The 571,619-nt window shown below is 34.0% G+C and overlaps 52 protein-coding genes, 1 long non-coding RNA gene, 1 other non-coding gene and 2 pseudogenes across 97 annotated transcripts; 26 read left to right on the forward strand and 30 right to left on the reverse strand.

Moving 5' to 3' along the window:
• Window positions 1-6,821: 6,821 nt before the first annotated feature.
• LOC117934446 lies at window positions 6,822-15,029 on the reverse strand. The gene is made up of 6 exons (XM_034856133.1): window positions 14,922-15,029; window positions 14,497-14,644; window positions 10,999-11,156; window positions 10,211-10,297; window positions 7,896-8,054; window positions 6,822-7,131 (listed from the first exon to the last, which is right to left on the reverse strand). Exons 2-6 carry the CDS (start codon window positions 14,624-14,626, stop codon window positions 7,033-7,035), a joined length of 633 nt encoding a protein of 210 aa, XP_034712024.1. The 5' UTR covers window positions 14,627-14,644; window positions 14,922-15,029; the 3' UTR covers window positions 6,822-7,032.
• Window positions 15,030-15,973: 944 nt separating this feature from the next.
• On the forward strand, window positions 15,974-17,262 carry LOC117905008 (60S ribosomal protein L19-1-like). The gene is made up of 2 exons (XM_034817862.1): window positions 15,974-16,150; window positions 16,665-17,262. The coding sequence occupies exons 1-2, from the start codon at window positions 16,039-16,041 to the stop codon at window positions 17,102-17,104; spliced, it is 552 nt and encodes a 183-aa protein (XP_034673753.1). The 5' UTR covers window positions 15,974-16,038; the 3' UTR covers window positions 17,105-17,262.
• A 349-nt stretch (window positions 17,263-17,611) lies between these two features.
• Window positions 17,612-57,014, reverse strand: LOC117904816. Its single transcript, XM_034817584.1, has 42 exons — window positions 56,812-57,014; window positions 50,707-50,782; window positions 48,858-48,938; window positions 48,686-48,766; window positions 39,440-39,516; window positions 39,239-39,293; window positions 39,078-39,126; window positions 38,331-38,468; window positions 36,893-36,974; window positions 36,021-36,099; window positions 35,863-35,906; window positions 35,512-35,706; window positions 35,346-35,421; window positions 33,682-33,762; window positions 33,532-33,612; window positions 30,810-30,886; window positions 30,636-30,690; window positions 30,482-30,530; window positions 30,183-30,320; window positions 29,091-29,172; window positions 28,902-28,980; window positions 27,976-28,022; window positions 27,559-27,770; window positions 27,212-27,299; window positions 26,922-27,041; window positions 26,710-26,828; window positions 26,530-26,602; window positions 26,306-26,425; window positions 24,750-24,818; window positions 24,492-24,662; window positions 24,342-24,389; window positions 24,053-24,194; window positions 23,665-23,762; window positions 22,321-22,465; window positions 22,138-22,226; window positions 21,955-22,065; window positions 21,523-21,597; window positions 20,023-20,088; window positions 19,379-19,567; window positions 19,175-19,285; window positions 18,174-18,254; window positions 17,612-18,092 (listed from the first exon to the last, which is right to left on the reverse strand). Exons 1-42 carry the CDS (start codon window positions 56,911-56,913, stop codon window positions 17,913-17,915), a joined length of 4,131 nt encoding a protein of 1,376 aa, XP_034673475.1. The 5' UTR covers window positions 56,914-57,014; the 3' UTR covers window positions 17,612-17,912.
• Window positions 57,015-66,353: 9,339 nt separating this feature from the next.
• On the forward strand, window positions 66,354-72,377 carry LOC117934408 (putative nuclease HARBI1). 6 transcript variants are annotated; one of them, XM_034856079.1, is made up of 5 exons: window positions 66,354-66,451; window positions 70,033-70,489; window positions 70,572-70,797; window positions 70,955-71,478; window positions 72,091-72,377. In XM_034856079.1, exons 2-4 carry the CDS (start codon window positions 70,049-70,051, stop codon window positions 71,458-71,460), a joined length of 1,173 nt encoding a protein of 390 aa, XP_034711970.1. In that variant the 5' UTR covers window positions 66,354-66,451; window positions 70,033-70,048; the 3' UTR covers window positions 71,461-71,478; window positions 72,091-72,377. The 6 variants fall into 6 exon arrangements, with proteins under 6 accessions (XP_034711970.1, XP_034711965.1, XP_034711964.1 ...); XM_034856074.1 differs by lacking the exon at window positions 72,091-72,377 and having other exon boundaries at window positions 70,022-70,489; window positions 70,955-71,686; XM_034856073.1 differs by lacking the exon at window positions 72,091-72,377 and having other exon boundaries at window positions 70,955-71,686.
• A 2,670-nt stretch (window positions 72,378-75,047) lies between these two features.
• LOC117904835 (uncharacterized protein At3g17950) lies at window positions 75,048-75,953 on the forward strand. The gene is made up of 2 exons (XM_034817607.1): window positions 75,048-75,200; window positions 75,360-75,953. The coding sequence occupies exons 1-2, from the start codon at window positions 75,120-75,122 to the stop codon at window positions 75,840-75,842; spliced, it is 564 nt and encodes a 187-aa protein (XP_034673498.1). The 5' UTR covers window positions 75,048-75,119; the 3' UTR covers window positions 75,843-75,953.
• A 2,298-nt stretch (window positions 75,954-78,251) lies between these two features.
• On the reverse strand, window positions 78,252-79,323 carry LOC117904872. Its single transcript, XM_034817678.1, has one exon. The coding sequence runs from the start codon at window positions 78,953-78,955 to the stop codon at window positions 78,452-78,454; it is 504 nt and encodes a 167-aa protein (XP_034673569.1). The 5' UTR covers window positions 78,956-79,323; the 3' UTR covers window positions 78,252-78,451.
• Window positions 79,324-82,126: 2,803 nt separating this feature from the next.
• Window positions 82,127-86,684, reverse strand: LOC117904208 (annotated as a pseudogene).
• On the reverse strand, window positions 86,400-87,488 carry LOC117905057 (wall-associated receptor kinase 2-like). Its single transcript, XM_034817934.1, has 2 exons — window positions 86,613-87,488; window positions 86,400-86,521 (listed from the first exon to the last, which is right to left on the reverse strand). Exon 1 carries the CDS (start codon window positions 87,454-87,456, stop codon window positions 87,025-87,027), a length of 432 nt encoding a protein of 143 aa, XP_034673825.1. The 5' UTR covers window positions 87,457-87,488; the 3' UTR covers window positions 86,400-86,521; window positions 86,613-87,024.
• Window positions 87,489-88,958: 1,470 nt separating this feature from the next.
• On the reverse strand, window positions 88,959-92,098 carry LOC117904209 (putative wall-associated receptor kinase-like 16). The gene is made up of 3 exons (XM_034816718.1): window positions 91,255-92,098; window positions 90,984-91,163; window positions 88,959-90,190 (listed from the first exon to the last, which is right to left on the reverse strand). Exons 1-3 carry the CDS (start codon window positions 92,096-92,098, stop codon window positions 88,995-88,997), a joined length of 2,220 nt encoding a protein of 739 aa, XP_034672609.1. The 3' UTR covers window positions 88,959-88,994.
• An 8,870-nt stretch (window positions 92,099-100,968) lies between these two features.
• Window positions 100,969-106,823, reverse strand: LOC117904856 (deoxyhypusine synthase). Its single transcript, XM_034817646.1, has 7 exons — window positions 106,564-106,823; window positions 106,277-106,444; window positions 104,749-104,967; window positions 103,989-104,075; window positions 101,847-101,952; window positions 101,525-101,760; window positions 100,969-101,351 (listed from the first exon to the last, which is right to left on the reverse strand). Exons 1-7 carry the CDS (start codon window positions 106,756-106,758, stop codon window positions 101,274-101,276), a joined length of 1,089 nt encoding a protein of 362 aa, XP_034673537.1. The 5' UTR covers window positions 106,759-106,823; the 3' UTR covers window positions 100,969-101,273.
• Window positions 106,824-118,490: 11,667 nt separating this feature from the next.
• On the forward strand, window positions 118,491-120,351 carry LOC117904230 (nudix hydrolase 18, mitochondrial). The gene is made up of 5 exons (XM_034816743.1): window positions 118,491-118,740; window positions 119,177-119,288; window positions 119,381-119,464; window positions 119,656-119,784; window positions 119,908-120,351. Exons 1-5 carry the CDS (start codon window positions 118,550-118,552, stop codon window positions 120,031-120,033), a joined length of 642 nt encoding a protein of 213 aa, XP_034672634.1. The 5' UTR covers window positions 118,491-118,549; the 3' UTR covers window positions 120,034-120,351.
• Window positions 120,352-122,625: 2,274 nt separating this feature from the next.
• On the forward strand, window positions 122,626-127,425 carry LOC117904356 (cell division cycle-associated protein 7-like). The gene is made up of 8 exons (XM_034816933.1): window positions 122,626-122,866; window positions 122,975-123,218; window positions 123,467-123,647; window positions 126,382-126,452; window positions 126,539-126,616; window positions 126,771-126,858; window positions 126,945-127,000; window positions 127,112-127,425. The coding sequence occupies exons 1-8, from the start codon at window positions 122,801-122,803 to the stop codon at window positions 127,186-127,188; spliced, it is 861 nt and encodes a 286-aa protein (XP_034672824.1). The 5' UTR covers window positions 122,626-122,800; the 3' UTR covers window positions 127,189-127,425.
• Window positions 127,426-129,872: 2,447 nt separating this feature from the next.
• On the forward strand, window positions 129,873-142,062 carry LOC117904728 (chaperone protein DnaJ). The gene is made up of 11 exons (XM_034817489.1): window positions 129,873-130,112; window positions 132,208-132,276; window positions 132,429-132,524; window positions 132,707-132,831; window positions 133,421-133,616; window positions 134,283-134,458; window positions 135,196-135,325; window positions 136,266-136,426; window positions 138,504-138,580; window positions 138,751-138,838; window positions 141,586-142,062. Exons 1-11 carry the CDS (start codon window positions 129,909-129,911, stop codon window positions 141,818-141,820), a joined length of 1,557 nt encoding a protein of 518 aa, XP_034673380.1. The 5' UTR covers window positions 129,873-129,908; the 3' UTR covers window positions 141,821-142,062.
• Window positions 142,063-142,167: 105 nt separating this feature from the next.
• LOC117904730 lies at window positions 142,168-143,310 on the forward strand. The gene is made up of 2 exons (XM_034817491.1): window positions 142,168-142,320; window positions 143,088-143,310. The coding sequence occupies exons 1-2, from the start codon at window positions 142,189-142,191 to the stop codon at window positions 143,286-143,288; spliced, it is 333 nt and encodes a 110-aa protein (XP_034673382.1). The 5' UTR covers window positions 142,168-142,188; the 3' UTR covers window positions 143,289-143,310.
• Window positions 143,311-143,491: 181 nt separating this feature from the next.
• Window positions 143,492-144,111, reverse strand: LOC117904729. The gene has a single exon (XM_034817490.1). It carries the CDS (start codon window positions 143,982-143,984, stop codon window positions 143,589-143,591), a length of 396 nt encoding a protein of 131 aa, XP_034673381.1. The 5' UTR covers window positions 143,985-144,111; the 3' UTR covers window positions 143,492-143,588.
• Window positions 144,112-154,639: 10,528 nt separating this feature from the next.
• On the forward strand, window positions 154,640-157,829 carry LOC117904671 (probable inactive receptor kinase At1g48480). Its single transcript, XM_034817396.1, has 2 exons — window positions 154,640-156,203; window positions 156,813-157,829. The coding sequence occupies exons 1-2, from the start codon at window positions 154,814-154,816 to the stop codon at window positions 157,439-157,441; spliced, it is 2,019 nt and encodes a 672-aa protein (XP_034673287.1). The 5' UTR covers window positions 154,640-154,813; the 3' UTR covers window positions 157,442-157,829.
• A 3,065-nt stretch (window positions 157,830-160,894) lies between these two features.
• LOC117905086 (probable serine/threonine protein kinase IREH1) lies at window positions 160,895-193,309 on the reverse strand. 6 transcript variants are annotated; one of them, XM_034817981.1, is made up of 18 exons: window positions 192,382-193,306; window positions 189,034-189,104; window positions 188,749-188,931; window positions 187,248-188,633; window positions 180,696-180,868; window positions 180,201-180,450; window positions 179,450-179,542; window positions 179,227-179,367; window positions 179,051-179,143; window positions 174,475-174,679; window positions 172,939-173,024; window positions 170,843-170,931; window positions 162,488-162,539; window positions 162,325-162,381; window positions 162,066-162,233; window positions 161,865-161,942; window positions 161,208-161,399; window positions 160,895-161,117 (listed from the first exon to the last, which is right to left on the reverse strand). In XM_034817981.1, the coding sequence occupies exons 1-17, from the start codon at window positions 193,052-193,054 to the stop codon at window positions 161,316-161,318; spliced, it is 3,882 nt and encodes a 1,293-aa protein (XP_034673872.1). In that variant the 5' UTR covers window positions 193,055-193,306; the 3' UTR covers window positions 160,895-161,117; window positions 161,208-161,315. The 6 variants fall into 6 exon arrangements, with proteins under 6 accessions (XP_034673872.1, XP_034673871.1, XP_034673870.1 ...); XM_034817980.1 differs by having other exon boundaries at window positions 189,040-189,104; window positions 192,361-193,306; XM_034817979.1 differs by having other exon boundaries at window positions 192,361-193,306.
• Window positions 193,310-194,382: 1,073 nt separating this feature from the next.
• LOC117934474 (pentatricopeptide repeat-containing protein At1g77405) lies at window positions 194,383-199,612 on the forward strand. 4 transcript variants are annotated; one of them, XM_034856174.1, is made up of 4 exons: window positions 194,383-195,981; window positions 196,828-197,755; window positions 198,056-198,180; window positions 199,257-199,612. In XM_034856174.1, the coding sequence occupies exon 1, from the start codon at window positions 194,527-194,529 to the stop codon at window positions 195,823-195,825; it is 1,299 nt and encodes a 432-aa protein (XP_034712065.1). In that variant the 5' UTR covers window positions 194,383-194,526; the 3' UTR covers window positions 195,826-195,981; window positions 196,828-197,755; window positions 198,056-198,180; window positions 199,257-199,612. The 4 variants fall into 4 exon arrangements, with proteins under 4 accessions (XP_034712065.1, XP_034712064.1, XP_034712066.1 ...); XM_034856173.1 differs by lacking the exon at window positions 196,828-197,755; XM_034856175.1 differs by lacking the exons at window positions 196,828-197,755; window positions 198,056-198,180.
• Window positions 199,613-201,205: 1,593 nt separating this feature from the next.
• Window positions 201,206-218,345, reverse strand: LOC117903986 (potassium channel SKOR-like). Its single transcript, XM_034816517.1, has 13 exons — window positions 217,941-218,345; window positions 216,942-217,166; window positions 216,797-216,860; window positions 216,060-216,399; window positions 214,874-215,169; window positions 211,050-211,130; window positions 209,262-209,360; window positions 207,898-208,119; window positions 207,501-207,689; window positions 205,110-205,185; window positions 204,677-204,971; window positions 203,014-203,135; window positions 201,206-201,645 (listed from the first exon to the last, which is right to left on the reverse strand). Exons 1-13 carry the CDS (start codon window positions 218,261-218,263, stop codon window positions 201,401-201,403), a joined length of 2,577 nt encoding a protein of 858 aa, XP_034672408.1. The 5' UTR covers window positions 218,264-218,345; the 3' UTR covers window positions 201,206-201,400.
• Window positions 218,346-225,667: 7,322 nt separating this feature from the next.
• LOC117934387 (mitogen-activated protein kinase kinase 9) lies at window positions 225,668-226,832 on the reverse strand. Its single transcript, XM_034856040.1, has one exon. The coding sequence runs from the start codon at window positions 226,776-226,778 to the stop codon at window positions 225,834-225,836; it is 945 nt and encodes a 314-aa protein (XP_034711931.1). The 5' UTR covers window positions 226,779-226,832; the 3' UTR covers window positions 225,668-225,833.
• A 5,548-nt stretch (window positions 226,833-232,380) lies between these two features.
• LOC117904547 (origin of replication complex subunit 5) lies at window positions 232,381-235,423 on the reverse strand. Of its 2 annotated transcripts, XM_034817215.1 has the most exons (5): window positions 235,251-235,423; window positions 234,214-235,138; window positions 233,696-234,118; window positions 233,043-233,358; window positions 232,381-232,920 (listed from the first exon to the last, which is right to left on the reverse strand). In XM_034817215.1, the coding sequence occupies exons 2-5, from the start codon at window positions 235,044-235,046 to the stop codon at window positions 232,870-232,872; spliced, it is 1,623 nt and encodes a 540-aa protein (XP_034673106.1). In that variant the 5' UTR covers window positions 235,047-235,138; window positions 235,251-235,423; the 3' UTR covers window positions 232,381-232,869. The 2 variants fall into 2 exon arrangements, with proteins under 2 accessions (XP_034673106.1, XP_034673105.1); XM_034817214.1 differs by having other exon boundaries at window positions 234,214-235,423.
• LOC117904210 (dihydropyrimidine dehydrogenase (NADP(+)), chloroplastic) lies at window positions 235,261-244,588 on the forward strand. Its single transcript, XM_034816719.1, has 8 exons — window positions 235,261-235,333; window positions 237,388-237,785; window positions 240,594-240,857; window positions 240,972-241,142; window positions 242,247-242,359; window positions 242,444-242,627; window positions 244,007-244,116; window positions 244,215-244,588. The coding sequence occupies exons 1-8, from the start codon at window positions 235,261-235,263 to the stop codon at window positions 244,369-244,371; spliced, it is 1,470 nt and encodes a 489-aa protein (XP_034672610.1). The 3' UTR covers window positions 244,372-244,588.
• Window positions 244,589-244,700: 112 nt separating this feature from the next.
• On the reverse strand, window positions 244,701-252,163 carry LOC117904548 (homeobox protein knotted-1-like 12). 2 transcript variants are annotated; one of them, XM_034817218.1, is made up of 4 exons: window positions 251,773-252,160; window positions 250,952-251,068; window positions 246,435-246,585; window positions 244,701-244,974 (listed from the first exon to the last, which is right to left on the reverse strand). In XM_034817218.1, exons 1-4 carry the CDS (start codon window positions 252,106-252,108, stop codon window positions 244,958-244,960), a joined length of 621 nt encoding a protein of 206 aa, XP_034673109.1. In that variant the 5' UTR covers window positions 252,109-252,160; the 3' UTR covers window positions 244,701-244,957. The 2 variants fall into 2 exon arrangements, with proteins under 2 accessions (XP_034673109.1, XP_034673107.1); XM_034817216.1 differs by lacking the exon at window positions 244,701-244,974 and having other exon boundaries at window positions 246,409-246,585; window positions 251,773-252,163.
• A 2,792-nt stretch (window positions 252,164-254,955) lies between these two features.
• Window positions 254,956-261,306, reverse strand: LOC117934499 (potassium transporter 1-like). Of its 2 annotated transcripts, XM_034856208.1 has the most exons (11): window positions 260,725-261,306; window positions 259,947-260,638; window positions 258,683-258,908; window positions 258,359-258,601; window positions 258,163-258,216; window positions 258,006-258,056; window positions 257,268-257,528; window positions 257,075-257,127; window positions 256,867-256,987; window positions 256,520-256,777; window positions 254,956-256,224 (listed from the first exon to the last, which is right to left on the reverse strand). In XM_034856208.1, exons 2-11 carry the CDS (start codon window positions 259,992-259,994, stop codon window positions 255,152-255,154), a joined length of 2,388 nt encoding a protein of 795 aa, XP_034712099.1. In that variant the 5' UTR covers window positions 259,995-260,638; window positions 260,725-261,306; the 3' UTR covers window positions 254,956-255,151. The 2 variants fall into 2 exon arrangements, with proteins under 2 accessions (XP_034712099.1, XP_034712100.1); XM_034856209.1 differs by lacking the exon at window positions 259,947-260,638 and having other exon boundaries at window positions 260,725-261,304.
• A 361-nt stretch (window positions 261,307-261,667) lies between these two features.
• LOC117934498 (NF-X1-type zinc finger protein NFXL1) lies at window positions 261,668-265,933 on the reverse strand. The gene is made up of 2 exons (XM_034856207.1): window positions 265,738-265,933; window positions 261,668-265,395 (listed from the first exon to the last, which is right to left on the reverse strand). Exon 2 carries the CDS (start codon window positions 265,321-265,323, stop codon window positions 262,039-262,041), a length of 3,285 nt encoding a protein of 1,094 aa, XP_034712098.1. The 5' UTR covers window positions 265,324-265,395; window positions 265,738-265,933; the 3' UTR covers window positions 261,668-262,038.
• Window positions 265,934-272,577: 6,644 nt separating this feature from the next.
• Window positions 272,578-276,125, forward strand: LOC117904822 (glutamine synthetase cytosolic isozyme 1). The gene is made up of 11 exons (XM_034817591.1): window positions 272,578-272,791; window positions 273,018-273,052; window positions 273,156-273,259; window positions 273,434-273,482; window positions 273,549-273,655; window positions 273,789-273,876; window positions 274,695-274,823; window positions 274,940-275,014; window positions 275,124-275,178; window positions 275,289-275,485; window positions 275,714-276,125. Exons 1-11 carry the CDS (start codon window positions 272,713-272,715, stop codon window positions 275,864-275,866), a joined length of 1,071 nt encoding a protein of 356 aa, XP_034673482.1. The 5' UTR covers window positions 272,578-272,712; the 3' UTR covers window positions 275,867-276,125.
• Window positions 276,126-287,814: 11,689 nt separating this feature from the next.
• LOC117904994 (transcription factor MYB54-like) lies at window positions 287,815-289,352 on the reverse strand. Its single transcript, XM_034817847.1, has 3 exons — window positions 288,928-289,352; window positions 288,390-288,761; window positions 287,815-288,282 (listed from the first exon to the last, which is right to left on the reverse strand). Exons 1-3 carry the CDS (start codon window positions 289,040-289,042, stop codon window positions 288,104-288,106), a joined length of 666 nt encoding a protein of 221 aa, XP_034673738.1. The 5' UTR covers window positions 289,043-289,352; the 3' UTR covers window positions 287,815-288,103.
• A 24,452-nt stretch (window positions 289,353-313,804) lies between these two features.
• On the reverse strand, window positions 313,805-316,360 carry LOC117934378 (zinc finger protein SHOOT GRAVITROPISM 5-like). The gene is made up of 3 exons (XM_034856029.1): window positions 315,917-316,360; window positions 315,374-315,773; window positions 313,805-314,923 (listed from the first exon to the last, which is right to left on the reverse strand). Exons 1-3 carry the CDS (start codon window positions 316,026-316,028, stop codon window positions 314,068-314,070), a joined length of 1,368 nt encoding a protein of 455 aa, XP_034711920.1. The 5' UTR covers window positions 316,029-316,360; the 3' UTR covers window positions 313,805-314,067.
• A 16,175-nt stretch (window positions 316,361-332,535) lies between these two features.
• On the reverse strand, window positions 332,536-334,279 carry LOC117905194 (protein BASIC PENTACYSTEINE2-like). Of its 2 annotated transcripts, none has more exons than XM_034818135.1 (3): window positions 334,209-334,279; window positions 334,008-334,045; window positions 332,536-333,768 (listed from the first exon to the last, which is right to left on the reverse strand). In XM_034818135.1, exon 3 carries the CDS (start codon window positions 333,679-333,681, stop codon window positions 332,824-332,826), a length of 858 nt encoding a protein of 285 aa, XP_034674026.1. In that variant the 5' UTR covers window positions 333,682-333,768; window positions 334,008-334,045; window positions 334,209-334,279; the 3' UTR covers window positions 332,536-332,823. The 2 variants fall into 2 exon arrangements, with proteins under 2 accessions (XP_034674026.1, XP_034674027.1); XM_034818136.1 differs by having other exon boundaries at window positions 333,970-334,045; window positions 334,209-334,241.
• A 3,282-nt stretch (window positions 334,280-337,561) lies between these two features.
• LOC117905229 (protein PLASTID TRANSCRIPTIONALLY ACTIVE 10) lies at window positions 337,562-350,045 on the forward strand. The gene is made up of 12 exons (XM_034818179.1): window positions 337,562-338,347; window positions 338,820-338,879; window positions 338,974-339,003; window positions 339,655-339,728; window positions 340,747-340,828; window positions 344,537-344,610; window positions 344,751-344,817; window positions 345,453-345,545; window positions 345,872-346,048; window positions 346,121-346,171; window positions 346,838-346,989; window positions 349,258-350,045. Exons 1-12 carry the CDS (start codon window positions 337,619-337,621, stop codon window positions 349,691-349,693), a joined length of 2,025 nt encoding a protein of 674 aa, XP_034674070.1. The 5' UTR covers window positions 337,562-337,618; the 3' UTR covers window positions 349,694-350,045.
• A 1,954-nt stretch (window positions 350,046-351,999) lies between these two features.
• LOC117905230 (3-oxoacyl-[acyl-carrier-protein] reductase 4-like) lies at window positions 352,000-365,438 on the reverse strand. The gene is made up of 11 exons (XM_034818180.1): window positions 365,080-365,438; window positions 364,190-364,332; window positions 362,709-362,762; window positions 361,454-361,534; window positions 361,317-361,362; window positions 361,147-361,241; window positions 361,027-361,059; window positions 353,253-353,387; window positions 353,026-353,119; window positions 352,578-352,660; window positions 352,000-352,494 (listed from the first exon to the last, which is right to left on the reverse strand). The coding sequence occupies exons 1-11, from the start codon at window positions 365,264-365,266 to the stop codon at window positions 352,462-352,464; spliced, it is 984 nt and encodes a 327-aa protein (XP_034674071.1). The 5' UTR covers window positions 365,267-365,438; the 3' UTR covers window positions 352,000-352,461.
• Window positions 365,439-366,352: 914 nt separating this feature from the next.
• On the reverse strand, window positions 366,353-378,288 carry LOC117904342 (transcription factor GTE10-like). Of its 2 annotated transcripts, none has more exons than XM_034816909.1 (10): window positions 376,121-378,288; window positions 375,984-376,032; window positions 375,721-375,876; window positions 368,737-368,810; window positions 368,456-368,522; window positions 368,236-368,316; window positions 368,041-368,156; window positions 367,871-367,937; window positions 367,630-367,760; window positions 366,353-367,541 (listed from the first exon to the last, which is right to left on the reverse strand). In XM_034816909.1, the coding sequence occupies exons 1-10, from the start codon at window positions 377,456-377,458 to the stop codon at window positions 367,272-367,274; spliced, it is 2,349 nt and encodes a 782-aa protein (XP_034672800.1). In that variant the 5' UTR covers window positions 377,459-378,288; the 3' UTR covers window positions 366,353-367,271. The 2 variants fall into 2 exon arrangements, with proteins under 2 accessions (XP_034672800.1, XP_034672799.1); XM_034816908.1 differs by having other exon boundaries at window positions 375,984-376,035.
• Window positions 378,289-382,046: 3,758 nt separating this feature from the next.
• On the reverse strand, window positions 382,047-383,547 carry LOC117934371. The gene has a single exon (XM_034856015.1). It carries the CDS (start codon window positions 383,526-383,528, stop codon window positions 382,653-382,655), a length of 876 nt encoding a protein of 291 aa, XP_034711906.1. The 5' UTR covers window positions 383,529-383,547; the 3' UTR covers window positions 382,047-382,652.
• Window positions 383,548-393,529: 9,982 nt separating this feature from the next.
• Window positions 393,530-396,831, reverse strand: LOC117904408 (malate synthase, glyoxysomal). The gene is made up of 4 exons (XM_034816994.1): window positions 396,398-396,831; window positions 395,898-396,223; window positions 394,901-395,231; window positions 393,530-394,304 (listed from the first exon to the last, which is right to left on the reverse strand). Exons 1-4 carry the CDS (start codon window positions 396,788-396,790, stop codon window positions 393,648-393,650), a joined length of 1,707 nt encoding a protein of 568 aa, XP_034672885.1. The 5' UTR covers window positions 396,791-396,831; the 3' UTR covers window positions 393,530-393,647.
• Window positions 396,832-399,201: 2,370 nt separating this feature from the next.
• LOC117905078 lies at window positions 399,202-401,192 on the forward strand. The gene is made up of 2 exons (XM_034817967.1): window positions 399,202-399,264; window positions 400,526-401,192. The coding sequence occupies exon 2, from the start codon at window positions 400,528-400,530 to the stop codon at window positions 401,089-401,091; it is 564 nt and encodes a 187-aa protein (XP_034673858.1). The 5' UTR covers window positions 399,202-399,264; window positions 400,526-400,527; the 3' UTR covers window positions 401,092-401,192.
• Window positions 401,193-404,654: 3,462 nt separating this feature from the next.
• LOC117903959 (cyclin-dependent kinase G-2-like) lies at window positions 404,655-410,087 on the forward strand. 7 transcript variants are annotated; one of them, XR_004649549.1, is made up of 7 exons: window positions 404,655-406,506; window positions 406,895-407,030; window positions 407,117-407,205; window positions 407,396-407,507; window positions 407,615-407,721; window positions 407,831-409,213; window positions 409,322-410,087. XR_004649549.1 is itself a non-coding variant. In XM_034816473.1 (6 exons), the coding sequence occupies exons 1-6, from the start codon at window positions 404,927-404,929 to the stop codon at window positions 407,946-407,948; spliced, it is 2,142 nt and encodes a 713-aa protein (XP_034672364.1). In that variant the 5' UTR covers window positions 404,655-404,926; the 3' UTR covers window positions 407,949-410,087. The 7 variants fall into 7 exon arrangements, 4 of the variants coding, with proteins under 4 accessions (XP_034672364.1, XP_034672365.1, XP_034672367.1 ...); XR_004649547.1 differs by having other exon boundaries at window positions 407,831-408,442; window positions 408,533-410,087; XR_004649548.1 differs by having other exon boundaries at window positions 407,831-408,178; window positions 408,362-410,087.
• Window positions 410,088-410,752: 665 nt separating this feature from the next.
• Window positions 410,753-413,858, reverse strand: LOC117904000. Its single transcript, XM_034816532.1, has 4 exons — window positions 413,353-413,858; window positions 412,349-412,780; window positions 411,672-411,975; window positions 410,753-411,139 (listed from the first exon to the last, which is right to left on the reverse strand). Exons 1-4 carry the CDS (start codon window positions 413,806-413,808, stop codon window positions 410,997-410,999), a joined length of 1,335 nt encoding a protein of 444 aa, XP_034672423.1. The 5' UTR covers window positions 413,809-413,858; the 3' UTR covers window positions 410,753-410,996.
• Window positions 413,859-416,383: 2,525 nt separating this feature from the next.
• Window positions 416,384-422,590, reverse strand: LOC117904859 (4-coumarate--CoA ligase-like 9). The gene is made up of 6 exons (XM_034817649.1): window positions 421,435-422,590; window positions 420,505-420,694; window positions 419,020-419,165; window positions 418,851-418,918; window positions 418,047-418,149; window positions 416,384-417,166 (listed from the first exon to the last, which is right to left on the reverse strand). Exons 1-6 carry the CDS (start codon window positions 422,458-422,460, stop codon window positions 417,047-417,049), a joined length of 1,653 nt encoding a protein of 550 aa, XP_034673540.1. The 5' UTR covers window positions 422,461-422,590; the 3' UTR covers window positions 416,384-417,046.
• A 3,359-nt stretch (window positions 422,591-425,949) lies between these two features.
• Window positions 425,950-435,184, reverse strand: LOC117905191 (mitochondrial pyruvate carrier 1). 3 transcript variants are annotated; one of them, XM_034818132.1, is made up of 6 exons: window positions 435,077-435,174; window positions 428,552-428,625; window positions 427,868-427,986; window positions 427,703-427,757; window positions 427,473-427,608; window positions 425,950-426,278 (listed from the first exon to the last, which is right to left on the reverse strand). In XM_034818132.1, exons 3-6 carry the CDS (start codon window positions 427,958-427,960, stop codon window positions 426,239-426,241), a joined length of 324 nt encoding a protein of 107 aa, XP_034674023.1. In that variant the 5' UTR covers window positions 427,961-427,986; window positions 428,552-428,625; window positions 435,077-435,174; the 3' UTR covers window positions 425,950-426,238. The 3 variants fall into 3 exon arrangements, with proteins under 3 accessions (XP_034674023.1, XP_034674022.1, XP_034674024.1); XM_034818131.1 differs by lacking the exon at window positions 428,552-428,625 and having other exon boundaries at window positions 435,077-435,184; XM_034818133.1 differs by lacking the exons at window positions 425,950-426,278; window positions 428,552-428,625 and having other exon boundaries at window positions 427,469-427,608; window positions 435,077-435,184.
• Window positions 435,185-437,833: 2,649 nt separating this feature from the next.
• On the forward strand, window positions 437,834-442,302 carry LOC117904437 (beta-glucosidase 24-like). Its single transcript, XM_034817031.1, has 8 exons — window positions 437,834-438,062; window positions 438,241-438,326; window positions 438,430-438,496; window positions 438,605-438,663; window positions 438,795-438,900; window positions 438,990-439,098; window positions 439,198-441,114; window positions 441,307-442,302. Exons 1-6 carry the CDS (start codon window positions 437,864-437,866, stop codon window positions 439,049-439,051), a joined length of 579 nt encoding a protein of 192 aa, XP_034672922.1. The 5' UTR covers window positions 437,834-437,863; the 3' UTR covers window positions 439,052-439,098; window positions 439,198-441,114; window positions 441,307-442,302.
• LOC117904435 (O-fucosyltransferase 37) lies at window positions 439,459-442,973 on the reverse strand. Of its 4 annotated transcripts, none has more exons than XM_034817027.1 (6): window positions 442,781-442,973; window positions 441,275-441,535; window positions 440,903-441,071; window positions 440,661-440,750; window positions 439,930-440,550; window positions 439,459-439,841 (listed from the first exon to the last, which is right to left on the reverse strand). In XM_034817027.1, the coding sequence occupies exons 1-6, from the start codon at window positions 442,882-442,884 to the stop codon at window positions 439,599-439,601; spliced, it is 1,488 nt and encodes a 495-aa protein (XP_034672918.1). In that variant the 5' UTR covers window positions 442,885-442,973; the 3' UTR covers window positions 439,459-439,598. The 4 variants fall into 4 exon arrangements, with proteins under 4 accessions (XP_034672918.1, XP_034672920.1, XP_034672917.1 ...); XM_034817029.1 differs by having other exon boundaries at window positions 442,813-442,896; XM_034817026.1 differs by lacking the exon at window positions 442,781-442,973 and having other exon boundaries at window positions 439,930-440,188; window positions 440,267-440,550; window positions 441,275-441,940.
• Window positions 442,974-443,047: 74 nt separating this feature from the next.
• LOC117904438 lies at window positions 443,048-444,615 on the reverse strand. Of its 2 annotated transcripts, none has more exons than XR_004649590.1 (3): window positions 444,519-444,615; window positions 443,961-444,419; window positions 443,048-443,132 (listed from the first exon to the last, which is right to left on the reverse strand). It is a non-coding gene; the product is annotated as an uncharacterized LOC117904438 (long non-coding RNA). The 2 variants fall into 2 exon arrangements; XR_004649589.1 differs by having other exon boundaries at window positions 443,049-443,132; window positions 443,961-444,384; window positions 444,477-444,615.
• A 240-nt stretch (window positions 444,616-444,855) lies between these two features.
• On the forward strand, window positions 444,856-451,171 carry LOC117904436 (probable aspartyl aminopeptidase). The gene is made up of 11 exons (XM_034817030.1): window positions 444,856-445,076; window positions 445,555-445,690; window positions 446,163-446,241; window positions 446,362-446,555; window positions 446,742-446,811; window positions 447,717-447,833; window positions 448,062-448,217; window positions 448,890-449,063; window positions 449,685-449,759; window positions 449,842-449,982; window positions 450,580-451,171. Exons 1-11 carry the CDS (start codon window positions 444,983-444,985, stop codon window positions 450,799-450,801), a joined length of 1,458 nt encoding a protein of 485 aa, XP_034672921.1. The 5' UTR covers window positions 444,856-444,982; the 3' UTR covers window positions 450,802-451,171.
• A 933-nt stretch (window positions 451,172-452,104) lies between these two features.
• On the forward strand, window positions 452,105-452,222 carry LOC117905282. Its single transcript, XR_004649688.1, has one exon. It is a non-coding gene; the product is annotated as a U5 spliceosomal RNA (small nuclear RNA).
• Window positions 452,223-452,978: 756 nt separating this feature from the next.
• Window positions 452,979-457,454, reverse strand: LOC117905228 (adenylate kinase 4). The gene is made up of 6 exons (XM_034818178.1): window positions 457,232-457,454; window positions 455,004-455,149; window positions 454,781-454,900; window positions 454,499-454,666; window positions 454,211-454,300; window positions 452,979-453,306 (listed from the first exon to the last, which is right to left on the reverse strand). Exons 1-6 carry the CDS (start codon window positions 457,341-457,343, stop codon window positions 453,205-453,207), a joined length of 738 nt encoding a protein of 245 aa, XP_034674069.1. The 5' UTR covers window positions 457,344-457,454; the 3' UTR covers window positions 452,979-453,204.
• Window positions 457,455-458,966: 1,512 nt separating this feature from the next.
• On the reverse strand, window positions 458,967-463,472 carry LOC117904828 (nucleolar protein 56-like). Its single transcript, XM_034817599.1, has 8 exons — window positions 463,198-463,472; window positions 461,716-461,930; window positions 461,439-461,596; window positions 460,974-461,161; window positions 460,620-460,872; window positions 460,148-460,296; window positions 459,920-460,054; window positions 458,967-459,523 (listed from the first exon to the last, which is right to left on the reverse strand). Exons 1-8 carry the CDS (start codon window positions 463,400-463,402, stop codon window positions 459,156-459,158), a joined length of 1,671 nt encoding a protein of 556 aa, XP_034673490.1. The 5' UTR covers window positions 463,403-463,472; the 3' UTR covers window positions 458,967-459,155.
• Window positions 463,473-477,983: 14,511 nt separating this feature from the next.
• On the forward strand, window positions 477,984-485,348 carry LOC117904837 (probable inactive leucine-rich repeat receptor-like protein kinase At3g03770). 3 transcript variants are annotated; one of them, XM_034817610.1, is made up of 8 exons: window positions 477,986-478,221; window positions 478,417-479,815; window positions 479,915-480,048; window positions 480,660-480,903; window positions 481,980-482,191; window positions 482,266-482,291; window positions 482,947-483,058; window positions 484,961-485,348. In XM_034817610.1, exons 2-8 carry the CDS (start codon window positions 478,462-478,464, stop codon window positions 485,168-485,170), a joined length of 2,292 nt encoding a protein of 763 aa, XP_034673501.1. In that variant the 5' UTR covers window positions 477,986-478,221; window positions 478,417-478,461; the 3' UTR covers window positions 485,171-485,348. The 3 variants fall into 3 exon arrangements, with proteins under 3 accessions (XP_034673502.1, XP_034673501.1, XP_034673500.1); XM_034817609.1 differs by having other exon boundaries at window positions 477,986-479,815; XM_034817611.1 differs by lacking the exons at window positions 482,266-482,291; window positions 484,961-485,348 and having other exon boundaries at window positions 477,984-479,815; window positions 482,947-483,051.
• Window positions 485,349-486,599: 1,251 nt separating this feature from the next.
• On the forward strand, window positions 486,600-491,058 carry LOC117904964 (argininosuccinate synthase, chloroplastic). 2 transcript variants are annotated; one of them, XM_034817796.1, is made up of 10 exons: window positions 486,600-486,751; window positions 487,123-487,181; window positions 487,281-487,377; window positions 487,515-487,653; window positions 488,029-488,077; window positions 488,162-488,344; window positions 488,462-488,536; window positions 488,625-488,810; window positions 490,062-490,150; window positions 490,228-491,058. In XM_034817796.1, exons 1-10 carry the CDS (start codon window positions 486,613-486,615, stop codon window positions 490,778-490,780), a joined length of 1,569 nt encoding a protein of 522 aa, XP_034673687.1. In that variant the 5' UTR covers window positions 486,600-486,612; the 3' UTR covers window positions 490,781-491,058. The 2 variants fall into 2 exon arrangements, with proteins under 2 accessions (XP_034673687.1, XP_034673688.1); XM_034817797.1 differs by having other exon boundaries at window positions 486,602-486,751; window positions 487,284-487,377.
• Window positions 491,059-491,424: 366 nt separating this feature from the next.
• Window positions 491,425-494,668, forward strand: LOC117934415 (probable adenylate kinase 7, mitochondrial). 2 transcript variants are annotated; one of them, XM_034856090.1, is made up of 4 exons: window positions 491,425-492,175; window positions 492,533-492,673; window positions 492,797-493,039; window positions 494,420-494,668. In XM_034856090.1, exons 1-4 carry the CDS (start codon window positions 491,828-491,830, stop codon window positions 494,492-494,494), a joined length of 807 nt encoding a protein of 268 aa, XP_034711981.1. In that variant the 5' UTR covers window positions 491,425-491,827; the 3' UTR covers window positions 494,495-494,668. The 2 variants fall into 2 exon arrangements, with proteins under 2 accessions (XP_034711981.1, XP_034711980.1); XM_034856089.1 differs by lacking the exon at window positions 494,420-494,668 and adding an exon at window positions 493,837-494,212 and having other exon boundaries at window positions 491,428-492,175.
• Window positions 494,256-499,146, reverse strand: LOC117934414 (protein ROOT INITIATION DEFECTIVE 3-like). Of its 4 annotated transcripts, XM_034856085.1 has the most exons (9): window positions 498,767-499,146; window positions 497,069-497,182; window positions 496,769-496,902; window positions 496,479-496,623; window positions 496,183-496,385; window positions 495,935-496,056; window positions 495,429-495,661; window positions 495,009-495,260; window positions 494,256-494,341 (listed from the first exon to the last, which is right to left on the reverse strand). In XM_034856085.1, the coding sequence occupies exons 1-8, from the start codon at window positions 499,010-499,012 to the stop codon at window positions 495,012-495,014; spliced, it is 1,446 nt and encodes a 481-aa protein (XP_034711976.1). In that variant the 5' UTR covers window positions 499,013-499,146; the 3' UTR covers window positions 494,256-494,341; window positions 495,009-495,011. The 4 variants fall into 4 exon arrangements, with proteins under 4 accessions (XP_034711976.1, XP_034711978.1, XP_034711975.1 ...); XM_034856087.1 differs by lacking the exon at window positions 494,256-494,341 and having other exon boundaries at window positions 494,819-495,260; window positions 495,935-496,053; XM_034856084.1 differs by lacking the exon at window positions 494,256-494,341 and having other exon boundaries at window positions 494,819-495,260.
• Window positions 499,147-499,752: 606 nt separating this feature from the next.
• LOC117905013 (cycloeucalenol cycloisomerase) lies at window positions 499,753-509,538 on the forward strand. 4 transcript variants are annotated; one of them, XR_004649643.1, is made up of 11 exons: window positions 499,753-499,873; window positions 500,111-500,247; window positions 500,909-500,992; window positions 501,746-501,787; window positions 502,333-502,443; window positions 502,584-502,775; window positions 503,788-503,885; window positions 505,260-505,467; window positions 505,554-505,607; window positions 508,758-508,811; window positions 509,499-509,531. XR_004649643.1 is itself a non-coding variant. In XM_034817870.1 (9 exons), the coding sequence occupies exons 1-8, from the start codon at window positions 499,867-499,869 to the stop codon at window positions 505,450-505,452; spliced, it is 864 nt and encodes a 287-aa protein (XP_034673761.1). In that variant the 5' UTR covers window positions 499,753-499,866; the 3' UTR covers window positions 505,453-505,467; window positions 505,554-505,667. The 4 variants fall into 4 exon arrangements, 2 of the variants coding, with proteins under 2 accessions (XP_034673761.1, XP_034673760.1); XR_004649641.1 differs by lacking the exon at window positions 508,758-508,811 and having other exon boundaries at window positions 509,499-509,538; XM_034817870.1 differs by lacking the exons at window positions 508,758-508,811; window positions 509,499-509,531 and having other exon boundaries at window positions 505,554-505,667.
• Window positions 509,539-513,759: 4,221 nt separating this feature from the next.
• On the forward strand, window positions 513,760-516,268 carry LOC117904227 (RINT1-like protein MAG2L). The gene has a single exon (XM_034816734.1). It carries the CDS (start codon window positions 513,825-513,827, stop codon window positions 516,201-516,203), a length of 2,379 nt encoding a protein of 792 aa, XP_034672625.1. The 5' UTR covers window positions 513,760-513,824; the 3' UTR covers window positions 516,204-516,268.
• An 899-nt stretch (window positions 516,269-517,167) lies between these two features.
• On the forward strand, window positions 517,168-527,639 carry LOC117904621 (ribonuclease J). Of its 3 annotated transcripts, XM_034817314.1 has the most exons (17): window positions 517,168-517,465; window positions 518,207-518,435; window positions 518,752-518,875; window positions 519,646-519,702; window positions 520,113-520,304; window positions 520,384-520,461; window positions 521,123-521,305; window positions 521,434-521,514; window positions 522,309-522,374; window positions 522,476-522,568; window positions 523,446-523,571; window positions 524,118-524,231; window positions 525,048-525,143; window positions 525,228-525,325; window positions 525,414-525,862; window positions 526,271-526,740; window positions 527,154-527,639. In XM_034817314.1, the coding sequence occupies exons 1-17, from the start codon at window positions 517,357-517,359 to the stop codon at window positions 527,247-527,249; spliced, it is 2,661 nt and encodes an 886-aa protein (XP_034673205.1). In that variant the 5' UTR covers window positions 517,168-517,356; the 3' UTR covers window positions 527,250-527,639. The 3 variants fall into 3 exon arrangements, with proteins under 3 accessions (XP_034673205.1, XP_034673206.1, XP_034673207.1); XM_034817315.1 differs by lacking the exon at window positions 522,476-522,568; XM_034817316.1 differs by lacking the exons at window positions 517,168-517,465; window positions 518,207-518,435 and having other exon boundaries at window positions 518,758-518,861.
• A 151-nt stretch (window positions 527,640-527,790) lies between these two features.
• On the forward strand, window positions 527,791-528,944 carry LOC117904622 (putative calcium-binding protein CML19). Its single transcript, XM_034817317.1, has 3 exons — window positions 527,791-528,009; window positions 528,128-528,191; window positions 528,328-528,944. Exons 2-3 carry the CDS (start codon window positions 528,176-528,178, stop codon window positions 528,813-528,815), a joined length of 504 nt encoding a protein of 167 aa, XP_034673208.1. The 5' UTR covers window positions 527,791-528,009; window positions 528,128-528,175; the 3' UTR covers window positions 528,816-528,944.
• A 2,364-nt stretch (window positions 528,945-531,308) lies between these two features.
• On the forward strand, window positions 531,309-538,424 carry LOC117904945 (uridine kinase-like protein 1, chloroplastic). 2 transcript variants are annotated; one of them, XM_034817774.1, is made up of 14 exons: window positions 531,309-531,552; window positions 532,220-532,311; window positions 532,854-532,923; window positions 533,019-533,137; window positions 533,964-534,060; window positions 534,665-534,744; window positions 535,912-536,106; window positions 536,869-536,952; window positions 537,042-537,102; window positions 537,333-537,393; window positions 537,498-537,591; window positions 537,689-537,761; window positions 537,848-537,930; window positions 538,058-538,424. In XM_034817774.1, the coding sequence occupies exons 1-14, from the start codon at window positions 531,381-531,383 to the stop codon at window positions 538,220-538,222; spliced, it is 1,446 nt and encodes a 481-aa protein (XP_034673665.1). In that variant the 5' UTR covers window positions 531,309-531,380; the 3' UTR covers window positions 538,223-538,424. The 2 variants fall into 2 exon arrangements, with proteins under 2 accessions (XP_034673665.1, XP_034673666.1); XM_034817775.1 differs by having other exon boundaries at window positions 535,966-536,106.
• Window positions 538,425-563,079: 24,655 nt separating this feature from the next.
• On the forward strand, window positions 563,080-569,728 carry LOC117904211 (annotated as a pseudogene).
• Window positions 569,729-571,619: the final 1,891 nt, after the last annotated feature.

A 571,619-nucleotide genomic window follows, 5' to 3' on the forward strand; every position in this document is an offset into this window, starting at 1 on the left:
AAATCTACTACAAGGAAACTTGGCATAGATAATCAACCATGCTTATTGGGCTTCTTAGCATAGTTGTGTACATTGCAATATCATTCATTTCCATGTATTGGTGCAAGGGCTTAAAATTTCCTTACCCATACTGCAATGCTAAGAAAATGTATATTCCATTAAATTAAATAAAATGAAGAAGCTAAATGAAATGAAAATACTAGTTTTTGGTGAAGCATTACTTAATTTTATCACTCCATAAATAAGTCAAATTTAAAGAGATTGACTCTAAGTAATTGTAACCCATCATCCATGAACCTTAACTAATGGAGATAACACTCAACTTCTCTAAATATTTCCATAGTTTTCTCCTTTTTTTTTTTTTTTTTTACAACTAATTGAAATTTAGATTAATGCAACCAAATATCAGCTTCAACCCTATGCTCCTTTCAGACCCTTAAGGGATTCTCATTATCACTTCCAACTTTTAAGATTGAATGACCCTCAAAATCATTCTTTTCCTTTGATTTTCATGTGCCTCAACCTCTCTATGCCTACATCATTGAAAAAGAAAGCTTCCATGGCTTGTTTTCCTTCAAGGAGAAGGCTCACATGAACTTAGCATCAACCTCTAGTATTTGTTTCATGTATTTATCCTTCAACTCTGGTATTCCTTTTTACCATCACACCTGATATTTGTAACTAGGTGAGAAAATTCAGACTTTTTTGAAAATTATTCTTAAAATAAGGTTATTTATTTATTGAGAATAGTTTAACTTAAAAAACACATTCATATATATATTGTTGAAATTTGGCATTCAAAGTTAGGGTTTTTTAATTTAGGAAAGTATTTTAGGAATAAAGAAGGAGAGATCATTTAGGATGATTCAGTTTCCTAATTTTAGGAGAGAATCAAGCTAGATTGATTTTTCTTATTCAATCAGTTGTGTATATATATGTGTATGGTGTGTACCTAAAAAATCAATAAAGGAATTCAGAAATTCTTCATGGTATCAGAGCCAGTTTTCTGGGAATTCAGAAATTCTTCATGGTATCAGAGCCAGTTTTCTGAAACCCTAATCCCTTCTGGCCACCTCGTATTCAGGCCATCATTCATTCCGGCCAAATCTCTCTGGCCATCTCTCAATCCGACCATCTCTCATTCCGGTCATCAGTCCCTGGTATCAGAGCCAAGGGAGAAAACGCTTTCCAATCGGTAATCGTCGTCAGAAAAACATTCACCGCCGGAGAACTTTTCCGGCGAACTTTTCCGGCGAACTTTTCCAGCGACGGTTTTTTTTCACACCGCAAGGAGCGTCTGGAGGAGATCTACAACTTTTCCAAAAACACCGGAGCCAGAAAACCATCCACGCGCCGCCCACGCGCGTTTTTCCGGCCGGCGACTGCATCTCACGCGCCGGCGCGTGAGGGCGCGTGAGCCACTTTCCGGCGACGCGCTTCCTACTCCAAGCTCGCCTGACGCCGACCAGCCACCCTACGTACCTGTTTCTGCCATCCAAGCCCTGCACGTGCCTCTTTTGGGGTCTTTTTGCCTCCGCGAGCCCTCCGATCAGCTTTTCCGACGTCCTCCGGCTATTTTTCCTCAACTCCAATCCCTGCACGTGCCTTGGGAAGTGTTCTTCTACCTTTCCGGTCCATGACGAAATACGGAATGGCATCATCACAAGTATCCAGCGTCACGTCACCAGAATTAGGAGGCAGATCTGAAATTCCAAACCTTGGTGGTAGTGATTCCTCTCCTATTCTCATCACAGGACACAAATTAAATGGCCATAACTACTTACAGTGGTCACAATCTGTGTTGCTGTTCATTTGCGGTAAAGGAAAGGATGAGTACCTCACTGGAGAAGCAGTCATGCCAGAAACTACAGAACCGGGTTTCAGGAAGTGGAAGATTGAAAACAGCATGATCATGTCATGGCTTATCAATTCCATGAATAATGACATAGGTGAAAATTTCTTGCTGTTTAGGACTGCAAAGGACATATGGGATGCAGCCAAAGAAACTTACTCAAGTTCTGAAAATATTTCAGAACTTTTTCAGGTTGAATCAGCCCTACATGACTTCCGCCAAGGAGAGCAGACAGTTACTCAGTATTACAACACACTCACAAGGTATTGGCAGCACCTTGACTTATTCGAGACTCACTCATGGAAATGTCCTGATGATGCAGCAACATACAGGAAAATTGTGGAACAAAAGAGACTGTTCAAGTTTTTCCTAGGACTAAACAGGGAATTGGATGATGTTAGAGGCCGAATCATGGGCATTAAACCCCTGCCAAGTCTCAGGGAGGCTTTTTCAGAGGTTAGGCGTGAAGAAAGTAGAAAGAAAGTGATGATGGGATCCAAAGAGCAACCTGCCCCAACATTGGATGCCTCTGCCCTTGCGACTCGGTCATTTAATAGTAGTGGTGGAGATCGTCAGAAACGGGATAGGCCTTGGTGTGATTATTGTAAGAAACCAGGCCATTATAAGGAGACTTGCTGGAAGCTTCATGGCAAACCAGCTGATTGGAAACCAAAGCCACGGTCTGACAGAGATGGCAGAGCACACGTGGCTGCCAACTCTGAGAGCACCTCTGTTCCCGAGCCGAGTCCATTCAACAAAGAGCAGATGGAGATGCTACAGAAACTATTAAGCCAGGTTGGCAGTGGCAGTACTACCGGTGTAGCCTTCACTGCTAATCGAGGAGGAATGAAGTCGTGGATAGTGGACACAGGTGCTTCTGATCACATGACAGGAGATGCTACCATTCTTCAAAATTACAAGCCAAGTAATGGTCATTCATCCGTCCATATTGCTGATGGTTCAAAGTCAAAAATTGCCGGGACAGGTTCTATAAAACTTACTAAAGACTTGTATCTTGACTCTGTTCTCCATGTTCCAAACTTGGATTGTAATCTTTTGTCCATTAGCAAATTGGCCCGTGATCTCCAATGTGTTACTAAATTTTATCCAAACTTGTGTGTTTTTCAGGACTTGAAATCGGGGAAGATGATTGGCAGTGCTGAACTGTGTTCCGGGCTCTACCTCCTCTCATGTGGTCAATTCTCAAACCAAGTTTCTCAAGCAAGTTGCGTACAGTCTCAGAGTATGTTAGAGTCTTTCAATTCTGTGTCAAATTCTAAGGTCAATAAAGATAGTGAGATTATAATGTTACACTATCGCCTTGGTCATCCTAGCTTTGTTTACCTTGCAAAATTGTTTCCCAAATTATTTATCAATAAAAATCCAGCATCTTATCACTGTGAAATTTGTCAGTTTGCAAAGCATACTCGAACAGTCTATCCTCAAATCCCATACAAACCTTCGACTGTTTTCTCTCTTGTACATAGTGATGTGTGGGGTCCCTCCCGGATAAAAAATATTTCTGGCACTCGATGGTTTGTGACATTCGTTGATGATCATACACGGGTAACATGGGTTTTCCTTATGAAAGAAAAGTCAGAGGTCGGGCACATTTTTCAAACCTTCCACCTTATGGTTCAAAATCAATTCAATTCCAAAATTCAAGTCCTCAAGTCAGATAATGCAAAGGAATACTTTACTAGTAGTCTCAGTACTTATCTTCAAAATCACGGCATTATCCACATAAGTTCTTGCGTTGACACCCCACAACAAAATGGGGTGGCTGAACGCAAGAATAGACATCTCTTGGAGGTTGCCCGGTGTCTTATGTTTTCCTCTAATGTTCCAAACTATTTCTGGGGGGAAGCTATTCTCACAGCTACTTATTTGATTAACCGTATGCCATCCAGAGTGCTTACCTTTCAATCCCCACGTCAACTTTTCTTAAAACAATTTCCTCACACCCGTGTAGCCTCTTCTGATTTACCACTCAAAGTATTTGGTTGCACGGCATTCATTCATGTGTATCCTCAAAATCGTAGCAAATTTGCTCCTCGAGCGAATAAGTGCATTTTCCTAGGGTATTCTCCAACCCAAAAAGGGTACAAATGCTATTCTCCAACCAACAAAAGATTTTACACCACCATGGACGTCTCTTTCTTTGAACATGTATTCTTCTATCCCAAATCTCATGTTCAGGGGAGAGCATGAATGAACATCAAGTTTGGGAGTCTCTTCTTGAGGGTGTACCTTCTTTTCACTCAGAGTCACCAAATCCTTTTCAATTCGCGCCCACTGAGTTGTCCACACCCATACCGTCATCAGTCCAGCCATCTCCTATGACCATCCAGTCTCCCATGCCTATTCAACCTATAGCCCCACAACTTGCTAATGAGAACTTACAAGTTTACATCAGGAGGAGGAAAAGACAGGAATTAGAGCACGGATCACAGTCAACATGTGGCCAATATATTGACTCCAATTCAAGTCTTCCTGAAGAGAACATAGGTGAGGATAGGGCTGGAGAGGTGTTAATTCCCAGCATTGATGATTCTACTCTGCCGATTGCATTGAGGAAGGGTGTTAGGAGATGTACAGATCACCCAATTGGGAATTATGTTACATATGAAGGGCTATCACCATCTTACAGAGCATTTGCTACTTCTCTTGATGATACTCAGGTTCCCAACACAATACAAGAGGCATTAAAAATTTCAGAATGGAAGAAGGCAGTACAAGATGAGATTGATGCACTTGAGAAGAATGGGACGTGGACTATCACAGATTTGCCGGTTGGGAAGAGGCCCGTGGGGTGCAAGTGGATTTTCACCATAAAATACAAAGCAGATGGATCAGTCGAGAGATTCAAGGCTCGTTTGGTAGCTAGAGGGTTTACGCAATCCTATGGGATAGACTATCAGGAGACTTTTGCTCCTGTTGCAAAACTGAACACTATCAGGATTCTTCTCTCATTGGCTGTCAATCAAGATTGGTGCTTGCAACAACTGGACATAAAAAATGCGTTTCTAAATGGTGACCTAGAAGAGGAAGTCTACATGGAAATACCACCTGGTTTCGAAGGAAGTATGGCAAAGAATCAGGTTTGCAAACTCCAAAAATCCTTGTACGGCCTTAAACAATCTCCCCGAGCCTGGTTTGATAGATTCACAAAAGCAGTCCTGAAGCTGGGCTACAAACAAGGTCAGGCTGATCATACTCTATTTGTCAAGAAGTCTCATGCCGGGAAAATGGCCATATTGATAGTCTATGTTGATGATATTATTCTATCTGGGAATGATATGGAGGAATTACAGAATTTGAAGAAGTATTTGTCAGAGGAGTTTGAAGTTAAAGACCTTGGAAATTTGAAATATTTCCTTGGCATGGAAGTGGCTAGATCAAGGAAGGGAATTGTAGTCTCTCAAAGAAAATACATACTCGATCTTCTTAAGGAGACCGGTATGCTTGGATGCAAACCAATTGATACTCCTATGGATAGTCAGAAGAAACTTGGCATCGAGAAAGAAAGTACACCGGTAGATAGGGGGAGATATCAGCGGCTCGTCGGGCGCTTGATTTATCTCTCACACACTCGGCCAGATATTGGCTTTGCAGTGAGTGCTGTAAGTCAATTCATGCACAGCCCCACTGAGGAACACATGGAAGCAGTCTACAGGATTCTTAGATATTTAAAAATGACACCAGGGAAAGGTCTATTCTTCAGAAAGACAGAGAACCGTGACACTGAAGTATACTCAGATGCGGATTGGGCAGGAAACATCATTGACAGGCGGTCCACTTCTGGATATTGTTCTTTTGTTTGGGGAAATCTTGTTACCTGGAGGAGTAAGAAGCAATCCGTTGTAGCCAGAAGTAGTGCAGAAGCTGAGTACAGAGCTCTTGCACAGGGAATCTGTGAAGGGATTTGGATAAAAAGGGTTCTTAGTGAACTGGGGCAAACGAGTTCATCTCCAATTCTGATGATGTGTGATAATCAGGCAGCTATAAGCATAGCAAAGAACCCCGTGCATCATGACAGGACCAAGCACGTTGAGATTGACAGACACTTCATCACAGAGAAGGTGACTAGTGAGACGGTTAGATTGAACTATGTTCCTACCAAGCACCAAACCGCAGACATCCTCACCAAAGCTTTACCTAGGCCTAACTTTGAAGACTTAACTTGCAAGCTGGGATTATATGATATATATTCTCCAGCTTGAGGGGGAGTGTTGAAATTTGGCATTCAAAGTTAGGGTTTTTTAATTTAGGAAAGTATTTTAGGAATAAAGAAGGAGAGATCATTTAGGATGATTCAGTTTCCTAATTTTAGGAGAGAATCAAGCTAGATTGATTTTTCTTATTCAATCAGTTGTGTATATATATGTGTATGGTGTGTACCTAAAAAATCAATAAAGGAATTCAGAAATTCTTCATGGTATCAGAGCCAGTTTTCTGGGAATTCAGAAATTCTTCATATATATATAGAATTTTTTGGAACTAATTTAAATTACTTTTCTTGGTCAAACTCTCGTTAATCCTTTAGCTTTTGGTAAGGATAAAATTAATATTTATTTATTTATAAAAAATTTTATTTTAATATAATTACTTTTTTTCCTAAAATTAAATATGACGCAACAAGATGACTATGAAAAACTTAAACTTCCATACATGCCTCATCCCGTTTAATTTTTTTTATTGGAATGGGAATGAGAATAAGTTTATATAGATGGAATGAGGAGTATTTGTCCTAAACTCATCTTGTTGTCATCCCAACTCATAAGCATAAAGGACAAAGTTTTTAGTGAACTAAACGATCAACCAACAAGTCTACCATTGGGTTTTGATGTTCATGTTTAGGGATGGTTCTGCTTAAATTTCACTAGGCAATACACCCTATGAACTATCCATTTCTCTTTTAAACTGGAATGATATAATCCCAGAAACCCACCCCACATATTTGGCGGTCTTAATTAACAGTTTTGGTTTCTGATTGTTCAGATAATCACATACAGAAATGATAAAAGAAATGGATTCAACAATATGTGCCTCCTGTGCAGTTGGTACAAATGAGGCAAACTTTACAATATCTTTGTGTAACTAACTATTCTATACAAGGAAATTTAGGCTTCATTTACTGTGAAAACTTTAATGGATGAAAATGATAAGGTGAATGAAAATCAGTTAACCTGTTCACCACTCGCTAAGCGTCTCTTCTCTTCTTCAACTTGCTCAAGCAATACTTCTAGCTCTGCTTCTGTTAAGCCCTCCAACCGCTTCTGAAAAATTGAAGAAAAAAATTTACTGAACTTTAGGCCTTGGTGATAATGAAAACGATATCCTGAAAATGGTTCTAAAATACTAACACTACTATTGCTTCTAAGAACAGCAAACAGATGATTGGATAACTTGTTCTAAATCAATGAAGAAGGAAAGTGGCTTCCTTGGAAGAAAAATGGTTGGGGGTGGGGTGGGAGGAAGGAATTTTATTTTTAAAAAAAAAAAACTGAAAAAATAAATAAAGGGACAAGACAGCTTTATGGGAGATACTGCTCATCTATATGTCATTCATCTCACATGACTGTAATTCTGTATAACAATCTCTTACTTATCAAAAAAAAGAAAAAAAGAAAAATTCTGTATATAATTCAGAACACAACATAACAGAATCATCTCAATGCATATACATCATCTAGCAACACCAAAAATTGTATTTTATCATCTCATTCTCCATTTTGAAACTAATGGAACCTCAATAGCAAACAGGTGGACAAGGGTATTTGAAAATTTCTCAAAAAAGATGATAATAGCAGCATGTCACTCCATCTGCTAAAACCAATGTACTGCTGCGTCTTTTTAACCAAAAGACCAGATGAATAAAAAATATGATGAATTTGAAACCAAAGGCACAAATGAAAAGAGAAACTTCCTTTTTCTTCAGTTGAGTAATTAATATGGAATGAAATTTTGGTAACAGAGAAGACACCAGATTTTCTATGTTATTTTAGCTAAAATCAGAAAGATAAATCTAAGAAGACCATACCTGCATGACTTTATTTTCATAGTCACGTAATTGCTGTGCATATGTCATTTCCTTGTTTGAGACTCTAAAGATGTACGTAGAAATCCATCCAATTGTGAGGCCCAAAACCAGCACTAACTGAACAACATTTCCAGCTTGTAGAGGATCAACACCCACAAACTGCACAACACATCATGGTAAGAACTATAACACAATGGAATATGCAGTAGACTATCTCAATGTGGGGTATCTATCCTGCGATGGCACAAAATTCATGTGCAGTGTAAACTCATGGTATGCTTAAAAGGAAAAGCAAAGAGACCAAAAGGGAACTCAAAAGCTAAGCCCATTTAAGTAAAACAAAAATTGATCAGAAACAAGATCATCTGAGAACTGGCAAATGAAAAGCTTCTTGGCAACCAAGCATGAATGGAGTAGATTTGACTTGTGATCAATCCAAGTTCTATGTTTTTTCTGTTTGAACCCTTTGTTATAATCCAATCTTTTCTTTAAGATTTGATTTAGATGTGGGCTGTTAGGACCCTGCGAATGGATCCAAATGAAAATTGGTTTGAAAGTGTATTAATATTGAAGTGAACTAAAGAAGTTGTGGTCGCTGATTATTGCAATTTGGTAGGTGGTGGTGGTGGTAGTGGTCATCGGAACCTGAGGTCCATCAGAAGTTGCATGACCAGGAACTGGAGTTGGTGGAATTGGTTTTATCCTGTATTCAGGATGTGGAAGTGTATATGGATGGGTATGATAAAAATAGTTTGGGATTTATTCAACAAGAATGGCTTCTTCATGAAATCCTACTGTAGAGCTCTAGATCCAGATTTCAATATTTCTTTTCCAATTTTGCATAAGGGGGTGTAAAATTTAAATCTGTCACTACCTCAAAGGTTGGTTTCTTTGCAAGGAAGTTGTTTGGGAGAAAATTCTCATTGTAAACCAGCTTATGGAAAGGACTACGGTTCTAGGTAAATTGGTGTGGCATTATGCAAATGGAATGGGGAATCAACCAATCACTTGATCATCCATTGTGGATAGTTCCAAAGCCTTTGATGGATGTTTTTTTCCTATGGTGTTTACTAGGTGTTTGCTCTATCAGTTAATGACACTTTGGGTAGTAGGCATGAAAGGTTTGTTTGAGCTGGTAAGAGGGAAGTATCAAATTCAGCCCATTTGTCTTATTCTGGTGTTGGTCGAAAAGAAGTGCAGAAAAGAAAATAGGGTGTCCCTTATTATTCTCACCATATTAAAGAGGTGTCACTCTATAGGAGGCTCGCACTGCATAGGAAGAGGGAAACTGAAAATTTTTTATCATCCAAAGCAGTTGAAGCTGTAGTTGAAGAATGTTCTTGCTAACTCTTTCTGTGGTTGCAAAGATTTTTATGGAGTCAATTATTAGATTTCATTGATTTGCTGGTTGCACCTAAGGCTTTTAGGTTTCCATTTTTTTCCTCTCTTCTTTTCCTTTTGCTTGCTTTAGTGCTCCTTAAATCATGTACCAGAGTAATGCCCCTTTTGTTAACCAAATGTTGAGGTATAATAATTTGCCCATAAAAAAGTTATATTATCATTTCTTAAATCACATATCATTTTTCGTGGTTTTTTTTTTTTTTTTTTTTTAATTATAGTCCAAATCAGTTTAAATGGGGGAAACTGTATTTCATACCAGCATGATCTAGTTTAAATTAATTCCAGCTTCTGTGTGGGTCCTATGCTGGGGCAAATAGAGCAGAACGGATCCAGGCATTAAGATTGAACTAGAGGTTTGGATCTGTAATTGGATCCAAACGTTAAATCAGCCATCATGAGTCCAATTCATATGGTCATTTTATGTTTCACTATTCACTAGCCACAGAAACTAAACCCCGCGCCCCCCCCCCCAACTTCACCACTAGAAACTTATTACTGTTTAAAAGTTTTCCTATTCATCTCCATGAGGTGCTCCTTTCCACACCGCTCACATTCTTTCCTGCCTCCAACCCAGTCATTAGTAGTCAATTCAAGCACTAAACCACAAAAAACCAGATGATCCCCAAACAAAGAGATATTAGAGCCAAAATAACTGAAGCCACTTGATAAGTAAAGAAACTATGCCACTTCCTGCCACGTAAGGATGGTATATATCACATGCAAGCATTATTACAACATAGGCAATACTATAATACTCTTCCATATATCAGGCAAAACAATTTGTCCAATACATTTTTTAAGTGTATTGGCTATTTTGTTCCATGAATCCTTAAAAACAAACATTAAGAAGGAGAAGAAAATATTGAGGGAAACAAAATTTGCGATAACTAATTTAAAAAATAAAGCCAGGGTACCTCCAGTCCACTTTTCAATCCAATGCCAAGAACAGTGACTCCAACTCCTATCAGTAGAACATCTTTCCTATTGTATCCAAAAGGTACCTGCCACACAAACAAGTTACAGATCAGACCACTGACCAAGGCCAGAAGATTATATTTCTAAAAGTGGTAACAGTAGCCCTCACTTAAGAAACTCTAATATTTGTGTTGCTTATTTGACAATTGACACTATAATACAACTAGTATGCATTTGTCATTTTTGTCCTTTTCCTCTCAGGTTTTCAGATATTGTGATCTATTAACTACTGCTTTAAATGATGCCCAAATATTATTTCAGGAACAAGAAGAAACTCGGCTGTATTGGCATGTGGAGTAACAGGAGCTGCAGAGGATCCAAGGAATACTAATTGGCAGCCAGTGTATCATCCAAATTTCTAGCTGAGGAAAACCATGCAACATAAAAAAATAAAATTCACTGAGAAACAAAGAGGTATGTAACCACGGTAAGAAAAAGCTGACAAACAAAACAGTTAAAAAAGAAACTTACATGTAAATGGTATTTGCCATTTTATTGTTAAATTTTAATTTTCTTAAATAAATAAAGCAGCATCTTCAACATTGGATTTACAGTATCAAATCCTGACAGAAACAAAATTAATGGAGTTTCATGAACTATAGCAGCAAGCAAGATATTATAGATTAAAAGACTAACATTCTTGTTAGAAAAGCAAGAAAATCTGATTCTTAATACATGTTAGATAACCTTTGATCCAGTTGGAGACCTTTAAATTCTAAATACATGCCTTGTCCTGGTTGGTGGAGTCATCTTTACTGCCATCAGAGTTTGATGAACCGCTGCTTCTGGGAGTAAACACCAATTTCTTTGGTATCATGCTGTTGGATCCTTTTCTTGGAAAAGTGGAAGTTTCCTTTGTATATGCACTTTGAGAAATAATGCTTCCTAAAGAAGGTGAAAGAAAAATGTGACATAATTAAAAAAAGGGAAGTGTCCTATAATAAAAAAAAATCTAGTTATAGCACAAACTCTTATAATTGACATTGAGAAGGTTTTTCATACAACATTCCCATTCCCTTATTGAAACATGAGTAATTACTAGAAACGAGTATGGACATTTATACAAATTAGTGGATCCGACTGCAAATTAGTGAGAAGCTTCATGTTCTTATTTTTTTATTCAATTTCAATACATTCTACTCCGCATATCTACATAATATTTCATATTCCATCTTATTTAGAAATTTGGACAGTAACTTGTCTGCATGTTAAAAAAAATGATCATTTTTTTAATATTTCTTTAAAATGTTCACTGTGGTTGTATGGAGACACCTATGTTAGGTTATCAGTCTTTAAAGGATCTTAAGGTTCTGAGATGAACTGAAGTCTGGTCAGAATATAAATGTGTTAGACATAGCATCTTCCTAATATTACAAGGCCATTTTGATCATTCTCTTTGTCACCCTCTTTTAATTACTCTCTTCCTTCCATCTCTCTTCATCTGTGTGTGGTCTGTGCACATTTTACCATCCTGCTGCCACCAATCCCCATAATATAGATGTAACCCACTAAGAATCTGCTTGGTAGTGATTTTAGGAAGTGTTTCCAACCTTTCTAGCACTTGAAAAAATTTATCAAAAGAGTTGCTTTTAAGTGCTAGAAAGACTAAAAATGTTTCCCAAAATTACTGCCAAATAAGATCTAAATCCTAGTTCTCACAACAGAACCCCAAATAGAAAGAGAGAAAGACAAATAACTAGAAAGTGATAACTCTACCAAAATGACAGATCCAAGCAATATGTATGAAATTACATCATTTGATAGCTTTTACCTTCAAAATAATCCAATACCTGATATTTTCAACTTTAAAGGATAAACCATTTTTTTTTCAAAAGCAATTCTAATGATCAGAAAAGATATGCACAAGCTATAATGTAAGAGGGAAAGTTAGAGTACAGACAAAGGCTATAGAAGCCAAAATCCCCAACATAAAATGAAATGATCTTGTTAAAAAGTTTGTCAGTATCTCAATCCATCTGAGAACACTAGCCATAGCCTTTCCTAGGTATTGGTTCACTAAAGCAAAACTGTAGACAACAATAGTCAAGGTTTAAGTGTTGTCCTACTTTAGTTTTCTGTGCCTGATTAATTGAAAACCATGTTTACAGATTTGTTTAAGAACTAATTTTTCAATAGGAATCTTATCAATCAAATAAATTTTTATGGAACATACACTAATATTTTAGAGCCCACTCCAGCAAAAACCACCACTTTTACTGTTATTATAATAAAACATGCGTACATACATAATTGACTAGTGAAAAATGTTCTGACAAATTTCATTTCCAGAAAAAAAATATAAAAAAAATCAGCAACATGGGTCCAAACCCACTCGGCAAAATCACTTTTCCAAAATACAAAACATTTCATTAGACCAAAAATTCAGCATTTTTTTCATAACACTAGAATATATGCCCCATATGATATGTGTGAAAAAAAATAAAAGTGAAATGAACAGAATATTAATGCAAAATCATTGATGGTAATTAAAGAAAGAAAAATAAAAATACGTTGAGAGTTGTGAGTTGGTAACTATTTCTTAATATCTTAATAACCTTTTGCTACAAGTAGGTAATAGCACAAAGATAAAACCCAAACGCCAAAAAGTAAACTAATAGCTTAGTGCTTGTTTGGATACACTCCCTGTTTTTTATTTTTAAAAACATAAAATAGTAATAACTTGTTCATAAAATATAGGAACTCTTATATAAAATGTATGGACTTACTTTACGTTCTTAAAAATCACTTTTAAAAATTTTAAAATTTTAGGTAGTAAATTTTTTTTGATACCTCAATTATTTCAAATCATTTTGAAAAACCATTATCTTTTTAAAAGTAAGTCTTAAATAGTTATTGCATTTTGTAAAGAAGTTACTATTATTTTTCGTTTTCAAAAATAGAAAACAAAAAGAATATCCAAACAACGCCTTAGTTAAAACTTTGAATTTTAAATATCTAATTAAATGGCTGAGCTCATAACATGAATTTTTGCTATGCCACCAAAATACACCTAAGCTTTGCATAATACTCGTGTTTATACCAAAGAAAACTAATTTCACCAAAATGGATGGTAAGGAGAGGGGCGGTAAGTTAGCTATTAACTTTAAGTGCCCATTTCTCATGGTTGTAACTTTCAATATAGTGATTTCTTTGAAAAAAATATTGATATCCATAAAAGAAGAGAGATATAAATAAATTTTTAAACCTCCTCTTGAAAGCACTTCTCCTAAATATCCCACCCTTTACTTCTATGGGAAATTAGGCCTGTTTTCTTCTAAGGCTTCATTTGGATCAGGGAGAATACTAAGAAAGGAAAAATACCATGGAAAGAATTCAAGCTTTTTATTTGGTGTACCATGGAAAGTATGAATTATACATTTTCAAATTCTTCATTTCTGAACTGAAAAGAATCAAAGAGAAATAAATTTGGAGAAGAATGTAAGAATATTGTATTGAGTTTAAACCTAAGTTTTATTTGTTAAGATATGGACTCACACATTCTTAATCAATGATTCATGATTAAGCTATTCGAATTATAGACATTTGATTTAATGTTCGTTTTAAGAGTATGGGCCACCTTATGTGTAGAGCCCAACGCAATCACGGGCTTTAGATGATGGGCCTAAGGCCCGTGAGGCCCAATAACTAATGGGTATGGTCCCTAAGGCAGGAGGGTATAAAAGGGCTTCCGCTTGTGTCTTTTGGTACATTACATCACATCCTTTTGAAGGAATAGAACCGCTCTCTCTCCCGCTCCCATTGCCTGAGAGAATCAGAGAAAGGTGGTGCCCTCCATCAGCCTTAGAAGATCGATACCTCTTCATCAAAAGCGTTAAAATGGATTCAGGTTGGTTCCTATCTAAAGAGTGATTGATGAATATATTCTGTATGTGTGTTTTGGTGTTAATGGAGAAGACATGAATGACTAACATTGGAGAAGAATGTAAGAATATTGTATTGAGTTTAAACCTAAGTTTTATTTTCCTTCATTCTTTGTTTTCTTCAATTTTTATTCTATGTTTTATTTCCCTTGTCTCAACCTTCCAAGAATCAAAGGAAGCAAGTGTTTTAATCGTGTAACCATAAATTTTATAGAAGTTCTTTATGTTGTAGTATAGATATACAAGAAAAACTTTGCTGGAAAGATCCACTGAAATTCATCCCTATGTCAACTCAAATCTAAAAGATAGGTTATTGACAGAAGATGCGAGAAATCCTAACTGACCTCTCATCAATCCTCCTACAGCTCTGACCCTCTGTTGCAATAATGGAAGAGCTGAAACTCCCATAATAGAAATACTTCCCCTTTCACAAAAAATGCTGCAATTTGGACTTTTGAGCGGAAGAGAAGCCATGCCTGATGCTTCTGCTCTCTGCAGAATTCACAAAGATGAACAAACAATATTTACACAGATGACTTGGGAAACATGACATCATAACTCCCTTCTGTTAAATTGAAGACTACCCATTAACATTCATGTCAACACAGTCACGATAAATGCAAAATCTTGAAAAAATGATTAAACCCATTTCTCATTCAGTTAAAGGGATGAAAACTGAGATAGCTTGGCAACCGAACAACTTGCTTTGTTCTTGGATTTTTCTCGGCTGCCAAACAGAGGCTCGAAGAATGAAGAAGAGAACAACTACCTGCTAATCGTCACTGCCCGGGATGTAGCAGATAATGCTAAGAGAACGTTTTGCCTTTTGCTTCCTTCCTTTTATGTGTGTGCGAAATGAAGTGGTAACGTATCTTCAATTCCCTCGGAAATATCTTCACTTCACAGAAGGAAAAAAAAAAGAAGTGTTAAATATAACAAAAATTATTAAAAATTAAATATTTTCCAGCACTGCATTTTTTAAAAATAAATTTTCAAAATAATTCGTATAAATTTGTTAAATTAAATTCTTGAATATTTTAGAGCTCAATTGAATGTTGATTAAAAAAAACAAAAACCTGCATGACGTACAAATTTTTACATACTAACGTTTATTTCTTAGAAATTACAAGACAAAAAAAAGAAAAAATAAATAAATAAATAAATTCAGGGTTATAAATTATTTTTATATATTATTTTAACTTTATTTTTTATTTTAATTTTTTATATAAAGATTAAATAATTAATCTTTTAATTAAATTTTAATATTTTTTTTCTATGATAAGATTACGAGAAAATTAATTTTTAAATATTTTTCTATTTCCTTAATTCTTTTATGAAGAATCAGCATCAAAATAAAAAGATGGAAAAAAAAGTTGGCCCCATTGAGAGGAAGATGAAAGAGGGGGAAAGAATGGGTGGGGCTGACGCTCATACCATGCTTGGGCTGATATATAATCCCAGTTCTGGACCCAAGCAAGTGGGCCATAATGGGCCGGATCTAGGACTCAAGACTTTTCACAGCCCATGTTTAGTCCACTTTTAAGCCCAGCAAGTTGAACTTTGGGCCTTTTTCTTTAATCCCTCAAAACTTGGAGCCCAAGCAAATTAACGAGTGGAATCCTGAAAGCCCTAGAAGTCAAAGAATGATAAAGGGATTACTTGGAAGCATCAGTTCTCAATGACTTGGTTCCCAAGTATACATCCAATGGGCAGAATTCAAACTCTCAAATTTTAATTTTATTAAAAAAATTGGACAAAGTCATTCATTGTCTTGGATGTGTGTGCACATACAATATATATGAGGGTTGGGATGGTTATGAATCCCCCAACATAGAGAAGCTCTTGCCATATTCTGACGAATAGAGCCCACCAGTATATTGGTAACAATGGCATCAATGAAGCTGCAAAAGAGATTAGCCGCCTGTCTTCTCCATTGTGGTCAAGGAAAAGTGTGGCTTGACCCTAATGAGATCTCTAATATCTCCCTTGCCAATTCAAGTATGCTATTCTTTTTCCCTTTCTTTCTCTGTATATAAAGCCCACATCGGATAAAAAAAAAATATTCATGTCGCTATATATGTATGAGTTTTTCTTAATTTTATAAATGTGTTTTAAAACTATGAGAACTCCTTTGGGCTTAAAGCACGATTAGGGTGTGGGTTCAGATGTTTACAAGTGAGGCTCCTTTAAGTCAACTTTGACATAGTTAAAAACCTTTAACATCAATATTTTTCAAATAATTTTTACAAATGATTATTCATTTTATTCATTTCAAATAAGTCAATTAGTAGTTTTAATTTTTTATTATTTAAAAAATAAAAAACAAGAAATACATCATGACACCAACCTTAATTGATTTTTGAAAAGAAAACTTCTCTAATTGTCTTAAAATTACCTAAAAAAATAAAAAATCATATATTTATGTATCATTGAAATCTTATGAAAAAAAATATAGTTTACATTGCTCTTAAAACAATCAAAGCTTCACGAGGCATTGCGTGCATGCATGCAGGGACAGACATAAGAAAGCTGGTAAAGGATGGTTTCATCATCAAGAAACCAAGAAAGACACACTCAAGAGGCCGTGCACGGCGCTCCCTCGAAGGGAAAGCAAAAGGGAGGCATTCAGGGGAGGGGACGCGCAAGGGAACAAGGGAGGCCAGGCTGCCATCGAAGGTGGTGTGGATGAGGACGATGAGGGTGTTGCGCCGCCTGCTCCGCAAGTACCGGGAATTGGAGAAGATCGATAGGCATGTCTACCATGAGATGTACATGAAGGCGAAGGGAAATACCTTCAAGAACAAGCGTGCTCTTATGGAGACTATTCACAAGTTGAAGGCCGAAAGAGCAAGAGAGAGAGTGATTTCTCATCAGTTTGAGGCCAAGAGGAAGGCTGCAATACATCACAGAAGATGGTCGGTAAACAATAATGAATGCAAGTTGTGTGTTTGATCATTTTTTTTTTTGCATGGTTTCTAAATGTAGTTTTAGTTGAAATTATTAAGTGTCATTTTGTTCAAAATTGTTGATTACTTTCCCATTTTGTTGCATTAATTTTAGATTTAGTAATGGATTTGGATCATTTAAGTGAAAAAATTAAGTCCCAAATTAATTTTGATTAGGCACAAACCAAAATTAATTTTAGAATTAGCAATGGGTTTGGGTCATTTAAGTGAAAAAATTAAGTTCTTTTAACCTTTGGGTATCGACTGCACTATAACAATTGGCATTGAGTAAATTTAAGGTATCATCAGTGAATCCAAAACCTTTTACCACTAAAACTATCCAATGTCTATTATGAACCATATCATTTCCTTATATATATTTTTTTTAGTTTTTATAATTCTATATAAACTGGTTCGTTAATACCACAATTAAAAAGAGAAACAAATTTAAAATGCCAATAATATAAAATTTTAAAATAAACTAAACATTCAACAACATTCCAACATTCCATCATCCCAAACATAGCCTTAAAGCAAGTCATAGATGCTTTATTGCATAATCACTTCTAGAAACCAACTGTTTGCTACAAAAAGCCTCCACTAGTAGGAGCAATTACAGAGAATTGCAGCCCTGATGATTGATAAAACTTAAATAATGGATATTATTAACAAAGGAATGAAGAAAATTGAACCTTGTCAATCAGATGGCAAGGTATACCAAGGACAAAAGAGAAAATGACAGATTGTGGGATGAGTCATTTATAAATTGACTCAAATGTTTCATTTTCATTATTGGGGGAAATGCAAAAATTTTGTCATGCTTTCCCAACTGAACCAAACAGATGCATCTTCTCTGCAACCACAGCTTTCATGGCTTCCTTTGCATTTGACATAACATGTACTAAGTCTTTCCCAGGGCTGCTCAGTGACTCCATGTAAGCCTTTCGCACCTCTGTGTTCACATTGAACTTTGTCACGCCTCGTTCTATGCATTCCTGTTCCAAGCAGTAAGCAGTTCGATGTCAATGATGGTAGCCACAGATCTGATAACCGAAGTTGGTTTATGCTTAACGTACCTTGATGAGTTTCTCTGACAACCCAGAAGCTCCATGAAGAACTAGAAGAACTCCTTTCTTTGAGCACAAATTGTGCAGTTCCTGGACGTAGAGCAAAAGGTTGGAAGTCAGAAACTCGGATGATAAGAATGCTACTGGAGCTCATGTAACATAAATTTCAAAAGAAAGACGGGTTTCTTTCCTGCTTTCCATTACTGAGTGTCAAAGAAAAATATGAGTTTCAGTCCTTTTCGGTCTATTTGTTCAATGATTTTGAGAGAACATTCTGAAGAGAGGAATTTGACTGGGAATGATTTGAACTTCTGGATTGATGGAATTCAGAGAACAGAAACCCTTTCAACAAGTGCTGTTTTTATTCAACCCTTCCGGGCAGTCTAAAAAGGGACTGGGTCTAAGGGCACACCAGAAAAAAAAATGATTAGTTTCAGATTAGGCAGTTGTGGTGTTGGCTTGATGTGTATGACTGGTTTAACAATAGTTCAAACAAAAGAAATGCCTTTAAGGGACCTCTGGAAGAAGAAAATCACATATAAGGGACAAACATGGCCACAGAAACACTCTGAAAATCACGATGATTTCTAGGATATACAAGTAGAATAAGTTGAACCAAAGAATTTAACAGGTTATGCATGTTTTCGTGAAGTAGGCAGATGGGTTGAAAATTTCAAATTGATCTGGGACTCAGTGATTATTTCACTCAACTTTGAGAAGTGATGCTAAAGATTTGAGTTGGGTAACAGGTATGCAGGATGCAATATGAGACTATTTTGTCACTGAATAATTTAACACCTAAAGAAAATAGCATATACCAACAGCCTATAACATGCTTATACTTGAGGATGAAGTAAATCCGGTGTCATAGAGTAACAGAATCCTGAATAAAAATACTCTAAACCAAGTGGTGCCCATGAGTAACAAGGTGAACATTGTTGGAAAGAGATCAATTAGCAGTAATCTCAACCATAATGCAAAATGTACAATTATGACTACTTATACTTAACCTTAAGTAAATCAAGTCTGAGATTTGGGCCAGTTGCAGGGTATTTTCCATGGACATTTCCGATACAAACTGCCAAAGCATCTATACCAGTTTCATCAATGAACTCTAGAGCCTGCAATTCACACAGGGCCAACCATGATGATATCGAGATTTTTAAAAAGAGAAAAGAGTAACTTGATTTTGATTTATTTGAAAGAGCAGTGACCTGATCAACATCAGTCAGCTTTGCTTCATAATCTTCAACGGTCAAGTCATCTTCAGTTCCTGATAATCTTCCTAATTCAGCTTCCACCATCATATCTTTTGAGTGCGCCAAGAGTGATATGTATTTTGTGTATGAGATATTGTCCTTGAAGGGAAGATGAGAACCATCTACCATAACTGAATCAAATCCCTGAAGCAATTTGATTTAAAAGTACATTTTGATTAACAAGTAGATGTTTTGTATAGCTGAGCCAAACATCAAGCTGCCAATACTAATTTATGTTGTAGAACAAACATATATGCTCCATTTGGATCTCACATTTGTACAAGGCAAAATAGAAAAATAAGAAAGAAAAAAGAAAAAAAGGGAAAGAATCTCAAATTCTCTTATTTGATTTGTCATGGAAAACATGAAGGAAAATATAATATAATGAGAATTATGTAAAAACTAGCAATTTTTTTAAATAAAAAAATAAAAAAATCATTCTCTATAAAAAGGATGAGAAGAATCAGATTAAAAATTTATTGAACTCAAACTTATATTTCATTTTTTTTCATTTTTCTCTTTCATTTCCCTCACATTTTCTGTAATTCAAATAGAGCCATATTGTACGTCTTCAAGGAAAACAAGCAACCCCAACTTACCAACTCAAGAACATCCACCAGCTCTCTCTTGGAACTTCCATGATCAAAGTGAACAGTAATGGGAACCTGTCATGCAAGCATACAAAATTATATATCATACAGTTAACTTGCAGGTTATGTAGTGTTAATGCATGTTTAACATAGCACTAATGCATGGCATAATGCATCAACTCTATCTTAATAATCAAAATAATCCCAATGATTTCATTCCCAGACAAGTTTCTCTTATCAGTGCTTGAGTTAAATAAGAGTCATATGATGGTAAACACTTATTTAAAAGGGCTATTTAACACTAGACAGCTTAAAAATCTATCAGAAAGAAGACGCTTCAGGTACAACTAGATAAAAACAACACATACTTGTGTGTTTATATTTTTCGACAAGAAACCAAATTGTATTATCAAATCCACTACGAAAACTTTTGGGGACCTAGCACCCCTCTTGGCAAGCCCATCAACCACTAAATCTATGTTTGGAGGTACCCCTTGCTTCTGGGTAAATGCCCCTCAGTAAGAATCTATAACCCCCATGAAATACGCCTCTCTGAAGCCTCCAGTGGGCAAAATCTCTGCCTAGATAGTCAATTAAATCCCACCTAGCTAGAGAAGACCTGGTTGATATGCCACTTATTATGGTCTCTAATAGTCACTCCAATGGCTGTTCATCCCAAGTTTCCTAGCAAGACCCATCAGAAATTTGTTTGGTATAGGGGAGATTGAATGTAGGTATCTCTTTCCTTCTCCTGTTCAAGTCAATAGTCTTGATCCATCATAATAAGGCTCAAAGGACTCCCACCAAGCCTGGTAACCAATACCTGAAAAAAGGTCCATCACCTCATCATTGAAGATTCTTGCATCCCTCCTGCTAAAACCACCCAACCAGTACCTAAAACACACATAGCAAAAGCACTCCACTTCTTCTCCAACCAAAACCCTCAGAAGTAAATTATCATGATATCAGACATTCCATTTTCTTGGAAGCCATCAAATGGATCGTTGCATCTAATACTATGAACATCCAACTGACATGTAGTGTGACCATAGAAGTCCTAGTCAACTTGATGGCAGGCTTTCTCAAGATTGACAACAGAATGTGTTTAAACTGGGGCATGTTTATCTGGTCAATAGACTTTTATTGATTTGACTGCACAGCAAGAAATCAAACAAAATGTGATGTCCAATCTAAACAGATATATCTATGCATTATAAAATTAAGATGTCCTGACCGATGGGTTTTTTTTTTACCAAACATACCCTTCATATCTAGTGATATAAAGAAAATCCAAGTTTTTGACCCTTGAACCAAATTCAGTGCTTTAAAACCTAGGCGTTAAAATATGAATCAGCAGAAAGCCAACTCATATCCTTCATACCAAGCATACCCATTCGTGATCACTATTCATGTCTAACAGGTTATAGATACTATTAGAAAATGAATGATACAAGATAATGCTGCTTATTTTTCTCTTTTGTTTTTAAAAGAGATATTGTCCCCACTTACACTAGCTTGTGCAGCAGCAGCAATACAACATGTGACCAAGGGAATTCCTCCTTGTTTTAAAGCACTAGGATGGATCTGGAAAAACAACAGAGTCAATTTTAGTAAGTGCCCAGAATTTTGATCAATTAAATCAGGCTTCTAACACCAAAATGAATAATAATGAATTGTCTATATATTTTTGACATATGAAAACTGAAGCCTTCTATTGTGATTGAGCATGGAGAAAGATCTATTCTGTTCAACAACTTTGAGGCAATCAGTTTTTATCTCCAAGCAAAAGCTGTTTTCAATCATCTAGTTTTCTCATTTTGGTATTGGAGAAAATCTTGACAATGGAAAATTTTTGCTGGGGTCTAGAACTTGGATAGATATATTTATAAAAGAAGTTAATACTGAGTATTGTCCATGTCTTGACAGTCCATAGCTTCTAACCTGTAAAATGGCAGGACTTTGTTCTTCCTCTGCAGCAGCAACAACTGCCTCAACTCCTTCCAGATTATAAACATTGAATGCTCCAACAGCATATCCTCCCCTTTCTGCATCCTATATGTGGACTAATATGTCACTATCTGAAGAAAAAGGTAATGTTGAGACAATAAGTTTAAGCACTCTTACAAGAAGAAGCCCCTTTGTTGATGAAAGTCTAACAGGACGAACCCAAGATTTCACTACATCTGCCAGTGCTTTACTGTCACCAACATTACCTAAAAAAGGTGCAGTTGACCAATCAAATGCCTACAATAGAAACTATATAACAAAATCAATTAAAAAAAAAAATCAATATAATCTCATGTTTACCTGGGAAAACAATATATGGAACTCCTGGATGTCTACTTTCGGGGCCTAGCTGCCACAAGGGAACACCAGCAAGGGCTTGCCCAACTACTTTAGCACGTCTTGCTTCTAGAGCTTTTGTAGCAAGGTCAGATGATGTGATTCCACCCTAGGCCAAGTTATTGGTAAGTCTAGAGATACATATATATTTCAATTGAACCTAGTTCATTTAAAAGAGCAGAACTTCTCATATAGATACTAAACGCCAGAAGAGCACAGCAAAAATTGTGTAAGTTACACACATATGAAAGCTATAAGACAGCCTTCTGTTGGGAATAAAGTGGCAGATAACACACACATAAAAGCTATAAGATAACCTTTTTTTGGGAAATAAAGAGACATACCATCACTAAGATTCTCTTAGGACCAAAAACTGAGAATTCAGTTCAAAGAAGGCATTAAATTGAATAAAAAGCACATAAGTAGTTAAAAAACTAGTGAAGAAAATAAAAATATGATTTTTTTTATCAGAGAAATAAAAAAATACAATTTCAGGGCAGTTTCTTCAAGAGTTTTATTAATAGTATATGACACTTGAGGCCTTAAATATTAGTCTTTCTTAAATTAGAAAAAATAAAAAGAAGAAAAATAAAGCATTGGAATGATTGTTTGTCAATTTAATATCTTCGAAGGATTATTGTAATCTAATAAAATCTGCCTTCCAAGATTACTAGTATTGTTGTGAATAAACAGCGCAGCTACAATTGACAAAAAAGCTTAAGTTGATACATAACGAATCAATAATGCATATTATGCTGACAAATTTAGGCTTATAGTCTTAACACCCTGCTTCACAGGCAGACTCCTTCCGCTTGAATATGGACGCAAGAAATGGGGAATAAACAAACAGTGAGGTTCAAACTAGATGCCTCCAAAAAACCAAGCTACCAGTATTACATTAAGTTAATAATTAACCCAAAAGCTTAACCAGTTAAGTAATAGACTAAAACGTATATCAAACCAACATACTTTCGGTTTATAGCCTTAAAATAAAGAATTGAAAAAGGGATTAGTTCAAGTGATAAGTGGATCCCATGTGCTTAGTGCTAGCTATAATCCTAAACAAACCAGGAAGCAGTAGCACAGAACAAACAGTCACTATTTGCCTCACCAAGGAAAAAATAATGACAAAATAGAAGAAATCAAGGGCTGCTTGTTCTAGTGTAACAGTGGAAAGGAAACAACACTCTGAAAAGCAAATAGAAGTACCTTTGCAAGGATATATCGAGGTCTTGTAGTTATCAAGGGCTGCTTGTTCTAGTGTAACAGTGGAAAGGAAACAACACTCTGAAAAGCAAATAGAAGTACCTTTGCAAGGATATATCGAGGTCTTGTAGTTATCCGCCTAACAATTTCCACCAGTGCAGAGCTCACTTTGAAATTGATCTCCAAACTCTCAGAAGGAGCTGTCAAGAAGGAAAAGCTAGTCATTTGAAGAAGAAAGGGAAGAAGAAGCTTTCATTTCCTAAAACTATGTAGTTGTACTATTTTCTTCATCTGCTTTATACTGAAGACAATCAGCAATTATCTTTATCGAGTGCTAAATGTAAAGAGACTTTATGCAGCTCAAACATTTTAATATAAAAAAGCTTCACAAGCCATTGGAGGGGTCCTTGGATACGTAGCTTGCTATGAGTGTTGAATTACAATGATTATCAGACACAAAAACCACATGATAAGAGAAGAGAACACTAACATTTTCCTGTAATGAGCTCTCGACTGGTCATTATTAGAGTGTCTTTAGAAGCCCTGAGGAAAACATCTGCCATCTCTGCAGCTCGACTGATTTCTTCCTCCCTCTCTTCTGATGACTTCATGGCAAGTTTATCAACAGATATCTGTCCATAATGGAAGAAAAATCAGATCCCTTCTGCTGGCAATAACATTTGAAAATCATAAATAGTGGGTGCTCAAATGGAAACTGATATGCAACAATCAAATATTTAAAACCACAGCAGCACACAGAGATTTGGCATTTGGATAACCTCAATGCTTCGTAAGATCTGACCGCATTGTAATTTAAGCTCTTCAACCTGTGGGAAAATGGAAATGATATTAAAATGAACTGTATAAAGAATATCAACAAAACTGAGGGAGAAAATAAGCAAGAGATATTTAGAAACCACCATGCTCACCTGTTTTGTTGTTTTTGGAACATATGACCCCACAACTATGAGTCCACCGTTCCTTTCTTTGTTTATTCCTAGATCTTTTGGCAAAATTGGAGCTTTCGGGATAATGCCAATCCGAGCTGAAACAAAACTAGCAGCAGTGCGGCATAAGAAATGCTTTCCCTTCCTTTCTGCCTGTCAGTTGAATAAAAGCCAATGAAAAAGAACTTTCTAGCATTTTATTAGACAAAACAAAGAAGATACCAAAGCAAGAGATTTTGCCTGGATCATTCCAGCTGCAAATACAGCCATGTCTCTTTCACTAGTTGCATTAACTATACATGTTGAACCCTGATTCATCCAACAAACCACAGCCTTAGTAATGTTTCAAATTAAATAACTTCTGGAAGTGCATCTAAAAATATCATAGAAAATAACACAATGGAGAAATGCCTTTGCACAACAGGCTAAACAATTGAAGCAACAAGGAGATGGTGTCCCTCAACAAGGAATGCTCCTTAACTAGTGAGAGAGCCTTCGAGGACAACATGCATAAACCCACCACCCACTTTGCTCTCTGATGACACCCACTCCTTAGCTTTAGAGCAATTAGAGTTCATGGCAAAAAAAAACTATATGCCTTCCCCATGCCAAAGTTGTCAAAAGAAGTAACTAACAACTAGAGATGTTCTCAGGGGTTGCCTAAGGAAACCAAACAGGACAAAGAAGAAATAGAAGGTCATTAATTTTCCATCTCCTTACACAGCAGATAGCCATGTAAGGATTAGTGTTGGCCATCTTTTAGGACTCCAAACCATGCAAATACTTTGAACTTAGTGTCACGGACTTAGTCTTCCCCTAAGCACCAATCCAGCACAGACCATGACATTTCCCCCAATCCCATTTTCTTTCTTTCTTCTTCTTCTTCGGATCTGCTATCATTTCTTGTATGCTTTTATATGTGACTATGTTTTAGTGCTTCAATAGTATTTCTGCCTTCCAACAAAAGGAAAACTCATAGACGATTATTTACAAACAGTTGGGTGAGGTTCACACTCTGTGCTTTCTAAGATCAAAATCATATTTGATCCTTTGGAGATTCCATTGCATTTGATCCGTTTAATGATTATCTCAATTCTAGTCCAAGATGTGTAGACCTGAAGGTAGCTGAAAACAATGCCAATTATTGCTTTGAGGACTCAAAGAGGCAAGAAAGAGCCATGGATATATACCCTCATAGAGGGGGACTCAGCAACAGTTGTCTTTATGATGACTAGTGGCCAGAAAGGATAATGGATATCTACCCATTGGCTGCAGAGGATTGTCCACCTTAGGTAGCTAAGTTGCTCTTTATCATGGTAGTCTAGATCGGCAAACCAGAAAGCTAATGGATTGGCCAAAAGAGAAGGCTCATAAATTATTTACTTCGTTGGAGACCTTATAACCACTTTAGTTTTGGTAGTTCATTCCCTTTGAAATGGGAAACCAAAGGTTTTTACTTCATTTTTATTTTTTTTTTGTGCAAAACTTTTCCTTTTATCTAATATAATAAAGGCATGGTTTCCCATCTTATCTTGAGAGAAAAAAGGGAAAAAAAAAATAAATTGAAGTAGCATTTTTTCACCAACAAAATTAAGGCATCTAGGTAGAAATAATAACTCAATCCATGAATTACACAACCTCAAAGCAGGGTTCCACAGAATTCTCATAAGCATAAAAAAATGCCAAATATGGAAAAGGAATTCAACATATCTGCTTTTATATACAGTTTGACATGTATAAAGGCATGCAAATAAGTCAACAAAATAATACTTCACATAGAGATATATTATTTGTACCTTTTGCAAAGAACAAAGATGCATGCAAACAGCATCAGGTCCACCTTTCCTTAAAAGTTGGATAGAAATAGACGTAACACTGCTGGCTGGTATGCGACCTATTGTTTTCTCCTCTACCCACTGAAATTCAGATGAAGAAAGTTGCAAATAACAATTAAATCTAACACCATTTAAGATCTACTCAAATTCCATGTCTTTGATGTAGATAATGATAAAGACTAGACCTCACGGAGGTTTGAAGATTTATAGCCAAAAGAAGCATCTTTAGCAAACTCTGTGTCCCCTGCAGGAACAAGACTGTTGACACCAAACCACAATGTTTCAGTATTAACCATGTCCAACCAAGATTCAACATTATTCACAGGAAAATAAATAAATAAATAAATAAAAAGAAAGCCAATTACCGGTCAGAATCTGCAACATAGTGTATGTCATCAATAGTATACCGGCCTCCTTGCAGGAAAAATGGACATATGATCCATGCATCCATCTCACCCAGTACTGAAACTGCTGCATTTGCTTCCTGGACAGTTAGGAAACTTTGAGTCATTGTGTGGGTTAAAGGTTAAGTTCCAAGTTCTATAATCATATGAATTTTGAAATTCAATGTGCTTGCCTCTGGAAAATGACCGCGTAATGTTGAATCTCCTCTTAGAACAACAGTATAATCAATATTACCCACTGAGTTCGCTGCATTACGTATGTTTGTGCAGATATCTTTAATCAATGCAGTGGCCTATAAGAAGTCAAACTTCTAATCAGGAACGCGATCCTCAAATAAGCAAATGGTACAGAGACCTTTCATAAAAACAAACCTAATTTCTGGATATAGATATCTTGTTTGAGTGTAATAGGAAACAAGTCTTGAGAACCAAAAATCGTATGTGTTTGAAGAAAACTCTTTACCTTCTCTGGAGTCAATGCCCGGGAATTAGTCAAAATGAAGAAGCATTTGGGCCTTTTTCTGAATTGTTCAACAAGAGGTTCGACGTTCCTGCAACAGATAACATGCAACAAAAGCAATCTGAAATTTACCTTCTGGAAGTTCTCAAAGAAATTTTCCTACATGTGCTCTTGTTTATATAGAACAGGATAAGAAATTATCAAGGAATAAAATTTGCAATAGCATGCAAAGAAAACAAGGCAGCTTAACTGTAGAACAATAAAGCATATTAGGCCCACTAAAAATAAATAAAAATGTACAGACCATTTGTCTTGCAAAGCATAAAATAAACAAGTTGCAGGACTCTCACCATTCCGTTAAAACTTCAGTATCATGAACAGTCTGGGTTCCAGTTGGATCATCATCCAGGACAATCAAAGTTTTCAAATTGCTTTGATCCAATGTACGTATGTCATCAATGGGATCTGATGGCCATTCAGGTGGAAGAGAATGGAGAGCTTCTTCTTTCTTAACAACAGGAAGCTTGCCTTCAACTTTAACACCAGTTAGAGTTTCGTAAACCTGCAGAGACATGAAAAATTGCAAATAAACCTGGGTCCAATTCTTCAATCATTCCCAACTTTTGTAAATTGTGACATATTCTGATATTCCACTGTAGGTGATAGTGTCAAAGAAGGAGAGGAGTAAACAGAAGATTTAAAATTTTAAAAATTGCAAATGAATAATTTTTGTCCCAACAAAAATAATGGATATCTTGTGTCCATACCTTAACCACAGCAGCGTCATCATACCGACCCCAACCAGCAGCAGAACCTGCAAAATAATATCAAGAAACATTTCTTTTAAGTAACAGCACAAAAGGCGTAAGGGAGAAAGGTAGTGAAAATGCTTTCTCATTTTCCCTTCTTTTTTTTCTTTTTCCTCTTTTTTTTTTTTTAAAAAAAAAAAGACTAAAACTAAGAAGTTAAAAAAAAAAGAATACCTTTGGTATGCCCAAGAGAAATGCTTTTTTCCCACATGGAAATCAGAATCACTTTATGTAAATCAACTCAAAGCTATTTTTATTTGGAAACAATAGATCTCACCAAATACAATAGTATTTATGGCAAGAAAAATCATTGAGGGTAGTTCTAGATCTGGTCTAAGGAAAACTACTGTAGGGGATTCGTTGAAGCCTTTGAATTTAGAATATGATAGCATGCAACTTAATTCATGCAGAGGCATTTGAGAAAAGAAGGGCATGGAACTGGACCAGTTCAAGTGGCAAATCAGTTTGGTACAAACCAGATTATATAATCAACACAAAAAATAAAAATAAATAAATAAATAAATAAATAAGAAGAGAAAAGTGGAGGAAAAGAACAGAAAAGTTTGTTGGGGTTAGGTTAAGTAATGAGAAAAATATGCAGAGGAAGTTCTATGATCTGCAAATGAAATTTATTTAGATCTTATTAATTAATTCATAAAAAGATAAAGATGAAGTTCAGAGGATCCTAAGAAATTTAATCAGTCACAAAGTTCAAATATGTTATAATCATCAACATGATTCAATCCTTGGGAGAAAAGGTTATTTGTTTCTCTATTCTTTCCTATTCAAATTCATGTGACCTGTCTCCATAGGTTATGATGCAGAGAGATAAAAGACCATATAATTGAGTAAGAAAAGGATTGTCTTCATCCAGTTTAAAATACCTGACAGGAAAAGTTGGTGTGCAACAGTAGAAAGAAGAAGTGGAACTTTATAGGATGAGCACTCATGAGAAACAATGCCCTGTGGACAATTATAACTATAGTTATGACAAACAGACAATAATTCCAAAGAACGTGTTTCATTTTGATAAAAAAGAAAGAAAAAAAAAGCATCAAGCATGTTAGCCTAACCAAATCCTTCACAAAGATATCCAGGGCAGAGCATGGTGTATAGTCATTATCCAACATGTGAGGAGTACGATTCTCAAACATCCTGAAACAGAAGCAAATTCCACTCACAAAATTGATATAAAAATGGAGAACGCCAACATTTCATTCAGCATACAAAATTTTGGATATCACAGATAATGCATCATACCTTGTTTAAGGATGTGAAAGAAAAGGAGGAGAGAAGATGTTTTTCATATATATTCTTTTTTTAAAAAATAAAGAATATAGCAGCAAACTATATTCTCAGTAAATATGTCTTCAAACTGGAATCCTGATTTGGCAAAAGAAGTAACCATACCACCTCTTATCACTACTTCATGAATGAGATGAAATCCACTTTAATATGTCTAGCATGTTCATGACACATTGGATTTACTAGAAGTACATTTAGCAGCCTAATTACCACAAAACGTGAGCTAATTCCAAAGGTTTTGTATCCATATTAGTTCACAAGTAATGTGAACCATAAAACGGCAATCTAACTCGACATTAGATCCAGCCATAACATTTTGCTTCTTACTTCTCTGGGTTGTCAAATTGCTTCCCACAAAAATACAATAATCAATAGTAGACCGATTGTTAAATTACTTCCCATTGTTCTTTGAATCTTCAGAAGATGAATCATCAAACAAAAATTGAACTTTCCATTTGCCCTAAGAAATACATTAATACCTTTGCATGAAGTAGATAATTAGATAAGTTCACTTTTATGGTAGTAATTTGGATAGCAATATTGACTTGATGCAACTATTCAAATCCATTGGAACAAACCACTAAACCAGAAGCAATTACTATCAAAAACCAATATAAAGAGAATGAGAAGCAGATTTCAGAAGGGGATTGAGTTCCCACGAAGTAAGGCTTAACCCCTATCTCTCCTCGCTTGGCCAACCAAGATGCTACCTAGTTGGTAACAAAGGTTTCCAAGAAAATGAAAATCCCTACTACTCAAAAGAAAAGAGATAGAAGAAGATTTTACAAAATTATTTCAGTCAAAAGAAAAAATGAAAAGAACAGAAAATATCCCTGCATTACAGTGAGCATTAAACATACCAAGATGTTCCCCCACTATTTGTGATGAAATCGAACAACTTTCTTGTATTAAGACCCAATCGAGCACCAATTGCCATTGCCTCAGCTGATGCTGCTATATGTACTCCCGCCAGCAGTTGATTGACCATCTTTACAGCACTAGAGAACAAAATATAGATGAAAAGGTAACTAAAATTTTGCTTTTTTTCAGAAAATCAAAACATAACAGTTCTTATATAGTCACAAATTTTCCTTGATGGCATGGCACCTATGAGAAGATAATATCATGCATGAAGAGACATGGATAAAATCAGAAGTACCTTCCAGACCCACAACCTCCCCTGATAATGTAGAGTTTCTCACTTAGTGCTGTTCATAAGACGCACCCAAAGAAAAGAGAAGCATAAATTTCATCTCTCTTTGAAATACAACAAAGAAAAATCAATTTTGATCATTATGCTACACATTTGTTACCTGATAGAACTGAACCAGCAGATGTAAGAGCTTCATCTGTTCCTGAAGCAATTATCTTAAAAAGAAATATTTAACTTTAGTGAAATATTAACTCACCAGAATCAATGAGAACCATTTTGGTTAAACAAGGAAATGTAGCTTGAAACTGAAAAAGAACAAACTAGTTCTGTATACCGTAAGGGTTCCCATGGAGGCCCTCTTGACACCACCAGAAACAGGAGCATCCACCAATTTCAAATTCTTGTTTTCATCTATGCCATTTGCAGGTGGGTTATTGTATGAACACCATTATAAACCAAAAAAATAAAAAACGGATAAAAGCACAAGAGCATGGAGTAGAAGAAACTCATAAGAACCAAAACCAATAAAATAAAATAAAAAGAAAGAACCCATAAAAATAACATAAGAATAGGAAGTTTCTCCCACTTCAGTCCTCCCTTCTACTTCATCACAAGCATTAAATTCAAAAAAATAAGAAAATAGTGATTACAGTGCATAACAAGACATGTTTAGACTCATGGCTGTAAACCATTCTGCAAATTTCAGAACTCCTAGTAAGTCAATAGGCTACAAATCTAGTTCACATGACAATCTGAAATACACTAAAAGCATCAAATATTAACCAATCATGATTTCAACTACCAGAATTTATGATTTATTTTCTAAAGTGGTGCTCAACAATTCAAGTTTACTCTGTTTGTCTTGAAAAAAAGGAACAAATACAAAATTTGTCATGCTGAGATTTCATCAAGCAAAGAAAAAATGTGAAAGAGAAGGATGAAGAAACAATATGGTAGTTAAGAATGCTCTAAAAAAATGATTTAACTAGTAAAAAAAGTGAACATTCACAATTTTCTATGAATATGACTGATAATTTCCAAAATGAACATGCTGACCATGAAGGAACATGCCAATGTTAGTGGAATTCATTGCCTTCCACTCCATTTTAAGGTGGTGAAGAAATCCTACTTTAGGGTTTGATTAGCCATTTTGAGAAAAGTTATTTGTACCCATTAGGTGTGGCCATCCTAACTACATTATTGCCAAAAAAACAAGTAACTTATTTGATGTAAAATAAGATAGCCCACTTTATGACAGTATGATGATCGTTATTGTTATTTTTCTAATTTAGTGGTTAGAGTATGATACACTGTGGGTCTAAATCCTAACAACCTAAGCTTTTAGGAACATTAGTAACTTAACCGAGTATTAGAACTCAGGCTAACTTGAGATTGTGGGTTCAAGTCCTTCCCCCATCTAATTATCCATAACCATATACATTGTGGGCCTAGATCCTAATTGCTTTAGCTTTTAGGAAAGTTGGTAACTCTTAGCATCTTTTCAAAGGATCTTGGTTCTTTGTTTGACATAAAATATAAAATAAAAATAAATTTTAAAAATCCTCCAATGTTTTTAAAGAGTTTAATTGGTCATTTTTGTTTTTAGGGTTGTATGGAGTTATAAGTTTGATCTACAAACAGAAAAAATGGGATCTTTATTCTATTGTTGATTAAAAAACATATACTTTCAGCTCTCCTTGTTACTCAGGGTGGCCCCAAGTGGATTCTAAGTTTGGTGCCTAATACAGTTGGTGACAGAGGGGAGGCTCCTGTGAGAGCTCAATTCAGAACTCCCATTATGAAATTGAATGAACCTTTCAAGATATACAGGCAACCATTGATAGCCTAACAGGGAAGTCCAACAGAAATCATCAAGATTGTAGAGTAGGTGCTAATGATATTCCATTGATTAAAATGATGGTGAATATGTGTTGTGAAAACTCGGTGTCAGCAGGTGAAACCATATAGATCATATTCTCGGCACATTAATATAGACCTCTGTAACTTTGCAGCCATCTTCATGTTGAGGACTTTCCTCACTGGCTTCAGGAAGTGGAGATTCTTTGAGCTAAAAAGGATTCTTTTTTGTTTTGTTAATTAATTTACCTTTTGTAAAAAGATAATGGCGATTCCAGAGGAAAAGCAGTTTAAGACTTATTGCAAAACTGCTTGCAGGTTGAGAGGGATACTTACAGTATACTGCACCTGGCAGTGAAATGCATAAGGTCCTGCAGGAGAAGGAAGCAACTGCTAATCGATTGATTTTCTACCCTGCAACAGCTAATGGACATACTTCCACCAGAACTTGCTGACATTATAGAAGGTCCATACTTGTGCATAGAAAAAATTATTCTATAAGAAAAGATACGAAAATGACATCGGGGAATGGTGATATTTAGGAAGTTGTTCAAAATTTTCCTATAAAAATTGGCAGATACAAAGGAGGAGGTGTTCAATAGGTCAAATGAGAAGGGAAGCAACATATATGGAAGTGGAGTGTCACTTTCTAAGGGCAAACTAAGAAGTCAGAGACCATGAATTTCTTACCTAGTGTCTTACAGATTGGTCAGGAATCATCTTGTGTGAATTGCTCATGATTTTCACCTGATGGAATTGCAGGCCTAAAGATAAAAGAGTACCATAATCGATAGACTCATCATATCTAAAAAGGTTTAAGATTAACTTAGATTAGAAGTCGTGAACATTTTAAAATTATCAAATTAAGAATTTTCACTTTCACTGATTTAATTACGTATTAATATTTTCTTACACAAGAAAAACAAGAATTATAATTATCACCAGGGCACCAATAACAGTATTTATGAGATTTCCTTGTACAACAGTGGAGGATGAGAACTTGTAAAGTATCAAACTATCTCAATGCAAGCTACAACAATAATTATAGAACTGATTATAGATCATAGAATTTAATTTACCAGAAAAACGTTGAATAACAAAAAAATAAAACAAATGAAATTCAAATCTAGTCCACGAATTAGAACCATTGCTTGAATTACTAAACAAATGATAACAATACCAAATAGAAGAGTTCTTACTTTTCAATCGGCGCTCGAGCTGGATCACAAATCCCGGAGAAACAGTGGATGAAAGGATAATAGATGCCCCAGGTGGAAGGACTATAAGAACATGAAATATGGTCAATTAAAAATACTGCTCAAAAAATGGAGAAGGGATGCTGAAACTACCTTTTACTGCACCAAGATCTCCAAATAGAACACTTTCAGCTTGAGCTTCATTTGTGACCATGATTACAAGCACATCTACATCTGAAAGAATACGGGTGTCAGAACCAAGAAAGATCAAGGAATCATTTAAAGATTGAGTTTAAAAGTAAAAATGAGTTTAAAAGAAAGCTCAACAAGTACTTGTCTTACAAGAAACTAAAAAAATGAGTTTAAAAGTACCAATCTGAACATGATGTTCACAAAGCCAATAGAATTTGGAAATGAAGTGAAGCACACAGTTCATATTCTTCACCTTACATATTTTGACTTTTTTTTCCTCACTTGTATTATATTTATTATGAAAAATTGAGGGAACTCATAAGCTACTTGTAGAATTTAGTATACAGGACAGATTTTTACTCTTTGATGAACACCAGAAACATTTGTCTAAAATGTTCTATCGACATACATATAGACATTATAGGAATACAAGAAAAAAGAAGGATGATATATTCTTTGCAAGGCCAATAGGTATCCACTATAAACAACTCTAGAGATCTTGAACCTCTCTTGGCCAAAAAGTCAGCCACCTGGTGCAAGCCAACATATGGCTCTGTCAATTCGTAGATTTAGTGAGCAGATTGGCTTGATCAGTCTCTTGGTCCCCTCATTCAGCTAAAGAGATTGCTGATTATTTAGCTAAACCTGGAGCCAAGCAGATGGGTTCTTTTGTAGGGGATTTTTCATCCCCTTGAGTTATACATTGTTGCATATTTTGTACATGTTTTTGTCCCATACTTTTTCACTCTAGTTTTTTTGCTGCTCTTAATATCTCTCTTTTATCATCCTTTGTATTTTGAAAGGATTTTTCATCTTCACTTGTTCTTAAAATTTATGTCCATGAGTAGTTATTTTCTCATTAAAAAAAAAAAAATTTAAGTCAGCATAATAACTAAAGCTTTTAGGAAAGTTGGTACCTTAACATTAATATCAGAGCTATCGTCAACTAGAGGTCTCAAGTTTAAGTCTCTCCTACTGCCTATTTCCCTACTCATTTCTCTGTAATTTGTAGCTGCAACTTTGCCTATCCATGTCTTGTGCAAATATGAGGCCACACTTGAGGCAGGGTGTTAGTGTGACATACACTGGGATCATATCTTAAAAGCTTAAACGTTTAGAAAAGTTGGTAGCTGAACAAGTAGAAACACCCTAGAGCTCCTAACCAATATAAAAACATATTACTCAAATTTTACTCCTAAAACCATTGAAGAAATACAGCAATACTAAGTAAATGATTTCTAACAAAACATATACTACTAAACTTTGAAGATCATCATCTTTTTGTTGGTTCAACAACAAATGATCATTCAGAATCTCAATTATAACATGGCTAACTTGATTGATCATATGAACAATGGGTCATGATAATAGGATACATCACTCTATAGCAATGGGTGTTGCCTTAATGGAAGTGCAGGGGAGTTGGGTGGGTATTTACCCTTCCTTTCCATTCTAATAGCAATAATTACTATACTCTACTTTGGGGACCCTGAAGAGCAACAGGGGAAGAAACCAAAAGAAAGGAAAAAATCTCTAGTTATCTTTTTTGGTTTGCTAAAGGAAAACAATAAGTTCAAAATTTTCTATAAGTTTAAGATCCTTCAGTCTAGACCATCATGAATTACCTTTGGATACTTCTGCTGGAGACTCCCCAACTAACCCACCAGCATTGGCAAATCGAGATAGTGTTGGCTTATATACCTGCCATCCAAAGAACAATACATAGATCATTACTTGTAAAGGTATTTTTTTAAAAACACAGTGCAGTAGCAAATGAAAAGGAGGTATTACATCAAAACCAAGAACACAGAAGTTTGATTTTAGAAGGCTTGTTGCCATCCCAAACCCCATTGCTCCGAGACCAATGAAACCAACACGTTTCACAGTCTTTGGTTTGGCTGTAATTTGACTTCCCAGTTCCAGAGGGCTGTAGATTTCTGCATTGGCTGCAGCAGTGAGATTCACTCCAAATACTTTTTCCCAAACCTGTGTAACAGTAGTTTGATGGATGCATCACAAAACAAACTGAAGTCAACATCAGACATAGCATCTGTTAAAATAATTTTATATATAACATGAGCAGAAAGCAAGCAATGACACCAACTAAACAAACTTTCATGATTAAAACTGCATGAGAATAACCTTGACCAAAGTGGCATCATTATGTCCATGACCATATGAAGAACCTGAAATAGAAACATACAAAGCAGGTAAGTAGGAATGAGGTTGCTACCAAGCATTTGGCAAATGCCAAATTCCATACATGATTTAGGGGATGTGTAATGCATTTAGAGTAGTACCAGAAATAAGTTGTTGATGAGCAACCGCCAAAAGTGGAAGAGGAAATGGAAGTGATTTAGCCATATCCAATATGCTCCCCTTAAATTTGAACAAAAATCCATTACAGTCATTTACGATCAGGAGGAGAAAATTCAGGTACCAAGAAGCAGATACAGATCAACATATATTTTGGAAGCCAACAACATAATTACGCATTAATTCCAGGTATTCCCCCCACAATACAAGTAAATTAATATGTAATGCTTACAACCTTAGATTGTTAAATGTAAGATACCAACATGAAAATGCTAATTATCATGTATTCATATTCTAACTAGTCTTATTCACTGTTGTCCCACATCATTTCCAAAGTCAAACATCATCAATTGTGAAAGGCCAATCTCATTTTTCAAATTGGTTAGCTCTGAAATTTGAAAAGCAACCATATTTTATAAGATATCACTTAGGTTACAGGATAAAAATATTTTCATATATACATTGTATTATATTGTTGCTAGGTTTATTTTCCAGTATATTGATGCTCAAGTTTAAAGTTTCAGCTCATTTAAAATTCATGATCTAAAAGATATTCTAGAACAAGCCAAAGGAATCAACTTATACAAATTCAGCAATGAACAAATCAAAATTTCAGCAACTAGGAGCCAAATAAATGGACAGATGGTCACAATTTAAAATCATGTAAATATTAAACCTGATAGAAAACACAAAACCAAAGTTGTAATGGAAAATTGAAAAAGAAAAGGTTTGGCTACACATCACCCAAAATCACTAACTTAAGAACCACCAAAAACTTCAGCACAAAAAGAAGTTTCATAACAAACAATGAGTAGCAATTGAAATGAAAGTTAACCACGATCCAAAAATATCTTACCACATTTTGGACAGCAGTATTCAGGAAATGTTGTTTGGTAAGATTACCCCTTAACAATTGGGGAACATGATTCTTGAAAACCCTGCATATATTGAAACAGAAAAAGGGAAACAATAGGTAGAAGTTAAAGTATTTGAATTGCCAATGCAAAAAAATAGAAGAGATGTTCATGTACTACATATTATACAGCCTGCTTTTTAAAAAGCTTAAGTTGTTAGGATATGAGCCCACAATGTATATTCATACTCAGCAAGTAGAAAGACAAATCAGCAGTTATTACAGATTACAAATAAATTGATGGGAAAACAGTAGTAGGAGAAACTCCAACTCAAGACCTCTAGTTAACCAAGTTCCAATACCATATTAAGCTGCAAACTCCCCTAAAAGTTTAAGTTGTTAGGATATGGGTCATCAGACCAACACTATATCAGAGACCATGGAAGCCAACCGCTTCAACTAATGGCTGAAGAAATTCAACATTTAGATATCCCATATTCTATGTTCAATGCCATCCTCAATGTTTGTGACAAATGATTACCCCCAAGTAATGAAAACAGTCACTTCTAATTTCAACTATTCGTTCATTCCTTTCCTTAATTTTACTTGAGTTGCCTTGAAAATATTTCATTTTTCCCTCCTTACCTCTAAAAACATTTTTATTCTCTTTCATTTTTTTTCCCTATCAGGACTTGAACTTTGAACCTAATTGTTTGCAGCCCTTCATGAGTAAAAACACTTCTAATGAAAAAATGGAGGTGATTTAATGGTTGAGAGTGTGGTGAACTGTACATCCAAATGAATATAATATTAATTTTTAAAATTTTTCTCACAATAAAAAATACAAATACTCCTAAATTGAGGGACTAAGTCCAATATATATAGACACGTGAACATAGTGCTATATCTCTTATCAACTTATTTTGTGGGCTAAACATTTAGGGAGAAGTGCCCTATTTCGCTCAGAGATAAGTTGTCAACATTATGCTAATTTTGCAAGTATTGCACAATAGTCTCAACTTCAAAGCATTCCAATGTGATGGTACTTCTCTCTTTTCTTATAAAAAATAAAAAATAAAAAAAGGAACATGAGGTACTTCCTTGCATGGAAGCCTAGGTCAGCTAACTAGATGGTGATATATTGGGAAAGAGGGAGCCATTATGTAAGACCTTATGCGATACTTGAAGATTAAATTATATTTGACTTCTGACTACTCAGAATACTAATAGACATGTTCATGCTTTTCTACAACTATCATAGAGATCTAAAAAATACTCAATTGTACCATCCAAACATTTTGAATCTGCTATGCGAACATACAACCTCTAGTTACTTAAATTATTCCAAATGCTTATCTGTATGCTTTCAAGCTACGATCCTTCGAAGATGAAAAATAACAATCAAAACAGAACTATGAACAGGTATAGACAATGCACTCACCATGAATTTCCAGCCGCATTAGCAATGATATCATAGATAATCCATGGATGAATCCCAGCCTGCACACCAAGAGCAATGGCCTCTGCAGAAGCAACAAGATGAATGCCCTCCAGCAGCCCATTAACCATTTTAATTTTACTGCAAGGAAAAGGAAATAAACAATTAATAATGTAAATTTTTGAAAACCCAATGCTACAAAACAACCTCTATTTCAGTTAACTTGCCACAACCAGGAAAAGAATTTTCCAAATTACTTTGCTTGCAAAGTTAGAAGAAAAGATTTTAAAATCATGGGGAGGACTAAAATTCTCATGTTTGAGAATTTAAAAATAATGTGAGAAAAGGGCTATATTCAAATCTTCATAACTAAATCGAGGGGGGAGATGGATATAACCACCACCATAGCTACCATCATCACTGCAGCCACCAGCACCATATCACCCCCATTAGACCAATTCTTGTGCAGCCATCATTGCCACATGCGCCAATACTATCACTACTATTGACACAAGCACAACATCAATCACAACCACCATTGCCACAGCAAGGCCACCATCACCACTGGTATATCACCCCCACAAAGTTCAATGAAACTGAATATGCCCATCCAAAGAGTGAATTTCAATTAAAGGAATTGTCATTCTCTTCATAAGTTATAGTAATTTTATAAAAATATTTCATCAAGAAAATACTATTTAACATTCATGAGGATGACAGGAGATTAACAGGTCCAAGAAGAAAGCACACCTTCCAGCACCCACTTCACCCTCAAAAATGTAAAGCTTTTCACACATTGCTGCATGCCAAAACACAACAATTTCACTGAGAAATGATATGTAGTATAATGAAAAACCTTATAGAAATGATGTCCCCTTAGAGGTTTTCCTAATTATGAGAGTGGATTGTACCAGAGAGGATAGGCTGTGCCCTTGCAATAGCGTCTGACCTTCCTGAGGAAGTGATCTAGACATTACAAAATAGATCAGCACTATACCATAAATAAACTAGCTGACAACAAGAAGAAATAAACCTCCATACATGCAACTATTAAGAAAGAAACAAGAAGGCAAAATTTTATGTAAGAGTAAGACTGTAAAACATAATATTACCATGACTTTTCCATTCAAAGAATCTGACATTCCCTTAGAGACATATATATCAACTAGAAAAGCTGCCTCACCATCGTCTGTATATTATCAGAAGGTTAACAATCATCAAAATTATAAACTGCTAGTTAGTATGTAACAAGAACTACCATGCAATAGTCTAATTTAGTCTCTGTAGAACATGAAGGGAGCATAAGGAAGAGAGAAAATAAATTCAGAAATACCATCCAACTAGCTGGTGATGACATGCAACTTCACGCATATTTGAAATCTAAATAGGGCCCATTGGATTCATCTCGACCATTTATTAAGCAACAGCGGTTTATTTTTATACATACATTTTTTTTTATTGATAGGCAAAAGAAATTGATTAAAGAGTGCCTAACAAAAGGGGATGCAACTCCCATACACAGGATTATCTTTATAGTCTTGGATCATATTCATATCAAGCATTGCCTTACTCTTGAAGCCCTCACTCCCAAAGCTGGAAGTGCATTAATCTTCAACCAAACAAAATCCAATATTCTTGTAAAGAAAACTACAACAGGAAAGGGGAAAAACAATTCGTAATAGTCTTCCATTGTTCAAATCCTACAATAAGAATCCCTTAGCTTGTAGTTATAGAGAACCCCTACTCTATTCTCTTGCACTCTTTTAGTCACGTAGAAGGGAGAGATGGATAGGTAAAGAGAGAGACAAAGGAGGTAGGTTAAGGAGGAGGCCAAAGAATGAAGAAAAAGAGAGTATGAACTGAAGAGTTTCTCTCATTATTTTGGAAAAGGTACAAGTATCCTACATGAAAGTATATAAACAAGGTGGTAATAATAAATGTTACCATCATCCCCACAGTGTCCATTGGGTTATTCTCGCACTCATAAATGTTGAAATATCCAATGAAATGGCCATACTACCAGCAATGATGTCACATAAGAAACTAGTATAATAGTAAGAGAGAGAGAGAGAGAGAGAGTGCAACTGAGGATGAAAAATTATACTAACAGTTAGTACAACAAGCAGGAGAAATGGTGAACAATTTGATCTCCAATCTAGCAAAAGGAAGTTACATTATTTGAAAGGCTTGCATTCTTCTTTTACAGAACAACAATCCCTAGGGATCAATCTTCTTTCTTGTGACAAGGGAGAGTTATTTTCCTTTTCCCTAACATGTCTATCCATTTTAATTGATTCATTTACAGGCTTGCGAAGAAGTTACAGGCTTTGAAATACGACTTGAAGATGTGGAATAAAGAGACCCTTGGCAATGTATCAGTTAGGAAGGATGCAGCCTTGGAGAAGTTAAACTATTGGGATAGTTTAGAAAGGTTTGGTTCTCTTTCTGAGGAAGATAGGAGTAGTCAACGGATAGCCAGAGATGAATTTAGTCATTGTGCCATCCTTGAAGAAATTTCTTGGAGGCAGAAGTCGAGGGCTCTTTGGTTGAAGGAGGGAGACAGCAATACCAAGTTCTTTCACCGTATGGCTAATGCTAGGAGAAAGGGAAATTTTATCAGTAGCATGACAGTTAAGGATGTTCGGCTGGATAAAGAGGAGGAGCTTAAAGAAAGTATTGGTTTCTTCTTTAAATCCTTGTTTGAGGAATCTCGAGTGAGAAGACCTGATGTGGAGTCAGGTCTTTTTAAAACTCTTGACTCCTTGGATAATGAGATTTTGGAGGGGCAATTTTCGGAGGAGGAGGTTTCCAAAGCTTTCTCAGATTTGAGGGGAGATAAGGCGCCAGGGTTAGATGGTTTTACGCTGGCGTTCTGGAAGTTTTGTTGGCCTATAGTTGTGGGGAAAGTGATGCAGATGTTTGAGGAGCTTCATGTGCAGAATGCTGTTTTTCGAAACCTTAATGCAACTTTTTTAATGCTTATCTCGAAGAAAGAAGGGGCTAGTGACGTGCAGGATTTTAGGCCCATCAGTCTTATGGGGAGTCTTTATAAAATTATGGCCAAAGTCCTAGCAAATAGGCTGAAAAGAGTGATGGGAAAAGTGGTCTCGTACAGTCAGAATGCGTTTGTGGGAGGGGGGCAGATTTTGGATGCAGTTTTGGTAGCTAATGAGCCGATAGACTCAAGGAAACGAAATGCCGGTGCAGGTTTAGTGTGTAAATTGGATATTGAAAAGACTTACGATCACGTAAACTGGAGGTTCCTTTTTTCAGTTTTGGAGAAAATGGGTTTTGGTCCCAAGTGGCAAAACTGGATTTTTTTCTGCATTTTAACTGTGAGAATGACAGTTTTAGTGAATGGTACTCCCACAAATTTCTTCTCAACATTTAGAGGCCTAAGGCAGGGAGACCCACTCTCACCTTATTTGTTTGTGCTGACAATGGAAGCTTTTAGTAGCTTAATATCAAGAGCTGAGGAGAAAGGTTTCATTAAGTGCTTCAAGGTAATGGAAAGACGTGAAGAAAGGGTTTCAGTTTCCCATCTGTTGTTTGCAGATGACACTTTTCTTTTTTGTGAGGATAACAGGGACCAGTTGGATTTTTGGAAGTGGGTTGTGTATTGTTTAGAAGTGGTTTCAAGCCTAAAAATTAACATGCAAAAAAGTGAAATTATTCTAGTGGGGGGCGTGGAGGATATGGACAAAGCAGCTGCGGTTTTTGGGTGTAAAGTAGGGAATCTCCCTACTACTTATCTAGGTTTACCTCTTGGAGCCCCTCACAATTTGTGTAGAGTTTGGGATGTTGTAGAGGAAGGATTCAAGAGAAATTTGGCTACGTGGAAAAAACAATATCTTTCGAAGGGAGGTCGTCTTACTCTCATTAAGAGCACTCTCTCAAATCTCCCCATCTATTTTATGTCGCTTTTTGTAATCCCAAGGAAAATGAGACTTAGATTGGAGAAAATTCAAATGGAGTTTTTGTGGGGAGATTTGGAGGAGAGAAGGAAGATTCACTTGGTAAGATGGATGGTTATTTGCAAAGATAAGAGGTATGGAGGGTTGGGGTTAAGGCAGTTGAAGGATTTCAATCATGCTTTGCTTAGAAAATGGCTTTGGAGATTTCCTCTAAAGAGGGAGAGTTTTTGGAGGAAAGTCATTATTGGTAAATTTGGAGAGGAGGAAGGGGGCTAGACCACTAGAGAGGTGAGGGAGTCTCATGGGATGGGCCTTTGGAAAAAAATTAGAAAGGGTTGAGAGGAGTTCTTTCTTAGAACTAGTATTCGTATTGGAAATGGTAGACGCACTAGATTTTGGTGGGACGTCTGGGTAGGAGATTCTAAGCTGAGGGATCTCTTATCTTTTCTGTTTAGAATTGCAACGCATAATTCTGCTGTAGTGGCTGATCTTTAGGGGAGACAAGGAGGTGGTGGCGGGGGTTGGGAGGTGCACTTTAGAAAATCCTTTCAAGATTGGGAATTGGAGAAGGTGACTCGTTTTCTGGATCATATTTCTGCAGTAAAGGTTCAAGAAGGGGAGGATTCTTTAGTTTGGATGATTGAGAGGAGGGAAAAGTTTAGTGTTAAATCTTATTATAGGTCTTTAAAGGATGAGAACAACCTTTTTTTATCTAACCAAAGAGGTTTGGGGTTCGCATGCCCCTTTTAGAACTCGTTTTTTTGCTTGGAAAGCAATTTGGGGCAAAATTTCTATTGTTGATATGTTAATGAGGAGGGGTTAGTCTATGGTTAATAGATGCATTATTTGTAAAGAGAATGAGGAATCGGCGGACCACATCCTTATTCATTGCGGTAAGACAAGGGAGCTTTGGACTTTGCTGCTGTCTTCTTTTAGGGTGATGTGGGTGTTCCCGGCTTCAGTGAGAAATCTGTTTTTCAAATGGAAAATTAAGGGCCTAAGGAAGAAAATGAGAGCAGTTTGGAGACTGGCGCTTATATGTCTTTTTTGGTGCATTTGGGGAGAGCGAAACCGAAAAACGTTCCAAAAGGAAGAAATGTCAGATACGAGCTTGAGGAACCTCTTTTTTCAGTCTCTTCTTGAGTGGTCTAAACAGTTTCTGGATTTGGACTATCTCTCTTTTCTTAATTTTTTGGGTGATGGGATTGTTGTTTAGCTTTTTCCTCTCTAGGTTTTTTCCTTCTTTTGTAGCCTTGGGTTTGGCTTTCTTTGTATACTGCCTGTGTATGTAGGGAGCGCCCCCTGTTTAGGCGTGTTTTAATCAATTTTTCTCTTTGTCTATCAAAAAAAAATTTTAGTGATTCATTTACTCATGTCGTTATGCCTTGGATACTAGAATGGACTGTAAAACTTGTCAAAGCAAATCAATCATTTCTAATGAAGATTAGGAGGACTGACCTTTTTCAGTTAAATGCAGGTTGATACAGTTCTGGAGCTGCTTACTTGATTAATCATATGCCTTTAGAGGATTGAATTTTAAACCAACTGTAGAAGTCATATTCCATCTTCATGATTGTTTTTGAATTTTAAACCAACTGTACAAGTCATATTCCATCTTCATGATTGTTTTCTATTCCACTTTACCTATTTGGATGTTTTTTTTTTTTTTTGATAAGTAAATGAATTTCATTAATAAAAAAAAGACGCTAAAATAGCGACTCTAAGTATACAATACCTATACACCCGCCATCAAAGGCCAAAAGACAAAAATAACCGATTGCCACAAGCCTACTTAGAACCCAACCAATCAATAAAATTAGCTATAGTTAGAGGGCAATCGTTTATGAACAACTTAGCCTCAACCCATAAAGTAAGAATAAAAGAGTGTTTCAATCTCTGAATTGACAATGATTCATCCTTGAAAGCCAATCTATTCCTCTCCTTCCAAACCGTCCAAAAAATGTGAAAAGAAGCAGCTCTCCACGCCTTCTTGCGATTTTTGCCCAGGAAAAAACCATTCCAACTTAGAAGGGTCTCTCTAACTGAAAAAGGCAAAACCCAAGACACCCCAAATAAAGCAAAAAGAAGATCCCATAACTCCCTCGTTCTGGAACAATGAAGAAGAAGATGGTTTATGTTCTCCTCTTTCTCAAGATACATAAAACATCTATTCACCAAGGCCCATCCTCTTTTCTGGACTATATCCAATGTTAAGGCTTTGCCCCACGTAGCCTCCCATGCGAAGAAGCTAATCTTGGGCTGCACATTCACATTCCAAATAAAGCTTGAAGAAAACAAAGATGAACCACCCGCTTCAAGAGCTATGTATAGAGACTTGACCGAGAATTTACCACTCTTGGTTTCAGTCCAGGACACCGTATCCTCCACATCCTCAATAACTTTTTTACTCTGAATCCTCTCCATAAATCTTTCTGCCTCCTCAACCTCCCAGTCATTGAACGCTCTTAAAAAACAAGGGTTCCAACCCCCCCATCCCTCCTCAGCCAAGGGATCCCATATATCTGCCACCCACGCTTCCTTCTCAACCGTCAAAGCGAAAAGAGAGGGAAAGGTCATACACAGAGGAGACTCCCTACACCATCTATCCCTCCAAAAGCTCACCCTTCTCCCATTACCAACTATGAAAGCCAACCTATCACTCACCAACTTCCAATCCGCCCTAATTCCTTTCCACAAACCCAAACCATGAGCCTCTCTCACTTCCCGCGAGCACCATCCCCCTCTAGCTTCTCCATACTTCCCTCTAATCACTTGATTCCACAAGGCATCTCTCTCATTTGCAAAACGCCAATTCCACTTAGCAAGAAGAGTCTTATTAAGGAGGGAAAGGCTTTTGACCCCCAAACCTTCTTTCGCCTTACTTAAACACACCAACTCCCATCTTACTAAATGAGGCTTATGTTCCAGATTGCCCCCACCCCATAGGAAATCCCTTTGGATTTTCTCTAATCTCCGTCTAACTGAGCTTGGTAAGCACAACAATGACATTAAATAGATGGGTAAATTCGATAATGTACTACGAATGAGAGTCACCCTTCCTCCCTTGGATAAATATTGTCTCTTCCACATGGTTAACCTTCTTCGAAAGCGCTCTTCCACACCATCCCAAACTGTAACTAACTTAAAAGGAGCACCCAGGGGCATCCCCAAATAGGTGGTTGGAAGACTACCCAGACTACAGCCAAAATCCCCAGCAAGATCATCCATACTCTCCACCCTCCCTACTGGAATTAGTTCACTTTTTTCCAAGTTTATCCTCAATCCTGAAGCAGCCTCAAACCACATAAGGAGCCAACTGAGGTAAGTCAACTGATCTTGTGAAGGTTTACAAAACACCAGTGTATCATCAGCAAACAACAAGTAGGAAATTAGGACCCCTTCTTCGGTCCGACCTTTCACCCTACAACCAGATAAAAAATCTCCCTCTACTGCCCTTTTAATGAAAATACTAAAGACCTCCATAGCAATGACAAATAGGTAAGGAGAGAGGGGATCACCCTGTCTCAAACCCCTGGAGCTTTGAAAGAAGCCCGTAGGGGTTCCATTGATCATCACTGAGAAACTTGCAGTAGATATGCACCACTGAATCCACCTAATCCATTTCTCCCCAAAGCCCATTTTCTTCATGATTGTGAGAATAAAATTCCAGTCCACTTTATCATACGCCTTCTCTATATCCAATTTGCACAAAATGCCGCTCTCATTATTCTTAAGGGTTGAATCAATGGCTTCATTAGCTATCAACACTGCATCTAGGATTTGTCTACCTTCCACAAACGCCCCTTGAGCTTTGGAGACCACCTTTCCAACCACTTTTTTTAGCCTATTGGCTAATACCTTGGCCAGCCACTTGTACAAGCTTCCCACCAAGCTTATAGACCTATAATCCCCTAAAGCTTCAGCCCCTGCTTTTTTTGGAATTAAGACCATGAATGTTGCATTTAGGATGTAATTTACTTCTTGTTCAACTCAGTGGGAAAAATGTGCCTATCCCAATATTCTGCTATTCAAAACAGATTAAGTCTTAACCTCCAACAAGAAAAAAATTATTAACAGGGATGTTAAATTTTTTGAGATAAGACCCAACTTCCTTAGTTTTTTATGCCTCCTCATTGGGAAACCCTAAGGGAGAGATGTCACATGTTCATATTCCTCAGCTACCACTTCAGTCGATTCCTCCCCATATCCATTTCCTGCAGCCTCATCCTCGGGCTGATTCTTTGGAGAAAAGTAAAGATGAAATTGCTAGTAATGAAATATAGGTTTATACCAAGCATCCACATGAAAAGAAGCCATTGTAGAGGAGATAAGAGCTCTAAGAAAGGATAATAAGTTGGAGCCAATGCCCTTGAGACCTAGCTCAAGTGGTAAAGTGTCAGGATGGGTTCGTGGGAGGTTCCAAGTTCAAGTCCCAATGGAGACAAAAAAGGGAAAAAAATTACCTACAAAAAAAATGTTGGAGCTGATAATTTTCTAATGGATAAGAAGGTTTGGGGAAGTAATCAGGTGGTCATACTAAAGTATGAGGTTTATGGCTTTGTCAAGAGGTAGAAGGCTAGATTAGTGGCCAAGAACTTCCATTGGACCTATGATTTGATTTCAGGTTGATTCTTTGGAGAAAAGTAAAGATGAAGTTGCTAGTTATGAAATATAGGTTTATACCAGGCGTCCACATGAAAAGAAGCCATTGTAGAGGAGATAAGAACTCTAAGAAAGAATAATAAGTCGTAGTTGATGCCCTTGAGACCTGGCCAAGTGGCAAAGGGTTGGGATGGGTTCATGGGAGGTTCCAGATTCAAGTCCTAATAGGGACACTAAAAAATGGAAAAAAATTACCTATAAACAAAAGGTTGGAGCTGATATGGGTAAGAAGGTTTGGGGATGTAATCAGATCTTCATACAAAAGTATTTGGTTCATGGCTTTGTCAAGAGGTAGAAGGCTACATTGGTGGCCAAGAACTTCCATTTGACTTATGATTTGATTTTTTTTATCAAAAACAAATCATTTGATTTCATTGAAATAAAAGTATAAAGAAGGATAGGTGTATACTAGTCCAAAAGGCCAAATCTATCTACACGGGTCAAAATGGTCAAAACAACACTTGCTATAACTCAAGGAAATAGAAAATCTCATACAAAAGAAACCAAATATCTTGCACCACACTTCGCTAACACATCAGCTGCAAGATTGTTTCAGTGCGAAAAAAAAGGAGCATCTCAACTCTCAAGAAATATCAGTTAACTTAGTGCATCATGATCAAACTTTCATTGTCCTCATTCTTTTGAAGCCCATGATATGTCAATGTCATAATGACAGCTTTCCTAAGAGATTGGAGAGGCCCAAAGCTTTTGCCTTCAACAAACCCTCCAAAAGAGCTAGAATCTTTGCCTCAACCACTAAACCCAGACCAATAGATTTATAGAATGTTCCTACCATTCTATCAAAGCGGTCCTTGAGCAATCCTCCAAAACAACTTTGATTTGATTATGAAGAAACATTAGCACCAACAGCCAAGATGAACTTTACTCCCTAGAAACTTTTCTTTACCAGGCATCACAGTCAAAGCCCACCCCAAAATCAACTCAGCAAACATCTATCCATGAATCTGAGGCTCTCCACACAGAATTTTCAATCACCCACAATGGCTCAGCTAGACTCTTCCTTGCAATTCTCCACTCTAGAAACCAACTTTTGGCAAAACCCACAAAAGGTAAAAGCCCAAAAAGACTTCTGCCCACCCAACAACTCCAAAACCAATCAAAACCATCCTGTGATCACAGAATATTTGTTCGGAAACCTCCTTGGCACTATATATTATTGCTATTTACTCTAGAAGAAATATCCCAGAGCATCAAAGCCAAGATGACCAGCCAAAACTACTTGCAATTTCCAAGAAAACAAAACAAAACATTTGCCCTCATCCAAAAACATAAACAAACCACATCATCCTTTTACATCTCCAATCTAAATAACCCACCTGTCTTCTTCTTTCAGGCTATGCACCATTGGTTACTCTTCCTTCTGGATGAACCACTTCCCATAATCATCCACCTAGAAAAACGCTACTCAATATCTATGAAAAGGTACAGACTAACATTACCTTACCTTTCATAGGATACAGGTTGATATCATGTCCACCTCTTTTTTCCCCCTGCTCCTTATTCTATTTTCTGCTTTTCTTTACTTTATTTATATAACAATATAAAAAATGTACAATGATATTTGTCATTGTTGGACAGAAACCATATGCTCCTTTAGATAGCTGAGAAGATGGAGGTTTAAAAAAAAAATATTTGGACCTTGCCATGTTGTCTTCTCAGCAACTAAATGAAGCATAAAATATTATTTAATATGAACTTCTTTCAGAGAAGTTTACTCATATAATGTCAATTATTGCCAAAAAATATGAGAAAACAAGTTGCCTGTAAGACGCTTCTCAAGCTTCTGTATATTCGCTGGTAATATGGTTGAACGGACAATGATCACTGCATTTTTGGCTAACCCTGCAAATCCATAAAAATAATATATTCTTTATATCAACCAAGTGACCAGCAATTATTTTAGATACTGTGTAGATGAGTTTCATATAAAAACCTCCTAAAGCACCCTCATCACTGAAAAATATGTTATTTATTTGATCTGCGTGCGATATCAATATGACCAAAGCTGAAACATCTGCATCCAAAGAAATAAAGGAAAACAATGGAGTCAACATAAGACATCAAACTCAGGCAAACACTACATTCGTCCGTCTTCCCTAAATTCCGAGCTAGATCAGACATGCTTTCACAAATTTCAGATAATAATAATAGGAAGAAGAAGAAGAAAGGTAACTGCAAGAAGCAAGCTACACCATGAATAAAATGATTCTGATCTTTGAATTTACTCTGTATAAAGTTTTAAATGTCCTTTTGGGGCTTTATCATCCATAACTCCAGAGATGGAATTGACTGGAAGTTTATGCAAGTTTGTGCAAATTTAAAGCCAAAACTAGCAGCATATGAATTTTAAATTTTTATGGCCCTTCACTTGTGAATTTTCGGTGATGAAGGTCAAATTAGGTACACTACATGACATATAAAGCTAATTAGGTACACTAAAGTAGCACCTAATTAACTGTCTTCTCAAAATTATAGGAATACTACAGAAAGATTAATGTTAAAGTGGAAATAGCTATTTTACTCATTGTCATCCACCAACTACAAGGCCTTAAATCTAGATATTGAAATACAGAGATATCAAGATAGACTAATCTTGTGAAGATTTCAACTATTTTACTGAGATCTAAGAGCATAGACTGCCCCTACAAAATTTCCAAACCCCACTCCTCAGACATGACCCCCCTTTCATCTACTCCCCCACCTTGATGAGATATGAATCCATTTGACACAAAATCAACAAGCATGCATGTGAGAATTTTGAAAAAGAATTGAATAATATATAAAATAAAATAAAATAAAAAATCCAAGAAGCTATCAATTTATGCCAGGCCTTGTCAAGAACCACCATTTTTAAAATAGATGAACACCATGGCAACACCTTTGAGATTTTATCTAAAGCTTGCAGCCTTTTGGCTAAGTTCATGGAGGCTATCAATTCTATCTCAGCTTAAGAGCAAATGTCATAATAAGCATAAACAAATGTCACAATTTGTCACAAGCATAGGAAGACAGACATAGAACTTAGCAACTTCTATGGCTTCAATATCTATGATATACATTGCCATATTCTTGGATGAAGAAAAATTGGAAATTGCAACACCACAACCAATATTTCAACCATGTTGGGGCTCTTTCCACCAAAAATAATTGAAAACCCTCTAAATTTTTCCTTTTAGGCAAATTCTTCCTTTAGATATTCTATTTTAAGAATTTCTAACTATCATTGAAACAACAACAAATAATTCTTGAACTAAGAGACATTAGAAGCAACCTCAAATTTTATGTAGATCTAATCTCTCTTATAAAAAAAATCTAGATCTGATATCAAGTGGGGTTACCCACATATCTTTGCATAAGATTGATAAATGATGACGCCTTTTGCAAAGAGCTATAAAGTTTTGGATGGTATAATTGGGAACATAGGGAACGTCTATAAAGTTTTTGATGGTTTATTATTTATGAAAAACCTAAAAATAGTTTTTTTTTTTTTTTTTTTTTTTTTGATATTATTGAAAGACACAAATGCAAGAAGAATTGAAATACAGATTGTGAGTAGCATTTTTTTTCTTTCATGAAATCTTTTTTTTACTTTTTTCAAAAAAAAAATTATAATTTACAAAACGAACCTTTAAAGGCAATAACAAATATATTTAATTAATTTCTAACCATTACATTTACAAAAACACTTTTCTAGTTTCAAAGCTTCGAATATCATAACGAGATATTGATTTGCATCAGAACAAAAGGTTGAATATAATCATTTGCGTGCATGGTGCAATTACCTTTCCCTGTCTCCAAAGGGGTAGTGCATCTAACTCCCCCCAACTTCAAAAACCCATCCATTAGAGGGCCAAATATCTGCAAATGAAATAATGCCAATCAAACATTGAACAACAATCAAAACAAAATCATCAGCTCATAAAAAAATAACTAATCAAAATGACCGCCAAGCATTTAGTGAAGAAATGCAATGGAACTCATATATTTTTTTCTCCTTTTTGGGTCAATTACAGCCCCTCATCTGAGATACAGATCAATGAAGCTTCTCTCTCATTTCAGAAAATCAAGCTCATAGGGTTTGACTACATGACCATCTCTTGCCATCCACTTGTTGTTAACTAATGGATGGAAAGTAATATCAAAGATGAAATCAAATAAAAAAAATTTAAAATACCCAACTTATCTTTATCGAACCATGTCAGCCCTAAATTAACCCTTATATTTAATAGGCAAATAAGAGTTTACTAAACAGGTGCCTAACAAAAGAAGGGGCATAGCCCAAGTATACAAGATGCACAGAAAGAACATCTGCAAAGGAGAAAAAAAAAACATTGTACAACACACTAACTTAGACTTAAACAACCAATGAAGTCCATCAAAGACCAAGAACTCACATCAAAAGACTTTCTAGAGAAAAAATATATAAACTAAAAAAATAAAAAATAAAAATGATTGTGGACCCGCGTTTCTCACAAAGTGGGAACGCAGGTGAAAAATGCGGGTCCACAGTGACAAAATGAGAGAGATAACTAAAAAAATCCATTTTAAAGATTGAATCAAGTCTTCAAATATATTTCAATTTTGCTACTACCAGATGATCTAGAACAAGCACAAAATGTCATCTTACACTTCTTCTCAATGAACCTACCATGTCGTTCAATTGTTCTTCTTTGACAAACTGAGGAAGCACCCAAGAAAGGACCAAAAGAGAGAGAAAGAGAGTAAAAGATGCCAAGGGCTTCAATATATAGAACGCTTGGCTCCTCCCAAACTCAACAACCTAAGCCTCCTTAAGACATAGAAATGCTAAATAAAGAAGTGAAAGAGACACACATCTAAGAGTCTCCATGCTACACATCATTCCAAAACTTAGCTCTCCCACTAGTAACCATTGTCAAGAAAATCCTAGCATGAATTCTTAATCTAAAATCAATAGCTTCACCATCCCCCACTCTCTCACAAATTCTCAATCTAGAATCAATGACCTCATTACTCATTAGCAATAAAAACCATATCTAAAATTTTGTCCCCTCCTCAAAGTCATTTTGGAAGCTAAAAACTGCCTTTTCCATACTTTCTTCAACCTATTTATCAACACTTTCACTATCAGCTTGTATAGACTTCCAATCAAAATAGTAGGTTTAAAATCTTCTAAATCTTCCCTTTCCCCAACAAACATAAAAATGTAGCAACTAAACTTCTCAAAATTACATGTCCCATGAAACTCCCTAAAAGGCTTATCACCTCACCCTTGACTAAATTTCCAACAATTTTGCCAAAATGCCAAAAAGAATCAATTTGTCCCAAAAGCCTAATTCACCCTCTAGCCCAAAAACAATTGCAAGAACTTCCTCTTCAGAAAAGGGCCCTCCAAACCATCCAAATCAGCCCTATCTAAAGATTTGAAAGCAACTCCACCTATATTTGACTTCCAATTATCATTTCAAAAACAATTGCCTTCAAAACCAAATACAATCCATCCTTAACCTTCTCCAATGTGTTTCCTTCTACGATAGGGATTAGCCATACTATGAAAACACTTGGTGTTTTTATCACCCTCCTTAAGCCACAACCCAAATCAAGATCCTAATATCAGAATGTAATCCAAAATTAACCCTGTATGAAGCAACCAAACTAGCTATAAATCAATCCTCGATGAAGCTCCAAATTAGGCCCTTAATCTCATAATTTAATCCTCAACCAAGCCCTATGTCAAGCAATCAAATTAACACTTACTACAGGTAGATCTAGTTGTGCAACAACCCAGAATTGCATAGGTTCATGGTCAACAATGTTTTCTTTCTCTCTTTTTTAAAGTACTTCAAATTAAACTATCGTCTCTCCATAAATAAAAATAATATTAAAAAAAACTGAAGGAAATTTTTTAGGTTAAATTGTTTTACTTGGAATAGTTGATTAGCTAAGGGTTTTAAGGGATTTAGGGTTTTCAGATTCACAGTGGATGATTTGGGTTTATGATTTTGGGGAGAAAAGGAAAAAGTAAGTTATGATTTAGTAGAGAAATATGGTCAAATATCGTACTCAGGTGCTCATTTAAAGGGATTTTTGTCTTTTCATTCCCCATTAAGAACCATAGGCGACAAAGTCAAAAATAGAAGCTCACCCTAAAATCAAATAATAGAGGAGTAGTTAGTATAACTAGGGCATACCTCAAGGAAGTGGAGAATAATTCACCCAATTCTTTTATAAGAAAATAAACAACATTATGGAATGATAAAAAGAGTAACCCTTCTAAAAGTGGGAAAACCCCAAAATATGAGTATACAAAAAGCATACCAAAAATAAATAAAAATAAACAGAAAACCTTAATGCTAAAGAGGGAAAAATGGCCCTTAAAGGCAATACCAACCAAGACTCCCCTCTTCACTAAGTGACATGCTTTGTTGCTTACTGATATAAACACCAATCCCATCTCCTCTTCTAATCTAACAAACTATCATCACCTTCATTTGGTGAGCATATCTGAAAGAGTCCCACCTCCTCTCACTAACTAACCAATGATAATAAAAGAGTCCATAATGTGATATGAAAAAAGAACCTTAATACAAGCTATTATTATGAATATTCTCATGACAATTCTGATTAATAGAAACATACGAGTGTGTGTGTAACTCGTACTATTCTAAGTAAGTTTGATTTGTGATATTTATGCACTGACTTAAAGGGGTGGCATTACGATTTGCAAACTCCTTGCTTCAAAATATTTAGCAGTTTTCCCATTGGAATGCATCAAGTAAAAAATCAGCCATGCTCAGTTTCTCCTTGATGAAATGCTTATCAGCCCACATTAGGTTAAATTTATCACACTCTATTAATCAGTCACAACACAATAGATTACAAAGTATAATAGCTACATTATTATCAAAAACTCAAAACCCAACTCCCCCATACTGATTCTTAATCGAAGGAGCTCAAAAACTCAGTCACCCAACACCCCAGATTCAGCTTCTAGATTGGATCTGGCAACAACAAACTGTTTGTCACAAGTTTTCCTCCTGCAAATGCATCAGAAAAGTGTCTCTTTTTAAAGGGGCTCAAAGAGATTCTTAAAAAGGAGGTTTTCTTATGTATATAGAGAGAGAGATATACATGTCATGGGGGAATACAGTCAGAGGAAGAGAAATTTTTACAGAAAGAGGGTATTCCAATGTAATTGGGGCTTTGGAAATAAAGAGCTCTAGGATGTAATCTCTTTCCATGATAATTAAAATTTCTTGCCACCTTTACCCATGGACATAGGTTATACTCTGAACCACATAGATTTTATGTGCCTTATGATTGTGATTCTTATTCTCCCTAATCACTTTTTTTTATAGTGGTTCATAACAATAGAGTTCCTTTATTATGACAGAATGAGCAATACCGAGATTCTCATCAACTGAACTTACCTAATCTGAATCAATAAGCTACTCTACCCCAGGTAACCTTGTTTCCCAAATACAACTCTTCCAGTGACAGATGACAGGGATCAAAGAATCCTGAAGATTGATTTCTAGAGGGAAGATTAAGGTGTAAGGTGCATGAATAAACCCATAACACCTCAAAGCATAGGCAATGACAGCCTAACATAAGACAACCAATTGCTTCCATACTAACAATTAGCGTCTCACAGCATCCAACAGAGCACTCCCACTATCCTCTCCTCACCTGTGGTTGCCTCAATAGGAGTATCAGTAGGACCGTAACCTAACATTCATGTCTCATAAAGAAAATCAAAATATTCTGCCTTCAAAAAATGAAGATAGACTTTTCAGTTTGACACTCTGGGCAACTCAATAGCAAGGAAGTACTTCAGGTTTCCCAACTATTTTATCAGAGGCTCTTTGGCTACACCAGACTTCAGCCTGTGGATCTCCTCAGGAGCATCCCCAGCCATCACAATATCACCAGGATAGACAATAAGTGATAAAACTATGCCTTAAACATGCTTAATGTAAAGTCTCATCTGCCTGTTTTTAATTGCACTAACACTTTCTGAAATCTCTCAAAACATGACCTAGGTAATTGTCTTAATCCAGAAATCCTTCTCCCTTTTTTTTTGGTTAAATATACACAGCATTCTTCAACCTGCACACTTTGCCTCTAGCGGAAGAAGGTGTAAAGCTAAGAAGAAAATCCATATAAACTAGTTTATTTAATCATGTCTTGACATATGCGTCAAGACACTTTTTACAGCTAAGTAATTCTTTTTCCCCCTCTTCCTTTTATTTATTTGTTCATCTATTTTTCTGTTCTATCTGAACTAGAGCCAACTGTCATAAGCATAAGAATTGTGATAATGAAGCTTCCTGATCACCTCCAACAGGGAAATGCTGCCTCTACCAAAAAAATTGCTTTAGCATCTAATTCTAGCATAAGATACATCTTTAGCATCCAATAACAACTGAGTAAAGAACATTTATGACAACATACTTCAGATTCCATAATTAATAAACTTGGGCATGCAACAGAAGATCAGCAAGAGCATGCTGATATGTTGTGGGTCTTTGCAGGCAATTTACAAGTAATTCTTTCTCAGACATTTTTCAAGAGCCAATTTCCTGTGACTCCAAATCTACCCCCACTGCTCTTCACATATGGAACAAGATGGCAAACATGACAATAGACTATCTCTCCAATAAATTCCCCAGATTGTTCTAATATAGGTTCATTCATGAATCAAATCTAGATTTAACTCCTGTAGACATGTATGCACCAACTTAATTAGAACACCAAATTTGAATCTTTCCTGCTAGTACTTTATTTTTTCGACAATAACTTCCTCTTACACGAAATCTAACACGAAATCGCTGGATCTCACCCACCACAACTCCTTTACCAGCAAGCCACACCTCAGGGGCCCTACAATCATTTTGTTAACCTTGCAACCCACAAAATCTCCCGGAGACTGTACCAAACCCAGAATCAAACTCCACCTCCATCATCCATCAAAAGTCAATAAATTAGTGGCTAAAGGGAGGGCGAAAGACACAAAAGTCAATAAATTCATGAATCATCCCAGGTTTATATTTGATTGTATGGTAGAATACCCGCTATAGACACAACCCAACATGGAGGGCTATTCTATTTTCCTATTTGGATTATAATTCATACAAGGTTACAGATAAGGCTACCATGTTAGATTACCACAAACACCCAACACCCATCCTCACATTTCCATAATCATTCTAAAATTTCTTTCCAATTTTAGATTTCTCAACAACAAGCCCCATTACCCTCATAGATCTATTACAAATTCTTGAATCATCTCTCGTTCATATTTGATTGTGTAGTAGTATACCCACTATCAACACAATTCAAAATGGACGGTTATTCTATTTTCATAGAATGGTTATTCAATTCTTTTTCCTCTTTGGGTCATAATTCATATAAGATTACAGACATGGTTACCATGTTAGACTACCACAAACACCCAACGCCCATCCCCACATGCAACCTCCCCTGCATCCGGATGAGGTGCAAACCAAACAAGGTAAAAGGTATACAGAATTTTAGACTCCCACTTACCCAAATAGCAAACCAAATATAAAAAACACATGTATGACAATGGCATGTGACATGAGGCCCATCCTGTCTCCTCTGGACCCCAAAACCAAAACCCCATTAAAAAAACCTTGAAGACCATCTTTTGTCACCAATTTCAAAAGAAACCCATAAAGAGATGATGTTGATGATCATGATGATGATTGCCATTACCAACAACAAGAAATGAACACCCAAAAAAAAAAAAAGATTACAACAACAAAGCTCCATTGCCTCATACCATAACTCCAATATCTACAAAATCCACGCGATCAAAAACAAGAAAAACAATATGGGAAAGAATGGATACAAGGGAAAAATAAAAAACAAAAATAAATAAAAACCTCAAAGGCTTTAACAGCATAGCCGGAGCGAATGAGAGAAGCAGCCAACTCCAAACTCAAATCGTCCAACCCAACAAAACCCACCGCACCTGAAGAAGCCATTGCAGAAGCAATAAAGAGAAGCAAGAAGAAAACTCAGCCGCCGTTTATAGTGTAACGGGGTTGATCTTGAAGCGTGAGGCTAAGGAGATGGATGGTCCAATATATATGGTATCCATAATGCCTGGCCTGTTTGGATATATAGAAAACCAATTTGTTCAATTCAAGAATCAAAAAGTGGATGTCAGAAGCATCGGTGTCGCCACGTCAGATTGCCACCTTTTTTTATTCCCACGCCAAAACCATGTATTCACTCTTGCATATTTTTTATTTTATTTAATCCTCCGACAGCTCATATTATATTTTTTTTTCTTTGTGTATTAAAAGAGTATTTAATCCGGATATATTTCCTATTTTTATTTTTAAAACTAATAATTAATAAATATTAAAAAAATTAATACCTTAATTTTTCAAAACTGTTAAACCCTAACAAACACCCATTAAACCCCTTAAATTTTGGTACATGGGGTGGGATCGTAGAAAATATTAAGAAAAATTAATTTATTATATTTGATTTTATCAAAAAATAATAAAATATGAATGACAGATCAAAATAATAATGTTCAAATTTAGCCTTTGGATGAGATCTTTGAGCACTTAAGTCGTAGCAATCACTTGTTAGACTCTTAAATGTTGAGGTTTGATTTTTATTTTTATTTTATTAAATAAAATTTAAATTTATAAAAAATAAATTTATAATTTTAATATTTTTTATTAATAAATAATAATTTTTGAATTTTTTTTTTTAAATTAGTACCTATATATGGATAATCTCTAGCCAAGTGGGCTGATCCCCATTCATTTATTTATTGAAAATATTTGGAAAAAAAAGTAAGGCAAATTTTGAAGGATAAGATATGATAAAGTTTTTGACAGAGGAGAAAAAATCATGTCCACGTGTTAATGAAATTCACATTATTTTGGTAAATTTATATTTTTTAAAAAATATTTTTTTCTCGCCACAATTTTTGTAGGAGGTAAATTTGTGATGTGATGTGCAATATGTCTTCACCTAATGTATTTTGAATTATTATATATATATATATATAAAGCAATTACAACTATTATTTTGAATATTTATTATTTTAAAAAAAATTATGACATGTCCTTTTCAGTTGCCACATCACCTCCCATGATGGATGATAATAAAATAAAATAAAATGAAAATTGAGAATAAAATAAGAAATAATTGATGAAGTGCATTAAAAAGAGTCACATTAAATATTAAATATTACTGTTATTTTGTTTTTATTTTGGATAAATTATAAAAACCATTTTATATTTTCTCTCATGTAATATGCTCAAACATTAAATAAGTCATTTTATTAAAAAATTACATTTACATGAATTTTATAATGCGTGTTTAATAATATTCAATTTGATGCATATTTTGGGGCAAATTAATGATGTATTTGACATTTAAGTATGATATTTAGTGTTGGTATTACTTAAAAAAATTTAAAAGTTAAGAGTGCGTTTGATAGTATTTTTAATAGAAGTGTTTTTTTTTATAAATATTTTTAGAAAAATTAAAGTATATTTATCATGTGATTTAAAAATAGTTTTTTATTTTTAAATTTTTTTAAACATTGCTTGATTGTTCCTCTCTAAAAATAAAGTGAAATAGATAATAACTTTTAAATAATAAGTAGGAATTGTTTACACCAATTTTTAAAAACAAAATGAACAAAAAATAAAAATTAAGTTTTTCTTCACAAAAATGTTATAGTCATTTTTCAATATTATAAATAATTTTTCAAAAATACTTTTTAGATTAGAAACGATTTTTAGAATCATTCAAATAAAGTTCATATTTTTTATAAAATAAATATTATATTTCTTTTATATTTAATTTACTATTATTTTATGCTTTTAAAAACAACAAAAATTATATAAAAAATGAATTATTATTTTGCTTTTACTATTAGAAAAGTTGATAGACTTCCTAAACATTCTCTTCTTCATCACGATTTTCTCCTCCATCATGATTCTTTTCAAGATTCCACGACAAAAAATTATTTTTAAAATTATCTTTGGTCATATTATATTTATTAAAAACAAAAAAAAAAAAAAAATGTTTTTATGTTTCACCTACCTTACCTAATGTATTTGGCATTGTTAAAAATAAAAACAAAAACAAACTTTTTAATAATTATTTTATACATTTTATTTTAGAAAATGAAAATAGTATTTAAAAAAAAAAAGTTGAAATAAAAGATGGGAGTAAAACAGGAAAACAACAAAAAAAATTTTTAAAAGGACTAAATTATTGAAAAGAAGAAAAAGGGTCCCCCTCTATTTTGTTTTTTTATTTTATTATATTACTACCCTACAAAATTACTTGATTAACCCCACCCATTGCCCTATTTTACTCCAACATCCAAATTTATCAATTTTACAAAAGAAAAAAAAAAACAACTGTAAAGAAAATTGTAAAAATATGTTATTTATTATTAAACAAGAATTGGTTTGATAATGATTGAAAAAACGCTTGTACCTTAAAAAGTGTTTTTTTTTAATTAAATAAGTATTTGGTAAATCAATTTAATAACTTAAAATGATTCAATAACTTAATTTAACTTATTAAATAAATTAAGTATATTTGATAAAACAATTTAATGATATGATTTAAAATAAAAATTAATTTTAAAAAGTAAAAATATATATATTTATTTTTAAATTCACATATTCATTTTACCTTTTTATATTTATTTATTTTAATTATCTCTATAATATTTTTTTTTACTTCTTTTATTGTTACTAAACCTCTTTTACCATAGTTATAATTTATGGTGATAAATATATAAATTTTATAGTTTATAATAAATTTTAAATTAATTTTATCAAATAATCTTAGTATTTAAAGTAAAAAATCAAATAATAAATTTTAAATTAATAATTTAAGCATATTTTAACTTAAATCAACTTAATTTACTAAGAAATAGATATTAAGTTTTATCAAACACTTCTGACAACATTTACAATATTATAAAATCACTTACGGTATTGAAAAATCGTTTATAATATTTTCTAAAAAAATATTTTTAAATAAAAATATTGTGAAACGTAGTTTAATTATGTGTTACATTTTAAATAAAATATAGAAACTCATATAAAAAATAGAAAATTAGGGTTAAATCACATTAATTTATTAATTAAAAATGGACAATAAGTAATAATTTTATTAATTAGGATGATGTGGAAAATATACAAGAAGGTGGAAATTAGGCAAGTTTGTGCTTATCCATTTTATTCATTTCCAAGGAAAGTTTTGTGGCTTTTGTCCTTTTGTTTGGGACCCCTTGCCCTTTGTTGGGACTCCTTGTCCTCCAAAATCCTAACTTTCAGCCACCAACCGTGACCAAATCTTTTCAAATCATTAGTTTACTTGTAAACATCAACTTCTCTTCCCTTCGAATTTCAATCATTGACCAAATCCTAAACATTTCTTTAACCAATCATCATCCTAATCCCTAAAATCATCCCCTATATATATATATATATATATATATATATATATATATATATATATATATATATATATATATATATTATTGTCTAAGTAACCTATTTCACAACATTTTAAAAATTGTTATCAAAAAATAATTTTTGAAAACAATTTTTAAAAACAATAGTTTTATCGACTTAATTTATATAAAACATGCATTTATATACTATAAAAAAAATTCAAAATATTCTTCATGATTTTTATTATTCCTTCATAACAAATTCTTAAGGAAAAAAAAACCAATTTTGAGAATAAAAAATTATTTTTTAAAAATGGTTCCCAAATGTTGTAAAAGAAAAAATGTTTCGACAAGGGAGTTAAAAGACGGTGACACATGCATAATTTTATATGCCTATATATATTTATATAAATTAAGGGTAATAAAAGTTTTTGATATAGATTTGTGAAACATGTTTTTTAAACTATTTTTCAAGAATAAATTGTTTTTGATAAAGGGAGTTCACGGGTAACAACTAATACCCTCTAAAAAAAATTACACAAAATAATGTTATTATACAATAAGTATAACATAATATACTATTTGTATAGATTAAAATTTGGATTTGGATCATTGAAAATTTTCGGATTATTAAACAAGGGCACGGATATATAGACTTTGTACAAACAATTAAAATTAATGCATAAGATAATAAGATTAAGATACAAATAAATAAAATTAAGGTATAACGAGATAACATAATATATGAGATAACAAAAGAGAGATGGCAATGAGATAGATTTTCTTCAGCATCCATGTCTATTGAAACCAATTTGATTTTTTTTTTTTTAATTTAAGTGGTGTTTGTTTTTAAATTTTTTTTACTAAAAGCTATTTGATTTCAGATTTTAAATTATTTATTTTTTACTTTTTGTTAACTTATTATTTATTTATTAAACTTTTTTATTAGATGGAAAAAAAATCAAAATTTAAACTTTTTATTTTTTATCATATGTTCGTTTTTCTTTAATTTTTTTTTATACTAAATAGAATGGAAATATTAAAAAAAAATAAACACCTTAAGACTTAACACTATTAATTATTATTTAGTTTTAAGTTGTATTTAAAATTAAGAATAAAAAACATAACTTTGATTTTTTTTTTCAATTTTTAAAACATATCATTATATTAAAATAAATAAATGATTATTATATTTTTTATGATTTATTTTATTAAAAAGTAATTTTTTATTGTTATAGATTGGAAAAATTCTCATATTAACCTCGTGTGATTTAAATATTTCATTAAAATAAAGGTAAAAACCACTTCTAGTGTTTTTTTTAATAAATATTTAATACATAACGCTTCTGAAAATACTTTCAAATAAAATATTTCTATTAAAAATTTTGCATTTTAAGTAGTTTAATTACGAGTTACATTTAAAATAAAATATAGGAATTTATATAAAAAAATAGAAAATTAACATTTTATTTATTAAAATTATTATAGAAATTTAGTGTTAAACCACATTATTTTATTAATTAAAATAATGGAGAATAAGTAATACCAACATATAATTTAAAATAATTTTATTAATTAGAATAATGTGGAAATATAAAAGTAGGTTGAAATTAGGCAAGTTCGTCCTTATCCAAGGAATGTTGTGACATATGTCCTTTTGTTTGGGACCCCTTGACTTGCCCTTTGTTGGGACTCCTTGGCCTACAAAAATCCTAACTTTCAGCAACCATCCGTGGCCAAAGCTTTTCAAATCATTAGTTTACTTGCGAAACATCAACTTCTCTTCCCTCGAATTTCAATCATTTTGTCAAGCATCATCCTAATCTCCAAAACAATCCTAAATTATATTTATAAAATTATTAAATTCATGAAACTATATATATATATATATATATATATACTGCCTAAGTGACCTATTTCGGAATATTTTAAAATTATTATCAAAAAATAATCTTCGAGAATTTTACTTTTAAAATTGTAGTTGTCTTGGTATATTTTATATGAAACATGTATTTATGTAGGATATAAAAATTTTTAAAATGCTTTAATTTTTTTTTATTATCCCTTCATCACAAAATCTCCAAAAAAATCTATTTTTAAGAATAAAAAAATTAATTTTTAAAAATGGTTCCTGAATGTTGTAAAAAGAAAAAATGTCTCCACAAGGGAGTTGAAGTTGCTCACACATGCATAATTTTATATGCCTATATGTATATATTATAATAAAAAAAATTAAGGGTAAGAAATTTTTTTGATATAAATCTTTTATAAACTATTTTTTTTATAATTCTTTTATAATTTTTTTTATATTAACATGTTTTCTAAACTATTTTAAAGAATAAAATGACTGTTTTAAAAAATTGCTTTAAAAATAACAAAGAAAAAAAAAAATTTGAATAGGGAAGTTGACGGGAACAACTAACCTTTAACCTTTAAAATTCAAGGTATTTGATTTAGTGATCACATAAATATGATATAATATGGATTTGGGACGTCACAAATGAAATCAATATATACGATAATGAGATCAAGATACAAGTAAATGAAATTAAAGCATAACGAGATGACACAAGATATGATATAATAAGAGAGAGGTGAAAATAAAAAAAATAAAAATTGCTTTCAAACTTCAAATTGATCATCTTTTAACCTTTTTAAATTTATTATTTATTTTTAAAAAAATTTGATTGAATAAAAAAATCAAAATATTTGATTTTTTTTAAATACTAAAAATAATGTATTGATTTTTCTTTATTTCTTGATACTTAACGGAAATAAAATATTAATATTTAATATATTAACCATTATTTAATTTTAAGTTGTATTTTCAATTTCAACAAAAAAACTCTAGACTCTAAAATTTTTAAGTGAATATATTTAATAAATAATTAATTATTTTAATTTCTTGTGACTTATTTGATTAAAAAGTAGTTTTTTTATTGTTATAGATATGAGAAATATAAAATAAGTTTTAGTTAGAATAGATTTAGGCAAAATATAAATAAACATTTTTTTCGGTAGGAGGCAGGTGGATTTGAAAGGAAAAATTAAAATTGAGAACAGCAAAATGGTAATGAGAAGGTCGACCGTCGACGTGCATGGGTGGGGTAAGCTTTGGACGAAGTAGACAACGCTTTTAATTTGGTGATGGTTTCGTGCACGAGTCTTATCCCCCACGTCAATATCAGTGTGTACGGACACACCAATCCTAGTAGTCATGAAATTGAAATGTCAGAATTCATTATTTTGTAATTAAATCTTATTATTTTATAAAATTTATTATCAAACTACCATTGTATTTGATGTGCTCTAAATCAAACCTTATTAAATGCCTAAAATCCAATTCGTTTACATCTTCTCAACCCCCAAGTTATAAATGTAACTATAAAAGTGAGAACCGAAATATTTCCACACCACAAATACCTTAATCTTCATTTTCAAGTATAATTTATTTTTTAATGATTATATAATGATAGTTTTTTTTTTTTTTTTTAATTTTTTGTAGTATGTAGCTCATATTCAAGGAAAGACATATATATAAAAAAAAAATGAGCAAATATCGGAGTGGAATAGAGTGGAACAATTGCATTTGCCGTTCAAACTTGTATTTTTATTGTTAAGGGCAAATGATAGTAGTACAGCTCAGGGATATTTTTGAAATTTCGTTGCCTGAAAGTTAATATAAATACCATTTTATGTAACTTTAATTTGATATATAATGAAATCGTTGCACTAACTAGGAATCGTTGCATGAAAATCAACAGAATCGAATCATGTTAATCCACTTAAGCATCCAAACATAACTTCAACATATTATATTTGTAGTCTTGTATTTATTTTATTTTATTATCATTTTTTTAATAAAAAATGGAAAATCAAGTCCACCAAGATAATTAGGTTATGAAACATGTGAGATTGACCATTAATTATATACATATTTCCTTTTATGGCATGATCTTTATCCATAAAATTCAATATATAACAATATGGTAATATAACATTAAATTTCACATAGAATATAAAAAAAAATATTTATAAAATGTTTTTGAGGTAGAGTCACGTCTGAAGATTATCTTTTGTTGATAAGAATATGATTCATATGATGTGTGTATGTGTTGGGTGGTTTTGTTTGTGATCAAATGACAATTTCGTGAACAAATTTAATTGCAACGTCATCATGATGTGTACGGATGTGACTTAATCAATAGGTTGTTGACTATGCATGTGTGAAAAACGTAACTCTTTCTAATGTGCATGGACCCATCACTTTAGGAAAAAATCATAAGAAAAATGCTTGATTTTTCTTTGTTCTTAAAATTGGATTTGAATTCTATTCACCGACACATCGAATCTTTAATGTAATTCTTGTTTTCTTTGATTACCTAAATGATAATAATTTAAGTTTATTTTAATATTTTAAATAGAAATTCAGTTAAATAAATTTTAAAATCATTATCTCATCGGTTCTAAATCTAACTCATATCAAAAAGCGAGTTGTCAAATATCTAATTTTTATGAAAAGAAAAACACTTTTAACCCGCTTTTAAAATCATTCCCAAACATATTCTAAACATATTCGATCGAATCATCTATAAAAAAAGTGATAAAACGAATAATGAAAACAATAACAATAAAATATGTACGAAAATGAAATCTACGCCCAGAACAACGATATCGAATATACGTTTCAAAAGAATAAGTTATCTTTTCTCATTGGTAATCAAAATCCCATATAGAAAAACCATCACTTGATACCACACCATAGGACAACCCAATGAATGATGAAAGACAATTGGAAGATGAATACAATGAGTTACGTACAAACAAGCAAATAACTGCACTTGAAAAACACCCATGAACAAAAACAAAGGGGGGCTCTCCAAGTTGCCAAGGCTGACCAGGAACCTTCACGTTTTCCCCCAAAAAGGGGAGGAGGAAAGCACTCGGAAGTTTCACGAATGATAATTAAAAAAAGAAAGTGAAGAAAAATATTATATCTGCAAGAGATAAGATTGGAATCTTGCTGGCATGAATAGACTCTTTGTTTTGGACTCTTTACATATATGTATATAAGTTAATGCATCTCCAACTTGTAGTTCATTCAAGTTGAAGCCAGCTTTAAACATTTTGGCTATGAGCAACTGAGCAAGTTGAGCCCTTCTTTGCCTTTCTTTGTCTTTACTTCATAAAAGGTACTAAAAAAATTCTCATGCTTGATGATGACTAACAAATAAAGAGAGCAAAAGGAAATAACAAAGGGGGAAGGTTAAGCCAAAGAAAAAAAAGGGGCTTTTTAATATTTTATTTTATTTAATAATATAGATTTAATATTTGTTAATGGTTTTAATATTTTAATATTTTATTTAATAATATAGATTTAATTATGTATATATATTATTCTAATTTTTTTTTAGAATAATTTTCAGACATATTCTTAATTTTCTATTTGACGTTTGTCTAGAAAAACACAAAATAATATAATCATGATTTCCATGTTGGACAAGTCTTTTGAGCAATCTTGGTTTGGGGTTGGGCTTGGGCTGGGTTCTAGCTGGCTTTAGATTGGTTGATACCAACTTTGGGCCGGAACTTGGGCTTCAAATTGAGGTTTTGGACTAACCAAGATTTGGGTTAGGATTTAGCAAGGGGATTGTTAATGAACAAGCATTTAACTCCCTCAACAGGATGTTTAGGGATGAATTTTGTCAGTGGTTGGGCTCAACTAGTCCATGGGCAGATTGGGCTCAAGCCTGCTCCGACATGGGCTCCACTGGGCTTTGGCTTAAAATTTTTGAGTGAGCCCAAACATGATTTCCGACTAACAGGCCCAATTTACATCCTTTAATTATGTGATCAGCTAATTTTCCTTAACATATTGACAATTTTTCTTACAACGTAGTGAATTCAGCCCACTTAGTCCAATAGTTTAAATATTGGGCCGGCCCAAGTGAGCGCAATATCACCTGAGCAATGCTAAACAGCAGAGGGAAGGGAAGGGACGATCTTGATTTACACGGAAGCATTCGATCATTTATTCTCCAAACGCTGCGTTTCCATCGATTTCTGAGTTCAGGGTACTGCTCCAATCTCTATTCCCAATTCCATCTATCCACTTCTAGGTTAGATACCCTCGTTTGGATGCTGTATAAATAATGGGAAATGAAGGAAAATTTGAGTAGTAAATCTTTACTAGGGCTCAAGAATACTGAAAATGGTAGGTTTACCTAGAACCCATATGACTCTTTGGCTTAGTTAGTGAGATGGTTTTGGATTTTTGGCAGCAAAGAAAGTGAGACAGATAACGCAGGAATCATAATGTGGTTTTCTTTTATTTTTCTTCGGTTTCCTTGTAACCAAACGTGCGGCTCGGGTTTTACTTAGAGTGCTTTATAACTTGGAAATGCTATTGCTGGAAGTTTTGAATTCTGGGATTTCTCTGTGAAGAGTTGTGGAGCTATTGTAAGTGTGGATTACAGCTCGAACTGAAATTTTGGTTTGATTGACGAGTTTGGAATATAGAAGAATGCTACTTTACTTGAGAATTACACGAATGTTTGGCTTAGTTAACCTAGGTTTTCTTTTATTGGTCTATTCTCTTGGAAACCAAACAAAGGGCTAGGGTTTCTCTTTGAATGCTTCTAACTTGTCAATGCTATTGCTGAAAATTTTGAATTCTAGGATTTCAGAGCAGAGGAAACAGTGAGGGTTTGTGGTTTATTTCTGTTCCACAGTTTTTGTTTCCGGTATTAAGAATGTTTCTGTAGCTCATTGCAGTGCCATATTTTTATTGGGTCTCTTTTAGGAATGTTTCTGTGTCTAGAATTGGATTGATGCCATTAGATTTTATTGGGGTTGCTTACAAGTCCTTGTTATGGTGTATGGGGGCACATAGGATCTGGAAAGTCAGAAATTGTGGGCAATAAAAAAAATTTCAGATTTTGAGATTTTCTTGTTTTCTTCTCTTTCTTCGTCAAGACTGGACCTTTAAGCTAGCAGCATGTGGATTTTATGCTTGCTTCATTTTATCCGCTGGTCTATGCATTCTATGTTCCACATTAGGATTCTAGCTTTTGGATGTCCATCCGGGCCAAAATCAGTCATGAGTGTCATCAAGGTCCTATTGGCATTGGTGAGATGAATTAGCAATAGCCTGTGAGACCATTTTCCTTTAATTTCTATTTGATGATTCCCACTCCGTTGATTAAACTTTAAGGTGATATAAGGTTTCACCATTTTGGCAAGCATGCCATTTAATGGTGGGATTGGGAAAGGATACTTGATTGTGATTTTGTTGATGGTTGTGCTATTGATACTCATCCTTTGATTCCCATTTTTGTTATGTGTAGGTTGAGTGAGCACAATACATGTGTGCAAACTCTTGATGAGTCCTTCCTTTACAACTTGGATGACAATGGGGCGAGTTTTTTCAGGTACTTGTCTCGCCCCACTCCTAATAGGGCGAGTTTGGGATAAGCTTAAATGAGTTAGGATTGGGTTAGGATTTTTTTTTTAAAACTTAGGTTGAGTTCGGTGTTGGGTTTGGTGTTGCATTATCTCACCCCACTCTATCCTCATTATATATATATAACATATAAAATAAAAATAATTTGTTTTTCATAAAAATAAATTTTTGGTGCAACTGTGTTCAGAGTACCCAGTTTGGGCTTTATTTTTTATTTTTTATTTTGGGTTTAAGTTCATCATGTGAAATTGTGCTTCAATTTGAATATTTTTGGTGATTTGTGATGAACATTTGCTTGTTAATTCTAATAATCATGTCGGTGCATTTCTGATTTGCAATATTATTTTTTAATGAGTAGAAATTTTGGAGAAGAATTCACCTCTTTAGGCGGTTATCATACTTTAATCAATCAACCTTAATAGTTTCCCAACGAACTGCCTAATGTTGATTTTCTTGCTGATATTGGTGATTGGAAAGAAAAATAGCTTTGTCAAAGATTCTCTTTTACTGAGCTTTATGACCACTGCAAGATCATTGTGGGGATTTTTGGTCTGTTTCTGATTATATATTTCCATGGCCTTGGGATGGATTGCTGCTTAGGAATCAAGCTTGTCATCAAATAATTATATAGATTACCAAAGGAATTTGATAGTCCATGGTATTCTGATGTTAAAAGCAAATATGACTTCATCTTCCACCTAGAAATGAAAATCAGAACTGCAAATATGGCCAGCATAGAAAGGATTGGGGCTCTCCAATTCTACAATTAGACAAATGCACTGTTTCTTGGTGAAAATTGTAAATCAACTACCTTCTTCCCTTCATTCTTTCTTAGGATTCTTGTTTAGCCAGGGCATACGGTAGGATCATATTTGGGAAGATCTTTGATGGAGCTATTTTTGTATCATGTCTCTATGTCATTTCTCATTTCAAAGATGCCATCTTTGAGGATCTCTGACTCCTTTTGACCAAAGACCTTCTAGGAATTTGAATGTTCATCACAATTTTAGTGAACTTGATCTGCCCTTTGGAATTTGGTAAGATGGTTTATTTATTTCCTTCCTAGTTGGGTATCTGAGAATGTTCCTTGGAATCACTTGTCTTGTTATTTGACTCCTTTGGTGCACTAGAGTGATTATGTATTAAAATAGAAAAAATTGAGGGCACTCTTTCTTACCAAGAGTAATTGGTATCAGGGACTGTAAGGCTATTGAGGATCTTGTCCTTCATGGTGCTTTATTAAATACCATCTATTTTTTGAGGCTAGCTTTCTGGGGTTTGGTTGTCTTTGTGGTAGGATTCTTCAGATGGCCACTGTCATTACATTCATTTGTTCTTGTGGGAGTAAAGAAATCAAGGATTTTTTTTAATAATTTATATTGGAATGTGGGGAACCCAACTAAACTAGCAATAATTTTGGTTGTCATTGTTGAGGCTGTTAGACAACTAATTTTCTTAAAAGCTTAAGCTTGTAGGATTTGGACCCACAGTGTATATCATGCACTTAACACCCTCCCTCTCTTGTAGCCTCCTTTGGGCTTACGCGTTGGTTCAATGAATTGGGACTGCCTTATTTGGTATATCATGCTCTCCTCACAGAAGTGATAGACTATTATTTGTTAAGACTTGTCAGGAAACTAGTTTTGTGTGGAGTTGTTTTACCCTTTATGTAATAGCTCTCAATTGATCACACTTGTTATCTGAGCCTTTTGATGGAAATCCTTTAGCATCCAGTGTATCATGTATACTTGAACTTGTTCAAAGCCACATAGGGAGCCAAGGATGTTCTCAGGACTAGTTGCATGATGTAGTTTCAAAAATCATTACAGAAGTGGGCATTTTGGGTGCCGTGAAATTGATTGATTAGGTTCAGGTAAATTCCTCAAAATGGGCAAGTTAGAATGGCCATTCTTAGAAGATGTTATCTGCGCAATATGTATTTGTTGTTTGTTTTGACTTTTAATTTTGGCCATTCTTAGAAGATGTTATCTGCGCAATATGTATTTGTTGTTTGTTTTGACTTTTAATTTCTTTATGTGTGCCTCTGTTTTATTCTGTTGCATTTTAGTTTTATAGGAAATCATCACCTCTACCCACTTCCTTTCTCATTTTTGCAGTCTTTTCTATTTTTTTTTCTTTTTTTTAGAAGTCACTTACTTATGTGCACTGACATTAACTTTAGTTTGGGTGCAGATAGGGCTAGTTTTTCATGGAGAGCTCAGATGATGAAAAGGATGGTGTCCTTGAGGGTTACATACCAAAAGAGCTGAGCTATGGTTTAGCTGCTAATGGTACAAAATTTGTAGATGAAGTACTTAATGGTCAAAATGAGAGTTGTTTGGAGAATTTCCGTATGGATAAGCATGTCTTTTATAAGTTGTGTGACATCCTCCAAGCCAAGGGCCTTCTCCGCCATACAAATCGAATCAAGATTGAGGAGCAACTAGCAATCTTCATGTTTATAATTGGCCACAATTTACGAACTCGAGCTGTTCAAGAGCTATTCCGGTATTCAGGGGAAACCATTAGTCGCCACTTCAACAATGTCCTGAATGCAATTATGGCAATTTCATTAGACTTCTTTGAGCCTCCAGTTTTGGATATTCCTCCAGAAATTCTAGAGGATGGCAGATTCTATCCCTATTTTCAGGTAATAAAATAAAAAATGATGACCCATATCTCTATTTCCCTTTCTGTTGTGATTTGTTTCTCACCTTTTATTCTTCTGTTAGGATTGTGTGGGAGCGGTTGATGGTATACATATTCCAGTGATGGTGGGTGTAGACGAGCAGGGACCTTTCCGTAATAAGAGTGGATTTCTTTCACAAAATGTTCTGGCAGCCTGCTCACTGGATTTGAAGTTCCATTATATCCTCGCTGGCTGGGAAGGCTCAGCAGCAGATTTGCGAGTTCTAAATTCAGCACTCACAAGGCGCAACAAACTGCAGATCCCTGAAGGTATCACAATTCTTCAATACAGCCTCAAATGATATCAATATTTGAGAAGTCTCGGTTGTTCCATCTATATGATCACTTTCATCATTTCAAGAAATTTAACTCCATTTCCATGAGCTGTCTAAACTCTGATCTGATTTAAGATACTTCAATGCTGCAGGTAAGTACTACCTTGTGGACACCAAGTATGCAAACATGCCAGGATTCATTGCCCCATATCCTGGTGTCCCATATCACCTGAATGAATCCTCTGCTGGTTTTCATCCACAAGATGCCAAAGAGCTGTTCAATTATCGACACTTCCTCCTGCGAAGTGCAACAGATCGCATCTTTGGAGCCCTGAAGGCTCGCTTCCCTATTCTGATGTCGGCTCCTCCATACCCATTACAGACACAGGTGAAGCTGGTTGTAGCGGCCTGTGCCATACACAATTACATCCGGAGGGAGAAGCCTGATGACTGGCTGTTCAAGATATATGAACAGGAGACTGGGATACAAATGGAGGAATCATTCCCGGCACCAGAGATGGAACAGCCGGTTGTGCATGTTGAGCCTCCTCCCCTGGAGATGGCCTTCGATGCAGACCAACTGGAAGTTACTTCCCGGTTGCGGGATACCATTGCAGCAGAGATGTGGGATGACTATATCCGTGATTTTGGTGTGTAGTTAGTCTGCAGTTTCCAGGTGAGTTTGACATTTTTTTTTTCGGTTTTCTTTTCCAAAGAGTAGCCATGATATGGGAGTTTTGATTTTGGGGACTGGACTTGGAACTTGTTTATAGAAATGAAAATGAAATATAGTAATGAAAATGTAGGACTCCTTTCATGTAGATATTATCCGTTTTGTTCAAAATAAATGTAGATGGTTTTTAGGGCCTCTAAAACTCTGCATTTGTCTTGTTTCCTGGGTTTGGGTGCCAGTGATGGGTGTTGATACTATCTCTATTGGTCTCCTTTCTCGTATAGATATTATCTACTACTTTTGATTAAATATAAACGTAATTTATCCACATTCAAAAAACTTATACTTTTCTCCAGCAAAAGCATATTCTAATTTATGAAAATCAAGAATTATCAAAATTAACCTTATTTACATCAACCCACAACTGCTAAAATAATTACTTCTGCTTTCTCTTATCATTAAGGATTGAAATTTCAGACATGCCCCACTCTGAATTATTGACTTCCAAAAAAGGCAATCCAAAGTCCAAACCCCACCATAAAGATATGATTTAATTTAATTTAATTTAATTTTTGCTATTATACATGGTATGGTTGTCACTTGTCATGCCAGCAGTTATCTAAAAGTTCAAAACCTCAGAGACTGTTAAATGTTGAAGAGAACAGCAGGTTCCTTTACTGCTAAAGAACGTAGGGATGACAACAGATGTTAAAGCAAGGGAAGATGTGAGATCAATAATGATGGATAGTTTTCTTTTACACCACCTGCAGGCAGCCCACCATGCAAGAATAATTATGTCACTCTGTCACATAGGCTTTCTGTCCAGAGGAATCTTTTTATTTTTATTTTTATTTTTTAAAACTATTATAGGAAAAATATATTTTTATCTAATCATAAAATGTAAGACTGATAAAAATTAATACATCCATCAACATTATGGAATTATGAATTTATATTAAGTATAATCGTGTTTAAATCAAATTTCGTCCGATCGTATGATATGTTTATTAGACAGGTTAAATAAAAAGCTTTGATCTAAATAAATATAATTTTAGTTAATTTAAACCAAATTTTATTGACTCCACATAACTTGTTTTTAGGTAACTTATATTACACAAATTTATCTAAATTAACTTATTTAGTTTTGTTAGTTAATTTAATTATAGTTATAACTTATTCAATTTGTATTTGGCTCGATTAAAATTTGATTTTGAGTAAATAGATTAATTAAGTTATAAATATATCAAGGTGAAAGAATAATCATATTCATTCTCAAATATGATCTAATTTAATCTAATTATTAAATGGGTTATTTGATGCGTTTAATAATTAAATTGTATTATATTTTTAACATTATTATTATTTGAATTGTGTTTGCATTGACCTATTTATATTCATGCCATTTATTTAGATCTTGGTTATATTTCTTTGCACTTAAGTCTCATATAGATTTTAATTATATTAAAAACATAATATCAATATTATATTTTAAAATTTATGATTTTAATTTTCAACAAAGTAAAAAATAGAAAGTTATTGACGATGAAAGTTTAACAACTTAGTACAAAACATTTAATCTTTACTCACAAAAACTTAGGCAACAAGTACTTAGACAACAAGTATTTAAAAATAGTCACAACAACTCATATATATAATTGGTTAACTATAAATTATTATAGTTATAAATTTATAATTGGTCCTGAAAATGCTAGGAAAAGAAAAAAAATATGTTAAGAAAAATAAAATTTTCATGATTTATTTTATTATAGAAAATGTTAAAGAAAGTTAAATATAATAATAATTCTTAAAAAAATTGTTTATTTTAAAATTATTTAATTTTTATATAAAATAGTTAAAAAAGTAAAAAAAATTGAAATAGTATTTAAAATAATTTATTAATTTTAAATCTATTTTTTATATTTTATTTTATAATTTTTTTCTTTTATATTTTTCTCAAAATATATATACCCAAAATTTGTGGAACACTTTGCTCATAATTTTTTGAGATAAACAAAACAATGGGTTTGTTAAGCAACGAAGAAGCTTGTAGGTATCTTGTTTCCCTGCAAAGTCTGTCACTTTCCTGGGAAAATTTTCCCTTGTTTTCCCCTGGCGAGGTGGAACATAAGGCAATCATGAACAAGGCAAAACCTTTACATTAGCCCAAATTTTATGTGTTAGGTAAAACAACCAATCACAGGTTTATCTAGGTTTATAGGAACCTATGCAATTGGGTAAAAAGAAAGGTTTGTAGCCCTTTTGGAATATATCCCAATAGTCTTATATTTCAAATCAAATCATGAATTTTTTATTGTTATAATTGTTCTTGATAGTTGATAGTGAAGTAAAAATAGTTTATCTGTTTTCAAGAAGTAAAATAAAAAAAAAAAGCAAAACATTTTTTAATAATACATTTTTCAAAAGTGCATTGTCCTCTTAGTGATTGATTGAAGAAAAAGTCAAAAAGAAGGAAAAAAAAAAAAAAGAAAGAAAAGAAAAGGGATAATGGGCCTAATGGGCATTAGGACTTTAGGAGATAAGATTAAGAGAAATTTTATAGAAAGGAAATTAAAATATTTTTTTTTCAGTGTTATTAAACTTTTAAAATAAGAACAATGAATATATTTGGTTTTGTGAAACCTATGTTTTAAAATAATTACTATAAACCATGAAAACTACTAAAAAAAATATTCTTTAAAAATATATATATTTTTAAATATCATGTTTTATTTTTTTGTGTTTTTAAAAATAGAAAATTGGATTCTATTTGGTAATTGTTTTTTAAAACAATTCTAAAAAATAGTCTTTAAAAACGGTTCTAATGTTTTGTAGAATCAAAATTTGTGTGAAAACTTGAATTTTTTTCACCTATTTTAATATTTTTTATGTCTCTGGTTTTCTTTTTAATCATTATACATATTTATATAATTATTTTTTAAGACAAATTTAAAAAAATAAGTAAAAATAATTGAAAACAATTAAAAAATGTTTTATAAAATTATCTTGTTTTCTGTTATTGAGAATAAAAAATAAAAAATAATTTTTTATTTATTAAAAACAAAAAACAGAAAACAATTTTTGAGTTATCAATCATTTTTTTTTAATTTTTTTGTTCTAATAATAAAAATTTATTCTAAAAAACAGTTGTTAAATATATCCTTATTTTTTATTTTTGAGTTATTAGATGCAATATTTTTTTAAAAAATAAAAAATTAGTTTTGAAAATAATTATCAAACATATTTGATATTAATGGTGTATTTCAAAAGTAATTTTAAAAAACGTTTATAATATATTTAGTATTTAAATAAAAATAATTTTTAAGAATTAAAAATATTTAAAACACTTTAGAATCACTAATCAAAGGGCTCTAAGTTTCAAAGGAGGGAGCGATTTTTGTAATTTTTGAAATTTAGCTCTGTAGACTGTTAGCCGACAGCAATTTGGCTGGAGAATAGTGAGATTAAGGCTGGTTCGAGTGTCGAGTGTGATATCCTAAAAGCCTTAAACCATTTGTTATAAAAGAGAGCAAAAAAACAAAAACAGTCATGATTACAAGCCCAACCCCCCTACCCCCTACCCCCTACCCCCCCATCCCTCTTGCAGCTTTCACCCCATCTCCCAATCTCCACTCTCTCCCACACAAATGTTGGATCCAGCGAATGATTTGATTCCTCCTTCTTCTCCCACCATCTCCTCTGTCTCCTCCTCTGATCTCGACACCGAGGTACATTACGTTTCTTTCAATTTTTCATTTTCTTGTTCTAATTTTGAATTTTTAGCAGATGAAGAATGGTCGGTTCCAGGGTGAGAACGACCAGGTTGATTTAATTTTTTTTTTGTTTTTGGTTGGAATCTGAGTTTTGGTTTTGGATCTATAATGCAGTCCACAGGCTCATTTTTCCATGACAGAAGTACGAGTTTGGGGACTCTGATGGGCGTGAGCTTCCCGGCCATTACATTTAGGGCTCAGTCGCAGCATCGGGAGGCTCAGCCGGTGCCCGCCGCGAGTGGCGTGGCCGTGGCTGGCCGCGGCGGTGGGGGGAGGAAGAGCAGGAAGGTCAAGAAAGCGCTGGGGCTAGTGGCGGAGCACCGGCGTCGGTGGTGGAGGCTGTGCCGGGACGACGCGGCGAAGCCGGCCTCGCTGGGTGAGTTTCTGGAGGTCGAGCGGCGGTTCGGAGATGTGGCGTTTTTCGGCGCGGCGGCGGAGCTCGAAGGCGTGGTGGCTCAGCCGGAGAACGGTCGCGTTTTGTTTGCCGATGGAAGAGTACTGCCGCCGCCGCAGGCGGAGGAGAGCCCGTCGACGGTAAGTTCTCTTTGTAGATTTCCGGTGTCACTCACTGGCATATTTAGTAGCAGCACGGGATAGAATTTCTGATATTTTTTTTAAAATTATTCGTGGGGAATTCTTTGTAATCTGCTTAAATTCTTCAAACTTTAATTTATATGGGAAAACGTGCGGTCCTAGTTTGCTTCTTTTTTTTTTTCTTCCTTTTTTATATTCTTTTATTTCAAATTATGGATGATTATGCATCGACTTTTTGCATGAAAAAAGAAAAAGAAAGTTATAAGCATATTATTGAATACGAAAGTTGGAAAAAGAGAGAATAATAGGATGGTAAAAGTTTGATCCCATTCACGGATACAACTCAAATTAAATAATCTTTTCATGGTCTCGGGAGATCTAATTTGTATGGACTTACATAACCCATTTAATAAATAAATTTAAATTATTTAATCTATATTTGATTTTTTTTATTTTTTAAAAAATAATATTTCAATTGGCTCATAATCCTGTTTCATGGGGACAAATAAGAATATAAAAATTATTCACTAATTATCTAATGTCAAACTATAAATACATGCTAAAATATGAGAATTTAGTTTTTGTTTTTCTCGAATTTTTTTCACTCATATTTTTTAAGAGGTTAATTTGAATTTGTTAATTTGATTTATTTTATTTCATTATGCTATGTTTGAGTTAAAAAGACGAAAAAAAGAAAAGCAATTGTCCTTATTAAAAAATTTAAATGATCAAATATAATTTAAATTATATAATGAATCGAAATAAATAAAATGAATATATAATAATTTTTAGAATTTAAATTCTTTTATTTTATTTCTCTTCCTATTTTTCTTCAAAATTTTCAAGTCTTAGAATTCAATACTAATCTTATGTAAAAAGCTGCTATTTAATAATAGTTTTCAAATATACCCTCGAGATTTTTAAAGTTATTAGTTTAGGGTGATTTTGGAGATTGTCATTTTCTAGATGGCCAAGAGGGAAGCAGGGCCATGAAAATATGTGAGGTGGATTCATTAAATTATTGATGTAGGTAGCAACTGAAGATATTTTTTTCTTTATCATAAGCATATTGAAATGTTCTTTCTTATCCTCTTACATTCTTGACCAAGCAAATGTTCATTTAGCCGATACTTTACATATACTTTTTATTTTTAATTACTATTTTTTATTTTTTGATAACCGGGGATGTCTGGATCAACTTACACGTACCTCAACTAATACCACAGGGCCTCGAAGTTAAGAAGCAAGTAAACCTCTAATGACCCTAAGGGAATTCGAACTTGATGATTATTAGGGAGCAAACTCAAAGTCGGATCAACTAAGTTACCCCTCAAGGGTTTTTTTTTTTTTTTTCCATTATTATTAAGAACGTTCATCACCTTTTTTACAAACCCAAATATGCTTTTTATTCGACATTGCCTCCAAAATAAAATCTTTTATTTTTGTCCCTCCTAAAATAAATTTTTGTTGAAAATTATAATTTAGTGTTCATTTTGATGCATTTTTTAATTTTAATTTTTATAATAAAAATATCTATAAAAAATAAAATATTTTATTAAAAAAAATATAGATTTACCCTATATTTTTAAAAATTATTATAAAACTTTTTAAAATTTATTAATAAATTTTTTTATGCCCTAATTTTTTAAACAGTTTTCTAAAAGGGAATTATTCTTTCAATGTAAACTGCTATTTTTTATAATGCTAATATTTCTAGAAAAATTTTATTGTTCCTTATGTGCAAAATTATTTTATATTTAATAAAAAATATTATAATTATTATATTACCCTTTAAAATGATCATGTTAGCTTAGTTTTACTTTTCAACTAAAGCTAAAAACAAATAACTATTTCATATAAGACTTTATTTTTGTTACTTTTTCAAAAAAATATAACAACTTTAATTATCAGGAATTGTTTTAAAAAAACATGTTTTGAAAAAAGAAAAATAAACCGAAGCTAATATATATATATATGATAAACTTAAAATATATTTGACAATAATTTTAAAAAGTGTTTTTAACTTTTTTTAATACTTTAAAATTTTTATTTTTTAAATATTAAAAAAATTAAAAATGCTTTTTTAAAATCATTCCAATCATAAATTTAATTTTAATGAAACATCACTGTGTTGTTATACGGCTCCACATGTGCATATCCCTTGTAAATTGTTTTATTTGTTTAAGAATCTATCTCTTGCCCCACACTATAGCCCACTTGCGAGTCCTTAAGGCCCCCACCAAATTGTATTTTCAAAACTAAAAGGACAATGGAAGCAATTAAATTAATTTGAGAAACGCCAGAGACAAACCCTTGCTATGGGTGTAATATTCAATTTCTATATATGTTCCTATTTAGCTTAAATTCTTGATGAAAAAAATAAATTAATGAGAAAAAAGAACCAAAAAATATACAAAATTATAATAAATAGATGACAATAGACTAGATAAGGTGATTTTATTACTCAATAAATGACAGTAAAGTCATCTTATTCACTATGATCAATAACCTTTCTAAAATGCTTCTTGGAGTAGACACAGTGGATTTATTTTTCTAATTTTGCATAAATTAATGTCATATTCACCATCGGAAGCAACCAAGAAGCAGTCAGGAGAAGCTGTAACACAAATTTCATAAAAATAACAGTAAAAAAAAAGGGAAGAAATCAATATTCAAAGCCTAGATGGAGTTTCAACGATGGTCTCTAAAGCAGGGCTCCATGATCTCTGCCTTGAGTACCTCTGAACTGGCTCAGGATGATCAGTTGTAGGGGAGGCCAGTGTCTTAGTTTCTGAAGGGAACATACAAAAATCGCTTAGACCCAGTGGAAAAATTCGGCTAAAGTTGTTGGAAGTGCTTCTATGTTTTACTGCTTTGGATGCCTTGTAAGAGAGAGAGCTTATTTCTTCATGGGTGAGCACTGAGTAGAGCATTTCCATGGGAAGAAGGAAATAGAGTTGGCGCAGCTCTAGCTCTTCGTCTGCTGAGAGTCCCGGTATCCTCTGGCCTACTTTGAGGTCGGTGGAGTTGCAGACAAAGTGTCCTGGCTTGTCCAGCATGAGCTCAGCTGCTTTGACTGGCCTTGTGTATACTTCCAGTCTTCCATCAGAGGACAAGACTTTCACTACTCCAGTATTGGATAAGATCGAAGGAGCACAGGATGTTGCATTCCCCATGGATCTTTGTGGTGTTTGACGGAGGGAGAGAGAGGGGGAGAGCGGGTTGATAAAGGGTGAGAATGATGAGAGAGGCTAGGGAAATGAGTATCCGCTCACTTCCATTGAGTGAACGGACATTTTAGTATGAAAGAATTTGTGCATGAGAAGAGGCTGGCTATACGAGAATGCGGAGGGAGAGGGGGAGGGGGAGAGAGAGAGAGAGAGGGAGAGGGCAGAGAGAGGGTAGGGAAATGGGTTGGAGCTTGTGTGGCTGTGAAGATGAGTGAATTTAAAAGAGAGCGAGAGAAAGAGAGAGAGAGAGGGAGGAGGAGGAGGAGGAGAATGGGCAGAGAGATCGAGAGAGAGAGGCTAGGGTGGGTTGGGGGCCTGGGGCTTGTGTGGCTGTGAACATGAGATGATTTTAAGAGCGAGAGAGAGGGTGGGGGGGATGAGACTTGTTAGTTAAGAGTTAAGACTTAACCAAAGAGATACTCCCCTATAATAATAATAAAAGGCATGAGTTTTTTTTGTCTTTTTTTAATTCAAGGAGGCAGGACAGATGAGCAAAATAGCAAGATGGCCATTGGCCAATTGTTGCTCAGTAACCCCAAAAACATAAAACTTCCATATCTCCCCACGAATCCCAATGGAAAGCATTTCCTTTCCATCGCCAATGGAAGCATGAAAACTTCAATACCAGATAGGTTAAATCAGGCCAGCCTGTTACAACTTACAAGTACCACTTATACCTTAAATTTCATGTAAGATGAATGCACTCATCTCTACCCTCTTTACTTTCTCCCCCTTAGTTTATTTAGACGAGCACATGGTGTTAGGCATGGAGGTTATGGTTAGGCAATGGAGCATACATAGCTCACTTAAGGACACCACCAACCCAATGATACGACATATTATTCTATCAGGCCACACCTAACTCATATACGACAGACCCCACCAGTATATTTTTCACAAGGCAGTATGGCATTTTCATATCTATTCTAGGTGTGTTGTCACTCTCAAATACTATGCTAGCTTGCATAATATATGCTCCATGCTTATGTACTCAATGTTAAAATAGACCAAATTTAAGATCCTTTATAGCAATCTTGTGGAGTTACGTGCATTATTGATTGATTGGGAACTTTAAATTACCATTTTTTTCTAAAAGTAAATGTAACCTTTTAACTTATTCAAAGAAAGTGTTCATTAAATGTTCTTGGTCTACGGATTATGATAGAATGAATTTTGGTTTTGACTAATATATCGTGACATACAAGTACCATATCCATCAATTGGGAGGTGGGTTGGTGGGTTTATCACATTCACTAAATTTTTTATCAAACATGTTATAAAAATGCTCGATTTTTATTTTCTTTTGACTAATTTTCCAGGATCAAGAGAACTTTTTACATATTACATGGGTGCATAACACATGAGAGAAGATTATGTGTAAGAATGTTAATGCTAGGTAGACAAAGACATTGTTTAGTTTAGAATTAAGAAAATTACTTGTTTATGAAGAATCTTAGTTGGGATAATTCAATGATGACGGGAACCTAGGGTTTGGTATTAAATTATATGGGTGATGCTTAGGCAGTTAGAGTAGGAAAGCAATTGAAGTCCACTGATTGGTTAGGTTGTGGGGTGCAGGAGGACAAAAATTGTATGATTTGGGATTTGAATATTGATTTAAAAGAAAAAAGGAAAAAAAAATCTCAATCAAGTTTTTTAACATCTTGTGGTTTTGATATCTTTCATTTATGAGATGATTCTCATATTTTGAATATTTTCGAAAGAAGTTAAATACTAAAAAAGGAAAAAAAGAAAAAAGAATTATTCCTATTATAAGGTAAAATCTTCCTTAAAATGTATCATATCAATGCTCTATTGCATGTCACATGATACTTATATGATACAACCTTCCAATAAGCCTATAAGTATTTGAAAAAAAAATTAGCAAAATTTTATAATTAAAGAATATATATGTTAAAAAGAATATTTAATAAATTAAAGTTTTTTTTAATCATTCCTAAATTTAAGTTGTTTAGCTTTCATCTTAATTCTATTATTTAATTTTATTTGTAAGTTAAAAGATATATACCATATTATTTTAATAATTTTAAAAATTATTTTATTGTATAAATTATATTATTTTCATATTCATCATTGTAAAAATAATAAATATGAAATTAAATATTTATGTTTGTTTAAGGGTTCTAAGTAATAAAAATTTGAAAAACCCAACATTACTTATTTTTAGCCTTTTTATTTATTTATTCATTTATATCATACACCAATTTCATTTTATTTATTTTTTCATGCCAAAAGTTGAATTGGTCCACAATTCTATAACTTAAATATACTTAATGCTATCAAAGCATATATTACATTCAATATTCAAATATTTTACTATGAATAATTAGCTGGATGGTGAGTGTGTTGAGGGCAATTTAATTATATAACAACCTAATACCAGACAAACCATGCGTAAAAATCCATACAAACTTGACTCTTTTTTCTTTTTCTTTTTTTAATTTTTTTTATAATGCTCATAAGTCATCACCAAAAGATGGTTGTGTTCCAAAATAGTTCTTTAATAATTTCACATTCTTTGATTAAGATTTAAGATCCCAAGGCTTTAATTAGCTTTAATTTGTCTTGTTTTTTTAAAGTGAATATGGGTATGTTTGCAAATATTTTTGAAATTGTTCTCAAAAATAAATTTCGAAAAGGTTGTCTAATTCTTTTAGAATAAATTCATATACTTGTTACAACAAAAAATTATTTTTATTACAAAATAATTAAATACACATACATAAATTAAACAATCACCACCCATAATCAAAGTCCACTATGACTTGATCCCTTATGTTGTCATACCCTATTATGTTACTATTATTATCGCCTTCATAAGCATCTTGTGGTTGGCCAATTAAGCATTAGGTTTCTTCCGAATTTGAATCACCCTTCACCCAAGAATGTGTCTCCAATATTCTTAATCCCTTTACTTCCATTACAACTTCCTTCATATATAGTAGGCCTTTCATATCCTTTTACCATCGAACGCCTTTTAGCTAAGATAACAACTTCCTTTAAATGCTTAGCATTTCCCTCCTTCAAAACTTTATCATCAAGAATTTCAAACAAACGAAGTACATGGTTAAATTTCTCTTTTTTTTTTCGGACCTATCAAAGGAAAGTGCCTTTTTTTCCTGTTAATAATTTCACAAGAACAACCCTAAAACTGTAAACATCACTCTTCTTGGTTAATTGACTTGAGTGGAAGTACTCAGGATCTAAGTATCCAAGAGTCCCTTGCACCAATGTGGTCAATTGGGCTTGATCTAAAGGTATCAATCTTAAAGCTCCAAAATCAGATACCTTAGTAGTATAATTGTTATCTTAAAGTATGTTAGTAGACTTCACATCTCTATGAATAATCGAAATTGAAGTTGCAGAGTGTAAATATTAAAGGACTCTAGTTGTTTCAATTGCTATTTGTAAGCGAGTTTCCCATGAAATAGAGGATGCTTGATCTTGATTGTATAGATGATTATAAAGGGTCCCATTAGTCACAAATTCATAGACTAATAAAGGAACTTCAGTCTCTAAACAATATCCCAATAACTTTACCACATTTCTATGATTGATTTGGGAGAGAATAATCACTTCATTAATGAATTGCTCAACTTGGCTTTGGTCCATTATTTTGGACTTTTTAACAATAACAACTCTATTATCTACCAATATTCCTTTATAAATTGTTCCTTGACCTCCATGACCCAAAATTCTTCTTTCATCATAGTTGTTTGTAGCTTTCTTAAGGTCTTCTACATTAAATATTTTAGTTGCTTTAGCAAATCCTTCACCCTTGGAGAGTAATTGTTGTAGCATGATACCACCATTTTGCTCAAAGAATTTCTCTTTCAATTTGATAAGCTTTGTTGCCTAAATCCCCAATACAACCAAGAACTCACCAAAAGTAGAACTAAAATGCTTACACTAATACTCGCAAATAAAATAAAATTGTAATATTAGCACAATTTTTTTAATAGAGTTTTGCGAAGCAAATACATCAAGTCCAAGTAAATTACAAATATATCCATATATATATATATGTGTGTGTGTGTTTATTTTATACATTAATTAAAAATTAAATAAAGAAAAGACAAGATGTATTTGCAAAATAATGACTTGGTTTTAAGTGGATTTAGTCAAATTCTAGTTTGATTTGTGCAAATTAAGAGCTTTTTTTTAAGGACTTTGGAAAGGGAAAAGTCAATGCTAATTAAGATCGACAAGTTCTAAGGTAGAATATCATGGATCCAAAGACCAAAATTTTCTAACCCTAAATCTTCCACCCAAACAACCAAACCCCAAAAGTAATTAATAAACGAAGCCCTCACCCACAAACAAAAATAAATTCATTGAATTAGTCATCGTCCAAACCATGGTTTTGGGCATGAAATTAGCTATCAATTTTCCTGAAGTTTAAGCTTCATAGTTAGTAATTAAAATAGATACCTACCTAAGACAACATTAATCAAAGGAAATATGGACTCTGAGCTAGGTATGGGACTGCAGCCTGTTGTCACGGACTTAGTCGTTCACTAAGCTCGTGCGGCACTTAGACAAGCCAAGACGCTTGATCTTGCTAAGTCAGCCTTGATCCCCAATGCTTAGCTTGCTCGGCTAAGACACTTGCGACTCGAAAGCTCAAGAAGCTTGGTAGGCAACCCTTGAAAGAATGGAAGCTCTTTATTACTCAAAGAAGCCTTTACAAGTGCTTGGAAGCTCACTTGCTTGGTTAGGAAATGATTTGGGTGGTGCCTTGGCCAAATGAGGCCCTCACCTATTTATAGGCACCAAGGGAACTCTCTGGAACCTTGGAGGGTTCCTTACAAATCAAGAATATTCTAGAACATCCTACCCTATTCTATGTACAACCCTATGTACAAGAATATACAAGATATTCCTAGAAGTCTCTAGAAAGCCTTGGACTCCTCTCATGCCTTCTACCATAGTGTAGAGATGTGTGAACATCTCTAGGCATTTCTAAAACCTTCCACACTCTTCCCACCAATGGCTTAGTGTAGATGGCTCTAGGAGTCTCCAGAAGCTTCCCTTCTCCTATATAAGCCCATGAGGAGGGTCATTTGAAGCATCCTGTGACACTCTCCCCCACTGATGCCGTCGACGTCCTCGTCGTTGTCTCATTCTGAAACCTCTCGATGTGTTTCCAGAACTTTCTCAAGGCATCTGCATGTTCCTAGCTTACCTGCCTCTTAGGTAGTCCTTTCCATCGGACTAGATACTCTATCACAGGAGGGACCCCTTGTCTCCTGGTGACCCGTTCAGCCAGGATATTCTTCACCTCCTTCTCCCGTGAGGCTCCAGATGGATGCAGACCCGTGCGCTTTCGATGCTTAGAGTGCTGCTTCCTTTTACCCATTGAGTTCACCTTTCCCTTGGTGACCTCTTCCATGTGTGTGCGGGCTACCTCAGCTCGCTCCCCTTTTTCCTCCTTTACTTGCACCCCTGCTAGTAAGGAGGTCTTAGGCGTACTAGGCTTCGGGTTGAATTGGAGGGCACCTAGTAGCTGCATTGAGCCCATATGTGCTTCGTCCTCCTGCTCCCTCTCCTCGATCATGGCACCAAGCGCCTTCCTCTTTGGGCAATCCCGTGCCCAATGTGGACCGTCACATAGGAAGCATTTGGTTTTAGGCGTGAACTCCTTCCTTTCCGCCTTACCCCTTCCTTCTCGGACGTTAGGCATCTTGCCTGATCCCTTTTTAGGAGCATTGTGGTCCCTTGAAGCCTCGTCTCCCCTACCCATGGCGTGGCTATCTTCCCAAGACTCAACCTTGGGGGAGTCTTCCCTCTTATAATCTGTTAAAGACTCTGCTACTGCCATGGCAGTGGCTAAGTCTTGAACACCTCAGCGTCTTAATTCCTGCTCGGCCCACCCTTGCAGGTTATCCATGAAGTTGAATAGCAACTCCTCCTCAGTCATGTTAGGAATCTCAAGCATGAGTGAAGAGAATTCCTTGACATAATCGCGTATCGAGCCTGTGTGCTTGAGACGCCTCATGTTTTTCCTAGCCAAGTAAGCCACGTCATCGGGGTAGAACTGCCTCTTGATCTCCCTCTTAAAGTCCTCCCACGTCTCTATGGTGCAAATGCCTTTCTCCATATCGACATACCTTCGACGCCACCATAGAGTAGCTGTGTCAGTAAGGTAGAGGGTTGCAGTTCTTACCTTAGCCGCCTCATCCGTCAATGCGATAGCCTCGAAGTATCGCTCCATATGCCATAAGAAGTTATCCAACTCTTTGGCATCCCGTTTGCCACTAAACCCATGTGGCTTCAGCACCTCCACCCTAGATGCCTCATGTGTGGCCATGACCCGTGCCGACACAGCAGCCTTGTAGATGGCCAACTCTTGCCTAACCTCCTGGTCTCGGGACTCCATTCGAGTGACCAAGGCCTCTATCCTTGACTCCATGCTAGCAAGCATGCTCAAGACCTTTCCTTGGAAGGACATGAACTCCTCGTGTGACATTGGCTGAACTTGTGAGACTTGCACCCCCTCACGAAGGTCTTGGATCTGCTCCTTTAGATCCTCTAAGCCCTTCTCCATGCCTTGCTCGATCAAGTCCAACCCCTCCCGAGTGTCCGCCATGGCTAGCTCCACCTTGGCTAGCCTTGCCTCCATGTTGGCAACAGCATCACGAGATTTATCCTTCTTGCCCCTGCCCCGTGCAGTAGGCTCGGTCTCCCTCCCACGGGTTTGCTCGCTACTCTCCTCCATGTTAGAGCCCGACATGCTTCCTTTGCTATGCCCACCTCGTAACCGTGCTCTGATACCACTTGTCACGGACTTAGTCGTTCACTAAACTTGTGCGGCACTTAGACAAGCCAAGACGCTTGATCTTGCTAAGTCAGCCTTGATCCCCAATGCTTAGCTTGCTCGGCTAAGACACTTGCGACTCGAAAGCTCAAGAAGCTTGGTAGGCAACCCTTGAAAGAATGGAAGCTTTTTATTACTCAAAGAAGCCTTTACAAGTGCTTGGAAGCTCACTTGCTTGGTTAGGAAGTGATTTGGGTGGTGCCTTGGCCAAATGAGGCCCTCACCTATTTATAGGCACCAAGGGAACTCTCTGGAACCTTGGAGGGTTCCTTACAAATCAAGAATATTCTAGAACATCCTACCCTATTCTATGTACAACCCTATGTACAAGAATATACAAGATATTCCTAGAAGTCTCTAGAAAACCTTGGACTCCTCTCATGTCTTCTACCATAGTGTAGAGATGTGTGGACATCTCTAGGCATTTCTAAAACCTTCCACACTCTTCCCACCAATGGCTTAGTGTAGATGGCTCTAGGAGTCTCCAGAAGCTTCCCTTCTCCTATATAAGCCCATGAGGAGGGTCATTTGAAGCATCCTGTGACACTGTGCCATCTTTTTTGCTATCACCTTCCTACCCAGCTGGCATGGGCAAGAGCAACTATAACTTCCTGGTAAATTCTGGCATGTATGTGTTACATTGCAGGGGTGATCAACCTCACACTCATCGATATCTGAAGACAAAAAACAAAAAATTCCAATGATCAATATCCAATTATCAGATCAAATGGAAGAAACAAGTGATGAAGGATTAAGATATTGTACCCTTGCAACCATGAGGAAGATAAGGGTTTTCTTCATATCCCTCTGAGCAATTGCACCTACACCCAGGACCATTGTCTGGGTTATAACTGTAGCTATTGTCCTTTCAGGCGTAACTTGTTTCATTCTCCTTTGCTTGGTCGCATTTCTCATCTCTTATTGTCCAATCAAGCACTGTAGGAACCCTGGTTTTCTTCTGTAAATCAAGGAGGTCAGTGGAGGAGAAGCTGAAAGCGCCATCTTCAGCCACAAAGGCGAAGCTGGATGGATTAAAAGCCCATACTTCTCTATGGTTTATGTAGCTGTCCACACTGATCTCATAGCTCCTTACATTTGCTGGGATTGTGGTCTGGCAACAGCCGATCCCCGAGCAGGACCCGTTGATAACATTATCAATTCTCTCGCACAGTGACAGTCAGCCAATCTTGTACCTTTGCCCGCTTGAGCCTTCAATGAAGGCGTAGGTGTCGCAGCCCATTGTCATGAACTTGTTCCGAGTATGGGAGATGGGGAACTTCGCCAGTGTCATCCATGGATCGTTGTTGGCGACTCTTTGCCCGGATTTGTTGTAACAGTCTCGAGCCACATGCGAAAGGACTCGCAATTGACCCGAAACTGAAATCGATAGAACATCTATGTCACTGTCCGTCAGAAAAGCTTGATGGGTGGAGCTGCAATTGATGAAGAAATCTTGGTTTAGGTAGCATTCTGGGGTAGTCCCAGATGGATATGGGATGCTGATATTGCCGCAGTGGCTGGCACAGCCCGGCAGGGCTAGTTCAGCGGCAGCTTCCATCACCCATACCAGTACTGCAAGTTGCAGGAGGAGGATCAAACGCAGAGCCATGGCTCCGGCCCCTTTCCTTCTTCTTCTTCTCAGATTTTTCTGTGGAGAAGTGTCTGATTAACCCTTTGGATCTTTTATCGGAATGAACTGCAAGTTGTATTGAAATTTTGTCATGGCGACATTGGGATGATGTTATGGAATCAAGATATAAAGTAAAATCACTGCCAATGGAAGGGTTCCAAGTATATAATCTGTCAATTATCTCATCTAGAATTAAAGATATTCAGTACAATACCCAGTCAAGGCTTGTTCACCTGTCGGCTTCCTGAGACAAGAGGAAATGGGGTCTTTGGCCATTATTCTTGGGGTTTTGTTTGAAAACTACACTAATTCTATGCTAGAAATGACCTACACAACCAAATTCTGTGGTGGCCGGCACTTGGTGAGGCCACGAGTCCTTATCAAACTTGTTTGTATGTGGTTACATAACCTCTTAACAACGTAAAACAAGATCATAAGTATTAAATATTAAAAAAAAATTCGGTTAATAGGATGAAATAATTTCCAAATTATGAATCTAATTATTCCCATGTAGGGTTACTTTTACAAGAAAATAATGAATATATTTTCATCCAAATGAGGTAGAAAAAAGTAGGAGGTCAAATTAAAAAAATTGCATTATTAAAAACTCTTTTAATCAAATAACCCAATATTAAAAATACCTGAAGGGAATAATAATTAATTATAAGGTAACCCCGTATGTTTAAAAATGCTTTTGAAAACAATTTTAAAAAATATTTTTAAACACTTCGTATCTATCCACAGTGTTTTTTTTTATAATTAAAAAAAAAAAAGATATTACATATGCTTTAAAAAATATTAAATCATATTTAATTACCTTCAATTTTGATATCAAGTTAATTTTTCATTGAAAAATTTAGCCCAAATTCAATTCATTCATGTTAAAAAAGAAATAACAATGAAATCAAAATATGCTTTCCCATGTACCAAACATGACTTTTATAATTTTAACTGGAAAACTATTGTCTGCCATTTCATATTTCTTTTTAATTAGGAGGATGATGATCTAGGTTGTAACTCTTATATGTCTACATAATTAATAGAATACATTTGTATGGTATGTTCGTGTGTTTGGGAGATTGGACGCTGTGTGGTTAGTTGAAGTAGACAATTTTAGTGTCCTAGCAATTGCAGCACCTCACATTACTTGTATGTGTATATTATAAAAAAAAATTATTATATTCTTTTCACAATTTTTTTGTTAGGTACGTGGAATCTTAAAATCAAACAAGATTTTACAAATTTTATTTTTTAACAAAAGTTTTCACTTTTCTTAATCAAACCTATTTTTAAAAATTTTCATTTGTCTTGATAATTAGAATTTTAATAAACTTATGTGTTATTTAAAATAAAACATCAGTAGTTTTGGAGTAGAATGTTCATTAAGTTTATACAAAACTACTAATCAACATACTAAGAATTTGTTTTATTTAATGCTTAATAATTCATATATTTGTTACAAAAAAAAAAAAATTGCTATTACAAAATAATTACACATGTGTACGCAAATTAAACCATCACCGCCCACCATTAAAGTCCACCATGACTTGATCTCTTATGCTATCATATCCTATTATGTTGCTACTGTTATCACCTTTATAAGCATCTTGTGGTTGACCAATCAAGTATTCAGTTTCTTCTGGATTTGAATTATTGTTCACCCAAGGATGTGTTTCTAATATTCTAAATCCCTCTAGTTCCATCGCAACTTCCTTCATAGTAGGCCTTTCCTCTCCTTTTACCATCAAACACCTCTTTGCTAAGATAGCAACTTCCTTCAGATGATTAGTGTTTCCCTCATTCAAAACTCTATCATCAAGAATTTCAAACAAGCGATCGTCTTTCATTGAAGAAACAAAGAACATTGCTAAATTTCTCTCTTCTTCAAGTCTATCAAAGGAAAGTGCCTTTTTACCTGTTAGTAATTCCACAAGAACAACCCCAAAACTATAAACATCACTCTTTTCGGTTAATTGACTCGAGTGAAAGTACTCAGGATCTAAGTATCCAAGAGTCCCTTGTACCAGTGTCGTCAATTGAGCTTGATCTAGAGGTATCAATCTTGAAGCTCCAAAATCGGATACCTTGGCAGTATAATTGTTGTCTAAAAGGATGTTAGTAGACTTCACATCTCTATGGATAATCGGAGTTGAAGCAGCAGAGTGTAAATACCAAAGGGCTCCAGCCGTTTCAGTTGCTATTCGTAAGCGAGTTTCCCATGAAATAGAGTATGTCTGATCTTGGTTGTGTAGATGATCATAAAGGGTTCCATTAATCACAAATTCATAGACTAATAAAGGAACTTCCGTCTCTAAACAACATCCTAATAGCTTTACCACATTTCTATGATTGACTTGGGAGAGGATAATCACTTCATTAATGAACTGCTCAACTTGGCTTTGGTCCATTATTTTGGACTTTTTAACTGCAACAACTCTATTATCTGCCAATATTCCTTTATAAACTGTTCCTTGACCTCCACGACCTAAAACTCTTCTTTCATCATAGTTGTTTGTTGCTTTCTTAAGGTCTTCTGTAGTAAATATTTTAGTTGCTTCAGCAAATCCTTCGTGCTTAGAGAGTAGTTGTTGTAGCATGATACCACCATTTTGCTCAAAGAATTTCTCTTTCAATTTGATAAGCTTTCGTTGCCTAAATCCCCAATACAACCAAGAACTCACCAAAAGTAAAACTAAAAGACTTATGCTGATACCTGTAAATAAAATAAAATAAAATTGTAACATTAGTACATGATCTTTTTAATGGACTTGTGTGAAGTAAATACATTAAGGTGTTATTTGTTTTTTTAACTTTGTACTGAAAGTAACTTATTTTCAATTTTACTTTGTTTGTTTTTCACTTTTTATTGGTTTAGTATTTTTTTTCTAAATGCTAAAAGTAATTTGTTAATAGAAATAAATATTAAAAAATAAATAACCTAATACTTAATAATATTAAATACTATTTAATTTTAAGTTCTATTTAGAATTAAGTAATAAAAAAAAATATACACCACCTAAGTCTAAATAAATTACAAATATGTCCATACATTTCCATGTTATACATTAATTAAAAATAAAATAAAGAAGGGAAAAGGTCTATTTAATGACTTGGTTTTAAGTGGAATTAGTCAAATTCTAGTTTGATTTGCACAAGTGAAGACCTTTTTTTTTTCCAAGACTTTGGATGGAGAAAAATCAGACTTTTTTATTTTTTATTTTTTATTTTTTAAGCCTATGGAAAGAGAAAAGTCAAAGGTGAATATGAATAAGATTGACAAGTTCTAAGGTGGAATATCAAGAATCGAAATACCAAAATTTTCTAACCCTAAATCCTCCACACAAACAACCAAACCCCAAAAGTAAATAATCGAAGCCCTCACCCACAAACAAAATAAATGCATTGAAGCCTTCATACAAACCATAGTTTTGGGCATGACATCATGTCAGATTATCAATTTTCAAGAAGTTTAAGCTGCAGAATCTGTAATTAAACAAGATACTTACCTAAGGCAACATTAACCAAAGGAAACTTCGACTCTGAGCTAGGCATGAGACTGCAGCCTGTGCCAATTTTAAATCCATCACCTTCGTACCCAGCCGGGCAAAAACAACTAAAACTCCCTTGTAAATTCCGGCATGTATGTGTTACATTGCAGGGGTTATCAACCTCACACTCATCGATATCTGAAGACAAAAAACAAAAGATTCCTATGAACAATATCCAATTATCAGATCAAATGGAAGAAACAAGTGATGAAGGATTAAGATATAGTACCCTTGCAACCATTTAAGAGATAGGGGTTTCCTTCATATCCCTCTGAGCAATTGCACCTATACCCAGGACCATTGTCTGGGTCATAACAGTAGCTATTGTCCTTGCAGGCGTAACTTGTTCCATTCTCCTTTGCTTGGCCGCATTTCTCATCTCCTATACTCCAATCAAGCACTGTAGGAACCTGGGTTTTGTTCTGTAAATCAAGGAGGTCTGCGGAAGAGAAGTTGAAATAGCCATCTTCAGCCACAAAAGCGAAGCCGCATGGATTAAATTCCCACACACCTGTGTAGCTGTCGTAGCTGCCCACACTGATATCAATGCTTGTTGCATTTACAGGGATTGTGGTCTGGCAACAGCCGATCCCCGAGCAAGACCCGTTGATAACACTATCTTTGCTCTCACACAGTGATAAGCAGCCAGTCTTGTATCTTTTCCCACTTGAGCCTTTAATGAAAGCGTAGGTGTCGCAGCCCACTGTCATGAACTTGTTCCGAGTATGGGAGATGGGGAACTTCGCCAGTGTCATCCATGGATCGTTGTTGGCGACTCTTTGCCCGGATTTGTTGTAACAGTCTCGAGCCACATACGAAAGAACTCGCAATTGACCCGAAACTGAAATCGATAGAACATCTATGTTACTGTCCGTCAGAAGAGCTTGATGGGTGGAGTTGCAATTGATGAAGAAATCTTGGTTTAGGTAGCATTCTGGGGTAGTCCCAAATGGATATGGGATGCTGATATTGCCGCAGTGGCTGGCACAGCCCGGCAGAGCTAGTTCAGCGGCAACTTCTAACTCCCATACCAGTACTGCAAGTTGCAGGAGGAGGATCAAACGCAAAGCCATGGCTCGGGCCCCTTTCCTTCTTCTTCTTCTTCTTCTTCTTCTCAGATGCTTCGATGGATAAGTGTCTGATTAACCCTTTGGATCCATCTTTTTATAGGATTGAACTGCCAAGTCGTATTAAAATTTGATCATGCTGATGTTGGGATGATATTAACACGCTTAGATCATGGACCGACGAACTGTGCGAAATAATCAAGGGATGAAATCACTGCTAGTGGAAGGGTTCCAAGGGCAGAATCCCCCAATCTCTTCTGGAAAGATATTCAGAAAAAGACCCAGTCAAGGCTTGTGCACCCTTCACCTTCCACAGAGAAAAGCAAATGGAGTATTTTGACTGCCATTATCCATGGGGTTTTATTTGAAAATTACACTACTTCTACAGTAACAATGACCTCCAAACCAAATAATTATGTGGTGGCCTGCACCTGATGAGGTCATGAGTTCATATCAAACTTGTTTGTGATGATCACATAACATGTCAACAACATAAAACAAGAATAAGCATCAAATATTATAAGTAACCAAAGATGATCACGATGCTAATAAGAAGGTACGGGTCTCTTTCGTTGCTATTTTTGAAAACTGTCGTGGAAACAATTTTTGAGAACAGTTTTTAAGCACAATTTTTTGTATTTTCAGAAAAAAAAAAAATTATGTTTGGAACTGAATTCTGAAAAATAATTTTTATTCTAAAAGATAAAAATAAAAACATGCTTAATTGAGTTAATAAAAAAAAATTTTAGAATAAGTAAAATAAAAAACATATTTGAAAGTTTTTTTTAATTAATAATGTGTTTTCTTCCATTAACTTGATATTATAAATATATAAATAATTTTAATATGCATAATTTATTTAAATTTAAAAAAATTATTCAATTTTGAAACTTTTATACCAGTTATAATTTGAAAAAAGGGTTTGCGGGTGGAAGTATGGTGGTTATGTGAAACTCACCTTTGTGGAAATACCAAAAAACAACTATAAAACATAAAAAGAAAGAAAATACAAAAAGAAGAAAGAGAAAACACGAAAAATAATCTATTATTTTAACAGTGAAAAAACAATAAAAACATCTTTTTATTTTTATTAAAAAAATGGTTTTTGAAAACACAGAAAACACAAAAAAAGAAAACAAGTTTTTTGAGTTTTTTGTTTTCAAGAACAGGAAAAAAAAAAAAAAAAAAGTTCTTGAAAATAGGAGCCAAACAAGCCCTGTATGTTTTAATTAAAAACTGTTTTGAAATAGTCCTAACATTCCCATTATCAATCTTATTCTCTTAGGCCGTCCTTACGCATCAGAGTTCATGAAGTCACTGCTAACTCAACAGGCGGGTTGGTAGCTCTGCCATTTGGTTTTTGCCCGTTTGAGTCCATTTCCACATGAACTAATAACTGCAATGTTGAATCTTTTGATATGAAAATTATTTATGAAGAAATAATAGTGTGCTTTTTGCTAGAAATTTGGGTGTTGATGATTTTATTTGATTTTTTATATAGGTTTAAAATCCTTTTAGTAGAAAAATGTGGTCATACACCAAATATTTTACATGACTTTTAAAAACCCTTTATCCGCTAATAGGCGATGAGCATCACAAATTTTATTTGTGTTTCAATTATGTATCTTAAGCTAATTTCAATTATCGATTAAAATTAATCTTGTTTTAGAAATATTTTGAAGTATTAATTTTATTTTATTTTTATGTTTTTTGTATAAAAAATCAAGCAAAATAATTTTTGTTATGTATTTTCTTGAATAACGAGGTGGATGATGGACTTATGTTTATGGAAGTTAAACCCAACTTAAAAAATATTCAATCCAAATCTAACTTAAAAAATATTCAATTCAAACTCATTTTTTCAAATTTGAATTAAAATTAGGTTAGAGTTCGATTGACTTAGTTGCATAATTCAAATCATGTTGGGTATTTTATATTAAATTTTAACCTATTCAAATTTTTAAAAAAATTATATAATATTTTAAGATAATAATAAAAAAATGAAAAAAAATAAATTTATCTATCTTTCTAACAAAATTAAATAATACATGATTCAATTACAATTAAACTTTTTTTCTTTAAAATTTTAAAAAAGATAATAAAATAAGTATTGTTATAGAAGGTAAGAAAATTATAATATCATAAAAATATTAAATTACAAATCGCTTGAATCTTGATCTAGCCCAAATTTTCAATTAATTGTACAAGTCAGATATGGTGAGCCCACGGTCCAAATTGCATCACTAATTAAAATTTTATTTTTTTTCTACTGTTGTATGTACGAAAGAATAAAATAAAATTTTATATCTTTTTTCCCTTTGTCACCCTTGAAAAAACTAATCCATTATTATCCCTAATGATAACATAGAGATCTTGTTGTTTACTTTTTTATTATTTTTGTTTTTAATTTATCTCCTTATTAAATATATTTTTATATTTTAATCAATAACATCGATCACAACTACACTCCAAATCTTCAAATTTAGTCAAACCTAACTTCCATCTAGGATTAAGAAACTTTTTTTTTTTTTTAGATTTAAATCATTTCACTCCTAAACTTCCCTTTAGGGGGCGGATTCCCACCTACATAGAAGCTTCTTACATATTGTCAAGGTTTGAGCTTCCGGATGATATATGGAAAACATTAGAATTTTTTTTTTTTTTTTACCTATTTAATAATTCCACAACCCATCTAATAATAGATGGGAATATATGGAGAAAATTGGCTGAATTAAAATGTTAAATTTCAACAATTTTCTAAAAGTAATCTTTTTTAACTTTAAAAAAATTGCCATGGCATTTAAGCTTCATTTAAATTCCAGATTCAGAAATTATAAAATCTATTTCTTATGTTTTAATTCTGATGAAAATATATGCAAGAAAATTTACTAGCAACACCTGTAAAACTCAAATTTTCGACTGTGATGATGAGAGGAAAAAAAAAAATCAAAATTTCCGGAGAAAGCTCAGGAAGCCGATAATTGAAAACTCAGAAATCATGGGAAAAACCCATTCACCCCAATCCAAGATTGAAGATTATATATTCACATACAGTATTTACGAAGCAAAATCTAAGAAGCAGAGTCATATATCATCACTGTGTGAATATCCATCCTCTAGGTGTGGCCGACGGAGATGAGTAGGCCGGCAGGTCCCAACGGCGATCGAGAGAGCTGCCGGGTGATGACAGGCCTCACCTCTGGTAGTTCCGGCGACCAATTCTCGGACTCTTGCTTGATTTTCCTGACTTGGCTGTGCACAGGAAATTCGATTTCTTCCTTCTCTTCCTTTCCATTTCCGTTCTTCTTCATCTGCTCCATCTTCATTCAGAGTTTCGACTGAATCAATGAATGAAAACAGCGAGATGGGAAGTGGGTTTGTTGTAATTACCTGAACGACATATATAGAGAGGCGCGGGGTGGAGACTTGGAGGCGGCTGGTTTCAGTGTTTGACACGATTCTTCTAGACCGCGTAGGGGTGTTGGAAAGTGTAGTCCACGCTCCACTTGAGCGCTTTGGAAGGGTTGCTTTACGTGTGGGACTTGTGGATTCTCTGTGGCGCACCCTCCCTTTTCTGTTGTGTAATTCGTTGTTACGAGCCGTCGGATTTGGTCGAGTCATACGATCTCTCGGTGTGGGTTGTTTTGTCATTAGTGGACAATCCACAGCCGTGACTTTTCATTTTTTTTTTCCTTCATATTTTTTGTAATCCTATAAAAATTTTAAAAATATATAATTATTTTTATTTTTAATAAAAATTATTTTTAAAATAGACTAATTATTACTAAGGATGGTTTGCTTAGGTGCTAATACCATATGGTATAAACACCTTAGTGGGGTTGATTTCCAATTTAGGTGTGAACTCTGATACCTTCCAAGTAAAAGATTCAAACATCTTTTGCTCCATTTTCAAGTTTTTACCAAAACACCAGACTTTGTTGGTCGGAGGATTCTATAATTTGACTTATTATTTAATTGTTTATTTTCATGAGAATATGAACACAATAAAGTCTTCTTTGCCTTATTAACGCCAATTAATTAGAGTGTAGAGGTGGCACGTTGGTCCAAGAGTCTTCCAATAAGTCGATTTTTTTCAAAAGTTGAAAGATTCCCAATGTTAGGGGACCTTCTATAAGGAAGCATGGAAGGGAGTTTCCAAGAAACAATTCTAAATGTCCTTTTCATGAAATATCAAGATAGGGTGATATTAAAATAATAATAATAATTTTTAAATATTTTTATTATTTGGTATTATCAAACTTATATGATTTTTTAAACTTATTTTATTTATTTTCCTCTTATGTATAAAGGTTAAATAATTGTAAAATGTAAAAATTTTTAACTAATTTTAATTATATTTATTTATTTTTATTTTGTATATTAACCAAATAAAAAAAATGATTTTCTTAGTGCTCATTGGGATACGTGAATTTCATGTTCAATACAAGAAATCTTTGGATTTTACCATTAAAAGATAATGACTTTTAAAAAAAAATGTGGTATTAAAATTTTTTTTAACTATCTCAAATTTTAAAAATGATTTTAAAAGATATAATATAAATTCATACGAGTTATTAAAAGTAAATATATCTATATGAGAATCGCGTGAATTTTTAAAAGATAGTGTGGTTTTGGAAATATTACCTATTAGTTAATTTAAATGATAATAAGAATAAAATAAAAAATGATTCTAGTTTTTTAGGATTTCAATTGATCTCCATTAGCTATTTTACTTTTATGGTTGACTTTTTAGGTTTTATAACTTTTATGGTTCATATTTATTTAAAATTGTATGTGAAGGTATTATTATTAACTTATTTCTTTTTTTTTATTATTATCTTTGCTATCAAAACATTAAAATGGAAATAAATAATTATTCAAACATTATATTAGAATCACCTCATTCACTCTTGCAGAAATAGGAATAAAAATAAAATATTTATTTTTACTTTCAATTCCAATATACAATCATAATCTACTTCATTAAACAAATTATGTAATTCATTAATTTCATATGGTATATTTTGTTTAATACTAATTAAACTATCTTAAAGAATGCCTTTATTTTTTGATACATCACATAAATTTTTACCTACTAACCCTCAAAAGTAGTCGAAATAACATTTTAATAAACATGATTTGTTGAAAATTTGAAAAATTATGGAAAGCCTTTCAATGGAGAACTTTTTGATATCATGATTATTTATGATGCATATACTCATTTATGATCTTTACATGATAATTAATATGATCGATTCTCTTATTTGTTACCCTTCTCCTGCATAATTGCATGTTGCTTGTCTATGTGGGGCATATATTTATTCCCTTACCTCCAACTTTTTAGTTTCAATTGAATCATATTCCATATGAAACTTGTTACTTTGTACTTACTCTTCTATCCAACTAGTGATTCGGAGTAGGGTTTATATCTATATTGACAATATTTTGGAGAAAGTCAATATATTGATGTTGATTGGAGTATAATATTTAAACTTTATAGCTCAAAGTTAGATTTTATGGATAGTTATATAATCGATGTATTTCTTTTTCTGCTTTAGATTCATAAGTTTTTTTAAATGCATATATATAACTCACTATATACACTTAGTCACCATTGAGTGCTAAGAGTTGTGAGAATCTTCGTTGTAGGAAACTTTCGGTTTCTTTTTCTGTTTTAGATTCATAAGTTTTTTTGAATGCATCTATATAACTCACTATATACACTTAGTGAGTGCTGAGAGTTGTGAGAATCTTCGTTATAGGAAATTTCCGGGGATGTGAAGTAGTGCATGTACGAAGGTGATGACCATTTTGCATTAAAGCACCTGTCTATTTCAAAGCATGTAGAAGGTTGCATACAGTATCAATCACCATTTAGTGCTGATAGTTGTGAGAATCTTTGTTGTAGTGCATGTACAAAGATGATGACCATCTTGCATTAAAACACCCGTCTATTTCGAAACCTGTAGAAGGTTGCATACAAATAAAAAATAATTGAGTTTCCGAAAGCAAATAGCAGTGTGTCTCCAATCCGTAAAAAATAGATGAATATTATGAAAAAAATTACTATTTTCAAATATATTATTTGGGATTATCATTTGCAATATTATATTTAAAATTTCTTTAAATAGTGCAAAAGAAATATCAAAAAATATATTTTGTATTTTATAATTTATAATTATTATTATTATCTTAGAGGAAAAAATGATTGACACATATTCACGTCCTCTTAATTATATAAACACATTCCACTTTCCAATCTCACCTAAATAAAGTTTGGTGATTGGTCATAAAAAAGATAATTATGAGGGTAAAAACGATTGGTTAATAGTCCAACACAACATGTCATTAATTCAATGTGGTTTCTATTTAGATACCTCATCTATTTTTCTCTTTACTATCAATAATAAAATAAATATAATTAAAACAAAATATAAAATAAAAACTAATAATCTAAAAAGAATATTGGTTTCTTATTATGAATATAAAATTAAAAATATAAAATAAAAGTGAAAGTTCATCATTCCATTGATACTTATATTTTATTTTATCTTCTTCATCTACGATACTTTTTTCATGATTGTTGATTTTTTAAAGTTATAAGTAAGATCTTTTATAGAGTTGCAATTGAAAACTTTATGACTCTTTTGAAAAGTAAAAGCTAAATAATATACCAATTAAAATAATAAGTTTATGAAAAATAAAAAGAGAAAATTAAGTATTAAAATTTATTTAGAGAAATAAAAATAAGATAAATAATTCATGATAAATAAATAAATAAATAAGTAAACAAAGGTATGAGAGAGCAAAGAAGACAAGTACAAAGAAATGATACATTTTTACTGAGATATTAGATATTTAAATTTAATTTTTAATTTTAGTTTTCTAAAGAACTAATATCTAGATATAATTGAAATACTTTCACTTATAGAATTAGATTTTGTTTCAAAAATTTTTAATATTTAGAAAAAAAATATATACATAGGAATAAAAAAAAAAGAAAAAAAAAAGAAAGATAGATTTTGAGAAAGAGACTAATTTGTTGTTGGAATCAATATTTTGTTTTTATTTTTTAAGTTATAATTAATTTTTTAATCATTTTTCATTTTCTATTTTATCATGGTAAAAACTAACAAATTCTTTATTTGGTTTTAATTTCAATAAAAGAGATGAAAAAATATTTTATGAGAAAAGTCGAATTAGTCATTTGAAGTTGAACGTTATTTTGTCATAAGTAATAAAACAAAAAATAATCTAGAGAAATTGTGAGGCTTATGTATCATATGTAGTTAAAAAAAAAAATCAAGAAAAAAAATTGAAAAAATAAAAATAATCTCATATTTTCATTACCAAAAACTTAATAAGGTGAAGTATGATCTACAATAAAATAATTATTTAAAATTACATTATTCATTATAAAAAATTTAATAACTTGCTTTTAAAGTTAAAAAGAAAGGGTATGAGAACAAGCTTTACATAAGCAACTTATTAATACACCAATTTCAAGGTAAAATATAAAAATATGGAATTAATGGATTTCAATGAAGCTAAAAAACCAAAATATGGAATTACTGAATTTTAAGTTTGTTAAAACCCAAAATAAAAAAAATAAAAGGAGTTACATCCAACTGAAAAGTAGTAATAACTTGAAAAAGAGTAATAACTAACAATAAACTTTTCGGCTCAACTCACAGTATGCAACAAATGGAAATATGTTAGTTGATTCTCTCTCTTGTTTCTTAGTTGATTCTCTCTTTGGTTTCCTCCAACATTCTAAGCATAAAATTTTCTACAGGCATAACCAGTCAAATTATAATACAATCAACTTTTCATATACAAAACACAGATATAAGAAACTGAAGTTCATGCCAATATTATGAATGTCCTTAAAGGATGTGATATATCACCAATTTGCATGAATTAACACAAAATATATGCTCACAGAAAACAAAGAATGTCTATTTCTTTAGCTTTCCAAAGCACAAATCAACCTACTCCCTGGATTTGCTTCAAATAAAAAAGGGCAAATATAATATATAAATATTTTAGTTTTAACATGTGGTTCATATGGATATTTCAAAAGATTAATTAAACAAATATTTCTCCTATTGTACTAAATTCAAAAACAATTTTTTGGTACCAAAAAATGTAATTTTCTTTCCTTTGATTTTTTTTTTTTTATGGACAATTAAAAACAAAGAAATATTTTTTATTGTCTTAAATTTTCGTTTAGGAGATCATGAGGGGAATATTTGTTCGGGGTATAATGGGGATATTTTGATTAAATTCAAAAGAAAAAAAAAAAGAAAAAAACCCAGAAAATGTTTCTACGCTGAAGGATTGGACAATGGCTTCATTCATTGAAAATTATTGTCTAACAACTAATTTGTATCCAAACATAACACAAACGCCCCTTGGTTTGACACAAGCACTAGTTAGGTAAGGATCGTATAAATGTCACTTTGACTAGGTAAAGATTGGCTATAAAGTTTGAGTTATCAATCTAACCTAACAAACATTATTACTATAAATCTTGATCTCGACATCTAACAACATTACTTTGTTTCATTTATTAAAATATTAAAATGGGGTGGGCATTGTCCACTTCCATTGTCCCTTTCATCAAGAGGTTGATTTTTACCTTCATATAATCATGATCCATAATCACATATCTCGACTTAGGATTTTATATTAGGACATAAAATTGAAATTAGATAGGTAAACCAAAAAGAAAAATGCAGGGATTATATCAACACTTGCATAATTGAAAAGTGAAAGTGGTGCTTTCAGCCATGGGTTGGATCCCATACTGCAAAGGATGGATGATATAATGAAGTGGGGAAAATGAATCTATGCCCCCAAACAGAACCCAACTGTTAGATACTAATCTCCTTATATTTTATTAATACACATAATAATATGCTGATTCAATGAATGCTAAGGCTTCTTCTGAGAGTAATTATGATAAAAATGACTCCAGAAAGATTGCCTTCACCTGGAGAAAATCCAGAAGAGGCTAATCTGGAAGAAGATTAGAAAGAGTTCCACACAATAAATCATGACAATTGTGATGCAAGTTACAGCACCAACCAGTTTTAACTGCTTTGGCGTGTTTAGTGATAGCTTGCTGTTATGTTAAACTGAATCTATACTCCAGCAAAAATCCGTATTGGGTTTCATTTCAAAGAGGCTTGCTTATCTTTGCAGCAAATGTTTCTGCAACCAGAAGGGGAAAAGCAATAGTTGCATCACAATGTACCTGGTTGAAACCATCCAAAAACAGGAAAAAGAATCAGAACCATAGTTTTTCCTCTTATGTCTGATTAAAGAGTATATGAGGAATTATCTGAGACCAGAACAATACAACTGGTAAATGCAAGGAAACAGAAGGTTATTTGATAAAGCAAAAACAAGGGATAAATGAGTTTAAACCTTAACAGTCATGGCAGAACCCCGTATTTTCCCCCATGACACAGCCTCATCAGGGCGAGCTCCAGAATCACTTCCATCAAACTCTTGTGCTGTGTTGATGAAGACAGCATAATCAGCACCATTACGCATCATATTGGCATTACAAATGTGATGCTTGGGCATGCCCCCTCCAAGAATTATCATTCCAGTCTTTCTAGGATTTGCATGGACAGCTTCACCATTCATGGCCCTAATATCTGTTCAAAGAGTGACCAATTGTAGTTTCATGTGCCAAAGCAGTTATATATTGGTCAGCAAGGACATAGACAGAGGAAACGGTTACCTTGCACTATGTCAATGATCAGACCAGGATTGCGGAAGGAATGGAAGTATAACATGTCCCCTAATGAGCCATCGGTTAAACCCGGGCAGAAGACTGGAATATTGTTCTGAAAAGTGTAACCAAAAGAATATCATAAATATGGCGTAAACTAGGTGTTTATCAAGTTAAAGTTAGAAAGGAATAGCATTCTGAAAAGGGACAACAGGATACATAACTATTGAGGAGGTATATTTCTATAAAACCGTCTGAATGTAGCTCTTTAGAACTTTTTTCTGGTAATGTAATGGCTCAATCCCTCCTGTGTAGATATTTTTTGATAGAACAATTCAAACACATTAATTACCCATGTAGATATTGATATTGTCCGTGTTGGGTCAAGGAAAGCTTGATTTTTAGAAAAAGTCCACATAGTTAAAAGAATCTTACTATATATCAGGAACTTATCTGTGATATTGAAATAACTTGCCCCCAACACAGGCACAAAGTCCTCATTGTGTTCTGATGAGATTGTGGTGCTAATCAGAACAGTCACTCCACATCCCATACTGAGTTCAAGGTTCAACTCTCATAGTGTTTCGAATAATATACTCCCTCTCATATAGATTTTTTTTGATAAGTAAAAGCAATTGTATTAGAAAGCCTAAAGTAAACCTGACAGTATACACGGAGTATACAAGGCAACTGGGCCAAAGGGAGAGAAAAAACAAAAAAAACCCTTACTTACAACCCAACCAATCAATGAATCGAAAATGGACCATAAAGCACAATTTACATGCACCCTAACCCAATATGAGAACATGTACAAAAAAGACCGTAAAATAGCTTGATCCGCTAATTCAGAATCTTCAAAGTGGGCATGAGATGCTTTTGCCATGGGTAATATGGAAGAACAAAGTGGGCATGAGAATCCTCTGCAGTTGATGTCATTTTCTTTTGGTGGGAGTATTAATGATGCATCTTATGTACCAAAAGATGATCCTAGCCATCACTTTACCGGGGGGTCCGGAAAGAATGAGAACCCTCCGAATGCTCTGTATTTGTCTCAGTGGATTCATGGCCAGCCAACATCTCACAATTATGTCAAATTTCTAGAAGAAAGTTCAACATTTCCCCATAAGGCTCCTGCAAAAGATATAGTGGACGTCATCCCTTTACCGGTTGGTAGCTTGCATGCTGTAAATGGTCTCTGAGATTCCAAGTGAGGTTTTTTATAACAGTTTGGCAAATGCATGTGGTTTTAAGCTTGCTGATCCTTCCCTCTCATATAGATATTATGCATTATGGATTGATATCCTCAGGACTTTAAAACAGGTAAATACAGTAGAGAGAAGCCCACTACATATATACTGTCAGGAACTTTTCCTCCATGTGAGATCATACTAGTAAACTCCACTATTTAAACACCTTTCTTTTCCTTTCCCATATTATGAACCAAGTTTCAAATGAAAATTTTGAGGTGCTTGAGAACTTTGCTTTCTTTCCGATTAATTCAAAGTTATATCATGATGAAAGTAAGAATTTGGCATAAGAATGCCATTGGTCTTACAACATTCTGAATTTCTAGCTAGGAATTGGATCCACAGTTCCACCTAGGGAACAAAAATCACCTAATATCGCAGTTCCCATCCACTAAGTACAAAACTAGCATTATATGTAACATTACCATAGCATGTAGAAGAAATGTATATCACTAAAAAACTTTCATTAATAATACTAATAAAAAAAATGGAAAAAAAAAATTGATAACAAGATAATCATGACTGCACCATAGCAATGTAACTAATCCATATTGAAAGAAAAATTTATGCTTGTCTATAAAAATTAAGCTTGACATGTTTAAACACTTGTCTTAAATTCACATTGAAGGTATGGATCACTTTATATACCATGGAGGGTAAATTCTGGCTTGTGTATTGCAGTTTTGGTTGATTGGTTGGACTATAAGTAGGGGGAGGGAGTTGTTTTTGTCATTTCTCTCTTCTTGTTTCTTTGTTGTTCAACGTCCATTGCAAATGCTATACTTGGGGTACACTTTTTGCTAGACTTTTTATCAATACCTATTTTTTGTTTGTCTATCAATAGAATAAAAAAATAAATTCGACTTGTGTGCATAAAATTAAGCTCAACCTGGTAAACATTTACCTTGTATGCCCAATAAAGGTATGAACTCTCATTATTGATTTCTTTTCCCAAGCGAGCAATTACCTTAGAAGGTGTCCACAATACATTCTGTAAAACAAACAGAAAAAAATGTAAGATGGAAGACAGGGCAATGTTTTCTAGAGCACTGCATGACTCAGGGGGATCTCTTCATTGCAATGTTGTCAAACTTGGACAAGACCAGCAGAGTGAACCAGTTACTAACAAACAGGTTGATCAACTGGCTCCAGTCACACAAATAAAGTGAACATTAAAAACAATGAAAGAGAGAATGAGAGACTCAAGCAAACTCAAGGTTAAATATTCAAGATTCATGTGCAGCCGAGCAATGCTTAAATATGCTACTAATATGAGCACAAGTAACCTCAAGCAAACTCAAGTAAGATAATGTAAAGCTAAAATGATACGGTTCAACAGAACTTGTATACATCAAGAAGAAAACATCATGAGTCATCATATTCCTTTTATTTTTATTTATTTTTTTGATAAGTCATCATATTCCTTTTATAAAACATAGTATATTAACATCTAATATAACATGATAGGTATCCTATGACTTCATTTTCAAAGCATGGTTAAAGATATGACAATTAAAGTTCAAGGGTACATATCAGGGATGTACTAAAACCATGTAACAACAAGCTGACTAGATGGAAAACCAATTCTAACAAGAAGAGTATTTATGACAAGACAACAACCACTAAGTATTCATAGAATCATGATAAAAGGAAAATTGAAATACCTCCGAAGTTTGCTCCTTCAACATCTGGTCAAAGATCGGAATAATCCAATCCTCAAATTTGCAGTAGTTGTCATTGGGAACCAACAAGTTACCAATGCGGTTCAATCCTTTTGAGCGTAAATGAGTACCGGATAGATAAAAATCACCTTTGTATGTGGGTGCAAGGCATTTAATAAGATCCTCTTCTATGCCACCAGCTGTTGTAACCACCACATCAACCTGAAATGATTTTTTTTTAATATATAAGTAAAGGTTGTACTATCAACAAAAGAAAAGCATGAAGGTACACATGATGTATATGAAGAAGCCAAAAGGCCAAACGAACGGCATGGAGGCAGAAAAAACAGCAACCACGGTCTACATAGATAATCAATCCACAAAGTCCAACATTAACAACGAACAATTAACCTGCAGTTATATTAAAAGTAACAATCCTGAAGTTCAAGTAATGGAGTTGAAAACAAAGCAAAAATGTAATAATATGACAGCAAACTGCCAAAAACCTTTCATGCGTCATGACCTAGAAGCCATATTGATGAAGAGTTGCAATAATAAGAATTAAATTTATATTAAATAATGTCAAAGCGAGTAAAAGCCTTATCCAATTTCTTCCAAAGGAATTGACGTAGGAAAGCCTTATTTTTAACCTCTTACTTTAAGGTGTCCTGGGTGTTCTCCAACTCACATCCGTAAACCAAGACAACTTTGTGATCGGTGCATTGGCTTGGTCTTTGCTCTGTGTTCTTTTACTGACTCAAAGTTCCTTAAAGCTATGTTTGGTTGTCGGAAAGTACCAAGGAAAGAAAAAAATGCTAAGAAAACTTGTTTTCTCGTGTTTGGTTTCACCATGACAAATACGAAAGAAAGCCAAATATATTTATAATTAATTAGAAATCTATGCATTTTGAAATTATGTAATCTTTATACAATGGAGGAAAATAAGTGAAATAAGTTTGAAGAGGTACCTAAAATAATTTATTGACTTTCTATCTATTTTTTATTTTCTTTTCTTTCACTTTTTCTACTTTTCATCTCTATTTTCTTTCCCTTGTATTTTCCCTCAAATTTTCTGGGACCAAACATAGCCTAATAGCCCATTCCTATATAGAGCTCATCAGTGAGTCGACTTAGTCTTTAGTACAGGATAGAGGTTCCCTAACATCCCATTATCTTGTGTGAGCTGGTGCCCCAGTATTATGAAAAACATTCAAAATTAGCACCTTAAAACATTTGAGATTAACCTAAAAAGATTGCAAACCATAAATCAAAGCCAAGGTGCCTCTTTCACTGGAAAAATATGATACTGCAAGCCCATAAGAAGCAAAACTTATTTGACATGCCAATTATTTGAGCACAATTCATTCATATAAACTATTAAAACTAATGCCCATTTTCGCCTCTACATTATTTACAGTATATATACACAAAAGATGAAGTCTTTATCTTTTGATAAATGTTCTAGAATCAAACATAGAAAGTCAAAAAAATCACATCCTTTCTGGAAAGCCATCTCCAAAGCAAAACTCACCATATGATGCTCAGTAAGATATCGCACTGTATCTCTCACACCCGACGAAATCAGATTGGAAGTGAAACCCAGAAACACTTTGCACTTCACCGATTTTCTATACTTTTCATCCCTCTCCTCCTCGCTGCAATCCTCCGCCGGACTCTCATCAGAAAGCCTCCAGTCTAGCTTCACCCCATTAACAAAAAAATTAACAAAAAATACAGACCATAGAAGAAAAATCAAATAAAATCAATCCATCCCCCAATTAGTTGAGTAGTTTTAAGTGTTTTAAGTGAAAAACTAACCATTTGATTAACGACTTGGATGGCGTCGCCGAGATTGGAGGCTTGGAAGCCGGTGGAGACCATGGATTTGAGAAGCTGAGAATAATCAACGCCTGCATTGAAATCATAGCCCTCGATCTTAGTGCGTACCCCTTCCAGGGAATTTGATTCTTTGAAGACTACCGATCGTACAGATGATAGGAAATCCTCTTCCATTGCTTTCGTCTTCAGCTGCTACCCAAGATCCAACGCACGAGCAGCAGCTAAAAGACAGAAGGAGTAAAGTTAGGGTTTAAGAGATTTTGGAGGGATATTAAAAACCACATGATATACAAAATTAAGATGCTAAGTTTATAAATTAATTAATTAATTAATTAAAAAAAAAAGTGAAGAAAGGATGCAGTTTACTAAAATCTTATATATTTAAATTTTAGTTTTCAAATAAGAAAACAATTGAAATATTTTGAGTGATAGAGTTTTCATCTTTGAGATTAATTTTTTTGTTAAAATCAATATTTTATTTTTATATTTTAAGATTTAGTTATATTTTTAATTATTATTTTTTATTTTTATATCTTAAGTTTTGATTATATTTTTAATCATTTTTAAAATTTTAACTTTTAATTATATTTTTAATTGTTATAAAATATGAGAATTTATCAAATTATGAATTTATGGATGATCATCCATATTGATGTATATCTTTTTGTAACTCAGGAAAATACTTTTAATGAAAATTCATATCGTTTTCTTCCTACATTCTATTCTACTTTTCTTTGAATATTTTTGTTATTCTCTCGTCTCTCCTTATTTTTTTATTTTATAACACATTATCAACATTAATAGTCTCTACAAAAGAAATATAAATATTTTTTTCTAGTCAAATAAATACAAAGACGTTATTTTCTCTGAAAGACTCTTCTTTTCATAAAAATAGAAAGACTCTTCTCTCTTCTTTCTCATAAAAAGGATTGTGATAAATTTATATCATGATTTTCTACTTTATTATTTTTGACTCTCTATTTTCACTTATTTTATTTGAATACATAAATATGTACAATCTCTATAACCAGAAGTTATGAGATAAATTATAAATTATAAGGTAAATTCATAATTAGAAGTTATGAAAAATATGTGTAATCCCTATAACCAAAAGTTATAGGGAAAATTACAAAATTACAAATACATAACTAAAAGTTATTTATATAATCTCTAATTATTTATTTTTAATTATACGATATAATTAGAAGTTATAATAGACAATATTATATAATCAGAAACTATAAAATAAATAAATAAATGTTTATAACTTGAAGCTATGTACAAATCTACATAATGAAAGTTCATAGCCGGAGCTATATACAAATTTACATAAAATAATTCATAGTCTGAAGTTATGTATTAATTTGCACATTTTTGCTATGATAAAATAATCATAGCCCAAAGATATGAAAAGGAAATATATATTAGATTTCAATTCCTATTTTATATTTATACATTTTTACCATATTTATAATTGATAAATTTTAGGTTATTATATTTTTAGATATTATTTACTTGAAATATTGTTAAAGCATTTTATTAATAGTTTATTATAATAATTGAAATATTTTTTTATTAATATTATTCTATATACATAGTTTTCAGATAATATCAAACCTTGCAAAACTTGAATTTGTTACTTTCATTATTTTTACACAACTTATTAAGTTAAATCATCATCGATGACTAATATTTTTCAATTAATTTTAACTATTTCTCTATGATAATATTTATTCAACTCTCTAAAGGTTAGGTCTTTATGACAATGTTTTATAACTTGTTGATAAAACTCTTGTCTCATTAATTGCACAACATTGATGATAGACAATATTAATACCATACCAGGTGATAGAAACCTGATTAAAGACTTTAGAAGAGCTTATACTATGTCACTAATAGTATTTGATTCCATGTGAATGACATTTTATATGATGTTAGATCCAGAAAAATCTTGTAAGACCAACTTGGTCCCCTAGGGTGAAAGGTCGTATAGATGTACATTATAAAACCAGAAGTTTTTATTTAGTGACTAGTCTATCTATACGCTTAAAAGGTAGAATGACATGTTGTGCAGATTATCATTTTAATAAGACAATTTTCTCGCCGTTAGGGGGAAAAGAGCCAATTCTAGAATAACAACGTGAAATTATTTGGAATGCATTGACTTTGACTTATCTTGATCCTCATACTAATCAATGTGAACTGGAAGTTTAAAAGATTATTTATTTGCAATAACTTGCAAATCAACTACCAAATGTTTTCATTGATGCAAAGAAAGTGACAAAAATAATTTTCATTAACCTAGAATATTCCAATATGAATTGATGTCCTTGAAAGACAATTAAATAATGCGTTGATATCCCTAAAAGAAGATTAAATAACGAGTTGATGTCCCTGAATGACAGTTAAATAATGAGTTGATGTCCCTAAATGACAATGAAATAATGAGTCTAAGGCATGCTTGAAACGTGGTAAACCTTGAAAAGGCAAACACGTTCCCTAGAAGAGGAAAACACAAGGAAATATATATGAAATGTGGCATTCTTGAAGAAGTTGCATATAAAGTGAGTTATTAAAATGACTGATCAGTCTCAAGTAACACCTGAAGAGGTACAATTTAAACAAGCAGCCTTTTGAGAGGCATATGTTTTACAATTAGCTCTTTAAAAGGTACAAGTACCTAATATTGATGAGAGTTCAATTATTTACTTATATATGGAGAAAAATAGGATTGAAATACTCTTGTCATTGACAATATATTTTCTTTCCAAATAGCTATTGACATCATAAAAAATGATGAGGATCCCAAAGTAGAAACTATGAATGAATGTCAACATAGAAAAAATTTGCTAAAATGGAAAGAATATATCCCGAAAAAATTAGATCATTAGAAAAATGAAAAGTATTTGGACTTGTAGTCTAAACGCCTAAAGTTGTCAAACTTGTTGGATATAAATTATTATTTATAAGAAAATGCTATGAGAAAAATGAAATCACGAGATATAAAACGTGACTTATAGCTCAAAGTTTCCCGCAGAAACCTAGTATTGATTATAAGGAAACATGTTTTTCCATGATGGATGCAATCATATTTATATATCTAATTTTTTTAACAATCTTACAAGGACTGGATTTGCGTCTCATGGATGTCGTTATTGCATATTTACATGGATCTTTAGATAATGACATATATATATATGAAAATCCCTGAAGGATTTCAAATGCCTGAAGCAACTAATTCAAAACGTTATAGCATATACTCAATTAAGCTACAAAGATTCTTATATCAAGCAATCCAAATACATGTCGTACGATCACTTCAATGAATATTTGAAGTGAGAAGTTTGTATGTATTACCTTATTTGTCTATGCATATTCATTATGTTGAATATTTGTAATTATTATAGTATTGTGGAACAATGAATTTTGTCGGAACTCTTGAAGAACTTAAAAAAATAGTTGATTATTTGAAAAGTAAATTTGAAATGAAAGATCCTGAAAAACAAATTTTTTTTCCTTGGCCTACAAATTCAGTATTTTTCAAATGAAATATTAGTTTATTAGTCAACATGTAAATCACATCCATTAAGTTCTCTGATGATAGTTCATTCACTTGAAATGAAAAATGACATTTTATGTCCTAAAAAAAATAATGAAGAACTATTGGTCCAAAAGTACCATATTAAAGTGCCCCCATTTTGCTTCCAAGGGGATTTGAACCTGGTTCACCCTCTTGCCATCTAGGCTAACTTGCCCTTTGATATATAATGTGCACTAAATTTATATATACTTAAACTCATTATATAAAGTAAATATTAAAAGAATATTTTTAAGAGAAAATTAATTATAATTATTTTATAATTAAATGCAAAATCTTTTAATTAATTACCAAAAATTATATAATTTTCTTCATAATGTTTTTAATATCATTAATAATTAATTAAATATTAAAAAATTATATATATATCATAATTTATTTTATATTATTTAATACAATTGAATTAAATGGATCATATTTTAATATTAATATATATTTTAAAATTAGACATATTATAATCAAATATCATAATATTAGGTGTAATTTAATAATAAATGTACACTTATAAAATTCATATTTTTATCGATACATACGATATTATTATCAAATATGATAAATCATGTTATACATATATCAAAATTTTCAATAAAATAACTTTAAAATGTCTATTATACTCCTAATTATATTATTATGAGGTTTTCCTTACATTTTCATGAATTTTTAACAATTTTAAGCTTACCGATATTTTTTTCCAAAATATCCATCGATATATCTCCAATATATCCGATATATCCGTGATTACCGATATTTTCATCATTGACTACAATAACATGGGTTTATGTTATTTTGAATAATCAAAATCTTAATTGCTTGAATATGTAGATGTTGACTATCTTTCAAACCCCCACAAAGCTCAAACTCAAATAAGGTATGTATTTATATATGGTGGTATGATAATATCGTGGAGATCAATCAAGCAAGTAATGGAAACATGCGGACTACCCTCCATCAAATGTAATGCTATCAAGTTAATAATGTTGCATGCATTTCACAGATTAAAGAATGATACATTAAAGGTGATAGAATTAAGCATATATTGTCTAAGTCTTATACTTTCATTAATTCTAGAAGAGTGATGAAATTGTTATTCAACAAATAAGATCAAGTAACAATGTAGTAAATCTATTCATAAAGGCATTGTCAATTGCAATACTCAAGAAACTCATTGGAATACATCGATTCAAAGATCTCTATGTTGTGCTATTAGAGAAAATATAATTATGTCAACATGAAGGGGAGCTAATTGATTAGAATATCACTACATTGCACTATTTTTTCCTTCATCCAAGTTTTGTCCTATTGGGTTTTATTGGTAAGGTTTTTAACGAGGCAGTTATAGTAATAAAAAATAACATTGTACTCTTTTTCCTTCACTAAGGTTTTTTCTATAAGTTTTTTTCATTATAAGGTTTTAATGAGGCATATTATTATGATCATCCAAGGGGAAGTGTCATAAATTATGAGAATTTATCGAATTATGGAAACTTGTGGATAATCATCTAAGGGAGATACCTCTAATGAAAATTCATATAATTCTCTTCTTATATTCTATTATACTTTTCCTTGAATACTTTGTTTATTGTCTTGTCTTTTCTTCTCCTTATTATTTTATTTTACAACATTAATCGGTTTTTTATTTTTTATTTTATCATTATAAAAACCCACAAGTTCTTTAGATTTAAATTTCAATAAAAGAAAAAAAAATTAATAAGAAAATTTGGATTAGTTGGAGAGAATTGTTTAAAAGTAATTAAATAATAATAATTGAAGAACATTTTGTGGCTTATCCATTTTAATACCATTTCTCATTTTAGATGAAGCACATTTTACCCTCAAATGAAGGAAATAAAAAACATTAAAAAACAACTTCTCTTATTTATTTTTATTATGAATATATATATATATATATATATATATATATATATATATATATATATATATATATATATAATTAAATTTATGTATTTTTAAATTATTTAATTTTTATATATAAAAAACTAAATTATTACATCATGGCTCACATATCAACATATATATTTCCATAATTTCCACAAGCTATTTTTTTTTTCTAATGAAACAAAATTGTGAAAAATGTGAAACATGTTTAAAATTAGACTGATGGATGAAGAGTCCATGACCATGAGTGGCCTAGTGGGCAACTATTTTTCATCACCCTAACACCATATAGTCAAGTTTCAACAAAATGACTTGGAGCACATCTTGTAAGATATGATATGATGAAATTGGGATAATATAAAAAATAAAATTCAAGAATGGAACACAAAATAATAATGCTAGCTAGTCACTACCGCACATAGTCAAATCAACTAAAGGGTTTATTCAAAATAGCATAGATACCTAAAAGGTGATAGCCCTAGATCATGTGTTCATAATTTTCATAACAATACTCCAATTAGCATTGAAAGTTAAATAATCAACTTCGGTAAATTAAGTGAATGTTTGGTAAACAAGCTGACTTAATAACTTAATTTAAGCTATTAAATAAATTTAGTAAAACAATTTAATAGTAAAACTTAAATTCAAAAACAACTTTAAGTAAAAATTAAAAACAATTAATTTATTCTTAAATTCATATATTTATTTTACGTTTTTATCCTTATTTACCCTCTTTTACTCAACCTCTTTTACTTTAATTATAATTTATGAGGATAAATATATCAATTTGATGATTTAAAATAAACTTTAAATTAATTTTATCAAACAACCTTAATATTTAAAAGTAAAAATTAAGTAATAAGTTTTAACTCAACAATTTAAATATAATTTAACTAATAAATATTAAATTTTACCAAATAATCCCTAAGTTAATGTCTTAAAGTAAATTAATAACTTAATTTAAGTTATTAAGTATATTAAACATATTTGATAAAATAACTTAATATCACAACCTAAAATTAAAAATGACTTTAAATATTAAATCAAAATAGTTAGCTTATTATGAATTTCAAATATTTTTTTGTCTTATTTATCTACATCTAATAATGATATCATATTTAGGACTCATTTTCTATAATAAATATTTTAAGGTTACCTTATATATCTACCATACTTTTGGATGTTTACTATATAAATTTAATAAAAACAAATATTAATTAAAATCAATGATAATAAATATTAATGATAACTAATGAGGGTAAATACATCAATTTCATAACTTATAATAAATTTTTATCAACTTCTAAAAATTTCCAACATATATATATATATATATATATATAATATATATATATATATATATATATATATAGAGAGAGAGAGAGAGAGAGAGAGAGAGAGAGAGAGAGAGAGAGAGAGAGAGAGAGAGAGAGAGAGAGAGAGAGAGAGAGAGAGAGAGAGAGAGAGAGAGATGTCATAATTAAATTGGAATAAGTGGCCTATTTTGTTATTCCACGATTTTTTTTTTAAAGATAATCAATTGAATTTTGATGATAGTAAAATAAAGGATGATTTTTATTAAGTGAATAAGTGGCCTATTTTTTATTCCATTTTTTTTTTTAAACCATGACATTCTTGAAAGATTTTTGGACTTAAAGGATTTAAAAAAAAATGACTTAAACATAGAAGTGTAGGAATGTAATTAGCTTAGGCCTTTAAGAGTATGGGGCTTTGGTTGCAGCAACTTAGGCGAGCCGACCAAGTGGTCGGCATGTTGCCCATTTTCTACAAGACTACGACCTAAAAAAATTCACATCTTAGCATTATATAGCAATTGCATGATCGATTGATCAAGCAATCAATTAGATGATCAACTAGTCAGGTTGTTTAGCCTGAAACATGCATCTGTTTGATGTATATAACACTAATGGCTAGTTAGGTGGTGAATTGGGTGGTTGACTGATTCAATGGGAATTATTGCCTAACAACTAATTTGCCTCCAAACATGATACAATACACTCTCAATCTTCATTTATGATGCTCTTTGCTTTTAACATGAGCACTAGTTTGTCCAAAAAATGTTTTTTTTAATGAATTCTTTTTCCTTAATTAAAATGGGATTAAAAGTATTTTTTTTTTTATAAATAGAGGATTTAATTTTTTTTAATTAAAATTTCTTTTGCAAATAAAGTTATGACTTTTTAAATAATTTACATAAATCATTTTTTTTAAATGAAAATGAATCAAAAATACTTTTGTAAATAAAATTGTAAAAATTCATTATTTTCTAGTAAAAGTATGTAAAAATAATTTTTGTACCAAAATTGAAATTTTGTAATAAATTCTTTTGATAAAGTGTAAATAGTTTTTTTTTTTTAAAAAAAAAAATTGAATACAAATGAAATTGAGAAAATAAATTGATTCTTTTTTTTTGTAAGTAAATAAATTGAAATCATTAATTCAAAATCATTTTTAATAAAATCATTTGAAATTTATTGAAAACTATTTTTTTAATATATATATATATATATATTTAGTTCAATAAATCATTTTGCATAATTCTTTTGTCATTTATTTTGTATATTTTTGTAATTAGATTTTATCATTATTTTTATATATATTGATTTTCATCATAATTTATACATTAATTATTTTTCTTGGTATCCATAATTAATTAATTAATTGATACAATTCATTTAATTCGTTTAGTAGAGGTCGTACATACACAAGCTTAGAGGGGCGTTACGGCTCACAACCGTACCTTCCCAATAAGTAACCTGATCCTTGGACCTAAACTCGATTTTTCACAGATCTGTTTTTCCTTCAGGAGTTGCACGTACGGGTTTTTCCTTTTTATTTTGTTTTTCCCTTAAAAAAATAAAACAAAAATCATTAATTCAAAATCATTTTTAATAAAATCATTTGAAATTTATTGAAAACTATTTTTTAATATATATATATATTTAGTTCAATAAATCATTTTGCATAATTCTTTTGTCATTTATTTTGTATATTTTTGTAATTAGATTTTATCATTATTTTTATATATATTGATTTTCATCATAATTTATACATTAATTATTTTTCTTGGTATCCATAATTAATTAATTAATTGCTACAATTCATTTAATTCGTTTAGTAGAGGTCGTACATACACAAGCTTAGAGGGGCGTTACGGCTCACAACCGTACCTTCCCAATAAGTAACCTGATCCTTGGACCTAAACTCGATTTTTCACAGATCTGTTTTTCCTTCAGGAGTTGCACGTACGGGTTTTTCCTTTTTATTTTGTTTTTCCCTTAAAAAAATAAAACAAAAATAAGTGGCGACTCTAAGTCTTTTTTTTCAAAAAAATCAAATTTTTAATAAATAAAAAAAGCGAGTTTCGCTATCGAGTGGGAACGCATTGTGCAAAATACGGGGTCCACAGTGTTCCATAAAATTTAGGTAAATTGGATAAAAATAAACAAGTGGAATCAATATGCAAAAACATAAACAAATAAAATATGAGTATAAAGTCATGACTCACGAAGGTGTAAACATGACACATTTCCTCACATATCTCATAGAACTCCTCAGCCCTTTAAGAGAGAATAATTAAATTTGACCAGTTTAACGGTGATTTAATATATTATGACTAATATGATAAAAAATGATTTTAGTTTCTATGGTTCATATATATATATATATATATATATATATATATATATGTGTGTGTATATATGTGAGAAAAATGGTAAGATATTGAATCAGTATCTATTTAGAACTTTTCATATCAAACCGTTAAATATATATGATAAAATTTAGACCGTTGAATAAAAATATAAACAAATGAAACTAAAATATAAAAATATAAACAAATAATATGTGGGTACAAAGTCGTGCAACCCTAAGATACAGACATAATATATATATATATATATATATATATTAAACTTCCTATCTTGACCATGAAATGTGTTTCATAAAATTTAGGTCAATTGGATAAAAATATAAATAAGTAAAATCAAAATATAAAAGTACAAATAAATAAAATATAAGTATGATAAAGTGACGTTGTAGATGGTATAAACATGACATATTTCCTTACATATATCTTGGAACTTTTCAACCCTTCGAGAAAGAATTAGAATTATTAAATTTGATTGGTTCCATTTTTCAATAAATACCCCCTCAACCCTTTAAGAAAAAATTAGAATAGTTAAATTTGTTCGGTTCCATTTTTTAATAAATAATGATTTAATATATTATGATTAATCCTACTTTTCGATAGATATCGATTCAATAATATAGCAAAACCCAAATACAAATCTTAAATTTATTCATTCTTTCCTGTCTCGAACCTAAATGTATCTCTTTTCATTTATACCTTCTTCTTTCTTGTCTTCTTCCTCCTTTCAAACCAATTGTAAATTGAAAGGGAAGGCAAGGGTTAGAACTTGGAGTCTAAAACGGGCACCTTAGTTGTTTTACATTATAATATTTTATTAAAAAAAGAAACAAATAATTAAAATAAGTAAATGAATTGAGGGGTTTGAAGAGGTCTTAAGCCGGGAATGGCTTAAATCCTTGTCTCATATGACACCTAACATGCGCGTATTAGCATATATTTGGCTTGGAGTTGGCGACTTGACCGATATTGACATGACTAGTAATGGACTTACTATTACTCTCCTTTGGTCTCCCCAATATGAAATTGGACTTGTTGAATTGTCAATTCAGCCTTGGTGATGTGGCCGCAACATCATCCATAAAAGGTTCCATGCAAGTGGGCTTTGGGAAGTCCTCATCTCCAACATGTTTTTTAACTTTATTGATTCATATATATATGTATCAAATCCATTGTCCCTTCATGGGTGTGAGAGTCCATGGGTTGTTGTTTGATGGAGATATCCCCCCACCCACATGTTCATTGTTCATTTAGTGACCTAATTTTATCTTACTCAAGATGTAATCCTTCATTTTCCTTTTTGAAAATAATGGAAAAAAATGTGAAAAATAATGAAGGATTTAGTTGGAAAGTGATTTTTTTTATATGATAATAATAATAATATGATATTATATTTAAATAAAATCTGCTTTTATGTGATTTTATTATTATTTTTAGGTAAAGCCATAAAGCTAATTTAATTAGTTTTTTATTTAAAAAACAAAAAAATTGGTGAAAATAGTATATTTTTAAAAAATATCTTTTAATTATTTTCATTTTTTTCAAGATTTATTTTAAATAATAATTATATAAATATGAAGAATGATTAAAAATAAGATATTATAAATAAAAATTATTTTTAAAATATATTTAAAAACATGTAAAATATGTTAACAACATTTCAAATTTTAAATATACTTTTGTTATATTAAACATCATGGATCAACTTTTAGAAATTATTCTCTAAAACCATTTTTAAAAATCATTTTTAAAAAACACTTCTCAAATAAAATCATAATTTTTTGTATTTCTTCAAAATACGAATAAATCATGTTATAAAGTGTAGGGTTAAAGAATATGACTTGTATAGATGAGTTGAGTGATTTTCTTTTTCAACCCGACCAACTCACCTTGCCTATGTTATATATATAATTAAATAAAAATAATTTAATTTGAATTTTTTCATTATAAATTATAAATAAAAAATAAAAAATCAACTTGGCTGATCTCATGTCAAGTTGTCAACCAGCTCATTTACAATGAGATAGTTTTTTCTTTTTTGGTCCAAGAAGAAACGAAGAAAAAAAGATGTAATATTAAATTGAAGACTTGGGTAGATAGAAAACTCAGTCAAAAAAATTCAAAGAGAGCGAGGGTGGTGCCAGAGAAATTCCAATTTCCGAATGAGAGTTAGAAACGGATGGGGGTCGTTAGGGTTGAAACCGTGTCGTGTCCAGTCATGTTTCACACAAACCGAGTACACCCCACGCGTCCCCGTCACGTACACTGCCTTCGGCCTTTACCTCCAATCATCATCTTCCCATCTGTTTCCTCCCTCCACCATCTAGAGCAAAACAAAATTAAGGCTGTTTAAAAAATTTGTCTCACATCATTTTAATGTCAAATAATTTTTTTTTAAATGGGTTATTTTTAAAATATTTGTTACTTTCGAAAATTATTTTTTATTTTTAAAAATATAATTTTTTATTTTTTATTTGAAAAATATAAAACATTGAAAAAAAAGTTAATTTTTATAATTTATGTATAAATTATAAGGGCTTCCATTTTATATTATTTAATATGAATTAAATCATAAAATAATAATAATTATTTTTTATTAGTTGTATAATTCACAAAATAAATATTTATTAATTGCGCGTGGATGGTAAAAAGGCGGTGATGTGAGAGAGGATAAAATGAAGTTCCTTTTCCGCGTTGCAGTTCTCAAAATCCTCCTTCTCTATTTATAGGCCAGCAAACTGATCTTTATCACAAGGCACTTGCGCTCTGTCTTCGATCACAATCCAAATATAGGATTTGAGATGAAAATCTTTTTCAGGTTTTGGGATAACTGTCTTATTACAATTCTCATCTCAAAACTTTCCTTCATTTTCTCACCCATTTTCCTTCCAAATACTCCTGGGAAATTGAAAAACCAAAAGATGGTTTCTATTGTTTCCCGGACTGGAAGGCAGTTCCAGCGTTACAATCAAGGTTGCCGCCAAGTCGTAGGGTGGGTTTCAACTTCCTCCCTTTTCTTTCTCTCTTTTTGCTTTTGGGGAATTTTCTTTTTCTTTTTCCTCTTCTCCTTTTTGGGGAATTGTGGTTTTGATTTGGACTGGGAGATTTGTATTCGAGATGGGTTTTTATTAAATGGATTCATATTTTTTATTTTGAAATCTTTATTCAGTTGGGTCATTTTTGGTGATTTTGATGGGATTTTCTTTTTTCATTTATGGAGAAATTTTCCTCTAGAAAGTGGAGGAGAATAAAAGAAAGTTTAAAACCCTTTCTTCTTCCCTTTTTTCATTAAAAACAATGGAGGATTTGCATTTGGGTTTTGTTTCCCCACCTATTTTCCCTTTTTTCTTCCCCATAATTTTATTCTTTCTTTTGAGTTTGACTTTTGATTCTGATTCCCCCTCTTTTTCTATGTTGAATTTTTGCAGATGCATTCCATACAGATACAAAACAGACAAAGAAACAGATGGAGCCCCCATTGAAGAATTAGAAGTCCTTGTGGTCAGTTCACAAAAGGGCAAAGGGATGCTATTCCCAAAGGTACTTTCCAACCCCTATAAATCACCAAATTTTGTTGTATCTCATCTCCTTTCCACCAACAATTGATATGTAAACTTCCCCTCAAATTGCAGGGAGGTTGGGAAATTGATGAATCAATAGAAGAGGCTGCAACAAGAGAGACCCTAGAAGAAGCCGGTGTGCTTGGAAATGTGGGGGTGAGCATCTGAAAACCCAAACATCAATTGAACAGTAAATAGAACATCAAGTGAAAAATGGATATAGTTGATTGAAGACTAAATGCAATCAAATCAGAGAAATGAGCCTTCATTTCATTGAGATTTTAGTATTTTACTTTAAATTTGATATTTCTTGATCTAAACTTGGGTGTTTGTTGTATAATTTTCAGTGTATATTGGGAAAATGGAGCTTCAAGAGCAAGAGCCGGGGCACATTTAATGAAGGATACATGTTTCCATTGCTTGTGAAGGAGCAACTAGACTTCTGGCCTGAGAAAAATGTTAGGCAAAGAAGATGGGTATGCATAAATTTATGTATAATAGCTTGTTTTCTCAATTGCAGTAGTGGGTTGATTCAGATTTATTGTAGAATTTTTGGGTATTTGAAAATCTAAAGTTTTGCTTTGAAATGATTCATGTAGATGGCTGCATCAGAAGCCAGAGAAGTGTGCCAGCATGGGTGGATGAAGGAAGCCCTGGATATACTAATTCAGAGACTCATGAATGGTCAAGAAAAGGGGGATGAAGATGAAACTCCAAGCCCATAGAACATTATTCACAGCCTTCTTGACTCATACATGGAGAAATGAAGCATGGCAAGAGTATTTGTTTGCCAAGAAAATGATGATGGCTCAGAGGCAAGAAACACTTGAAGTGGAAGAGAGCTTGCATTGTTGCATCCACCAGTGTGGGGAGGCCTGAATGAAAATTTGGGCGTGAGAACCCCAATTCAGTGATTCAAAGGCTAGATAGATGCAGATGTAGATGTTAGAATTTCTTTCATTTTTTCATTTGTTCATTCAATTAATTATAATTCAATTCAATTCTTTCATTCAATCAATCGGAGTACATGTGTTGTCCCTTGATTTCTTTGGTGAAGTTGTGAGATAATTGTCTATTTACTAAGGAGCATGATATATATATCGAGTCCAAATCCTTGGTAGTTCAAACATGGCATCAAAACTTGATTTAGGAGAATATTTCCCCTATTTCTCATGTTAAGCTTTTCGAAAAATTACTAATTCAATACTATTCACCAGAGAGCAGGGAGTATAGGATCATTAATTGAAAGCTTGCTATTATTTTTATTTAATTTATTTTGAAAAATAGAAAATAATTTGATTATATTTGATTCTTGAAAAAGTATTAGGTTATGTCTGATTTTGGAAAGTATTAGAGAAAAAAGTATCAAAGAAAATAATTTTCTTATATTTATTTTCATTAAAATAGTTTAAAATAATAAATATAATTAAAATTAGTGATAAACTTATATATCTTTGAATTATTTAATTTTTATATCAAAAAATTAATAAATAAAATAGATTTAAAGTTACATATAAAAATAATTTATTAACTTTAAATTTTTTTTTATTTAATTTTCTTTTTTTTTTGCTTTTCTTTTTTTATTTTATTTCTCTTATATTTTTCCTTAAATTTTTTGGAACCAATCATATCATTAAAATTTTCACATCTAGAATATGAGATATGATTAATAAAAGTAAAAGAAATAAGAATTAGGGATAGAGATAAGTACACAAGAAAATAAATCATTTTTAAAATGTAAAAATTACAATTATTGGACTATTTTAAATTAATAGCTATTTTATTTTTGCAATTCCTTTTTATCAGCTTTCCACATCTATTGTTGAATTCATAACTCATTAAGAAAAAATTTAACTACATTTGAATCAAGACCATTCTTCCTAGTGTGATCATCAAAATTTCTCCAATGTTATTCCTCCTAATATAAAAAAAATAATATATATATATATATATATTAACTTTTTAAATTTCCATTACATTTAAAAAATTAAAAAGTGCTATTCCTTTTTCTTTCCCTTCTCCTATTCTCCCTGTGGGAATCCATTAAGTAAAGTTGTGAAGGAAAAAGCAGGATCTTGGAAAAGGACATGCCCCAAATCAAGAGGAGGGAGGGAGACACTGCAGGTGAGATGGGGGTTTTGTTGGTGGATCTGCAGACAAGATTCTAAACCAATTTACACCATAACATGGCCTCAAGAGGCCCATGCTATCATGCCTAACCCCATGCAAAGAATCAACCTTAATAAAGCAACCAATTCTTAAAAAAATTGTATATGAGAATAGTTTCTAAAAGCAATCCTCAATTAAACTTTCAAAACACTTTCTTAATTGACTCTCGTGAAGGTAATGTTTATGTAAAAATTTTCAAAATATTTTTCCTCTTTTTAATTGCTATGTAAAATGTTTTGAAAAAACAAATTGAAAACGGTTTAATTTTGTTTTAAAAAAACAATCATTTTAATATATTTTTGACAAATTGTTTTCTAGAAAACATTTATCGATTAGATCTTGAATTATTGAATTTATATGTAGCAAATTTTTAATATAAATCCTTGACACGCATATTATGACTTGAATGGTTAAATAATGATACAGAGAAATAGAGGTAAAATATTAAAAAATTATACTTAAATACAAATAAATAAGATTTAAATAAAGTATAAATAAATTAAACCATTGTTATAATCATACATGATTTTGTGAGTCTACTTAGATTTAGATTTGATGAAAGGACACTTGTTCCCAACATGTTGGGATGGATGATGATATGTCTCTTCCTTATTTCCACTTATTGGATTTCATGATCCCTTCTAAGATTGTTTTGTACAATTGTCTCATATGACAAGATGTTATTGGTCCATAACACATGTTATTAGTTTACACACATCGTTTCATTTCATTGGTCATGCTAAATCGATTTAGTTAGTTATGATTCAATTCATGTTAATAAAAAAAGCTAAATAGTTATCATTTGGAAGAAGGAAGAGAAGAAAATAATTTTTTATTTCTCCAACCCTCCAACCTCTTAATTCATCCGTTGTACCCCACTCGAGAATCAACACATCTCATCATCCATGTGTGTGGAGTCCTTTTATTAAAGAATCTAGATATTTTCTTTCTTATCTGAACAAATCTAGAACTCATCCAAACAGGTCCTTAGATTGACTGTGATTCAGAGGGAAGACAGTCTAATCAAATCTTTGAATACCTTTTCTCTTTATCCAAAATGCTTTACTGTTATCTTAAAGAGATAATGGAACATGTGACGCTAGCTTTATTCTAGGTTTGAAATTCAAAAAAACCCTACCGACCGTTAGAAAGATTCAAAAGGTAGCCGCCTTTTCTATTTGCTGTTTCATGACAGACCAATAAGAATGCAGAGTTTAGTGGAAAGCGCGATTAGTCAAAACCGTGGTCTGTCCTTGTTCATCACACAGGACGAAGAAAAACCCCACAAAAACCTCTGACGACAGTGGTGGAAGCTGAGAAAAAATGGGAAGGCTCAGCGCAAAAATCGATTATGAAGAAATCAGGATTGCTCGAATCTTGGAGAACCAGGTAGATTTTTTCTCAAATTCTCTCTTTCATTTGGTTGAGATTCAATTGAACAAGTTGAAGGTTTCTATGAATCTCTCTTTCATATTTGTATTGTTTCTGATGAATTAGGCGAAATTGGCCTCCCTGGGATTGAACAAAACCCTCGCTGATCTCCGAGCTGTTGCTTCATCCGCGAAATCTGTCAAATCCCATGTGAGAAAAGCACCCAAAATTTACTACAGTGGTATGCCTTTGCGTCGGTCCAGTCGACTAACGAAGGCTTCAACCACTGAGTCTCCTTCCGGCCACGACTCCTTGCGCCGGTCCAATCGGTTGAGAGGAATATCCCGGGACACGATATCGTTGCCACAAGGTTTTGCTTTTGTGTTTCTCTTTGTGCATTTGGTTGATGAGAAAATGTGGGAAAGGAAAGTGAAAACTGTTGCCGTCAATTTGTTATTGGGCTTTCTATCACTTGGAAAGCAAGAAACATAACTTTCTTTTCCTTTCATTGTTTTTCTTGGCAACCAAAAAGGAGGGTTGTTGATTTCCAATTACTTTTTCCTTTTTGTTGCCTTAAATCTTCCCTAGTGATGATTTTCTTTCCCTGAATGCAATTAGGGAAAGTGGGTGTTTCAAAGAAGAATAGAGAGGAAGAGACCAGACCTGCAAATATGCCTTTGGTGAAAGTTACGGCTTTGCAGGCTCAGTTGTCGCCTGACATTATGATTCAGCGTTGCAATAGCAAGAGCAGGGGAAGTGTTTATAGCCCTGTTTTCGGAATCTGCTGCCACTTCTGCAGGTTTTGTTATACTTCTAACACTTTGTTTTTTGATTTCTGAATGAGTGATCTAAATGTAGGTAGTGATCTAAATCTGATGCATATGTAGGATTTTCACATGATATATAATTTGATTTTTCTAGCTAGGGTTGTATAAATGGATGGATAAGACATTTGATCATTGAGATTAAAGATACTCCTTCAAAGAATTCACTATACATCACATGGTCCTCCATCCAATCATGACCATAATGAGGGACATGGTCCAAAACCAAATTCACCGATCATCTAATTTCTTGTATCTTTTCATTGGGCACAATGTGGGAGATGGGCCAAGCAGTCACAGCAGGCCCTATACATCCAATTTCTTGTACCTTCAATGAGAAAAACTGTCCCCTTCAAATCTGAGACATGAATCAGATACACTAGGTCATAAATACTTGGGTAGAATGAATCTTACCCCTCTCATCTTAGAATGTTTTCCCTTCAGCTAATTGTGATTGTAATTTATTACCCTGCCCGCCATTCCTGACTAAGGAATGGGGTAAGGGCCAACCTATCTCTACTATGAGCTATTCCAATCCTATGACCATATTTACTTAAGCCAAAATATCTCTTTAAATAGCCTAATGGGGTGATAGTTTGTGCTTCTTTCATTGTATGCTTTACACTTCTGTTTTTGTCTTACAGTTCTTACTCAAGGCAACATAAAATTGTTTATCCTCATTCTAATGTCTAAGGCCTTTACCTTTATTATGTTCCTTGTCCAAATTGTCAACTTAATCATATGGTTTTGTTTTTGAACTTAGAAGCCTATTTGGGATAGGGTCCATTTCCACCTGAGACAGGCCACAGGGGCCATAACTGGATTATAATGGCACTGATATGGTCACATAATAGAAGAGGCTAATGACAAAGATAATTTGGACCAGTAGTGATAATTTTAATGGCAGCATATTTGGCTTCCATAGTGGTTTGATGAACAGTGGGCTGTTTTTTAGTACCATTAGTTATGTCTGAACCCCTAAAAGATTCAACTACAAATAGAGGATCTCTAATAATCACAAAGACCTGACCCCATCTGCATCTGGGTGTGCAAATAAAGAAGAATCGTTCAAAATCTGATAACATAATTCATACTGCCTTTTACACATCTTAAGATTCTGTTGACAGCTTCAGGGAGAGTAGATGTTTTCATTCAAAAAAAAAACCTGATTGACAGTATAGCAGAGATCCAGACAAGCCACTGTTAAATTTTGAAAAGTACAGATGACACTGGGATAATGTGTTGCATGCACAAGCAGTTTACTACCATGGTGAGAGAGTTTGGATTCAGTAGATGTTGGGTTTTAAGAGGCTTTACTTTGATCATAATGTTATGCTCACTTAGATATAAAGCATGTTTTTGACTGAGCATGATTCACATCTTAAGATTCTTAAGATTCTGTTGACAGCTTCAGGGAGAGTATATGTTTTCATTAAAAAAAAAAAAAACCTGATTGACAGTATAGCAGAGATCCAGACAAGCCATTGTTAAATTTTGAAAAGTACAGATGACACTAGGATAATGTGTTGCATGCACAAGCAGTTTACTACCATGGTGAGAGAGTTTGGATTCAGTAGATGTTGGGTTTTAAGAGGCTTTACTTTGATCATAATGTTATGCTCACTTAGATATAAAGCATATTTTTGACTGAGCATGATTGTGTTGGATTTGCGGGTTAATTTGATGCCCAAAAAGAAGTCTAAAGCTGCAGGATCTTTAACAACAAACTGAGAAGATAGAGAGAGAACAAGCTGATCAGTGCCTTGTTGATTTCTTTTCGGTAGAAGGTATTTCCAAAATATTTATAAGTTTGAACTCCCTAATGAGGAGTGTTAGTTGCTGGAAGAAGTATCAGTATCACTGCTGGTAATGCCAAGTTCCAGGAAGAATGATTTGAACTAGCATACCATGCTCGCAGACTGTTTGAGCCTAAATAGGACCTTGTGTAGCCCAATAACATGGATATACTTATCTGGATGAATAAAACTACCTGTTGTCAACAGGCTTCTTCAGATAGGTAACAGTTATATAAATCATACCATCATGAGAAAGCATAATCAAGAGATGGGGGAATTTAGAAGACAAGATGCCTCACTAAAGTTGCAACATATTTTTTTACCCTATACCCATTTGCACCCAATTACATTCATGTTGGGTGAGCAGGTAATGTGGACCAAGCACCAGTTTCCAAAAGAGCATTGAACTGTTTCAGCATATTACATCATGCCAATATTGACTAGAAAGCTTCAGTTGCACGGATATACCAGGAGAGTCATGGAAGAGGCAAAGCAGGATGATGGTGTAGCATTGCTTGCTCTCTTCCAATAATACTTGCTTGATAACCCATTTGTTGTTCGCATGTAATTCCTGTCTTGCACAAAACTCATTGCTAAAAATGTTCTTTATCCACAAGAAATTCATTTAAGCATTAAGGTTTTTGGGTCAACTTTTGGCTGGTTAAATTTTTGGGTCAGTTTTTGGATGGTTAAGCTAAGCTTTGAGAATTCTGTGTCTGTATTTTTGTGCATTTTTTCTTAAAAAAACTAGAATGAATGTTAATTGCAAGGCTTAAACTTTTGTGGTCTGCACATATTGTTACATCCATTTAAGGTTCAGCACAGCATCTGTAAGATTTAAAGTGTAGTCTTTCAAATATGCAAGGATTTTTTTTTTCTTTTTTTAAATTTTTTGGGGGGAACACAAATGCAGGCAAAAGAAGTTATGCGGTGAAGAAGGTTGCAAGAGATGCGGTAATCTTGACATAGATGAGCCATGTATAGGTTAGTTTCTATGATAATCCTTTGTGCATCCTGAATTTACTTCAATGTTTTAACATTTTTTTTTTAATTGAACATTTACCAAGCAGGAAAGACGGATTGTTCAGTTTGTCATTCTAGCAATGGTGTTCTTTGCCGTGCCTGTCTCAAAGTTAGATATGGTGAAGGTAAGTTCAAGTATACTCATGACCAACATCTTTTAGTTTCAATATGTTTTGGGGCGAAAAAAATTGTCATTTTTTTTTTCAGAATAATCACTTTCATTCACAAAATAATAAAGACAGAGCCATTCTGAAGCTTTTTAATATGATTTCCTGGTAGAAATGGATGAGGTGAGAGCAAACAAAAACTGGATGTGCCCACATTGCATAGAAGAAAAAGGAATAAACCCGAAGTGGATATGTAACAGGTATTGTGGATAGAATGGCTGGATGCAGTTTTTTTTTTCAGTACTAATTGGAAGATCTCATTCTTTTTCTTCCTTTTTATTGATAGCTCATTCTGCCTAAAGAAAAGAAGGATGGCTCCAACTGGGATAGCAATATTCAGAGGTTTGTCTCAACTCTATTTGTCTAAATGCTAGTGTTTGTTTTTGCTGTGTACATGATTCGAAACCATTTTCATTGTTAACCAATACTGTTTATATGTCATTGGATTCGAAGCTCGGGAAATGGGATATAAATCAGTGGCACATCTCATCATGGATGAGCTCCAACAGACACAGAACAGAAGAAGATGAGGAGATTCATACTGAAAATGTAGATGTACTTTGGAAGTCAATGTAATGATGCTAAACTAAGTGGTTCTAACTTCTAACTCCAATCCTATGTAGAATTAATTGGTAATGGTGATGCCTTGTGTACAAAATTTGAAGGTTAGTAGAATTGATTGATGCTTCATTGTAAGTTTTTTATGCTTTTGTTTAAACTGGCTCTTATCTTGGTAGATTATTGCCATGGGCTTAGGCCTTTTCTAAGCTCATGCAGACAAGTTAAGGTGCTTGATATTGCTAAGTCAGTCTTTTCCATTCACTTAACTAGTCTGGCCAATGAAGGCAACACTTTCAAAAAGAAAGCTTTATATTGCATAAGGAATACTTTACAAGGCTAGAAGCTCTCAACTTACTAGGTGACTTAGCTAGATGAGACCACCTGCTATTTCTAAGCACTTGTGAAACTCTTTATAACTCGTAAATGTTCCTAGAATTCTTTATATAAAGGCTATGTAGTATGTACAAGATGACTTTGGAACACTTTAAAATGCCCCACACTCTTTGCTTGCCTCCCATCCTCATGTAGAGATGTGTGGACATCTCTAGGCTCCTTTAAAAGCTTTCACGCTCCTCCACTAGTAGCTAAGTGTAGATGACTCGAAGAGGTTCAGAAACTTTTGTACTCCTTTGTATAAGTTTAAGGGAGGGTCATTTGAACAGGTTGTGACATTGTGCTCTTTAATTCAATCTTTCCATCCATTACTATATATTTTTTTAAGCCACGTTTGGTTTGTTAGATTTAACAAGGGTGGTTTGGCTATTAATTCGATAATGTTTAACAAGAACTAATATAGGATAAGTGATAGGAGAACTTATTTAAGTTTTATCTTGTATCCCAAGTATAAGACAAATTATGTTTGGTTGTTGAAAAATTTGATGGAGGGGGTAAATTAAAAGGAAAATAAAAAATATAAAAAATATATATTTAAATCAATAAATTATTTTTATGTGTTATTTTAACAACATTTAACTTATTTTAACGCTTCTATATAAAAGATTAAATTATTAAAAAATGTATATATTTCTAATTAATTTTAATTACTTTTTATATTTTTCTATAGTACAACCAAATATAGAAAAAAAATCATTTTATTTATTTTTTTTTTCTTGGTACATACCAAACATAACCTTGTCTTTTAATTGCCTCTATATAAAATATAATAATCTTAAGTTAAAATACACAAATAATTCTAAATTAATATATATGATCTACATATGCTATGAATTATAAATTCATTTATTTCATCCATTCCCTTTCTCAATTTTTTTTATACTACTCATTTTTTGCAAAGAAAAATATTTTTTTGATTAAAAAAATAATTTTTTAGCTTGAAAAGCAAAAACTTTAAAAAGAAAAAAAAGAAGATAAAGGGGATGTCCAATATAAGAATATCTAAAATTTGTTTTACTATAAATTGAAAACACCTTTCAATGGGTTTTAGGATTAAAATTTTATTTAAGAATTCAAATATGAAAATAGTTTTATAAATTTATTTCTATTTACACATAATACAAAAGTCTTAAAATATTATCTATTCAAAATATTTAAAAAAAAAACTAAAAATATATTAATTTGTTTTTTAAAATAATTTATCTATAAAACAAAATTTTAAAAATATTTTCCATGAGCAATTTATTAAAAATATATTTTTAAAATTAATTTTTTTTTTATTATTCTATAGAAAATGGAATTCATGTATCTTCAAACCCTGGAAAAGGTATTATTTCTTTCACAGAAAAGAATATAGGAAACAACATGCAAGCATCTCTGGAGGTACAAGTTTCCACTTTTCTATTTCTCCAATTTTGCCTGAGGTAGAAGTTCTGCTTCGCATTGTTTTTTTACTTTCTTTGAAAAAAAATAAAGAAAGAAAGAAATAGCACAAAAAATAAAAAAATAAAAAAGGTAAGGGTGGTTTGTTTCATGTTTTCAAGAATTGTTTTCTATTCTTGAAAACAAAAAACTAGTTTGGGAAAGGGGGTGTGTTTTTGTTTTTTGTGTTTTATGTGTTTTAAAAAACCGTTTTTTTAGAATAATAAAAAGATGTTTTCATTGTTTTTTCATTGTTCAAATAATAGATTGTCTTTCATGTTTTCTTTTATTTCTTTTTGTGTTTCCACCCGATCACCACAACCTCACCCGCAAACCATTTCTTCTTCCTTAAATTATTGAAATTAATATACTTACACATGGTGACAAAGTCATCATTTATTTAAGAAAATTATAACTGGTGTAAAAATTTCAAAATAAAATATTTTTTAATTTAAATAAATTGTGTATATAAAAATTATTTATACATTTATACTATAAAGTTAATGAAAGAAAACATTTTATTAATTAAAAAAAACATGTTTTTTGTTTACTTATTTAAAAAAAACTTTTTTATTAACTCAACTAAATATGTTTTCGATAACAAAAACTGTTTTCTATAATTCAATTCCCAAACACTTTTTTTTTTTTTTTTTTTCTGAAAACAGAAAAAAGTTGTTCTCAAAATTTAAAAAATATCAACTAAATAGACCCTAAGGTTTTTTATATTCCAAGAAAATAAAAAAATAAAAAGAAATTTTATTTATTAATACAGTCACTGCAACTTCACTGTACCTAACTTCACCGTAGAGAATCCAGAGTCTTCTTTAAAACTTCAAAAACCCTCTGCTCTGAATTCTCAAAAACCCCTTCGGCAATGCTAGCATTTCTACCCATTTCTAAGTCTCCGTTAATTTCAAATTCTGCGCTTCCCTTCAATACATTCCGCTTGGGACCTCCCAAATGGCGTCGCAGGGGTGTAATTAGAGCTGCTCGATCTGATTACTATTCCACCCTGAATGTCAGCAGGAACTCGACTTTGAAGGAGATTAAGAGCTCTTACAGGAAACTTGCTCGTAAGGTTTGTTTTTATTCTGTTTTTGTGTTTTGTTGCTGGGAAAAATGTGGTGAACGAAAAGAATTTGCTGGATGGTTCGTTTTTATTGGCTTATGTGTGTTCGGCCGTTGAGAAAATGTGGTGGTCGAAAAGAAAATTTTTTATGACAACCTCCAACCTCTCTCCACTAAACTTTGCTTTTATCAGGAAGATTTGGGTTTAGATTTATTTATTTGTTTACTTACTGGAGATTGAGCCGAAGAAAGGATGATATTCAATTTTTTTTTTTTTTAAATTTGCTTTTTTCTTTTGCTTGGCTTTCACGGACACCAAACAGAAGGTGGTGCACAACTGATTGATCTTTAATTGTTGCAGAAGGAAATATAATTTTAAGAAAAACCGAGCTACCTGGTCTGCTTATTTTCTTCTGGTTTCTCTGATTTTCTTCGAGACCAAACAGACGGTAGTGCCTTTTTTGTTGCTGAAAAAATGTGGAAAACGAAAGAAAAGTTTAGTGGAAGATGTACTCAATACTCAATTGGGCTTGTTGCAGCTATCTGGCGGAGTCGGGCTGAATTTTTTGTTTTGGCCAAACGAAACAATAGAAGGCATAAGATTCAAATTTTTATTTATTTTCATCCTCCTATTTTGTTCCTGAGGAAAGCTAGGTAACGAAGAAAAATGGAACAGTTCACCAAGACTTCCACTCATCTGGGCTTATTGCCGGTGTAGTTTAGATGGATTTTTTTTGGGGGGGTTTCCTGAAAATGAAGTAATATATAAGGCATAAGCTTCGACTATTTTTTTTTTTTTTTTGATATTCCTTGGTTTGTTTGGAAACCAAACAGGGGAAACTGCTGGTTTGGTTTCTGAGAAACTAAGACTAATGCAGCTAACTAGCATTCCTGAAGTGAGTTTTCCCTCTATTTTTCCCTTCCTTTTGTTTTATTTTAACCTTTTGAGGGCAAACACCTAAGAGGACAAATCTCAGAAGATTGATTTTGTTTTCTTTTTTTCTTGTTTTTACCTTGGCATTTTTTTTTATAAGTGTATAACCAAACACTGACTAGGAACAATTTGATTGAGAGCTGAAAAATTTGCTGCACTGGTGGGTTGGTGTGGTGTGAGGGTGGTGGTGTTCTGTTAGCTATGTGACATCTTAATCTTATGCTACCTTTGCTGGAACAAATATTATTTTGAAATACTTTAGAGTGGGACTTCAGACCAAGAAAACCCCTTAAATTAATAGAGAGGTTGGAGAAAGTTCTAAAGAAAGGGATATCGTGCATAAAGCCACAGTTTTAAGTAGTACTCCCGTAATTAATCATATTGTACTTATTAAATTTGATGAGCCTGTGAAAGCTTTGTCACAATTGTACTCTTGACTATAATACACTCAAATTATGAACACATGCATTGTGTTTATTGAGTTGATGTTAATTCTTTGAGCTGTTAGCTGTACGAAATCTAACATTGTTTGGTTTATTGTTAAGAGAAGAAAGTAGGAAGAAATCAAAGATAAGAGAAGAAAATGTTTCTTTATTTTCTCAGTTTGTTTTTGCAACAAAAATTTGGAAGGAAAAATAAGCAGGAAAGTACTCTGATACTGAAAAGTACTTGTAGCTTGTGCTTAAATATCGTAACTGGCTTGTCTTAAAAATTTTCCCTTCAAAATCTGTTCTTCTTTGCAAGAAATAGTTTGGTGGGCTTGGGAGAGAACTTTTCTTATCTGTCATGGAGTGTGTTAGGCATTGAATAAAGGAGGCATCATTGTCTGTAGTGGATTCTGTTGATTGATTGGGTGCTGACTCTGCTGAGTAGAAGAGAGAGCGTTTGTTTCTCACATCTTTTGTTCTTTTTTTCTTTGGCATTCTTTGGATACTTTTTGTGTACTTCAGTGCTCTTTCATCTATGCACTTTCTATTAATATATGTTGTGTGTTTATCATTTAAAAGAAAAAAGAAAAAAGACAAAAGAAAAGAAAAAGGAAATCACTAGTTCTCATATTTTGCACTTAGCCATATACACATTTGTATATGTTGATTCTTGAGTCATATATGTGATTTTTTTCTGAAGAATTACTATAAAACCTAAACCATAAACTCCTGTTCTGCAACAGTACCATCCAGATTTGAACAAGAGCCCTGGAGCTGAGGAAAAGTTTAAAGAGATAAGTGCTGCATATGAGGTGACCTTCCCCCAAAAAGTGCTTTTTTAACTGCTTAGTCTGCTACCCTTTTACCTTATCCTAAAAGTTCACTAGTAAAATCTGATAATTTTGCTGCATTTGCTTTATTGTTCTACTCTTCCTTATTGACTTTTAACAAAGCATCTGTGTAGGTCCTATCTGATGATGAAAAAAGGTCTTTATATGATCGCTTTGGTGAGGCAGGTTTAGAGGGAGAATATGATGGGTCAAATGGTGGTTCAAAGGGGGTAAGATTGTGCTTTCAGAAGCATCAATATTAGCATAAGTCTTTTTGCTCATGTTAAGAAAGTTTTTGTCTCTATGTTCTATGGCAACTTGTGGCTGCCACCTTACCTCCAAGTCATGTCACGTAGTTGTTGATGTATTATTACTTTGTTGCTTGTTTTATGAGATCATCTCATTCTTTCAGGTGGACCCTTTTGATTTCTTTGATGCATTTTTTGATGAGTCAAATGGGCCTTTTGGAAGACGGGGTGAACCAGGAGGCATGAACTTCAATTTGAGAAGCAAGGGCAACCAGGGGCTTGATGTTCGGTAATTATTTACGTTCACAAGTACTATTAGTTTCCAAGGAGGCTTGCAAAAGTTGATAAGTGGATCCTGAGATGCATTTAAGAAAACCAATATACTTTTTTGTTATTCCCAACCTTACTGACTCCAATCATCCTGGAATTTGATATTATTTTAGTGATCAAATGAGTTTCAAATGATACATGATTATAAAGACAGGAATTTGGAAAAGAGTTCCATTTCACATAATAAATAAGTTTTTCATACATTAGCAAGTGAAGCTCATTGCTCCTCTTCTAGGGGTTGAGAATGCTCAATCAGTTTTCTTTGTTGAATCACTCAATCTATCCACTTAAAGCCTTTGTCACAAGAGGAAGAGAAGAAGAGAGTGTGTTTATGTTTAAGTTTCATAAGCTTCTTTTTTGCCTAGTAGCTGAAAGTATTATTATCAAGAAACTAGAAAATGTCAGTCTGTCCATAATCATCATTTTTGGTTATCTATGTTTATCCGACAAATAGTCTACAGATTTGTCTCATTTGTATGCTTATCTATTTAAACTTTCATCTGCTTAAGCATAAAGCTTACATTTCCTATGTTACTTTTTCTTTATAGGTATGACCTATTTTTGAGCTTTGAAGAATCAATTTTCGGTAAACAGGAGGAGATTGAAGTTTCCTGTTTTGAGGTATGCGACAATTGTGGTGGAACAGGTGCCAAATCTAGCAGTTGCATAAAAACATGTACCAACTGTGGAGGTAAAGGAGGGGTGATGAAGACTCAGAAGACGCCATTTGGAATAATGTCTCAGGTAATTTGACATAATTTAACTTTAAGGAGAATTAGTGATTCAATAATTGGCTTTGAACTATCTTTGTCCTAATTCAAATGTTCTAGTATAGGTTATAAGGAATATTGGTAATTCAAGTGTTCTACCTTGGATGGTAAGGAATATTGATTATTATGTAATATATATTCTTTTTCATGACAATGCAACATGTTGAGACTTCATAGAATTTATCTAACATTCTATTGAATGTAAGCAGGGAAACGGGTTAAGTGATTTTAGGTCATATCTAGATGGTTTGTTATTAGAGTTGTCATGTTTATGCTAGTTAAGTAATTGAATTGATGTATTTTGCAACTTTATTGCTATTTCTTGGCAAATGAACGTTGTTGTAAATTTCCATGTACTCCATGAATTAATGTCACTCTTAGATAAATCAAACTTTTCTAATGATTCAAAGTTTAAAAGTTTGTATACTTCCATTTAATGTTCTGGCTTTATCCTTCAATCAATCACTACAGCTTCTATGATAACTCTAGTTTTATCTCTGCCAAAATTTGAAGTATGGTCACCATGAATAGCTTAATAAAATGATAATGGTACTTATTACTATTTCCTGCCATTCGTTCTTTTTATATTTGACTTCCTGCTTTTGACTTTGCTGTATAGATGATATTGCATTATTTCTAGGTATCTACTTGCTCAAAATGTGGTGGAGATGGTAAAATAATCACAAGTCACTGCCAAAGTTGTGGTGGCCATGGTAAAGTACAGTCAAAGCAAAGTATTGAAGTGATCATCCCACCTGGTGTTAGTGATGGAGCCACAATGCAAGTTCGAGGAAAGGGAAACTTTGATAAGAAAAGGTGTGTATTCCAATGAAGATTTTGCTCACATTAAATTTTGTTTTTAATTGTAGATGCCTTCGGTTGTTTAAAGCCCTGCCAGATGGCTCCAGAGTTGGTGTTGCTTGGTCACACCTACACTCCTTTTAAATTGGCTCTGTATTGTTGTATATCAGTTTGAGAAATATGCAGACAGTAATCTAATGAAAGCAAAATAGGAGAAATAGAACAGAATGACATGCATATCAAGCTATAAGTTGAAAATTTAGGTTTATGGCTTCCAGAAAGGGGAAAAATGAATGATCTTGTTATATTTTCAACCAAAGTTGTGGTTCTCGATTTAAGACAAGTATGTTGGCAAAACCCTTTTGTTTAAGGAACCAAATATTGAAGAGGCTTCCATTTTTTTGAGGCCCAACCAGATTATGTGTCTACTTAAGTTTTATGTGTTTAGTTCTTATTGTCATTCACATTCTAACATCTCTTATGCTTCTTAAGCCTCTCTGGATCCTGTGCAAATTGCCCAAAATGGAACCCTGTATCCTATCAGGAATTTCTTTCATTGCAACTTTATTCATGTATCTTTTTAAAAGATTATATTGCTCTTTTTTTTGGTGGTTTCCTTGTTTATTTATTTGGCATTCCACTTTTGTCTTAACTTAACAGTAACAAAGACCTAAATCTAATAAGATTGTCCCAGAGCAAGCTTGTTACACTGGCCTTTTCTTTCTTTCTTATTCATTATCTATTAAATGCAGGGGCATGGCCGGTGATCTATATTTAGTACTCCATGTAAATGAAAAACATGGAATTTGGAGGGACGGTCTCAATCTTTACTCAAAGGTTAATGTTGATTATACTGAGGCAATATTAGGGACTGTTAAAAAGGTAATAATGGTTCTTAGCTTTACATTGGGCATGCAACAAGCGTCTAGTGCACTTCTATCTAGATTTTTTTTTTCCTGATAGCCATCATCAGTAACATCTGGTATTATTAGGTTCCACCTATACAATGTTTTGTCCTGTATCTACCTTTTCTGATTCTGCATTTATCACTAGTTAAAACTGTTAGTTTGAAGTACCTTGTAGGCCCAACTCCTAACAAAAGTTTTTAGGAAAGTTGGTATCTTAACAAAACCATTTGATTGTTGACTTCTGCATGCTTAATTGATTATTTCCTCAACTGGGTGGTTCATGTGGTGAAAACTTGAATACCAGTCTCTGTCATGCTATCAGCAGGCTCCTTTAGAACTTGGCATCATTCTGTGTGTTATGATACACAAAATGAATGCATAAAGAATATCAAAAGAGTAAGAAATCTGGAAATAACAGAAAATAAATGTTCAAAATGACATGCACTAGTGCTGGTACATTAATGTATGGGTTTTGTAAATTGAAGACATTATCCTTTCCTATAGGCATTTAAACTTATACAAGATTAAGCTTCATCCTTGTTTACCTTCACCATCAGAAGTTTCTTTCATATATTACATAATATCTGCCCAATCAACTTATACTATTTTTCAAGTTGAGAGGGAATAATTCTGAAAGTCCTTTTCTAATTGTGTTGCTGAAAATTAAACTTGGTTATACATTTTAACAATAATTCCTTCCTTCTTTTCCTTTACTCATATTTCAGCTGCTTGAATGCTTTGTTGCTTCAGCAGGATTTTATATTATGTTTACTATTCTGCCTTTCCTCATGTTTTGCACTGGGTTGGGGTAGGGATCCTCAAATATCCTAATATTTTTCTAAAAGGCATGACTAGTAGCTTTTGTGTGGTTTGGAGTTACTTAAGATGGTTGACTTGGAAATTTTAAACTTCAGGTGGAAACTGTGGAGGGTTTGAGAGATCTTCAAATTCCTTCTGGAACTCAGCCTGGGGATTCAGTAAAATTGTCATACATGGGGGTCCCGGACATCAATAGGCCCTCCAGACGAGGTGACCATAACTTTGTTGTGAATGTTCTGATCCCAAAAGATATCAGGTAAAAGTCCTTTTAGATTTAACATTTTATCAAAATTTTTAATAAAGTAGTATCGTTTATCATCCAGCTTTTCATATGAATGTTTTTTTATTCAACTGTTAACATGTAACCTTTCTTTTGATATTTTCTTTAATTACCATTCATGGTCATGAATCTGTTGAATATGCAAAAGCTTTGTTCAAGATGCAAAGCTCAAAATGTTTGTCAGTTTCAATTAGTATCCACATAACTGTTACAGCTGTAATATCAGAAAACATAATATATGAACTGAAGCATATTTAATTTCTAAACTATCAGATTTAGTAGTATCTGATTAAATTTAAGGAAAAAGAAAGGGAAAGCCTGTGGAATGTTAGTAGTGCCCTTGGTGGAGATCCCTGTACAAGGGATTGCTATTGTGTTGGCCAATTCAAACTGTTTGGTTCACCACTTGAGAAGAGAAGAGAAAGGAATGTTAAGAAGAGCAAACTTGAACAAATGTCCTCTGTTTGCTTATGATAGAAAGTGGAGAGAATGGAAGAGAAGATAATTGAGCTGTTTGTAAATCTAAGGAGAAATATAAAGAAGTGAAGCTCTCACATCTGAAAGACCTCTCCCCAAAGCTATTACATATGTATAGAGATTAGAGACTGATGCATTCTAATCATGGCCCTCACTAATGTAACATATCCTTTTCAGCCTAGAAGCTAATGTTGTGTTTGCTTTGTTAACTTAATGTTGAATGTAATTTACTTTCAAACTTTAGATGATTTATTTTTAACTTTTTTTTGTCACTTATTACTTATTTTTAAAAAATTTTGACTGAATAGAAAAAACCAAACTATTTGGCCTTTTGTTGAATGCTAAAAATAACTTTCTGAAACTACCAAAAGACAATTCAACATGATCCTCATCCTATTAATACTTAATACTTAACAGAAATAAAGTAATAAAAAAACAAACAACTTAATACTTAATACTATTAAGTTGTATTTAGAGTTAAGTTAAATTAAGTTGTATTTAGATTTAATTGGAAAAAAAAAAACCACCTAAGTGTTGTCTTGTAAAGGTTGAGACATGTAGCTAAGACAGGTTTACAAAGAAAAACAGAGATTGCTTGAGAGGAGAACAAGAAACAGACAATAAAACTGATGAGCTCCAAACACTACCCAAACTTTATTAATTCTATATATCTCTACTTGCTTGAGATAGATTATTTAGGTTTATTTAAAATCTATAGCACTCTATGGGGAAATTGATTGCATTTATTGCTCAATAAGGACTCTGGTGTAGAATGGTTTCTCATGGTGGGTTAAGTGAATGCTTAAGGTTGAGGGACCTACCTAGATGCCGGAGTGTCTTGAATGGGACAGGCCAGGAGTTTGAGGCAGTATTTACCAATGCTTGGGAAGAGATTTGTGTTGGCTATTCATGAAGATTAATGAAGATTAATGATCTATTTTGGCTTGAAAGGTAAGATACAAGGTGTCTTATGGTTAGCACAAAAATGAGAGAAGGGGTTTAGAAATTTGTGGAGGCACTGGACTGCTGGGGAGACCAAGGTGGGACTGGGAAGAAGGGGTTCACCTTGGATATTGTCATTGATTTAGATTCTTCTGTGGCCAAAGAAAACTTCTGGTAAAGGTGATTGTTGGGTAGGTTGGGAAGCTTCAGTGACCTGGTACCTTATTGGGGAAAGTTGCAGGAATGGGACAGTGAGCTATAGAAGGTGTGTTGGGGCAAGTGAAAGCCTACCTAGGCAAACCTTAAATTTCCAAGGCAAGTAACTCAAAATGTAACTTTCCTTTATTCATTCCATAATTGGTAAACTGGACCTTATTCGTAGGCTTAGAAAACTTTATAGGAAGTAAAGGCTTCTAATACAAGACTAGCCAGTTAGTAACTAGATATGACTCAAAATTAAAAAAAAAAGTTTTGAAGTTTCTAGTTTTTGGAGCATTTATCACATTTGTCATGCCTACTGAGACTATTAGCAGGTTGTTTATCTAGATCTTGATAGCTTGATCATTGATGGACATGATTTGATAAATTATCTTATAACTCATTTGCTATTTCAACCTAATATGGGCAATGACAGTGACACAGAACGCATACTTGTTGAGAAGTTGGCTTCAAAGAGGACAACCTGCAATGACCAGCCAGTTTCTTCCAAGGGTACTGAATTTCTTTTCAAGAACACTACTGGAAAACACCAGATTTCCTTTCTTTTCAATAACACTAGTGGACAACAGTTGATAATAAGTGAAGATTTGTTTGAAGGTTGCTTTACTTGTTTGATAGATTATTTAGGTTTAATATCTTTTCTCTTATTTGTATTTTTCCAGGTCCAGCTAAAGACCAAAAACATCATGCTTCACCTAAAAGGAGTGAACATGCTCCATCTATGTGGAAATCAATCAAGAACTTCTTGTGGTATATTCAAGACCTATGGTTCTTTGTTTTATGCTCTACTTTTTCTTTTCCTCTTTCTTTCTTTTTTCCCTTTCTTGTTATTTTCAAAATTTAATAATCGCGTATCCCTTTGTTGGGAAGAAAAAAAAATGTTTATACCTAAATTTCTTGTGGTTGCCTCACAAAGAAAGGTCAAGGTACTTCAATGTCCCTTACCAATTTCACAACTGGACATGTTAGCTAACCTCAGGGTTAAGTTCTTTGTGAAGATTAACCCTAGACTAAGTTCTTTTAAGGATGTTAATTTGGAGAGCAATATGAAACCAAAGATGATTTGTCTTCCACTAGGAAACGAAGAGCATTTTGGAACTGAAGATGGGTAACTCTAGTCTGTTCTATGCTGAAAATGGATCCCTAGGCTTTTGTACTATAGAAGTTTCCATCCACAATCAGTGTGAATAAGAATGGGAATAGAGGAGTCCTTTGTCTAAGATTTCCTAAAATGGCATTCCAAACCCTAGCTTCCTATTAATCAGCACAACATATCAACCAAGTAAAGACAAACCATTGTCCACTTGCACCATCTTGATTCTAGGCCCAAAGTCTTTCATGAGTGTTGCATGATCCAAGAAAGCCTAGTCTAGATGACTCTAGGTTTTTTTTTGAAGTCTGCTTGACTATGCCTTATCTTTAGAAGAGATATTGGATTTCTCCTTTTAGGTATCAAAGTAATAAAAGTGGAATAGTTCTCCGTCTGATGATACCCTTTGTGCAAAATTCCCAAAACATCTTGATCACGTCCTTTTTGATGACTCCTAAGAATCTTGAAAATGCTACAGTAAAACCATTTCAGTTCTAGTCTTATCCTTGTTTGTTTGAAGAAGGGCATTTTTGATTTCTGCACCTAAGGTTTGTTCAGCCACCAGTCTGCTCTGTTGAAAAATGCATTGCTTAAACAAACAATAAGCATTGCAGTTTTACCCTATACACATGTTTTGCAGGTGATTGCATGTACCTGGGGTTTATCCTTAGTCCTTGAACCTGATAAGGATTGGTGTGGGGTTTGCCTCGTTATCAAAGAAAAAAAAAGTACAACAATTAAATCAAATTGCAATGAAGATTCCAGAATAGATTAATTGATGTAGATCCAAAATATCAAAGATATAACTTTCCCCAATTTGTTTAATCTATTTCTCAAAAAATCAAATGCTATGAAATTGAACTGAGGAAGTCCCATGTGTACATGGGTGGCATCTCATTTTCGTGCAATTTAATTTAATACCTCATTAAAAAAAGTTAATGCAACTTTTAATTTAATTTCTTTGTTTATACATAAAATGTTACATTGGTAAGTACAATAATGTTTAGGCAAAAAATTTTGGGATCTAGTCCACTAAAGGTATTATAAGAAAAACAAGTAAAAGAAGTACTGAGAATGTGCACACCTATTTGATAATGCAAGTCCATGAATCTCAAGTTGGTTGTTTTCCCCGATTCTTTAATTACCACTCGCACGAACATGTTATCAAAAACTGAATTCATATTCTGCCAATGCAAGCTCTAAACTATTTGCACTCCACCAAATCACCTGAATCCATGAGCAATACATGATGCTTGGGTTTCTAGTTTTATTGAATGATTTTCTAATCTCACAAGAAGTACAAAAAAGGTTTTTGGTGGCTCATAAAATCTCTCTTGATTTCAATAAACCCCAAGATCTTGTGTGATTCCCTATATGTTTCCAGATCCTTGTTCTCATTCTCTCACTCAAGTTCCCCATCTATAGAGAATTACAAATGAAGAAGACCCTGGCAAGATCTTAAATCAATCAGATTGGTAGAGTAATAGATGATATAGGTTATACCAATTGCTCATAGGCTTGATCTAGCATTGTCCACTGTTATGCTCGATTGATTGATTGATTGAAGATGTCCTCCTTTGTTTCGACTCAATACACCCTTACTTTCAATTAATAATTTAAAATATTCCCAAAAACTCTTAATTTACTTACCATACCTAGATTGCTGGTAAAATTCATGTTGATGCACAGAGTCCACAAATAAGCCTTCTAAATTTTTACTATTCTACTTGGGTATGCATGCTATTTGAAATTGACACTTTATTACATATGTTTTACTACAGATTAGCATACACATTTTCTACAGAGTTTTTTGGCTTCGAAGTTAAAGCCAGATAGGTTGGGTTCTGATTCTATTTATGCATCCAAATAGACCCTTTGCTATGGTGATTTTATAGGTGCTATTTTTTAGTTTCCTTAGTAGTTTTTGACTAAAACTACCTTTCAAGATGGCAAAACATAGAAAAGGAGGTCATATTTTGAAATTAGGGGCAACCTGATCAACAAACCTCTTAACTCCATATGGGATCATGGGCAGGTAAGATCTCTAGTAATTGTTAAGCCACTTTGTTAAAATAACTGAAGCTATTGTACATCTGGACCACTTTACTTCATTAGTTAAATAGTTCTGTGGTTTGAACATCCGGAATAGAATGGATGGATATAACTCTCCATGCATTAAAACAATGTATAGAACTCTCTAAAAGATTGAGGTATGTGGTTATTTATTTGTTATTAACATCATACAGTTACGCATCAAATGTCAAATCTGGTGTGTTGGGATGGTTAGTCCATGATTACTTCAACTCTGTATGAGAGTCTGTGATTGTTCTGATGCCATATAAGAAGACAGTAAAGCATATAGCTAAGAGGAATAAGATTTTCAGAATAACCATTTCCTGATTCACAGGAGGAACCCGTCCAGAACAGGTTTTGCTTCAGTTAGTGTGGATACTTCAACATTATTGCAGAGATGTAGCAGGCCAGATTCCTCACTCATGATATCTTTATTGACAGTTTTCATCATAACATGTATATTTACCCTGATGGGTAAGAAGAGTAATACTGCAAATTATTGCCTGAAAAGAGAAAAGGAAAGAGACCATTCTCCTCGTTACCATAGAACAATAAAAGAAAAGCACTAGGGAACACCGCCAGGTATATTCCTCGGTAGTCTTATAACTGTATTAGACTCAGGAACTGGATTTTCATATCAGTTTTTTTCTTGTGAGCAAAATCTGTCTCTTTGAAGGCAGTTTTACTTTTACATTATAGTTCCTTTTACACTTTGTAGAGCTTCAGGGCCTTTACAACAATAGATGAATGATTGATTTGTCAATCTGAGGTTGCTGCCATAGGCAAGAGTGTTGGTTGCCTAATTGCATTATTCAAATCTCTTTTTCTTCTGTCATGATTGTATATTCAAACAGCTACAAATTAGAAATGTATGTGATTTAAGCCCTGGATTTGAACCTTCAAACTATATTATTATAGCATTGATCTGGGAGATATCATGTGTAAGCTTATGGCCATGAAGGAACTGGGAAGCAGGACGATTTGTCTGCTTACCATTAAGGTGATAAAAGGCCGCATATCCAGAGAGGAGCAGCAAACAGCAAGGGGAATAACTTCCATGGTTGAAAAGGTATGAATTCTGAAATTATTTGTCAGATCCTCATGGAAAAATGCTACTTCACTTAATAGTTGATACTTTATAGATTTAAGCCTAATATTTAGATGGTATATAGATAGAGCAGAACTGGGTCTGCATCTTCATGTTCTTTTGGATGTAGAAATGATGATATCATATATATGATTTTGGATCCTAGATTTGAGCTCATTATCTGCTGTTTGGTTTTCAGAAAGTTCGGGAAAATAAAATAGGGAGGAAAAATGTAGGGAAAGAAAAGTGAGGATGTTCAAGTCCAAACTTTTCTCACATTTTTTAAAGAAAATGAGGAGAAAAATCTTTTAACACTCAAGGTTTTTTTAGAATTTCCTTGTTTTACCTTTTTTCAAGGTACTCTAACTTAAGAAAATTGCTTTTTGAAAATTTTATTTCCTTTTCTTATTGTTTTTTTCATGAATAAAATGTATTTTAAATATTTGTTGAATTGTTAGTACAGATGCTAGGATGTGGGGTAAAGGCATCAGATCTTGCTTCAACTATTGCCCAACGATCTTTAAGTTATGTTTTTCCAAAGGATTTGAGGGGAAATGTAAAAGAAAATTTATAAAGGAAAAATAGAAGAAAAAAAAAAAAATTAAAAGTCGATATATTATTATTATTATTTTTTTTAAAATTTATTTTATTTATTTTAACTCACCGATATAAATATTAAATGATTTAAAAATACATAAAATTTTAATTAATTTTAATTATATTTGATTTTCTTTTATATTTTTTTTTAGGAAAATAAACATAAAACACATTGCCTTGAGAAAGGGTTTTCAGCTCTTCTCAAGAAGAAGCAAACTACGGCTCGAAAGGACTTGACTGCAAGGTTGGTCGTAGATCATGTTAGCGCTCTGATCTCCGACCTCCTAGGCACCAAGCAAAGGATTTACTTCGCTAACCAGCCCTTATCAGCTCAACCGAAGCATCTATTATAACTGAAGTGGAAAGGGCATATCTTGAATACAGATCGAGATTCATTCATTCCCTCTGGCACTGACTCATTTTCCTTTACACAACATAAGAGAATATTCATAATATCTAATCTAGAACGATTAGATTTCCTTTACACAACATAACAGAATAATCATAATATCTAATCTAGAACGATTAGATCATGGGGAGGAGACAAACAGAGTGGAGGAAGAAGCTAAAAGAGGAAATTCAATGGCATAAACCTACAAAAACACCAGGGAGACATCAACATATAGATGTCAATCTACTACAAAAACATAGGCTTAATCCTCATCCTTCAGTTTCTGAATCCGTCGATCGAGCTCATCGATTCGGTCCACGAGCTTGGTGACAGAGTAAAGCAACCAGTAGAAGAGCAAAGCAGCGGCAATCAAGGTGGCGTTGCGCTGGCTCTTCATAATGGATTTCTGGTGGCGGAGGTGGTCGGAAGGAGAGCAGTGGTGGGAAGAGCAAGTGGGTCGAGTCTCGTACTTCCAGTAGATGTCCATCAGCAGGAACAGGCAAAATGGAACCACTGAGAGGAAGGGTTTTAGGAGGGCTTTGGTCACTGATATCAGACCTTTCCGCAGAGGGTTTATGGGTTGTGGGAAGGTTAGCAGGAGGAGCATTATGGCCTCGGCGCCGGCGGCGTACCCTAGCACCACCCATTCTAGGGCCATTTTGGTGGGATGGGTTGTTAGGGAGGTTGGAAAGTTTCGGGGTTCGGAGGAATGAAAGGATTGATAGCGAGAAAGGGAATGAAAATGAAGAGCTTAAAAAGAGGGTTCCTTGCTTGCTTAGGGATGAAGGAATGAGGAAGAATGCAGTGTGGACTTCGCAGTTGGTCGATTTAATTAAATGTCAAATTCACATACCGTTTGGATGTCATGAAACTTCGTCGCAAAATCGAAAATAATTATCATTAATAAGAGGGCCACGTACCGTACACGTGGAAGAGCCAAATCTTGTCACCTAGATCTTTTGGTTTCATTGTTTTGAATTAGAATCCATCAAATTGTGTGCCATATGGAAGATATTTTATTATTTTCTCATGGTTTTACAAAAAAATGCCAAATGAAATAATATGAAAATAGTACTATTAATGTGACAGAGAAATACCTTTCAAATATACAACATTAATTTTTTTTTTATGTTGCTTATTTTACAAAATAAAATTTTTTTATTAAAATATTAATTTTATGGTTTAAAAAAACTAAAAAATATTTACGAAATATATTATAAAATGATGCTAATATATGTATTATTTATAAATTTATTATTTTAATCATGAATATTGTTAAATGAAAAAGAGATTTTATATTTTTTAATAGTAAAGAGTGAAATGTAATATAATTTTTATTTTAAATAAACACTAGATATTAAAAAATAATATATATTTCATATCATGTTTTTATTTATTTTATAAATTAAATATAAGTATAACATAATATATAACATTATATAAATTAAATTTTATGTTCATTATATAATATCTAATGAAATCATAATCATTGAAAATAATATCTTAAAATTTGTATTTTCTATTAAATAGAATATAATAACTTAAAATATACATATTTTATCATATTACAATATCCAAACATAAGTTAAGGAGTAATGAGGGAGTTAAAAAGGTAAAGTATAGTCGAGTTCCTCAAGGTCATTGGCGGTTTGTCCAATCGTTAACTTTAGGGCCCCACTGGATTAATCAAAGTGTACATAAACTGATTTGAACACCCACAGTCATCTTTAAAAAAAAAAAAGGGAAAGTTGTGTTTTCATGGGCCAATATGGTAATAATATTGTTTTTGGAACCCAGGTTTATGAAATGGGAAAAACATTTGTTAATGTGGAAACTTATATCAGTTTCATGCACTCTGAGCCGGTTGTTTTTTTTCTATCGAAATTGCCCCTCCAGGTATCCAGGTCAGCAACCCATCTCAGCACGTGAAGGTAGTACTTGAGGTGCGTTAAGGTAGTACCCGAGGTACATTAAGGTAGTACCTGAAGACCATTAAGGTAGTACCTTATGTGCATTAAGGTAGTACCTTATGTGCATTAACGTAGTACCTGAAATTTCTTATAATTACATAAGGTACCGTTGGAGTAACCTATGAGAACATAACAATGTCATGCTGCAATAGGTAATGAAATTAACTAATAAAAATCTGAAGCCACAAAATGGCTACATTTCTCGCAGGTGCGTTAAGGTAGTACCTGAGGTACATTAAGGTAGTACCTGAAGACCATTAAGATAGTACCTTATGTGCATTAAGGTAGTACCTGAAATTTCTTATGATTACATAAGGTACCGTTGGAGTAACCTATGAGAACATAACAATGTCATGCTGCAATAGGTAATGAAATTAACTAATAAAAATCTGAAGCCACAAAATGGTTACATTTCTCGCAGGTGCGTTAAGGTAGTACCTGAGGTACATTAAGGTAGTACCTGAAGACCATTAAGGTAGTACCTTATGTGCATTAAGGTAGTACATGAAATTTGTTATGATTACATACGCCACCGATGGAGTAACCTATGAGAACATAACAATGTCATGCTGCAATGTGTAATGAAATGAACTAATTGTGTCTTAAGTCACACAACAACAACATTTCTCAAATATGCACTAAGATAGTACCTGATGTACATTAATGTAGTACCTCAAGCCCATTAAGGTAGTACATGTTTTGCATTAAGGTAGTACCTGATGCGATGAAACAATTCTGTCTTCGTTGACAAAAGATGTACACTACAAATTCCAACAAACATTACAAATTCACAAACACTACCAACAATTTCTACTAACCAACACATAATTTATGCATTTTAATCGCTAATATATGATATTGCCTAATTATATTCATCAATTATTACCATCAGTCTAAAAATCTGAATAAATACACAAGTTTTCCACCCAATTTCTAAATATGTCCACAACATTTTTCCATTTCATGAGTCTCCAATACACAAAAATATTGAGATCGAACAGCCGCTCATACGATCCAAAATCGACATTCGCCTCAACCTATGCCCTCACCAATGGAGGAAAAATTGCAAATACAACAACCACTCGAAAATCACTCTTTTGCTCCAGTTTAAACAAAAAAAAATTAAAAAAACAACCCTAAATACAAATTAATTACCTTCACATTTGATGTGAAGGTTACAGAAAAATGTGATCCAATGAGAAGAACACGAGATTCTTCTTCATGAACCCAATATATCAGAGTTGTCGCTTCCATTCCAGTTCGCTTTCCTAAACCAGATTTTCAGTCAACACGTACCCTCCTCAAGCCGTCTTCTTAACTCGACCTTGTTTCAATGAAGTGCTCCATTTGGTTCTTCACAATTACCACAAGCAACAAAAATTTCGATTCAGGTTTTCAAGTAAAGGTTTATACTTTCAAATGTGTGAAATTTTGCAAATTTTCACACCCTCTTCGATCCGAAGGGGTGACGAAATTGGGATGATCGGGTTCAAATGGTTAGGACTTTGAGAGGAGAAGGGGCTGAAGATAGAAAACTAGATTGGAGTTTGGGATTAAAGGCTTCAGAAATTAAATGAGAGAAATTGTTGAAAAATATACAAGATTCTCTGCTTCGCCTCGGTGATGGAGTGAAGACAGATGAGAGGAATGACTGCAAAAATGAGAGAGAGGGAAGAAAGAACGGCTGAACGCTAGGGTTTTCTTGTGGGAACCTCTGCTTCGCCTCCGTGACAGAGTGTAGAAAGATGAGAGGAATGGGTACCTGGAGGGGCAAGCTCGGTAGAAAAAACACAGCCAGCTCAGAGTGCATGAAACTGATATAAGTTTCCACATTAACAGATGTTTTTCCCATTTCACAAACCTGGGTTCCAAAAACAATATTATTACCATATTGGCCCATGAAAACACAACTTCCCCAAAAAAAAAGGTTGAAGTATAGGGTCACCAATTAGTGGTTATCCAACAAAATAATTATACTAACTTATACTTAAAATCCTTTGGAAGTAGACCACTAGGATAGAAAATTTATTGGCTATGAAAGAATTAATTTCTTCTGATCCTATCCCTAATGGAAAGGAAAAGGCTATGTTCCAACCTCCTTAGAAGAGGAAGAATTTGTAAATAAAGTAGCTGATTAAGTAGCCAAATTACAAATATATTATAGAAAAGCTCAATAAGTTAATTCCTTGAAAGAAAAGGGTCAAGAAGTAGATTTAGATAAAATGGAAGAAGGGTTTAAGAGCCACCTAATGGAACCCTAGAAGTTAATAAAGGAACTTGGGGGAAAAAAATGACTCCCATGGCTCTAACAAAAATGTACTACCACGTGCAAACTTCAATAGATTTGCGATATGAAAGAAAATTATCTCCATGATAATTTATCAAATCAAGTTTTAATCAATTCAATTAGAATTTAGAACCTAAAATTACATTATATAAACCAATATAATTCAAAAAATGCAAAATTTTATGTGTTGGGCTCTACTTGGGCCTCAACATGGGAGCCATAGTTGGGTCCTGTACATGCGTGTGGGCCATAAAGTTGGTTTAGGCCTTGTACGTGCACCCATATCAAGATTTTTGGGCCCAACTGCGAACTTAGTTTGCCAAATTTTATGTCAAAATTAAATTAATCATTGCTTTGCTAGGTTTGATTTTTTTGGAAAGTACCAAAGAAAAAAAATGTTAAAAAAATAATTTTTGCATATTCAATCTTTATCAATTATAATTAAAATTAATAAGAAATTTATATATTTTTTAATTAATTAATCTTTATAGAGAAAAGTTCAATAAATAAAATAGTTTGAAATATGACATAAAAATAATTTACTAATTTTAATTTTTTTTCTCTCTATTTATTTATTTATTAATTAATTTTTTACATTTTCTCTCAAACTTTGCCGTGAGGAAGTAAACATAGCTTTAGGTAAAAGATGTTGAGAAATAAAAAAGAAGAAGAAAAGAAGAGCCATGGAAAGTGGGACAAGAATCAACTTCAGCCATGGAAACAAGAAACAATTTTCATAGTCAATGAAGTAGCACAAAAGAAACCTGAAATTTCAATGTTGAGACATCAAGGTTGGTTTTTCCCGCAAGAAAAGAAGATTGGAATGGCCCACCTTCTTCAAGCTTCGTTGTCCCTACAATGCAACTAAAGAGGAACCCAAAACCCTAAATTTTTATTTTCATTCTAAAAAATAATTTAAACACATTAATGAATAATATTTCAATCTTTCAAAAATAATGGTTCTTCATAAATATGTGCCTCTACTCTATGCTCATTGTGTTCAACCACCACACTAGGACTAGCTTGTGTTGAGGGTCGCTTAAACTCGACCCAATAGGTCTAATTCTATTTGAAAAAAAAAAAAACAAAATAAAATTAGATTAAAAATAAAAATTAATAAATTATTTTTATATTCATCTTCAGACTTATTTTGCTTAATATCCCTCGTATTAAATAATTTTAAAATAAATATTTTTTTTTATCAATTTTAATTGTATTTGAACATTGAAAAGTTAACCTTAAATTTATTAAGGTAAATCCAAAATCAAACTTTAGGCAAACTACTAGATAAGGTTAAAATTTTAGGCAAACTACTAGAGTTGCCTAAAATCCAAGAAAACATTGAAAACTTACTAAATAAGGTTAAAATAATAAAATCCAATACACACCAATCCTTGGCCTTTACTTTTCTTGTTACGTTTACCAATTTTCTTGTATCCCTCAATATTTTACCAAATCACAACCACCTTTTCCATATTCTTACCAAGATTTATTCTACCCACTTTTTTCATCGAAAGAGTAATGGAAGTAAATGAAGGTGCAACCACAATCTTGAATGGTAAAGAAAGTTGATTGGACTTGTTGGATAAGTTTTCAAAATTTTTTCTTTTTTGGAAAAGTCATTTTTAAAAATAGTTGTTAATGATCTTTAGAAACAAATTTTTTTTGTGAATACAAAAATAAAAAATAATTTTCTCCATTTATTCTTTTTATCAAGGTATTATAATAAAAAGTTCTCGCTTATTCTTCATTTTTTTAGTTCTTTCTAAGATACTTTAAAAAACATTTAAAACACAACTCTGTTTCGTATTTTAAAAAATAAAAAATTGTTTTTAAAAACTGTTTCTAAAACATATTTTAGTGTTATATTTTTAAAATATAAATATGGTATAAAAACTAATTGCAAATAATAATAATTGATATATAAAAAAATTAGATATAAATAATATGATTATTAGGTAATGAAAATAAATATAAATAATTCAATAAAGATATAAAAAAAAAATCATCAAATCAAGCTACCAACTTTGATACCTTATACAAGTTTGCTTAACCAATTCTAAGGGATAAATGGCCTGCAACAACACCCATAAATTTAGATATAAACAATTATGAAATAATGGCCATTGACACTGAGTCACTGACTAATGATTGATGCAGAACCCACATGAAGAGAATCCACAAGTCCAGAGAATGGGACCCTTAAAATTTATGAGACCCACAAGGGAAAGAGGAAAGGGAAGAAGATATGAGCAGAGAAATGAGATATTCAAAAATGTGAAAATCAGTTGGGAGTTGAAAAGGCTGGGAGTCCACATGGGGGGTGATGGTGGTGGAGAAGCAACAAAGGGGGACAGGCCTTAATTTCCAACCAGAGGCAGCTAATTTCAAGATTTTTAAATGGTAGAGGTGTGGTTGGCAGACTAATTCTTTCATGTCATTAACCCCAAAATTAGGGAAAAAAAAGTCTCTTCACATTCTCACCTAAAATCTTCCCCTTCATTATACTCCTCAATTAACATCCTTTAATTTTGTTGGCACATTAATGCTGCCTACCCTCCCCTTCCTCTTTCAAGGGCACATGACCATTTTAAAGGAAAGTATTTCTTTTCATTTTTAAGACATTTTATTTTTTTTAAATAGCCTAAGGGAAAATATTAGGGTGTCAATTTTGTACTCTTAAGCTTATAATCTTGACTATTAAAGACATATGACAAAATTTAAGTCGTTAGATGAAGGTTTATAAATATATGATATCAAGATACAAATAAATAGAATTAAAGAAAAATAAAATAAAGTATAAGGTAATGAAATATAAATTAGGTTATAAAGTAATTAAATTAAATTAAGTATATGATACTTTCACATTATATATTATGATTTATCATACTTTTCAATGGATAATGATTTAGTGCTATTTCGAGTCTCTCGTATTTTTTTTTTAAAAGTATTTTATATTTGTGATGAAAGTTATATGATGATTGTTATTTAATATATATTCTATACTTATAAGTTAGATATCAATGTTATTAAGATCATAATAATGCAGTTTAAGTTTTCTCATTTTTAAGTTTATCTAAAAGAATTTTTTTAAAAAAATTTGCCATCAATTAAAAAAAAAAAAGGCCTTTTCTAAAATTTTAATTGTTAAAAAATAAAAAATCAAATAACAACAAAACAACCACAAAATTCCCAAATAAATATGTATCAAAAATGAAATTGGATTGGATCCTAATTCCTAAGGTCCTTCTTGAACAGCTAGTCCACAGCCTACCCTAGAAAACCCACAACTTTCCCTCATGATCACATGTGTCACCTTATTGATTTGCACCCACAAATGTTAGGTGGATTGGTCCTACTTTCAGTACTCTAATAACATGATTGCAACAGCCCAAACCTCCCAAATTATTATGCTTTAAAATTTTTGGATGGCAGTTGGTAAGATCTTGGTTCTGCAATTAACAGTTGGGAGCCTTGAGACAAGCCCTTTAAATTTAATACCATGGTGCCAACTCTCAACATCACCTACCGTTTGTCCCTGTTTCAAGCGCAGAAAAATCAGGAATTCCCTTCAGTTTTCATGATTGGTACCAATTGTTTGCTGGACTGGTTTTGGATTAGGGCATGTCATTGACCAGGTCTCAGTTTGAGGCCAAAGGGTTCTCAAAATGTGGCCTTGAGTGCCCAGATGCAGGTGTCCTACGGAAGGAACCCATTGTCTCCATGGTTGCTCTGTCCCCAAAGTTGCTTCTTGGTAATTGGCATGATAGGATAGAATATTAATTTTAACCGGATATGAGATAACAATGAAATTTTAATCATAGGATATCCAAACGTGCCTTGAATCCAACTTGGGTTGTTTTTTTTTTTTTTTTTTTTTTTTAAAAGAAATTCAAATCTACCTCAAACCTATTTATGTTTTTCATAAACTTAATGGATCAAAGTGAGACAAGTCTTCCAAAATACTCATCCTATTGTCCCTCTTAATTGTTAGTTCATCATCTTAATCTAACTTTTCCTTTTTTAAAAAAAATCTCACTAAACTATGTCTACTTGTTAAATAGGTAATTTTGTTCAAATTTTTATTAAAATTTAATAAGAAATGTTTTATAAATAGGAGCAAACAATTATTTGTACTAAATCATCTAAGCTTGTATGAATCCCTTTGTCATCATGACAAAGCCGATTAAGGCTTCGAAGGCTTTGGAGTGGGGGGTGAAATTTGAAAAAAAAAAAAAAATCTTCGATTGGTTTATAAGAAAAAATTGTTTACCACATAATTAATTAACTATTTTTTATTCCTTTTCCTCTCTTGAAAATAAATTATTATTCTTACCCCATTAACGTATTTTCTAACTCCATCAATTGTTTGTCACTAATAATCTGAACATGTATTTATCAATAATTCTATTACTACGATGTCTGATTTTATACATAAATTTTTATCTTATTTTCCCTTTTTAGTAAATATTTTAGGCATGATTTCATTTAAATGCCTATTAGATCTTCTTCATGGTTGTTATCTAAATTAGGTGGATATGGGCTTTATGGAAGTTTTTAGGTTCACAAGACATGAAACTTAAAAAGAGCAAAACAATAACTACAACTAGGCCTTAAGGCATTATCAATCATTAGTAGTGAAAACACATGTTGACCACATATGGGGATACATTTTTCTCCTTCAAGGTTGAAGAACAACAACTAGGCCTCAAGGGATTATCAATCAATAGTGGTGAAAGTTGATGTTGACCAAATGAGGAAATGATGATGGGAAAAAGGGATTCATACCATGAAGACACCCCCTTTGTGACTAAGCACAAAAACAATAGAAGGTGGAAACCAAAAAAAAAACTCACTTTTAATAACCTCAATTACTTTATATATATATATATATATATTAGGAGCATAGCACTTGTGGAATTTATTTAGACTCTAAATAGGGTGGTAATCATAAAACATATGTTAAATATGATAGATTATGATTTGATGAGTAGTTAAAACCGAAGGAAAATAAGACATCTCAAACTATAGAGATACGTCATGTTACGGATTACCCATCAGCGTTTATGAATGTCAAAACCATTTCGATCATATCAAGACCATATCAATGGTTGTGATAGGTAATCTAATGTAGGTTGACATAATTATGTTAAGGCATATGTTATAGATTTATTTTTATATATTTTTCAAAATTATTTTATTTTATTATTTATATAAAGATTAAATAATTTATAAATATGTGAGTTTTTTTTTACTAATTATAATTATATTACTTTTTTTATATATATTTTTTTTATGATAAATCAAATACGAGAAAATCATTATTATTATTATTATTTTCTAGTAAAAAAGTTTCACATTCTCGTAAGAAGATAGAATTGTTTTAGTTGAATAAGATACTTGAATTTGGCCACATGTGTCATCTTCAAATGGGATACATTTTTCTTCTTCAACGTTGAAAAAGTACTACCAAGAATCAAGCCATGCATTATCAATCACTGGTGGTGGAAAGACATGTTGGCCACCTGGGGATACATTTTTCTCCATTCAAGGTTGAAGAACCACATCTAGGCCTCGAGGCATTATCAATCACTAGCGGTGGAAAAGCATGGTGACCAAAAAAGTATATCATGCTAAGAAGACACTCCCTTTGCGACAATGACCCAAGAACATTAATAAAGGTTGAAATAAAGAAACCTCCCTGTCAATAACTTTAACATCTTCATAAATCAACAACACGTGATTTTTTAGACCATAGTACTCGTGTCATTTAGATTCTAAGTAAAATTTGTAACGAAGTACTCTTGATTTTATAAATATTATCTACTTTAGGTCTAAGGAATTCTCGTGATATAAACAAAAAAATATAGAATCAATTAGATAAATATCCCATGTAGGGTTAAATAAACAAAGGTTTACATCGGGATCAGGATCACTGTGATACCATTTGTGGTAATTCACTCATAACCATGTAAATATTATCCGTTTTAAGTCCAATTGATATTTATAGCATTAAGAGTTTTTCTCTTATCCAATATATTGTGATTTGATGCGCGATCAAGATATGAATAAAAACAAGACGACTCAAAATCTAGAGGTAGGAAATAATTTTTGTACTTCGTTATCTTATCATATGATGTGGTAGAATAGAGATATTAGATATTTTGTCACATGTAACACAAGATTATATCAATAAAAATCATAAAACAGTTATAATTTATTTTTACTAATGAATAATAAATTAAAAGGAAAAAAAAATTAAAGAACAATGGCAATAATTTGGAAAACCACTTTATGTTACCTAGACCAAAGTTATGAACCAAAGGCCAAATTAATTATTTTTATTAGAAATAAAATAAAGGAAGCAATTAATGGTTATTTGCTAAGCAATTAACTATCTTTGGATGCATATTAATAAATTAAAAGGACTCAAAAATGAAAATTTTAACACATACTATTAAAAATGTCTTTAGTAACTTATGATTTACCAAACAATTAATAAAACCCTTTTAAATGATGAAATATATTTATTTTTTCAAGCATTATACCCTAAATTATTCTTAATTTGTTTTATTTTTTTATTTTTTGTCAAAAATAAATGGAAGATTTCACATAGATAAACATTTAAACGTACACATCATTTACTTGATAATTTTTATCTGACATCTTAAGATCTACGTGGCTAATGCCCCGTTTGGGATTTGATTTTAGGATCCTTAAAATAACTTACACAATAATTTTTTTAATTAAAAGAATTTATATTTAGATTGCCTATTATATCTTTAAATAATTTTCTTTCATAATTATTTTAAATAATTTTCTTTCACAATGCTAAAAAATATATATATTTAGACACAAAATTTGGTATTTTTTTGTAATTTGTTTCAGATTTTTTAATATGTAAATAATATTTCATTTGTATTATTTTAAAAAAAGAGTTAAAAAACAAAAGACAAAAAGAAAAATTAAAAATAAATAAATAAATAATAAAGTTGACTGGCACACTACTACTCACCAAACAGAACACACAGCTAGGGTTTCCTTTTTTTGATATTTGTCTTAGTAGCAAACAGCCTGGACACACTGACTATCTGCGTTCTCTCTCTTCCTTCTCTCTCTAAAGAGAAGACAGACTCTCTACCAGCAATGCGGATTCATGAAAGTGGAGCGTAGTCCACACTCACTCTATCTTTCTCTCTCTCTCTTTCTCTCTCGTTTTAAACCTTAGAAATGGAATCCTCATTGCCTGAATTTCATGATAATGTTAATGTTCAGCCACCATTAAAACGGCGGCGGTGGTGGTTTTGTGGGATGGAGCACCGCCGACTAGTGTTGCTAGTTGTTTTCTTGGTTATTGTCGAAATGTTGCCTGCCGGAAAATCAGATCTGGCGGCCGACAGGACGGCGCTTCTTGGGTTGCGGAAGGTGGTGAGTGGCCGGACTTTGCTGTGGAATGTGAGTCAGGATAGCCCCTGCCTATGGGCAGGAGTTAAGTGCGAGAAAAACAGGGTGGTGGGCCTCCGTCTCCCAGGCTGCTCCCTGACGGGGAAAATTCCAGCTGGGATTATCGGGAACCTGACTGAACTTCGCGTTCTCAGTCTCCGGATGAACGCCTTGGAGGGACCTCTGCCGTCGGATCTTGGCTCCTGTGCCGATCTTCGGAATCTTTACTTGTTTGGGAATGCATTTTCCGGCGAGATCCCGACGTCTTTGTTCGGTCTTACCAACCTTGTTCGCCTGAACCTGGCCGCGAACAACTTATCCGGCGAGATCTCGACGGACTTTAACAAGCTCACTCGGTTGAAGACGCTGTATCTGCAGGAGAATATCCTCAGTGGCTCAATCCCCGATTTGACCCTAGACCTTGATCAGTTCAATGTGTCCTTCAATCTATTAAAGGGTGAGGTTCCGGCGGCTCTGCGTTCAATGCCGGCATCGGCATTTTTAGGAAACTCTATGTGCGGTACGCCGCTAAAATCTTGCTCCGGCGGCAATGACATTATCGTCCCTAAGAATGACAAGAAGCATAAGTTATCCGGTGGTGCCATTGCCGGAATTGTGATCGGATCGGTGGTGGGTTTTGTTTTAATTTTGATAATTTTGTTTGTTTTGTGCGGAAAGAAGAGGGGAAAGAAGACGAGTGCGGTGGATGTGGCGGCAGTGAAGCATTCGGAAGTTGAGATTCCGGGCGAGAAACCAATCGGAGAGGTAGAAAACGGAAATGGGTATTCGGTAGCTGCGGCTGCCGCGGCGGCAATGACCGGGAATGGAAATGCAAAGGGAGATATGAGCAATGGCGGGGCTAAAAGACTGGTGTTTTTCGGGAATGCAGCGAGGGTGTTTGATTTGGAGGATTTGTTGAGAGCATCGGCAGAGGTGTTGGGGAAGGGGACATTTGGGACGGCATACAAAGCCATTTTGGAGATGGGGACAGTGGTGGCTGTGAAGAGGCTCAAGGACGTGACAATTTCAGAGAATGAATTCAGGGAGAAGATTGAAGGGGTTGGAGCCATGGATCATGAACATTTGGTCCCCCTTCGGGCTTACTATTATAGCAGGGATGAGAAGCTTCTTGTGTACGATTACATGCCCATGGGAAGCTTGTCTGCACTACTCCATGGTGAGCATTTCTTTTATTCTACTCTGCTTTCTCTCCATACAATCAAGTATATTTCTTTGCTGTTGAGTGGTTATAATTTTACTTCTTCAAGTGTGTTTGATGATGAATTGTTATGATGCCTATAGCCCATGATTTCTTTAACATCATCGTTGGAGTTCTCACCCAATTTTGTATCTTTGATTACTTAAAACTTCCTCAAACTTGATAGAAACACTATAGTGTCTTGATAACTTTTGCTTTCTTTGCATCATTTTCAGGGATTATTATGTGTCCCGAAGAATGGGTTTTAAAAATTTAAATTATTTTATTCTTGTTTCTTCCTGCCTGAATTCTTCGATTGTTCTTACCTTTGGTGTATATATTGCTGTATAAATGTAGGGAAGAGTTTTGCATTTGCTGCGTTTCAATCTTTGCGTTGCCAAATTGTGTAGATATGTTTTTGTTTTACCTGTTATGGCTCCATTTCACTTGATTTTAAGCCAATTTATCCATTGAATTTTTTTGTGGTTACTAAGAATTTGGTATTAGCAAGTTGGATTCTGGAACCCTAGAAACACTTGATTAGCATTTTCCTTATTACATTACCATCTCTCTTGAATCTTGTTATAGGAAACAAAGGAGCAGGTAGGACTCCATTGAATTGGGAAATCAGATCAGGGATTGCTCTTGGAGCTGCTCGTGGTATTGAATACCTACACTCTCAAGGCCCTAATGTCTCTCATGGAAACATTAAATCATCAAATATCCTCCTCACCAAGTCTTATGATGCCCGGGTCTCTGATTTTGGCCTGGCTCATCTTGTTGGGCCCTCCTCCACACCTAACAGGGTTGCTGGCTACCGTGCCCCAGAGGTCACCGACCCTCGCAAGGTCTCTCAAAAGGCTGATGTTTATAGCTTTGGTGTGTTGATCTTGGAGCTTCTGACAGGTAAGGCCCCCACCCATGCCATCTTGAATGAGGAAGGGGTTGACCTCCCAAGATGGGTGCAGTCCATAGTCCGTGAGGAGTGGACTTCAGAGGTCTTTGATCTCGAGCTCCTCAGGTACCAGAATGTTGAGGAGGAGATGGTTCAGCTCTTACAACTTGCCATAGACTGCACTGCTCAGTACCCTGACAAGCGCCCGCCAATATCTGAAGTAACAAAGCGGATTGAGGAGCTTTGTCGCTCTAGTCTGCGAGAATATCAAGACCCACAACCCGACCCAGTCAATGATGTGGATGATTTGTCTTCTCGGTGAGCTGGTCACCGACACAGTCTTTCTCCTCATCAATTAAAGGACCATTCTCATTTTATTGTGCCCATCCCAGCATGTGAAATCTGGTGTTTTTGTTGTTTGTTTACTCTGGGCCTCATCTTTATTAACATACAACTGTTCATGTCCTATCTCCCCTTTTTCCTTTTCCCCCATTATTCTCTATTTAGTAGCCCTTCCTTTTTTCCTTTTTTTTTTTTTTCTTTTTCTCTTTTGTTATTTATCTTCAATACTTTGGGGGCGAATCTCTGCTCCATTTGTTGTTGTTGGGTGGATGATGGTTGATGTAATTATTACCTTTGCTTTTGCTTTTGCTTTGGATTCAACTTTTAATCTGTTGAGATTGATATGTTTTTAGTTGCTTTCAAGCTAATCTTTTCCTCATGTGAATCAGTCCTCTGCTCATCTGATGTGAATCCCACCTTGGTAAAGATGTTTTTATCCTTTTATTACTTTTACAGAAGCCAAACTTGATTTGATTATTTACTTTCTCTTCCTTGGAATTTGGTTAATGACATGAAAGAGAGTTTGTCATGGAGTTTCTCGATTAATTGCTATAAACGAGTTCATCATGACTTACTATATGTTTTGTTTTGTTCTTTTTTTAAAATGAATTTTGGACACTTGCTAATCACAATTTTGGTGGCAAATACATTATAATAATTTTCATCTTTTATTGATGCTTTACTTCAAATAGTTTCTTTGATTTTCTTGATTTCTTCTTCCAATAGAGTGAATTGAGTAATGCTAAATCTTAGACACACAAGCCATAATTGCTATTGGCTCTTTGATTTGTTTTTTAGGGTGGGAAAGGATTTATATGATGGGAAAGTGGTGGTTGAAGGGTTTTCAATAATTTTTCTTTAGTAGATGATGGGATCCCTTAAAGCTAGCCAAAAAGAGGTTGGTGGTGGTCCAAAGGCTCCAAACCACTGCAGGCAAATGGAGGGGCCAGGTCCAAAAAGAAAGTGACCAGGCAGTATGATGTTGTGGACCTGTGGTCCTTTGTTAGGGTTAAAATTTTCTGGTATCCAAAGCCCTTAGAAATTTGAAAATGTTTTTTATAATGGATGGAAGAAAATGAAGGAAAAGGACAAAGATATACCTTCCATCATCCAATATTGGATTTGTTTGTCTCTTGAATGTGCTGTCCTCTTCTCTTATCTTTATATAGGACCATTTTCTTATAATAAACACAAGACCCAGCCACATAATACAAATATTGGACACTTCTCATGCACAGTGGACTAATGGGCCTTCCCCCAAGGCACATCTTCCCTTTTAAAAAATGGAAACAAAAAGTGCTATACTGAAAAAGAAAACTTTTTCTTAATCTATGTTGGTCATATGAGTCACGCTAGAGTTAAGCCATGGGCCCATGCCATGTGAAAGGTTAGTGAATGGCCGGGCGTGGGTTTATTTTATTTTATTTTTTCAATTTTTTTAGCTTTATGTCTTTGGGTTTTTGTCAAAAATATTAGAGAGAAACATGTCATTGGCTGTACTATTTTCAGCATTGGGAGTGTACCCTTATGGTCAATACAATTGTTTCATCTGAGTTGGAATTTCCAAATAATAAAGAATATAATGTGTTGTCTAAAATCCTAGATTACTGATTTGCAAAATGAGCATATAGAGTTGCCTAAGCTAGATTACTAATTTGACCAAAAGCTTAAAACTGTTAGTGTTGGAGTCAGGTTTTAGAATCCTTTGCTATGTCTTGAAAACCTTCCCTTTTTCCTTTTTCTGCCAAACAAAGCCTAGTCCCTTTGATGATTTTGTTAGGTTTGTCTTTAGGATGACCGTTCTCTTATGCATATAATTGTCTTGCATAATTGCATTATTATTTGCAAAGGGAAGGTCCTTTCACCTAAAACAATAATAACTCTGTTTTTTCAATCTTCAGCAACAATATTCAGGTTGAGTATCTGATTCCATTTATTGTCCTCAGCCTTATGATCCCTATGTATAATTTGGATCAGCCTTCTAAGTGCATGAAGAAGATGACTTAAGAATCTCCCTACCTCCCAAAATTTAAAAATACAAAGGCCTTAACTTCATTTCAACTCACCCACCATCCCTCTCTCTTCCAAAAGTTCTCTCCAAAAGCTCACTCCTTTCTAAAGAAGCTTTATCACTTTTGTACACCATCAGTAAATTATAGAAGTCTCACCCTAAGTGTTTATGCATTTAGGGTCTTCTTAGTAGTTGAAACTCAATTCCCTTTGACAGCATTTAATCTTATTGAGGGAGCGTTTAAATGCATTTGCAACATGTTTGAGTGAGTTTACTCGATGTGTTTGATCATACACAACATATTTCTTTGAGTGTATTTACTAGATGTGATCTCACTTGATATTGTGATTAATTGTATATACATGAATTTGTGATGTTTCTTTATTTTGAGCTTCCAAGTAGTAGTGTAAGCCTCCTAAATTCTTCAATAAACTTGAGATGACTCTCTAAATCTAATACTAAGCACTCATAGCTATGCAAACTTTCAAAGAATATCTCGACTTCAAATATGCCAACAAAAAATTGGTATAGATGCAATGGATGAGTTCTAATTTTAGTTGAGACACTCTTTGCTGGTTGAGAACTCCAAAACATGTTTTTCTTCCCTTCAAATCATTTTGTCATCTTGAATTCAATTTAGAGTGTGTTTGATAATGATTTTTAAAAGTTTTTTTAGTTTTTTAAATACTTAAAAAATAAAAAATTTTAAGTGTTAAAAATGATAAAGTGCTTCCTAAAATCACTACTGAATGGATTCTTATTCTCTTTTAAAACATGTTTTTTTGAAATTTTTTACTTTTGAATATGAGCCTGAAGAGGTTAAAAAATGGCTTTTGAAGAGTCATTGAAGCTTTGAGTAAGGATTTCCCCGTACCTTCCAAGCTTGAAAGTCTCATTTCAAAGCTTAAGAAAAGGTGCTTTATTTTATTTATATGGATTGAAAACACTTATCCACTATTAGTCCATGATATTTAAGAATAATTATAATTATTTCATAATTATGTTTTTCCAATGATTAAAAAATTACTTAATTGATAATCATTTAAATTTTCAAAATCTAGGCATTTTTTTCTTCAATCCAAACCATTATTCTTCTCTGGTGTGACAGTGACTCAACACATTAGTTTTTAATTGATATTTTATTTTGCTTTATTCCCCTTTAATTTGATTTGTATTAAATCTTGAACATCTTCATATTTGCATTATTCAAAAGAAATAAAAAAAAAAAAAAAAAAAACCAAGGTAGGGTGGTCTTTACAAACCTTCAGTGGAAATGGCTAAAAAAACAGTCAAATCAGACTATTGGTTAAAAGCTTAGGCAGTGAGTAATCTGCCACCCTATCATCAGCATCAATATTAATACTATTATTTCTATTATTATTATTATTCCAGGAGAAGAGCATTTAATGGCAAAGTTCCATCTGAAATTGGACAAAAGGGAATGTGTTCTCATTACCATGCAGGAGAAATCAAGAGTACAAACACTGAGGCATGTAAACTAAGGTCCAAATTACAACAGCAACCTCAACTGTTACAAAACAAACTCAACCCTAAAATTGGAATGCCAGAGTGTGGGGCTTTTCTATTTGAGGAATGAGAGCACATTCCGAGACAATTTCATTCTCAAAAGTTTTTTCTTCTATCTCTGCAACCGCAAAATATCAAATCATCCGTTTAGACAGTTGCATCAAAATAAACAAAAAATGAAATGCAATTCAAGGTTAGAAAGACGTACATTTACAGAGTGTACAAACAACACTGAGGTGATTTGAGCCCCCAAGGATGCCCAAAAGATCGATCCATTGTAAAAAAATTTGAATCCCAATTTGGCACAGAAGATAAGTTACGCGTTATGATTTGTTGGGGGATCCTCCTTCCAACCTTTAGTAAGCAAATCATAGTTGATTGAAGCAAGCTGTGAGAGATTCTGAAGTCCACAACAGAAACGTCAGAAAAAGGCAAGAAAAAAAAAAAAAAACCAAAGAGACTAGGTAGGTAGAAGGATGAAGCAGGGTGACATAGATTAGCTTAACCCAAAGCTATCATTCTCAAAAGCTTCATTACAACCTAAAATGATTTTGCATATTCTATCAAGAAGTTGCTATTTGACTTTGTTAAAATATCATCAATTCTTCTGTCCAAACTTTTTCTTTAAACAAACCTGAGAAATTCATACCCCATTGAAAATTTTGAATAGGTTCAAGCACAAGGTTTTCATCAGAACAAAAAATGAAAAGAAAGAAAGTGTCTCAATGGTACTTTAGAACATGACAACAATAGAGAAAAGTAGATGTTTACCTATTTACCTTATGACACATCATTTAAAGCAACTTCAGTGGCCGATAAAGCAGTAATCTAGACAACAATCCTGCCTAATTAGATAAAGGGATACCTTGAATGAGAAATTACTGAAGGAGTAATTAACAGATGAGCCCGAGTCAAACTCAGCAAGACCTCCACATTCATCTCCCTGTCATCATTGCCAAAAGCAGGTCAACTTCACAAAATATAATTACCAACGATAAATTAAAAAAACACTCATCATTTCATTTTGTATATTTTGAGTAGCTTTTGTGAAAAAACATCATGGTACCAGTTCATCTTGGCGATTACTCAGGCAGCTACTGCTACCACTCATACTGCCGTCATCACTGGAATCCTCTTCACTGGCCAGAACCTGGTTATCTGAGGGGTTCCATGAGTACCGACTTGTGAAGTAACTAGTATCAAGTGCACTCTCTGAGGAGGGAACAAATGCAGCCTGCCAATGGGACAACATTTGGTATTGTCATGTCAGTAAAAGTAGATGGCATTTGCAACTATATTGTGAATGACAAAGAGGAGAATCCAACCTTCTGTCTAGCAAGTGTGTCCCAATTGATATCTCTGAAAAATGCATGCTGCTTCACCTGGATCAATAATTTTGGTTCAAATTATTTCCAGATCTAAAAGGGATAAGGTGCTTAAACAGTAATAAGTTTCAACACCAAATTCTATATAAAGAAACAAGATAACCTCTGATGCTCCTCCAGCTCCAAGTCTCTGATAAGGATCTTCTGTCAATAATCTGCAAAGAATGTACAAGTAGGTCTGAAGTTACTTTAACAAACATAATTGATTCTCCAGAATGGGTATATTTTGTCATGATTACTAAGTAAAATATTTCATTAAGTCAAATGAGAGGATGAGGGAAATAACATCTAACAGGCACCTAGCAACTTGAAAGCATGAAACAATCAATCTCCAGAGATGCTGTATCTAGGTGAAGTATGCTTTCTTTGTAGCCAGCTGCCATCCAGAAATTTTTTACACAAAATCTCCAAACCTGAGGAAGATTTTACATTGGGACATTCATAAAGATTGGAGGATGTATATCTTCATTTTTTTACTAATTTTTTACTGACCTAGTTGGGAACAGGAGGAGAGCTTTGAGATCACATATAAAAGTAAATTTATAAATACAGTTGTTTACTTTAAAATTAATTAGACAGATCCATGCGTTGGCCAATCCCACTGAAAAATGTAAGAGAGAAAGGTTAAGGTGGATGTCTTTTAAACATTAGTTACTAAAATAAATCGAAATCCAGATATTCAGGATGATAAAAGCAGTCATAAAATTAAATGTAATAAGCTTTTGTTGGCTTTCTTTAGTGTAAATAATAAGCTATCCCAGAAAAATAAATTTATGGGAGATAATGTGAAATAACTTTGATATAATACATTTAATTCCTTGTAAAATATCTTCATTATTTCTTCTCAATTTCATGTAAATAACACCGCAGTTTCATATTTACTTAGACAATCTAAAAATTGTTTTTTATGGTTGAAAATGAATCCTTTCAGGATGGGTATGAAGAGTAATGGACTATAAATATTTGAACATCATATGGAATTTGTACCTGTATTAGAACATGATCAAACACCTAGATATTCCCATCAACACATAATTGTATTACATAAATTGATGTCCTTCGTATGCTCAAGCACAATCAGTTTTTTGTGACTTAGATGCCAATATTCGTTACATATGCATCTTGTTCGAAACAGCAACTCTAAATGATGCCCTAGTGTCCCTATTAGCACTTCTCAAATATTATTGACAATTTCCACATTTATCATTGAGTTCTACCATTCTTCAAATGATATCCATGTCATTCTTATTATTTTCATTATTTCCATGTTTTTGGAACCATGATGCTTCAGTTATAAGCAAAACACATCAAAAGAAGCAGCATAGAGAAAATTTGGAGGATGCAAAATTAGTCCATTAAAATCATTGAGAAGAAACTATATGCGAAGGTACACAAGACGAATACAATGGGTAGCAAAAATAAAAGTGAAGCGGGCAGTGGAGTCAAACTAGTCCTCATCATCCATACAGATTTTGAGATCCACATCTGAACTGAACAGGGTCTCTCGGACAATCTTTTTCATACATTTTTTTTTTTATCAATAAGCAATATATGTATAGTAAAGAGGCACTAAAGAAGCGACTCACAGAGATACAGTATAGATCAACTCACCCCCTCACAAAAGGACCCAAAACACTAGGAAAGAACAAAAAACTCTCTCCCTTAACGCATACACACCCATTCTATAAAATCTATTAAGGTCGAAGGACCATCTTTTATCCACAATTTGGTTTCCGATCAAAGTAAATACACAAAAGAAATTTTTAGCTTTTGAATGGACAGCACACCGTCCTCAAAAGCAATAGAATTCCTAGCCTTCCAAATAACCCAAAACAAGCATAACGGTCCCATTTGCCATGCCACCTTCCTCTTCTTGCCCACAAAAGAGTCTCTCCAGCCTATGAGAGTTTCCTTTACCAAATGCGGAAAAACCCAAGAAACTCCAAAAAAAAGAGAGTAGTAACATCCACACCTCCCTTGTTCTTTCACAATGAAGGAGGAAGTGGTCAATCGACTCCCCACACTTTTGGCACAGAAAACACCTCTTTGCCAAAGCCCAACCCCTCTTTTGCAAACGAAGCCTCCCACACAAAGAAGCTAATCTTGGGCTATGCACAGGACATCCAAATAATCTTTGAAGGGAAAGAAGCAACAGACACAGGCTGCAACGCCCTATACAAGGATTTTACCGAAAAAACTCCATCTTTTTATTCCACCAATCTCACCCTATCCTCCTCATCCACCCTCACCATCTTCCCATCCAAGCAACAAAGTAATCTTCCCACTTCTTCCATCTCCCAATCATTAAACGGCCTATTGAAACTAGGAGTCCAACTTCCTCTCCTTTCCCCCTCGGCTTTCCAAACTTCATTTACCCAAGCCTCTTTTGTCGTTGCTATAGCAAATAAAGAAGGGAAAGCCTCACATAAAGGGTTGGTTCCACACCACTTATCTTTCCAAAAGCTCACATTCTTACCATCCTCCACCTCAAAGCCAAAAAGGGCTCACAAGTTGTCCCACCTTATTTATAGCTTTCCACAAACCAACTCCATAGGCCTCCCTAGTCTCACAAGATCTCCACCCTCCTCTTTCCTCCCCGTATTTCCTTCTAATCACTTGGTTCCAAAGGGCCTTTTTTCGTTTGCAAAGCGTCATGCCCACTTGCCAAAGAGAGCCTTATTGAAAGAACCCAGGCTCTTAACCCCCAAACCACCTTTACTTTTGTCTTCACACACAATCGACCACCTTACTAAGTGTGGTTTTTGCTCAAGAGGCCCACCTCCTCACAGAGAATCCTTTTGTATCTTTTCCAGTCTCATCCTAACCGCCCTAGGTAATTGGAAGATAGACATGAAATAGATCGGTAGATTGGACAAAGTACTCCGAATTAAGGTAATCCTCCCCCCTTTTGAGATGTACTGCCGCTTCCACATAGCCAATCTCTTTCGGAATCTTTCCTTTATTTCATCCCATACACCAACAGATTTAAAAGGAGCACCCAAAGGCATTCCTAGATAGGTGGAGGGCAAATTTCCCACTTTATAACCGAATTCATCAGCCAACTCTTCCACATTTTCAACTCTACCAACTGGGATCAGTTCATTTTTTTCAGATTTGCTTTTAACCCTGACAAAGCCTCAAACCACATTAACAACCAGCACAAATGTGTCAACTGATCCTCTTTAGCCTCACAGAAAATTAACGTGTCATCAGCAAACAGTAAATGTGAGATCTGGACCCCTTCACCCCTTCTTCCCCAAACCATACAAGGCGTCAAAAAACCTCCAACAACTGCTCTTTTCAGCAAGTAGCTAAAAGCCTCCATCACTACTACGAATAAATAAGGCGAGAGGGGATCTCCTTGCCTTAAACCCCTTGAGCTCTGGAAAAAACCCGTTGGGCTGCCATTCACCAAGACTAAAAATCTAACAGTGGATAAACACCACTTTATCCAACTACACCACCTTCCCCCAAAACTCATTTTCCCCAACACCGTTAACAGAAACGACCAGTCCACATGATCATAGGTTTTCTCAATGTCTAATTTGAGAAGAATTGCCCTCTATTACTTTTCAAAATGGAATCTATTGCCTCATTTGCGATCAGCACTGCGTCCATAATCTGCCGCCCTTCCACAAAAGCATTTTGAGACATTGATATCACCTTGACTAACACTTCTTTTAATCTATTAGCCAACACCTTAGCTAACCATTTGTATAGCCCTCCCACCAAGCTTATTGGCCTAAAGTCCTTCAGGTCCTCAACCCCCCCCCCCCCCCTTCCCCCTTTTCTTAGGAATCAACACTACGAAGGTTGCATTCAGACTTCTGACAAATCTCCTAGTTTCATGGGACTGTCTAAAAAAATTCATAACCCCCTCCTTCACAAAATCCCAAGAAAACTGCCAGAAGGCCATTGAGAAACCGTCTAGGCCTAGCGCTTTCTCTCCGCAACAACCTGCCAGCGCTTCAAAAACCTCCTCCTCTGAGAATGGCTTCTCCAGCCCCTCCACATCCACCTCTTCCAACCTCTCAAAATTCATCTATACCAGGCTTCCAGTCACCAGGATCTGCCAACAGGCCTTGGAAATTTCTGCTCACCTCCTCTTTGATTTCACTTTCCTCAGTAAACCACCTCCCATTCACCTTTATTCTATTCAGTTGATTCCTCCTTCTGGAGCATTAGCCATCTGATGAAAAAACTTGGTGTTTCTATCCCCCTCTTTCAACCAAATTTTCCTAGACTTCTGCCTCTAAGACACTTCTTCTAATAAGGCCCACTTCTTATATAACTCCCTTGCCTCCTTCCTAACCTCTTCTTCTTCCATTGATAGAGAGCGAACCCTCTCTTCCTTATCCCAGTAATCTATTAAATACCACGCATTCTGCTTCTTAGAATCAATTTGCCCAAAAACCTCTTAATTCCAACTTCTCAAAATTGGTTTTAAAGCCTTCAATTTCTCAGTCAAAATGAAGCTAGCTGATCTGCTCACTTGAATCCCCTCCCACCACTGTCTCAGCACCTCTTTAAAGCCCTCCTCCTTCAGCCACATATTCTCAAATCTAAAAGGCGTGGGCCCTCTCCTCATTCCTCCCCCATCAAGAAGAATCGAAGAGTGATTAGAAACCGACCTAGCCAGTACACTTTGAATGGTCCCCTGAAAATGAGCTTCCCAACCCTCAGAAATAAGGAACCGATCAATTCTTGACTTTGACCGATTATTGAGACCTCCACACCACGTGAACACCCCCCCTTGAAGAGGCAAATCCCTTAGTTCTAACTCCTCAACCACCTCTAAGAATCTCCTCATCGCCAGGGATATACGGCCTCCTCTACTCCGCTTTGAAGGGATCGCAGTTCTTAAATCGACAAACTGTAAATTTACCCACCTCCATCTCCACTAATTGCAACACCCTATTATCCCAAAACACCCCAACCCCCCCTCCCCCCTCTACTCTGCTTTGAAGGGAATCTTATCATATTGAAATCTCCTGCTACACACCATGGCTCATTTTATAAGCCTCTAATTGCCCCCAGCTCACTCAAGAGCTCCTCTCTCCACTTTCACTGTGGGCCCATATACTCCTAAAAAACACCAACAAAACCCAACCTCGTAGTTCTTAAATCGACAAACTGTAAATTTACCCACCTCCATCTCCACTAATTGCAACACCCTACTATCCCAAAAACACCACAACCCCCCCCCCCCCCCCTCTCTACTCCGCTTTGAAGGGAATCTTATCATATTGAAATCTCCTGCTACACACCATGGCTCATTTTATAAGCCTCTAATTGCCCCCAGCTCACTCAAGAGCTCCTCTCTCCACTTTCACTGTTGGCCCATATACTCCTAAAAAATCGCAGTTCTTAAATTGACAAACTGTAAATTTACCCACCTCCATCTCCACTAATTGCAACACCCTATTATCCCAAAACACCACAACACCCCCCACCCCCCCCCGCGCAGAATTTAAAGCCCCCCACTCCAAGCATCTTCCAACCCGAGGCTACTTACCATTCCATTAAACATCTCCTGAATTTTTGTTTCCCGGAGGCACACTAAATCCACCTTCTGTGATTTTATTACATCCTTTATCAATCTTCTCTTGTCTCTGTCATTTGCCCCCCTTACATTCCACGACATAATTCTAAGCTTCATCTAACAGACTCTTGATGGCCCTGATCCCCTTCTATTCCACCATAATTCACCGACCACTCAAATTTCTTCAACTCACGATCAAATCTCGAAGGTCTCTGACCTTTCCTCTTTTTTCCGGTGACCCTCACAGAACAGTCCCTTCTTTCTCTTATTCTGTTAAGGAGTTTCAATATCTCACTTTCAAAGCCCTCCGATGGCATTCCCAAACACTGACAGAATCTTGTCAGACAACTATACCTCCAAGACTCCTCATCATCTCCCTCTTTCCCAACCATATTGTCCCTCCCCTCTTCCAACAAAAAAAAAAATTTGCCCGCTCCCTTCTGATCGACCCTTCCTTTTGCCGGACACACTCTTGAAGGATTAATATTTAACTTCCCTCCACTTTCCTTCACCAAGGCATCAAAACCGCAACTCTCCTCCACCTCAATCATAGCCCCCTCTACCCCAGAAAAAAGAGAAGAAGAAGAGACTCGTCCCCCCCCAAAAACCAGAAGGCTCAAAGGTGGAATACCTGGCATCTTCCTCCAAAAGCCATGCGTCCGCAAGGGAAACCCTTCCTTTCTCCCCTCTCTCTGCTACTGAGACCATCCCGCCGGCCAAGAGCTCTTCTTCAAACCACCTCTCTGCTCGCGACCGACCGAAAGAAGCCCTAGCTTCTTTTAAAGGTCTGTCCTTTGTGGGCCTAAAAGGAGAGAGAGCCCACGAAGCTTCTGCAGTGGGCTTTCCTTCTTTCAAACCCAAACTGGGCCTGCAATCCACACCATCCGGCCCGACCCAAAGAGGGCTTGAAGGGCCATCGCAATAGGCCCGCCCCAACCCTCTACTGGACTGCCCCTCTTCCCAGCAGTCCCTTGGCCCACTGAAAGTCCCCCTTTCTCTTAAGGCCCAATCCAGATGGGCTTGAGAACCTTGATGAGCGAGCTTGCCACGATCAAGCCTATCATCCCCCCCACTCAAGCCCACCTCTCCACTCCCTTTACCTCCAGCCTTCTTCCCAAAAGTTGAAAAAGCTTCAACTGTACCAAACGTCCCGTCTCCATCATGCTTTTCTTTCCCTCCATCCTTTCTGATTGAATCTGCCCCAACAGCCTTTGCTGCACGCCACCTCTCCTTTCCTTTGCTACTGCTACTCCCCGCGTGTGAGCCCACATCCCATTCTTCCCTAGCCTTTTCCCCCTCACCCCCTTTCAGCTTCTTCATCAGCACCACTTCAGATATCCATGGCAGCCTCTCCCACCACAGCTGTAATTCATAGCAATAAGCATCAACCACTAAATGCGAAGTTCCCAGAAAAAAATTCCCCCTGATCTTCACCAAAATTCTGGCCCACTGGAACTGAGAACAATTCTTTGTTACTCCATCCACCTCAACAAGGCCTCCACAACAGTCTCCAATTCTCTTAAACATTTCTACACTCCAACAATGAAGTGGGAGTCCCACCACTCTTACCCAAACTTTTTTTGCTTGGTTTCCTACCTTCAAGCAACCTGCCTCCTCACTCCATCTCTCTAATCGCAACACTTTGTCTTTAAATCATCGCGTCCCCCTCTTTAGTACTCTCTCTGCCTCCTCTTCATCTTCGAACTCCAACAACATGAAAGGTCCTCCCATGCTCAACACTTTCATTCCATTTTTTATATTCTAGCTGCGCTCCCCCCATTTTCTAACGGAAAGCAACTCCGTCTCCACCACTGACCCGTCATCCCATCTTCCAACAAGGCACCTTCCCAGCCCTTCCTCCCTATTTCTCAACCCTCTTCCTCCAACCTGAAGCCATAAAGCATCACCTTGCCTTCCAGCCGGCTCCTTAGCCACATCCACAAAGGACTTCTTCTCACCCTCCATCTTTCCGATGCACCTTTCATCCTTACCTTCTACTATCACCCCTTTCGGCTTTGAATCAACTCATAGAGCTTCTTCAAACTTTACTTCCTCTTGCGTAACTACCCCTAAATCCTGAAGTTTCTCAGCGAAAATGGCCCAACCTCCTAGAAAACCCTTACCTTCAGGGACAACTAAGCAAAATCTCTTAGTCTCTACATCAACAACAGAACAAAGGATGTATCTCCCCGCCCCATTTTCACGTCTTTCCACTCTGAACTTCTACCCTCTTCCTCCCACGCTTTTACTAATCTTCCTTTCTTTTCCTCTCTACAGCATTCTTCAAGCCCTTCCAGAAACTTTCTCAAACTTGTCACCCCAAATTTGATCCAGGAGGAGAACCCTCTACTCCTCTCCACAATGGTACCTCTTAGCTTCCCTCTAACTTCCTCTAATGAAACTTCAAACGTCTTCGACTCTATCGCAAACCAACACTTTCCCCCTCTCATCTCATGATTTTTGAAAATTTTCTTACAATCTTTTTCATACATACATATATGTATAAGTGAGCAAAATGAACTTATAGATTGCGGCAAAGAAACTATATACCAAGGTACACACAGGATGTATACCATGGATACCAAAAGGCTTTGCCAAGAAGTGAGAGAACACAAAAACTACTCCCTCTTTCAGTCAGATCCCACAGAGTCTCCAGCACAGTCTGTAGTGCCCTTGTCTACAGAATTTTTTATGATATTTTCAAAACTTTGTTCATGTTTTAGGCAAAATCATATTTTTCTTTGTCCAAGAGAAATTGAAGCAGTTTTCTTCTGCAAAAAAGCTACCATCTATGCTTCATCAACTTTTTTGACCCATAAACCAGTGCTCTTTGGATTGGTTTACTCTTAGGAATAAATAAAATAACTTCAAAGAAAAATACTCTAAGTACAGTAATTAACACAATGCTTTTCTTACCGATGGATTAGATCTTGTGCTTCAGGGCTCATTTCTTCTGGTACCCGGGGCCATGGTATGTTACGGTTGAGAATATTGTCAAATATCATCTAGAAGCAGCACAAAAAAAGGGAACAGAAAATCAGAATGCAGCCATAGCAAAACAGATGCTGTCAAACTTAAACACAAGTTATAAACATCCAAACTCTTTGAAAACAAACACTTATAAATATGTAAAATACCATCAACTCCATAAGTGATTTGAACACCTATATTGATTGATAATAAGAACAGGCTTCAGAGGTCATAAACCATATGATGATTGATAGGCAGTAGTTATAGAAAGATCCAAATGCTTTGTAGCACATGTGAGTATTTGAGATTTGACATGATATTACAGAAAGCCGTATCAAAAGGTAAATTATTGTTAGTCGTTTTGTTACAGCGATCAACCTACACAATCAATCACCCAAGCACAAAAAGCGGTTAAACACAATCCATAGGTAAAATATGCCACCTATTTTCCAATAATGTGCTTAGTGGCAAGGTTCATACACTAGGATCATAGAATATGCAATCAAGATTGATCCAAATGCTTTGTAGCACATGTGATTATTTGAGATTCGACATGATATTACAGAAAGCTTACCATGTTAGCCACTTCGTTACAGTTATCAACCTACATGATCAATCACCTAAGCATAAAAGGAGGTTAAGCACAATCCATAGGTAAATTATGCCACCGATTTTCCAATAATGTGCTTAATAGCAAGGTTCATACACTAGGATCATAGCAAATGTGTAATCAAGACTGATCTATCCATGCCTGGCATTCCAAAAAGTCTTTTCTTTTTTCTTCCCCTTTGTTAAGCTAGTACACAAAAAAAAATAAAACACATAAGAATCTAATAGAAAGACCTTTGGAGGCTAGGATCCAATATATAAATAATTAAGGGCAAGAAAAGGAGAAGGATATTGTTTCATTAGTCATATTCTACTACTAAAGGAGCAAGTATTATGTGTCAGGAGGCCATTCTGTGTTTTTAAGGCGGTTTTATGCTCGAAAATCAATTTCAAGAAAACTAAACTTATTCTGGTAGGGAGAATGGCTGGTGTTGAGCTGTTGGCCCATCATCGGGAGTACAGGGTGAGCAGCTTTGTCACCAAGTACTACGAGCTGCCACTGTGTGTTTCCTTCTTGGCATGGATCTCAGTAAGGTTCAAAAGTAGGCTGGCCTCTTGGGCAAGGCAATATTTTCCAGAGATGGTAGACTGCTCTTCTGAAGAGCACTCCTCTGAAGAGCACTCCTCCTAGTTGCGATTAATTTTTGTCTGTCTTTGTGGTTCCTAGGAAGATAAGGAGCAGAATGGAAAGAAGTCAAAGGAATTTGGACTATTTTAGTAAGATGGTTGAAAGCTTTTTCAGAAAACACATTTGGGGATTTGGAATTTGGAGCCTTGACCTCTCAACAAGGCTTTACTCAGAAAGTGGCCATGGGGATCTGTGATAAAGCATAATAGTTTAGAGGAAGGTGATTGTGGGAGTGTATGGAGACCTAAAGAGGAGGCTAGTGTTGTTGAGAGGGCAAAGAAGCTTGCGGAGAGCAATCAAGAACGATGGAAATTTTTTTCCCTCAAGGGCATATTTTTCTATTGTCAATAAGAAGGGAGCCGATGACATTTGAAGCATCTTGTAGAATGCACTTTTGAATGTGTCATTCAGCATCACAAGCACTCGTAGTCCGAGATTTCCATATTATAATATTCATAATGAAACAATAGCAATTAAATATAGTTCTGGTGACAACTAGCATTCTGACATAGGATTCTAAGGCAGTAAATTGGTTTGAAAAGGGAGGGTGATAAAGTACCTTATATTAAAAGGTGCAAAATCTTTTCCATCAGACAAAATCTACTACCATCTACCAAAAAAAAAAAACTTGCATAGAAAAAAAAAAAAACTGAAACAAAATAAAAGAAAAAAGAAAATATAAATGAAAAAAAGCACAAAAAAACAGAATAAGCAAAGAAAAAATGCATGTCCACCAAAGGACAAAAATGAAATAATCACTATTGATAAAGTACTAGAAAAGCATGGTCAAAACCAGGAGAGTAACCTGAGGATGCTCTGCATTGAATGGTGGAATACCAACAATCAGTTCAAACAGGATAACTCCAACAGACCACCAATCAGCAGTTGTGCCTGAGGAAAAAGGCAGAATGCAAAATTATGAATTCTATAGCCTTAAGAGTGATCAACAGAAGTTGAAAACCATAAGCTAGTTAGATTAAACATCACAGAGCCTTGTTGTGCACTGAACATAGTAACCAGGCACAAAATCCACTTCCAAGGTGACCAATGTTCAACAAAAAAATGATTTCTCCACCCCCCCACTACCCCAGCATTGGACAAATTATAAAACCTCACTGTTATCCCCAGTGCCTTTGGTGTCAATGGACACATGGTTACAGTTGCAGACCTCCATTTTTGTGCATGACGCTATTTTATTGTCTTACCTAGTAGAAGAGAAATTATCTAGCCTTAGGCTTATGCTTGGAGTCCTACAGTTAGATTCAGGTCTCAGTTTAACATCCACAATAGGGTTCTGCACAAAGCCACTTGTCATTAGGAGCACTCCATGAGAATAGCTAACATGGCAACCAGATTATTGAGTGGCCTCGCTGTACCTTCGCCTTCCTTTGGGAGACCCTAGAGCTTTGGGCTTTTTGGAAGATGATGTTGCACCCGTCTCTGAAGACCTCACTGGATAAACAAAGGAGGGAAAGAATTTATCATCATCTCTAGGAGGGAGATTGCCTTGAACCCATCCCATTCCCATCCATTTCACCTCTATTTCAGGATTTTAGTAAGTTGGGAGACCACAACCAAATTCAAGCTCAGGGGAGGATTACGTCCAAGAGGATCGCTTTGTGGAACAAGGGTTAAACTGGTAAATGGCTTTGGACACTTCCAAAGTATTAGAACTCTCTTTTGGCACTTTGTCATTAATTGTAAATATCACTTTCTAGACAATGGCTGGGATGTTAAGTGTTGTGTGTGTATGTGTTCTTTTTTTTTCTTTTATATGTAACTTGTTTTTCACTTGTTCAGAATTGAACCTGGAACCTCCCATTTACCTACTCCAAAATGTCTTTCTCATTCTTGTCCTCAGAAAGACATTTCTCAGTGTCTCTCCTAGTTTTTTTTTTTTTTTTGAGAGACAACAAAAGCACGTATTAAGAAATGCCAAAAAGAGGGGGTACACGCTATGCACACAAGCGGAATACACAAAACAACCCAAAACAGGCACCAAACAAAAACAAGGTTAGCCTAAAAAAATAAGGCAAGCCACAAGAAAGAGCAACTAAAAATCCAAAATAAAGGGGTTTTCCATTTCCAAAGAATCATGAAACCACTCTAAAAGTTATTTAATGAAGAACTCCTTCAATCTTTGATCTAAGAGCTCTTCATATTCAAAAGTCCTTCAGTCACACTCTTTCCAAATACACCATGGGTGTTTGTATTCACGCTTTCTTTTAAGGATATCTCACCCATCTTTGTTCTTATTGTTCCTTTTATTAACAGAATTTCTTATTTCCCAAGAAAAAATCAAAATAACTATATCACCAATGTAAGAAAGGGCTATATATACCATGTCCTGTTCCCAAAAGTATCTCTGGTGCCAGATAATCAGGCGTTCCCACAGCAGAGCGTTTCTTCCGCCTTTCTCGATGTTGCTCAGATGTAGACAACTGAGGTTCATCTTGTTCAAGTAGGGACGTCCCACTAACTGCTGGACCAGACAAATCATCAGTGCTGTTGATGAGACCAACCTTTGATAATCCAAAGTCTGTCAACTGCTTGTCAGATAGAATGGGAAAAAAACTCCATTAGTTTGACAGAACAAAAACCTTCAGCACAAATTGGTGCTGATTAGGCAGGCTTAAAGACACATGCCCATGAAATAGGGAAAAACAGATAGGCTTAAAAACAAGTAAGAGGAGAACTAATTATGCTTCTCCTCAACTTCTAATATTCTGAATAAAGCAATTTATGACATACAGTGATGTCTGGTAACCATTAAAGGAAAAGAAAAATCAGCACAGAAGCAAATGATTTGTGGAGAAGAAGCATTTAACACTTCTGAATGCAAAACACCTGATAACATGTTACCAAATAACAAGACAATAAACATTATAAGGGGTAAGAAAAGAGCCCAAATGTGTAATATATCAGGGGTGCTGCCTTGGAGATTTAGGCAAAGCAGCACCAGTCAAGAGCACACTCAACTGTGCCAAAGCAAGCAGCTGACCACAGGCACTAGGAGCATCTTCAAGTGCTAATTGCCCACAAAACAAACCCTATGCAAATTGATATGATTTTCACATAGAAGAATGTTCTCCAATCTATTATTTATGTATAAATCAGAAACCCTATATTAGCATATGCCATCTGACATTCCATGCCTCTAAGGAGGACAAACAACATTATTTTCTTCAACAGATAATTCAACCCACCTCCAACAGTATATCAGAGGTACCGCATTAGAGAACTAGGTGAAGCAGCACCATCCTCCAAGTGGACATTCAACTGTAACTAATCGAGACCACAGATGATTGGAGCAAGCTTCTAGTGCTAATTCCTAAGTAAGCAAACCCAGTGCACAATGAATAAGATCTTCATAAAAAAGAATGTTCTCCGCATCTGTTAATTTATGCACAAATCAGAAAATCTTAGGCTAGTGGATTCCATTTGATATTCTATGCCTTTAAAGGACAGATAACTCTATTCCATTCTTTTCTTCAACAAATAGTTTAGCCCACTTCCCAGACACAACAAATAATCAGAAGCAATGACGCAACAAATAAATATGTAGGTGATGCACCAATAGCTTTTAAAGTGATAACATATGATACCTATTAACCATACTTAAGAAAAGAAAATCAATCTCATTGAAAATATTTTTAGGTTGGACAAGCCTGATCTAGAATGTGCATTTAATGAGAGCCATGTAACAGAGAGGGCAAACCTCAAAGTTTACTTGAAAGATTTTTTGGCTTTAGATGAAGCCACTTGGAAACAGAAATCTGGACTTAAATTAACAACAGAAGGAACAATGAGTAAAGCTTCTTCTACAAGATAATTGGGCACAGCAAAAAGAGCATAACTCTAGATTCCCATTTTCCAATGGCATTAACTAAGTTTCCTTTAACTTCTGATTTGATGGACCAAGCTATTTTACGGTCTTCTATGTACATGTTCTTGGAACGGGTCAGGGTGCATTTAGGTGTTAGCTCGCTGTCTTTATTTGATTTTGTTGAGTGGCCAAGTTGCAAGTGAGGTGAGGGTGTACTTTTTTGTGTACCCCTCCTTTTTTCACCTTTGTGCCTTATATACATCGTGTATACTTTTGAGCGCCAAAACCTTTAACTTCTTCCAGGACCTTCATTACTGCTGTCCTAGCGAAAAAGCCCATATTGTATGTTGTCAGTAAGGACATGGCAAGTTGATTAGAGAAACCATTGAAAATGAAGGGCAGTAAATTGGCAGTTTTTTTCCTTTTTATTTTGCTGTATAGGGAAAAAAGACCCATTCTAGGCAGTCTTTAATTGCTTTATGTCAATATAGATGGTATATCACTAGGGATAACCTTATAAAGTCACAGTTGTAGTTCAACATCCTAGCATCACAACTGCCTTCACAGCTTCAAATACTGAATTCAACTGATGTTAAAGATTGAACTGATTAGTCAGTCTAGGTGACCATTCAAGGGCTAACATTGTTCCTAATAGGAGGAAGACTAAGTTTGATAAAAAGCACCTTATCTAGCTTACCAATTTAGTAAATGTCATTATTTGTCATACCGAGTAAAGTTTAAGGTTGAAAGGGGGTGAAGGGGGAAGGAGCTAGAAGGTAAAGTTGCATCCGATGAATTGGTCAGCAGTTTGCATGGATAAGAGTAGTGGGTACCTATAAAAAAAACATGGATAAGAGTAGTGGGTACTTGAATATTAGAAGTTTCCCCATTCTTAATAAGGCTCTTCTCCACAAATAGAGTTGGAGATTCACAAATGAGAATGAATCCCTTTGTAAGCAAGTTATTAGAGGAAGTATAAGGAGGAGGAGGGGGGGTGGTCCTCTAGGGTAGTGAAGGAAAGGTATGGGATAGGGGTGTGGAAAGCAATCAAGAGCAAGTGAGAGGTTTTTAATAGTAAAACTAGATTTAGGGTGAAGAACGGTTAGAAGGTGAAATTTTGGAAGGATAGATGGTGTAGTTACAAACCCTTGACAAAGGCCTTTCCTACATTGTTCTTAATAGTCACCGCCAAAGATACATGGGTGGTCGAGATGTGAGAACATGGAGTAAAAGGTTGTCGGAACACTAGCTTCACACTGGGAATTAGACAAGGTGAAGGCCATTTTTAGAAAATTGTCAGCATAGAAGATTAGTAAGGATATAGAGGATAAAATGATTGGGTTATATTTAAAGTTTGGCAAATTCACAATTAAATCTATAAATTCCTCTTTGTTCAATGGGAGAATGGAAGGATTTCTTCCTTTTGCATTGTTTGGAATTCGTGGGTTCTGATGGTGTTCCACTTTTTCACTTAGGAAGCTATCTGGAGAAGAATATTAACATAGGATCAGCTCAAAAAGAGAGATTGGAGGATGTACAATGGATGTTATCTATGCAAAGGAGAAGAAGAAAAGACTTATCACATTCTCCTTCATTTCAAAAGCAATCTTATTGTGGTAGCTGATTTATGTTGTGTTTGGAGTACAGTGGGCAGCATGGATCTTTTGTTGGAAGAAGAGGAAGAAAACTTGGAGATTAGCTCCATTGTGCTTATTTTGAACAATATGGAAGGAGAGTATTTGAACGTACCAGAAAAGTGAATCAAGCAATCAAACAATCTTTTATGTATAAATTTTTAGAGTAGAGTGTGCATTGGAGATTACTATTTGTCCATGATAAGCTTTATTGATTGGCTAAACTCTAAAGAAGATGATGGAATGGTTTTTGTTTCCCCTCCACCATATTTAGCCTTCTAGCACCTTTGTACACACCATGTGTGCTTTTATTTGTCCTCTTGTTAGGTGTTGTTAATTTACTTGATCTTTTACCCATAAATTTATTTATTTTTTAAAAAAAAGGGACTTATGTAGAAACTTTTTAGAAAAATTAAAAAAAATAGAAAATAAGAAGTATAGAAACTGACACGGTATGGGATGAAAAATAATAAGTTCTATTTTTTTAGATTGACTATACACACAGTTTATATAGGAGATTACAAGAGAAAAAATAGGAAACAAGAGACATAATAGGAAACTAACTTATTCCTAAATCATAAAACTATCTATTTACAGAAATAGGAAACTAACATAATAGGAAAATAATTCTCCTATTCTATTTACAGCTCAATTACAACCTATTTACAGCTCGACAGAAACTTCTTTTAAAGGGGAATTAGAAACTTCCCAAATTCTAAAATTTCTGAACTCTTATTTTTCTTCCTTTTCTTAAATATATCTTCAAGATTCATCTCCATGACTTTTCCAAGTACCTTTTGGAAGCATCTTTGTTGCCCAAAATGGTTCTTTCATTTTCTAAGCACTCTCTCTTTTCAATGTTTTTTTGATAAATAAAGCTCCCTCTTCAATGTTGTTGTTAGCTAAAATGGTTTAGAGTTATACTCATACCATTTAGTATTTCTTTTTTGATAACTTCCTTTTTTTTTTTTTTTTTTTAGCAAAGAGGAGTAACTACTAAGGACCTGCAACTATAACTAATTTGGTAGTATAGCAGATTAATCATGCTTTTATATGTGTATAGGATATTAATCATACCAGTAAATAAACTAAAAAATTGAAAAGAAAAGAGCGCACACACATATAGGCATCCTGTGATGGGAGGAGGGAGGTAACTTCTTTTGAGACTAATTTTGGTCAATCAGCAGGATTGCTGCAGACTCAACCCAGTATGGAGGAATTCTAAATTACTCTCATCTACTTCATGAGCTGTTACCGGACCCTATATGTCTTGCAGAAGCATGGCTAGCTCTACATCAATCAAGATACCCCAACAATGAAAACTCATCTTTAATGTCAAGCACTACTCTTTGAGAACCCAAACCAAATAACATTGGTAGTCTCTGCAACCAACAAGTTGGAAAGAAACATACGAGGCTAAACTTTCTTTTCCCTGGTGAATAGAGAGCAAAAATTACCTTTATATGACCATCATGTGCAATCAACAAATTATCAGGCTTCAGATCACGATGAACCACACGCAGAGAATGTAAATATTCCAAAGCAAGCACCTGAAGGTAAATTAAGCTTGATTTAAAAATTCACCATGATGGTAGACAGTAAAATTGTTCCTAAATGATACATAATAACTCACCACTTCTGCTATATATACACGAGCAACATCTTCATCTAAGCAGCCTAAACTCCTCAATAATGAATACAGATCTCCTCCATTCAAGTATTCCATCACAAGATACAAGTTCTCACGACATGTAAATGAATAAAAAAAGCGAACCTGATGTAGTTCAAATTCAAGTTAGAATCAGATAACTTTTCTTGAGGCAAAATAAAATGTTTGGCTGGATGAGCCTGCTCACCACAAAAGGATTGCGAACTGAGATTAAAATATCACGTTCTGCCAAAATACTCTCAACAGCATTCTTACGGATCATATCTGCCTTTTTAAGAACCTGTAGCAAATGATGCAAATAAACCATGTAATTAATATCAAATTCCCTCCACTTAGAAAAATGTTAACAGGTGGAGAATGAAGAATAAAACTTCATAAGGTGCAAAATAAATTTAAAAAAATGTTAAAAAAAAAAAAAAAAGAAAGAAAGAAAGAAAGAAAGAAAAGAGATCCACAATAAAACAGAAGTGGTTCACTAAGGTGGCGTTGGATACAATAATCTTTTGGAATTTATGCAAATCCATAAAGTATTTTGATTATTAATGACCTGGGAACCTTTTCTTTTGAGAATATCACAGCTGAACAGTTATTCAACAAAATTGCAGAATTGAGGGGGAAAAATGTTTGGAACTTCAAATTAGATTTTGACAAAATAATCCTACCCCTATTTACATGACATAGTCTAAAGTTAATGGGAATCAAGTTACAAGCACAGAAAATAACTGAAGGTAACTCCATTTCAGCACCAAAGTAATGGTTGAATTGACCACATTGAAAATATGGTGGTGGCACATACACATGTTAAAGCATCAAGTTCATAATTGCCATATAATGAAATTAATCTCAAGCAGAAGCAAACTGTAAATAAATCAAGGAAAACCAAAATAAAAATAAAATTTAATAAGATATCAAAGCAGAAACATTAAATTAGTAGGTACCTTAATTGCAAAAAGATCCCCTGTTGTTCTCTTTTTTGCCAAGAAAACCCGGCCAAATGCCCCACGACTTATTGGTTTTATTATCTCAAAATCATCTATTGAAGTGCGGTCTTTAGAAGTAGAATGTATTGGGCTAGTTCTCAAGCTACGAACCACATCATCTTCTAAAGGTGCATCTTCATCAATTACAGTACTTGTGATATCAACCTTCTCATCATCCACAAGCTCACAAAGCTGCAAATACTTCTCCCTACAGGCACACAACCCATTAAATTTTAAGAAAAGCATAGAAATCTCTAATAAATACCTTCAAGACGACTGTCAGAATTATGAAAAATGTCCATGGAACTTTCTGGTGAAAAGCTGAACATTCATCTTTCTGGAGTGTTGCATACACTCAGTGGACAATAGAAACACAAGAGTGCATGCGTTCTGTAATTTTATTAGGAGGATTTGGTGTTAAAAGTACAAGCAATATAGCGGCAAGGAACACACCGAATCAGCTTTTCAATGCGTGTCCCAAATGTCTCCACTGTAAGTGCATCCAACTTCCTACGGTCAATAACAACCCTCAGGTCTTCAAGGCATCCAAGCAAAATTGACATAGAGTGATCATCATGCAAAGATGCATTTGCCGCACATCTTGAAATATCAGCAAGCTCATTCATCTGAATCATCCAAAAATGAACTCTAACTCAATGCCCACTAACATGAAACTTACAAATGAATGGATGTGAATGAGCAAGCACTGCACCAACAAGATTGCTACTGAAAGAAATATATAACATGTACCAGGCATTTTAAGAAGAATTCTCCAAATGAATTCTTTTAGCCCATCCAGTTTGATTTGATACTGAAAGAAATGAATTCTCCAAATGCAGGCCTATCCAGTTCTTTTGGCATAACATATTGACCATACCCATAACTAGTGAATTCTAACCATTAAATATTTATAATGTGGCAGCCTGTTACTAAAACAAATCAATGCCAGGTTGTATGAGATACATTTAAGTGTTGGCAGCCACGCATTTGCAATTCACCTCCCATGCAGCCATCATCATTCCTCCCATCAACAAAGTTTTGAGGAAAAGAGGGAGTTCTTCATTATCCTTATTCCCTCCATAGTGACATATTCTATAGTTATTGGGATTCAACCCCTCTATCCCTCTCATTTATTTTAATATTTTTTTTTTATAAGTATCCCTCTCATTTATTTTAATCTCCATTTTTCATTTGTTTTGGCAGTCATGCCCAATGTTTATTAGGAATAAATAGGTTAAACCTTTAGTTTTTAAAACAATTAATGGGGATTTTCTTAATACATAAGATCTTGTTTGTAAGCCATATAAGTGATTTGTATATGGGATAAGATAGTTTAGAATACATGTATTTTGGGATACTATCTCTCATGGGATACAATATCTCATGCTAATATTTGGTTAATATTGGAATGCAAAACATATCCTATACTCAGTATTTGATATTTTAAAAAATAAAACATATGTTCTGTCTGGCATTTTGTATTTAGAGGAAAGCATGAAGCCTCTCCTTTGTTGGACATCATTTGGAGATCACTATGCAACTTAGCTTTTATTGAATGCCTTTGTATTTCTTCATGAATAATATTAATAGTTAAAATTTTAAAATTTTGTATAATATAATTATCGTATTATATAATTTTTTTTATATGGTTAAATTTTTGTCTCCATTAAGACTTGAATCTAGAACCTCCCTCAACCATTTACCACTTGAGTTAGGCCTCAAGGGTGATTATCAATAATATAATTTTTTTAAATAAAAAATAAGAGATGTATTAATTATGGATAAAGAATTCACGAGAAGGATGAAGAATCCTCCCAACAAATACATGAAACTAATCAAAACATAATTGAACTCCACCATACACGGAGATCAATACAAAATGGGATAGACCACAAAAGAATGTACGAAGATATCATCTCCTCAAACTCGAGCTAAGCTCCTCTCATTGTCAATCCAACCCTTTTGGTCTACATATCAAATACATATTGAGTTGAATGACATTGAGATGAATGCATGTAAAAGTGTTGATACCAGAGGCCTATAAAGAAGAATAGAAGTTCTAATTTTTTGTCACAACCTAACTAATTTGGAGATTAAGGATCTCAAAGAACTAATGACTTCTCTTACCCGTGTACACTTATCCACATTTGTCCTAGATGCGCGACATGGGAACTATCCTCTTTAGGCTTATTCTCTATACAATCCTTCTTCCTCGGTTTGTCCAAATTATTAGATTCAATTCATCTTCATCCAACCAAATTTATTTGGAAGTCAAAAGTCTCATCTAAGGTCAAGGCCTTTGTTTGGTTAGTGGCACACAATAAGGTAAATACCAATGACATGCTTCAATTGACAAGACCTTCCAAAGCTCTTAGTCTAGATTGGTGTATGCTATGTAGGGGGAGTGGAGAGACGAGTGACCACCTATTTCTACATTGTCCGTTCACTTTGGGGTTATGGCACAGGCTTTTTATACAAGCAAGGATGATGTGGGTTCAGCCTAGGAGTTATTATGATATGTTGACCATATTTTATATGGCTTCTGGGAATTCCACCAAAGGCAAGACACTTTGGAGGATTGCTTGTCTCACTTTGATTTGGATGATGTGGCAAGAGAGAAATGCTAAGATCTTTGAGGATAAATGGAGGATGTTTAAGACATTATGGGATTTATTTTATTTCTTTACTTCTTTGTGTGCCTCTTGTACTGACGATTTTAAAGGCATTCCTTTAAACGTCATTCAACTTATTCAGTATGTACACCACTAGGGTTGGGCCACTAATGAGAGAAGCCTAGCCGTTTTTTTCCAAGAGAGGTTTCCCTTGTACATTTTTTTATGATCTATCTTTTTGTACAAATCTCCTTGTATAGCGGAGGCTTTTAATGTTTAGAACAGGTTTGTATTTTTTGTGGGAAGGATTATTCACTCCTCTCATAAACCCGTATACATAATTAATACATCTCTTGTTTCTGATAAATAAAAAATAAAAAAAGAATAGAAGTGAAGTAGATCCCCCAACATCTATGGCGTCCTCTAACACCATTTATCGTTAAAGATTTGAGCATTTCTCTCTTGTCACACGATCCAAAGCAAAGTGAGACAAACAATTTTCCAAAGAGTCTTACCTCTAATGGAGCTTCCCAACCCATATATGAAATGATCATCACGTCACATTTAATCCTAGGTTAAACTCAATCCATCCTAGCCTATCTAAATAGATTTGTCATAGCTTCAAAGTTATTAGATAGTGTAGAAAGAGATGGTCAGTCATATTTCCATTCCCCATATATAATATGCACCAAAGTTATCACCATACTATAGTAATATGTTAAATAAGGATACAAGGTACAAAAGAAGGATGAGAAATCCCCCCAAAAACAAAGAACTAAAATGATGGCACCTCTAAAATACTAAATAAACCTATACACCGTAGGGCAAGTATACAAAACAACCTCTTCTTACTAACCCACACCTTTGGACCTATACACCAACAGCCAATTAAGTTGAATCACATTAAGAGGAATGCTCTTGAAGGTTGAGGTGCAAGATGCCAAAAGGAAGCAAGAAAATGAATGGTATCCCAAAGAGCCTCTGAAGTCCTCGCCTTATCCTAAAAAATTTTAGCATTTCTTTCCCACCACACAACCCAAATCAAAGCCAAACAAGCATTTTTCCACAATACTAATCCTCTACTGGAGTTTCTCAATCCCCTATATGTCATGGTCATCGTATCACAAAAACTCCTAGGAGGAATCCAGTCCAACTTAGCCAATCTAAATAATTTGTGCCACAACCCCATAGTCAAAGAGCAATGTAAATAAAGATGATCTACTAATTCTCCATGCTCCATACACAACACACAAACATCAAGACCAAAGGCTTTGTATAATCTCCTCGACTGTAGCATGTCATTGGTCTTCACCTTCTTATGTGCCACTAACCAAGCAAAGGACTTAACCTTAAGAGGGATTTGAGATTTCCAAACAAAATTAGTAGGGAGTTTGCACCATGTGTACTTTGGCACACCCCTTTTGGCGTTTTTATACAATTTGCACTTACTTATCAAAAAAGGGAACGGGGTCAAAGAGGGTACTCTTGTCAAGATAAAGTTTAAATCCAAATATCTACCCAAACACTTTAATCATATAATATTATTGTGTACAAAATTTTTAATATATATTAAACTATTCTAATCTCGCCACCAAACATGGCTCAAGTGTACATTAGAAGAGCTATGCTTATATAATAGAAGAATGTACCCTACCTTCAAAGTTCTCTTCCAAAAGACTGCCCTTTTAATCCACAAAATAGGATAGTTTGTAAAGATGCCTCCTACCTTTGTTTCTTAACAATTTGGCAAACGAAGCAAAATTGGCATGTTCCATGTTAGCTTCTCTCTTTTTCCCCCCATTTCTTCGAAATAAAATGCTATGGGTCACAAATGGTTCACTTAAAATCTTTGCTAATTAAAACTGCAAATGTTGCATTCCATCCTATTGCAAAGTTGTTTAAAACATTTGCAGTAAAACCACAGCCCTTGCCAACAATTTTTATTTTTACTCCAAAATTTTTCTTTGAACAGCAAACGCTTTCACCTTTCTTGTCATCTTTTATCCAACCACCAAATCCCAAAATTTTAAGGAGATATGAAAACATATTAAAAGAATCAAATATAAAATCCTATTTTAAAAATACTGTCCAAACAACCACATTACAAAAGAATATCACTGGAACCATATTTCTCACTAAAGGTTTTAGTGCAAAATACGTGAATTAGTACAAGTATTACTCTTATGGGAGTGTCTATTGAAAAATAAACAATATAAACAAAGTTTGTTAGCCAAGAAATATATCACTTTTTCAAAAAAAAATTATAAATTAGAATTGAATTATTTAGGGATCTTTGGACGCATTAATTTCATCATTTTTAAATTTAATCTCGACTTAAAACTTTGCTTATCTTTTTAAATCTTTCAACATACAATTCATGAGGTGATTGATTCTAAGACTATAGGGATTAGGGAAGATGAAAGTATTTGCTAATGAGAGCTTGAAATTTGTGTGGTAAAAATTAATTTTAGATTAAAACTACAAAGATGTATTAATTGCTAATAAGAAGTATAAGGGAAGGATGAGGAATCCTCCCACAATTACAAAACCCCTAACAAGTAGGACTAAACTCCTCCACTATACAAGCATGCCTATACAACATTTTCTTTTGATAGGTAAAGAAGAAAAGATAATAAAAGAAATGTATGTCTCATGGCCAAACCCAACATGGTTTAGTTCATATAAGAAAACCAAAATTTACATCTCCTCGAACCTGCACAAGGCTTCTCTTATAGTTGTCCAAGCCCTCTTAAACTACACATTAAATGCCAATTGAGTTGAATAACATTGAGAGAAATGCCTATGACTAAAGAGTATGGTTTTACTACTAAAATTTGTCAAACAAAACCTGCAAAAAAGCTATATGTGGCACTTGCAGTTTTAGAACAAAGTTATTAACAGAACCACATGTCACACATGTGGCTTCATTTTGAAATTGAGAGAGAGAGAGAGGAGCCAACACAGAACGGACCATCTCGGCATCTTTTGCAGGGTCACAAGAAACATAATGCAGTAGAGGTATCAGACATACTTTTGCAACCCATGATAGTGTAGATTAAAAAGAGGCAGTCCTTTGGAAGAAAACTTCCACTTATGTGGACCCCCTCCATTTCTACTAAAGCAGATTCGAGAATAGCATAAGTTTGTCTATATGAAAAGTAGTAATAATAATAATAAATAAAATCCTTCATATGGAACTAACTTTGCAGCCTAAATTTGGGACACTGCTAAAAAGGCACTGAAAATCATCCCTATTTTCTTCACCAATCTGCAAATTTTATGTAAAAGAAAAAACTTGCAGAGAGCCACATGTAGAGACAAACTGAGAAATTTTTTTTTTTTTTTTTTCTGATAAGTGACAAACTGAGAAATTATATCTACATGTCTTATCCTCTTTAGCAACTATTCCATTTCCTATCAGCTTTGAGCTTATAACTGTATAAGCCACGTTGGTATTCTCCTTGTTTGGAGTGGTTTGGGTGGTACATTCCTCAGTCAAAGAAATGCTCCTAGGTTGGCATGGTCGTTTTGTTGGAAAGAAGTGAAAGAAAGCCTGGAATGTCGCTCCTCTCTGCCTGTTTTGGACTGTTTGGAAAGATAGAAATATAAAGGCTTTTGAAAACGTTGAGCTTTCAGAACAAGAGTTAAAGTTCTCTTTTTTGTGTAATTTTTTTGAATTCGACCAAAGGGGGTCTAAGGGTTGATTCCTTGTCTATGATTGATTTCATCAATTGGTTAGGCTGCCCATAAGGGGAGTTTTCTTGTTTCTGCTTGGTGTTGGGTTGCCTTTTTTGGCTTTTCAATTTAATACACTTTTACCTATCAAAAAAAAACTCCCAGATTCCAGTCATGTCTCTACCATCTGTATAAGCCACACTGTTACATGGAAACATGCGTCAATGACACATATAGCCATCTCCTGTATGCTTTGTGGCTTTTTGCCTAATTTTATATATATGCGTTCACTTATCAAAAAAAAAAAAAAATGACACATATAGCCATCTCCTCCCTAGTCTCCATATGTCATAACTGATAGGAGGATAAGAGATGCGACCCCATCATCACATGAGAAACCAATATCTTTCTTTTGTTGTTTTTCTGAAGGATCTCTCATCTTTGCTTTGATTATAATTTTGTTTCTTTTTTTGTCCTTCCTACCCAAGAAAAGTGGGAAAAGGTTTTCTCAGTAAGATGCTCTTGAACTGTCATATGTTGCTATCTTATTCTAGCCCCAAAAAAAATTATAAAGTAGCCATAACAACTGATATTTGAAAGTAAAATCTAAAAAAATATAAAAAGTTCATAATGGAAGTTGGAGCTTAAATACACCGATTCATCACAGATACTACCAATTATAATGATAAGAATCTAATGCAACAGAGCAAGGAAATACCTGTGGAAGATCATCATGTTCAGAGTAGGCACCCTTTCCAGCCAATAGCAGGTCTATCTGGCTGGTCCTCGGTGTCAATAATGGAGACCTAGGAGTCATGCTACCAGCAGATGAAGTTGTCATTCCTTGATCAGACTTTGGTCCAAAACGAGTCTTACATGACATGGATGGAAAGCCCTTTAAGTCATCCACAAAAACATAGTTATCAGCTTCAGGGAAACAATCAAGCATGTCTTCTGAGCCTCTGCGAGAGCAATCACTAAGTTTTGGTGAGAGCACATCAGATTCTTCAGTAACGCTCGAGTTTGATACTTTTGCAACAACATCTGGGCTTCCCACATGTTGAAAATCCTTCTGTGAAAGGGATTCCATCATCTTCTCAAGAGTTTCAGCAATTCTAATGAGCCGCTCATTGACACTTATACCCTTCTGATCGCATCGGTCAGCAACTGCACAAATTCTTGAATGGTCTTCCACATGGGAAGTTGGAACCTCCTCCTCACAAATGCGACAAATTATTGAACTATCCTCAGAAATATTCGGCTGATCTCCCCAATAACCCCAAGAAGCTTTGTGCTGGTGCTTGGACGAAATAGAAGAATGTCCATGAAAATCTTTAGCCGGAGGAATGTCAGGAGGCTTAGCAGTAGTCAAATCAACATCAGGAATTCCAGCCTGGTTGTTTAACATCTTTGAAGACTCCACCTTAATATCAGTCTGTTCCTTCATTGGAACAGATTCTTTTGCAGTTTTTCCTGCTGGAGATGGTAGTTTCTTCCAAGAAGCCATACGATCCCTACCCACAGGAGAGTCCAAAGTCTTTGTTGCTTCAGAAGTAGGAGAGAGAAAGTTTCCAGGTTGTATAGCATGATCGCTCTTCCAGTCCAAGCCATGCTGCTCCTGGCTATAAGATTTCCTCGTAGCTGCCCTCGAGGCTTTTGCAGCACTAGAACTTTTCCCATCCCTTCCCACACCTGATGGAACTCGTTTATCGGCAGAATGTAGGATTCTAGATTGACGAAGCTGAAGAACATGTTCATCCTCAGCCAAACCACTTTCCTTGTGGAACTGCAACAATCTGGTACACCTCGTGAGAATGAAAAGCATTCGGGTGTGAAGCTTCTTCAGCATACCCATGGGGAGTTCCTGACGCCTATCATCAAGTTCTTGAACTATACCTTCACACTGAAGCCAAAACTGTCCCGAAGATGTCACAGCACAGCGCCGAGCCAAAATCAGCAAGTCTTCAATAGTTTCTTGCCATTCAGGATGACTTTCTGCATTTTTTTCAAGAATTCCCACCAAATCTGCTGCAAAAATTGCCAGATCAGAGTTCACTTCTTCCTTTGCTTTGTCAAACTTTACTCGTATGACAGCCAAAACCTCCTGTATGGAGAAAAAGGAAAGAAAGAGAGAGCATGGAAATTAGAAATTAGCAAGACTTCTACAGCAACAAGTCATCAAGAGCAAAGAAACATAACGAGAAGGAGAATTAGAATACCTCTAAGTTATTTAAGCCTCGCGGCTTCCAAAATGGGAAAGGTCGTACACCTTTAGAATTTAATTCATGAGAGAAACTTTTGATGTCAGCAGGAAGCCTCTTTCTAGTTCCACTTGTCACCCGGAGTATAGCTTGAAAACGAGGAGATTCAGACTCCTTCGGGGTTTCACAATCATATGAAGTCTAGAAAAGTAAATATTCATGTTTTCAACTACCATATGTGAGTGCAGCGAATTAGAAAAAAGTTGGTTAGTGAATGGATAGCATCAAAGAAAACCCTTTTACCTGTACCTCTGGAGTACAAACATCTGAACTTCTCAAGCCTCCTGAATGGCCCCATTGTTTATTGTATCGCCCTGTTAGTGTAATTTGAAGCTATCAAAAGCAGATGGGAAAAGGAAAATAACTGATTTTCCAATTAAATTAATATTACAACAATGCACAACAGTGATTTAATACTTCACTGAATCTGCTCCCATGTACCCAAAGTTGAAATTGACTAGAAAGCTGAAACCTTAAATCCATTGTAAGAAAGAAGCTTCAAAAAACTCTCAAACTACTATTTTCATTTGAAAACAGAAGCGAGGATAAAAAGACGGGAACATTCAGAAAATCTTGCAGTAAGAGAAAACAAAAAGGTAGGCTTCATTAAGTTCTAGTGGAGTGAGTTCAGTGCATAATTGGCATAATGAACCTTCTTTCGTCCAATGGAGTAGTCAAGGACCTCAAATTTCATCTCACTACTGATAATCACAAACTCAAGAACATCATAAACCACCTTAAAATTCTGAATAAGGATCACCAAGAAAATTTTCTTTAAATATTCTAGAATATCGTCCTTAAAATCAAATGGCTCCACATGACCCTCTAATCATGCCCATTTGGTTGGCCTCAAAAAAATCCTAGAGCTAAAGCCTTATCCTGTGCTCTGGATATTATTTAAAGAGAAAACAAAGGTTAATACACATCATGTGCTCTAGAAGAGAATGAATCACACCATTTCATTGGCTTGTTGTATAGGACAACAGATGCAACAGTGGATGATTCAATCTTTTTGATTGTTTAGTGAGCTTTTCAATCCAGTCTTCTGATTTTCCCATGGCATTACCTTTGGAACTCCTTTATTTTTCCTTTTTCTTTTTTCTTTTTTTAACATTTTTTTCACCTAACTTCTGCTTAAGAAGATACAAGAGGTAGAATTCTTCGAGATTGAGTTATTCTTACCTCAACTAGGGTGAGATTAGAGGAGAGGAAAAACAGGATTGTAAAAGCAAGTACAGGAACAAGGAACATTACATGGAAACATCAAGCATTGCAGAACACTAATATTAACCCTTTTGATGAATTAGAAATATTATTCATCCAAGAAAGAGAAAAAATGCAGGCCATGAATTTAAACTGTAACCAAAAAGATAGCGGGGGCCCACCCACCAGCTGGCCCTAGCCAAGGTTCAGCGTGTATGTCTCTTTGACCACCAACTGGCCTCACTAGATGAGCCTTAGAATCCACTGGAGATGCCATAGGAACAGGGTAGTGCAGGAACTTTGCTAGAAAACTAATTTGGAATGGAATTCAACTAAAACAATCCATTGTGAATGCACTGAATCAAGTGGACCTTGAATATATACCCACTTTATTCAGGAGACTTTATTTTTCATTATTTAAAGTAAATCTTTTGTTCTAAAATCACATCTAAGGTCAAAGACTTTGCTTGATTAGTGACTCACACAAGGGTAAACAACTTACAAAACCCTTCGCCTTGCTTGGTGCATTTTGTGCATGAGAAGTGGAGAAATAGTTGACGATCTTTTTCTACATTGCCCGCTGATTTTAGGCCTTTGGCACACACTATTCAGATTAGCCATCTTGAATTGAGTTCCTGTTAGAAGCATATGTGATATGATGTCCACCTCATATAGAGGTTTGGATAGCTCCATCAAAGCCAAAGTCTCTCTCTCTTTTTTTTTTTTTTAATCTGAAAACATTTAAGAAAAGGGCTTGAACCTTTGACTAAGGATTCAAGGAAAAATGGTGCAACCACTTTGCTGCTATTCCATTTCTTCAAAAGCAAAGTCCTATGGAAAATCACTCGATGATATGGAATGTGTGGAGGGAAAGAAATGCAAGGATTTATTTCTATTCATCCTTTTGGGCCTCTTGTTCCATGGCATTTAAGGGCATTCCTCTCAATGTTGTTTAGCATGACTGGCATTTAGTTTGTAAGCCATAAAGGTTAGTTTAGAGAGGTGAGGAGATTTGTTTATTATTTGATCTCTATTTCAAGTTGTGTTAAAACTCATGAAGTGATGAGAGGTTTTTTTGTTTTTTGTTCTTTTTTTATAGGTAAATAAAGAGAGGATTATAGAAAGCACCGAAACAGGTGCACCAAAATACACAAGACGTATACAACAGTCACCAAAAGGTGTAAACATGAAGAGACGAGGTTTTATTTTGTATATTCTCATATGGTTCCATATGGATGTATAGATCTTTTTAGTTTTTTTTTTTTGGATAGGATTTAATCTTCCATTTTTTTAATCAATTTTTTGTAAATATGGGGAGTATTCCTCATCCTTCTTATGTACTTGCTTAACCCAATTCTAATACACTTTGTTTCTTATCTCAAAAAAAAAAAACAAATGTATCTTTTGTTGACTATTTCCATACGCTTTTATTTATTTACAAATTTTTTGACATGCTAATATGTTATACACTTTTTTTTTTTTTGGGTGCAATCTAGTCCACTTGACCAACCCGAGTCCAACACATACATTCTTCTCCAACCTAAGTCAAAACCCAATTTCAACCAGGCTACCCAAGTTGCACCCCCAACCTCTATAAAATTTCAATCTTATCCTTTATTTTTGTTATTAAGGGTCTATAAGGACTTTAATTGTCAATATTGTTTTAATTCATCTCAACATATAAGATTAAATCTCATTAGTAGAAAGTCCTATAAATACTTCTTTTGGAATAAGGTGGGTTTGATCGCAAGGTTCTTTATCTTTCAAATGTTCAATATCTCTTTGATTATTTTACAATAAATGTTGTGTTGTTGGACTGGACAATGGAAATCAAAATCTTTTCTCAATTAACCTGGAAAGAAAATAAGAGGGATGGGTTTCTAAACCAGAACAAGGCCCATCCAACCATTCAGGCATTGATATGGATCGATACATGAACCAACAAGGTTGAAATCAACTTGATGTCAACCCTAAGGATTGATTCCAAATGCAGGAAGAGATGGTGCCAAGAGAGCAGCCCATCATGAACCTTGTCCAATACCTTCTACAGAGTATGTTTTGATTATGTGTAGGATGTCAATAGAGAAAGTTTAATAAGAAAGCAAACTATTCTGTCTTGGTTAAAGGTAACACACAGATTATACCTGCTCTCAAGTGTTAAATTGTACTATTAGCATAGAGAAAACTTACAAACAAACAAATGAATTACAAAACAACAATGGCAATGACATAATAATTATAAACAACGTCCTCCAAAGCTTTTGACATTCATTTGCATCGACAACTACTTCAATTAGAAACATATCCAAATCACATGCACATAATAGGCAATTATAGGGGGGAGAAATGACTGTAAGTAGGTCATACCCACTTCAGAGGAGGATTCACCGTTTGGCAGCCGCGACCGCACTTGCACATGAGGACTCTGGTCTCTAGATGGAGCACTCTCACTCGACATGCCATCCGAATTACTTCCAGTATCAGCCCAATTCCCTAACAAAACCTGCTCCTGAGAACCTATCCTACTCTGATTAACCCCTTCCTTCTTTTTCACACTGCTCTTCGACCCCGAACCTGAACTCAAGCAGCCATCACCACCAACGCCACCACTGGGCCTCGAAAGATTACTAGCACCAAGAGCCGAACCCTTATCCCCCCGAAACCCGAAAAAACTCTCCTGTGGCAATGGCCCCGATCTCGTAGTCTTAATCCGATGCAGCCCCAGCGACGACGCCAGAATCGGCGACACCGCCGCCTCCTTCACATCCGGTGCCGCCCGCAACTTGGAACTCGAAGTGTTGGGCTTCGCCGGTGCCGGAGCCTGAGTCTCCTTCCCCTTCACATCCTTCTTCTGCTGCTTCCCACTCTCCTTCACCTGAGTTTTACCGCACGGCGTGGCGAACCCGGAGGTACCGATCTGGTTGCCGTCTTTGGGCGATTTGACCTTCTTCTTCTCGGATCTGCTTGGAGAGTTGGAGCCGAACGATCGAGGACTATTCGATCCGTCAGGACTTGAAGAATCGGACTTCTTGGAAGAGAAGAATCTACCCTTGAACACCATTGTTTTACAAAGACTAGGGTTTCCAAATGGTTGGTGCTACCGCCGCCCCTACCAGATATGCAGGGCGGCAGACTGTGCCATTGGCATAAAAAGTAGTCTTAGTTTTCTGCAGTGATCAGACTGAGTTAGCAATACAAGCAGGGCGTGCGTTCAAAGTTTGGACCCAAGAGAGGGAAATGTTGGCAGAGAAGAGAGAGAGAAGAGAGGGCGCGATGAGGGTTGAAGCAACGGAGAAGAGAATCTGACTGCAGTGGAAACGTGGACATACCGCCTTTAATGACAACTTTGTAATACTAAATCATTTTTAAAAACCAAAAAACCACTCTCTTAATCCTTATGCACCGAATTATGATATTATACTTGGTACTAATAAAATCTCCTCCCCTTGCTTCGACTCTAGAATATCCCCCATTCGCTATCCCACGCTACATTTGATAGTATTTTTATCTGAAATAATTTTAATTAAAATATATTTATTTTAAAGGTGTTTTTAGAATAATCATCCGTTATACATTTCTACGAATAATATTCAGAATTTTAAAACTATTTTTAAAATTTTATCAAAATATTTATTTTATTTTTTTAAATTACTTTTTGAAGTAAAAAAGTGTTTTTTGTCATTAATGCTAAATGGATTGTAACTTGATTATGTAATTAAATTTAATTACTAAAAAAAGGTAAAAAATTAAAGTTAAAATTAATGTAGAAATATATTGAATTTAGGTATGAATAAATGAAATCATATGTAAGGTATAAATTAATAGAACTTTTTTAATGATGTGATCATCTTTATTTGGCCGTGCTTTTAAATGTTATGAGTTAGATTAATTAATTTTGGTTGACTAAATTGTTTTAAGCATATATCTACTAAAAATTATGTATTTATTAGGTTTTATATTTACTCATGGTCAACTCGATATCACTTAAATAAGTATGGTTCAAAAAAGAAAAAAAACAATGTTTTTAATGGCATAGAATTCATTATGTCTCGATGATGATTTTGTTCATTTAAATTATTTGAACGTAATCGTCAAAGTAATTGTCAAATTTGATTATATTCATGTTATTTAATGACACTTTTAAAAGAAAAAATTGAAAATAAATAAAGAAATTGTAAAAATAAATATGAAGAAGACATTGAAAATCAACAAAGTATGTCACTAGCTCAAAATCGAAAATTTCAATGATTTTACAACCTTAAAAACATGAAACGACCAAACTTTTATTAATAAAGTGAAATTTGTGGAGAAATAAAAGGATGTCAGCGCTGAAAATAGAGTTTTAATGAAAAATAAATAATTTTGTATCATTTTATTTATCTATTTATTTATTGTTATTAGTCGTTTTATAGTATGAAATTTATGAGTCGACATGTCACACCTTTTCTTAAAAAACAAAATATTGCATGATATATATACACACACCAGAAACTATGAATACCTAATTCTAATACTGGGTGCTCGAGGTAGAAGATGATAGCATCAAAGCCTATATATCATCATCGCTCATCCCTTGTAAAGCAAGTACTAGCTGCAATGGTCCAGAACTGCCCATTGGATGCCTCACCCAACAAGAGTTGCAACCAGCCATGGACAACTGACTCTGTTTCCGAGGTACTCCGATCCATACCCAGACTCTTCTTCCAGTCACCCCGATCCATTGGCCGCCAAAAAGGCTTCCGCCATCGCTCACCTCTCAAGCAAAGAAACCTTTATCAAGAACCCAATAAATTTCACAGATATAGGGACCCCCACAAGGTGAAATTAGGGGTGGAGAAGGCAATGGAGTTCTACAGTTGGGTCGAGACCCAGTTCGGGTTTTCCCACAATGAGATGACATGTAGAGAGATGGGTTGTGTTTTGGCTAGAGGGAATAGATTGAAGGTGCTTTGGGAGTTTCTCCATGAAATGGGAAGAAAAGGGGGAAATGGGGTTGTGACTACTGCAACCATTACCTGTTTGATGAAAGTTCTGGGAGAAGAGGGGCTGGCTAATCAGGCATTGGCTGCATTCTATAGGATGAAACAGTTCCACTGTAAACCGGATGTCTATGCATATAATACGATTATTTATGCGCTTTGTAGAGTTGGAAACTTTAGGAAGGCAAGGTTCTTGTTAGAGCAAATGGAGCTACCGGGCTTTAGATGCCCGCCCGATACGTTCACCTACACTATCTTGATTGGTTCTTATTGTAAGTATAGTCTGCAAACTGGGTGCAGGAAGGCAGTTAGGAGGAGGTTGTGGGAGGCAAATCATTTATTTCGTATTATGCTGTTTAAGGGTTTTGTTCCTGATGTTGTGACTTATAACTGTTTGATTGATGGTTGTTGCAAAACTTATCGAATTGAGAGGGCATTGGAGCTGTTTGATGATATGAATAAAAGGGGCTGCGTCCCGAATCGGGTTACTTACAATTCTTTTATCAGGTACTATAGTGCAGTTAACGAGATTGATAAAGCTGTTGATATGTTGTGCAAGATGAAAGAGATGAATCATGGGATACCCACTACAAGCTCTTATACTCCAATTATCCATGCTCTTTGTGAAACAGGAAGGATGCTAGAGGCCAGGGATTTTCTTATTGAGTTGGTTGATGGGGGCTCAGTTCCCAGGGAGTACACTTATAAAGTAGTTTGTGATTCTCTGAGATCAGCAGGAGAGGCTAATATGCTAGGCGATGAGTTGCGTGGAAGAATTGAAAATGGCATAGAGAATAGATATAAGCAAGTAATGAAGGTGAAACCAATTATGACACACAGAATTTCCTTATAGCGTGGAGGGATTTCTGGGGGAATTTATGATACTCAACCATCATGATGCACAGAATTTCATTGTAGGGTGGTGGGTTTTCTGGGGGAATTTATGATACTCAACCATTCAAAGAACTTTACATGATGAAAAGCCTTTCAGTGTACTTTTGGTTCTGCGGTGAGAATTAAGACATGGATTGTACCTTTCTTTTGGTTCTTTGAAGTGAAATTATTGCGTATTTATTTCTACTGCAGGAGAATGTTTTCTGTTTAATACTTTTTATTGGTTCTTTTTTTTATGCATTTTATTGATCTGTCTGTGTGTATGTAGTGTTTTTTTCTTCTTACATGCCATAAATTGTGTTAATAATTTGTCCTTACTTGAAGAAAGGAAATAAAAATATCATCATCTACTCTCTTTCCCCAATAAATAGACAAGGAAGTAGATCATTTTTTTACTAGAAGGTAAATATCTCTCTTCACTAGTTATGCTGCTTATTCTAGTCATATGCACTTGCAGCCCCATATTGCAAACTGATCATAGTGTCTCCGAGTCCCTCTTTCTCTATCTATTTCTTCTTTTGTTTTCTTGCATTTTGGGAAAGCTTGAACTTTATTAAGTTTCAAAATCATGCTGTTTTCCTGGATTTTCATTGTTTGACGAAGTAGTGAATTTTAATTCAGATGTATTGATATTGGTGATCCTAATAGGCCTACTCCTTGCCTACTCGTAATTGCTCTTTCATTTACTTTAACGTGTTTCTGGTTCTCTGCTTTCATGAACATGATATTTCTTATGCTGGGGAGAATTAAATCTATGCCTTACCTTTCAAACTCTGTACTTACAATGTTCATTGGGAGCTTTGGATCCCTTTCTGTCCTGGTAAACAAATTTTATTTTCACAAGATTCACATGTAACTATATCTATGCCGTGGAAATGAAATGTATTGAATTAAGCGTGAATCATTGTTGCTAACTCAGAATAGATTGATGTTACGGCTGATGTAATATCCATTTGCGTAGGGATAACATGGAGTTCAGGGTGGGGAGGGGGACTAAGGTTATGTTCTGGACTAACCATTGGTGCGGCAACGCAGCGCTGTCCCAAACGTTTCCCCAGCTTTATGCCTTGGCGGTTTGCAGTAATGCGACGGTGAATGAGGTGTGGGACCCAAGGCTTGGCCAAGGAGAGTGGAATCTCAGATTGTCTAGAGATTCTAATGACTGGGAGCTGGTGTTAATAGAAGAGTTGCTTCTTTTGCTAAGGGACTTCAGGTTATCTTCAGAGGAGAACTCAGTGTTATGGAAAGGAGGGGGTCTTGATATTTTTCGGATTCGGGTGGCTTATAATCTGCTGGCAGCCCCCAACCCCCTCGTTTTTCCGAAAAAAACATTTGGGTGGACAAGGTCCCAACCAAAGTTGCTTTCTTTGCGTGGGAGGCTACTTAGGAAAAAATTCTCATGTTGGATAGGCTACAAAAGCGTGGGTGGCAGCTCCCTAATCGTTGTTTTTTGTGTGGTTGTGAAGAGGAAAATGTAAATCACATTCTTTTACAGTGTACAGTGGTCAGGGCCCTGTGGGAGATCGTCTTTGCCTTATTTGGGGTTCAGTGGGTGTTTCCAGAGACGGTCAAAGAGGCGTTATTCTACTGGTGGGGCCCTTTTGTGGGTAAAAAAAGGAAAAAGATATGGAATTCCATTCCGTTGTGTATTTTTTGGACGGTTTGGAAGGAAAGAAATAGGTTAGCTTTTAGAGGGGGATCTTTGGCTATCAGACTCTTAAGAATTCTTTTGTATGTAGTTTGTGGAGTTGAGCTAAGGTGTATAGGGGAAAGGAGTCATCTTCGCTTTTAGGCTTCTTGGAGTGGTTAGCGGCTCCCTAAGGGCTTGTGAGGTGTTCCTGTTTTTGCGCTTTTGGCCTTGTGGTTGCTTTGTATACCACCTGTATGCGGTGCGCCCTTCTGGCCTTCTTTAATATATTTTGCCCTCATTTATCAAAAAAAAAAAAAAATCCATTTGCGTATTGTTACTAACAAATTGGATTAATTATCAACATATGATTTTTTTCTCACTTCCTTATGTAAATAGCACCAGTATTTTATTTATCATCAGGGGCCTCTGCTCAAATTCTTGGCATTATTGATAAATATATAAATATTAGAAATTATATCATTTCCTGATTTTCAGTTTTCCATTTGTGGTTTCCTGATATCTTTTTTTTATTTTTCTCCTTCTCTTTTTGACATCTAAGATGAGGGCAATACCACACCTTACATCTCTCATATCATTATATTTTGGGTGAGGAGATAGGCTCAGCTTGTGAGTTGCTTAGAATGTCTTACCATCTTGAAGGCAGTTCATGACTGCTCAGCAATGGTATGTAGTTCTCGGCTATTTCTCTTTCAAATGTCTTCCTTGTAACACTGTCTATTAAATCTGAAAATGCTTAAGTGTGTATTCTTTATACGAATCTCCTGATTTGATAAACTGATGCCAATTTTTACTTGTCAAGATTTGTTGTTTGGAGTTGTCAATAACATTTCCATTTGGTTGTTGTGCAAGAGCCAGTCAGCAGACTCTCTGTTAACTAATCACCTGCTCGAGCTTCTTCTAGAGTCCCTCAGTTGTACTAATTCCATCTTTTTAGGAAAAAACAAAAGAGATCTTCACTTAGTATCTGAAGTTAGCATTTTTTTGCATCTCCAAATATGGTTGCTTTCAGTTATCTTGAGCTTCAAAACCCGGGCATGATATAGTCTTACATTAACTTTGCTTACTGTTCAAATCTGAAACAACCCAAAATCTCACCACTCCCAAAAATAACTCAATAGAATGAATGGCAGTATGTTGAATTCACGTGAACAACAGGCAGACTCCCCAAGCTTAAAATTCTGATTACTGTAGAGGAAAGAAAGAATAAAAACCCAGAAGTCTGCTCCATAGGCAAGAAACCCTAGTGTAATAAGTTCAGTTTGCACATTTTTGCTGCAAACAGATGCTTGTTGCACCAAGATAGATGTATCTTCCCCATCCAATTTTCTGATCCTTTAAATCTTCTTGCTCAGTTTTTTTTTTTCCCCTTGTTTCTGGGAATATTTTCTCCATTTTCACATCTTGTGAACATCCTGTGGATCTGCTTGCATTTCTTACATAGCTTTCTTCATCCATTACTCTATCTGCCACATTGACCATGCTGCACAAGATGGAAAAGGGCAGGTTGTATGCATGTTATAGATCAAAAAGGCACCATTGATTTGTTAAAACATTAAATTAATTGTAGTAGTTTTACATTCTCCAATTATTGCCTAATACAGTCCTATCATGCTATGAACATTAAGTATGCCATGATGATTGTCATAGTAATATTGTTTCGGCATTTATATTTACCGATGCGCCACCAACACTAGAAAAATGAACTAATATGATATACCTTTTCCCTAATTTCCATGCAGAAATAGAACAACAAACTGATGACAATCGACGATTGCGGTTCCAAAATTTGAAAGCCTACTACTTTCAATGCTGTAAAAGGTAGTTAACATCGTGCTTTACATGTTATCATAAGATGTTTTCCTTCAGTTTTCGGGCAAAAGAAGTCACTGAGCTGAAGGACATAGCTATAGAATCGGACATTCTTGTGATATGTTGTGAGGCAATGGGAACTGGAGGAGCAAATATCTGTTAGCCATCTTGGCCATGGCTGGAAAGTTTGTAAGCAACCCAAGATGAATAGTATGACTATATTTTTCAGTTTATTCTAGCTGGTAAATACTCTTCTCACTGTAGAAGAGGTGAAGAAAGCATGAAAGTTTGTGTTACAAAGAAATTTAGGATCTATTTTGTAATCGTTTTTTAAAACAGTTTTCTGCTTTAGAAAAAATAAAACCATTTTTTAACTTAAAAAACTTGTTTTATAAACTTTTAACATAAAACGGTTTTTTCAACATTTGTTTTGAAAACATATTGTCTTTTAGAACTTATTTAAGGTGTTTTCAATTATTTTTTTTAGAGTATTTTGAGTAATAATTTTTAGAAAATGAAGAATACTTAGAAAAATTTTCCATTATACAAAAGTTTACAATAACTTAATGACGAATGAGCCAAAGAAAATTTTGATTTCATATTTGAGTTTCGAAACAAGCTTTGTTCTTGAAAGTTATCGATGATTGATTTAAAAAATGTCATAAAACAACAAATTAACTTAAAATTTATTTTAAATTATCAAATTTGCATATTTACCTTGTTAATTTTAATTCATTTATATTTTCATTAATCTTAAGCAATGAATTTATTTGTTAAATATTTATATTTTGTTGTAACACAAGGATAAATGGGACGCAAATATAGTAGAGATAAATTATATATTATTTTGATAATAATATATAATAGGGAAGAAGAAATCACAAAAGAGATTTGAGAAAGTTGAGAGAATGAAAGACAGAGAAAGTAAGAAATTTCTCTCTCACTTAGGGATGCATATCATAGGGGATGAGAAGCTTTTTTATAAGTTTTCCAAAGGACTTCTATTAATATTCCCATTAATGGATATTAATAGAATTCATAAATAACATTAATGGTTTTCATTAATGAGTATATAATGAAAGTCATAAATAATATTTAATTAACATTTATTATAATTAATGTGGTGACATTCGTTACTTCAGTTATAATATGTTTAAGGTATTGTAGATATATAAGATAACGATAGGGTCATTAATGTAAAATATATTCTTACTAAATGTGGGTAAATGAGATAAAGAAAATTGAGAGTAATAATAAATGAGTATTTAATAAAACTTAAAACTTATTATTTAATGATATATGATTTTAAATTAAATTATTCACTTAAACTTTATTTTAAATCATCAAATTAACACATTTACTATTCATTTATTTTCATTAATTTTAAATAATAAATTATTTATAAAATATTCATATTTGAGGTATTGTAGATATACAAGATAATCATAAAATAATTATTATAAAAAAAACAAATCATGAATGTAGAATCATAATTCTTAAACATATTCTCACTAGAATGGGCAGAGGAGGCAAAAAGAATTTGAAATTAAGTTACCTATCTCCCTCTCTCTCTCTCAAATCCAATATTCCCATGCATATTCCTAAACATATTTTTAAGAAAAATTTAAACTTGTATTGATTTAGATACCCCATTTTGTCACATAACATGATGGTTGTGTAAGCTAGGAAGCATGCTACTAAAAATTGAAGCAAATAATTTTATCCAAGTTTTATAGTGAGATGGGTGGTTGTTCATGGACTAGCCGCACGTACCATTTTCTTTTCTAAGGCCTAGTATCAATATGAGGCATGCTATTGAAAATTGAAGCAAAATCTGAAGCAAATAATTCAATTAAAGTAAGAGACAAGCATACTCACCTTTGATAGTCTTCTAAGAATGAAAATTATAAGGGAAACTCAGAAGAGAAACTATTATCAAGTTCACTTCTCATAATTACATTTTTTTTAAAATTATTATTGTTTATTATTTTCAGTTAGTTTTGACATGCCAACAAAGTATTAACTGATTCCTGAAGTTAACAAGGGCCTGCTTTCACAAAGGCATCTTATTTACCTATATAGTCTCAGCAACCAAAAATAGCTTCTCTTGATCACTAATCATGTCAATGTCAGTAATTTTAGCTCCATTTTCAGATAAAATGCAGGAGCCACTAGAACATTTTAACTGCTCCATGGCTGTCTCAATGAGCTCTTCAATGGTCTTCGGAATCCATAATACAACTCCCTGCTTTCTTTCCTCTTTGGAATCCCAAGGGTGGAAGGGGAACACAATGCACTTCCTTTGACGCATTTTATCAGCTATTGGCAACGGGTGGCATTATTAAGTCACAGAAAACAGTATGCTAAGTAAAGATTTTTGAGAAACTACTTAATGGAAGATGATAATACAAGCATTAGAAATGAAAGAAAAATTAGTGGATCCCGAAGACACACAATTGGCACCAGTTAGATAGGATGATTCTGTTGATTGTTAGTATTAAGGTATCTTCTAGGATGGGAAGCTGGGAGAAGTAATGATACCTCTCTGATGATCAATCGATTAATAACCAAAGCGACTGACAATCATCTACTTCCTCACCTTCCCTTTTCAGAAGAAATGCTGTACTGCAAGTTCAACACAATTTCCCTTTTTTTTGTTTCATTATTGTTTGTTCCATCCTTTGGAGATATTCCACAGTGATATGGTCTTTCAAAAACCTCTTAAATCTACATTGCTTTCACATTTAATTACAAGGGATAATATTACACATGTAAATATTAATCATCGGTGGTAAAGGCCAGTGGAATCCTTGAGTTTTGTCTAAGTCCTTCTAATAAATATCATAACTTCAAATTTTGATTTTAAGTGATGAATGTGATTGTCTCAGAGGAACCAGAAAATATCAACACCCATCTAGTGTCTGTAGAAGGATGAAAATATATATACACACACATGAACGGTGCCATCCATATTCAGTATATAAGTAAGGTCCATGTTTGCATTTGGAATGGTCCAACCACAAGTTGAGTTCTATTTTTTCATAGGAGGGCTCACAAAAGACACAAAATTAATTATGTGAACAAGCCAACTTACAACACAAGGGAAATTAAGTCGATCCCTCTTTATGATCACATCTCATATTTTTGTCCTTGGAGGTTTATCTAAGGGGATATCCAAAAGCTGTTTTATACTGTCCTTTAGGCTCCAAGGATAGTATATGTAGATTAATGGAATATCAAAGTACTCAATGAATGAGAACTTTAGGGTAACACAAAGATTTTGTAGAGTTATTATAATGTAAGCTATAACATGTTATATGTTTCAATCTAATTAATCATTGCTTATGTATTTTCTGGTTCACATCATATCAAAAGCTATCACAAAATCTCAAAGCTTTAAACAATTATGAAAAATTATCTACATGTACCTACGGTTTATCTTAGGATTCAAAAACATGAGTTGAATCTATTTCATTTGGGTTAACTCAAGGATATAAAGTTTAGGGTATGACAATCTCTTTGTTACTGTGATTTCTTTTATTTTTACTAAATAAACAAGGTTTTGAACTAGCAACTCTAAAGGCCAAAGTTAGTCTTTCTTGTAGTGATACAAGTCAATCAAAAATGTTGCTTAACATCCAATTTAAGGTAGTATCACAGATGCAAAAGTTGTAGTTTTAGTAGTACCTCGAATTTCTTGAGAGCAAGAAGAGAATTCAGACAACTGAGCAGACATCGCTTCTTCCAGAAGCTTGATTAAATTCTTATTTCCACCAATGCGAGCTTCATCAAGTGGAGTATTTCCCCATCTGCCAGAAACAAATATTCAGAAGAAGGTTATGATTAGAGGAAGGGGTAAGTGCAGAATGCATGTAGAGGGGTTGCTCTCTTCTGACATTTTGGCATGTAGTAGGAAGGGCATGCTACTAATATTTGCTTTCAAGATCAATTCAGAAATGTCCCTAAAGTCCGTAAAGTGGCTGTCCCAATTAATTTTGTCATTCTAGAAAAGACTTAATAGCACTAATAGAATGACCAATCTTTTAATACCATCCTCACTCCCTTGCAAGGACAGGATAATATCACTCCAAAGTTCTGTTTTAATCCAAGAATGAAATGTAAGAATTGGAAATTTACATACTACACACTTGACACCCAAGATCAATTTTTCTTCAGTTATTGCAGAATGATGAAATAAACGAAATATTTTGGGGATTCCTCCAGTGACTGATGGGTATCAACCTGGGGATGCTGTGATGGTCCAGCTCTTGTGGGATATAGTTGAACCCACCTGGTTCTGGACTCCTTAATTACAGAAAACATGAAATTCCCATAATCGGGGGTTTCTCAGGAAATATAAATTATAAATGTTTGGTTTTGAAGTTAGCAGGTGTCCAATTATAGGCTGTATAAGTTTTTATTCTGTTTTGGGTTTACTTTGGTCTTATCAAGTTATTAGAAGACTTTTCCTTGTTTAAGTAGAGGTTCTCTATTTGAGTACAATTTTGCACCCCAGACTCACGCAATGCATTTGCTTCTATGGAAGAAAGGCTGGTAGAAGTTTGTTTATCTCTTGCTGGATGTGACTCTTACTTTAAGAGCAGAGGAAGCTTTTTTTCAGTAGAAGGTTTTCGGTTTGGAAGTTTATAATTTTTTAAGTCAATGAACTTAGTAACCATACAAGTGAGAGTTGTAGGGGGAAATTGAATAGAAAATCAATGAATGAAATTTTTTTGCAGATCCTGTTACCTATGCTTCAACAAAGGTTGACCTCTATGCTTCATTCGCTGCTAGTCAGCCTAGTCCACCAATTTTGTGGCATGAACAACTTGGTTTGGGATTGACATGTGGGCTGAATCCAAAATCCTACCTCTTCCTTGCTGTCCAGAAATTCCAACAAAGTTCTTCCCTTAATTCTACCCCAAAACCAACTAAAACATAGCCTCCTCCATAAACCCTAAAAACAAAGTCCTTGGCTCCTGGACCAATGATAATTGATTATAGGCAGCCCAGACACTCTTGAGGTTGTCTTAGATCAAATATACACATTATTTTCTTACAGACCCATCAAAAGACACAAATGTGGATCAACTTTACAAGTACCAAATACTTGAATATTGATGTTGAAATTCAGATGTTAAACCAACACCCACTAGACGACAAAATAAAAACTCTTAAGGAAATATTTACTGGATATACCAAGGACAGAATTCTACATGTATTCAATTCTAAACAACCTTTTCATTCTACAGTGCACATTAATTGCATGAAGAAACGGAAAAGAAATTCTAGAAGACCAATAACGATGTTCATCCTTATGATAAACAGTGAGTCAATAGTAAGATTGTACCTATCCTTTGCGAGAACACTTGCCCCTGCTTCCAACAGTAAATTTGTCATTAAATATAACCCTTCTGAGGCAGCAAGATGAAGTGGTGTTCGTGAATCATAATTTTTGGCATTTGGATTAATGCCATTGGCCAAAAGCCTTTTCAAAAAATTTAAATCCCTCCTTACAACAGTCATGCAGAGACAGTTACCAGCGTCTTCCACTGTCAATAATGCCCCTGCTTTAACTAGTAAAGAAGTGACTCCATCATGCCCATTCTTTATGGCTTCAAGCAAGGGAGTGTTTCCAAAATTATCTATTACACATAAATCAATCAAAGTGTATTATTAGATTGCTACTGGCGGTATCATTTAGTGGATTAGTGGGCAATTTTGATAAATAAATAAATACATAAAAAACACTCGCAATAGGAATGTGCCATGTAGGAAGCTACCTGAAAGATGGATGTTCACTCTCAGTTCAATAAGGTAATCAGTAATATCTTCATATCCCTTGGATGCCGCAAAATGCTGTAGAAAATGAATGTATAATTTGACTCAAGGCAGAGAAAAAACTCATCTCTTTACAAGTGAATGATACACTATTCCATAAACAAAAGGTTTTAATATAATACGCATATCTTAAAACAACAACACATGGATCTTGAAATTGAATGTTCCAGGAGCCTATTTGATAACTTCAAAAAAAAAAAAAAAAACAAAATTTCTATTCTTAAAAACAAAAAACTATTTTCTAGATTCAAAAGCATGTTAGACAAATTTTTGACAAACAAATAGTTATTTGAAAACTTCTTATGAAAATGAAGTGTTTTTAAGAACATATTTCAATTGTTTTCAGTTATTTGTACTTGTTTTCTAGGGATTATTTTAAAAAATAATTGTATAGATATGGAAAATGATTAAAAATAAAACGTTGCAAATAAAAGTTACTTTTAAGAAACATTTGGAAATAAAAAAACACTTTGAGAACATTTCAAGTTCTCAATTTTTGAAAATTGTTTTTAAAAACGTTTGCAAACAGGTCCTTAGTCTCTTGGGTGTACATTACCAATGATTACATTGTGGAGCAGCAGAATACCGTCAAGTTTACACAATGGCCAAGAACAAAAAAACAGAAAAATGGACATAAATAGATGTTCCTCATGGACTTCCTACTTAAAACTTTTGGAATAATAAATTGCATTTCTAGTCTGCCTATACTAAGAATATAAATGGACTTTCCAGAGCTTCAAACATAGTCTCATTGATAGAACACATTAACATGACAAGCACAAGAGTATAAGTCTGATATTAGAAATCAATCTCAAACTGATATCAATAAACAAATAAGCATTAGCTGTTCATCAATGAAATAAAACTCATAAAGAAATGACAAGATGAAGAGTGTCATCAGACAGCAGAGAAATCCATTAATCCAACTGGGTTAAGCTGACAAAAACATGAAAACTAGGCCAGCTTGTTGAGAAATAAGAGATACTGCACTTGATTGTAACTTTGTTTAACTTAAGCTCAACAGAAAACAAATTAGAAAAATGTCAGAGGAAAATAATGCAAGAACTTTGATTCTTTTACTGGGATTCATGATTACAAAAAGACAAAGGCTTATCACTACATTTATGTTTTTCTTTCATTGGCAGTTATTATTCTAGATTGTAGATTAATGAAATGCCAAACATTTGGTAAAATACCACATTCACATGAATGATAGAAAAAATTTTGGAATGGAGATAAGCAGGTTTATCATGGAGAATGCCAAAATAGTTGGAAACACCATCTACAGATCACTTGAAGCGGAGTTTGAAGCAAATGGCAGTGAATGACAAAGAAGAGAAGTATAATTCCAAAATGCTCCATTGGTAAGATATTTGGTGCACATGATAGCCTCTTATGCACGACAAGACATCATACATGCTGGTTTGCAAATCCTAGTTGATAACAATGCGGAGCAATAAAGTGGAAAACAAGGTTTGAAGCATTTAGATCTAAGGGTGTTATTAAAAGGATTTATAGGTTGCATCCCAATAGCTGGGATTCCAACTTTGTTGTTGGGTGGTTATACTGCTATCCTTGGAAAGCTACTATCTACAGCTTCCATGATTCACTCATTTTTACTTCTTTGTTAGCAATGGATTGAAAATTCAGTTACAAAGGATCTTTGGGGGGGGGGGGGGGGGGGGGGGGGGGGGGTTGGAATCAACCTCTTCGTATTCTTTATCCCCAACTCTATTTCTCCTCTTGAGGGCTAGAGATATTCCAATTTCTCGTCTTAGTACAATCACAATAAACTTCAACATAACTCTACTCACTATGAAATCGGCAACCTTTTTTCTTTCAGGCAGTCTCTGTGTCATGCTTATGTTTCTACATTTTCCTGATAAGAGGTGTTGGACCCTAACTCCCTCAGACATTTTCTCCTCAAATCTTTCTTGTTTGCCCTTTAAAAGAGTCATACTATAGCTGTAATTCCCCAGACCAATTTTATTTGGAAGTTCATAGTCCCCCCAATAGTCAATGATGTAGGACAATAGAGAGAAAAAGAATATAGAGAAGATAAATAAAAATAGAACAGAGAAATTTTAAAGAATTATGAATATTATTAATCAAAAGTTTAAAGTGTTTATATATATATATATATATAGACAATCCTAACTCTAGTAGGAAACTATTTTTAGTAATCTAAAATTTTACAATATTTACTCAATTATAAGAATCTTTAATACAAATTTGTATAAAGAATTTTTACTCAATAAAAAGGAGAGAATTTTATTCAATTAAAGTTTTGTTTTTGAAAGAAACTTCAAAACTGTTCACTTCAAAATTCATACCAAAGGCGATCTTCCATTATAGTCTGTCTTATTGGGATCTGCTCCTGCCTCAATCAAACGCCTTAGTTGGTACAAATCCCCATTATAAGCAGCACAATTTACCCTCATAGCCACCTCTGCCTCACGCTTTCCAATATAAAGTGTGATATCAGATTCCAATATCTTGTTTCGAAGATTTGATCCTTTTCCCTGTCAATTTTGAGAAAATATTATGAAGAGCTAAGATCTTATTTAGCAAATTTTAAAGATGATATTCCCAACAGCATGCAGATTAGACTTTTTCTGATTGTTGATACAACATTGAAGTTGCTTCAAAATTACCATGGAACAAAAAAGTTCAAAGAAAATGATAAAGAAAGTTGGAAAGGAAGAGACCAATATTCCTAGGCTAATTTACCTCAAGAAGGTTGTTTAATATGATCCGCCCATCAGAAAAGTATATCTCAAGAATGTTTATGAAAGATTGTTTATCAAGTCGCACGAGCCTGCATAGTTCAACAACTTGAACTGTATAAGCCTGAGGAGTGTTACATAAAAGAGGAATTTCACCAAATGAGTCATTAGTTTGTAGATGAATCAGAGGTCCTTCAGTTTCTTCTTCGTTGCTTCCTACTCCCTTCTGCAGATTGTATGATAACCATCAAACACTGATTATATTATTTACGTATAGACTCAAAGGTGAATCTGCATATATTTTATAATATCAAACATTTAATTACTATTCCATATATTTCTGAGATGTTTTAATTATTTAATGTTTTTTTAGGTGTGAAATAATTCTATAGTTCTATATTCAAGAGCAATATATTATTTTCTCAAGTTTACCAATAAAGCATATCTTAGTAAACCATACACATACAAATATAATATCAGTATGATGCTTTTCAACTTTTGTGAAGTTTTTGCCATTAAGCTGGTAAAGCCATCAACAAAGCATTTTTCATAACTTCCTTCTATTTTTTATTTTTGAAAATTTACTAAAAAGGCAGTAGAGATTGTATATTTAAAGATTTTTGGAACACTTAAACTATTTGTTTCTTATAAGTAAAACTTTAAGGCATACAGAAAAGAAGGTGTTAGAGTTCCCTTTTTTTTTTTTCAATGGCATCTTCTTTAGTGATTTTACTATTTGTTATTAAGTTAAAATTAACAATGGTAAATTATTTTAATCATTCATTTAAACACAATATTTTGACTACACCAACCAATAAATTGATTCTCATAATTTTAAATTACATATTTCTGTAATCATTTTTGGAAAGTTATTAAATTTTGTCTTATATTAAAAGGGGAATGATAAAATTTGAAGACTTCCTGAATTTTTTTTCGAATTTATTAATTGATAGTGGTACCTCATCTTTAACATTTGTAAAAGACTCAAAAACATCTGCACCCTTATAACTAGTAAAGAAGAACTGATATATTAGCAGGTACAGCAAGCATAAATCCAAGTTGATTAAAAAACTGTAAATGTATACTAATGTGTGTGCTTGTGTGTGTGCATTATCTGTTTGTTTTCATCTATGCATATGAATGCAGCATAAGGTGGAAATGCTATATCTGTTTCCATATGAAATGATAAGAATAAACTTCCTTGGGATACCAATTTCAAAATTAATGCCAAGTAATTTTTGAGTAAATGCTATATTGCAGAAAACAAGTGGTCTCTTAATCACAATATAATAGATGTGCCAGAATGTAATAGTTAAAACAAATGAAACAGTTATGCATATCCATAATGAAAGAATTAGAAACTCATACCAGTTTACCATTACAGACAATATAAAGTTGATCCACCATATTTCCCTCTTCAAGTATCACTTCTCCTGGGAGGAAAATTTCCTCGTGGACTCTGGTTGCCTAATGAATCAGAATAATGAATAAGCATAAACTCCCACAACTACAAATATAGCTAGGCTCCTAATGTTATCACACCTATGATGTAGCAGTTAAATAAAACAATGCTATAAAAGACTGACAGCATAAGAGGAAGCAGTAAAATAAATAGAATATTCAAAGGAGGCACCTCAGGAATATGATTCAAATTAATGAGCCATTAAATCAAATATGAAGCACAAACAAGCAATTAAAATACATGAAGCTCATGTCCACCTAAAACCAAAAGGTTCTTACAGAGAAAAAGAATGCTTTGAACATAATTAGATATTTCAAACAGTCCATGAATACTCCCATCTCGGCCATAATGTATGCAGATAAGGGATCAGAGGAAACCTGAACTTCCCACTCAGCACAGCTGATGTTATAGATTATGTATGAATGAGGAACTGGAATCAATGTTACTTCCCATTAATTACTGAACAGATCACCATAAACATGTTAGTCAAAACAGGTTTAGAATGTACTTAAGATTGAGTTTTTTTATGTTTGACCAGATGATTGGATTTGAAATTATAATGATGCATGTTAAACTGTTTGGTGAAGATAGAGATGATGAAAGAATTAATATAAATCCTCTCACAGCACAACCTTACTCTTTTCTAACCACTCTTTTCAGTTCACATCCTTAAGGAACAAATTAATGAGTAATAAATTCCTCTAATACAAGATTTGTTCCCCATATTGTCACACAAATCCTCCATTCTGTTGCCCATGCAGTAGTACAAGTACTTCATGAGCAGCTTGTACATGTGCCCAATATATAGAAGAAACTCAGGACCTGATGAAAATAAATTCAGCAATCACATTGAAATGCCACAATAAGGGGTTGGATTTGTTTGGTTTCCACATTGCACTGAACCAAATTTCAGCCCTACTTTCTATGAGTAGAAAATTTAATCACTAGAGAAACTGCAATACCCCTTAACTGAAATGTGGAAAAAAAAGGAGAAAATAATGAGGATGTAACAACAGTGAGTCGTTTGATGTTCTTTATAAGGCATAAAGCCTATTAACTAACAATCTGATGAAATGTCTACAAATAATTATCAAAGCATTTAATAATAGAAGATCACATTCTTATTTTAATCATACTAAAAAATATCGTGAATAATATTTAGTGGTAGCAAAAATATTTTTTTATGAAGGCAATTTTAATGGTAAATATGGCATCAAGTTGCTTCTTAGTTTTATGAAATTAAATAACAAGGCGGGCCTATTTTACATCACCCGGTGAAAAATCACCACTTTCCTATGGCATGTCTTTCTTCAACAAAAACTATACTGTTTACAATCACAAGAAGAATTTACAGGTATTAGATTGCACTCTTCCAGACTTAAAAGTGCATATAACCAGTCTGCAATTGCTTTCACTGAAAATGCAAACAGAAATCATATTTCCTATCATACATACATATCCACAGACTTGTACACATATTTGTGCATTGTCAATAAATAATGCATGTGGGAGCTAAAGACATTTACAATAGGATTCTACATTTTGCCATCAGAATGGGATTCTAGCAGTTAGTAATATAGAAACTATTAAATCCAACATTCACTTTCAGAGTTCATAGAGTCAAGGGATCCTACATAAACTGCATAGCCTTTAAATTCTAAAAGTACTTTTATGTTTGAACTAAAATTGCTTACAATCTGCTTAAGGAATCCCGGGGAGCATCCCTTGAAAAGAGAAACCTTGCTAATGTAGGGCCCATATAACTTTTGTGAGATCTGCAAAAACGAGACAGTTATAACATATCTATTCAAGCACTAGCAACTAGTAAATAACATATCTATTCTGAGAACAGAAATAAATTCCTGCAGAAAGTCTAAAACCCTGCCACAAGAAGGTCACTCCCAATATATATACATTTATATATAAATGTATGTATATCCATAGGATCTGAGAATATGGAATGTAGATGGAGATATGGATTGACAATTAATAAAAATTAGAAAAAGAAATGACATTAGTAGCAAAATATGGAGAAAAAAAAGTCTGATAAATAAATAAATATATATGCATGTATATATGTATGTATGTATGTATGAAAAATTTTTGGATAACTTTGGGAAATACATACAGACCCACCCCAACCACATACACAGACATGGACACACAAATACTAAAAATTCATCCTATTTGGGTCACCCTAGAACCCCAATTCTCCTACCCACTTCCAGCGGCATTAAAAATCATGCCCGCACACAGTTTGATAAGTTGGACATGGAAAGGACTTCAACTCTATCCAAAAATCCCTTCTAAGCTTATGACTGTTTGGTCCATAGACTAAATAGACCAGAACTGCCCTTCTCCTTCTGAAGAGAATATAACTATCACCAGAAAACATCCAACCATAATCTCATGGAATTGGGAAGCCTTGGAATCCAATAAAATCAGGATTCCCCTTGAAGTTACAGATGCAGGTAATTCCACCCACTCTTTAGTTCTGTAAGTTTACACACTACTGAGAACTTTTGTCTCCCTAACTTAGTTTCTAAAAGTAAAATCATATTCTGACCCTCTTAACCAAGGATATCCTTCATAACCTGTCTCTTCCTCCTTGATCCTACCCTCAAATATTCCAACTATCTTCATAACCAACTAAACTAACCCTCAAACAACACGCACCTAAAGGCTCACCCCTGTGAGCCTAGATTTCGATTGGGAAAAAGTTCTCCTATAATATACATGTGAATTTAGTAAGCTTATCGATTTTTCTTGAGCAATGCCTTCCCCTACTTGCATTTGGTGACACTTATGTTAATAAAGTCTAAGAAAGATTTAACTCTGTCAATCTTACTAAGTGTTAGGTCTTTGATATGAAGGCCATCTAGTGAAAAGGAATTCTGGTCTTTAGTTAAATGTCCTTGAGAATAACAAACCTCCTTACTAGCACTAAGAGTTGCCTAAGTGTAGTGATAAAACCAGATTCAGGTTTATTTAAAACAAAGATCCATCTTTCATGCCTAGGATTGCCAACAGCTGAGTCAAGAATAGCAACAGAAGCTAATAAAGATGGTTGAGGGATTGGGATGACGAGAGTAATACTGATCCCAACTCTGAATCAAGCTAATAAATGTCATTGATAATAAAGGGAAGGAAGAATGTAGTACTGAGAGAACTCCTGTCAGACCTACCTAACTTGCTTTCTTGAAATGAAACCACATTTGGATGATCTCTATGAAGTAATAAATCCTTAACAAATCTTCTCTTCCTCCTAGATCCCAACCCTGTGTTCCAAGTATCTTCATAAATAACCAAAGTAACCTGCTAAACAACATACCTAACAGGTTACCTTTGTGAGCCTGGATTTTAGTGAAGAATAAGTCCTCCTCTAATACAGATTACCTTTGCTCTTAGTATACTTATGACTTCTACCAAGGGATGTATTCCTCCCTTTGCATTTGATGAGAGTGAGACACATGTTCATGGAATCCAAGAAAGATATGACATTGTCCATCTTACTAGGGTTGAGGCCTTTGATATGGCAGTCATCTAATGAAAGAAACTATGCCCTTTAAGAATAAGAAGCCTCCTCAGCTACACGAGGAGATGACCAAGGATAGCGGCAGATCCAGATTCAGGATTATTTAGAATAGCAAGATCCTTATTTAATACCCAGGATTGCCAATAACCAAGTCAAGAGTAGCAACAGAAGATTGTGCTCAGCACAGTGCAGCTAGCATGGTGCACCAGACATTCATGTTGGGCACATGGTTGACCTTCACTTTGACATATGTACATGTGTGGACATGAACCCCACATGGATTCACACTGGAAGCAATGTCTCTGCCCAATATAGGCGTATGTTGGGAGCATGCCAACACAGTTATGCAGCATGGTGCACCCAATGGCAAGCAACCACCTACTTTTTCTTTGAGTTCTCTTTTGTGGTTAGGCACTTCTCCTCGCAATAAGTGTCCTTTATCCTTTTTTCTCGTGTTTCTTTTTAAAAATAAGCACTTCTCCTCCCAATAAGTGCCCTTTATCCTTTTTTCTTGTGTTCCTTTTTTAAAATGCACCTAGGTGTCCTGTGCCTTACACATCCATCATCACTTTGCGTAACACTTATAAAGGTCATCCAGAAGCATTGTATTCAGAAAGTATTGATTTTATAAACCATGTCTCCTCATTGCCTTGTTTCTTTTACGTTGAAATTGCACCTCTACTCTGTAGCAAGTTTTCTTTAGGAGGACCCCAGAGGATGACATGATTTGTTACATCATTTGAGGGCTTTGGCAGGGGGAGGGGTTGGAGTTTAGGAGGTGGTAAAGTGCCCTGACAATGAACTCTTCTTGCTTTTAGGTGGGACGGTTGAAAAGAATTATTGAGGTCTTTGAGGACACAAAGGGACCTATGGGGGAGTTGTGGGCTGCTTTTCTTTTTCTTTTTTTTACCTACATTAGGTTTCCGTAATTCCAGTTCCCCCTCCTCCAAAAGCATCAATCTTTTGGACTGGAAAGCTGCATAGATGATGCTGTGCCACTTGGCTTATTGAGCCCGCTATGGTGCAGGGGTCAGGGTTGCCTGAAAGACTTATTAATTCACTCTCCAGCATGCCTTTTGGATGGATGATGCAAACAGCTCGATCTTAACTCCGAGCAGGTCGGGCCTGCTGGTCAAACTGGCTTATGCAGAACTTGACTCATGGCTTTTAAATTGAGATTTTAGCACTTTTAGAGGATCTGATTTTAGCTTCAGAACTGGTTATTAGGGCCCGCCTTTGGACCAGATTCCTCAGTGGTTATTTCCTAGGTTTCTTTGAGGAGTGAATGTCCTTATTTGCTTACTTTCTGGTGAAAACGATTTAGCCTCTCCTGAGGAACGTTTTATCCTCCCTTATGCAGAGGCCTAGAATATCCAATCAGGTAGCCAATTTGGCCTAGAGGTGTGCTAGTTCCTAACGATTTTATAGGGGCTTTTACCCCCCAGAGATCAGGAGGTTTGGTTCTTTATGTTTGTGTTGGCTTAGTGCTGCAGAGTTCCTTCAATTTCTTTCTCTATTTCAGCATTTCCAGTTAGACTAATTTATTGGTCTATCACATCATTTTTCATTTCAGGGGGTTGTGGGTTTAAGAAAAGGATATCTCATCTTCTTTGTACTTACTTCTCTTTATTAATAAATTTCCACAAATGGGAAACAAATATATGTTAGATAAACATATTGTGCAACCATACTAATCTGAAAACAAAATAGTTATGGCACAACATCTGAATAAAAACAGAAAGAATGTAATAGAATGATACTCATTATAGCAAACAAGGATAAAAGGTGGATGAGCTAATTTCAAGCATATCGATATTTGGCCATGAAATTGCCCATAAATGAGGCACCTTTAGGTTTCTTCAAACTCAATTCTTGTTGTCCTTCTTTTGTCTTTGTCTTTTTTCTTGATGAATTGTTTGCTTATTGGTTTTTTTTTCCAACAAAAAGGAAAAGGAGAAAGAAAACAATTAAGCTGTTTCATACCTTAGCACGAATAGACACTGGAATATCCTGAAGTAAAGCAGCTTCTGTGTAGCTGGTCTCGTACTGCGATCGCATATGGTGTTTGATTTCATTACTTATCTGCCTCCCAAGTTTGTTTCTGTTCATGTAGCTAATAAGTTCTGCCATTCTATCCCTAAACTTTTCTGTCTTTGATCCTTTGACGATCAATGCTGTCATGTTACCAAGCAGATAAGCGCCAAGAATCATGTCAAAGGAAACATAAGCCATGACAAATAGCATTTCCCTGACATTGACTGCATGTATGTCTCCATAACCTGCAACATAAAGCAGATAATAACTACAAATAATTGAGCAACTCCAGTCCCAAACAACTTAAGTAATCCACATAGTAAAATATAACTGATTCACAGAATAAAATAAGTAATTATTGGATACAAGATATTACAAAGTAGTTTTTGAGTCTTTTGCCTAATTTTAAATTATTAATAGAATACTGATTATCTTAGATTATCAGTTGACTCGGATTATCTTGTAAGTGAGAAGGTTCACTAAAACTCTGAATTAAGTGTTTAGTTATCATGAAACCAGAGTCAAGCTAATTGAGGTTGGTTGGCTCAGTGAATCTGCTCGATCATTCAACGTATGTAGGCCACCCTCTTCCATTACCTCAACATGTTTTCCCATTTCTACCACAATGATTTGCAGAGGCCATACCACCATGTCTTCTTGTATTTTTGCTAATTTAATCAATATCTGCTTGAACTTCACCTACTACTTCTAGAGTCAACACGCACTGATGCACTTCATTCCCAGTTCATCAATTTTTGTAGCACATGAAGAAAAGTATAATCAACAACATCATAGATCAGCAAGACATTTATGTCGAAGAGCCTTAAATATTTTAACTTCATAGAACAATCAAACAAAATGAAGAATTGCATATCAAATTTAAGGGCATATAAAACATAATAAAGCAAAAGTGTAGGTAATATCATTCTCAAACAACAAAATCAAGACTCTAAGTGAATAATCTTTTGCAGTAATTTACACACTGAAACAGAAGAAAAGCCATTAGAAATTTTCCATGGCCTCGATTTAAATGGACACCACAGAAACCATTATGAGGTGGGCATGCACTTTGAATACAAATTGTCATATTTAGAAAAATAGTAAATTCGTGTGTGTACATGTATACAAATCTTACCAACAGTTGCCATTGTAACAATGGCAAAATATAGCGATGTAAAATAGCGCTTCCAAAGATCAATATCTCTGAAATGAGAATAACTATAGTCACCCATCTTTAGGCTTCCTATCCACGTATAACCTTCCTGGGAGGCAGGCATGGTGGTGGCAAGATAGTAAAAGATGCAGGCAGCAGCGTGTGTGCAATATAGTTCAACAACAAGAAGTTTCACAATCCTTGTAAACAAGTAATTGATTCGGATATCTTTCTCCAACTTCTCAAAAAACTCTGTAACTCTTAGTGCCCGACTTAGCCTAATCCACAATAGGTACCTCACCGGTTCTTTCCTGCCACAAAACTGACCATAAAAGATGCTTTAGGATGACAGCAAAAGAGCTAAGTTTGCAATAGTAAAATAACACCCAAAAAAAAAAGTCATGGATGAAATTCTGAAACTGAAACCTCTTGCTAAACCAGGTGTCTCCCACTCTTCCTCACATCTCTACTCTTCACAAGCCTATCTCCATTTCATAACCTTTTCCCCTCATTATCTATGATAGTTATGGAGATATTCCTTCCCCTGTTCTATAAGGAATCTAATTGCAATGAGAGATAAACTTAGGAAATATCCTATATAACATTTTTTACATACAGAATTGAGATTCCTCCCTTGTTATTCTGTCACCTAGTAGTCTCAAAGATTCAAATGAAACCCTAGCAACTTGAAAAGAAGAGGAAAAAAAAAAAACGGATACCTGGTAAATAGCATCCAGTGGCAGACAGCCGAGAAAATCGACCACAAACCGAGATTTCAAGTACCTACAGTTACAACACCAGCAAGAAAAGCTTGAGTAGTTAGAATGAGGAAAAAGGAAGGATTAGGAAGATGAAAATACACACCTGAGGGCAATGCGCTTGTGGCTGTCGACAGTAGTGTATGACTGAGTGTCACGAAAGGCGACGAAGAAGCGGACGACCATGTCGACGAGAAACGCCAACTGGCCGGCAATGTCGAGAAGGAAAAGATTCTCCGGCAAGCCTCTGAAGAATCCGAACTCCATTGGTGTGAAGAATGACGAGTAGACTGCCCATATCAGTATGAAATGCGTCCATACCATATACCACCTGCATACCCCAATCCCACCGTGATTTTTCAATCAACCAATTGCCTCTGCGCCCTCTTCTCCGACAAATTTAAACTCAGTTTTGTTTCACCCCATTTAAATTCAGTGTCTACATTTTGTTTGGTTGTCGGAATATTTTGAGGGAAAATGGGAGGGAAAGAAAACGAGGAGGAAGAATAAAATGAATTTTTTTTATTTTTTTATTTTTTAAGCGATGGTTAATATATTCTTTTCTGTCTATTATTTTTAAAATAAATAATAATAATAATAATAATTTTAATACAAGGTAAAAAATAAAAGAAAAAATCTTTTAAAAAATTATTAAAATGATGTTTGAATATTTTTTTTTAATATTTTTCAAAAGTTTTATATAAAATTTTTATATACATGAGATGTAAATATTAAAATTTTTTTCTAATATCTTCTTTTCGTACCCAACAAATATTTTTCCTTCACCGTCTTTTTTACCCAACAAATTATTAAAAAATAACAAACAGCCCACAATTCAAGAGGGACAAAAGTGATTAACTTCAAATTTATTGTTTTATTCTTCTTTTACTTTCACGCTCTTCTATTTTTTCTCTACAATTTTCCCGAGAAAATTTTCATTGAAGCCGAATGTGTTATATGGAGTATATAAGATAAACAGTACTCAGCTAACCAGCTCCACCACACAAGTCACAATGTGGATACGTCCAAGTAAAAGCTTCAGAGAAACATCCAGATACTTGCAGAAAGAGAGAAAGAGCGAGAGAGAGAGAGAGAGTTCGATTACCAGTTATCTGGACGAATGATGAATCTGCCTCTTGTTTCATTGGCCGTAGCAGCCACGATCCTGCCAATTCGACTCCGAGCAGAATCCGGCACGGTCTGCTGGCGGCAGACCAGAGACCTGAACCAAGTTCTCCACAAGGCTTTATCTTGAAGCCCATCGATCTCAATCTCGTAATCTTCTTCTTCGGACTCATTGCCTGCCCTAGTGCTACTCTCTCCTCTCTTATTTCGGCCATGCATACTCATCATCATTACCTTTTTCTTCTTTTTTTTCTTCAGGTGTTTGAAGATCTGAGTGAAGGAGATGGTTGGCTGAGTGGGCATTCACACATTAAGAGTGGTATATAAAAAAAACGAGGACTGTTGGCGTGTGATGACAGCAATGAGTGGGCTTGCGTTAGTGATTCTCTTTCTTGGCTAATATGAGTGCAGCAGAGTCAGAGTGTCACTGCGGCGGCAAGTTTAAAGCCCCAGTACCAAAAATAAATAAATAAAATAAAATAATACAGCCTGTTTGGGAGTTGATTGTTCACATGTGACTCTGAGAACAACGTGTTCTATGTTTTCTAAAAATATATTTAATTATTTTTAGTTATTTTTAGCATATATTTAAGATTTGTTTAAAAAAGTAATTATATACAACTATGGATAATAATTTAAAATAAAATAATATAAATAAGATTAAAATTATTTTTAAAAACATTTAAAAATATAAAAATATAAAGCCTGTTAATAATATTCCAATTTTTGTTTAAAAAACATTCTCAAGATTTTCTTATTTCTTAATTCAAAATTAGATTGATGCATTTTTTTTATATAAAAATATTTTTTGTAACTTTGAAAACATGTTGTTTTTGAAAAATCTTACTAATAATTGAAAAATACGAGAATATATTGTTTAAAAACTTTTGTATATCCCTATGTATAATACAAATAATATGATAAAATTGTTTTCTATATTTGAGTTCTTACATAAATTTTTATCCTAAAAACAAATTCAAACGGTTCTAAAACATTATCGCATTTTTTTCATATCACAAATAAATTTTAATTATTATTATTCAATTTTTGGTTGAATTCAATTTTCGTGTACATATAAACAATTACTACATATGGAATTTTGTTTATATATATTGTTTTCTTAACAAAAATAGTTCAGTATTTTATCGGTTCACAAAGTTTCATCTAAATTTTGTATTTTTTTTTATTTTTTTTTTGTAATTTTTACACAAACTTCCAATAATATTGAAATTTTTGTCTCGATACTTCTATAAAGTCTCTTGACCAATATTCCATCAATGATGATATTCTCAACATTGAATATAAGATCCCTAAAAATAGGTAAAGTCTTTTTGAAAACTTTTTTTAAAAAAAATAAAATATATTATAACATTGTGATACTAAAGTAGCAATAGTAATAAAACAAGTTTTTTTATATACTCGCACCCGTCTCATTCTTAATAGGATGAGTTTGAAATTTAAATAAACAAGTTAAGAACAAGTTTAAGATTTTTTATTTTTTTTAATTTGGAACAAGTTCGCAGTGGATTTAAGTATCATTTTATCCCACCCCACCCCAATTATATATGAAATTAACTTTAAAAAATTAATTTAATTTTAAATTTTTTATTTTATATAGATATAAAAGTATAATAATACTTTTCAATAAAAATAAGTTATAAAAAATTAATTCAACATAATGGAACAAGTATAAGGAATTCGCATACTAGCCCCGCCTCACCCTATTCGAATACGATAATTATTTTGAATAAACAGAACTATCTATTATCATCCCTACACTAAAGTTTGAATTTTAAGATGAAATAAATAAATTTAAATATATATGACTTGATCCCAATTCAATACATATACACCAAATTTTTTCAAAATTATACTTTGAATTTTGTTGAATTCTCAACCTTAACACCAATCAATTTTGATAAATTTAAATTCAATAATGCCTAAATATTTCCATAAGAATAATTTTATTCTTAAATTTAGAATTTAAACTTTACCACAAGGAAGAAATTTCAATTATTTTTTTCTTTCAAATGTTTTATTTTCCTACGTGGTATTTAGAGATTGAGAATATATCCAAGCTGAGGTTTGAGTGATGTTTGGAATGTAAACAAGGAATCAATTCTTTGTCTTTTTTGGAGGAGGAATGGGTCCCGCCATAGAATTGATCCAGACCGCTCCTTGTAAATGGGACCCGCTTTGATGGAAATGATTCCCTTTGTCCACATCATGAATAGACATCGTTTCATGGCTCGGTTTCCACTTGCCCAATGAAATCCACTTTTTTAACGGTTAAAAGATTTTCAACCGTTAAGATTCGCAACGGATCCGTTTTATTTTATTTTTAATGTACATTCCCTTATTACCCCTATGTAAATCCCAATTAAAAACGATGAAACCAATTTTATAAATCCAACTCTTCACTTTTTTTAACCTTAAAAAATATTTTTTAAAAACAAAAATATCTTATGTAAATAATTATTATATTACGGGACTTTTGCGTAAAAAAAATATAAATAATACTATAGGCATAGATTGATAGTGATTTTAAAAAACAATTTTTTGTTTAAAAAAAAACAAATTTTATAATATAAAAAAAGAATAATTTTTCTTTATTAAAAGCATAAGATACGATACTTTCAAAAGATATTTTTGAATTGTTTTTTATTATTTTTTGAAAATTATTTTAATAAAATAATTATATAATGGAGAATGATTAAAAATAAATGATTAAGTATGAAATTTATTTTTAAAACATATTTAAAAATATAGAAAACATGTAAAAAAATATTTCAAATTCTTAAAACAAGTATTTGTCCTATAAAATATCATATAATAGTTTTTTAAAAATATTTTTTAAAACTATTTTTAAAAACATATATCAAATCGGGTTTTAAAATTTTGTATAATATATGAATAAATAGTGAAACATAATTTTATTTTAAAAAATAATTTTTAATAGCTATTTTAAGTACTATTTTCAAAAACACTTTTTAAGTTGGTCCTTAAAAAAATGGGAAAGCTCTTTTTTTTTCCTTTATTTATTTAATTATTAATATTTCTCCAAAAAGGCAAGAAAATAAGAAAATGATGAGTACATTTTTTCCTAATTTTGCTTTTAGTTGGGAAACAACACAACATGTATGGAGTGAGATCGAGAGCAGAAATGAGACAAACTACAAACCATGCACGTTCCTAAGTTACTTGCAAGACCCCACCCATTCATGATGTATACACTTGTTTGTAATTCATCCTTAATTTAATTAAATTATACGTCCTATAATTTATTTATTTATTTATTTTTGTAAATTTGAAATGTTTGTATAGCAAGCCATTTGAGGGGAAAAAAACATGAGAAAAATCTTATAAATAGAAAAGAAAAAGACAAAAAATCAAAATTTAGATATGTTTGGTTCTTTCAAAGTCCATGTGAAAAAATAAATAAATAATAGAAAGGTGATAATTTAAAAAAAAAAAAAAAAAAGACTCTTATTTAGTTGTATATCAAAATGTTAAAAAAAAAAGGTCAAACAGTAGGATTAACGGTGTTTTATATGCTTCATTTATTTACTTACTTTTGAAGAATAAAATATTCGTCGTAAAATTTACATCGACAAAAAAGTAGCTCCCTATTAGATAAAGAAGGTCCAAAAACAACAAAAGCATTATCGGAATTACTCTTCCATATGCTTCATTTATTTACTTACTTTTGAAGGATAAAATATTCGTCGTAAAATTTACACCGACAAAAAAATAGCTCCCTATTGTATAGAGAAGGTCCAAAAACAATAAAAGCATTATCGGAATTACTTTTCCCAGTACATGTAGGGATATAATTGTAATTTTATTTTATAAATTATCAATTTTAATTAAAGAAATCATTTATGATTTTTCTCACTCCCAAACCAAAAGTGCAGCTTGAAGATTTTGAGGATATGTTTTCACCCTTTTGAAAAAAGTCAAAATCACAAGGAATGACCAAATGACCTTACCCATTGATTTATGGTTGCTTTATTCCATATGTTTTACTTGACTTTACAAAGTGTTTTGGGTTATCTAACAACGCAAGTTGTAGAATACATAACCAATTCTACAAAATTGAAAATTAACTAAAGTGGATAAATTTTCAATTTTCATTTTTCTTTACTCTACTCAAATATTCTTTTCTTCCCGTGTTTCCCTTTCATACTTTTTTTTCATATACGCAACGATCTATCTTCTAATAAAAGAAATTATTCGTCTTTTCCTTTCATACTTTTTTCCATATACGCGGCGATGTGTCTTCTAATAAAAGAAATTAAGTGAGATAATATGTAATTTATTAAATATAATATGAAATATAATAAAAGAACGAATATTATATCTTATATCATGTTTGGTTAGTAACGAGATAAAATAAATATTTTTATTATTTATCTTATCTAACCAAATAAATATTTGGTTAAAATGATGAAATAATCATCAAATAGTGAATGTAACATTTCTCACATTTTTATTTGAAAGATAACCTATTTTGACATAAACACCCTTTATCATTTAAGTATTTACACTTAAGTTTTAAAAAAATGTTATTTTTATAATAAAATAGTAAGGACATTTTTATCAAAATGAAAAAAAAAGTACAAAAAGTTAAATTTCAAAAATTGGGTTTTTAATGACCATTTTAATCATATAACCCTTTACCAAACATGAGATAAGATCAACGGTGGATATATTATTTACTTTATTTTTAACATTTCTTCTACATAGGATATGTTAGTCTTAAATTAAGATATTAGACATATATATAAATTTGTGTTTAGAAAAAAACTAAAAAATTATTTTTAAAATAATGTATATATAATAATAATAATAATAACTTAATATAAAATTTTTTATTATAAAGTTAAAATATTTTAATAATGAATATTGTTAAATGTAACATATCTTTTTTAAATAGAAAATAATATAATATAATATTTTAAACATTAAAAATAATATATATTATATTTGATTTTTTTATTCATGTAACAAACTAAATATTATTATAACATAACATATATATATATATCCCAATTATATATGCTATCTTATCGTGATATAATATTCAAATATAAGATTTAAACTTTATTTTTATGACATGTTATTTGATCCCTTAGCTTTTCATGCAATGCATTGTGCCAACATCCCATGGTCTTGGCCCATCCCAACGGCCCAACGTTGCATTAATCCGAGCCCATGTTGTAAGTGTCAAGGGCCTCGTGCTTGGGCCATAACTCTTGCCTAGCCCATACCTCGTCTCACGCAAGTCATCCATGAGCGACACCTTAAAACTAACATGCATACGTAATAAAAAAAATAAAGAAAAAAATATAAATAATTTCGTCATAAAAAAGTGAATAAATAATGAAAAAGATGACATCATTGATGATAAGAAGAAAGTTGTCTTGGAGTGTGACCGAGAGACTGAAAGGGATGGAATGGTGTCTACGTTCAGTGTAGTCTTGCCTTTGCTTCTCACTTCTTCCTTCTTTCTTTCTTCTTCTTTCTCTTTCTCTTTCTCCTTTCCACTCAGCTAAGCTCGAAGCTTTCACGAAAACTCCCTACTCTCATTGTCTCTCTCACAAATCACAATATCCCAAATATTGTTTGACTTCTATATTATAAAAATATAATTAATTATTATTTGAAATTTACATTTTAAAATTAAAAATCTGATTGTATTATTTATTTTTTAATAAGTTCAGACTAATACGATATAAAAAAATATACTAAAGATATATTTTTTATATCTTAATCTCATTTGTTTGTATCATTATATTTTATTTTTATTTATTTTAATTATTATTCAACGATCTATAATTCATCTATATATTCAAAATTCGAATATTTTATTCGATATATACCCTTATGGTTTATTTAAAACCAAACTTTAGCTTTATATTTGACTTAAAAAAAATGTTAAAAAAAATTATAAAAAATATTTTTTTATACGTTGCTATTAGTTATGAAAGATTAAATATAATTAAAACTAGTTACAAAATGACGTGATTTCAAGTTATTTACCTTTTTTAATGTGAATTTTGAGAAGTATTTATTTTAAATCTATTTTTTAATTTTTATTTTTTTTACATTTTCCATTAAAAATCCAAACATATTTTGAAATTATTTTCCGTTGAGCCCTCATGTTTGACAAACTCTTTCTTGGATTGAAAATTGGTATAAATTGAGCTGCTACTGATAAATTCAAATTTGGAGGCCCACTTATTGGGAAGTATATATGAGGTGTGATTTCAAATATTAGAAGGAAATAAAATAATAATAATAATAATAATAATAATAAAAGAGATTTGGGGGATAGTGACGTGGATGTAGAAGACATAATATCTTCTTTATATTAATTGCATTGATGTGGCAAGTTGCAAGGGTGGATGCTACATAGGAAGCCCACCCCAGCCATGACCCAATTCACAAAAAGTTGGAAATACAAATTAATGAAGAGTGGCAGTTGCTATCCAACTTCCTATCTCCTTTTTTTAATGGACCCATTTGTTTCCATCCTACACGTAGCCCTCAAATTACTATTGTTTAAATGTGATTTTATTTGCCTTAAGATTTGAAATCATTTCTAAATACTTTAAATTAAGAGTATGACTACGAGTGTTTTTCTAATATTTTAAATATGAATTTATTCCGCAACTGTTTTATAAAACAATTTCGAAAATTAATTATTGGAAACAGTTTTAAATGTTTGATAAAACAAACACATGTATGATAAGTCAAAATGTTTCTAACCCAATTTCTATATCTTCAAATAAAAACAAATCTACTTTATTTTTAATCATTCTTAATTCTAAAATTAAATTTATATTTAAAAACAAATAAAAATAATTTTAAAAAATATTTATTTTTTATTTTCAAAAATAGAGAATCATTTTATGTTTTATGATTTGTAAAATATTCTCTTATTTTTTGTTTTAAAAAATAAAAAATTATTTTAAAAATAATTATCAAACATGTTATAAGAGTTTGAATTTTAATAAAATAATATTTATTAAAACACTATAATGAGAACATATTTTTTTAAAAAAAATTGATTTTTCTTCCTTTATTCCCATTTATTCATGGACCAAACTACGTGAAATTTGATTATAAAATAAATTAAAACTGATAGACTTTAAATCGTAGTATTCGATTTAGTTTTAAAATATATATATATAAAATAAAATATAAAATTGATAGAAAAATATTAAAGAAAAGCAAAATATCACACAAGCAACACGTGATATGGAAAAAGGCTCTATTGATCTGACGGACTGGGCGTTTGGCAGCAAGTGGAGGGGCCGGGGGAACCGACAAATTGGGTGCAAAGTAAGAGCCAGATGCATTGTTCGGGAGCGTACACGTCAGAGCTTGGCTTATCCAAAAATAAATAAATAAATAAAGCAAAATTATTTATTTTAAAAATACGTAAGTTTTTAATTAATTTTATTTTTCTTTCAAAATTTCGAAAACCAAATATAACCTTTAAAATTGAATTTTTGAAAATATGAGGGAAAAAAAGAATAAAAATTTCCCGAAAGACTATTCTTTATCCTGTGCCGACGGCTGATTCATTATCTAAAGCAAAATTGTATGATTTGATTCAATATGATATGGATAGTGTTTTTAATTCGATTCCGATGAGAGTAGAATTAGATCAGATATTATCGTTAGAAAGGAACCAGTGGATTCGAAAAATGATAAAAGGAAGATTTAATTGAATCTAAGCTTCTCTTTTCGCATCTGATTTACTGTGAACAAAAAATACAGAAGATTCTGATTCTGATTCCGATTGGTATATACACAACTCCAGATCATCGATCTCGTTTTTTGAAGGTCAGATCGGATAATCGGCTCAGATGACAGATTGTTTACAGATGAACGGATGCGATAGAAGCTGAGCCGCCGTCCACCTCTTTGTTGAATCCTTCTGTAGACAACACTCGATGAAGTTCCGGAACTCCTCCGATACGCCCTCTGGCAGCGCCGGCTCCTCGCCGAAGCATATGGCGCACATGAGTGTTGCCCAGTCCGGCTTCTGTCCGGCCGGCAGTAAGGGAAAGTGACCGACGTAGAGTTCTAATAGGGTGAGACCTAAGCTCCAGATATCGCCGGAGTAGCCGTCGTAATTGGAGCCGTGGGAGTCGGGGTCGAACCGCTCCGGGCTCATGTAGGCGCAGGTGCCCACGTAGGAGTTGCAAGAGTCGAGCATGCGGCGCATGATCTTGCTCACTCCGAAATCGGCGATCTTCACCTCCATGTTCCCGTTCACCAAAAGATTTGCGGGTTTGATGTCTCTGTGGATGATCTTGTGGCTATGGAGGTAACTGAGGCCGTTCAGCACCTGACCGGCGACGCCAGCGAGATCCACTTCCGAGAAAGTGCCTTTGGTTTCCAGGAGGGTTTTTAGGGTGCCGGCGTCCATGTACTCCATTAAAATCGCGATGTCGCCGGAGGGCTTCTGGAAGATGCCGTGACACTGGACCACAAACGGCGAGTCCGTAAATCGGAGGATCTCCATCTCCCGCAACACCTGACGGCGGACGGTGGGGTCGCAGTCGCCGTGGACCACCTTGAGCGCGTAGTTCGCTGCAGTGCGCTTGTGCTGGACCTTGTAGACGGTGCCGCCGTTCCCGTGGCCGATCACTTCGATCTTCTCAAGGTCGGCGGCGGTAGTGGCGCCGGAGGAGAACGGGAGATTGGTGGGAGGAAGGGGAAGTGGGAATCGGGGACGGCGCTCGGAGATTTCAGGCAAGGGGAGGCGGAGGTTGAGCTGCCGGCGGTCTCGGACTACTGCCATGTGCTAACTTGCGCCGATGGATGAGGCTATAGTTGATAACGTTTTTCTTTTTCCTTTCCTCTTGAGACTTGGGGTTATATAAGTGGGATGAAGAAAGCACGTGCGTGGAGGCCGCCGTGGGGCATCGAAACCACGTCGAAAGGCAGGTACTCCAGTGGGCCCCACTATTTTTCATTGTTCAGCTATTTCAAATGACTAAATGGCGTCTCTTTATTGGTGGAGTTGGTTTATGTTTAATGTTCTTAACCCCACGTGATGGAATGGGCAACCACCAGTCCCCATGGCAACTGGAGTCGTCGTTTCTCTTAGCTTTATCATAGTTGGCGTGACGGCCGGGGCTATTAATATCACTAACTCCAACTTGAGTTATATTAATAAATTATTTTCCAAAATTACAAGCACATGTTAAAACTCTTACCTAATAATTTGATTAATTTAATTTTTAATATTAAAATATAATTTTGTTTCATTAAAAATTTGAATTCATTAAATTAAAAAATAAAATCAATTAGTTCAATTCAATTTAATTTCGGGAGTCATCATGGATGACGTCATGCAGAATGGCTCCAAATCTAGCATTATTCCATGGGTTTCATGAATTCCCGGTGGAAATTATTTCCAACACGTTATGATTTTCTTGTCATGTTTTTCTACCAATAGAAATATTTTCCTCCTTTTATGTTTGAGGAAAAAAATATGAATCTTTTAAGTCGCAAAATTATTCTAAGTCAGCATTATGGATTTAGAGCACATAAATTTTAGTATATATAAATCAATTCATAAACAAAGGGTGTAATAAAATATAATAAATTGAGTTAAAAGAGAAGTTGGCTTCTAATGATGAGACACGTGGATACACAGAGTCGTTCTAAAACCACTAGTGTCTTCCTATGTGCGCAGCAACTTATCCTCTATGGTGGGTTTATAGGGAGACCTATTAATTGATCGTCAACGAAATATTAAAGAATTATATAGAATAAAAATAATTAAGACAAAACGTAGGGTTAAACATGTTTGTTTGATTCGAGAAGAACATAGTTTTCTGTCTTCGGTATTTTGTTTCATATATTTCAAAATTTAATATTACTCACTTGTGAGAAAGATAATCCAACGTGACTTTAAATGTGTTTACTTGATTTTAAAAGATTATACTTATATAACGTGAGTTATTATTGTATAATACTATAAACTTTTTTCATTATCTGATATATGATATTAGAATAATTCTTACGTAGATATAATTATCCTAATTGTGTCATACGGGATTATGATAATATAGACATTATCTGCGCTAGGCTGAAAGAAACCCTCATTACTTTAAAACGTATCTATAAAATTAAAAAAAAACCTATACATATATGGCATTATGAACTTTCTCCCTATCTAATTAAAAATAACACTTTAGAAGTTACGTTTAATTTCAAAAGTTGTTTTTAATGTTTAAGTAACTATCCAAATCCTCGTTCATCATTATGTTATAAAAGCTTGTTTGAAGGTAATTTTAAAAGGGACGAAACTATTTTGTAATGCTTGAAAATGATTTTTTTTTTATAATGAAAATTAAGTACTTGACAAACATTAAAAAATCCTTTTAAAAATTAAAAAATCAATTTAGATGGTTTTTCAAATATGTATTTTTATTTATTGTGTAACTCATTATCAAAAAAATATTATAGTAACACTTTTTTTTATTTACATTTAAATACCATGTGATTATCTTTAAAGACATTTTTAATAAAAACACAATATGTAAAAGTATATTAATCGATAAAATGGTTTCTAAATGAAATGTAAATAAGAAGTAATAAACTAAGGGAGTGTTTGGTAAATCGGAATAAGAAATGGAAATGAATATTTTGTTTCCATTCCTATTTCTCAGTGGATATAAATGAATTTGATGATTATATTTCTATTATTTTGATGAACTTAGGAATGCAAGATTGGATTGATTATTTGTTTTCATTCCAATGTTTGATAATAATATGAATGAAAATGAAAAAGAAATAAATTTACAATAATATATTTCCATATAGTTTAATATATATATATATTTATTTAAAAATAATATTTTTGAGAGTTTTTTTGTTATTAAATAATAAGACTAATATATATATATATATATATATATATATACTCAATAAATAACAAATTAACCATAAAAATCATATAACCCTAATGTACAAGTATTTAATCATCATTTTTATTAAAAATTTGAATAATTTGTCATGCTTAAGTAGTTATAATATTATATTTTACAAAAAAAGAGAAAAAAATATTTATTATAATATTTAAATTCTCAAAGCTAATAAATGTTTTTCCTATTTCCAAAGGAGGAAATAAAAGAATTCAAATTTCATTTAAAACCCTATAAATTAGAAATTGAATTTTTTTTTTCTAAATGACATGAAAGGTTTTATTGATTCAGTTTGGAAGAATCACTTCTTGCATAGAAGTGGATGATGAATGAGTCTCAAACTTTGCAAAGAAGATAAGCATCGGACTTGAAAAATGAGATAAAATGGTAAAATGGTAAATTTAGGTTATTTTATATTGTAAAATGAGTTTAATGAATCAGAATACCACATACTTTTAATGAATTCAAATCCGACTTGTAAGTTGGATTTGATTTTTATCTGAATAATTTTGAATAAGAGAGAAAATAAATGAGATGTCTATTCTCACTACCTATTCTCGTTTATCAAACACCCCCTAAAAGTAATGAGCATTTTTTATTTTTTATTTTTTAAAAAAGTGTTCAAATTGTGGGTCCTTTATGCCTCCCATAAATTTGTAAGGGAAGGATATTGAATTATAATATGCTAAAAAAAAAAGTAAAAAAAAAAAAAAGAAAGAGAAAAGACCAAAATTAACTACTTGAAAATGGGTTCAAATCATTGAGCATGGAAACCAAAAGTTAAAATATTACTAGTTTCCATTTTTTATTTTTTTTTGTGAAATAAAATATGTGAAGTCGTGAGGATGATGGGACAATGGCAAAGAATTCTCAATAATTTTTGGTGGGCTTGATGTTGGACTCCACCTTTTCATTTATATTTTTTTTTTCTGTTCGGATGGGCTCCTCTCCCATCGACAATGCAACTTGCAATATTATCTTGACAAAAATAGAAAATGGGAATATCCAGCCGCCCCCTCCCTGATGAGCCGACAGGTTTGGTATCAAGAAATAAATAGATGGTTCCACCACTTTATATTTAAATTTCATGTCTTCTATCATATTTTATTTTATTTTTATATTTAATTCTCATATTCTTGCGTGTTCATTCAATAATCCAGATTCAATCATACATTTCAAAAGTTTAGAATATGTTTGATAACCGTTTTAAAAAATAATATTAAGAAATAGTTTTTAAGAATAATTTTTAAAAATTATTCTCTAATTTTTGCATAATAAAAGTATATTTGAAAATCTAAAATGTTTTAATTTATTTTTAAATATAATTTTTATATTTAGTGTTTTATTTTTAATTATTTTATATGTTTATATAATTATTTTTTAAAATAATTATAAAAAAGCAAGTGAAAACAATAAAAAAAATAATTAAAATATATATTTCAAAAATAACTTATTATTTTTTTTTAAGAATAGAAACAAAAAACAAGTTTTTATTATCAAATACATCTTTTTTTGTTTTGAAAAAAAAAATTAAAAACAGTTTTCAAATGGACTCTTGAGCTTTGAATTTAGTATAATATTTTTTAACTTTCAAAATTTAGGGTTTTATTTATTGGTATAAACTTAATAATAAATATAAAATATTTAAATTTTGAGTTCAATATCATATCACGAAAAATAAAATTAAATATAAATAAATAAGATTAAAATACACAATGAAATGAGAGCGTGATCAATATTAAATAAAATAAAATAAAATAAAATAAAACTTGCTCACTTTTAATTGGTTATATTTTATTAGCAAAGCAAAACATGCCGATATTATGAATTCTAAGTAGATATCATTTGGGCATTCATTAGCCCCCAAAAGGTCATCTTCTTTCCATCATTTGAACTATGTGCATGCATTCTTCCAATAAGTGGGCCCTCCAAACTTTTAATTAATTTATTTATTTCTTAAATTTTCTAACAATCAACCAAACGGTCAAATTTTAAAATTGGTGGAGTATGGATTTGATGGCTCAAAATTTTCCAAAATGGACTCCGTAGCCTCCAACAAATATAAGCATGATAATATATTAGGTGGGTGGGGCAGGGAAGTGGGAATGAGGAGTTCCGGGAAAGCTTCGATCTGGGGAGAAAAGAAGTCAAAATCAAAATCAAAGGCACCACCACTAGGACTAGGCACTAGTACATTACGAACGTGGGCACCAATCTTTCCCTATCTCCCCACTTGCAGACAACTCGCCAGTCGCCACTGATCATCCATGATGTCATTCAAATTCAATATAGTACCATTATTTACCAAGGGTTTTACTAAAATGCCCAAAAGGGTCTCCATAATTCACATCTTTCTCTCATTTTGTCTTATTGGTCTCATATTTTTATACTATTTCTCAAAGCTATTGGGTCATTGATGACATTTTTTTTGAAAATATTCTTAAAAAATAGTTTTTGAAATCCATTATTTGATATTTTATATAACAAAAGTTTAATCTATTTTTAAATATGTTTTATAAATAATTTTTATGTTTTATACTTTATTTTTAATTATTCTAATATAATTATCTTTTAAAATATATTTTTTTTAAACTAAAAAAATATTATCTGAATTTTTTTTTATTAATTTTCTTTTTCTTTTCTCACTATTTTTTGGAACCAAATATAGGTATTCTCTTTTGCACATGAGGCCACCAATCTTTTTGGGCTTTTTCTAGGTTCTACCTCTTTGAGTTTGGGTTAGAAGTGGGCTTGTGGCCATTAAAACATACAAGGAGAGGAGAGAAACTTTTGAAACTTATAAGCTTATTGTTAAGAGATTTAAGTGTAAGTCAACCTTTATTCGAACATTGAAATGGAACAAGTTCTTTTGATGTCCTAATTATGTAAGAACCAGATGAATGTTGCGGCTATAACTCTAGTGAAATGTTTTTTAGAAAGGATTAAGAGAAGAGGATAAATATATGAACACTTAAATTTCTGATCTGTCTTTCTCAGTCTCTTCTGGAAAGGCATCTTACTCCCAACTTCACTCACAAAAAGCAAAATTAGCATCATAACCCCTTGCTTTAAAGAGATTTAGCATGCAGTCAAACATAGCATAAAGCTCTTCAACAATCAATCAGATGTAATAAAACATTGCACAGAATGAATAAATGGGTTACCAAGCCCTTTGTTCAGCTACTCAAATCTGATGTTTGAGAGGTGGCACCTGTCATATAGCTCATAGCACCATTCTGCTAACCTTTCCTGAAAATGGTTACGGCCAGTAGCTTGTACAAAGTTCAGTTGAGGCCATGAACAATGGTCACTCTAAGAACACACCCATCACTGGGCTGAAAGAAGTAAATTGTTCATAGTTGAACACAATCAAGAAGCATGAGCCAGAAACAATATAACACATATATAGATACACAATTTTTTATGAAAAATTAAAGTGCTATGAAAATGCAATGTAATGATTTGATATACTCTGTGCAAGGACAAAGAACTATGGTCACTATGTAATAATTTCAAGTTCAATCAAACTAAAAATGAGATGTGTCATGAGCATGATGTGGGAGTAATGGTAACAAGGGAGTTGAAAAGTTTACAAGAATGAGTAGAAAATTCAGCACATTCCTTTCTTTGAAGCTAAAATTCTACAAAACAGGAGAAACAGAATTAGACATGAGTATGATTAGCTAAACTCTAGTAAATTGCAATACATGGAGAGCAGACATATAGATTATTTGGATCAATGCATCATTCTTCTTTTCTCTAGTTGTTTCTCCCTCGTTACCAACTTTTTTCAATCATCAAACCATGTGTACTGAAAATGACAATCATGGTTCAGCATTCTGGCAGCTGTTTAAATTCAAAGTTACCAGCAATATGACTTTATTGTTCTCAATTTTCTCTTTGACAGACCCCTGAGAATAATTTGAGCCCACTACAAATAGCTTTCCGCCTCAGATATTATCCTCTATACAAGTACTTTGAGAGAGGGAACTTTAGGCTCCTTGCTACCTGTCAATATTCAAACACGGCAAATTGATGAACAAGATAGTAAAAATAATGAATAGAGCTTGATTTTGTTATAGCTGAAAGAAATAATGGAAATGTTCAAGAAAACATATTTCATAGCTGACCTTCAGAGTCAGATCTTCAGAAATGGTAGCTCGGTATCGGGTTGAGCCTTCTAATGGGCAGCTCCCTCCTTTGCTAATAAAATTAGCATTACAGAGACTGGATAGCTGCAAAAGAACATCAGACATTAGACCACTATCCCCATTACCAGCTCCCAAGCCTTCATTTATTTGTTGGTCTTCACCCAGTGAACTTTCTACCACAGATGTGAGACACTGAAATATGGCCAATAATCTCTCCAATGGGAAAGTTCCAGGTCCCTTCATAAGCAATTCCTGCTCTGCTGTTTCTTTCTGCTCCATTGATTTTTCAGAACTCCTGAGAAGGAAGAGATCAATCGCAAGATGAGATTTATATTTCAAGGTGTGGTACCAATAACATGTAACATTCAAATAATTAATAATTAGATTTTCAATGGGACAACTGATGGAAAGAGCAAGAATTCCTGGAAGAAACTTGCAAATTAAACCCTATGATAATAAATCTTTGCAAGAAAATGATTCTATTGGAACAATCAGGACATTAGCTAATAAATTTATATATAGCAATGTTGATGAATACAACTACAGTACTTAAATAGCTCTACAACCTGAATTGTATCGCTCTAGACTACATTATATAACACATTAAATATCACAATTGTTAATATGCTTACTTCCTCTTTCGTTTCCGATTATCAGAACCCCCAGTGGAATCAAATAGTGATGCATCGAGGGTAGCCGGGTTTCTTGAAGCAAGGAATGCCGAAATAATAAGATATTTTGCAGAAGTAGACATATGGAAATCGATCTCATCAAAAGCTTCACGACCTCCCAATTTGTTTGCATTGCTTTTCCGCCTCGCTTTCTCCTGCTTGGCTTCAACTTCAGGGGAAGGCTGAGATTGAACTTTAAATATTTCATTCAGAGCAGGAGCAAGATGTGGTTGAAGGTGGCTAAACAGCTTTCTCTTCGTGTCTTCATTGGGAACAAGTCCAGGATCACTCAAGGGTTCACAGTATTTTTTAAATAATGGTGAAAAGGCAGTAGATAACTCATCAACCCGTCTAGTAATTCTAGAGAAAGTCCTTAATACAACACTGTTTGACAAGAAACAGCAACAATTTCATTGATTAAATCACATGAAGTAAAAGATCAAGTTGGCAAATTAGAGAAAAAAACAGGCAATTCTTACTCAAGAAAAGAGGAATAGAGCTTTGGGTTTGCTTGGTTCCTCATGAAGATTTGGCGAAGACCATCCTCTGTATAATCAGGAAAAAGAATCGGGATAGGTTCAACATAACCTCTATCTGAGTAATATGCATCAGGTGACACCTTACTGATAAAGATCAGACCCACCTCAGGCATATTTAGAATATCATAAAGCTCAAAGAGAAATGGCAATATACTAGAACTTTTATCCCATTCTCGAACAAGCTCCAAATTGTCAAATATCAAGTAAATCATCCTTCCATTAGCCTGTCCCGCCAGCTTCCTTGAGCTTGATTTCCCTGAGTTCCCCTTGAGAGTATTCAAAACATTAGTTAAGGCTTCCCGAAGGAAAACAACAAAATCAGATGGCCTTTCACAGCGCTTTGCGCTCGCATAACCACTGTCTGCATTCTTTCTATGAAGCAACAGCTGGTTCATGATGGATTCAAACAATATCCGGGGACTGTAACATGTAAGACAGCTTGAGTAAACAAATGGACGGTTGAGATGTCTGAATATCTGAAGAATTATGCTGGTTTTTCCTGTAGAGGTACCTCCATAAAGAAGGAGAGGAAGCATAGGAGAGTTCAAAGGACCCAACAGACGCATGAGCTCGAGAATTTGAATCCTTCTGCCAGGGAAACTAGATAGTAGTTCATCCAATTTTATGGGTTCCCCTCCAAATACAAGGTCATTGATTGTAAGAGGGTGGGGTTCACTTGTTTTTGTTGTTTCCTCGCCATTCTTTAGAATGGGGGTGGAAGAGGAGGATCGGGTTGTTCTTCTGGTAATTTGTGGGCTTTCCTCTTTGCCCATGTCTTCACAGGCGCAGAAGCTAACTTTCTTCAGATCACTCAAAAAAACCCTCTTTGCCCTATGAGTTTACAGATAGAGAAGATACGTCTCTTCTGATCAATCAACGAAACCCCATTTCAGACAAGTAAAAACAACACAGAAAGCCCCGAAATCAAAACATTTCTAATAAAAAAAAAAGTGGGGCAAGCACAGAAAACTCGATACCCCAAACTGGATGGCGCTACCAATGAAGCCCCCGCCGGACTTGGCAGTTTATGTTGAGGGTTTGGACGGCCCCAGAGGCAAAGGTGTGCGGCACCTGTGTTGACGGCGAGAGGACGTGATGGGCGGACGGCGGCAACGAGCGGTATAACTCACCTTCAGAAATTCCTCCAAAAATCCCTTGAAGAAAACAGCGGATCTATTTTCCTCTGCTTCGCTTTTCCCGCCAAAAAGTTTATATCCAATGCGGTGAAGTGCAGGCGATTACTTCCAAATTCAGTCTAAATTGTTTTCTAAAAATACATTTTAATTTATCCTGTTTAATGTTGTTAATCAAAAACCTCTTTATTAAACTTAAGAAGAGTCTATGTAACCGTATGATGTGAAAAAAGCGACCCAATACCAATAAAAAAAAACTGAAATCCCTTGTAAAATTTTATGGATCAAACTCGAGAACTTATAATATTAAAGTGCATTTTTTCGATACTCACTATCTAAATACATTGCGGATGAAATTATGTATTATGTATATTTTTAGATTTTATTATTTATATCCTAATCTCATTTATTTATTCTTATATACTTTGATACTATTTGTTTTTATTTTTATTTAATGGTCTATGTCTTGTAACAAAAATATTTTGTTTGATATGTAAATATTGTGATCAAATAAATTATTTTACATGTTATGATAATGATAAAATAAGAAATAAAAAAAAAACCCCTCATTTGTGTATTTTTTGAGGTTATGTACATTCCACGGGATATTTTAAGAGTATAATGAAAAACTTAATATATATATATATATATATAACCTCAAATATGATAAAATAGATATAATCTTTTAGTTGTTCCATAAACTTGTTAATGGATTAATTGTTATATAAACATGGTAATTGCGTGATCGTCCACAAATTGTCATAAAAACTTATAATATTGATAATTTATTTTTTTTTCTTATTTTAAATTTTATTTATTTATTTCTATTTTATGTTTTTCTTCCTATATTGGCAAATGCCCGAGTCAAACTTATGTTTCACATCGGTTTTGCAATGAATAGGGTACATTCAAGTTGTCACAAATGCATGTTGGAGGATAATGGGAGTATGTTTGAGTATTGTTGAGTGACTTTCCCTTCCTTTTATGGATTTTTTAGGCATAGATTTTGAAAATATTTGGTATATCAACTTAATGACTTAAAATCACTTAATAATTTTATTTTAGTTATTAGATAGATTAAATATATTTGATAAAATAATTTAATATCACAGTTTTAAGTAAAAAGTGACTTTAAATATAAAGTTAAAATAGTTAAATTATTCATAATTTTTTAAAATCATATTCACCTGCATATAACACGAGAATATATTTAGCAAATATGACATAATATTCATAACTCATTTTATAATAAATATTTTAAAATTATCTTATAAACTTATAATACTTTAAATATGAATGTTTAATAAATAAATTTATAACTTAAAATCAATAAAAAAATTTAAATATATTAATTTAATAACTTAAAACAATTTTTAAAAATAAAATTTAAATTAATAATTTAAAATTAAATTTAATAATTAAATAATAAATATTAAATTTTACCGCACACCAATGTTGATCCGCAGACTAAAAACAAATTCATCACAAAGCCCAAAACTTGACTCATTAGTCTTTCTTGTTTCTTCCTTAACCTTCTTTTTGCCCTTGTAATTAAAATCTTTGGATCCATCTAGAGAGTCTAGAGATGATAGCTAGGTTTTTACACTTGGGAACTCAACAATTTGACTTTCCGCAGTTGTGATGAGCGCACGATTTCAAAGTTAAATTTGATTTAATTTATAATCATACATCTAACCAAAAAATTACGTTAACTTCCTAAGCCAAACCAATTCTCTAATATTAGAGCTACCCAAAATCCACCACGTTGTGCCTCCCTGGACTCGGCCTTTCCCACACCAAGAATCTGACTTTCCGCCGTTTTCAGGCGACAAAAACAGCTGCCACCTTGAAAATTATTAAAAGTGACTCAAATCGTGAAAAGATTCGAGTTGATACGCAACCCATTCCTCGATAGTTCCTCCATCAGTCCATCCACATGCGCTGATTCTCGTACACATCAGATCCAATCTTTCCAATTAAATAACCGATCAGATAAAACCAAGACAACTCATCACCGATTCTGTATATTCCTCCTGTGTCCGCCCATTTTTCTCTCATTTCCGCACAACCCATTTGGATTCCATTGCATCTTCAACCCGTTTTTTTTTTTTCTATGGCTTCTCTCAGTTTCTCTCCCATCAGAGGCAAACCTCTGGCGGGGACTTCCGGTCGGTTCGCAGGCAGAGTTTGGCTCGGCCCAGCAGAGTTGGGTTTAGGGTCTTTGCTTCTGAGGGTCAGGCTGAGCCTGATCTCAGTGTCACTGTCAATGGATTGCATATGCCGAATCCTTTTGTTATCGGGTCCGGTCCGCCCGGGACCAATTATACCGTCATGAAGAGGGCTTTTGATGAAGGTTGGGGTGCTGTGATCGCCAAAACTGTGAGTTTTTTTGTGTGTTTAAGAGAGTCTGTTTGGTTGTCAGGAAAGTGTAGCAAGTTGACTAAGAATTGAGGTTTTTGAATGTTTGTAGTAGGAGTCTCTGTTCAGTGGAGGTCGAACCCTTGATTTTGTTAATTTTTCTTAGCAACTGAACAGGGATCAATGATTTAAAGGGTGATTAGGGTGGCAGTTTTGGTTGTTATTCTTTTAGTTGAACTCTAGTTTTTGATGTCATATAGATTCAGTCACAAAAATAATTTTGTAGAATTGGTTATTTCATTTGGTTGGGATGTATCATAAATGCAAGTCTTTTATTTCATCATTTGTGTATGATTTTAGGGCGTGTTTGGCATATGGGAATAGGAATGTAACCAGGATGGAAATGGAGGTAAATCACAATACTTAGTAGAACAGAGGAATCAAAATGTTAGTGAGATTCTTGTTCGTATTCTAAAAAACTATCCAAACACATTAATGAAAGGGGAAGAAATTTATTTCCCACCCCCATTTTCTATTCCTGATTTCCAAACATTGCATGAAAAGTTGGAGCTTGATTAGAAAACTCATTAGGTTCATTCAATTCGTGCCACTGTCAGCAGGCTCAGATCTATGTTTTATCCAGGGGCCAGATATTAATTGAAAAGAACTGTCACATATACATGTCTCAAGTATTGGATCATACCTTGAAATTTTTACAGCATGCATTGCTAATTTTTCATGCATGCTGAGAATTAGAATTCCGGCATAATCCAATCTGCCAATCAACTTCTTATCACCTCCTCAGGATAGTCTGTGCATCATGTTCATTTCTGTATTCTAATGTGTCTGTTTTCGAATTCTTGTGATTTTTTTTTTATACTGAGTTATACAGGGACTACTACAGTATGATTTAAATGGATGCTTAGAACTATGTTCGCAGAAAGGTGTTGTGATAGATTGCTGGGGCAGGATGGACAGTATTTGGATGAAATGGAGAGAGATCTTGACAGGACAATGCACGGTTCCAGGGTTCCTTTTTTTTTTCTCTTCATAAAAATATTAAATGGGTGACTTAGGTTGCTATAGTGGTGATCACAAGAATGTTAGTTGTTAGTTATGATGATGGATGTGGTTTTCTGGAGGAGTTGGATGGGGATACCTTGAACTCACAATTATATAGTTCCAATGTCATAAAGTTTGGACAAAGTCCTGAATCACTTTGGTTTTAATGCTCTGATGAGTCACAAGTCACAACAGTTGTCAAATGAGCTTAACTAAGCCTGAGCTAGCCAGGAAACGTTTTAAATCTGAACAGATATCATTCTTATTTCTAAAAATTTTAGGAATATTTTGTTAATCACTTGTCATGGGAGCTGTCAATGTATTTTCCCTGTTTGGTATTGGTGTACCTTCTAGGATGGTGTTCCTTCTTTTTCTTCTTCTTCAATTTCAGATTAGTTCTGCGTATACTTGTCTAACAGAGGAACCACCTTGAGAAATTTTGATCCTCAAGCCTCTTCTTCGATTTCAGATACATTTGAATGCGTCCTCTTCTAAAAAAGGAACACCTACCGCCCTGGTGTTGCTCCCCTGCGAAGAGATTTTGGTCCTCAAGCCTAGGATGGATGACGTATCCACAGATTCCTCTCATTTTTCAAATCACTTTGTTATGCACATCCTCTTCTTCCTAAGGAACCCCTGACGTTGCTTCCATGAGAAGAGATTTTGGTCCTCTGTGCATCCTCTTTTCACAAAGCCCCCTGGTGTTGCTTCCCTGAAAAGATCTGTTGGTACTTGAGTCTCTTTAACTAAAAGCATTTCTGGGATGTATCCGCAGACTCCAAACATATTCAAAGCACTTTGATGATGAGGAAGCAATTGTAGTCTTTTGGGCATCCCAAAAGATGTGCCAAACTGGTTCTAAGAAAGGAATCCCTGAAAAACCTACTTTTTGCTAAATATTGGTTCTCTATTGATTGTCTTTAGACTAATGGTTAAATGTCCTGTTTTTGCAAAAGTTAAATCTCTAGCACTGTGTTGGAAACTCATTACCAGTGTGATCCATTCTTGTATATTGTTTATTGTAAATTTATTTTTCTGTGGTAATACTTTTTGAATTTTTCCTCTATGTTTTAGAACCTTTTGCAGTCATAAAACCATCCTTTTAAAACCTGGTGCTACAGACAAATTCCTATCAAACAAAAAAAGTCAACTCTGAATAGTTCTAAATTGATTGAATTTATTTAGTACTACACCCTTTGTTCATGTTGCTGTGGGAATTTCCATGTTCACTCAACAACCATATATTAGACCAGGTTAAAAAGGAAAAAAAAAAGGAAATGTAACTAGGTGCATATTAGAATAATGTTTAGGGTAAGTGCTATGCAATTCCTTCTTGTCTGAGATTACAAAGAAATAACCACTGATCTACTGGGGAAGCTACACCAGCATCACACCAAGCTCCTTTCTGGTTCAAAGAGTCGATTTTAATAACATTGCTTGACTTGTTTCTGGAAGCCCTCTGGCTTTGGCTTGAAAACAACTTCTAAGTTAAATCTCTTGAGCTGAGAATTTAGCATCTCCCTGGACTGTTTGTCATGTTGCACTACCCAGATTATTAAAATTAACCCAGAAAGTTTCTTCTCTTATTGTCAATTTTCAGTATCATTATGTGCTTGATGTCTTTTCACTAATCTATATTTGCAGAAATTTTGAGGGAATGAGTCAGAAAGACTTTTTATCTACCTATTCCTATGTGGAAAGCAAGGCATTTGCTCTCAAATTATTATTTTGCCAGGTGTCTCTACTTATCAAAATTATTTTTGCCAGGTGTCTCTGGATGCTGCCAAAGTTATAAATGTAACTCCTCGGTATGCCCGGCTACGAGTAGGAGCAAATGGCTCAGCCAAAGGACAAATTATTGGGTGGGAAAATATTGAACTAATAAGCGATCGGCCTCTTGAAACAATGTTGAAAGAGTTCAAGCAATTAAAAGAAGAGTATCCTGATAGAATACTTATTGCTTCAATCATGGAGGAATATGATAAAGCAGCCTGGGAAGAACTTATCGACCGAGTTGAGCAAACTGGAATTGATGCCCTTGAGCCATCACTTCTTTTGCTACCTATGCTTCTATTTAATGAATACATCTTTAGTTAGAAGCTGTCATCATCTAAATATTCTGACGATTCTGATATTGTTATTTAGGATGCCCTTGAGATCAATTTTTCATGTCCTCATGGTATGCCAGAGAGAAAAATGGGTGCTGCAGTTGGGCAAGATTGTGCACTTTTGGAGGAGGTTTGTGGATGGATAAATGCAAAAGCCACTGTTCCGGTGTGGGCAAAAATGACTCCTAACATCACTGACATTACACAGGTTGGATTGCTATGTTGTTTCTTCTACCTGGTTATTGTGGAACTCCTTTTCAATTTTGATGCATTTATATATGAAGAAGTTTAGCACATGCCTAATATATGAGAAGCCTGTTTTAGCATCACATCTTTGGGTGGCATGCAGAAAAAAATTAGTGGCCCATCGATTGGGTCGAGGTAGCTTCTTCTTAAGCATCTCCTACTCCATTATTAGATTGGTGATGCTTGAATTGGGTTGAATTTTGGCATCTGAAATGTCAAGAAGAGGGATACAATTCTTAAAACTTGAGCCAAGATTATATCAATTAACAGGCACGACCTAGCTACCTTGTATGTTAGGCATTTCTGAAGGAAGCAATACAAAAGAAAGCTGGGAATAAATCTTTAGGTGGCTGCTCTTTGCAACAATCATCCTACCAAAACTTAATATGGATACGATGGCCCCAAAAAAAAAATTTAGTACATGATTGGAAATCTTCCAACACTCTCTGATGGTTTTCCAAAGACCAATCCCGTATTCCTCCCTCCTCTCTCTGGAAATCCAACCTTCTTCCTCTTCTTCAAACTTATTCAAAATCTGGGAAAACAAAAACAAAATATGCTTTTTAAATTTTTTTACGTTTTTTGGTGTTTATGTAGAAAAATTCACCTCAACTCAACCAACTAGTGGTATTCTATCTAATTGAGTGTTAGCTTTGTCTTCATTTCTCTTTATGGTATTTCAGTAGAAAATTCACCTCAAGTAAACCAGGGAGTTGTTTTAGACCTAATAGAGGGTAGCTTTTGTTTTCTTTTCCCTGCTTATTTTGAATTAAAATTTTCATTGTGAAATATGTGGTTTGACGCATCATGCTCTTCCTTCAGGGCTTACTTGTCATTCTTTGGAGCTCTAGTTGCCTTTAGTAATGGATTTTCTTAACAATGTATCAAATATAAATACGCTGAATGACATGTTATAAGATGTACCTTCTTTTTGCCATCCCTTTTCTTCATTTTTAAATGAATCACTTTTACTTGTTAGATGTATTTTATATGATGAGCATTGGTTTCTTTAAGGCAACAACATGTAAGCTGAATTTTTTACTCATGAATAACTTCTATTGTGTAGCCAGCTAGGGTGGCTCTGAGTTCAGGATGTGAGGGGGTGTCTGCTATTAACACGATCATGAGTGTGATGGGGATCAATCTCAACACCTTACGTCCTGAGCCTTGTGTTGAGGGGTTAGCATTTTACATTGAGCACCACAGTTTGCACTAACTCATTTGTCATCCTGTAAAATTTTATATGATAAGTTTTGTTATCAGATACTCAACTCCTGGGGGCTATTCTTGCAAGGCAGTCCATCCCATAGCACTGGGAAAAGTGATGAGCATTGCAAAAATGATGAAGGCTGAATTTGGTGAGGACTACTCGCTCTCTGGTATTGGAGGTGTTGAGACAGGTGGTGATGCTGCCGAATTTATTCTTCTTGGAGCAAACACTGTTCAGGTTGGATAAAAAAATGATTCCTTTCCTCTCTCAATCAATCAATTTGATACTTGTACAACTTGTTCTAATAAATGGGTAGAAGTAGAACTTACAGTTGTGGAGAAAGCTTGTGGTCCAATTGGGGTCTCCAGATGCCTTTGGGTATAGACCTTTTTAGGTGAAGCTTCTTGACTAAGTACCCATAGCTGTATTATGACATGAAGCTGGCAACAGCATTACACACAACTCTGTTTGATATCAATAGAATTTAGAATTGAACATAGTGAAGTTGTTTGACACTTAAAACAGGAAGTTATATTTTGGCCCTTTGCACTCCATTTGTTCAGCCAGGGATTGACTCGATGATATTTTTGACTAAGGTAGTCAAAGTGCTAGTTTTCACATCTCATTCTAAGCAAGCTGAATGTGTGACACAAAACACATCAGCTTGAGGGGTAGTGGTAGAAGTAGTCTTGTTACCAGTGTTTATATTTTTTAGACAACATTAGGGTGATTTTGATACTTTATGTACTTTGGGTACAGATAGAAGAAGCTAGAGATATAACTCTTAATCTTTGTTGCAGTCTTTTACCCTCTCTTTTGTCTCTCTTATTTTTTTTTTCCTTGTTTTCTTAAACAAATATCAGAACATAAACCCAACTAAAAATTGTTATATTTGGGTTTTGTGTTATAAGTTTGAACATTTACTTTTATGCTAGCAATAAAGTAGCTTATTGTAAAGTTCTTTTCGTGTCATCAAAATATCGTGGTAAATATTGCTGCTACCAAATAGTTAGGAATGCTTTTCTTGAGAGGGGCATCATTGTTCATGGTGTCTGTACTGCTTCAGTTCTTGCCAAAAAGATGCTGAAATACTTCTGGCATCAGAAGCAGTTCAGGGATACAGTTATTGTCAACAGACCATGCTTTCTACAAGTTATATTAAAAAAAGATTCATTTTTCTAAAAGCTACAACACCAAATACCGCCCATGTATTATTAAGTGTATGTTGTGCTATCCATTTTTACTGGCACCATGTCTGCACCATGTCCAGTAGATAAATGGGTCTGCAAAAGTATGGTGGCAATTATAGGAAATTCTTTAGAGGCACAGAAGTGTTATAAAATTTCATTTGGTGTTGCTGGTTATTCTAGGGGCACACTATTTTATTCTATTTAAATTTCCTGGATTTCGAGATATTTCTATTAAACTTTTCATGGAAAGTGATTTGCATTTTTTTTTTGTATAGCATTTTCCTTTTTCTTTTTCCCTTGGATATGATTGTAGCTATGTATTATTTGTCAAAATGTTCTCTTTTTAATAATCCCTTTTTATATAGATTTGTACATCTTTTATGTTTTAGATGCTGAATATAAAATGCCATTGTCCTTTACTCATAGGTATGCACTGGTGTTATGATGCACGGTTATGGCCTTGTGAAGAAACTTTGCTCTGAGCTAAAAGATTTCATGAAAATGCACAATTTCTCATCCATCGAAGATTTCAGAGGGTATGGATGTATTTGAAAGTTGAATTCTTTCTGTATGTCAATTTTTAACAAATTTGAGGAAATGCCGGATCTTGACTTGAACTATTTTTTTTCCCTAGGGCTTCTCTTGAATACTTTACAACGCACACAGATTTGGTACAAAGGCAGCAAGAAGCAATTCGGCAGAGGAAAGCCATCAGGCAAGGGTTACAGTCTGACAAAGACTGGACAGGAGATGGCTTTGTGAAAGAAAGTGAGAGCATGGTTTCTAACTGAAGTCTTCTACTTTGGTAGGCCTTCTCCCTTGCATGTTTAAAAATAAATGGGGTTTCTACTTTCTTGTCTGGTCAAGTGTTTAGAGACTGTAAAAGTTTGGGTACAGAACTCAACTGCATGAAGATATCATGTGTATCTGTTTGAAAATATTTTCTTGGATTTTGTCCAGTGACTTTAAGATAAATATGAATGAAGAATAATTGAATGTTTTATGGCACAACTAGGGTTTTAGGTAATCAGATTTAATGGGTAGTTTAAGGATTGATTTGTGATCACTTGTTGTATGCTACTTCGTGTGTAATACACTTCTTGATCACATGCATCCAGACTAGCTCAAAACTTATTTCGTCAGACTAAGAAACCTAGTCATCCCTGTACTGGTCCTTTTCCATTGCAATGGGCGAAGCTAAGCTCCTAGTATCTCCCATAACATCAAACATACAGGTACCAAAAAGAAACCGAAAATAAGAAGTTTACAGGGAAGGAGTCATAAAAGTACACCAAATTTTATGTTCCTATGCCCTGTGGCTATGTCTACTACTGCTTACAGGATACACTTACCTGAATGACTCCACCAATTCCATCCTCATTCAGTTCTTTCTCCTACAATACAAGGTCCAATTAAATAAGTCAACATTCATGTCTAGTTTAGCAGCTATAACATATAGTAGATGCAAATATCTTAGTTATGTCTATGATTTGGCATATTTGGTCTGACAAACTGGTGAACCTAGAGTGGATTAAAAGAAAATATTTGACCCTTGTTTGTTGTTCAAAAGGTTGCTGCTTTTCTTTTTGCAGTTGGAATTGCCCTGATCTTTGATGGATCAAAAGCAAACAAATAGGAAGGTGAACTTGATGTATGCTGTTGATTATACCTTTGTTCACATGGAAAACACTGATTAGTGAAAGAAGCTCCTGAAGAACAAATACACTTCTAATTGCATGATCATCCTATTTAGATGCTTTGTAACTGTGTCGTGCTATCCAATGATACATGTAGGCCCTATTTGAGAAAACATTTAACACTAGAAATAGGAGTTGAAGTACTTACTATTACAGTGTGATTGAACTTTTGTTTGAGAATATTAACTTAAAAATGCTTTAATTAAAGGATAATTATGATATCTTAGAATTTTTCATTAAACAAAAAATCTACTTCTTTTATCATGTTTGAGGAAAAGCATGGGTCTTTAATCACGTTGGGAGTTATGAGATTGAACCTTAAACACAACTTTTAGCGTTTTGAGAACTTTTCCCAAACAAGGCTATAATGCTGGGATATTGGACCCTCTAGAATAATAACATGTATCTGTGGATAATCTTTGTGGCTTGAACTCCATTTCAGGCCAAGGATGGATATTGGCTTCGGCTATAGATTCCCATCTTCAGCCAAGCAGAGGAAGATGGCTCCCTTCTCTACCTCAGCCATGCCTCCTTGAGGCTGAGGCAAGGATGAGGCAAAAAGGGTGTCTGCCTCAATAATCTCCTTTGGAGGCAGTGAAAAAATCTATCTTCTCTACTGATCTTCATGATCATAGGAGTCAAATACATCTCCATCTATCATCCTCAGATATGCTTTCTAGATTGATGCTAATGACTGTATTTGTAGTAGGGCTTAATGGTTTCAACTACTGAGAACTTGGAACAAGAAGGGGCCTTGATTTGGTGATAAAATATTGTGTTGGGTGGTTTAGAAGGAAACACATCCAAAGCCAAGAGGTTTTAGTGCCTCATTGAGATGATTACACTTCACATCCTTTGGAAACTGTTCTTAAAAGTAGATGTATGTTTTTTAAAACAGAAAATGGTTTTCAAAATTAAAATTTATGTTTGACAAATTTTTAATAGAAAATATTTTTTTGAGAACTTGTGGATGGTTTTTGAGATATTTTCAGGTATATTTTTGTAGAATGTTCTGATATTGCAGGAACTTTTGTATGTTTCAATTTGAGTTCTTAATTAGAATTTTGTTTTGAAAACAATTGATAACTGTTTTTAAAACCTATTCTTCTAGAATTATTTTTGAAAGTGTTGTCAAACAAGTGTAAGTTTTAACTTACCAGAAGAAATGGTGGGAGGTTGGGGTGGTTCATGTTGGCTCCCAGAGAGTTCCTCAAGTTGTGATTGCATGCTATTAATGAAAGCCAAGGTTTCTTGTTGAGGTTCTTCCATTGCTTCTTTCAGTTTGGTCAGTGTTGTGCAATATGCTTCCTGTCCATGTCACCAGTCTCTGATTATTAGTAGACCAAAAGAATGAAGAAAATGGAACCCTAAAATAAAAAATAAAAATAAAAAAATAAAAAAAGTTCTTCTGACATAAAGATTTCAATGACAAATCTCATTAGCAAATTAGGAAAATGACCCTTCTATTAATGTTAGACTAGAGATGTATTTATGGCTAATGAGTGTTTTTAGGATTTGTTTAACAATAAAGCACTATTGAAATTAAGATTATAATTTTCTTGCTTTTGAATAATCTAAGGAGGCAAGGAAATATTAAGAAAAAAAGGAAAATTGTTAAAAAAAAATTCCTTTATTTTGAAAAAGGAAAATCCATTTTCTTCTTCTTCTTCTTTTTATTTATTATTATTATTATTATTATTATTATTATTATTATTATTATTTCATGACAATTGAATAAGAGAACAATTTATAATTTTTTATTACCCTTTTCTTTTCTCCTCCTCTTTTTTCCTTTTGTTTTCTCTATCTCAAACTTTGCAAGAAACAAAAAAAATCTAAGAATTGATTGAAAAAAAATAAAATCATTGAGCAGTGGGGAAGCTAGAAATCTAGTCTTGGGCAAAGAATAATGAATTTATTTTTAGGTAGAAAGAAGGTTGAGAGCTTCTTTGGTAATTGGTTTTTAAAAATAGTTTTTTATTTTTTAGAATTTGAAAAAAAAAAATTACTTCTGATAATTAGAAAATAGGAAATTATTTTCTGTTTTTAACTTTTAAGAAAAAAAAATGATATATTTAAAGAACATGTTTAAGTTGTTTTCATTTATTTTAAAAATAATTACATAAATATAAAAAATGATTAAAAATAAAGTAATATATATGAAAGTTATTTTAAAAACATAGAAAACAAGTAAAAAAACATTTTATATTTTTAAATAGATATTTATTTTACAAAACATTATAGAACATTTTTAAAAAACTTTTCTTAAAAACTATTTTTTGAAATTGTTTTTAAAAATGATTACCAAGCTCAATAATTTTTTGGTTTGAGGGGGGATTTTGAAAATAGTTAGTTTTTTAAAATATTTTTTGAACTTCAATAAGTTTTTTTATTAAAAATAATTTATAGATATTTTTAGAATAAATTTAAAACATGGAAAATCGATTAAAAATTATAGTATTATATAAACACAAGAAGTCTTGTCTTTACCTGAATAAGTCAATAAACCCATTTCTCATGTTTAAGTTCCCAACCAAAATTTTGTTATTCAAAATAATTAAAAATTTGTTTCAAAAAACTGTTTTCTAAAACTTATTTTTGAAAATTGTTTTATTGACATTGAGATTTCACCCGGACTTGCAAAAAGATGACAAAAAGGAAAAGAACACTGGATTTTTTGAATTCTACATTCATTTTTTCATTAATCCTTTTACCTCAGTACTTGAAAATAGGATTTTGCATGCAAAGAAAATTCTCCTTCCACCTTCTGGAATATTCAGTACAAAATTCAATCAACTTTTCCCACCCAAAAAAATAAAATAAAAAAAATAATCAAAAGCAAAATTTGAGAAGTAAAAGTGAAAGAGTTAAAGTGAAGGACTGAGTATATAAAAATTTCCAAAGAGAGGTGATGGGAGCAAAATGAAAAAGATGATTTCCACTGCCACAAGTCTCTGTCATGAGAGTGAGAGTAATAATAGAGACAGTAGATACTGGAAATATTGAGACATACACATCCATGCATGCATGCATCCATACATGTTCATTAACAGAAAAATTCAAGAAAATAAAAGAAGAAAATTTTAATTATGCACATTTCCCACATATAAAATACTAAAACTTATAAAAAATTTAAATTTAAATTTTTAGCAAAAATAGATTAGAACAAAAATGAGAAATATGCAGGTTGTTGGTCAAGTTGCTAGTCAAAATGTTCATCCTAGGCAGACTAGAGCAAAGTTTGTCATCTTTAAACATAAAATATTGGTTGCCACTGCTACTAAGGAACTTGTGAGTGTGGAAGTTGCTCTTCAACATGAAAGTTGGAAGGTTGCTATGACAGATGAAATCTTGGATTTAATGAGAAATAGGACTTGGTCCTTAGTTCCATTACCACTTGGTAGACGTGCGATTGGCTGTAAGTGGGTTTTTAAGGTCAGAGAGAACTCATATGGGACAATTCAGATGTACAAGGCTCGCTTAGTGGCACAGGGGTTTCATCCCACAACTGGTTTTGATTTCGCTAAGACATTTAGTCTAGTGGTAAAACCTACAACTATTAGGACTGTTCTTACTATTGCATTCACAAGGGAGTGACCCATATGCCAACTTGATGTGAACAATGCTTTTCTAAATGGGGAATTACAAGAAGAACTCTTCATGGAGTTGCCTCCCGAGTTTAAAAATCCAAAAGAAGGAAAGTTGGTATGCAAACTTCATAAAGCTCTCTTGATGGCTTGAAGTAAGCACCCTGAGCATGGTTTGAAACTTCACATTGCATTAATTCAGTTTGGTTTTGTTTTAGCCAAGGCAGATCAATCACTCTTTACTAGAATAACCTCTTATCATTCTACTTTCATTCTAGTATGCATAGATGATATCTTAGTTACATGTAGCAACATTGTGATGATTGAGGAGCTAATATTTAAACTTAATATGGTCTTTGCATTAAAGGATCTTGGAGAGATCAACTATTTTTTGGGAATTCAGGTTAAGAACACAAAGGAGGGGTTGCACTTGTCCCAAACCAAATACTTGACTACTTTACTTTATAGAGCCAAGATGCAAGGAGCTAAAGGGATATGTACTCCTATGGTCTATGGTAAAAAGCCCTTTTCTCATGGGAGTGAAGGAGTTAGAGATGCTCAGCTTTATAGGTCAACAGTTGGAACATTACAATATGCTACGATAAGCTGACCTGAAATCTCATGTAGTGTAAATAGAGTTTTCCTATTCATGCAGAACCCTTTAGAGTCACACTGGAAGATAGTAAAAAGAATACTTCAATACTGAACTATTGATTATGGACTACATTTGAGGAAGTGTATCAATTTGAATTTGGTGGGATTTTGTGATGCTGATTGGGCTTCAGATTATGATGATAGAAGATCAACATCTGGTTTTTGTGTGTTCCTTAGTTCAAATCTGGTGTCCTGACATTCAAAGAAGCAACATACAATCTCTAGGTCCAGCATTGAAGCTGAATACATGAGTCTTGCTAATTTAATTGCAGAAGCCACCTAGTTGCAAGCCTTATTGACTGAATTACAAATTTCTAATGTGAAGCAACCTGTGCTATAGTGTGATAATCTTAGCACTATTATGTTTTTGTCAATCCCAATTCAATATGACAGAATGAAGCATATTGTTGTAGTATGTGACTCATACTGAGTGAAAGACATATGGAGAAAAAGGGGCAAATGTCGGAGTGGAATGACGGTATTTGCCATTCAAATTTGTATTTTTATTGTTAAGAGCGAATGATAGGTTGAGGGGCTCGTGGTACAGTTCAGGGGTATTTTTAAAATTTCAATACCCGAGATTTAGTATAAATACTCTTGTATATAACCATAATTTAGATATAATGAAAGTCTTCTTCCTTATTTCTGTAAATGTAGACAATTTGTCAAACCACGTTAAATCTGTGTGTTTTCATTTGTATTTTTGTAATTTCTTTATCAACACATATTGAACTTGATTTATACTTCATATGGAAGAAGGTGTCGCGAAAAAGAATTGAAGTTGAACATATACCTTCACAAGACCAAGTAATAGACATTTTAACCAAAGCTCGGTCCAGTACCAGATTCTTAGAATTAAGAGACAAACTCAAAGTAGAAAGTATACTCCTCTAAGTTTGAGGGGGAATGTTGAGAAAAATAGTTAAATGGTTGGAATTTAGTTAGGGAGTTAAGCATGTGTCTGTTAGCTATTGGTTCATGAGCTTTTCTGTTGTCATTTGAGAATGATATATAAACTCTGTGGTAGCTAAAGAAATTAATATCAGAAAATCATTTTCTTCAGATTTCGTTGTCTATTTAATCTAATCATATATCATGCTTAATCTAGACTCATTAAACTCCAGTATATGAGCATGGTTTATTGGTTTCTAAATCCTATTTTTAACTCTTATGAATCAACTCTTTAACTAATTAGGTTTCTTCTTCTTCTTCTTCTTCTTCTTCTTCTTCTTCTTCTTTTTGGTTTGAATTATTTCTTGTTTGTTTGTTTTAAAATAAGATCTTATGGGACTGTGCTTGTTGAATAACCAAATTAGAGAGTGATTAATTAGAACATTAAAAGACAGTGGTATTTTCCTGGAGAGAAAATGGAAAAATATGATTTTTTTTATTTTATTTTATTTTTAACAAAGTCTTGGTAGAGAAGTAATTACCATGAAGTGGTCTAGCTCTGACTGACTATACATGCTCAAACTGGGTTGATTATGTCTCTTTTTCTCATCACTCTTATGACTTTTTCCAGGTTTTCCATCATTGCTGCCTAAACCCACCTGAAAATAATATAAAAAATAAAAAATAAAAAAAAAGAGAGAAAAAACAAGGAAAAAAAAATGGAGTCATATGGTGTAAAAATGCTTATAAAACATAAATTTTCCTGCATCAGCTGCATGGATCATTCACTCAGACTCTGCTTCCTCATGGAAAAAAATGCCAATTAATCCACCTACCAAATATTCTCAAACTAGAAAAATGATGCTCAAGTGAATAGAGGAGAGTAGTCTTTCTTGGTCAACTCTTCTTTTGGGTTAGAGTAATGCTATTCACTTTGAAATGACTTTTTCCGGGGAGTTTAAATTAAATTATGTTTGAAAAGAAAAAGAGAAAAGGGTTTTGTGTAATTTAGCATTTTATATGTAAAGATTGTTCATCAGATGTTCCACACCTTGATCATGAAAGCAGGTTCCTTTTTAGGCATGCAGAGAGAAAGAGAAACACACACAAGGACAGGTTCCTGTGGCAAAAATATGATTAATTTCTTAAGCATACTGGCATATACAGAGAGAGAGAGAGAGAGAGAGAGAGAGAGAGTTGTGCAGGTTCCTTTATCAAGCAAATGGTTTCTACAAGCAGAGGGAGGGAGAAAGAGAAAAACCTTCAAGCAGTCTAAGTGAGCCTCAGCCAAAAGCCCAAGAATATGGTTTCTTAAGCATACAGGCATACACACACACACGCACACAGTGAGAGAGAGAGAGACCTTCAAGCAGTCCAAGTGAGCCTCAACCAAAAACCCATAAAGAGGATGGCAAGAGATTCTCCTCTTCAGCATCTTCCTTTCTTCTTCTTCTTCTTCTAATCTCCCTCCTCCACCACTAACCCTCTCCCCATTCTCATCACTACTCCCATCACTCTCCATATCTCCACTCAAGAAAACAAAACCCTCCAAATCCCTCCTCTCATGAGTACTGCACTTTTTATTACAACCCATAGCCATGAAAGAATACAAAGGTGTACAAACAAATAAGATAAACCCACAGTATAGCACAGCCTCCCCATCTTTGGCAGTAACCAATTGGCCCATATATGCATGCATGCATATATTTTATGATGAATGACATCCCTCAGAAAAACACCCATCAAACACTTCACCTTTTTGCTTCATCTCTTTACTCTCTTTTTACATGAGCGAAAGGAACTCTTCATGGGGTTTCTCGAACAATGGGGATGCTTTGTTAGTACATCTACTTAATATTTTGGTCAGTTATATTTCTGCCTTTTTTTTCCTCTCTTTTTGTACTGCTTATTCCTCTCTCTCGCTTTCTCTCTCTCTCTCTCTTCAGGCATTGCAACAAATTCAAAATTCGTTACTGTTCAAAGTGGGAGCTTCTCTTTATTCTCTCATTTTTGTTGTTCAAGGGAATGTTAAATGTACTACTGTTTATCATTTTCTCTTGTTTCAAGCTCTTTTCATTTTTCTTCAATGCTGTACGCATGGAATCTTGCATTGGGAGGAAGCTCTCTAGCCATTTTGGAAATCTAAAAAGCTATATCTCTTGGGCCCTCTGAAAATGAAAGCAAATTTTCATTTTAGAAAATGAAAGTAACAGACGTGTTTCAAAAAGCCTTTCATTGCTTTCAATGATTAAAGTGCTTACAAGTCACACCCCTTTAAACTCTAATATGCATTATCATAAATTGATTTTTAAGAGATTTTAAAATGCAATTTTGGACTGATTCTTGCTAAAATATTTTTTTTATTAAAAATATTTTAAAAATTAAATTGTTTGGTATTTGGGTATAAGTTACCAAAATGTTTTAATAGTCTGATGATATATTAATAATAAAAAAAATAATTTTTAGTAGAATCACCTACTCCATTCAACGTGTGGCCAACAGTTCTTCTGAGAGAGATAAAGTGTCGAGAATGAAAAACAAGGACAGGTTGTGGAGTACTCCCTTCATAAGACCTTATCCACAAAGCAAATGGGAGTGAAAAACAAGGGCAGGCTGTGTGGTACCTTAAGAATTTGAGAGAGAAAATAAAGAGAAAAAATAGGAGAGAAAAAGATAGAGGTGAAAAAAAAGGACAAGTTGTGGATAGGGATGGCAACAGGAAGGGTTTTGTCACTTATCCATCCCGTCCTGTCCTGTATCTAATGTGACGGGGTTTAAATTTAATAAACGGGTATATGATTTTTTTTTTAAACCCGGGGCGGGTTTGGGAAGAGTTCGGGTATTGCCCCGCCCCAGTCTCGATTATATATAAAATTAATTTTAAAATTAATTTAATTTAAAATTTTATTTTACTATTTTTAATATATAAATAATAATAATAAAAATTAATAAAATAAGTTATAAAAAATATAATAATTTTATTATTTATAAAATATATTTATTTTAATGTAATTAAAAAATTTTAAGTAATTAAAAAAGAAAAAAAAAGAAAAAAAAAGGCTAAACGGGATAGGGTGGGATGGGTATGAAAAATTCCTATATCCGCCCCGCTCTGTTTAATTTTTTAAATGAGACGGAGATGTGAATTGTTTTTAATAAATATGATAGAGTTGGGATGAGGGCGACCGTTTCGAACCCACCCCGTTGTCATTCTTGGTTGTGGAGTTACCCGCTTCATAAGATCTTTATCCACAAAGGAAATGAGAATGAAAAACAAGGGCAGGCTCTGTGGTAACTTGAGAATTTGAGAGATAGAAAATAAGGAGAGAGAAAAAGAGTGGCATATTTATGAAGTTTTTCTTATTTTTATTCTTTTTCTATATTTCCAAACTTTTATGGGGATTGAGAGTGATCTGCCAATCCCACCCTTGATTGGATCTTGCCAAAGTGGGTGATGGGACCCATGGGCCTCATAGCCCATTGCAGTCAAGAATGACTGGATCACTTTGATTGGGCCTGCTTGTTCCTAGCCCAATTGGGCTAGGCATGTCCAAGTATATTAGGCTTCCCCATTCTTGGGGAAAAGATTCATACTTTTTCTTTAAGCAATGATGCAAAAAAATATTTTTATTTAATTAATTTTTTAAAACAATATCATAATTATTCTTATCTTTGATAAAAACATTTTAAAACATATTTTTCAATATAAAATTTAAATGTAGAAGTTAAACACTATCCCAAGTAGGGTTTAAGACCTAGGCCAATTTTTTTGGCCCCCCTTTGTATCATGATATGACAATGAAGGCCTAGTGTGCCATTGTTGGTTATATAAAGAAAATGAAGTTGGGGAATCAAAAGAACTAATCAAAATTGGATTCCTTTCATTTCAAATTCCATTAGTCCAACTATTTTCCTCCAAGAATTGGATCCAATTAAACATAGGTAAAGAATTTTCGCACTTGATGGATCAAGCCAATGGGGCTTTGCCCAAATTTCATATGGCTAGCCCTTGATACAATGATCCCATATACACCAATAAGACAACATGGATCTTGGTCTTTCCGCCATTCAATCCTGCTATATTTCAAGTCCTCTTTGGAATGCATCTTCCATATAACTAATTTTCCTAAAAATTTAAATTATTAGTATTTGAACCTACGACATATATAATATTAGTTGATGATTGAATGTGCATTTTACTTCGTTCTTCATTGATGCAAGTGCCTAAATATCCATTGCCAAGAGTTGTTTATGCATGCAAATGACAATGCCTCACCGACGCGCCTGGAATTGGGGTGACGGGAGCAAGCTGCTTTGTTCAAGCCCCTTGACGCATTTCACACCGGGGTTCTTTGTTTGTTTGAGAGGGCCGCCTCGAGCCACCCTCGCCCGTGTGCGAGGCACGGTCGCGGGCAGGATGCCCTTCTTTGTGATTTTGCATTCAACAGATTTTCTTCCAAGTGGGTCTTCCAATTCATTTGCACTTCTGCTGCATACTATTTCTAAGAAGATACAGGAGAAAATGGAGTCTTCCAACAATCTAGGATTGAAACATATCAAAATTATCTTCTATTTTCTGTCTTATCAGCATTGGCCAACCAGAACAGAAAAGAATTGTGAAGAAAATGAAATGAGTCTAGCAACAATGATTTTTCATTCATGTGATCATCTAAATCAAGCTGCATAGGCACATATTTTGTAAGCAAAGAGCAAAGAAGAGTGAAATGTCGATGCTTTACGATTCATATGGTATAGACCATACCAACCTCTACAAGAGCAGCATGAGGAATGTTGAGTGCTACCGGAGGCTCACGGCAGTTCTTATCAAGAAAAACATAGGTCATGATCAGGAATCTCTTCAGAAAGCTTGAGCCATCACGCACTTTCAGATGTGACTGGCCCAAGAAATATGCAGTGCCGCTCTCCCTGGCATCAACTAGTTCTTGGAGTTCTGCCCTGACAGAAACCTGCATTTTGGGGCTCTCTGGAGGCAACATGAATCTGACCTTTCTTTTTGTGACAGGAGCAGATGCACTCTCAATTGAATCACTAGACAGGGTTCTCTGAGTTCCATTGTTTGACAACCTTGGAGAGGCCAAATTTGAATTCATTTCAGGGATGGGAACCAAGGCATTTCCATCCAGCATTGGGTTTCCAACAACAATCATTCTTCCTTCTGGGGAGGTCAAGGATTCCAAATCATTTTCTTCCAAAGCAATGAATTCTCCAATACAACGGATAATCTGATCCTCAAAATCATCTGTGTCCCTGATGTTATCACAGTATCCATATCTTACAATACATCGGTAAACTTTATAGTCCTTGGCGCCAAGCCTCCCTATGAGATACCTCTGCTTTTGGGGGACACAAGGCACTGGTAAGGACTTGAATGACACAAAGATCAGCACTTGGTGATATGCAGGAAGATTTGTAATGAAGTGGGAGAAAAAAGCTGGGATTCCTGACACAATATCAGTGTAGATGAAGCCAATTCCAGGGACCCTGGAGACCCCAAGACCAGGGCTCATCTCTGTAATCCATTCCATGGACACCTTATTCTGTAAATCAAACTCATACTTCTTCATGATGCCATAGTGCCATGAAAGCATGATTGTCATGGAAAATACGAAAAGAACAACTAGATACCATGCTCCCTTGTGAAAGTTTGACATACATGCTGACAGATACATTATCTCAACCAAGCCAAAAGATAATAAAAAGCATGCAGAGACAAACAGACTCTTCTCCCAGTACAATGTGATTACAAGCGACATCAGACAAGTGGTTACTAGCATTCCAGAAATTATAGCTAGACCTGCAGAGGAATCAATCAGAGTTTATTAGATACAACCCTCTTAATTCAATTTTCCTAAATTTTGAGGAAGTCCCACACATTTTTTGCTAGAAAAAACCTGAGGCAAAATTATGATACTATCCTATCATAGATTTATAGCAAATCGATATCCTCCTTATCTAATGTTTTGTAATGTTTCTCAACTTATTCATGGTTTCATGATTACTTCTTGGACTTCGAGCCATGTTCTCAAATCCCAAAGTTTTAAGAGCCTCTATAACGTTCCAAAGAGAGGGAGGATATAGTTAGAATCTACCTGTTGCATTTCCAATTCGTGCAATGTCTTGGAAAGCTATTACAATGCCAAGGCTGAGAATCATCAATAACCAGTTGACATCTGGAATATAAACCCGCCCATTCATAGTATCTGATGTATGAATAACTTTTACTCTGGGAAAACAACCGAGTGCCAGGCACTGGTTTATGACAGAGAAACTGGCAGTAATGGTTGCTTGGCTTCCAACAGCAGAAGCAAGAAGAGACAACAATACGACAATATGGCGAAGAAAGGCTCCTGCACTTGGCATGCATCAGATGAGTAAGAAATAAAAATTTCCAGGTGAGACAGCTGCAGGAACAAACAGAAAGCAAGACACATCTTACCAGGTACTGATTCACTAAGATAAGTAACATCTTCAAACACACGCCAGTTTTTAGAGATAAATGCAGCTTGACCCGCATAACATAAAATCAGGGCTGGATAAATCAAGCAGACAAAAGTAATCTGCAGAAGAGACATCGTGTACTAGTTTACTGAAGTTGTAAAGGACACTTCACATTAACAGTGGTACAACATGAGCAATTCAATTACCTTCAGTGATTTCTTTGAGAAATGGCCAAGATCTGCAAACATAGCCTCTGATCCTGTAAAAGGTTTAGTGTCAAGAGAATCAATCAGTAAAAATGGCTATTTCCAAATACTAGTCCTCTGGTGTAAATACATAGAACAATAAAGACTACAAGAAAATTACTCAAGAAGAATAGAGTAAGTGGTACATGCTAACCTGCTACAGATAGAAGGATGCTGCCTAATGACCTCCAACCTTGATGGTCGAAGTTCCTCATAAATCTGTACATGTATACTGGGGAGACTGCATAGATGATTTGATGGTCCGAATAAAAGATATTGTATAAACCCACCCCGCTGATGAAGAAGAGCCAAATAACAATGATCGGTGCAAATAAAAACCCAATTTTATGAGTCCCATAGTGTTGCAGTGTGAAAAGGCCTACCAATATAGCACATGCAAAGGGGACCGGAACATCTGAAGAATAGAACAAAAAAGAATTGGTAGACCAGTTAGGGGGCATAATTAATGATAATTCAATATCTGAATCCATAGAAAATGCAATAAAAGAAAATCATGTTAAAATGGGATGTTAACCACAAAGGAAGTTGCATCCACATTGTTTGAACTTTGAAGAATCCAAACTGAAAGTTGATCTTTAGACAGACTTGAGCATCATCAATCAATGCTTATACTGAGTTAAAAAACCATGCTTCCAATATGAACTTAAAAAATGGACACCAAAACGAGAGAGAAAAAAAATGAAACAAAACAGAAGTGGAGCCTTATTGAGCTCAGTAAATTTTTATGGAGAACAGAACAATACAACTCAGAGGTGACAGAAAGTTCCCATAAATGCACTGATTAAGGAAATGACCAAAAAAAAAAAAAAAAAGGGGCTCACAAACATAATACCCAATCAAAGAAAATGTGATTTCGTGCTAGAGGACTTACATCTTTTGAAGGCTTTTGCTATGTCGTCCCCCACTCTTTGTGAGGAGGCAACTGGCCAAAAACACAAGATATTGAATATCAGTTTGATGGTTAATAGCAATTAAGTGATCCATGATATAACATTTCTTTTATATCTAATTTTACTGCAAACTCTTACTTTTATGAGCTATATGAGACATCGATCGTTCAAATCCTGATGAAGCTGATAACACTGGCAATTGAAAATACAACTAAACCAAGTCAGTCGATCTAAATGGACATGAATCAAATAAAATATAGGAGAATGCTCAAATTAATCAAGAAATCTATGCAAAATAAATTGATGAGAAGTTGATTGGGCTAGACTGCCAGACCAGAAATAGCTGGGGTCAGTACCCCATCGCCAATCACCATGCAAGACCCGAACAGAGCCAAAAACAACATCAAATAGTGACTGCTTTTATGTTTTTCAATGGCCCTTCTGGCTCTTGATTCCACCTTGGTCTTAGAAGCAGGTGCACTTATGCTTTTCATAACTTCATTAGCACTTCTATCATTTGGATGCAGACCCACTTTGGCATGCCGGCAAAGCAATGAGTATAAAGCAAAAGTACCACCTGCATGAAAATTAACCAATTCTTTGTGTTATCATCCTGTTAAAATGATTCTTTCGGGTGAGTGATAATTAAGAAATTTACCCTCTCCATTGTCATCAGCTCTCAATACTATGAAGGCATACTTCAGTAGAGGAATGATGGTCATAGTCCAGAACACAAAGGAGAAGAGCTCATATACCCTCTGTTCTGATATTATATCCTCTCTTGGAATTGACATAAATACATATAGTGGAGCAGTACTCAAGCGACCATAAACTATTCCGAGGCTTTGAAATGCCAAAAGGAATGTATGCCTCCATGTCTCTTTCTGCATTTTGACAATTATGTCTCAGTTATAACACATTTGAACTAAAACTAGTTACCAACATAAAAAAAAAAAAAGGAGAGAGAAAGAATGATAGAAGGTAAGGCCTGTAGTGAGAAATAAAGACTGTCCCATATTGATGAGGGGAATGTAAATTTCCTCTTGAATCAGTACCAGAGCACCACTACAAAATATGTTTCATACTAGAAGTACTGTAGTTAATAGGGTAAGCACATATTCTATTGACATCTGTACATATGCAATATATATCTAGCTTTTTCATCTCTATGGTGCACATTAAACACCAAGTTGTAAGAAATATTGTAATGGGATTCCCAAATGAATACAATCTCAGAAAAGCACATCTCTCATGATCATGGAACAGAACAAAAGGAAACTTCTAGGAAAATTATCTTCCTGAATTCTAAAGTCCCTTTAAAATATAAATCACAATCTCGGCATCACCCTATATATTGATATCCTTTAACTATCTCGTCATCATTAAACCACTCTGTAAAGCCAAAAGTCTCTAAAATAGAAAATCTAAGTCTGTTTTGTACCAACCACTAGAACAAATAGGCCTAGTGACATCCCTCTCCTCTTTGCCATTTGTGGCAGCAGTAGTCAGGAAAAATTGCAGTTTTGCAATCCTTTTGAGTGCTGGAGTAAACACCAGTTCATAAAGAGCACATTTCTAGAGTAGCTTGAGAGTTGTACAGTTGAATCAGCTGGTGATGTTAAGATGTGGATTTTACTTTAAATTTTGGAACTTCTGTTACTTCTCCATAGAATTTCCATTGGTGTGCTTAAGGTTTTCATACCAATAAACCAAAAAAATGAAATAAATCTCACAACTTAAATTCAAATTGTTTCCTCACTGGAGCTACTGACACCATGACTTTACAACTATAAAACAATAACTGAATAAGCCATGATGATTTTTCTAATTTGTGTATCATCAATCAGAAGAAAAAACAGAAAAGATTATGCAACCCATGATCTGCAATTATGTATAAGCCAAAGTGATGATTAACAACTTACCCAACCAAAAGTATGCGCAAGAGCTCCAATAACTGAATAAGATTCCATGGTAACACCAAGATAAATACAATATAAGGAGCCCTTCACAACTCAAAACCCATACCCTGGGCAAATTCTAGGTCTTTAACCCAGGTGATGAAGCAATTGACTTTAATAGGATTATTCGTGAACTTAAACACCCCAAAGGAGACTAAAAGGGGGAACAAAGTTAAAAGGAATGCCAATTTCACATGTTTGATTGTGATGGAAAATGGGAAGGAAAAATATAATGGAAGCTGGGGCAAATTTATATATTTTTGGAGCCTCCCATTTTCCATAGAAAGTGTGGAATGGTTGAGGAAGAGTGAAAGAAAATTTTCTGCACCTCCAACTTATTCTTTCTTTTCCTTTCCTTTCTCTTTCCACCTTTTTTTCCCTTCTTTCATCATTTTCACAATAATTTCCAAACTAAAACCAAGCCTCATTACACTAGTTGGGACCCATTCAATGGTAGAACTTGATACTTCAATCACTAATTTGACGAGCAGAATTGATAAAAGAAGAATGAAAGGGCTTGTGATGAGCTAAACCAATATCATTCCCAGTAACTCAAACACCAATGAATCTGAGAATACCAAGGCCAGATCCCCCAATCGTTAACCTCCACAGCTTGGCTCTTCATCAACAAGAGAACCCACAAAGTGCATTCAAAACTACTCATCAAACAAACACAAGTGAACCAAAAGAAAAGACCCAAAACCAAAAAAAACACAACAATTAAAACCCATTTTTGCTTTACCTTGAAGTCATGAGAGGACCCAGAGCTCGGTTGAGGATTCATGGTGGATGGACAACAGATAACTACAAGAACAGCAATTCAGATGAAGTGAACTTATAGAGGCAAGCTCAGAGCTAGATCACATTGTAATATTCTCATTTTTGGAACTGAGTGTTGGATTTATCACCATGGTTGAGAGGAAATGAGTGTAACATTCTTGTTGTGAGTGGTTTAATATAAATAGAGGGAAAGAGCGGTTGGGTGGTGGTGGGCCTCTGGGGATTTGAAATAATAAGGATGTAAACCAAATCACATGGCATTCCGTGTGGGATTTGGGTGATTGAGGAACACCCCACATGTGATTGTGACACCTACACACTGAATCTCCCCCATTTTCCTCCTCTTTTTATATTCACTTCATTTTCAATATTTTCCTCTGCAGGCCATTGTGTCTTCGCGTTGACACGTATTTGAATGATTTATCTTCCATGTGGCACTTCTATTCAAGGATCTCTCAGTATTTTGAGTATCGTGCTTGTAGATACCAATGAAGTTTGAAGAAAAAACGAAGGCTTTTGTGGATCTAAAATCATCCATAAACTTTGATTGCTTTTGTCAACACGCTGCCCAGCATTTGCATTGACAAGTTGAGCTACGGGACCCTCCCACATGCGGACTTTTTTGTTTGTTTGTGGCCTTTTTTTTTTTTTCTTCTGGATTTTGATTTCCACGGGGTGACCACTGTTTTGTGTGTGTATATATATATATATATATTTTTTTTTTAGGAGAGTGGGATTTTTTTTCCTTCCCTCGATAGCTTATATTACAAAGATGCTTGGTTGCTGAGAAAATGAAAAATGGTTATTGAAAATCAAATCAATTTATTCAATTTTGGTTGAATTGGATTAGTTCTATCAATTTTTCTGATTTCACCTCCACCACTACTATCATGTATTAATACAAATTGGGGAAACTTTTAGGCCAACTCAAATCACAGCCAGAATATGCTGGTAGGTTTTAATGTCTTCAATATAACAAGGATTCACTTTTACAGCATTAATATTTCTTCCATACAACATAGGTACATGCTGCCTCTACAATTCCCCGATAGATCGAAACTATTGAGACCATCCAATGCTATTGGGTATTGTAACCAACACCACAAGTCCAAAACCTTTGTTTTCCCACAATCCGAGGGAAAGAAATCTCACCAAAAAGGGGGGAAAAAGGAAACCAAAAAGACCGGCAGGGTAAGCTATAAAAGTTACTCATCTATCTGTCTAGAACTTTTCAATTCTGAGGAAGATGATGTTTCCTTTTTTGTTCTATATTTTCTCATTCATAAGCCTTTTCCCAGTCATCTACTACTTCTGATGCATCTGCTTCGCTTGTATCTCCTTCTGTCTCTGCTGAATTTGAATGACTTGGACTTGGTTCCAAACCGGGCACAGATTGATTTCCCACTCTTTTTCCGGAATCCTCGGTTTTGACAGAAGAGGTAGATGAGCTTGAAACCGATTCAGGCTCTAAAACATTCCATCGGTTTACAGAAGCAACAATGGGGGATTCCTTCCCTTTCCAAACAGATGCCTGCAGATCCACAGAACCAGCTGACCAGTCTTCACCACCCCAGGAACTCTCACTCCAACCAGACTCCTGAACCACTGCCTTCTTCCATTGATTACGGCCCTCCTTGGCCATTCCCCCTGCTGCTCCTCCCCAGGCATTGGCACCTTGTGAAGCCACTGGTGCAATGCCATTTTGAGGGATCACAACAGCACCATGATACACTGATCCATGATCTAACCTCCTCATCGCAGTTGCTGCTCGGGCTGGATCACTAAACACGGCCAGCGCATTCTTGTCATTCAACCAAACTAGTTCACACTCCCCACCAAACCTCAGAACCAATGCACTTATATCTGCGTCCCTTGGCAAATCAAGTAAAGAAACAACAAGCCTGGGATCCATATCTACCAATGGATCAAAAACCGGAGGATTTAACACATTTAAGGGGGTGGAACCCTTAGCACCAAGCACACGAGCTGGGATTTTGGATTTGGGCGTAACATGAACAACAATAAAACGCTTTGGCTCCCACCCAGCAGAATTAACTGAAAGCTTCCACCTCTCAGCTATCAGCCTTACAGCATCTCTCTTTTCCTTCAGCATTGGACAGAAAACGTGAACCCTAAGACTACTGGTAGTTCCTCTGGTTTTCCCTAGGACCAAAAACTTGCATCTTTCTTCCACAGACAACACCCACTTTGGATCACGCCTAAAAAGATCTGCAAGCAATTCAGAAACAACAGAATTCTCACCAAAATGAAGGGCATCCAAGTTTGGGGGGGTGATATCAAAAGCATCTGCAAGAACTCGTTTCCGTTCCTGTTTTGCACATTCATCATCACAGGCAAGCTTCCTCTGTCCAAGAGGAATTTTCCTGCCATTTGCTTCCACAGGTTGAAGTGGTACTGGCAACTTTTGGATAATGGAAGCTTCAGAGACTGTATCACCATTAAACCCCACACTGCTGCCTCCAGCATCACAAGGAACAGTTGCACTTATTCGGCCACAAGAACAGGTGATTGTGACAGGGAAATTACATCTTGAATCAGGACAAGGAGATGAAGGGTGACAAGGGGCAGTGCATGTATGCCTGCAATCTCTCCTCGGAGCACCACATGTCTGGCCACATGAAGACTTCAAACCAGAGCCAGATGCACAGGAAGAATCACAAGGAGGAGGGTGACAAGTTCTCCCACAAGCATGCATACCACATTGCCTGGTCTTGCCGCAAAGCTTGTTACATCTAATATCCCTTGACCCACAAGGGATGTTCCTGAGAACCACATGTCCACCAATGCACTCCTTGGCTATAGGAACTGAACAAGGTGGGCAGTCTCCAAAGTGGCAGCTGTGAGAAGATAAATGACCACATGGCTGAGGAACTGAGCATGGGTACTGACATGATGGAGTGGGGGTACCACAAGGCAATGGAGGAGCGATTGAAGTTCTCCCACATGCACATGTTAAATCAGTAAAGATTGTTTCAAGGCAAGGAGGGCAATGGCCACTATGGCAAAGATTTTCACAAGAGTGCTGTCCACACCTTAGTTTCTTTCCACATGTCATTGAACATAAGTGCGGATCCCAATCACCAGAGAGAACATTGCCAGAATTAGAGAGAGGACAGCACCGTTCACTACAACGGTGCCTTCCACAGTTCTTCTTCCGCCCACAAGGCTTCTCACAGGTAAATTTCTCCTCCGCCGTGGTTTTGTAGCATTCTACAGTTCGAGATGTTGATCCACAACGGCATTTTTGATTGACAAGCACCAAACATGGTGCACAATCCCCAGCATGGCATGTGTCCTTACAGAAGTGCATTCCACAAGGGAGGGGCTTGCCACAGATCTGAAGACAGGTTGGAATTGGGTCCAAACAGCTACGCCGTTCCTCCTGCAATGATGTTTTACCGCAATAGCATGTCCTAATCCTGCTTGGCATTAAGTTGCAATCCCCACATGGCCCTGGATGACAAATTTCATCACAATCGTGATTTCCACAGAAAAGCTCCTTTCCACAGATCCAACGACATGAGAAAACACCATCCTCTGCTTTTAGTTCTCCCTTCACAGCCATGGACCCACAAAGAACAACCTCCACCGTGTTCTTGCAAAAGCAAGAGGCATTGACCAGAACCTGACAAGGATCACAAGCACCAACATGGCACATGCGCTCACAACGGTGACGCCCACATTCAAGGAGTTTATCACAACGCTGACCACAAGTGAGAACAGATTTCCGATCAGAGCATCGTGTTGTAATTGTTTTCTTCCGACAAGGGCACAATCGAGGCGGTGCAAAAGCCTTACACGGAGGGCATGGACCTGGGTGGCATTGCAAGACACAGACATGGGGGCAAAAATCCTCATTACTCTCACCAGAACCTATAATCTCTCGATTGAGTGGCTTCCCACAAGGCTCTCCACAAGAATGAGGTGTCAAATACAAATCCGAAGGCGGGTCAGACCTCTTTCCACAGAAGCAAACATACCGAATCTCCTTTGAAGCTGTGAGCTGCACTGATTGACATCCAGGGCATCGCCAGTTGACCCCCTGATTCTTCTCAACAGAAAAATCACTAGAGGTAGGCGCCCGGGCCCATTTCTTGATACAATTCAAATGGAAAATTGAATAACAGCTCGAGCAAGACCAAATGGGAGCTGATCTCCTGACCATATCATAACAAATCATACATTCAACACTCCCCTTCATCAATTTCTCTTGGATTTCCTGCACAAGCTGCGGCAAATTTGAATTCAAGTCCTTCGGCCCCTTCACCTCCTGATCATCCACCCTCTCCCTTCTCTGATTAGAAGGTCTAGCTGCATAATTCCTTGACCCAAAACCTCCCCTACTCGGACCATCCGGTGGTGCGGAACTGAAATTTGAGTCCCCACCAATCCCGTTCGGATTGGAATTGAAACCAGATGACGGGTTCGGGTGTGAATTCACAGCATGAGGGGCAGATCCTCTAGGGACCCATGCTTGCCTACCGGTTTGGTTGGGAAATCTAGCTCTATCTCTCCGATCATTTCGAGCTTGAAAACTCATAATCTAATATGCAAGCCCCCCAAAAGTAGGATCCACCGAAACGAAAATGATCACAATCAATTCCTTCCAAGACTGTATCACCAACAAGAAATGAAAAGCAAACGAATGGATATATCAATGATTTAATAACACAAAAAATGGAAACAAAAAACGAAAAAAGAACTGGGTATCCGAGGAAAATAAAAATGAACCAAAAAAAAAAAAAGAAGACAATAGTGCCAGTCAAATCACAATTACAGTAAAATAAAGCAAAAAAACGCAAAAGGAATAGACAAACCCCTCTTTGGCATCCAGGAAACTCAAACAAGAAAACAGAAAATTTCCAACCCAACAGCTCAAACCCTAATTCTAACTTCAGATTGAAAAGAGAAAACAAAGCAAAAAAAAAAAAAAAAGAGAAATAGAAATGAATACCTGATCAAGAGTACCAATCAAATATTCCAGAAATGCCCAAAGGCCTCCCTTCGTCTCTCTATCTCTCTTTCTCTCTCTCCTTCTACGGATTGTGCGTTTTCCACTTGAGAGGAAAAGGGAAAATTTTCTCGGATTTTCTGTGTGTTTCCTGGTGAAATTTATTGGGTTTATAAACCGACCTCCTGAGAGGAAATATCGGGTTTTGGTAGTATTTATAGTGGGCACAGAGAGAGCCTTGGGCCAAACGCAAAAACGTTTTATTTGTAGCGTATGAATATGCGTGGTCAGCACTCAAATTCAAGGCTTTGACCCAATTGGTGCATACCCACTTTTTCAAACAATAAAATTTCATCGATAAATGAAATATAAGAAGGTGCCATGTTCAGTCCAAAATTTACCAAACATAAATTTTTTTAAAATTAAATAATTAAACAGAAAATAATTTTTAAAATACTTTCCAAACAGCCCCTTACACTTTAAATTAATAGAAAAAAAAAATAGAATGATGAAAATTATAACCAAAAATTAAAATTTTTAATATAAAGCATAATAGAAATGGGAATTAATACCTTGAATGCACAACCTTAAAAGAAAAAAGAAAAAACACTAAAAAATGAAGTATATAATTGTATTTGTTGTCGACTATATATATATATATATATATGATCACATATTTAAGAATTTAAATATCATACAATATTTATGTTCATAAGGTATGAATGATTTACACAACATGGAAAACAAATCAAGGCTAGATTAAATTATGAAAACACAATCAGGCAAAGTCAAGAAATGTAAGATAAGGATGACAAAATATAAAGATTTCATTTTAGATGGGGTAATATAATATAAAGATATAAATTTGGTTTAGTTGTTAAATTTTTTTTTCCTCTTTAAATATGATAGCTAAGTAGGAATTTGGTCTTTTTAGGGGGGAAGGGGGAGGGGGGAGGACGTTTGGTAGTGATTTTGTTTGTGAACATAATTCACGAGTCCAAATGAATCAATAAGTGTAATGTAGGATTGTGACTCAAACCAAATATCATTCAACCCAAATCAAATCTGATATTTGGAAGATTTTGGATATTTTTTCAATTTTAATACTCTAATTAAGATTAAATTGTGTTTGTTAACTTGAACTCAATTTGGGTTATATTTAGGCTAAAGGATAAGAAAAGTTAAGCTTAATTTAAACTTACGTTAATATTTCCATAACATATAAGGAGAAAACTAATGTATTAAATTGAAACCTATTGTATTTCATTTTTGAGTCATGGAAAATGTATAATGAAACATGAACTATTGAACACGAGTGTAATGAGATTGAGGTACAAATAAATAAGACTAGGTAGTGTTTGTTTTTTTGGCTTTTTACTGAAAGCAATTTAGTTTTAAAATTTAGGTTGTTTGTTTTTTTATTTTTTCATGGCTTATTATAAACTTTTTACTAAATAGAAAAAGCCAAAATATATAACTTTTTCTAAATAGAAAAAATAACATATTAGTTTTTTTTTTTTACTTTTTAATACTTAATAGAAATAAAATACTACAAAAACAAACAACCTAATATTTAATACTATTAAGCATTAAAGTTCTATTTAGAATTAAGTAAAAAAACAAACACCACCTAAAACGTAAAATGAGACCAAGGATCAAGATACAAATCAATACGACTTCACATGTGGTACAAATGAATGAGATTTGATTATAAAGTCACGTAGACTCAAGTTATATAGTAACCCATAGCGCACCACATCATGTCACTTGGCTTGGGTTCAGCCCTCAGTCTTCAGGCTGATTGAAAGCCCAATGGGCCCAACTAACCATGAGATGTGGTCAAGCTGGAATGGGTTGGCCTGGACCAGCCCTAGTTTTATGGGACAATGGAAGTTCAAAATTAATTCAAGATGAAGCCTATGCTTGAATCAAACAATGGAGTTCATTTTTTTTTTCTAAATTATAAAATTTAAATTCCAACGTTATGATTTCAATTTAATTTGTAGTATCTAACAATATTTTTTTATGGACCTACATTATGCGCAACATGCAACTTTGGGCTGAGGTTGATCTGCTTTGTAGCCCAACTCGAGATCCAGCTGAAAGGGGCAGTTTGAGCCCAAAACATAAAAAAAGAAAAAGGGAAAATATTGAAATACAATTTCAAAAAAATTTGAAAAAAAAAATTCAAGAATTGAAGCGATTTTTTGGGGTGTCAAAAGCTGGACATACTTAAAGTGCTTTTGGATAAGGTTTAGGTTGGACACAAGTAGGCCTAAGTGGGCCTTTGGGCTCGTCCTAAGCCCAACTAAAACTTGAAAACTTAGCCCCAAATCCAGTTGAGCACAAGAAATTTACAAATATAATTCTAATTGTTAACCAAAATAATTCACGGGCTTGCAATGCATTACAAGTTTGGGATGGGTTCTTCTCCCTACAAGGATATATTTTTCAAGGCTTTAACGCTTGGGTGGAAAATGAGCCAGCCCATGGTTGAGCCACTTCCATGCTCGAGTCAAACCCACTTCAATGCTCAAGCCAGCCTACAGGGCTTGAGCATAGCTCAAGTTTGAGCTTTAAAAAAAAAAAATTAGTCTTAACCCAATCCTAAAGAGATCGATTGGACTCAACAAAAATTTAGATGCAAGTTGAATCGGACTCTTTAAGTCGAAAATTTTCAGACATACTAAGGCCGGAATTCATGCTTAGGCGCTTCCTAGAATCTCAACAATGATGCACTAAAGTATTTTTTTTAAAAAATCATTTATGTCGAGGAGAGAATCTTTAGAAGATGCAATGACGTGACATGCTTCCTAGGGTCCATAATATTATTTTGATGTTTGTTTCTAGAGAAAATGTTGATATTATTTGAAGTGGTCCCTTTGGAAAGTCTTGGAACCATACACTCTTGTTGAGATTGAGCTTTTAGTGAATGGGTTGGATGGTATCTTCATTGAAGATAGAGATACAATGGGGGCCTTGGAGCAACCAAACAAGAAGACTATGGAATTTTTTGAGATGATAAGCCATTGTTGCCACTTTCAACAATGGCCCAATCCTATTGCCCTGACAAGATATACTCCTTTGTCTTTTTCTTTTTCTTTTCCTCCTTAGAGGTTATGATTTTAATTAAATGAATTGTGAGTAATAATAATAATAATTTATTTGTTCATAATTGAGTTTATTTTATTAGGTAACTACATGCGGGTCTTGCTTGTCTCGGATAATTCAATCAAACATTGAAATTGATGGTACGGTCTTATTATATCATTTTAAAGTTTTAAGGGTAAAATAGGTAATTTTGATAAGTTATTTATATAAATTTTATTAAAATTAATCCTCGATTTTAATGAAGATCTTATATCATTCAAATGATTCATGATCTCACACATTAGATAATTTTTTTTTTTTTTGACATTTTATAAGTATGAACTCTTCTTTAATCTTGTAGATGTTTGAGTTTAAAGTGGATAATATTTATATAATTGGGTGTGATTTGAGTTGTGTAGATTGCATTATAAAATAGGTAATAGAGCCGATCATTAACCTCGATGTTGAGGTTAATTTGGATATGCGAAGTATTTGTGATGTCTCATATTGGATAAAAAAATTGGTTATGGGTCATTACTCTTATAAATATAGTTGATTAATTCAATCATATTTTACTGGGGAAAAAAGATTGTTACAAATTATAATATTAAATATCATACAATAAAAACTTTTATTAGATTCAAAAAGAAAATTTTCGAATTCTAAAACTTGGAATAAAACATGTTTCATTGTAAGATGTGATTTTTATTTTTATAAGAAGAACCACAAAATGGGTATAAGATTATTTTCCATGCAAAAGTGGAAGGAGCCAAGAGAGAAAGAGAAGGTTATCTCCAAAGGATGTTTCTGGATAATAATTATTTTCCTTTTTCTTAATTTGTGTGGCTTTCCACCATGTATGAAAAAGGGTTCCGAGATGTTTGTGGCTTTGGAATGATTCTTATTTTCCTTCGGATAATATTATTTTTCAGAGTGTGACTTGAAATTTTTTTTTTCTTGACACAAATTACAATAGAAATATTTGGGAAAATTATTATTATTTTTAAATTTTTAAAATTTTAAATCGGTTTGCTTGTGGAAAGAAAGACCCTTATGGAGCTTGTGAGGATAACAAAAGATATTTTTAACTGAAGTCACCCAATGAATGGTGATTATTGATAGGGACCCCACAAAATTTCAAATCACAAGGAGTAGAGTGTGTGTGGTGTTGGAAAGGTCATAGGTCATTGTGCATAGGGGCACTCAAAATCAACTCATTACCAAAATAAATAAATAAATAAAAATAAAAATAAAAGAAACTTCCCACATGGACTTTATTTTATTTTTCAAAGCTTTTGTTTGTTGAAGTCAACTCAAAGATCCTCATCACAAAACCCAAAAATCTCATTGTTTCATATTTTAGGTGATGATATATGAGAAGATAAATAAGTGGTCATGAATTAATGAAAATTAAGAATATATGTTCATTCATTCAAATTTCATAAAATTAGTATTAACAAAAATAGAAATTGGAAAAAAAAAAAAAGCCTTTAGGAGGTAATTGAATCCAAAGAAGTAAATAAATTGAAAAGGAAAAATGATTCCCTCTTATGGCATTATCCAAAATAAAAATGTGTTTATTATAAGGAATAAAGAATAAAAATTAAAAAAATGGAAAATTGTTAAATTGAAACTACTTGTTTGGAACTGTTTTATGTTTTTTACAGCAAAAAATATAAGAAACACGTTTTGATAGTCAAAAACTGTTTTCTATTATTAAAAATAAGAAATATGGTGTTTTAAAAAACATAGTTTAGTTATTTTTATAATGACTATTTTAAGAATAATTACACAAATATGTAAAATGATTAAAAATAAAATATTATATATAAAAATTATTTTTAAAACATATTTAAAAATATTAAAAAATGTTAAAAATATTCTAAGTTTTCAAACGTATATTTGTTTTTTAAAAATCAAAAAATAATTTTCAAAAAATAATTTTCAGAAATTGTTTTCGAAAACAATTATCAAATAATTCCTAAAACACTCTTATAAATATTTTTATTTTTAAAATTTAAATAATATTATAATTCACCACTATTTTTATTTATATCTTTATTTTACGTATCAAATCACCTTCGAGAGTATTATTATGAATAATCGAGAATTTGAAATTGAAACTCCTAATTCACTTAGGAGGGATACTACTCATCTTTCTATTTCTCAAAACAACTATATTTTAGTAAGACAAATTCATATTATTAGCTCTTCTTTGTAGGAGGTTCTATGCCATCGAAGACATTTCATTTTAACTCATTAATAAAAAGGAAAAATTCTCTTAAGATGAAAAAAAAAAGGTTTATAAAAGGCGAAAAATATTACTTTTTATGGTTTTGTTGTTGATTTTCTTTACAAAAAAATAATCACTATCTCATGGGTTCCATGCCATAAGCAGTTATGAGCACTTAGTGGTTATAACCTATCACTTATTTATTGGTTAGGATGAAGTAATAACCCATGAATAGACATTAATCTATCCTCCAAGTAAAGGATGCGTATAAACATAGAAAGGGATGGTCGGAGACCAAGTCTTAGTTGAATTTAGAGTGGTGGGTGGGGGGGTTAGGTAAGGGTTTTGGGTAGGTTTATGGGAGAAAAAGATGATAGCATTTCAATTTCATATTAACTTTTTTGAAAAAGAGAATGAGGTAGATGATTAGGGATCTCCTATGATCAAATTTGTAATAAGGATTGATTTTTGAATCACTCCTTGTTATTCTTATTCGGGATTGATAATATTTATAAATACGATTGAAAAATAAATTATAATAATTTTCGAAACCAAATTTTATAATATTCTTAAAAAAAAATTGGCCTTCAAAATAACTTCTTTTTTTTTTTTTTTTAAAATGAAACACTTCCAAATGCTTTCTTGCATAACTCTTAGAGTTGTAAATGCCTTTTTAAAAGAATACAAAATAATTAGAGGAAACTTTTTAATTTTAAATAAAATATTTAAATTTGGAGCAATGGAGATTTAATATTTACTTTTGTGACATGTGATAAATTTATGTTAAGAAATTTGTATATTTTTAAATTATTTAATTTTTATATAAAAAAGTTGAATAAATAAAATAAATTTAAAATAATATATAAAATAAATAATTTATTAATTTTAAATTAATTTTTTATTTCTTTATGTTATATTTTTCCTTTGAACTTTTTCGAGAAGCAAACATAATTTTAACCATTCATTAGGTAGATGTCACTTGAAAAAAGGGGTAAAATAATTTCTAAATATCTCTATTTTCCTTGTGAAAATCCCATTTCTTTTTTTGCTTTTATTTCCTTATATTCTTAAAATGCAAATAAAAGAATGAATTCTTATTCCTAGCCGTTAAAATTGTTTAGGAATAAATGGAAAAATACAGGTGGAGATGTAATTGCCAGACACCGTCATCCACACACTACCAACGGCAATTTTATTCTTGATCATTATTTAAAATATCCATCAATAACAAAAAATTGAAAATTATTTAATTAAAAGGGTTATTAAAAATTTAAATTTTAAAATTTAATCATTTATCTTACTTTTTTAAAAAAATTATATATAAATACCTAAAATAGTAAAAAATATTTACTTAAAAAACAGGTCATTTTCTATATAAAAAAAAAATGAGAGGGCCAAATTTATAAATTTGGGATTTCTCATCCTCTAACCAATTAATTGAAAAAAAGAAAAAAAAAACAATTTCAAAGTACAGAAAAACCACTATAAATAGGGAGCTCAGACTTACAATCATATCACGTCTCTCTCTGTAGGGGAAGAATACCAGAGAGACTATTCGTAGGCAAAGGGGGAGAAAGAGAGGAAGAGCCCAAGTCAAGCTTTGAGGTTTTTTTTATATTTTATTTTCTCATTTCATTCGTTTTCCTGTGTTCGTCATGGCACTGCTTTCCGATCTCATCAACTTGAACCTCTCTGAGACCACTGAGAAGGTGATTGCAGAGTACATATGGGTTGGTGAGTTCTGTCTATTTCCCGGCTGTTTTTTTTTTTTTTTTTTCATGGGGTTTTGGTGTCATTTGATGGTTTTCTGGGGCTTTTCCAAGATTTTAGTGTTCATATATTGATGGGTTTTTCTTATTTTTGTTTTTTATTCACTGTAATCAATGAACTCCTTTGATAGCATTATTTCTGGTTTTTCCCTTTTTGAGAAATATTTTTTGGCTGATTGTCAATAGGGTTGGTGGATCTGGTATGGACCTTAGAAGCAAAGCCAGGGTAATTTCTTTTTTCTTTTCATATGTTCTGATTTTGGTTCTCTTTGATTGTTTTCGCCTTTTCTGATGTTTTTCCCTGGAATTTTTTTTTTTTCATGAAATAGACCCTTTCTGGACCAGTTAGCGATCCTGCAAAGCTTCCCAAATGGAACTATGATGGTTCTAGCACTGGCCAAGCTCCGGGGGAAGACAGTGAAGTTATTCTATAGTATGCTTCTTCCCTCCTTCTTTCTCTCCCTCCCTCCCTCCCTCTCCCTCTTTCTTTCTCCCTCTCTCCCTATCTGTCTCTGTGTGTGTATTATTGTTTTGGGTGGATTTGTATATATCTTTTTGAGGGTTCAATTTCTCTCTGTAACATGAGTTGATTTTTGTGTGAAATTAGTCCTCAAGCAATTTTCAAGGACCCATTCAGGAGAGGCAACAACATTCTTGTAAGTGCTTTTCAACGAGTCAACAACATATTTTCAGCAAACACTATTTAATTGAGTTTTTTGTAGGTGATGTGTGATACTTATACCCCTGCCGGAGAGCCAATTCCGACCAATAAGAGGTGTAATGCTGCTAAGATTTTCAGCCACCCTGATGTTGCAGCTGAAGTGCCTTGGTATGTTCTTATTTTGGCTTTTCAAATAATTATTTATCTATATTCTTTACCTTTTCCATCTGGGTAATTCTATTTTTAGTCGGTTTCGGGTTTTGATTCACTTTTTCATTCCAATTTACTGCCAAAAAAACAGGTATGGTATTGAGCAGGAGTATACTTTGTTGCAGAAAGAGGTAAAATGGCCAATTGGCTGGCCTGTGGGCGGTTTTCCTGGACCTCAGGTATAAGCATCTCCCCTTTTCCAAGTTTCTGTCCTCATATTTTGTCTCTTTTCGGAAATAATTGCGAATCAGTTTTCCTTCTTTTGGAATTTTCCTAACAACATTAGAAAATTCAAATAAAGCATTGAATGTAACAACTGGTTTCTCCATGGGTCAACTTTGAAACAAAGAGGCATAGTTGCTAAAATGGCCACCTGAAAAACTAGGTGGATATTAATAAGCCTTTTGGTTGTGTAGACCCATTAGGGCTATCCTCGGTTTCGATTTTGTTTCACTAGTTGTATGAATTTGGGTATTTTCCAGCTCGTGATCATTTAGGATGCATGTGTTGAGCTAGGTTACTTGGTTTGAGTTTGTTAAGATAGATTTGCATTCTTCTTGAAGGAAAGATTGCCTTCTAATGGCACTAGAGGGACTTTAAATAGCCTCTTTAACCATTAATTAGTATGGATGTTGAGGATGTTTGAGCCTTCCTCGTTTTCTCATTCACCATATTAAGATCTACCATAGTCAGATGATAATTTTTTCTTTGGAACCGCCTCAATAATGATATGCAAGCATGAATATATATTATAGAGAATTTCCTATAGTATATAATAATGCTTAAAGTTAGATGTATTTGTGGGCTTAAGACACCAGTACAATAGATTTGGGGGCCACATTTAATAAAGGGCAGGGGCCATCCGAGGGTCAAGTAGAAGCTAGTACTTTCTATGTGGCTTATATTTAATGAAAGTTAGTGGTTTGGTTTCTGAAGGCGGAGAGCTCTTGGTTTCCTGTTTTATTATAATTGTGATGCCAAATGTTGGGTGAAACAGGGACCATACTATTGTGGTATTGGTGCTGACAAAGCTTGGGGCCGTGACGTCGTTGATGCACATTACAAAGCGTGCCTTTATGCTGGCATCAACATCAGTGGAATCAATGGAGAAGTGATGCCAGGCCAGGTGACAATTTAATGGTTTCTGCAATCCACTATATTGGTTCACTCTCTCATACAATATAAGAATATATAGTTGTGTGTATTGCTTTATGCTTAAACCCTTGATATTCTAATGGACAGTGGGAATACCAAGTTGGCCCTTCTGTTGGCATCTCTGCAGGAGATGAATTATGGGTGTCTCGTTATATTCTTGAGGTAATTATGAACACCCACTTGTGAAGCTTCATCTTGTTTGTTTGGATGATTTCTCGGGTATATCAGTCTATGTGCCCTTTTGCTTATCAATTGTTTCCTTCATTAACAGAGGATCACAGAGATTGCTGGGGTGGTGCTTTCTTTTGACCCGAAACCCATCCAGGGTGATTAGATTGTCTGTCATCATTTTAGAAATGATAGAAACTGTCTTGCGCTCTTTCTGGCTAGAATTGGGCCTGACATTTTAACTTCTTCTGGGGTTGTTGTCACCAGGGTGATTGGAATGGAGCGGGTGCGCACACAAATTACAGCACCAAGTCGATGAGAAATGATGGAGGGTTTGAAGTCATCAAAAAAGCCATTGAAAAGCTTGGGCTGAGGCACAAGGAACACATTGCAGCTTATGGAGAAGGCAATGAACGCCGTCTCACTGGACGACATGAAACTGCTGACATCAACACATTCTTATGGGTAAAAATTACTGTTTCCATCAATTAAATAGAAGATCAAATCATTCAGAAAGTAATGTAGATAGAGGAACTTGGCAAGGAACTAGGGAGCTATTAGCAATGATTTAACATATGCATTGAGAATTTGTAATTAGTTGAATCATAAGCCAGAAATCACCCTTTTTTCGGGAATTTGGATAAGTTTCCCAGAATGCTGATCATCCGTCCTTCACATGTGGTTGATTTACAGGGAGTGGCAAACCGAGGAGCCTCCATTAGAGTTGGAAGAGACACAGAGAAAGCTGGGAAAGGATATTTTGAGGACAGAAGGCCTGCTTCAAACATGGATCCTTATGTGGTCACCTCCATGATTGCAGAAACTACTATCCTCTGGAAGCCATAAGACACCCATCTCCTCCGTCCCAACAGGCTTGTGGGATTGTCTTGTTGGAATTTCCTGTGAAAATTGTCTCCTTAGAACTGCTTGTCCTGGTTTAATAGCTTCCATGTGTTTGGATTACGATAAAGATCAGTCTCATAAAATAAGAGGCTATTGGGGTTGTTCCAATTTCGATCATTTTATGCTGTCTTATGTATTATGCTACGGAAATATCATCATATGATTTAATGTCGTATTGGTTTGGCCACCTCTATTTACTATATGATTTCTTGTCTCGTAACCTTATGCTGAAACATGCCAGATTTCATTATACATTTTCAACTATCCAGATTTAATTTCATTATACATTTTCGACTATCCAGATTTAAAATTCGTAGGCATCGATTCAATCCTTTAGATTTTCGTATCATTGATCCATTCGAAGTTATGCTTTCACGGGATTCAGCTAAGATTCAATTAATCATAGGTTGTTTTTTTCCATCTACCTCATGCCATAGTGTACTTTTTTTTTCTCTTGAGGATGACAAAGCAGTTGTTTGGTTGGCATTGATGAAAGCAGAGATTGGGAAATTCATAGCTTGATATTTGAAGTTTAAGATGTTGTTGGGTACTTGGGAAATTGACATTGTCATGACTCATATTGGTATCATTATATGTCAACCCTCAAAACCTAACTCCATCTACTCATCTTTCAAGGAAATGGAATGTGATAAAAGCTATTTTGAAATTTATAGAACATATTTTATAAAATCTTTGGTTTTTTTACATATGAGAAAATGTTAAAAAGCATTTTGAATCTTCTAAAGAGATTCTTGTGCCACGTGGCATTGAATACTATGATGGGTTGTTAGGGTTGGTTTCTTCTTGTTGTATAAAATTCTTGGTTCCTGCTCTTAATAAAATAAAAGACTGAGAAAGAGACAGAGAGGTCTTCTTTTCCTATTTTTTATCCTCTATTCTCTTCTATGTTTCTCTCATATGGTATCAGAGCTTATGGCTCAGAGCTCTACAATGGCAACTTCACTGGAAACCTCATCCCATTCTTCATTTCCTCTCAATCTTGTCACTAGTACTTCAAGTTAGCTAGTTGTGGTAAAACTCACAGATGAAAATTTTCTCATTTGGAAACAACAAGCTCTCACAGCGATCTGAGGCTTTGGTTTAAAGGGTTTTATTTATGGCAACTCTATTTGTTCATTTGAGATGACATCTAGTGTCAATGGAAGTCCGCAGTCGATGAACCCTGAGTATGTGACTTGGCAGAGACAAGATCAACTACTTGTCTATTGGTTTCTATCTTCAATGAGTGAGAGTATTCTACCACAAATGGTAGGTTGCAACACCACTAATGATATTTGGAGAACCCTTAACAAAGTTTTTGCAATACGATTCAAAGCCAAGATTATGTAATACAAATTAAAGATCCAGAGTCTGAATAAATTAGACTTAACAATGAGAGAATATCTTTTCAAAATGAAAACGTATTTCGATACTCTTGCTTCAATTGGGCATCAAATCTTAGAGGAAAACCAAATTCTCTATATTCTTGTTGGTCTTGGCATTGAATACGATGTTGTGGTTTCAATCATCACTTCTAGACTTGATTCTCACTCTTTGGAAAATGTACGAGGATTACTATTAGCCTAAGAAAGTCGAATTAAGCAGCATTTGGTGAACTCTGATGGAATTCAAAGGTTTAATCAGGGAGCTTCTCAATCCTACCAGGGAGCACAACAATTTCAAAATAATAGAGGATGAGGTCATGCTGGTTGTGGAGGAGGTCGTTCATAGAATGGTGGTTTTAAGCCATAATGTCAGCTTTGTGGAAAATTTGGATACACTGTCTAAAAATGTTACCATCATTTTGACCCAAATTTCTCTAGGTTCACAAATGATTTAGTCTCTACAAACAACAATGTTGGTAAAAACACAGGTCCAATGACTGCAATGTTAACTACTCCGAAATTGCTTAATGATGACAACTGGTTTCCAAATTCAGGAGCAACAAATCATGGTAGGAATAAGATCCATATGGGTAATGGTGCAGGTTTGATGATTGCTCATTCTAGTTTTTCTTTACTTTGTTCTTTTGATTCACCTAGAGTTTTTTCGTTATCTAACTTGCTACATGTTCCCCACATTAATTGCAATCTCATCAGCATCAGTCAATTTGCTAGAGAAAATAATGTATTCTTTGAGTTTCATCCATCTATTTGCATTGTGAAGGATTTAACAATGGGAACACCTCTGCTCAAAAGGAGACTACATGAAGGGCTATATCGGTCAACCTATTCAAGGCTCAACCATTTTGATCAACTAGTTCACATCAGTTTTCCCCCATCAGTTCCAAGGATTACCAAGTCTTGTCTCTTAAATCTAGTAGAATAGGAGGTTGTGGTCTAGATTCTCCTATCCTTTCTACTTCCAATCAAAATGATGATAATGTTGAGTTATCTACTATTTTGATTTTGTGACATAGGAAATTAGGACACCCAACTCTCTCAACTGTCAAACAAGTCCTTTTAAATTGTAATTTAAAGTTTTCAATGAATGAAAATGATCATTTTTGTTCTACCTATCAACTTGGAAAAAGTCATAAATTGTCTTTCTTAAATTCCTTAACTATATATAATAATCCATTACATTTAATAGAATCCGATCTTTGGGGTGCCGCTTCAGTGACATCTAGGAATAGGTTTAGATATTACATTAGTTTTGTTGATGTGTATTCCAAATACACTTAGATCTACTTCTTAAAATCCAAATCTAAAGTCACTCAAACCTTTCTACATTTTAAGGTTCAAGTTGAACTTCTCTTAAATAGAAAGATCAAAATTCTTCAAATTGATTGGAGTGGTGAATTTAGATCACTAAATTCATTTCTGCAATCAACTGGAGTCACTCATAGATTATCTTGTCCACATACTTCAGAATAAAATGGTATTGTAAAAAGGAAACATAGGCACATCATAGAGACAAGTTTAACCCTCTTATCTCAATTTTCTTTACCTTTGAAATTATGATGTCTTTGCAATTGTTGTTTACCTTATCAACAGGTTGCTGATATCAGTTCTTCATGGACGATCTCCCTTAGAAAGGCTTTTTTGCACCAAACATGATTACTCATTCTTAAAGGTATTTGGTTGTAAATGTTTTCCGTACTTAAGACCATAAAATGCAATTTTGTTTAGTTCCTTGTTCATTTATTGGATACAATCATAAGCACGAATGATACAAGTGTTTATATCTAAGTTGTAGGATCTATATATTTAAACATGTTACATTTGATGAAAACATGAACAAAAAGAGTTGGCAAATCATCTCAAAAAGAACCACGCATCTTCTTTGCATAAAATTCAAAAGGATTACATCATCACCCTAAGACTAATTTGAACCAAAAGGATTAAACTAAGTAATAATACCATTGTCAAATTTAACAACTACACAAGTACACCAATCTATCTAAAAATCAACCTTGTATTGTGAGTCAACAAACTTAGGCTATGCTTGAATGTATATATGATAATGGGATGCCTTGTTTCATTCATACCTTCTTGGCTTAGGCTGCCAATAGAATGACTTAGCCTTACCATATGTCACTAGTAGAAGCTAAGTGCTTGAAAAAAACATTAAGAAAGGTTGCTTTTGTTGACCTTTCTATGCAACAATCATCCAATAGCGGAAGAGAGGGTTATCATACATATAAGAGTTTATATAGGCGAATGATTTTTTTTTTTTTTTTTTCTGAAGACATATTGTTTTTGAATAGACACAACTTGTTTTAAATGATGTTTTTTTAGGTGAATGAAAATATATTTTTTTGAAAACATTATATATTTTTTTAAACAAAAAATAAAAAACAATTTTCTAATTATCAAACGTATTTTTTTTTCTTCTAAAAAATAAAAAACCGTTCTCGAAATTAGTCACTAAACAACCCTAAAACTTTCTAGCTCTTTAATATATATTTCTATATTTCTATTTAATGTGTGCTTGAAACACTAATATTTTTTTTCAAAGGCCCATGTAAGAAAGGCCCTTGGTTATACTTTTATTTAATCTATATATTCAAGAAAGAAAAAAAGAAAGAAAGAGAATCTTTTTATTTCCTTCATGCCCCAAAAAGTAGAAAATTCAAACACGTTTCATGTCCAAACCCATCTCTATTTCTTTATCATATTAAAGTATGCATTATCCAAAGTAACAAATTATTATCAAATAAAGGCAAATGTATTAAAAAGCAAAAAAATAAGATTAATTTTTTTTAAAAAAAAAAAAGATTCCTCATATCATTGATTCATTACATCATTGAAGGATCGTTACGGAAGAATTAAAGGACTAAAGGACTATAACCCTGGTGCAAAGATGACGAGGAAAAGAAGGTGTTGCTTTTCTTTTGATATTTCCATGCGCCCATACGTGAGCCAATTGATTTTCAGTCTCTTTTCGATGTGGGATAATGGGATAAGTGTATAGAGGATGGGTGGGTAAGGTGGCTTCCACCTCACGTCTGGGAATCATCTTTCTAGGCCAATGGGTCAATGATCTTGGAATCTTGGACATGCTTTGATGCTTAGTGGATGAGAATGTCAGTCTAGTGAGAACATTATTGCTATATTTTCCAAAAATAAATAAATAAATAAAGCATGTTTTGATTAGAAATTAATTATATTTACATTTATTTTGGTTTTAATAAAAACAATAATGGTATTGATTCCTTTTCAAAATGTATGGTCAAGCACGTGACAACGATATTCTTCCACCTTTTAAGGTGAAAAATGCAAATGATAATGGTGATGGGCGTACGTGGTCCACCTCTGAATCCATTCAATCTCCTGATAATGCACAGCTACCTGGCATCCATAGATGATACATCCACATTTGCTGGCTCTCTTTTTGTTTTGTTTTGTTTTTTTTTTTTAATTTTAGCTTCTTTTTTTTAATCCATACCCATCTAACCAAAAAATGAAAAGAAAGCTGTGAAAGATTATCCAAGTGAATATTTAAAATATCTTTTAACGAGTGGCTGAGGTAAAAAATAAGTTAAGGAGTAAGAATAATAATTTATTTTTAGGACGTATAAAGAGCAAAAATCAATTAGTGATAAGCGATGATGCCTTGTAAATCAGAGGGTAGAGGTTTAAATTCTTATGAATAAAGTTTTTTTAGGAGCATATAAGCTTTGGTTAGCTTTGTGGTCCACTTTGAAAGAAAATATGAGGAAAAAAAAAAATAATAATAATAAATTATTTTTATATATTATTTCAAATTTATTTTACTTATTTTAACCTTTAATACAAGAACTAAATAATTTAAAAATGTATAATTTTCTTATTAATTTTAATTATATATATATATATATATATATATATATATATATTTGTATTTTTATAGTATAACTAAACACAAGATAATCATTTTTTTAATATTATTTTTTTTCCTTAGTACTTTCCTAACAATCAAATGTAACTTTAATATAATTTTTCCTTTAAAAACTTCATAAGGAGACAAGTTTTATCATGTATTAATAGGTTTGAATTTTTTTTTAAACTTAAGACAAATTTAGATATTGTCTTATCCTAACCTCATCTTGTCATAATTATATATATAATTAATTTTTTAAAAATAATTTAATTTTAAATTTTAAATTTTAAAATTTTCCATATTAACACAAATAAAGAATAAAAATTGCTTTTCAATAAAATAAGTTATCAAAAATTATAATATTTTATTTGTTTATAAAATATATTTATTTTTAATATAATTAAAAATTTTCAATTAATTTTTTTAAAATTAAATAAGATAGGACTGGTAAGAGAAATTCTCATTCCCGTCTGGCTTAATTTTTTTTTTATTAAAATGAAGATGATAATTATTTTATATAAAAGAATGTGGTAGGAATGATGGGCAATATACACTGTTGTTATACCTATATCAGAATATGATTAGTTAGTTGTAATTATAAAGGATATATATATTTTTAGAATAAAAAATAATTTTTTAATTTTAAAAATATATTTATTACAATTTTGATGAAACAATTGAAAAAAAGTATATGACAACCAAGTAAAAAAGCCATTTTTAATATTTCAGTTTTCAAATTTCAACCCAAAATTTGTTTGGTTAAAACAATTGAAAATTATTTGTAACTATTCTAAAAAAAAAATACTCAAAAATATATTTTGGAAAACCTTTGAAGTTTTCAGCAAAGTTGTCAGCAATCCTTGTGTAGAAGAAGGGAAAGAGACATCTCAGTAAATCCCAAATTGTTTATACCACTCAAAAACTGAAGGAATACCCCCTTCTTCAATAGGTCAAAAAAAAAAAAGAAAAGAAAAAGGAAAAAGAAGACAGAAATCTGTTGACAGGAGTACTGACCCATTTTTTTTTAGTTTAGGACATAACCAATTAGCTAGCCCATCACCATTATTTAGGAGAGAATGGTGTAGAAAATCAAGTGATATTCAAATAGATTGGATGAATAATTTGTAGGAACCATCATCATGGAACTCAGGGGTGTCTTGGGCCTGGACATTTTCTTGTCCCAGCATCTTTTGATGGTAGCAAACATGGAAAACTGGCTGGAACCTTCAGCTAGAAAATATCATTTACTGAACCTTCAAAAGTGGTAATTAGTATACATTTGAGAGACTAAGCAGGATATTTGACTCATGAACTAGTATTTGGTGATTCTCATACCCAAGGTCGCCTAGGATGGAAAAATAATGTCTTATCATTGATCATTAAGGCCGTGTTTGATTTTCGAAAAATTTGAGAGAAAGAAAATAAAGAAGAAAATGTGAAAAAAAAAAAAAAAAAAAGATTTAAAATCAATAAAATATTTTTATATGTTTATTCAAATTAATTTTATTTATTTTCTCTTTATTATATAAATATCAAATAATTTTAAAAAGTAAAAATTTTTAATTAATTCTTTTTTTTTTCCTATAATAAAACCAAATATAAAAAAATCATTTTTATTATTATTAAATTTCTTTTCTTATTGTTTTTGGGAAATTTTTGAGTCTCCATTTTGCTTTGTATATATATATATATATTGGTTTAATCTTGTTGGAGGAATTGGTCACCCTCTCCAAATAACTGAAGTCGTTAGGGCAGAAAATGTGTTTGGGTGCATATGGCAGCACGAAAACTAGAACCAGATGAAAGCTGGAGACATCCAAACATTACAATGCACCATATCAAAAGAAGTAGCATGCCTTTTATCAATGGAAAAACTTGAAGATGTGTGGATTATTCCATGGCAATGAAGGAGAACATATAGGAGATCGAGCTTGAATCGGAGATTGTATAAGGAAATGAACAAAATTATTTTTAGTATTTATTAAAAAATCGTATATTTTAACCTTTTGTATTCAATTAATTTTTTAAAAAAAAAGTAATAAAAATAAAAAATAAAAACAAATCATCTAAAGTTTATTTAGGATTAAGATAAAAGCCAAACGCCACCTTAGTCTCAAGAGTACTATTGTCATTAACAACTAGGTATAAATTATAATCAGGCTTTGATTTCCCTAGGCCGTGCATCACTATGCTACTGCATCAGATTTGGGACCTTAGTAATGAAAAGGAGATGGAAACGAATATGGGTAGCATTCACAACAGATTGCTTTGAAAGATAATGTGCAAGATATGCCCAAATTTCTCTGGAGGCGGAGAGACGACCACTAACAGCCATGCATGGAGACATTAATGGTTCAGATAGAGTTGATGCAGTTATAAGAATAGCAAGAGTTTGATGATCTGTTTGATACCAAGGATTAACAGCTGCAGGTTGGCCATCTTGACTAGGGAGAAATATCTAGTGGTTGAGGGAAAGAACTATAAAGTTCAAACCAACAAAGAAGGCATGGCTTTGTTGGCACCAGAGAAGCTAGTTTAAGTCGGTGTCTATGCTTAACTGATACAAGATGAGTGAGAGAGAAGATGAGGTACTTTTTGTCATCATAGCACTCTAGAGGACTTTGAGAGGGATCAAGTAATTGATTGTTTGAATAAAGGAGATGGGCTAGATGTAATTAATCGTGGGGATACTATGAAGAGAGGCAATTTTAAAATTCCTCAATTTCAATTAAGCTTGGGTAAATATTTATACATATGCTACCTTTTACATCTGCTTAAAGTTATATATAGATGTGCTTAATTGGATCACAGATAAACTATAACAAGAACAGTTGATACAAGGGATTCTTCCGCACTAATGATGAGAAGGGGATAATCTCTATGGCTCTACAACTCTACAAAACACCAGAAGGTTATCATATATACACCAACAAAAGAATTGAAGATACCATTTTTTTTCCCCATTGATTAGACTCTATCTCCTAGCTAGGAACCTTCACCCTTCTGCACTGAATCTTTAATTTTCAATTCGAAGCTCATGATTATTGGACATTTACTAATCTCAGAGACAAAGATGTCTAAAACCAAATCTCTAATTTTCAATTTTTGGTTTAAACAGTATTTGATTGTAATATACAGGAGGATTTCAACAAGTTTTTGTTTTTAATCTGGGTTCTATCTTTTTTGCTACTAGATTTGAGGAAATGAGAAAGTTCTATTTTTTTTTTCCCCACTAGATCATTATATTTCATTTTTTTTTGGGTGAAATCCAGGTAGCTTGTTAAAATGGTTAGGTTGAAAGGGAACGTTTTATTTAGCGTATCTTTTAAAAACTTTATTTATTGTCTTATAGCAAATTAATTGTTAAAATAGAATATATGTTATATCTCCTTTCAGATAAATTTTCGATATTTATAAGAGGTGAAGTTTGTAAATTAGTTGGATGCGTTTTAAAGCAAGGGGACAGTTGTAAAGGTTGTAGGCCAAAAGCAAATAATATTCGCTTAGCATTGAGGGGCTATTATGATATATGGTATCAGAGTTGATTTTCTTTAGAAAAATATATAAAGTCAATTGCATTTCATAAGCAATGGATTGTCGAGGATATTGGCCTAGATGGGAGAATGAGTTGTGACGTCCTACATCATCAATCCCAAGTTATCTAAGGAGGAAAAACTCTTGATCTTTATAAGTAATACCTTTGAACTGGTTTGACAAGTTTTAAAAGTTGTAAGGCTAGTTGTAGGGTTGTGAGTGTAAAGCGTACAATATTCACACTTTGGTTGGATGTCAAACGGAGGGTGAGCTCTCACATTTCATGTCTCTTGACACCTTTAAATTGGTTAGATGTATTTAAAAGTCATGAATGTTTCATACAATGTCAAAGGATCATCACAATCTAATAATCAATTACAGAGGTGATAAAATTCCCTAAAAACACCTAAAACATTTTCCTTTTTTCCATTTTCCTTTTTCCCAGTGAAGATCAACTTCATATATTATTAAATCATGCACATTTCAAATTAAATAAGTCGATAAGCATGCTAAATTACCAAAGATACTAAATTGGATTCAGCTGTTAGTTGCTTGCTTAATTAACATTCATTATTAATTGTATGTTGGCTTCCAATATTGATGGCTATGGTTAAGCCGTCTTGATTCAATTTTTTCCAAGACTTAAATATTATGCCTTTTTTCTCCTCTATGTTGATGTTTCAATTCAAGTGACAACAATATATATGGAGTAGATCTCATTGGTGACTCGATCCTAAGCGTGAACATGAACTCACCTCATTAACAAACTAGGTTCGGGCCCTTCAATATCTCATTGATTTCTTTTGTCTTGAATTGTCTAACTCCATTTTCCAATTTAGGCACGCACTGAAATTAAACAAGAAGCTTAGGTATATTTTAAACTTCTTGTTTTCTGTTTTTATACCAGAAATAAGAATTTTTAAAGATTTACATTAAAAAGATAATAATTTTTAAAATGGATAAAAAAGATTTAAGAAATATTTTTAAAAAAAATTTTACTATTTCAAAATTTAGAGTTTTGAAAATAATTTTAGCAACATAAGATAGATTATTCATGTTTTTTTTTTTTTTTATGCAAGAGTTTGTACATTTTTATATAGAAATTACTATTTTCTATTTTAAAAATAAAAAGTAGGAGTAGTTGAGAGAAGTTATCAACAATTTTATACTTATTTTTGTTAACCAAAACCATTCACATACAAGAGCATAAAAATAAAAATAAAAACAAAGATTTTAATGTGATTTAACGATGAATGTGATTCATATGTCCATAAAATGCACCAACACTCAACAATCTACTAATCAAAAGAAAATGGAGTACAATGGTAAAACTCTTGAAAAAAACTTTGTAATATTTTAAAAACAAAAACCCTAAAATATAAAATGATTAAATAGATAATAGAAGCTCGAGCTCACGGAAAGTGAGAGCTCCATCCCCGTGTGCTTGGCAGGGAGCTCAACCCCTACCATCATGAGCTAAATACAATAAAACTGATTCAAATTTCACAATCCAATATTTTTGTCCTCTTTCTTGGTTGGAGTTCTTGTCACCTTGCACTTGAGAGAAGTTATCAACTATCAGTTTCTAGACCTAGTGCTGAAGTACGAATATTGATGAGCCTCAGCTGCTCACTGCTACTGCCATGGATTTTCTATGTGTGATAAGATATGGCTTAACTTCATATAATTCCCCTCCATTATTCCTTTCAGTAAAGGTTTATGTCTGGTGCTCTCCAAATTTGATTTGTTTTCCCACCACTTAAAACAACTGGCCAATATCTTCATCAAAAAAGAGAAGTCTAGCCAGCCCATAAACATTCTCCTCATGGGATGGTAATTACACTATGTGGCCTGGTAGTTGTGCTAGTTCTTCCTTGTGTAGGCTACAAGAGACATGTTACTAGATGTCTATAAATATAATTCCTTATTTTGGAGATCTCTTCAAGGGAGAATTCCCTTCATTGCAAGCTTCTATTTCTCCTTCAAACATACAGTAGCCTTCAAAATTATAGTATGTTATCATGGATGGATGTTTATATTCCCTTTATTGTAATTAATTACCCAAAAAATTTATTATTCATAACCCCTGTAACTGAATTGAACCCCAAAGTTGTTTCTATCAAAAGAGATTGAACCCCAATGTTTTTCTTCAAAATAATGATGAGATTCCCTTGTAGTTATAATTAACATAGAAATTTTGGGGGACAGATACTGGTTAGATCAAGGAGCAGATTGAAATTTTGTTGAGCTATAGTCAACTGGGATGACACTATGGAAGGTCATAATTAATCAATGACGGATAAAAATTGAATGAGTTCGGCACCACTTAAGTATTCTATGATCAATTAACAAGGAGACAATTGTATTGGGTTGTTAAAAGTCCTGTCAAGATCATGGTTTCGTTGTCTCAAAATATGTCAGATTGTGAAATTATTTTTCTCAATGCCATCATGAAACCTGTGAACGATTTACATTCATGAGATATTGGGTTCCCGGTGCAGTTTCATAGCTAGTAATTGACCATCTTTTAGTTAATTATGGTTCAAGGACTTCATTCAAGCATTTCTATGTTACATAGGTATGTAAGAATTAGGGCAAGAATTTCATACCTTAGAACCCGAAATTAGTAAGACCACTGAGTGACAATATGATTCATGATCAAATGAAAAGAATTATAAATTCAAGAAGTATAGTTGCTTGATGGGGGCATGAAAATGCAGGCAATCAAAATCCTTTTGGGCATACACTTCAACCATCGGCTTGTGGTTTTCAGACTAATTTGCACACATGCACACATAGTTATTATAATTAATTGTTTGATTTTGCATCGATCACACCACCAGCTCATCAAAATCTGTAATTACTAGTCCAACATCAAATTTTTTCCCAGAAAGAAATAGGAAACTTGCTGGAAAATGCGAATAAATTAACTTGATATTCTAACAGGACTACCTTTAAGGGAAGGTGAAGCTAGCTTTTATACATAGAGACAGAAATGAATGCACAATGGCACGTAAAATTGTCATGTATAATGATAGGTGCTAGCTGCACTATATGGAAATGCTTGAATTTCTACAAAATCCTGCACTTCTGTGATTTTCATTATCATACCTGATCATTTTGTTTACAATTCTTTCTTCTTTCTTCTTGTTCCTCTTCAATATCTTCTTCTTCATCTTCTTCTAATGATCTGAGTATATAACCCCATGCTACATACACCTCCTTACATAAATATATTCTCTCTTTGAATGCAGTAATTGTGAATTCAAAGTAAGGTCCTAATCAGTTAGGTTTAACGTTCATTGTATGGTAAGTGATCCTTTGAGGATGTCATCATCATCATCAAGAAGAGCTTCCAACTGATAGAAAATCTATGAATGGAACACCAGCCTTGCTCTGATGATCCATGGCTTCCTGTTCCACCTCTTCATCATCTCTCCTTGCATGGTCTATCACTTCGCTTCTGTTAGAGTCAGTATTCACATTGAGAAAATCATAAAACTCGACCGGTTGAGTTCTATCTGCAGTACAGAGAAAACAGTTTAAGAATAGTAAAATCAACGGCAGCTAGCATAAGAAATTGATATAATACTGAATTTTAGTCCATTTTGCTAAAGTTATAAATTACCTTCAAGCATCTTTGTACAATGAATCATGTTTTCATAGCAATTCTCGACATAGGAAGAGAGGTTTCTTGTGTCGCAGCCGATCATCTGCTGCCTATCTGGTTTTGATATGGACTTTCTCTCGTTAATCCAAGATTGGGCGGCTCTCTTAGCATAAAACTTTGATTTCTCCCTGCATCTCCGTGCCATGATCACATGCCAGTGATTCTTCACTGCGTTATCAGTCCGGCCGGGGAAAAGCCTGGCAATAACAGCCCATCGGTTCCCATGGATCCGGTGAGAAGCGAGAAGCCGTTCTTCTTCCTCTTCGGTAAACGGGGCTCGGTTGATTCTGGGGTCTAACTGATTGAACCATCTCAACCTACAGCTCTTCCCTGATTCATTTTCAATTTTGTTTTTGGTGAGTCTTTATATATATTTTTCAAGCTCATGTATATTTTTCAGTTAACCTAACCAAACCCTAGCAATAGTTTCAACAACAATAATAATAATAACAAAGTAAAGGAATTTATAGAAGCCATTAATTAGTTTGGTGTTCACCTGATCTTCCAGGGAGCTTTTCAGCTATGGCGTTCCAGTTATGCGGTCCATGCCTTTCCACCAATTCCCGGAGCTTCTCATCCTCAGCTGGCCTCCAATGGCCTCTGGTGCACATCTGATAATATTCAGATATTGGATGGACCAAGATCTATACAGTAGAAACCCTAATTCAACAAAGGGTTTTTGCCTTGTTGGTGTGCTATTCTTTGCTTTAAATTAAACAAATAGATACATAGAGAGGGAATAAAGGATATTAGCAGTGTTAGAGCTTTGAGTATTTCAAGATGGAACACAGGACAAGAGGAGAAACCAGATCCCAACAGAATATATGGAGGAGAAGAGAGTGTTTTCCGTTAGAGAGTGGGAGGGTTTGGACAGACCTTCACCAGCGATTGATGCAACATCTAGGCTAACAAACCCTTGTAAGTTATGTACCATATGAGAGAGAGAGAGAGAGAGAGGGTTGCTTGGTGGGGTGAATTTGGTTCTGCTTTCAACATCTCCTCTGAAGTTTCTAACCTACAACTTCTACTTATAACCCACCTAGTATTTTTCTTTATTATAATTAAAACAAAACTGAGTACTCCATGTATGAAGTTTGGGTAGCAAAATATATACTATATATTAAAGGTCATTCCATGGCATAAAAGTCATAATAAATTAGAAATTGTCTTATAGCAAAAACGATTATCTTTTGTTAATTTATACTTTCATTTAATTAGATTCTATATATTTATTTATACTTATGTCCAATTTTATTTTAATTTGATCTCATTTTTGTAATCTCAATTACAATTTTTTCGTGTTAGTATTCAATGATCAAGATATGATTATACATATCAATAACTTGTATTAAAAGTTTGGTATAGTACCAGTTTGATATCTTAGCATTTTTATAATATTAATTCATGGATCTCCTTGTTGGTTTAGAAAAACCGAGCTCTAACCCTAATCCAAAACCCGTCTGAAAGAGGGAAGCTACATTGTAAATTGGTATATAAAAACAATGGGAGGTTGGTATTCTTGTTAGACTATATATTGTAGTGATGTTATGGGTGCGGTTGTTTTAGGTTTTTATCAGCTTTCAGACCTAACTAACAATTAACTCACAACCTCATAATTGCACGTGGAGACTATGACATTCAACATTTAAACTCTTCTTTTTTTAAAGTCAAAGATCCAGTCTTGCACTTTTGTGTATAGTTGCTGTGACAAAAACAAAGACAAAAAAGGATAAAATTACAAGGAAAAAAAAAATTGGCTTTTGAAGATGATTAGGTGAGACAACTCTCTAGTAAACTTAGTGGCGTAAATGTTGAAACTTTGTGATCAGGGATGTGTGTATATGCTTGGAGAGCCATTTGAGTCTCTCTCTCTCTCTCTCTCCCTCCCTCCCTCCCTCTCCCTCCCCCCCCCCCCCCCCCCCCCCCCTCTCTCTCTATTCATTAGGAAAAAAAAAGTCATTCAATGGCAGGTATAGACCAACATTTTAGGTCAAAGGCAGACATGGGCATATTTGCTGAAATGGGGAAGTTTAATTACCATTAAAACCATGAATGCTCAATTAGTTTTGCTAGAGACTTAAGTTACTAAATTTCTAAAACTGAAAAAAAATTAAGTGAAGGCAAAAATATCATTTAAGTATAAAACTTTAAATAATGTTCAGTTTATATCTTTTCCCAGCAGAAACTTGAGGCACCTTTTAATAATTTTTCTGATACAACTCCTATCCAATTATGTGTCATTAAACACACTAATTAAATGAAGAAAAAATATTAATTTATATTTTATTTCAGAATATCTTCTTAATAATAATAATAATAATAATAATAATAATAATAATAATAATAATAATATTATTATTAGTTTGATGTGAACAGCTTAACTGTAACGTTCAACAGATGCCCCACTGCAGAGAGTGAAGTCTAGTTGAATGGTCTATTTGTAGCTTGAAATATTTATAATAAGAAGGCTGTTCATCCAAAACAACAGAAACATAATTTGTTAATGTTCTATTAGTCTTTTTATATGGAAATTAATTAATTTTTTCTCACCTATTATTTGGAATTAAGTTTGTTTTTAATTAATTTGCAATCTTATAACTATTTCCATTGTAGATTTTATAGTATACTTTTTATGTTCAAGTTTTGGGTTGAAAGAGGCTCTCCACCTTCTTATCAACAAAGAGTAGGTTTTTAATAACATCAAATAGTCCAAAGGGTTTGAATCACATTATGGGAGTGGTAGGTCTCAAACCTTAATCTGCTGCAGTGGTTTGATTCCTTTAGTAGTCAACAGTTTGACTTCACAAAATCTTCATTTAGATCACATCCAAATTGCCCAATGGCTTAAAGTACTCTTGATTGAGTGAGGTTTGGATCCATAAACAATGTTTTTCATTTATTTATTTAGATTTTCCCATGATTTAGGATTTTTTTTTTTTTTTTCACATCAATGCTTATTAGCTATATATAGGACCTTCAGATCTTTTGAGGGAGATCTCTCCCTCTTATATTCTCAATTCGCTTTGATTAATTCAAGATTTTTACATGAGATTGAGAGGATTTCTTCCATTTTTTAGATTCAATAAAAGTTTTAGTTTGTGGTATTTATTTTTATTCGTACGATTATGTGATTTAAAGTTAGTTCGGATATCAATACCACAAAGTTGCAAATTTTAATGGGATTCTGAATCATTCGATAAGACTTCAAATAATTGATAGTAGTTGAATTTAAAGATCGATTGACGTAAAGTTACAAATCTTAGTGGGACTCCAAGTTGTTAAATGTGACTTCAAGTAGTTGAGGAATCAAAAATCAATCGGAAAAAAAAGGTCGAAACGTGTGGATTAGAAACTAATCTTATAAATTTGTTTTCAATAAAACTACTTGTTGTAATGTGATATTTTGAACAAGAGTTTTCGAGTAGCCAAGACCACACAAGTTTTTGGCCTCACTACAAGATTTTTCACATATATTCCTATGTGTTTAGACATCGCATTTGTATGTTTGATTTCTAATTTACCCATTATAGGTTAATCAGCTAATTACGATGTTAATCTAAAATTACTTAATCTTTAAAATGATCATGATCATGTCGAGGTAGACCAACATAATGCTTTATAGGTAATTAATTGCATCTTTACTAGATACATTCCATAAATTGAGATACCTGAAAAACGATATAAACACTTTTCTAAAGTTTAGAGCAAATTTTTTTATATTTTATAGGCCTTTAATTTTTAATTATAAACATATATTTATTGAAACTTCCTACCACTTTTGAAATTTTCCCACATCCCCTCTAATTTAAAATTTTCCTTCTTTTTCATTTGCTCTATATTTCCCAAGTTTTTAAAATTTAAAGAAAGTATAAACATTTATATGGTCAAAGTTAGTTTTTACCTCTTCAAACTATATCTTACACTTCTATGGTCTTCATATAAGTCATGTTTGAAAGTTTTGTATACATTTTCACCTACCTTTGACCTTTTACGCTTCATACTCATCTAGGCTCATTATTTTTAATTCAAATTTCCACTAATTAATTACATCATATAGGCATGTAGTATAACAAAAGATTTTTCCACATATGATGAATTTTTTTCTAAGCTTATGTCTTCAAAGTTTCTCTCTTTAACCTCTTGGGAAAGAAACTTGAAAGTCAATGTATTGGGTAACTGTAAATAACTAACTATATAGGTACAAACACAGGTCCAATTTCCAAAAGAGGGGAAAGGCAAAAAGAAATAACAATTCTATCAAAAAATTTATGCTAATTAGGCTTTTTATTGGATTGATTTTCTCTAATCTATTTACAGAAATATAGTTAGTGGAACTAAGTTAAAATCATGTTATAAATTTATACCTAAGATGGTCTAATAAAATGAATATATTTTTTATAAGTATTTTACATTTTTATTCCAAAATATTACTAAATATAGACCTATTAATTAGAAAATTTAAAATTTTCTAATAAACATTATTTCATAAAACATTAAAAGTAATTTTTCAAGGCTATAAATGATTTTTCAAATTAAAAAAAAAAATACTTTTTATACTAAAAACATTTTTGAGAATCATTATGAAATGGACTCTAAATATTTATTCTAACTACTCATCTTTCTCATACCAAGAATACTTAAAAAGGAAAATCAACAAATTCATTCATCAACTGAAACACCCATCTTAGTACTTAAAATAATTCAAAAATATTCAAGGCTTTTTTTTTTCATTTAGATATATTTTTTTAATCTCACTAATTAAGTCAAGCATGTCTCCAAATAAAAAATGGATACAAACCAATTTTGAATAATATTTTGAAAACTAAAAACTAATCTTTGGTTATAATGTTTGTAAGGAAATGAAATGAAAGTTCCATTGACGGTTGGCCTACCATTCTCCAAGTTTGGAGAAATAGCTTGTGAAAATTAGCTAGCGAAAGCCATCTCCCATCTCTCTTCCACCAACTGTACTCCAAACCAAAAGACTAGCCCATGCGAATAATATAGGTGACTGTCACTTGTACTACAGCCTCAAACCTTTCTTCAACATTGAACAACCTCTATTTCTCATCCCCACAAGTCTCTGTACCTATATCTATATACATATATACATATATACATACATATAAATACATACATACATACATACATACATATATATATATATATATATATATAAAGAAAAATATGGTGAACCCTAGTTGCTGATAAGAGCCTAACTAACAGCTTCATGTTCAAATCCACTTTTTAATTTCTTGACCTCAATCTCAACAGCTTCACCTACTTTTCTAATATCCACCACTGTTTTTCCCTGTGCCCCAAGAGTTAGTTAGGAACCTCAAATTGATGCATGCATTGCTCTCTATGTTAATTAATTTAATTACACTTATGATCATATGGTCATGGTGATGACTATCTTGATGCTGCAGTCTGCCCTACAAGGAAATGCCGGTCTAGTCGGGTTATTGCATGAGGAAATGAATTGAAATTCTAACTCTAAAGATCTAAAGATCTACCCTTAGTGCAAGTTAGAGTTCTTGAAACAACCCCCATGAGAATTTTTTTTACAGTTCTTGATTGTGAGGTTGGAGATTGTTGTTATGAAATCCAACTGCTGCAAAACTTAGGTTGGAGTAATCCACCTAACAATGCTAGCAGCATGAGGAGATCGATCATCAAAATGAAGATGATGTAAGTTATACATACATGTCTCATATTATATTGGAAATCTTGGTTTATGAAACCTGGCCTGTTATACCTATACATACATATATCCTTTGCTTTAATTAGCATGTCGAGAAATCTGATCAGTGCCATAAGCCTGTTGGTTTGCATCACCTGATTTGACTTGCAGTCACCTACTTTGGGATAAACGGTTTCTGGGTCCGAAAGTAATCTCAACTTCTCAACTGTAAAACTGCCAAAAGCCAACCTCAAGACCATCTGAAGGGACACTTTGTTTCTTAAGCTCAGCCCATGGAGATTATACCTAACATACCTAACTATCTCTCTCTCTCTCTCTCTCTCCCTCTCCCTCTCTCTCTCTCTCGTATGGCATTATTATGTCATCATTTGATCATTTTGATCATATACTTATTGCTTGTTCTAGAAAAGTCAATGGGCCACATTTTCCACCACTTTCTTGTGCCCTTTAGAATAAACTAGTAGCTCAATTCATTTTATGAGGTTGTGGGAATTAAGAAAATAGAACTGCAATGCTCCTTTGAGTGCAACTCACTTTTGGGCTTGTGGGTATTAGGTAGAAGACAAAGATGTAAAATGTCCTTGTTGGCATGGCATACATTCCTTTAAGTGGAGTCTTATACTAACCCTGATGGAATATAACACCTTTACATTCTTTACCAAAAACTTGACATTTCTTCATGTTTATACACCTAAGGATATACAGGGTTATGGGAATTTATAGAAAAGACTCTATGTGATTGTTTCAGCAATCTGAATTAGCCTTATGGTACCATTAATGAGAATTTTAAGAAAGAAAATTGTAACCATCAAAAAGCCATACATGATCCATATAATTTATAGAATTTCTCCATTTGTGCTATAAGTAGGAATTTGTATCAATAGCGAGGAGAATTCATTGAGAGATCATTTCTTTCGGCTCAAGTATTGATTCTCACCATTCGCAAGTCCAAGATGATGGTGACTCTTTGTCACCTTCATTGTTACTGATGGAAAGCATATACATCCCAATAACAGCTCTCTTTTGAGGACTAATAGATGATTCTTCAACATTACTCAAGAGTGCGGCAAAATTCAGTGAGGAAATTAAATACCCCTAACTAAAATGACAGACATTTGCAAAGCCACCAATTGCATCGTTCCATGTTAGAACTCTAATCTTCATAGGCGCCATGGTGTCCCACAAAGCTATAAATTTATTATGCAGCGAATGCGTGTAGACAAAGGGATGTCTGCAATTGAACTCTTGTTCGCCGCCACTGCTGATTTTAATATCTACCGCAGTCAAAGATCAATGATATCAAACATAGAATGGAATGCTACAATGACTGAAGTACCATTTTGATGACATAAAAAAATTGTAGTTACTGTAAGTTCTTGATGGGTCCAAAGAATAGGAAGTTCAAAAGGACTGATTAAGCTTCTAGAAATACCTCACATAGCTTAATGTTCTTCAATCGTAATCATTATCTGAGCCCGTACCCTTTTTTGGGGTTGTTTCCTTCATGATGATACATTAGAACCCTAAATATTTGTACTTGGCAGTCACTAGGGTTTAAGTCCTTCAAGAGTGCAATGAGGAGGAATGTTTGGTGTATTTCCAGAAGAAGGAAAATAAGTTGGTTGGAGGATGCATCATTTATATTTCAAGAACTTGTTTTTTTGTTAATACTTCCTGAGACTAGGCAATTTGAGAGCACTTAATTTCCCCTTCAATAAGCCTTTGCCTCACTGATCATGATCCTATCAATTACTGTAACTCTTTATCATGATTTTTTATCATAAAAGAACATCAAGCCGGGCTTTCATCGTAACCATGATCGATCATGGTCGCTACACATGAACCATGCATTAATCTTTCAGGCAAACAGTACACCACAAATGTATTTTAACCTTGATTAAAGTGTGTTTTCTAATGCAGATTATGGTTATTTTCAGAACCTTGGTCGGTAGCTTTAATAAAAGATCATATATAGTTCATATTTTCTATGTTTTGTCCTAACAAAGGGCTCACCATTCTGTACAATCATCGGAGTTGATGGATCAATATGGAGTACTGATCATGTGTCCACAGTAAGAAGATGGAAAAGGAGAGATAGAGAAGATGGGCATAGTCTCTTTGGTGCCATGGAGGCAACACAGTACTTAATAAAGAAGAGATGGTAAACCCTAGTGATGGTTGTTCTGGTTTATCCATGTTACAATATGCCAAAAGACAGGTATTGGATTGTATCACACTCTTCACCTTAATCTTTTAGATCCATGACTTACCTAAGATTGAAGCTCCAATATCATGTTTGAGCTTGGATGGGCTTTTTGGGCTAGAGTGGGATGGATTCAGGCCAAGTCCTGATGAACCCTCTCTTCCTTATCTAAGGTCAGAGCCTGACCATATGGGCATAGGGCTGCCTCTCAGGCACCAAATTTGGTCCCAACCTTTGATCTGATGATTCATTTGTAAAATTTCAATTTCAATTTTTATTTCACTAAATAAATTTTAAATTAAACTTTAAATTATTGTTATGAAAACGAGGTTTAGTTCTAATAATTTTGACAAAGAACATAGGCTGACCCAGACTTGGGGCTTGATTTTGGGCCGGGCCCATGAAAATTTGGACAAGTTTTTTCGGGCCGGTTTGATAAAATTTTATAGGTACCTTGTACTTTTGGGGCATAGTCTGGGCCGAGCCGATTGTGATATTTTCATTTAAAATGGGTCCATTAAGTCCAAAGCTTGCCCAAGTGAAGGTCTGTTCGTTTCAAGCCCAGCCCACAATCAAGTCTACTCTGTTGGGCTGGTTGATAGCCCAATTCCCCTATACATCAAAAGATTTTCTTCTTTCAACTACAAACACTTCAAAGAAAAACCTATTGATTTTAGAGGCACCATCAAATTAATCGATTTAAGTAGAGATTCATTATTGGCCTACTACCTAACAATTTAAGCTTCAAACTTGATCTTATAAAAAAATTTCATGTCCTATTTCAAAAGCATTTTCATTTAAAAATAGGAAAAGAAAAAAGGAAAAAAAGGAAATGTTTTTCACATTACTTTTATTTTCTTATTTTCTAAATAAAAAAACAATTTTTTTTAAAAAATAAAAAATAATTTTCAATTGGGTTATAAAAACCCAATATGAGCCGTTGGGGTGTGAATAATGTTAATAAAAATGGATAATATATAGGATTAATTGATTAAAATGAATAATATAATCCTTGTATTTGTTAATTTAACCCCTTTCATGTTTTTGTTCAAAGAGTAACCCATATTTTTACATAAACACCATCGATTATTTCAAGCATTTACATGTATATTTTTAAGGAAATTGTTATTTTTATAAATAAATAAAAATTTAGGGTATTTTTCATCAACGTGAAATAAAAAAAAAATGATGAAATGTTAGATTTCTAAAATTGAGTTTTTAATGACCTTTTAATCAAATAACTCGTAATATAATCCTATGAAAAATTTAAACTTAAAAGGAGAAAAAGCCAAGAAAGGAAGAGACAAGAGTGATGAATAGGAGTGAAATCTTTGGTAAGATTTGTCACTTACAAGCAAAGATAAGCCAACAAAGAAGCAGCTCTTTCTTTATCTCTCTATGATTCCCTTATTCTTCTCCAAAGGGGAAGACCAAAAATAAATGGGTTTAAAGCACATTTATCTGCTCAGACAAGGAGTGTGGGGTGTTCTCCCTTTTTCTCTTTAATGTCTTTATTTTTTTCAGTTTTAATTTTTTTTTTCCTTTCATCTCTTTTCCTTTTTTTTTTCTTTTTGGTTGTGATGAGTGCCCTTTTCTGGGAAGAAACACCTTTTAGTCTCCATGTGCTTCCATCACCTTCAGCCATTGTGGTGGATCATCTCACATGAAAGACAAACACCTTAAAAGTATGGAGTTAAACTCACCATGGGGTTCACACACTTCTCATACAATTCCTCAATTCTCTCTTTAATTTCTTTCATGCATCTCTACTTCTACTTTTTGTATTTATACATTAATTTTCTACCAATAATAATAATAATATAAAATTAATTAGTTAAAAGATAAAATAATTCTCAAATTTGTGAATTTAACCCTTTTTATATTTTTACTTAAAAAATAATTTATTTTGAATATAAATATCTTTTAATATTTTAAGTATTTACATATAAATTTAAAAAAAATATAAAAGTAATTTTATCAAAATAACGTAAGAAAAAGGATAAAGGGTTAAATTTCAAATTTTAAGTTTTTAATAACCCTTTTAATCAAATAAATCCCATCTCAATTTTGTGAATTTTTTAAAATAAGTAAGATCATGGAAAACACTAAAAGGATCAATAAATGGTACATATAATTTCTACCACTTATAGGAAGATAGCTTATCATTCATTTTTTTAAATTTAAAACTTTTAGAGTAAGCACTGATAGATGGTTTATTTTGATAATAATAGGAATTTTACTTTCAAAATTATTTTTATTTTAAAACTATTTTAATAATATAATTCTTAAATATTTCATTCAAAGAGTTCACCAAAGGAATTAAAAATGAACTAAGATGTAACCTAGGACGAGAATCCAAAGGAACTAATTTCTACTACATTTTTATTCCTAAATACATAAATTAATAGCAATTTCATAGGGGCCTTAATTATCCATTTCTTAAGCTTGAAGCGTGAAATTATTAAGAGAAGTAGATGATAAATATACAACATAATAATGAGTAGAAGAAACATGGAAGTTCCAAAGTACCTGCAGTCCCAAAGGCTTTGAGGAAAGCAAAACAAACAAAAAGTGACACCAAAAAGAAGTCTCAAGTGGTAACATGTCACACACCCAAGAAAGAATAAAGATAACAAAGCTGTTATTTACAACCAAAAAGCTTCTAATGAAATGACATATGCTTTGCGAGGAAGGATCTAAAGCCCATCACATTTTAATATTTTCTACTATTTTCCTTCTTTATTTTTTTTAATAATATAAAAGTAGGAAAAGTCAGCCCAACAAACCCTAATCATCAATTCAGATGATATGGGTATTGGGGCTTCCTTCTTTCCCCTTTTTATTTTTATTTTTATTTATTTATTTATTTTTTGCCTTGGAGCATCTTAGAATTTATATCACATCAAAAGTTGATATATGATAACTCAAGAAACAAACCATGTGAGTGGGGTGACTGAGCTTTAGATCCAAAAAGAGAAGTTTGCCTGGGCTAGTCCAAAAGTCAAAAGCATCAAATCTATGCATTATATCCTCTTGCTTTTCTTAAATCTGACATGGAAAATGCCAATCTCTTCATCACTTTCCTTTATTCACACTCAATATATTTATTTATTTTTCATTTTGTTTTATTTTAACAATGATATTATTATTATTATTATTATTATTTTTGGGTGGGGAGGAGTGGTAAAACTGACCTTTTTTTTATTATATTTTGATCTTTGTTGGTGCACAAAGAAGTACCCGGTAGCTTCTAGGCAACGTTAAGGGTGAAAGGAGCTACTCAAAGGAATGTCTAGATGTGTTTTTGGGATATACCCTTCAAAGCTTAAGTCAAATATAAAAAGAAATAAATAAAATCATTTAAAAAAAAAAAGGAGCATACCTTCCTTTGGGTGAATAATGATTATTTATCGTCACCCAAAAGTAACATCTTCTCAGTGCCTTAATTATACCTTTAATTGCACTGTTATCGTCTTTAATGCTAATGATTATCGATTCATAATCGTCATTGTGTCTTATTGAACCTTGAAGCTTGACATTTTAGCTTCGTAACGATTGTATCAATTAATGCAATTAATGTCTGTTATAGTTAATATTTGGCAAACAAGAACGCATGGTGCTCAATTGCTTTGTATCCGTCTATGCCCTAAGGTGGACAGATAATATCACATGACTCTAGTGCAGAACATGCATTGTGCTAGATAGTGTGTAGGGATCATGCTAGACGACGGTGAGTGTCCCACAATCTTTTTATTTCTATAAGTTATACTTTTTTTTTACAAGTTGTATTAATTTTATTCTTACCACATTACTCTACATTTATTAAATAAAATTAAAAAAAAAAACATATAGACATGCATTCATCAGTTACAATTGCTTAGTTATTCTTTCATTGGAGATAAATATAGATATAGTCTAGCCTTGATACATGATTTGCATAGGACGTAATAAGAATTTTGTGTAATATTTCTCTCTTTCTTATATAGATATTATTCATTTTGAATATAAAATTTGTACGATTTTATATATATATAAATTATAAAAACTTGTTTTTGATATAGAATCTTACAATACAATCCTACATCCCCATGTATGCACATCTTCGTTATGTTTCATAGAATTATAGGACAATTTGATCAAACACGCTCTTAGTAGACTTCCGTGTTTATAACTAAAGATCGATTTGATACCCTTCATAACAATCATTCTTTTTAGTATAAATATTGATCGACTTGAGCTTAAGATTGATACAACTTTAAAATGCATCTACATATTTATTAGGAAGTAAATACATATCAAGTGTTAAAAATTTGTTTTCTCATTTAATGGGAAATTTTACAAATGTTCTCTTTTTCCTCTATATAACATCATGGTTTTTCTTTGTCTAAACCTTACAAAACCTTTTGACTTCTTATTACTAATGGGGCTTTCCACTCACACTAAAATTGTAAAATTGTACTAGTTGTTGATATGAGGTGACACAAAAAGAAAATAGATTAAAAAAAATTAATTTAAAAAAAAAAATAAAAGGGTAAGTTGTTTGTATGATAGCAATGCATCGAGGCATCCAATAGACTCTGAATTTTGGAAGGATATTGACAAATAACATGCTTGGTTTTCCTAACACCCTTGTGATATTTGTATTCCACTTACAAGTGATGGATTTGGTCCATTTGAAAACATATCCAACACCTATTTGCATGAGACTAAAGTTTTGCATGTCATATAATTTGCTTCTTTAGAAATGTAAAAAATAATAAATAAATAAATCATATTTCATAATGTTATTACTCATTCATAGACAGAGGTCTATGAATTGCAGTACTATCATAAGCTAAAACCTGGACATAATCTAAATGTCAAACACATTGAGACAAATATAAGTGATAATGCAAGTGGAGCTAATAGAAAAAGACATCATCATTATCCTATGCAAAGCTTGAATGGATATTTCTTTTAATAATTTTTTACTTTATGGTTTATTTGGTGATTTACCTTCTTGTATACAATACAAAAGTCTTCAACCTTTTTTTTTAATTATTTTTTTAATTTTTTTTTATAGAAAACACTCAAAAATACTTTAAATTTATTAATATAAAAATTTATCAAACTCTTTTATTCTAAAAAAAAAAAATAGTTTTAGGAAACAATTTCCAAAGGATCCCTATTTCTCTAAATAATAATCTAGCTCTCTAATTCAATCATCAAGACTTTTTTGTCATCCACAGAGTTGGACAAAAAATAAATAAATAAATAAAAGAAAAAGGTCAAAAAATATTGTATGTGGATTAGTGGAACACATGGAGATCTGTCCCCTGTGTTCCTCCATTGATGCCAAGGGTTGAATGAAAACAAATGAAGTATTCATTCCAGTGGGAAGAAACAAATGAAAGAAAAAGAAAGGCCAATGGAGAGGATATTATCAACTTCACAACATCAGAGACATATATGTCTTCAATCAGTATATGCTTCCAAGAGAAAACAATGCCATCATTCACAGGAGAAACAAATAAATCAAAGAGCTTGAGGGCCCTTTTGGACAAGACAGTCCAGAATATTTTGTTTGGAAATATTCCACTAAATTTCATTTTTTTCTAATAATAATAATGGTAATAGTACTTACCATAATTAAAATAATAGAGATAGCTAAGTACTCCTAGGCCAATTTTGGTGTATTGTATTGAAAGGCTTAGGTGAGGGTCCTTTTTATTATTATTATTAAATTGGAATTGTCATTACATAATTATATTTTATTATTCATCATAAAAAAAAAGTAACAAATTTTGTTTTGTTAAAAAAAAAAAAATTATCTCTAAGAAATAAGGGTCCATTTGATAACAGTTTTCTATTTTTTAAATAAATAAATAAATAAATAAATAATACGTTTGATAATTAGAAAATTATTTTTTATTTTCTGATTTTAAATAATTATACAAATATATATGTAATAATTAAAAATAAAGTTGTAAATATAAAAATTATTTTTAAAGAAATTAAAAAACTAAATTTTTATTCTAAAATTAATGATTTTTTCTAATTAAATGGGCGTGACTTTTTTGTCATCCACAAATTGACAAGGCTCTAGAAAAATAATTAAATAAATAAATAAAACGAAGTGGTGAATAAGTGGATTACGTGGATTAGTGGAACACATAGATGCATGTCCCCTGTGTTCCTCATTTGATTCCCCAACATTTATCGTGAAATATATATATATATATCATATGCTTCCAGGAGAAAACATTGCCATCATTCACAGGAGAAACAAATAGATCAAAGAGGCCGAGGGCCCTCTGAGACAAGACACTCCAAGAATAGTTTCTTTGGAAATATTCTAATAATTTATATATATATAATGATAATAATAGTGTAACAATCACTCGTATCAAGACATAACGTGTTCCTTTATGGATCAAACAAGTAGACATATCTCGTAGAGTAAAACAAATCCTCAACTCCAGTCCCACATTAAAGTTGGGAATCGATCCACACTCATACTCAATCGTAATTAAATATTATTCGTTTCGATTTTCAATCTAATATGGTTTTCACCATTTTAAAACACGTCTACATCATTAATAGAAACTCACACTTATATAATATCAAGTTATTCCATATAAATAATACTTATTATATATAATAAATATGATTTTAATAAGTAGGTGATGTTAGACCTTGTTTGGTGTATTGTTTGAGAGTCTTGAAAGAGTTTGTTTTTTTTTTTTTTTTTTTTTTTTTTTTTTTTTTTTTTATTGGACCGTAAAAGCTCCAATTGTCTTGTAAAAAGTAAATTTAAGAGGCAAACTAATTTATGCATCATTACTTTATACGAAAAAACAGCTACACAACAGGCTTTTACCCTTTGAGGAATTCCTTTATTAGAAAACGCCAATGACATAGGGCTGAGAGCACATTTTTTAGTAGTATTGAAGGATAAGAAAATGGAGAAATCATAATGCAACATACTATAAAAAAAAAAGGCAAATAATAATAATAATAATTGGGAATATGGGTAAATTAATTTATAGTAATTAAAAATAGTTACAATAAAAAAAAGAGTTAAAATTTACCTTTATAATTTTCATTATTATATAGGATTTAAAAAAGAACTTTTTTTATACCAAAATCTCAGTAAATGACTTTTTTTATAATGAAATATAATTTTTTGTAAAAAATATTTAAATAAAAAAATGAAAGGCTTAAATAAGAAAATTTGTAACACTTTTTAATAAGTTTTATGAATTATTTAGTTGAAAATGATAAAATAATTTTTAAATTGTGAATTCAACCCTTCTCATATTTTTCTTTAAAAAATAATCTATTTTTGACATAAATATTTTTTACCATTTTAACTATTTACACTTAAGTTTTCAAACAAAAAATCATTTTTATAAGAAAATAACAAAGATATTTTTATCAAAATAAAATAAAATAAACATATAATTAAATTTTTAAAAATGAGTTTTCACTTACCTTTCTACTTAAATAAACTTACTTTTATCAAGAAATTGGAATTGCTTTTTAAAAAGATAAAAAAAAATTATAGTTTAAGTAAAAGGAATAATACATTGGTAAAAAAATTTAGTTCTACCAGAATAAAAATAATCTTTATTTTTCTTTTTCCAACAAATAGATATATTTATAAATAAAAAAATACTTTTGACGTAATCAGGATGAGATTTGAACATCAGCCATAATGAAGCTGACAGCTGGACTGCAATAAAACAACCATATGCGTCCCACAGCTCTGGAGCACTTGAATGGCGCCACGTGGTGGTGTCCTGGGATGGCAGGTGGGGACAATCACAGGCGATGATGATTTCTGGATGCTGCCAAAGACCGGAGGAATAAAGAGGCTGAACAAAGTGTCAAATCCCATAGATCGCGTACCACGCTGCTATGCTGCACCCACCAATTGCATTTTACCGCTTTCAATTCAGAACGCGGCTTTAAAATTGACCCTAGAATATACTTTAATAGTGATTTTAAGAAATATTTTTAATATATTTTAGACTTAAAATATTTTATCTTTTAAGTATTAAAAATGTCAAAAATATTTCCTAAAATAACTATGAAACATACTTTTAGTAACATATTTTTCAAAATTAATTTTAAAAAAAAATTGAATTTCTTTTTGAAAATAAATATTTTGGTAGTCTCGACTAAGTTGACGATACTATTGGTATATATAAATGATTCCTGATATTATGATATGACTTTTAGAATACAAAAATCTAGCAAAGACATTAGCAATGCCCAAATGAAAAAACAAATATGAAGTCTCAAAGTGAAAATGGAAACTAAAATTAAAAATATGTAAAAATAAAAAATAAAAGATTAAAGGATTTGAAAATAGCATAGTATTAAAATAAGAATATGACACTAAAACAAGACCTTAGGATATTGATCAAGAAGATATACTACTTAAAAGTGGAAGCTTCTAACGAAATTAATTCCTAAAAGAATTAAGGGAGTGAAATTGGAAGTCACTCTATCTTTACTTTAAAGTGTAGATAGGTCTTATTTTCTAATTTATATTTGCCCAATTTTAAGTACATGTGAAAATGATTTGAAAACTTAAAAAGTGAAAGTACTAATATATGGATTATGAAATTTTTATCTTATACTTTGTTTAGGTAATTAGTACTTTAGAAATACATTAACATTATTTTTTTTTTTCTTATTATAGAGGTTTTTATTTCTTAATATGGAAAAAATATGACAAAAAAGTGTTACGTTTAGTAAAAGGGATGTTACGAATAACAACTCCCTTAAACTTCATCATAAACTCGACAATCTGATTATGAAACTCCTCAAATTTTGTAATATGACACCTATAATTAGGGATGGTAATGGAACGAGTTTTTTCAGGTACCCACCTCGTCCCGTCCCTAATGGGACGAAGTTCAATTTTAATAAATAGGTTTGGGACAGGTTTGAGATTTTTTTTTAAAAACCCGAGGTGGGTTCGGGTATTGCCCCGTCCCGCCCCGATTATATATGAAATTAATTTAAATTTTATTTTACTGTTTTTAATATATAAATAATAATAAAACATTTTTAATAAAATAAGTTATAAAAAATATAATAATTTAATTATTTATAAAATATATTTATTTTAATGTAATTAAAAATATAAAAAAGTTAAACGGGACAAGTATGAGAATTTATCATATCCGTCCCGTGCCGTTTAATTTTTTAAATGGGATGGGGATGAGAATTTTTTTGAATAAACGGGGCGGGATTGGGACGAGGGCAACCCGTACCGAACCCATCCCGTTATCATTCCTACCTATAATTAGTGTGACACTTTTTAGGACAAAATGAACATACACACGTTTACCCTTATTGATAGACTTGGGCTTACAACCAAATATTGAATTACTTAACGAGCTTAACAATTCCCTTATATGATACATGCATACATGGTGACTTCACACATCAAGTTGAGAACCCAATACCAAAGAAAAGTTGAGTGATTCACCTAATCTTCTACTACGATGATCGGGTAAGTGAGGGGATAAGCAAAAACTTAAAAGAAAATGTAAGCTAATGAGTGTCAAGGCTATCATTTTTAGGGGCAACAAGGATGGAGTCAGAGGTAAGAAAAACGTTTATCTTAGTGTGTAAGGAATAGTATGGCTTTCCTAGAAGTAAGGCTCCTTCTTAAGGTATCCTAGTTTACCATGGTTATTTTGATCATGATTAGGTTGGTGCTATAGACCAAATGGCATGCCTCTGTTAGTTGATTGATCCACACCAAACAATAGAAAATGGATGATTAGGGAATACTGAGGATGTGTTGGGGTTGGATGATAAGGACATATACTTAGTACTTGGATAGGCTCTAAAGAATTGGATGATAAGGACATAAACTTAGTACTTGGATAGACTCTAAAGAACCTATCTTGGTGAGTTTGACATGTAAAAAACTTATCCATCACCGACTTTTATTATTGGTGCCTTAGTTATTTGCATCTAATAGTTTTCCTGTTTGTTTTGTAGGTTTCCAATTGCAATATGAGCACTAAATTTAGTGGAAAGAAATATTTGAAACTTTATCAAGGTTATAGGAATGTTACAAGTAATACAGATATTAAAGAGTAAAAATTTATCAAGAAAAAATTTTTCACAATTGTATATCATTTTTTGGTGTGCGTTAGCTCTTCCTGTTTAAGTTTTGTAGGTCTGATGTGCTAGATTCACTATTTTTTGGTAAATATTCGATGCACAACTATCATTGGATAATATGTTTTGGATTATGGATGCAATGTGTTACAAATTAATTCATATGCATTAAAAATATGCAACTTAAATGTAATATAATTGTTGTATTTTTGGATAAAAAGTATTTTATCCTATATGCTAATCAATAAGCATTATAAGACTATGGAAGTTTCTTAGTCAAAGGCAATCATATCTTCCACAATCACATGGAATAATGTGATACCATACTTCAAAGATGACACATTTTATGTGACATCTTATATTCATCTTTCATAGGTCATAGCCAAATAAGTGTCAATAAATGTAAACACTTTTTTATCCAAAACATCACTAAAAAGATGTAGAGTTGCCTCAAAATGCATCATCAATGACTACTTTGGTATCACTCCCATGTGTGTCTCTAATTGATAGTCCCTATGGTATCATTAAATAAGGTTTGTAGCATTAAAGAGAGAGGCAAATAATATGGAAATAAGCTAAAAAACTAAAACTCTTTTAAAACCCTATAATGTTGTAGCCATGTAGATCACCCCAAGGAAGTTTCACTTGGACAAGTCTAGGGCTTAGTTGTTGTGTTTGGATTTATGAGGAGAATTATTTTCCAAAAAGGTTTCTCATACCCCGAGGTTGTGTTTAGTTCTTGGAAAATACTATGGAAAGAAACAAAATATAAAAGAAAATTATTTTATCATATTTAGTTATCCTATAAAAAATATCAAAGTAAATCAAATCTAATTAAGAAACTTATATATTTTTAAATTATTTAATTTTTTATTTATCAACTTTTAAAATAAGTTAAAATAAGTAAAATAAATTTGAAGTAGCAAATAAAAATTATTTATGGACTTTTAACCCATTTTTATTTTCTTCACTTTTTTTTTTCTACTTTTTTTTTATATTTTCTTTTTCCAACATAACCAAAGGTCCAAAGTAAAGGTAACACACGTGTATCTATGTAACTTTGAATTCAATTTGATTTATTATAGGGTTTTTAAATAGGAAATTGTATCTTACTGGTCTAATTCAATTTTATATTTATTATATATATATAACTTTAAAATTTGACCAATTGAGGTTAATTTAGTTCAATTCAATCAATTTTTCACATACCCCTATTTCAAAAGTAGACATTTTTTTTTATAATGGTCATGTTACCTTTCAAATCAAAGTCACTTTTAATTTTTAAATATAAATAAATTTAAATTTAACTCAAATTTAAATAAAATTTGAAGCAAAACTACCATTCATATTTCAAATCAAAGTTCAAAATTTTTCGTTTTTATATTTAAAAGAAAAAATCTGAAAATAAAATTTAATGTTAAAAAAAAAAAGGAAAAGTAAAATTTGATTCATTAATATGAAAAAAAGAACTCCAAATTTTTTTAATTAGTATTATCTTCCTCTTTTAAAAAATAGTTTGGAATAAATGTATTTTTTAATCATCATTCAATTATTTCCAAAAATTAAATTTGTCATGTCATTCAAATCAATTGGCAACTAAACTCATTCATATTTCCCTTCATTTAAAATATTTTCCTTTTACATATTTTATTATTAGTATTAGTGTTATTATTTATTATTATTATTTTATAATTTATGATTTTTTTTATTTAAATAAGGATTCTTATTTTAGTTTAGTTTAAGAAATATTGTACCAAAAAAAATCCTATCTAAATAAGATTAATTTTTTTTATTTCCTAAAATTTTAAGAGGAAATATTGTCAAACAAATTCTATTTAATTATAATTACCAATTCAAAAAGTAATAAGGTTGTTTATTAAATAATAAATAATAAATTTAATAATATATAATTAATTATGATTAATTTATTTAATATAAAATATTTATTTATTTATTTTTATATTATATGTCAAAGCACAACCATATTGTACATTTTATATTTGAAAAACTCTTACAACAAATTTTATTTAAAATGAATGAAAACATCTACATGTAAGAGTCTAGTTGTCAATTGATTTAAATAACATGATAAATAAAGGAATATTTTTTAGAATAATTGGATGAATCATTAAAAAGCAGATATATTTTAAATATTTGAAAATTTTGAAGTTATTTTTTTATATATTTTTATATTATCAATCAAACCCCACCCTTCCCAAAGAAAAAACCTAAAAATAAATGAAATGTTGACCCATTTTCAACGAGATAAAGCCTAAAGGGACGTTCCTTTTATATGGATATGATGGGAAAGTTGTTTAATGGTTTTAATCTCAAAGGCATTGTACGAAGACTTTATTTTTGGAAGGTTTGTCACAAATATATTGACTCTTGTTTGGCTGGTCATCCACTATAATGCATCCTATTCCTATCTTTCCCGTCTTTTTGTAATAGCCATATTAACCCTTTTACTTTATCTGCCATGAATGTGCTTTCCTTTTTTCCTTCTTATGAGGTATGACTATGCCCATCATCATTCTCATTCTACCTTTATTTTCTTTTGATGCATGCCATCATTCTACATATCTTTCTTAGGAAAATGCTATGCTATGGGATCTTATGGCCATCACACCAAGTTCAAAATCTTAGTCATTGAACTTAAATTGTTGAACACTATATATTTTTTAAATAAATCTTTTATCTTTTCTTTTTTTTTTTTTAGAATTAAGCAAAAGTATGTTTAGAATCTGGTTTTTATATTTTAAATATTTCTTAAAAATAATTTTTATTTTTTATTATTTTATATATTTATATAATTATTTTAAAAATAATTCTTAAAAATAAATTAAAACAATTAAAATATATATTATCATAAAACACTACTTTTGAAACAAGTTTTGTAAAATTGTTTTCTATTAAAAAATAATAAGTATATTTTAAAATATCCAAAACAATTTTCTATTTTTAAAAACAAAAAAAATACTTTTAGTAATCCAAAAATGAAAGAATGTATTCTTGCAGCAATTCATTTACCATAATAATAAATTTTAATTTGGTATTATAAAAGGACCCTTTTTCTTATCCTTTCTTGGTCTTTTGCCCAAAAATAAAGGCATTAATCATCCAAAAAAAAAAGAAAAGTTTGCTGTCAAAAACTCAAAATCAACAACATCATCAGCACAAAGATCAAATTTGTGATCACCACTTAGAAAATTATCAAATGCGCTGGAGCATTGGGGGCATTTCTGAAAGCCGTTCACCTTTTCTTCCCTTACCTTCCCATCATTCTGAAAATCTTCTGAATATAGATGAAGACACAAACAGTGATTGGATTCAAGCTTATGTAGCTCTTGATGTCCTCTGGCATGGCATGGAGTAAAGAGGGACCAGATTCAACTATAAACCAGAAGGTTTTCTGAAAATCCTAGCTTGATTTATAGAAACACATTTTTAAACTACATGGGCCGGGTTGCCATGGCCTTTCTTCTAGCTTTTGGGAACAGCACTTGTGGATGCGCTTGTTTGAAGCATTTGCAGGCAAGTCTTCAAAGATGGCTTCTTGAGTTTCATTTATTAGAATAGTTTCAAAGGTGGGCTATATTGGCTTTTCAGCATGTGAAAAATGGATTGAGTGCACAAGCCTTGTCCTGGATAGCATTGAACTTTTGCCTTTTAACATTAGAAAAAGTAGAAATAAAAGCAAAAGTAGAAATAGAAGTAGCTAAAGTATGATTAAATTTTATATTTGGGAAATATTTGTTTTTAAAATGCTTCTATTGATCAGGATAATTATCATATTTTTTTAAAGAAATTTAATTTTATTCCCTGCATCACATTTAAGAAAAAGCACGATGTCATTATTTTTTCTAAATATGGATAAATAAGTTAGAAAATATAAGGTCTAAGATTGAAAGTTCTTTAAAATTAATAAGATTATACCAAATCCGTCTAATTGGTGATTTTAGAAACATTTTGATCTTTTTGAAAAAATTATTTTCAATATTAAAAAATTTAGAAACATTTCTTACCATGAATGTGAACCAAGCTCATACTCTATCATGTATACACTCCCCCACAAGTTGGGTGATTGTAGGAGTTGGAGGAGAAGGGGGAGTTATTGTTATTTTGCTGATCAAACCAATTGTGTTAGCTTGCTGTGGAACATGTCTTTTAGTGTTAGAAGTGTTGGACAACTGGTCACCTCATGTTCCCCTATCAAACATCTCATCACTCCCACTCCTCATGCACTTATTCATTGCTCTCACCTCCTACACTCCTATGGTTTCAAATTCCTTTAATCTCCATCCCAAGGTGGCAAACTTTGATTGGAAATCTAGTCTTAGGCATGTAGAAGATACCAGTCTACCACTAGCTTTCCTTTTTGTGAAGCTTTTCTCCCTCTTGGTGGTTCTTTGTCAACTCCAACCTTGTCCAAGGATCTTAAAATGTAAAGCTCTCAAATCTTTTAAGTATTAAAAAAAAAATTAATACTCAAAATCCCTCCCTATATTCTTTTAAAATATTCTATTTAAAAAATTAATTATATTATAATTATTGAAATACCTATTTCTAAAGAAAAATCTCACAATTAGGACATTTGTTTTATAATAATAGAAAAGGTCTTAGATAAATACATAGTAACTATACTAATAGGAAAATATTAATAACTAATAAATTGATGAAAAAAATTAAGGCATTCTTCAACAATTTTCACCTAAGCTCAAAATTTCAAATTTCAAATAAGCTCTAAAGTCTTTTATCTTAAAATATTATAGTCACCAATTAAGTTTAGGAAGACCCTAAACTTAAATTAATGAAAAAAGAAAATTAAGAGTCACATCCGGTACTCTCCCCACTATAATGATCTCTTCATTTGTGTCTATCATAATCAGTGCATAAACAACAAGATCATCACTAGTATATCTTCGAGATGTGACAATAATATCATACTATTTTTGGTCAAACTTCACTGTTATATGTATTTTTATTGTCATCAAGTTATTGCACATCCTCCTTATCTAGCTTTGCTAAAAGCTTCTTTTCTATGCTTCTCACAGCTTTAAGCTCAAACTCCACTTTTTTCTCACATGTTTTTTTTTTTTGGTCAACTTGCTCATTACTAGAACTCAACATTGCAAACTTATAAGTGTCACATTTCTATTAGTCATAAATTTGGAGAATTTTGAACTTAGGTACCATAGCCTATGCCCTTTAACACCATCTACATATCCTCAAAATATAAACTCGATCGTTTGCCCTTGATTCTAACTTACCTATATTTACATGAGTATAAGTAAAACAACAAAATAACTCTTAAATTTGCATAATTAGTAGAGGAACCGAACCATAACTCTTCAAGAATCCAACAATTAATACAAATTGAACGATATTTATTTACAATATAATAAGCTAAATTAATTAGTTCAACCTAAAATTCATTTGACAATCTTGAATTCAAAATCATATATCACGTTGTCATTTGTTCTCTAACATCATTTTATAGTGAAATATGTCTGCAGTATCTCATAATACCTTTACTTATACAAAATTTATTGAACTCTTTCCTATGCAATTCTATGTCATTGTCGGTTTTCAAACACTTTTCATGCAACTCATTTTTACTAGGTCTTCATATTCTAGTGTAAATTGAAACAAAATCATCTCATTCATTAACTTGGTGATCAAATTATCTTCATTGTTTTCAACCAAGCCTCCTTCGGTCCTAAACCCGAATATGTAAAAGTATAATTGTTTAATTAACTCAAGTTGATGTTCATCCTATACTCAATCAATTACTTCTTTGAAATGCTAAAAAAAAAAAATTACTTCATTTTCTTTTATAAATGTTGATACTATTTTTCTTTCATTAATTTGATTCTTTCGATAAATACCAAAATTCATATTTGAAATAATAAGAAATCTAGGAATTAAACCCATAAGAGTAAGAGTCCACTTTGAATTATTTCAAATTGATTGTAATCAATACAAATCAAAGCAAATTAAGAAATAGAATTGGGATGTTATATACATATAAATTCAAAACAATTAAATTTACAAATTAATGTTCATTCATTATAACATAAAATTCAACAAAATCTAACGAACAAGTCAGCTTGTATTCGGGGTGTAACCAAGTAATTAAGAAACAACTACTAATATCAACTTTTCTTGTCACCTATTTATACTAATGTAACAATTTTTCATTAAAAATAAATATAATTTTTATTTATTTCAATTTTACTACATAACCAATATATATATATATATATATATATATATACCCGGCTGCAGATGATGAAAAAATTATTTTAGAAAAAAAAAAAAAAGGTATTAAAAAATTGTATCTTTCCAAGTTCTGAGTTGATGGAGCATGTTCACGTGCTCTTGTAATCAATGTAATGTAAAAAGAAGGCCTCAGACCCTCCATATATTTAGTATTTACGTTGGAGAAAAAAAGGTGAATCCCACCACCAACAGCATGGAAAGGAAGAGATGCACGTGGCTGAAGGGAAAGCTATCAAAGAAAGGTAAACCCTTTAGTTCACTCGTCTCTTTTAGCCCCTTGGTTAATTCATCACTTTTTTTTCTTTTTTTTATTTCTTTGTATTATATATTTTTGGGTTTGGGCCATGAGAGCTAAGAACAGCCACACAGTGTTTCAAGCTTTTTACAGTCTCTCTTCAACCCAAAGTTGTGTGGATGGTCTCTGCATATATGGAAAGATGCTGTGTCTCTTCTGTACTCACTGGCCTCTTGGCTCCTGATTCTGATGAAAGAGAAAGAGATATATAATAAAGTGATGAATGTAGTTTGTTTGTGTCTGTCTTGTTGCAGAGGCTGAGAGGGACGAGTGAGTCTGTCATTAACCTTACAACTGTGGCACTGAAAAACATGGCATTTTTTCATTCACATTAAATTAAAGGAACCCCAGTGCAGTCAAAAGGGGTCTCCCTCTCCTTCATTCATTTTTTTTCTGAAATTTTAGGTTTTAAATTTTGGTCAGTGCCCCTATTTAATGCTGCGGAGGTAGGGGTCACCTCCATTTTTCTGACCTCCTCCGCCTGCAAAGATCTCCTCCTACTCCCAAAAGAGAGAATCCAGCACTCCCAAAAGCTGAAGCAGGATAAAAAGATACTATTTCTTACCTCATTCAATGAAATGGTTGAAAGAGAACAATAAATTTTAGCTGATCAACACCTTTAGGCTTTAGCACAGTTTCTTACAATCCAGCTGAAAAGAGGTTTATGCAATTTCCATAAGGGTTTTTTTCAGTATAAAAACTTAAATGGAAACCTTCTCGCTATATATATATACACACACACACACACATATCTTAAGAGATGATCATGATCAGCCCCCATTAGTGAACCAATTGAATAGAAGCTTACAAAAAAAGATACATATATAATCCATGATGATCATACTCTCCATTTCCCAAATTAATGAACAAATAACATCACACAGATTACAGAATACAAGCCCTCCATTGATCAGATTCTAAGTGGAGAAAATCACAACACCCCTTGGTATATGAATATATAGAAGAAAAGGAAAAGGAAAAGGAAAAAGGTTAAAATTAACATGAAGATGGATGTGGAAAAGAACTATGGGTTAGTAGTTTTAGCTCGAACGGATCGATGATGATTGTTCTCTACTACTTCGCCCTCGGTTATGGCAGATGACATGTAACTAAGTACCAGGGAGTTCTCATCCGGTGGTGCGACGTTTCCTGCAGTCCTCGTTCGGAATTGTTGCTTGCAGGCATGACAAGTGATTTGGAGGATAGTTGAGTTGATTTGCTTTCTGGCATGTTCTTTTAGTGCTTGTGCCTTGTCCAATTCCGCTTGCGCCTGCTGCCTGATTCTCTTCGCATGGGTAAATTCTTTATCGGCTAGCTCAATCTGTCGCTTTGCCTGCTGCCTTGCCTCTTCTGCATAGACCTTCTCCGCCATGGCCAGCCTTAACTGCTCGCGCGCCTCTTCCTTAAGCCTCGCCGCTCCAAACGCAGCTTTCTCACTGGTATTGCACTCCCTAGGACACCTTGCGGGTGCCGAATATTCCTTGTTGATCAGATTGGTAATGTTTGATTCATTTTTCTCATTGAAATCGCTCGACCCGATCGACAGCTGCAACTGGGTTGAATGGTTTTCATCCGCTTTAGGGGAAGCCAAGGCGACGAGGGGATTCGGTGTGGTTAACAGCTGAAGCTCCAGATTATGGTAATGTGCTTTCTTGGGAGGATTATTGTTATTATTATCTCCATCAGAGGTCAAGAAGATGGAATCCACTGGCCTCGGGGTCATCAAACCAGACCAAGGAGGTACACTGAAATTGGTCTCACTAGATGGGCTGGGGCTAGAGGCAGTTCGAGACAAGCACGCCGCCGGCTGCAGCAACTGCGATTCCGGCCGTAGGTGACCCATATTGCAAGCATCTTGATGTTCAATGAAGCTCTCGACTCTTAAAAAAAAAAAAAGGATGAAAGAGAAACCAATTTTAAACATATTCGCTGTAGTTCTCATGAGATTTAGTACAAAGTTAAAACAAGAAAATATTTAGAAATGGCTTGATCTGTGTGTCTTTATTAATGAAGGTAGGTAGTAGAAACAAGCCACTGAAGAAATCAAGGGATGAACAGATAAAAGAATAAAAACCCAATAAAGAATGGCAATATGTGGATAAATAAATGCCTAGAAATGGGAATCTTAGACCAAGTTTGAAATAGTTATGGACCCTCAAAGTCTATCAAATAAACAAGGTAGAAAATTAAGCAAGCTTTATGTCAACAGAAGAGGTCAAGAAGCACTGTTTTCTCAAGTGGTGGGCTGGTGAGAGAATTTAAAATTGAAAGAAGGTGAATTGGGGTGATGTGGGGATGAAACTGGAAGGGAGGTGATGATTGAATCCAACCTGGAGAAAACACGGCCGCAGTCGCAAGAATGGCCTCTGGTGCCGCAGGTTTTGAGGTGGGCTTTGTAATCGGATTGAACAGCATAGCCCTTGTTGCATTTCTCACAGACCCACTGCTTGTGATTACTGTGCTTTCTTCTGAAGTGCTTCTTGATTCCAACCAGATCACCCAGTGCGTGGCAGGGGTCATGGTGCAAGCAGCTGGGCTCCGGGCACACAAACACCCGCTTCCTCACCACCGGCGTCTCCCTCTTCAGCAGCTTCCATGGCACCTTATGGCGTCGCCGGTGCATCTGAAGGTTCTGGTCTCTCTGAAACCCCTGGTTGCAGATCTCACAAATGTATCGATCCGATTCCAATAGAGTTTTGGGCGAAAGAGACACCACCTCCGCGTCTGGATCTATAGCCAAACACGACCATAAACAGTTAAATTATCGAAAATCAGAAGCAACCAGACCATCAAATACCACCCCAAAAAAAAAATACAAATTCAACCCAGAACACAGAATCAATTACAAAAGACATGGATCATATCATCCAAACCTGGAGTCCCCGCCGGCCGCCGCTTCCTCTTACTATTACTTCCATTTTCCAAGCTAGCAAAAGGCTCAGCAGAAGAGTTGTTGTTATTATCGCTGTTGCTGCAGCCTAACATGGAGTAACTCCTGCTTTTCTTTCGAGATTATGGGTATGGATTCGGAATCAACTACGGCGGTGACACTAATCACCAGATATGATATCGATTTTTAACTAATGATAAAGAGATTGAGGAAGGGGGTGAGAGAGAGCTAGACCATGAGGGAAAATGAATAAATAATAAAAGCGCTTTTCTTTCGGTTATCAGCTTTCTTTTGGCTTTAAACTTTCAGCTTTTCGGCAGCTTTCTTTCCTTCTTTCTTTCCTCCAGCTCTCACCTTCGTCAGCTAATGTTGTAAGAAAGAGTTTCTCCTAATAAACTCCTTTCACAGAGAGAAAGAGAAGAGCTTGTGGGTCTGACCCAATCACATTGCTTCTAACTTGATCCCACAAAAAAAGAAAAAGAAAAAAAAATCCCCACAAAGAAACAAACAAAGACTCATGGTCATAAGTCATCAATACACTCTGTAAAATTTTCATGCATAAATACAAGGCCGGCTCCCCAAAAGAAAAATAGAAATACATAAATGTATATGTCATCCTAAGTATCTACATTATTTTTATTATTTTTAATTAATAAAACACTTAAATTTTGATTATGAATTATTAGGTTAAAAGGCAAAGTGAAAACTCAAAATTTGAAATTTAATCCTTTATCTTTATTTTTTTAATCTCATTTTAACAAAAATACTCTCGTTAGTTTATTGTAAAAATAACACTTTGTTTGAAAATCTATATGTAAATATTTGAAATAGTAAAGGGAATTTATGTTAAAAATGAGTTATTTTTTAATAAAAAAAATATATAGGAAAGGTTAATTCATAATTTGGGGGATTATTTCATACTTTTAACCAAAGATTTCTGTAATTATTGGAATTAATTTTTAAATGTGAATATGGATATTGAATTAGGAAATCATAATTTTAAAAAACAAAAAAAAATTTATTAATATATAAAAAAATAAGATTATTTGATTAAAAGGGTCATTGAAAATCCAATTATAAAAATTTAACACTTAATTATTTTTCTGACTTTATTTTAATAAGAATATCTTTATTATTTTATGATGACAACTCTTGATAATATTATTAGGATATAATATTTCTATTTTTTAATATTTTATATTTTTTCTAAGATGTATATATATATATATATATATATATATATATATATATATATATATATATATATATATGGATTTTGTAGATAATGTAGGGAAAAAGATAAATAAATGGATAAAATTTATGGGATATGTCAAAACTTAAAAGGGAAATTAGAGATGAGGGAAGAGAATTGGTTGATTAAAATAGAAGCAGCTTTTCTAAAGGTGATGCTGATGACGTTTCAACACACCCACTCACAATCAAGGGGTAGAGTGGTCATTTTGGTTATCTTTGTTTGTTGGTTGGCAAATGGATGGGATTTGGCTGTCCCCAGGAGTCAAACTCTCACTTCATAGTCTTCTGTTAAAACTTCTAAATTTAATTTTTTAATTATTTGTTTTTCTCCTTTTTTTTTTTGTTTCTATTTTGGACGTGGACGTACTGGTGGAAGGTTAAAGGTGTCTTGTAAGCATTCCCCGCCTTTTTTAATTTGTTTTTAAAAAATAAAAGAAAATAATAGTTTATTTAAAAATTATTTTCAAATTATTTAAAATTCAAGATAACACCCCAAAAAATATTTAAGATAAATCTCAAATGATATATTTAGCAATATTTTTTCATTTAATATAAATATATTATTTTTATTATTAAATTAACTAAGATGATCTCATGTCACTCATTTAATAAACAAATTAAATTAAATTAAATATAATTCATTTAACCAATTAAAATTTTTAAATATATAATAATTGTATTTAAAAATAGTTTAAAAACAAGTTTCAAAAAATATGTTTAAACAGACATATATTTTTTTATTTAAAAAAAATCTAATGAAAACAATATTTATTTATTTTTTTAAAATTATTTTTATTTTATTTTTAAAAATTATTTTCAAAGAATAATGTTCAAACAATCTTATAAATTTTTAAAAATAGTTTTTTATTTTTTTAAAAAAATTATTTTAAAATCATACGTCATGCTCTAAATTTTTCAAAATTTATTTCTGAAACATACATTTTATATATACATATATAGCAATAAGGAAAAAGAAAAAAGTTTGGAAGATTTGGAAACATTATAGGACAGTATTATTTATGGATTGCAGAGGGAAAGATATGATGGCAATGGAAGTAATAATCTGGGGCTAGTATGTGTACTCCGATGAGCAATGCCGATGTGTTCCCAACCCTACCTAATCTCCATGGAACCACTCGACTTGCGCTGTCAGATCCGCTGACATCAATTCATCTTGTCTTCTTCTACGGTCTATATTTCTTTAATTATTTGCGCTACACGAGCACCGTGACATTTCCCATGGATAAAAGTATCTTTCCACGGATCAAGGTACTTCCCACCATATATGGCTTTATACATGACATACACCACCCTCCACGGTTCAATCAGTTCTATTTTGATTATTAAAATCCAAGTCAAATCTATTTAATCAATTTTCAGTATTAAAAATTGAATTAATTGAACTTAAAAGAGAAACCGGGATCGATTCGATCTGATCAAGTTTAACAAAAATAATATCGAAAACAAAAATTAAATTTTCAGATATTTTGGATAAATAGAAGTCCTAATTGACCAAAAAACTTAAACAATACCATTATAATAAATTGATTTATAATAAAAAATATAATGTCTTATATCAAATAATGGAAGAAGTTTTTAGCGCTATATAGTTATAAACTCTTGTTAACTATGTTAACGTGTTTTAAAATCACAAAAAACTCTTTGTGTGTGTGTGTGTGTGTGTGTGTGTGTGTGTGGCTAAATAATAAAAACCTATCTTGACATGATATTTAAAAGTAAAATTGTTTTTAAAAATTTATAGTATTATTTCTTTGTTGTTCTTTAAAAATATACTAAAATAGACCACTTTTTTTTTCATTTTATTTCATTAGATAAATGAATTTCAAATCAAGCCATATTTTATATTAAATTTATTAATGAATTTAATAATTTTAAACTCAATATATATACCAATAATAAAAATAAATAACATAATTAATCATTTAAATTCTTGAATTGATCTCCTAATTTTTAAGAATAATTTGAAATTTAAAATTTAAAAACTGATTAATTAAATATGGAATAAAAAAATTCATACTACATTCCTAATTAAGTATTAAATATATACATAATGACAAACTTGACTCATTTATATTTTAAAAAATTAAATTTTATTTTTATAACTTCATTTAAAATAAAATAGTATTAGCAATTATTAATTTTAAATTATTATTATTATTTATTTTTTATAAAATGAATCAATAATACTTTCATAAGACATTAATATCCATATTTTTTATAATCTTTATAAAAAAATATAATTTATGATTTTATTGTAATATTATTATTCATATTAGATTAATATCTATTCATTTTTAATTTTTTTATTTTTAATAAGACTTAAATTTAAATTTACCTTATATCATACAAATTGAAGTTAAAGGTTTTTTTTATGAAATCAAAATAAAAAATTATTTTAAAAATTAGTTGTTGATTTTTTATATTTTTAAAAAACATTTTTAAAAATAATTTGCATTAGAAATCAAAATACCTCTTATAAGTGAGATTTTATTTTCATTAAAATTATTTTTATTTTTATTTCTATTTTCATTGTCATTTGAATTATCCAAATATAAAAATAAAATAAAAATAAAATATATTTATCCTCTCTTCTTATTCTCTCAACATACCAAACACACCCGAAAGTATTTTCAATAAAATTCCCATCAACAGAAGTGTAGGAATCCTTCCCAAACAGGTTATCCGTGATTTTCTTGGTAAAAGCAGAGACATTTTAACTAAAATCACTCTCAATTCTCAAGTGGACTTTAGACTTTAAGCCGCGGTCATACGATAATGGATGGAGCCGAGGAGCAGGGGATAATTGAGAAAAGAATCTTAGTAAAGCGCTGAGCTCCGACACCAAAAATGTGGCTTCCTGTTCGGTGGCTGCCGGGCTTAAAGCGGCGTGGGTCCCACTCCATACCCTCCCTCATAATAATTTCACCACCTCACCACTCTTATCCCCCTCTCTCTCTCTCTCCATATATATATATATATGTACTGTGTACATATATTTTCTCATATAGAAATTTTAATAATTGTCTCACTCCAATAGTCCCATGTGAGTGTGAGTGAGAATGGTGAGAGTATTAATTAATTAATTAATTAAGTATTAATAGTTTAATAAATATGGGTTTAGTTGTATGGTTTAGAAAAAGAATGATTAGATTCGGGATCAAGAACACTTGGGGAAGATGATTGCAAAAGACATTCTGCATGTGTTCCAGAATCTTACTCTCATCATCTCCTCTATTACTTTCCTTTTACTATATACTAACCAACATCAGCCGCCCACCCCACCCCCCTTTTCTTATTTTATTTTATTCAATTTTTGTTTGGTCCATGTGTCCACACCCACGCGTGGATCGCACGTGACCATTGCAACCCTCTTTACCACCCGTACCAGACAACCTCGACTCGATACGCATAATCCACGTCTATGTCACGAATTATTATTAAATTTTTAGTAGTTATTATTGAAAACAGGTTTTGTTTTTTAGAATAGAATGTTAATTTTTCATAGAATATTGTGCTTTTTTTATTTTATTATTTTTTAGGACAATTTTATGGCGTTTTCAATTATTTTTAATATAATATTTTCGAAAATTTTATACTATGTACAATATATTTACAAAGAATAAGTCTAGAAAAGTATTTTCATATTTGAGTTGTTAAATAAAAATTTGTTTTCAAAGATAATAAAAGACTTTTTTTAAAAAAATGTTTTCAAAAACTATTTTTATAAAATGTTGTCAAATGGATTCACCAAAATTTTTTCATATTTTGAAAATGGAAGCATTTTAATGTGAAAATTTTGGAGAAAATCAAAAGCTTGTTTGATCATGTAATTTAAAAACTGTTTTCTATTTTCGAAAATAAAAAACAATTTTAAAAAATTTCTAACATCGGGTTAGCTATTGTTATTTAAAAATAATTTTTAAAAATAAAGTGAAATAAAGAATAATTTTTGGCATATAAGTAGGACTTGTTTTCATCGGTTCTTAAAAACAAAAAGAAAATGTGAACCAATTTGACCCATGTTTTTTAAACTTATTTTTAATAATTATTTTTAAGCTAAAAAATAAAAATAAAATAAAAAGTAGTTTTTAAAAATAAGTTTCAAAAAATATGGCCAAAGAGCCCACCTTGTTTTAGGAATTATTTAATAACATTTTAAAAACAAATTTTAAGAATGATTCTTAAAAACAACTCTTAATAATTTGTTAAAATATATTTTTTAAGTTATAAAACTATTTTATATTTTAAAAAACAAAAAACAAATTTCAAACAAACCCTAAGTTTTTTTTTTTATTAGATGATGTTAAATACATGCTTCTTTTCTCTCATTACATCTAATTTATTTTAAATAAAAAATTAATTTAATTTAAAAAGAAAAAAGAGGCAAGTGAGCCAGAGCGAGAAAAAGGTTGGTGCATTTAACATTTTTCATTTTATGGTTTTAAATTACAAAACTAACCCTTTGTATTGGGGGCTTAAGGTGAGGTAAGCCCAAACTAGGTTCTCAAGGTCATGTACATAATGGGCCAAGAGTGAGCTAAGGTGCGAGTCGTGCGACTTGATTCTCAAAGACTAAAAATACCAGGGCCTGGGACCTACTGCAAGAGTTCTTTTAGTAGTTCCAATGCAAACAGAATGGGCTACTAAGCTTGGTCCAGCCCAATATCAGTGGATTGAGGCCCATTAAACCTCCAACTCAGCTCAACTCGCCCGAGTTAACAGTGTGCCTCAGAACTCACCCTATGCAAGCTTGGATGCGACACTTAAATTATTTCGTTTGTCCACTGTCATAGTACCTCATCTTTTGGAAATTATTAACAATTTGTTTGGATCTTGAAAACTAGTAAGAATAGGAACACAGAAAAACAAAAATATATTCAAAGAAGAAATTTTAAAATAAAAAATAATAATAATAAAAATTATTTTGAAACTTTTATATTTCCAAAAAAACTTTTTTAGAACAAATTTAATGTATTCTCAACCGAGTATTATGGGAAACCATTAAAAAAATAAAAAATAATGAAAATTTTGTTTTTTTTATGTGACGTGAGATATCAGACATACTATTTTGTAACGACCCATTCGCTATTTACAATATTTTTTTTTTTTAAAAAAAAAGGAATAATTGAAGGTCCAAAAAATAATATATGATGAGAATTATGGGGCATATTTTATATTAGGAGAGAATCGAAGAGGGTGGGGGTGGGGGTGGGGGTCTAGCAGAGGGTGGGGAGCCTATGCTACTGAAATTATACGGACGTGAAAGGGTATGAATGTTGGGTGGTATCTCTGTCTCTGTCGCCTAATAATTTCATGATGGGCAGCCAAAGGTTATGGCCCCTCCTCTTACCTGTTGCCTTTGTCTCCTCATACTTGTTTCCATTCACTCCCCTCTACCAAACCACGATTATTCCCCACTGAAGTGATGGATGTAACCCATCAAGATCTCTCTCTCTCCCCACCTCTCTCTCTCTCTCTCTCTCTCTCTCCCTTGTACCGTATGCACATTGCCCATTATGAACTTTCTAAACCACCCTAACCTGATTAGAAACCAAATCCAAAATAGCAAAATGATAATTGCACTAGAAGGAGAAAGTACAGTTTTAAAAAGATTTTTTTTTATTTAAAAAAAAGCATTAATAGTATATAAACATTTTATTTGAAATTCAAGCCTTCACCTTCTTTGACAAAAGAGTTTATTAAATGCTTGTCTAGAAAGCACCCAGGTATTCTTTAAATTTTTATTTACTACTGTCTAATTTTTATATTAGAAAAGTGTTTTTCCAAACATTAGGAATTACTTCAAAAGGATTCTAATTATGTTAAAATTCTTTTTGGAGAAGTTGGTTAAACAACCATGAAGAATATCCATCCTATTTGAGAGATTTTAAATCCCATGCATGTGGGTAATAGAAATACCGCCCCTCTCTTCTTACCCATATTTTATATTGCCAACAACCACGAGAAAAATTCCCAATTCTTGTTATGTAGTGAACTCCTCTTAATTATGTAAATATATTTTCAATCATTCGACTCTTATATTCTCACAAAGAACAATATCTACGTGAGAGGGAGTCGAGCATTGTGGAAGTATTACACGTCTACTTGGAAATATAAAGTGTATGTAACAAATGCAACTATCCTCCCAAGTATGAGCCCGTTTAGAACTAATCTTCGAAGGGGTAAAAAGCACTTCCCCTATAGCTAAAAGTGCTTTAAATATGATTTCTCTCAAACGAGCTCTAAGTATCAGCTAATACTAGTCAAGTCAGCCTTACCCAAGTGGTCCTTGATTTTGTCTAGGCAACGAAGCAAGAGAACACTTGAAGAAAGCAAGTGAAATAACTCTCGAATGTTTTACTATACAAGCTAGTTCTCAACTTCGAATAAGATCTTAAGATCTTGAGGCCTCCATGGTATTTTCAAACAAATGAGAGTCCCCCCATTTGTAAGGCTTGAGGAAGGTCCTAATATTTTAGCTACTCAACCTGAGATTGTAACATGTTTCTAGATTACTCTATGAAAGCCCTTTCACTTGACTAGGCGAGGAGCTCCATATCTAGTTTTTGTTGATGTGGTCCTCAATTCTACTGCCCAGGTTTGATGCTTCAAGGCACCATGTGGCCTGCGGCTTCACCACCTCTGGTTCCCACTCGTTTCCCTTGACTAACCAAAAGTAAGGGCTTTGTGAATAAGTGGTTGCCCAGAATGCAGCCAGATATGTCACTCTCTTCCTTAATGCCTTTCCTTAGTTGCTTGTCAGAGATGCCGGCAGTATCAACCCCGGTTCCCATTAGAGTTGGAACCATGTGTCTTACATCCTTCTCTTAGATGGCTATAGCCCATACGAAAGCAATCCTCACTTCAACCTTTCCACTCCTGGATCCTATGTGCAGCTCTTCCCCGCAAACTCAAGAGCTTTGCTTGGTGTCTTTAGATTCAAGTAGTACCTTTTTCCATTCAAACAAAGTAGTCAGTAGTGCACCAGTACTGATCATGGAATGCATGGGCTTTCATGTTAATGTTTACTTCCACAGGCGTCAAACCTCCGTCCTGAGGCAACCTGGACCCTAGTTTCCTCCCTCAAGGGAGTTTGTTAGTTGAGAAGATCCATCATGTACCTCCATCCCTTTCTCTCTATCAAGGCACTGAGGACCTTCGTTTTTAGATAATCCTCAGCCAATGTAGAAAATCACATGGGAAGCATTCATCCTTGAATATGAACTTCCTTTCTAATCCTTACACTTACTTGCAAGAGATTTGTTGGTGTCTTTCCTTTACTACCTTTGGCCCATTTTTCTCCTGCATTTGTATCCGGCCATTCTGGAACATCTTCAACCATGGGTAGTCACCTCCCTTGTAGCTTACCATATCATTGGAGCCCTTCTCTTCAATCATTGAAGACATGGGGCTTAGGCGCCTCCACATTTGGGTGCTCCCTACATGACCATAACTTGCTCAGCCATGGCCTCCTTGCACAAGGCCATGTTTAGGTGAACTTCCTCTATGCAGTCCTTAGGATAGCTAACATTCTAATACCTTGGAATGAAGATAATCCCTCACATACCTCATATGTCAAAATCTAGGTCATACAACAAATGCCCTCAAAGCCCCTTGAGTAAACTCCCCAAGGTGATTCCTATTGCACTCCCAACTTCAATAATGCAAGCCTATATTATCATAATTGCATCCCGGGATTTCTCCTCTCTCCTGTCAGGATGGTGCTATTGTCTCTATTGCAAAGTTGTTTGCTACAATTGCCTCTTCTATATCAGAGCTAGACATGCTTACTAGTTTCATGTCTTCCCCAGTGATGAACCTCTAAATAACCTCAACTGTAATATACTAATATCACACGTACTGGATATAGATCTTCCTTCAAAAATCTTGCAGTATGTAGACCATGGGTGAGGCCAGATTTATCCAAGAGCTCATAAATCTTGTCTAGGTAGCAAAAGTAAAACTGAGTCAAAGGAAGACAACACTAGAGAGAAGAAAAAAAAAGGCATAGTAACACTAGAAAGCTTTATTACACAAGCTAGTTATCAATTCCTAAGATCCTAATCTTTTGAGATCTTTGTGTTGTTTTAAACAGGGGTTCATCTTATATGCACCTAGAGAAGGTCATAGTTCTGTAACTTCCACTATTATTATATTATTTTTTGAGGGTATTGCTAGAATATTATTATCATAGGATTTCAGAAGGATCCAAAGCACCCTAAACTCTTCAGCAAAGTTTTGAAGCATTTCATAACTGTTTGAAAAAGGTCCAGAGTGTGGCAAAATTAGGGATTTCTTACTGGGCATTGCATCAACAACCATTCGAAAGCAAAGGGTTCATGGAGGAGCCAAAAACAAATCACCCATGTTTAGGGGGACAAATCATCGTAATAACTGAACTTTCTGGAAACCTGGTTCAGAAGAAAAGAAAAGAAAAAAAACAAATGCATACCTTACCAGAATGTCATACACAAGGTTCAACAAAAATGCATCTACAGTCTGTAAAGGTCTATAGATACACAACCACAAAAGGAAAACAATTTTAGCATTTTGTTGGTGAATACAAATCAATATTCAGATTCATATGCAGCCATGGTTCAATGACCAATGTAGTTTTTTCATACACAGATTGACATGTTATGTATAAACTTGAGATATAATTTTTTGAAGGACAGACACAGTACCAACTTGAACTTCTAAGCAGGAAAATACAGAAACATGACCAAAAGGCAGGATGAGTAAGAGCACAAAAACAATCAGCCACCATGCTATCTTTTTGTTCTTTGCAATCAATAAACCTTCAAATGCCAAGGGTTGAAGAGCCTAGCCATGACTGTGGGTGAAGAATAGATCATGCACATCTAGTGGGATAAGTCATCCCAATGAAAGTATGAATGATATCCCAACTAAAAGTGAGGGAGGGGAAGAAGCTCAAGTCTGCGACCAGCACACTACTCAGACCAGGGGAAATGATGGCCAAAATACTCACTCAAAAGATGCCTGGTCCAGGTTATGTAACAGAGGATTGTATAAATCCCATTTACTAACTCATTCTCCTCATTACTTGAAAACCTCCAGTGAAGAGCTATGAATATATTCCAACTCAATCATTCAACTAGGCCCATCTACAGATCAGAGCATTGTAGTGAAATTCAACAATAAATATATCAGATCCAGATATCAACCTCATACGTAGGGTACCAAAAATGCTAAACCCAAGGGTCATGATGGCTGAGAATCCATGTCTTTCTAGAAGAAACTATAATTATGAGGCTCCCCCAAAGTGAGCCCCCTGAAGTGCCATGAGAGACACACCATGGACCAAGAGAGGATATGTAATTGTGACAAAAAAATCGGTTAAGAAAAGGTTACCACCAAGAGTCAGTACCTAGACAAAATGATGTTAAGATAAATATTTACACAAGGCATTTGCCAAACCATAGTATAGCAATAGTTTAGTATGTCCAATATTCCAGAAAACAAGGCTGCTTGGTGTGAGACTATCCCCATACAGGGAGGTAAATTGTCATGTGGATTTTTTTGCTTTTTTCTCTTTTTGATGAGCAAACAAAAAAGATATATTAACAGCACTTATCAAAAAAAGCATACTAGAGTACTTGGGTCATATACAAGGGCACCAAAGGCAAGATCAAAACGAAGACAAAAAAAAAAAAAAGCAAAAAGCAATAACCCCTCCCTTTACATAACACCCAACCAATCAACTAAGTCTACCATGGACATTGTTGTTTCATTTAAGCCCACCCTCACCCACTCCAAAATAAACATAAGAAAGAGAATTTTAACACTTGATCCCTGTGTTCCACGTAAAAAACGCACAAGGGAACAGCCCTCCATGCTTTCTTTCTTCTCTTCCCCACAAGGTATCCCCACCAATGTAAAAAGGCCGCTTTCACTGAAGCTGGCATCACCCATTCTACCACAGAGAATGAGAAAACTAGCTGCCACAAGATTCTTGTCTTGGTACGGTGAAGCATAAGGTGGTTTGCTAATTCCTCCTCAACTTTACACAAGAAGTATTTGTTCACCAAGGTTCAACCCCTTTTTTTTCAACTGACCTATGGTGAGGATTCTACCCCAAGTTGCTTTCCATGCAAAAAATCTCAATTTCATTGGCACAAATAAAATATTTCGAAAAGGGATGATATTTCCTCAATATCAAAAAGGAGAACAGGAATTTTACTAAAAGCATACCACTCTTCAATTCTAACTTGGCCACCCTATCCCCATCATTCTTGCTTACCCCTTTAATATCTTTCAGAAAGGGATCGTATCTCTTCGACATCAAATAGGATTATAGGGATTTTACTGAAATTTGAACACTCTTCAATTCTAACCTTTGCTACCATATCCCCATCATTCTAGCTTACCCCTTTCTTTTGTAATCTTAAAAGAAATACCTCCATTCTTTCAAGCTCCTAGTTATGTAACAAACTTACAATACAAGGGGTCCAACAACCTCTTCCCCCCAACTACTCTCATACATCCACCGCCCAAGAGTACTTGGTAGTGACCATAGCAAAAAGGGATGGAAAAGAATCACTCAAAGTTGACTCAACACGCCAACCATCCTTTCAAAACTTTATCTACCTTCCATCTCTCACTATGAAACACAATCTACTTTTAACAACATCCGATCCTTTTCTAATTGCTTTCAATCTCCATGCATATCCATTCCCTCAGATGAATTTCATCCCCCTGCTTCTTCCCCAAACTTCCCTACTATAACCTTTTTCCAAAGAGCTCCCCTTTGCATTTCAAACCTCAAATTCCATTTGTCAATTAGGGCCTTTTACCAAGACCTTCGCTTTTCTTCTCCATGAAGACAATTGACCAATTAACATGATGGGGTCTATTTTCTAATGATATCCCCCCATAGGAAGTCTCTTTGAATTTTCTCAAACCTCAAACTCACTTTTCTTGGAATCATGAACCTTACATACAACAAATTGGCAGACTTGACAAAGTATTTTTTACCATGTTTAGTCTCGTTCCTTTAGAAAGATATTGTCTTTTCCACATCGCAAGTCTTCTTTGGAATCCCTCTTCCACTACATTCTCGACTAAGGTTGCTTTGGAACATGCACCTAAAGGGAGTCCTAGATATGTGGTGAGAAGTGCCCCCATCCTACAATCTAGCACCAAAACTAATAACCCTCCTATTAGAATTACCTTGCTTTTTCCTAATTTAATTCTTAGCCAAAGAATTGACACAACCCACATTAGAATCTAGCTTAAGAATGTCAGTTGTTTTTGGCTAGCATCACAAAAGATGAAAGTATCATCCACAAACAAAAGATGAGATACATCCTTCCCTCTTCCACCTCTTCCTCCCACCTTTAACCCTTAGATGAAACCCCTCTCTCCCACCCTCTTCAAAAGGCAACTAAGAGCATCCATGGCCAAGGCAAACAAATAAAAGGAAAAAGGGTCTTCTTGCCTCAAACCCTTTAAGCCTTGCAAAAAAACAATCGGGTTCTCATTTACAAGGACTAAGAATCTAGCCGACGAAATACAACATTTTATCCATTCTAACAGCAATAAGGAAATTTCAACTGACATGATCATAGACTTTTTTTATGTCAAGCTTGCAGAGAACACCACTGGTCAAATTCTTCAGTCTTAAATCTATGGCCTCATTTTCAACAAGGAATGCCTTCAAAGTCTTTCTCCCCTCTACAAAGGCATGTTAAGACATAGACACAACCTTTCCCACAACCTTCTTAATTTTATTAGCCAACACCTTTGCTAAAATCTTACACAAACCTCCCACCAAGCTGATGGGTTTAAAGTCTTTCAACCCTTCTGCTCCAATTTTCTTAAGAATTAACACTATAAACATGGCATTTAGGATTCTTCCAAACGTGTCTTGCTCATAAAACACCCCAACGCTTCATATTCACAAAGTCTCAACAATGTTGCCAAAAAAGCCAAAGTAATGCCGACCAGCCTAGGAATGGCAATAGGACAGGTTTTTTCGGGTACCTGCCTTGCCCCTAATAGGACAGGTTTGAATTTTAATTAAACGGGTTTGGGACGGGTTTGGGATTTTTTTTAAAACCCGAGACAGGTTTGGGTATTGCCTTGTCCCGCCCCGCCCTGTCCCAATTATATATAAAATTAATTTAATTTAATTTTTCTTTTGCTATTTTTAATATACAGATGATAATAAAATACTTTTTAATAAATAAGTTTAAAAAATTATAATAATTTAATTATTTACAAAATATATTTATTTTAATGTAATTAAAAAAAATTAAGTAATTTTTTAAAAAAAAATTAAAAAATTTTCAAAAGATAAAAAATAAACAGGGCAAAGCGAGGTGGGTATGGGAATTTCTCATAGCCGCCCTGCCCTGTTTAATTTTTTAAATGGGATGGGGATGAGAATCATTTTGAATAAACAGGGCGGGGTTGGGATGGGGGCGACCTGTCCTGAACTCACCCCATTGTCATATCTAAACCAGCCTAGGTCGCTTTGCCCCCACACAAACTGGTTAAAGCCAAGAAAACTTGCTCTTCAGAAAAAAAAGATCCTCAAATCTCCTTAAATCACTGCTTCCCAAAGAGCTAAAGGATAGGCCCTCGATACTAGGACACCAATCCCCTAATTAAAATAGAAGGCTTTGGTAGGCATTAGACACCCCTATATCTGGTTGTTCTATTAATCAAAAATCATTGACACTTATTTTGGCCATATGGTATTTTCTCTTTCACGCATTAACCATTTTTTGAAAAGAACTAGTATTTCTATCCCCCTTCTTTTGATCATAGTTCATTGGATTGTTGTTACCAACAAGTTTCTTCCAAATTGGCCCACTTGTTGTAATCATCCAAAGCCTCTTTTCTAGCCTTAGCCTCATCGGCGGATAGGACCCCTTCCCTCTCCTTCACATCCCAAAAACAGATCTGATTCAGGGGCCTTACTTTTCTAATAGAAACATTCCATCATGCAAAATTATACAATATAAGAACTCCTTTGTACCGAGAAAGTGTTGTATACTATAAGCAAGCAGTAATCATGTGTATGGGGTACATCTTGAGCTCACACTGGTTTTATTTGTATAAAAGCCACCTCAACTTACATTCCCATCATTTTCCATCTAAAGCGTGAGGGATACGGGCCTTAGGGCTAATAGAGTGTCAATTGTTTCACTAATAGAATGCGAAAAAAGTTGTAACATAGAAATAAGACCAAACAAAAAATTTCAAATAGCAAACAAAGATTTATAAGGGTTAGAGGAACAAAAACTACATAAGTTGTTCCCATTGGATATCCTGATGAGAATCTCATCTTGATTAAAATTTCAGGCATGTGATAACAAAAAATTTGAATTTTTCAGGATGTCCATTGTAGCACTAAAAACTAGCTTTTTATTTTAAAGGCATTGAATAGATTCTAACACCTAGTTCTCCATTTCAAATTCTCAAGTGGGTGTACACAGGTCCCTTTTTTGAGCAGACCATGGATGATAAGAGTCTGAAGTTCCTTCAGCTGGAAGGTCACAAACAACACATGTAATCTTACAACCCCTTCTCTTTCCTAACCTCATCTCTTCCCATATGAGAGAAACATGCTCTTCCTTGCCCCTCCTAACCCCCAATCTCTCCCACCAAACTAGAAGCATCCTAAGTAGATTAGGTCATCAAACACTTCCACATTTTAAACAATCCCACTCCTCTCCCAGAACCTATCCCAATCGACAAGGTGCAACCCATTGTATTGACTCCATGCCCCTCCAATTTTGCATCAGGCATAAGCAAAAAATGCCTTCCAACTACTTCACCTTCCCCAGATTTTTTTTTTCCTTTGTTTTTTTTTTGCTGATAGGCAAATAAGAAAAATATATTAAAAGCGCTTGCAGAATGGCACAACAGAGTACACACGCAATATGCAAAAAAGGCCATTGGGCAAGCAAAAGAAAAACAAAGAAAAGTTCACTTTCCCCAGCTTTGGTCCCTCCTCTACTCCTTCACTTTTAAATCCCCTTGATAATAGATCCAACAAATGCCATCTGCAAACCCTTCACCTTCATCATCAGCAACCTCACTATCATCAAAGTAATGTTCTCCTTTGCTATTGTGGCTGTGAAGTACATCTACTGTTCTTTTTTCTTTTCTTTTTTTTTATAAGTACATCTACTGTTCTTATTCTTGATCGATTCCAGAATGAAACCTCTTCTCTAACCACCAATTTTACACCATATGGCCCCTAGACAGATCCACCTTCATCAAGACTGGCCCATGAATATCTCCGACTGATATCAATACAACCCATCTTCATTAGCCCCACTGCCCTAGTTCATCTCTTCCTCGTATTCAACAAACTCGAGCTTCCTGCCTTAAATGGCCACTCATTCCACATAAACCGTGCTTTCCCTTCGTCCTTTCCCCTTTTTTATAATGCCCTCAACTTCTCTTTTTCCAACACTAACAAGCAACAAAAAGGCATATTAGACATGTGAAACCCTCTTGTCAAAATCCTCCATGCTTTCCCCCAGTAAATAATATCATGTAGGCAAACTATAGAGCCAAAGTAGACATAGAAAACTCTTTTTCTCTCCTTTAAGACTTCCTTCAATGGATACAAATAAATCCCTGCACATCACAGTCTCACCTCTCAATCCCTGTCAGCAAATAATTCTTTGCTTCCATCACAAAGATATAAGATCTTTTACCTTTCACACTAAAAATCCTCATCATTTCCTCTTAAATCAAGCTTTCTCCTTAACCACCATCAAGATACAAGCCAACTTCTTGACCCACCAGTCTTTGCCCTTCTGGAATAGAAATCACAAGCATCCTCCCATTACTTACGTATTCGTATGATAAATGAAAGCTCTCCGTCACGTCGATTATTCTTCTTGCCACCAAAAGCCTAAATGTATCAACTAACCTTTCCCCAAATTCCCTAGCAGATGTCTACTAACTCTCTAATAACCATCTCCATAGCTACCTCTCTCCATAAAGATTAAATGACAAAAAAAAATCCCCTCCCTTCAACGATTTTAAAAAATAAATAAATAAATAAATAAGAGCACCTGGGACTTCAAATGTTTTGAATCCAACCAACAAAATCTCTTGAATTAGGCTTACATCTGCCATCTCTTCAAGACCTTGTGAGCTACCCTGTGAGCCACCCTGTGATCTCTCCAAATTCTTTAAAGTTAATAGAGATGAATTCACTTGCAAGTGTCCAAACTGTTGATTGACACTTACAAGCATAAAAAAGTATCATCGATTGATTCAGGTATGAATATCAAAATATGAAGCATTGAAAACATGTATACATGAACATATATAGCAGAGTAAACAAAAGCAATTCTATGATCATGTCAGATTATGGACAAAAAAATTTACCCCGAAAGGTTCTTTTAAAGAAAATATCATTCTTAAACTACAAGCATAAAGACAATAAAACAACATAATCTGAGAACCCAAAAGGCAGAGTTCTAAAAACAAGTAACATGACTTCGAAAATTCATGGACTACAAACCGCCTAGGGAACCTCTTGTCAGGCCGCATACATATATGTATATACATGCAAAACGGGCCACGTGAAATTGAGAGGCCAGTTGTAGAAGCCACATTGTACATCTACCTGATAGTGACAAATTTGTTGGTACCATGTTTTGCCCAGTGAGTCCTCAAATCGATTGGATTAGAAAAGTTGTAACCTTCAGCAGCGAGTTTCTCCAAGACCTTCTTAAATGCTCCCAAGCTCATTTTTCTCCCAGCTATCCTTGCACCACGCCTTTTAGTACTCATTGGCAGAGGGTATATAGACATACCTGTGGTACAGCAAGCAGATTGCCACCCACCAGAGCCCCACCGATAACACTGCTGAGGAACTCCTGTGCATGAGCATACTGGAATCGGAATGCCAGAAATATCCATATCTATCCCATTTATGACCACTTCGGTATTTTTCTTCCCAGGCTTTGCTCGTTGAACAGAAGGACTACTCTCATCCTTTGGCACCTTAGGGGCCCGCTTAGGCTTCTTTGCTTTGGGGGATTTTTGGGTTTTTCCACCAGCTCTTTTCTTCAAAGGACCATTATCCTTCTCAACACCAGCCTCTTCTTCAACTTGGGCCACCATTTCATCCTTTGTAGAATCAGGTTGCTGGAGCATTTGCATTGGATGAGCCCTAGAGGGTTCAGCTAAAACAGAGAAATTGGGATTTCCAGGTAACACATTGAGAAATTTTTCTCTCTGGTTAATCCAAGCATTCCTCATGTACTCCATGGGGATCGGCAAGGCTTGTGAAACCCCACAATCCCTCTGGTGAAATGCCCCATTGGTACTAGCCAAGATGGCTGAATTGCGGGCACCGATAAGAGGTTTATCGGGCACAGTGGACATAAGCTGTAGGCCAAGGTGCCCCTTAAGGTTTGATGCTGCTGGTTCATAGTAACCCCAATTACGCATATTCAAACCACCGTCTCCATCCATTATAACTCAAAACTGAGCAATAATCTAATAACTAATACACAATCTTAATCTAATTCAACACCACCATTGTGGTCCTCTCACCAACTCCTACAAAAGCACACAGACAATGAATGACTGAATTAAAAACAAAAACAAAAAAAAAAACCAAATAAATCATCAGCACACCACATATTGAAACTGTAAAAAGCCACATACGAAAAGAAACCCACACCAGACCCACTCAAACAAATAAAGCAGTTTTTAAAAAAATAAGAATCGAATCGAAAATATGGCATCAACCCAACATACAAATTCAAAACTTTAATTTTTCTTTGTCATTTTCTCACATTTTATCAGCAACCAAACGTGCTTTGACACCAGATCCCTGCGTCAAAAGGAAGAAAAAAAAACAAGTCAGATCTCCAAACAAGGCTTTCATGCATGCACAAGAATCAGAGAATGGAAATCAAAAGGGAATGAAAATGAAGAACCCAGGAAAGATCCCAGATAGAGAATCAGAGATTTTGGGAGAGATTAGATCAACTTACTTGAAAGATTTCAGGAAAGAGCTGGTTAGGGTTCTTGAGAGTCTTGAAACATAAATGAAATAATCCACACGATAGGCTCAACAGTATATGCGTTTCTTTTTTCTTTTTTTCTTTTTTTATTTATTTATTAGTTTATTATTATTATTGGTATTTTTATCTATTAAAATAATATTCCTTGGTGGCAAGTGGTAACAAAGAGGACATCAAAAATTAAAAGAGTTTGAAAATATATAAATTTTCGCTTGTGTCTTGGGCTTGGGCTCGTTTAACCATGTGCTGCTTATTTTTAAAAATTATTTTTAAGGCAGAGACTAAAAAATATTTTTTTATTATTCTATAAAAACAAGGATGTTTTGGTATGTTGTTTTTAAAAATCATTTTTTTATTTTGGTTTTTGTAAAAATATTGTAAATTTAATTTATATAATATCATTTAAATTTAATTAAAATCTGATTGAAAATAAAAATAGTTTTATAATTGTAAATAGATTAAAAAAATAAATAGTTTTTAGTAATATATGAATTGTAATATTATAATAAAATCATAATTATATTTTTATTAAAAATATAATATTTTAGTATTTGTTAAAAAAATATGGATATTAACATCTTGTATAATGTATTTAAAAAAACAAATAAATAATAATTTAAAAATAAAAATTATTAATAATATTTTATTTAAAATAAATAGTTAATAAAATTTAACCTTTTTTAACATGTAATAAATCAAGTTTTTCGTTATATACATTCATTTAATACTCAAACATAAACACGGTACTTTGAAAAAATTACTAGATTTGATAATAAATTCATGTATTAAAAATTTGATAAATTTTATGTATTGAGTATAATTTAATTTGAAATTATTCATGAAAAATTAAATAAAAAAAACACATGTAATTTAAATGAATGTCGTATTTGAATATTATTACTATCAGTCAATTTTATTTGCCTTTTATGATTTTCCTTTTGTTTTCAAAATTTTGTGAAAATGACTTAATACTTATTTTATAAAAAAAATGTCATCTATTTCACTTTGTTTTTGAAATTAAAAACAAAAAACAATGATTTATGAATTTTTAAAAATAATTTTTTATTTTAAACAAATAAAAATTATTTTTTAATCATATGGTCAAAAAAACTTTAAGAAGTTAAAGTAGTTTGGAAGAAGATAGTGAATTTTCATAAAAAGATTGTTTATATTTCGAGATAATAGAGAAAACCAAACAACAAATTGACCTTCTATTATATTTTGCTATAATAAATAAATAAATAAATAAAATACAGGTTATAAATATTGTCATAATCCAACTTCAATAAAAGATTATGATTAATACAACTTGCTTATCTCAAAGTTCAATGCTATGAAAAGATACGAAACAATGTCCCATCAAGAATAAATTGAGTTTATAATCAAATAACAATAAAAGACAATTACCAATAAGACAATAATTGATATCACATGATTGTGATAACCAACTCTTAGACTCTTCTTATTTAATTAGAGATGCTTTTACTTGTTGGACTCTAAAAACATTTCTTATTTTATATTTTTAGACAATGCAACTAAAAGTAGATTTTAGTAGACAGTAAGTTGTTGTAAGTAGTGATTAACAGTTGTAACTTTTTCAATCAATCGTGGATATAATGATCCTAGATACTATCATTTAAAAATCGTGCTCTCCGTTACTATAATTAAATTTGATGTTAATTCATTTATGAAAGGTAAAAACTCTATGACAAATTGTGTATGTGTTTTTTTAATGCTCGTTCATTCAAAATAGTTTTTTAAAACAAAAAATTGTTTTGAATAATTTTTTTAAAAATAAATTTTAATTTTAATTTTGTAAAAAGATTGTAAATTTAATTTATATAATATTAATTAAATTAATAAACACCGTAATTATAAATAAATGAAAAAAATCAATAGTTGTTATTAAAACATGAATAGTAATATTATAATAAAATCATAAATTACATATTCTTTTTATAAAAAAACTATTTTAGTACATGTTATAAACATATGGATATTACAATTTTCGTATTCTGTGTTAAAAATGAATAATAATAATTAATAATATTTTTATTTAAAATGACTAACAAATAAAGTTTGATTTTTTAATATGTAAATAAATCAAAATTTTTATTACATGCACATTATCAAATTTTGATCTATTACCATTTTTAGGGATTAGATTTATTTTTTAATTTTGAATTATTTTTAAATCTAATACAAAGTGTGGTTGATTTTAAATTCAGTATGAAAATTCATAAAAATATAATTATTTGCATAAAAATATAATTATTTGTACAAAAAATAATATTTATTATAAACACGAGAGATAATAGTCATTACAAACCAATTTGTGTACATAAATTTATAATATTAATGAGTTTATTGTTTGAATTTTAATTTATTTTAAAAAATTACTATATTCAAATCTAGCGCATTAAATATTATTTAATTTTGAGTTTATTCGCTTAGTGAAAAAAATCGAAAAAGAATAATCCTATGTATAGAGAAATGATAAAGTTGTTATAAATCAATTTTTGTCCATAAATTTATGATATTAATTAAATTTTAAATTATTTTTAAAAATGATTAGACTTATTAATAATATAAGGCATTAAGTCTTACTTAATTTGAAATTTATTTGCTTATTGAAAAAAATTGTAAAAATATAATATACGAAAAAAAACTAATAAAGTCATTTAAAATTTATTTTGATATATGACTTTATAATATTATTAGGTTTTATGACTTTTTAATGTTATTCAGTTCTTTAACTTTTTAATAATAATTAAATTGGTTTAAAATTTTGAAATTATTCAAAAAAATTAACAAATTTATACATGTGTAGGTTGATTTGAAATTATTTGTTTAATGAAATTTTTTTTAAAATTTTAAAAAATTCATAAAAAAAACATGTATAATTTAAAGAAATATCATATTTGAAGATTTTTGTAATAGATATTAGTTGTTTTTTTTTTATTTTTTATTTTTAAATTTCTCTTTGTTTTTCTTTTATTTTTTAAAATAGATGAAAATAACTTTTATTTATTATTTTAAAATCATTATCTATTTTATTTTAAAAAAACCGTAAATAGAGAAAAACAACCAAATTATGAGTTTTTAAAAATAGTTTTTTTTTTTTAATTTTTTTAATTTTTAAAAATTCCCAACTTTTGCATCACTTACACGCTTCCAACCATCCTTGTATAAATATTAGTTATAAATATTCTGTTCTGCTGTTGAAAAAAATGATTCATAATGGACGGTGGAGATCACATCAGAGAGCCCAGAAGATGAGAAGCATGGGAAGTGATACACCTGCATAACACGCAATAACAAATCAAACTCACTCTATCTCATTTCCTCTCCACTTCGCACTCACTGCTACAGAAGAAAACATGCAAATCCTCCAAAGCCCTCATTTGTTTACATTTCCTTCACACAGACCTTCCAGAACCCTACCAAAATCCTATCGCCTTCCCGTTCCTTTTCGTGCAGGAAACTTATCGGTTTCCGGAAAATTCGTTGTCAAGTCTGTTAGCTCCGATGAGTTCCCCGTCGACGAGACCTTCCTGGAGAAATTCGGCCCCAAAGACAAAGAAACGGAAGACGAAGCTCGCCGCAAGAACTGGATCGAGCGTGGCTGGGCTCCGTGGGAAGAGATTCTCACTCCTGAAGCCGATTTCGCCCGCAAAAGCCTCAACGAAGGCGAGGAGGTTCCGCTGAAGACTCCGGAGGCGATAGAGGCGTTTAAGATGCTGAACCCTAAGTACCGGAAGAAGAAGATGGAGGAGAGTGGACTGACCGAGGACGAGTGGTACGCGAAGCAATTTGAGATCAAAGGCGAGATTCCGGAGCCGGTGAGGACGTTTTGGGACGGTCCATTGGTTGTGCGACATGTGCCTCCGAGAGATTGGCCACCGAGAGGGTGGGAGGTTAATCGGAAAGAGTTGGCTTTTATACGCGAGGCGCACAAGTTACAGGCGGTGAGAGTTGATCCGAAAGGATTGGAATCAGCTAGGACGAACACGGATGATTTGAATTTGGAGAGGTATAAGATGTTCTTGAAGCAGTACAATGAGTGGGTTGAACACAACAAAGATAGATTGGAAGAGGAGTCATTTCAGGTTGAAAATCCCTCTCTGTCTATATGTCTACATGCATCTCTATATCACACACCTACAAAACGCTAACGGGATAGTATAATTAGAAAATGCAGAACATATTCTCGAGTAGAATGGAAGAAAATTGAGGACTGAGAAAATTTGGATGTAGGTTAGCAAGTTTTTGGTGGAAATTTGAAAGAGATTTGATAAGGGGTTATTTTGATATGTATTATTGGTTTGGCCAACATTTTGATTGATAAAGTGGAAAGTTGTTCATTTTGGTTGAATGATTGAAGTTTGATTTGTGCTGTCTGAAGTCAGTTGTAGATTTGGCACTTTTAATAAAGTTGGATTCAAGCTAAAACGAAATTTATAATTTAACTCGGGAATCAAAACATCAAGTGCTACTTAGAGAAGGTTGCTTTTGTTAGTTATAAATGTTTGATTGTTACATTGAGGTCAGTAATGTGGAAATGCTTTTACGTTGTCTCAGGACGATCAAGATTACCATCCAGGTAGGAGGAAAAGAGGCAAAGACTATGAAGAAGGCATGGTAGGATGGATTTGGTTTTTCATTGCTTTGAGTTTAAGTAAAGTTAATAGAAATTATGGACCTTTCCCTTACTGATCTTTATTGTTTCTTGCAGTATGAGCTTCCATTTTATTATCCTGGACAAGTAAGAGCTCATTCTTTTCCTCATGGTGATCTCATACTTGTTTAAGTTTGCTTCAAAAATTTGTAAATTTGTAATTTCAACCAAGTTCTGTCCCAACATTGTTAAGGATGGAAAAATTTGCTTAAAGAACCAAACATACTACATCATACACATGAAGCGATTTCAGTTGGCAGGCTTAATCTGAGCTGTGCCATGGCTCTTAGCAACAAATCTTGCTGCACAGTTATCAATGCCCGATGTGCTGGATGTCTGGCTAAAAATTTAAACAAGTTTTCTGAGCTTCTGAATTTGATGAACTATCTGATCTAGTATTCCAGCAACCTGTGTTAGTACTGTCCAATAATGAGTTTTATCAGTTCATCTCCTGCAAATCTTTTTGGGTAACATAACTAATGCTTAAGCATAGAGTATCCTCTACTTTTCAAAGTTGCAGCACTAGTTTGGGAGTGTATCTTATGCATGAGGCTAGACTAGTTGTAATTTTGTCTGAAAAATTTATCTCTCGTTCATATATGCTGAAGATGTTCTGTGGAAATAAAACAAATACAGGGTGAAGATATTTGTCCCTAAATTTCTCTGAATATATGTTAGCTTGAGGTGATCTGCAATTAGATGATATGAAATGTAATGTTATGCCAAATGTCTATGCAGATTTGTGCAGGTAAAGTTACTACTCTTCACCTTTATCAAGGAGCATTTGTTGACATTGGAGGTGTATATGATGGGTAAGTCATTCCGATTCCAGTTTGTTTGACACTTCCATTATTTGAAAGAGTTAATTGATAAAACCAGAGGCACAGTTGGAATATGGATTTGAATCACTTCCATCTCATTTTCCTCAAAGATGTTTTGGATTAGTATAGAAGGGAAAAAAAAGTAGGGCCTTAGACGGAAAAATCTTAAAATATACAGAGAGAGAGGTTGACTATGTTGGAATTGTATAGATTTTTCCTGTGCCATTGTTACCAGAAAACTTGGTTTCTGATAGGAAATAAAAAATTTCTTTAACAGGCACAAAATTTTTGGACACTGTAGAGATACTTTGTAAATGTCTGGACCTGCTCAGAAGCACAGCGAAACTCGTAGAGATGCCTGTATAAACATTCTGGGAACTTTTAGAGATGCAGGGTAACATCTCTGAAAGTCATGAGAAAGGAGTTTCAATTCTTGATGTTTCCTTGGTCTTTCCAATTATGATTCATAAAAGGAACTTATGGGGACAATTGATGATAAACTTATGATGATGGCATATAATTCTGATAAAAAATGATGGAATATAATGGACAAAGCAAGTGGTTCGTTTGTTTCCATTGTTCATCTAACAGCAGTAAGTTCCCTGTGGTAACAACAATGTGGTAGTTAGTTTTGAAAGTACTGAATTATTCAGAAGTGCCATGAGCGTCACTCCCAATAGCTTGAGAGATATAATCAGAATTTTAGAGTGGGGGATGGATTTGCAACGGTGTACTGTTAGAATGCTTTTTACTCCCTTAAAATTTTAGCCTGAACCACTAATCTCATGGTAGAGTAATGTAGCCTGGACAAGCACTTGTAACATAATGATTGTTTCAACCAAGTTCATTTGTAGAGGATTAGGATCCAGTTTGGCTTGACAAGTATCTGTTCATTTGGGATTTGAACTTGTACAACAGCTAATTCAACATCTATCAAGTTAACAACACATTAATAGAAATCATATTTCAAATATTTCATGCTTGATTCATGTATCTTGTTTTGTTTCAGGTGGGTCCCTATAAAAGGCAATGATTGGTATTGGATTCGCCACCACATAAAAGTTGGTATGCACGTCATTGTTGAAATCCTGGTGAGTGATGCCACTTGATATTGACATGGCTTTTTCTGCATGCAATTTTTATATGTCAATTCATTGTTATTTCCTTAATATATGAAGCAATAAGAAATCATAATTATTCATGGGACTAAAATCTTGAATTATCTAAGGTCCTTACCATTGATCTCATTCTAGGTTTTGCCACAGTGAGAGCATGGCATAAAGGAAAAAAACTCTTAAGAAAATCTAGGTGGAAAAATATAGTTGAGGATAATAAAGTCATTTCCAAGGAAGGATTAAGATCTTGTGAGTAGTAGGCTTTCCTTCTTAGGAGCTAGAGGAGGTTGATATATTTTTAAGAGATTATATGACCACTCCATTAGTTCGGGCCCTGAAGATGCTATGGTGTGGTTGGGGTCAAAGAATAATAAATTCTCTGTCAAGTCCTTTTACTCCTCCTTGGCTAGTGGGGGAGTGGAACCTTTCCCTCATGACATAGTATGGAATTCTTGGATCCTAGTGAAAGTTCATAACATTGGATCAACTCAAAAGGAGGGGTTGCAAGATGCCTAATGCATATGCAAAGAAGAAGAAGAAACGGGTGATCATATTCTTCTTCATTGAATGAAAGCACGCGTTTTATGGCAGTTGATTTTTGCTATGTTCAATGTACAGTGGGTGATGTACTCTTCACTGGGGGGAGGGTTCTTTTAAGCTAGCACAATTCTTTTGTTGGAAAAAAAAGAAGAAAAAAAGTTTGAAAGATTGTTCGGTTATGCGTGTTTTGAACTATATGGAGGAAGAGAAATAAGAGAACCTTGGAAATTGTGAAAGTGTGGGCTAAGCATTTAAAAATTCTTTCTTAAACCCTTTTTTTGGGAGTGGGTAAGATCGTACATTGGGGACAACTCTTTGTCGTTATTAGAATTTGTGGATTGGGTAGGCTCTTTGTAAGGTGTGATTTTTGGTTTTTGTGTTCTTGAGCCTTTTTTTGGTCTTTTGGTTGCTTTGTATACATCGTATATACTTCTTATTTTCACTAATACATTTACCTTTATCCAAAAAACAAAAACAAAAAAAGTACACTTTCCTTCTTGGTGGGTAACAGGTGAAGGGTGAAATTTTAGAAGGATAAGTGGTGCGGGGCCACACCTTTGTGTGTCCTTTTTGTTTGCTTTAGCCATTTCCAAGGAAGTGAGAGTGAAGGATGTTTGGAATCCCTCAGTGGTTTGGAGCCTTTCTTTCTCTAGACATTTCAACAATTGGGAGGTGGATTACGTGGAGAGATTTTTGTTGAGTTTGCATGAGAAGAGTGTGTAGGGATGAGGAGGATATTGGCGCTTTGGACAGAGACAAAGAGTGACAAATTTACAGTTAAGTCTCTCTATAATGCCTTGGATCCGGGCAGTTAAGTTTTTTTTTTTCCATCGAAAATTATTTAGAATTCTTGGGTGTGAGCCTAAGTGAGCTTCTTTGCTTGAGAGACATCGTGGGGAAAAGCTTTAACCTTGGACTAAATTAAAAAAAAATGATGATCCTTGGCAAATAGATGTTGTCTTTTCCAAATGGATGAAGAATCCATAGATCACATCCTTCTCCACTATGTAAAGGCAAGAGTTTTATGGGAGATGCTCTTTCCTCTTTTTAGGGTGTCTCAAGTGCTTCCCTCATTGGTAAAAAAGGGACTGTTGGATTAGCATGGTTCATTTGTGGGCAAAAAGTGCAAGAAAGTTTGGAGAGCAGTCCCCTTATGCATCTTTTGGATGGTTTGGAAGGTAAAAGAATATAATTGCTTTCGGAGATGACATGCTTTCTATCCAAAGGCTAAAAAAAGGCTCTTTTATTTGTTTTCTTTGGTTACAGACTAAGATGCTTGTAAATGATGGTCCTTCGATGCTAGTTAGTTTCATAGATTGGTTTGAGGGTGGGGTTGTCATAGTCCCTCTTGATTTGTAGTTTCCTTTTTTGCTTGAGTTGTTTGGGGGTGGGTGTATTTATTCTTATACCTTGGGTTGGTCTTTTGGTGCCTCTTTTTAATATACATTCTTCTTTATCTATCAAAAAAAGAAAAAAAAAAAGGAGCCATTTCCAAGGAAGTAAATTCAAAGTTGTCTTTGATCATCTTGGTCCTATGGTTCAAGTCTCTGGAAGTGATATGCCTCATGATTTAATGAATGGCATGCCAATCTTAGGATTCATTGCTTTGTTTTGAAAGCGTTTGGCTTTAAAACCCTTCTAAATAACTATGTATTGTAGGCTTCAAAACTGTGATGTTTGCTCGGTGGTTTGGTTCATTCATTTTATATTCCCTTTCTCTGAATCATACAGTAAAAAACAAATAAAGGGTGCAACTAATGTGCACAGGTTGCATGTATGCAAATTTTCACAAAGGAGAGAGAATAGAAAGCATAACAAAACTACACTCTTCTAGACTAATTCATCCTAAAACTATCCAAAAGGTCAATAAAGGACACACTTCCTAACCCATGAAAAAGCCCAGTCTCTCTCTCTCTCTCTAAAAAGTAGCTCAAAGGAGAGGAATAAAATTAATTTTTTTTAAAAAAATAACACACACTCAATAAAATTACTCACTTTCAGACTAAAAAAAATGCCCAAACTATCTACAAAGTCAACAAGGAAAGCTTTCTATTTCCCCATGCCTCAATAAGCTGCAAGTACAAAGCCTTAAGAAGCACATTTTTTACAATCAGAATAGACCACTCCATGCTTTCAAAAAGATTCTGCAGTTACATTCTTCCACATAGACCAGAAAAGGCATAAAGTGATCAAATCTCTTAGCCACTTTCCAGTTATCACCCACAACAGAAGTGTGCCAACTGCAGCATCTCTTGAAGGGGAAGACCCAACACACTCCAGATAAGGAAAATGAACATGGCCACAAACTGGAAGCCTACTTGCATTGAATTAGAATGTGCTCTGCATTCATTGTCTTGTTACAAAAGCATAACCATATTCCAACCTCTCTTCATGAGTTGATTGGCTGTGAGGATTTTCTCCCAACCCAGAAGCATGCATGTGCACATACATGCACATGCAAGCATGCTGTACTATGAACTTTTCTTCTGAGTCAGTTCATCAATTCTGAAGATCCTCTTTTCCTTTGTATGTTATAATGCAAATCCAACCCTTGAAATTTTACCCTTTTTCCGTAATATGGAAAAATCAACTGATCTACTATTCCTTGGTAAGATGTTCCTCTTGCAATGTGTATAGATGCTACTGGATAAGAAAAGTGGTGTTGAAGGTTCTGGCTAACTTGATTAAACTTCTTGAAGGCCATATTTTTAGTTTGAGCCTTATGTTGTGTGGATTTTGCTGGAAAAAGTAGATCCAAGTAAATGGCTGCAAATCTCCTGCTCTCATGTATATATTACTAATGGGTAGCGTAGTAATGATAAACGGGTGCTTATGGCTAATGTATATTCTGGAAGGTGGTTTCCTACCAAAAAAAGGAAAAAGCAAAAGAAAATTTTGGAAGTTGGCCACTTCTGGAACATATTGTCAGTACCTAAGCAGCAATTGTAGCTTGAACATGATAGCAGGAGTTTCTGAAACTATTTCTGGGATCTAAATCACCTTGACACCATACCTAGTCTTAGTTTGTGCAAACTTTATATGTTAACATTCTTTTGTTTTTCTAATGCAAATCAAATTTAAGAAATATTAGGAGAGTTACATCTATTGTGGAAACAAGCCTGAGTTATTTGTTCTATTTTGCAGGCAAAGCGAGATCCTTACCGCTTTCGATTTCCTATTGAAATGCGCTTTGTTGATCCTAATATTGATCACCTGATGTACGCAAATTTATTCTTGACAACTGTTCTCCATTCTTCGTGTCGGTTTTAGTATAATATTGAAGCTGATGTCTGATAGGAGTTGTGATCAGCTATTTTAAAACTATTGGTATTTCATGCACTTGTCTCCATGGTTGCAGCTTTAACAGATTTGATTTTCCACCAATATTTCATCATGACGAGGATACTAATCCAGATGAATTACGGGTGTGTATTTTCTTTTGTAATGAACCACATTCTGTACCTTCACTGCTTTCATTAACCTGTAGGAGGCTTTGCATATCTTAATTGAGTGTGTTATAACTTGCTTGGATAGCTCTAACATAAATGATTTTACTTGGTAAACTAGAACTCTAAAATATCCTACAAGGAGTTGTTCTGAATTTTTTCCCCCAATTTTCATTTTTCTGTTGGGAGAAGGGTTGGAGGTGGTGGGATTGATATGCGCCCACCAGTAAATTTCATCAGTAAAAGGTACAGTCAGACATAATTTTGTGAAGCTAAGATCTAGCATTCTGATAGGCTGCAATATAGGTTAAAGTCATTAAACTGATAAAATTCTTTTCATTATAATAGATCTTATAAACTATTAATATACTTCACATCATTGTTACTTGTAGAGGTCCTACATTCTGCTCCTACCTTGTGAATTTAGAATGCTCACCCTAAAGCTTGCAATAATAGTTTAGTTAATTGTAAAATTGTTTTGAATTTTATTGGAGTCCAAATCATGTAGTTTCTTTTTGTGCATTTTGTTTACAGATTTTGAAAAGTCTGTGCTGTTTTAAAACTGAACTTTCCTATAATTTTAAGCTTTTGATGGGGCATGCTTACACTTGCAGCGTGATTGTGGACGACCTCCTATTCCTAAAAAAGATCCAGGAATCAAAGTGGAAGAGGAACCTTTGTTGTCAAATCATCCTTATGTTGATAAGGTATTTCTATAATGAAGAATTCTTTATTGAAGTTGTTGGCATTTCAAATATGATTGTTGCAAGAATGCATATTGTATGCATGTTAGTGCCTCTTTTCTTCTCTGACCTTTAGTGTAAATGCTACAAGTATGTAGGCACCAATGCACACAGTATGTTACTTGGACTTGTGGAATCAAATACTATATAGTACTAAACGTCATACATTTGATATGGCCTTATTATTTTGTAATATCATTGTTACATGGTAGTCTTTCACCAGGGGCTATATAGAATCAATAATACAAGCGGCATTTGATTAATTGTCTGCATTTTTATATGCTATGCAGTTATGGCAGATCCATGTTGCTGAGCAAATGATTTTGGATGATATGGAGGTTAATCCTCATAAATATGAGGGTAAAAAGCTGACAGAGTTAACTGATGATGAGGATTTCGATGAAGAAAACAGTGTTGAATATACCAAAGTTTATTATAAGAAATCTTTGTTACCAAAAAAGATTCTGGTGAGCACTTGTCCGACATTTATTGATCTGTATGTTAATGCATTTAGATGATGGTGCATGTATTTTTGACAGAAAACAAGTGTCAGAGAACTTGATCTGGAAGCTGCTCTTGCTGAGCGTGAGGTTAGTTACTCCCTTGACTGTATACAATTAATGTTCTTGAATACATAATAGTCGAATGCCCACTCTATGGCTTCACAAAAGTTGGTGTTTCATTCGTAAAATGTTTAGATAGAACTGTCTTCAGTTTTTAGTTATTTTGCATTTGATTTGCAACTGGGTCTTCTTGGTTCTTCTGGGTTAAAATGTATGCCTAGACATATGATGCTAGATAGATCAAACCCCAGAGAAGGCCAGCAATTTCTGATAGTTATATCAGATAGAACACTTTTCCCCTCCAAGAGTATTTCTTAGGCTGTACCCTTTACATGGATCTTAATAACATCCCACATAAAATCCGTGGTTGATATCTTGTTATATATGCATGTTCCCTACTTCCCATGAACATAACTGCTCTCACACAGTTTCATTTTTTTTGATAGGTGCTCTCACACAGTTTCATTGATAATTCTCAAAGTCATATAGGAAGTTTATCCTAGTGTTTCATTTTCATGTCATTCTATAAAAATCATAATGGTATGCAATCCTCTTATTAAACAACTTAGTACTTCTTTTTTAATGCAGTACCATAATAAATTAAGGAAGCAAAAGAAGTAAGGGAGGAATATAAAAGTCATAATGGTATGCAATCTTCTTGTTAAACAACTTAATACTCATTTTTTAATGCAGTACCATAATAAATTAAGGAAGGAAGCAAAAGAAAGAGGAGAGGAATATAAAATCTACAAGCTGAGACGAAACATTGAAATGGATGAGTATGACCTAATCCATTGGCGCCGATCTTTTGAAGAAAGAGAAGCACTGATCAGAGACATCAGTTGGTAATTCCTAACCTCTACATACCTTTTGTTCATATTTACTTCTTTTTTGCATATTAGAGACATCTCCTAAGGTGTCTGACAATATTACTGACCTCACTTGTATAAGTTTCTTCCTTGACATTAATGTGATTACCATTTTACCCCTTTGTATATAATCTATGTACTTTGGCACACCTTCATATAGCACTTTCAATATATTTGTGATTACTGTTTCACCTTTTAAAAAATGCACTTTTTTGAATTCCATTAATATTAAATCAAGGGCAAAATGGTCTGATAATTGCATGTAAGAAGTCAATTCTGACATCATAAGCAGAGGTAGGTCCCGTTTTCAAATTGTTGATCTTTACTTTGTGCCCTCATACATAAATAGATACATGAATACATGTGCATGTAGGCTTGTAGTATGTGTTTTCCGCTATCAATAGCCTTGATTATCTTTGTCCTAGGTGTCTTCACTTTGTTGTAGTTATTATACATGTTAAGGAGCTGTATCTGAGTGGAATGCTGTTTCAAAAGCCAACACCCTTAAAACAAGTCTTGGGACTTCCTGGAGGTGTCCAGAAATTTAATAGAAATTTCACATCAATCACATTCTACATAGGTCAAGTACAAAGGAGATAGGTCAGAACATGACTATATTGCTTCAACAAACAAGCTTCCATAGGGCTAATCCTTACTCTTAAGAATCGTTCTATTCAATAGGGGACTAAGTACTTCTACTTGATTCACCCAAATCCTAGGATTCTGAAAGAACATATGAAGAACTCCAGTGTATGGACAAAATACAAGCTTTATAACTCTTCAAACAAAATTTCCAAGAAACCAACCATGCCTTGCCTTAAACTAAGTCCCATACAAGATTGTTTGAATGCAACATTGGCAATGCCCAAGGCACAGTGGCAATTCTTCCCAACTGCCTGGGATTAGGTGAAACAATCAGCCTGCCATGCATGCATGGAAATTGAGGTTGCTATCTAATTACCAGAGACAAATTTGACTACTTCACTCCTTCCTTGACTTGGTTTTTCCTTGCCTTCAGCTGTGCTGTACCTAAAATACTTGCAGGTCTTGCCAAACCATGCTTATGCATGGAAATTGAGGTTGCTATCTAATTACCACAGACAATTTTAACTACTTCACTGCTTCCTTGACTTGGTTTTTGCCTTGCCTTCTGTTCCTAAAATACTTGCAGGTCTTGCCAAACCATGCTTGCTAAAGGTCTTGCATGTCAGTTGCTCAGCCCAATGCCAATGCCATGCATGCTGATGCCAGACTTATCTTGATCCATGTTAAACCTGCGTGTACACCCAACCTATGGGCCATTCTTTCCTCTTTAAGGACCACCCATGGCATTACACCTTGCAACACTCCCTCCTGCCTTGTCTGCATGTTGGCTATGCACCCACACGTCTGGAATGCCTTGTCTACAATCAATTGCCTAAAATTTGCCGTTTCCATTGTGTGCATGTCACTGGACATTGTCCTGACCCAGTGCTACTCTTTGCATATAGTGCTTTAGTCAAGTCAACTTGTGTAAACATTGATACCTGAGTAAATCCACACCCACCTGATGTCATGTCTTTGAGGCCTTGTGGATGCAAAAGTTGCTACCACACAACCCCACTGACAAGTTGCTATTGCTACCAAGGGTTTACAGAAAAGACACTAGGGATGAGGGGAATAGAAGTAGGGTGACAAAGATAGGATGTGAACTCACACACATCCCCAAATGTCATGCCTAAGAGGCCTTGTGGATACTAGGTGCAACCCCAACCACCAGCTCACATGATGCTATTGTTACCAAGTGTTGAAAGGAATGACAGGGAGAAGTAGAAGTAGGGTGTGTGTGGGATGCTATTGTTACTAGGGCCCAAGCAGAAAGGCTGGGAGTAGCAGAAATAGGGTGTACCCACACGCAAACACTGTATTCCAGGCTTCTTTCAAGTTATGCTTTTCATACGAGTTCAGGTAAATTAACCAAACTTGTATGTATTCATATTGGTATAGTTTTAGATTTAAAAACCATATACATTAATGTTGTGTCCTCAATGTGCATGTCTTTTTTTAAAATTTTTGTCATGTCAACATAATCCATGTTGTGTAATGCCCCCCTGGATTTTTCCATGCTAATAGTAGATAATGCATGTATTCTCGTAATTTGAAATTGATCATGTGATTTACTAATTTCTGGACTTGTATGCGCATTATTGTTATTTGAAATTGATCATGTGATTTACTAATTTCTGGACTTGTATAATTTGTCAGTCGGCAGGCGCTTGGGCTCCCATTGGAGGAGCCAGGGAAGTTGGTAGATGCAAGTTACTTTGGGAAGGGCCAATATGATCCTCAACACCCATTGTATCGATATGACTACTGGGGAGAACCCAAGAACTCAGAAAAGAGTAAGCAGCAGAGAATGACAGATGCCCACAACAAATCTATTGTGGGCAAAGGCACCGTTTGGTATGAAATGTCCTATGAGGATGCCATCAAGCAGCGTATGCAGAGAGAAGCCCGTGCCAAAGAAATGAGGAAAGAAGCTGCTGAAGAAGATGACGATACAGAGGAAGAGGATGATGATGATGATGACGACTTTGATTTCAGCATCCTAGGTGACTCAAGTGTTGATTATTCAAATCAGCCTCTGGTGAACGGAACTGAATCTTCTAGAATGTCCGATGAAGGTATGTTTGAGAATTAGCGTGACGTGGGTAACATTGCACAGAAGAGGTAGAGGAGTATCTGTTATTTTGTACAGCGATGGATTATAGTTAGGGAAGAGAAATGGATTTTGTGAGGCCCATTCTTGAAAAGCTTGGTATTTCTTTTTTCAGGTGTTGGTTTAGAAAATATATATATATTTACACCTGAAGATCCCTAAGATGGGGCCATTATCCCTGATCCCTAAGCTTGCACCTCGACTTGTATCCCTGATCAAGTTACCTTGGTTGTTTCTTTTTCCTGTAGACTCTGGCCCAAGCTGGGATTTGGCTGTAACCCAGATCTTATGCTTCAATTTCAGGCCTGAGCTCGGCCCAAGTAGTGAGCATCAAGTTGTGTTGTTGGTCCAGTATGAGCCCAAGTCCGGCCTTGGTCGGACAGTAGGCAGCCCAAGTTCTAGCCCAAAATGGTGCCCTCTCCAACATCCCCCTCCAATGGATCTGCACCAAGCAACGACAAAAATAGTGCCAACCAGGTCTAGCCCTATTTATGACGTCATTTGGCCCAAGAATCGGCCCACCAAGTCACCCTTCGGTTCTTTGCTCCTATGGCTGAGCCCAATTACAGGCCCAAATTACTGCCATTCGTGGTCAATTAACCGCCCTGCAGGTTCAGGTCTGGCCCTTTTGTGACGTCATTTGGCCCAAGAATCGCCCACCAAAGCCACTCTCTGGTTCTTGACTCCTATGGCTCAGCCCAATTACATGCCCAAATTGCTGCCATTCGTGGTCCATTAACCGCCCTGCAGGTTCAGGTCTGGTCCTTTTGTGACGTCATTTGGCCCAAGAATTGGCCCACGGAAGCCACCCTCTGGTTCTTTACTCCTATGGGTCAGCCCAATTACAGGCCCAAATTGCTGCCATTCGTGGTCCATTAACAGCCCTGCAGGTTCAGATCTGGCCCTTTTGTAGTCACTTGGCCCAAGAATCGGGCCACCAAAGCCACCCTCTGGATCTTTAGTCCTATGGCTCAGCCCAATTATAGGCCCAAATTACTGCCATTCGTGGTCCATTAACCGCCCTGCAGGTTCAGGGTCTGGCCCTTTTGTGACGTCATTTGGCCTAAGAATTGGCCCACGGAAGCCACCCTCTGGTTCTTTACTCCTATGGGTCAGCCCAATTACAGGCCCAAATTGCTGCTATTCGTGGTCCATTAACAACCCTGCAGGTTCAGGTCTGGCCCTTTTGTAGTCACTTGGCCCAAGAATCGGGCCACCAAAGCCACCCTCTGGATCTTTAGTCCTATGGCTCAGCCCAATTATAGGCCCAAATTACTGCCATTCGTGGTCCATTAACCGCTCTGCAGGTTCAGGGTCTGGCCCTTTTGTGACGTCATTTGGCCCAAGAATCGGCCCACCAAAGCCACTCTGGTTCTTTACTCCTTCGGCTCAGCCCAATTACAGGCCCAAATAACTGCTATTCGTAGTCCATTAACCGCCCTGCAGGTTCAGGTTTGGCCCAAGAATCTGCCCACCAAAGCCACTCTTTTTGTTCTTTACTCCTATGGCTCAGCCCAATTACATGCCCAAATTACTGCCATTCGTGGTCCATTAACCGTCCTGCGGGTTCAGGTCTGGCCCTTTTGTGACGTCATTTGGCCCAAGAATCGGCCCACCAAAGCCACCCTTTGGTGTTTTACTCCTATGGCTGAGCCCAATTACAGGCCCAAATTACTGCCTATCGTGGTCCATTAACCACCCTGCAGGTTCAGGTCTGGCCCTTTTGTGACGTTATTAGGCCGAAGAACCGGCCCACCAAAGCCACCTCTGCTTCTTTACTCCTATGGCTCAGCCCAATCCATTAATCGCCCTGCAGGTTCAAGTCTGGCCCTTTTGTGACGTCATTTGGCCCAAGAATCAGCCCACCAAAGCCACCCTCTGGTTCTTTATTCCGATGGCTCAGCCAAATTACAGGCCCAAATTACTGTCATTCATGGTCCATTAACCGCCCTGCAGGTTCAAGTCTAGCTCCCAGGCCCAGGCCCAATTTACTCAATACAAAACAAATTATCAGTGATGCAATGGGCTATCCATTTCAACGGATTTTATTTTTTAAAAAACATTATTGAAAAATGGCTATTTAGAAAATAAATACAAAAATGGGGTAAACATGCTTGTGGGACATTGAACTCGTCTTCTCATGAAATCTAAAAGTATTATAGTATTAAAATTATTAACGGTAAAACGGTTTTTTTTAAAACAAATATTTTAAAATTTTACATTACCTGTGAAAATTTCCCCATTTCAACCTGGCTTCAGCTCCACCATGTCAAAGCTCCAGAATCATCAATTAAAGTTCACCTTTTGATGCACTTAATCTACCAAAATTTATAAGAAAAAATGCGTTAAGTTCAGTGGGTATGATGCTCGAGGTATTGACCACCATTTCGGAGCCTCCACTATCAGTTACATTAAACAATAAAACAAGACTGACTTCCTAATAGGTAACCAGGAAGGCAGCGCTGTTCGCTTTTTTTTTTTTTCCTTCTATAGATTTTTTGTTATTTTTCTTGCTCACAACGGTCCAGAGAAAGTGAAGTGCCTCAAAATGAACAAAAATGGCTAAATCTTCCTATTCTTGAGTCTTAAATATTGCTAGCTGACTACAACCTTATCTACACTCGGCATTTCCAGCAAGGTCAAGTTTATGCACCTTGTAAAACCACAGATGGAGCTTGGACTGGTACAGATATGAAGACCAGCAAGTTTTCAGGATGGAGCCAGTAAAAGATGGAGGATTCTCAAGCCTCCTACATCACCATCCCCCCATCAATGGTAAAGACCTGCCATAGAATAAATGTCTGATAACCACCTCATGAACAAAGTAAATCAAAATAAAACATCAAAACTGTGAAGTGCTATTAACCTGTCCGGTAATGTAGCTGGCAGCAGGATTCAGTGCTAAGAATTCTACCAGTCCAGCAACTTCCTCAGGTTGGCCATATCGTCCTGTGTAACCATGTTTAAAACCGAATGAGCACTTATCCCTCTCTATTCATGATGATCTTCAAACCAAAAGCATTCATTTTGGTGTAAACAAAGAATGGGATAAGGATGATGTTAATCTAACGTCAATCATCATGAAGGCCTCTGCTTTATTGATCAACCTGAATGGTCCGATCAATGGTACTGAAGTTTGATATTTCAAACAGCTTGAAACCTTTTGTTCCACTAGTTCAATCATTTATGTTTCTCAAATATCATCTCTCCTTAGTTCCAAGAGGCTTGAGGATGGTGAACAAGTACATGATAATCCTATTATGGAACTTACGCGATATGGTAATGGCCAATTTTATTTTAATAATCAGGCTCACCTAAGGGAATAGTACCCAAGATTTTCTTTTCAATGTCTTCCCCAAGCTTGGCAGTCATATCAGATGCTATGAATCCAGGGGCCACGGCATTAACCTGTGGAAAGAGAAAGCTATGGTTGGGACTGATATGGTTGTATAGTGTAGAAAAATCCCTATTTAAAGTTCTGTTTTGATATAATAACATTTGATGTCTTGTCACTCGAACTAAAAAAGATCTGGATGCTTACATTAATATTCCTGCTTGCATATTCCTTGGCAACACTCTTTGTTAAGCCAATTACCCCTGCCTTTGCAGCACTGTAATTGGCTTGTCCAACATTGCCAACCAGGCCAACAACAGAGGATATGTTGATTATTCTTCCCTGAACAACAGAGGAAAATGAGGACATATAGAAGCAATAGGGAAATTGGAAAAAAAAGAAAAGAAAAGAAAAGGACAGCACAATCATGAAATTCAGAAGTAGGTAACTGGCAGAATGCCAGCTAATGGCATTCATGGTGCTATTTCTCGACAGAACCAAAGAACCAACCATGCTTAACTAATTCCAAAAGGCACACAATTAGCTGACAAGTTTTTCAGGTCATTTCTCATTATTTAGGTCTTTGTACGTGAACACATACACTTGCAGAGGATCAAGAGTCTTCAATGTTTACGCATCTTTGGGAGGTAATTCCAACTTTTAAGGTCACCAAAAGTTCCATAGGTGCCAGTTACAGGATTACGCAAAATAACAATGCTGCAGTGGAATATTCCATACATCGTAGGCGAGTGTTATGGAGGAGAGAGAAAGACCTAGAGAGAGAGGGGGTGAGAGAGACGGGAAAGCGAAAGGGGGCCATGGCGGGATTGGGGACGCAGTGGGCCTCAATCCATCTGGGGTTCAGAGAAGGAGTTTTGGGGTAGAATCGAAGACCTTTGAGGTCGAGGCAGAGAGAAAGAAGGGAAAGATGCAAATATACATAGTGGAAAGAAAGAGAGGTGTCTCCTCATGGATAAAATTGGGGCCGGCGAGCTTAGGGCCGCTTATGGAAGGACTGGTCTTTTGCATCAAGGATATGAGGACAAGACATTGGGAGAAAATTTGGCAAGAGAACGGGAGAAACTTCTCTTTAACTCGCGGCGAAAACAAGGGGGGAAGTTTCATTCGACTGGGGGTTACAGATCGGGAAAAAAAAAGATTTTGTATTTTCGTTCCCAAGGGCAAAGGAACAAAAGGGGGCTGGGCCCTTTTAATGGAGGCGTTGAGAGAGATGGAGCTTGAATCAGATAGACAGAAGAGAAAGCAAGATACGGAGGAGGTTTGGAGCCCCATGTTGGGAAGATCCTTCGCGGAGGTGGTGAAACAGAACCGCAGCAACGGAGAAGAGGTGGTGCGGGTGAAAGTTGACAAGAGGCCACCAGGCGTGAGTACGGAAAAGTTAGCTCATTGTCTTGTGGGAAGTTGGGACCCAAGGCTGGAAAGGGAGGAAGATCTGAGAAGCTGGGGGACACAAATGTCAAAGCGGTGGGGTCTGAAAGGCAATTTAGGCCTAGCCAAGCTGGGAGACGGCAAGGCCTTACTGGAATTTGAGTTGAAAATGGAAGCAGAGAAAGCCCTAAAAGAGGGTGCAGTATCGATCGATGGATTAGGCATTCGTCTGGAGAATTGGAGCCAAAGGACGGGCTGTTTGATGGAAGAAGCGAAGGAGAGTGAGGCATGGGTTAGGATTTTTGGTCTGCCCATCTCCTTATGGGATCGCGACGTCCTATTCAAGATAGGAGAGGGGTGCGGGGGATTTCTGGACATCGATGTCAAAACCGAGAGAATGGAGGAGCTGCAATGGGCTAGGATTCGGGTGAGGATCAAAGAAGAGAGAACCCCTAATACAGTGGACATTTGGTTCGAGAATATATGCTACTCTTTAACATTGTGGTGGGAAACTAGGCCGAAGTTAAGAGTGATGCCGGCCGATGAAGAAGGAAAAACATTTGCAGCAGCCGGAGAGGAAGAAGGCAAGTTTCAGTCACGCGAGGGCAAGCGCGTGATGCAGGTAGAAGGGGGCACAAGGCTCGAGGACCAGACGCAGTGGGCGGATGGGACGTGGAGGCTGACAGCCGGGTCGGGGCAGCCCATGGACTGTAATCATGGGTTGGGTGGATCGGAAGTAGGGCTTAAGGGAATGGTAGAAATACATGATGGGCCGTTAGTGATGGGCTGACTGGAGAAGTCTTGCGGGCCCGAGGATATTAACCCTTCCCCTCCTCCTGTGGATTTCTCTGGGCCAAAGGAGATGGCGGACTTAGGATGGCCCAAAATTTGGAAGCCAAGGGAGGATGCTGGATCGAGTGCTAAAGATAGCCCAGCGACGGTGAATAGCTTCCAATCTGAAGTGGCCCAGATTTGTGGCCCAAGACGACAGAGGATTCCTGTCTTTGATGACCCTATATTATGGGAGAAGGAGGAAATGCGAAAGCTAGGAGAGGCTGAGCTCATCCAAAAAGAGCGTTCGATGGCTGATATCGCCTTGGCTGAGGAAGCGATGAGGTATGATAAGATTCCTTTTAAGTCAGATTGTCTGATCTTTGGGACCCCCTCTCTTCCTTCTCATTTTTTCGGTCGGACTCCAATGAGGGAGTATTGCGACCATTCTGGGATTGAAATGGAGCGGGGTGAAGGAGTAAATCCGCTTCAAATGCTCATTGGCACGAAGTCTCCTATGAGAGAGACTGTTGAATGCTGGGATTTGGTGGAGGTAAACATAAGTAGAACTGAAGAGGGGGGATCAAAGATGGCTTCAGACCAAATAGTGCCACGAGCTACTGAGGCAGAGGGGGAGCTTAGCTGGGAAGAAAGTGACCTGGCCAAGTTCAGTAATTTCTTGGGATTTTCGACAGAGGGTCTGGAGAAGGATATCATGGAATTCTTGGTTAAGATCCGTAAGAGAAGGGAAAGAGTTCACAGCAAAACCTTGCTGGAGAAATCTAAATTCGAGAGAGAGCTGAAAAGATTAGAGTGCTCCATTAACTATGAAGGGGGGAAGAAGCAAAGTGGTGAAGAGCAAGTAAAGGGGTGCCAGATTATGGAAGTTAAATGAAGCTACGAATACTCAGTTGGAATGTCCGTGGAGCTAATGACAGCTCCAAGAGAAGGGTTATCAGGGCAGTGATCAGAAGTCAGAGGGTGGACCTTTTTTGTCTTCAGGAGACCAAAATTCAGTCTTGGTCGGAAGGCTTGGTGAGAAGTTTGGGGTCGGGTAGGTGGTCTAATTGGGTGGCTTTGGATGCGGTGGGCTTTGCAGGAGGGATTTTGGTGTGTTGGGATAAAAGATCCCTGGAAGTGTTGGAGACGGAGGTGGGGAATTTCTCGGTATCCTGCAGGATTAGGAATGTGGAAAATGGGCTAGTATGGATTTTTACTGGGGTGTACGAGCCTTTTTCCAGAGAAGATAGAATTTGCTTGTGGGAAGAGCTAGGGGCGATCAGAGGCCTGTGGGAGGACCCGTGGTGTGTAGGGGGAGATTTTAATGTTTTACTGTCTCCAAGGGAAAGGAATAGACAGGGAAGGTTAACTGGCGCTATGAGAATGTTTGCCCAAACCGTTGACGATTTAGAACTTATGGATCTCCCTATGCAAGGGGGTGTTTTCACTTGGAGTGGGGGGAGGAATAACCAATCCTGGGCTAGACCAGATAGGTTTTTGGTGACGCAGCAGTGGCTGGAGATGGTTAGTGGGATTGCCCAATGCAAGCTGCAGAGACCCACTTCTGACCATTTTCCTATTTTGCTGATGGGTGGGGGGTTGAGGAGGGGTCCCACCCCGTTTAGATTTGAGAACATGTGGCTGAGAGTGGATGGCTTTAAAGGTCTTATCCGGGGGTGGTGGCAGGAGATTGAGGTGAGGGGAAGGGCAAGCTTCAGGCTGGCCTCGAAGCTAAAGTTTTTAAAGCATAAAATTAAAGTCTAAAATAGGGAGGAGTTTGGAAGACTGGAAATCAACAAAAACTCTGCCCTTCAGCAAGTGGAATATTGGGATGGAGTGGAGAGCGAGAGGAGTCTGACTATGGCTGAAACTGAGCAGAAAAAGGAAGCTAAGGATGCCTTCCACAAATGGGTGCTTTTGGAAGAAGTCCATTGGAGGCAGAAATCAAGGGAATTGTGGCTCAAGGAAGGGGATAGGAACATCGGCTACTTTCATCGGATGGCTAATGCCCACCGTAGGAACAATTCCTTGGACAGGATAATGATTAATGGGGATTGGCTGACTGAGGATCAAGAGGTAAGGGAGGGGATTGTGAACGCCTTCAGAATTTTCTATCAGAAGAACCAGGGTGGAGAGCGGATATTGAGGGGCTGCATCTCAATCAACTAAACCCTTGGGAAGCTGAAGACTTGGAGAGGCCTTTTGCTGAGGAGGAGATCTACTGTGCACTGATGGAAATGAGGGGAGATAAAGCACCAGGCCCGGATGGATTTACAATGGCTTTTTGGCAAGAGAGCTGGGATTTGGTGAAGGAGGAAGTGGGGGATCTGTTTAAGGAATTCTTTGAACATGGGTCCTTTTCCAAATGCCTTAACACTACCTTCTTGGTCCTTATCCCCAAGAAGGGAGGAGCTGAAGATCTGGGGGGTTTTAGGCCCATCAGCTTGCTTGGGGGGTTGTATAAACTATTGGCCAAAGTCCTTGCGAATAGGCTAAAAAAGGTGCTTGATAGAGTCGTCTCAGTAGATCAAAATGCGTTTGTAAGTGGGAGACAGATTTTAGATGCGTCCCTAGTGGCTAATGAGGTGATTGATTATTGGCTCAAAAGGAAAGAGAAAGGGTTGATATGCAAGTTGGACATTGAAAAAGCCTATGATAGCATCAATTGGAAGTTTTTGATGAAAGTGCTTCGGAAGATGGGTTTTGGGGCTCGGTGGATGGATTGGATGTGGTGGTGTATTTCCACTGCTAAATTCTCCATCTTAATCAATGGGGAGCCTGCCGGTTTCTTCTCAAACTCAAGGGGGCTGCAGCAAGGAGACCCTCTCTCTCCGTATCTCTTCGTCTTGGGTATGGAGGTTCTTAGCACCCTTCTTAGACGGGCTGGTGAGGGGGGATTTATTACCGGCTGTAGGCTTCGGGGGAGAGGGGGCGAGGAGCTGGCTGTTTCACATCTACTTTATGCGGACGACACAATCATCTTCTGCAAAGCTGAAAGAGAGCAAGTAACCAATCTAAGTTGGATATTGGCGTGGTTTGAGGCGGCCTCGGGACTTAGAATTAATCTGGCTAAGAGTGCCCTAATTCCCGTGGGGCAAGTGGATGAGTTGGAGGAGTTGGCGGCTGAACTAGGATGCAGAATGGGGGCTTTACCCACTGTCTATTTGGGGCTGCCCCTTGGAGCACACCATAAAACCGCTTCTTCTTGGGACGGGGTGGAAGAAAGAATGAGAAGAAGACTAGCCCAGTGGAAAAGACAATACATTTCGAAGGGAGGTAGAATTACTCTTATCAAGAGTACTTTGGCCAGCATACCCACCTACTTTCTCTCCCTTATCCGCATCCCTAGGTCCGTTTCAAAAAGGATTGAGAAAATCCAAAGAGACTTCCTTTGGGGGGGAGGTAGCTTGGAGAGGAAAGCTCACCTAATTAAGTGGAAGGTGGTTTGTAGCCCTAAGGAGGAGGGAGGTTTAGGCATCTGAAAGATTAATTTTCTGAATAGAGCCTTGTTGGGCAAATGGGTGTGGAGATATGCTTATGAGAAAGAGAACCTGTGGAAAATGGTGATAAGGGTAAAGTATGGCCAAGAGGGATGTGGGTGGAGGACTAAGGAAGCTGGTGGGCCTCACGGAGTGGGATTGTGGAAGGAGATCATGAAGGAAGCTGATTGGTGTTGGGAGAGCATTGATTTTAAGGTAGGAAAGGGGAACAAAGTGCTATTCTGGACGGATAAGTGGTGTGGTAATGAGGCGCTTTCTCAAACCTTCCCTCAGCTTTTTACCTTGGCAGGGAATAGGAATGCCAAAGTAAGTGAAGTGTGGGACTCGAGTATGGGTCAAGGAAGTTGGAATCTGAGATTGGTTAGAGACTTCAACGATTGGGAGCTGGACCAGATAGGAAATATGTTGACTCTGCTGAGGGATTTCGGAACTTCTACTGAGGATGATTCAGTGAGATGGAAAGGGGAAGGCAATGGTGTTTTTGGGGCTAAGGGGGCCTACAAATTGTTGGTGGGGTCCTCAGCCTGTGCCTTTCCGAACAGACGCATTTGGTTGGATAAGGTTCCAACAAAAGTGTCTTTTTTTGCTTGGGAAGCTTCGTGGGGGAAGATCCTCACCTTGGATAAGCTTCAAAGAAGGGGGTGGCAGCTCCCTAATCGGTGTTTTTTGTGCGGCTGCGAAGAGGAAAATGCGGATCATATTCTAGTTCACTGTACAGTGGTTAAATCTCTTTGGGAGATTGCACTCGCTATTTCTGGAGTCCAGTGGGTGTTCCCAAATTCAGTTATAGATGTGCTTCTTAGTTGGAGGGGTTCTTTTGTGGGAAAAAAAAGAAAAAATACATGGAATTCCATTCCGTTGTGTATATTTTGGACGGTGTGGAAGGAAAGGAACCGGTTAGCTTTTAGGGGAGGGTCTCTAGATATTCAAAAATTCAAGAATTTTTTTGTATGTAACTTGTGGAGTTGGGCTAGGGTGTACATTGGTGAGGATTCCTACTCTCTTTTAGGCTTTTTAGAGTGGCTTGCGGTCACTTGAGGGTGTGTGAGGTTGTGGCAGCCTTTCTTCTTGGGCTTTTGTGTATACTACCTGTATACATGCGGCTTTTCAGCCTTCTTTAATATATTCTGATGTTTATCTATCAAAAAAAAAAAAAAACAATGCTGCAGTGGAATAAGTGGGCGCTCAGGCTGGAAGACCTAGGCCAATCCTGTTTTTGTTGAGTTTACTGACAAACATGTTTTTGCAGAAACGAAGTGAATAGCACATAGTGTGTGTGTGTGTAAGAGTGCAAAATGAATTCATATTGCCATCTGTTCGATGTATCTTCTGTGAGCTTCACCATTTGCATGCCATGCATGCCAATGAATCTCTACACCCATCTAGGAAATTCAATTGACAATGGCAGACAAATGATTTTTTTCTAACCTCATATGACCGATGAATCTTCAATCAGCTCTGAATATTTAATGCAATTGATTTCTGAGGCCCATATCCAACACAATCCTTGATAGAATGCCCTATTGAGTGGGGAAATCCAGAAAAACACTAGCCTGGGTTTGTGCAGAAATCCAGAAGCCAGTACAAAGTCAAAACTAACTCAAAGTTGGCTTCAACTTTGTTTTAAATATATTGGAATTTTCTGGATGATACTGGTTGCGTAAATGTGAAAATTGATACTACTTCTGCAGGAGGCTGAATTCCAAACTACACATGTAACTGAACATAAAAACTAGGGCACAGCTGAGATTCACTCTTGCCTAGTCCAATTTTTGGGTTTTCCCAAACAGTTTCTAGTGCTTTATTGGATTGACTTTTGAGTTAATGAGCAACATAATCCACAATGCAGTGGTTTGTTAAGCAAGGTGAAGTAAGTTTAAATGTCCAAGGATGCGAAAGTTGTGGGCATTTCATCTAGCATTTCTTTTGGTTAGTTGACAGGTGAAAAATGTTTGGTGATTTTGGTATTGACATATGCAGGATAAAAGTAGGTCCCAGGTTCAAGCTTACACAGGGATGAAAAGAAAATTTGACCTATCAAGAAAAAGAAGTGAGTAGGATAAAATTAGTGTACTGTGTACAAGACCATGGTGTAGACAGATTCTAGCAGAACCAGTAGTCTTAGAATTGAGTTAGACCGAACCGAAATAAAGGCTTGATTTCTTTGAGCGATCATGCTGTGCAAATGAATTATGTTGTATGGGTCATGTTATGTTGTAAAATTTCTTTGGCATGATGTTGTACACATGTTTTTGGTTTAAAACCATTAAGTCCCCAATACTAGAAAAAAATAAAAAAGAGATATAGTAATTTGAAATTACCTTTCTTTTTTTCATCATAATTTTGGATGCAGCCTGCAAGAAGCATACATAAATGGTTAGCAACCAGAGAACTCAAGTTCAAATATATACAAATAATAATAGATTGCAGAACTTAAATACCTGTGTGCAGAGAAATACACCTGTGAGATTCAAATCAATAACCTCCTGCCATTGGGGTTTTTTCATTCTCATCATCAAGCCATCCCGTGTAATTCCTAAAACCATTGGAAAATAGTTAATGAAAGGAAATTGAGATAATTGCAATGAATCAAGATATACCTGTTGCTAACCTGCATTGTTTATCAGTATATCAATGGTTCCCCATGCATCAACCACCTGCAAAAGTGGGGATTCAATGACACCATGAATGCCGACAGTAAACAAATCAACATTTTTTTCTCTATCAACACAAGGAGAGTTTGCTCACGGTTTTAATCATTGATTCTACATCTTCCTCCTTGGAAACATCACCCCCAAAAGTAAGAGCTTGCCCACCAAATTCCTCAATCTACAAGCAAATAATTGTAAGTATTCACAATTTTGAGGTCTTAATAAGTCAAGTAACATTCTGACTGCCTTAAAAACATTGAATATGACATGATTATAATTAATGTAACCCTATAGTAGAACAGCCTAAAACACAAGATCAACAATGTCTTATTGTGTAACCACCTGTCAATTATAACCATATCTTGACATAAACACAATGATAAACAGAGCTGATTGACTGCACGAGGTCTGTTTCTTGAATTATGGAACAGAATGTACAAAGCTAGGACTGGGAGGAAAAGCAGAGATGGTAATCCAGTGCCCAAAACTACTATACCTGCAGAGATGAGGGCAACACACAAACTACATGCATGGAAAGTGCATTTGGCAAATTGACTAGGTTCCATTAATAGGCTTATTTTAATGATTTTAATGAGATTAAAAGTTTAAACTAGTTAAGTAACTGTTCAAACTGAATTTTCATAATAGCTGGTCAATATGCCACCAGCTAGAGAAGTCCCCTGCTTCACTTCTATCACTCTCTCCCAGGCAAACCTAACCCAACCTAATTCACTTAACTCAAGCACAGCCTGTTTAGTTTTGGTTGAGCACTGACTGGGGAACTCGATCTGGTTTGTTCCTCTGGCTGAGCATCCTAGATGAGAATAGAGTTGCAGCTCTAAAGAGAGGAATGAGGTTGTTGCTTCCCTTTTCCAACTGATATGGAATAGTACCTATGTTCTATTGATCCTGTATTAAGGGTTGCCTCACACCTATTTAGACATAAAGTTTCAATTCTAGTGCCAGCTCATGCGCATCTCCAGATGAACAAACCAAACCAAACCCAAACTGATTGTGTTAGTTCCTTATCAGGTCAGTGTCCTGAGTTTCACCTACAGAGGCAAAAACCCTTTTCATGTCCCTCCTCTCAGTCTATATAAAGAACAGAAAGTGAAATAAGAGATAAGAAAAAACATAGAAGTATTTGCAAAATCAACAAAGTAAACAGCATGCATACCGTACTAGAACAATTTGACAACTGCTAGCTTATAGATGCAGCTGTTTGATAAATTACAACTACGGTTTGAAGGACGGGGAAAGAAAGAAGATAAGAAGATCACATAAATTTGGAAATTTCACCATAAAATTCCAGAAAATTCTCTCCATAAAGATTTAAATGGACGAGACAACACCTGTTTGGAAACTTCTTCAGCATCCTTTGATGACCTTGCATAGTTCACCAAGACCTGTAACAGAACAGCAATCACATCATCAAGGATGGGACTGAAAAATGAGGAAATTTGCCACTAGGATATTTATTAGTATGAAAAGAGGCACACTTAGAAAGCTTTAAAAAGGTTTAGAAAAACCACATACATGTTCAATATATAACATGAACTAAACAATCCAAAGACTCCATAAGAAAAAATTCATAGTCTTCAACCATCTGTCTACCATGCAACAAAATACAACGAATTGCTAGCTTGACCCACATATCATATTTATATCCCTTAAATGATTTATAGAAGCTAAATAAGGGGAAAGCAATGAAATCAAACAATCTGGTCATTTTTAAAAGCAGAAGTTGGATCAGATGCCTCTATCACATTTACTATAGTGTAATATCATAATGATTACCTAATTTGACATATCACTGTGCCAAAACCCAATAAAGGCGTTAAATGCATTTAGAACAATTTTTTTCTAGAACATATTACTGATACTCATTAGTCACATGGACAAGAGGTTGAACATTATATCACACAGAAAGGGAAGGTAGCTTGTAAAGTTTCATCTATAACATCTCTTCATTTAAAAACTTTGGATGGCAAATATCATGCCTATGACTGGACATCAATGCACCTGAAACTTGATTTAGGCTAACAAGAAACAAACAATGAAAGGGGTAATCATTTCTTTCCAGAATGGAATTTCATTCCAAGAAAGTTTCCTCCATGAGATTTCTCCATTTTGAAGTTTTGGATGGCTAATATTGTGCTTATGAGTAGACATCAACTTACATGCTACTTCATTTGTGCCAACAAGCAACAAACTACAGGAGTACCTTTTTTTTCTAAAGGGAATCTCAATCTTACATTATATCCTGAATAAAAAGGGCAGAAGAAAATTCCACTTCTCACTCCCACAAAAATATTATATTACAGGTATAAGAACTGAAAATGGATCACATTCACTCAGAGAATAAAACACCACAACAGAAACCTTGGTACCATGCCCAGCTTAACTAATGGCATTCTGATACTCCATAACCACTGAAAGAATAACAATGACAACAATCTAGTACCTTAAAAATAGGCATAAACTGACTGTAGTGACCAGAAACAGTGTAACTTGTCCAAGGATTTTATTAATGGTCCAAAGGAATGTAACTGCTATCAGAACCACTAAACTTTTTGTTATATACAATTTGAGGCAGTTCATATAAAAGTCATCCAGATCATCATTATAAAGGCCATCAAACCATACCTCCACGGTTACAGGCAATACATGTGTCTAAAACAGCAAAAATGATATATATATATATATATGTGTGTGTGTGTGTGTGTGTGTGTGTATGTATGTATGTATGTATATATGCATGTATGTATGTATGTATGTATGTACGTATGTAGTTGTTTAGACATCATTAGAAAGGGACCGAAATTCAAAACACCTTACAACCCGCTTTGCCCAGAGCCAGTGCAATTGCTTTGCCAATTCCTCTAGAAGCACCGGTGATAACAACAACAGGAGCTTCAACATTCTGTGTGGAATCAACACTTGCTTGTTCAACAGCTGCAACCTGAGCTTTAACACCTGCATATTCCATATTTTTTCTTTTAGTAATCAGCCTAACCTATATTTACCTTCATACATACACACCTATATGCAAAACACCTCTCTTGTCAAAAAAAAATAAAAATTAAAACCTAGTGCAAGAATGACTGAAAAATCTATCAGGATTTTACTGCTAAGTCACTATAATTTATTTTTTGAAGATGAGTAGGCAAATGCTATTTATTTCACAAATTACAAAAATGTTTATGGAACAAAGATTTGTGAAATATCAGTGTCAGAAATTTTATGAGCCAAAGAGCTAACGTTAAGAGATAAAACTCAGCCACAATCACGTAGATTATAAAACATTAAAAGTAATGATCAAGAAAAAAATCTCAAAGCAGATGAACTCTTAGAGAAGAAAATTCATAACCCCCCGTTTGGCAGCTGAGAAAATGAAGCAAAAGAAGCAAAAATAAAAATAAAAATCTGAATTCTTTTGTCATTTCTCTTTTCCAAGAATAGAGAAACTCACCTCAACCAAGCCAAAATACTTAAATTAGGCTCAATTGGATGGAAGACTAGAATCCAAACTAACAAATTCTTCTCCGCTACTGCGTTTTCTCAGAAACCAAACAAAGCATAAGCACAAAAAAACTCAGACTCAAGAAACCAAGAGCAGCAAGATTAAGCACATCTACTCAAAGAAATATACAACCATCAACTTTTAAAAAAATGTAGTTAACAGAAAGACTCGAACACGCGTATGCCGAAAAGGAAGTGTACCAGCAGGCAAAGCAGAGGAATTGCTCCATCGACACTGAAACCCTACGCTTGGACAGAACTGAGCCGATCGAGGTCCGGCGGAAACCAGGGACCGTCCTTGACGGAAATGAGCGATTCGCCTGAAAATCGGTCCAATTTTCGCTGGAGCGGAAGCTATAGAAGTAGATCCGGTGAAAGTAACAGCCATTGAAGCTGTGGATAGTGTCCGCACGGCGACGACGGAAGAAGAGAGAGAGCCAAGAGACGTCGCCAGACAGAGAAGGCCTCCTATGGTCGACCGAGATGCGAGAGTGAGAGCAGCGGCGAAAGCTAAGCTGGTGTTTGGAAGTAGGTTATACTTGTTCCTCACCGGGATAATACTTGGGCGCTTTTGCCATATGAAAAACTAAAATATACCCCTTCTGAAATAATTATTCAAAATGGTTGTTTTTTTTTTTTCTATTTTTCTTTTTTTATCAAATAATTATCTTTTAATTTTTTAAAAAATTAGTTTAAAACCATTTATGAATACTTCAATTTTAGTATAAATTTAGAAACTTAACAAACCATTACACTTAAATTTAAATATAAAAAAAACTATATAAAAAATATATTTTGAATATACAATTTCAAACTAATAATTTTTTCTTGCATTTCATTTTTAGGTTTATTCCATTTTCCTTTTTGGTGAAGAATTTAAAAATACCTCATTTTTTATTTAATTTTCCTTCAATAATATATATGGAATTCACTTTTCCTAATACATCCGTAAGCCTAAAAGCCTAAGGGTCATTAAAAAATTATTTATATTAATTTACAATAAATCAAATAAGAAAAAAAGTACTCGCAAAAATTCCATGAAAAATACAAAAAAAAAAAAAATAAAGAAAAATAAAACATAAATTTAAAATTAATAAATTATTTTATATGTTTTCTTTAAACTTATTTTTTACCTTTTTTATTATATATTCATTACATAAAAATCAAGTACTTTTAAGAACATATAAATTCATAACAAATTTTGATTATATTTAAAAAAAAATCATAATAAAATCAAATATGAAAAAATAATTTTTTTAACTTTTTTTAAAAAAATCCAATTCGCATACATTGATTTTCTTGTAAAATTATTCAAAAATCATAAATAATATCGGGCATAACCGGTTTCAAATATATATATATAGAGAGAGAGAGGATTTAGTAGTCTTGTTGAAAGGCTGTCTGTGGAGGTTTCAAATATAATGAAACCTCTGCCGTTCAGTTCTGAAGATTGAGAGCTGCAAAGAAAAGCAAGGAATAAAAATGGAATTCTTCATTAGGCAACAACAGATCTCCAGCACTGTTAAAAACATTCAACACCTGCCCAAATCATTTTTACAAACAAAATCCCAATACTCCCTCATTTGTATAAATGCCTACCAATCTGTTTCCGTTAAACTTAATACAGACACAGAAATATGACGCCTGGAATTCCGTTTCTGGCTTTCAAAGTATCTTTTCTAGGAGCGGTGATACTTTTTTCTTTTCTTTTCTTTTTTTTCCTTTTTTTTTTTTTTTTTTTTTTTTTACTGATGAATAAGAATGGAAATGAAAGGAATACAAATGTGGCTTTCCAACTTTTTACAGTTCTGTGGGAGCACACCCATTTCCCTAAAATTGACAAACATCGTATAAGTAACCGACTTCCCCACCATGCAGCAAGACTAACCCTCCCTCAGCTCTTTTAACATATGGTTCAGCTCCTAAGTGCATCCGAAGATTGACTACAAATATGAATTTTCTTTTTACAGCAAAAGAGAAGAAAAGATAGGGAAAAAAATATAAGTCCCTGAATGATGATACACATCTCCTCCATGTAAAACCCACACAGCAAATCCTTCATGCGCTTGTAGAAAGTAGTGTACTTGAATAGCTTTATGATTCAACGAGTCCAAAACCGAAAATCAACCCTAAGGACCAATCGACAAACACCCTCAACCCCCCCAACTTCTCTCCCCCCACCCTCTCTCCCTTTCCCATGGTGATGGTTATCGCTTCTCCAGCTAGTCCATGTCAACTTCTTTCAAGGGTTTTCATACCATATCCAACAGGAGAGGATGCAACCCAAATGGGAAGCATGCATAAGGAAAGCTGAAGTTCATTCCTTTTTTGGGTTTCAAGGTCTTTTGACACACGCTCATAAAAACTGGTGTAAGAGCATGGAGAAAAGCTAATCAATCAATTTCTCCTTCCTCTACATCATTTCCCGGACCTGGAATGCATTGGGGCTCAACTTCTTCCTCCTCTTCATCATCCATCTTCATGTATAGTCCCAGTTGTTCCAAGGGATTACTTCCCTGGAGTTTGAAACTACCCAGGCAATTTGGGGATTGATCTGGGCTTCTCTCATCCAAGCTCGGTAAAAGTTCTTCGGGAGCAGCCCTTAGCATTTCTAAATCTTTCAAAAACAGACAATTCTCATTGATATCAACAGTCTTCTGCATCTGAAAAGGGCAAGACACATTTATGTTAAATTGGGAGGTAAACGGAAGAATGTGACTGGCATCTGCCACACAATGGTGCATCCCATACCTGTTGCAATGCCTGACGTGCAGCTTCTCTGTCAAGTTCCCTCTTCCTCTTAGCTTCAGCTGCAGCTTCTGCTTCAGCTTTCTTTCTAGCCTCTTCGGCTGCCTTGGCCTCTGCTTGTAACCTTGCTTTCTCTATGAACAATGACAAAAAAAAATTTCCATGGAAATTAAAACCCCTATATTTAGATAAATACTGGATGCAGCACAAATAAAATCTCGAGGTTGGAAGTGCAAATCCAAACCTTCTTTTTGCCGTCTTTCAAGTTCCTCTCTCTCAAGTCGTAGTTTCTCAGGATCCCCCTTTTCACCCTGAACAAAATATATCAAGCTCCAAACACGCTAAATAGAATAAACTTGGAAATTGGAATATCCACCATATTAAGTGGTATAGTGAGTCCAAATTGGGGCCAACCTTTTCAAGCGTTTTTTCTCTAGCTTTTAGTATGGTGTCAGCAAAGCGACTCCTCAATAAAGCAGCACGATAAAGCTTTTCGGGGGAGACTTGCCTCTCAGATGGAGCACTCTCCCCTAAAATGTTAGAGCATGAAGGGTAAGATGAAGCCCCAAAACTAACAGCAGACAGTTTCTTCATGATTTTCATGCTTACCCTCTTGATGGCCATCAGCCTCCGCAGAAATTGGCTTAGACTCTAAATTTGGATCGACATTGCAAGGAATATTCAAAGCTTCTGTACAATCCATAGAATAGCAGGATTCAGGTCATCTATTGGCTTCAATTTATGTTTCAGATGCAGGACAGAAAGGAAAGAACAACAAAATCACACTCCCAACATTAGCATAAAATTTAAATAGAATCAAGAAACCCACCATTTCCAATGTCTTCACCAAGATCGCTTTTCTTTGGGTCTAAATCGGCTCCAGAACCTACGGTTTCCTAAAATAGGGAGAAAAGGGAATGCAAATGTAAGCATTCATCAAGAAAATGCAAAAGAGGGGGAGGGGTGGGAAAGAAGAGAAAGACCAAAATAGCCCCTAATCAATGAAGCTAATAAACACAGGACATGCAATAAAATGAATAAACAGGCTCATTTTACAATAGTCATTTTGCAAGTAAGAGTCCATCAGGGCCAGACAATATGAAGATTTACCTTTGTGCTAGTAACAGGGACTGAAGCTTTGGCACCATCTGATTCACCACCTGAAGAACTGCCTGAGTCTGAGTCTGAAAGACAACAGATACAGTAAACTACAAATGCCTATCAAAAATAAGATATAATAAACTCTAAATGCAAATGAAAAAATAGAAGAATAAAGAAGAGAAAGAGATTTCACTCATTAAACTAAATTGTTCAAAGATTTCTGGGACAATATTATGCTAATCATGAATATATGAATACGTTGTCCTAAGATTTGACATCATCATTGACATTGTAGAATTCACACTTACAAAAATAAACAGCAAGACGCTAATCTTCTACAAAAGTTCTTGCCAGGAAAAATGATAACCTCTGAAGCTATAAATTTTACCACCACCCCCACACCATAAGAAAGAATTAAAAACATTCCTTATTTAAATGCACAAAACACATGCAAATTGCCAATAATCAATGTCCTAATCTCTGTGCATGGACATATTGAAGCTGCATCTTGGCCAACTTTTGCCAAAGAGGTCAGCCCCCTCAGTGGTGCCACAGAAGCCTTCCCACAGAACACCTCAATCAAAGAAGATAAAAGCACAATCTCCTTAAAAACCCTGTGTCAAAACTACTAGAAGTATGAGAGCAGGTGGCAAGCAAGATTTTAATCATATTCAATCTTCCATTTCAATGCAAAGTTTTCATTCAGGAACTTTTTTTTTTTTTTTTTTTTAATAACTTATGAACCTTCCATAGACAAACCCTTAGGACTCTCCATGGGGACCCAAACCTCTACAACAACCAGCACTGGGTACATTCAGGGTATCATCCATGGCAAGATTCGAACCCAAGACCATGTGCCACTTACTGGGACCACACATCCCAGTGTCCGACCTGACCAACAGGGCTACCCTGGAGGGTAGGTTTTATTAAGGAACATGCACAGCAAACATCATGAATGTAAAAGATCACCAGCTTTTAAAATAGGAAATTTTAATAAAGCCAGAACAGTTTGTCATTCTGGCATGGAACCACAGCTTTAGGCACCCAATGACACAGATATATAAGCTCAGTGGCAAATGATTCAAACACTCTCCTCACAAAATAAATATGCAAAACTCAACACAATTGTCCAAACTTTTAAATTTGGAATATCTCCATTTTTTCCTTCTTTGGGGGCTGCATTTAGTTCATATAGCTAATATATTCTTTTTTGATAGGCAAAAAGAGGGCATGTATTAAAAGCACCTAAAAAGAGGCAAAGCAAGTACACATGAAGCATACAACCAAGGCCCCATAAAGGCGAAAAAAGTAAGGAGCAACAAAACTTTCTCCTTAGAGCTCAATCAATCTACAAAATCTAACATAAACAACATGTGGTCCACTACATACACCCTAGCCCAATTTACAAAAGTATACACAAAAACAGATTTAATAGTTTGGTTGGACTGCTCAACTTTGTCAAAAGCCCTTCTATTTTTTTCCTTCCAAAATAGTCCACAACAAGCACAAAAGAGCTGCCCTCCATGCTTTCTTTCGTTTTTTTACCCACAAAAGAGCCATGTCAACCCAACAGACTCCTAATTGAGGAATGCAAAACCCACACCACTCCAAAAATACTATTAATCTCTTTGCCTGAACATGCTATTAACACTGATGTCAAATTTGAAGATCAACTAATGCTGACTTTGTTTCTGCTCGGGCTTTAGCTTACCTTTCTTCATTTCTTTAGCTACTTTAATCCTTTGATAGCAGCATGGTCACTTTCAGTTAACAAATTTACCCAAACCTTAATTGACCAAATTGATTCTTTGTGATTTTTGAACAAATGAGATAATGTAAGCCTTACTGTACACCATTAACCCATGGATTTTAAACCAAACCCACAGTAGAAATACTTCCTTCCTTTTCCAATGAATTGCCACTGTTCCTAACATAATTGTAGTTTTTTTATTTTTTATGAAGTACCTGTAGGTTGGCCCCTCTTGTCCATATTATATATCTGCATTCATGCCCTTTTATATATGTGACTGATTCAAAATTTTTCTTCTGTATTTTAAAATATTTTTAAGAAGGTTTCAGCATTACTTTCCTAGAAAATACTACTTTGGACTGCTGTAGTCGGTTCTAGGGCATAGTGGGAACAATGTTAAACTAATATGAACACTCTCGGTAAACCATTCACCTAAGTGATTTTGCTGTCTAGGAATGCAAGTATTAAATCCTATGACTCAATCCGGTGGAGTTCATGTTTAGCCATACAATAGGATAGAACCATTCAGAATCAAGGCACACAATTTCTAATTCAAGGTCAGAATTTCAAGGGTCTCCAACCCAACAAGGAATACCTCAAAACTGACCAGACAAATCTTCAAGGACTATCAATCAACCTCTGTCAAAAACAATAAGTCTCCCATCCCAAATTTCTTTGGTCAAACTACAACAACCATCCACCAATAAATACCTAAAATTTCTAAGTAGTACCTCTTAAATTTTTATTTTTATTTTTTTTGATAGGTAATAAAAGGCTTGCATTAGAAATGCCTAAAAACAGCGAAAGCAGTACACATGAAGTATACAAATAACGCCCCCAAAAGCTAAGTAGTATGGAGACAAAAAAAAGACCTTCCCCTTACTTTACAAGCAAGCAATCTATAAAATCAATCATATATACAGTGTGATATTCTATATACACCCTAGCCCAATTCACAAAAGTATACATGAATAAAGACTTAATTGATTAATCAGACCGCTCAACGCCAAGTGCTATCAACACCAAGTGCTTGTTTGGTGTTGATTCAAGTACCTCTCTTAAATATTCATATCCACATCCAATCAATCTATCAAGATACCTTCATTACAAATACAACTCAAGTACCATTAGTTTAACAATTGAAATTGTTGTTGAAATGCTCTGAAATTTCCACTCACTCCCATAATGACAATAACTGCAATATAAGGAATTTAAAAATATGTATTTTCCAAATTGACAAGAGGTACCAGAGCTTTTTTCGTATCCAAAGTGCACTGAGCCTATTCACCCAAAGCATCTCCAATGTCAAGGAGTCAAAATACCAAAGTGCTTGTACTACAAACTTAACAAATCCTAGAAAACATCATTTCTTTTCTTACTTACCCAACTCACATATTTTTAAATTAGCATCACCAACTTGCACCATATATCACTACCCACTGATACCCTCACCAAACTTAGTTGTGCATAAGCACAACATCTCAACAAAGATTTTGTTGCAAAAACTCAGACAACTTATATATAAAAAAATGGAACAACCAGATGAAGTTAGATGACATGCAATTTTAATTCTCTTTCAACCAAACCTAGATATAGAGGATTGAATAATACATAGTTGTTTAAAGCTTTACTTGGGCATTGAAAGTATCTTGATCCTCAGTAAAGGGTTTTTTAGGCATTGGAAATCTCTTGATCCTCAATAAAGCTTTACTTGGGAAATGAGGTTGGGAGGGTGGTTGGTGCTTGCTGGAAGGACACTCGTGGGACGGGCCTATGAAAAGCTTAAAAGACTCGCTCTAGCTATTGGATTTCAGTGACCATGGTCTTAAGAGTTTGGCTCCTTTGAAGCATTGTTCCAAGCTTGTTTAATTGAGCTGTTAAAAAGAAGACTGGGCAGTAGACAGCTGAAATCAGGGGTCTAAGCAACAGTGACAATTCATGGAGGTGCTTAGGATTAGTTGATATTAGAGGCTTGCCAGATACAAATTTTCACAGGTAGTCCTTTTGCAAGGAATTGAGTTCAGGTAATCTTTTCCTTGGTATTGAACACTAGTCAAAGGTGGCATTCTTTGCATGGGAAGCAATCTAGAATTATAAGAACAGATAGGCAAAACCTTAACCACATTAGGGCTTAAGAAAAGGCATTATGACCAAAAGTTACAGCAGTGGGGAAAAATAAACAAAAAAGAGAAAAGAGAGAACTTATAGAGAAAAAGAGATAAGATAAAGTCTCTTGATTAGATGAAATATATGTGTGTCATTTAGAAGAAAAACAGTGTAATTTTACCATTAAAAATTGCAAGGATTGCAGAAAAATTCATATTATTCATCATCGGTTCATCCATTAATCTCTTGATTAGATGAAATAACCTTCTAGGCTTTAGAAAAAAGGAAAAATATTTTTTCCAAAAGAAAGTAGCCAACCATTGGGCTCCCTTTGTAGCAGATTTTTTAACCCCTTTACAAATTCATAAGAATTTTGATCAGATTTTGTCAATTGGAGAAGGATTTTTCATCCTTCATTTGTCCTTATCAATTTTATATCAATCAATTAGTTTTGTTTCTGACAAAAATATATATATATATATATATATTCTAAAAAATAGAAAGCCTGGGAATACAAAACTTCTTTTAAGGACAAATTTCCAATAAAAAACATTATCAAATTCTAACTGAGACTTAAATAACCAACTATTTACTAATTATGATGCTAAAGAAACTAAAAATCCACCAAAGTTTCCAGTTCTTTTTTCTTCATTTTCGTAGATAGACCTTGAAGACTCATCCCATCAATCATCTTATGAGATAGGTAAGACTCTGATTAACTAGTGTTGTGTAAACAAACACTAGACACTAATTGATTCATTCCCATGGACATTCAATTTATGAAGTATGGCTCTCTCCCCATTTGGGGTCTCTTGGGGCATTGCATATGTGGTTATAGATACACATTTGAATTGGAGAATGACTCCCTTTGCTTTTTCTGATTAATTCACAAAGAGCAAAATAATAAATCTCTGAAAGAATAGAGATGTTCAAGTTAGCTGTGAAAAATCAATTTCTCAAATATTAATTCTGGGTCAAATGTTTGATGAGGGATGTTAAATTTATTATTTAATAGTTTGGACTCAATATAGGCTGGTTGGTCTGTTTTGCATTTTCTTTTTCTTTCAAATTTAGTGTACCTCACACTTACTGTGTACTCAAGTTGCTCGATCTACTATTAGGCATCTTTATCTAACATATATGCGACTTTGCCTATCAAAAAAGTGCATGGTAATTTATACAATGTACAACAGCAAATTGATTTTCCAAAGCTCAAAAGCAAAATAAGGAAAGAAAAAAAATAAAAAATTGTTTTATCTATCAAAAAAAAAAAAAAGCAGACAGCACTTTGCCATGCTTCTTGGTTACAAAGGGAAAAAAGACAAAGATGGAGAAACATGAGAAGACCTAGTTCCCTCATTTTGTTTCCAGATTTTATTCATGTCTTGTATAATCCTAGTTCCACAAAAGACATAATCCTCTTCCTATCCTTATCTGCAAGGACTCAATCTATAGCTCAAATGCTAAAGCTTCCCAAAATTAAAGTACAAGAACATCAAGTGACTCCTAATAGTGCCTAAAATGCTAAAGCTAATGACACATTATGTAATCCTGTAATCCCCATGTCTAATAGGAGGCGCCAAGTGTTTGACTCCAGATGGAACCATTGCATACATACAGCAAAAGATTAAGATAAAAAATTTAATAGAAGCTTGAAACTATGATGAGAAGTTTACAAGTCCATCCCATGGATTTTTTGTAATAAAGCAATGGAATGCATTCCCACATTTCTATTAAACTTATTTAAATATTCCGTGAGGTGGAACATTTAGGATTTTACATAAGACACACACATGCAGGCATGCACATACATAGGTGCATGTAAACATTCTGGGTTTTTTTGTTTAGGAAGGTGCACATAAACATTCTGGTTAAGAAACATAAAACCTTATTGGACACCATCTGCACCGCTGTTGAAAGTTTTTGGATTATGTTTGATTTCATCAAATCTCCAAAACAAGTATCTCTCATAAGTAACAAAGCATATATATAAAAATGCCAAAGGGGAACATGAGTTTCAATGTACAGACACCACCCCCATAAAATCCAAAGTATAAAAAGGTGTAAAGAGAATCACACAATAAGGATCATGAAGAATAAAAAGAAAAGAAAAGTGACAGCAACCAAGACCCACTAACAAAATATGGACTTCAACATAACTTTTTAGAAAAATAAATTAATAAACACAAACACACACACACACACACACACAAAAGGAAACAACATAAACAAAAGCATAAATGTGAACATAAAAAAGGGTACACAACATCATCACTTGAGAAACCACAAAATTTCAAGATTATTTTACTTTCCCAAAATGTTTGTTTTGACAGAGCTTAGAGAGGAGAAAAGAAGTTTAAAGCAGTTTAATGGTCAACAAGGTTGAACAATTGGAGATTGAGGAACAGAATACAAACAGAGATATTAGGAGTACAACTATCTGATTTAAATTTTTATAAACTATTAACTTCAATGTATTAATTTCATTTTAAGTCTAATTAAGTTAGGTGGCAGGTGAAGTGCTAGGCAGATCTTAAAACAGATGCCAGGAGACAAATTCCCAACCTTTGCCTTCCATACACTATAGATACAGTACTCTGATTAAGAGACTGGGCAGGTATGGTAACCAAGCCAGGACTAACTGGTATGAGTCAGATTAACTGTTCATCAGCATATATAAAACTTGAACTAAGACTTGCATCAAATGAGGTGACGAATGAGACATTTTCTGTCCAGATGGGAAATGGAGGTGTCATCAGAAAGAAGTTGAGATGATTTAAAACTATATATGAATGGTGAGACAGACCTTTTTAGATTCCATAGATTGGTTGGGCTGTAAGTAAAGCGAGGGTGAGACAAATTCTACAAGGTCAAATATGCATATTAAGAAGAAATTCAGGAAACATAAAGGTCATAATTAGGATATCTAGGACCTGGGGGAGAATGTTTCCAGCAGATATTCTTTTATTGTTTGCAATGATTTCTTTTCTAGGGTCTTACTCAGCTTAATGTCCTATTGTGGTCGATCCCTTGTTTCTTAACAAACAAAATAGGCTGTGTAGTCCTGAACTCCAACTCCCAAAAACAAATATCAAATTTGCAAGAAGTGTATATGGAAGGTTCACAGAAACACAAACCGCTTGATGAAGAGCCCGAATCACTACTGGAAGTACTTGAACTACTGCATCTACTGTTTCTATGGGCTGCATCCTTTTCTATCTCAATTGGTGGGTAGCTTGACGTAGGAGGATCATTCCCACCAATATCTACATCCTCGTCCAGATGGTCATTGCCTGAAAGTATAAAAGAATTGTGCCTTAAACAGACAAAATTAAATGACCCCTAGAGTGATACAGGTTTCAACTGTAAAGGATTACATCTACATGGAACAGAAAAGTACCTTTGCATGGTTGCATTGATGAATTGCTGAACCCCGACTCATTACGAAGCTGCAGCAAGAAATGGCATTGCATTAATCAGATAAGTATGGTGTATACCTCATAAGGGAATAATAGTTTCATAGAGGGAGAAGAGTACCTCCATTTCACAAGGTTCAGTTTTTGTCAGGTTTTTCTGTTTCTCCAGCAAATAGCCATCTAAAAGCTTCCGCAGTGTGAACAATGTATCATCACTTAGAGCATCAATATCAATTTCAATTTCATCTTCACTGGCTTGATTTTCATTGAAACTCTGCTCTTTTAGGAAATCAACAATGCCATCAGGCAGTTCTCCAAGCAAAGTTTCCAATTCTGTGCCCAAATTATGCCTCTCCTCTTTGGTCATGATCCTTTTGTTTGGCTCCATCTTTATCTTGTGATCTGTCGGTGCAACTTTCTTCTTCTTCGAGGGTGGCATCCTATCGGCAGTTTCAATTTCTAGATGAGCATCTGATCTAGAAGGCAATGACTCAACATCAATGGTTACTGGAAGCTTCTTCTCTATAGGTTTCCACCTCATTTCAAAAAATTTATTCAGTGTCTCAGCCATGAAATGAACGTCGTTTCCCCGTGGGTTGTAAGTCATTGCATTTGAGAAAGTAAGCCTCACATCTGCAGCAAAATCAAATGGGCTCAAATATTCACCTGAAGCCATCTTACTTTTGATTGTGCCCAAGTCCATTGGATGCTTAATAACAGTGAAGTAATCTGGAATCTTTAACTCCACAACATCAACAGGATTGTTGAAAATCCAACCAAATTGATGAGTCATCAACCGGCTCAACAATGTCTCACACTGTTTCATCGACATGGAATTCGAAGTGCCCGGGGGTGCAGCCTGCTTCACTGATTCAAACCGCCCAGACAAACCACGTTTCATTTTAGGCACATTTCGTCCAGGAGGAGGAGGTCGTTTCTTCCGCTGATGAGTGGATGCTTCAGATGACTTCTGAATTTTGTCTTTTGGAGGCCTCTTTTGCCCATTGCTGCAACTCCGAATATCACTTGTAGGTGATAGTGGAACAAGATTTGAACAAAGAGAGGCAATTTTCTTCTGAAAAGCCCTAACCTGTTGAAGTTCCATTTTCAACCTCCGCTCTAAATCCCTCCTTTCTGCCCGAGACATCTTTGATAAAGACAAGACTTGTACAGGGACACAAAAACTATCATAACCATCCACATTCAGACTGATGCATTTCCTTTTGGGGACACAGGAATCCTCTGAAGCAGTCATCTCAGTGTTAACACGACCTGAGCTCCCAAACCCTTCTGATTCACCCATGGTCTCAACAGCATGACGATAATCAGGAACAAACCCAGACGAAGAATGTCCCTTAGAAACTTTCCGTGTTTTAGCCATCATTTGGGCAAGACCTTTCTGCGACAACTTTTTTGATTCCCTCTGTCCAGTGAAGCCTATAGGAACAGTTGGTGCCATAAGATAAACCCCCAATATCCGCACATGTCAGCCGTTGGGTATAAGATTTAAGTCGTCACTTCAACCATAACAAAAACCCAGATCCCAATTCCACGGGCTCCTCCAAATACCACAATTTCGGGCCAAAATGAGACTCAATTGAAGGTTTCTGGCGCACCCAATTCCTCAATTTTTTTAATCCTTACAAATCAAATTGAAAACAATACTTTTTCCCATCAGCATCAGTGGTTCCCTCAATAATTTCAAGGACGAGCATCAAAATTTTAAAATCTCAATTATCACACACGTGTTTTTGTCCTTTAAGTAATATCGAATTCAAATTTCACAATGACATAGACGGACAATACGAATTTGATAGAATAGCAATGACAAAGACACAGATAAAGTTTAAAAACCCTAACTCTAACACATCCACTGATTCAATTGAAGCAATGTAAAGCCCTAACCCCAGAGACAGAATTACAAACCCTAGAAGTTTTTATTCTCGCCATCGATAACACTCCTCCATTGCCTCGGATCGAAAATTCTCCGAATAACGAAATAAAAATAAAGAAACGAAGCAGAGTTGTTCCCAGAAAATTACACGAAGAACAGCCCCCAAACTGACCCGACCATAAACCCCCACAAACCCTAGCCCGAACGAAAGAGACCCAATTGAAGCTAAACAAATCTACAATACGTATAAAACAATGTCGGAAACCCTAGAAAATGCTTCAGAAGAATCCAATTCAAAACCTGGATCTCGATCAGAGCCGTTGGAGGGGCGTTTGGAACCCTAGAAAATCCTTCTTCGCACGGAGAAAAAATCTAGAGAGAGAAAAAGGAACTAAAAAAACTTGCGATGGGTTGTCTAGTTCGCTCCTCTACTTAAAGCCGAGTGCCCTCGCTGCCCGCCGCAATACGATCAATCTCCACCGTCCAATTACCGCTTAGCTTAATCGCACGGGCTTGGATTCACTCTTATTCGGCACCGTCAGATCTATATCGTGCGGCTGTGACGCGCTTCGACCGCGGTTTGTAGATCCAGCTCATTAATTTAATCTGGATACAAAATATTATTAAATTCTACCAATTCAAATTTAATAATGGTAAAGTACACTCTCGAGAGTGTACTCGGATAAACACTCGCTCTCTTGTAGAAGTCGGTGTATTGAGACTTTGAGTAGACACATTGCCTTTAGATAAAGCGAGTATTAGATTTTTTTGAACTCTCGAAAATTTTGATGTGGATTACTGAAATTTACTTGAGGATTCTTCTTCCAACCACGTGGCGCTCTTGACTTTTCACCGACATGTGAGGCGGAAAGTGAGTCTCACGCCATTCCCACGTGCTTGATTCAAACTGCGGCTCTTTTAAAAGCTTTCTGATAAAAAAGATGCTAACAAATTTATTAATTTTGTAAAGAAGACGAAATTTAAATTGTTAGGAAAGGAAAAAGACTATGGTTTCTTTGAAGAGACAAATTTTGAAATTTATTAATAAAATTTTATTTGGCAAAAATAAATTTTTCTATCGATGGTTTCTGAAAATATTGCAAATTTATATACAATACATAATATTTTTGTATATTTTCTTGCATTTTAATTTTTGTTATAGAATTACACTATTTTTAAAATAAATTATTATGAAATTAATTTTAGTTCAAAATAAAATTTTGTGCATTGCACATTTGTACATAAAATATAATTTTTTTCATATATTTTGTTGTATTTTTAATTACAATTAAAATATACTAAAAATATCTAAATAATTATTTTATTTTTTTAATAAATTATTATCAAAAAATAGTTTCAAAATTATTAAACCAGTCTGCAACCTAAGATTTGAATCCTCGTAGAGTTTTAAGGCTATGTTTGGTTCCCGAAAAATTCGATGGAAAATATAAAGAAAAAAAAATAAGAGGAAAAATTGAAGAAAATAAAAAATAGATTCAAATCAATAAATTATTTTTATACATTTCTTCAAGCTTATTTCACTTAGTTTCGTATATTATATAAAAATTAAATAATTTTAAAATATTTAAATTTTTAACTAATTTTAATTATATTTAAAAAAATTTATTGTAAAACAAATTATGAGAAAACCATTTTCCTTAACATTTTTTTTATTTCCTTAATACTTTTTGAAACCAAAAATAGCATAAGGGTTTGAAGATGAAAGGTTTATCAATTAAAAAAAACTATTAAACATGTATTTTAAAATTAAAAGCCCATTTTTTAAAAACAATTTTTTAAACAAGTCAAAAGTTTTATTAAAATTTTGTTTTATATGTAAATAAATAAGAAAATGGTGATTGATAAAATAAATTAATTGGGTTAGTAAATTTTACGGCTCATAGTCATTGATTGCAACCAGACCCACGTAATTTTTGTCTCTAGTCATTGATTTAATATGTCTAATTTTTATATTGATTAATAAATTTATTTCTTAAAGATAATGAACAAGCTGATGATTTAATCCTTATTTTTTTCGTATTCAAGGGAGTAAATTCTTTTCCATGCCATGTTGACTTTTTTTGAGAAGTAACGTCAAAGGAAGTCAACAACAAAAACAGAAGGTTTTTGGTCGATGCAATTATAGTCCTCGTTTTATAATTATAATATTTAAGAAAAAAAATGGAGAATTTTAGGCATGAGACTAGAAATAATTATTAATCCTTATCATGATTCTAAAATTAAATATTAAATTAAATAAGCAAATAATTTTTATTTATTAATTAGTGAACTTTTGATAATATATTCCTATATTTGGTTCTCAAAAATTTTGGGAAAAAATATAAGAGAAATAAAATAAATAGAAAAAATAAATGAAAGAAAAGGTAAAAGAAAATAAAAAATATTAAAATTAATAATTAATAATTTATGGATAAATTAATAAATATTCATATATAAATCACTAATCATGTTAAAATAATAATTTATCTTAATCCAAAAATATTATCTTTACCTTTGATGGTAAAATTCAGTGTAATTTTCTTCAAACTAAATTTTTTTTTTTTCCGTTTTAATATTATTAAACGCTGACGCCTCCAGCTTATGCCTCTGGCTCTGCCCTAATGGGTATGGGCTTGGGGCTGGTTAGCTCTCATCTGTCATGGTTGCACCAAAGAAAATTTTTTATTTATTCAATTTCGAAGCAAAATTAGGCTGATTGAGGCTTGAGCCCAATAGCGTCAAGATACGTCTTGGCCCAAATATGTGGTTGGTCTTTCGAATTTGAGTAGACTGGGTTTGGGCCTGGGCCTAGTAATTCAATCAATTTTCATACTCGGGCCAGGGTAGGCGTACAGGGCCAGTGCCATGAACCTGATGGGTATTCTTTTCGGGTTAGGAAAGAATTAAGGAAAGGGGAAAATTTTGAGAATTTTTTTTTTATTATTAAAATATAAAAAGTTTAGAATTTAATTAAATTTAATTAAAAATTTTATATTTTTTAAAATTAGTTATTTGACATCTCACATCATATAGAAAGTAAAGTTCTCAGCATATGAACTCCTTTTAACCCTAAACGTGTTTTAAAATCGTAATGGTTCATTGGGCATAAAGTAGACAATATCTACATGATTAAATATGAGTTGTTATAAATTAAATCAAAGTCAATCTTCACCCCAGTGTGGGGGTTTATTTGGATCTGTAAGAAGTGTTTGTTTGTTTGACTTATAATCTCGTGAGACACAACACAATGAGAATATTATGTTTACATGAGAAAGTGTTTATGATATCCTATATCAAATAAGAGATAAAGTTCCCAATGTATGAACGAACTATTTTTAAAGCCACAATGGTTCATTGATTTTAAAGTAGACAATATTTACACGATTAGATGCCTACTACAAATTATTCTTTGTACAAAATAACAAAATTAAACTAAATAAATTTAAAATTAAAATAATTAAACTATTTTAATAGCTTTTGGAATTGGAATGGTAGAAAATTATGCCTCGTTTTTTTTTAATTTATAAAAATAAAAAATACCAATGTTTTAGACATTATATTAAAATAATGGTCCTTATACATAAATATTTAACTATTTTCATCCTTTTTATCTCTTATTTTATTAATTTTTTAAATAAGCCTACTTAGAAAATAAATTAATGTAGTTACATCCATGCATGTAGATCATACCTAGAACAACTTTTGGACTGTGGAAAAGACTTTTATATCATTCAACAGTGGGTAGGAGATTTGAGATTTAAAATCCAAATATTTTTCAATAAAGTTAGGACCAGATGCTTCCATGAGAACTCACGAGAACCAAAAAGGACAGGCTTCAAGATTTAAATAATATCTACACATATTCCTTAGGTCTATGGAGTCATTCTAGACGGTTATTATTTTTACAAATGGAATTCTGTTTAAAAATCAAATACATATATCTTATTTAATGTGAAAAAAATAAATTAATATATTCTTAAAAAAATATTTGAAATGTTTTAATATTTTTGCCAAAGCACGTGACAGATGTAATTATTCTATGTTGATTCACGTGCCAGCTAATGGGAGTTGGGAGACACAGATGAAGCAAAAGAAACCAGTGCCAGTGCAATTCAAAGGCATTCTGAGAGTGAGATAGAGATAGAGGTGGCAGTTGTACCATCAAAAGATATAGTAGAAGCTGAAAAAATGGACCGCAGACTCAAAATTTCACCCCCAACCAACAAAAAAAGAAAAAACAAAACAAAAGTTTTCGAATCTCCATCTCCATCCAACTCTCCTCTTCCACCTGTCCCCTAACTCAATACTTCTTCTCATCCGAGTCATCTCCATCTTCCATTTCCCCAAAAATATCACAGCTTTTTCCTCTATCACAGCTTTTTCCTCCATTACTGCATTTCCCACTATCTCCTCCTCTTTTTCATGCCCACTACGTCAACACCAACTCTCTATTCCTCATACCCAATCAACACCGTTAATTTCATTGGTCTGAAGTACTGTAACCAAGTCCCAAGAAACTAGAGGATACAGCGGAAGGAAGAACTGAGGAAGAGTATAATTAGAAATTTAGTTGTTCATTGGTTCTGAACAAATGTCGTGGAGAAAACTGAAGAGCAATCAGAATAAAGAGAGAAAGACGTGGAACAAACAGTTTGTAATTTAAAAACGATCCAAAAGCGGAAAATATTCACAATTTATTTTTATTTTTTGGAGGTGGTGGTGTCAGGTGTTATAGTCTCAGATCTTGAGGGTTGTGGTTTTAGCGACCCAAACTGAGGGCAGCTTTGACGTCGAGTCTCCATGCAAAGCCTCCTCCGTCCATTCTCCACACGTCGCAAGGCAGCGTCAGGGAGTTCTTCTCCTTCCCACACCTGTACTGTAGCCTCACTCTGCAGGTTATCGCCGGAAACGTTACTGGCACTCTCGCTTTCATCACTAACCACACCATCATCTCTGGCCCTGGGGTCACGTGCCCCACCATTCTCCGGTACGCTGCGTTGGTCCAAGTCACCCGGTTCAGGCCGTCCGATACGAAACCTGGACACGTGTCTCTGTCCAGGTTGTTTATCTTCTCCTCGTCCGTACTCCCCAGCCAGTCTCCATCAACCCACGTGTCCGTCACACACTCCACCGTTACGCACGACCCCACCAGCCTTACCGGTTGCGGCATCACCACCGTCCGATCCGTGATCACAGCACGATCGCTCCCGCAGTGCCCCTCGGTGCTGCCGTTGGCGAAACTCAGCCAGATCGGCGGGTTTTTCTGAGGTTTAGTCGCGGATAACAGATCAGACTGCCCAGGCGGAGACCAGTCCTTACGGTCTGGCGTCTCCGGCAGCAGCGGCAGCGTCACTACCGCTTCTCCGACGATCTCGTCTCTTTTCTCCTCCGGCGAAGCCTTTCTCTTTCTGTTGCACCTTTTGCTGTTATCCCTGACGTACCTCCTCTTTCCTCTCCCAGTCCTCAAGTACACTTCGTCGCTTTTCAACGTGGAACCGCCGGAGACTGAGCCAGCGCTTGTTGGCTTTGGCGCGATCGGCCGGAATCTAAGCATTATCCGGTCGACCTTCGACATATCGTACGCACCCCCGGCGTACCGTGCGATGCAGCACCCTCCCTCAGCATCCATCATCATCTCTCTCACGCACACTCTGGGAGAGAACTGGACGCAACTGATGATATTTATAAGAGGAGGGAATCCGACACGTGTGAGATCAGACACGTGTGAGAACAGTGATTCAAACAGCTCAGAGACGCGATTGGATGAAAGTGAAACGTGGCGTTATGGCTGAAGCGGGGCCAATGTGACAGGTGTGGATGGAGGTTTGCGGATGGGCCCACATGAACCAGCCAATGAGAAGCTGCAAAGTGCCAGACGATGGAGCCAAGTTAGGGGACACGTAGGCTCGGCCTCGTGCTTCGTGTACGGTTTTCGTGAAAAAAGCTTTTTTCCGGGAGTGGAGCTCAAACAACCGACACGTGGACCAATGGAATATGGATAGAAACGAGCCTGGCATTTCGGGTTACTATAAATAGTACGGGAAGATCTAGCCACGTGGACGGTCAGATAACGACACAATCTCCCCCCAGATCGGTGACGTCATCCCTGCGAGGAACGATTTTTCCTCCTGTCTCCGTGATTGGAGAAAAGGAAAACGACCGGTTCTTCAAATGATTTTTTTCCACTTAAAGTACAAAAATTTCCTTCGTCTTTCCAGCTATTTACGAAACGTGACATTCACTAGTTTTAAATGGCTAGTGCCTAAGGGTCTGGTTGCTGTTTTTGAAATCAGTTTTTGGTTTGGAAATTAAATTCTATAAACCAATTTTTGTTCTCAAAAAGATAAAAAATATATATTTGATTGAGTTAATAAATTTTTTTTTGTACAATAAATATACTAAAAACATGTTTAAAAGTTTTTTTTTAATTAATAAAGTATTTTATTATCTTAACTTAATATTATAAATATATAAATAATTTTTATATGCATAATTCATTTAAATTAAAAGAAAATTATTTTATTTAAAAAATTTTTACATTAATTATAATTTTATTAAACAAATAATAACTATTTTTTAAATCGTAAAAAAACTAATGAAAATATCTTCTTTTTTTATCTCAAAAATGTAGTTTTTGATAACACATAAAACACAAAAAACAAAAATATAATACTTTTTTTAAACATGTTTTTAGCGTTTTATTTTTAAAAACAAAAAATAGTAACAAACATGTCCTTAATTTCTCTGCAGTTACATCAACATTACCTTTAACGAGGACAAAAGAGTAATTTGGATTTATTTGATTTAGATAGCTTACGCATCTGGAAAATTTTAGAAACATGGTTTGTAGTCTTCCCATTTACTGAGGGACCAAGCCAACCGTACCCTACCCCTATCAAAGGAGGAAAAAAAAAAAAAAAAAAAAGACATGTACATTTATTCTTCTCAATATAGGTCAGGCTGCAAATTCAATTTTAACTTATTTAATTTAAGATGTTACTAAAAAAAAATTTAAAGAATTTTTTTTTATTCTCCATAATTAATAAGTATGTCATTTTCTTTTTAATTTAGGGTCTGATCCTCACGTGGTAAATTATACTTAGAAACATTCCAAGGTTTCTTATTAAAACATCTCCTTTTCTTATTTATTAACATCAAACAGAAAATAAAGATAAAATATATATTTAAAATTAAGACCAAATTAAAATAAAAATATATATATTTTTAGAGTTCTATTTCCATTATTCCATATGGGTTTTTTCCATTAATTATTTTATTATATTAATTATATTTTTATGATTACCTAATTTTTAAATAAATTGGAATAATAATTACATCAAAACATACACAAAATGTATTGAAAAAAATCATTAGAGCATATCAGCATATATGTTCTAAAGTCAGATTTTATTATCAACATTTTTTATTATATACATAAAAAAAAATGCATTTTGGTATTTATTGTCATATTACTCTGTATTTAGTTTTTTATACATTTTTTATTTTATATGTTATAATCACAATATTACCTTGTAATTGGGTTTTGTCTATTTTTACCATCATATCATTATTATTTCTCGGATCTTATTTTTTCGTGTTCTTGTTAACTAATCTAAATGTATGTTAACCAAAATCATGCATAAAACATGAGCAAAAAATAAATAAATAAGATAAAAATTTTAACATAATTCGATGATTAATGTAATTCATATATTTATAAAGTATATTAATATTTAAGAATTTACGAGTCAAAAGAAACAAGAAGAGTTGCAATACCGAAACTCTTAAAAAAACCTTTCAATTGTTATTGCATTATCTAAAAAAATAAAATTATTATACATAAAATCCTATACCCTAAACTCTAAACCCAACAAGGCTTCACCGACCAACAATTTAGACATGGACTTGAACGGTGCACATGACATTACATTTTCTAATATAATGCTATTGGACCTTTACCATTAACTTTTGACAAAATTAACTTGAGAATTTTGTTTGTTTGTTTCTTTTTAAAAAATTTTAGTTTTTGCTGGTTTTCAAAATGGATTTGGCCGTACAAAAGATCCCATACAGAAACGCGAAGGACCAAAATTTCCTGTTGAGCAACCAGTTGAATCAATCATGTGAGTTGGAGCTTTCAGAAAGGAACAAACAAATAAGGGTGAAAACTTAAAGAGAGCAGCAATAATCCATGTACCCCTTCCAGCCACCAGGCAGATCGATCTGCTAGACCCCTTGGCGTTAATGCAGATGCCGCAAGTGAGCAGAAGCTTTATAGCCAAAATATAATATTTTGTGGGGAGACTTCTGGGAGTGTTGTACTACCAAAAGACAAAGAGGTAAATTATGAGGAATGCAACGTGTACTCTGTTTGTTGTGAAAGAAAATTAGAGAAAATTTCATATATTTTCATGCATTCGTGGAGTCTAATTTTGTGTCGGCATGGTTTGATGTGCAATTTTTTTAAGATATGTTTGGTTCCGAAAAAATATAAGGGAAAATATGAGGGAAATAAAATAGAAAGGAAAAATAGAAGAAAAGAAAAAACCAGATAAAATAAAAATAGATTTAAAATCAATAAATTATTTTTATATATTATTTCAAACTCATTTTATTTATTTTCATTTTTTATATAAAGATTAAATAATTTAAAAATATACAAAATTTTAATTAATCTTATTTATGTATTATTTTCTTTATTATTTTTTTTATAAGGTAATCAAATATGAGAAAATTATTTTTTTATTTCTTTAATAATTTTCGGGACTAAACATAACTTTAGTAATTACCCATCAATTAAAGACTTGATTTGATAGTAATTTTAAAAATACTAATCCATATATAAGTGTTTAAAAAAAAATAAGCATTTAGAAAATATTTTGAATAGTAATTTTTATATAAAATATACCGGAACACTTAAATAAAAAAAAATAAATTTATTATGCCATTAAAAAAATTATTTAAAAAATAAATAAATTTTGAGGTAATATTTTATTTTATTTTTATTTTTTAATAGAGGCAAAATCATTAATTGTGCTTAATTTTTGGTTAAAGAATCTAGTACAAGCAAAGGCATCGGTGAGTCTAACCCAAAAAAAAAGAAAAAAAAATGTCATACCCTTTTTTAAACTCCTGTCATCCATGAGTACAAAACTTCTACTCCCATGTGGACAACTCCACGCAAAAGAGCATGTACTGCGGCGCCATTCCCCAATCTCCCTCCAGGTGGGACCACACCGACTCCATAAAGCTTGATTCCTCCCATGGTTTAACCAGGGGTCCACCAATAGTATTTCACCAGCTCACGTCTGTCATGACTATTGTTTATAGGGCAGATGCCACGTATTCAGGTACGTGTACACTCTTGATGTGTCGAAAACTGAAAAGGAGAAATTTAAAGAGTCAAAAGAGACAATTTTCAATAATTCAGGCATGGGGAGTGTCGGGTGTGTGGATCATGCGTAGGAGTGCTTCATATAGGTGGAGCGATATGGGACGTTTCATCAGCATGGGACCATGGTCCACGGTGGAGATTTGAGAAAACAGGCTGTTTAGAAGGTACTGGTAATAATTGAATGAAATAAAATATGTGAAATATGTTAATAGGGTACATTATGATTAAGAATGAATTTTATTTATTTTATTTTTTAATATTTTAGAATAAAAAAATAATTTGGCAATCAATTATTGAAAGAAATAAAGTTAAGTATTCATTTATAGTCCATTGGTACACCTTTTTTTTGGGTAGGTATCGAAGATGTACCACCGATTGGATTGCATAAATGGAAAATTGTGTTTTTGACCTTATTAGATCTAAAAATTAAGTTTTGACACGTATATAAGTTCACCGTTTAATCCTGAGACCAAAAGAAAGTGTGAAAATTGAGAAAAATGATATGAATTTTTTATTTTTTTAAAAATAAATTTTATTGACTATAAAAAAAAAAGAGATAATAGAAAATCATTAATTTGAATTTTATTCATTTTGTAAACCTCAATAAAATTTAATATAATTTAGTGATTTGGAAAAAAAACACAATTTTTCAAAAAAATAAAAATAAATTATTATTATTATTATTTAAAAATCAAACATTTTGGAAAGTATATATTTTTAAAATTGTGTATATAAAAAATAACTAAAAATATGTCAAAATTATTTTTAACAAATGATATATTTTTAGAATATTTATATTTAAAAAAATTAGTTTTCTAAAAATAATAAATTTTTAGAATAATTATTAAAAAAATTAAGATAAAAAGGTTTGTCAAACATTATGATATAAAATAGTTTTGAATGATATATTGGTCTTTTCATAATTTATATCATTTTCATCAATTATGCAACTTATATGGACTAAATCTTAATTTTTAGGCCCAGTTGGATCCAAAACACAATTATCCATTATATGAAAAAAGGTACTATCAATTAAATGGTATCACATACCTAATCTTACCTCTTATATATCTTGATCTCATTTATTTATATCATCGATCAATGCTTACCATTAAATCTATAGTTCACTTGTGTGGAGAAGATTTGAGAGAAATAAAGTTATGGGTCCATCTATAGTATTAAATGATATTTTTTCAATAAGCATCGAAAATGCACCACAAATCAAGTGGAATCCGGTATCTAGTCTCAACCCTTATATTTCGATCTTATTTGTTTGTATCTTGTTTAATGAGTTATATCTCATTATATATATTTAATGGTTTAAATTTAGATTGGCACTACGATACCTTAACATTTAAAATAAGATTAATAAAGTTCATCATATTTTATTGGAGGTTGAATGTAACTCTAAATTTACAAATTCAATATATAATAATAAAATAAATATTAAAATAATTAATTACTAAAATTGTATTTATATAAGTATTGAACTATAATAAGCTTAACTCCCTTGCAATGAACCCTCTCTTGGTTATTGGTTGATTCATGCGGGGTGGTGATGAAAATGAGACAATATAAGGTCTCAACATCAAGTTGATCGTATTACGGTATTAACATTTCAGACTTTGAATTTATTCATTTTTTAAACTTTAAAGCATATCGATATACTTTATAAGAGTTACCCCAACATCTTTATATAAAATATATATCCTTTAAAATTAATTATTCTTCACGTCTAGAAGAACAGTTGGATCAAATTATGAATGTTCTTATTAAAATGAGTCGTCTAAATTCCAATTATGTTAACGGGGTTGATTCCTTTGTACTTAATGGTATATTAGTGAAAGTGATTAGGACCCCTTTTAGCTTTCAAGGGGACAAGATTATACAATGTCTTTTCTTTTGGAAATCTGATCTACTACAAGTAGGTCACCTTTCAACTTAGGTTACAACCTCTGACTAAAGGAAATGAAAAAAAAAATGTGGGAGTGTCCTTTTACCTATTTTTTATTTTTTATTTTTTTTATTTTTAAGGGCAATAAGAGGTATCAAGGGGTTATACAATGTAATAGATTATCCCAATTGTCTTGTACTTTATTCCAAAATATTTTAATTTTCCCTATAGTTACATCTAGTATGAAAATTTGTTTGATTAAAACAAGGAATTAAATTAATGGGTTATGTGCATTCACTATGAGTATATATATTTTATAGGGCATATAGAGGACATCATCATTGCTTGATCCTCCAACAATCTTACCACATTTGGTGAATAGTTTCTAGAAGTATGAAGTGTTTAATTAATTAATATTAATAATACCGATCACTTTAATAATTTGAATATTAAAAATATATATATAAGAAGATCGATAATGATGGATACCAAAGTTTGATTAATATAATTTAATAATTTTTATAATAATAAACTATCATCGATTGATTTTTCCTCGTCCAACTGGCACGCTTTAAACAAATTTGTATTCTTTCGATAATTTCATAGCTTTTTGAATCGACCTATGAGTGTTTCGAGTTAAACCCTAAAAATATATTATAACTATGTACTTATTATGAATAATTTCATGTTTCTTTGACATGAACACTGTACTTATTATGGTAAGGAATGATTTTTTATGACATCCAATGGTATTACTACATGTAGAATGATGTTAATCATACGTATGAAGTTTGAGATATCGAAAATTAAAATATTAAATATGTCTATTTCTCCTAAATAAGGATGTTTTACTTGTGGTAATCATAACATAACTGACTACCTAAACCCCACTTCAGCTTCATTCTTCAACTCTTTTGGCCCTAATTTAGGTTAAAAGTCGTGGGCATACGTGCCTATAAAAATATGGGCTAAAAGTCATTGATTTTGGTGTCACTAAATCCTCTTAATTCAAGGGAAGAAGACAAAAGCACAGTTACTCACTGAGAAATAGGCCTATTGCTTGCCAAATTTAGCCATAGAAGGATGGGCCTTCCCTCTAGAATTTGCGCTTTTTAGGCAGCCCAATGAGACTTCGACGCATCAAAGAATTAAGAAATAAAATAAAGAGTTTTGAAATGAGGAAAATATTAAAAAAAAAAAAAAAAGCAAACCAAAAAACCCAAAAACCCAAAAACCCAACTCTCAATGCATTAAAGAATTAAATTATTTGACCACATAGCTAAAGTTTGGAAACTTGACGTGGGTTTCTGCCACGTGTTGGTGGGTTACCCAAAAGATCACATGCAAATGGGCATCTCATGAATAGGAGGTAGGTGTAGATAGATTGGGGTTAGGTTTTCAGACTTTTGAGTAGACTAATATTATTTATTTATTTGCCCTCTGTTTTAGGGCAACAAAGGTAAGATTGAACGACCACCTTGGAATATTTTCTTGCCCATATTGAGTAACACTTACGTTTGCAAGAATCCAATGTTGTCTTGTCTCTTTGGAGGTAGCCCTAACTCTAAGCAAGTCACATTGTACGAACTTATTCACTTTACATACCCAAAAAGAAAAAGTAAAGGTACTCCATGTGGGAGAGTACCATTGCCCTTTTTGTTTTCCTCTTCTTTCCTTTGAAAATGTGTTCACTTAGCCAATGGCCAAGGAGATTTGTGGGAAAGAATTGAGTTCAAGCATGCTATCACGTTTTATTGGAGAAAAAGATAAAAGAGAAAATACTAGGATTAAGGATATTTTCACGTTGCAAAAATAGTGGGGGGTACCAGGTGAGTTTCTGCCCCAACAAGATGGAGAATCAGACCATATCGTGGAACAATCAAAAAAATATTTTCACCTTCAATCATAAATAAAACTTCTAAAAAAAAATTTCATAGAGAAGTTTCGTACTTATTTACTGAGGGGAAATTGATCCAATTCAGAATTATTAATGTTTATACCGATCGATCATAAAAGAAAAATTTTGATTTAGTCTGTTAAGAATTGGACCTCATAATTACTAGCTAATATGTTTTTCTCTTATACTTTTCTTCGTTCATCTTTACCAAGGGGTATCTTATTTTGGTATCCCGACAAGTTTTAGCGTGGGTAGATAGTTAAGGGTGTAGTTTGAGTAATAAATTGTGGATGCCATAAACATGTTCCTCAATTATGGAAAGAAAAGAAGAAAATTGTTGTTGTTAAATGAGTTGGAATATAGGGTGTTTCATGTGGGTAGTTGTTGCAATAGAATGAAGTTCTGACTTCTGATAGGCCTCACTCACCGCTGAAGACGCGGCTTTATGTTCATAGGATAGGGTTAGTAGTTAAGAACTTAAGACATAAGCCAAGTTTATAAAAATATTACCAAGTACTATTGGATTTATATGCTCAACTTGGGATTTTAGAAAAAAAAAAAAAAACAAGAAAAAGTTAAATATAATTAAAATTATTAAAAAATTTATATATATTTAAATTATTTAATATTTATATAAAAAAATTAAATAAATGAATTTTTAAGTGATATATAAAAATAATTTTTTTGATTTTAAATTTATTTTTTTATTTACTTCTATTTTTTTTTTCTTCAATTTTCATTCAAACTTTTGAAGATCAGGCATAATTTTAGGTTAAGTTTGATTCCCAAAAAGTATTAAAGAAAAAAAACATTAAAAAAATTATTTTCTCATTGTAATATGAAAAATATATATGAAAATAAAATATAATTAAAATTATTGAGAAACTTATTTATTTTTAAATTATTTAATTATTATATCAAAGAGTTAAAATAAGTTAAATAAGTTTGAAGTGATAAACAAAATTAATTTCATGATTTTAATTCTATTTTTTATTTTCTTCTAAATTTTCCTTCAATTTCATTTTCCAATTTTTCCATAACCAAACGTACCCTTAACCTCCCATTCATTTTGTCCCTCAAGAACCTATAAAACAATTAAAAAAATCAATACGATTGTGTAGGACAAAAGACTAATCAATTAAAAATCTGCTGGTAGATGAAAGTAGGCGCCATATCTACCCTTTCATTTATTCTAACTGGCAAATGCATCATGCCTGATATCTACTTGTTGGGATTTTTGAATTAGTAGATACCAGAGAAAGGGGACATTGAGGAGTGATTGTCAACCTTCCTTTTCTATAATTAGAGTTGTTATATCTGCAGTCCTATACAGAAATCTATGATCGTTATATATGTTGGCCCACTCTAATTTTTCCTTTACAATCAACAAGTATCAAATCCTCTGCCTTTCCACCTCCAGAACTAAATGTATATATTGTAAGTGAATCAAAATTCAACTGAATTTTAGTGATAGAAAAAAATTAAATGAATTAAATGCTGGTCTAAGATCAATTTGATTCGGTTTAGATGATCGGTTGAATGTAAGTTAATTCAAGCATGAAGTTTAAAATACATTTAAAATTTATAACCCAAAATATAATGTATGTGTTTAAAAATTAATTTGAATGTGGTGCAGTGACAATAAATTATTTTAACATAATACAAAAATATATATAATAATAAATATGAAAAATCGGTTGAATATAAAAAGTATTTTCTCCAAAAATATTTTTGGGAAAATCATTTATCAGCTGTTTTTTCAAAAAATGTTATAAGTGATTTTTCACTTTTTAAAAATGTTTTTTAAATTTTATCAAATATAATATTTTCTTAAGACCTTTTCTTTATAGTTAAAATATGTTTGATAGTGTTTTTATTCATGTTATTGGGTGGTGGTTCGGTTTATGGGATCAAATCAATATGTTTTAAGAAGAAATATTTGAATATCAATCTCATCGATATCATCAATCTCATAAGTATCATATAAAATTTTATCAATGTAATCACTTTTTTTTAAGAAATATGAGACAGGTAAATCATCCAAAGTAAAGAAATCTATTCATCGATTAAAAAAAAAGAAAAAGAAATGTGAATATTGGTGATTGAAGTGTTTTTAGTGAAAATGTTTTCTTATTTTTAGAAGAATGGTTTATGAAATGTTTAAAAAATATTAAGAGTGCGTTTAATAGTACTTTTAGAAAGCATTTCTAGTGTTTTTTTATATTTGAAAATTTTAATATTTCATATATTAGAAATACCAAAAATAGTTCCTAAAATTATTATCAAACGCACTTTAAAAGTAAATTACCAATTTTTTTAACATTTTTCATAAATTTTACCAAATGTTTTATTTGTTTTTTAAAAAACACTTTTCAGATCACTACTAAACCTGGTATAGAAGTCTTATCTAGAAATACTTTCAAGCCAACTCATCATTTAGAACTTGGAGCATCATCAGAAATGATCAGTTATTCTTTTATTGGCAACAGTAGTAGTAACAGAAGATGAACGCAAAGCTGAAAATCAAACCAGATAATAACAGCAAGGAACCATGAAGTCATGAAGTCTTTCAGAGTCTAGATGATGGCTTAGGGTGGTGTGTGACGATATGGTTATATGCATCTAGAGTCAGAAAATCATCTAGAGTTGGGGTTGTGCATTGCCTGGTGAAGATCTTGCAGGCCTCCTTGTACATTCCCTTCTTGAACTTCTCACGCCCAACCTCTCTCTCAATCCTGGCCATCTCCTCTTCCACTACTCGCCCGAAAAGGTCTAAACTCACCTTCACTCCAAGCCCATCTCCATCCAATTCCACTCCGTATTTCAGCCACTGCCAGTTCTGAACCCTGCTGATCTCAGCTGTGGCGGCATCCTCCATAAGGTTGTAAAGAGGCACTGAGCCAGTTCCAGTGAGCCATGCGGCCAAGTACTGGATCCCGACCCGGGTGTTTAGGCGCAGGCCCTCCATGGTTCGGACCCCTCTAGGCCTCTGTATGAGGTCCTCTTCGGTTATGTTTGCTGCATCCTCCCGCTTCATGGTTTGGATCTGATTCGCTGCATTGCCCATGTTGTTGTTGAAGACTTCCATGCAGGCCGGAATGAGCCCAGGGTGGGCTGCCCACGTTCCATCATGCCCTGCCCTCACTTCTCTCTGCTTGTCCTTCCTCACCAGATCAAGAGCTGCCTCATTTGCTGCCGGGTCATCTCTAATTGGAATCTGAGCCGCCTGTTCAAGAATTTGAAGGATAGCAATCTAGTTGAGTGTGATACTCCGCAACAATATGGAACAGGGGAGAAAAAATTCTTAGCCTATGTATGTTTAGGCTTCTCTTTTAAAGTTGTGAAAGTTAATTGAGTTCAAAACTGATAATATTTACATGATTAAAAGCAAGTTATCATAAATGGTATTAGAGTCAATTTTCAACCTTGAAAAAGTTTGTTTGATCCCATGATATGATAGGGAGTAAAAAAATTTATGACACTTATATATATATATATATATATATATGCATACATTTCTCTTAATTATATAAATATATTTTAAAGTCGTGATAGTCCTTTGAGCTAAAAGTTGATAATATCTATATGATTGGAAGTGAATTGTTACCAATGGTATCAAAGCCGAATCTTGACCCTAATGTAGGAGTTTGTGAAGTCTTACAATTCTTTAGGACACAATAGAGAGGGAAAAAGTTTTTACCTAGAAGTTTAAACTAGACAATATCCATGCAATTGAGAACAGGTTGTTACATTGAGCCTATGGATGCTTATAAAGTATAACTACCATAGTGTGAGTCTGAGAGATGAAGGAAAATTGCATACCATGCCGCCCATTGCATGGGCTCCGCGCCTGTGGCACGTCCTAATGAGAAGATCAGAGTAGCTCTTCATGAAGTGTTGAGTCATCCCAACCTGAACCCTGTCCGGAAGCAACCGATCAGAGTGACCCTGGAAGGTTTTGACATAGCTGAAAATGTAATCCCATCTGCCACAATTCAAACCAACAGAGTGATCTCTGAGCTCATAGAGGATTTCATCCATTTGAAAAACAGCTGGTAGTGTTTCTATTAGGACTGTGGCCCTGATGCTTCCTCTTTCTATTCCAGCCATTTTCTCTGCCCTCTCAAACACACAGTTCCATATTTTAGCTTCCCTGAAAACATAATAAAGTTTGTGTCACTCTTCAACGAAATTTTCATGTTGAATTATGCTACAATTTCTTAGCCAATTTCCCCAATAACCTCTCTAGTTGAATTATGCAACAATCTCTTAATGGATTTCCCAAAATAAGCTGTCTGACAAGAAGGAAACTTATTAGGGTCTATTTGGAAACATTTTCGAAAATAATTCTCAAAAATAATTTTTAAAAACAGTTTTCAATTGTTTTTAAAAACAAAATTTTATCTGGAAATACAAATATGAAAAAGCTTTCTTGGTTTATTCCCCATAAAAGTAATGTACAATTATGTATGATACAATAGTTTTAAAAGTATTTTCTCTATTTTCAATTATTTTTCAAAATATTATACAATAAACAACTGATAACACCTCAAATTTATGTATAAAAACAAACCGTTTTCAAAACAAATTATTATAAAAACGTTTTTCTATCAAAATTTTGTAAAAATGTTCTTCTGAGCTAGAAATTGTTTTCAAAAACAGTATGCAAACAGGCCTTAACTCTGGCTTACCAAAAGATGCAGTGCATGTTCTGTATCGTTGAAAAAGCTCATTCAAATTAAAGAATATATTCAGAGATCAATCATTTCCCCTCACAATTGAAGGCTGAAAACATTTAAAATAGGGGATTTCTCCTTACCTTGAGTGCTCCATTTTAGGGAGGTAGAAAAAAGGCCCAAACCCTTCACCCTGTCTCCGGCGGAAGGTTGCGTAGTTATGGAAGAAGTAGAGGCCAAAATCCACAAGGCAACCTGTTGCAGGCTCGCCATCAATGAGAATATGAGCCTCAGGCAGATGCCAACCTCGCGGGCGGACAAAAAGCTGGGCTGTCTGGTCATTGAGCCTGTAAACCCGGTTCCTGGCCTGGTCATGGAAGCTTATAGTCCCGTCCACAGCATCCTTCAAGTTAACTTGCCCTCTCATCAGATTCTCCCAACTTGGTGAGAGCGCATCTTCAAAATCAGCCTGCAAAATAGGTTAATATTATGCAAATTGCGGAGAGACGGCTCGAACACATGACCTCCCACGCAAAAGAAGTTTTGATGTAAAAATACAAATTCTCCTAAAAACTTAAACTTGTTGGATTTGGGTTCACCATTTATACCGTACTCTTCAACATGAAGAACAAGTACCACTTACCATGAAAACTTTAGCACCGGAGTTGAGAGCATTGATGATCATCTTCCTTTCCACGGGACCGGTAATCTCCACCTTCCGATCAGCGACAGCCGGTGGCACAGGCGCACACACCCAGTCACCTTCCCTCACATACCTTGTAGCCGGATCGAAACCCGGCAGCGCCCCCTCATTGTACCGCCTCTTCGCCTCCCTCCTACACTCCATTGCATACTTAATTTGACTCCGAAACTCCCTCTGCAGATCAGCCACAAACTGCAGGGCATCCTTAGTCAAAATCTTTGCAAGTTCTTCATCATATCGGCCCCTGATATCAACCCCATCGGGAGCTTCATAGCCCACGACAGTCTTCCTGGCCATAGGGGCAGTATAACCATATGTTCCAAGGCCTAACATTTTCTTTCACTACTATGATCTCTATATGAGTTGATGTGAAAATGGGGTGGCAAAAGGGGAGTATATAAAGGAGAAGTTGAGTGGAAGTGGATAGGTACTGAGAGTGTTATCACAGTGGGCTATATATGGGGAGTGCATGGCCTTATGTGCGTAAGAATATTGAATGGGAAGGCTAAGGATATGGGTGTTTTTGGTGTATGTGCCTTCCTCGGGAGGTGCGGTTTGTTAGGATATGGTGGGCCAATGCCACATGGCTAAATATTTTTATTGGGGGCTTTGATGTCTTGATGGCATATCGGTTGCTTTCATTTGGTAAGTAGGCATTGGGGGAAGATGCATGATGGTCTATGTAGGACAGATGGTGTATGTAAAGGGTGCTGTGGGTGGGTGAGCGGTATTGTTTGATGATAGCTGACTGGATTATTTTGCAGGATGGGCTTCATTCATTGTGAACAATTGCTCTACGTTAGCGGTTTTGGAAAAATACTTCTAATATAAAAAGTTTTTTTAAAGAAAAAAAAATCAAAAGTCGGACAAAATTCCAAGAAAACATTTTTAATTGAAAAATCTTATCTAATTTCTTAGATAAAAATCATTTGTTTGACTTGTAGATAAATATTTAATTAATAATTCTTTTAATAAGGCTTCCAAATTAAACACGTTGTAAAGTGATTATTTTATTAAAAATATTTTAAATAAAAATATTGTCATACAAACTTAGTAGATGATGTTGACATTTTTTATGGGCTTATTTGATACTTATTTTTGAGAATATTTTTTTGTTCTTTAAAATAAAAAAATAGAAAAATATGTTTGATAATTTAAAACTGTTTTTGGTTCTCAATAACAAAAAATAATGCGTTTTAAAAAAAAACACATTTTGTTTTTACTTATTTTCCAATGGTGGTTTTAAAAAAATAAAATTATACAAAAATATATAAAATGATTAAAAATAAAATATTAGATATAAAAATGTTTTTAAAACATATTTTAAAATATTAAAAATATGTTAAAAATATTTTGGGTTTCAAAATAAACTTTTATTTTTTAAAAAACATTTTAGGTTTTAAAATAAACTTTTATTTTACAAAACATTAGAAAACAATTACCAAACAAATCATATGATTTCCTTTGCGGGTGGTTTAATTAAAACAATTTTAGTTCGTAAATTTTTTTTCATTTTTATTTGAAACTTCAGTTTTTATTTGAGAAAGAGTTTGAGAGAGTTGAAAACATTTTTAAGGGAATTCTTTCTATAAATGATCCCGCCAAATTAGACTCACTTTAAATGATTCCTAAAAGTTATTTTTTTATTCAAGTATAAAAAAATTATTTTTAAAAACATTTTTTATATAAACAAGTCCATATTAAAAGTGTTTTAATAAACAAAATCACTCTATTACAAGCTTTACATTTTGTATATTTGCTTATGAGGAAGAGGTAGAGATTCTTATTGATAAGCCTAATTCATCTTGTCTAAACCCTCTTTGGTTTATTAATTTTTCCTTTCTTTTTTCATAAAAATGAGTACAAAATTAGGTTTTCTCTTTTGAACATTAGAACTACTTTCAACCAACATCCTCACATTTATATCATGATTGATTATGAATTGTTGGAGTCGGTTTTGAATGCCCAACTAGATTGACCCGACTCGACCCATATATATATATGAGAGAAATAAGATGAGTAGTTTACAAAAATTTTAAAATTATTTAAAAATTGCCATTAATAAATAAAAAAATAAACAAGTTTTTTTCTCTCTCTAACAATTCTCTCCCTGAAAAACACCAAAAAAGAGAAATAATTTTTTCGTTCTTCTCTTCTTAAATATAAAATAAACATATATTTTTCTTCTCAAAGTTTTTTATATTTTTTTTTTCATAAAAATAAAAATTAAGATTTGTGTGTTATAAAAAAAAATGATTTTCATTATTATAATTTTATTCATGACTTAAAATAAGAAAATTGATCAATGAATAAACAATCAAGATTCTGGGACATTTCACAAGATAATCCAAAAAATGAAATAATTTAAAACATAAAAAAGTTTAAAATATTTTGAAAGAGGTTAAAAAGCAAATAGACTCTTTTTAAAAACTATTTTCATGCCCTTTCGAGGAGTGTTTTCAAACATGTTGACTAAAGCCATTTCACACCATTATTATTTTTTCCAAAAAAATAATAATTTAATTATGCCAAAAGGGGTTATTATCATGTTGAGCTCCTTGCACATGCACCTTAAAAAGAATTGTTAGTTTTTAATTCAATTTGGGATAATTAATTTAACATTTATAATTTTTTTACACATAATAAATATATATGATTTATTAATTATCCATAATTTTCGGGTTAGTTTATTTATTGTTTTTTTAATTCCACCTTGGCATTAAAATTATGCGGTGGAACCCTAGTCTCAGTCTGTTTACAAAACCCCTCCAACGTCACCGGTCGGCGGATCATCGTCGTCGTCGCCGGTAACTCTTTCTCCCCGTCTCTCTCTCGTTTTTTTTTTTGGTTCATAGGAAAGTCTTAGAAGAAGGGAAAAGAAAAGAAGATATTGAAAATTGACTAAGATGGGAAATTGATTTCAGAGCATTTGATTTTCCCGAGAAACAGACGGGACCCTTTATGTGTCTGTGAAGTGGGGCCGGTTTGGGTGATATTTTGACGTGTGAAGATTTTCCAATCCTTTTCCGTGGAAACAAACAAAGCGGGTTAGGTGTGGAAAAAGAGTAGATATTTAATATTTTTGTTGTGGCCGAGTTGTGAAAATATCAAACTGACCCTGAATTTTCCCTGGCCATCTGTTTGTTTGATGAGAAAACAAAGCCAAAAAAGAAAAAAAGAGAAAAAGAAAAAGAAAGAAAGAAAAGAAGGAAGTATATCAATATTTTGAGACTAGTCACTGATGTTTTCTGGCGTTTCTGTGCCTGATTGATTTATTGGGTTCAGTTGGTCTTATGACCCAGGAGAAGATGAAAAATTGAGAGAATAAATTTTTTTATTGACAATATTTTTCCACATCTTTCCCGTTACCAAAGGATCTTTTTTTCCTTAGAAACTAATTAGGAATAGAAACTATTTGGGGTGTGGGTTCATTGGCCTTTTGCAATGTGTTCTATTTGGGGTTTACATTTATGCAGTTCTCTCTAATATGGGTTTCTTTGTTCTTGTTGTATGTTGTTTATATTTTCTCTTAGGTGACCTCTAGATAGAATTCTCTTCCAAGGTGTGATACTTATTGGATGTATATATTTTCTTGGGAAAATGCTATTCTCAGGGACTCCCCATTCCACCTCTGGTTTCAAAGGTTTTTGTTTCGACTGGGATTTGTATGGCATTGTGGTTGGCTGTCCTCTTGGGTGTGATTTGTGAATATGAATAATCCAATTCATGGATGGTTGTGTAAACTCTGTAGCTTTCTTTCTTGTTTTCTGTTTGGTAAGAAAGGAAAAGAAAAGAAAAGAAAAAACATGAAATATGGATTAACTTCCATTGCTTGGTTGATGTCCATAGTGCATGAATGCCATTAGGCTATGATTTCTTGGGACAGAATCTGACATTGAGCAAGAACATTGATTTGGTTGTTTGGTTGGTATGGATTGATTATAAGTGCTATAATTCATAGTCCCAGGAGGATCTTTTGCTCTTTTTCTCCCATTTCTTCACTGGGTATTTGTGGATGACCCATAAATATAAGCTCTTCACATATTTTTGCGGGTTTCTGTTTTGCAGATATGGCTGACATAAATTCTGAGGTAGTGTTAGGCATGTTCCTACAGCAGCTGATCATGGAGACAACATTTATGTTCATTGTCCTTACTTTAGCACAAGTTCCAGCTGAGAGATCAGAAGAGAATGATAATACTGAGGGTGGTGATGATTCTGAGAGTCTCTCTGGAGAATGTGTGGATGATGAAGAAACTGGCTCTGAAGAAATTGAATTAGATTTTACTGATAATGCAGCATCTGAGAATCAAAACCCGCGAAAGAGGAGCAGAAACGGTGACAATGAGGCATCAGGATTGGGGTATTTGATCAAGGTCGCCAAAATTTACATAGTCGTGAGCGTCCAGATCAAGAGTATGCTGCTCAGACAAATAGGGCATGATGATGAGGAGTCTGAAGATCGAAGAAGGGTTGTTGAAGAACTTAGCAAGTTGCCTGGGTTTAGTTCAAGGGATCGACTTCGGGTTGTGACTAGAATCGCTACAAACCAGGCAGTTGTTCATCTGTTTCTGAGCCTTTCCGATGTCGAAAAAGAAGAAATGGTAGAAATGATGTTAGATGGTACTTTGTAGTTCCTTGAAATGGGTACCCGTTCTCATTCAAGTGAACTAAGAATTTCATTTAGGTAGTGTTTGTATTTTTACTTAATTCTAAATAAAGTCTTAATGTTTAATAGTGTTAAATATTAGATTGTTTGTTTGTGTAGTATTTTATTTTTATTAAGTATTAAAAAATAAAAAAAAACCAATATGTTATTTTTTTTATTTAGAAAAAGTTACATATTTTGACTTTTTCTATTCAATAAAGAGTTTATAATAAGTCATAAAAAATAGAAAAACAAACAATCTAAATTCTGAAAATAAATTACTTTTAGTAAAAAGTCAAAAAAATAAACACCTTTTTAGCCTCCTTCGAGATGGTCCTTTTTGCTTCTGTTTTTGTTTGGGGGTGTTGTTGGATGATAGTCTATGGTCATATATAGCATTTGATGGATGGTTGCATACTCTTGTTAATAATTTTGGTTTTGGTATACATATGTGTTCTAAATAATGGGATAGAGAAGTCTTTTCCAAGTTGCAACCAAAATCTTGATGTCTATGCAATACTCTGTTCATAGCTTGCATAACTTGCGGGAGAAGAAAAATAAAATAAAGGAAAGGAAAATTTAATAAATTATAACTTTTACTTAAATAATTTTTCTCAAATTTTTGTTTTTCTCTTTAGAGTATATAATTTAAGTTTATCTTTGGTTTTTGAAACTTTTAAGGTTATGTTTGGTCATCAAAATATTTAAAGAAAAATATGAGGGAAAGAAAAGAGAATGAAATAGTAGAAGGAAAGAAAAACAAAATAATAAAAAAAATAAAAAATTATTTTTATATGTTACTTTTAAATTTGTTTAATTTATTTATCTTATATAAAAATTAAATAACTTATAAATTTTTAATTAATTTAAATTATTGTAGACCCCTCTTGAAACAACGTTTTTTCTCACACCCGGGGGAAAGCTGTGTTTTTCATTCCAAAGTGGAGGTCGGTTTCCGGAGGAGTCGAGCATGCATGGACATGGTGGTTGAGATGTTGACATATTGGCTGAGTAAGGAGCAGGGAGCAGGTGAAGCCTTGTGGGGGGGAGAAAAAAATAAATCTGAGGAGAAAAAACGAGGAGGGGAAGCAAAAAACTGGACGAAAAAAGGGAGAAAAAGATATGGAGGGAAGAAAAATTTAGGGGGTCGGCTGATTCGGTAGGGTGGGGAAGAATATTTTTTTTTTCAATCGAAAAAAAAGAAAACAGAGAGGAACCGAGTGAAAAAGCTTATGAATCTTTGGATGATCTGTGGACCACTTCAGGTATGGTTTCTTTGGGTATTTCTTATTGATTCTCCCTCATTATCATTGGTCTTTATCATCTCATCCTGCTACTTGAGCATCGTTAGTTTATTTTGTTGCGCATTGAGCTGTGTTGGATCCGGATTTACTTTCATGTTTGCCCAAGTTTTGGTTCTTCCCTGCATTCCTCTGTTCCGGGTACCTATCACCTTACCCCCTTCATCATCTCCTCAACAAGTCCAATATCCACCACCACCCACCCACCAATATCGACAACCATGGGGATTTTAGGAAAATCGAGTCTAGAACAGCTCCACTCCTTCCATTCTCAAGGGTTTCTTGTGATTGAATTGTTTTCAAGCCCTGAAGAGATTGATGTCGTGAGAAGGAGAATGGACTAATTGCTTGACGGCTTTGACTGCTCCACTGCTGCCTCCATCTTCTCTACCAAAAGGCAGCAAAAATTGACTGATGATTACTTCTATGAGAGTGCCGAGAAGATTTCATTTTATTTGAGGAGAAAGCATTTTGGTGTGTTGCTGGAAAATATGAAAGGTTCAAATGTTGTTTTTGATGTGGCTGGGGAAAAGTTTTCATGCGTATAAGTTGGTATTAGATGCTCGGTCCCTTGTATTTCAAATTGATTTTTTTTTTTGTTAGATTTTAGTGGAGGAAAATGATTGCAATTGGAGGGAGTGATGGGAAGCATTACGTCGGGGGGAGACCTAATGTGGTTAAAAGACATAAGTAATCTTCAAAATTCTAATTTCTCTCAAATTTAATCTCCAAGAATTCCAATCCTTAAATTTAACTCCCAAGACTCCGATTTTCAAGTAATCTTCGGGACTCTAATTTTCAAATAAATCTCAAAAATCCAGTTTTCTCTCAAACAATTTTAATTCCGCTCTGGTTTTCAAATAATCTTTTTTTTTTTTCTTTTGTTTTTTTTAATAAGCATGAATGAATTTTTCATAATTCCAAAATAATGAAATTTGTGATATTAATTTATGCAAAATAAATCGGGCTTTGATAGGGCCCAACATATGTGATTTTATGATTGATTGATTCATTCATTTAATTTGATTGCTATACATGATTGATTCATTCTGTTATGTGATATGCACATGATTACTCTAAGTGTGTTTACTAACCTTTGCTTCGCATGAAATAAATCAGTTCACAACTCAGGTACGTTCTTTACCTCTTATATTCATTCGGTTATTCTGTTGTGATTTTCATTCAGTATTTCATTGATTTACTTATTAATTGTCGTACTTGCCTCATTTTATTAGTAGAGACTCATCTTTAAGGACTTAAAGGGGTGTTAAGTAACCTGACCCTGAACCCGATCTGGTTTTTTTTTTAAGACCACATTTTCCAAAATAAGGAGTCACATTTAACGTTTTATTTCTTATTTTGTTTTCCTTAAAAATAATAATAAAACAAAAATAAGTGGTCAAAAAATAAAAATAAATCATTTTTCAAATAAAAATCGAGCTGGCCATCGAGCGGAAGTACATGATAAAAAATGCGGGGTCCATATTTATATTTGATTTTATTTTATATTTTCCTTAGCAAGCCAAAACATAAGAAAATAAATTTCCTTCCGATTTTTTCATTTTTCTTTAGTACTTCCCAAAAACTAATCATAAAGAGAAAATGGAAGAAAAAAAAAAGAAAAAGAAAATAAACCTAACATGAAAGAAAATAAAAAATTGGATTAAAGTTAATAAATTATTATTTCATATATTTTTTTGTTTAAAGAGATAAGCTGAGATAATATCCATATTAAAAAAATATATACATTTTCAACTAATTTTAATTATATTTAATTTTTTATGATAATCATTTTTTCATATTTTCTCAAAACCACAAATACTTTAAGGGTTTTTTTTTTCACTCACTAATTTCTATATATTTCAAATTTTTATAAAAATGAAAAAAATAAGCATATGTATAAAATTCAAGTAATTTTTTAAAAATAAGTTTATACTTTTATATAGTTTTAGTTTTTTTATAGAGGAGTTGTTATTAATGCTTGTTTTTAAAAAATAGAAAATGAGAAAAAAAAATTTAATTATTTTTTTTTTTCAATTTTTGCATATAGAAGAGGTATGATATGATATGGGAGTTTATCGCATTATTTAAATTATTAATATTTTAATTATATTTTCTATATCCCAATAATATATATATATTTTTTAATGTTACAAAACCGGGAAAACATCTTGCATATATCACGTGCATAACACGTGGCTCACAAGTGGTAGTATATAATACCCATTGTTCGCCGCTCAACCACACGATAACGCGTATCAGAAAGTTGGAGGCGGTTTCTTTTGCGCGTCTCCTACTCTTCGTGGCGGTTTCGCTCTTCGATCGGTCTTCGGTGAGTGTTCTTCTTCATCTCGTGATTTTCCTGGGGAGAAGAATCAGTGCGGTATACGGTTCTAGGGCTTTGTTTTTTCGATACTCGATTCTTTGGTTCTCGATAAATTTTCCCTTTTTCTTGTTGGGTTGTCGATTTTTAGGGTTAGGGTTAGGGTTTTTCCTCCCAATTCTTGGCCTTTTGATTACATGGCGGCTGGAAGAGTCGGTGTTTCCAGGAGGAATGATTTTTACAAGTACTCCAAAAAGGAACATGATTATCATAGAAACCCTAATCGTGGTGTGGAGTTGAGTCGAGATCGCGATCGGGGCGTTACGGGTAGGAATGGGTTCGATTCGTTGTCGAGGGTGAGCGGTGATGTTGGTGGTCGTCGTAATGTGTTCCGTGTTAGGATCGGTGAAAAAGAGCTTGGTAAGTTATCCTCTGGGCGTAAAATTGGATCTCAGATGGTGGATAGTGAGACTTCTGAGGTTGATAATGGGGTTAAGATGAACTGTGATAGAAAGAGGAAGTTTTCGCCTATTGTGTGGAACGCGGAGAAGGAAGTGAGGATTTCGTCAAAGAATGGGGTTGTATCTATGAGCACTGCGTTGTCTCAGCCTAAATTGTTGGGTGAAGTTGTTTCAGATGAGGTTGTTGCGGTGCACGGTGATGCTGATCGGATTCAGTGCTTGCAGTCTTCTATTATAGAGTCCCATGTGGTGAGCGGCTCTGCTGAAACTGCTGTTGTGGAGCCTCCTGCATGTTTGTCTTCTCTGATGCCTGGTCAGCGCTGTGGGAGGAGTGGTGAAGAAGTGGAGCAGCTGGAGGAGGAAGTTGTTTGTTCCTGGAATATCGCCACATCTAGGTGGGCATCTGAAAGTGATTCTCCAAGAGAAAAATGTTTCTCTGATAATGGAAATATGCCCAAGCGAAGTAAAATGAGTTCTCCTATGGATTCACCTTCAAGAACTCTATTAGATGGAAAGGCATCCAGTCCTGAGAGTGGGGAGTTTCAAAGAGAAGACTCAGAAGGAGATAGGGCTGAATCTTCTGTAACCGATGAAGTTGGTATTTTCATAGGGCGTGCTGGTGGAGAAGAATGTTCTGGAAATGAATTAGACAACAATGATTGTATGGAAATCAATGACGGTGAGGATGAGACTCGTGTTGATTATCAGTCGGGCTTGGATTCTGAGGATGGTAATGAGGTTCATCTTCCGGTAGAGTCGCTGCCTCCCCCACAAAGGAGTGTAAACATGCTTCAGGAATGTAGAAGTGTGTTTGAATATGATAGGCTCAATAAAATAAACGAAGGTGCATATGGTGTAGTGTATAGAGCCAGGGACAAAAAAACGGGGGAAATCGTGGCATTGAAGAAAATGAAAATGAAGATAGCAGAAACAGATGGTTTCCCTATGACAGCTTTGAGGGAAATAAACATTCTCTTGTCTTTTCATCACCCCTCGATTGTGGATGTTAAAGAAGTTGTTATGGATGACTTTGGTACTGTTTACATGGTTATGGAGTACATGGAACATGACCTTAAGCGGCTGATTGAATTGAAGAAACGGTCTTTCTCTTTAAGTGAAGTTAAAGGCATGATGCTGCAGCTGTTGGAGGGTGTCCAGCATCTTCATCATAATTGGGTGCTACACAGGGATTTGAAGACATCAAATCTTCTTTTGAACGACAATGGTGAGTTGAAAATCTGTGACTTTGGGTTGTCTCGCCAGTATGCAAGCCCATCTAAACCATATACTCAGTTGGTGGTCACTCTATGGTACAGGTGAGTTGCACTCTTATATTGACAGTTCTTGTGTTGCCCTTACTTTGCACATTAACAATGTACTTGCAACAAATATTCACTGTCCACTTGGCTTGTATAGGCAAGTTTTAGTTATTTACATACTGATTATGGATCAGATTTAAGCTTGTATGTTAGTTAAGTTGTGTTTGGTAGTGATTCTAAAAAACGTTTTTAGTCTAACTAACACTTAAATGTTAAAAAATTTAAAAATACTTCTTAAAATCACTGCCGAAGGGGCTCTTAAACTTGTAGGTTAAGTATTCTGTCTTTTTGTCACCCATCAAAAAATGAAAAAGAACTTTTTTTGTTACCTATTTGTCATTAGTTTCAGCGAGCTTTAAGTAATTGTTTGATGTTATCTTTGCAGGGCTCCTGAACTTCTGCTGGGAACAAAACAATACTCAACGGCGATTGACATGTGGTCTGTGGGTTGTATAATGGCTGAACTTTTAGCGAAAGAGCCACTATTCCAAGGGAAAACTGAATTGGATCAGCTTGACAAGGTAATTATTGTGTTATATTTGGTGAGTTTGTTTTCTCATTCATTCCTTCTGTCTGTCCAGTGAAACATTTCATTAAATTTTTGCAGATTTTTAAGATTCTTGGAACACCCAATAAAACAATTTGGCCAGGGGTTTCCAATTTGCCTGGATTCAAAGCCAACTTTGTCAAGCAACCGTAAGTGTCTCCCTAGTTACAATCCTCAGATAGGTTATGCTGCTTTTCTATCTTATTATTCTCCATATAAGCTATTTTTTGTCCAAGATTCCAGCTTTTGCTAAACCTCGTGTGGCTTCCTGGATTAGAATGGAGTGGTTTAGTTGGTATATGTTCACAGTTTTAGTAACTGTTCTATTTTTATTTTCAGGTATAATCTGTTGAGGAAGAAATTTCCAGCTACATCTTTCACTGGATTTCCAGTTCTCTCTGATTCAGGGTTTGACCTGTTGAGCAAACTTCTAACGTACGACCCTGAGAAGGTAAGTCATTATCCTCTATTGAGTTTTAATTGGAATCTGAAATTACCTCTGTTTTTTAAAATTTTAGGGTTTGTTGAATTTATCGATGTATTCCCTTGCTTGTGCAGCGAATAACCGCAGAAGCTGCATTGGACCATGACTGGTTTCATGAGGTACCCCTTCCCAAATGTGAAGGTTTCATGCCTTTTTTCCCTGCTCAACATGCTCAGGACAGGTAGATTAAGCAGATAACTAGGAGCATCAATGAACATGAGATAATCTTACAAGTTACAACAATGATCCCATCATAGCTTCTCTTCAAATTCTGTGTATGTAATTACTAGGCATCTGCAGAGAATAATTGACAGCTTGCATCCCTATAGAAGAGCCATGAAGCAAGAATTTGCTGCAAGGGTCGCTGACTCTGGTGGTTTGTTCTTAAGAGATGGAAATGGTGGATGATCATCTGTTCATATCCTTCACATATTATTTGTTTACAGATAAGCAATTTTGAGGTGAGATACTGACATTGTGTACCAAGTTGTGAAAACTTTTATTGAGGAATTGATATTTTGGCAGACACAAATGCGATGTGTTGCAGAAATTAGCATCATGTCAGCAAGATTGATTTAAGGATGGTTTTGTCCCTGGCTATGTAATTGTTTGATGGTCCCTTGTGCTTGAATCTCAAGGTGGGGCTGAATGATCTTTACACTCTCTTTTTCCTTTTTATATTTGGTCAGTTACAGTTGAAACTTATGTAAATATTTCATTCTAAAGATGCTTTTATACTAGCTATAAAGTTTGAAATGTTATGGATTTATTTCCCTGCCTTGCTCTACGGTTCCTTTAAATGTTTGCACTTTGCTTGCAAGAAATTACTGGTATAAGTCAATGACAAAGTGGAGGGAGCGTTCTTGGCGTTTCATACCTGGACAACAGATAACATTACATCTGTAAGTTGTTTTACTGATATGATATTTGTACCATGTCAACAAATATCAGGATTTTGTCTTCATGATGGATTCTTTTCTATTACAATCAAGGTGATGACCATAGGTCCATTCTTCCTGGTTTTCTGCTGAAACATATGCAAGTGACGGCACATCTTGCTGCATCCTCACATTGTGGAGTTGCAAGGGAAGTTTTATCTTTGAATTATATTCATTTGCTTATTTATTTATGTTCACTTGTGATGCTTCAACTGGTACTTTTTGTGATTATTGTCAACATCTTTTCTAATCAGTTAAAGATAGAATTAAGCAGATTGACCTATCATAAAAAGATGGTAACAAGTAAAATCAAAATGAGATGCAATTGCCTCAACCTCACCCTGAACCCCCAAGGAGGAAACCTTTATAAATATGTCAGCAATTTGAGTGAATAGACATGGTGGTGCCAGGATAACGTTCCAAATTGACTTGTATTAGATTTGATATCTTTAAAAAGGTGGTTGGTGGTGTTGCTACTTGTCTCAAATAGATGTTTTGTATTTATGCGGTTCCACTTTGTTTTATTTATTTAGGGGAAAGGCTGTACCAAAACTTTGCCTATGCATATTCATAAATTGATTTGATTTTGTCCTGGTTCATGGGTATAATACTTTCATACCTGTCAAATTCCTGCTTAGGTTAACATTGCCCTTTGTACATAGCATTTTCTAGTTTGGTGTTTGACAGAACTTTGTGAAGGCAAATGACGGGAGGACTTGTTCTAGCATTACAGTTGTAAGTTATTTCAGGTTCAGAAGTCTTACACAACGTTCTTAAAATTTGATCAGCATCTTCTTTTCTGTTTATTTATTGGTTTTGGCTGGTGCTGCCTGCCCATGTAAGGTCCAAGTTCTCAACCATTCCTTCATAGTAACAAAATTATCATGCGTTTGAAGCAATGGAGGTTGGCAAGCACTCGGCTTGCTCAATGTGATCACTTGTAAGGTTTCCCCTTTTATGCACATCTTCAATTGCACTAGTTTCCCCTGGTGCTTATTATGCATTGGATCTCATACTTGGATTGAAGGTACAAAACCCATTGCCTGCATGCTATAATTATCAAATACTCGATTATTTTATTACTTGAGATCTCTGTTGATATTTTTGCCATCTAAACATTACTAAATAACCTAAATCTGCGTCAACTCCCTAAAAATGATGGCAAATCAATACTAGGCAATGGGTTTTGAATGATTTTTAGGAATAATTGAATGATTTTTGGTGTCTCTGTGTTCATGTGTCTTTGTCTCCACTTAACCTGTGTGATTGAATTTAACGAGTACAGAAAAGGGAGTGGATGATCTCCGATTTTACTTTTTCTTCCAACTTCCTGAATTTGTTATTATCTCGGAGCTTTGATATTCAGCTTGAGGGTGATGATGCCAAAAAGAATAAAGCAGGCAGAAAGAATGATAGTGATGGATGACAGGGCATGTAGAATGTCCCAGTGCTATTTTGATATTATCTTTTTGTGCAAGTGTTGAAACAAGTACTTGAAAGTTCTACCGAAGGCTAATCTAAAATCTAAGATGTGTTTTATGAAATTTTGGTGACAGTGAGGTCCAAATTATTAGTTATCAAATGGAAAGGGTGTGGCTTTTTATTTTTATTTTTTATTATTGTCATTATTTACTGATGGTTTAGATTTTAACGGTATATCTAATTTTCAATAAAATAAAATCAGATTGATTGTCATGCTGAGATGTTAAATAGTCACTTCTTGCGCAGTGGGTTTTGTATTGCGTGTACATTGCCAAAATGCCCGTAGAGAAGTGCCTTTTTGAAATGAGGGCTGCTGAGGATATAATGCAGTGATGCAAAAATATTCCTTCTGAACGGAATGGTGAAATTTCAAAAATTGTATAATAGGTTGGTTGTGATTCCATATCTAAGGAGTCATGAAGTTTACGTTAGGGCACTATATGTACGACACTATAATGGCAATGTTCATTCTTAATATTTCATTATGGGAAACATTTAATTATCCGCCTAAAAAGGTTTCCTACAGCTGCACAAATCACTAATTAGTTGGATGATTCTTGAAGGCAAGGATAATGCAAATTGATATAATTTATAGTGCATTTAGCAGTGATTTAGAGCCTGTTTGGTAGTGATTTTAGAAAATATTTTTAATAATTTTAATATTTAAAATTTTTTATCATTAAAGTGTTAAAAGGATTATAAACGTTTTTTAAAATCATTTTGAAGTGTGAAGTGTTTTTAATTTTTTTTAATATTTTAAAAATAAAAATTTTATTTTTCTAAGTGTCAGACTTGGTAAAAACACTTGGAATTGCATTTTTAATGACACTGCCTAAACTAAATGTTACAAAACCTTATTTGATCCTAAAAAAATAATTAATGTGATGCTAGGTTCCTCAAATTTCAATGTCTTCAATGTCGTGAGGCAAACAGAAAGGCAGATGTGTAGACGCTTAGCTTACATGTGTAGTTGATGCTATTTTTGCCCCGTCCTAAGTATGCCCCGCCTGAGGGCCTGAGGGGTTGTTTCAACAAATCAAGTGGTAGTATAAGTTATGGTCTTCCCGAGTACAAAGAGAACCAGCGAGAGCTCAACGAATAAGATTGTGATGATGAGTGCCCGGTCAACTATCCATCCAAAAACAGTGAACCCCCCAGGGTTTGATTGCAGATAAGAAACTGCAAGGCCAAAACCACCTTTTAAGTAATCCAGGTAGCAAATCTAATCCTAGTATAAAGAAAAATTGTTACAAAAACATGGATATGCATATATAAGAGATTAAAGGTATAAAAGAATTAGATAATAAAATAATAAGATTAAGGTATAAATCGATATAAAATAATGCAATGATCTATGAAATGGAAAACAATGAGATCTGCGTTGGAACCATCTTATTGGTGGTGCCTCTTGATTTACATCATAGAAGTATCATTCCATATGACAGTTGGATTATATATATATGTATTCCTACTTCTGTGCCAGAAACTATACTTGTACCATACAATTGAGTTATTCCACATCACTCCAAAGTCTTTGTCCAAACTATTTGCAAAGGAGAAACTAGTCGCCATGTGGGATATGGGCAATTGAAGATCATACTCAAATCAAACATAATAAAATGGGAATACTCTTCTATTGATATTCATCAGGAAAAACGCTCAAAAGAAGACAAATTAATGAAGAAAACAGTTGGTATTGGGGTATACATACCGAAGGCTTGTCTCTTTTGGTACGTGGCCATATAAGAAACCAATTGTGTGTTTACAGGCAAGGGCACATCAATTGATTCCAAATCACTTTCTGAGTAGTTTATAGGTAATGAGCCCAGTGCTTGTGAAGCCTCCATGTTTCCCCGGCTGTTTAAAGTTCCCAACTGAGAAGCCTCATTAGAATTGCATGTAACTAACGCATGCCATCTGCTGCCAACTGATGAAATACCTCGGGCTCTATGTGAAATCTTTGTAGCTCCATGCAAGCACAGAATTATACCAACAACCTGAACAATAGAGGAGACCTGCCATGTGGCAAATGATTATAAATTATCAGTGCCGATATTCAGTTTAAGCATTTAGAGGAGCACGCACAGAATAACCATTGGTGTGAATAATATTGTGAGCAAAAGCTCCATAGGTTTCAAACCCCGCAGTAGGCCTCATATCTCAGCCATCTAAATGAAATAGAAAAACATTTCTATGTAGAGATTCTGGCGTTGTTTGGACAATGTTCTTGAAAACAGTTTTTTTGTTATTGAAATTTGAAAACTGTTTTTAAGAATTGTTCTCCAAAACTTTTTTTGAGAGCTTCTATTGAAAAAACATTCCCAGTCAGGCCTTTATAGTTTGAGATCCTTCTACATTATATGAAGAAACTTAAAACTTTATACTTACAACAAAATCACTTCCATTGACGAAATTGATGATCCCGCGGTTCCCTGTTGTCTGGAATAGAGCCACAAACTGACTGGCTGTGACAACCAAGAACTCCAGAAGAAGAAATATCCGAAATCTGTGACTTATCTTCGATAAATGGTGAGTTAAAACTATGTGCTCCTCAATATATACCAAAATATCTAAATCCCTTTCTAAAAGCTTCCCATAATTCTCATAGTGTATCACTTGTAAGTTGCAAACCAAATTGAACAAAGCACAAGCTGAGAAATAGATTATAGTTGAATAAGACCATGACACAATCAAAGCAAACAAAATCGCAGCAGATTGCCACCATGAATTTTGATGAGCATATATAATCCGAATGATCTCGCGGATAGTCTTCACAAGGAGGCAAGGTAGTATCCAGATCACCAGCAACTGGAAAAACCCCTGAACAAATAGAATTCCAGGATCAAACTTCTTATAATTGGTATAATTTACCTCGGAAGAAAAAGGCGTTCAAAATAAGAAGCAGAATATTTAACAATTCTGGCTCCCCAAACTCACGAATCTTCGTAAACTCCAAATTTGCTGAAGTGATACAAGTAAAAACTTGTCTAAAAGTAGATTGAAATTGAAAAGCAGATGACATTGGCCTATATATATATATATATATACCATATTCAAATCACTACTTTAGTTTTTTTAGCTTTTTTCCCCTTCATTTTCGAAATTAGAGCTAAATCACATCACTGTGTGTGTTCCTCTTTCGATTAACATCTGTTTCTCAGTATGCATTAAAAAATCAAAGTTAAAAAAAAATAAAGAAGAAGAAGTCAAAAAACAGTCACGGAAAGGGAAAAGTGGAAAATATTAAAAAAGAATCTTCAGTACCGCCCGCCTTCTTGAGAAGATAATATCATAATACTGATACTTCCAAGCGTCCAAGAAAAGAAAGGAATAATAAAATAGAATAAAAAGAATTTTACAGAGACAAAGAAGAGTTGTGTGTATCTACTCACACGGACTCTCTGCACGTACTCCTCGCGGAACTGGATCAGACGGCCATGGTAGCGATCCACGAAGAGAAATTTCCGCACACCGTACTTGCGGAGATTGTGAGAAATGCACAAAAGAGAAATAGCAGCAACGACGACCTCAGAAACCAAAATATCAAGCTCGAACCTCTTGATCTGGTACTTCTCGCAGTTGGAGCAGTTGGAGAGCTCGATACAGAGAAGCGGAGTGACGACTCCGACAACGATAAATGAGAGAGAAGAGAGGGCGAAGCTCAGCAGAGAATACTGGCAGAAGCCGAAGACTCTGAGGAATGTCTCCAGCTGCCGAAGAGCTTCATCTATGGTTCTGTCTCCGTCGCCGTCTCCATCGCCTTCGTCATGCCTTGGTTGTTGCGGAGATGAATCAAGGAGAGAGGTTCGAGAAGATGATCCCTCTGTTGTTGTTTGAAGAACTTCCATGAAAAAGAGAGGCGAGGGGAGAGAAAGTAAAGGAAAGGAAAGGAAAAGGAGAAGCGGCGTTTTTCTTAATGAAGAGGGAGAGGGAGAGGGAGTTATCGTGTGAGGCAGAGAGTAGGAGAACGTGAGTGGGACCCATGTTTCTGTGGACGTGGATGGCGTGATGCGGAGCGTCTCATTTTAATATAATAGTTCCGCAGGTGTTCATCTGTCAGATGCATAATACTTGCTGACCCGTTTATTTATGGAAAAGTTGACAAGACGAAACAAATATAGAAGGACGATTTGAATTTAGAATGTAAAACATTTTTGCAAAACAAGAAAACATTTTCAAAAATTAAAAAACACTTCTAACTTAGCTAAAAAATACAAGTAGTTTTATAAAAATTATTTAAACTACACAAATAAACACCTTCAAAAACCTAGTAATAAAATTAAGAAAAATTTTCAGAAGTCCTAGGAAACATCTGAAGATTTTTGAGAAAGCGAGAAGTGAGACAAAGTGATGATATGACACCGGGGGTATGATGGTCTACCTAGGTAGTTTGGATCGGTTGTTGAGGTCCGTGGCCCTGACAGGTGGGACTTTAGGGAAAAAAAAATGATGCACCAAAGGCCTTGAAAATGGACCTTTGACCCAAAATAGTACATTTTAAAAAAATAATTTAAATATAAACTTATTTTCAAAATAATGTCTAGTATATATTATATATGTATCATATAAATTGTTATGTCATAAAATCATAATTGATAATTACGATTTTATTTTTCTAAAATAGATAAAAACCGTAGTCATTGATTTTTAACCATTTTAAAAAAAATAAAATCGTAATTATCAATTATGATTTTATGACATGATAGCTTATATGGCACAGACGCATTAAATTGGGTGTTATTTAGGAAACAAGTTTAATTTTTGAAATTTTTTTAAAATATACTATTTTTGGTCAAAGCTCTTGAAAATGAGAGGTTGTGAGGTCATTTTTTGTCTGCAAATTGTCAAGCTCTCTCCATACATATATACATATAGAGATAAAAAGTGATTAGGATTTTAGCATTTAGCAATTGACAGTTAGTTAATGGGATATTATGGTAAAGAATAGTATTTACCAACATTGTAAATTAGGTAGGAATGTTAGGTGTTCATCGTTTTCCGTAGTTAGGTAACTTAATTTCAATGTAGGCTTACTTTTTTTGGTCTGATGAGGTTTCCCACAAAGAATGTTGAAGACTCGCCTGTCAGCCATAGCTTCATTCCTCAATCCCAATACATTAACTTCCAAATAAAGCTCCCAAACACTTAAGCTAGTTTGAAAAAAGACGCAATACTGCTCTGGTACCACAGTGATTAATCACTACTCGACTTAATTTCTTTTTGACTAATCAATAAACTCAACTTTATAAGCATTGAAAGTTGATGCATTCAGGCCAATCATGTCATGCCTCGTAGTTGTAGGTCATATCAGGACGGTGTTTGGTTTTTTTTTTACTTAATTTTAAATAGGATTAAAGAGTTTAATAATATTAAATATTAAATTATTTATTTTTTTAATATTTTATTTTTAAGGTTAAATATACTTTATCTTTTTAATGTTTTATATTTTATTTTTTTCTATTCAAAACTCAACACTTCCTCTTTTAAATTTGTTAAAAAAATAACATTTTATCCTTTAAATTTATAAAAAAAAAGTTGATAAATAGCATGTTAAGTTAAAAAAAAAAAAAGACAAAAAAATATTTTTTTTTTCAAGTTCAAAGTTGTCATGGGTTTAAAAATTTTCACTTCAAGACTACTAATTTAAAATTAATTCTACCAAATTCAAACTAATATTCGAATCAAAGAGTGAAAAAGAATAATTTATTTTATAATTTTATGAAAGTTTTGTAATTACGAGGTTGATCGTTACTCTCTAATAAATTCATGGAAAATAACACTTTTTAAATTCATGCATATTATTATATATATATATATATATATAATTTTATTTAAATATAAAAAAACATAAAAATGTTAAATAAATAAAAAAACGAACATTTCTTATTTTAGAGTAACGAGTTTATCATCTTTATTTAATTTTAAAAATATCTTTGATAATTAAAGGTTGTTTTAATGAATAATTATTTATGTTAAATTAGTAACTAATGATTTATCTAAAATTATAAAATATTTTATTTTTGTATTTTGTAAAATAATTATTTTGCTTGATAACCCATAAGAATTCATAAAAACCTTAATTATCCGGGAGCTCGGCATGAGTTGGGAATTCCTAATCCAACGTTGGGTTGGGTTTGAAAACCTCCTAATTCATCCAAGTTGTAACCCTAATTGTTAGGCATGTGAATGAGCTGGATTGGCTCGAACTCAAACATTCAAACCTCTTGGTATAGGTTCAGGCCGTCCCGATCAGGACTCAAGCGGGCATTCGACCCGGGTTAGGCTTGGGCCAGGCTGGACTTTGGCCCAAAAAGCTTTGGACAGGCTCCATAAAAAAATTGCAAGATCACTTCATTATCATTTCCACTGTATCCATCACATTCCATATTAAAACATGTTTGTAATAAGGCAATTCTACAATCATTTTAGACAATAATTTGAATTAATGAAAAGAAAAACACAGAATTGAATGGGTAGCAGCAAGCCTTTAAATCATGTTCAAAGGACATCTGGCAAATGACAGCAGCCACAGAAACAATTTATCAAACTGTACTAATGTTCTCAAAATCCAAACCATAATCCTTCTTATTGTTATTGGTTCAATAATACGAAGAGAATCAATTTCTGACCTTCAGAGATGGACCAGAGTGCTCACTTCTACATCTCTGAAATCTTGTACACAGTCTCAATTGCTCCCAAAACTGTTTGAGTGTGTCTCACATCAATGAATTAAACCCTGAAAGCTGACAAAGAATCAAACTAAAAGAACTCAAGAAGGTTGATAATCGATGAATCACGTAGCTGAAAATGGTTTTAATCAACACAATTCCGCGACTTCCTAAAGCTATAGGTAGTATACAAAACAATTATAATAACTGTATTATGGTTATAGGATACATGAGGGCCTGGGGTGAGGAAACTCAGACAGGTATATTGGGAAATAGAAAATTTTTATTTTGAGGCCATTTGGTTCAGTTGTGATTTCAATATGCCGGTGATGGCTTCCATGCCAGAGTAAGATGAAAATATTTTGGGCATGTTTACTTCTTGCTCTTTGCTCCCACTCTGATTGAATAGATAAATGGATCATAGTCTAGGTTTAGAGAGCGCATGATTGACCAGTTCTCTTCGTAAGATCTTTCCTGCAGGAGATTTTGGAATGGAGTTGACAAAAGCTACGCGTCGTATCTTCTTGTATGGAGCAACCTGCAAGCAGAAATGCATCAATATAGCATAAGAGCAACAAAGAAAACAAAATCAAACTGCATCTCAAGATAAAAATGTTCAATAACATTGTGATACAAAAGCAACCTATTAGTACAAATGCAGGGATGTTTAATTTGATAGGATCCTCCTAAATACATTATGTACTTGGTTTATAGACAAGTCAGCTGTCAAATGAAGGCCTGCCTATTCATCAATCCATAATTTCCTCCCATATCAGTAGAAAAAGGAAAATTGCAAAAGTAGTATATAGATTATTTCTTTTCGTTATTTTTTCCTTTCTTTTCAGATGATTCAACTGGAGCTAAAGAACCAGTTAAATGATCCAGGTAGGTAGGAGTACACTTCATCTTGAGAATATGCACAGATTCAATGAAAACTATTTAATTGAGTCTGTTTCAGGACAGACAAAAATAACAACTTTGCCTTCGGTATTTTTCGAATTCACACCATATGAACACACCCACAAGCCTAAACTAGTCATTTGCAGTTCAGTCTGGGGGAGAAAGCCCAGGATGAAAAAAAGGAATTTGGAACAAAGTAACTGGGATCAGGAAAGGCAGCTGATGAGGATTAAGGAGACTGGTGTGCACCAAATTCTGGGTAAACCATCTATCTATAATGCAAATTCTATTTATTCTCTCATATGGTATGTATCATGTGAAGAAATATTATTATTATGATACATAACTAGCATCACATTAGTCATTATGCCGTTCTGTGTGGAAGAGACCAAGATATGAATGTACATTATCTAGTGATAATTTGGATAAATTGCTAACAGAACACACTCCCATGTATGAATGTATAATATTTAAAAACATCAATGAAGTTTTTCATAGGTATACAGAAGTGAGCATGCCTGTTTTGCAATGAATTCCATAACTTGAGCCTCAGTGATGCTGCTTCCCGGTTTTCTCACCACAAAGGCCATTGGTATCTGTCCTGCTTCTTCATCAGGATACCTGCATTTATGTAATGGAGAAGGATAATAGTAAGAATGGAAACACCATCAGAACTAAAATTGCAAGGGCATGCTACTTTACTATATGTTCCTTGAAATAAAATACGTTTCCACCCTGTCAGTGGGACTCAAGCAATTGATGTCATTTTAAACCCTACTGCTAATGAATAGAAGCACTTCAACATAGGGAAAAAATGTTAGTTCCAGAACCACACTTTTATTATCTTTTCCAATAATCCCCTTCCTCTTTCTCATATTTCTCCATATCAGAACTGCTATAGGCATTATTAGAGTCCAGTAGAGAAAATCTTTGTTATCAGTTTATGTTTGTTTTCCAATTGTCTGTTGTAAGTAGCAAAAATATTGGGGCTTTCTTCACTAGGCATTTGAAATTTGAATTAAAGTAGCTAATTAACATCTCCTCTCTATTTTGGTGCTCAACAAGAAAGAAGGAAGTTGAAAACATGACATATCTGATCATACACTTCAATTTTCTATATTACCTGAATGTTTCTACAAAGGAAAAACATTCTGAAACCCATGAAACCTAGGAATTACTATTTGTAAAATCAAGAATGAGGAGTAGAACTGGTTATATTAATCCAACAAAATTTGACTTTTGAAGCATTTTGGACCCGACATACACCTGTGCAAATGTGATTTGCTACACCCAGACAGAAGATGGTAGTAAGAGATACATACGGGATTACAGCAGCATCAGCAATTTCTGGATTGGATTGCAGTAAATGTTCCAACTCAGCAGGAGGAACCTGCAATTTTTTCTTGACTTTGAGTTAAAAAGGCAAAGAAATGACACCTGAAACATGTGTCTGCTAGGAGTCCGATAAACCTATTAAAGTAATTCAATCACCTGATATGCCTTGTATTTGATCAATTCCTTTAACCTATCAACAATGAATAGGAATCCATCAGAGTCAAAGTAACAAAGATCACCAGTTTTTAACCAGCCCTCTTGATCCAAGGTTGCAGCAGTTGCCTCATCATCTCCTACATAACCTGCACTTACACCATCATTCTTCTTGTTAAGCAGGAAGCATTGTAATGGTTTTGAGAAGGCTGAAGTTAAATTGCAAGTAATTAGAAGTAGTGATAGCAAAAATCCAACCCTCAATGGGTGGCTTTGAGATGTAATAAAAATGAATGCAATGAATGAAAATGAAGGGCCATTTCGGTGGCAATCAGAAGGAAAATAGCTTTTCAATTTCATAAGATTCCAAACCTTTAGTTCTAACATTTACAGAGCATACTTGAAGGAAGGAAAAAGCATAAATGAAGCCAAGTGTGCAACTTGCAACATTCAGTAACAAAAAGCTCAAGGTAAGATAAGTTGCTCCTCTATGCATGGCTCTATTCACTTGTACTGAAGAAAGTTGTTTAAAATGGCTCAGGCATATACGACACAGACAAAAATTCACCAGTAAGCATTAGAGATTCCATTCAAGTTGGGGCTGCTGCAGGGATAAAACAGGAAGTGAAGGTGACTGATGTCTTATGGTGTGGTAGGAGATATTGTGCCAGACACCTATAGCTTAAGGAGGGATAAGCAGGGAAAAAGACATACAGTCTATGGTATGGTATAATGGAGATATTGCCCTAGACACAGCTGAGTAGTGAAATAATATCCAGATAGCTGAAACCAAGTAGTTCACACAAGCTGACTTATGCATGTAAATGTAAGAATGGAGAAAAATATGTGTGGCAAAAATTGTGAACATGAAAGTCAAGTTTCAAAACAGAATGTCAGAAAGTCCACAAAAAGATGGACAAATCTCAGCAAATTTCTTCAGAAATGATATTCACCTTTAAGTGAATCTGCCTAAGGAAAGGCTGATGAGCTTAATTGGACAGGATGACCAAGGCATGGGCTTCCATTACATTCACAGTGGGCAAGGGGAGATCAAAGGCATGGAGAAAAGAATGACAGAGACCAACTCAGAGGAGCTAGCTTGAATAATGAGAAATTATTCCCTTATTGCTATGCTCTCAACAGTATCTCATGGAAAAGCTAACCAAGAGCAAAGGAAACAAGTATCACTCACAAAGCAAGGCAGTTGAGGGGATAGCATATGTTTAGGATTCAAATCTGATATACACAAACTTCATGAGCTATCACAATAAAAGCAGAATATATTCCTATGTATAATGCCACAGAACTCATAAATAAATAAATAAATTCAGAAATTTTAAACATCATGGGCTTCACAATCTAGTATAGGAGTTCGATATATCCTTTGTATAGTGCCACTGTCTATCTCCATGTAATTAAAATGTTTAACATGCATTATCATTATCACATATAGAGAAAGGAACAATTCTTTGCACAAATATGCACCACCTTTCATGATTGTTGGACCACGCAACCACAGCTCCCCTTGCTGGCCAGGTGGTAAGGCCTCTCCAGTTTTAGGATCAACTATCTTGGCTTCCATATCATGCATTAGGCGACCAACAGATCCATGCCGCTTAGTCTCATCAAGGTCTGCCATCCCTGCTGCCCCTCCCCCACTTTCAGTCAAACCATATCCCTAAGACATATAACAATAAAGTAGATTCACATTCAACAACCCATAATAATATACATGAAGCTGCCAAAATGTTTAACGAGATTAAGAGCCTCCAATCTGCATAAATAAAGTAGCTATACACACACTATGACAGCTTTCACAATGCTGTATAGGATATATAGCTATCCTATTTCTAAATAATATTTATACAGAAACACTTCCAATCCATTTAGCAGTAATCTAGAAAGTAATTTTAACTCAAAAAGTGTTTTTGAAAAAAATTAGGTGTTTGACCAAATTTAGAATATATTTCTCAGTGATTTTAAAAAATGTTTTTAGTATTTATAACATATCAAATTTTTTATCTATTAGAAAGTTAGAAACATTTTTTAAAATTACTTTCAAGTACTTATAATATTTTTTAAAAAACACTTTTAATACCTAATTCTCTTAAAATCATTTTCAAATAAAATATTTTTAGTAAAAATATTTTTACTATCAAACATTCTCTATATTTGATAAAGATTGTGATTTTAGGAAGTCTTTTCAATTTTTCAATAAACCATCCTGTAATATAATAATCTAATTTCCTTAGAAATAAATAGTAAGAAATCACTTACCCAACCATTTCTAAGACATTAAAATTATCATTTAATTTTTGGAGCTATTATCCTGCAGTGGCAGCCATGAGTACGTGAGGGGTCCATTAGACAGTAAGATTGTCGGCCCACATGAGTCAGGGGCCCATTAAAGTTTCTCACCTGTACCATCTGTACATTGGGGAATCGTGCGGAGAACCGCTCGGAAACCTCCTTTCCCAGCGGCGCCCCGCCGGATCCAAGCAACTGAAGCGAGCTAAGGTCGTACTTGCCGACGAGCTCCGACTTTGCGAGCGCCACCACAAGGGGCGGCGACACCGGCATATACGTGATTCGGTACTTCTCTACGGCCTTCAACATATTCTCGAAATCAAACCTCTCCATCAGAACCAAGGTCTCCGCCAACGAGACTGCCCTCACAAGCATGAAAAATCCGAACACGTGAAATAGCGGCAACGTGAACAGCGACACTGGGCGCGGCGCATCCTCCTCTTTCTCTAGCCGGTTATGGTGGAATCCAGCGATAAGCGTGATCAGGTTCCGGTGAGTCAACAACACTCCCTTCACTCGTCCCGTGGTCCCGGACGAATAGAGAATCGCGGCCGGGTCAGACTGACTCACCTCCACTCGTTTACCATAACCTGCCCCATTCTCTGTCATCATAGAGTCGAACTCCAGCGAATCAACAAGCACCGTGCCGAGCCGCAGGCTCGGCAGCTTGTGAGCAGTTTTCGAAGAAGCGAATGCAATCGCAGGTTTGCAGAGGTGAATCTGGTGAGAAACTTCGGAGTCGGAGCCGAGCGGATTGGTGGGAGAAATGGTGACGCCGAGAGAGAGGAGAGAAAAGTAGATAACAGGGATTTTGAGAGAAGGAGGGCAGAGAATGAAAGCAGTATCGCCTTTGGAAAGGCCGGTGATGCGCTGAAGAGAGGTGGCCAAGGATTGGACTTGCCGGAGGAACTGAGAATACGAGAGGCGGTAGTTGGAGGAAGCGTCGATAAGAACGTTGGTGGTTTCGAGCGGCGAGTCAGGGGCGGAGCGGAGGAGGGAGATGACGTACTCGGCGAGGGAAAGAGGGCGGTGCTCTGGCGGAAAAGGTACCGGAGGTCGGAGGCTATGGAAGGTCTTGGTTGCAGGGCAGAACCCGCTCTTCGGATCGATCCAGTGGTTCCCATTCATTTCCGCCATTGCAAGCCACTGGCGCTCAGAGAGTCGAGATCACTGATGAGAGCTGGGACCTGAGGCCTTCTTCGATTTTGGCTGAGCATTGATTGGATTGTCGAATGTCCCTCTTACCATTTTTGTAACCTTCCTTCTCACGTGTGAAGACTGAAGATTATATATAAAGATATTTTCTGCTTTCCATCTAGCATGCTAATTTTGCTCCTATGGTAAATGATGATTAAATTAAAGCAACAAAAATCACCGGCCGAGTCCGAAACATGGGGCGGGGAATAGAAAATATTTGTTTCGCAAGGGAAATATGTCTTCAAGCTCAATGTTGAAGCCTTTTTTTACCTTTAAATTTGATTTAGTGGCTTAATGGCTTGGTAGAAATTTGATTTTTCGCTCGCCTAATAACAAAAATAAGAGAGCCGTTTACAATGATTTTATGAAAGGTTTTTTTGTTTTTTTTTTTAACTTTAAAATTTTTTAATAGGAGATATTTGATAAATTAATTTAATGGTTTAAAATAACTTAATAATGTAATTTATATCAATCTAAATTTAAATATATATATATATATAATTTAAATAAATTTGAAATTAATTATTTTGATTTAATATTTAAAATGATTTTTAATTTTTAATTATAATATTAAATTTATGTAATAATTGAAATTAAGTTATTAAAATCACTTTTAAATTAATTTATCAAATACCTTCTAGATAAAACAGTGATATATATAATTATAAGTAAAAGAATAAAATAAAATATTTTTATATAGTAATCTAAATTGTGAACTTTGAAGTATGTGATTAAATATAAACCATCCATTAAAAACCTACATTGAAAATTGGTATCCATCTATTTTTTGATACAACATTGAAAATCAGATACTCATATATTGAAACATGATTTTAGGTATAAAACAAAACCCCTTGAAAGATCATATGTATTTTAGAGTAGGATTGATTATGATTTTAATTCAAATACACCTTTTTAAAAAAATGTTATAATAAACTAAATTAATTTTTTTTAAGTAATCACACTAAAATAATTTTTAAAATTTTATCAAACATTAATTTAAATAAGTTACACTTATAGTTCTCCTTATACCACTCGTAACCCTATTCTTACTTAATTTTTTTCAATAACTTTTTTATTACTACTTATTAGGTGTAGAAAAATAAGTTATAAATAGAAAATGAAAAAAAAAGGCATTTCAAATAATAAGTTACACTTTATTTATTTATTTACACTAAAAAAAATGGATTAATTAATGAAAGTATAAAAAACTTGTAAAAATAAATTTTTTCATTTTTTAACTTGAAGAATAATATAATTTTAACATAAATACCCTTTAACACTTTCATTATTTACACATGTATTTAAAAAAAAATATTTTTGTAAAAAAAAATGTAAAAACATTTTTTTTGTTCAAAATAAGTATTTTTTTGGATTAAAAAAAGAGAGTGAAATATTAGATTTGTAATTTTATGTTTATTTTATTTCTTTTAATCAATTATCCCCAAAAAAGAGAGTCACCTGAATGAGGTAAATATTTTGATAACAACTTCTGATCTTATACTCATTTTATATTTTCTAGAACGATTTGATATAAAACATGTGAAAATGATGTAGAGGGAGCAAAAATGGTTGCACTTTTTTTGAATTTCAGGCACTTTTCGATTACCAAATTCAAAAAACACATGATCATCTCCTTTTTAAAAGCATTCATAGGACTTGGCTGGCTTTGAATGTGTAAACTTGCTTAAAGTTTAGCCGCCAAATCATTCATGCACTCAGATTGACATTTCCCACCTAATGGACCAAGAAAAGTATTAGAGCTTTAAATATCCAAAAGGGATCGATTGAGATGTTTTTCTTTTTTTTTTTTAAATATATATATATATATATTGGTTATAAAATTTTTGTTTGGAGACCGAAAAATAAATAAAAAATAAAAAAATAAAAAAGTGAAAGTAATGTTTTCAACTTATTTTTCAATAAGATGTTGTCTACTTAAATATGATAAAAAAAAAATCAATTTAATTTTTTATCTTTTTAATTATTATTAAAAAAATTAAAATTGAAAAACCACGCGGCCCCGAAAGTCTTCTCTCTCTTTATTCAAGGGTATTTGGTTTGTGGTCTCTTTCTTTCTCTCACTGTATTTAAGCGTACTTGGATTATGGTTGACTTTTCACGTTCAATAAGTAAGTAGATGTCCCTAGTATCAATCTTACTTTGACTGTTATGTATGAACAATTATGATAATATTTTTTTAATAACTAAAAATTTGGGTGTTATGTGGGGAGCAAGTCTTCCTTGGTAAATCATTGTATAAAATATTCTTAGATAAAAATTTTATCAAAAGTTCTGTTTGATCTTCAAAAACTATTTCCATAAGAGTTCTTTAAATAAGAATTAGGTTTTGATTGGAATAATTTATTGTTTTTGTTTGAACTTTTCAACTAAGACAAAAATTATAATATTTTAAAATTAATATTAATATTATAAAATTTTCATAAAGATAAAATAATTTTTTTTATATAAATTAAAAATAATGTCTACAAAAAAATAATATTTTACTGACTTATACTAATTTTTTTTTTTTTTTAAGTTATAATTCTTTTCATAAAATTTTATACAAAGATATATCGGTAGGTGTTTTGATAAGCCAATTTAATGGCTTAAAATGAATTAATAACTTAATTTAAGTAATAAGTAAAAATAATCTATATTTTTATTTCGTATTTTTACATTCATTTGTTTTAGTTAATTAATTTTATCAAATAACTTTAATACTTATAACGATAATTAAATAACAAATTTTAAATCAATAACTTAAATATAATTAAACTTAAAATCAATATAAATAATTAAATAATAATTATTAAGTTTTACCAAACACTTGTACTAAACTTAAAATCATGTTTATAACTTCTCAAAAACCAATCCAATTGGAGTATTAAAAATAATATATAAGAAGTAAAATAAAAATATAACAATATTATTTTAAAAAGGTATATATTCTTAAGTTATTTATTTTTATATAAAGAAATTAACATCTAAAACCCCCGATATATATTAAGCTTTAAGTTTAAATTTATATTTTATTTTTCATTATTGTTTTCATTGTTCTCCTTTTGCCTCTATATTTTTTTTTATAACCGTGTATCTCCGAGTTAGCTTACGCGCACCTCGACTAATTCCATAGGGACCTGACGTTAATGACCGGATAAACCTCCAATGACCCTAAGGATACTCAAACTGGTAACCATTAAGGAGCAAACCCAAAACCGAACCAACTAAACTACTCCTCAAGGTTATTCTTTTGACTCTATATTTCTCCCCGTTTAATCTTCATTGTACTCATTTTCCATGAAAATAAAAAAATCTACATATTTCTTAGACTTGTGGGGAAGCAGAGACTGCCCAAAGATACATCTAACTGATCTAAGCCTCTCCTCTATCTATATCATTCATGTAAATACTACTAAACCATCCATGTAAGGCTTCACAGAGGAGGAAAATCAACATTCATCTCTGGGCAGTGCTACATTTCAGTAATGAAATCATGGATCAAATACTACTATCTTACAGATTTATTAATTGCCATCAAAGCAAAGCCACAATAGGAATCAAGATTCATTCGACTGTGATCTGCTTGGTTCTGCTAATACATGCAATAAAATTGAAAGTGAAGTGTTTCAGAGGAGTCTGACACAAGATGGCAGTGGTTTCCAGGAACCCCGACAGAAATCGCTGATCGAGCAAAGTAGAAGAAGGCAGCACCAAGTCAGTTAGATGCAGCTTCGTCTTTCTTCTCCTGCAAGTACCTGTTATAAAGCAAGCAAAGGGGAAGAGATTTGTTACTTAATATACTGGGACTTGATGTACCAAGAGAATATTAGGGCTTATTTGGCAGCGCTTTCAGAAGCAGCTCTCACAAATTAGTCTTTTAGAACCATTTCTAAAGACAGATATATGTTATTTTTAAGAATAAAGTTATGCTTACAAACTCAATTTTAATAAGATGAAAAGGGAGAAGATCATGATGAAGGGGGGTTTGGGTTAAGATCACAGAAAAGTGATTTCTCTGTATTTTCTTAATTCTCATAATGGTCTACAAAGAAATATGTTTTCGAAAATCACCCTGTTTCATAACAAATTTTCAAACAACCTGTTTTCGGGTCCAAAATTTCCAATATGATGTTCCAAAATACTAAATGATACCAAGTATTGAAGAATTATATAGACACAAAAAGAAAACACACAAATATAGCACGTATCTAAAATTCTTATTCATTTTCTTTGTTTCATACACTACTCCTAAACCCAATAAGGTTCCTCTGTTTCACAGTTACATGAAAGCAGGTAAACACAATGACAGTAGATCAGAAAACCACATAAAATGCAACTGGATCGAGAATATATATAATCCAAAACTAACGTTTTTCCCAAATTTTTTCTCTGGCCTAGCATGGAAAGGAAAACAGGTTTCTGAAGAACCGACAGAGCTATCACATAGTTGAGCAAAATTCAATAGGACAACCATACGAAATGCAATTGGGACTGAAAGGTAGTTAGTGCCAAATAGGAATGAAGCCTCCACGGTATTTAAGTGGTGTAGAGGTAGAGCATCAGCAGTTCCGATAAATGGAGTGGATGTAAAAAATTAAAGCATCATTTGAATACATCCGCTATTTTCTATTTTTAAAAACAGAAAATGATAACAATTTCTATATAAAATGTAAGAACTTCTTAAGACTAATCTTAAAAAGATAATGGACTTTAATAACTGTTTGAAAAAATTGAGATAATAACAAAATTTTACTGCCTCAAATTTTATAAATTTTAAAAGTAATTTTTTAAAGATATAAGATAAGTCCATATTTTTTATATAAGAATTACCATATTTTATATAGAAGTTATAATTATGCAAAAACACACAGAAAATGTATCCAAGCAAGCACTAAAAAATAAAAAATAAAAATAAAAAGAAAGAAATAGAAGCATCCTTAGTTACTTACCCCTGACCCTTTGCCCAACGGGAGAGTTGATAAAGCTGCACGGTCTCATTTGAGGCATGGCATGCGAGAAGAAGGTAGTTGCGAGGCTGAACCATCCATGCAAACCTCATAAACAGGGCCGAATAAACACACATAGCTGCAGCACCAATTTCAAAAGCCAAATTAGAATCTCAGAAGTCCAATTAATACCAAGAAAATTTCACCTCCTTTGCAAACCCGAATTTTTAAACCTGCTGTCATGTTGCCAGATATCATTTCTGGGGGTTTATTCATGTCCGCCAACCCCTGCCATTCCATAGTAATAGAAAATGTTCACCAGCATGAAATAAATCTCTCTCTGTAAATGTCGGGTATCTAAACTTGTATATCTAAAGTTTTATGGAAGTGAAACATACAGCAGCAACGAATCCCCAGTTGGCAATAGGTCCCCAAAAATGAGTTGTTTTTGGACCAACTGGACTGTTCAAGAATGCTCGGAAGGAAGCCATATATTACCACTGCTGCTCAAATACCCCTGTAATAGTTTAATTAAAAAGGTCAGGCAAAACAAAATCAATTAGATATGATATCAAATGTGCAAAAGGAGAAACATGTATTATGTAGAAGCAATTCAGAATGAGTTGCAAAACAGGAATGGAGAAACTTAGGGTTTGTTTGCAAACTATTTTTAAAAACAATTTTATAACTCAAAAAAGATGTTTGACAAACTTTTGACTGAACAACAATTGTTTAAAATTTGTTCTCAAAAAAAGATGTTTTTTAGAAGAAATTTGAGATGTTTTCAATTGTTTTCTACACAGTGTTCTGAGCAATAATTGAAAATATAAAAAATACATTGGAAACTTTTGCATCGTATGTAAATATACAGTAGTCTTCATGAAAAATAAACTAAGAAAACTGTTTTTCATATTTGAGTTTCCAAATTCACCTATTCTGGTTTTTTACATAGTGTTCTGAGCAATAATTGAAAATATAAAAAATACATTGGAAACTATTGCATTGTACATAAGTGTACAGTAGTGCCTTCATGAAAAATAAACTAAGAAAACTGTTTTTCATATCTGAATTCCCAAACCCACCTATTATGTCCCACCAACCCATCCATGGCCCAAAGAGAGACAACCTATTCAAAGGAGATGAACCCCAACACGGTCTGATGCCCACATTCAAAAAAATTCATGTAAAACCAATAAGGACATTAGTTATGAAATTCAAATGTTAAACAAAAATGAGTTTGCAAGGTACAAGACCATAGATAGCCTCATGACTTGACGTAGGGCATCTAGGATGTGTTTGACATACGGAAATAGGATGGAAATGGAGGTGAATCATAATACTATATAGAAGAGAGGAATCAAAATTCTAGTAGGGGTGAGATGAGGTTCCCATGAAAATGAATTTTTCATTTATATTCTCATTTTAAAAAACAATCCAAACACATTAATGAATGGAAAATGGAATTACTTTCTCATTCTCGTTTTCTATTCTAGCATTACAAACATGACCTTATAGTGCTACTAAAGCATTATCAGATTGATATTTCGTGATGTTGATGCCACAACAGAATTAATTAGAAAGCAGTATCATATTTTCTTCATTGTATATAACAATAACCATTGTAACACATCTTCGTTGGGTGGTTTGGGGATGGGTCAGACACATCTCCTGTTTTGTCCTCATTGAAAAATTGTATGACCAATCTTTGTTCATTGAAAAGGGTTGTGAAGATTTCAGCTTTTGGGGGAGCTTTGCTGTTATTTGAATTTGAGGATAAATTTGAGGCAGAGAGGGTGCTTGCCAGAGGTTCTAGAAGGATCAAGGATAATTTTTTGCATTTAGCAAGATGTACCCCTGAGGCTGGTTGTTTTCTTAAGAGTGGTGTTGTCAAGGAGGTCTGGGTGAGGGTGTTAGGCCTTCCTCTGCATCTGTGGAGTCAAGAGGTTTTAAAGAAAATAGGGGGCTGTTGTGGTGGGTTTGTTGCTGTGGACGATGACACAGCCTTTTTATCTAATCTGCAGTACAATTATACATTAAGGACAGATTGAATATTGTTCAACATTAAGTGCACCAACAGTACAATTATACATTATGGTATTTCTTTTACCCTTTAATTATAATGATGTAGTTAAAATTCCTAGTTAATATCAAACACGAGGTCCAAAATATAAATATATATAAAATAAAATTATATCAATTATTATGAATTAATCACAAAATTAAAATGAAATAATCATAAAATGTATACTTTTTATTCAACATTTTCTAATCTCTCAAAACGTCAGTTTGAGTAATAAATAAAAATAATTAGGATAAGTTATTTTAAAACAAAATTTCCACTATTTAAATATTTTATTAAAATTTCAACTCATTTATCATCTATGATGGCATATGATTGAGACTAAACTATTGTGTGTTTTAATTTGGTAAAAAAAAAAGGGAAAAAAATAAAACAAAAATAGTAAAATAATTTTACTTAAACTAGAATAATAAAATTAGTTAATAAACAACGTGAAGTGGTTTCTATCTAACGTTAGCGTTTGGTTGAAAGGGGAAGAGTGAAGAGAAGACAGGGCATCTCTCATTCGATTCGATTGAATCATCCATCGCCTTAAGGTAACCTAACCCTAACCCTAAGTCTCTTTTCATTCTTTTTCATTTTATTTTTTCAAGTAATTTGTAGAAATCCAAATGAACTGAAAATTTCTGAAACATAAATCAAAGGCTGTGTTGTTGTTCATAAAAGTGAATCCCCATTTTTTGGAAATCTGAAAACAAGTTCGGATTAGGGTTTGTTGAGCTTTCTCTGTTGTAAATTACCTTGATCGTCCGTAAGGCGCTGTTTGGATCTCTGAGAACATCTGAGATCCAATCGGAGACTCATGGAATGAAAAATTAATGTGGTAATTTCTTTCTGATGGTCAGAAGAATCTTATGGAGATAATCTAGAAGTTGAGTGGAAGTCCTTGAGTTTTATAGACTTATTTAAAGTCCAAAACCTATGTTGTAGATGGCTGTTTGATGACTATAAATAGGCAAGATCTTCTTTTGGCCAAATACTTCATAATTCAATCATATTTGTTCACATGGAAAAATAATAATAACAACAAGAATTAAATTGCATAAATTTTTTTCTGCTTAGCAAAAATTCTAGGTAGTGTTTGTGAATTTCTAAAGTTTGTTAGACTGTGTGGATACATGTTTCGCAAAGCTTCTATGGTTTGTTTGTCTTCAATGGAAATGGTTTTATTGTTTGTCTTAAGTGGAAACTCTTTCTTGTAGTCTTTTGGAACTTCTTTGTAGACGATGTTTGAAAGCTTGAATTTTAGTGATGATATCAAATAAAACCATTATGACTACTCCTCTTAGCAATATTAAAATATTTTATTATGATAATTTGAAAGCTTGAATTTGAGTGATTATATCCGATAAATCGATCCAACCATTATGATTACTCCCTTTTGCAATATTAAAAACATTTTATCTACAAAGGAAGTGTTTGCAAGTTGATTTGATGTAGGAAAGACAAGGGGTAATGGAGGATCCTGAGATGAGAGGCGAGTAAACTAGGGTTCCGAATAGACTCTCATGATCTCATCAACTTGATCAGGTTTTGGTAATGGGTGATTTGGAGGATCACTTTTCTAATTTGGTGCAAAGCATGGTTGGAATGGATCATTTCCCTCATTCAGATGAGGTGGGGTCAGTGGGAGGAGCCCTTCTCGGTTTGAGAATATGTGACTTAAAGTGGAAGGTTCATAGACATGGTTAATTAGTGGTGATAGAGTTATGAGTTTTATGGTTCTTATGGTTTAGTCTGCTCTCAAAGTTGAAAGCTTTGAAAAAGGATTTAAAAGCTTGGGACATTGGGGTCTTTGGAAATGTGAATGTTGCACCAAGGGTAACTTCTAGGATGTGTTACAATGGTTATTTGTTTTTTTTGATAGGTAAATAAGCAAGATATATTAAAAACACTTGCCAAAAGGCACAACAAAGTACACTCAATACAAATAGGGTCGATTGGCAAGCAGGAGAAAAGAAAAGAAAAACCCACCACCCTAACAACAAATAGCCACAAAAGAAACTAAGACGCAAGAGAAAAAAGGAACCCCTATTGCAACCCCAAAAAAGAAACTCCTACTGGGCTCTAAAGCTTCCTGAGCCCAAGTCCAACCCCTTCCCTAAATTCTGGCACCCCTCCCCTTTCCTCTTACAGTGGATGGAGAGCAATCATAGTTAACTTAACTCTCTAGCTTTCGGATTTCCTTTTCAAAACGGGGAGAAGGCAAAGATTTCTTCTTTCCCCCTGACCCCTTTACCCCCTTTTTTCTCGAATCCAGATTCTTAAGAAGAAGACTGATTTCCTTTTCTAAGCCCACAGCTAGCACCCCCAAACTGCTACTGACCTTGACAAAGCTACTGGGCAAACTAACGAATTCCTACCCCTCCGCAGCACTTTCGAAGCCCAGATCATAAGGTGAAACCATCTCCTCATCCCTTACCACAAACTCCTTACTAGAAGGACTCTTCACCGCGTTTCCCGAAAGCTCCAAAAAAGGGCCATCCTAAAGCAACATCACTAAGGGCTGGTATCCAAGGCTCAAAGGTTCCACAGACAGGAGGGTAGAACTCCTAGCATGTCTATTCGCCTCTACCACAAGAGACTTGTCTGTGATCACTACACGAGATTCTAGCGGAGACCAAGGGCCTCGTCTTGCAGCGCTCCACTCCTCGCACCTCACGGCCACCATGAAGTCATCAGCATTGTTATTTTTGTTCTAAATTTAAGTCATGTCAGTGACCAGGGGGCTTTCCCAATCTCAAATTGAGGTTGTTGGGCTGGGCTAGTAGATATTGGAGTAAAGCACTAGTGTCTAATCATGGAAATATATACTGCACCTGATTGAGCACAGTTGTACACTTTGTATGTTGATGATAACAATGAACTGGCTTTCTAGTTAAACACAAGTAAAGGGAAAGAAGAGCATCAACTCATGACTTTAATTAGACTTGGCCTCTATGAAGTAGGAATTCTGTGCAGTTTAGCCTAACACCATACCAACATAATTGGACATAAAAAATAATCAGATAGACAAAATAAAATAAGCAAAAGTAGCAAAAAGCTGCCTTTAAACCAGATGGACAAGTGAAAAACTTAGTATGTATCATTGATAAATGGATTGTTCCAATTGGCAAGGTAGAGAGCTATTTGATGAAGAAAACAATCATAAGAAAGGTAATTTCAGTATCTAAGTTACAAAACTTATATTTTTTGACAATAGAATTTTTTTTTTTGATAGGCAAACACAATTCATTAAAGAGGCAAAAAACCTCAACGTATACAGGACGTATACAAAGTAGCACCAGCCAAAACAGGCAAAAAGACCAAAAAACAAACCTTCCCTCATCTGGAGGCAAACCACTCCAGGAAATCTAAAAGGGAATGCGGCTCCTCTTCCATGTACAATTTAGCCCAACCCCAGATATTACAAACAAAAGAAAATTTGAACCTCTGAATGACTAAGACCCCCCCCCCCCCTAAAGGCTAATCTATTCCTTTCCTTCCAAACCATCCAAAATATGAATAATGGAATGGAATTCCAGAATTTTTTCTTCTTTTTCCCCACAAAAGAACCCCCCCAACTATATAGAACCTCCTTTACAGTATAAGGGAACACCCACTTGACCCCAACTAAGCCCAACACCAAGTCCCACAAAACTCTAGCCACTGTACAATGAATAAGTAAATGGTCCACACTTTCCTCTTCACAAGCACACAAAAAACACCTATTCGGGAGCTGCCACCCTCTTCTTTGGATCCTATCAAGAGTCAAGATCTTTCCCCAAGTAGCTTCCCACGCAAAAAACATGATTTTAGTTGGAACTCTTCCCACCCAAATCTTATTCTTCGGAAAATTGACAGCCCTAGCCCTATCCACCCAAATCTTGTTTCTCTTGGAAATGAGTCTAAGACCTGAGCAGAACCCTGCCGACAAATAGCAGACCGCTATAAAATAGGCATAGAACTCATGGTCAGGCTCATATAAGACTCTTCATGATCTAGAACACCAAAGAAAGGGGGCAACTTATTAAAGTCAAGACTCTTCAAAGGCCATAGATATGATTAGAGGTTATACCAGAAAGGTCTAGGGCTTCAATTACAGACTCCAAACTTTTTTCAAATCACTAGAAGCAACTTTACTGGAAGTAACTTTTAATTGCTTGTCAATCATCCATTTCCAATTATTTTAATTTTCTACACACTTCAAATTCCTGCACACTATTCTAGTTTCTTTACTTTTCTGCATATTTACTTTTCTACTAGTTTAACCTATTATCAAATAGCTTAAATTAGATTTGGCTCTCTAATTTGCACAACCCTTGATAAAGTGAAATTATTGAAGCCTTCTTAGGTAAGTTAGGCAAAGTGTACAGGACAGGGTTCCCCGTTTTTTACAATCACCGGGCATGATCAACCCACATGGTTTAGAGCTCGAATTCTCTAGTTCTAGGCTAATACATTTTCTCAAGATCGCATATGCACTATGTTCACTTGGGAACAAGATTGACTTGGCTAATTTCAGGGCTCGTCATCTTTGAATTGAAAATTGACCAAAAAATTATTTCAGACCTTATTTTAGCCCAGTGAACTAGTGGCGCTAGTTTAAGCAAGGTGATGGTAGCAAAGACATGTGGTTGGAGTCGATACAAATAAAACAAGATGAGTTGCAGCTAAAGTTCGTCCATTATGAAAGAATTAAATTTTCAAAGGAATATATATATATATATATATATATATATATATATATAAATATTTTTTCCCTTTTCATTTACATGTCTTTCCTCTCTTGTGTAGTCCCTTGGTAGATATGATTCAAGTTAAATGAAAGTACAGAGACATGGAGAAGGCCACTAAGGTTACCAAGTAAAAACATAAATAGAAATGAACAATAGGATTCATGAGCAGAATTGCCATCCCAAGATGAAAGGACAAGCTTGAATTATGGCAGGACCTATTCCTACATTTTCATTTCTAAAATGCTAAATGTAAATAAATAAATAAAAATGCTAGCAGTGGATCTTTATCTTGGAGATGATTCTCGAGTACCCATATGGAAAAAAATAAAAAATAAAAAATAAAAAATAAATAAATAAATAAATAAATAATAATAATAATAATAATGTGAAGAATAAAAATCACAAAATTAAAGACAAATAAACCGCAATGAGACAACAACCATATCAAACGGGCTCTAAATAACAAGATATCACCAAACAAAGTTTTTCTTCCTTAAAAAAGAAACGAACCTGCAACACTTGAACTCAAAAACCCTAAACAGAGCAATTGCATATGTGAACCAGAAGAGAATGAGAGTTGTAGAGAGAGAAGTACTGGGAAATGAGACTCGACTGCTCTATTGAAAAATAGATCTAAAACTGTTAAGGCTTGGAAGTAATTCCTGTAAAAACATTTGAGGATTTACAGATTTCATTTTCTCATACTTTCCTCCTAACCAAACAATCCTAAAACCAAAACCCTAACTAACATTTCAAGAGACATTAAAAAAGAAGGGAAAAAAAAAAAGAAGAAAAGAACAGAGGGTTACCTTCGATCCGATCAACGATGTCTAATGAAAGTGGAGCGTCTTTCCTACCGTGTAGTCTCGGATGGAGAGCGATGGAGGAGGAGAATGAAGGAGAGACGTATGAGTCAACAGGAAAGGGAGGTATCGGGAATCATTGGGGGCATTTTTGGAATTTCCAAAAATTTTGAAATGTTTTCTTAAAACACACCTGTCAAGTGATTCTCGATAAATCGCTTTTAAATGTTTTCCCAATTTTTCAAAAGGGTTTTGTTAAATTTGTCAAACATCCCATTTTCATCTCAAAAACACTTTTAAAAATCATTACAAATGGGCTCTAAATTAGAAAAATTATATTTAAAAAAAATATAAAATATTATTAAAAAATAATTAGGAACAAAATATGTATTTTCTTTGTTTAGCATCCATGAATTTGAACATAAACAAAATTGTTTTAAATAAAAACATGAATAAAATTTAAAATAATACATTGTTTTAAATATAAGAGGAATAAAATAAATAAAACATAAATATATTTTTAAATCATTTTAAGATTAAATACATTGTACCTCTTAATTTTTGACATGTTTTATACTTTGTTTTTTCATATTTAAAACTCATCTCTTTGCTTTTTAAATTTATTAAAACGTAACACTTTATCCCTTATACTTATTAAAAAGTTAATAAATAGTTTATAAATAATGATAAATATAAGAAAAACATCTATTGCCTACGTTTGACCCACCACACTTATACGAATATCTCTTTAAAATAAAAATTAAGAACTACTTATTATTATATTTTGAAAACATTTGAAAATTTTCATTTTCAAAGTTGATTTTACTTAATTTCATACCAGTATTCAAACCAAAGTATCAAAAAACGTAATCATTTTTATAATTTTATGAAAGATTTATAATTATGGGTAAAATGTCAGGTTTTAAATGTGAGAGGGCAAATATAAAACAAGTTGAGGGGTAGATAAAATGTATTTAACCCATAATTTCATTTCATGTCTACTACTTTATCTCCAATCTAATCTATTTTATATAATGAATAAAAAATTAAAATATAAATAAAATTTCAGATAATTTTCATGATACCTTATTTTTATTCTTCTTTCATGTTTAACCCACCAAAAATTTTATTTTAATTTAAGATCCAAAAATCAGCCAAAATCGGAAAGCTTCTAAGTTAATTATTTACCACAACCGTTTCTTGTTTGTCTTCAACTTGCAGGCAATAGCTTACTAGATCGGCAAATTAGGACCTTGTGCCTAACCAACCCCTCAATGTCAATCATTTTTTGCAAGACATGGATTAATATTCGTTTGGAAGTGCTTTTAAAAAAATATTTTGGTTTTAATTATTATTATTTTTTTTAAATAGATATTTGAGACAATTTAGAAAATACTTTCAAAGAGTTATTTTAAAAACACTTACGGTAAAAAAAAAATATTTTTGAAAAGAAATAAAAACACAAAATTTAAAAAGTACTTCAAAAATTTTGAAAAATTACTTATATTGTTTTACCACAAATACTTGATAAGTGATTTTTAAAAATATATACTTGCAAAGGAAATAATTTTTTAAGAGAGGTACTTTAAATAAAAATATTGTAAAATACACTTTCATAGTGTTTCGTGAAGAACGTTTCATTGGTAATTCTTCTAAATATATTTTAAAAATAAAATACTGTTATTAAAAATACTTTGAATAGAAATAAGAACAAACACATTTTAGGAATCTATTTGACGATGTTTTTATAAAACATTTTTAGCATAAAAAATGTTTTTTTTAAATCACATATTTAACAAAATTTTAAAAGTATTTATAAAAGTTGAAAAATCATTTATAGTACTTCTTAAATAAATACTAAATAGATAATTATTCAAATATGCCTTTAGGCTATGTTGGATTGCTAGATATAATATGGAATAAGATAAAAGAGGGGATAACGTATCTTATCTCATATTTGTTTAATGATATGAGATAGGATTGATTATCGCACCACTAGCCCCACCCAATTTATAATGAGAATATTTTCGTTTTATTTTATTTTATGTATTATTTTTATTATGCACGTAATGAAGGAGTTGTATGAGATGAAAATCTCAAATATAGTTTTGGAGCAAAGATTTTTTTAAATGACGATGATAACAGACGTCAACTCAATTCCAAGGAAATTATGCAGAAGCGTTATATAACTATTATGAAGTTACGCAACTAGAAATTGATCCCCATAATGAAAGTTACATACCATACAATATGAGACTTATCCACGCAAGTAATGAAGAGCATACAAAAGTTTTGGAATATTATTTTTAGAGCATTAGAACGAAAGTCATTCTTACCACAAACTTGTTATGATATGCCATTAAGGGTCACTATCTCCACTATAAAACAAAAAAGAAAAGAAAAAAGAGCTATTAGAAAAAAAAAAATGTCATTATATATGACCATGTTCTTTCACTACATATCATTATCTCCACTATAGAAAGGAAAAAAAAAATAGAGATATTAGAAAGAAAAAAAAAAGGCACTTTTATTCAAAATCTTCAAAATCAAAAGCCTTTTATTCATGATTATTAAATTAGTTAAATGTATCACACGTTGAGCTAAGTAATATAATATTTAGGCTTTGGTAAGGAAAAACTAAAAAGGGGGTTTCCATCCGTTATGTAAAAATAATTATTACCCACTAACAGATTTGACGCAACATTAATAAAATTGAATTAATACTAGCCACGTGATCTTCCTTGGACTAGGGCTATACTGTGACGGTTGTGGAGGTTGTTCAGCCGGCCTCTAATGAAAGCAGAAACCATTTCTTTAATGCCGTGCCGTTGTCCTCATCGCGAGAGCCTGAGCCAAACTGTGAGAAAAGAGGAAAGAAGAACACACACACTTAAAGAAAATTTCAGATTTTTATCATCAATGAAGATAATTTGGCGACTTCTAAGGGTCTGTGTCTTTGCTCTTCTTGTGAATCAATTTGCAGAGGCCTCGGGTTCGTTATCTTCGTCCTCCTCTAATCTTCATGTTCGAGGAAGCTCCAAATTTGAAAGATAGAACGTAGAACCAAGTTTTTTTCCATTGAAAAGCATCGATAATCAAAATGTTAAGAGTATCGTGTTCATCTAAATTTAATTTGAATAGTAAAAGGCTCTGTATATGCTGTTTTGCAGTAAACGTGATCACCGAGAAATTGGAGGTTGTGAGATCAGATTTCCCAAGTGATTTTATGTTTGGAACAGCTACCTTTGCTGTGCAGGTACATTCCTCATTCCAGCTCTCCTACATTTCCTCATTCTGAATCCTTTCCACGAGAAGCTCAGCAGATTCATGTTCTGATGCGAATGTAAATTTGATTGCAGATAGAAGAATCGGCAAACGGAGTGCGAGGGCCAAGGGTTTGGGACTCTTTCGCCCACAACTTCTCAGGTTTTTTCAAGCTTAATTTATATAATTTTCCTTCGTTGCTTCATTGCTTCATTATTCCTTTTTTTCTCACCATATGAAATGTAATCCTGGTATAATTCTTTGACACAGCAAAATTTGCAGACCACAGTAACGGGGACATAGCCATCAACTCATGCGAACGGTACAAGGTGAGGCGAAAGAACGCATGAATCCATAAGCCAACTACCGTTCACATCATCTTTGCTGGAAAAAATTTGCAAAAAAAAATAACTGTCGTCATGTTTGGTGTATAAATTCATTCATTTTGCTTACACTGCAGGCTGAAGGAAGCTTCTTTCTTTACATTTACCCTGAAGGGCTGCAGAAACTCTTGGAATACATCAAGGACAGATACCAAAACCCCAAAATCTACATCACTGAAAATGGTCGGTGCCTGCTCCTTTTCTAGGCCATGATTTCAAGTCATACGTTGTATTTGTAACGAATGATGTATCCCTGTGGCTTCCATATTCAGGGATTAATGAGGCTATGGTTGATAGCCATGGACTTGAGGAGGCTCTACACGATCCACACTGAATTGTCTTTGTCCTTAGACATCTGTATATGACCAGTAAAGCCTTGGAGTAAGTCATCTGAATCAATTCAATATTTGCTTGCCGTATTGGGCTGATTTAGCTTAGACATTGATGCAAGCTCTGTTGCTACTCTGCAATATTTCACAGAAATGGGGTGGATGTGAAGGGCTATTTCTACTGGTCTCTGTTCTACAGCTTTGAATTCGGATCAGGATACAACTTAAGATACGGATTTTACTACATGGATTACAAGGACAACCTAAAGGGCATCATCCCCAAAGAGTCTGCCAAGTGGGTATCTGATTTTCTCAAGAGGCAGTGACACAAAGCCAGACTCAGAAGAAAGCTGCAACTTCAGGGCATCCCCATATGGCAAAGGAAACTGTGGAAAATGTACTGATGCTCGTCTTCTTAATGTAGGTGTGACTTTGGCTTGGGGCTTTTCCCCTTATATTCACATATGGAGTATGAACAAAGTAACATGTGTACATGATTTTGAGAGGTAAAAGAGGAAAAATGTGGGTATGCTCTAAAGTGTTTGCAGATTGTTAGCTTCTTAGGAGAGGCCTGTTGCTGTGTCTGCACATGCATTCAGGCACTGGGTAAGCAATCACATCCCGGGTACTTCTCTTGTTTGTCCTTTTCTCAGGCTGGCCCTGATATCTGCTGTGCAGCTTCCTCATGATGCTTCTGAACTCTGCCTCAGAAATGGAGGCGTCTCCGAAGAAAGGAATCATTTCTCGCTTGTCTGGCTTTACAAATTTCCTATGCCCAACGTATGCGCGATGACCCTGTCAAGTAACCAACAGAAACACTGGTGAATGGGTGAATTTTTCTGGTGAAGTTTGGTTGGAAGAGTATTAATTGATCCCCTTTTACCTGCATGGCTCGCCCCATGTTGCCTCCATGGGAAGGTAGGAACACGTCACTGCTCAGCGATACAATGTAGTCCAGAGCAGCCATAGCAGATGGCCTGTTGACGTATGGTGAGAGCTCGCCTTCTCGTGCCAGCATTTCCTTTGTTACCACATTTGGAAACTCCCCCACAAGGGCCTGCAGCGCCTTGGCTCCCCCAAATGGCTCTCCTCCTGCCCTGTACACTCGTGCAGTCCTCGGAGCCCCTAGAGCCTTAAGCAGCCTGCAGTAGAATGAGATCAGATAGTGTCCCAGATCGCATTCCAACAAAGATATTTCCCAAGATGCAGAGTCACTAAACCTTGCTACTTCTAAGGCATTTAGAGGACAAAGTCCAGCAAGTCTTCGCTGAGTGTAGGTCATGTTCAACCTTCCAGTGAGGAGTCTAGGTCGAGACTCACGAATCTTCCTAATAATATCATCATACTCGGGGCCTAAACCAGTAAGACATCCAGTTCTCACCCACACATCCTTCTCGAGACGGAGATGGAGAGCGATATATGGCCCCTCAATCCACATTCTTCTTGCAAACCTATCGCCAAGCTCCTGAATTGGAGCTGCAAATCTTAGTGCATGGAAAGCTACCTGCAAAATTAACAAGAACCCAAAAAACCTTCAAGTATTGGGACTAGTAGGATTTATATGTACATAATCTGAAGTCTGAACTTGTTGATGGTAATCAAATTCCATTCTACCTTACACCGAAGCTTCTGAAGATCAAGTGGAAGATTCTTGGAGAGCTTAGAATCTATCCCTTTTAGTATGAGAACACCTTCTTTGTTCAGCTACATGCATTAACCAAAATTTCAGACAGTGCCATATAAAAGGGAAATGGCCTTAAAGAAGAAGCTAGATACAAAAGAAAATTGCAGTACAGAGAGCACAAATCAAAGAAGGAAAGATGATAAAGAAGAGTTTGAGTTCAATTTCTTTTTACTTCTGTGAGGAATTTAGTACGGATCCAAAGGGGAGAAACATTGAGGGGCATTCGTGTGTTAATTGTTGGTTTTGAACTCAAATGCGTGGAGGGAAGAGATGATACAACTCGAACATCAGCTTGTAAGGTCCTCTTGAAATGATCCACATCGAAAATATCAGAAAATTCACTGCGAACAACACCGAAAAAGATGGTTACCCCAGCCTGAAAAGGTACTAAAAAGAAAATTTGCAGACTTAAGTATGAGCAGAAGATCATAAATTAATGTAACTCAATCCATTTTCAATTCTTTGAGATCATTCTTTTATTCATTTTTACAAATCTAAAGCCTGTTATTCTTTAGTTTGAAGAAATAATGATCTGAATTGTTACCTTTCATCTTTCCAAATCTGATTAATCTCAAGAACCGGCACAACCAGGGCTGCTTCAAGAATTCTCGCAATAACGACTGCATCAACAATCTGATTCTTCTGTTGATTCAATCCTCCTGAGACTACCACCACCAAGAACCTGTGCTTCTCCTTTGATATCTTTGCAGATGCTTTCCGGTACAGTATACTGAAATCCAAACAAGGCCTGTACCCTTCTCCATCAGGCTGTGCCCAGAACTCTGCCTCCTCCTTTGTCATGTTCCTGGAAACCGCATGAGCTGGTAAGGGCACTGTTGCACTCCTTGACAGCACTACTGGCTCTTGATTCTTAGTAGAAAGTGAGGCCAAAGATAGATGAGAGTTTGGAGGAGGCAACAGAGTGGGGAAAGAGGTTAATGGACATGGACATGGCACTAGGTTCTGAGAAACGAACACCAACCTGAGCAGAGAAAGTCCCAAGAAAGAGACGAGAATGAGAAGGAAGATCATGAAAAGAGAGCTTCTTGGTGGGAATGAAGAACACGACCTGTCGCTTCTTGGGGTTTTGTTGAGAAGTGAAGTAAGTGGAGAGACACGAAATAGGGTGAAGAGTGGAGATGGGATTACAGTGATGAAGCTGTTCTTGATGTTTCTGTGTCTAGCCATGGAAGAAGCTGGATTATTCTTTGTGAAGGGTGATGGGTGATGGGTTTTCTTTATTTACAGTGATGGAGGACTTCTTGATGCTCTTCCAGCTGTGAGATGGAGACAAGAGGCGTATGAAACGGAGAAAATGAAGAATGAGAGAGATATAAACGGAGGGAAATGAGAGATGGACCAGATGGTTTAAGCTTGGGGTGATTATGGCTCCTAATATCTGCTCTTGATTAAGGGATGAAAAGTCTAATATGCCCTTCAATTCTTGGAGAATTATAGGGAGAATGGTGATGCACTGAAGGGTGTGGAGGGTGTTTCGGTCATAAAACATGTAGTAAGAGCTGGACGTTTTTACAGTTGGGGATGTTACTCATTTAATGTTTAAGAAATCAATTTAAAAAAATAAAATCTTGGAAGTATTTATATAATATATTCTCCACCTTTTTTTTTTTTTTGTATTTTCAATTGTTCATCATATCACTCTAAAAAAAAAAAACTACAAACATCTCAATTTTTTGTAATTTTTGAGTTTGATGATTTTTTAGAATATCAAAACAGTCAGTTTATGGCTTAAATTCTCTCAACCACAATGAAATGAGAAATTTTGTGTTCTTTATTTTTTTTCTTTTTCCTTATTTGTTTCATTCTTTGAAAGGGTCAAATAATAAAGCTGAAAAAGAAAGAAACAAAGACATCAAGCATCTAAATCCAGGATGAGGTTGGAATGGTTCTCATAAGATTTCAAATGAGGCCAAAAAGATTAACGACAATAGGATTCCATCATAAAAGTGAAAATTGTACATGAAAGAAAGGTTCAAATGACAGAGGATGAAGCCCCTAAAAGAGCAAATAGTTCAGAGATTAAACCAACTGTGGATGCTGAAGAGCAGGTGAGAACTTCACCATCTGCTGAACTGCCACTGTGTGTGCCCCTGGATCCACTTCAAGCCTGGGAAGCAGAGAATTGAGCTTCATATCAAGTTTGGTGAGGCCCTCTTACATTGCTAACTGCTACAACCTTCTTCTTGAGCCCATTCAGAGTTTCTATTCCCACCAATTCTGCTGCCTGTTTATGGGAAAGAATTTAGCAGATATAATAAAGTTCTATCAACACAAACAGGATTACTTGAAAAAGTGGAGGCCGGGCATGCCTTGCTGATAAAAGCAATGGAGTCTGCGTTTCCAGCCATGCCAAATGCTCCAAACACGGGCTTCATCATCACCTGCTCCAAGGATGAAGATTAACAGAAGTTAGTAGTAACTTCCATTTACCATACATGCAATGGAAAGATGCCTACCACTTGCAGCAAACATTATGGTTCTTTCAGTTCATATATGTCACTGAAACATGGGGTTTTTCTTCAATTTTTGTTTAAATTTTTCATGTTTTAATCCAAGGAAAACCACTTCTTTCATTGTTTCTTGCAATGACAAACATGTTCCCTCAGATCTTGTCATGGCAATGGCCACGTACAGTGACCAGGAGTCCAGCCCCTTAGCTGGTTAGGCATTATTTATTAGACCCGTAAGGCTTAGAACCTGCCAGGCGGAAACTGATCCAGGAAAGTTCAAACAGTCAGAGAAAACAGGACAGAACGGGAACAAAGCAAAGAGACTCCAGTAGGCTCAGCTAAAGAAACTAAAGAAATCACAGTTGATAAAAACACTGAAAAACATAAAAATAAATAAAAAAGAAAGGGTTTTCTTAACTATGTATTTTTGACATACATAAGGCATATATACATGTGTTTAAGCATCCTTCTATGCATTTGCATGTGTGTACAGATTAATTCACCTGACTGACCCCAAATTACCAGGACTAAGGCTACCTTGAATTGAAGTATATGCACAAACATCTCTTCTGATTTTTTTCATGTAGTACTAAAGGATATATTGAAATAATATCAACTTTCAAGGTTTTCTCAATGTATTCTCTATTTCTGCTAATAATTATTGATATAGAAGTGTAGAAAAAAATGTCATGGTTCAATGGGGCGATTGTGACATACAGCCAAACAGTTGAGCTGACCCAAGTTGACAACCATACTTACAACGCAATGATTTCATATGATGAGGCGATGATCGTGAGGTGGACGAAGGGGTCAGCGTCGTAGATGCCGACGGAGCCGTCATCGGGGGCCGACAGGAGCTTGCGGGGAAATGAGAGGGAGGAGGGGCAAAAGAAGGTGAGGGAGGTGACAGCGCCGGAGTGATCAGTTATGGTTCCGATCTCGGAGCACGAGGTTGGGTCATAGATCTTGACGGAGTCATCAGCGCCGCCGGAGGCCGCGACGGGGCCAGCCACAGCAACAGACTGGATGGAAGAGAGGTGGGAGGGATAGGACAAGAGCGGGATTAGAGGTTAGGGTTTGGGACTTTTTCAGGTTTTTGAGTTTGAATTCCCATATGAATTTCTCATATGATCCTGCTACAATGCTCATCTTGCCCCTCCCTCTCTGTAATCAGCGCGTTAATCTGTTGATCATGAAGTCGGAGAAGATTCAGAAACCCTAAAAAATTCATGAATTAAGTTAATGGTAATTAGCAATTTTTATATGAGAACTCACATAATATAACGGATTAAGATACTGGCTACTGCATCAACTAACCAAGGGAAATCAATATTTAGAATCATCACTGTTAGACATCTCTACATTGAGCGACTCGCAAGAATGAAACCCTAATAGTTGAATTAAACGGTGGAATTGACGAAGGAAAAAGACCTGGCTTGGTAGTTGCAGAACTGAATGACTAGCGTGATAGAATGATTCATTTGGCCTTCCACTAAAACGCAGCGTTTTGGTTTCTCCGTTTCTTCCAACTAGGTTCCCCCATTTTGAATCGATATTTTTCCGTTTCTTCTTTCGAAAGTACAGATACAGTCTATGTTTTATACTTTTATTCTCGTGTCAGAACGCAACGCATCTTTTCTCCCTTTCTGTTTCTCCGGGGAATAAAACGTTGCGTTTTAATATTTGTTCCGCTTTGGTAGTGAGCATTCGCTCCAAACTCGTACGACACTTCCATATTTATCGAAGGCTCGAAGCAATCGACACTGATTTCGACCGCAGCCATGGCTAAAGAAGAACAGCATATTGAAGGAAACGACGTCGTTTCTGATCTAATCAACTTCTTGAACTCTTCGCCTACAGCGTTCCACGCAGTTGGTAACTTCTCTCTGCCATTTTCCATCTCCGTTTGGTTCCCAAGAAAATTGTGAAGACCAGAAATTTCAGTTTTCGTTTTATAGGTTTAAGGTAGAAAAGCAATACAAAATGAAATTTTGAATCATAAGACGGAAAATTTGACCTAACAATACCAAGCCAAGTTGTTTTATTAGGCTTGGTTGAGCTCGTTCCAAACGACGAAAATTTTCAAGATTAGAAATGTCTTTTTTCTTTTCTCTTTATTTTTTCCTGAAATTTCCGAGGGACCAAACAGAAGAGTTCTGATTGCGGTTCTCTGGAAAAGAGAGGCTCAATTTATTTAGTTGATGTTTTTTATGTTTGGGACCAAAACCAGGGAAAGTATGTGATTCAATTCGAGTTTCTGTTTCCTTTGTCTCGGCAACTAAAGGGATGGGTAAGGTTTTGTTTTCAATTTCAACATTGTTTTTGCTGATGCTTAAGTTTTTTCTCTCACTAGATGAGGCCAAGAAGCTTTTGAAGGAGTCAGGATTCGTGCAAGTTTCAGAGAGTGATAATTGGAATCTGGAGGCAGGAAAGAGATATTTCTTCACAAGGAATTACTCTACCATTGTTGCTTTTGCAATTGGAAAAAAGTATGTAATGGTTCATAGATTTGGGTGTTCTTTAATTACTGTTGAGCCGTTTAGTCTATTAATAGATATCAATTCAGGCTGTGGTTGGTTATCAGGAAAATCTAGCAAAAGAAAAGATATTATCTTTTGAATTTAAATGTTGTGAAACCATAGGATAAGAGGAGAAAATTAAAAAATTGAAGTTTAAAATATCAAATAAAAACATTAATGCAACTGAGCTTAGAAAACTATTTCATTTTTTGGGGCTTAACACAGTTAAATGGTTAGCTGATATATGTTTTTGAGTTACTCAAAAGATAAACAGAGCACAGAGACAAATTTTGTTGTTTTCTTATTAACCAATTGAGGATATCCTTTTGGCATGATCTACTGTTGTCATGTAAAGATAGACATTCATAAGACTATAAGTTTGGCACTATTTGTTTTTGTTATTATTTTGATCCTTTTCCTATTGATGTTGTATTATTCCTAGGTATGTCCCTGGAAACGGATTCTGTATTGTTGGTGCACATACTGATAGTCCTTGTCTGAAATTAAAGCCCATTTCAAAGGTAATTCAACATTTATGATGCTATAATCTTAAATAGTATATTGAACTGTTGCTGCTTTACTTAAATTGCATTCTTTGTGGAGACTTGAAATTTTTTTTGGAATTTTGGTGGGTTGGTCAGGTAACTAAAGGTGGGTATTTGGAGGTTGGTGTCCAAACTTATGGAGGGGGTTTATGGCATACATGGTTTGATCGCGACTTAACTGTTGCTGGACGGGTGATAATAAGAGAAGGGAAAGACGCCTTCTCTCATAAGCTTGTCAGGATTGAGGAACCCATAATGCGAATCCCTAACCTAGCAATTCACTTAGACAGGTTCACTTCATTGAGTGGATTTGCTATATTACTTTTTGGACTATTCAATGTTTATGCTTCAGATTGATGTTCTGAATTGATATTTGTAAATACACTTGCTTTATTTGATTATGTTTGTAATTGTTTCTGCTCACCTTTAGCTGGACTTGATACTTAGTGATATATACTTTTACATCTTGTGTACAGGGGTGTTAATGATGGATTTAAAGTGAACACACATAGTCATCTCATTCCCATCTTGGCAACGGCAATCAAGGTAATTTTGGAATCATGTGCAATGTGCATTAAGAACACTTTCAATTCATAAATGTAATTAATGCAATTAAGGCAACTAACATTCTTATCCACCTTTTAGGTTCCAACCAGAGTGCATTAAGGCTATGTCCATTTATATGTGTAGTGGTCACTGCTTTACAACTATATTCTGGCCCATGAAAGTGAATTTTATAGTGACTTCCAATTTCCTAAAGATGTTAATAAAGTAAATAAAATAAGGATCAAACTCTTATGAATCATGCATGACTGGACAAAGTTAGGTTATCTTTAAGAATGCTATTTAAGATGTGAAACCATGATAACATCATATGTATGTGGTGCAAATAGATGGTTTAGAGCCCATTTGGGAGTGATTCTAATTAAAATGCTTTCAGTCTGTAGAGCTTTTATTAGTAATGCTTCTATTGGAAACACTTTTAAGGAAAATCATTTAGCATTTGGATATAAACTAAAAAGGTTCTATGATGGTGTTTTTGGTAATATATTAGATAATAAGAAGTGATTTTTGGAAGAATCACTTACCAAGTGATTGTCCAAGAATCACTTCAAGTGATTTTCTAGATTTTTAGAAGTGATTTAGAAAATCACTCAAAATCACTCCCACCCCATCTCAAAATACCTCCCAAACAGGCTCTTGATTCTTTAAGTTATTGATTTGTAGAAGGTGGAAAATTCTTTTATACCATAGATAGCTGTTGAGCACAAACTTCAATTATTGAAATAGGAATAACTGAAGCTAATATTGAGATATACATACATGCATGCATGCATATATACATACATACATACATACATATATATATATAGATAAAGAAAAATGATTGTGCATATCTCTATGTTGATGCAATTTTGCTTTTCTACATCCAATTAAACTTGTTTTGGCAGGCTGAGCTCAATAAAGCGGTTTCTGAAAATGGTCCTGTTGAGAGTGGAGCTGATGAGAAAAAGTCAAATGAAAGAACAAAGACTGATAACTCAAGGCATCAGTCACTTCTCCTACAGGTTAGGAAAGCTTGCAACCAAGGATCCTTTTTCCTTCTTGGTTGTTTTTCTTTTGTATGTTAATACTTTTGGACCAAAAATTTAGAAGAATCAGAACATATGAATGAGTTTGCAGGAATTAATGACAACTAACAATTGCTTCTCTTATAAGTGAACTTAGGTCGAAAAGTTTCCATTTTTTCCAATATGCCCTCTTGGTGATTTTTCCATTTTCTCTCTTTCTGCTAGCTGCTTGCAACTCGGCTTGGCTGTGAACCAGATGACATATGTGATTTTGAGTTACAAGCATGTGACACTCAACCAAGTACAGTTGCTGGTGCCATGAAAGAATTCATTTTCTCGGGAAGGCTTGATAACCTCTGCATGTCATTTTGCTCTCTAAAGGTATGACCCATATAAGCTTCCTTTCGTCATTAGAAATTAGCTAGGTATCTTTTTGTCATTTCAGTTTATCCAACTCTGCGATGTTCCTTACAGTGTCTATATGGAATGCTTGTTTCTAATGTATTTTTTTAATGTGGGGGTGTTGAGGGGAGTTAGTTGGTTTGCTCATGTTTGTGTGGTAAGACTATTATTGTATCATATCTCTGTCTCCTTCCTAGTCACGATGTTTTGTCTTTAATCTTTTTAATTTGCAATTACTCTGGTTGCCTGTATGATAAATTAAAGATTGAGTTTTTCTCACTTGCATGTCTGGTTTTGGGGTAGAATCTTATGTAGCCATGCCAAGCATTCAAATTTTTATGAATGTATAAATTTTTCCTCATTCATAAATATTGAGAAAACTAGAGCCTTTTTATTGAGCAACTTTATGATGAGTTATCTTTTATGCCCAAGAAGTAAAATTTAATTTCTCTTAAGTATTTGGGTTAATCTTAACAGATCCTCACAGCTTGCTGCATGTTCTGGTAATGTGAAATGCCAGCTATTATCAAATATATTTCACCACTACCACTCTCGCATGTTTTTCGTCTTAGGGAAAGAAAACTTCACCCCCTCTTGCCATTTGAACTCACGGCAATTAGTTCTCATTTGTTACTTTTTGGATTTTCTCAGGCAATGATAGATGCAACAGCTTCTGAAAGTACTCTTGAGGAGGAAACTGGTGTTAGAATGGTGGCATTGTTTGATCATGAGGAGATTGGATCTAATTCAGCACAAGGAGCTGGCTCTCCTGTCATGTTTGATGCATTATCACAAATAACTAACTCCTTCACCTCTGATTCTAAGGTAGTGACTATATTCGATGAATCTACCACATCTGTTATCCATATCAGCCATTTCTAGTGTAAAAAATATTTCAAAATCTGAACTTGTCCAAGGCATGTGTAGCATATGTCTAAGATTATCGTAGAAGCAATTTGCCTGATATGGTGTCCAACAAGACGTGACAGCTCTTCTTTAGAACTGTGTACAGGACTTGGAAAAAACTGATAATGAGAACATTAGCTGTGATTATTCAACTTCAAGATAAAATGTCAGTTTTCAATTCTCTGTTGCACTTTCTGTTTCAGAACAGAAGTGTCCTAACAAGCTAAAAGTTGCCAGCCATATGAATATGGGAATGTTTTCCTTTTTTCATGCTTTAGAGTTAGGAGATGGAAACCAAGTTTTGGGTGGAAGGAATGAAATCCACAGCCAGTGGATAACTAACAAATCTAAATTGTTTTTTTTCTGGCACCCAGGATGAGAGAATCATGGTTGTCTTTTGCCCTTTCTCTTAGACAATGGCTGTCAAGTGGACTCTTGGATTGCCCACTTTATGCACATAATAATAAAAATCCTCCCTTTGTTTGTGTTTTCATATTTCTGGAAGCCTTATTTATTTGAATTGTTTTGAATGCTATTCAGCTGCTTCAGATAGCAATTCGGAGGAGTTTCCTTGTATCTGCTGACATGGCACATGCCCTCCACCCTAATTACATGGTATGCTAAATCCTCTATCCTGTGTTTTGTCTGTGGACATCCTTTGATTTAACTCATTTCATGATATGGAATTCCTTCTCAGGACAAACATGATGAAAATCATCAACCCAAGTTGCATGGAGGACTTGTCATCAAGCACAATGCAAATCAACGCTATGCAACCAATGCAGTCACTTCTTTCATATTCAGGGAAATAGCTGCAAAGCACAACCTTCCAGTCCAGGTCAACTTTCTGCCTGCTATAAATCTTGTGGTTGCAAACAATCCTAGGTTCTGAATTTATACAGCTGGGTTCAGAGGTCTCATATAGACAGAATCATTTCATTTTGTTTTGTGTAACATTTGAAACCAGGGCTTCATCAATGACGTTCTCAAAGTGAGGAACAACAAATGAATAAAGAAAAGAACAAGGTGGGATTGGTGGCTAAAATAAATTGATAAGAAACAAAATAACTTGATCGGTAGCTAAAATGAACTATGCTTATTATAAGTGCTAAGAAACAAAACAAAATATGATATTTCATTTGCATGTGGTGTAGAGTATTACTTCAGCATTCTGATTCTTGATTCTGCCATCACAGATTCACAATTATAAATTTCACCACTGTTTAGACCCAAGCTGTATATTTTCTCTTTTAGGCAGTTTTTCTCATGAGGGGTGTTGGGGGAAGGAGGAAAGAAAAAGAAATGAGAATTAACAAGAAAGAACCCTTCACTCTTCACTCTTTCTGTTAGTTTGATGGGAAAATGTTGAGAGTGTAGTATCAGAAGTGGTGGTATAAAACCATTGATTGTTTCAGATACATTTCTGTGATTTCAGGATTTTGTGGTCCGCAATGACATGCCTTGTGGTTCAACCATTGGTCCCATCCTTGCAAGTGGAGTGGGGATTCGCACAGTTGATGTTGGCGCCCCACAGTTATCAATGCATAGCATAAGAGAAATGAGCGCAGTTGATGATGTGAAGCATTCGTACGAGCATTTCAGGGCCTATTTCCAAGAGTTCTCTTGCCTTGATGCTAAGATTACCGTGGACATCTAGGTCTCCACCGTATCTTCTTTACAGAATTCGATGCTTAATAGTTTCAACAGATGCCTGTTTGAGTTCTGGCTATGAAGACTTATCACTGTGCCTAAAGTGCTGTTCTGAATGATGTTTAGCTTTCCCCCAACTTGCTGCAACTTTCAAACCCTAATTTATGTGGTTTACATGCTGTTAACTGGGATGTTGAAATGAAAGATCAGATCTTGGTGAATCGGTTAACCGAATTTAATCTTATGAACTTCGGTTTCAAGCTTTAACTGTGAGATTCAGGTTAGGATTTAGACCAATAATGTAGGTGGATTTGAACTTATTATCGATACTCTGGGAGCATATTGTTTACAATTATCTTGATGATATTTGAACAAAACCAAACCCGTATCTTCTAGATTAAGTTTTACTTCCTTCAAGCTTGCGCTGTGTTGCGCCATACACCTGAGCTATAAGAGACTTTTGTGCCTTGGTTGGGTGCGCTCTACACCATTTTAAACTATGACCAACCTCTCGCGGTAGTCTGGTCATACTCTAAAAGCTACAGGCTTGGTACTTTGAATTGCAAGCGGCTCGTTCAGGCTCTATCCAGTCTCTGATTCAGAGATCAATGCCTCTTATCTCCAAGTGGAAGGGAAAATACCGCCATGTGGTTTCCCTTTTCGAGCTTTTATTCAGTATGGTTGACTTGGTTTTATAATTAAGCAAAGATTCAATGTGATTCATCCATGTTGCATATAAACCATAAAAAATATCATATTAATATGATAGCATGTTAGAATACAAATTTCATCTACACGGTCTTTATAAGTAAATAACATGTTAAGACGGTCTAGATTGGCTTCTGAGAAACAATTAGATTTTTGTAGGTTTGATGTATTTTAATAAATTTATTAAAAGAGTTTATAACTTTAAATTAAAAAAAAAAAATCTAATATAAAAATCAAGAAAATATTACTTCTTACTTAAAAAATTTACTCAACCAGGTCAATTCATCTTCAGGACCCAGTCATCAGGCTTATAAACCTGATCCAAACCTCTTGGCATCTTTAGAAACATGTTTTGATTTGATCCATCGTGAGCTAACACAAAATGGTTGAAATTACTCTGATGAGATCCCGGCTTGGGATCTACAGTGGTAGTGGCGGTGGGGCCGTTCTTGTGAAGTCAATATATCTCATTTGCCTAAAGCATATGGGAGGCACATGGGCTCTAGTGGTGTTTTCTGCGCATCCCACATCGAGTGGATACAAAAACGTTTTGGGAAGGGGTGACTATATAATGACAACCAGAACATCGTTACAAATCACGCAGCCGCGCGGTGGGCACAGAGCGAACTATTCTTTCGCCTTTTACTAAAGAATACCGTGTGCTCGCCGCAAACAGCGGCATACGCCAATTTTTGGAGGGTCTTCCTTTAAATAGGAAGCTCCCTACTATAATAGTTCAAGTTTTGTATTTTTGGTTATGGTGCCTATATGTTCTAACGAACAGTCTTGCAACATATTCCTCACTTAAGATTAGTTTCCGAATTGTATTTGAAAATGAGACTCCTTAAGTGTTCTATGAAGAATCTGAAATTTGTTTTTATGTTTTTAAATATATATTAAAATTAATTAGAGTGTTTTATTTCTAATTTTTAAAAATAATCCACAAAAAATAAGTGAAAAAGGCGTCATGAAAAATTGTTTTCTACCCAAAATATATATTTTTTTAAATGTATCGTGTCCAACAAAATTCTTCTCTCTCTCACAAAATTTTGTTTCTAAAGATTTTTGCCAAAAATACAACCAAATAATGGATTACAAAGTGAATCAGTGGAAATGCTGATTTTTAATGGAAAGTAATAAATATTTTAAGCAACGAGAATTGTCTTATTAGTTATTAGAACATTTTACCGTTATTCTCTTCCTTGATAAAAGATGAGCAGAACTTCAATCTTATTTTAAAGATATTTCAATTTTACTCTTTGTTTTTTATTCATATTTGCTTTAATAAATTAATGAAACAATAAAAATATAAAAGAGGTAATCCTCAGTCTTAATTAAAACAGCTGCAGGACACCACCCAAATCAGAGAGAGCAAAGCTGAAAACCTTGGCTTTCATCTTCCTGCAGCAAAACACAATGAGCAGAGTGTTTATCTGCAACAACACCACCTGGAATCCTTTTTGAAATTCTAATTTGTGACCCAAAAAAGGAAGTGCATCATCTGTAAAATTTTATTTGGAATTAACTCAGTTACAATAACCAACAGCAGCCGAAATTTGCAGTTAAGGGAGAAGCAATGGAAGACGACTGATAGACCTGAGGATCCAGTGACAGCTCAGTGTAAACATGAGCAAAAATCCCAGAGTTCAAAAGGGCGTATTAATCCATTTATAAAAAAATAAACAAAAGCTAAAACCCGTTTTCACGAAGAAAGGGCCTTCTGAACCTCAGTCGTGACCTCCTTCGGGGATTTCTCTGCATGAAGGTTGGCGACAATGCCCTTCTTGGTGTAATAGTCAATTACCTGCAGTTGGAATGTAAACAAACTCATCAAGGGTGCAAATGAAAATGAAAATGAAAATTTGACTTTTAGGAGTAAGGCAAAAGCCAAGGAATGAGTGTGCCGTCATATTTGATCATTGTACATTGTTCTTAAATGGTATACAGATTGATGGAGGTGCCAATTTAATATTTATAGTTGTAGATATTGGTAAAGACCATGGGAAGAAAAAGAATATTAAGATTCTATGAGAAATGTCAAAGCACTGAACCAAGACATGGGAGGCTGAGGCTCTTCTATTTTCCCCTTAATCAATACATAGACCATCTAATAAAAGATCACAGACCAGATCGTATCTCTTTAGGCTTTAGCCCCTTTCAACCCTAATGGATCTGGGTGATAGGAACTCCCCCACGTTGCACAGAGTGATCAATGGGTTAACTATCGTAATAGCCCCACTATAAGCAAAATTGAAGATTATCATATATTGGACTGTAGGGAAGCTTAGAACATGGTGCAGATCAAGAGGCAACTTTGTTGGCAATGAGGCTCATAGTTAGATGACAATTGCAAGAAAATTTCACACACCAATCATTCAAATTTACATGGTTGCTGCTTCCCTTCAGACGTAAAGGGGGCATGTGAAATGGATTCAATGCTCTATACGTCCCCCACCCCCAATATCATTAGCAATCAGGCTAACACTTGTAAGGCACTTTCTTCTCGAACAATTGGTACGTATAGGGAACTTCCAATTGTGCAACTTAACTTTGCTCTAGAAATGTATTATTAAAACAGTAAGCATCTAGCAAAAACACCTCCCACATGAACATTTTGTACTTGGAAAAATTCATCCATTTTTCTGTGTATCAACACGTTGAAGATCTAATTTTTTAAATAGAAGTACAAGGAAGAAAAAGAAACATACTGGTTCCGTTTGCCTGTGAAATGCCTCCAGCCTTGACTTGAGAACAGCAGCAGTATCATCTTTACGCTGAATCAAAGGTTCACCAGTGACCTTCAACAGGACAAAACAAAACAGAATGATTTTCAGCAAAAATCGCATAAAATAGTGATGCATATAAGATCACTAAAAAGCCAACTAAAATCAGCAGCAGCTTGATTTAAGGAGTTTAACTTTCCAATATATTTAGCACAAATATGTGAGCATGGATTTAGTACTAAAGTAAAATTTTGAATATTCACATCTTCTTACATCATCAATGCCATGAACCTTCGGAGGTGCAAATTTTGTGTGGTAAGTCCTACCACTAGATGGGTGCATCCAACGACCTGTAATTCTCTCTTCCAAGATCCCATCATCAATTGCAAAGTTCAGCACCTTATCAACTTTAACACCCTGCTTTTCAAGCATCTCATCAAGCTGTCCAAAAAGAAAAACAAAAGTATGGTAAGATGACATACACAGAAACTCGAACTGAAGAGACCAATAACTACTCAAGTGACATATCCACATCTAGATGAGACGACGTAACACCTTTTGTGCTTGGACCTCAGTCCTCGGAAATCCATCAAGAATGAAGCCTTTCTGACATGAAGGCTTCTTAATTGCTTCATCTATAATGCCAACAACCAGATCATCAGAAACAAGTTCACCCTGGGAAACCATTAAGAAACACCCTATTAGCAATCTACAATAAAGATTAAGAAGTACTTGGATACCATTATTATAAGACAGTAAACTATAAAATAAATTTGACCTTCTCCATAGCCTCTTTAGCCTTAATACCAAGAGGGGTTTTAGCAGCAACAGCTGCTCTTAACATATCACCAGTAGCCAAGTGGCACAAGCAGTATTCATCCTTTATAATTGGTGATTGGGTACCTTTTCCTGATCCGGGTGGACCTGCCAATCATACAGTTTTTCGTGACTACAAGAATACAACAAGTCTTTCAAAGAATGCTTAACCATGGAAACCAAGCCACCCCATTAACAATCCATGCTTTAAGTTTACTTGACAAATGAAATGAAACCCATTCTTGTATTGCATAATTATACCATATTTGGGAACCATATCACTTGTCAAATTGAACATAAAATTGCACCCAGGGTACATTTTTTATAGGCAAAGAAAGGTATGTGCAATATAATAACAAAAAAGTACACTAGAGCACACAGGACAAAATTGCACAAGGGTACATGCCATGATAACTTCCCAGATTCTATAAATGAAGACAACTATAAATGCTTATTGTTTGTCAATGTGCTGTTAGGGATATACAACTTAAATTTGTACAGTCTGGGATGTATCACTTAACTTTGTATTCATATTTCTTTTTTATGTAGCAGAATCACAAAAAGTTTTCAGTGGTCAAACCAAACATATGAACCATGACACCAGCAACTATGTAGTGTTGAGCAAATATTTTAAGTTATAAAATAATGAAGTTACGAATAATAATAGCTAGTCATAAGACCAAAGAAGAAAGCCTAACAAATGTTTATCGCGTGTTTGTGAATTAAACAATGGTCACACATGTAGGTAAATGTCTGACACTATGGGTGTGGAGTTTCGTCACCAAGGAGATGAAAACATATTACTATTTTTCATATTGTTAAAAAGTATTAGTTAACTAAACATATAGAACATATAAGTTGTTAAACATAACAGAACACCTTTTTCCAGCACATCAGTTATAAACTAACAATGCAAATATCTAAACAAAAGCTTCTAAATGTATCTAATAAATTTATTATATTCCAAAAAACGTAGAAGTTGAAATCTCTTCATGCAACTCTCAACTCCTACATCTCATGAAAAGAGAGGAGAAGAGGCAATACAAGATTGGATCGTTCCAATATCTTCACAAATCCAAAAGGTGAAAGAAAATAAAGAAAACAAAAATAACTTGGGCCCAAGCAAGAAGCAAACATGTCCACATAATAAGGAGCGGATCAACCTAAAAACAAGCCTCGCCTTAACAAGGTGACACACTGACATTGTTTACCCATTAAAAAAAACAAGGTGACATGTGTCATCCACTTATTTTTAGGACAACTATTCTATCTTGTTATTAGTTTTTGTACTTTTTTGCTGAAATTAATATTATTTACGGTTCTTTGGACAGAATCAGAAAGCTTGTTGACGTCCTCATAGTATCATTAATAGTATCAATCAAATTGTTGAATAACAGAGCCATCACTTCTTCACTAGTGTATCTTCCGATCAGAATCCAGCCTTCCCTCTCCAACTGTCCACTGCTCTAAGTTATGTGTCCCTTTTCAAAAAAACTAAAAAAATAAAAATAAAAATAATAAAAAATAAAAAAAGGGAAGAGAAAAAGAAGAAAAGGAAAATTTGATAACCCAGATGTCAGATCCGGAAAAAACAAGCCCCTCAGATATCTATTCACAACTGAAGTTTTTTTGCCTTTTTCCTTTCTTTTATCTAGATTCCCTTGACGTTCAAATCTCAGATCTAACCACTAAGCGCCCAGAAAGACTGAGGCTCTTTTGGTTGGTGAGAAAATGCAGGAAAAAGAAAACACCAATCAAACTTTTTTATTCTTAGAATTTTCAAATATTACGGTGGTGAGGAAACCACAAACTTCACTCAACTGAGCCTAACTCACTCAACCATCCACCTGCGCTGACCCATGTTCTTTACGGTTTGTTAAACAGGAACCAACAAAAAAAGGTAGCATTCCTCAGTTTTCTCGGCAGCCAAACAAAGGATAACGCTTAATAAAGAAGGTATAGCAATTCAAGACCTCTCAAATCACAGCGCATATCAACAATACCGACAACAAAACCTGAAATCCTTCATGAAACCCGTAAATATGCAACATTTTCACCATAAGCACGAGAAATTCACGGATCTAGACACCAAAAATCAGAGCTACTCCAAAAAAAACAAAAAACATAACATGAAATTTAAAAGCTAAAAAAATAAAAAGGAAAAGGAAAAGAAAAAGAAAAAACAATCACCGATTAGAATGAGGCGTTTGTCAGGCTTGGTAGAGCACTTCATGCGACGAAGAAGCTCCGTCATGAGATCCACAGAAGGAATATCCTCCAAATTCGCCGAAAGGGTCGCCATTCTCGATCTTCCTAGGGTATTTCCCGCCCTAGAGTGTGATTTTGTAGAGAGAGCTCTCTGGGTTTCGTGAAAGGTAGGTGTTGTTCTGGGGTGGTTCCACTGCTTCAAACCCAAGCAGGGGCCTCACCAGATTACTTTTTGAAATGACCATTTTACCCTTTTGTATCTGTTTGGTTGGTGGGAAATGGAAAATGTGACCTATTAGGTAAAGGCATGATGAAGATGGAAATTAGGGTAGCAATGGCCCATGTGCTCGGATTCATGTCATATTAAGTTAAAAACAGTGAAAATTAATGTAATTTTATATAAATTAATACAAACAACTCGTTAATAGTATTCTAATCTCTTTAACTGTTTTTATATCTTAAATTTATTAAAATATTATTTTTAAAATATTTCCAAATTAATTTTATTTTAACTTTTAAAATCCTAATTAATTATTATTTGTTTGTTTTATTTTTAAAACTATAAATTTCCATATAAACTTTGAATATTTTATATATAAATTATAAATTTATCTCATGTTTTTTAAAATTACTTTCATAAATTTAAAATTTTCATATAATAAAAAAAATTAATAAAAAGAAGGCATATTCAAAGGATATTAGACTCATTTGAAAACTATTTTCGAGAAAAACAAAAAATATAAAAAATATATTTTACAACTAAAAATTATTTTTTATTTTATGTTCTTAAGAATATAAAATAGGAAGTATTTGAAGAAAATATTTTAATTATTTTTCTATTATTTTTACTTATTTTCTAAAAATTATTTTATGAAATAATAATATAAACATATAAAATAATTAAAAATACAACATTGTATATAAAAAATAATTTTTAAAATATTAAAAATAAATTAAAAACATTTTAGATTTTCATACAAATTTTAAAAATTATTTTTGAAAACAATTATCAAATAATCCTTAATTATTAGCTTTAATCATAACATGTTTATAATATAGAATTTAATACCTCAATTTAAATAAATAAATAAAACTTTTAAAATTATTACTTTTTCAATCTAAGTTTCTAGAAGTTCTTATGTCCAATATAAAATTTGCTATTATTTTTCTATTTTTTAAAAATTGAGAGATAACGTATACTTAAAAGGATACTTAATTATTTATTTTTAATTATAATATAGAAAATAATTTAAAATTTTAGTTATGTACTTTTATAATTTTATTTACTTAATGTTTTAATTATAAAATACTTGTAATATCTAAGAAGAAATATATAAAAATTTACCTTGGTTAATATTTTAATTTAAATATTAAACTAAGCATTAAAATTCATCATACACCCACTAAAATCAATCCCCAACAAGGTTTGAAAATTATTCTACGAAATCAATCTTTTTATTAATGCAAAGTGATTTTCAGAACTTTTTGAAAGGATTCTAACAATAAGCAAAAACATAAACAATCATTCTTCAACCAAAAAAGTTGTATTCAAATTTTCTCTTCAGCGCCTAAGAAGACCTTCTTCACCAATAACACAGATAGCATTTTGCTTTCAAAAAATACTTTTTGACTTGACAACAAAGAAAGAAAACAGAGGGAGAACTGCTGCCTCTTTGAGGATTTCATCACCCCATATAAAAGAAAAATAAAATAAAAATTAAAAGAAAAAGAACCCATGAGATTAAAGATATGGAGAAAAACACATTAAGAGTTGATATTGAAGTTCATAATTTAGGAAAGCTCTAGGTGCCTAAATTTCATCGTAATTTCATCATAATTTCAAACTTATGCAACAACTGCAGCCCAGATAGATATCTACCAGAATTTTAAACTACTCGATCAAAATTTAATCATCGTCTTCGCTTCTTGATTTCTTCTTTTTCTTCTTACCTTCACTGGCAGCTGCAAGACCCTCTCCATCCTCATCCTTGCTCTTCTTCTTTTTCTTCTTCTTTGCTGTTCCATCCTCTGTGTTAACCCCGTTCACACCAATTGAATTCTCCACAGCCTGAACCTGCTCTTCTTCTTCTACCAACTTTCGCTTCTCCTTCTTTTTCTTCTTCTCAGTTTTGGGTTCATCAGAAGCATCTCCATTTGTAGCAGCAGTTGGTTTATCCTCAACCATGGGCTCACCATCCTCTGCAGCCTCGACTTTAGACTTCTTTTTCTTGCTTTTCTTTGCTGAAGGCTCAGTGGTTGCTTTGTCCTCCGTGTCTGAAAATGTTATTACAGCCAGAATGAACAGAAAATGAGACACTGCCACTACCAACAGAAGTAAAACCCAAACAGGTAAATAATGGTAAAAGCTAATGCATTAAATCTAGCAGTTATCATGAGACCAAAGGCCACTCCACCAGACAATGATCCAAGCAGTGGTAGTATGTTTGATTATAGCAATCATCAGCCACACAGATGAGCATCCAAAGATGTGGAGATCAAGAACCCCGAACGAATCAAAGGGCTGGAATTAGAGTGAAGATTCAGAGAGATCATTTGTCTTCACTCCAGTTCCCCCCACAACAAAATAGATGTTTTGGAAATACTGATAGTTCAGCATCAAGTATTGAAATATTAAAAATACCACTATGATGTTTTCCATATATAGCTCACCATTGTTTTGAGTAATTTCAATGGCAGCTTTCATAACATCAATGTTTTTCCGAGGTGCAATTCCCTTGTCATAAAATTCGAGTCGCTCCTCAACTTGTTCACGGAGTTTCTCCCCAAAAACTGTGGTGTTACTCTCTGCACACAGAAGATTGTGCAACAAATTTATCAGATAAAAAGTTGCCATCCATGAGAAATGAAATGACCATATAAGAATTTATAGAAACTTACCAGCAAAACAGTCAATACGAGAAGCAATGGAACACTTGTTTGCAAGATAACGAGCCATACGTCCCTTGTTCCGGGCAGATGCACGACCAATAAAAGAAGAATGGAAGATTAGACCATATTTTGGCGTGTTCCCTCTTGTTTTCAATGCCCTGGAACCAACAATAAATGAGTGAAATTGACACTTCTGGGGAGAAACGTTGAAACGTTCGAATGAAATGATTGGCAATGTTGAAAAGATTGAACTATACCCAACAGCTCCTATAAATGCAAGATGCCACACACTTAATAAAAAGAGTACAAATTTGGCCCTAAGCAGGCCAGAGGACAGTCACTTTAATGTTGTATTGAACAACAAAAATTCCAACCCTTAAAAGGAAAATGCACATGGGTCAAAACCGTCAAGTAGACTACTAAATGAGACTCCTCAGCAACCATACCAAATTAAGAGATCCTCGAGTAATTAACCTAGTACCTGAATAGAGCCTTCTCAGCACCAAGGATCTGAAGAGTGGAGGAAGGGCATTTTGCAAGATTAGTGAGACTACCTGCATGAGAAATCAACCGTGCCCCAACAACTTCACCAATTAGAGAAGCCAAATTGGGTGCAATGTCGTTCATTTTAGTAACCAGATATTCATACAGCTTCTTCCTGTACTCAGAGAGGTCCATTACCCTCTGCGCAAATTGCTGGACATTAATCAAGTCAATTGGGGACAAATCCTGTCCTGCAAAAAATTGAAACCCCAAGTAAATAATTGTTTTTAATAGGCAATGAATAGAAAAAAGACATGTGACTTTATGTGGGAGATGAATTCAAGAGGTCTACCCATGGATGCTTTGGCAGCTTCCACAATCTCCTTTGCTTTATCTTCATCTCCAAGGATCTCAGTTAAGCCTGGAATTTTGTCTTCAGACAACTCCAACTTGTTCTCAACAAATTTTGCAACTTTGGCATAGAGGTAGTTGTCATTGACTATCTTCACCAACTCGGGGAAATGCCAAGAGTACCATTCCCTGCAAATTGAAAATCATATGAAAACCACCAAGTCAACAAGAAGAAATAGGAAAACAACCAGAAACTCCCATTTGGCAACCAGAATTTTACTCCAGTTTATAGCAAATGCAATAACTACTTTACATTCTGATAATATGCTTTATGAAATTCTAAACGTATTCAAATTGTTTCAAATACAGGACCAGTGGATTAGCTCCGAAGGAATAAATAATATATGTCGGATTGAAGATAACAATCACCAAAGACAAGGTTTGTGGACGAATATTAATAACAAACCTGACTCTCATGGAGAAGGAATTGATATCTTTATCAAGAGTATCAAGAAGGAAGATGGCCTGAATGACCATATTATCGACTCTGTTCACATTGAACTTCACCTTTGCTCTGCTGTAACTGTGTCCCAGACCAAGTTGGGCCTTTTCTAGGTCTCCAGGCTACAAGGAAAAATAAATACTATAAGAGAAATTGCAAAGAAAATACCGCCTACCCTTTAATTGTTTAATACACAAAAAGGCAGAAGCATATTTTGAGGGAAAAAATAAATAAAGCAAACCTTGAGATCCTTAATAAACCTATCAAAATGCAACCGCACACCACGGAGAAGCTCAAGAACAAACTCATTGCTTTGGCAAGGAATTTTAGTATCTTCAAAGATATGTGATCCAATCTTAGGTTCTGCAGTTCCTAAACTGAACTTGGGCTTCTTACCTTCCTTGACTTTAGGAAGATTAAGCTCCAAGAAACTCCTCAACTCATCAGTCATAAGCCCTGGAAATCCATTCAAACAAATGTCCATTATACTCCCCAAAAAGGAATAACAAAGCCATTCAAACAATAATACAGTAATGCTAAGCCAGAACCAAACCAATAACCTCACATTCAACACCATCAACAGAATGAGCACCACTGCAATCCCAAATACCGATAAACAAGCAACATGGTTATGAAAGGAAAACCAAGCAATTATTAAGGACCTAGAAGGAGAGAGAAGAACAAAAACAAACCCCACCTAAAATGACATCAGACTGAAGAGTGTGTTTGGTAGATTTTTCTTTAAAGTGTTTTTAGTGGAAGTGTTTTCTATAGAAATGTTTTGAGAGAATAACCTTCAAGGTGTTTCTCCACAAACCACAACAAGTGATTTTTCAAATTTTTGAAAGTATTTTCTAAATTTTTCCATGCCTGATTTTTCTTCAGAAACACTTTTTAGACTAGAAGTACTTTTTAAAAACACTTCCAACTAGACTCTTATATTAGAGTGTGTTTGAAAGTGATTCTTGGAAGCATTTCTAATATTTCTAACACTTGAAAATTTTTACCTTCTAAGTATTAAAAATGTTAAAAACATTTTCTAAAATCACTGCAAAACTTACTTTTAGTTGTATTGAGTTTTCCATTTTGTGCTAACAAAAATGGCATAAAACATGCATTGAAAATTTTTTTCCCCTTCCCTTACGCTTCATTCATTCCAAGGAATCAAACAGATATAGACAATCAAACAATGCTTATATTGTTGGAAACTAAGAACATCAAACGCGTAAACAACCTACGAAAAAACCACATAATGAAACACAAAATCACTACCATCAAGAAAAGGAATGACTAAGAAACAGCATCTGGCTCTAAAGAAATTACAGAAAAAAAAGAAAAAAAATCGGTGCAAATTTCAGACCAGTCAAACCAATCTGATGCATAAAAGAAACCTTCCGAAAAAATCACAATTTCCAACCGGAACAGGAAATCAAACAAGTCACAATCCACAGTTGCTTGCCGAGAAAAGTTGCAGATTTTGATTTCTTTAAGACGCAATAAAACGAAAACGCCTCCAGCTCAACCAAGCCAAATAGACTCACTAGGTCTTTTCACTCTTACACAACCGAAACACCATAAAGCACAATAATGAACACTTTCTCTTCGTTACCCTAGATTCCCAGAAACCAAACGAAAGACAACAGACCAAAAACTAAATAGCTCAAAACTCATTCAAACCCAGTAATACACAGATGGCATAGAGGTTTCACGAGCAAATTCTCACCTTCAGACACTGAGTTGCATTGATTCAGAGCATCGAGAGCGGATTCAAACGGGTGAAAAGCAGCCAGCTTTACCACCTTGCCGAATCGGTTCAGATCCGAAACGGAGCTCCGAACCGCCTCGGTGTTCTGACCGATTTCGTCGAGCCCATGAGCGAGAAATAGAGCGTACCCAGAAGCCGATTCGTAGAGAAGATAAAGCGCCATTGATAGCTGGCACGGAGAGACTCAAAGCTTTTGTCCCCCTAAAACCTTCATATATGTATCGGCGAAGTAGGGGACGAGAGGTTTAGGGTTTTTGTGTTTGGGCAATGATGGTCAAATCTTGTGTGTATGTTCGGCTTGTGTGTGGAATGTATCGGACGGCTGGTGTGCGTCAGATGGGATATGTGATGTTGTTGATTTCGTTTGATCCGAGGGTCATGAATGCGTGGGAATATGTGGGTCCCGATAGTGAGTTTTGCTATGTGATGAGCCCACTGGAGTCGATATGTTTGGATGCACCCAGATTCATTTCCAGAATAGGATTTCCCTATGCCGGGTTGGGAAATTCTAGCTCCAGATTAGTGGCAAAAGAATTTTGGGTCACACTCATCTATTTTTTCAAATAAATAAATAAAAATAAAATTAGCTAATAATAAGAAGCAGAAAACAAAGTGTAAAACCCATCTCTTATTTTCAAGGAGTCAAAAAACATTTTCGCTTTTATCCCGTAACAAAATTAAATGATGCACTTAAAATTAAATTTAAAACTAATTTTTTAAAATTATTCAGAAAAAAAGGAAGTTTATATATAAAAGATATAAGTTTTAAAATTTTTTAAATTCATAAAAATATCTGAAGTGTTGAAATTTTTTTGAAGAAATATCATTGAAAAAAAATACAAATTATAAGACTGGTTTCAATAAGTAAAAAAAAAAGTAAGATTAATGAAGTTTAATTTTTATTTTAAAAATATATTTAAAAAAAGATTTAATATTTCTTATAATTTATTTTTTACTTTGAGTATTAGAGTTTTTTTTTTTCATAAAATTAATTTAAAATCGAGTTTAAATTATGATATCGGCACATTTACATCAAGTAATTTCAATTAGTATTTATCCCCATTGATTTAAATTCATATTTATTTTTATTAGTTTTAAGTAATAAATTTATTTATAAAATATTCATAATTAAAAAAATTTAAATGCATTAGATAACCATGAAATATTTATTATTAAAATGAATTATGGATATAAAATCATAATTCTAAAATATACTTTCACTCATTCGGGTGAAAAATTTAAGATTGAAAATAAATTAAATATTTTGATTTAATACTTAAAGTTTTTTAAAAATAATTTAAAGTTATTTAACTAAACATATTTAGTTTATTTAATTTATTTATGAAACATCATCTAATATAAAACATTGGGTGAAGTTAATAGTATTACCATCTTGTCCCCTATATTAAAAAAATTCTCAAATTTATTTAATATTTGGTTCACGAAAATTTTGATGGAAAATATGAAGGGAATAAAATATAAAAGAAAAGTGAAATGAATGAAAAAATGAAGGAAAATAAAAAATAAATTTCAAATTAATGATTTATTTTTATATATTTCTTCAAACTCATTTCACTTAAATTCCTCCATTATATAATTATTAAATAATTTTAAAATGTATAAAAAACTATTTTTAATGATATTTAATTTTCTTTAAAAAAAATTATAGTAAAATCAAATATGAGAAACTATTTTTTTTTATAATTTTTTTTTCTTTTATACTTTTCAGAAACCAAACATAACATTAGGGTTGGGTCAAGGCGAATACCTGAAAAACCCGCAACACTGCGATCACAAAAAAAATTTAAAGTTCTTGTTGTAAAACAAAAGCATAGTGGTGCTATTAGTAAGTAAATATATAAATTGGGTTGGATGGTTGGTTGGTTTGGGCTCGGGAAAGGGGCCTTGGCTGCCTTAAGGAGCCGAAACAACCAGACGCAAGCCCAATTTACAAGCCCAACCTAGAATAAAAAGATTGTAGTTGAGATTTAATCTATTTGATTTTTCATATGAATTAAGAACCGAAAAGATGTTTGGAAAAATCTGTGGTACCAAAGTTTTAATCTAAGTCATTATAATGATATATATATATATAATTTTGAAACTTTTAACTCTTATAGTTTTAAATAACAAAATAATATTAAAGATTTGGTTTCTGTTTTCAATAACTGTTTTATGTTATTAAAAACAAAAAATACAAAAAACTTGTTTGTGTTTTCTTATCTATTTTTTGTGTTTCCACAAAAGTAAGCTCTATCCGACCATCCCGCACCCTCACCCGCAAACCCTTTCTTCTTCCTTAAATTATTGAAATTAATATATTTACACATAGTTACAAAGTTATTATTTGTTTAAGAAAATTATGACTGGTATAAAATTTTCAAAATAAAATAATTTTTTTATAATTTAAATGAATTATGCATATGAAAATTATTTATATATTTATAATATCAAATCAATGGAAGAAAAAACTTTATTAATTTTTAAAAAATAACTTTCAAATATGTTTTTTGTTTTATTTATTCTATTTTTTTATTAACTCAACCAAATATGTTTTTTTTTTTTAAACTGTTTTTTAGAATTCAATTCCCAACACACAATTTTTTAACACAAAAAAACTGTTCTCAAAAATTGTTTTCCACAACAATTTTAAAAAATAGCAACCAAATAGGCCTTAATATTTTGTAAAATGATGAAGGGTCTGTTTGGTTCCTATTTTTAAGAACTTTTTTTTTTTTTTTTTTGTGTTTGAAAACAAAAAATACAAAAAACTTGTTTGGGAAAGGGGGTGTGTTTTTGTTTTCTGTGTTATCAAAAACCACTTTTTTGATAACAGTAAAAAGACGTTTTCATTGTTTTTTCACTGTTCAAAGAAATATATTATTTTCCGTGTTTTCTCTTCCTTCTTTTTGTGTTTTCTTAGCTGTTTTTTCTGTTTCCACAAAGGTGAGTTTCACTCAACCACCACACGCTCACCCGTAAACCCTTTTTTATTCATTAAATTATTGAAATTAATATACTTACACATGGTAACAAAGTCATCATTTGTTTAAGAAAATTATAACCGGTGTAAAAATTTCAAAATGAAATTTTTTTTTTAAAATTTGAATGAATTGCTTATGAAAATTATTTATATATTTATAATATCAAGTTAATGGAATAAAACACTTTATTAATTAAAAAAAACTTTCAAACATGTTTTTGGTTTTACTTATTATAATTTTTTTTTATTAACTCAACTAAACATGTTCTTTTTGTTTTTGAGAACAAAATATGTTTTCTAAAATTCAGTTTCCAAACACAATTTTTTTTTTTTTACGAAAATACAAAAAACTATTATCAAAAACTGTTTTCCAGAACAGTTTTTTAAAAACAGCAACCAAACATGCTCGAAAATTTAGTAAATGTTTTATTGCATGTTTATTCGAGTTTATTTTTATTCCTTTTCTTTTAATAAAAATTTTAAATATTTTTAAAAGGTATTTAGGAGTCTATTTGATAAAGTTTTTAAAAACAATTTTCTATTTTTAAAAATAGAAAACAGTTTGTAAAATTCACAACACTGTTTGGTTATTATTTTATGTTTTCTCAATTTTTAAAAACAAAGTAAAATATATAACAACTTTTAAAAAACAATTAAATGTTATTTTCACGGGCTTTTTTTTTAAAAAAAAAAAAAACACGCACTCTAATTTTCTAAATATTATCATTAAAATTATTTTACTTTCAAATGTTTTCCTTTCCTCGATAAATTGGATGTCATGGTGTGATTGTTGAGTAGTTTTTGAAAATAATTCATACAACAACAATTAGAGTCTGTTTGGCTATGTTTTTTTAAACTTATTTTTAAAAATTGTTTTAAAGTTAAATAATAAAAAACAGTTTTTAAAAATAAGTTTTGAAAACTATAATCAAACAAACCCATATTTTCCTTTTATTTTTAAAAATTGATGAAAACAACTTTTACTTATTATTTAAATTTTGTTATTTATTTCACTTTGTTTTTAAAAATTATTTTGAGAGAAAAATGACCAAACGGTGTTATAAGATTTAAAAAACGGTTTTTTATTTTTAAAAACAAAAAACTGTTTTTAAACTAAACATACTCTTAATTTTTGTTTTTATAAAAAAAAAAAGTTTTTGTTTGAAAAATATTTTTAAAGAAAATTTTGTGTACTTATACGCAATATAAAAAAAATAAAACCATTTTTAAAGAGAATCTCCAAATCTATAATCTTATTACAATTTGGATAAGGAAGGTTAATTATTAAATAAAAGACCTTTTCTTTTTCTGTTGGATTTATCTAATCTTCTTAGCTAAGAAATGAAATATAAATACAAGAGCCATGAAGAAAAGACAATGACATTGCTTGCCTCCTTTTTCTTTGAATGACATTGGTTTTGTTTTTTTGCATATGCTCTCATGCGTCAATGGGCTACTAGTCATATAAAAGGCATCTTTCATAATTAACTTCAAATATGGATAATGAAAATTTCAGTTTAATGTTTGAATAAAGTCAAGGGTTTAAAATTTTTCAATTATCATATCTTGATTTTTTTTAAAATGTTATACATATTTCAAGATCTCAAAATTTAAGGGGTTCTTATGTTCAAATAAATTAACATTTTTAAATTATTTATAATTTACTTTTAGTCATATTTTTTTGGGTCTAACATAAATAGGAATGACAATGGGATAGGTTTTTTAGGGTAACAGTTTCAGCGCCCCTAATAGACAAATTTGAAATTTAAATAAATGGGTTTTGGACAAGTGTAGGATTTTTTTTTTTTTAAATTCATGATGGGTTTGAGTATTGTCTTTTTTTAATGAGACAATAATGATAATTATTTTGAATAAACGGGTCAAGATTGGGATCGACCCATCTTGATTCCGCCCGTTCGAACTCGCCCCATTGTTATCCCTAAATGTAAATACATTTCACCATTACTAGTTCCAAATTTCATGGAATATTTTTCTTACCATTTTCGTTTGTTAATTTCACTAACCTCTCACTTGACTCAAAATAAAAGAGGTATTTAACGTATTTTTTGTAGTTAATTGTATTTAATTTAAATCTTTATTGACTACCTATGAAAAAATTATCTTCAAAAAAATTGGGAGAAAATAAATTAAATTATGTTTGAATTCATTTTTTTTTTTACAAAAGAAAATATGGATCTTTTTAGCTATTCTCAAAATATTTTTTTGTTTCTAAGAAGAAAAAAAAAAAAAGAACAAACAACTATAAACCACAAAACAATTTAAAAAAAAAACAAAAAAAAAGGTATTTTTTAAGAAAAATTTTAATTGTTTCTAATTGGTTTTTTTTTTTTTTTACTAATTTAAAAAATAATAAGACTAATAGAAAGAATAATTGAATACACTGGATATAAAATTTATTTAAAACCATAGAAAATAAGTTGAAAACATTTCAAGTTCTCAAATATAATTTTAAAAACTATTTTCAAATATTATTTTTTTTACAACACCTTTTAAAAACCTTAACAAATCACGATACCATATTTGACAATTGTGTTTATTGTGCAAATCATGACAAAAGAATAATAATAGGGAGAAAAGAATAAGAAAAATGAAAAAAATAAAACACAATGATTTACGTGGTTCGATTTTAAGCCTACATCCACTGGCGAAGAATAAGAACTTTCACTATTGTTAAAAGAGATTACAACTCATCAAGTTCTCAAATCCCAAAGCCCCAATTTATACCCAAAAAACAACTTACTATTTTGGTCAAAACCTCTTCCTATATAATTTTTTCTAATTAGGAAGGAAGTTTTTATATAGGAAACAAAGCATATAATTATCAAAGATACATTTTCCTAAAAAAAATCTCATAATAGGATATTTCCTATAATAATATGAAACCCACTTTCAAGAATTTCTTTTATTATGAAACAATCAATAAATTTCCAAATTGACTCAAAATACAATTTGAGACACTTTCCAACAATCTCCACCTTGGCTCAAATTCCCAAAATTCAAACAAACTCGAAAGTCTTCCATGTTACTTCACTCCCACGCTCCATAGGGGTCTTCAGATACTACGACATCAATTAAGTCCAAACAATACTTGAACTTAATTATAGGAACAAACTTAGTAATCATATTTGCAGGATTGTCCATCGTAGGGATTTTTTTAGTATAATAGCACCTTGTGCAATCACATCCCTAATAAAATGCATTATGACATTAATATGTTTGGTCATCTCATGGAACATCTGATTTTTAGTCAAATGTATGGTACTTTGGCTATCATCATACACAATAGTCAACTCTTATTGTAAGCCTAAATCGTTAACCAAACCCTTAAGCCAAATAACTTATTTCACTACTTCTGTGGTTGCCATGTATTTTGCTTCAATGGTTGACAAATGAATTGCAGATTGCAAAGTTGTTTTCCAATTAATAACACTACCACATAAAGTAAATACGTATCTTGTTAGAGATCTTCTTCTATCCAAATTTCCAACATAATTAAAATCAACATAACCAACAATTTCCCCATAGATGTCAATACTTTTATCATATACTAAGCTAACATGTGATGTTCATCTCAAGTATCGAAGTATACATTTCACTGCTTGCCAATGGATCTTTCTAGGACGATCCATATATCTACTCATTACTCTCACTGCATGTGAAATGTCTGGCCTAGTGTCAACCATGAAATACATAATGCTCCCAACTGCACTAGCATAAGGAACATGTGACATGTACTCCCTTTCTACTTCAGTCTATGGTGATAAAGCACTAGAAAGTTTGAAGTGAGTTACTAATGAAGTACTTACTGGGTTTGACCCTTACATTTCAAAGCGTTTTAACACTTTCCCAATGTACTTTTTTGTGATAAGTACAATTTCCCTACTTTTCGATCTCTACGAATCTCCATACCCAATATTTGCTTCACAACTCAAAGGTCTTTCATTTCAAACTCTCATTGAAGTTTAGTTTTTAACATGTTGATCTCATACATATTTTTGCAGACAATTAACATGTCATCAACATATTACAATAAATAAATGAAAGAACCATCAAGAATTCCTTATGATAAACATAATTATCATACTCACTCCTATGGTAGTCATTACCAATAATAAAAGTATCAAACCTTTTATACCATTTCCTAGGAGATTGCTTCAAACCATAAAGAGATTTCTTCAATAAACAAACATGGTTTTCATTTCCCGAAATAATGAATCCATTGGGTTGATGCATATATATCTGTTTTTCCAACTCACCATGTAGAAAAACAGTTTTGACATCAAATTACTCTTGCTCTAAATCAAATAAAGCAACCATAGCAAGCAACACCCTGATTAAGTTATGTTTCACAACTGAAGAAAACACTTCATTGAAGTTTACACCCTTCTTTTGTGTGTAGCCCTTTGCCACCAAGCGTGCTTTGAACTTAGCATTTTTCACTCCTGAAATTCCTTCATTTCTTTTGAAGAGCCATTTGCAACCAACAATATTTTGATTTTTAGCTTTCTTAACTAGTTGTCAAGTATGGTTCTTTTGAAGAAATTCATTCTCCTTATTCATAGCAACAATCCATTGTGTAGACTTTCTAATAGTGATGGCTTCATGACAAGTTTAAGGTTCATCATTTTAAATGCTCTTTGCCACGCTAAGTACATAAGTAACCAAATCTACATAAGCATGTCTTTGTAGTGGTTTAATTTGTCTCCTTGTTCTACCTCTAGCCAAACAATATTGTTGCTCTTGTGGTGTATTTTCTTTATCATCAAGAAGTTGCACTTTTTCCTCATCTGGCTTTATTGAAATTACTTTTTCTATGATTTCTGAAGCTTTAGTCACAAACTCCATATTTTCTCTTACATCGGTGTCGTTTTCTGTATGAAGTTGCTCATTTCTAGGACTCAACATTGTAGATCCATTAAAAGTCACATTCCTACTAATAAGAAATTTGGAGAATTTTGAATTTGGGTACTATAGCCTGTACCTTTTCACTCCATTAACAAATCCTAAGAATATGCACTTCATTGTCTTTGGTTTCAACTTACCTTCATTCACGTGAGCATAAGCAGGACAAAAAAAAAATCTTAAATTAGCATAATTAGAAGGAGAATTAGACCATACCTCTTCAAGAGCCTTACAATCAATAGGAATTGAAGGAGATCTATTCACAATATAACAAGCTAAATTTATAGCTTCACCCTAAAATTCCTTTGACAACCCTGCATTCAAAAACATGCATCGTGCTTTCTCTAAAAGAGTTCTATTCATTTGTTATATAATACCATTTTGCTATGGAGTAGGCCTAACTGTGTGGTGTCTTACAATACCTTCATTCTTGCAAAACTCATTGAACTTTTTCCTACAAAATTGCATGCTATTGTCAATTCTCAAGTGCTTCATATGTTTTCCAGTCTGCTTCTTGATCATGGCTTTCTATTGCTTGAACTTCTCAATGACATCATTCTTATGTTTCAAGATATATACCCGGTCATTTCTAGAGTAATCATCAATAAAGGTTAACATATATCTTTCATCACCATGTGATACAATCTGATAAGGGCCCCAAAGATCCGAATGGATATAATCCAAAGTACCTTTGGTTTTATGAACACTTGTACTAAATTTCACCCTGCATTGTTTCCCAAACACATAATGCTCACAAAAATTCAGTTATCCCGTTTTTTGTCCATCAAGCAAAACTCGTTTGCTCAAAATTGTCAACCCTCTCTCACTCATATTCCCAAGTCACATATGCCACAATCTAGTAGTCTTTATAATTGATTATGCGGTTGAAATTGCAGCTACAACTGCACCTATAACCGTGCTACCCTGCAACATATAGAGACCATTAATTTTCTTTCATTTCATCGCAACAAGAGAACTATTTGAAATCCTTAAAACTCCATTTCTAGTTTTATATGTGCATCCGTTGAAGTCAAGTGTCCATAAAGAAATCAATTTTTTTTTTCAATTCTAGAACATGTTTTACATCATTTAATGTCTTTATAATGCCATCATACATCTTAATTCAAATTGTGCCTATCCCAACAACCTTACAGACTATATTGTTTCCCATGAGAACCTTCCCATTATCTATGGGTTGGTAGGTACTGAACCAATCCCTATTGGGAGACATATGATAGGAGTACCCTAAATCAAGAATCCACTCATCACCTAAGTTTGTAACAACAACTGAAAGAACATTTGCAGTATTTGAATTTTCTTTTATAATTGCTACATCACCGAAATTAGAAATTTTCTCACTTTCTTTTCTTCTACGATCTGGACAATTTTTCACATAATGCCCTTATTTCTTGCACGTGAAACATTTGTTGTTTCTCTTGGACTTTGATCTAGTTCGACCTCTTCTACTATTATTTTTCTTTAATGTTCTCCCTTTAGCCACCAAACCTTCGCCTGAGTCATATTTTCTACTTTTAGATACCTTATTCTTTAACTCCCTTGAGTTCAAGGTTGCTCTAACATCCTCTATGGAGAGAGTATCTCTACCATGCATCATGGTATCTACAAAGTGCTTATAAGAATTTGGTAGGGAACACATCAAAATTGTGACTTGGTCTTCATCATCAATTCTAACATCAATATTCCTCAAATCCATGATAGTTTTATTAAACTCATCAAGGTGGTCTTTAATGGATGCACCTTATTTCATCTTGAGAGTATGCATTTTCTTCTTTAAATACAAGTTATTTGTAAGAGACTTCGTCATGTACAGACTTTCCAACCTCAACCATAACTTGGTAGCCGTATCTTTTTCTGCAACCTCATGAAACACCTCATTACCCAAGCACAATAGAATAGTACTATGTGTCTTCTCCATAAGTTCATCATTCTCTTTATCAGACATCGTTGTTGGTAAAGCCTTTTTACCCTTCAATGCTTTGGACAACCCCTATTGCACCAATAAGGCACGCATCGTGACGCGCCACCAACTAAAATTGTTTCTTCCATCAAACTTCTCAACCTCAAACTTTGTCGCCATTTTAGGTTTAACAACCTTATCTTTGATACCAATTTGTTATGCAAATCATGAAAAAGAATAATAATAGGGAGAGAAAAAAAATAAGAAAAACAAAAATAAAATAAAATAAAACACAACGATTTACATTGTTCGGCCTTAAGCCTACATCAACGACGAAGAAAAATAACTTTCAATATTGTTAAAGAAGATTACAACTCATCAAGTTCTCAATCCTAAAGCCCCAATTTATACCCAAAATGAGACTTATTATTTTGGTCAAAATCTCTTCTTATGTTTTTTTTCCCTAATTACAAAGGAAGTTTCTACATGGGAAACAAAGTTAATAATTGTCAAAAATACATTTTCCTAAAAAAAATCTCATAATAGGATATTTCCTATAATAACAGGAAACTCACTTTCAAAAATATATTCTATTAGGAAACAACCAAGAACTTTCCAAATTGACTCAAAATATAACTTGAGACTTTCCAATAGTTTTTAACAACAATTTTTTTGCTTTACAAAAAATAAAAAAAGAAAAAAGAAAAAACATTGACAACCAAAAAATTATTTTCTATTTTATATTATTAAAAACAAGAAATATGGTGTTTTTAGAAAATATTTTTAGTTGTTTTCAATTATTTTTTGAGGGTTGTTTTGAGAAATAATTATATAAATATATAAAATAATTAAAAATAAAGTATTAAATATAAAAATTATTTTTAAAACATTAAAAACAAGTTAAAAATATTTCAAAAACATATGTTTATTACACTAAACATCAGATAAACTATTTTTAAAAATTATTTTTCAAAATATATATGTGGTAGCATAAGCTTCTGTTTTGGTCCTTTTTTTTTTTCTAATATAATAATATTTTCTTAATTCAAATGGAGTCTATAAGCCCAATTATCCACTATATAATATCCTACACGATATTTCAAAGCTGCATGACTATTATAAAATAATCAACATCTTATCATTGCCACTATACGTATAAATTTGTCGGTGCAATATCGTACGCTTATACAGTGAGGCTGATAGGTATGTGAGAATCCATCACAACAACCACTGTCACTGAATTGATATAAGAAATAAATGAATCGACGAATAAAGCTTATGTTGCCATCATTCAAAGTTCATATTCAAATCCAATCATTCACCCTTAATTTCGTTAAGTAGTGTTATTGTATCTTTTTTGAACCGTTACTAAAACTAAAAATACGAGGTAAGAATAGTTATGGAAAATTGGAAATGAATTAAAACCCGAAATAGAGTAATTATATATTGTATTTTTGGGAATTATTTTTTATACTCAAAACATTTTTTATAATCTTTTGATGGGGGATAATTTTTTAAAAACATAATGCTTTGGAGAACATGGTTTTAATTGTTTATAGTTATTTTTGTTTGTTTTGTAAGATTATTCTAAAAAATATTTGTAAAAGTGTGAAAAATTTAAAAATAAAACAATAGAGACCAAAATAATTTTTAAGAAATATTTGACTACATGTAAAAAAAAAATTAGGAACAATACAAATTTTCAAATAGGTTTTTATTTTAAGAAATATATAGATGCAAAAAAGTTTTCAAAAATGTCTTCTTATGTTTTTTTTTTTATTAATAATAATAAAGATTGTTTAAATAAAAATGTAGGCACACATTGTTTAAGACACGTTTGGGTATGATTTTTATTCTATTTTAAAAACAAAACTCTATTAAAGCTCAGGTTTGTTTCAAAGGTGTTTTCAAAATGAATTTAAAAAAATGATTTTTAAAAACTGTTTTACGATGTTTTATTGAATAAAAAATTATTTAGAAACTTTAAATATTTTTAACTTATTTTATATGTTATAAAATATGTATTAAAAATAATTTTTATATGTATAATTTTTTTTGAAATTATTATTATAATTATTTTTTAAAATAATTATTAGAAAATAAATAAAAATAATTAAAAAATATCATCTAAAAATATTTTATTTTATGTTTTTAAAAATATAAATCTATTTGACGATTTTTTTTTTCTATATGACATAATACTGTTTATAAAAACAATCACCAAACATGACTTTACCTTGTATTAAGTGATTTTTCCTTTTTAACATAAATCATGAAGCTTTGAATACGAGGGGCAAAATATCAAAGGAGCAAAGGTGGGGAAGCCCCTCCCCCTTCCACCTAAATTTTTTATCCAAAGGGTATCTCAATTAAGTGAATATCTGAGAGAGACAGATCAAAAGCCAAGAGACCCACCCTGAAATGGGTGGTGCCATTGTTTTACCGGAGAAAAGGGCACCGAGATGTGATACAACGACTTGCATGTCTAGTCTCCTTCGTAGTGAGAAAAAACAATAAAGATCTTCTTCCCCTTCATTCATTTCTCCTTAAATGCCCTCTCCCTTAGGAACCTAACTCTGATTCATAAGTCAGCATGTCCTTAGATTAGGGTCAAATCATAATGGAGGTGGGGACATTAATAATATATATACATATGGGGGGATAAGCCTTTGTCCACTCATTGCTTACTTGACCGGGTCTCATGGCCTGACCCACTAAAATTTCTTCTTTTGAATGGGTGGGGACTCCCCACCTCCTTCCTCTGAGCTCTCAATAATTCACCCATCTTTGAAAATGCAGAGAATATCATCAAATCCAAATCATAGTCAAATATCCCAATCATACTTCTTTGATTTCATTATTTATTTCATATCCAAGTGAATGATTTCTTTAATATCATTGAAGACTTCAAAGTAGATATCAAGAGGTTCTCCTTTAATTTTTTTGTGTTAGGGTTTTTTTTTTTTTAAAAAAAAAATTAAGAATTGATTTTGATGCTATTTTGTAACAATTTAATTTTTGTATGTGAATTCGTTCTAAGTAAGATGAGTTTGTAGTTTTAAAATGTGTTTAAGATTATACCTATAAGTTCTATATTCATGGTCAATTCTACTCCATTAATGTCAATAAATAGCATATGAAAAGAAACACCACATCTATCCGTCAATAATATAAAAACTTTGTTATAAATTACCCATTTCTTATTGGCATAAGGAGTAAAGACGAATAGTTGAGACAATAAATATTCATTTAGCTTATATTTCATATACCTATATAATTATCAAAATACGTTAAAATGACTAATTCCTAAAAAATTTAAAAACGACTTATGTTTTTTATGTAAGTCTGTTTTAAAAGCAACGAGTTTCATAATTTTAAAATATACCTATATAATTAAAAAGAATCCGCTCCATATAGAATACAAATGACATAATATTTTTTTTTTTTGGATAAATAATGGTGTCTTGGGTCTGTTTGGCATGCCATTGATAGAAACAAGAATAGTATAAAAATATAAGTGGAACACGATTTCATAGAAGAACAAAAATTTGGACCAAAATTTATTTTCAAAACTCTCGTTTTAAAATTCAATTCAAAGAGAGTGATGGATGAACAATGAAAATTTCTATTTTAATGTTCCAAACCAACCCTTACTCTACAAGAAAGATCATGACACCTGAAAGATTCCCTTTGTTCATCAAGATAGAGCTTCTTTAGAGGTAAAGCTGCATGTGCCGTGTATTGAAGAGCCTTTCTCAAGCCATAAAAAAAAAAAAGGGAACTTTCTTTTGAGCCAAACAAAGGACATATACCCCACACAACAATTTGTAACTTTTTATCAAAGAAAAAGATGGTGTGCCACACCATATATCAGTGTAGTTTGACATCGACAAATCATTATCTTCTGCTTTGGCTGTAACCCATTCATGGTCTACAGCCATGGCAGGACAGAATCTATGGATACTCCCAAATCCAAATAAATAATCCAACTAGTTATTAAAAATATTGCAGTTGGTTGAATTGGTGAAGGAGGCGTATGGGCAAAAGGGCTAGTTGCTGATTTAAAATACAGCCTGTCTAGTTATGGTTGGTAGCTATCACAAGTACCAAGAAAATGATTTCTTAATCCCATTTTACCCTCTTTTGCACATCAGCCAAACATGATTTTTCATGCAAATTGTCAAATTTTTTTATATTTTTTATTTGAAAATTTCTGGGTTCATATATAAAAAAGTGAATAATTTATATGGGTAATTTTGGAATTATAAAAAAAAATTACAATTTTGTTCTAGAAAGAAAGAGAACTGCAGTGAAAATACAGGCCCCTAATTTTTTACAAGACTGTAAAATCATGATATAGAGTTTTGCATATGGTTCAATATGGGAGTAGAGTTGGGTTTGTCCATTGTAGAGTTGAATGATAGAAAAGTACAGAATTAATAGGAAAAACTTAAAAGTTCCAAATCAAAACCATCCATGGGCCAATATTTTCATGCTTCAAAACAAGAGGATTTTCACTGGTTTTTGACGGAGAAGTAGAAATTCTTGGCTTTAAAAGTGAAAAAAAGACATGGTAGTCATTCAAGACAATGACATGGGCTGTCTTGTCTTCCAATCCAATATCCTCAGCCATTTTTCTAATTTTTCTCAAGTTGCAACAAAAAATAACAGATAAAATTTTGTTTTTCCTTGGCTTACTGCTATTCTCACTGTTTACCGTTCACCTTCTCCAGCTCACTTTGAGAGAGAGTGTCAACTTCCAACCAATTTACAAGCGAAGACCCACTTCTATTAATGGCAGAAACCTCTCAATCTTCAAGGGAAAAGCACCATGTGGGAGCAGTAAATGCTGTAACTCTGAGTAATCTCACTTCTTAAATCCTCAGATTTTCAGCAGGAGGCAAGGAACTTTATAACTGTTCTTGATTCCTAGTTTTGTTTTTGTTGTTTTTGTTGTTTTTTGTTTTTCCTGTTTCTGGGATATTGAAGTAAAATGACTGTTTCACAGATCACAAAAGGAGACGTTTGTTCCATGTCGCTTCATGGGGTTGCTGAAAAGTGAAACATGGTTCTTTTGATGAACTATAGGGGTTAAATCTCTGCATTTTCTCCCTTTTTTGAGCCCATTACTGAAGAGCTTCACCTCTGGGCTTCCAAGGTAGGATCTTCAGTGCCTTGCTGTATCGCCTTACTGGGGTTTATGGTTTCTCCGTAATCACAGAAACCCACATAACAATATTGATTTGCCCCAACTTTTTGTGGGTTGCTCTCTGTTTCAGTGAAAAAGGGTTGTTTTCCTTGTTTTTAAATCTGTGATAGGTTTTATTGGGTTCTCTTATTGCCACATTTTCAGATACTGTATTACTTCATCAAGAATCCATAAGAAAGGGTCTTCACCATGGGCTATTTGAGTTTGTTTTTGCTGATATTTCTTTCATGGAATTTCTTCATCTTGGGTACCCATCAACTGCAATCCTCTCAAACCCAAGTGCTTCTTCAGCTAAGAAAGCAGCTGGAGTATCCAGTTCAGTTAGAGATTTGGAAGGACCATACCTTAGATTTCTGTTATTTATCATCTTCCACACAAGTAAACATCACCTGCCAAGACAGCTTTGTCACAGGGATCAAGATTATGGGTGATAAGACTGTTAAGGATAGTAATTTTGATGGGTTTGCCATTCCAACTGTAACTCTATCTGGGGCCTTCTCTATGGATTCTTTTGTGACAACTCTGGCCAGGCTAACCAGCTTGAGAGTTCTTAGCCTGGTGTCTTTGGGCATTTGGGGTCCACTGCCAGACAAAATTCATCGGTTATCTTCACTTGAATACTTGGATTTGAGTTCCAATTTTCTCTTTGGTTCAGTTCCTCCTAAGATCTGTACAATGGTGAAGCTTCAAGCTCTTTCACTTGATGGCAATTACTTCAATGGTACAGTGCTTGATTGCTTGGATTCACTATCGAATCTAACAGTTCTGAGCCTGGGGAACAATCATTTGAATGGTCCATTCCCGGCTTCAATTCAGAGGATCACCACTCTCAGTGATCTTGATTTCTCAGGCAATGAGATATCTGGAAAATTGCCTGATCTAGGCAGGTTAACTAGTCTTCATTTGCTGGATATGAGTAAAAATAAATTGGATTCCAAACTACCTGCTCTGCCCAAAGGGGTGGCCATGGCTTTCCTCAGCAACAACTCTTTCATGGGTGAGATTCCTCAGCAATATAGCCGACTAGTTCAACTTCAACACCTTGATTTGTCATTCAATTTTCTCACAGGACCACCCCCAGAAGCACTTTTCTCTTTGCCCAACATCAGTTACTTGAATTTGGCATCAAACACTTTGAGTGGATCGCTTTCCAACCATATACACTGCAGCAGTGAGCTTAGCTTTGTCGACATATCAAATAATAAGTTAACAGGTGGATTGCCTTCATGTTTGAGCACTGCATTAGATAAGAGAGTTGTTAATTCTGATGGGAATTGTCTGTCCATCAGTTTCCAGCACCAGCATCCTGACTCTTACTGCATGGCAGTCCCAGTAAAGAAGAAAGAATCGAGAAGCAAAGATATGGGAATATTAGTGGCTGTCATTGGGGGGGTCTTTGTTGCTACTCTGCTTCTGGTTTTTGGCTCTTTCTTTGTGTGTAAAAGATGTTGTTCACGGAGTATATCGGAGCAGCATTTATTGCATAAGACCGTGCAAGAGAACTCGACAACTGGGTTATCCTCTGAGCTACTAACAAATGCAAGTAGGTCATCCATTTCATGAGAAAATTCTACAAGTTTTTCCATGCCAATATAAACATTTACCATCTGTAATGGCAATGATACTCTTCTCTGTTTTTCAGGGTTTATCCCTCAAGTAGCCAAATTGGGAACAGAAGGTGTTCCAGTGTGCCGGGTGTTTTCTTTGGAAGAGTTAAGGGAAGCTACAAACAACTTTGATCGGTCTACCTTTATGGGTGATGGTTCAAATGGGAAGGTAACATCCAAAACTTAGACCAAGGTCTAAAAATTTCACACTATAGGTTTACTAGTGATTTTTTCCTTTTCTTGGTTGTACTGCATTGTTGATTACTGAAAATTTGGGAAGTCAGCAGAGTCATGCATTCTCTTTTGGTTTCAAAACATTGATGTTTTTTATACTCCATGTTGCTTGACATAACATACGATCAGTTAGCCTTTATTCGGAAAATTAAAAAGTTACTAACCTCAATGCATGCCTGATATGCTATTAGCAACAATACTTTATAAGAATTTACATAGGACAAATGCAACCTTCATGTTCTGTGGGAATCCACAAACGTTTGCATTTTTTTTGGCCACATATCTGCTGGTTTCTATACATTTTATTTAGGTGCTCTGAAAGGAACAACCAAACAACTAATCCCATTTATATATATCAAGAATGTCATGTATGCCTGCCGCATTGTAAGCCAAGTTACAGAAATTGAACCCCTTTAGCTGCCTTCTTAGTGCTTCCTTTTTTTTTTTTCTTCTTATGGATGATGAAGGTGATGGAAGATTGACTCATCTACTTCAGCATTTATTTCCACTTCACAGCCATTTTTCAATCTCTACTTCATTTTGCAGCTTTACAAGGGACGATTGGAGAATGGAACCCAAGTAGCTATAAGGTGTCTGCCTTTGTCAAAGAAGTATACAATCCGAAATCTTAAGCTGAGGTTGGATTTGATTGCAAGGCTTCGCCACACACATTTGGTTTGCCTTTTGGGGCATGGTATTGATACTGGTGGTCGAGATGATTCCAGTGTATACAAAGTTTTTCTCATTTACGAGTATCTGCCTAATGGGAACTTCCGCAGTCATCTCTCTGGTATGTCTACATCATTCAAAAGTAATGGCATCTATTTTGCTGATCCCATCTGGTTTATATGAAATACCATTGACTGTCTATAATCTCAGTACTGTCCTATAGACAGTTCACCTTTTCATTATCAACCAAATTAGGCCATGTCACTGTACTTGGGGAGACCTAGGGCCCGTTTAGAAATGTTTTCAAAGACAGTTCTTGATTGTTTTCGTAAACAAAGTTATGTTTCAAATTCAAATGTGAAAAACAGTTCTCTTGGCTTCTTCTCAATGATGGTAATACCTACTTATGTACAATGCAGAAGTTTCTGAAATATTTTCTATATTTTCAATTGTTGCTCAGAACATCTACAAAAAACAACTCACAAGACTTAAAATTTGTTATGGAAAACAACCTGTTTTCAAAATAAATCATCAAAAACCTATTTTCTGTCGAAAGTTTTTGAAAAATGGTTTCCAAACAGGGCTAGTCTTCCCTCTGAAATGCAGTCACTTTCTCTAAATTCTAGTTTTGAGAATTGTACAAGGAATAAAAAGGTTTGCTACATAAGCTACAGGCTTCATATGTTTAAGCAAAAATAAATCAATGAGCATTACAATGATTGTTTCCATGAGACTTGTTCAAAGTTCAAGCTCAGGGATTACAGGCCTTCTTTCCATGAAAGATCAGAGGATTGCATACACAATACACATAAATGGATGGTCTCTAACCCGGAAAATATGAAATGTGGAATACATATGTTGGAGAAAACAGGTCCATTGTATGAGGAAACTCCATCTGATTTTGTACCCTTGCCCCAAATGGAAAACTGATATGGGCTTGTATTATTGGAACTGAACCTTCAAAATAAATAGGAATCACACTCAATTTGATTAAATATCTGTTTGGTAGTGATTCTAGAAGTGCCTCTAACCTTTTTAGGACTTAAAATTTTTTATCAAAAGAGTTGTTTTCAAGTGTTAGAAAGACTCAGAAACATTTCCTACAATCACTAGAATCACTGTCAAATGAGCTCTAAGTAGTATATATGTACTTCTTGGGTTCTTTCTGATTATCATCTAGCTAAATTATATATGCAGAGAATGGTCCAGAAAAGGCTCTGAAATGGTCAGAGAGATTGTCTGTTCTAATTGGAGTTGCCAAGGCTTTGCACTTTCTGCACACTGGAGTTATTCCTGGTTTCTTCAACAATCGACTGAAGACGAATAATATTTTGCTGAATGAGCATGGGATGGCAAAGTTGAGTGACTATGGGCTCTCCATTATCTCAGAAGAGAATGACAAACATGGGGTAGGTCTCCTTACTTTGTTGATTCTAGCAAAAATTTCCAGTCCCAAGTTGTAAATGGTGTTTTCCTTTTGTAGGAAAAAGGGGATGGCCTGAAGTCATGGTAAGGATTTTCTATAGTGAAGAAAAACCTAGTTGTAATCCATTGAAGAAATTTCTTGCATGTTTGGCTCTTGGAAAATAAGAAGGAAAGAAAAATATTAAGGAAAATGGTTTTTATTTTTATTTTTTTTTATATTTGGAAAAAAGGTGAGGAAAAAAACAAAGGAAAAAATAGAGGAAAATGTGTAAATGTTTGCTTTCGTATTTTTTTTTTTTTAAATAGGTGGGGAAAGTTTGGGGGAAGTTCATTTTCTCATAATTCAATTTTCTCTTCCTCAAATTTTCATCAATAATCAAATAAGATAATTTTTTTATAAATTTTCCCGCTCTTCTTATTTTCTTAAAAATTTTCTCCTTGTTTTCTTTCCCTCAAACTTTCCATGAGACAAACACGAGACTATATTTGGTTTCTGAAAAGTTTGAGGAGAAAAAATTTATATAAAATTGTTAAGGAAGATATAGAAAGGGAAATCTTTTAGCATTTTTTCTCCTCTTTTCCTTTGTATTATTTTTTTCTTGTCTTTTTTCATGATGTCCAATCATTAAATTTTTTTTTTTAAATTCTTTATTTTCTTTCCTTCCTTTGTATTTTCTGGACCAAACATGGCCTTGGTATTTTGAACAAACATGTAGCTATGTGGAATCCATGCATGCAGGCAAATGACAAAATTAGAGGATGATGTGTATAGCTTCGGATTAATATTGCTCGAGTCATTGGTTGGACCGTCTGTTTCTGCAAGAAGGGAAGCGTTTCTGCAAAATGAAATGGTATGCACCAAACCTATGACATAATACAGATTAAATTTCATTTTTATAGCAAATGACAAGTGCCCAAGAATCACATATGAGTTCTTATGAACAAAAAGAGTTTTTCCTTTCTATTCTTAGGGCATTTCTACTTGATTCCTTTCCTCTCTGATAAAGAACAAAGGGGTTCTTTCTCTTTTCTCATTCCTTGAATGAGAAATTCATGTTGGCTTATGTTTTAGTTCCAAAAACTATTAAGAAAAATGATTTTCTCATATATAATTTTGAGACGAAAAATAACAAAAAAATAAAATTAAATATAACTGATTAGAAATTAGGCTATGTTTGGTTATCATAAAGTTTGAAGGAAAATGTGAGGGAAAGAAAATGGAGAGGAAAAGTAGAAGGAAAAGTAAAAGATAAATTTAAAGTCAATAAATTATTTTTATATATTACTTCAAACATTTTTCATAGATTTAACTCTTTTGTTTATGGATTAAATAATTTAATATATATATATATATATATTTTGCAATTTTCATAATAAAACTAAACATAAGAAAATCATTTTCTTATTTTTTTTTCTTTCCTTAATACTTTTTAGGAACCAAACATAACCTAAATATTTTTAAATTATTTATTCTTTATATTAAAAAAAAAACAAATTAGATTTGAAGTGAAAGAAAAAAAATTATTTATTGATTTTAACTTTTTATTTTCTTTGCTTATACTTTTTCTCTTTATTTTCTTTTCCTCTCATTTTCTTTCAAATTTTTTAGAATCCAAACATAGCAGAAAGAAACTCATTCTTCCCTTTTTTCATAAATGGGGTTCGAGGGATCAAATTTTGTATTTTGTGAATGAATTAACTAATTTACCCTTATGTCCCTCATAGGGAATAATGGTTATTAATAAAATATAATAATACATTATTGGTATTGTAGTTATTTTTTATGTCAATAATAATTTTTATTAATAAAATTAAATATTTTTAATTCTATATATAGAAAAAAAATGAAATTCCTTTGTATAATCATTTAATAATTTTTTTTTCTTTCCAGTACAAATTATAAATTTTATTCCCATTTGTTTTCTCATAATTTTATAAATATTTTAGTAAAATTTTTAATTCTAATTTTGATTGCTAGGCCTTGTTTGGAAACTATTTTAAGCTATTGCTATTGTTTAGAAAAAAAAAAAAAACCTTTTCTAACTTCAAAAACAAAATTAATCAATTTTGAAATGAAAAGGGTATTTTAAGAATTTGTTTTGAAAATAGTATAATTTTTTAGAAAAAATTTGAGGTATTTTTAAAATGTTTTTTAGAGTCTAAGAAACAATTGAGAACAAGAGTTAGATTTTTTTTTTGTATTTTGCATAATTACATAGGTTGAAAATTTTGTCTTTATATAAGTTATTAAATGGAATTTTGTCACTTAGAAACAATTTAGAAATATTTTGAAAAATTTAGGGTATGTTTGGAAGTTGTTTTGAAAAATAATTTTTTATTATTAACAAAAGGGAAAACATGTTTGATAAGTAGAAAATGTGGTGTTTTTTAAAAACATATTTTCATCAATTTTATTTTTTGTTTTTAAAAAATAATAAAATAATTAAAAATAAAACACTGTAAATAAAATTTATTTAAAAAAAATTTAGAACATCGGAAGCAAGTTTAAATTTTTTTTTTTTGTCTTCGAAGACTTTTGTTTTATGTAACATATAGAATATTTTCAAAACCTATTTTCAAAAACTGCTTTTGAAAACATTTTTCAAACAAACCCTTATTTTTTAAAACATGGAATAACTCTCATCCTCTTTCCTTTCCATCCTATTTTTCCCTTTTTTTTTTTTGGGTCTACACTTCAAGATTTGTTGATTGAAAATCCATGGAACCCTAAAGCTCTGGTTTCCTTTTCACAGGCATCTTTTGGGAGCCAGGACGGGCGGAGAAGAATAGTGGACCCAACTGTACTTGCTACTTGTTCACAAGAGTCTCTATCCATTGCCATTTCCATAACAAACAAATGCATTTCTCTTGATTCCTCGACCCGCCCATCTGTGGAGGATATCCTCTGGAACTTGCAGTATGCAGCACAAATCCAAGCCACAGAGGACGGCGATCAGAGGTGATGAGGTTACTTCCATGTCTTCTTCTTTGGCCAGCTCCTAGGTCACCATTGTAAAGGGCAAGAGCTTTCTTACTTGTTGCATAGATTAATCCCTTCTAGTTACTCAATTGCATTTCCAAATAAAATTTTCAGATATGCTTTCTTAAGGATGAACGGATGCAGGAGACTTTGTAAAGTTAGATTAGGGTCTTTATTGCTAGCAAATGACAGGTTTTTAATTTAAAAAACATGTTTGACATTTTTTATTTTCCAGAAAAATAGGTTTTAATAGGTGCAAAAACAGTTTTTTGTTTTTTAAAATTAAAAAATAAGAAAACTTGTTTGAGAATTAAAAATTGTTTTCTGTTTTTATTTTTAAGAACAAAAAAATAAGGTGTTTTTCAAGAACATTTTTAAAATTTTTTATATTGTTTTTATTTGTTATTTTATATTTTATAAAATGAAAATATGTTTGAAAACTTAAAATGTTTTTAACCTATTTTTAATATTTTAAAATATATTTTATAAATAATTTTTATATTTAATGTTTTATTTTTAATCATTTTACATGTTTATAAAATTATTTTTTAAAGTAATATTAAAAAAATAAGTAAAGATAATAGAAAATAACTAAAACATATTATCTAAAAATACCTTATTTTATATTTTTAAAAACAAAAAATAGAAAATAATTTTTTTTTTTAATTTAAGAGAACAAAAAACTATTTTTGAAAATAATTACCAAACATACCTTTATTTCTCACAACATATCAAATCATTTTTTTTATATATAAATTTTTCTTATCTTTGTCCTTTTTCTTTAGATTTTTTCTTTGTATTTTATTTTCATTAATTAAAAAAAAAAACCAAATATAGTAAAAAAATTGGAAGAAAATAAAATATAAAAGAAAAGGAGAAGGAAAATATAAGAAAAAAAAAATTCCTTATTTATTCTTTAAGAAAAAGTTAAGAAAAAAAATAAAAATAATAAGAAATATACTTCGTTTATTTTTTTTAAGAAAAATAAAATAAATTCTTTTACATTTTATTCCTTTATTTACTCCATACTTTATTTTCTTAATAAAAAATATTTTTTATTATTAAAAATTTATTTGAAGTGGTTTGTAATTTGTAATCGGAGGAATTGTTATTAATTTTAGAAATTTATTTAATTAAAATAATTTGATATTAATGCAAATAAAATACTTTTAATTTTCTTAAAATTAAAAAAATTACATCAATCTTATTTATGGAATATTAATATTTCAACGAAATTTATATATATATATATATATATATTTAAATATCAAATTTATTTATTTTTATAATTCAAAATATTTGATGGTGAAATTGGGAGCCGCCAAAGAATCACCGTGGCAACAGTGGCAATAGAAAGTCCGAATCACGTGGGGGTTCCTTCAAAACGGCGTCGTTTACCCGATGCTTAAACCCTAGCTGTTTTATATGCTATGTATAAGCTGCAATTCTCTGACTAGTCACAACTGGAAAGAACGAGAGCTCTGTTTGGAGGCTACAATGGCTCAGTTGCAGGCTATTTCTTCGTATTCCTCGACCGATCTCCTTTTCCGTCGACCCAAACTAGGTTTTTTCCCCCTCAACCTTTTACTTTTCATGTAATTTTCTTATCTACTTAAGAAAAAAATTCCCGGAATTTTTTTGTTTTGTTTTTTTTTGGCAATGAGGGAAGAATTTTTCTGGGAAGAAGATTTTATAAGGCTTGCTAAGTTAGTTTAGGGTAAAAAGATGAACTTTTTTTTCTGGAGAAAATGCCCTTTTTTTTTCTTCTCCTCTTTGGGAGCAGGGTTACAGGGGTTAACTGAACCATATTCAATTAATTTTGCTACTGAGATTCATGTAGATTGAAATGCAAACAAGCTGCAGAATTTGATAAGAAATTGGACAAATACATTTTTGTGATTTTAAGTGAAATGGGGAATTTATTTTTGTTTTCAGAGTCATCTCCTTATCATGATAAGTTGTACTGGTGGAGGAAGTTGCCATTTGTCCCAGAGGTAGTTCTGATTTTAATAATGTCGTTGCTTTATCAGTTTTGTTTGAAAATACCTCTTTTTATTTATGTTGATTTTGGTTATGGGTTTAATTTTGTTTAGCAGCTAGGGACAAGGGGGAGTGGGATTAACGGGCAGGCCATTGTTCATAACAATGGAAGTCTTTTCCAAAATCTTACTCGAGTTCATAGCAATCAAGGTGAGAGTTGAGACAAGGGTGATCATATGAAATGTAGCTGACAATGTCTTCATGTTTAGAATCTTTGCTATCTTCTGTTTGAGGTTGAATTTGGCCTTACTTTGTTCATTTTTTTACCCAAATGATATCAAATTCAGCTATTCGAGCCGTTGTAAGCAGTGAGAAGGAGACCGTCACGTCGGGTGCTTCAAATAGTGGTTTACGTGGAAAATTGAATAAAGTGGTTCTGGCCTATAGTGGTGGCTTGGACACTTCTGTTATTGTCCCCTGGCTGAGGTATACTCGTTGTTTGTGTTTTGTCTTTAAAACATCCGCGGGGCAAATTGGCAGTAACTACCTCTTCTTTGTGGAAAGCACCTTCCTAATTTATATATCTTTAACTGTTGCTCCTACTGGATACCGGTGAACAGCAGGTCCACCTATGGCCTATGTGGATAAGATCAAAGCGATCTTGCAAAAATTTTCTTCATTAAGTTTTTAGTATATGTGAGAAGGTTAAGTTCAAAGAAAGACTGATAATAGATAGATAGCTTTGTTCCCATAAGTCTCAAATAAGAGGCCGGCACTCGGGCATTCATGTTGAGTTCATGCATGTTTGAGATGCATGAAACTTTTTCATTCTCATGTTGCTAAATCATTTTCTGTTTTCAGGGAAAATTATGGCTGCGAGGTTGTTTGCTTCACTGCAGATGTTGGTCAAGTATGTTATGAATAAGAAAATTTTACTACAAAATTGATTTCTTTTTTGAAGCTTATATGGTGCTATTTTTGCCAAATTTTATAGGGTATAAAGGAATTAGAGGGTTTGGAAGAAAAGGCCAAGGCAAGTGGGGCTTGCCAATTAGTGGTGAAGGATTTAAAGGAGGAGTTTGTGAAAGATTACATATTTCCTTGTCTACGAGCTGGTGCAATCTATGAAAGGAAGTACTTGCTAGGAACCTCAATGGCTCGCCCAGTAATTGCAAAGGTGATCCCATAGTGTTATATCTCAATTTGCTTTTACACTATATTAAAAGATTTCCCTTTTGTTTTTCCATGTATGTCTTTTAATAGTAGTATTTGATCCTATATTCATCTATGATAGGCCATGGTTGATGTAGCTAAAGAAGTTGGAGCCGATGCTGTTTCTCATGGATGCACAGGGAAAGGAAATGACCAGGCATGCATCGAGATTGTGCTCAAAATATTAAAGCACCTCTTATATCCATTTCTAACTCTAAATTTCCTGCTCAATTTTTCATATTCAGGTCCGGTTTGAGCTTACTTTCTTTGCTCTAAATCCTGAACTCAATGTAGTAGCTCCTTGGAGGGAATGGGAAATTAGAGGGAGAGAAGATGCTATTGAATATGCAAAGAAACATAATGTGCCTGTTCCAGTGACCAAGAAATCAATTTATAGCAGAGATAGGAATCTGTGGCACCTCAGCCACGAGGTAAGTCTACATGCTTATAATATGTGTTCCATATCTATTGAGTTACAGTAGCTTTTTCTTTAAAAAAATTGCATTAATGTTGCAGTTTAATCTTTTGCTCAATGAGATTTTTAAGTGTACATATAGTTTTCAGAACTAAGATTGCAAATATCAAGACCATTCTGTATAATTCTGAGGCATTTCATAACATTCTGGGCCCCATAATTTTCTCTATAGTTCAGGAGTACTAGAACCTTCAACCTAATTATATAAACAGGTTTAAGGTTCATTTGCACAAGCATGACATCTAGTTAGCATAGGTTTCCCTTGGCTTGTAACTTGGGTGAGTGGGATCTGTTGGGGATTAAATCGACACAAACCCATGAGTAAAGTGCTTCATTGATGGTCCATTCTTTTCTAGCTCTGTCTAACATGGGCTTAATTTCTTAGTTTGGGTTAAGTTTAAGACATCTGCAGGCCTTTCACACAAAGATTTTGTTTGGGTTTGGATGCTCCACCTCTCAGCCTAGACCCATCATAATTGAGATTGCATTTGAATTGTACCAAAGTTCGGTTCTGAGCATTGAACTGCTTGCTCAAGCCCCCTGTCCAATGCTTGGCTTTTTATATTGAATTGCTGTCTTACTCGAGACTTTTATGTTATAATTGGTTATAGGAAAATACTAAGGCTATGTTTGGTTCCCGGAAAGAACTAAATTTATTGACTTTAAATTTATTTTATATTCACTTTTTCTTTCTTTGTACTTTTCCTCTCTATTTTCTTTTCCTCAAATATTTCAAAAAACAAAAATTACCTAAGGAAAGAAAAGAAATGTTAAAGAAAATGGTTTTCTCATGTTTGATTCCACTATGGAAAATACAAAAGAACATCAAATATAATTGAAATTAGTTAAAAATTTATATATTTTCAAATTATTTTGTCTTTATATTGAAGAGGAAAAATAGATAAAATGAGTTTGAAATAGTAGTATATAAAAATAATTTATTGGTTTTAAATCTATCATTTATTTTTCTTTTTTTTTCTACTTTTCTCTCTATTTTCTTTCCTTTTTATTTTCTTGGAATCAAGTATAGCCTTAAAGTTGTCTTCAGATCACATGGCTCTAACTTTCATGGTACATTCATTTTTTTAATAGGGTCATTCAATTGATCTCTTTCTTTCTTTGTTCTTTTTGCTTCATTTTTCCTCTCTCTTCCCTCTCATCCCTCTCTTCCCTTTCATTTTTAACTTCTAGTCTCGTGACATTGAAGGGAGACATTTTGGAAGACCCAGAGAACGAGCCAAAGAATGATATGTACATGATGTCTGTTGACCCAGAACATGCTCCTGACCAGCCTGAGTAAGTTCCTACTCTTTAATTTTGTATTTTCAACATTTTCTGATTGCTTGTAATCCCCCTGCATCCAATTCCTGCAGATACATAGAAATTGGGATGGTTTCAGGCCTTCCTGTGTCGGTCAATGGGGAGGAGCTCTCTCCAGCATCTCTTCTATCTAAGCTAAATGAAATTGGTGGAAGACATGGAATTGGGCGTATTGACATGGTTGAAAACAGGCTTGTTGGAATGAAAAGCCGCGGAGTCTATGAAACCCCTGGTGGAACCATTCTTTTCACTGCTGCCCGTGAACTGGAATCTCTAACTCTTGATCGTGAATCAATTCAACAGAAAGACTCACTCGCTCTTAAGTATGCAGAACTGGTGTATGCAGGCAGGTGGTTTGACCCACTTCGCGAGTCCATAGATGCTTTCATGAAGAAGATCACAGAAACTACAACTGGGTCTGTGAGGCTCAAACTCTACAAAGGATCTGTCACTGTTGCTGGTCTCAAAAGCCCCTACAGCCTCTACAGGCAAGATATTTCATCGTTTGAGAGCGGGCAGATCTATGATCAGGCTGATGCTGCTGGATTCATTCGGCTCTATGGTCTTCCAATGAAGGTGAGAGCAATGCTTGAGAAGGGTATTTGATGATAATGTAGTTTCATGTGTAAAAATAAGTTTTTGTTGAGGGGTTGAGTTTAGAATTTAGAATGCTAAGTGGAATATCTTATTGCTTTCTGTATGGAACATGTTTTTATGAAATCCCCTCTGCAGACTATGATATTAGAAATTATGTAAGTTATAACAGATTCTTGGATGAAGCTTGGCAGAGGCGTAAAGTCTATAGAGTGGATGCAGGCAGTTGTATCTTTTCCTTAGAATGATGGAATGGAATTGGGAAAGATGAAGGAAAATAATTTTTGTTAGGATGCATTTTTTGTTTTTTATTTTTGAAAATAGTACAAAATTTAGGAATTTTTATAAGGTAGGATATTGCATATATAAAAATGCCTTTTAAAAATTTTAAAATGTAAGAAAATCCTCGCGTTTGAAATTTGTTGATAAAACTTAAAAAAAACTTGGGGTAAATTTTTATTTTTGTACAAGAGTTTTTATATTTTGTATAAGGGTATGAAGAGGTGAGGAAATGATTAGGGAAAGTTAATAGGGTGGCACCATTTAAAATTTTTGTTATTTTTAAATTATAATTATAATTATATTAAATAAATTTTATAATTTTATGATTATAATTATATTTTTATATTAAATATGTCAGAGGAAAAATGAAAAAAATGAAAAAAAAAAATTAATTTGATATATAAAGTGGGTGGCACATTCGTGAGTGAGATGTGAAATGGATGATGTTAGGCTATAAAACGACGACGTTCGATGAATCGGAGAGCAATCTGAAGCTTGAGAAGAGTCCATTGTCTCAACGACGAATTCGAATATTCTCCTTTGGTTTCACTACACGTATCGTTCTTCAAATACCCTATAGGCCCGTGGCTTCCACGTTTCAATTGTGTGGCATCTGATGTAAAAAATTGACAAATTGATAGGGTGTTTCCAAACTAGCCATCTTCTTCGTCGCAGCCTCATTTCCCTGCCTTAGAAAACGAAACGTTCAACTCCTTCGCTCTCCACTCCAAACGTCATTCAATTACCTCCAAAACACTGCGTTAGCTCTCCTCCGCCATGGCGGGACTCTGCCGCCTGAAATTGGCGGCGCCACTGCTGCTCCACCTTCGGAGACTCACTCTCAGCCGATCTTTCGGTGCAGCCGCAGCAGCTCAACCACAATTCAACGTCGATTACCATCGCGAGAGCGAGTACGAGCCTCTCCGTGGATCGGCTGCGGCGTCGATGGTAGATTCTGAAGGTTCGGCGCCGAGCAGAGGAGTGCAGTGGGTGTTCATAGGAAACCCCGGCGCAAAGAAGCACGTGTACGCAGGGAAACTCTCAAAGCTTCTACAGGTTCCTCACATTTCAATCGCGAGCCTCGTTCGGCAAGATCTTCATCCTCGTTCTTCACTTTACGAACAGGTCAGTTGTGTTCAATTGTCATTCTCTCCTTTTTTCTTGATTTCTTTGTTTTATTTTGCTTTCATAATATTAATTTCTGTGTCTATTGTTTTTCTATTCATCATATGTGTTTTCTGGCTCGATACAATACCGCACTTTTTCTCTGAAAATGAAATCGTTTTTCTCATTTAAGTTTTAGAATGATTATGCATTTTTCTAAAGGGAAAATAATATTTTGAAAAATGAATTCAAGAAGATATACCAAAAATGATTTTCTGTTTCATTCTTATTTCCCTGTTTTTTGAAGATAGAAAATAATTGTTTGTTTATCTTCCAAATCAGCTCATAATTCTTTTTTTCTTCTATTTGTGAGAATAGATTGCAAATGCAGTGAACAACGGTAAACTTGTTCCGGAGAATGTCATATTTGGATTGTTGTCGGAGAGGCTGGAAGCTGGATATTACAGGGGTGAGTGCGGGTTCATTCTTGATGGAATTCCTCGATCTGTGAGCCAAGCGGTAAGTTTCTGACAGAACGGCATAAAATTTTGGAAATTTTTTCCACTTTGATCATTTAGAATGTGATGATGTTATGTTTGTTTTATAGTACTAAAGGGCTCAGCTTCATCTTTATTACCGTAGGAGATCCTCGACCAACTTGCTGTCATTGATCTGGTTGTGAATTTTAAATGCGCTGATGATTTCTTCGTTAAAGACCGAGAAAGTGGCATTTCTTCCCATTGTAATGAATGTTGTAGCACAAACAACTCTGATTCTGTAACCCTGGACATTCCCACAAGGCCTGTTCAAGCAAAAATTGCAAAATCAGTCACTACTAGCAAGGAAGGTGCTTGGAAGGGAACAGTTCGGGTCTATTTGGAGCAGGTAATTCCAATATCTTCATGGCATAGACTGTTTTATGATTTGAATCTCAATGTGGTTTTTGTGTTTGATCTCTGCATTGAAATCATATTCCATCATTTTTTTGTGTGCTCTGCTGTTTGGTCCATTCACATCTTTGCCTATTGTGAAGTTGGAATCCAGATTCCTTTTTTATTGTTTTGGCCTTGGGGATTAATTTGATGGGTTCTTCTATCATCAGCCTTCTTTGTTTTTGCCAAAACCTCATGCAAGAGCTCTATTGAGAAAATCTACTGTCGGGAAATACTATGTGACTCCTGTTTGTTTGAGATAAGACCTCAAATACAAGTCATTTGTTTTTCCTAAATATTTTATAACTTCAACCTTTTCTTATATAAAAAGTTGGAAGTTGGAGAGTATAATGAGACTCCTGTTTGTTTGATCACTGCAACTTTATCTCCTTAAATAAACAGATCCCATGTAAAAACACAAGACTTATGCTTATGTTTGGTTTCTGGAAAATTTAAAGAAAAATGAGGGAAACAAAATAGAGAGGAAAAATAGGTAGAAGGAAAAAGTGAAGAAAAATAAAAAATAAATTATTTTTCTATGCTACTGCAAACTCATTTCACTTATTTTAATTATTTTATATAAAGATTAAATAATTTCACGTTTCCTTTTCATTTTATTTTTCCCCCTGCATTTTCCGGAACCAAACATAGCCTAAATGTTAGGATATCATATACTGAACTGCTTATACTTTGGGTTTATATTTGATAAGAAAAAATGAGACCAATTCAGTATATTATGTTCCTTACCAGATCAAGCCACTAGAAGATTACTACAGAAAACAGAAGAAGCTTCTCAACTTTCAAGTAGGCAATGCACCTGGGGAAACCTGGAAAGGGCTATTGGCCGCATTACATCTCAAGCATGTAGATGCTTAGCATTCTTCACAGAAATTGACTGCCGGATTCACCAGTCATTGATCTTTGGACTACATATACTTTTCATTGAGTTTTTGACATTACTGTAACTACAAGTCATGTAAATGACAGGGTTAGCTTGAAGGTTCTGTACCAAATAGTTCAATAATATTGTCGGAGATCTCAGTTTCTCTAAAAATATCAAAGATGACAGTTTGTAAATGTAGTTTTGGCAGTTAAATGCAGAAGAAGCCAGATTTTCAAGCTTGAACTATGCAGTCTTTTCTCTTCAATGCAACTTTTGTTATTCTTTTCTGAGAAGCATCAAGTTTGTGAATGCACTTTGAGCTTTATTTTCTGTGAATCTTCACCCTTCAAATGAAAGAGTAGGAAATAGAATCTGTGCAAAAAGCATAGTTTTGAGCGTATTAAGAAGGTACAACAAATAAATGCCCTAAATTTCACTTCTGTTTTGCAGCATTTGAGAGGTGAAAATGGAAGAGTGGTAATGGCCCTTTATGAAGGCAATTGTTTTCAGATAAGCCCCATTTGAGCTCTGCCTTTTGCTTCTTGCTCTAATATGTGAGGAAGGATATCTAAGAATGTGATATAAGTGAAAATAGGACTGTGCCCAAATAAATTTCCTAGATATTCAGTAGTAGTTTCATTTACAATGCCTTTTTTCCCAAGGTCGACTAGAACTCATTTTCTGTCCTCTTTTATGAAATTTGCATCCTACATAACAATGTATTTTATTTGAGTGGGCTTTGTATTAACACGGGATCAGAGGTATTCTACTATTACAATGGCTAGAAAAACACCAACAATATGATTGTTGAACTACCAGTAGATACTATGAACTTTGATAGCAAATATATTGGAACAAACACACAGAGAACAACATTATATCATATAGAACAATAGTTTCAAGGATAAGAATGGTTGACCAAGATTGTATTCATGCATTATTGAAACTTCCTAAGGGTAATTTTATTTCCTTTATACCACTCCTCCCACCCCCACACCAGAAACATTGATAAAAAGGAAAAGGGAAAAATCCAACATACTAGTCATTGATAACTTGGCAACTGTGATTGCTCCTCTTCCTGAATCCTTGAACTCTCAAGCATCGCCCTTTTTCTCTTTCTAGTTGCGGTTGAGTCTGCAGATAAGAGCAACCGGTTCTGCATCAAATCTAGTAAACGTGATTGCAAGTGCTTGTTCATCTCCATGACGTGCTTTGTCATTCTTGCAGCCCACATCCGGTTCTCTATACTTGTCTCTAGTTTCATTTGTATTGCTCCTGGTGTACATTCTTGCTGCCAAATTCATCAGGATTGCTTAATTCATACCAATATATGACTTTCCAATATGATTATATTTCCTTCTTATTCGCCTAGTATATATTATGGGCCATATCCTAATAGCTTTAGCTTAATATGGTATCAGAGCTATGATTGATATAGATATCAAGTTTAGAGAAAGACCTCCAGATCGAGAATTTGCTGGTTTAGTGAAACTGTGCTTTGGAAGCCAATAGTAGGGAGGTGAACTCTGTGGGAACAACATGAAGGTAGGAGAGTGATCATTCCCATGGATGAGTTGCCTGGCTGAGGATACTTGTCAAGCAAAGAAACACGGAACTGATTAGAGAATCGCTGATGGTTTGTCACAGAAAGCAGTGACGACTTTGGGATCACTACCATATTAGTAATCGCCCCTGCTTAGAGATGAAAATGACGTTCTTAATTAATTACAACTATAAAAGATGAAGTGCATATAGATGGAAAACCAAACTGTAAAAGATAAAGAACTCCATTTGGTTGCTGAGAAAAACAGAGGAGATGAAGAAATATACATTAGTTTTCAGTTTTTCTTTTTGTATCCTCTTAACTTCTTAGCATCCAAACAGAAGATTAGAAAATGGAGTGGTGAATCCTTCTAAGAAATAGAAAGATAAAACCTGCAAACCAGAAATGAAGATTATGGTCACCTTTTGGATGATTGAATCTTCTGATGATAACTCCACTGGCAACATCCCAGAGGTGGGCAGCGCAGTCCCTAGATGCTGACACCAGACCCAATCTACTGAAGGCCAATGCAGTTATGGACCTGCTGCATTGTCAAGTGAAAAAATTGTCAGTTGAAAATTTGTGTATGCCTGTTAATACTATTAACATCCTGCGTGACAATCAACCATTCTCTAACAAATATCAATAAACTTAAACCACCATACAATACTTGTGTCCATTTAGCACAATCGGTCGATCCTCTGGAACATTGAATGGATCCACCACCAGCCCAGTGTCAAGCATGCTAACGAAAATTCTCCCATCTGCGCTTCCAGAGAATAAGAGCTGCTCCCCTGGATCAAGAACAATAGCAGTTATTGCTGCTGGAAAAACTCGGGTTCGTAGAAGCCTTCCCCTGATCAGGTCCCAAACCTAGAACATATAGGAGAATGCCATTCAGTAAAAGGTGTTTGTTATCAAAGACACATCACTAGCAGTAAGAACCACAATGTTTAGTTTTGTGACCTTGCACGTGCCATCAAGGGAGCTCGATACGAGAACCGGACTCGAGCTGCCTGATATAGATAACAGACCAGTTATAGAGGATGTGTGCTCCAACAAAGAATGGAACAAAGAAGGAAACCTTCCACAATCTGCGATGTCTAGCAAACTTCCATCCAAATTGATTAGAAGTTCACAGAAATGTATCATTTCAAACTTCTCAAGAAACAAACAAAATCTCTTGTTCTTGCTGTGAATCACAAAACCAACTAGTGAAAGGTATATCAAAAGGCGAGAAAGTTCAGACTTTTTACCTAATCATAGACCAAACCCGGATCATCCCATCGTCAGAACCAGAAATTAGAAGAGAATCATCATCAGAAAACACCATGCTAGTCAAAGATTTGTGATGGGCATGCCAAGTCTTGAGCAGTCTTCCATCAGCAACCTAGAAGTTTTTGCTCAAATGGTATAAGAAGAATATATTTCTTATTCTTAAGTTCTTCAGCTAACCCCATTAAAGGATTTGCAAACAAGAATAAGCTTCTTTATCCTTTCTTACCAGGAAGTCGAAAAATTTAGAATGAAAGGTCATAGGGATAGCGCATACTAACCTCCCAAATATAGGCATTTCCCGAAGGAGCACCACCCACAATATATACACCATCCTTTGAGCATGACACTGGGCCGATGGCCTCCATTGGATAGTTTCGAAGGGGCGATTGAGGCTGTAGGTTACAACAATAAATATCCAAATTTAAGAAAAACTGATACTCTAAGCTTCAATCCGATACTTGCTATGCTCCTTAGTTTATAAGGTGACAATTCCCCTCAGCTTAGAGGGCAATGTGTCAAGTTTATGGTAACTCTGATCTTACTTTTTCAAATAATTAAACTCATATTCATCAGAATTAGTAAAGTATAAACACGGAAGAAAATTGAAATCTTGGGAGAGGGGAAGGAAATAAGATTAGAAAATCAGCAGCTAATTGAAAATGAAAATTTGATATGACATGAGATATCAATGGCAATTACCAAACACCCATTTTGAGAATTGATGATTGCTACAACACACTATCAAAAAAGCAAAGCAAAACTGATATGAATTGGTAAAAACCTGATAAAAGTTTTTCCTACAACGATCCAAAAAACCCACCTCATTAGTAATCAAATGATAATAAAAGCCTATTTGACAGTGATTTTAAAAAACATTTCTAATCTTTCTAACATTTGAAAGTTTTTATCATTCAAATGTTAAAAAAATTAGAAAAGTTTTTTAAAATCAGTACCTAACGCACTTTAAAAAGAATCATAAACCAAAGGAAACAAAAAACTAAGAATTGTTCGGAAGTATAGTTTGATAAATTTTAGATTAAAAACAGTTTTTTTTTTAATATTTTATTTAAGGCATTTTCAGGTTTGTTTAGAGTGATCTGACAAGTAATCGGAAAGTTATAATAGACAAGGAATTTTTTGTTTTGTGTTTATAAGTGCATAGTAGAATAAGACGAGAAATTTGTTTTTCATATTGGGGTTCTTGGGTAGAAATTTGTTTATGAAAATAGATGAACTCTTTTTTTTTTTTTTTTTTTGTTGTCAAAAACTGATTTTTGAGAACTGTTTTTAAATAATGTTGAGAATCAGGGCTTAAGCATTTCAAAGATTAATCCCAATTCCCAAACACCCATAAGACCAAAACCCTTTTCTTTATTGCAGAAGACTAGATAATCATCACTGAAGAACACACCACACTGGTTCTTAGAGAATTCAGGAGACCCACAGAATTAAAGATCAAACAAGAATGGAAATTCAGAATCATCCATTTGAGGGATTAATTCCAGACTTTCAAATACCCAGAGAGAAAATCACTGAAATCATTGAAAACAAATTTAATTTGAATGAGAATTTGGGGTAAAGTGATTAGTAATTAAAATGAAATCTCCAGATTTCTATTACCCAGAAAGAAAATCACTGAATTCATTTGAAAAACAGATTTGAGAATGAGAATTTGGGGGTAAACAAACAAAACAAACATGAATGGGCGATCAAAATCACCGACCTGACACTGAAATCAATGAAAACAGATAAGGATTGAATGAGAGGTTGGGGTCAACAAATTACAAAGAACAAACAGACAAAACAAAAGAAAAAAACAAACATGAATGGGCAAACAATGCACCACCCATTTGATCAAAGAGCAGTACCCAAACCCAAATACCCAGAAAGAAAAATGACAGAAATCATTGAAAACAAACACAGATTGAATGAGAAATTGGGGTCAAATAAAATAAAATCGATCACAAATTCACTACCTTATTCAAGGGCCAGATGAAGATGGCGCCACCACCAAGTGACCCATGCCTGTGAATCTGAGAAGCCACAAGGAACTGCTCTCTCAGACACATGAGCCCATGGGGAGAAGCCGCACAGGTTGGAATGTGGAGAAGTTGGTCACCACTGACCATGTCCCACACTGTTATTCCCACACTCATACTCCTATCACTGCACACCACCAATGCCTCTCTTCCTCCACTCCAATCCATCTTTTTCTCTCTCATTTTCCCTCATTTTCTCTCATTTTCTCTCGTTTTCTCAGAGGTCAATTCCATATATGTATATATATATACAGAGGTGTGAAGCTATTCATGCAGAGGTTGGTTTCGGGACAATGCATATGGGTGCTGTGACGCTTGTCAACTATATTTGTGGAAGAGACAAAAGGTGGCAGAGTAATTTGCATTTCCTGCGCACCCCCTGCGCACTGTAGAAGCGGGTTCCCCGGGAAGTGTTTTTCATGTTCACACTCAACTAACCTGTCCTCTGGCCTTTTCGTTGATTTCCATTTTTTTTATTTAGCGCCTTGTAATTTGTTTTTTAATTAAACACGTTTGTGGAAACTGGAAAGGGTTTTTTTTTTTTTTTTTTTTTTAAATATATTATTAAATAAATAAATTTTCACATTTGAAATACTTGAAAATTTGAAAATTTTCTTATAGAATTTATTTTTTAAGCTAAATTAACCTCTGAAAAAAGGAAATATTTTATATTTTGGAAAATATTTAAATTTTTATAAAAATATTTTTTTTGAATAATTAATACTTAAAAATAGTAGCATATTACTAAATAAAATAATTTTAAAAAATTTAAGAAAATGATTTTGATAAGCCCAATCATTAGAAACGAACTTAAGGTCACCCTACCCCTATCCCAGATCGCATCAGGACCGTTCATGACTGGGGCGTGGTCCCACCACTCCCCGACCAAAACGCAGCGTTTCAGACGCAACTCACGCTGTTCACATTCGCACTGGACACACACTCAAAGACACTGAGAGTGAAACCAGGAGAAAAGCCTCACTCCTTCACACCAAAGAGGCCCCAGATCCACATCACACCAAACAGGCCAGATCATCATGGGCGGTAGAAATGAAATAATCAACCTTTTTTTTTCTCGCTCTCCTCAATCCTTTATTTTCTCGACTTCAGTTTGTTTCCTGGGATTAATTTTTTTTTTTAAATTTTTTTGGTCGTCCACTCTGTGTTGTCTTCAATTGGATTGGATTCATTTCTAATTTTATTTTTAGGGGAGTTTTCTCTGGAAACAAACAGTGGAATTAGGGTTTGAGCATTGTGAGAGACTGCGTCTATTGTTTACAGGTACAGGGGCGGCTTCTTCGAGTCTGTGGTTGGCTACGAATCCGAGCAAGAGATGGGGAGAGTTGTTTTTCCTTCTCTACACTCCTTTCTGGCTCACTTTGTGCCTCGGGATTGTCGTTCCGTACAAGCTATACGAGGTTTGCTATCTTTACTGTCTGTTTGTTTGCTGAGAAAAAACGAGAATAAGAAAAGGAGAGAGAGGAAATCAGTAGTTGGCTATATAAGAGTTGGTCTTTAATAATTTTTCTGAATTTTCAATTTGCCTGCATTTTTTATTCTTGGAAGTGAAATGAAGCGTCTTAAGCTTGCTGGTGAAAGTTCATTTCTCGCACTCACAGATAAGTGAAATTTCACCTTTTCGGGTTCTTTTTTGGACATCTTTTCGCTCCGATTGGTTGCTGAGAGAACTCAGGAAAATAAAAGAAGTGAACAATTGGATGGGAGAGATTGAGCTTAAGTTGATTGTTAGACATATCGAAGTCGAGTTGCTCATTTTCTTAGAATATGCTAAAAACCACTGTATTCAAAACGAAAATCTCGTCAGATCTTCCTCTAAACCTTGCACTGCTGTGTACACTGTACATAGAGCATTACTTCGATGAAGAATTACTTCTAATTGAACTCTATTGCAAATATTTGCATTATTTTTTTTTTCTTGCAATTTCCTATAATCACATTTGGCTTTAAAAATGTTAAGAAATGTCTGGATATAACTTTTTTGTTTTGGATAATTCTTTAGTTCTCTCTCTTTGGTTTCTGATAATTAGACTTTTCTCATAAGTTCATTATGGCTTGCAGAACTTTACAGAATTGGAATACTTGCTTCTCGGATTGGTTTCAGCTGTTCCTTCTTTCTTGATACCAATGCTATTTGCGGGGGAGGTAAATTATTAAACCATCTTTATCTTTTCCACCTGTAATGGATTTGTTTCAATGCAAAACAAAAGAAAAGGCCACAAGTGAGTTTGTCTCTGGATTGGGCTACATTTTAGACTAAGATTTTATTGTTTGTATACATTACACTGTATTGTTGATGTATCTGCGTTGTATGTTCAGCAAAATATTTTATCAATATTCTTTTTTGCAGTCATGGGGATTTTCCAATACCAGTTCCTACATTCTGTTTTCCCTAGCAGCAAACAAACTCCAAGTGAACTATTACCTAAACCTTTTGTTTCTTGTGACTTGCTGTCAGTTGACATTATCAAACTACAATTGCTTTTTCTTTAGTGATAGGTAATAAGAATTTTTGGATGAGGAAAATATTAGAAAAATAAACAGAGATTGGTGTCCTTATTTATTGCTGCAGGACTATAACTTCCTTGGGAGATAGCATTACATCCTGAAGTAAATTTTAGCAGTTGGAGTGCTCAGGAGAAAGGACTATAATTGTTTTTTCTTTATTGATAGGTAATAAAAATTTTTGGATGAAAAGAATATAAGGAAGATAAACAGAGATTGGTATTCTGATTTATTACTGCAGGACTATAAGTTTATAACTTCCTTGGCGGATAGTATTCCATCCCTGATGTAAATTTTGGCAGTTGGAGTGTTCAGGAGGAAGGATAACTGAAGTAGCTTGCTGCTTTTACTTGTATATGTTATCAAGTTCTTATTTTTGGAGTAATTTTGCAGGTTGATAGGAGCCTGTGCTTGAAGGACCGTTATTGGTTAAAGGTTAGTGTTTTGTCCATAAACTCTTTCATATTAGTAACCTTATTTTCGGTGTGTACCAAGTCATGTTCTCTAAATATTCCAGGTCCATAAATTTTATTTATGCTACAGTTGAAAATAGTACTAATGCTTATAAATTTAGACTGCTTTAATAGCTAATTATCATAGCTGAAAGTTAGCATTCAAGCAAGGATTTGAGTTGAAAATGGTGAGCTTGAATATCTAGGTTGAGGTGTTCGCTTGATCCAAATTCCATGAAGATCTAAAATGGAGAGTGCTGTAATACTGTGAAGGTGTTCTATATCATTTTGCTGGATTCCTAGGCAAAGCCATAGTTGACATTGTGTTGTTTTCAAGGAAAATGATAAAGAATACCAAAAAAATATTCTTGTAGATTCTATCTCAATTGTTGATGTTTAACTGTTCCTTGCTTATCTTCTTTCCTATTTAAATTCCTATTTTGTTGCATTCTTTTTGTGCTTTGTAGAAAGGTAACTTTTCTAGGAAGTGTGCACCTTGACTAAAACATAAAATTATTTTTGTGGCAGGCCAGTTTGTGGATAGTAATCTTTAGTTATGTTGGGAATTACTTCTGGACCCATTATTTCTTTACAGTTTTGGGAGCTTCATATACCTTTCCATCATGGAAGATGAATAATGTAAGCCATAACTGCAGCAATAATTTGTGCTGCTGTTGCAAGTTGTTTTGCCTTGTCATTTTATTTATTTATGGGAATGCCATTTATATATATATATATATATATATATATTTATTTATTTATTTATTTGTTTTGTGCAGGTACCACACACCACTTTCCTTCTCACACATGTCTGCTTCCTATTCTACCATATGTCGTCAAACATAACACTTCGTAGACTACGGCATTCTATTGCTGATTTGCCAGAGAAAATTCAGTGGTTTACTGAGGCTGCATGGATTTTAGCTCTTGCCTATTTCATAGCCTATTTAGAGACTATAGCTATTTCTAATGTAAGTGTCCTCATGATTCCTGTGCTTTTTATTATTATTGTTTTCATTATTATTATTATTAGAACATTTCTCAAGCCCTCATTAACCTAAATCTGAAGCTTTTCAATGTTGGCCTGAGTGGATGCACCCCTAGATAAAGTACAACAGTGAGAAATGATTTATGTAGCCAATTCCAAATAGGCTTTGTTGAGTTGAATATCACCCGTAGCATTGTTTTTATTTACGATATGATTTATATTTGACTCTTAATTTAGAGAAGTTACCTATTAGCTGTTTCAGTTGCTTCCACAAGCAGCTGTTGCAACTCATTGGACTTTTTCAACTGAACCACTGAGGAAGCCTCCAAACAGACCCAATAGTACTTCTGTTGATCTTTCACGTGCTTGCTATGTCCTATGGAAATGAGTTCATTTCATTTTTCCCTTTTTTTCAGCATCAGAAGATATGAAGCTGTCCTTAAGGAGGAGCCATTAGAAAAATAAAAATAGAGTTAGTAAAATGAGGTCTTGATAGTTGATATCCTAATATACATATCCAGTTTGGGATAACACATATATAAATGAGCTGCCTATCGAAAAAAAGGGGAAAACATATATAAAGAAGCCATTTCATTCTAGGGAAAACACTGGCAGTAATTGATCACACTTACAATTAGAAAAAGAAAGTGTCTCTAATGTGTGAATTATATATATAGATGGAATTTTATTATAAAAAATAAGGTATTATTATTTTTGAAAATATGACTGGCTAGGCCATGTAATGAACTAGTGGATGATTTTGATCCTGCTCTATCCTTTGTATGAAGTTGAGCATCATGTTTGAAACTCAGTGTAAATTATGTGATTTCTGGATATCTGCATGTACAAATAAGAGAGAATTTTTAGTTTGCTGCTTCTTTGAAATGCTTCCCAGTTGATACTATAAAAGCTAAACTATAGTACTTAACAATGCGGTAGGCACTGATATTTTAAACAAGACTAAGACAAGTTATTTTTATTTTGAACATGTGCAGTTTCCATATTATCAGTTTGTGGACCGGGCATCCATGTACAAAGTTGGGTCCTTGTTTTATGCTATTTATTTCATTGTAAGCTTCCCAATGTTTCTGAGGTAAGAATTCAACCCACTAGATTAATATGAACTGTTTCTGGTTTGAGGAACTTGTAGGCATTACTTGCAGCTCGTATAATATGTTCCAGATTCTGTTGTAGACTTGTATACAACCTGTGTATCTTGGTGCATAGGCCTTTTCATTAATAAGCATTTCCTCTTGCTTACTTATCCAAAAAAATAAATAAATAAATAAGATTCTGTGGTAGACTTCCTAAATTACTTTCCTACAGTAGCATGGTTGTACGATTATTATATAATTTGTAGAATTTATCTCTATTGCATTGGTTATGGATGGAATTTTAGGACTTGTTTGGAACTTTGGTATAGAGAATGGTGGGAATGAGAAATCAGTTCTATTCCCCATTCATTTGTGTTTGGATTGATTTTTTAGAATGAAAATAAGAATAAAAATTCTATATGATATTATGATCCATCTTCATTTTCATTTTATTTCCATTTCCTATTCCCACATACCAAACACACCCTTATAAGACTTATGAGGGAAGATTTTCCATTTTATATCATTGGTGTGAAGTGGAAGCACTGTGCCCTTTTGGTTTATCTAATACTCCTGGTTGGTGAGATTAAGGTTGCATAGACACCGAGAATTATGGACAACTGTTCTAGAAGCAAAAGGAATTAGGACATGCAGGATTAAGATAGAATGCATGGACTATAAATATTGTAAAATTGGGCAATATTAACAAGTGTATATTGAAGATCGATGACCATGCACTTTATACTCAGAAGTGACACTTTTTGTTGCTCTAGTTCTGGGCTTTTTTGGTTGATTTTGTTAAAAGAATTCAAACAATACTTCTCCTAGAACCTCCATTTTAGCTATTGTAGAAATTTATTTCATGTTTAATGAAACTTTTACTATATTCATATTTCATTCTAAAAATATAGCTTTGGCTTCGGCTTCAGGTTTTAGCCTAAGCCAAAAGCATATAGCTATATCCCAAGTGACCCTTAAAGTGGAAAGATATGTTCATTTACTTGGTCGGCAATGTGGATGTGATTGCTTGGGTTTCCCTTTATATCATACTAGGATTGTAAATAACAGTTGGAGGGAAAACCTATCAGGAAATGAAAAAAAAAGAAAAAAAGAAGGAAAATCACGCAGTATGGGGGGAAATAGATAGGAAAGTTTACTATTCGTTTACAGCTAAGGTACCTGAGTAAGAAAAAATATCTTAGATGTCTTCTGTATTTTGAAAAATTCAAAAGAGCATGAAAATGAAAGTAGAAAAATAAAAGATCTTTATGTGATCAGTTAGAAACTAGATTCCTGAAGAATCTTTATACCAGCTATTTTCCTTGTTCTGACAGTATACTAATTCTCTGATGGGCATTTACCCATACTTGCAGGATTGATGAGAAACCTGGGAATACCTGGGACTTGCCCAGGGTGGCTGTAGATGCTCTGGGAGCTGCAATGCTTGTTACAATCATTCTTGATCTGTGGCGCATCTTTCTGGGACCTATTGTTCTGATCCCAGAATCAAACCAGTGCCATCAGCCAGGACTGCCATGGTTTCCAGGACACGGCCCCAAAGCTTGATGCCACATAACAAAGGCATGTTGTAAGTTTCTGACCACAAAAGAAACCAGAATCTGGGCTTCCCATGCTAAATTACTTCATTGATGTACTCTCCTTTTCAGGACAATGTGTTGCAAGAACTTGAATTGAGTAATGTTCCTACAAAGGCAACTCAGGTCTCTCCTAAATGTTGATTTCAATTTGAATGTTGCTGCTTTCCTCTTTTATTTTGCTCCTTTCCCCCTCATTTATTCTATTTTTGGAATGTGAAACTCTAGGGTTGCAATTTGGTACTCAATGAAAATAGGATTAGAATGAAAGTAAATCATAATGTTACGCAAAAGAGAGTAATCATAATCTTAGTGAAAGTAGGATTTAGTTTTTACAGTAACAGTTTTTTTAATTTTGTTCTCATTTTAAAAGATTAATCTAAATACATTAACAAAGAAAAATGAAATTATGTTTTCATATATATATATATATTTTGATAAGTAAGTGCAAATTGTATAAAAACGCTAAAAGGGGGTGCACCAAAGTACACACAGTGCATACAACAGCCGCCTAAATTCGTCCCCAACCAATCAATAAAATCAACTAAGGATATTGAAGTATGTTCTATAAACATGTTTGTCCAAGATAATAAACTACACAAAAACAAGAACTTAAACCTTTGAATAGAAAGCTCCATATTCTCAAAAGATCTTTTATTTCTCTCCTTCCAAATTGTCCAAAAGAGGCATAAAGGCATTGCCCTCCACACTTTCTTTCTCTTTCTTCCAATGAATGAGCCTTGCCACCCTAAAAAGGTCTCTCTAACGGAAGCTTGAATCACCAAACACACCCTGAACAAAGAGAACAAGAGCTCCCACAACAGCCTTGCTTTCCCACAATGCAAGAAAGTGTGGTCAACTGATTCCTCATGAGCATAATAAAGGGAGCATCTATTGGCTAAAGACCGCCCTCTCCTTTGCAATTGGTCTAAAGTCAAAACTTTCCTCCATGTTGCCTCCCAAGCAAAAAAAAAAAACCTTAGGAAGGACCCAAACATTCCACACAATACTAGTAGGGAAATGGCTTACCCTTACTTCCTTAAGGATGAAAATGAGGGACTTAACAGAAAATGAACCACTCTTTGTAACCGCCCAAAACACGTCATCCTCTCTCTCCTCAACCACCACCTTGTCTTAAATCCTTGACAAGAAGCATTCCAGTGTCTCAATCTCCCAATCATTGAGAGGTCTAGAGAAGCTTGGGTTCCATCCACCCCCTATAGAAGAGTACACTCACAAATCCGCCATCCAAGCCTCTTTTGAGCTAGCTAAAGCGAACAAGGAAGGAAAAGACACACATAAAGGCTCATCCCCGCACCATCTGTCTCTCCAAAACTTGACCCTTCTTCCATTGCCCACTACAAAGAGAATTCTAGAAGAGACTAACTCCCACAAAAGCCTTATAGCCTTCCATAGACCAACACCAAGTTGTCCCTCACTTCCTTAGAGCACCAACCCCCTTCCAATTCCCCAAATTTACCACAAATAACTTCTCTCCAAAAAGCATCCATTTTCTTAGCAAAACGCCAAATCCATTTGCAAATGAGAGCCTTATTAAGAGAGTTAAGATATCTAACTCCAAGGCCTTTTTTTCTTTTGTTTAAACAAACAATATCCCATTTCACTAAATGAAGCTTTTTCTCTAGAACCCCACCTCCCCACAAAAAGTCTTTTTGAATCTTCTTGAACCTTAAGCGAATCCTTCTCAACATTCGAAAAAGAGGCATAAAATAGATTGACAGGCTAGCTAGCGTGCTCTTGGGAACCAAACTAGAAATGTTGCACTGAGGCTTTTCACAAAGCACCCATGTTCATGAAATTCCTTAAAGAAACTCAAGACCTCAACCTTGACTACTTCCCAGTAGTGTTTGCCAGAAAGCCAGAGAAAAGCCATCCGACCCTAGAGCTTTATCCCCATTTAACTCTAACAGGGCAATGAACACCTCCTCCTCACGAAACGGTTCCTCCAAATTTGTTGCATCTTGACTATGAAGAATAGTAAACTACATATCCCTTATACTAGGGTGCCATTCCCTTAGCAGTTTTGATAGAAGTGACTAAAAAGCCTGAACAACCTTTTTCCTCATATCAGCCTCCTCTATGAGAGAAACCCCGTTAGTCTTCACCTTAGCTGTAATGCCCAAGTTTTTTTTTTTAGGGGCAATTTAGGAAAATATTAATAATATTAAATTAATTAACTAATTATTTTAATAAAATGGAAGAAGGGTGAAAATGTAATTTTACGAATAATACCCTAGGTATAAATTAGAATTTTGTTATTCCTGTTCTTTTCTGAATCGCGTTCATGTTCGCAGAGAGTTCTTGAGAACGTAAGATTGGAATCGGATTTTTGAAGAACAGATCTCTATAAATAAGATTCTAACTCCTAGATTAATATTTTAAATTCTTTAGTTAATTTCAAACACATTAGATATTTTTTAGAAAATCCAAATCTAGGTTAGGGTTTGTTTATTTAACTTTTAGATCAAAATGTTTGAAAATTTGCAAGTATAGGTTGATTTATTGATGAAGATAGGAAAATTTCAAAAATTTCAATGGAATAGAAAAATAAATAAATAAATTTTAAAATGAAAAAAAAATCAGAGAAAGGAAAGAAATTTTATATTTATATAATAAATAAATAAGTCGTTTGTGGAGGCTTTACATTGCAAGGAAAATAAATAAATAAATAAACAACAATGGGAATGTGTGGATCCGTTGGGTGTGGAGTGTATGTTTTCTTATTTAATGTTTAATGGTTGGTATGTGCTGGAAATGGTAGGATAGGTGTGGAAAGTGAGGTTTTGAAATTAAAAAAAAAAAAAAATGTGGCAGGATAGTGATTAAAAAGAAAATGTGGAGATCATGGAGACATACTGTGTGTGGGTTGTGTGGTTGAAAAGTCAATGACTTGTGATATTGAGGGTGGAAAAGAAAAATGATATGTTGAGGATTGTGGGATAATCTTATTAAAATATGAAGTAGGTCCTAGGAAAAGTTGGAATAAATAATTAAAGAAATAAATTCTTATGTAAAGTGAAGAAAGAGATTATTGTAAATAAATATTTTTAGGAAATTCAATTTAGTTTAGGAAAGAGAAATAAATTATTGAGGATAAATTGTTATTGGTTAAAAAGTTGGAAAATAATTTTTGTAATAATAATATTGACTTAAAAATAAAATAAAATAAAAATATAAATAAATAAATTCTAGGATTCCCAAACCTATTTTAAATGAATAGTCAATAGTGTTGATAGTACCTTTTTGTTATGTTAGGTGAGAAGTAAATTTTAGGGCCAAACTTTTCAAGATTTGGAGTACTTATTTGAGGTAAGGGAAATTAATACAGTTGTTAAATTTTTTTTGAAACAATTTTATATATATATATACATTATTTGAAAACGTTTGAGTTATATTCCGTTTTATGCATGGATCATACATGTTTTGCATGAAAAGTATGTTAGAATTTTATATTTTGTTTTTGACAAATAAATGTGGAGATATTATATGTTGTAAATTTGAATAAATGAAATAAATATTTGACATTGGTTTGTTTGACCCTTGTTAACGGGATATAATAGTTGATCTTTACATTTCTTGGGAGGGAATGTAATTGATTTGAACCCCAACCTCTAGGGGTTTTGTTAGAGGTTACTAGTACTAGTAGTGTTTGGTTCCGTCCACCTTAAAGGAACAATTTGAGGCTAACCACCCATTTGAAAAGTCTCACCTAATTGGACACCCTTTGATGTTTGATGACCAGAGTAAATAAATTATTGGAATGTTTTGACTGAATTTGATATGAAAATGTTTGAATCAGAAATAAATGCATACAGTTAGAAATTTTGAATGTATTGGCAAAATAAAAAAATAAAAAAATTAACTCACAGGTTTATGAAAATGATTGATTACAATATCTCCTATTTTGCAAGTGAGTTTGAAATATTTGGTCCATGGACTGCATTAATGTTCCTTATTGGGTTGTGAGCTCATTCCTATTTGTTGACTACTTTTCAGGTACCCTTAGTTCGGGTGAGGAGTGATGGATAGGCCGGGGAATGATCATCATTAGGATTTGACTTAGGATTTTATGTTGGATTTTGTTTAACTGTTAGTTATGTTCATTTAGATCTTTTGGTATTTGGAAGCTATTTGGATATTGATCCTTTAAATTTTATGTTAGTTCAAAGTTGAGTTTTGAGATTTTGAAATTTGTTTTAGTACTTGAATTGTTTAAGTTTGCAAATATTTGGACAATGGATTTTGGATAGTTGATGTTTTAGTTAACAAAATCGAATTTTGAGGATTTTAGATTTTGTTCCGCTACTCTGAACAGGTATTTGGTAATTGGTAACTTCCGATTACAAGATAATTGTTTGGGTCATGTTACACTATAAGCCTTCGGGTTTGAAGTGTAAAATGACTGTCATGCCCTTGGAGTGGGTCTTGGGGCGTGACATTAGCCATAATATTCTTCCTCCTATGAGCATTTGCCATTATGTGGAAGAAACTGATGTTTCTGTCCACTTCATTTAGCCAAACCTCTTTAGATTTCTGCCTCCAACTTATTTATTCCATTAGAGCCGATTTCTTAAAATATACCTTTGAGCTCTCTTTGGTAGACTTTTCCTCAAAGGATAAGGTACCCTACACTTTTTTAGAATCCCAGAATTCCACTTGAGACAAGGCCTCTAATTTCTTAACAACCACATTCCCGAAAACTTCTGTGTTACACCTTTTCAAAAAACCTTTAAGGCTTTTCAAAATTTCTGACAAAACAAAACTTGGGGACCCCCTGAAATTAAGGGTCATCCACCAAGATTTCATTAACTCCTTAAAACCTTTTTCATTGAGTCACATATTCTCAAACATGAAATGAGCCTCTACACACACCTCCCATCCAATGGAATTGGAGCATGGTCTGAAACAGGTCTAGGCAACAAGTACTGTAACACTCCATGGAAGTGGCCTTTCTAATCATCAGACACCAAGAAACGGTCTAACTGTGCAAGGACTTGATTATTCAAACCCCCTTTCCACGTGAAAAGGCCCCCTATCAAGTGAAGATCTCTTAGTTGAAGCTCATCTATGACCTCTGAAAATCTTCTCATTGTTGTAGACAACCTATGGTTGCCACCAGAACGCTCTTGAGAGAATCTTGCAACATTGAAGTCGCCTCCAAAACACTACAGGTCATTCCATAGTCCTTTTATAGCCCCCAATTTCGCCCAAAAATCCTCTCTAATACCTCTCTATGTAGGATCATACAACCCAGTAAAAAACCAAACAAAACCATCATCAACATTTTTAAACCGATAAGAAATTGAGTAAACCCCAACCTCCATACCCACCAACTCAAGAACTCTATTATCCCAAAAATTATTTTTTCCTATTTTCTATTATAACTTTCAAACTTGGCCTACATGTTTTAGCTCTAAGAAAATGTTGGTTTGGGTTTAGATGTCATGTTTGTACACATGTTCTTTTTCAAAATGACTTGTGTGAGTGGATTATTTTGAATGGCCAATTTTTTATTTTTTATTTTTGAGTAAAACAAGAAAGTATTATAAACAAAGAACATCAAAACAATACTTTAAAGTACAGAAAAAGTATACAACAAACGTCTAAAAGCTCTAATGGAAAGAGAGGGACCAACAAAAACCTACGTCCCTCTCAAAAGGAATCCAACTAGTCCACAAATTTTGCTATATATATATTAAGGATCTAAATCTAAAAATAAACTAGATCAAGCTCATAGATTATAAAGGAAGGATTGTTTTAATCGTTGAATGGATCATTCCTTATCCTCAAAGGATTTTCTATTCTTTTTTCCAAATGGTCTAAAATAAACATAGTGGAGCTACTCGCCATGTTTTTTTCCTCACAAAAGAACCATGTCATCCTAAAAGAGTCTCTCTAATCAAAGATGGAAACACCCAAAGCACACTAAGTAAGGAAAACAAAGATTCCATAAAACCCCCATCTTAACACAGTGGATAAGAATGTGATCAATGGACTTTTCCTTTGTCAAAGAAAGGAAACACTTGTTTGCGAAAAACTACCCTCTCCTCTTTAAGTAATCTAAAGTTAACAACATCGCCCAAGAAGGCTCCCAAGCGGAAAAACCCACCTTTGGGGGAACCCAAGAGTTTCAAATCACATTAGCAAGAAATGACACTGTACTTTTTGACCCTAAAGTCTAGTATAGAGATTTAACATAGAACTTCCCATTTTTTTTTATCATGTCTAAATCACTTTATCTTCCTTTTCCTTGTACTCACTCATCCCTTGCAAACTCAAAAGAAAACGCTCCACCAAGTCTACTTCCCAATCATTTAGGAGCCTAGAAAAATGAAAGGCCCAACCAACATTGTCCAACTGATATGTATTGGAAAGCTTGTGAACGGGTTTTAAGATACTTGTGTGGGAGTATTGATCATGGTCTACACGTTCAATTTGCTTCCCGGTTCTGTCTCACTAGCTTTTTAGACACCGATTAGTCCAATTGTGTTGATGATCGAAGTTCTACTAGTGGCTTTTGTGTTTTTCTTGGTCTTAACATTATCTCATGGAGTTCACGCAAATAGAAAGTTGATACAAGGTCAAGCACCGAATCAGAATATAGAGCATTGGCTCACACAGCAGCAGAGGTAACCTAGCTACAAGGCTTGCTAAAAGAACTACAAGAATCAAGCTCTTCATGTCCTGTGATATGGCGTGATAACATTAGGGTAGCTTGCATTGTTGCAAATCCAGTTGCACATGCCTGCACAAAACACATCAAAGTAGATGTCCATTTTGCATGTGACAAAGTGTTGCCAAAGCACTTGGACGTTTGGTATGTGCCTATAGAAGACCATATAGATGATATATTGACAAAACCTTTGTCTATATCTTGATTCAATACTCTTAAGGTCAATTAAGGTCAAGCTCAATGTGAAGGTATCCCCATTTTGCTTGAAGTGGCGTGTTAGACAAAATATTATGAAAGAACAAAATTAGTTTCAAAGTTAGCTGAAAAACAAAATTAGTTAGTCTTCTATTAGTACTTTATAAACTCTTCTATATAAAGGAAAACTGAGATAGAAGAAATAAGAAGGATATGTTATATTTCTCTTAGAAAATACATCTCTTTTATGCCTTGTTTTTGCTCTCTCTACATTATATTTCTCATCCAAACTCCTTAACATCCTTTAGCTTCCATCCAACCACCTCGACGGAGAGATCAAAGATCTTGGAACCAACACCTTCCCCCTCTCGCACCCATTTTATCTCTTACCAGTATTAGCAAACATTTACAGCAATAACTTTCCTTTTTCATACAATGGGAATCTATTGGATGGTGAGTCATTTACTCCATTTGTCAGCAAATGAGTCATTAGTCCAAACCGTCTGCAAAGCAGATTTTCTGTAACATGGCCCATGGGTCTATCTCTTTATCTACATCGCGGAGGTTCAAACTCCATGGCCCATATGGGTCCAACTCTTTATTCTACCGAGGTTCAAACTCCAAATCCCGTGTTCACTATGTGACGGCATTATTATCGAGCTAATACGTGGTCTAGATATGATAGTTGGGTTTGAAAAGTTGGACCTTTCTTTAGAATAATGACTGAATTTTGGGTCTGATTAGTCCTTCTTACCAACCATATATATTTTAACTTTTCTTTTTGTCTTTTTTTTTTTCTTTTTCTTTTTTAATACTATGGTTCAAAATAGTTTCTTACATAAAAAATATTGAAAATAATTTTTGTTTAAAAAAAAGTAAAAAGAACAAAGAAAATGTATTTTTTTTTGTCATGCAATATGAATTGGTGATGGCTTTGGTAGTTAGTAGTATCAAAAAATGCATATTTTCTTTTGCCAAAAGGAGATTTATTCCGAAACTCATGATAATTTCTCAATTAATAAGATTGAGACAATGGTTCTGAAAACTGGCATATAACGTTTGAAAGGGTCTAATTTTAGGGTTTTTTTTTTTTTCCTTAGAAAACTGGCATACCATAGGGCCCACACAATAACATCTAATAATTATTTTTTGCACCGTGATTCCCAGAAAATGTTCGTCTCTAATATAACAAAATCAGTAATTTCAATAGGTTTCCTTAATGTATTCCTCATAAGGAAGTAAAGTTAGAAAATGTTAATTATGATTATTCTTTTCAAAATTTTTATCCATTTACATTTCCTGCCAGTGACTTTATTTAATTTTTTTTTTTAAATATATAGAATATAATAATAAAGAAAAAAAAATCAAATAAATACGAAAACCTGCTCAGAAAAGAAGATTAAGAATCAAGGCCACGCTCAATGGTGACAGTGCAACAGCCTCTGTAGTTGAAAATGGAAGCTCTGGCTCTGCCCAATCCCAGTGAACTCTCTCCTCATCTCCTAGGGTTTCTGGACCATCGTTTGGGAACCCTTGAAGACCTTCTCACCGCCCCTAATCTCGCCGTTGAACTCTCCAAAAGCTGTTCCGATTTGGACGCCGATCTCGCAGCCCTTCACCGGAACCTCAAAACCCTCATTGTCTCATGGACTCGCCGCTCGATTGCGGCGAAAACCGCCGTTCTCAGGCTCAACTACCGGTTGCAGAACCTCGGAGTTTTGGCGTCCCTGAGCGACGTCGTTTTGGGCCAGGACCTCCCGCGTCTCTCCCGTGAACTGCTGCGAGTCGAGGCTGTTCGTGGGTACGCGGAGACTGCTCTGAGGTTGGAGGCGCTGATTGGGGATCTCGAGGACGTGATTTTCTCAGAAAATGTTGCGGGTACTGTGAAGCAGGAGAGAGTGATCGGAGCTGTGAAGATCGTCGCTGATATCGATTTGGTATTGGCAAACGTCGCTGAATTTCATCCTCGGTGGCGAAGGCTTCTGAATTCAGTGGATGATAGAGTGGAGAAAGCTTTGAGCGTTCTCCGGACGAGAGTTGTTGCGAATCATAGAACTCTTCTTTCTTCATTGGGATGGCCGCCGAAGCTTTCGGTTTCGAAAATCGAAAATGGAGGAGTCTCGGCGATTCCGAATCCTCTGATGCTGATGAGAGGAGAGAAAAGGGAGAGTTATTCTCAGAGCTTTGTGGCTCTCTGTGCTTTGCAGCATGTGAGGGAAAAACGACGTCATAGTGATGATCTGGGGTTCAAAGCAAAGCTTTGGGCCATTGATGAACTGGTATCTCCTATTGCATCCAGAAGTGAGTACCATTTCTCGAAGTGGGTTGATCAACCCGAGTTTATTTTCGCTCTTGTGCGTAAGATTACAAGCGATTTCGCTGTGGGTGTGGAAGAAGTCTTGCAGCCTCTGATTGATGAGGCTAGATTGGTGGGTTGTAGTGCCAAAGAAGCTTGGGTGTCCGCAATGGTGCAAATGCTTTCTGGGTTTTTGGGACACAGAGTATTCTCTGTTCTTGCTCAGAGGTACAAGGAGAAAGAGAAGAAATTGGAGGTTGGGTCTTCTTGGCTTCATTTGATTGACCTGATCGTTGCTTTCAATAAACAAATGCAATCACTTGTAAATTCAGAAAGTTATCTTCTAGCATCTGAGCTTGATAGGTTTGAAGGGTTTTCAGGGGGTTTATCTGTGTTGTCAATAGTCTGTGATAGGCTTGATTGGCTTAATATTTGGGCCAAGATTGAGCTCAGGGATGCTTGGAAGAAACTAAAAGCAGAATTGAAAGATGACAGAGCTTGGTTAGTTGAAAGCAAGAAGGGAGTTGATGTTCTTACTAACAAAGAAACCGAGCGATTTCTTTTGTCTACTAGGGAAGACCATAGGGCTCCGGTAATTGCAGAATCCGCTCTTAAAATGGCCTGGGAAATGATTGATCGAGGCCAAACCCTACCTGCCATTTTACCACGAATCCAGTTTATCAGGTCCACTGCAGCCAGATTTTTGTGGTACTTTCTCAATGTACTGCTGTTGAGATGGAAGGGAACAGACTTATCTCCTGAGAATCCTGATGATGAGACACTAATGAGAGCCTGTGGATTGATCAATGCTGCAGGATATTGTGAGTTTAAACTGCAGCAATGGAGTGATGATGTGAACTTTTTGGAGATGAAAATGGCTGAGACAGAATCAAAGAACCCTGTTAAAGACAACACTAATGATCATAGTTGCTTCTTTGATGAAGAAATCAAGAGCTTGGATGAGCTCGAGACTAATTGGCTTATGGAGATAGTTGCTAATCTTCTTCGCCAGTTTGAGTTGCTTTCCTGGGAATACATGGAAAACCTGAAACATTTTGACCAAGAGCAAAACCGTTTTTGTCCAACTACAACTTCAGCAGCCATGGATTTGGCTATATCCCATGATCTTATCGAGGCATTGGATGCTTTGAGGAGTCAGCTTCTTGTTATAGAGAGGAGTCTCAATACAAGAGACTTCTTGGATCTATGGAGGAGTATTGCAGAGGGGCTCGACCATTTTATCTTTAGCAGCATCTTTGGAATTGATATTAGATTCTCCGAAGAAGGTGTTAATCAGATTGGAGCTGATATGAGGGCATTGTTCTCTGTTTTTCAGCCCTTTTGTGCCCGGCCTGAAGCATTTTTCCCTTGTATTAGAGATTCTCTTAGGCTGCTAGAGATGGATAAGGGAGGGGTGAAGTATTTGCAGGCAGTTTTGTCCAGTGATGAAAATAGAATAAAATGCTTGAGATCTTGTGGTATTTCACACGTATCTTTTGATCAAGTTGAGAAAATTCTAAGGAATAGAAAGTTTTGAATTTGATCTTAGTAGGAAACTAGGGATTGTTCCTCTTTTCAAAGTTCAATTCATTATTGCTCAAATACATCTCATTAGTGACATTTTTTTGCTGCAATGGTCATTCTACCAAAGCAAGACAAAGATTGGTCTCATTGCTCTTTGGTTATGTTTGATAAGCGGGAATAAGAGATGAGAATGAGAATTCTGATCGATCTCATTTGAACCAAAAAATTTTCTAGGGATTTTATTTCCTTTCTTCTTTAATTTACGTTTCTACTTCCAGATGATGAAGATGGTCTTGTTGGTGCCTGTAAGGTTTGACATTAGGAGTTGTTCGAAGAATCACTAGTAACCAAACGGGAAGACTGTAAGCTATCGGTCAAGCATTAAAATTGTAGGAGAGATCCCTTTTTAATTATTTTTTTATTTATGCACATACCTAATTCCTTTAATAGCAATAATTAAATCTTTGAAAATCAATCCTAATTATTAAATTTTATATAATTAAATGTTTGAAAATCAATATTAATTATTAAATATTAACAAATATTATTAAATTTCAACCTATAATATATTTTTTGAAAATAAGGGTTTATTTGGTAATGGTTTTTAGAGCAATTATGAAAAATAAAAAATTTAAACACACATAAATTTTTGTTTGGAGATTCAAATTTAAAAATATTTTTTTTGAATTTATTTTTCATAAAGATTCATAAAATATTATCCATCGTTTTAATTGTTATTTAGAGCACCCTGAACAAAATTGAAAAGTTATTAATCTTATTTAAAATAATATTTTTTTCCTACAAAAGTTTTGCTAAACATATTTTCTAATCTATAAAATTATTTTTTATTTTATGGAATAGAAAATTGTGTTCCAAACGGGCCCTAAAATTTCTCAGGCACTTGAGAGCACGCACGTGGGGTGGGAGTGGCCTGTTATCCTTCTTGCTTTTCCTCGATAAGAAAGATATTTCCGGTCCTCACAAAAATCCCCTGAGACTCACTCTCACACTATTTCCCGCTCCAAGCCACTGCGATTCCCAGCCCTCCATTTCTAGGGCTTTGTTTCTTCCCTTGAAACCTCTCTCCATACGGGAACTTCTAGGGTTTTTTTTTTTTTTTTTTTCATACGCTTTCTTGCAGACCAAACAAAATTGTTGCAGAATACATGGCTGCTTTTAGTGCACTTTCTAGCTGTCCGTACACTCTCCCTTACCGGCCAAAACCTAGCAACCGTTCCATTTTGTGCCGTATGGGCTCTGCTCCCACTTCTGTAGGTAATGTGAAAGTCGATTTATTGGTGAGAGAAAAATGGAGGCAACAATGTGAAAGTTGGAGTTTTTGAATCTTCTTGTGGTTTTAGGTTTTTCGGATTATAAATAGTGAGAAGTAGGGGATTTTTAAGTTTGGTTTTCCCAGCGACCAAACAGGAGGGGAAGCAATTTGAATAGAAGTTTTGTTATTGCATTTTCGCGTGCTGTTGTGGTGCTCAGTGAACTGTCTTTCTTGTTTGTTTGATTGTTCGGTTTTCTATTGATGTGAACTAGCTTCTCTCAGCTGAATCCACCGGATAAGGATTATTATCTGCCCTTCTGTTTGGCTTCTGGGAAAATGGAGGAAAAGAAAAAAAAAAAGTTAAAAATGATTATTTTTTCTGTTGTTTTGGTCAAAGAAAAATTGGAAGATTTGGAACTTATTTCAACTCGGTCCGGTAGTTGTATTAGGTTAGTTGAATGGAGGTGGATAGTTTCTAGGGTCACAAGTGACTGAAAATACAAGATTCAATACATTTGGTTTGTTTTATTATTCTAGAAAATAATTACCTATCAAAAAAAGAAAAAAAGAAAAAAAAATTATTCTACAGAACAAACCTTATCCATAAGTTGTATTGTCTTTACTTTTCTTCACGTATTAAATGATTTCTTGAATTGAGTTGTTCTATGTAATTTTCAGCTGTCAAGCTTCTTATTCATCTCATTATATGTTGATGGTTTGTTATACTATCTGCTCCGTTTTAGGTACAAGTGTATCTAAAGTACCTCGCAAGAGATCACGAAGAATGGAAGGGGTTAAAAAAAGCATGGAAGACTCTGTTCAGCGCAAAATGGAGCAGTTCTATGAAGGGTCCGAAGGCCCACCACTCCGTGTTCTTCCAATAGGTGGTCTGGGTGAAATTGGGATGAATTGCATGCTTGTTGGGAATTATGATCGATATATTTTGATTGATGCTGGTGTCATGTTTCCGGAGTAAGTTTTAACAAACCAGCCTGTTATAGTTTATGACATTGAGTGATTGTTATGTCAAATGCTTGTTCTCCACTTTGATAGCCAAACAAGGAATTTTTTTGTGCAATCTCTTGCAAACTATTGTTGCAGATTTAACCTCTGTTTAAGGGCATACTGATTTCCTCTTTATGATCTTTAGCTACAAGTTCAGGATCTAATTTTGTTTGGTCAGGCATGAAAGCAATATGCAGTTTTTCAATTGTATTTTGCACTACTTACCAATTATGTTGCTGAACTTGTTGTATTGACCCTGGATCATGTGTAACTTGTATTTCAGCTATGATGAGCTTGGTGTTCAGAAAATTATACCTGATACCACATTCATCAAGAAATGGAGCCACAAAATTGAAGCAGTGGTCATAACACATGGTCATGAAGATCACATTGGTGCGTTGCCTTGGGTAAAGTTTCCTTCCACTTCTTGCAATTGTCATTTCAACTGGATATCTCTCTCTTTCTCTCTCTCTCTCTGTGCATATATATATACACACCAGCATCAGCGTAGCACAAAGACATGAAAGGCCATCCTACTATCATATGGCTCCATAATGCTACTTCATATTAAAATGAGATAAATCTCAGAGAGATTAAATTTTCCAGTCCACCAAAGTTTCCACATTTGTTTATAGGCAAGTGAAAATGTAACAAAAAGCGCCTAATGGAGAAGAGGTGCACCGCACCCTATTTTCACTGGGGTATACAAGACACTGGAATTTTATTCATATTTGTAGAGATGTAGAAGTTTTAGGTGCTATGTCCATTTAATATACTTGATACTTATTAGATAACAAATATCTGCCTCGTTTAATGTAGTATCCTTCCATAGACACGTGATCACAAGACTTGTTGACTGAAATATCTACTCTATAAGGTTCAAAAATGTTGATGAGCTCACAAGCTATCCACAAAAGTAAAAAAGTGAAATGATTTTGCTGAAATCCAGAAGCTAAACAATTGATAGTAGCCCTGAACTAAAATCATTCCTGAATAATGTATTCAACTATTTATTGATCTAGGATTCTTCAGGAAATTTGCAGTCAGTGGAGCTGCATCATTTAATTTGGTTGTATGGATTAGTGAATGCCTCATTAATGTTATCTTTCAAGTATTTTGCCCCTAGTGTGTTTTTGTCAACTCATTGTTGTCACTTGTTTCATCTCTATTTGAGCAGGTTATCCCAGCTTTGGATTCCCATACGCCAATATTTGCATCATCCTTCACAATGGAGGTAGGTGGTGTTGTTTTTCAAATTTATGTTCCTTTTTGTTTTTAAAAATGTTTCATTTTTTTTAGGAAGACACCCATGTTAAAATACAAAGAAGAATGGCTGAAGAAAAGTTACAAATACACACACACACACATTATGGGATTCACTATTGCAGTCTTGGCCTCTAGTGCTAATCCTTTTCTGAAGAAAAGTTACGAATACACACACACACATTTTAAACTTGACATAACAAATAATATTTTTTTCCAAATGCCAATCCTTGTCTTTCTCTTTTTGATTGTTTTAATGCCTGCTATACACGATCGTGTTAGATGCTTGCATGATCAAGAAGCCAACACAGGGTGTATCTTGGTATTTGTAATTTCTTCATCTTGGTTCGGAAACATGATATTCTATTTCTTTCTTAACAGCTTATTAAAAAGCGTTTGAAGGAGTTTGGAATCTTTGTTCCATCTAGGCTTAAGGTGTTTAGAACAAGGAAGAAATTCATTGCTGGTCCATTTGAAATAGAGCCTATCAGGGTCACCCACTCTATTCCTGATTGTTGTGGATTGGTTATACGCTGTGCTGATGGTACAATTCTTCATACTGGGGACTGGAAGGTAACTTTACATGTAGTGATATATTCTCCTCTTACCTACATTCATTTATTAAACTACATTGGATGTTTACTTTCAACAGATTGATGAGTCCCCCTTAGATGGGAAAGTTTTTGATCGTGAAGCTCTAGAGGAACTCTCAAAAGAGGGAGTAACTTTGGTAAGTCTGCTGGATCTACATATTATAGTCTACCCATATGTCATAGGAGGGCACCATCATTTTTCGTTCCTTCTGTTAAGAGAGAGAGAGAGAGATGTTGTTTGGGTTGGGGGTGTTTGTTGTTTCAGTTGCATTAAAATCATGAAGGGGAATGTGTAATAGCTTTTGTCATTTTTAAGATTGTAGTATGTGTTTGATACAAAGTTTTTTATTGTGCTGCAAACATGAAAAAACCCACATTTTCTAGAACCATCTTATGAACATTTTTTTTTGATAGGCAAAGGCACAGAAGAAGGATATATTAATAAGAACCATCTTATGAACATGCTATTCCATTGTGCCAAATCCAGCCACAATTTAGTGTTATTTTGTTTTTTGTCCTTAGGGTTTAGGGTTTGAGAGCTTTACACCAAGCACTTGCATGGAAATCTGGATTCATTATGTTTCTTGCCAGTTGAGTCCTCAAGGAGTATCTTGTCTTTCTTGGCTTACTGCATCTTTCAATTCCTATGTTTTCACTATGATATTTACCTAGAGCCTCGAGCTTTAGTTCTATCATGGATATAATCAACCGCAATATGAATTTATAATTTTCATTTGAAATGTTCTTAGAAAAATGAAGCAAACATGAAATTGATCAATAAATTCACTATGCTTTCAGATGATGAGTGACTCAACCAATGTACTCTCCCCTGGAAGGACAATTAGTGAGACTGTTGTAGCAGATGCACTATTGAGACATATTTCATCTGCTAAAGGAAGGGTTATAACTACTCAGTTTGCATCAAATATACATCGCCTTGGAAGTGTGAAAGCTGCAGCTGATTTAACAGGCAGAAAGTTGGTATGTTTTCCCCAGCTTTTCTACATGTCATACTACGGTTTCTTTTCCATGTTTAGAAGTCTTGCACCTTACAATTTCACTAAGAGAATATGCATCCTGGCTTTATGATATTCTGGCCACTGTATTAGGTATTTGTTGGTATGTCCTTGAGGACATATCTGGATGCAGCATGGAAGGATGGGAAGGCACCAATTGATCCATCGACATTGGTAATAACCGTTGACACTTCTTTCCCATTTCGGTTGTTTCTCCTGTGTAGTTTTCAATGCTCATCTGCTAGGTGTTATTTTGAACTAGGGTGTCCACCTTAGAGATATCCACTAGTTGATCCCAGTCTTCATGTAGCAAGTGTAGTCCTCCTTAAGGCATTGCACAAACTTGTAAGGGCCGCCCCCTTAGTTAACATATCTGCAAACTGATCCCCATTCTTCATATATCGAATACAAAATCAAGCCCAAGCTAAGCTTTTCTTTGATGAAGTGTCTAGCAATTTCAGTATGCTTCATCCTGTAACAATGCAACCCATGCATTTTCTAGATTTTCTATTGACATCTTTAGTTAGAGTAGCTCTTGCACATCTTTCTCCAACTCTCCACTTGGAAAGCATTCTTCATGCCAAATAGCTATTAGAGACCAACCAAAATTTCCTGGCAGAGAAAGCAAAACACAAAATGAAATTCATCTTTGATACCAGGGTAATGTCCCTGGTAGACAATCCCATATGTTTGAGTGAAACCCTTGGCTACTAATAGGCACAATCATATTTTATACCATGGTCAATATGTATGGCTTCGGTAGTGCGACTGTTATCTGCAAAAGTTGTAGTTAGAATCTGCATATCTGTGGCTGATATATTTCATAGTCTTTGAACTCCGCAACCGTGTTCTGTTTGTTCTTATTTTGATTATATGCAACTAGAGTATGACATGTTGCTTCATATTGTCCAATATTCATCAATCCCATTGTAGTCTGTTCACTTTCTTATTTTTCATTTATTATATAGGTGAAAGTGGAAGATATTGATGCCTATGCTCCAAAGGATTTGCTTATTGTCACAACTGGCTCTCAAGTAAGTAATCTAGATGGTCAGCAACTGTATAATTCCATAGACCACAATAATTTTCTTTGGCCACTTTAGCTAGAATATGACCATGTATGCTGTTGTGTCAGGCAGAACCACGTGCTGCTCTGAATCTTGCATCATATGGAAGTAGCCATTCCCTCAAATTGAGCAAGGAAGATATAATTTTATATTCAGCCAAGGTGAAACCAAGAGCAGTATGCATGAAGAATTTTCTTTATTATCTTTTCCTGGCGAAATACTTTCTGCTTGTCATTTTGGAAATTTTAGTTTTTGAATGGTTGCACACCAATCAACTGAATAAACATGTCATCAACTTGCCATAAAATTGGTTCAGGTTTTTATTTATCTTTTCTTTAGCCTCTTTGGAATATTTCCTGCATTTAATCTCAGATCAGAAACTAGGGAGTGGAAGTTGATTTGTGATTTTTCTGCTTGATTTCTGTCTGCTGCTTGATATTGGATTGAACTGATCCTGATTACTTTAATGATGTAGTTGAAGCTCCTTAGAGAATTGGTAATGTCACATTGTTGATATGAGTTTGTTTTTGGATAAACCATATGTTTAAAGTGCCAAACATGTATATTTCCTGTGTACTTTGGAATGCTTTCTTTGGCGTTTCTTTTTAATATATTGCTTCTATTTACCCATCAAAAAAATAAATAAATGTTTAAAGTGCCAAACACCTTGCATGGTTGCTTGCTGAAGAAAGTAAGAAAGAGCCTCACTATGCAGACGTACGGGCCTATCACGACACTTCTTTTTTTTTCCCCCCTTTCTAGTTTGAACTATTTCTTGCTGCTATCTCCCATGTTGGCCATGATCTTATTTCATACTTAGATAACATAAACATTGAAGCTTCAATTTGAAGTATTGCTTGTTCTTTATCCGTTCGGAGATGACTACTTCAATTTGTTAGTAGTATGAAACCTTTCCTTTGCTTTTGGTTTCTAAATCTTTGAGGTTAGATCTTCGAGGATCTATTAATTTGATTAGCTTCTTAGTTTCTTGCTGCAATTAATTAAACTGTAAGCTTGATCATTCATTCTACCTTCCAGGTAATCCCGGGTAATGAAACTCGTGTAATGAAGATGCTAAACCGCGTATCAGAGATTGGATCAACTATCATAATGGGTAAGAATGAGGGGCTGCACACTTCTGGTCATGGATATCGTGGAGAATTGGTAAGCTTTCATTACTAATGAATATCATTTTTCATTCTGTTCCTTTCTATTCTATCATATTTTTATTAATTGAATCCCTTTTACATTAATTTGAAGAAATAAATTTAAAGGAGGAAAATTCAGATTCTGAATCATTATAATCTCATTGGTGGTAGATGTGTAGAGGTCTTCCCCCTGGTTTTCTGTTGTTGCACATGAGAGGCAAAAAACAAAAGAAGCAGATTTGTTACTGTCTTCCTGCATGATTCTTTTTTTTTTTTTTTAATAATAGATCAATTTGTTTTTCTTTATATTTTCTTACTGATGATTAAATAAACAATGCCATGAGAATCAGTTTCTATTTAAATAGAGCCAATGAGTGAACTGGATATGTCCATGGATAAGAACTAATCAAGTTTTGTCAGACGTTTAGTTTGTGATGATCTCTGTTCTTGAGGAGATCAACTCATAGTTTTGATATGTGGGCAGGCTTATCTTAATATTTTTTAGATCTATAATTATATTCTTCTTTAAGTAAAAATCTAAAAGTTAAATATATTTTTGAAGGAGGAAGTACTCAAGATTGTGAAGCCACAACACTTCTTACCCATTCATGGAGAACTCTTGTTCCTGAAAGAGCATGAATTGCTTGGAAAATCAACTGGCATTCGTCACACTACAGTAAGTTAGTATTTTCTTTGTGTATTTGGATTGTTTTAGATGAGATACCATTTACTTGGTTTGTTTCAACAGCCCCAGCTCTGAAAATTGGGATTAATTTTTGAGCTGATATGAACAAGTTGGAGTTGAACTTGAATCACATCATCAAGTGTGCAGTCAACTACACAAGTTACTATGTCTAACTAAATGTTGTCTAAGCTTGGACAAAATTAGGTCTGAAATTCTTAGTTGGTTGGGTTTCTTATCAAGTCCACATTATGGATGGCCTCAGTTGAACTGAATTTTGAGAAACTTGTCACATGGGGAGTTATTACATAGTCGACATTCCTTTTCTTTCCTTTCTTTCCCCATTGTCTTGCTAATTCCATATGAATGTTATTTTGATGCTGGGTTGCATCCTCCGCACAATGGGCTTCATTTCACATTATGATATGTTCATAGTCAGCAGCTTAATGAAGGCAGCAAAGATCTCCAGAGATGGAATTGTCTCCCCCTCTGATGATAGAACCTCCTTAAAGGAAGACGAAGGGTTCTTTTTTTCTTTTTATCCCTGAGAACAATGTGAAACCAACAGCTGCCATTTAAATAAGAAAGGATCAAATTATGGTAAATGCCGGTAATGGAGTCACTTGGACAAGGGGATAGTATTCCAAAGGTTCCAATATAAACAGCACAACTTTACTTCCTGGTGTAATTGCTTTGGGAGATGCATACAACAAATATGTACTGATTAGGATTTAATTTGATGCTATAATATGAAAATTTTGAAGTGACTGTCATGATAGAAAGCTAAATGCACTTACATAATACCATCAGGTTATAAAGAATGGGGAGATGCTTGGAGTTTCACACTTGAGGAACAGAAGAGTTCTGTCTAATGGTTTTATTTCCCTTGGGAAGGAGAATTTGCAGGTTGGTGATTTGTGAAGGTTTCCTTTCTGTTTATTTTAAGAAGTGCAGTAGAAAATTCCAATAAACCGATTTTTTAAATTGCAGTTGATGTATAATGATGGGGATAAAGCATTTGGTACATCAACTGAACTTTGCATTGATGAGAGACTAAGAATTGCATCAGATGGTATTATCGTAATCAGGTAATCTTCAAATTTTTTATTTATTTATTTATGAATAAAACATATTTTCGTTATCTGTGTTGGTTTCATCCTAATTCTCTTGGTACAGCATGGAAATATTACGCCCTCAAGTTGTAGATGGTGTAACTGAAAAAAGCTTAAAAGGGAAAATAAGAATCACCACACGATGCTTATGGCTTGACAAAGGGAAACTTCTAGATGCACTCCACAAAGCTGCCCATGCTGCACTTTCTAGCTGCCCAGTGAATTGTCCTTTAGCTCACATGGAAAGGACTGTGTCTGAGATGTTGAGGAAGATGGTAAGGAAGTATAGCAGTAAGAGGCCCGAAGTTATCGCAATTGCTATTGAAAACCCATCAGCAGTTCTTGCTGGCGAGCTCAATGCAAGACTATCTGGAAAGTCGCATGTTGGTTTTGGCGCATCAGCACTAAGAGAAGTTGTTGATGAATATCCTAAAAAGAGACGGATGAACAGGATGCAAGAGGAGGCAGGTGGCCATATACAGGTAGAGAACACTTCACAACAAGATTTAAAAGGTGAGTTTTGTTTTTGGAGTTCCTTAGGCTATGTTTGGTTCCGGTACAGTACTAAGGAAAATAATTTTCTTATGCTTGGTTTCATCATAAAAAATAAAAAATAAAATCAAATATAATTAAAATTAATTAGAAACATATACCTTTTAAAATTTTTTATTTTTTACATAAAAGAGGAAAAATAACTAAAATGAGTTTGCAATGACATAAAAATAATTTATTGATTTTAAATTTATTTTTTATTTTTCTTCACTTTTTCTTTCCTTTATATATAAAAATAATTTTTGTCACATTTTCCTTAAATTTTCAGGAAGCTAAACATAGCCTTAATAAATCTGTACTTGTGTATTGCATGTCAATATGTAGTTCTACTCTCTTTTTTGCCCCTCACCTAGTAATTTGTTTATGCAGGTGATGATGGTGTTGAAGTCCAACGATTACTATCTGAGGAAGAAACGAATTCTTCAAGTTCCAATAGTGCAGAAATATTTTCTCCCGATTCTGGGGACACTGAAGATTTCTGGAAATCATTCATTGACTCATCATCACCTGTTGACCAATTAATGGAAGGCAAAATCAGTTTTGTTCCACAAGGCTATCCAATGGAGCTCAAGAAAGATTCTGAAATCAGAGAAGTTGACTCTTCTGAAGTGCCAAAATCTCAACCGAAGTCTCCCAAGCCCATGAAACGAAACAAATGGAAACCTGAAGAGGTTAAGAAACTTATTAGCATGCGTGGGGAATTGCATAGCAAATTCCAAGTTGTGAAAAGGCGAATGGCTCTCTGGGAAGAGATAGCTACAAACCTGTTGGCTGATGGAATCGATCGAACTCCAGGGCAGTGTAAATCCTTATGGACATCTCTGGTTCAGAAATATCAGGTTTGAGCTCTTGTCAGTTTCTTGAGTTGATGGCATTTTACATTTCAGTTTTTATTAATTATGGTGTATCAATAGTTAATCAGGATAGAATATTAGATATCACGGTTTTGGTCTTCAATAAAGACAAAAATCGTTGTAGTTTTGGATTTGATTTCATTGCCTTGGCAATTTGTCCAACGCATGATATCCAGTTTTGGAGTCTAACTAGAAACAAAATTGTACTGAAACCAAAATTGAGAAGTTTGTACGGTAGAGACAGTGACAGAGTGCCATTTTTCTTTAGGACCTTCATTGGTTCTCATCCTTTCATGGTCTCACTCTGCCTTAATGTCACTTATGTAACTCGGGAATTTACTTCTCATTCCTCCCTTTTTAGCAATATTGTCATTAACTTCCTTATCTTTTGTAAACAGGAAATCAAGGGTGATAAGAAAAGCAGGAAAAGTTGGCCACACTTTGAGGACATGAATGAAATTTTATCTGATTTAGAGACAATGGCACCAAAATGAGTGGAAGAAACAACTCGCCTCAGAATCTTTTTTGAAGAGCTTTGGTCAACAATATCTAATGGAATGAAAGGCTTGGATGACTATGAAAAACATGATGCCTTGATCAGAAACAGATTTTGTATCTGGCACCAATATGGAAGGCACAAACAAGAAATGAATTGATCTTGTAACCCTTAGCTCCACTATAATTTGGTCTATCAGATGGACCAGGACGTGGATTTTCCATCATGGATAAGTTTCTTCCTCTTGCTTTGTTTTATAGATTTTTTGTAGTATAGGAAATTTTATCCGGGTTTTGGGCCAATGTTTACCAGGTTGGGACAGATCAGAAGTTTCCCCATTGTTTCCTTGGATTTTCCTTTTTGATAATGAAGTATATGGATTCCAAAATACTTCCCGATAGCTGTACGGATTTTAAGTTATACATCTAATGTTTGTAATTTTAAATCTTTAGCCATAAAAATCCCTGACCCAGAAATCTGCAGATCTTCAGCAACGTGCTTTGATGTCCTATCCTAGAAGTTGATTCTTTCCATTCCTCTATTCTGGATGTGGTTGAACTGCAGACATGGTCAATGAAGGGTGTAATTGACCTTATCATAATTCATTTAATTGTATTTCTATGTTATCATTTCATGCTTTTCCTTTAAGAAATACATGATTTGATGGCGTTCTTATTGGAACCGGCCTTCGTAGCTTCCAGTGCTTTTCATATGCAGGTAGGTGTTCAATTTATTTCTTGGCAGCAGGTCGGCAAATGGTGGGTTCCCTACCATTATAATTTTATAACTCTTTCTGGGTTTCCTTGACTCTTACCTTTTCCTTTACGTTTATTCTTCTATCAGACTTTGACCCTGTGCCACTCCATTGTTTAATAGATGGCGGTTGGTGACAGTTAATTGCATTCTAGACGGTTCGAGCCAGTCATGTCTTCTATGGCAGGTCAGCCACGCTCTCTCCTTTATTTAATATTCATACACAGTCTGTACCATTCAAGAGACGCGGTCACTAGGCATATAAATCAAAAGCTTATTGAAATTCAGAGACTCATATTCTCTCTTCTAGTTCATCTGTATAGCCTCGCGAGAAAGATCGACTTCAGCTTCATTCAGATTCCAGATTTTGTGTCATAAGATGAAGAGAGATGTTCAATTTGAGCAGGTTTTTAACCAGTTTGATGAAGATCATGATGGTAAGCTATCTCCTTCCGAGCTTACGCGTTGTGTTGGCTTGATTGGCGGTGAGCTGCCACTGAAGGAAGCAGAAGCTGTGGTGCAGCAGCTGGATTCGGATGGAGATGGGTTGCTGAGTTTGGAGGATTTTATCAGATTGATGGAAGGAGAAGGGGGGGAGGGAGAAGAAGAGAAGATGAATGAATTGAGAGAGGCTTTTGGGATGTATGATATGGATGGTTGTGGGTTTATCACACCCAAGAGCCTCAAGAGGATGCTGAGCAGACTGGGTCAGAAAAAATCAGTGGATGAATGCAGGGTGATGATTAATCAGTTTGATCTGAATGGTGATGGTGTGCTTAGCTTTGATGAGTTCAAAGTTATGATGCTATAATCTTTGTATGTACAACCTGAGTAAAAGTAAAAAAAAAATAATTATTTTTTAATTAATGTGAAGTCAGATGTCCTGAATTTGACTGTCTGTCTTTTAAGTGGTTAAGGTAAAAGAACGGGAGTTTGGGTTCAAAATGGTCTCTTTTGCCATAGAAATATATGTTTGGTGTGTATTTTAAAATATTTTGTTTAAAATGGTATTTTTCTCTCACATGTTTTGATCTAAGGCTTTTAGTACTGCAAATGGTGCTTTGACGAAAAGATCACGCACGAGAGCGTAAGTCCCGTTCAGTTGGATCCAAATCCTTCCTCAGAAACCCCAAGATCCACACGTGCCTCAGCCCACGTGTTTCGGACGAAGGCCTTACCCGTTGCCAGGCCTGCATCATCTCTGCAGACTTGGGCCTGGGGACTTTCCTGGGTATATAAGAGCCCATTCACGCCGTCTCGTGCAAGAAATGCAATCGACCACTCGTTGACTGTAATATAGAGTTCACAGAAAGCCTCCGCCCACGATGTCGGATCAAATCTTAATATTCAAAAGAAAAGTTTTAAAGTCTTTGTACAAAAATTCCTCTAAAAGCATTGGACATTACTGAAAATACGTCTTTTCAACTTCCAAACACTAAAACATTGTGCTTTAGTTATAAGTAGAAACTCTTTTTCACCGCTGGAAAAAACAACATACCTCTTTCGGACATTTAAAAAATTGCATTTGCTAAGTCTTAATTAAGAAATGAGCAAAGAGGTGAATTAATTTGTACTAATTGGTAGGTTCCGTTTGGAAACATTTATCATTTTTTGTTTTTTTTTAAATATAAAATAATAGTATGTTAAAAATACAACTTTTAGTAAGTTTATATTAAAAAAAGTAATAACTTAAAAAAATTGAGATATTAAAAAAATTTTACCATCTTAAAATTTAACTCTTTTTTAAAATAGTTTTTGAAGAGATAAGAAAAATTTTCATATTATGTTTAGTTCTTAGAAACTACTATGGAAATAAGAAAAAGTACTAAAAAAATTTATTTTTTCATGATGTCTTATGGAAAATACCAAATAAAATAAAATGTAATCAAAACTACTAAAAAAAAAAACTTATGCATTTTCAAATTATTTAATATTTATATAGATTAGTCAAAATAAGTAACTTTAAAAATAATTTATTAATTTTAATATTTATGAAGTAGTAAATAAAAATAATTTATTAACTTTAAATCTATATTTTATTTTTCTTTACTTTTTCTTTCCTTATATTTTTCATCTCTATTTTCTTTCCCTTACATTTTCACTCAAATTTTTCAAAAACCAAATATAGCCTTATAACTTTTAAGAATTTAGGGACTTATAATAGTTTTTAAAAACCATTAAAAAAATTATTATCTTAAATTTTAAATCTACACTTTTTATATGTGATTTTCTAAAGTTATTGTTACTTTAAAAAAAAAAAAAGAAATTGGAATTTATGCAAATGAGATCTAAAATAATAATAAAGTTTTTTAATTCTTCTTGTTTTAACCATTCAACCAACCATTGTAGACTATTAACAACTTCACAAATAAGATTCCTTTCTTTTACATTCATTTGAGATGTTTTTATTTATTTATTTATTTGGGATAGTTTATATTTTTGTACATTGGTTAAGCAAAAAAGAAAAAAGATTTAAAAAGTGCTCTCCTCACTATTTTTGACTCAAGTTTACAATTATCAAAGTTTTAAAAGTTTTATTCAGATAAAAATAATCTTTTAATATTAATTAATATAAGTAATGTGAATTATCACTCGATCTAATTATATTGATTGATATCAATAAATAAAAAAAATCAAAATAATTTTCACACCTTTACAACCAAATCAATAATATCATACGACACTTTTCAGGATAGAAAAAAAACATCTTTTGATAAAAAAAGTGACATTGAATCGGAAATTAACACATTAAAATGGGTTATATTTTGCATTTCCTTTTTATAGTGAAAATCATCCATTATTTTGTACTTAATTTTTTTAATACTTATCATAATCCAAATTTTAGTACCTTCATTCAATAGTCCTATTTTAATTATCCATTTCAAGGTATAGATTTTAAATTCCATATATTATTGACCAATTTTGTACTATAACATTTTTTATAATAAGCATAAAAAGCAATACCTTAATGTCATGTTTAATTTCAAGAAATTATTAAGAAAAATAAATATTATATATTAAATTTAATTTTATTATAAAAATAAAATATATTTGAAATTAGTTAACAAAATCATATATTTTGTCAAATTAATAAAAATTTAAAAATAAATGAAATAAATTTGTAGTATATAGAAAGAATTTATTACTTTTTTTTTTCTTATTTTACTGGTATTTTGTGAATTTTTCAGGAATGAAGCGTAAGAAAAAAGCCATAAGGACATATCCTTTGGTAAAAGAAAACCATAAGAACATGTTCTTTGGAAAATTCCTTAAAAAACATATCCGCTTCTGCATAACGCGATGATTTCCCTGTTTCTCCGCTCGCCTCGCTCACGCTCAGAGTCTTACCCAATCCCAGAATACTCTCAGCAAAACGATGTCGTCGCTGAGAATGTATAATGCGATGGAGACTGCCTCCGGTGCCCATTTCTACGGTTTGCGTCCCGATGGCCTTCTCTCCTCCTCTGCTTCGTCTCCGCGCTCTCCTTCCTCTTCACTCTCTGCACCTTCCGGTGATCATAGCCTTCCGAAACAGCCCTTCGTTATAGGTATCTCTGCACTTTGGAAAGCGTAGGAGAATGCGAACTCGGACTTGAAATTCTGAAATATGTGAATGTTTCGGTTTTTTTATTAATCTGAATTTTCTTGGTGATCGAACTGAAAAGCGTTGTGTTTTGGTTTGGTGATTTTTGGTCATTTTCGCCTCATGTTTGGTTGATATGAAAACGTCGGAAAGTACGAATTCGGATCGGGATTTCTAAAATATGTGAATGTTTGATTTTTTTTTCTTTTACTGCATTTTCTCGGTAGCCAAACGCAAAGTTGTGTTATGGTTTAGTGATTTTTGGTCTGTGGAAATTGGGAAGACAATTCTACACTTACGCCTTCGGTTTGGCTAATGAGAAAACGTTGCAGAGTCAGACTTAGGATCTGAAATTCTAAAATATGCTAATATTTCGGCTTTTTACTGTATTTTGCCCGGCAACCGAAGGAAAAGCGTATGTGTTCGGGTTTGGTCATTTTTGGTGTGTGGAAATTGAGTACATATTTATACACTTTCAACATCTTTTTGGTTCGGTGAGAAAACTTCTGTAGTTTCAAATTCTAAAATATGTGAATGCCTTGGCTTTGTTCTTTACTGCATTTTCTTGGTATCTGAACAGAAAAGCAATATGTATTTTGTTTGGTGATATTTCGCATTTGGAAATTGCGTAGGAGTAACGGGAGGTACGGCATCAGGGAAGACTACAGTGTGTGATATGATTATTCAACAACTACATGATCATAGAGTTGTGCTTGTCAATCAGGTGATTGTGGTAACTGCTTTGTACTAAATCTGATCACTCACTGTGAATTCATTTAATTATTTAATTACTTAGTGGAATGATATTTGAACAATCTCCATGTTTGATGGAGAGATCAGTTGATTAACTAATGGATCAAACTTTTCTTTTTAGTTTCTATAAAAATTTCATTACTTTCTTCTCGCTTTGTTTTCTTGATTAAGAAGTTCTAGGGCTGCTTGATTGCAGAAATAAGGACTGTTTTCGGTTGCTGGAACAGAAGAAATGAAAATAACAAAGAAAACTAAACAGATTTTGGAAATCTGTTTTTGTCTGACATGGATTATTTCTAGAAAACATTAAAATATTGTTTTCTGCCATTTAAAATATGCAAGTACTTTAATAACTGAAATCGATTTCAAATATGAACCGAGTTATTGTCATCATTTTTTGAAAATAAAAATGTTTCTGAAAAATTATTTTTACTTCCTCTAGCAAGCATGTTCTCTGTTTTATTAGAGTGAAAAGAGTATACACTTATGATAAATTTGTTGTGATTATTACAGGATTCTTTCTACCGCGGTTTAACAGCTAAAGAATTGGAAGATGTGCATGAATATAATTTTGATCATCCAGGTAAATTTCTCTACATATTAAATCATATGATTTCTGTTGATTTAAAATCTGAAAGATCTTGAACGGTAATTTTTACTATTTTATTATCCATACAGATGCATTTGATACAGAACAACTTCTGGATTGCATTCACAAGCTCAAGTCTGGACAGTCTGTTCATGTTCCAATATATGATTTTAAGACTCATCAACGTTGTTCTGATAGTTTTCGACAGGTACTCGTGGATATCACATGCTGAACTTATTTGGCTTTCATGTGAATTCAGTTTGGGCTCATAATCTGGGTTTGCACTTGATTATTTTCCTGGGTAATAGTCTTGTCAGAATCAAGTTTACCTAGTAACAACAACAGGCATGTAGGAGCTGAGTCTGTAGTTAAGTTTTGCATGCACACATCCTTGCAAGCATGCTATATGAGCATGCCAGTGGAGTTAAATTCATTTGGAGAAAAGAAACGTAAAAGATAAAATTCAGATGGGAAAAGAAAACAGAGAATACAAGAACAATGTTATTTCAACTTTATTAAGTGGTATAGACTTGAAAGCCATAATCCATGCAAAAATATTAATCTAGTTGTCATATGAATCTTGAATCTACTGATGTGAAACAAATTATTGTTGGTGTTGTCAAGGCATCTCTGATGCTGGTCGATATTTATGATATGTAAAGTCCATTTCCATTTTAGTTTTTTCTATATAAACCAATAAAGCATACATGTTAGAGAAATAGTTTGTATCTGCTTTAAATTGTGCTTCCTTGTGTTATGGAGAAGCCCCTATTTCCTCCTTTTTTAATTTTGACATGTATTCATCATAAAGTTCATATTTAGTGAGCTTTCATAATTTATACTTTCCTCTTTGTCCTGGAAGAATTTCAGCTTGCATGGCTCAGTAGTTGGTCATATTGATTTTGCAGAGTCTCATAATTTCTTATTTAAGCCTTAGCAGCAGAAATTTTATGTTTCTTTCAAATTCTAGTTTTGAAGTTATGAACTATGAAAAAAACTCTTTTTGTTAATTTTTTAATCATATTTGTTGGCAGGTAAATGCTTCTGATGTAATTATTTTGGAGGGCATACTGGTATTCCATGATCAGTGTGTTCGGGACTTGATGAATATGAAAATCTTTGTTGATGCAGGTTTTTTTTTTCTCATTTCAATCTTGTAACATTTTAGAATAGGGAAATTTTTGCAGTTTTGGTACCCCCCATCCTCATTTATGTTGACATGATTCATGGATATTTCATAATTTTCTGGAGTTCAATTTTATTCATGGATATTGATAGAAGAAACTTTTTAAATTCTTTTAGAAATCCAGCATCATTTGTTTGACGTCTTCTGACTTCTGAGTGTTTATCAAATTTGTGTGGGGTGGGCTGGGGTGTTGGAGGGCAAGTTTTATTGCTCCACTCTAACCATTATGTGCCATGATGCTTCCCATTTAAGGCGCCATAATTTTACTGGACCAACCTTTCAACTATGGATAAAAAATAAAAAGAAAAGAAGCTATATTGTCACTCCTATTTGTGCTCACAACTCTCTCTCTTCCCTTATCCTATTTTTTCTTCCCCTGTTTCAGCGTTTCATGCTCATTGGCCTTATATTTTTCTCTCTCCCTGGCTGTTTTATTTTTTTCTTCGTCTGCTTCATTATCTCCTGCTCATTGGTCTTATATTTCTTTCTCCATTTCATTTTTATTCCTCTGCTTCACTATTGATGCTTATTGGTCTTACATTTCTTCAGATGCTGATGTAAGGCTTGCTCGCAGAATAAGTCGTGACACAGTTGAGAGGGGTAGAGATATACAGTCTGTTCTTGAACAGGTAAGACACTTTTATTTCTATAACTGCATGTATGCATATTAGCAAACTGATGACCTTAAGATGTTTTGAAATAGTTAATTCATGCATAAGGAGTGCTACCAGTCTGCCTCAAGTGGCAAAGAGTTGGGGTGGGGATGTTGTGGGTTCAAATAAAAATAATAAAAAATGAAGATATTTGCTAATTGAAAGATCAAGGGCTGAAAACATTGGAGGAGAAATCAATAAAGTGAGGCAGGCTTTGCAAGCGAAAACTTCATATGCGTCAGTAAATAATACAGAGCCTGATAGATGAGGCACTAATGCTTATGATATCATGTTTGTCTTCCATGGGTTGACAATGGTTGGATGATGAAGATGATGGACTTGTGTTGTGGTATCAAGTTTTATCTTCCATGGGTTGTTCTCTGTGGAGCAAGTGATGAATAAGATAGCACTGGCTGAAGGGGGTTCCATAACCTGAATATGTGGCATGATGCTAGGCCTTCCATAACCTGAATGTGTGGCATGATACTAGGCTTTCCATAACCTGAATGTGTGGCATGAGGACAACTATATTTATGTGGGACATGTAACTATGTGGTTTCCATACACTAGGAATGCAGTAGCAAATTTAATTTTTCATTTAAAAAATGTAAGGCTAAATAAATATTTGTAACCAGGATGGGGCTTTCTGCAGACCATGTAAGAGATGAATTTGGAATATGACAATGTAACACTAAGATTTTCAGACATGTAGTCAACCAAAATGGAAAATAATGAGAAGGAAAAAAGGAAGAGAAAAAAAAAGAAAGAAAAAGCATAGATTTACCTAGAGGTGAAATGCTGAGCTTCCTGCCATATTTTTCATTCAGGTGTAATTTTCAGACTATGTTAATATTGCTCTTTTAATTTGATTCAACTTAGAAATCTCCTCATTCTTCATTTCATCGAGGTATTTGTGGAAACCATAGTCTGCAAGAGATCTGGAAAATCCCATTTGCATTTCTACAATGATGTGGATCAATTTTCAAGAACTCTTTTTCCTTTTCCTTTTCTTTCATGTGAGGCATGTGGCGATTGGGTTTAGAAAATTTCCTGAACTGTATAGTTGTTTGATGTCTTATGCCTGTCCTTATTTCAATTACACGATATGGAATGACACTACTTTGTATTTCATTGAGTTAACAGTATGCGAAATTCGTCAAGCCTGCTTTTGATAATTTTATTCTTCCATCAAAGAAGTTTGCTGATGTTATCATACCTCGGGGTGGTGAGAATCATGTTGCAATTGATTTGATTGTGCAACATATCCGCACAAAGCTTGGCCAGCATGATCTCTGCAAAATATATCCTAATGTGAATGTTATTCACTCTACATTCCAGGTATTCGTCATAATCTTCTTCTTATTCTTCACCTTTGCATAGAGTGAATGAACTCATGCTTCAGTAGTAGAGTGCAAATGGCGGCTCCATACAATCAATTGCTGCCTGAAACCATATTTATCAGTAATCTAGGCCGTACACACACACACACACACATAAAATAGATGACCAGTTAAAGGAAACAAGCTTAATTCTGGGATAAGGTTAAAGACTTTATGAATATAAGAAGTTGCGCACACGGGTAGACTTAATTCTGGCTTCTCATGCACCAGCTGAACAGTCCAGATGCATGTGAAGATGGGTTGAAAAAAAAATCAAGGAAAATGATTAATGTTTGGATAAGATGAAAAAAAAGATACCAAGGGAAAAAATGGAGATAACCCTTACTTTTCAGAGAGCAATTTTAAGTTTTTCTTACATTTTTCTTTTCTTCTATTTTTTCTCCTATTTGCTTTCCTTCAAACTTTTCAAGAACCAAACATAGCCTAAAGCACTTAACAATTTGCATTCCTATTATCTTCTTTTCAACTATTGATATAAGCATATCATGATTTCTGTTTTATCTATAGCGTTATATGAAGAGAATTAGATTTCTCCTTTTGTTCATGTCAACATTAAACTTTCAACCTTTTGTTTTCTGAAAAAACTCTGCATCGATCATTGTCAGAGGTATAAATGCTTTAATAATGAATTCCACAGAGGGTGAAGGAAGAGGAAAGAGGTGTTTATTGTTCCTCTCTAATGTTTAGTCCTTTCTTGCAGATAAGGGGTATGCATACTCTGATTCGTGACAGAGAAATATCGAAACATGATTTTGTTTTTTATTCAGACCGGCTGATACGCCTGGTACATTCTGGCTTCAAGCTTATTATCCATAAGATAAGTGGATCTATATCTCTTTGTTTCTAAAATCACTTGAACTATTGACTTTTCAGGTTGTGGAGCATGGCCTTGGCTACTTGCCATTCCTCGAGAAGCAAGTGTTCACTCCAACAGGTACATGTTTAAGGAAAAATGACAGACACAATTCTTACTCATCATATAACTTGGGCACCGGGTCGGCCTTGCACTAGGCCTGCAACTCTGGAAACATATGAAAAATTGTTTTTTCCTTATTTTTGTCCTAGAATGACTGCTAACCAGCTTCAGTAGTTTGCATTAATGTCATATTGCTAACTATCAAATATCTGCCGTGAATCTTTGAACGTGTTGTCGTCCCACTCCAGGATCAGTATATACTGGAGTTGAATTTTGCAAGAAACTGTGTGGAGTATCCATTATCCGAAGGTGAGCCTGGAATGAGGTTTTCCTTTTCGGTAAGTTTTATTATTTTTCTGACGCACAAGATATAATATATCTATTCATGCGTCAATTGATTTGTACTGTTGCAGCGGTGAAAGCATGGAAAATGCGTTGCGGGCATGTTGCAAAGGAATAAAAATAGGGAAAATCCTCATTCACCGTGACGGTGATAACGGGAAACAGGTAGTATATCTACTAGAATTGATATGTAGATGTTATAGGGTTTTCCTATGTATGCAGTTCTTCTCACTATACATTTTCTGTCTCTGCCTCCAAGCAGCTTATTTATGAGAAGCTTCCCAAAGATATTTCAGAACGGCATGTCCTCCTCCTGGACCCAGTTCTTGCTACTGGTGGGTTTTTATTTATTTATTTATTTATTTTAATTACGTATTACTTATCATTCATATTGATTCACATTGGATGATGCCCCTTGCAGGCAACTCCGCAAACCAGGCAATCGAACTTCTTCTAAAGAAGGGGGTTCCGGAATGCTCCATAATATTCCTTAATCTTATCTCTGTGAGTTTTAAATCCAACGCCTGTTCCTGATTGTTCCATTAGTAAGAATGGAAAATCATTGTTCTCAATAAATTTTTACTCTTTGGGAACCAAATACTGATACTTGGTGTTTCCATGCTAATCGTAGGCTCCAGAGGGAATACAGTGCGTATGCAATAGGTTCCCATCTCTGAAAATTGTGACGTCGGAGATTGATGCTAAATTAAATGAGGAGTTTCGAGTCATACCAGGGTTGGGGGAGTTTGGTGACCGCTACTTTGGCACTGATGATTACTTTGTGCCAATTGAATAAGGTGAAGTTAGAAACTCACGGGTCGATCCGCCCCATTTGGCCTACATGAAATGGGGAACCACCCAACTTCCATAAAATTGAAGGAAATTTATTAATCTAATTGGAATAATAAATAAGTAATCAAAGTTAGCAACTTAAGGCTTCCATGATAAACATTCAAATTCACTGTGACCTATTATTTGATGAATTCTTTTTTCTTTTTTTTTTTTTCTAAAAAATAATTAATGTGGCATGATTTTAAACAATAGATTTATGTGATATGATTCCCTTCCAAGGAGAAAAATTAACAAAAGGTGCATTTGGCGAACAGGATCGAAGGATCTACATACCTACACAGCCATGTTAACATTAATTTTCTCAAAAAATATATATAAATATTTAATTTCTTAACTTTATATAATTAATTTTTATTGGCAAGCCTAACAGAAGGAATGTTGGAAAATAATTAATTTGGATAAGCTGTTGAACAGTATTGATATAAAAGAGCTAAGAAAATCAAGTAGAGAGAGAGAGGACCAGGGACAAGGGAACTCCTATCGGTTTTGAAAATTTGTGCCATGATCTTCGTGCGCAACGAATAGTAATGTCATAGAAATTAGAGTCTGTTTCAGATATGATCTAAAACTCATGCGCAGTTTTCAAAAATGAAAAATTGTTTTTAAAATTCCAATTTTAAAAAACAAAGTGAAACAAAGTTTTGTAATTGAGAACAAATTTTTGTTTTTTAAAATAGGATAATATGTTTGATAATAAAAAAATTATTTTCAGAGAACATCTTTTAATTATTTAAAAAAAAAGTATACAAATATGGGAAATAATTATGTTAATCAAGCTCTTGGTTTTTACAAATAATAATTATTTTTCATCATTTGCAAAAATAAAAGGAAAATTTGAACAAATTTAAAAATATAAAATACAAATTAAATTAAGCATGATATCTTTCTTGTTATTGGACTAAGTATTGAGACCTAAAATCTTCAAATATAATATTATTTTGAGTTACACATTTTTTTTTTAATTTTCTTTAAATGTTCTAAAATTTTTCATCGAGTAAATAAATTACAAATAAAATTATACTTGATCCATAAAATTTATTAATTTATAAAAATAATTTAAAACTAAAAAAAACCAATTTAGGTAATATTAGAAAATCAAACGTTAAGAGGGTTAGAGACCAAAATTTATTTTGAATGACTTAATTAGTTTTTTGTTTTTATATTATCATATTTTTGTAAATTTTTTCATAAAAGTCTAAATCAAACAAAAATTAATATGTTAGATTCATTAACGAGTTTAATGGTTTTTAAAAATAATGTTAAACTTAAATAGTGATCCAATTAATACAAGAAGTTTATAGGAAAAATTAACCTAAAATAGAACCATATTTTTTCAAAAATTTTTATTAAATAAATAAGACTTAATGTATTAGATTTATTAACAAGTTTAATAGTTTTTAAAAATAATTTGAAACTCAAACGATGGCCCAGTTAATGTCACAAATTTATGGATAAAAATTAGTGCACAATAACTCTATTTTTTTTATACATATAATTATATTTTTATAATTTTTCTCACATGATAAATGAACCCCAAATCATATGACAGTTTATATTGAATTATTAGTGAATGTAATCATTTTTAAAAATAATTTAAGATTTAAAAAACTTATTCAATTAATTGCATATTAAATCAAAGCATTTTAAAATACTTTGCCCATAATTGAGTATTATATGTGTACATGTAAAGAAAAATATGATTCATTTACATATTAAAAAAAGTTAAATTCTATTTATTTTGAAATCCATTTTAAATAAAATAAGTATATGATTTTATGTAGATGTTAATATCTATATTTTTATAAGATATACTAAAATAATATATTTTTATAAAAAAAATATAATTTATGATTTTATTATAATATTATATTTCATATTTTACTAAAAAACTATTTATTTTTTTAATTTATTTGTAATTACAAAACTATTTTTATTTTTATTAAAACTTGGATTGAATTTAATTAATATTATATTATAAATTGAATTTACAATATTTTGACAAAATCAAAATAGAAAAATTATTTTTAAAATCAATTATCCAAACAAGCTTTTTGTTATTTATTTTTTGAAAAATATTTTAAAAAACAACTTGTCAAACACCCTTAATTTTATAAAATAGTAAAAAAAAAAATAACTTAAAAACAATATTTAAAAAATATGCAAAACCAAGTATTCTTGAGGATGTGAGCAGAAAAGAGTGATTAAAAAAAATGCTAATAAGACCTTTTTTGGAAACTTTGTTAGAGAACATGTTTTTATCCCGATGAAAAAAAATAGATAAATACGTTTGACAACTAGAACATTATTTTTTGTTTTCTATTCCTGAAAACAGAAAATCGAATGTTTTGATATAACATTTTTTTTAATTGTTTCATAAGATTGTTTAAAAAATAATTATATAAATATGAAAAATAATTAAAAATAAATAAAATTCTAAATATAAAAATATATCTAGAAACATTGAAAATAAGTTAAAAGCGTTTGAAATTCTCAAACAATTTTTTTTTTTCTACACAATATTAAAAAAATAATTTTAAAACATTGCTCTTAACAACTATTTTCAGAATTGTTTTTGAAAATGGTCATTTTCAAAGAGTAATTAAAAAAAAAGTTAGTAAGACCTGTTTTGCAAACTGTCTTGGAGAACATGTTTTTATTCTCTAGAAAAAAATTAGATAAATACATTTGACAGTAGATATAAAATTTTTGAAATTCTTAAACAAATTTTTTTTTCTACACTGTGTTAAAAAATAATTTTAAAACATTATTCTTAAAAACTATTTTATAAATTTTTTTTTGAAAACTGTCATCGAACTGGACTAAGATTGTGATGCATGGTGACTAATTAATGGTAAATAATTACAATGGTACCGACTCTTCTTTCATACATAAACTGAATGATAAGTAATAACTATGCTGAGCGGGAAGTTGGGTGCACCTTGATCCCTTACAAAATCTAGGGTTATTCAATGGGTTATTAGGTTATAAGAAATAACCCTCATATTTGCAAATATATTAACCAAATAACCCTACGTTGTATGGGCGAGATGAGAGTATCGACGCGTTGTATGGGCGATGAGAGTATTGACGCGTTGTATGGGCGAGATGAGAGTATTGACGCGTTGTCTGATGTGAACCTTTGGGTTTTAGGTAGAAAGTAGACCACCACACCTTTATGTATTTTTATATTGTTTCCTATTTAATTTAATGGCCATTGGTTTCGGGTTAAGTCACAGTCCTGATCGTGGGCACCACCAGCCCGTGGATTGTCTGAAGAATCTGGAATTCGTTGCTATTGGACAAAACAAACTAAAGTTGGGTTTTCGTTGGATCTTGCTGTAACATACTTTCAACCATTTTAATTTTTCCAATAAAAATACACTTACTTTATCATTGTTATTCATTACTTCTCCGTCTCTGGACTTACTACACCGGGATATCCTTTGTACGTATACATGTCCCTTTCAGAAAAAGCAAAAGTGGTCTTCTTTTTGGTTTTTATGGGTTTGCCATGAGAGAGCTCCTGTGCCGCGCCGTCTTCTCATTCTCCTTCACCCTGTTTTGGTGAAAAAGTTGCCCTACTGGAATAATAGTTTTGCTTTTACACTTTTCCAATATGGAAACCTATCACGTCCTAGAAAGATATGCCCATAATAGAAAGTACTCCTTTTCGTTTTGTATTTCAATATGATCTCCAGTGTTCTCATGAATACAAATAGTTAGTTTTCGTGTGACCACAGGGAGTTGTTGGTTTTCTCGAGTACACGGGTGTTCCCATCTTTCCCGCAGCGGAGGTGGCCACTGCCCAAATCACCCATGAACTCTCTATCTACTTAATTTGGTGCACCACCAGCCAAGTAATTGATAATCCAAGTTTTATGTATGTTCTTTTCCTAGTCTATTTTTTGAGTTAAAAATAGTACGGAGATGTATGTAAGTATGCATGTAGCCCTCCCAATCCCCTTCTCCCTTGTCCAAATTACCATGCTTTGATGAAGTTATGATATGAATTAATTGATTAAAAGGATAAAATAATCTTAATTTGGAAATCTAATCATCCATATTTTGTAGGGTTAAAAAATACATATTTTTTTACCAAAACATTCCAACGGGCATTCATATAAAAAATAAGTATTTTTTTAGGTTTACAAAATATGGAGAATTAGACTTCTGAATCGAAGATTATTTCATAACTTTTAATCAAATAACTCTTTTTTAAAGCTCATAAACATTAAGGACTAATTGATTGAATGTTTTGAATGCTTGAAACTTGTTGCATTTGAAGGAGAAAAAATGGAAGGAGCTTTTTTATTACTTTAGAAAGGAGTTAGGAACTTAGGAAGCACAAATTTTTATTTAATAGCCAAGTGAAGAAAAGAAGATGGTCTTTTTTAATTGGGGTGCGTAGGGCGGCTGAATCCATGGGGCCAGCTTGCTACTGCACTTTCTTTTTAATACTCTTTATTTCGCCTATAAATTGCCACTCATTCTTCTTCTTCTTCTTACTCTTCACCTTCAGCATCACCACACTACTTCTCTCATTATTCTTCATCATTTCTTCACTTATTATCAGTTCTCCCTCATATACATTAATTCACCTGCTCTATTATTATTATTCATCACTTCTTCATATCTTTCTCTCTCTCCTTACTACAACTAGATTCTTGTTTGTATACCATGTCCCTTCCGGTAAAAGCAAGAGTCGTCTTTTTTTTGGTTTTGATCTTCCCCATCACACCTTTTGTATCTCCAAGGACTTTGAATGGTGTGGAGCCAATTGCAAGGACCCCTGCTCATGCAATATGGGTTCGTCATGAGAGAGTTCCTGTGCCACCCTCTGAAAAATCTTCTTGCACCCATATCCCTCGCGGCGAAGGTGGCCACTGTCCAAATCTTCCATGATCACTCTCTATCTGCTATGGTGCAGCACCAGTAATTTGAAGTACTTGATAATGCAAACTCTATGTTATTTTCCTAGTTTGGTTTTTAATGTAAAAATAGTAGTGGTTAATTATCTATGTAACCCTTCTAATCCCTTTCTCCAATCCCTGTTGTAGTTTCAAGCCCTTGTATGATATGTATTGTTACCATATTAATCAGTCTTTGGAATTAACTCCAATTATCTTTAAAGCTCATAAGTAATATTAAAGACTAATTAATTACATGTTTTGAGTGCTTGAAAGGCCTTATTTCATTTTGTAGAAAAAAAGTTCCTAGGAAACACAATTCTTTTATTTAATAGCCAAGAGAAGAAAATAAAGGGTTTTTTTTTTTTATATATATATTTCTTTTTACAATAATTGATAGATAATAAATAGATAGTTAATTTCTTTTTAAAACTACATGTTGAAAGAATGAAGGGATAAAAAGGGATTTTTTTCTTTTTTCACTTGATTAATAAGTTTTTTTAAGATCGACTAAGAGTGGAATGAAATGTTTAGTTTTCATATTAGATGAGTTCCAATTTTTTTGTCTAACAAATATTTAATGTGGCATGATCTAAATAATAGATTTATGTGATATCATTGCCTTGCAAGGAGGATATATATGTATATTCATGGCACTTTAGACTTGGAGGAAAATTAGAAACGGACAAGGGAACTCCTCCTCCTTTTTCCAAACTTTGTGAGTGTAGGCCACTAGCTCGACATTAATTTAGTAACTTTTATATAATTAATGTTAAAAAATAGTTAGTTTGGAAAAACTAAAGGGAACTCCTCTCAATTGTTCGAAAATTGCTGAATGTTGGGATGCCACGACACTCGTGGGCGCCCACAGCCCAGCTCGTGGGAAGAGAGAGAGAGGGAGAGGTAAAATGGACACGGGAGAGATTCCCCTCCTTTTTCGAAAATTTCTACATGTAGGCCCTCCTTTTTCGAAATTTTCTGAATGTAGGCGATGAGCGTGGGACTGTGGGGCCAAAGGACAAGGGAACTTGACTGGGCACCAGTTGTGGGCACCACCACGTTGGCCGGCGCCAGAATCCATGAGGCCAAACTTCGCTGCTGTACGGAATCTACTTGTGGGAATTTGTAGCTATTGGACAAAACCATAGCTGACGTCTCCCTAAAATACTAGCTATACTTCGTCACCTTCAGCATCACCACACTACTTCTGTCATTATTCTTCATCATTTCTTCACTTACGATCAGTTCTTCCTCCTAGACATTAATTCACCTACTCTCTTATTATTTTTCATCACTTCTTCATCTTTCTCTCTTTGACTACAACTGGATTATTGTATGTATATCATGTCCCTTCCAAGGAAAGCAAAAGTTGTCTTCTTTTTGGTTTTGATCTTCCCCATCGTACCATTTGTATCTTCAAGGCCTTTGAATGGTGTGGAGGCAATTGCAAGGACCGGTGTTCATGCAATATGGGTTCGTCATGTGAGAGCTCCTGTGCCACCCTCTGCACATTCTCTTTGCACCTGTCTCCCTCGCAGCGGAGGTGGCCACTGCCCAAATCTTCCATGATCACTCTCTATCTGCTTTGGTGCAGCACCATCAATTTGAAGTACTTGATAATGCAAGTTCTATGTTCTTTTCCTAGTTTGATTCTTACTTTAAAAATAGTAGTGGTTAATTATCTATGTAACCCTCTTAGACCCCTTCTCCCTCATCCCAATTACCATATACTTCGATGAAGTTGTGGTGTGATCCCTCTTGTACTTTCAAGCCTTACAAATTGGTGTTTAAGCAGGTGATTTAGAACTAGTTTTCTATTTTTAAAAAATAAAAAACTTATTTTTAAAAATTTATAATATTATTGGATTGTTTTCTAGTTTTTTTTTATATATAAAAAATGAAATAAAGTTTTATTTTTTATCAAACAAATAGAAGTTGCTTTCATCCATTTTTAAAAACAAAAAGAAAATATAAATAAATTATAAAAATATAAAAAAAAATAAGTTAAATTGAATATGATATCTTTTTTCTTCTCTTTTCACAATTTGATTTATATAATTATACTCTTTGATTCCACGTATTCTTTTGAGTTTTCTTTGACTTCTTTAAAATTTTTCATAAAATAATTAACTTTCAAAGGAAACTATACTTGATACATAAAATGTATTGATTTATAAAAATAATTAAAAATTAAACATAAATTTAATTAATACTAAAAGTTATGAAATTCAACAATGTTAAAAAGTTATACCCAAAATTTATTTCTAATGTTTTAATTCATTTCTTCTTTGCATATAATCAAATTTTTACAAATTTTTTCACTAGATAAATAAACTCCAAGTTAAATAATAATTTATGTGTTGGATTCATCGAGTTTAGTAATTCAAATAATGATTCAATTAATACTAAAAATTTATATACAAATATTGGTTTAAAATAACTCAATTATTTCTCTTTTCAAAATTCATTTTAAATAAAATATTATTATTCATTTTTATCAAAATAAATCAACCGTGTTTTTATGAGAATGTTAACATTCATATTTGTATACCATATACTAAAATAGTATATTTTTTTATTAAAAAAAATGTAATTTATTATTTTATTATAAAATTTCATATTTTAATAAAAAAAATATTTATTTTTCAATTTATTTATAATTTATAATTACAAAACTATTTTCATTTTGAATAAAATTTGAATTGAATTTAATTAAGATTATATAAACTAAAATTACAATGTTTTTACAAAATCAAAATACTAGCTTTGTAGCACATGCAAGGCACGTGGACAAGATAGGTAATAAAGTTGATGTTATATTTATATTTTAATTATTTAATATAACATCATGGAAGCGCATTGACAAATGTCGGGAAAGATTCCGGGTATAATCAAAAGGTAGAGTTGGAATTAGGGTTAGTCAAAAATGCTGGAGAAGATTCCGATATAATCAAAATATAGAGTTGGTATTAGGGTTAGTAAAAAATGCCGGAGTGTAATCAAAAGGAAGAGTTGGGATTAGGGTTAGTTACGTGGGGTGCAAGTGGTGTGGGCAAAGGACAGGTGTTTGCTATTAAAGTGGGAAGGGATGAAATTACAAAAATATCATTCTTAATGGGTCAACGTAAATAATGTTTCGAGATTGTGTTGTGGCAAATTGGTAAATATTTAGAGAAGATAAGGATGAAAAAGGTTTTAAAAAAAGCTACCACAAGACCATATTCTAGCTTTTTATGGTATAAAGATTTAAAAAATAAGCAAATGGAGACAAATCAGCCTTTACTGTTTATTTGTTTATTATGTGAGAAAAAAGAGCTACTAAGATTGCGATGCATGGTCAATAACGGCGATACCATTTCCTTTTCATACACATTCTATATAATAATTGTGCTGACATAGAAGGTGGTGCACTTTGTTCCTTTACAATCAGAGGAGAGTCTTGATGGACTGTCCGACGCGTGTCTATATAATTATATATGTTTTGATTTTAGGTAGTGGACCTTTATATAATGGCCAAACCAAATCCCTTCCTAATCCAAGGGATTTGGCTCTTGACAGTAACCCTTTCAACCGTTGTGATCTCTCCTCTAAAAACTCACTTACTCTTTTGTTGTTATTCATTACTTTCTCCTATAAAAACACACTTACTCTTTTGTTGTTATTCATTACTTCTTCATTCCTCTCTCCTTACTACGCGTAGATGTTCTTTGCATGTGAGCATGTCGCTTTCAGGAATAGCAGAAGTTGTCTTCTTTTTGGTTTTGATCTTCCCATCATACCCCTGTTCATGAAATAAGGGTTCGCCATGAGAGAGCTCCTGGGCCGCCGTCTTCACATTCTCCTTGCACCCATCTCTCCCGCAGCGGAGGTGGCCACTGCCCAAATCACCCATGAACTCTCTGTCTGCTTAATTTGGTGCACCACCAGCCGAGCACTTGATAATGCAAGTTGCACGTACGTTCTTTTCCGTTTGGTTTTTAGGTTAAAATAGTAGTGGGATGCATGCAAGTATGCATGTAGCCCTCCTAATCCCCTTCTCCCTTGTCCAAATTGCCATGCTTTGATGAAGTTCTGATGTGATCCCATATGGGTTCAAGCCCTTAGAATATTTTATGTATTAATTGTATTGTTACCATTTTAATTAGTTTTTATTTAGAATTCTAACTATGAATTAATTGATTGAAGGATAAAATGATCCTAATTTAAAAATCTAATCGCCTAAATAATACATATTTTTGCAGCAGCGTTTTCTGTTGATACACTTCGTTACCCACGAGCTGAAATTCTCTTTCATGTATGCTTGAGGCAGCAAAGCTTGTCCTTGAATATGGCCTCATGCTCAAGCATTGTCATGCTTTAGTACATCCTTATCATACCCCGTATATGCATCTGCAATGGCCCTTGGCATGCTCCCATTGTCATACCGCCCATTTGTCAATGTCTCGTCTCCATAATAAAGGGGTCAGCTACCATGCCCACGGTGAAAAATTCATAGACTGCAGTACCCCATTTTACATGATTGCCTCACCAGTGTGCAGAGCATCAAGTAGAAATTTACTCATCCTCATCTGTATTCCTCCATTGCATCCTTAGGCGTTTCAATGTGATCCGCATGGCTTACAGATATCCAGGAATACCAAAATTTCAATGCAGTACCGTGGCCAACATTTGGAACCAATAGATTGGAGCACAGTTGCCATCACAGAAATCCTCCATTAAGTTCATTTCCCCCCATAACCTCACTCCTCCAGTCCCAGCAACTTGGCCATTGATGATATCATCCCACCTTCAACAGGAAACTGAGCAATAAACAGAGAAGAATAAAAACATGAAAAACAGAGTATGAACCCTCTATTTCATGGATCGTCAAGGAGCTAGGACCATGTGGAATCCACAGGAAACAAGAGCATGGATTTTATATATCAAGTTCAGGGAAGGAGCAACGTATCAGATATTTACAAGAGAAAACAAAGATACCAAAAAATAAAGCCAAAACAGAGCATGCATGTAGAGAGTTAGATCCAGCAAAGCAAACGAGTGGCCCTTGATGTCCACACCAATCAACAAATCAATCCTCAGAAAAGTAGCTGAAAATGAGGGACAAGAATCTCACAGTAGTTGGAAATCTCCCCTCAAGCAAAGAGTTGCTTGGCTTCAAGTTCTACTTTCCTTCCCACGAATCAGCAAGATCTCCCCATCTTCTGCTGGCTCTCTCAGCTTACTCTAAATCTTCTGCTCACTCTCTCAAAAATGTCTTTCTCAGCTTACTCTCCCCCTCTCAGAAATGGCCCCCCTTTATTCTAAAAAATCTCCCATTTCCCCCCTGTTCAGCTTTCTTTTCTCAAGCTCCTAAAACTTTTCTTGCTGCCCCCTCTCACTCCCCCACCATACTCAGCTCTTTTCCCCTCCCTCAGCTCTCTCGTTTTCCTACTGTTCTTGCTTGTCCTCCCCCCCAAGCCTCTCCCCAACGGTCTCTGAATCCTCTCCTTACGTGTCACCGGTTGGTTCCCCCCTCGTAAAAGTCCCTACACCAAGTCCCTAAAAGTTCTCCCTAAAGGTCAAAAATCCCCCTCTGTTGGAGGATATTCTTTGCCACGTGTCACCCGACCCAGGAGAACATCCTCTCCACAGCTCCTTAACCCCAGCTGGCCTAAAAAGAAAAGCCCTCTTACTTGCCAAAATGAGGGGCCAGGTATTTATAATTTATGTCAAAAATAAGCATTTTTCAGGCTTACAAAATATGAAAAAATAGACTTCTAAATAGAAGATTATTTCATACATTTTAATGAAATAACCCTTATCTAAAGCTCATAAATATTAAAGACTAATTGATTGAATGTTTTGAGTGTTTGAAAACCTTATCGCTGAATATTTCTTGTTGCATTTGAAGGACAAAAATGGAAGGGGCTTTCGTTTTTTATTAGAAAGAAAGTTAGGGAGCCCAAATTTTTATTTAATAGCCAAGTGAAGAAAAGTCTAGGTCTTTTTTTAAGTTTTTAAATGGGTGCGGGAGTAGGCTGGATCCATAGTGCCCACCTTGCTACTGCATCTCCCTTTTTAACTCTTTTTATATCACATTCACCTATAAGTACCACTCATTCTTCTTTACTTATGATCAGTTATCCCTCCTATACATTAATTCACCGGCTCTCTTATCATTATTCATTGCTTCTTAATATCTCTCGCCTTACTACAACTAGATTCTTGTATGTATACCATGTCCATTCTAGGAAAAGCAAAAGTCATCTTCTTGTTGGTTTTCATCTTCCCCATCATACCTTTTGTATCTTCAAGGCCTTTGAATGGTGTGGAGCCAATTGCAAGGACCCCTGTTCATGCAATATGGGTTCGTCATGAGAGAGCTCCTGTGCCACCCTCTGAACAATCTCCTTGCACCCATATCCCTCGCAGCGAAGGTGGCCACTGTCCAAATTCTCCATGATCACTCTCTATCTGCTATGGTGCAGCACCAGCAATTTGAAGTACTTGATAATGCAAGCTCTATGTTCCTTTCCTAGTTTGATTTTTACTGTAAAAATAGTAGTGGTTAATGATCTATGTAACCCTCCTAATCCCCTTCTCCGATCCGTCTTGTAGTTTAATTTCAAGCCCTTGTATGATATGTATTGTTACCATTTTAATTAGTCTTTAGAATTAACTCCAATTATCTTTAAAGCTCCTAAGTGATATCAAAGACTAATTAATTAGATGTTTTGAGTGCTTGCAAGGCCTTATCTCATTTAGTGGAAAAAACTGTTTGAAAAAAGTTTAAGAAAAGAAAAATGTCCCTTCTTATCACTTGAAAGGCCTTATGAATTCTATATTCAAAATAAACATCATTGATGAGAATACAAATATATGAAACATAATAGAAACAAGTGAGATGAACATAGAGGATATAATAAAAAATAAGTTTTAATGGACGTGAGTTAGACATGTGACCACTAATTATTATAAATTAGCAACAACTTTTCCAAATGCTCAATTTGTTACAACTTTAGTTCCTAATGAGTATCTCTATGCAATTAATTCTATTAATTCATTAAAGAAGGATACAACAATTAGGAATATATTAATTTCATAAATCCCGATTTCACAAGTGAATGATAGAGATATTATTAGACTCATGCCTGACAACCAATCAAGAAAAAAGATTTTATATTATGACCACCTATCAACCAATGCATTGACAATATTAGGATTGAAGAAGCATGGATTTGAGTTAATTAAGTCATAGTAGTTCTGATGAACCGGTCATGATCAAGGCATTTTTATGAAATACTTTTGTTTTTTTCAACTTGCATAAGAAAAGAGAGACAAATGAGCCCTTATCGTTTAGTTGTTTATTCCTTGAGCCACTAAGATTGTGATGCATGATCAATAACAACGATCCCAATTCCTCATTACCTCTTTCTTACATTATCTATATAATAACTGTGCTGAGTGGGAAGTTCGGTGCACCTTGTTCCTTTACAACCTATGGCAGAGAAGAGAGAATTGATGGGCTGTCCGACGTGTACATGTTCAAATGCATTCTTTTTCTCTATATGAACGTCCATTCGATGACCATTTAGTTAGATGACCTTTAAGAAAAGAGAGTATTTTTATATTGTCTCCTGTTAGATTCGGATCATTCGTTCTGGTTTCAGTCTTATTCCTGATTGTGGGCACCACTGTCAGAAGAATCCGAAATTTGTTGCTATTGGACAAAACAAAACCAAAGTTGGTTTTTCCTTGGTTCTTGTTATAACATCCTTTTAACCATTTTAATTTCTCCTACAAAAATACACCTACTCTTATTCATTACTTCTCCATCTCTCGCCTTACTACCCCATATCCCACGCAGCGGAGGTGGCCACTGCCCAAATCCTCCATGATCACTCTCTTATCTGTTTTGGTGCATGCAGCACCAGCAATTTGAAGTACTTGATAATGCAAGTTCTATGTTCTTTTCCTAGTTTGATTTTTACTTCAGAAATAGTAATGGTTAATTATTTATATAACACTCCTAATCCCCTTCTCCCTCATCCCAATTACCTTATACTTTTGATGAAGTTGTGGTGTGATCCCTCTCGTAGTTTCAAACCCTTAGTATTATATGCATTGTTACCATTTAATTAGTGTTTATAATTAATTCCAATTATCTTTAAAGCTCATAACTAATATTAAATACTAATTGATTAAATGTTTTGAGTGCTTGAAAGGCCTTATGTCATTTACTAGAAAAAAAGCTAGGAAAAGAAAATGAAAGTTTTTTTTTTCTTTGTTCTTTGCAATAATTGATGGATAATAAATAGATAGTTAATTTATGTTTAAAACTACATATTGGAAGAGAGTCAAGTGATTAAAAAAAAAAGGTAAATTGTTTTTTATTTATTTTAAATTTCATATTTTCCATAATTGGAACATTCAAAATTATTATTATATATAAATTTTACATTCAAAATAAACATCACTTAATAGAATACAAATATATGAAACATAATAGAAACAAGTGAGATGAACATAAAGGATACAAAACGAAAAAAGATAAGTTTTGATATATACGAGTTAGATAATATATTGGATCCCTTTGTATAGAACATGTGAGCACTATATTATTACAAATTATCAATAATTTTCCTAAATTCTCAATTTGTTATGACTTTAATTCATGATGAGTATCTCTATGCATTTAATCCCATTAATTTCATAAATAAAAATATACAACACTTAGGAATATATTAATTTCATAAATCTCGATTTCACAATTTTCCTAGATTCTAAATTCTAAACCAAAACAAAGGTGTCATTCAATGCCACATTACCTATCACCCACCTAGGGATGGCAACGGGGCAGGTTCAGGACGGGTTACCCCGATCCCAACCCCACTCCGTTTATTTGAAACAATTCTCATCCCCGTCCCATTTAAAAAATAAAACGGGACAGGGTGGGGCGGGTGGGTATGATAAATTCTCATACCCATTTTGTTTATTTTTTTTTTTAAATTACTTTAAAATTTTAAATTATATTAAAATAAATATATTTTATAAATAATTAAATTATTATATTTTTTATAACTTATTTTATTAAAAATATTTTATTATTATCTATATATTAAAAATAATAAAATAAAATTTAATTTAATTTAATTTAATTTTAAATTTTAAATTAAATTTAATTTTATATATAATCAGGGCGGGGCGGGGTAGGGCAATACCCGAACCCGTCCCGAGTTTTTAAAAAAATTCCTAAACCTGTTTATTAAAATTAAACCCCTTCACATTAGGGGCGGAGCAAGACGGGTACCCGAAAAGACCCACCCCATTACCATCCCTACACCTACCCACCCACCAGAACTAATCAAGAAAAAAGAGTTTAGATTATGGCCACCTATCAACCAATGCACTAATGACACTAAGATTGAAGAAGCATGGATTTGAGTTAAGTAAGCGTAGTTTTGGTGAATTGGCTTGTATAATCAAGGCATTTCACAAACTCAACGGAATTAAATGAATTTTTTACCGATTTACCACGAAGTCAATGGAACTTATCGATTGGTTGAGTTGTACTAGACTTGACCATAACTTTGAACCTTAGCTCACCTTCACTCTTAGATAGCATTAGAAGCATCCTAAAGGGAACAATAACTCTCCAAGTTGATAAGATATTAACTTAAAAATAAGAGAGAAAATGAGAAGAATTCAACGTACAAGAAACTAATCTTTAATTTCTTTGTCAAATTTGCCTTCTTGTCTCATCGTACCTTTTCCAATGAAAATATATCAATTAGGTTATACCCTTTCCTATGAGAATATATCAATTAGATTGTCCTTGTTCTTTGTTCATTTCCTCAATTGTTTGTCTTGCCTCTTGGAGTTGATCGATAGCAAGTAGGAATTTGTAAAAAAAAAAAAAAGAGAAGTTAGAAAACAAAGAAGAAATGATAGAAGAGAAAAAAAAAATGATGCTTTGTAGAGTTCACTGCTTCAAACCAAATTCTAGTTTAATTCTTTTTTGTTAAATAACATTGTCTTTAATGGGAATTTGGCTTCTCAAATAAAAAAAAAAAATTGAGATTATTTAATCACAAAAATCGAGTGGATCTTGGTAGGAGTGGTAATTTCAATAACATGATTATATTCGACTGAAAAATGTATTAAATTTGAACTGTGTTGATAAATCATATCAAATTTTGTCATCCTTATTCTCAGGTTGACTATCACACATCACATGCAAAAACCCGAGAAATTAAAACTATAGCAGCTCAACTATTGCCAAGGATATATTTGTAGGAATCAACAACTAATAAAGTTGACTGTACGTGTATTAGTCAATAATCAATACAAAGTACTCACCTGGGTTTCAAGTAATTTACACTACTCTCTTTCTTTTTCCAAATCATGCTACAAGGCCAGCACTATATAACCCTCCATTCTCTTTAATCTGCATAAACAAAAAATAAAGGAAAAGGAAATTAAAGATAATGATTTATTAGAGCAAGTATGAAGATGAAACACAATACATGTTGTCTCATGGGAAGAATAACCCACCTTTCTTTTAACTCACAATCCAAAGAGAGCTTTGATCTTTTCTAGGTCTTGTGGGCATATTTGATGTCTTTTCTTACTTACTGGGTGAATCTCCATTTCCTTTTCCATGACCTTAGTCAAATGTTTCTGGAATTCCTTTCAATTCTCCCCTTCCCTGCTTATGATTTGAGTGTGAAACTTGTGGAGTCTTGCTACTTGAGACACCAACCTTCATTTTAGGTTGTGAGGATGTTTTTGGAAGATGATCGGGAGATGTTTTTACAAAATTAGCATATATGTTAGTAAGAGGTGGCAAGATGACTTGGAAGTTCTCTCAATATACAAAAATTTACAAATAGGAAAAAAACCGTTGGGATCCAACTAAATACCTCTAACAGATTCGTTGATAAATTTCTTGTTACACCGAGGAGTATAATCAATTTTATGACAGTATGTAGTCCTAAATAAGATGGTGAATAGCAATTATTAACAATCAACCTTGAAAAACCTGACATGAAAAGCTGTTAAAGTGACCAATTTAGCCCGAAGACTTGAGTGGTTAGATAATGGACCAATTTAGCTCTAACAACCACTCTAAAAAATCTTGTTAAACGTTAAGTACAACAAATGGGGAACAAACAAACAGTAACTTTGGAACCCAAGACCACCCCCAAAGGGCTCAATATCATGTTAAAAATTATCAATTTAACCAAGGTGGTCAAACTATTAGGTGATAGACCATCTGTTGGAGAAATTACAGGTATGAAGCTACAAGTATAATGAAGAAAAACTGTAGATATGACAGAGAGAAGCTAATAAATTTTATTCCATTTGAGATTAGATATTTATACAAGAAAAATAACAAATTCTTCCTATCTTTCCTGCATATTTATTTAGGCTGTTACACCTGTTTTTGAAATTTAAAACAAACGAAGTCATAACAAACTTGAGCTAATCTTCAGCAAAGACTAAGTCTTCAAGGCTTGGAATCTGGAATGCCAACAACTGAACACTCTTCCTTGGCATCCGGATGACAAACACCTATCTTCTGCTTAAGAGCTTCAAACCTTTCCATTGGTAAAGGCTTTGTGAATATATATGCGAGTTGATTTTCAGAGGAACAATGAACAAGTAACATTTCATTGGATTGTTGAACTTCTCTGATAAAATGATACTTGATCTTAATATGCTTTGTTCGACCATGAAACATAGGATTTTTCGAAATTGATACACAGAAATGTTGTCACACATAATGTTGGTTGCTTCAACTTGCTCTTGCCCCAAGTCTTTCAATATTTTTCTTAACCATAAAGCTTGATTTACAGCAGATGCAGCAGCAATGTACTCTACCTCTACTGTGGATTCTTGTTTCTTTGAGCTCCAAGTGAAAAAACCTGAGCCTAGGGAGAATAAGTACCCTGAAGTACTTCTTTAATCATCAACACAACCTCCCTGATCGCTGTCGGAGTAGCCTAGCAGCTTCAAATCACCTTCTGCGGATTTTGAAAATTGAACTCCAAGAGCAACAGTTCCATTGATGTACCTTAATACTCTTTTAGCTGCCGAAAAATGTTTCTCACTTGGTGAGTGCATGAACCTGGAAAGCACACTAACAACAAACAATATGTCAGGTCTGCTAGCTGTTAGGTATAAAAGGCTACCAATTAAGCTTCTATATAAGCCTTCATCTATTTTCTCAGAGTCGTCATCCTTGCTTAACTTCTCCTTGGTTGTCATAGGAGTAGACACAGGCTTGCAATCTTGAATTTTAAATTTTTTTAGCATATCCATAGTATACTTCTGTTGGCATATGAAAATTCTTGAACATGACTGCATCACTTCCATTCCCAAGAAGTACTTCATGACTCCAAGATCAATCATTTCAAAGACTTTGTTCATCTCATCCTTGAAGCTTTAAATTAACCCGGGTTGATTTCCTGTTACGAGCATGTCGTCTACATAAAGAAAGACTATTAAAAGCTAGACATCATCAGTTTTTACATATAAGGTTGCTTCACTCTGACTTCTAACAAAACTAAGTTTAGTCAGATGCTTGTCCATGGTTTCATACCAAGCCCTGGGGGCTTGTTTCAAGTCATACAATACCTTCCTTAGAAAGTACACATAGTCCTCTTTGCCTGGAGCCACAACCCCATTTGGTTGCTCTACATATATCTTTTCATCAACAAATCCATTTAAGAAGGCGGATTTAACATATAACTAATGAATATGCCAAGAATTTTGAGCAGCAAGTACAAAAAGTAGCCTAATAGTGTCATACCTTGCCACAAGAGCAAAAGTCTCCTGATAATCAACACCATACTGTTGAGCATATCCTTTCACCACTAGCCTAGCTTTGTGCTTGCATATCGAACCATCAGGATTGAGTTTTGTTTTGAAAACCCATTTCACTCTAATCACCTTGTGATTTTTGGGTCTCTCCACAAGCTTCCAGGTTTCATTCTTGTTAATCATCTTCATTTTTTCTTGCATTGTTCTCCTTCATGCTTTAGAATCTTTGGCTTTTACATAACTTGTTGGTTCAGTTATTGCTAAACTGGACCTTTGATAGATGTCTTCCAAGTTTCTTATGCCCCTCATTGGAAAATCATCTACTAATTCAAAAGTTTGAAAATCTTCATGATTATTGAAGCCAACATCAGATTGTGCATTTTTTTTATTTTGCCAATCCCAAGTTGTCATTTCATCAACTTTTACATTCCTGCTCAAGACAACTTCATTAGTTTGCAAACAGAATATTTTATAGCCCTTAGTTGATGTCTCATAGCCAATGAGAATGCCCTTTTGAGCTCTGTTGTCCAACTTGCTTCTTTTAGGTTCTGGTACATGATAATAACACATGCTTCCAAATATTTTAAGATGATTAACAGAGGGCTTGACACCGTACCATGCTTCATATGGTGTTTTGTTCTTCAAGGATTTTGTAGGCAATCTGTTCAGCAAATATACAGAGGTGTTAACTGCATTTTCCCAAAAATTACTTAGCATTTTTTTTTTCTCAAATAGAAGACACTTGGCCATCTCCATTACGGTTCGATTCTTCCTCTCCAAGACACCATTTTTTTGTGGAGTGTATGGAGATGTTAGCTGACATTCGATGCCTGCAGTGCTACAAAACTCAAAAAATTGACTGGAGGTATATTCCGTACCATTGTCGAACCTTAAGATTTTAATGCTCAAGTTGCTTTGATTTTCTACAAGGGCTTTGAATTGTTTGAAAACAGAGAAAACTTCATTCTTTAGTTTGATAAAATATACCCAACACATTCTGGTATAGTCATCTATAAAGAAAATAAAGTATTTGTTACCACTCAAAGAAGTTGTTTTCATGGGACCACAAACATCGGTGTGTATGAGTTGAAGCTTTTTGGTGGCTCTCCATGCTTGATTATTTTTGAATGACAACCTTGCTTGTTTGCCTTGTTGACAAATCTCACATATTTGAGCTTCATCAAATACGTTTGGCATGTTTTCCACCATCTCAAGTTTTTTTCGCTCCACTAAGCTCCTTTGGTTATAATGTCCAAACCGTTTATGCCATAGGTCTTAAACACTTTGAGTAACTCCAACATATGCATATTCAACAACATTCTCCCAATTGATGGCAAAATTCTTGCTTTTCATCTTCACATAAAGCAATTTCTCTTCATAGGGATCAAAGATGATACACTAGTTGTCTTTAAATTGCAGGGAATATTGCTTTTCAAGCATTTGACCTACACTCAATAGATTTTAACTAATATCAGGTACAAATAACACATCAAAGATGAGCTTGATACCTGAATTTGTTTTGACAACAACTGCGTCCCTTCCCTTGACATCCACGTATCCACCATTGCCAACTTTCACTATAGAGTTGTAGGTTTTGTCAAGGTCCTTAAATATTGTAGCATTGTGACACATGTGGTGTGTGCATCCATTATCAATGAACCAAGCATTATAAGAGTCTTGACTTGAGAAACATGATACTACAAAGAGTTTCTCCTCCTGCGAATCTACATCAACAACTTGTGCTTGTTGAGATTGAGGGCCTTTATTTTTATATTTGCAAACTTTGGTAACATGCCCCAAGTTGTTTGCAATTGCCGCACATTGCGTCTAGCCTCCACCAACAATATTTTTCTAGATGCGTAGTCTTCTTGCAATGTGAGCAAGTTGGATATTTCTTATGTTGGGGCCCTTCTTTGCTGCTTTTCTCTCTGCTTTTACTTTTCTTCTTACTGAACTGGTTTTTGTCTTTATTAGATTGTAGGGTCTGCATTTGAAAAGCACCTTCTGTGACGTTCTCTTCCCTCAAAGCTCTTCTTTGTTCTTGTGTTTGGAGTGCATTCATTAGTTCAGCAAGTGAAATTTGTGAAAGGTCCCTAAATTCTTCAAGAGATGAAATCTTGGACTCAAACCTCTCAGGAAGTGTCATAAGAACCTTCTCCACGATCCTTGCATCAGGAAATTCTTCACCAAGTGACCTGATTTTGTTAACAATCAAAACAATTCTGTTAGAATACTTGGTGGTAGTTTCATCTTCTTGCATGGTTAGAGACTCGAAGTCCATTTTCAAATTCAGCATTTGCATTTGTTTGGTTATATCACTTCCTTGATACTCCAATTTAAGCTTGTCCAAGGCTTCTTTGGTTGTCCTACAATTCAAAATTCTATGAAATACCGAGTCAGCAACTGAATTTTAAATTAAAGTCTTAGCTATAAACTTTTTGGTCTTTTCATCAGTATGAGCTTTGATTTGTGCTAAGGTAGGATTCGCCGGAAGTGGAGCTATTAGTTTGTCTTCAGCTACAACTTCCCAAAGATCAAATGCCTCCAATTATGTTTGCATCTTTACGAACCAAATTTGATATTTTTCTCCCACAAAGATTTGAGGAGCTAACAAAGAGATGTTGTTGGTTGCCATTTTCTAGTGTGGTTTCAAATGGGTTATGAAGTGCACTTTCTTGGTTTTATCTCGAAACACAAGTCCTGTAAGACCAATTGTGGCTCTGATACCACTTGTTGGAGAAATTACAGGTATGAAGCTGCAGGTATAATGAAGAAAAGCTGTAGATATGACAGAGAGAAGCTGATAAATTTTATTCCATTTGAGATGAGATATTTATACAAGAAAAATAACAAATTCTTCCTATCTTTCCTGCATATTTATTTAGGCTGTTACACCTATTTTTGAAATTTAAAACAAACAAAGTCATAACAAACTTGAGCTAATCTTCAGCAAAGACTAAGTCTTCAAGGCTTGGAATCTGGAATGCCAACAACTGAACACCATCACAGTTTACGAAGCCTTTTAATACTTAATTTGGTTAATAGCCTTAATAGAGATGAGAAGAACAAACCCATATGTCTTTTGCAATTTTTTCAATCATGTCTTAAGCCTTGAAAGAACTACTATATGCTCAAACCCCTACTTTTCATGAGTTGGCTCTACAAAAATACCCTCCAATACACCTACATTGGAAATGAAATACATCAGAAGTTGAACTCAAGTTAGTTGGTTAATATACACTAAGGATTCCCAAAGTAGAAACAAGACCTATTACTCCCCAGCCATCACTCCCTACAGCATTCCAAAACCTCCAAAAGGGCTGTCAAAACAACAATACTTTGATCAATGATGTTTTTAATGGAATTCCATCACGATGAGGAATATCAATGGCTCCTCAAAACCTTAATTTCACTTATGCAACTATAGAAAAAAAAAACCATGCAAATATTTATTATATATTGCTACAAATGGGTAAGAATTTTTTCCATATGAGGTACATAAAAAATAAATTTTGATTTTGTCTTTCACAAAGAACATTCAGCATTATGGGGCAAAAAATTTTAGAAAACAGTGATGTTAGATTTTGTATTTAGTAATCTCAAAGAATTTTAAATTTTAAATTTTAAAGGAAAATCTTTCTAAGATCCTCAAGTTCCCTTTTTTTTTTTTTAAGTAGAATATGAAAATTTTCCAAATCTTTTTAAAACTATTAAGTTTTCTAAGTAGTGTTTTTTTTTTTTTTGGTAAAATATGATTTCTAAATTGATTCCAAGCTCACTAAGAGATGTAAAAGGTCAAGAGAGATTGGTGTTTCACTTTCCAAAGGAAAGACTATTATGATTGGTGGCAAACATGCATGAAGAATCCTAGGATGGTATAACAAGAATTGGTAGAATTTTATTTGAATTTAAGGAACTTGAGAATTTTATTCTTTTACAAAATAGTTTATAGAGAGTGGTATAAGTAACTTGCCACTAGCTTCTCGATTACACAATTATTTAAAAAAATATCAATTTATTTCACAATATTAGAAAATCCTTGAGGGGTTCTGTAGTGCCAACGAAAGCTTTGATGCCAACAATGTTAGTTCAAGAACACAAAGATAAAACAATCACACATACGGTACACGAGGTTTTAACGTGGTTCGGCCAACCATGCCTACGTCCACGGATGAGAAATAATGATTCCACTATACAATAGAGAATATTACAGAGGACAGAACCAGATACAACTATTGGGTTCCCGAAACATCCCATGTTTCCCCACTCCTTGTATCCATACCTTACTACGAGCTATCTCGCTCCACCAGGTACCTCCCGTTTTTCCTCACATCTCTATCCACCTTGTATAGTCTCTACAGGCCCATCTCCATCTCATAACTTTTTCCCCTCATGACCTAGAATATTTATAGAGATATTTCCAATAACCTTCCTTACTCTATAAGGAAGTCTAATATTACAATAATATATCAACCTAGAAATATTCTATATAATATTCTTTACAAAAAGGAATCTATACTAATTAGGAATTTGGGACACTTCCTAACAGGTTCAACCCAATATGATTTTATGCTAGCTTGGGCAACCCCTTTTGCCAATTAAAATTCGAACTCTCATAGGCTTTTTCTTTTCTTTTCTTTTTTTCTTTTTTGCCAATTAATGTATTATAAACTTTTTTTTTTTTTTTGTAACCATTTTGATCCAACTCGATCCGAATTTTGATCTAACTAACATATATAATCTATCCAACTCACTCAACCCCAAACTAACCCACACATCTTTCTATAACTTGAGTCTAACTTGATTTTAATCCAAGCTTGGGAAAAAATGTTTGAGTTGAGCTCAGGTTAGAGCTCGTTTGTTAGTGATTCTAGAAAACGTTTTTAATCTTTCTAACACTTAAAATTTTTATTATTTAAATGTTAGAAATACTAAAAACGTTTTCTAAAATTACTCTCAAACGTACTTTAAATGATTTTTCAACACTACAAGTGATTTTTCAGATTTTTAAAAGTATTTCATGAATTTTGCCAAACACCTAACTTTTTTTCAAAAACATTTTTTAAACTAAAAACGTTTCTTATAATCACTACCAAATGGACTCTTAAACAATTAGCCAGAAAATTGGGTTAGGTTAAGCTTTAGACAGATAAGATTTATTTTTTGGTTGCGCTTGGTTTGACTAGCAATCCAACCCAAGCTACCCAAGTTGTACCATTACTTAGAAGTTAGTACTTGTCTCGCATAAAATTGAATCTTCAGATCCTATCCTAGTGGCCAAGAATAAACTTGATGAACGCTTTGAAGAGCTTAGTTGGTTATTACATCTATTGATGAGTTTACATAGTTCTAATAAAAAGTTTCCTATTCTACATTATCAATTCATTCGTATAGGTCAATAAAAAAAGTAAGGATGTGAAACATTGCTTGGAATTTTGATTCACCTTAGAAAGTCACTAAAACTTGAGGTTAAGTTTTTTTTGTCCAAGTCGAAGGAATTGATGAAGATGATCTCCAAGATCTACTCAAGAAATGATTAAAAGAAAAAAGGAAAAAGGAAAAAAAAATAACAAAATTTGAAATTTTAGGTAACACAATTAGTTAATAATTAGTATTTGAATTTTATTTAGACTATAAGAGGTTTTAGAATTCTCCTTAAAAGAAAGTCTAAACTTTATATTTTCTAAAATAATCTTTTTTAAACAAGTTTTTATTTTGAGTCCTTGAATTTAGAAGATTTCTTTATTGTAAATTTTATTATAATAAATTTCTATAAAGTAAGTTTTTAATTGTAAAAGGAAAGTTTTTATAAATTTTTAAATCTTTTTATAAAATTTAATGGTTTTAGAAAATGAATAACAATTGTTTTTAATTATGACATACGTTAGGTTTGCTTTTTCGCAAAAAGAAGTGTTGATCATCCAAAATGGAATATGAAAATGTAACACTAAGATTTTCAAACATGTAGTCAACCAAAATGGGAAATAATGAAAAGGAAAAAAGGAAGAGGAAGAAAAAGAAAGAAAAAGCATGGATTTACCTTGAGGTGAAATGCTGAGTTTCCTGCCATATTTTTCATTCAGGGTAATTTTCAGACTATGTTAATATTGCTTTTTTAATTTGATTCAACTTAGAAATCTCATCGTTCTTCATTTCATCGAGGTATTTGTGGGGACCTCCCCCACGTGTCAGTCCACATGATGGTCCACGTGGTGCTCCTCTCAATATTGTCCGGTTGGTCGCCACAGTATCCAAAGCTTCCCATTTGAGCCATATAGGCTAGCAGCCAGCAACACTAGACTTCCTAAGATGGCAACATTCTCTGGATAGGTTTCGACTCTCCCTTACTACATGTAATCATTCCCTCCTGAAAAAAAGTATGGACGATGGGACCTTTCTTGATTTTGACATCTGTGTCAGAAGATTATCACACACTGCCCCATACCCCCAGTAGGTTGAAGCAACAGAAAAATACATCATGACACACTATCTGACGACACCAGCTAGCCACCCTAAACTGCAATGATTGTCTTACCATCTACAGGATAGCCATCATTGCAGTAAAAGTCAAAGTGTCAACACAACACTACAATGATTCCATCCTAAGCACTATAAAAGGCCTTCCCAAGCATAACCCAGGTACGCAAGAAATGGCTAGCCCATTCACTCTCCTCTTTAAAAGTTAATACCCACTTGTGTCTAACTTAAGCTTCGGAGGGGCTTGCTTGGACATCCTATCCGGACATCCTTTGTACAGGGAAGAGGTTCACTTAGTCTACTGTTACTAGGTAGAGGCTCTAAGTGGCACAGCACAAGGAGATTCTGACTCCAGTTGACCTCGTATCAACAGTATTTGTGGAAACCATAGTCTGCAAGAGATATGGAAAATCCCATTTGCATTTCTACAATGATGTGGATCAATTTTCAAGAACTTTTTTTTCTTTTCCTTTTCTTTCATACGAGGCATGTGGCGATTGGGTTTAGAAAATTTCCTAAACTGTATAGTTGTTTGATGTCTTATGCCTATCCTTATTTCAATTACACGATATGGAATAACACTAGCTACTTTGTATTTCATTGAGTTTACAGTATGCGAAATTCGTCAAGCCTGCTAGCTTTTGATAATTTTATTCTTCCATCAAAGAAGTTTATCATACCACGGGGTGGTGAGAATCACGTTGCAATTGATTTGATTGTGCAACATATCCGCACAAAGCTTGGCCAGCATGATCTCTGCAAAATATATCCTAATGTGAATGTTATTCACTCTACATTCCAGGTATTCCTCATAATCTTCTTCTTATTCTTCACCTTTGCATAAAGTAAATGAACTCATGCTTCAGTAGTCGAGTGCAAATGGCGGCTCCATACAATCAATTGCTACCTGAAACCATATTTATCAGCTATCTAGGCCGTCCACTTAAGCATACCTAAGTGCGACCAGTAAAAGGAAACAAGCTTAATTCTGGGATAAGGTTAAAGACTTCATGAATATAAGAAGTTGTGTACACGGGTAGATATTACTCTGTAAGTTGGCTTCTCATGCACCAGCTGAACAGTCCAGATGCATGTGAAGATGGGTTGAAAAAAAAAATCAAGGAAAATGATTAATGTTTGGATAAGATGAAAAAAAGATAAGGAGAAAAGATACCAAGGAAAAAAACGTAGATAACCCTTACTTTTCAGAGAGCAATTTTATAAGTTTTTCTTACATTTTTCTTTTCTTCTATTTCTCCTCCTATTTGCTTTCCCTCAAACTTTTCAAGAACCAAACATAGCTTAAAGCACTTAACAATTTGCATTCCTATTATCTTCTTTTCAACTATTGATATAAGCATATCATGATTTCTGTTTTATCTATATCGTTATATGAAGAGAATTAGATTTCTCCTCTTGTTCGTGTCAACATTAAACTTTCAACTTTTTCTTTTCTGAAAAAACTCTGCATTGATCATTGTCAGAGGTATAAATGCTTTAATAATGAATTCCACAGAGGGGGTGAAGGAAGAGGAAAGAGGTGTTTATTGTTCTTCTCTCTAATGTTTAGACCTTTCTTGCAGATAAGGGGTATGCATACTCTGATTCGTGACAAAGAAATATTGAAACATGATTTTGTTTTTTCTTCAGACCGGCTGATACGCCTGGTACATTCTGGCTTCAAGCTTATTATCCATAAGATAAGTGGATCTGTATCTCTTTGTTTCTAAAATCACTTGAACCATTGACTTTTCAGGTTGTGAAGCATGTCTTCAAATTGATAAATTGTAGTTTTTTCATTCATACTTTCATTCGTTCATGTACAGAGTATATATAGAGGGTAATCACCATTCTAAGAATGGGAAAGAATGATACAAGGAAAGAATGATATAAGGAAATAACAACTAATATCCTAATATCTCAACTTTCCTAATATCTCAATATTCCTAATATCTTAATATTCCTAGTATCTCAATATTCCTAATATCTCAATATTCATAATATCTCCACTTTCCTAATATCTAAACATTCCTAATATCTCAACACTCCCCCTCAAGTTGGTGCATAGATGTCACACATGCCCAACTTGTCTAAAAATTTTGAGAACACTTGACTTGAGACAGCTTTGGTAAGGATATCGGCCAATTGATCTTCTGATCGAATCTTAGGCAATTCCACAATCTTATCATCCAACTTTTCCTTAATGAAGAATCTATCCACCTCGACATGCTTTGTACGATCATGTTGTACTGGATTATGAGCAATATCACATGCGGCTTTATTGTCACAAAACAATCGGATTGGTTGCCTAGATAGGTAACCTAAATCTTGTAAGAGGAGTCTTAGCCATAATGCCTCACAAAGTCCAAGAGCCATACCTCTAAATTCCGCTTCTGCACTTGAACGAGCGACGACATTCTGTTTCTTACTTTTCCATGTCACAAGATTACCACCTACAAAGGTAAAGTAACCAGATGTAGATCGCCTATCATCTACTGCACCAGCCCAATCAGCATCAGTATATACTTCTATACTCTGATGATCAACATTTTTTGCGAATAAAATTCCCTTCCCAGGAGCATTCTTCAAATACCTCAAAATACGCATGACTGCATTCATATGTTGTTCTCCAGGATTATGCATGTATTGACTCACTACACTCAATGCATAAGCAAGATCTGGTCTTGTATGAGCTAAGTACATTAATCTCCCCACAAGTCTTTGGTATCTTCCCTTATCGGTTGATACTTGATTAGGCTCAACACACAATTTCAGACCTTCTTCTATTGGTGTATTAATAGGTTGACATCCCGACATTCCAGTCTCCTGTAAAAGATCTAAGGCATACTTTCTTTGAGACAGAAAAATTCCTTCACTTGATCGAGAAACTTCAATCCCAAGAAAGTATTTCAGAGGACCTAGATCTTTCATTTCGAATTCTCTAGATAGATAATTTTGTAGAGCTTTTCTTTCTTCAGGATCATTTCCTGTAACTACCATGTCATCCACATATACGATGAGTGTCGTAATCTTACCATGTTGCTTTTTTAGGAACAAAGTGTGATCTGAATTACTTTGACGATAGCCAAAAGCTCTCATTGACTTTGTGAACCTTCCAAACCATGCTCTCGGGGATTGCTTCAACCCATACAATGACTTCTTCAATCTGCACACCTTCTGACATTGCTTTTCTGACACCATGCATCCTGGTGGAAGATCCATATATACTTCTTCAGATAACTCGCCATGCAAAAAGGCATTTTTCACATCAAATTGTTGTAATGGCCAATCTAGGTTTGCAGCTAAAGACAGTAATACTCGAATTGTGTTGATCTTAGCTACAGGTGCAAATGTCTCTGTCTAGTCAATTCCATAAGTTTGAGTGTACCCTTTTGCTACCAGTCTTGCTTTAAATCGTTCAATACTACCATCTGCCTTGTATTTCACAGTATAGATCCAACGACACCCAACTGGCTTCTTTCCTGGTGGACATTCTACGAGTTCCCATGTTTCATTCTTCTGCAATGATTTCATCTCTTCATTCATGGCTGCTTTCCACCTTGGATCAGCTAAGGCTTCCTGCACACTGTTAGGAATAGCTACAGTAGATAATTGATTTACAAATGACTTATTTGATTCAGACAAACGATGGGTAGACACATAGTTGCTCATGGGATATTTGACTTTAGTAGACAATTCAGGTTCATATGTGGGTTTAGGAATACCTCTATTATGACGATGTGGTAACCGTTTCATGAATGGATCAGGCTCCAAATTAAGAACACCCTCAACAGACGACGATTGGTTTGGTATTTCAATGAAGACATCTTCGGACCCAAATTGTTGACCACTCATATCCAACTCACCCACTTCCTGGTTCACTAGTTCAGATTGTCCAGATTCATCTTCCTCAGAAATATGATAATCATAATCGAGAGTCTGAATTTCCTTATGGTACTCCCCTGAAGTTCAGACTCAGATGAAAAATACATTGAATCTTCATGAAACACCACATCCATTGTAATATACATTTGTCGAGTTGGAGGATGGTAACATCGATATCCCTTTTTGTGCAATACATATCCAACAAACACACATTGCAATGCATGGGAAGTTAACTTGGTGCGTTGGTGCTTGTGTAGATGCACAAATGCTACGCAACCAAAAACACGAGGAGGTAGATTTGGGACGGTTGGGGCAACAACGGCATTAGTAAGAGCTTGGAGAGGTGTTTGAAAGTTAATTGAGCTAGAAGGTACCCGATTGATCAAGTATGCGGCAGATGTGATTGCTTCTCCCCAATAAGATATTGGTGTTTTTGCTGCTATCAAGGAAGCACGAACAACCTCTAACAAGTGTCGATTTTTTCGTTCAGCGACTCCATTTTGCTGGGGTGTATTGGAACAAGTAGTTTGATGAATGATGCCATGTCCTTCCAAATACTTTTGAAGATTAGAATTTTGATATTCTCCACCATTATCACTACGCAAAACCCGAACCTTTGCATTGTATTGAGTTTCAATCATTTTATGAAATTTTTGAAACAACAAGTTCACTTCATCTTTGGTCTTCATCAAGCATAACCATGTCATTCTGGTACAATCATCAATAAAAGTAACAAACCAACGTGAGCCACTCAAAGTTGGGACTTTGGATGGGCCCCAAACATCAGAATGTATAACCATAAAAGGAAACGGACTTTTATTCAAAATTAACGGAAACGAAGCACGATGACTTTTAGCCAATTCACAAATATCACAACGGAAACCAGAAATATCACTCTTTGCAAACAAACTAGGAAACAATTTTTTTAAATAACCAAAGGAAGCATGTCCCAGACGTCGATGCCACAACCAAATTTCAGACTTTTTCTTCTCCCCCTCAGATCCATCTGCCATCAAGGTTTGTTGCAACTTATTTGAATCCTTTGACTGCAAGTCCAAGTAATAGAGTTTTCCCCGTTTAATACCACAACCAATCGTCTGTCTTGTTTGGATGTCCTTAATCACACAAAATTCAGGCCAAAAAATGACAATACAAGATAAGGCTGTAGTGATTTGAGAAACTGACAAAAGATTGTAATCTAAAGATGGAACAACTAAAACAGAATCCAAATTCAAAGTATCAGTAAGAGTTAAGGATCCTTCCCCAATAACTGGGGTTGTGTTACCATTGGCTGTGGAAACAATTTTTTGTGAGGAAGGTCTAAGGGGTGAAACCTGTCTAGAATCAAAAGTCATATGATCTGTAGCACCAGAATCAATTATCCATGTACTATTAATAACAGGTGTAAAAGTATTTAAAAACTTACCACCATGATCAGTAGCGGCTACCAATGCAGAGGCTTTCTCAGCAACATTAACCTCTGTTTTTATTTTGGCAACAATTGCAGTCGAGGTTTTCTTGGAATCCTTCTTCCGTTGATCACGATTATTATAAGTAATAACAAAGTGTTGATAGCCTAAACATGATCTAAAGGTCCATGGTTCAAACCCTCGGTTCCTTATTGTTTTCCTGGTCATACCAAGAGTCGTTGCTTTGAAATTGTGGGATATCCAGACTGGTGGGATCAGTCTTATTGCAGTGAGTGCATTTGAAGGTTGACTTATCAATATTAGGGCTTGTCTTAGGATGGTTGATCGCTGTCGGACCACCATAGCGACAAAATATCCAGGATTTCAGTTCCATGGCTCTGATACCATCTTCAAATTGATAAATTGTAGTTTTTTCATTCATACTTTCATTCGTTCATGTACAGAGTATATATAGAGGGTAATCACCATTCTAAGAATGGGAAAGAATGATACAAGGAAAGAATGATATAAGGAAATAACAACTAATATCCTAATATCTCAACTTTCCTAATATCTCAATATTCCTAATATCTTAATATTCCTAGTATCTCAATATTCCTAATATCTCAATATTCATAATATCTCCACTTTCCTAATATCTAAACATTCCTAATATCTCAACAGCATGGCCTTGGCTACTTGCCATTCCTCGAGAAGCAAGAAGTCACTCGAACAGGATATAAGGAAAAATGTCACACACAATTCTTACTCATCATATAACTTGGGCACCAGGTCGGCCTTGCACTGGGCCTGCAACTCTGGAAGCATATGAAAAATTGTTTTTTCCTTATTTTTGTCCTAGAATGACTGCTAACCAGCTTCAGTAGTTTACATTAATGTCATATTGCTAACTATCAAATATCTGCCGTGAATCTTTGAACGTGTTGTTGTCCCACTCCAGGATCAGTATATACTGGAGTTGAATTTTGCAAGAAACTGTGTGGAGCATCCATTATCCGAAGGTGAGCCTGGAATGAGGTTTTCCGTTTTGCTCAGTTTTATTATTTTTCTGACACACAAGATATAATATATCTATTCATGCGTCAATTGATTTGTACTGTTGCAGTGGCGAAAGCATGGAAAATGCGTTGCGGGCATGTTGCAAAGGAATAAAAATAGGAAAAGTCCTCATTCACCGTGACGGTGATAATGGGAAACAGGTAGTATATTTACTAGAACTGATATGTAGATGTTACAGGGTTTTCCTATGTATGCAGTTCTTCTCACCATACATTTTCTGTCTCTGCCTCCAAGCAGCTTATATATGAGAAGCTTCCCAAAGATATTTCAGAACGGCATGTCCTCCTCCTGGACCCAGTTCTTGCTACTGGTGGGTCTTTATTTATTTAAATTACGTATTACTTGTCATTCATATCTTAATACCTATTCTCTTGTAGGAAGCCACTCATGTTCATGTTTTTTTGCTTACAAATTGATTCACATTGGATGATGCCCCTTGCAGGCAACTCCGCAAACCAGGCAATCGAACTTCTTATAAAGAAGGGGGTTCCGGAATCCTCCATAATATTCCTTAATCTTATCTCTGTGAGTTTTAAATCCAATGCCTGTTCCTGATTGTTCCGTTAGTAAGAATGGAAAATCATTGTTCTCAATATACTTTTACTCTTTGGGAACCAAATACTGATATTTGGTGTTTCCATGCTAATCGTAGGCTCCAGAGGGAATACGATGCGTATGCAATAGGTTCCCATCTCTGAAAATTGTGACGTCGGAGATTGATGCTAAATTAAATGAGGAGTTTCGAGTCATACCAGGGTTGGGGGTTTGGTGATCACCGCTACTTTGGCACTGATGATTACTTTGTGCCAATTGAATAAGGAATGAAGTGCGGTGAAGTTAGAAACTCACCGGTCGATCCGCCCCATTTGGCCTACATGAAATGGGGAACCACCCATCCCCCTTTATGCACAGGTGCGATAAAACTATTTGTGATCGTACATAAGGTAATTTCCGGAAAACATGGAACATTCGGAGCCTGATTTAAAATTTAGGAAATAGTTTTTTTTATATTTGATTTATCATAAAAAAAATTATATATAACATAAAACTTTATGGATTTTTAAATTATTTATTTATATTTATTAAATAAATGTAATTTATTGATTTTAATTTCTTTTCTTTTCTTTTCTTTACCCATTTTCTCTCAAATTTAAGGGGAAAAAAAAAAGAGGAATTGATATGAAAGAGCTAAGAAAATCAAGTAGAGAGAGAGTTTTTGTATATAATCATATTTTTGTAAATTTTTTTATAAATAAAGTCTAAATCAAACAAAAATTAATATGTTGGATTCATTAACGAGTTTAGTGGTTTTTAAAATAATGTTAAACTTAAATAGTGATCCAATTAATACAAGAAGTTTATAGACAAAATTTAACATAAAATAGAACCATATTTTTTTAAAATTTTATATTAAATAAATAAGACTTAATGTATTAGATTTATTAACAAGTTTAATAATTTTAAAAAATAATTTAAAACTCAAACGATGACCCAATTAATGTCACAAATTTATGGATAAAGAAAAATACGATTCATTTACATATTAAAAAAGTTAAATTTTATTTATTTTAAATAAAATAAGTATATGATTTTATGTAGATGTTAATATCCATATTTTTATAACATATACTAAAATAATATATTTTTTTTATAAAAAATATAATTTATGATTTTATTATAATATTACATTTCATATTTTAGTATTTTACTAAAAAAACTATTTATTTTTTTAATTTATTTGTAATTACAAAACTATTTTTATTTTTAGTAAAACTTGGATTGAATTTAATTAATATTATATAAATTGAATTTACAATATTTTTACAAAATCAAAATAGAAAAAAAAAATTAAAAACAATTATCCAAACAAGCTTTTTATTATTTATTTTTTTTAAATATTTTAAAAAACAACTTGTCAAACACCCTTAATTTTATAAAGTAGTAAAAAAAAAAAAAACTTAAAAACAATATTTAAAAAATAAGCATAACAAAGTATTCTTGAAGATGTGAATATAAAAGAGTAATTAAAAAAAAAGGGGGCTAGTAAGACCATTTTTGGGAACTATTTATAAGAACATGTTTTTATTCTCAAGAAAAACAATAGATAAATACATTTGACAATCAGAATATTATTTTTTGTTTTATATTCTTGAAAACAGAAAATTGAATGTTTTAATATAACATTTTTTAATTGTTTCTTAAGATAATTTAAAAAATAATTATATAAATAAAAAATAAAGGACTAGATATAAAAATATATTTAGAAACATTGAAAATAAGTTATGACCATTTGAAATTCTCAAACAAATTTTTTTTTCTACACAATATTAAAAAATAATTTTAAAACATTGTTCTTAAAAACTATTTTTGGAATTGTTTTCGAAAATGATCATTGAACTGGACTAAGATTGTGGTGCATGGTGACTAATTAATGGTAAATAACAATGGTTCCGGTTCTTCTTTCATACATAAACTGTATAATAAGTAATAACTGTGCTGAGCGGGGAGTTGGGTGCACCTTGATCCCTTACAAAATCTAGGGTTATTCAATGGGTTATTTGGTTATAAGAAATAACCCTCATATTTGCAAATATATTAACCAAATAACCCTACAAACTATGTGCGAGATGACAGTATCGACGCGTCTGATGTGTGTCTATATATATATATATATATATATATATATGAATCTTTCGGTTTTAGGTAGAAGGTAGACCACCACACCTTTATGTATTTTTATATTGTTTCCAATTTAATTTAATGGCCATTTGTTTCGGTT

Source organism: Vitis riparia, chromosome 17 (assembly GCF_004353265.1).
Source record: "Vitis riparia cultivar Riparia Gloire de Montpellier isolate 1030 chromosome 17, EGFV_Vit.rip_1.0, whole genome shotgun sequence".
Taxonomy (NCBI): Eukaryota; Viridiplantae; Streptophyta; class Magnoliopsida; order Vitales; family Vitaceae; genus Vitis; species Vitis riparia.

Coding starts and splice junctions, on each gene's coding strand:
- LOC117934446 (XM_034856133.1), bottom strand. CDS start 14,626: ATGGCTTCTCTTCCGCTCAAAAGTCCAAATTGCAGCATTTTTTGTGAA. Junction 11,157..14,496: donor TGTAGGAGGATTGATGAGAG/GTCAGTTAGGAT, acceptor CACCTTCTTTAG/GAAGCATTATTTCTCAAAGT. Junction 7,132..7,895: donor ATGAAAATAAAGTCATGCAG/GTATGGTCTTCT, acceptor TCAATTTTTCAG/AAGCGGTTGGAGGGCTTAAC.
- LOC117905008 (XM_034817862.1), top strand. CDS start 16,039: ATGGCATCAATGAAGCTGCAAAAGAGATTAGCCGCCTGTCTTCTCCAT. Junction 16,151..16,664: donor TATCTCCCTTGCCAATTCAA/GTATGCTATTCT, acceptor GCATGCATGCAG/GGACAGACATAAGAAAGCTG.
- LOC117904816 (XM_034817584.1), bottom strand. CDS start 56,913: ATGGCTTCTTCAGGTGCGGTGGGTTTTGTTGGGTTGGACGATTTGAGT. Junction 35,422..35,511: donor TCTGTGTTCTTGGTTTTGAT/GTAATACCTCCT, acceptor TTTGGATGGCAG/GTATATAAGCCAACACTATC. Junction 18,093..18,173: donor TGTCAGAGAAACTCATCAAG/GTACGTTAAGCA, acceptor TGCTTGGAACAG/GAATGCATAGAACGAGGCGT.
- LOC117934408 (XM_034856079.1), top strand. CDS start 70,049: ATGGAGAGCTCAGATGATGAAAAGGATGGTGTCCTTGAGGGTTACATA. Junction 70,490..70,571: donor GATTCTATCCCTATTTTCAG/GTAATAAAATAA, acceptor TTCTTCTGTTAG/GATTGTGTGGGAGCGGTTGA. Junction 70,798..70,954: donor CAAACTGCAGATCCCTGAAG/GTATCACAATTC, acceptor TCAATGCTGCAG/GTAAGTACTACCTTGTGGAC.
- LOC117904835 (XM_034817607.1), top strand. CDS start 75,120: ATGTTGGATCCAGCGAATGATTTGATTCCTCCTTCTTCTCCCACCATC. Junction 75,201..75,359: donor CCTCTGATCTCGACACCGAG/GTACATTACGTT, acceptor TCTATAATGCAG/TCCACAGGCTCATTTTTCCA.
- LOC117904872 (XM_034817678.1), bottom strand. CDS start 78,955: ATGGGGAATGCAACATCCTGTGCTCCTTCGATCTTATCCAATACTGGA.
- LOC117905057 (XM_034817934.1), bottom strand. CDS start 87,456: ATGGCTCTGCGTTTGATCCTCCTCCTGCAACTTGCAGTACTGGTATGG.
- LOC117904209 (XM_034816718.1), bottom strand. CDS start 92,098: ATGGCTTTGCGTTTGATCCTCCTCCTGCAACTTGCAGTACTGGTATGG. Junction 91,164..91,254: donor TCTCTTAAATGGTTGCAAGG/GTACTATATCTT, acceptor TTTTGTCTTCAG/ATATCGATGAGTGTGAGGTT. Junction 90,191..90,983: donor TTTGGTTAATGTTGCCTTAG/GTAAGTATCTTG, acceptor TTTTATTTACAG/GTATCAGCATAAGTCTTTTA.
- LOC117904856 (XM_034817646.1), bottom strand. CDS start 106,758: ATGGAAGAGGATTTCCTATCATCTGTACGATCGGTAGTCTTCAAAGAA. Junction 106,445..106,563: donor TCCAAGTCGTTAATCAAATG/GTTAGTTTTTCA, acceptor AATGGGGTGAAG/CTAGACTGGAGGCTTTCTGA. Junction 101,352..101,524: donor GTTCTGCCATGACTGTTAAG/GTTTAAACTCAT, acceptor GGTTTCAACCAG/GTACATTGTGATGCAACTAT.
- LOC117904230 (XM_034816743.1), top strand. CDS start 118,550: ATGAAAATCTTTTTCAGGTTTTGGGATAACTGTCTTATTACAATTCTC. Junction 119,465..119,655: donor GTGTGCTTGGAAATGTGGGG/GTGAGCATCTGA, acceptor TATAATTTTCAG/TGTATATTGGGAAAATGGAG. Junction 119,785..119,907: donor ATGTTAGGCAAAGAAGATGG/GTATGCATAAAT, acceptor TGATTCATGTAG/ATGGCTGCATCAGAAGCCAG.
- LOC117904356 (XM_034816933.1), top strand. CDS start 122,801: ATGGGAAGGCTCAGCGCAAAAATCGATTATGAAGAAATCAGGATTGCT. Junction 126,453..126,538: donor CATAGATGAGCCATGTATAG/GTTAGTTTCTAT, acceptor TTTACCAAGCAG/GAAAGACGGATTGTTCAGTT. Junction 127,001..127,111: donor TGGGATAGCAATATTCAGAG/GTTTGTCTCAAC, acceptor TTGGATTCGAAG/CTCGGGAAATGGGATATAAA.
- LOC117904728 (XM_034817489.1), top strand. CDS start 129,909: ATGCTAGCATTTCTACCCATTTCTAAGTCTCCGTTAATTTCAAATTCT. Junction 132,277..132,428: donor AGATAAGTGCTGCATATGAG/GTGACCTTCCCC, acceptor GCATCTGTGTAG/GTCCTATCTGATGATGAAAA. Junction 136,427..138,503: donor CTGATCCCAAAAGATATCAG/GTAAAAGTCCTT, acceptor GGGCAATGACAG/TGACACAGAACGCATACTTG.
- LOC117904730 (XM_034817491.1), top strand. CDS start 142,189: ATGTGTAAGCTTATGGCCATGAAGGAACTGGGAAGCAGGACGATTTGT. Junction 142,321..143,087: donor TAACTTCCATGGTTGAAAAG/GTATGAATTCTG, acceptor ATTTTTTTTTAG/GAAAATAAACATAAAACACA.
- LOC117904729 (XM_034817490.1), bottom strand. CDS start 143,984: ATGGCCCTAGAATGGGTGGTGCTAGGGTACGCCGCCGGCGCCGAGGCC.
- LOC117904671 (XM_034817396.1), top strand. CDS start 154,814: ATGGAATCCTCATTGCCTGAATTTCATGATAATGTTAATGTTCAGCCA. Junction 156,204..156,812: donor CTTGTCTGCACTACTCCATG/GTGAGCATTTCT, acceptor ATCTTGTTATAG/GAAACAAAGGAGCAGGTAGG.
- LOC117905086 (XM_034817979.1), bottom strand. CDS start 193,054: ATGGTGTTCAAGGGTAGATTCTTCTCTTCCAAGAAGTCCGATTCTTCA. Junction 180,451..180,695: donor CGCATTGAAAAGCTGATTCG/GTGTGTTCCTTG, acceptor GTGTGCCTGTAG/GGAGAAGTATTTGCAGCTTT. Junction 179,144..179,226: donor GTGTATATATAGCAGAAGTG/GTGAGTTATTAT, acceptor ATTTACCTTCAG/GTGCTTGCTTTGGAATATTT.
- LOC117934474 (XM_034856174.1), top strand. CDS start 194,527: ATGATAGCATCAAAGCCTATATATCATCATCGCTCATCCCTTGTAAAG.
- LOC117903986 (XM_034816517.1), bottom strand. CDS start 218,263: ATGCCCACTCAGCCAACCATCTCCTTCACTCAGATCTTCAAACACCTG. Junction 208,120..209,261: donor TTGTCTGTAATGGTAAACTG/GTATGAGTTTCT, acceptor TACAATCTGCAG/AAGGGAGTAGGAAGCAACGA. Junction 204,972..205,109: donor AGTGAACATCCATCTTTCAG/GTAGCTTCCTAC, acceptor TATGTGTAATAG/ATAATTTTGGAAACACTCCC.
- LOC117934387 (XM_034856040.1), bottom strand. CDS start 226,778: ATGGCAGTAGTCCGAGACCGCCGGCAGCTCAACCTCCGCCTCCCCTTG.
- LOC117904547 (XM_034817215.1), bottom strand. CDS start 235,046: ATGGGCAAAGAGGAAAGCCCACAAATTACCAGAAGAACAACCCGATCC. Junction 234,119..234,213: donor CTCTATTCCTCTTTTCTTGA/GTAAGAATTGCC, acceptor CTTGTCAAACAG/TGTTGTATTAAGGACTTTCT. Junction 233,359..233,695: donor AATCGGAAACGAAAGAGGAA/GTAAGCATATTA, acceptor CTTCCTTCTCAG/GAGTTCTGAAAAATCAATGG.
- LOC117904210 (XM_034816719.1), top strand. CDS start 235,261: ATGGCGCTACCAATGAAGCCCCCGCCGGACTTGGCAGTTTATGTTGAG. Junction 242,628..244,006: donor TTGGAGCAAACACTGTTCAG/GTTGGATAAAAA, acceptor CTTTACTCATAG/GTATGCACTGGTGTTATGAT. Junction 244,117..244,214: donor TCCATCGAAGATTTCAGAGG/GTATGGATGTAT, acceptor TTTTTTCCCTAG/GGCTTCTCTTGAATACTTTA.
- LOC117904548 (XM_034817216.1), bottom strand. CDS start 252,108: ATGCATGCATATATGGGCCAATTGGTTACTGCCAAAGATGGGGAGGCT. Junction 251,069..251,772: donor CTCACTTGGACTGCTTGAAG/GTCTCTCTCTCT, acceptor TATTATTTTCAG/GTGGGTTTAGGCAGCAATGA. Junction 246,586..250,951: donor CAGAGCTAGACCACTTCATG/GTAATTACTTCT, acceptor TGACATGGACAG/GAAGCATATTGCACAACACT.
- LOC117934499 (XM_034856208.1), bottom strand. CDS start 259,994: ATGGAATCTTATTCAGTTATTGGAGCTCTTGCGCATACTTTTGGTTGG. Junction 258,602..258,682: donor AGCTGATGACAATGGAGAGG/GTAAATTTCTTA, acceptor ATTTTCATGCAG/GTGGTACTTTTGCTTTATAC. Junction 258,217..258,358: donor ACTGACCCCAGCTATTTCTG/GTCTGGCAGTCT, acceptor TTCAATTGCCAG/TGTTATCAGCTTCATCAGGA.
- LOC117934498 (XM_034856207.1), bottom strand. CDS start 265,323: ATGAGTTTTCAAGCTCGAAATGATCGGAGAGATAGAGCTAGATTTCCC.
- LOC117904822 (XM_034817591.1), top strand. CDS start 272,713: ATGGCACTGCTTTCCGATCTCATCAACTTGAACCTCTCTGAGACCACT. Junction 273,483..273,548: donor GGAGAGGCAACAACATTCTT/GTAAGTGCTTTT, acceptor AGTTTTTTGTAG/GTGATGTGTGATACTTATAC. Junction 275,015..275,123: donor TGTCTCGTTATATTCTTGAG/GTAATTATGAAC, acceptor CTTCATTAACAG/AGGATCACAGAGATTGCTGG.
- LOC117904994 (XM_034817847.1), bottom strand. CDS start 289,042: ATGTGCACCAGAGGCCATTGGAGGCCAGCTGAGGATGAGAAGCTCCGG. Junction 288,762..288,927: donor AAAGCTCCCTGGAAGATCAG/GTGAACACCAAA, acceptor AAAATGAATCAG/GGAAGAGCTGTAGGTTGAGA. Junction 288,283..288,389: donor TTGTACAAAGATGCTTGAAG/GTAATTTATAAC, acceptor TCTGTACTGCAG/ATAGAACTCAACCGGTCGAG.
- LOC117934378 (XM_034856029.1), bottom strand. CDS start 316,028: ATGTTAGGCTGCAGCAACAGCGATAATAACAACAACTCTTCTGCTGAG. Junction 315,774..315,916: donor GCGGCCGGCGGGGACTCCAG/GTTTGGATGATA, acceptor GTTTGGCTATAG/ATCCAGACGCGGAGGTGGTG. Junction 314,924..315,373: donor TGCGGCCGTGTTTTCTCCAG/GTTGGATTCAAT, acceptor TTTTTTTTTAAG/AGTCGAGAGCTTCATTGAAC.
- LOC117905194 (XM_034818135.1), bottom strand. CDS start 333,681: ATGGATGGAGACGGTGGTTTGAATATGCGTAATTGGGGTTACTATGAA.
- LOC117905229 (XM_034818179.1), top strand. CDS start 337,619: ATGCAAATCCTCCAAAGCCCTCATTTGTTTACATTTCCTTCACACAGA. Junction 339,729..340,746: donor ATTGGAGGTGTATATGATGG/GTAAGTCATTCC, acceptor GTTTTGTTTCAG/GTGGGTCCCTATAAAAGGCA. Junction 346,049..346,120: donor TGTTACCAAAAAAGATTCTG/GTGAGCACTTGT, acceptor TATTTTTGACAG/AAAACAAGTGTCAGAGAACT.
- LOC117905230 (XM_034818180.1), bottom strand. CDS start 365,266: ATGGCTGTTACTTTCACCGGATCTACTTCTATAGCTTCCGCTCCAGCG. Junction 362,763..364,189: donor TGGGCAAAGCGGGTTGTAAG/GTGTTTTGAATT, acceptor GTTCTGTTACAG/GTCTTGGTGAACTATGCAAG. Junction 352,661..353,025: donor CTTGGGTACTATTCCCTTAG/GTGAGCCTGATT, acceptor ATGGTTACACAG/GACGATATGGCCAACCTGAG.
- LOC117904342 (XM_034816908.1), bottom strand. CDS start 377,458: ATGGCACCAACTGTTCCTATAGGCTTCACTGGACAGAGGGAATCAAAA. Junction 375,877..375,983: donor ATCAATGCAACCATGCAAAG/GTACTTTTCTGT, acceptor TTATACTTTCAG/GCAATGACCATCTGGACGAG. Junction 367,542..367,629: donor CACGTCAGGCATTGCAACAG/GTATGGGATGCA, acceptor TGCCCTTTTCAG/ATGCAGAAGACTGTTGATAT.
- LOC117934371 (XM_034856015.1), bottom strand. CDS start 383,528: ATGATGATGGATGCTGAGGGAGGGTGCTGCATCGCACGGTACGCCGGG.
- LOC117904408 (XM_034816994.1), bottom strand. CDS start 396,790: ATGTTAGGCCTTGGAACATATGGTTATACTGCCCCTATGGCCAGGAAG. Junction 395,232..395,897: donor CCTAAAATGGAGCACTCAAG/GTAAGGAGAAAT, acceptor TTATGTTTTCAG/GGAAGCTAAAATATGGAACT. Junction 394,305..394,900: donor CCCATGCAATGGGCGGCATG/GTATGCAATTTT, acceptor ATTCTTGAACAG/GCGGCTCAGATTCCAATTAG.
- LOC117905078 (XM_034817967.1), top strand. CDS start 400,528: ATGGCTGACATAAATTCTGAGGTAGTGTTAGGCATGTTCCTACAGCAG.
- LOC117903959 (XM_034816473.1), top strand. CDS start 404,927: ATGGCGGCTGGAAGAGTCGGTGTTTCCAGGAGGAATGATTTTTACAAG. Junction 407,031..407,116: donor AATTGGATCAGCTTGACAAG/GTAATTATTGTG, acceptor AAATTTTTGCAG/ATTTTTAAGATTCTTGGAAC. Junction 407,722..407,830: donor GCTCAACATGCTCAGGACAG/GTAGATTAAGCA, acceptor TGTAATTACTAG/GCATCTGCAGAGAATAATTG.
- LOC117904000 (XM_034816532.1), bottom strand. CDS start 413,808: ATGGAAGTTCTTCAAACAACAACAGAGGGATCATCTTCTCGAACCTCT. Junction 412,781..413,352: donor AGTACGTGCAGAGAGTCCGT/GTGAGTAGATAC, acceptor CTATTTGTTCAG/GGGTTTTTCCAGTTGCTGGT. Junction 411,976..412,348: donor TCAATGGAAGTGATTTTGTT/GTAAGTATAAAG, acceptor GCCACATGGCAG/GTCTCCTCTATTGTTCAGGT.
- LOC117904859 (XM_034817649.1), bottom strand. CDS start 422,460: ATGGCGGAAATGAATGGGAACCACTGGATCGATCCGAAGAGCGGGTTC. Junction 418,150..418,850: donor GCTGATGCTGCTGTAATCCC/GTATGTATCTCT, acceptor ACATAAATGCAG/GTATCCTGATGAAGAAGCAG. Junction 417,167..418,046: donor TGGAATTCATTGCAAAACAG/GCATGCTCACTT, acceptor TTCTGCTTGCAG/GTTGCTCCATACAAGAAGAT.
- LOC117905191 (XM_034818131.1), bottom strand. CDS start 427,960: ATGGCTTCCTTCCGAGCATTCTTGAACAGTCCAGTTGGTCCAAAAACA. Junction 427,758..427,867: donor ACTGGGGATTCGTTGCTGCT/GTATGTTTCACT, acceptor ATGGAATGGCAG/GGGTTGGCGGACATGAATAA. Junction 426,279..427,472: donor CGTTGGGCAAAGGGTCAGGG/GTAAGTAACTAA, acceptor GCTTTATAACAG/GTACTTGCAGGAGAAGAAAG.
- LOC117904437 (XM_034817031.1), top strand. CDS start 437,864: ATGAAAGCAGAAACCATTTCTTTAATGCCGTGCCGTTGTCCTCATCGC. Junction 438,497..438,604: donor TTTCGCCCACAACTTCTCAG/GTTTTTTCAAGC, acceptor TCTTTGACACAG/CAAAATTTGCAGACCACAGT. Junction 438,901..438,989: donor AATCTACATCACTGAAAATG/GTCGGTGCCTGC, acceptor TTCCATATTCAG/GGATTAATGAGGCTATGGTT.
- LOC117904435 (XM_034817025.1), bottom strand. CDS start 441,918: ATGGCTAGACACAGAAACATCAAGAACAGCTTCATCACTGTAATCCCA. Junction 441,072..441,274: donor CAGATTTGGAAAGATGAAAG/GTAACAATTCAG, acceptor TGTTGTTCGCAG/TGAATTTTCTGATATTTTCG. Junction 440,751..440,902: donor GTACTAAATTCCTCACAGAA/GTAAAAAGAAAT, acceptor TAATGCATGTAG/CTGAACAAAGAAGGTGTTCT.
- LOC117904436 (XM_034817030.1), top strand. CDS start 444,983: ATGGCTAAAGAAGAACAGCATATTGAAGGAAACGACGTCGTTTCTGAT. Junction 447,834..448,061: donor ATCAGTCACTTCTCCTACAG/GTTAGGAAAGCT, acceptor TCTTTCTGCTAG/CTGCTTGCAACTCGGCTTGG. Junction 448,218..448,889: donor TGTCATTTTGCTCTCTAAAG/GTATGACCCATA, acceptor GGATTTTCTCAG/GCAATGATAGATGCAACAGC.
- LOC117905228 (XM_034818178.1), bottom strand. CDS start 457,343: ATGGCGACCCTTTCGGCGAATTTGGAGGATATTCCTTCTGTGGATCTC. Junction 455,150..457,231: donor CAAACGCCTCATTCTAATCG/GTGATTGTTTTT, acceptor TATGATTGGCAG/GTCCACCCGGATCAGGAAAA. Junction 454,667..454,780: donor CTGAGGTCCAAGCACAAAAG/GTGTTACGTCGT, acceptor CTTTTTGGACAG/CTTGATGAGATGCTTGAAAA.
- LOC117904828 (XM_034817599.1), bottom strand. CDS start 463,402: ATGGCGCTTTATCTTCTCTACGAATCGGCTTCTGGGTACGCTCTATTT. Junction 461,931..463,197: donor ATGCAACTCAGTGTCTGAAG/GTGAGAATTTGC, acceptor ATGGATTTCCAG/GGCTTATGACTGATGAGTTG. Junction 461,162..461,438: donor TCCTTCTCCATGAGAGTCAG/GTTTGTTATTAA, acceptor TTCAATTTGCAG/GGAATGGTACTCTTGGCATT.
- LOC117904837 (XM_034817609.1), top strand. CDS start 478,462: ATGGGCTATTTGAGTTTGTTTTTGCTGATATTTCTTTCATGGAATTTC. Junction 479,816..479,914: donor TGAGCTACTAACAAATGCAA/GTAGGTCATCCA, acceptor TCTGTTTTTCAG/GGTTTATCCCTCAAGTAGCC. Junction 482,292..482,946: donor GGGGATGGCCTGAAGTCATG/GTAAGGATTTTC, acceptor CCATGCATGCAG/GCAAATGACAAAATTAGAGG.
- LOC117904964 (XM_034817796.1), top strand. CDS start 486,613: ATGCTATGTATAAGCTGCAATTCTCTGACTAGTCACAACTGGAAAGAA. Junction 487,654..488,028: donor GTTATTGTCCCCTGGCTGAG/GTATACTCGTTG, acceptor TTCTGTTTTCAG/GGAAAATTATGGCTGCGAGG. Junction 488,345..488,461: donor CTCGCCCAGTAATTGCAAAG/GTGATCCCATAG, acceptor CATCTATGATAG/GCCATGGTTGATGTAGCTAA.
- LOC117934415 (XM_034856089.1), top strand. CDS start 491,828: ATGGCGGGACTCTGCCGCCTGAAATTGGCGGCGCCACTGCTGCTCCAC. Junction 492,674..492,796: donor CTCGATCTGTGAGCCAAGCG/GTAAGTTTCTGA, acceptor TTATTACCGTAG/GAGATCCTCGACCAACTTGC. Junction 493,040..493,836: donor TTCGGGTCTATTTGGAGCAG/GTAATTCCAATA, acceptor GTTCCTTACCAG/ATCAAGCCACTAGAAGATTA.
- LOC117934414 (XM_034856085.1), bottom strand. CDS start 499,012: ATGAGAGAGAAAAAGATGGATTGGAGTGGAGGAAGAGAGGCATTGGTG. Junction 496,903..497,068: donor GAAATGCCTATATTTGGGAG/GTTAGTATGCGC, acceptor AAAAACTTCTAG/GTTGCTGATGGAAGACTGCT. Junction 495,662..495,934: donor AAGATTCAATCATCCAAAAG/GTGACCATAATC, acceptor ATCTCTAAGCAG/GGGCGATTACTAATATGGTA.
- LOC117905013 (XM_034817870.1), top strand. Junction 500,248..500,908: donor TTCCGTACAAGCTATACGAG/GTTTGCTATCTT, acceptor TATGGCTTGCAG/AACTTTACAGAATTGGAATA. Junction 500,993..501,745: donor CAATGCTATTTGCGGGGGAG/GTAAATTATTAA, acceptor GTAATTTTGCAG/GTTGATAGGAGCCTGTGCTT.
- LOC117904227 (XM_034816734.1), top strand. CDS start 513,825: ATGGAAGCTCTGGCTCTGCCCAATCCCAGTGAACTCTCTCCTCATCTC.
- LOC117904621 (XM_034817314.1), top strand. CDS start 517,357: ATGGCTGCTTTTAGTGCACTTTCTAGCTGTCCGTACACTCTCCCTTAC. Junction 517,466..518,206: donor CTCTGCTCCCACTTCTGTAG/GTAATGTGAAAG, acceptor GCTCCGTTTTAG/GTACAAGTGTATCTAAAGTA. Junction 524,232..525,047: donor CTGGCATTCGTCACACTACA/GTAAGTTAGTAT, acceptor TAATACCATCAG/GTTATAAAGAATGGGGAGAT.
- LOC117904945 (XM_034817774.1), top strand. CDS start 531,381: ATGTCGTCGCTGAGAATGTATAATGCGATGGAGACTGCCTCCGGTGCC. Junction 537,592..537,688: donor ACGGTGATAACGGGAAACAG/GTAGTATATCTA, acceptor GCCTCCAAGCAG/CTTATTTATGAGAAGCTTCC. Junction 537,931..538,057: donor TATTCCTTAATCTTATCTCT/GTGAGTTTTAAA, acceptor TGCTAATCGTAG/GCTCCAGAGGGAATACAGTG.